This window comes from Ammospiza nelsoni, chromosome 14 (genome assembly GCF_027579445.1).
Source record: "Ammospiza nelsoni isolate bAmmNel1 chromosome 14, bAmmNel1.pri, whole genome shotgun sequence".
NCBI classification, from domain to species: domain Eukaryota; kingdom Metazoa; phylum Chordata; class Aves; order Passeriformes; family Passerellidae; genus Ammospiza; species Ammospiza nelsoni.
The window spans coordinates 19,498,414-20,075,129 of record NC_080646.1 but is presented as its reverse complement, the minus strand read 5'-3'; the positions used below and the strand labels follow the sequence as shown (position 1 = coordinate 20,075,129).

The 576,716-nt window shown below is 41.9% G+C and overlaps 3 protein-coding genes across 7 annotated transcripts; all 3 read right to left on the bottom strand.

The window, feature by feature from the left end:
- Window positions 1–127,077: 127,077 nt before the first annotated feature.
- ANXA2 (annexin A2) lies at window positions 127,078–151,246 on the bottom strand. The gene is made up of 13 exons (XM_059482026.1): window positions 151,152–151,246; window positions 146,691–146,750; window positions 142,995–143,094; window positions 137,400–137,494; window positions 134,540–134,653; window positions 132,529–132,619; window positions 132,000–132,079; window positions 131,624–131,683; window positions 130,934–131,027; window positions 130,123–130,218; window positions 129,101–129,159; window positions 128,350–128,476; window positions 127,078–127,446 (listed from the first exon to the last, which is right to left on the bottom strand). The coding sequence occupies exons 2-13, from the start codon at window positions 146,736–146,738 to the stop codon at window positions 127,391–127,393; spliced, it is 1,020 nt and encodes a 339-aa protein (XP_059338009.1). The 5' UTR covers window positions 146,739–146,750; window positions 151,152–151,246; the 3' UTR covers window positions 127,078–127,390.
- Window positions 151,247–164,387: 13,141 nt separating this feature from the next.
- On the bottom strand, window positions 164,388–188,785 carry ICE2 (interactor of little elongation complex ELL subunit 2). Of its 5 annotated transcripts, none has more exons than XM_059482511.1 (15): window positions 188,737–188,785; window positions 187,757–187,861; window positions 184,409–184,676; window positions 183,275–183,394; window positions 181,869–182,003; window positions 181,391–181,507; window positions 180,170–180,329; window positions 178,500–178,684; window positions 177,071–178,025; window positions 174,970–175,148; window positions 173,413–173,542; window positions 167,923–168,007; window positions 167,781–167,831; window positions 166,504–166,759; window positions 164,388–165,851 (listed from the first exon to the last, which is right to left on the bottom strand). In XM_059482511.1, the coding sequence occupies exons 1-15, from the start codon at window positions 188,763–188,765 to the stop codon at window positions 165,660–165,662; spliced, it is 2,967 nt and encodes a 988-aa protein (XP_059338494.1). In that variant the 5' UTR covers window positions 188,766–188,785; the 3' UTR covers window positions 164,388–165,659. The 5 variants fall into 5 exon arrangements, with proteins under 5 accessions (XP_059338494.1, XP_059338495.1, XP_059338496.1 ...); XM_059482512.1 differs by lacking the exon at window positions 188,737–188,785 and adding an exon at window positions 188,371–188,535; XM_059482513.1 differs by lacking the exons at window positions 187,757–187,861; window positions 188,737–188,785 and adding exons at window positions 184,803–184,882; window positions 184,981–185,043.
- Window positions 188,786–191,000: 2,215 nt separating this feature from the next.
- RORA (RAR related orphan receptor A) lies at window positions 191,001–550,957 on the bottom strand. Its single transcript, XM_059481909.1, has 11 exons — window positions 550,734–550,957; window positions 304,486–304,515; window positions 220,511–220,596; window positions 212,570–212,711; window positions 210,478–210,873; window positions 207,343–207,464; window positions 206,021–206,153; window positions 205,244–205,351; window positions 203,778–203,888; window positions 202,404–202,516; window positions 191,001–201,174 (listed from the first exon to the last, which is right to left on the bottom strand). Exons 1-11 carry the CDS (start codon window positions 550,903–550,905, stop codon window positions 201,010–201,012), a joined length of 1,578 nt encoding a protein of 525 aa, XP_059337892.1. The 5' UTR covers window positions 550,906–550,957; the 3' UTR covers window positions 191,001–201,009.
- Window positions 550,958–576,716: the final 25,759 nt, after the last annotated feature.

Sequence of the window (576,716 nt, the reverse complement as noted above, 5' to 3'; positions counted from 1 at the left end):
TTTCTTATTTTGTCATGAATACAGAGGCAGCCTTATTAATAAAACAAAATACCATAAAAGAAAACAAGCAGAGACTGAAGGTTCTGCTAGTTTTTAAGGGTTTGTATTCTGCTATGTTATGTACTTATTTTTGATGGTTTTCCCCTTAAATTATGAGCTTGGGGAAAGAGAAGAAAATAACTTGAGTGTAAAGTTTAAACTGCTTATAAATAAGACAGATACGTTTGAAGCTGCATTTCCTTGGCTGGGGAGAAAAAAGAGCTACTACACAACACACTTGAGGATCACAAATCAGTTCACACACACAATCCCTGAAGTCACCAAGCACAGCATTGCCCCAGCTGTGGATCCAGTGCTGGGTATTGGAGCACGTGTGGTCCCAGAGCCTGAGCAGGACTGGCTGCTGGGGAGCCAAGGTCCAGCTGAGCTGGCAAAAATGTGTCTGCTCACAGCTACCACACCTCTGCCTTTTGTGGCTCAGAGACAGCACAATCAAATAGAAATGCACTTCCTGAAACTTAGGAAAAGTAGGTTAATACTCCAACTCATTCATGGACTCCTGAAGTGCCCATAAGGTCTTACACGGAAAAAAATATTAGAGCAGATGGAATCTCAGGACACTGCAGAACCATTTAGGTTGGAAAATACCTCTAGGATGTCTAGTCTTAACAGAGCACTGCCAAACCCACCTGTAAACCATGTCCTTCAGTGTCACACCTACACATCTTCCAGTGCATGCAGGAATTTCGATTCCACCACAGTCATATGTGTGGGGCTCCCAGACGAAGGGAGGAAGGATGCATCTGACTCCATGTTCTTTGAAGGCTAATTTATTATTTTATGATACTATATTATATACAAGAAAACTGTACTAAACCATACTAAAGAATACAGAAAGGATACTTAGAGAAGGCAATAAAGATACTGAAGAAAACTCGTGACTCTTTCCAGAGCCTCGACACAGCTTGGCCATGATTGGCCAATAAGCCAAAACAGCTCCCACCAGAAACCAATGACACAATCACCTGTTGGTAAACAATGTCCAAACACATTCCAAAGCAGCACAACACAGGAGAAGCAAATCACATAATTACTGTTTTCATTTTTTTGAGGCTTCTCAGCTTCCCAAGACAAAATCCTGGGCAAAGAGATTTTTCAGAAAATATGATGGTGACACACCACTTCCCCTGAGGGGCCAATTCCAGTGCTTGACAATGCTGTTCATGAAGACATTTTTCCCAATATCAAATCTAAACCTCCCCCAGCACAATTTGAGTCCATTTCCTTTCATCCTATCACCTGTTACTTGGGAGATGAGGCCAGCCCCCATCTGGCTACAACCTCCTGTCAGGAAGCTGTAGCGAGCAAGAAGATTCCCCCTGAATCTCCTTTTCTCCAGGCTACACTGCCCAACTCCCTCAGCTACTCCTCACAGGACTTTGATCCAGACCTTCCCCTGGCCTCTGGGGAGTGCTGCCCTTCTCTGGACATGCCCCAACACCTCAGAGTCCTTTTCCTGAGAGCCCAGAGCAGGACACAGCACTGGCGGTGCCCAGCACAGGTCAGTGCCCGGCTCCTGCTGGACACAGCATGGCTGCCACAGGCCAGGTGCCACTGCTCTTCTTGGCCACCTGGGCACACTGCTCATGTCCAGCTGCTGCTGACCAGCACCCCCAGGGTTTTTGCAGCTTTCCAGCCCCTCTGCCCCAGCCTGTGGCGCTGCAGGGGCTGGAGTGAGCCAAGGGCAGGACCCAGCCCTGGGCCTTGCTGAACCACACACAGTTGGCCTCAGCCCACTGATCCAGCCTGTCCATACAATCATTTTCCTGTACCCAGACAGCCTGAAACAGGCCTGGACTGCCTTGAAAGTACTTGTATATTCTCTTCTCTAAACTTTCAAACGGTTTACAACATCCTACAATGCTCCATTATCTTTGTAGCTAGTATTTCTGAGACATGACCTATATGTTCTTTTCTGCAAATACTCTGTGTTGGGCCCCTTTGTGCCTCTTCTCCATAAAGAATCCAGTGCTATTTGCCAGACTCACAATAATATTGTGCAATCGTGCACAAATGTTTGCGCACAAATGTGTGTGCACAAATGTTTGTGAAGGATTTGAATCCTATGGTAGGAGGAATCACAGAAGTATCGAACACTTTGAACATAAGGAGCCTCTGAGAAATGTGATCCTCAGCTGTAGGAAGCCTCCGGCTCAGAACACAGCACAGAGCTGCTGAGCTTTGGATGTAATTCTCTTATCACAGAGGGCCTGCACAAAGACCAGCACCTGGAAGAAGTGAAACAGAAATGGAGTAACTTGCTCTGAGTACCTGCCTGTACCCTGGAAAGCTCAGTTAAAGCAGGTGCAAGTAAAGGCAGTATAAAAGCTGTGCACAGCACAGTTCAATATCTCAGACCTGCACTTTCCTGTGACCTCAGAAAAGAAGACAGAAAGCTCTCTGGCAGTACTCAGTTCATTCCAGCCCCAGCTCCCACTGCTGAGCCAGCCAGGGCCAGGCTCCCAGCTACAGCCACAGTGCCCTCACCAGCCAGAATTGCTCTTTTTGTGCCCTGGCTGCCACTTAGATTTATCTGTGTATTTTATGTCTTCTCTCTGGGTAGGCAGAAAGGTTTTTTGGGTCGGTACCCTATGTAAATTAGAATACATGAATAAATTGGAAAGCTTATTTAATTATCTATGGACAAAGGAAGCATGACAGTTGTTTTGAATAGATAAATAATTTTGTGAATGAATCAAATTCTAGTGAAAAAAGATGTTGTACCTGCAGTACACTTAGTCTGATGACTTCACTAAGTTTGCTGCCCATTAACCATATTATAATCTTTAAAATATAATAAATTGGTCAGTTGCATAATTCCAACAGCATAGTAGGAGCACGATACATCTCCTTTCTGAGGTCAAATGCAGTAAGCTGGAATTTTGCCAGGACAGGGAATGTCATGGTGTAGATGAAACTAGTCTGTGCTTTAAGGGCTGAATTTGACTCTGTGTATTGGAGATACGGGTTGGACCTGCATGACTGAGGAAAAAGAAGGCACAAAATTCCTGTTTGTTGGTTACACCATGAGAAAGCGAACCAGGACACAGGGCAGGTGTCGCTCCAGCGGGGGACATTGCAGCAGCAGAAATGAGGACCTAGGCCAAAACCTGGGTCCACTTCTTTGCTGTGGTTAAAGGCTTCTGGGTACAGCACTGCTGGCTGTGCATCATGGAAGATCTTCTAGGGCTATCCAACATTACAGAAATGCTGATAGATACTTAAAACTCATGGAAAATCCTGCATTATTTCTCAATACAGTGAGTATGCTCTGGTGAAGAAATAGGATCCAAAACTACTGCTACATAAATCTGCTATGGGGGGACCATCAAGAAATCAGAAAAGTCCTTCTGTAAGCTGAATCCTACATGTCCTAGCAGAGTTGCAGCACAGTAGCTGTGTAAACTCCTTTAATCTAGCAGTGATTTTCATCTCTGTTGCTGAGGAAAGGTGATGCTGTAAGTGCTTTTAGGACTTTAAGGATCTAAGTCATATTTGCTAGGCTTGCTTATTTATTTACCATTGTTTTTTTAAGTGTGTGGATGTCTTATCTGGTGCACACATGCAGACACAAACATAGGGAAGAAAAGGAAGATAGAGCTTCTCTGTTGAACCAGCAGATGTTTGCAGTTGAATTGCCAGTGTTTCACTGGTCTGAAACCAGCCCTGTGCCCGCCAGGTTTGTCACTGTTTGCACAGCAAGGACTCTCACTGCAGTCACCAGGTGTAAGGAGCACAGGACTCTGCTCTCTCAAAACCTGGAGGAGGCAAACATTTATGGGAGGACTTGGAGAAATCTGGAAGATCTAAGAATAACATATGAAAAAGGAAGAGTGTGATACCCCTGCAGGATTTTGAGGGCTCAGACTTAAACCAGACCAACAACAGGCGGCAGAATTCTGCATATCAGAAGAACCTCAACTTGAGGCTTGGGTTACACACCTCCCTGTCCAGATGGCAAGGTCAAGTGCAGAAAATAGATAACTGTTCAAAAAACCTATACAGCTTTTTTGCTTTGTTGTCTTTTGTTTATGTAATGTAAACTCTGATTCCATGTTTCTCAATAAAGAGAAAAATTCTGAAATAACTTTTAAAAATGGCTTAGTATAACCTTGCCAATCTCTGTCCTAAGTGACACCCAGCTTTTACCTGGACAGGATACTGGCAGTACTGCTGGGCATCTCCCAGCAATGAGAGCTGTCACTGAAGTGTTGCTTCAGTGCTGCCAGCAGTGCCCTGACATGCAATGATCAACTTGTCAGGGAGTTCAACTGGCACAGAATTTTCCCCCCACCAAAACTGTACCCAAATGGTACCAGATGTCACACTCCCTTGAGCCCTTCATGAAGATCATCATGCCTCAACTTCACATTTCTATCCACAGTGAAACCAATTAGAAATTTATCTATCCACCATTTGGGACTGAGCCCGAAGCCTCCTTTGCTTTGGCCTGCTCTGGGATGGAACAAGGAGCTGGAAGAGCCCCTTATATGTGTTTCCATGAACCTTTTGCAAGGCAGGGGAGAAGATACTCACTGAACATGTCCCTAATTCTAACCTAACTGGCCTGAGAAAGAACTGGCGGGTTGCACACAAAGTTTCTGCTGCACATCAGAAATTGTAAGGCCAGATACTGGCTTATTTTGGGTGTAAGAATACATGCAAATGAATGTCTGTGTGTGTGTGTGCAGGGATATTCCTAGAATTTGTTTTGTTTTTAAGATGTCCTAGAAATTTAACTGAACTCTCACATGGAATCAATTTAATATAGAAGACCTGGCATGGCTTTACTTGTATATCTTTCTTATGCATTTGTCCAATCAAAATGATAATGTAGACAAACTGTGGACTGCAAAGCATATTATCCAGCAATATCTCATTATTATGCAAAAAATCAGATATTCACAGCAACTGTCTCATCTATTTATTGTTTGGTTACTCATCTGGAAATTTTAATACTTTCTTCAGGGGCAGGGGCTGGCAATAAAAAAATAGATCTATATATCAAACCTTTAACTTCCAGCCATCATTGTGTGCCATAATACAGATGGAGTAGCTATCAGCTCTCTTTACCTTGTTGGTTTATTTACTTCAACTAAGAATAGAGATTTAGAGAGAATACAATAACAAAGTCCACTGCAAGCTAAATTTTCATGCTCCAGTGTGGAAAAAACCTTGACAAACAACAAAAATAATAAAGAGTAATCGATACACATGTCTATGACTAATTAATTTATGAAAACTATCGACCCAACCTTAACAACCTTCAAGTTTCCCTGTTTTTCCCAAGCACCTCAGTGGGTCTGCTGAAACACATCACCAGGCCTGCAGCTCTGCATGTGTAAGTCACAGCTTGGCTGCAGCAGCATGATTCAAAAATGTTGCTCCTCAGTTTAGTGAAACACTGAATGAATTGCTTGTCTCCCTCTAAGCACCTGACTGGTCCCATTGAAGTCTCCAGCAGGATTACACATTATCTGTAAAAGGGTCATAGCCCCAAAACAGGAAGTTCAATACACAAGAACACACAACTGTTGGGAGCACTTCAGTCTGGCCACCAAATTCAGCATCTGCAATTGCAACAGTGAGAAATTGGCTTTTAGCCTGAGCTTGTGAAAGCATTTGAACTGCCACCATGTCACTACAGCTTCACACACCACATACTAATGTGGTAAGAAAAAGATTCTACCTGCTGAAAATTAATAAAGCTTGATTTTAACGGTATAGCAGGATTTTCTGCAGTCACATACAAGAAATGTATGATTTAGGGAGATCAGCCAGACTAAATTAGAGAGGTAGGTGGGAAACTGCTGCCATACACACACTGGTTTTTAGCCTCCTTGCCATAAAGAATCTTTTACCTGCAGTGGGGCAGGCCTGAAAGAAACCAATTAATCTCCAAGAGTAGTTCCCCCAGGTACAAGTATACAGTTAAGATGATTGTCACTTCACATCCACAAACCAGGCTGACTTGGAATTGCCATGTACCTACAGAAGAATGGAAATTTGAGGAGACATGGAAGAGTTTCAAGGAATTGTATGAGTACTAACATATTCCAATGTAATTCAGAATTTTCCTGGTTATGTATTTGGGGCAAAAGAAAATCTAGTTTCTATTTACTGCTTTGTTTTACAAATTAATTGGTGTAGAACTTAGAACCTGAATAAAATAATAGTCAGTATTATGAACTTACTCCTTGCACCTTCAAGTGTTACAAAATTAAATTACCCCTATGCTTTAGCAGATTCCTGTTGAAATTCAATTCTCTGTTGCTACAGGCATTTAAACACAGCAAATAATTCACAGGATCTTCACTTTACTTTTTAAAATGAAACTTGTTTTATATGGTGCTTTCTGCTGGAAAAACTGCAGACAGATTTGGCATGCTAGTACAACCTAAACAAAGCATACAATGTCAGAGTATTCCAGGCTCTTTTCACCCATTGCACACACATTTCTGTCTCCAAGCACGCATTTTCCTTAAATCATCATTTTCTTTAGACTGCAATAAAATACCAAAGGGCTTTTCATTTCCATAAACTACTTTTGGTTGTAGTGAGCAAACAATAATCACTGAAATGTAACATTTAAAAGCCAGTCCTTCCAAGCTAATTCACAGCTCTCCTATTTGTTCCTGATGCTCTTGGATAGAAGTGATCAGTCAAGAAAGGATGCACTTGCCTTGGTGGGGGTTACTTGGTCTGGCAGCCAGGAGCTCTGGAAAACTTGTTCTATGTCTTAAAAAAGAATCTAATGGTACTGCTTCAAACTGGTTGTGAAACAGCAAGTGATTGATGGGGTTATTACCATCTACTGCTTCTGTTTACCCCAAATTAATCTCAGGGAGACTTCCTTGTAAATAATCTAGCTGTAGATATTCAGTATCCTCAGTGAAACCAGGAGTGAAGTTCCCCTCTCTGGCAAGAAGGGAAGGGTGGGGAGAAGGTTCTTTAAGATTTAGTTTTATTTCTGACTCAGACAAAGCAGAAACTGTTTGATATGACAACTTTACATTAATCTTCTTACTATATCAATGCAAGTCAAAGAATAGCCCAACTAATTTATGGTCAGAAGAGGGTGAGAAATTTAAAAATTGAAAGAAGAATGCAAAATCATCTCTTTCGTCCAGAGGATATGTTCAAGAGTACATTCACAGCATGTGAGGTGATCCAAACTACAGCCCTGTTTTAGGATATGTTACAGCAGGCAGATGTGAATAGCATTTCTATGCTTTCAACTCATGTAAACACCAGTAATTAATGTAATTTTACCATGTTGCAATGGAGAAAGCAGAGGAACATCCCCCCAATACTATTTTCCCATACAAACTGCCTAAGATACGCAATAAGGGCTGAAGTCCATCTTTTATTATCTCAAAATAACTTTGTATGTAACAATACCTTTTTATTTCTGCTTATAGGTCCTGATCTTTGGATTACCTCAGTAACTATTTTGTCACCTGGCACTACAACCTTTTAGCTGATTCCCCATTACACTTAGAGGGAAGGGAGCATTGGGCTGCTATTTTCTCGATTCTGCTAATTCTGTTCTTTTGTGGGGCTTTACAAAGCTGCAGGAGTGGTGAGCAATGGTGATGATTAGATGTGCAAGTGTTAAGATACACAGCTGTTGAATTCACCCCTTGGAGCAATGCTGTCTTCAAACACCTTTGATAGACATGTGTGCATGGGTTCTTGGTTACTGGTGCTGAGAACCCTTGGCGTGGCACGGTGCCCAGCCAGAGGGCAGCCAAACCCATTTCACTCACCCCTGTGTGTCAGGGGCATCCACAGCAGTTTGGCTGGGTCCTCTGGTTTCAGTCCCTTTCCCTGCACCAATAAAGTCCTGTTGGTTCTCTAGGCTGCTTCTTTATTTATCCCAAGTGTCAACGCTTCCATGAGAAAACAGCAATCTCTGATCCATGCAGAAAGGACAGGCAGAGGGTTTGTAGGCACTGGTGGCTGCCAAAAAGACAGACTGTGAGAAGGCAGGCACTTGGGAAACCCATTGAAACCAGATGGCTTGTCAAAACATATGCTATATAAGAGCACAGCCTGCAGGCACCGAGAGGAAGACAAGCCCATGGCAAACAATGGCATCAAGGAATGACTGAAATCACACGGGAATCGCTGCAATGAGGAGCAAAGCCTAAAGTGCAGATTCACCCAAGGAACTGCAGATGAGATTAAATCTGTTCCAAAGTGCATATTCAAATTCATTCCCCAAACAGGAGATAAAGAGAGATGCAACATTTGCATGCCAGCTAGTTTTCAGCTTTCTAAAATCTGTCTCTTTCTATGTGGAACAAACTGGTCACACACTATGAGCACAAGCCTTTTAACTCATTTTCACTGTAACTGAAGACCTTGCTTTCTATTACAAAATGTGAAATTCAGGGGCTGCCAGAAGACCTCAGGAAAAAACCTAAAGAATAGAGTCAAGCACCAACTATTTAAACAAACCTTGAAAGTTAGATTGATGCTGCATACACAATACATTGTTCATTTCATAACATACCTTAGATTCAATAGCGTGCAAACTCGTCAAATAGTTTGGGTGCACTGAACACATGGGAGCATAATGATTCCTATCGCCATGGAATTATTGAATGGTTTGGGTTGGAAGGGCCTTTACCAAGTCTTTTCCTGTATTACTGCAAGTGGTTTCTGTGGTAGGAGATAACCACACTAACAGTTGCATGGGGCAGCTATTCCTTTCAAACAAAGCAACAGCAATGAAACAACACCAAAGAAACAATGAGGGTGGGACCAAAGGACGAGCATCAGAGGGATGGAAGTATCTACAAACAGTGAATTTAAACAAGAAAATTCCCATTTACTTGAGTGGATGGGCACTTTGGCCAGTGCACAAGCAGCAAACAACCAAACAGGGAGCTGTGAAGAAATGGGCAGGACACCATATTTGATCAATAGGGAAAGAGGAGGACACCAACGTGCCAGCATGACTGGCCAGGACCACACCTTGCTGTTACATGGACTGCGAAGGAAGGTGACCTGGATAGATGGGAGAGAAGAGATGTCAAGATGGGCAACCTTTGCTATTTTTCTTCTTAAATACACTCTTGTCAGCCCCAACACCCCTTTTTGAGCCAGCAGTCACTTGATTGGCAGTTGAAGCACATCCAATGAACAGTTTCTTTATTGGGATTCTGGGACGCCACAGAGGCCTCAAAACTGCCAAGAACAGGTAAACAAGAACAAAATAGTAAACTTCAACAAAAGGCAAAAGAGAAAGGGCACGTACATGATTTGCCATTAAGAATCAGAATCAAATGAAGCATTTTGTCTCTGCTGCTATTTCTGCTATTAAGCTACTGGTGCTGCCACTGTGGACAAATCCTTTGCAGGGAACAGTGTAACTGAACTGTTGTGCCCCGATAATTTTTGAGAAGCCAAGCCACCTAGAAAGAACATACCAGGGACTCAGATAATTCTGCTGGTTTACCACGAATATAAAATGCCAAGTAAATGAGAAGGCGTGGGAAATGATTTACTTGTGTTTGTTTTGGAAATTACCAATACTACACCACTCTTTAGCTTCATTCCTTCAAGAATGCCTATCCTTTCCCTGCATGTTGGCCCTTACCTTCCTGACACAATCATAGCTTTTCATTGAACAATCTCATTTCTTAGCTCTGCAACATAACATGGACATTTTTCAAATTTCCCAGTGATAGCAAGGGTAGGTTGCTCTTTGTATTTACTACTTAAGCGAATTAAACCAACTCAAATGTGTGATGTCTCCAGACAAAGATGAAGGTTACATAGTTTAAGGATGAAATATAGACCATCCTCTACAAAACCACTGTGTTGCAGTTTAATTAAAAGAATTCATTAAAGTCATGCCCCATCCAAGGTAATTAGTATGCATAATTTATGCTTTGCCTAATACACAGGGGCAGTAGTCTGAATAATAAACTCAAGTTAACCTTAAGTGGAAGAGATTGAATGGTCAGATGTTTATTTAGCTCAGGTTTGCTCAAGAGCTAAGGTTAAAGAGGTGAAATTTTATTATAGTTAATTAATTTCTTAAATTTTCTTCATAAAATTCTGCCTAGCCAGTAGGGTGAAAGGTTTTTTTTCTCTTTTCTTAAGGAAGGAATCTAGTAAGTGTCTCTGGTTCCCATCAGCTACCAGAGCAGTGAGTACACTTATCACATACGTGTAGTTCACAAGGATGTGACTTGAAGGAAGGTTCCCGTGAAAATTTTCACCAAGGAGCAAATGTAACAAAAGCCCCCAAAACAGCAATCCTCAAAGCATAAATCCACAATCAAAAGTGGCTTCCATGGCACCCTGACAGTGCCTTTCCATGCCCTACTCATTCAAGCTTCTGACTCCCTGTCAGGGGCACAGCCTCACTGCTCATCAAATCAGCAATACGATGTGAGCAAAGCCCCATGCCCCACTCTGGTCTCTTCTCAGTGGATTCTGGTCAGTGATCCCTCATGTGCCATCATCACAGAGGTGCCACCAGAGGATCCTTAGCACCCTGAGCTGCTGTTGCTACTGGAGACTTCACCTTGCTGCCATGTCTGAGCATTGGGCAGCTAGAAGTTTCTTCCCCAGAGCAAAGTCAGTCTGCCTCCCTACATACAGACTGTGTTGGAACTGTACTGCTGTTCATGAGTGACATCCCTGCTGAGCCACAGGGACCTGAAGTACAAGTCCCGAGCTCCTGTCACAGAGTTCTGCTCTGTATGAGCAAAGCCAGAGGTGTCAGGCAGATTTTGGTAACGGGATCTCAGCGTTTGGGGCAAGAGATATGAGGCTGGCAGGACTGTCAGATGCCAGATTTGTCACTCCAGCAGAGGAATTAGAAAGTTTAGTGCTGGAAAAGAAGGCCCCAAAGTCTTCTGGTAAGAGCAAGGAAACAAGCTTGACCAAAGATGTTTTCAGCTTCATATCCTCTTTCAGCCCACTCAGGACAAGCTGCACGCTGTATGGCCTAAGGCAGGACAGGGGCACACAGGAACCACCTGCACATCTGCACTGACAGCAGCACAAGCTCAGCTTTCAGGCACAGGGGTGAGGCCGTGTGGGTTGGTGAAGTGGAAAGATCTTGTGGGGTGACAGGAGGCAGAAGTAAAGCTGCAGGGCTCCGCAAGATTTGCAATCAATGGAAAACGCCGTGTCCTACTTTTTTTTCCCCTGATCATTTTTTTTTCCAGGTGCAGAAGGGTTGGATGTGATCTATTAATTACTGGAAAGCATAAGAAATGTTCATCCTTGTCAAAGGCCAGTTGAATTAATTTGCCTGAAATACAAATTTCACTTATATGCAAGGAAGTTCTGTAATCAGAAACTCATTAGCTGTTACACAGGTAGATTATTTCCCCCAACTGACTTTGTCTTGTCAACATATTTGACTTGTTTGCTTTCGCATTCCCCTTAGTCTCTACCCACACTAAGAAGTCTTCATAATTCCAGCGTTCAAAAAAAAAATCTGTGCTGGATTTGGTCATGTCTTCTGTTACCTGAGTGGGGAAAGTCCTTGAAGTACATGGGGTTTGGATTGGGCCTAATACTGAATGTGTGATTTCTTTTCTTTGATCTTACATTTGATTTTTGCTGTCTGTTGCAGAGCAGCCCAAAAGCCACAGGCATTAGTCTGAGGTAACACAGGAACTCTGCAGCTGGAAGTGAATCCAGGTCTTTGTGCACTGTCCTGTCCTCCTGTCACCTTCTTTCCTGGACAGACAAGTGGGACACTTGGTGTAGTAGATGATGCAATAACCTCCAGATGCTTCTTTTGAGTAATTCTGAAGTATTATCTGCAGCAGGATTTTTACTCCAAAACACAGGTATGATACAAATCAGATGTTTATTATGGAATTTGCATCACCAAATGATCCTTATTTGCTTCCTCTGATTTATTTGCATCAATAGCCAAATGTAAACTTTCTCTACAGGGATTAGCTCTTATTTAGGGATCCCACTCCATGGCTTTAAACAACAACCCAAGCATTGGCTTAAACATCTCCCACTCCCACACTCCCAATAGGAAGAGGATTTAATAGGAGTTGTCCTGTACAACAATACTGGAGGCCAGGTCTCAATCTTCCTGAAAGTGCTGGCAAAAGACAGCTTATAATTTGCTCTTAAGAAAATTGAATCTATGTGGATTGAAACAAACTCTTAGAGCCAAAAAAAAAAATTTACTTTCCTTCAGATCAGAATCCTCTGTTCACATGGGAATCCTTTAGCTTCTGCCAGTATCTCTCAGTTAAGGCTTGGTCCCACAATCACGAAAAAAAACCAATCTGCAGAAATCTGTGTATATTAAGATTTTTTTTTCAATTCTTCTGGAATATGTAGTAATAGAGAAATGCCAGCTAGAGAATTACTGCAAATTAATGTATTATTTGTGCTACACATTTCTGACCTTTTATCCTCTTTTCTGTCAACATTCAGATAACTCAGAGTAACTAAATTTTAATGAGGACAAAACAGTGGAAGAAAATAGTTCTCAGTCACAAATGCACATACTTGTATAAATTCAATTGCATGAATTTTTGCCACACAAAAAAGAAACCAAAACTCAGAAGAGTCCAACTTCTAAAACCAATAACTATCACCTAACAAAACTCACATTGCTAAGACTAAGTAGTGATCAAGAGATACATATGTATTTTAGAATAATTATTCCACTTTTTTTTCCCCAAAAAGTGAAAATTCTCAAGTGTATTTCCTTGGAAATATATTTGTGAAAATTGGTCTTGGGGAAAAAGAAAAAAAAGAGGTCAGTGAGCAAGCAAATTTTATTAAAGAAGAGTCTAGTTTGCTGCTGTTAAACTGGAGTCCTGCTCAATCCATCAAATTATGCAAAGGGATCACAGCATTACAGAGAGAAATTAATTTCACTAGAGCTGAGGTTCAAACTGTTCCAATTTCATAAAGTAAGATTAAAACTAAAGACAAATTTAAATAAACTTTCTTGTATTTCCATATAATAAAAGAAGACCATTTGAACTGGATACTACTCAGCAATCCCCAAACTCAGAGCGTGATCCCAAGTTAACTGTTCAGACTTTCGGGTCCTGGGGAAGCAACTAACTGATTTCAGTCAGGAAAATCATCACCCACAGAACAAAAGCAGAGGCACAGGTTTTCTGTAATTCATCAGCATGGATATAATTGTACTATTGAACCCTGATTATGAACTACAAGACATAAAATCATGACAGATTTTATTAGTTTTACTATTAAAGGGTTTTTTTTTTTTTAGATTTCTAGTCAGACTTACCCCTGAAAAATCACAATAATTTCATTTACTTAGTTGTTTTCAACCTATGTTTTTTGGAATGCTTGTTTTTCTGAGGTGCCTTATGCCCTTAAAAGAGCATAAGGCTCTTTTAAAAGCTGGCCAACCCCTCCTCCTCCCCACAGCTCTGCCATCCAGCTCAGTGCCATTACTTTTAATAATGTGGCACATGTCCAAAGCTTTATCAGCGTCGATTCACTGGGCACCTCAGCGAGTCCAAAGGTGCTCAGTGCATGAAGCCATTTACTTCTCTTTCTTGGACTCTATTTTTAATTTTAATTAGAAAAGGATGCACAAATAGAAGCAGCTATGAATATAGTACTTATCCAACAGATACCTTCAAGGCAGAGATTTAACAGCAGACACAGCTTCATTAAACTTACAAAATTACACTTCATCCTCTGATTGTTTAGAATTCAAGTACAATTATTGAAGTGCCCATCAGCAAGTCAGTAAACAGAGTATGCCGATATGATGCTCAGAGTGAAACTCCTGTAATGTTCTTTTAGTATCTGGAGCAAAGCTATTTACAAATCCTGGCTGGAGTGAGTGTGCAAGACACTTACATCAATCTTTATCCATTTCAATTACCAACAAAGGTAATATCACAGCCAGCACACATTTAACATTAGATGGCACATATCTGGGCAGACCTGAGAAGCTGCAGAATAAATATTGATATATTAAAACAGAGTGTATTACTCACCTTCTGAATAAACCACTGATTTTAATTTACCTACAATTTTGCAATAGCATCTTTCCAAGGAGGAAATTAGATTTTTACATATCATAGCAAATCACAAAGCCAAAATGTCAATTTAATATATCAAGCAATTACTTGTACTGTTTATTTTTGGGGAAAATTTTAACATATATTTACTTAGAAAGCCACATGGGTCCCTCCAAAATAAATAGGGGCTATAATTCTTGCCAAAAAAATCCACAGTTCCAGAGATCTCCTCATCAATTTCCTGCAGCATTAATGAGGAAAGGCGCTGAGACAGTCATTCATACTGTCTTTATGATAAGACTAACCTACAGGGCAAATCAAGATTAAGGACAAAGGGAAGACAAATGGATAGAATCCAAAACGAGGGGTTTTTTAATGCCTTGCTTGAAATTTTTGTTTGCCATCTTAAATGTAAGTACTACACTCAAAGCACACGTGAAAATGAAAGATATTCGCCCAACAGGCAACTACACAAGAGGAGAGATGGAGTTATTTTTACCTAAAGATTTATTTGGCTAGGGTTGGGAGGAGGGGGAAGAGGCTGCATTACTCATTCCTTAGAAAGCACCTGTGAAATTGCTACGAGTAACCTTTATAAGAAGAATTAAGTTTCAGTTTAGCAACACAAGATCTGAGGTCGCAGTGATCTGGCTCTCCAAGCACATTGCCACTGTTGAAGGCATGTGAAGCCGCTCAAATCTCAGGGAATTCCTTTCAGAAATATTTGCACTCATACTCTAAACTACACCAGAACTACATTTCCATCTGAATATTTGGGGGGTTTTGGCTTCATGCTACTTGGAAAGGAACCAGTGACAGCCTATTTTAATGCACAAGAAGGTCTTGAGGAATCTTACACTCCTAAGAAAAAAGGATTAGAAAGGATGTAGTAAATTCACCCCCAGGCATTTGAGAATACAAATCCTTGCATAAACCACCCTCAAAGTAGGCATGGTTAATAAAATATGCAAGCCCACTGGCATAAGGGACAGTGCCAAACACAACCCTCTGTCATATGCTCACTTTCCCTGTGCTGTGATCTCCTTGCAATTCATGCTGAGATCCAGACACTCTTTTTAAGAACCTTGTGACGTTTTAATTTTTTGTAATAGTTCCTCAGTACATCCTTGCCAGGCTGAGACAGTCTCTATTTCTGAAAGAGATGCAGCAGCATTAGGAAATCACCAGCTTGCTGGGCTTGGGCTGTGGACTATAGGCTGTAGACACTGGAGATGGTTCTGCCAGTGCTAACCTTGGCACCCTAAGTTTTGGGGGATCAGTCCTGATGCATTTGAGCAGCTCTCTGTGACAGCTAAATCCCAAAAACAGAGCTGCAGCGTGGGTGCTGGCTGAGCCAACAAGCCTACCAAGGGCATTTATCACTTCCCATCACTGCAAACCTGCCCTCAGCAGCTCACAACTCAGCAAACATGACCTGGCTTCTGCTCCTGACAGGAGAGGCACAGTCACATAGAACTTCCTGAAGCAATAAGCAAGGATTTTTCACTTCAGTCATGGCACAAACTGTCTCACACAATAAAACAGTCCACCCAGCATTCCGTGAAGGGAGGTGACAAAATTCTTACCCAAATTTTAAAGAAATAGAGGTAAATAAATGATATTCAAAATGCTTCTAGTGACATAAGCATTCATGAATGAGATGGCCAAATAATATCACTGCGTGTTTTTACTCTCAGACGTGTTTTTCTGATTTTCTCTACCTTCTTTTTCACTGCCTTCTGGTGCTTTTTCCTTCTCTCACAGACACCACCTTAGTTACTCTCACATTAGCTACTGCCACTTCAATGGAAATAACAAGACAGAATTTATCACTAAGCCCTTCTAAATGTGCTACTAAGCCCTTCAAGTCCTAATTGATTTAGGAGGCTGGCCCAGCTGATAATGTTCTCTAATCCAGACACTATATGTTTGACCTGATGGAATAAAGAAACCTTTGGAGAGATTTGAAATGCTTTAAACAACTCTGGGGCTTCACATGCTCTAACCCTACTCTTGGTGTGTGTGCCTGCATCCCTGTGGCCCTGGGGACACAAGGGACACGGTGACACCCAGAGCCATCCCCAGGCCCCCTCAGGCTCCTCCACAGCCAGCGTTCCTGCTGAGCTCTGCTTGTGCCTGCACAGCAATATCACTGCACAGCACATTATTTAACCCTCTTTTCTCTCTGCTTACCTTACCTAAGCAGGCAGAAAAACTGCAAGTTACAGTCTGGTTTTCTGAAGGAATTTTAAAGTTCAATCTAAAACTCATGTATCATTATTTTGGTTGCAAAAAATGCAAATAAGACACCAGCCAGCATCAGGAGCTACACAGCCAAGTGCCAGCTGATCAGGCTTCTTCTCTGTGAGATGCTCAAATAGCTCCACTGCCAGGTTCTCATTATACAAAAATATCCAAACCAAAAAATTCTTCCTTCCAGCTCTCTCCTTCTGGACTAACCAGATGGCTGAAAACAAACAAACAAATAAATAAAACACTGAGAAAGAAAAGCAAAACCAAATCAAAATAAATCCTGACCACTTTTTGCTCGATAGCCAGTTGATAAAATCTCCTGCAAGGCCAAGGGGGCAGGTGCAGGCACAGACCACATTTGACACCTGCCAGCCCTGAACAGGCAGGAGGAGAGTCCTGTGGGGAAGAGGAGTGTAGGGAAGAGGAGTGGGTCTCTTCCATATCTTGTGTCTTCATTTGGGAAAAGGAAGAGCTGAGGGCAAGCCAGAGGGCTCTTTCAAAGCATACGGGAGACCACAGGGAGGCCAAAAAAACCTCATTGATGCCTCTTGGGAGAAATACAAATGCTGACACATTGTCTTGCAGAGTATCAACAATATTAACCTGTGGGGTTTTTTTCTGCCACGAAATACATACGAATTGCAAGGACATTGGGAAATTGTAGGTTGTTATAAAAACATCCAACATGCCCAGAATCTGAAATACAATGGCAGAAAGCTGATAAAGAATACAGTAATTTATCAGCCAGACTCATTGTACCATCCACATCCATTTTGTTTCCTTTTTCTATCACATGATTATTTTCCTCTAACTGCTAATAGCAAATCTTGGCAGATTTTTGCAACTTGTTGTAGCAGGATGCTCTGCCTAGTGTGGGGTAAGATAACTTGAACAATGCCCGATGAGCAAAGCTCTCAGTGGTGAATGGAGCAGGGGGTGGCTGCTTTTGGTGCTGAAGAATGCAGAAACCAGCCTGAAGCATCAATCCCAAAGTTAAACATTCTGAGCCAAAACAAAGTGCCTGATAAAAGTACTAACAAGTGATACTACTGACAACCCATCTAAAGATGCTGAGCTGACTCAGCCAGCCTGCAGACTGGCATTTGATCACCTCATACTATCAAAGCCCAGCCCCACTTTTTAATGGCAGGGTTTTCTAATACACCCCTTCTTGGAGAGTGTGTGGAGATTCCTCCCTTATGTGGGGGTGCCCCTCAAGGTTATTTTTTGAGGATGAGTGAAGATTTGCCCAGGGTTTTTCATGTGGGTGAGTAACATCAGTCTCTACTTGATAATTTGTTCTGCTAGCTTTAATATAATTGTTTCAATATTGCTTCAGCAGGCTTCCAGTCTGAAATGTTCACATGTCCCTAAAAGAGCACATCTGATACTGGCAAGGTTTGCTCAGCTCTCCATCCTTCTGAAGGAAATAAATTTGCTTCTGCACAGTTTACTGAGTGTCATTCTTCTGGACTAAAACCCCCCCAAGTTCCTTTTTATGCTGAATGAACTTTAAAGATCTGTCACATCTCAGACACAAGGGCCTGTCCAAGTGTCTCAGCTGCAATCTCTTCCCTTTGCAGGGCTGCAGTGCTGTCCATGCCAGCCAGGTCCTGTGTTCCGGCCCAGTGCAGCCAGCCTGTTAATGGGCTGTGCATGCAGAGTCTGGAATCCTTCCAGAGCACAGGAGATCTGTATCTGTTCCTGTCCTCACACACTTCAGTCATGGCACTCCTGTCAGACCCAGGGATGCCAAGGCTGAAGCACTGGATCACAGCCACAGGCAGCTCTGGAGCACAGTGAATTAAAACAGTGGAATGTCACATGGCTCATGAGTACCTATTATTCTCATCAGTACTTGATAAAAATCCAGATCTTTCAGAGCTCCCAAACTCACCCAACACTGGCAAAGCAGCAGGCAGGTATTTTTGTGTTTGACAGTTTGCTCTGTTCAATGATCAGGTGCCACCAAGCCCCACAGCAACTCCTTGGCATCCTTGTCAGCAATTCCACTATGGAGCTCTGAGAATGTTTCTGCCATGTGCCATTGGAGATGTGAATAACTATTCAAAGCCATTCTTTTGGCTTTGCAGTGACTTTTGGGTGCCTTTCAAGGAAAACAAAAGACTTTCTTCAAAGCAAAATTAATCTGCTCTTTCGCCACAATTAACTGCACTTTGCGTGGAACTGAAACAAAACTACAAAACGGAGACAGAAAAATCCACAGTGTTCATACTTGCAAGCTTTCACTGTACTTGTGAAAAGCAACATTTCTGAGGCTGACTTTGCCATGATTGTCCCAAGAAGCCTGAGGGTTGCACTTGACACTAACTGAAATGGGAAGCAGCTCTCTTCAGAGAGAGCAGCTGGCCAAGCTGTCCATTGCATGGCACAGCAGACAGCCAGGGCTGTCCCCAGGGCAGCCTGCTCTGGCCAGGCAAGAGCCACAGGAAGCCAGGCTTTCTGCTGGGCAGAGCACAGACCATGGGAGGCAGCAGTCCCTGTCAGGAACTTCCCTGGCCATCCCACAGCTCACCACACCCTGTGCCAGCTGCACATCTCTCCCTTGCTGTGGCAGAGGCAGCTCAGCCCCAGCCATGCCACGTCCTCTCTCCCTATGCATGGTGACAGCCTTGCACTTCTCCCAGGGACAGAGCTGTGGGACTAAAAGGAGAAGAATGTTTGAGCCTTATGGCCTCTGACCAGTGTCTGGCAAGTGGGCGTCTGAATGTGGCTGTGGTTTTCTCTCTAGCTCAAAGATTAGGTGCATATAGAGGCTGAATTTCATTTTAGCTCCAGTGGTGGCTGCTTGGAGTGAGAACTTTAGTGAAACATCTTTCCAACAATCATTAATGGATGTCAGCCCCCAGGAGCAAAATTGTGACATCTTTCAACTTTAAGCCAGTTAGAAATAGTTAAACAGTTTTGAGAATAAACCCATCTATTTCATACAGGAATTATGAGAAAATTCTGTTAAACACACTAAAAAAGAAAAATAATCAAACAACAAAACAACTAATTGCTAGTTTTCCTGTACACATGCCTGGCCAGCCCCTAGTAGAGTGGCAGCAGTGTGAGCTCCTGGGCACAGGGCAGGGCTGTGCAGCTTTTCCAGCCTTTGCTGGAAGGTAGGAACTTCCCTTTGGGCAGCTGTGAAAAGGCCTTGTCTCCCTGATTTACACAGGTATGGCGTGAATGGCTGAGAGGCTGAGGCCTGCTCAGCCAAACACCCATGTGTGCATGAAATTAGAATGTCAACATTTGATTCATGCTGCCAGGCTGTGACTGTGAAACAAATTATGTCAGTGGGTGGCAATTGCAATATTAGTCTAAGCAGATAACATTTAGCTAAAAGGAGGGGCTCAGTTCACATTCTTCTCTCTACCATTTTAATATGTCAACATCATTAGACTTAGAAGGCCTGGAATTTTGTCAGAATGGAAAAAATATGGAGACAAACAAAGATATTATAGGTTGAGAGAGGGTTTATGATAAAGCACAAGCAGCACAATCCAGATGCAGGTTCAGCAGTTTCATTACTGCTCCTTTACCACATACCTTCATTATGAACAGTTCAGTCTTTGAATTTTGTCACCCCCCCTCCACCCTAACCCACCCCTATTTAAAGATTTTAAGAACAGTGACTGACCAGAACAGAATGGAATGGCAAACAACATCACCTAGAGTATGTAAAAAATTGCCTCTTTAAGGTAGAAATGCAATTTACTAATTAATTATTTTTTTTAAAGACTTGGAAATGTTTGGTTTGAGCAACCAAACTTTTGAACACATGAAAATAAGGCTCTAAGTCAATACAAAGAAATATAAATAAGTTTTTGAGAAGACAGAAAAAACCCCAGGTTTGTTTAAGTTGCTCCTAGCATTTTCAAGTGCATTCCTATGAAATCAACAGTTTTTGAAATGTGAAGTCAACATTTTGTAGTAAAATCCATTTTAGAAAAAACCCCTAAACATATTTGGAAGCAATACAGGATACTTAAAAGTAACTGGGTTTATTACAGAATTAATTAAGAAATACACAAAACTCATCATGCTGTAAAGGTGGAAGTTATCCTAAGAGAAAAAGAGCAGTTATTTCCTTCTGGCCCTCATTTAATTATCAAAAAGTGTCTGTATCAGAAGACAATATTACCATAGAAGCTATCATAATCTTAGCTTCATTTTTTTCTCCCTTGTTTTAACTGGCAAAATGGCAGAACATCAATTTAAGCTTTTATTCCGTAGAAAACACACATGTAGTTAAAGTTAATACTGTGAAAAATCTTACTTGTACCAGTGAAATGTTTATAGAAGCAGCCACTCATTCAGTTGCAGAGCTAAGGATCAGCAATCACCTTTCTAGGTGATGTACAGAAATACAGAGCTTTTAGGTGATTCTACCAAAAATTAATTTATCAGCTTGATCTTCCAGCTTACGAAAACTAGCTTTATCCAAAAGTAATTAAGAGGGAAATGGATTGTAGGCACCTCCAGTGGCCATCACCTGTGCTGTGTATTCAGAGCAGCCACACACCTGCCCCTGTGCCCCATCCCAGAGCCATGCCCAGCTCAGCCTGGCTCTCACTGGGACGAATTCCCACTGGCTGAGAAATTTTCACCTCAGAAATTCCACTGAAAGTGATGTGCCAGATTAATCACTGCTCTACTTCCATGGGCTGCACCAAAACCAGTTTGATTCCATAGGAATTTCCAGTATGCCAGGACTGGATGTGTGGAATTCAATGGGACTTAGATGAGCAGGATAATGAAAACCCAGATCATTTATCTGCCAGACTTTGCAAAGATTGATTTAAACTGACTTTGGAAAACACACATTGCAGTAACACACATACAAGTGTGTGGCCCAGCTATCATTTTACAAGCTGAAACTGTGCTGCCAGTGCAGTTACTATGTGGTGTAACAGGGATTTCCACAGCCTTACAAGGTAAAGTCCTTATCGTGTTTCTCCAGTAGAACCTTTAAAAAATAGGTTTATGTGAAGGGACTATAAAGACTCAGACTATATTATTTAACTACTTGGAAAAAACCCAACAGAAAATGCAGCTATAACTGACTCCCTTAATACAATTACCCTTATTGTATTTTTAACAGATGTTACAGTGTGACCTTTACAAATAACAACATCAGGGGAAAATTCATAGTAGGAGATTGCAATTTTCCTATTGCTTCACCTACTCCAGGGTACATGGTTTTGGAGTCTTTTCAGAAGGGAGGATTTATCATTCAAGTCTTTCACAATTGTCCAAATTGGCAGAAAAAAAGCTTCAAAAGTGCTGATTTTTTCTCTCTACTATATAAACTGTTGAGTTCCCAAAGCCTTCATTAAAAAAAAAAAATCTGCTTGCATTAGAAGTTACATCTCTGTCAACAAACAAACAAAACAATGGAAATGTCTCTCTCCAGTTCAGCACATCTCCTCTCCACCCCCCCCACCCAGTAATTAATAAGGATATAATAAGCCCAATAAAACAGAAGGAAAAAAGGACACAAAAACTGGGGAATTGAAAACTATTGTTGTCTCTTTGGACTACTTGATGTCAAGGACAAATGTCTGGAGAGAACACCGTAGCTCATTTTAAAAGCTCGGCTATTGCCTCTGTATAGAAAAATAAGTGTAAACAATCAAACTGCTCCAAAGGTAATTTGGTAACAGCATTTACAAAGAGGAAAGCAGAAAAGACAGCAGTAAGACTGCAGGAAAGATTCTTTCTTTATGGTGTAGTGACAGCCTTGTAACTTCTCCATTATGACGGGAACCCCAGCATAAAGATTGCATTATCATCTGTGGTTAACTGTCAAATGCATTTTAATGCTTTATTTGGGGAGCTAAGTTAAAGACAAAACAATCCTTCTCTTCTTAATCTGTCCATCTCTGAGAATGTAAATACAGCTCATAGTTGTGTGTCAGTGTGGGGAGTTAACTGTATTCTTTCAGCTTCGTGTAGATTCCTGAAGATCAGAGAGCTGAGTAAACAATATTTTGATGTAAACAGATTATTAACATGAGAGGAATGACCGTCTGGTCACCTGTGGGGGTTTATTCACTTAACACTTCCACCCCATAAAGACAATTGTGTGCAATCAATGCATATAGGGCCTTTCACTGGGTTGCTAAGTGATATGTAGTGTCAACAGAAAAATGCGTGATGTACAGAAGGACTGCTCAACAGCCAGGAGAAAACAACACACATGGAAGATATTTTAAACTTAATTCAGTGGGTTATGAAGATTGTGACAGGCACAGTGGCTGACCAGAAAGCACTTGAAAAATTTGACTTTATAAAGTTGGATCTCCCACGTGTGTAAAGAGTTGAATTTGGTAACAAGTGAATCACAGCGCAGAGCTGTAGCTGGTTCAAATAGGAAAAGCCAACCCAGCAGGGAAGCACTGAATATTCATTCACTGGAAGGCACAGCAGTCATTTTACAATCCAGGCTTCAATATATGAGCAGATCATTTGTCTAAGATTGTATATGCATTCTCTCATTTTCCTCATCTCTGGAAACTATTTTAGTAAAAGCCCAGAAGCTGTTTTCAACAGTTTCTTCAGAATTTCTAAAGAAAGGAAAGAAAGTTGAATGGCTTCACATTGCCCCATACAACCATGAAAACCTGTTTTGTGGGACATTCTTGAAACCAACCCAGAAAGAAACCCTTAAGAGGTTTTGTATTTATTTACCCATTCTCTGCCCACCACCCACTTGATAGGTTTTATATTCAAATGCAAAATACATCTGCTTTTGTTCTAAGGATTCAATCTGATTTTGGTCTGATTTACAGAACAAATCCTGAGAAATTCAGTCTTTTGCCAAATTTTATTTTTCTAATAGCTTCACACAGCAAACAGAAAACATGCAGGTCCCTAAGCTTCTCTAAATCACTTGCCATGATAGTTCAGCCTACTGTCATATTCAAAGGTTCCTCAGAGACCACAAAGCTTTGACCAAACATGTTGCTTGCTGGATCATTAGTGCTATTTTCTGCAGAATACAATTCCCAAACTCACAATTAATTTTTTTTTTTACAAGATATCAGAGAGCTCTGTGTTCACCAGGCTGCTCCTGACAGTACATGGGCTAGGTGAGGATCTGTGGTGACAAAAGGGGTAACTCAGATGTATCAGACAGGTCTAGATAGTTTGCAAATCCCTGAACTTCCGAAAGAATAATTATTATTAATATAAAGAGGTCTCTTCTTTGAAGGGAGTTGTATTTAGCATATTTCAGATGATTTTTCATAAACAGGAAAACATTTTATTGAAGGAACCTCTTCTGAAATGCTACCTAGGTCCAGGTCAATGAAGGTTGTTACTAGTGTTTCTGAGCTACATGTACCCCGATGGGATCTACTCAGAAGACTCAGCTTCCCAAAAGCACTTGCAGGCTTCAGCCCAGGACACACAAAGCAAAGAAATTCAGAGAAGTCCTTCCACTGGAAGGCAGAAAAGTACTGAGTAGAAAGGAATCAACATGTTCAAGGAAAAAAGGATAATTAGGTTTTGAATTGTGTCACTAATCATTTCCTAAACAAGTCAGGTTGCTGGATTTCTAAACTGAAAATATACCATGTCAATAAAGAGAAGTTCGGAATTCTAATTTTGGCAATATACTTGGGTACAACACAATTTTGAGGACAGTAGAAATTAAGGTCCTTATACAGTCAGCTTGCAACTGAATTTGAATTAATAAGTTTGATCTGATTCCTAATAAAATGAACTGAGAAGATTATTTCTTATAATAATAATAATAATGTGTAATTACTAGAATCAAAATATTCCATTAGTTTATCAATATTAATAAAATTAAGCTACTGAGTCAGGAACAGAATTTTATGTTCATCTTCAATGAACTATCAGATTGCCTGGAAAATAACTACAAAAAGATTTATCTACCCTGCGGAGAACTCCCACTCTATTTGGAAAAGCTCTCTATAAAAACTAAAATTAGAATATCCACCTTATATACTGGTAAAAATATTACCCAGTCAACCCCTCCTCTCCTCCCATATGCTGTGCTATTTTTTGTAACAATTTCGAGAAGGAAAAAAGAGACAAAGGCACAAGCCAGAAGTGTAGCAAAGCTTTGATGCCATTGACAGCAGCCAGCAGCGCAGCAAACACAGCACTGCTCCAGTGAAAGAATGGAGGAGATGAGGCTGAGCACAGACCCTGCCTGCAGCCACACACAGGCTGTGGAGGCCCCTCACATCACAGGCTGGAGCATTTGGGGAAATGAGGGGGGTCTTACACTCTGCAGCTCCTGAAAGGAGGGAGCCAGGTGGGGTTGGCCTCTTCTCCCAAGCACCAGGAAGAGAGGAATGGACTCAAATTGTGCAAGGGCAGGTTTGAGCTGAATTAAAGCACAGTCAAGCACTGTAAGGGCTGCCCAGGAAAGCAGAGTAGATTGGAGTGCAATCCCCTGGAGACACTGGAAGAGGTAGGGTGGCAGTGAGGAACATGATTTTGTGGTGCTCTGTTAAAGCTTGGACTTGATCTCAGAGGTCTTTTTGCACTTAAATGATTCTGTAATTGCAAGGACTTGGTTATGCCTTTATAAGTAGACGTTTTGCTTTTGGTTAATGCAAAACTAAAATGGGTCTAAAGTTAAAAATTTATTTGGTCTTTTATTTCCTGAGTCAGCATATTTGCTTTGAACACCTAAGTGTGCAATAGCACAGTCAAGCATCAACCCAGACAGGTTCTGTTCAGCTGTGAGACTGCCCCATACTCAAGGTAGCCTCAGCAACACCAGTTCTAAACTGTCTTCCTGCCCCCAGTTTGAACAGGGGAAAAGAATTTCTCCTTAACAGGAGAAATATTCTGATATGAATCTCTAGAGGTTTGTTCCAAGCAGCTTGCTCTTGCTCACACAGAACATGCCTGATACAGCCCCAGTGTGCCCAAGACTCAAAGAGCAAAGGCTGTGAGTCTCACAGAGCTTGTTCACCTGGAAAGCTCTGTCAAGAAGAATGGGCTGCTGCTGGGACTGTGGCAGCAAGTCTGCTCCTGCACTGTCATGTACACAGGGGCTCACCAGAACCTGGACCACAGCTCTTTCCAGTTTGGTTTTTAGGTAAATTTGGACAAGGCTGCTCACAGAGTGGAGGATGCCCTCAGCACCACTGCATTCAGGCAGTTCTGCTTTAGAAGGCAACATTAAAGCTTGTAACTCCTCCACCCAATTCCCCCATTCTCTTAACACTCGAGGCCAGAGGGTTCCTGTAGCTGTGAGGAGCATCCCCCAGCCCACCCGGAGGGATGGGAACTTTAGTACCCCAGCTGCCTGGAGGAAATTTCCTAGGAAGAGAATGAGAGTTTTGATCTGTTTCCGTTCCACAGGAATACAGCAATCAGATGCTCTTTTAGCTTAAAGCACTGATGCAATTAAGTTCAGAGCAGCTGAAATACCAGGCCAAAGTCAGCAACATTGCTCGACAACACTTCTAGACAATAGAGGATACTGAACTTGTCCTAAATGAACAGGTAGCCTGAAAAGCTGGAGTAGAAATCTTGGCCACTGTAGCCATTGTTAGGACTGACTGCAGCTGGTGAACACTGGAAAGTCAGCAACAAGGGCTGAAGGGGACGTACCTTGGGGGAACACTCACCAGCACTAGATTACAGCCACCAGTCTTGGGGAAATCTACCCTCAAAACATTCTCCAACCCCTTGTCATTGGAAACAAAGGAAATGTTTGCTTCTAATTTCTGAGTCTATGGACAGATGAAAGGACTGTACAAGTGTGTTTCAACAATACCAAAAAGCTTTTCCATATGAAGTAGCCAATTTACTGTTATGGTTACGCTTAAGTCAATTAAAATGTTTTATTTGCAAGGATTTGAATCTCTTACCTTCATTAACATTTAGCAGTAAATGGGAGAAAAAAGGTAAATAAAATATTATCTGGCTTTTTAAAGGTCATTCCGGCTTGATCGTTATGAAAAACCAGATAGGAACACAGAATGTGCCCCTTTGTGTGGATTTAATACAAGCAGCCAGTGCAGCACCAGTGGAAGACAGCAAACACCAAGGCACTGGCTGAGAGTCTGTAGTGCTCCTGTTTAATACATGCTTAATTCCAGCCATCCTTTGTTCATCTGACTTGAGATCATTCTCCTTTTTCTGCTCAAGCCTCCCATCATAAATCACCCTCATCACAGAGCATTTAACTGATGCACCTATTCTTAGCACCTGCTTTTAAACAACCCTAGGCTAGCAATCCAAACTGATGAAGTGACATACCTAATACTTTGCATGCCTTTACCAAAGGAATACTCAGCAAGGTTCTGGAATCTGGGTCCTACCTAGGCTGCAGGGTGTGTAGGAGGGCAGCTCCTCCACTGTAATTATGCAGTGATTGCAGTGTCTTACTTCAAGAGCTTTTATATTCTTGTTTATTGAAAAGGATAACATGGTTTTCAAAATTCATTACCACAAACCTCTTTCAAATGAAGATTTTTGTTGTTTGTAAATAGATATAAAACTAATGATGCAGGAAGACCCTGAGTTTTGAATATTAAAAAAAATAGGCCAGAAAAGTAAGAAATATTTGTGCTCCTGTGGGCAAACATTTATTCAAACACACAGTTTACATTAAGCTTGCTGCTTTCCCTTTTACTACATCCCTCACTGCTGATACTAATAGGAAAAGAGAAATTCCCCACAAACCACAGAACATCCACAGCAAAATACCACCTAGTACAATATACAGTTATTTTCCATCATATCACTGTTCTTGATAAACAAATTGTCCTCTATACAAAACTACAAATAAAAGCTCTACAAATGTTTAACATGAGGCTTCAAATGCTGCAAACCTCCACTCACTGCATACTGAAAACTAAACCCCTGCCCCCAAGGCCAGAGGAAAAGAGACCCTTAAAAACCTTAAAGCCACAGCATCTGAGAGACTTTCCCAAGGAGCTGACATCATCAGGCAGGAGTCCTGCAAACAAGTGAACAGCTCAAATCTCATCACCCTCATCAAAGAGCACAAGTTGCAATGAAATCCCCAGAGCTCCAAGGCAAGTGCAGACTGAATTTACACATGGGTGCACACTAAAGTTTTAATGAGTATTTAGCTAGTGACAAATTGCTCTGTCTAAATTAAATTTTCATAACCACGACATTTTCAAGAGGATTTCTTTCATTTTCAAGAAAATGAAGACTCCCAGCAAGTATCACATGATATTTGCATGGGATACTTCAAATGGTTTTGCTGGGTAGTGATTCAGTGATTAAAATCAAAAGATGATTTGTTTCTTTGTTTATTTCTTCTCCTTGGCTATCGATTCTTCACACAGGTGCTTCAACCACTTTGTATTTCCTGTGGAGGAACCAAGTGGTTCCTCTTGTCCAAAGAAAATAACTAAATGCTTGCTCTTATTTCCCTAGGAGCTGTATGTGTGAAAAGCCAATAATTCAAGAAGCAGGATTAACAATATAACCTGAACCTCTCAATCAATTCTTAAGCCTTGCAGTTAAAACCTTCCTCTGTCTAAACTAGTGGACAGCACAGACTGTACTATTAAAATAAATAAATAAATCTACATAACTCCCTGGCAAAACACACAACACAATGTGATGAAATGTTACCCTCTCATTCAAAGTGGGCCCAGCAGTGGTGAACTGAACCAAGTTTCAGTCAAGTTGCTGGAACCAAGTAATAAGAGGTTTAGAAGTACCACAAAATCGTTGCTGAGGTGAAAAATAAGATACAAGTTACTATGATTGAGACACAGACTCAATCTGATTCCACAATGATTGTCCCCACCACAGCACACACTGAAATGTGACTTGGAGAACAAGTGAGGCACAAAGGCTCTTGGCTACTTCCACAGAAAGCCATTCTAAAACTGTATTTCACAAGCAGCTGCTAGCAAGTGTTTAGCCAGGAGTACTGTAAGAACTGCTTCAGGCAAGGGTCCCCATTACATTGCACCCACTTTCTTGGCAGGGTGGGGAGTAGAAATAAAATATTTTATTCCTTTCTGCAGCTACTTACAGAATGTAAAACATAGAAAATCTGGAGGTGAGGTTTTAATTGCTGATTTAGGAATAGCTGATAATTAACTTACATTCTGTTCAAAATGTAGTTTTCTCTATGACCCCGTAACCAAGCAACAGGAAAAGTAACAATAGAAAAGTGTGATAAAAAAGCCTTTTTTTATAAAATACAGAAATTATATTTTCAAGCTAATCATTATTTCTTATTCTATGTGTACATTTATTTCTGTTTCATACTGAAAGGGCCTGGACCAAAAGAGAAAATGCACTTAACATTAAATAAGTGGAATATTTGGGAACAGCATTAGGCTACATCTTAATGTGGCCTGCTGGTCAGTACTCACCAGCAACATCGTGCCTATGTTTTGCCAGGATGGAATGCACTTGCAGAGGAGAAACACTATGAGCTACATTACTCCTGGTCCTAACAGAGACAACCAGGACCAAGTGCCAGAAAGTTTGAATTCAAGTCATACACACTAATAGAGACTTAAGGGGAAAGCACGTACAACAATATTTTCCAGTGTAGCTATTAAGACTCTGATCTAGTCTGTTTTGCCAGCCCGTGCCCGTGCCCGGCACCAGCACCCAGAGCACCCACAATCACCTTTTCCCTCAGGACACAGACAGGGGTGTGCAGGCTGCCTCAGTAAACAACTCCTCCACAGCCAAATGCAGAATCCTGAGCACCACTGAAAGACTGGGGAAGAAACCCCATTCTGACACAGAAACATCTGCAGAAACATTTCATACTGAGTGTGGGAAGGTTTACACAGCCCTTAGGAGGTGTTTTCTACTCTTTAATTTGAGGAGTTCTTTCTCAAGAGCTTTGCTATTTAAGGAACCAATTCCCAGCTTTCATGTGCTATGTCTTTAACAAGATGGGCCTAATCAAGTCTTCAAACATGAGAAAGATCAAAGCTTATATCTGTAATAAAACAAACGATGTGTGTCTGGCATGTATTGACAAGGCTACATGGCTGCAGCCATTCAGCCTCATTATCATGGACATTCATCACACAAAAATTGGGATGGCATACTAGGAGCTCCCTAAATTTCTAGCAAAAATGATGTCAAACAGCAATAACACTAGACTTGACCTCAGTTTTACCTCCTTAATACCTGCAGTGATTTGCAAGCTCAAACAACGCAGCAGCACTTAGAAAAAAATTAAGCCTGTCATTATCACACAGTAAATTTGAAGAACAATAATTTTATGGTAAAAACTTTAACTATTCATTGACACAAACACAACACAGAAGGGCTGCCTGATGGATACTTTCAAATGCTTGCTGGACATCAGCTAAGCCTGACTCCATGCCTTGAGGTAGGCTGCAGTTACTGGGGCATTTTCTAGATAGGCCTGTCTGGGGCTTGAGCTTCATTGAGCAGAATATTAACTCAGATCTGATTCTCCTCTGCTCTGGCTAATCAACAATGCTGTGCCCCAAATAAAGGACTGAGCACAATCTCTTGCATTCCCTGGCATGTTCAGTCACAATTTTATTCTTTCCATTTCTTCTTGTAGCTTCTCAGTCTGTGTTTGTGCAACAGTTCCTTGGACTTGCAGCACACAGAGTGGAATCACCAAACATAATTTTTTTAAAACTTTTAAATAATGGCTATAGTAGACCAGATTTTAAAAATCCTTTATCAAATTGAAAACTAACAAAATCAAAATTTATCTACTTCAAAATAAAAACAAAATCTATACAAAATTTTTAAGAATCACACTTTCACATCACAATAATTTGAAAACTTGAGTCTCAATTTGACATAATTGCATTTTACTTTTAAGGTCATCCTAGAGGACCTAAGTTATTTCCAGAAGTCTTTCACTGAAAATATGTCACCACTTTTCCTCCAAACATGACACAAACTAAGAACTACTACTACATTTATGTGACTAAAGGACAACCTGCTTTGTGAATCCTTCCTCTGGATGCACGAGAAACATGAAAAATAAAACCACTCCCTCCTGAAACCCTGTCTCTGATACTACAAGAAAGCCGAAGTGACTCTGTGGTGGCTCGAGGTGACCACAGCAGCTGGGTTCCAGTTCCTGGCATTCAGCAAAGGTCCCACACTTGTGCCTCTCACTGAAGACGGTCTCTAAAGACAGAAATTTGTTGACTCGGGATTGTGAATCACAGTATTTGTGCTGTTTTTTGTCTACCACAGATCACAACATCAGTGTCGGACAAAAAAGAAAGTAAATTAAGAAAATGCATTCAAGATTAAAGCTAGCAGCAAACGATTCCCCAGATCTAGCATTTAAGAGTCTTTTAAGCTTCGCTGAAGGAAACGAACACTTCAATACGAGGTTTACTGGTGTTTTGCATTTCAATTGTGTCACCCTCTCCTAATTGTTCCAATGTCAACAATGTCCTGCGCTGCTTCTGAGTAGTCAGTCTTTTCTCAGATAAAATAACAAGGTTACCACTTCATCCCACACACTGTACAACTGCATAGCCATTTGTTAGGTCCTGCCTTAAAGCCAATTCAACCTTTTCCTATGATCTCTTTTCAGAAGTGTCAAAGTTCTAGCAATCTAACTTTTTGCAGTTTCTTTTAACAGCATAATCTGGCTTTTATGGCAAACTAGCTGTCCACGGGTTATAAGAGCCTTTGCTCCTCAAATGTACTGTATCTGCCCTGCTAATTATCTGTCAAAATCCATATGGAGTGGACAGAAGCCAGACTGTCAAAGGGAATTGATGCAATCTATTTTTTTCAAATTTCTTACTGTGTGTCATACATCAAGACATGGCTTATTCTGGGACATCAAAAAGTGCTGGCACAGGAGCAATCCAGTGCAATGCCTCAGAAAGGCTTTGAAAGATTTTTATGCTGGCCAGCCACCTATTTAGCCAGTGAGAGAGAATAATTCAATAGGAATTTTTGGGAACATCTATAGAAAGTGTTTTCACACATCCTAGTATATCTGCATTAATGATTACTCCATTATTTGTCTATTTGCTTTTCTCTTCACACCACAGTTCCTTTCCAACCCTCAGGAAGAAGAGCTGTCCAGGCAAGGCTCAGTCATTTCTTACTTAGTAACAAAGCCAGCCAGAAACAAGGGATAGCAGCCCTCATTTAGTGCAGTCACCATTTCTAGGGATCAAGTCAATAGGGAAGGAAAAATGAAACAGAAAAATTAAACATGTATTTTATCACAGATGAATTAAGTGTAATTTCCAACCAAGTTTTTTTGGCACTTTTTAGTAGCAGATGACAAGAGAATCCTGCCAGCACTGCAGACTCAAGGAAGAGAGGGAGGAGAGCAAACTTGGGTTACAAGGCAATTGTGAATTTTTATACAATTTCCTTCACACTACCTAAACAGAGGATTCCAGTGTGCCCTCTCTCTGGCTCTTTGCACACTGAGCATTGTGCACTTCAGAATACAAAAAAAGCCCCAAACCCCACCTGAATTGCAAGGTTGTCCTAAATTCTGTTTTGGCCCAAGACAGGAATATAATTGAATCGATTTATATTAATAGCCAACTATAAATATTTACAAATAATTACAGATATATATGAATACAAGCTAAGTAAACTAACATAAAATAAAACCACTATGATTAAGAGATGATGCAGTTTCATTTTCTCTTGAAGGAATGCCTTTGTGCTATGCTACAGACAAGTGCATCTAAGTATATTTAACAATCTAATGTAGAATCACAACTGCCCAGGGAAGTTCAGATCATGAGGGACAACCAGTATGAAATTCAAGTGCTCAAAAGGCTGTGGGTCTCTGTGTCTGTTTTTGAACTCTGGAATTCTCTAGTGAAGCAGACAGGGGTCAAATTATTTTTTGAGGTAATAAAATCATAATTACATATCTAAAGGGGACTTCGAAAATAAAATAACAGGCAACTTTTAAAAGCAATAAATCATAGGGAATGAGGTCTTCCTGAGAAAGCCGGCTCACAGACAAGAGCAGGAATAAGGCAGCCACGGTACAAATCCCACAGGCATCGTGATGATGACAGTTTTCTGCCTCCCTCTCACAGAAGTCCTTGTTTTCTAAGGGAAGCAGTTGTGCGGTTTTTGTTGGTGTGGGGGTTTTTTCTGGTTTTTTTTTTTGTTTGTTTGTTTGTTTGTTTGGGGTTTTTTTGTGGGCTTCTTTGGTGCTTTTGTTTTGTCTTGTCAGAGATACTTCCCTGTTACATCTATATAATAGAGGATAAACTATTTTAAGCATCCCTCCTTAACACAAGAACCCCACCTGCTTTACACTCTGAACACAAACTCCTTTTTTGCCTGAGTTCAGTAAAGCAGAAGAGTCTCAAGGACTGCCATCAATTTCAAGCAGACCTCTTGACTGTGGAGTGCCTTGCTACCTGACTTGGAGCTTCACTGAGGAGCAGATCAGGTCTCTGATAAGATTGCCTGATAAGATAAGGCAGGCAATCTTCAGATCTGGCCCACTCATGCAGATCTGAAATATGTATTCACTGCTTCTCCTGCCTCCTTTCCCTGTTCACTCTCACATCCTGAGAAGGTCTGGAAAAGGCATTTGGCATTTCTAAATGCTTTTGTCTTTAAGAAGAAACAGCAGTAAATTAAACAAATGTTACTTCAAGCAAATTAAGATCCTCATTTTCTTTGGCTTCAGGATATTGATGGTCACCTGGCCTCGAGACCCATTTTAAGAGCAATGAGGAGAATTTGCTATAGGTATGTAATTTGCTGCTCTTGCTAGAAGAGTTTACGCAAACAACTTTCAAAGCTTGACTGGAGAAATGGTCAGCAGCATATTATTCTGGTCAATTATTTGCCATGCTAGAAATGCATCAGGATAATGACACAGGGAGGGACTGTATGGCAATATTGTTCCCCAGAAGCCTTTGTCTAACAAGGTAATTTATGACCTGTTCTGGAATCCAGTCTTTACAAAACCATTAATTCACACTTGTATTCAACTTCAAAGGGACCATTATCAGTAAAGGTGGCAGAAGGCATCAGACTGCTGCAAGCTAGATAAACAGATAAGTGAGACTTTCATGGTTTTCTCCTCTAGGTCTGCTCGCAGGACAAAGGTACCTAAAGGTGCAGCTGCCCCTCGGCATTTGGCCCTGTTATTTGCAAAGTTCACCACCGAATGTGCTACTTCCCTTTTACAAGGTGAGGAAAACCTTACTCACTCAAGTGCAAAAACTCGCAGCACTAGCAGAGCTTTGAAAGCCCTTTCAAGAACCTGTCAACCTCACCTGGGAGCTGGTGCTTTCCGATGAACACAGTGACATGCAGAGCACAAAGAAACTACAAAACCCCCAAGAATCGGTACTTTGCAGCCAGAATAAAAATAAAATTAAGGCCTTACAGTGCAGCAAGGTTTAACTTGGTGGGTGTGTCCACAGCTGGAAAACTTCCTGGGCCCTTGCAGTGGGCCCTCTCTGTACACTGGATGAGCAGCACGTGTATTTGCATTGGTGCTCCCAAGCTGGGCTGAACCCCTTCCCTGAAAGGGGCAGATCAGAGCTTCTCAGGACAGTGCTGCACGTGACAAAACTGATTCATACTCGCTGCCTTTCACACAAAAGCCTACCAATTTTGGACAGTTATTCCTGTCACACTGGAAATTCACATCCCAATACAATTGAAATAAATCCTTGGATAATCCCATTGTCCTGGGGGAACCAGAGGGTGGTAGGGAAAGCAGGCAGCTGCCCCAGGTGATTATTGTGCTGGAGTGCCTGATTAGGCACCCAGACAGCAGGGCCAAGTCAAGAGCCACGGACAGAGAGCAGCACCTTAGAAACACTCCCTTGCTGACAGTGAAATCTTCCACCTACCCTTCCATCACTTCTGGAGAGATTAATTAGTTAATGTTTGCAGTGTTATGAAGATCTAATGAGCCAAGTGTAAGCATGGCTGCTGGCCAGAATGACTTCTAACTGATGTGCTGGAATAGAACGTGGCATTGCTATGGAGAGGTGTGAGGGGACAGAACAAATGGCCTTTTCTGGCCCAGCTCTCCAGCAGAGGACCTGGGACAGGGAACAGAAGCCAGGCAGTGCAGCAGCAGAGGAGGAGAAGCACAGCACAAAGGGAGGGATTCAAATGAAGGCTTCCGACCCAGAGAACACAAACTAACCCAGGCAGATGACTGAGCTACTCTCCTGCTGAGGCATTAATCTACTAACTGTTTTTCAGTACAGCTTCATGCAGAACTGTCTTTTGATTAAAATTTAGCCCTGTCTGGGATAAGACAGGAGTTGTGCCCATGTGCCCATTTAAGTTTTATGTACTGAAAAAAATGTAGGCTACCAATTTTGCATCCCTTGCAGGTAAAAATGCCTGGCAGAAATGTAATATGCAATAATACTATTGATGGATCCTACCTGAAGTTCTAGATGACAAGCAGAACAAGAAGCATTAGCTAAGCTCTGTACTCCAGAAACAAGTCCTTAACTCCATTATTGTCCATGCTATAACTTGGTCTGAAGTTATTGAGACATCAGTGGCAGAACTAGCTGGTGTCCTGCAGACATTTCACTGGCCAGTGTCAAGGTTTAACCCCTGCCAGCAGCCCAGCCCCACACAGCTACTTGCTCACTCCCCACCAGCTGGATGGGGCAGAGAATCAGAGGGGGAAAAGCTGCAAAACTCATGGGTGGAGATAGGGTTTAACAGGGAAAGCAAAAGCCATGCACACAGGCAAAGCAAGACAAGGAATCAATTCACTGCTTCCATGGCTGGCCATGGTTCAGCCATCCCCAGGAGAGCAGGGCCCTGTCACAGGTGACTTGGCAGACACCATCACTCCAGACATGTCCCTCCTTCATTGTTGCCCAAGATAAAATGATGTCTTTAGGGGCCCAAAGTTTTCTGCAAAAGCAGCAATAACACTGACGTTTGACACAGTTATTGAACAAAGAGAGAATTTGAAAAATGTGCACATGCAAGACCTGGTGCTGTCCATAGATGATCACTAGCCTGTGTGTCTGCATTTACTCTTTTCTAACTCAGTGACACACTTCCCACTTGATGATTAATTAAATAAGTTAGCCAAAAAACCTCTAGCATTAAGGAAAACACAAAGCTGGGTAGCTGAGAATGCTGTTCAGCACAAGTATTCCAGCAACAATTAGTAATTCCCTCCATCACAAATAATCGCTAACTTTGGTTTCCCTCCACGACTTCTATCTGTTTTTAAACATAGACAATTGAGGAGGAAATCACTGCTGTTCTCAGCAGTACCCAAGAAGTTTTAATACTTCCACAGTAGCCAGTCTAAGCAAAACACAGTGACCTCACTCCTTAATTTCCAGCAGAAATCCCTGATTCACGAATCTAGGAATTGCTTGCTAATTAACTGGTGGGAGGAACTACAATCCAAAAGCAAACAAGAAAAAAAAAAAGGAAGCCCAACCCCAACAAGCCAAGACCCCAAAGACAGTCACATCCTCAGGGTAAGGAATGTTTTCTGTCCCATCTCACGGTGTGCCTCACACTGCTCTTCCTTGCAGGGCAAACTCCCCACTTGAGCCAACACTGCTGCAGTGGGACACCCCCTCTCAAAGCAAAGAATGGGCAGAGACAGCAGCAGCACTCACTCTGCCCTGGCTACCCCTCTGCAGCCCTGCTCTTCCTTTCCTGTCCCTCTGCTTTCTCTACTCCAGAACCCCAAGCAGCAGAATAAACTTTATCACTCAGCCTTAAGAGTAGCAAACCTTGTTTGCTTGTGGTACTCTCAGTTCCCACTCCAGCAATGCGGAACACATACTACAGGGTCACAAAAAATAGGCTATTAGATAATAATCATCAAATCCCAGACAAGCTCAATGAGAATTGAATTTGCATGTCATAACACAAGCCCTGTGGTCTTTGCTTTTCTGACAGTAATTAGTTAACCTGATGTTTTCTTTTGCAGTTCAATACCCAGATGTGATTTAAAAATTAATACAGGTTAGCACCTTTAACTCCACAAGCCAAAACTATGCAGCAGTTTGCTCTTCTTTGCATCAAAAAGGTTACCATTAAAAATGGTTCCCTGACAGACACTACTGTCAAATGCTTTCAGGTTGTGACTTCTGAGCAAAAAATGTAGGGGAAAAAACCCAACAAAACCCCCAGGCACCTTGAAAAACTCCCAAACTGCAAGTTCTAAATGCAAACAATCAGCATGCAAAAGGAATTAGTGAGGAAAAGCCCAACCCTGAGCAGCAGTGTTCTCCTAAAGGAGTAACTTCACAGAACTAAAGTTTGTTTCTCATGGCTAAAGAGAAGAAGTTTGTCCTTTCCCTGGGAGCAGCTGGGAGCTGATCCCCAGCAGCACCCACAGAACTCTGTTAACAGGCCCACACATCCCTGCTCCACATCTTGTCAGCTTATCCAGCACAGAGGCTGCTGTCTCAGTGCCACAAATCATCAGCTAAAACAGTTCAGCCTCTTCAAAGGGGAAGGGAAGGAGATTAGGGGGTGGTGGGTGTGTGTGTGTTGGGTGTTTAAATAAGAGGGAGAGATGCTCAAAGTGATTTATAACCCCCGCTTTGAGAACAAGCCAGACCTGGGGAAAGTACTTTTTTTGCACCTGGCCCATTATGAGGCAAAAAGGATGATCTCTCAAGGAGCAAAAGACATTCAAATGTACAAATCAAAGACCAGGATGATTCAATCTTTCCTAGGATCAGCCTGGCTTAAAAAGAAAAATTCTGGGAAAAATATACATCTCTCTCTTCCACAGAGTAAAAGGGAAAGGAGATTAGGAAACAAGAGGTCTTGAGTATTCAAAGTGCTAATTCAGAACTTCTCTCTCTAAAGCACTCATGAAACATTTTAATTGTCTGACTTTGCATTCAAAAACCTTGTTTGCAACTCTTAATTGCAGACAGCTTTGAACAAATAATTGAAATGCATGACTTGTGGGGCCTGCCTAAACAATTATAATGTGCTTTGCCAATAGGTACTTTGTCCCATTCTCCTCCCCCCACCTTTTTCATAATGAAAATGAGCTAGCATGATATTTGGAGCAAAGTTAAAGCCTTGCTAATTTGCAGCACTGAGATCTGGGACTGTGACAGTGGTTGTACCTGTACAACTGCTTATATCAGCAAAAAATACACTAATAGTTCAACTGAATGCAAAAAAAGACCTTTTCATTTTCTGCTGAGAACAACCCACTGGGAGATTGTTTTCTAAATACAAATCCTTCATAAGTCTGTTAGTTTTGCATTTCTTAAGATTTATGTAGCTATTTTCCTGAAAATTCCCTTCGTATATTTTAAGCAGAGCCTTCCATAAATATAAACATTATTTTCACAAAGAGTTCAGAAAATAAGTTAAATAAAACCATATCCTTCCCAAAAAGACACAAATTATTTTGGCATGGTGTAGTCAAAACCATTCTAGGCAACTTATTGTGCTCCTCAAACTGTAATAAACTGAAAAACATTTTAGAGAGCATTTTATCCTCATTCAGAAAACAGTCAGCAGTTTATGCTTATCCCTGAAGGTAAAAGTGCCCTTGTGAGAGAAGTGAACTTGGTTCAGGTCAGCTTATTCAAAGTCCTCACTTCAAATGGTCTCCTTTTACCCTGCTCTGCTCTTAGTCTGTTGGGCAGGATTTCCCTGCTGATATCGGGGTGTGGAATGTGATTCCTGTTCTATGTCTGACATTTAACCCAAGTCTGGGGATGATTCAAGCATATTTCAAACACCACCTTACCTCAGACATTTGGTGCTGGGTGCAGACAGGGCAGAGGCTCTACAGCAGTTCCTAGAATGTTGTTGGCACTTCAGCCTGTGGAATTGGTGTGCTGATAAGCAGTGCTGAGTGACTCACTCAGCAATCGGGATTACCAGGACTGCCTGTGTTTCAAGGAGGGAGGAGAGCAACTAATGAGGCACTCACTTCCTGCTAACCCAATCTCCTCACTGCACATTCCCTCAGCTGGGCACAGGCAGCTGGACACCTGATAATCACTGTCACTCAGCCTCCTCCATCTCCAGCACAGGCCTCAGCTCCCTTGGGCAAACAGATCTGCAAACTCAAGGATTTAAGAACATAAAATCTAATTTAATGAAAAAATAAAACTGTAAATCAAATTTAATCAAGATCTAAAAGACAATCAAATGAGGCTAGTAAGAGCTTTTCTAGATGAACTCTAGAAGCCGGGAAAGCTGCAGGAATTTTAAACAATACAGAGAGATACCATCCAACCATCTGCCACTACAAGGTAAAGACCTTCTGTTGCTATTGCTCCTGGATAACATGCTAAGAAAACAGGAAACTAGTTTTCTGTAGGCCCAGTTTTGTATTTCTTGCTTTACAATCCACTGTGCGAGATGATGACTATTTTGTTTTTCAAGTGGTACAAAAAGCATGAAAAAGATCCAAAGCCCTGCAGGATTAGACCAATACTATTTTTGCAGGTAAATTTACAGGTAAATTTCACCAAGACTTTAGAAATGTAAGCAAGCTAGTTTGGGTTTTATTTCCAGAGCCATGTTTCAGTTTAAAAAAATATCTTCTGAATATAGAAACCAACCCTATCTGTAGGAAGCATAGGTGTAACTTCCTTCATAGGAGTAAAAAAATCACATATATGCATTAGCAAAATTTAAGCCTAAGTTTATAAATCACCATGCAAGTTTATGGGGCCACATAACAGTTTTGTGATAATTATAATAAATACAATCTCTGGCAGGAGTTTAATAACTCATTCTGAAAATGCTTCCCATGTTCACTACCCATTTCATTGGCTACTCCCATCAATAACCCCACTAACATAAAAACAAGGTCAGCCAAGCAACTGAAAGACTGAAAAGAATGTTGAGAAGATCAGATTCTTACAAGCACACCAGGCCTGATAATTCAGAGAGCAGATAATAACAAAACCAGAAAATGGCACAACTGGAATGCAGTATGGCCTGTCCATGTAGCGTTTCATTTGGGGGTTCACTCAGCCAATGTGGGCACACCATCCACCAAGCAGCAATCATCCCCCTTCCCAGGGAGTCCTGTAATGGCGTAATTCCACTATTGGTTTCTCTGGGTCTGGACTGAAGGCACTTGAGACAGTAATTCATGTTCAGACTCAAGTGTTTATTATTTCTTATCAGTGAAACAGTCTCAGTACTGTGAGTTCAGCAGCTTTTCATTAGAAGGCACAAAATGGCCAACAATCTCTTGGTACAAGGTCTTTTAAGACTAAACTATCCAATTAAGAACTGACACCTGGATTATTTTCCCTTTTAACCCAATAACTGATCCCAAAGAGCCCACAATGTGGATTTTTCTGCCCAGTTACAAAATGCCACCCAAACCCAAGAAGAAAGAAGAAGCAGCATGAAGAAGAAACCCAGGACAACACCCTGTGCCTTCTATCTTGCTTCCATCCGCAACATACCAAAAATCCCAAAACCTCAATTTCTTACCAAGTGATACATGTAATCTATTTCTCTCTATAATCTATTTCACGCTTTTGTGGGTTCCAGTCTATCTTGAGGCCTAGGAAACTTTCTCCATGAATGAGGGTCAAAGTCAGTGCTGCCCTGGGGGTCAGAACACCCCAGAACAGACAGAGAAATATTCCCAGTGCCCCAGGTTTCCATACCCACAAAAAACTCATCTTCTACCAGCAGGAGTTTGGGCTCTCTCTCCACACACAGCCAGGTCTCAGAGCCAGCTCCATGCATGGGCACCTGTGCAGCAAGAGAGACACGACAGACACACACAGAATTGTGCCCTTAGTTGAGAGGCAAAGGATTGTGACCACTCCATTCAGAGTTCTGGTGGCAGGCAGGCTGCGTCACTCAGTGACAGCTGTCTCTCAGAAAAAGAAGATTTAACAGACACTTTCTGGGTGGTGTAAGTCTGTTGAGATAAACAGAGTAAATGCTGGCAGAGGTCTTCTCTCCATGTACTCAGTAAGGGAGTCTTGCTAATTTTTCTCTCTGCATTTCAGTATGTTGCATTTAGATTGTATTTTAGTATGGACAAACTGAAATGGGAACTTCTCTGTCCCAAGGCAGCAGCACAGCCACACATACTAAGATAATAAATAGAAAATGAATTTCCATGGTAGAAGAAAAGTTCATCAGTGAACTGGGCAAGTAAAGGATTATATTATAGAACTATGATAGAAAACTACAGTGTGATATTGTATATTTTATGGGAAAATTTGTGGCAATGATTGGTACTTTCAGATGCTCTTCCAAGGTCAGTCCCTGATCCATGAATCAACCCCTCTTGAGGGAATTCCTGCTGACACCAAGAGCTCTGCATTCACAAAGTACAGGCTCCACAGTCCCATGAACAGACAAGAATTTTTTCACTTAATAAAAGAATTGTTTAAACATTAAGCTGGCTAAATATACTAAGGTGAAAGCTCAAAGGGATTTACCATATAAATTGCTTGGTACAGACCCAAATCTTGAAAATTGTTTAGCAGATAATTTCCCATGAAATTAGCCCAATTCCACACAGGTAATTTAGTCTCACAGTTATGTCTGTGCACACAGATTTGAGTATTTGGGCTTTCTGTTTCCTTTTCACTTCCTCTAAGCACTGATAAAGCACCTCTGCAAAAATTGAGAACCATAACAAGAGAAAGAGGGGACTACACCTGGGCAGACTTTACTGGCTTCTTTTATGCAGGAAAAAAATAAACAAAAAACCCCTGAGAGGTGAGAAAGAAGAGAAGGAACAGAATTCTATCCTGCAGCTGCTCAATGATGCAAAGTGGCTGAGCTCAGGAGACACCAAGTACTGGAAAAGCTCTTCTCCATCAGGATGCACCCTCCATCCTCATTCTGCAGTCTTATCCATGTAACCCAAGGTTGGCATCTCAGTGTGGAAATCTTTGGCCTGGCACAAATGCAACAACCCCCCATTGCAACCAGCAAGGCTTCTCTCCCAGCTGACAGCTTGGGCCATCTCTGCATTCAAAGCATTTCTCAGTAGGATTACCTTGATTTAGGTTCAATAAATGTAGAACAAAATTAGTTATTCCAAGAGAATCTGCATTTCTAATAAAACAACCACTTCACTGATCTCTAATTACAATAAGACTCAAGAGCCTTCCTTTTGATTTATAAGCTGCACATCAACAATACTTTTCTGTGCAAATATTTCACTTACACTTTGTGTTTTATCTACTATTCCAGCTACCTAGTAGCCAAAATAGTTCCTCTGAGAAATGTCTGAAACATTTCTGAAAAGCTGGTAATTATAAATAAATTTTGAAAAAATAAGTCTCTTTATGGCATTGATGAAACATTGATCTAAAATAAATACAAAATATTGGAAGATTTTTAAGGTCACCCATTACCTTAGAAGAAGAAATAATATGAAATTTGTTCTATTTAAGAATTTAAATAAAGTTCTCTTTCAAGTGAAATTTTCCATGTCACACCAACAAAATTTTAGATGGTGAAAAAAATATAGGCATCTTCAGAGCAAGCTGTTTCAGCTAGAAATTTTCAGGAAGAAAAGTGGGGTGAGTTCACCCTGAGATTCATATTGCTGAACAGTGAATTTCAATAGGACCAGTTATATTACTGATTTATTTTATTTATCTCCAAACAACAAGAAAAATTCATTTGTTGATTTGGATTTGGGCACGTAGTGGGACACAACACATTCATGCCGAAGCAGCATTCTAGAAGAATTTTATGTATGTAGCTGAGAAAACACCTCACTGTATCCTCCAAAATTCCAGTAACAGAGCAGGGAAGAGAAGCAGGATGAAAAGTGCAGGAAGAAAGCAAACACTGGGCAGCTGACAGCCTAATTGTCTGCTCTGTCCCATTCATGCACACTATGGTTGTTTCAAAATGGCATGAATTGACACTGCTTTTTTAAATGTCTCCAAAAAAAGAAAGGTTTGGAGTGAAAATGCCAACATTTATTACAGCTCAGGTGCCTGAAGCAAGAGAATTATTGCTGAGGTGTTTAATGGCGTGTGATTTTCTGTTTTATTTTCATAGAGAAGTGTGATTTTTGAAGTAACTGCTGCAATTGATGTGCAAATTTTGACACATTTTGTGTGACAAGTGACTAGCCCAGTGGTACCTCTGCAGATCAATAATAGCACATCTCAGTTACCTGACTAGTGGGTGTTTGGAAGGAAAAGGGAAAGGTTTGCAGTCATGCCCAGCAGCAAAATGATTCCCAGAGGCTTTTGCTCTCTACATAACTGAACACCTGAGCTGTTTTTATGGAACAAACTCAGACAGCATTGCTAATTCCCTGGTGTGAAAGGTTTGGATTCATAGAAGCAGAAGTCAGAAATATGTGGCTTCACTGATGTTAAAACATTCACAGATGACCTAATAGTTGACATATTCCAATGGGACACGAATTTCGATTTAATTTAATATGCAACCCAAAGTATATCAGGAAAGTTCCACCGGAATTCTCTGGAGATGTAAAGGCACTCACCTCAAACTGATTTTTCAAAGAACTGGCTACTGTAATACAAAGGAATAGGTACCTCAAGGCCCCTTGGGCTTATCAGGAAATAAAGTGCTGAAAAAATACCCCACAAGCAAGTGCAGTAAGACACACCAGTCTTCTGACATGAATGCAAATAGCTCCTATTAGGAATAGTTCCTACTCCAGAGAAGCTTTCTGGAATATTGGAAGCTCAAAGAATGCTTGATATTTTGCATTGTACAGTTTCTTGTTTTTTAGGGGCATCTTCCCCTAAAAGGCCAAAGAGAATGTAGAAACTTTTAAAAACTTCTTAATCTCAAATGTTTTGTATTTAAAAAAAAAATTCCTCTCCAAAGGGAAGGTACAACTCTATGAAGATTGCAATAGGCTTCCTACAAAAAATACTATGCAATTGTTGCTGCTAATGTTTTTTAAACACAGAAATTTACTGATAAATCTTGGCATGCCTCTGTGAAAAACAGATATATGTGACAAATGCAATGTGTTTGTCATAAAAAAACACCACATATAGTGTGATTTTCAGAGAAATGTTCCCTTTCAAAATATAAGTTTAATAAAAGGGATGCATTTAAAAGAAATATATTCATCTCAACAACATATTTTTCGAAACCCAGTCTAATTATGTTGTTAAAATGAGAAATGGTACAAAATATCAGCAGAATAAAATATTTCTTTCTTACTTAATAATTTACTGCAATTTCATCTCACAAGAAGAAAAAACCAGGTGAATCAGGTCAGCTGGTGAGGAAGGTTTGAGTCTGTGCAAGAGGTGACCTGTGCAAAGCCCACCAACAACGCCAAGTGTACGGGGCAGGGCAGGGCAGCCCTGGGCACGGACAGAGGCTGGGCAGGGAAGGCAGTGGGAGCAGCCCCGAGGAGGGCTCGGGGTGATGAGAACCTTGTCCTGGCCCAGCAGCAGCCAGACAGCAGCTGCGTCCTGGGCCGCATCCATGGGAGGGAGCGCGGCCAGCAGGTCGGGGGAGGGAGGGCATGGCTCCCGTCTGACCCATCCCTTTGTCAGAGCCCACCTGCAGGGCTGCACCCCGCTCTGGGACAGCCAGCACCGCACGGACACGGACTGCAGCCGCTCCAGAGGAGCCCCCGATGATCAGAAAGCTGGAGCAGCTCTGCTGTGAACACAGGGTGAGAGAGCTGGAGCTGCTCAGCCTGGAGAGTAAAGGCTCTGAGGAGATTTTGGGGCCCTTTCAGAGGCTGCTGCCGCCCCAGCCCTGCAAGTGTCCAAGGCTGGGTTGGTGGGGCTTGGAGCAACCTGGTCTAGTGGGAGGGGTCCCTGCCTGTGGCAGGGGGGTTGGAAAGAGATGATCTTTAAGGTTCCTTCCAACTGTTATAAATTATCAAATCGGGAGCCAAATTTATAAGAAAATTTAGCAATGATTTATTAGATTGTCAGTGAAACTGAATTTCGATCAGAAAAAAAAACCCACACAGCCAAGGGCAGCATCAACCCCGGGATCGGCGCTGGGTGAACCCGGATCTGAGAGCCAAAATGTCAGAGTCTGCCCCTCGGTTCACAGCGCTGCTTCTGCCTGGGGCAGAGACGTCCGAGTGTTCCTTTGTGTCCCTTCACATGCAGAACTGGGGCCATCCATGTGCAGGGTTTGACAAAAGTCCAGTTCCAGGCGTCTGGATGTTGTCAGAACACTCCAGAGAAGTCAGCATTCACATGTAGCAGGGTGGTGCCAGTGCTCAGGGTAGTAGATGCGATATTCGAGGTGCGGATCACTCTTGCATTCCAGGGAAGCCGGTGATCATGGCCCAGGAAGGTTCCGTTCATACGTTAACAAACTCGGTATTATCTTAACGTCATCCGGGAACTAATTGAATAAAAATAAGACTCTGCTCCCGGTTGGGGTGGTCAGAAACATAGCTTGGATTTTACAATATTTTATACATTAATAGCATGAATTATCTATACCATATACTACACAACCCAACCCATTCTATGATTTTAGGGGAACTGGAACTGCTAAGTCATGAGAGAAACAAGGATCTGGTGCTGTAGTCAAGGTTATGGCACGAGAGAGATAAAGAGAGTCCAGTGATTTCTAACTTCAGCAATAGAGTGTTCATGAACTTCTTAGAGATGAACACAAACACAGTGGAATCACACCTTTTAATTGACCATGATACCTCTGGCAAACAGAGGCAGGGACAGAGCTGAGCTGAAGGACAACTGGAGGAACTTAAATGTCAGAAGTCAAAATTTATTTGTCCCTAACTATAGTTCTATCCTACCTGGAAGCAGCACAGTAAATTCTTACCTTCTATTCAATAAAATGCTTTGTAAAAGGGTTTTATAACATCACCTTCTAAACCAGTTCATTTTTGTTCCTCCTGTCTTCTCAGCTTTTCCAGTACAACCTTTCTATATAAATTTATTAGAAAACAATTTATAGTATTACCATCAATGATTCTTCCTGCAGCATTGTAAACATGCATAAAGGTTTACATGACTGATAAGGTATGTTCCTGCTCCAAGGGCCTGTGTTAATTATTAAATTAAGTCTTTATCCTTTTTACATTAATATACTTCAATGCAAATTTTAAAAGGCACTACTAAGAAAAAGCAAAGTGGAACAATGACAAGCAAACTACCAAGAATCACCTACTCACAGATTCTAAGTAAGAATAACAGTATTTTGACAATAGAGTCCAGAAGTTCTTAATGTTCGAGGAATATTTAAAATACCATTGCCTTCAGTTCAGGTACAATTTACTGATATCAAACTTCACAGCACCTGAAGCAACAGGTGCTACATACACCTGTAGCACAACTAAACACAAAGAGTACGACTAAAAAGAGAGTTTCAAGCTATTCACACTGAGAACTGGCCTTCAGTTATTTCAGCACTGAAAAGAAAGAAAAAGTGTTTCTCAATTTCACTGTTCTGAATAAGCCTGTCTTATCCCCCTGCAATTCTTTAGCTCCTTGTATGCAAGCAGCACTCTGGGCCAGCACATGAAAAACAGCAGGCTGGCACATCCTTCATGCTCCCTCTTTCCAATTTACTATTTCACTTAAAAGCAAAGTCATGGCAGTTGATGTGAAAGCCTCAAAAACCCAAGCCAAGAGCAGAAGTAAGATCTGCCAACCTCTGGCAAAGCCTGGCACATGGCTCTGAGAGCAGAGGCCTGCACAGTCTCTCTCTAAGGGTGGAAAAACTCAACATGGAAGACAAAGAGGAAGATCCACATCACAGAAAATTCCACAGGAGAGCCTGAGCAAATGCAATAATGCTGCAAACCTGCAGTCGCCCCATTTAACTGGAATGTAATGAGTGGAGTTCATCTTGTGGGAGAAAAATGAGGAGGAAGCCTTGGAATGGACAGACAGCAACTGAATCTGGGCAAAAGGAGCTAAGGAGGCAGGGACAGAGCAGGGAGGCCAGAAAGCAGGAGGATTCCACAAGATGTGGGCAAAAGAAAACCAGAATTTTCACCATTCCACAGCCCTGCCATGGAATCCAAGGTTCCTCAAACATTCTCACTGCTCTGCTTTGGCAGCAGTGCCTCCCACCCTCCTGCCACAGGGACAGAATTTGCTCTCACAACAGCTGCAGTGATATCAGTCAGCACAGTCCTGGGTCATGGGCACAAACATGACCAGGAGATGACAGCAGGACCATGGTGGAGTAGGCTGGAAATACTTCTGTTACCAGGATGCCACCAGAGAAAGAAAAGTAAAATCAGAGAGGACATACAGATATGGTGCTGGGGAAATCCTTTAGGCTTACAAACCTTCAGAGATTGTTTAGCATTGGGAATCTATCCCAAATCATCAGAGTTCCTTATCAAAGTAAGATAAGGAAGTTTTTCATAGCACATCCTTAATTTCTAGATTCATAATTTGGTATCTCATTTGACGAAATCTTAATTTGTGCCCCAAATCAAGAAGCATTATGTCTGCATACAAACATGGCATTTAATGCTAAGAGGATAAAAAATGTTGCATCTTGAAAAAAATGTTGCACACAGATTTAGAGATTACTTTTTAACACGGCACCTCAACTAGTAATCCCTATAATGGGAATAATCCTATACAATTCATTCACTTCTTCACTTCATAAAGGTGAAAACAATTTCATTAATGTCTGAAAAAGTGAATAGACCCCCAGGTAAATTAATCATTTGCTCTTCAAAGCAAAGTTTGAAAAGCATGTATTAAATAAATGCATCATGTTTGAATAAGGACAACAAACCTACTAAAAGGCAAACATATGTTCTGGGCCCTGAAAATGGTCAGGATCTTGTAGGGAAAAAAATACTGCCTTAATATTCATGCTGCTATATAGCTGGCACTAGCTGTCATACAGGTAGGGAAAGTCAGCATTCAGGGTTTGACTTGGTAAGTTTGGCCATGGGCTTCTAATGTGGCTTCCTGAGTGTAAGATACAGAGCAAAAACATTTTGCTAATCATGGTTCTAGCAGTTTTCCTTCTGTATTCTCAGAAGTTTAGAAAGGAGAGTAATGCCTTGTGAGCTAGCAAAAAAATCATCTGTGTGACAAAGCTCTTTCTTCCACCTCTGATACAAGTTCCTGTTTGGTCAGCATCCTTTAAACCCATTCTCTGTGGGTGTCCATAAAATGCTGTGGTATTTTAATCTCATATAGAGCAACTGCTTGCCTATGCTTCTGAACTCTCCCCTGGCATTTACCACTCTGCACTACACAGTTTCCCCTGAATCCTGCACATATTTCATGGCATCCTTTCAGACATCCTTAACCTTAAATTTTTATTCAAAAGGAGCACTCAGTACCTCAGAGTTTCTCATGTTCTGTGGCTGTTAGCTCTAGCCACCTAACCAAAGCTCACTGAAAATTCTAAAGCCCCCCCAAAAAGAAAGAAAAATATGTGACTCAATAGGGTTAGTAAAACCCTGCGTGTCTACAAGTTTTGTTCAAGTTTCTTTCAAAGAGACACATAAAACAAATCAGGGGAAAAATTACATTAGTAAGAAGTTATTTTTATTATCTCATCAAGATTGGGATGTAGATGGCAGAAGCCTCAGCTTCCATCTGTCACACCAAGGGGCACCACAGCAGCAGTCAGAGCACACAGGGCTCATCTCTTGGCACACAGAGCAGCTTCTCCTGCCCCTTTGATATTTCCTTCTTGGGGGAAGGAAATTAATTAGTACTAATTAGTCAGGTCAGAAGGCAACAATGATTTCCAAGCTATGCACTGCATGACCAGCACACATGGACTTGCACACACTGACACAGAGGCTGCCCCACTTTGTGTCTTTCTGAAGGACAGAGAGCAGCCCCAGTGGCTGTGCTGGCTTGTACAATCTCACAAGGGAATTGTCCAGCTCCAGTGGGGCTCTCTGGTGTCAAACACCTCCCATTTACACTTCCATGGCCAGGATTGGCCTTGATCTAGAGCCTGTGGCAATGACAACCTAAATAGATACCGGGGAAACACTAAATTCAGCAAGTAATGTTGAGATAAACATGAAAGGCCTTATTAAAAGCTACCACAAATCCTTCTGCAGATTCCAGCAAGCTTTGAATCAGGCCCTGTTGGAGCAGCTCCCAAGCTCTGGCTTTGCTGACCAGATTCAAGGCTCCTGCCCTTCATTTCACCAGCTCCATTTTCCTCTGGCTCATGAGCTCATGGCAAAGGCCAGGGTCCCCATGTGAGAGCTTCCCCTTCCTCAAACACAGGATGTGCCTAATGCAGAGTGATGAGCAAAACACGGGAGCCAAGTTGTAACAGTCACACTTACTACCATGTAAGCCAGTGCATTTAAAAATGAGCATAAAGCTAAGTGCAGACAAGAATAATTTTCACATCAGAAGACAAATATCACTGGTATAATAATAATGTAAAATTAAAATATTAGAATCAGCTAAACTTAGAAGATAGATAGCAAAATGAATAATATATGCAAGTACAATCCAGAGTTCTGTTTTATGCATACAAGGGGAATAATTAACTGATCTGGAAACATGTAAATGAGGGCTTAAAAGCATTTTCAAAACAGCACATCCAATTCCAGTTACACATGCAGAAGTTGCTACATTATAATAATTAGATTTTTTTCACAAAAGATTTATTTATTTTGAATAGGAGTATTAAATATTATACTAATTACTAGTTATTTTACTTTGTACCCAGGGAAAAGGAATGAATATTCATTAATTCCTCAAGCTACCAAACCCCAACAGACCAGATGATTCCAGCATTGCTACTGATAAGTAAGGAAAAATTTTGGTACAAAATCAGTCTCATTTCCCTCTCTCCACAAATTGCAGCTCTGTCTTTTTTACATGTTAAATGCACAACAAGAAGCAACAGACAACAAATAAAATCACAATATATCAGTGTTTTTCCTTTAATTTGTAAGTCTTTTTGTATAATGCCCTCAAGTAAGCTTTTTACTAGCATTATTTTGGGAGTCTTATATCGATTTTGCTGGGGTAGCAAAGGTAAAACTCAGTGTATTCTGGAAGTAAAAAATAATCAAAACTTGATACACACATTCATCTGTCCATTATTTTTCATTCAAATCCAGAATGGTTGCAGACCAACTAAATTTATTTCTCAAAACAGACCTAAATCTTACTGGAATTAGGTGGACTCTCTTGACCGAGTCTTAGTGGAAGGCATGAATTCTGTATGAGCCTGGATGCTTTCTGTTGCACTGTTTCACTCTTCATTTTAAACTGTCTTTATTTTACAGTTAGAGACAGTGCAAGATGAATTTTAACAAGCAAGTTCAGAAACTAATCACTGATATAGTAGCCAACTCATTACTTTATAATTTGTTTTATTAAAACATTACTGTTTATTAAAACATCATTGCAAAAAACCCCTCAAAATTCATGAATTGCTTCCACATATTTCTAAGAGGCCAAAATTTAAAAAATAAATAAAATAAGCCTTAAGAGAATTTTTACTTTAATTGAAATTTAAGTATTTACACTTTGCACTTTGAAATCAGTCTACAGCTTCACAGTTAGCTGGTCTCAAAGAAGGTTAAAATCTCTTATTTGGACACTCAATCCAAACAGATGTGTAAGAAACCCCCGCTACTCCCTATAAGCAGGATCTACATCTGATCTAGTGATGGAGATGCAAGGTTCCCATGGCTCTGAAGAGTGTTTAATAATACACATAAAATATTTCTTTCGAGCAGCACAGATCTCCTATTGATTCTCTCATTTTACAATAACACAAATTCTGTTCTCTCTTAGAGACCCCTCTCAGGGCTCATGCCTTGGAGTGGCAGTGTAAAACAGCTTTTTTTGGATTGACTGTTTGCACCTTGTTTTCCTTGCACAGGCAGGAAAGTCGCCTCTCCTGAACTCCGGATCATCTGCTGAGGAACTCATCCATGCCACGCCGCACGTCCCACTGAAAAAGGGGCACTTTAGAAGAAAGTACATACTAAAGCCAAAGTGACATCAAGTCCCTTGCCAACCCCCAGCACTCTGAGAACTGAATATTCCTCTTTGGAGTGCAGAACTGGACTAACTCTCAGCACAACAGAAAGAATAAGGAGGGTTCTTTTGTTTGTTTGCCTTGCCTCAGCTAAAATCCAGAAATACAAACACACCAAGTCCCAGGCACTCGTCTCACATTTCACATGCAGTTTCCAAGACATTGGAATACAGAGGAGCTCTGAGCAAAGCATGGAAACACACAGTGTGGTGTCAGCAGGTGTGCCAGGGCCTGAGCACGGATGTGCAGGAACAGCGCGTAAACTGAAACCAAATTCTTTTCAGCTTGGCACTAAGTCCCCAAAGACTGACACTAAGTCAGGGAACATGCTCTAGCCCTAAATATCTGAATGAATGCTGAAGTTCTTTCCTGAACAAGAGGATATGTGAAGAATTGTTTTCAGAATTTAAGAAACTACATGAATTTTTCTATTACTCTTTTTGTTTTAAACTTCCCTTTTCCTTTTATACTCATGAGGACAATTTATAGCATCCATGATTGGTAGGAAACAATACAGTGACATGAAGCATGTCACTGCTTTTTAAAGAGCCTGCATAGACGAATAACATAAAAGAAACCAACTAAAACAAAGACATTGACATATAAATAATATAAAAACCATCATTTAACAAGCTACTGAAATAAACTATAGTTTAGGTATTTACTATCTGTCTAACACAATGTAGTCAGAATCAGGTTAAGTGAGTTGTGTGCACGCAGGGGTGATAATTGGTCAGAATTATTCTTTGCTAATTTGATATGCTACTATAAAACATGCAGTGAAATATTTCAAAGAAAATGTATTATATTAAATGTTACCTTTTTTCTGCTTTTCAAGTAATTAATTATTCAAACTGTTACGAGAAAGAGTCTAGATTCACACACTTGTAATGACTAGGAGGATATTTAAAATTCATTACAGTACATTAAACTTTCACTGATTAGTTAGCATCACTGCAAAATAAATAAATAGCCAATTTGCTTTGATCAGCAGAAATTCTGATAAAATCAGCAAAACACCAATTAAAATGTGAAAAATGCCACCTACTGTTATTATTCTAATGGAACTAAGACATATAGAAGAAACTGATTCAATGTTTATTTTCATATCAGCTGCATCTTCAAACTGTAAATCATTACGGCTTTTACTTGCATCTCTTCCTCACAAGCCCAGAATTAATTCTGTAGATGGATTTACTATGGACTGCATCGTACTGGAATATACCATCCTATCATAAACAGAATAATAAGGTCTTGCTGCACTTCTGTGAACTCCTGTTGGGAGGGGCAGTGGGGAGCAGCAATTCACTCAGAAATATGGTAAGAGAGATGAAACTTGACATGAGGGATTTTTGCCTGAAACTTTGTTCTTTGGAAGCAGGTGGAAGGGAATGAAATGATTAAGTAGCGGTGCTATATTTAGTTATACACATTTCTTATTTATTGGGTTCCTCAGCTCTGAGGCCCTGAGCCTGCAAATAACCATGCAGTTGCCTGTAAATTGGCTGGAATGTTCTGAAGACATGGAAGGTAAAATCTCAGTAGCTGGCCTGCAGTTTTTAGCAACTTTAACTTCTATGAAATTAAGGGATTTCATAGAATGAACAATTCTTATACCTACACAAATTTCTGACAATACCAGTGCCTCTTATTTCACATATATAATCTTCAGCTGGAGTGATTGCTGGGTATCCAATTAACACAATCTGAGCAAACTCCTGGAGCCCCTGGCTGCTTCACCTGAGCACAGACTGAACCTTTTGAGCGCAGCTTCACATTATGGGGGACACAATGGCAGCCTTCCAGCTCCTGCAGAGAACCTCCAGGGAGGATGGAGAGGGACTATTGACAACAGCATGGAGTGGCAGGAGCAGAGAGAATGGCTTCAAGCTGACACAGGTTTAGATTAGCTATTGGGAAGAAATTGTTGCCTGTGAGAGTGGTGAGCCCCTGGCACAGGCTGCCCTGAGGAGCTGCATCTGCCCCATTCCTGGCAGGGTTCAAGGCCAGGTTGGGTGGGGCTTGGAGCAGCCTGGGAAGGTGCCCCTGCCTGGCAGGGGTGGACCTGGATGATCTGTAATGTCCCTCCCAGCCCAGGCCAGTCTGTAATTCTGTGATGGCTATGGTTGATTTGAGCTACTGCATTCTTGTGATCATCTCAGAAGCGTTGGCAGCTCTCAGAAAAGAGAACCACGCCACAACCAGCTACCTGGAGTGCAGCCCAGGGACCGTAAAGGGAGAAGCTGTGGCCCACCAGACACAAATAATTAGTGTTTACTCTTTCCCTATGGCAAGTTGTTTTGGTCAGATATGCTCTGCATGAACCACGGCCCACCATGAAGTGTTTATGTACACAAGCCAGCTTCCTTATGGTTTATTTGCTCATTTAAACTCCAAAATGGAAAATTTTCATAATACCTGGAATGGAAACTGCCCAAAGACTTTAGTACTTGATCCACTGTGGTCACCTGGTCCCTTACTGACTGTCAGCAGCAGCTGCCACTTGTTTAGAGATAAATCATGGACTTGCAACCACAGGGAGACATAGTTCTGGAATAAAATACCAGCTAACAGGGAATTAAAAAGCTTAATCACAAGCACATTCTTCTCTTGGAGTAGAGTTCCTGTGAGAGATTAACTCTCAGTGCCCTTGCAAAACAGGATTTGATATCAGAAGGACTTCAGTGGAGGGAAACTAATGATCTGGCACACAGGAGGAAAAGAACCCCAAACTATCACAGGTTTGGAGAAGTCAGCACAAAGATAAGAAGAGCTGGTGTGTCAGCTTGAGACATGAAGAGAGAAAAGCCAGAGTGTCTGTGCTCCAATGCAAAAGAATGCAGAGTGCACAGCACCTTGAAAAAAAAAAAAAACTAACCTTGATGTCAATGAAGGAATTAAACAGTAAAGACTTGTCAGTTATGGGGTAAAGCTCTTGAAACAAATTCACCAGGTAACATTCTTTTCCCAGCTCTCATTACCCTTCCCTTGCTGACAAAATCTGCTCAGATGGCAGAGCAGCAAAAAAACCTACCACACATCTCCCTATACAAGTAGGCTTTGGCCCAAGGCTTGTTTTCTCTCACCACCTGCAGTTGTGGCAGCAAAAATGTGAGCAAGCTGACTAAATGGATGGCTAAACAGATACAAAGTGCCTGCTGCAGTCAGTATCAGGCTGCCCTGAGACTCTTAAAAAGTTCATTCATTTCACTCTCATGAAAAACCAATAGATGCCATAAGAGTTTACTCTAATTGGTATTTTGATTTCTAATGAGGAATCATAGCCTAAGAATAGACAGCTTGTACTCATGCTGCAAACCCAGCTGCTGACCAGAATCAATAGCAATCAAGCAGATCTTTCTGTTTCATTTTTTTTTTTCTGTTTAAGCAGCAAGGGAAGTAGGGCTTATTTGCTCAAATGCCTATTAAGCAACACATTGTGAGTCCAAACTAGCTCTTCATGAGGGCCTGGGTCTATTTGAACACAAACAAGTGCACGAGAACACATAAAAAATAAAATGAAAGAGAAACATGAATATATCAATCTGTTTTTCTCACTGTCACAGTCCCCATGCTCAGTTTCAAGCCATAAGGCTGGTACAGACACTCTCTAAAATGCACAGCACATCAGAGTCCTGCCCCCAGCACACAAGGGAGCTTTGAGCCACATGCAGCTCCTTATTAAGAGATTTTGGGGACAGTCAGGAAAACATGGGAAAGATTACACAGTTTTTCTACCCACTTTTTCAGCATCCAGTACCCGCTAGCTTCATAACATAAACAGGCTTATGCTATCTCTCTCCAGCCCATGCTAGTATGAAATTTTGGAAATTATTGTGTTAACAACAAGGAAGGAACTCCATGTGTAGTCTCAGCCATCAAAAGAGAGCATCACTTCTTCACTATGAGAAGAAGACAAAATTTCATGCCAGATCCACGGTGCATGTAACAAAACCATTCAGAATGTGAGACCCAGCCTTACATCTCTCTCTCCCTGTGCCTGCACTCAGGATGTGCAGAGACATTGAAGCTGATGGTTCTGGGCAATCAAGGAGCCCTCACAGCCCGTGGGTCTCTGGTTTCTCCAAGAAAGTGCTGTTTCAGGATCAGAGTGCAAGATGCAGCACAGACTCTCAGCTATCTTATTGTCCTTGGGTTTAAGTCAGCTTTTCACACAATTTCCCTGCAGAACTAGCAATATATTAATTCACATCCTCTGCTGTTCATTGTTTATGAAACCTGCATCTTTCACTTCTTTTTCAACTATTGTAGCACTTTCTAATACACAGGAAAAATAGATACTCAAAATGAAATGTTACTTTGAAGTTCAGTAATTTGGAAGGAAAGTTACAGATACACATACACCAGCAATCGTAAATGGTCTGAGGTTTGAATGATTTTTCCACTTCAGTTAAATATATTGAGACGTATATTCAAATAATTAAAAAGTGCTGGAAATAAGCAGTATTTGGAATTAATGGAAGCTATATATTCACCCTGTTGCATTCATTATTTTTAAATTATAGTTCCCACAGATTAAGAAACGCAGTGAAGTTAAAATGAAGCAATTTTGTTGCTAAATATTGTCATTTAGATTAAAATATATGTGTCTATTGAATCCAAAAGCTAAACAGCACTACTGCAGCTGCTTTTATATTTGCAAAATCTAAAATAAACTGCCAACAAGCAATGAACAACAAATGGGAAAACATTTAAAAAGAATAAAAGCCTCAATATCCCCATCTCCCTGGGTAACTATTCTCTTACATGGTATGGGTTGTCAATCATATTATGCAGACATCAAGAAAGTAATGTTATATTAATTGCACATCTCTAAATAGCCTAATAATGGATATATACCTTATAGATGCTGAAACATATGGTTGAGTCCCAAAGGTTGCTCATAACCCTCTCTTACCCAGTTACTGGCTAGCACTCTGCATTGAAGTACCACCTTCACCACATTGGTAACACAGAAAATAATTAAAAACCTTGGATAAGCCATTTTTAAATGAATGTGACTCATTGGAAGCAACAGCAAAAGAAAGAATGGAAATTCTTATCTTCCTACCAAGAGTGTCACAGGAGCTGGCTCACACAATTACAAACTCAAATATCATTCTTCCAAATCATCAAATCTCTATGGACTTCTGAACTTTTCAAGTTGGATCCTTCATCTAGGGGAGCACTCATTTGAAGCAAACTACCACAGACAATTTTACACCCAATCTTTCAGGCTATTGGTAAGACCTTGGATGCTAGCAGCCTGTGTTCACACTAAACATAGAAGAAACAGCCTTCAACACCGCAGTTGCAAAAAAAATTAAATATATCCTCACCACACAAATCAACACATAAATAAATCCACATTAATGGCTCGATTTTTATTTACATTAATGGCCCTACTGGTAACCTTTGAGGCACAATTTTATCCCAACAACTCAAGAGAGAAGGTAAAGTTTTGTTGTAACCCATTTTCTATTTCATAAAGTTCAGTGTACATTAAAGGGAAACATATAAAATGCATTTTACTTTTACTTCTTCACACTAGTATAGAACTTACAGAAATGTCACCAACCAATATTTCTATGGTTCCATAGAGACTTTACCAATTAATTTTTTTTCCCATTCCATTCAATAAACTATGACCCTTCATATCAGATCTAAACAAACCAGCTAAGGCAAATGGGGATAGGATGTATTTCCTAAATGATTTTAATAAATAGGTCACTATCATTACATTTCCTACACCCTTTCCATGCAGTCCTTTATAGGCATAATCATCAGCAGAAGTAACACAAAAATACTTTAGAATAAACTCTCTTCTCTGCTGCTTTGATGCAAAGAGCGAACATGAAATTCTAGAAGCTCCTTGAGCTGTGTGCTCCAAGGACCTCACCAGTGGTGCAATGTGAAATGACACCAGAAGAATTCAGCTGTGAGGAAACTGAGGTGCTTACCTGGCTCAAGGCTTCTGGGCTGACCTGTAGCTGCAGTATTTCCCATTTATTGCCACTCCTTGTTCTCCCCACAGCAGCTCCAAAACCAATATTCATTCATTAGCTGGAAAAGAGAAAACATAACCAAACAAAAATTAGAACGAAAGAACAAACGAAAGATAGAATATGAGAAAAATTGCCTATGTGTTTTAGAAGTGAGAAGAGTTCATTATAGCATGTAAAAAGAAATAATTTCCTGTAAGTACACACTCAGAACAGTATGAAATCTTTAGGGGTATATGACTAACCAGTCAAGGAAACAAGTTTTTTCTTTACGCTACTTGGTTATCCTGTTTATTTCCTAATAGTTCTACATCCATAAAAGGCCAAAGGACTCTGACCTTGGCAAGCTAACTAAGCAAGAAAAGGCAATCATGTGTGCAAGGTTGTCACCTACACTACAAATTATGATAAAATATATCTCAGTATTGGAAAAAATAGCTGTATGTCTTCAGTGACATCCACTGTAGTACATTTAAGAATTTGAATAGGACAGCAATTTATTTTGCACTAAAATGTTTTATAGTTATCATAAAGCATTATGTCTTCAGAGACTGAAAGGAGATGTTTTTATGGACTGTTGCTTCTTGTTGCATTATCTTTGTAGATCAAAAAATATTCCTCTGTTTTTTCCCTTTTTTTTTTTCAAGTGGCCCCGATTGCCCCACTAATAATAGATGTCATACAGTGGTTCAGTCTGATAAAAAAGAAACTGCTAAACAAAGTGTACAAGGAACATATTTCTAACACTAAAGCATTTTACAATGAATGATTATCCAGCTAATTAGTGAAATAAATAATAATAATTGCCTGTCCCTTCTCATTAGACTCTTAGAAAGAAAATGGAGCCCCCAAGCAGAGTTCTAGCTTTTGATTTGAAAAATTGGACATTGTTACCATTTTATTATCACTTTGCCAAAAATCCAGTCCTCTTGCACAAGGAGAGGTGGGAAAAATGACAGGCAGATTAACTGATGAGCAAGATGTCCATATTTAGCTTAATAATAGTTTTGAGATGGTAATTGAGTAACCTTCTATGGTTACTGTGCTCCTGATTTATCCCTTCTGGAGAGCCTGAACTAGCAGTGAGGACTAGGTGGAACAAATACCCAGTGTGTGCTTATGACAGGGTGATCTGCTGGATTTCAGGCTTATCTAAATATATGTAAATTGTAGGTAGTGTATAAATTGATTATGCTTCAATGCTATCAATATATCAGAGCCCCTTCCTCTTCATCACACGTTCTTCAGCCTTTGACCAAAATTCTGCTTGCACATGGCTGACATTGGTCTGTGTTTATTTGGATTGTCTTCTTGTAGTCCACTGTTTTCCAGATGTTTTTGAAAATTCTACACTTTACCCAGCAATAGAGTGTCTTCAAAACAAAACCCACCTAAACACTTGATGCTGAAGGAATTTCACTGGCTTCTGATGGGGCAGCCAATCAGCCTGGAGGAGTCTGGTTCCAACGTGATGCTGGCATTAAACTGAGTTATTCATATCACACAACCAATCAACCTCTCTAGACTGTAATACAGCTCTCAAAGGCCTTTTTCCAAACCAGAGGCCTTCAGAGGATTAGCACAAGAACCTTTTGTTCACTAATATGATATTATACATTACCCCCCAAGTACCAGCAAGATCTTTGACTACTGTTGTCAGATACCAATAAACAGAACAATCAAGATCCCCTACATAGCCCAAAAGATACGAGACTAAAATATAGATGTGCTTTCAAGAACTTACATGGAACGGTTGTTGACTTATTTTGACATCACTTCTTGCCATAATCCCAGTGTGATCCATATAAAATGCCCTGTACATCCTTATGCAAAGCTGTGCTCCCAGTCCTGCCAGTTTAGGTGCAGAATGTAATCAAGACAGCTTAGAGGACACCAGAGTTTTGCAGAGCCTCCTTCAGGCTGCAGTATTATAACGCTGGAGCCCTTCCAAACATCTCCTTGTAATGCTTTATCATTTTAGTCTTTCAGATATTAAGCTTCAATTTCCAATATAAAAAACTCCCAAGAAACAACAAACCAGCAAAACCCTCAAGATAATCTTCTGACTTTCCCATTCTTTACAGATTTTTAACTTAAAATGTCATGGAAAGCTGCAGACTTTCACACATGCTAGATAACGAAACTTACTCACTGATGGTGGTGCAAAGTCTTTCCCACCACAGGGTTAAAAGTAGCATTTTTGAAGCATCATTTCAGATTATATTACCAGAAGAACACTTCTCTAACTCCTTTGTTTCTTTGGCTGGGCTCCCCAGTAGAGTAAGAAATCATAATTTTCCTCATCTTTGTAGTGCACATTGCACAGAATTTCTTTTGTCATTATAAAACAGTCCTGGAGCAAATTCCATTGACAAACACACAGAACCTCTAAATAACTTTCATTTCCCAAACAGAAAAGTGTGATTCATAGCACATAAACAACTGCTTCTCTCTAACTCCTACTTTATATCTTCACATTAATAAATGCTTTTTCAAGTTATAAACAGCAGCATATTTTCCTAGGGTTTTCCTTTAATTCCTAAATGACACATCCCACAGATGACATGTAATGTGCAGGATGGAACTGGGAACAGCTAAAGTGGAGGGAAATAGCCCTTCAGCAAAAACTCAACTCTGAAAACACATACAAAAATGGAATTCCTAACATGGAGTTGCTAAGGTGTCCACATGAAAAGCACATCTCCTACATTTTTTTTTATGTCATGTTCTTCAAACTGTGTCTGGATAAAAGATCAAAATTCCTCATTCTCATTCCTGGAGAAGTGATTTTGAATTAAGCAAGTAATTAGGTGCTTTTATATACCTAAAAGTTCAGATGAAAACCCTGAAAAAAACTCAGAGTTGTTCAGAAAGGCATCAGGGTTCTTATTCTCCAGATATTCAACTTGGGCTTATTTCTGATCCAGGCTTGTGAGATCAAACTAAACTATACATTTCTGTTTGGTAAACAGTTACATTATTTTAATCTCCCTGTTCCAAGACAAATTAGTGTCAGCAGGACTGTTGCATGTGTCAGACAGCCACAATACACAGACTATCCCCATACAATTTCAGAAAGCTTCACCCCAAACACAGTAACACCACACCTCATCAGAGGGCCTCAGGCATTTGCCCACACAGAGTAACACCTCACCCCTGCAGAAGGCTGCCAGCATCTGCTCCTCTTGCTCTCCAGCCCAGCCTTTTACACCCCTGATGTTGATGCATTGCCCTGTGTGCCCTCTGCTCCCTTTGGTGGCTGCTCAGTGCCCTGGGCACTCCCTGGCTCATTGCTGCCAGTGCTGCTCACAGCTGTGCCCATCCCCAATTACCACAGCCTTGTACCTACACAGGATCAACTCTATCATCACAGCACAGCATCCCAGAAAGCTGATCATTTAAACCGTTCAAACCCAGAGCTTGCTGCAATCAGTCTGAGGTCCTTCCCAACAGCTAGAATCTAGTTTTGAAGGCAAATCAGTTCAGTTGCTGAGGTCTTCAGATCACACTCTGAATTACAAATACAAGGAGCTGCCCGTGTTCCTCACCTGTCAGGCAGTGATGGGTCTCTGCTATTCACTCCATGAGACCACACCAACTCTTTCTTGGTCACATTCATTTAATGTTAGTATGCAACATAATGGGAGATTATGTCCACACATCTCTACACAAAGATAAAAATACCAAAACAAAAACTTCTTTAAATGCTACTCTATCAGAGGGTGCACCAAAGCTCATTAAAAGCAATAGAAGTTTTTCTTCTTCACTGCAACAGGGAAGAGGCTTTTCCTCTCCAAATAACGTACAAAAAAGATGTGCATTCCAAGAGGAAAAAATTGCATCAAGGCAATCACAGCCTAGCAAAAAACTGGACAGGACAGGTTCATATTTTTAAGCTTAGTTTTGAATGGAAGTCACATTGCACACAACATCTATTTGTTATAACAGTTGTATCACACATCTAAAATGAAAAGTGAAAATACTCACAACATGTATCAACCTGTTACTTTGGGAGAAGGGCAGCTATTTTGCCTGAATCTTGAATAAAAGAGAAACAGACCCCTCTCTCTGAACAGGAACCAAAGGCTCTCATTAGAAAGTTCCTCTGTTTTCATTGATTATTTTGTTGCAACAAGAACACCTATAAATCTGATTGAATTAGGTTTTTAGACCTTTATTTCAGGTAATTTCCTCTACTCATGTGGACTTTCTCAGGAAATGAGATTTAATGAGTCATAGTCTTTACTGATAGTCACAGGAGAGCTCATTAGCTTTCTGTCAGATTTGTACCCACTATTTGCCCTTAATATGCTTGTGATTTACTAGAGCTAAATAGGACAACAGAGAAAGCAGACTTAGGCAGATGAAGCAATACAGTGGATTTGAAATACTATAGAGATAAATATTTCTCCTTAATTTATTTTGAGAACTTAAAGGAAGAAAATCAACATGCTTTCTCTCCTTTTTAAGCCTACTTTCTCTATTGTGTTGGCATTGCTGCCAGCTAGACACGCAGAATTAGAGAAAATTAAAAATGACATTTGAAGGTTCCTTGGAGATATAGCTGCAGAGAACCAGCCTAAACAGTCCGAAATACAAGGCACTGGGGACCAGAACACATTTCTGTTCCAGAATATAAATTGTGGTTTACCACAACCCTACAAAATCTCCAGGCTATCAATGACATTGATGCACAAGGAGGGGCAGCTGAACCCGTTTTTGACTTGCCCCTGCCACATTTACAGCTCTTTATGTCCATTTCAGACCCTTTGGGCTGGGTTTTCTTCCTCTCAGCCCCTCCCTGGCACAGCCTCCTGCTGCTGCCTGGCTCTGAGCTGGGCTGTGCCAGAACTCCTGAGCCCGTGGCTGCAGCACTGGCAGAGACATTTCTGCTCTCCAGTGCTTGGTGGGGCAGCAGGGTTCCTCTGAGAGATGGGAACTGCAGGTGGAGAAGCACTGAGGCCATACACATCTCCTGAAAGGACAGGCTGAGGGAAGCTGTGGTTCCTGTTCCCTGGGTTGCTCCCAGCATTAATGATGGAATGCTGCTGCTGGTCCCAAACATCTCAGCTCATTACTTGCTTACATAGTGTTGGCTTTTCTCTCTCTACAGGATTTATCCTCTTTCACGGGATTTCTTAGCTGGAAGGGAAAACTTATTCTGCTTCCTAGACAACTGAGGGTCATGCTGCATTCTTACAATCTGCTTTCACAAAATACCCCCTTTTCCAAACATACCTGAAGGACAGCCCAATAAGCAGGTGCTGGACCCAGCAGGGGTTTTTACCAGGTTGTACTGTTGTAAGTATTCAATTTTTCCAGAAAATCATCCACAGCAGAAGAAAAAAACCCCTAGAAATTAACACCTTTCTTGAGCAATTCACTGTAGTTCCAATCCCCAAAGCAACAAGTACTCTTCTCAGCTTAACAGACAACAATATTTTGTTTTAACCCTCTCCCCTCAGCCCTCCTTTATACAACTTCTCCTGTTCTTCATTCTATCTTCTCTCCACATTGTGTTCTCACAATTTATACAGAGAACAGCAGTGACTACAAAGGGGCTGATCAGGCTGGAAAGGGTTACATATAGGAGTTGTCAAAGCAAAGGGAAGTCTAAACTTCTTATTTCCAGAGCTCATCAGAGCTGACACAAGCCCTTTCTCCATAAAATTCTATCTCCACATATTATAATGTTAACAAAGTTTGAGTAAATCATGGGAAAATTCTGAAGATGTGTTTTTTAAAATATATTGGTTAGTCTGGTCAGGTAAAGGAATTATCACCAGCAATAAATGTGACTACAAATTTCTAGCATGTTTATTTTAGCACCATTAACAGACCCCAGATGGGCCTAAGTTGAATTCCATCAGACAGCATGAAGATAAAATGTAAAAACACGTAACATATTGTGCTACTTATTTCCCAACTATTTTAATGACCTGCTTATTCCATATAAAGAGGATTGTTAGGAAACAGAAAGTTTCAGTGAACAGTGGGTTAAAAATTATCAGAGGTCAGTGAGGAAAAGATAATTAAACGGGATCAAAGCCTTGATCCCTCTCCTTTTTCAATTAGAACTGTCTGTTCAGATCCATCCTTTAATTTCACACTTGCATACTTCAGCACATATTCCCTGTGTACCCACAGCACCCATAGAAACACACAATCTTTATTTTACATTTGGGAAATAAGTGTGCAAATGGTTATTTTTGCTGCATCAGAAAGAGAAATCAAATATGTACAACACCAGCTACTGCTTCAGAAATGAGACCTTGTTAGACTTTCACAAGGCTTCCATTCCACTAATATCTGAGCATGTCCATTACTGTAATTTTTCATAGTTGCCTTCACAACCTCCCCTTAAAGTAGGAAATATTTTTATTTTCTTTTTCAGATGAAGAAGCAAGGCAGATCAATCCGATAGTGTTCCCAAAGGAAGTTCAGGAAGGAAAAGGGACACAAGGGTTTTATGTCCCACGCTTGCTTACTTTGTCATGACCCAGCCCTGCAAGGTCATCAGGTCACTTGACTGTACATGCAACCACTCAATTCTCCACTCAGGAACACGACTGAAAGCACAGAGCTCAAATAATCCAAATCCCTTTTATGCTTTGGGGTTTATAGTGTTCTGCACCAAATCTCACTTGTCTCCAGCTTGGATAAACTTTTGATAAAAGTTTAAGTGATAATGACCTCTACAGCCATCTTTGGCTTTTTAAGAAAATGACCTTGGTCGTGATGTAGATTGATGGGCAGAGTAACTGACTGAGAGCAGGAGTTACTATTCTGTCACTGCCTCAGGTCAGAGTTCTGAGGAAAACAATCCACCTGTTTCATGCTTTCCCTTACTATAAATGCAGGAGGGGAACCAACCTGTGAGAGTCTGAGATCAGCCAGGGCAAACTTGCATTTGTACAAGCTATAACAGCTCTGCATTTTCAACAGGTAATGCAGCTTTTTATCACCAGTTCAATAGGGTTAGTGGGTAAGTAGCAGTTTTACACATCTGCTCTTTCCTGTACTTGGCATCTCTCCCCTCCTCAGAAACTTCACGTTGAGACAGTCTTTTCTTCCCATTTAGAGTCTGTCCTGCGGGGCCAGTGGTGGCCACTGAAGCTGGAAGTTCCTTAGCCCAGCACTGAGAGGGGAGCAGGGAGTCAGCTGTGCACAGGAACAGGTTGGACTGATACAAGGTCTTCCTGAAATCCCAGACTATTTGTCTAATCAGACCAGTTGCACATTCACTTACTTTTCATCTGTCATTTTCAAAGCCACAGAAATTGCCAGCTCTTTATGCCATTATATAAGATTTCCCCCCCACCTCCAGGAAGCTGATGGTTTTAAAGTCTGAGACATTGCAAATAAGGATTGCAGGTGTGATTCCAGCTCAGGATGACTTCAGGGTTCCAGTGCCAGTCATTAATCACCCGACCTGCACTTTCTGGCTTTGTGATTTTGACAAAATCTCTTCATCTGAATTATGGCCTTGTATGTAGGGCATGTATTCTTCTATATACAATTTTTAAATACAAAGTGAAAGAACATGGAAAAATTAGGATCTATGATTTAGAAAATCTACTCCTTTTGTGCACAGGCAAACAGAATGCTCTTGACTTTAACCTATGGGTTCCACTTCATATGTGGTGTATTTTTCATACATCATGGGGTTTTATAAATTTGCTGTATAAAGCACCAGAGCTATGTTACCAGCAAAATAGAAGGAAAACAAATATGTCAGGGTAATGATGCCAGGACAATTCCTTATTGAAAAAAAAACAGTTTATTAATACCTTATTGCTACAAGCTAGATCTTATTATCATCTTGGGTCATTTAGAATCTTATTAGGTATTCTGATGGTGGATGAATAATCCTGTGATAAATTCTTTGCCATGTCCTTCACAGTTGTCATAGCAGGATCATAAACAGCATTTATAACAATCTAGCCTGGAGGAAAAGGCTTACAATGGTCTGTTTAACATGCAGGAAATATTCAGATCGGCTGTGTCTGGTTAAATTTGAGACCCACAGGAGAGATCCCAAAGTTAAATGTAGCATGGGTTTCTCTGAAGATTAGCTTTAGAAAAGGCTTTGGGTCAGGGACAGGGGGACTAATGCCAATGATGGCCACAAGCAGCCTTCTTTCAAGAAAGTCAACTTGAATAAAAATGGTGGCTATGAGTTACTTTCTTACTGAAAAATCACCATGTCAGGTTACTTGAGCTGCTACTTAAGGAGCATGGTTGAAAATATTTGCAATTGAATTTCTTGGAGCTCAGTCACCTACTTCAGTGATTATAATATAAAAAAATAGTGTATGCACTCTCATAGTGAAAAATATGCAGATTTTTGCAGTGCTATAGGATATCTTGCCTACACTGTGTAACTTCTCGAACTCTTGCAAGCTCAGAACTGAAAGCTTCAGAACAAATATAAAAGTAACATGGGTAAACTCTAGGAAAAAAATAAACTTACACTGCTTTGAATGGGTACTTGAAAAAAAATAAACCCCAAATAGTCTAAACATATAAACACACTGAACCCAGTGAATCACTTATATCTGCTGTCACTCACTGCCACATCCAAAGGCACAATACCAATTCTCCAAGCCTAAGTGCAGCCAGTGCCTCTCAAACTGTTAGAATTTTTCAAAACTGGCCTCAATTTTAAACAGTTTAAGTGGTGCAAATTGAAGCTCAGCCAAAACTAATCCTACAGGACCTGTCAGGCACCTTTTCAGGAGAGCAATAATGGAAGAAGTCACTGGAAGAAATTGTGGTGGCACATTTGAGTCCAGCCAGATGCATACACAAACTTTCTCTACAATAGCTGATGCTGCTCTCTGCACAAGGAACTGGAGTTGCCCCTACCACCTACAAAAATCGATTTTGCAGATATCTATGTGTGCACACACATCTTTATACCAACACAGACACACAACACTTCCCAGTACAGGAGACTTAAATGGGTGCAGGTCACAGTCTCCACATGATAACTAAGTACTGTCATTCGCTCAGAATTTGTTCCCAACTTGAAATAAAAAACATTCAGTAACTCTGAAGTTTTTAGCACTTTGGGAATGTACCAGCAGAAACAAAACCACAGTAATCACAGAGAAAAAAATAAAAAGAGCTTTGAATGGAGAAGTTAAATCAGATGGGAGCCTGCAGGACAATGCACTCTTCAAAGGCTCTAGGCTTGGGGTACTATGTAAGTTTAGCTGGAGCTGAGACACACTTATTTTTCCTTGTGACTTGTTGTCATCTTATTGCAAAAGCTCCAAACCTTCTCAGTGATTTCTCATGGTCAGCTCCTCAGAGCACTGACTCCTTCTTCCTCACAGCACAGCAACAAACTCGAGTTCCCTTCTCACCCAGCTACCCCACTCTTGTACAGCACTCATCCTTATTGGACACAGCTGTGCCTGTTAAGGGCAGGCCTGTTCCTAATCTTTGGTGATTAGTACAGCTGCACCTCCTCAGGCTGAGATTATCTTCTGCACTGTCTTTATTTTCTGACGTTCTATCCCCCCACAGTGACTGAAATCAGTTGTTCTGGCTTGATCTTTACACAAGTCCAGCTGGGCTGAAGGAGAGCGCACTTGTAGCGCTCCAGCTGCCCAAGCAGAACATACTTGTGTCAGTCACACTGCAAACAGGATGGTAGCTCAGGTTCTCAATCTCTAAAATAGTTGGATATGGAATTATTGCACTCGGGAAACACAATTGCAATGGCCTTTTTTTTACTAGTAAAATTACTTCTTGAAAAGCCATGCTTCCTAGTGATGAGTAAAGGTTTTAAATATATATTTTTTTTTTATGATGTGAGATTTACACTGATAATCTTCCCTATTAATTTAAAAAAAATCTTAAGTATACTAAGACTGTACACAAAAAAAAGATAAAATTATTTCCCTTTGCAAAAAACCTCCAACCCACCCACAAGCCTTTCCAACTCTGTTTCGGTGACAGAACAGCAGTACAAAGAAGTACCATGGGTGAAGATTACTGTATTGGATGCACAGATAAACAATCAGACTGAAAAAGCAGGAACATAAAATTAACATCCTTAATATTGCAAGTTAACTGAAAGTCTTTGGAGATTTAAAATTGTTGGTACCTTTCCATAAGTGCACAAAATCCCTCCAAGGCAGCTCTCTTGGCATAGTCACCTAAGCATAGTAATTTACAAAACTCTCTCTAACATCAACACATTTCATATTCTGGGTTCTAGTTAGTCTTCTACTAAAAAACTTAACTGTGACAAAAAAAAATCTCTTTCACAAGCTAAAAAGCCTTTTCCTTTTGTCTCTAAACTTAAAATAAGTAAAACCTGCTTATCTTAAAATAAGATAATATCTCTCTGCCTTTGGAACACATCCCTGCAGCTGTTTCAGGCTGACACGAGATCTCAACATTATGCAGTTTTCTTCCCCATCCCCTGCTTGTGTAAAATCTGTTTTCCTGCTGAAATCAGTGGGACTTCTGCCTCTGATCTGGTCTCATCTGAATCATACCAACCAATTTCCTGTCAGTTTTATTGCTAGTATGAAAGCACATATGGGCCAACAAGACCACCTGTGTTTGATTTCATAGCATTTTCATAGTGCTGTGCAATTAAATAATCTAGTCTCTACAGCTATGACCCAAACAAACATTATTTGACAAAATTTGAAGGTAGCTCTTAAATTATATAATCCAGCAATTGATACAATCTAGCTCCACTGGGCTGCTTTTAACACTAAACTTAAATGAATTTAGTTTTATTTTTTAAAATGCACGTTACTAGATTCAGAATTTTTAGCCCTTGCTCAGCGTTTCCATTCGGCTTGCAAAGCCCATGAAGGTGTCTGGAGAGCTTTCACAAACAATCCTCTACAAATCCATCTGGGGAGGCTGATTTCTGGCCAGGTGCCTGCCCACAGCTTCCTGTAGGGCTCCTGGCAAAAGCTGCAGATATAACCTATGGCCAAAGGCAGGAGAAAACTCAGCATGAGCCCATTCAGGTAGAACAGAGATTGCTTCAGTTTCCTGGCACAGATTCTCAAGTCTCTAAGCTGAGTTAGGCAGCTGCTCTAGGGTGGGGCGATGATTATGACACAACAAACACCTTCCCTCTAACCCACTAATTCCTCTCAAACACAGCTCTCTGGAGTTTCTAGAAAAGTGCTATGAGGCTCAGCAGGAACCATGAGAAGAAAAGTTTTTAAAGATCAGGCGCTGTCAACTCCCAGCTCAGAGGCTAAATACCCTCAGAAATGTTGTGAGTTTGGGAAGTTAATTTTCAATTGGTACCTGTGACGGAGCCTTGAACAGCAGCACTGCAGAGAGAAATTAACAGTGTTCATCTCATTGCCAAGGACCCTCTCCTTCTGTGTACAGAAGTAGCACACAAACCTGATTACAAGAATAGAATTGAAATATACTTGCCAAGTGTGTTGGTTAAAACATGAGGCCCAGCAACTGAAGGTTCCCTTTCTTTCCCAGGTGCTAAGCGGAAGAGAGGCTGAGTGGAGCTGTCCCACTTTCTGTGCACAGGGTCCCAGCCACAGGTCCCTGCTGCAGCTGCAGGCCAGGTGTCACCTACGGTTTGTGGGGAGTGAAGCTCAGCCAGCTGAGCCTGCCCTGCTCAGTCTCAGCTTCAGGTGCCTTGAGGGACAGGAATCCAACCCTGGATCCTGAGCAGCTGTAGTCAGTTCTAGTTGCAGTGGGCAAAATGTCTTCGAATTATCTCTTGGATGTGAAAACCCTGTAACACACTAACAGGGAAGATGATGACTAGCTCAAATCAGCTCAGAGGTCAGGTCAGGCTTGCACCTCACTGCCAGGATGCCATTGCTACTGCTCCAGAATGGATATGTGAGAGCAATGCATAAATGCTGCAGAATATTCCTCACAGACACTGCACTAGCTCCCAGGGTGCTGAAGTGGCAGATAAACAGTGGGCAAGACTGGCTTCCAAATCACTTGGAGCAAAACAAAAAAAGATGGTAAATACTACTGAAGCAAAACCAGTATCCCAGTAATTCCAAAGGGAACAGATTTTCAAATTTTCCCTTATTTTTCCAAATTAACTTGCATTTGATTTTATATCTTCAGGTCTGAATGAAACTCCCCCTCCACACTCCCTCCCAAGAAAACAGAAGTATTTGTTAAGAGGTTTTCTAGGACCTGGCTTGACACTCTCAGTGAAACACTCTTCCATTTTCCTCATGCACTGACATTCATTTACAAAACCATTTTCATTGAAAATGTGGATATACACTAGAACTTAAAATGTGCCCAGACACACATTTCCCACTGGAAACAAGTCAGATGTCCAAACTGTAGCCATGCTCTTCTGCACCTTACTGGCTATCTGCGAGTACCTAAACCAGCTGTCCTTGGAGCCACTCAGCTGTGAATAGCTAAGTGCTTCTGGAGCAGAAAGCATTGATTAGATCAACTGCCGATACAATTCCCAGTGAGTGAACTCTTTGTACACTCCCTGACCGTCTTAAGTGCTGCTAATTACAGCTTAAATGTCTAATTAACAAGAAATAGACAGAGTTCTCTACTGCTGACTTTGGAGGAGTATGATCAATAACTCCACCTGCAGAGCACAATGAGATGAAGAGAATGAGAAAGTGAAAAATCAATTAGTTTAGTAACGTCTGGCCAGTCTTAATGTGTGTGTACAAATAAATAAAAATAAAAAAATAAATTATATATATATATATATATATATATATATATATATATATATATATATATATATATATATATATATATATATATCTCCCCTGGGGACATTGCAAACCCACCTGAATGCATTCCTGTGTCACCTGCTCTGACTGGGCAGGAGGGTCAGACTGGGTGATCTCCAGAGGTCCCTTCCAGCCCTAAACTATTCTGTCATTCTATGCAATAGTGTGGGTATAAATTTTCTTGGCTTATTTCTCAATACATTGTTTATTTTAGAATGTACCATCATTGGTTTCTATTGATTTCTGCTTGATTTGCCTTGGCTTCTCCTAGAAAATACAATCATTTTTGAATGTAAAGTAACTGCAAAATAAGAACCTATAGCACAGTTAATTTAGCTGTAATAACAATAATGATCCTGGAATTTGAGTGTTTGAAAGCATCCTTGTAAGCAAATAATGTATGGACTAGACTGTACTTTTCGTTTAAAAACACATCATGCATTATTGCCATCCCTCTTACAACAAATGAGACAGAGAAAAGGCAGATTAAGAAACTCTACAATGCAAACTTAGTGCATTTATTGTGAGTCTGAGCAGTTAATCAATACACATTATGAACTGCTCTGGTTGGTTTAGAGCCAGTTGCTCAATATGTTGATAAATACCTTGCTCACAAACAGCCCCAGCATTATTTCTCATGGTTCAAGGCAATTTTCCCCTCTTGACCAGGATTAGACTTTACAACTGCCAAGAGCTACACAAATAAATGCAGTGCTACCTAGAACAGAAATCTGCTGAGAAAGACATTTGAAACTGGCAATAGATGCAGGCACTGGAAATAATTTTCCTGCATAGATGGATGATACACCAGAGACCAGCTCTTATCATAAAAAACTACAATAGCAGATGTCAGTGAAATAATATTTAGCAATGACATGGACATCCTACAAAAGTCAATGAGGAAAAAAATCCTCTCAGATACACGTGTATGTTGTTAATCATAATTAAGGCAAGTGTGACAGTTTCTTGGCAACAGACACTGAGTTCCCTTCCCTGGCAAACAAATCCTGCAGGAATACTCTCTTTCATTACATCAAGCCTGCAGTTCTTTACACTAATATCCTCCACTTGGAACACCCCAAGTCATAGGGAAACTTTTGTTTTGTCAATTGTTTTTTTGCTGGGTAATCCCATGATGACCGCCACCAAAGAGAAGAGCAAGTTTCTCATTAGCAAAGTAAAAAGAGCTTTAAAAGCCAGTACTATAAACAAGCACACATTATACTGTTCTAGGCAGGGGTGGGAGAGCAGGGACAAAAGAGAGATTCACAGCATCCAAGTTAGGAAAATAATGCCAACCATATCCTACAAGGAGATTCAGAGCAGCACATGGAACAGCAAAGCATGACTACCAAGTGGATGGCAGCCACTCTGAAATGGATTTTTACTTGCATAATATATCTATCTGATATATGCTTAATAGTATGTGTAACCCCTGGCTATCAGCACCTATGTGTAAACACTGCCAAGAAAGCAATTTATAGTCTATGGCTGTATATTATAAACATACACACACACACACATATATATATATATATACACACATAAAGTATACAATTACATTTACTACCGACCTTTGAGTAATCAGGGGATTACTGATTGTTCAACAGCAAAAACCTGATGGTTTGGAGGGAAGAAAGCACTTTCAGAGAACTTCTGTTACCCTCCCTCCTTTAAAAAAAAAACACCCTTTTTGATGGCAAGGTTTTGGTCAGCTGAAGGTTTTTCACTCAAAACAAGTCACCTTTTACCATGATGGATTAAATTTTTTATAAAAGGAAAATAGGTTGAATAAAGAATGCTGAACCATTTAAAGAATAAGCCATAAATGCATGTATTAGCTAAAAGGCTTGCAAAGAAAAATGGTTATGATTCTAAAAGACGGTGTAAATACCACAGAGAGAAAAGAAATCCCTTACAGTATATATAATTACATTACTGATAATTATATCTCAGTAATGAGGAAATTACAGTAGAACACCAGCAAAGCATCTCACAATAAATTGCACAAGTTTATGGAACAATCTCTTCAGGGAAGTGTGGAAACTCCCTACATCATCTGAAAGCCATAAAACACAGGAGACAAAACACATTCCCAATGAGCTGTGGGGACAATACTGAGCAGGAAGAGAGATGGGCTGGCCTTTTCCATTTCTCAGTACTGTGCCATAAGCCTGGCAGTGGGGTTTAAAATCACCACCTCTGCCATCTTCCGATTTTGTTGTCTGTTCCCGGCTGTATCTCATGTTAGTGAGATCCCACCGGGTTTAGCAATTAGCATGAGGAAAGCAGTATGATAATCAGAAGAAATTAATGGTTTAAAAACATAATCTTATACTTCCCGTGAGACTTGTTCCATACAACTGGATTCTCAAAAAAAAAAAAAAAAAAAAAAGAAAAAGAAGAAAAAAAGAACAGGTAATTGATTCTTATTAAGAGAATGATCTGCCACAAAATGCTATCTATGTGAAAAAGATGTTAATTCTAAGTGCTCTCAGAGTAATTGTGCACCTCTTCTCTGACTGGCTTTCCGAGGAAGAGAGGGATCCTCAATGCCACCTTTGCGTTTGCACCCGCTTGCAACACCTGAGCACAATGGATTTTCATTGCTAACAACCAGCAGCTGGAAAAGGGAGCACGATGTGACAATGAAATAGAAATCTCTAAACAATTTCCGTGAGAAAAGACAATTTCTCCCCCCTTCTCAGTCAATTGTGTGAAGAAGGTAGGAGAGCTCATGAGTCATGGATAAGCTATATATATATTGTATTTGACCACGTTCATTGCTGATTTTTACACACCTCTTGGAAAAAGTGAGCTACAGATTTTAACCCCATGGTTAACTACACTATTAAATGTGTGTTACTTATTCTGGCTGAATTCCTGTCTCACTGCATTGTTTAATAATGTAAAAAAGCAGTTAAGTAAAGCAGAAAACTCCCAGTAAATGTCTTGTCCTACCTCCATAAGTGTAGAACCTAAGTGGATCTCCTAGGGACTTTTAAAAAAAATTAGATAGAAATGCTCAAGCATTTCAGTCCAAAATAATGCTTCCTTATACTCAGTAGGTCAGCCAGCTCTTGATTAAAATAATTTTTCAAGACTGCCATTCTAGGGGGAAAAGAAATGTTTATACAAAGCTTTTTGACAAAACAGTAGAGCTGCTTCAACTCCACGATTTCTTTATCCAGTTTTCTCTACAAAGTGTGAGCAGCATTTTTTCTGCCAACCTTTTCATTAGCCGTGCCCGCTCGGCGTCACACAGAGCAGCCGTGCCTCAAACATTGGCTGAAGTCAAAGGGAAAGGCTGCGTGCAAATGTTCGCTGTGGCGGCAGACCTGACATCCAACGCCACCTGGTGATCCCTGTCCCCTCTCACAGGGGGACTTAGAGCCGCATTTTTCATTTCCAAGAGGGAAAGGTTAAAAAAAAAATAAATAGGTAACATTCCCGATCACAAAAAGTTGTAATTAAAATTTTAAATTCTCTATAAAATGTAAAATCTTTACTGTTAATTCTAAATCTCAAGACCCCAAAAGTTTGTTTTGGTTTTGCGGGTTTTTAATTATTTTCTTTTTTTGTTCTTAAAAAAATACGGTTTGTACTGTAACATGGCAAAAACAAGCCACGCGGGGAAGGCAGATCAGGAGACTGATATCAGCAAGAGGCAACTCAAAGCAGAGTGAAACCAGGCACACCTGACACAATTTACCCTTTGCCAAGGAGTGGCTCCTCCCTGCCCTCCCTCCTGCCGGGGACACAGGCTGCAAACCCCACACTCCCACCCCAGCGCATCCCCCTCCACCTGGGAGAGCTGCAGAGCATCAGCCAGGGAGGGCTCCTCGGAAGGGATCTGTTCCAGGCACTGGCAATCTCTGCACTTCTCAATTACAGCTGGTTTTTAACACACACAGCTCGTGTTCTTCACAGACCTGGAGCCCCCTTCAGACCCAGACACCAGCCTACAGCAGCATGCCCTCAGTGGCTCCGAACACAGCATCTGTAGTATTAGCCCAGGAAAAACCAGGAGAAGTACTGTATTCAGACAGATGTCAAAACAGGTCTTTTTCCCCAGGGACAGTTTGCCTGACGGCCCTGCTGGTTTTGTCATTCTGAGAGCTCAACACAACTCTATTAGGATAAATTTTGTCATAAGATAAATTGCATGCTCAAAATGCCTCCTGAAGTTTCAAAATCCACAATTAACAATTTCATATTCATAATGGTAAACATCAATACATCTTCCTTGGAAAGAAACTACCATCTGCATAAATTTAATGAGTACTTCATTACAGTGCTGTTGTGGTAGCAGACTCATGCCACTCTCTCTCTTGTGAAGTCTGAAAATATGTACTAGAATTATGCTGATGACATTGTGGTTTCCTAGGTTATTTTCACAGGCTACACAAAACAAGCAGAAATGTTCACAAAATGTGTTCATGATTACAGGGGAGAAACAGAGCTGACCCTCAGGGAGTGGCAGCAGACACTGCTTTTTTACATTGTATCAGACTGGAGATCTAAGGCCAATGGAAGCTCACCATGAACTGGATTGATTTTCTTTGTTTAATTTATACTCTGCAATGAATATCAACCTGCAGAGAAGCTAATAAAAGAGGCAGTGTTGAAAAGGCAATACGTTCTAAAATTCAATGTATTTAGAAGGATGAATATTTGTCAAGTATCTTTCCCTGTTGTCCCTTGCCATCTTTTGCACTTTTGCCAAAGCATGACCTAGAAATATATTCTCTTTGGTTTTGCTTAATTTCTCAGTGCTGGAACCTTGTTCTGTCTGCTTGAAGAGGGTTAATTTACTAGAAAGCTCTCAAGGAGCTAGACAATTTTTGCAAGCATTGGATGCTGTGTGTCACAGTCAGCCCTTTGGCATTAGGAGTAGATTCCATAACAGATATATAATAGCACATGATTGATTGTATTCTCGGATGGAAATAAAGGAGAAGGTTTTAGAGAACTTGGAGCTTGCAGAGGATGTGCCTGATGCTTTCTTCTTTCAGAAAAATACAATGAATCTGCATGAAAGATTGCAAAAAGGATTTGATAGAGGTTGCTTGAGCAGTAAGAAAAAGAAAAATTTCCCATGAGCCTTTTGGAATTGGAGGTAGCCAGTAAAGGTACACATGGAATAGGATATCTGGCAGTTCAATCTGTTTTGCCCCAGATCATTATGTTTATACAATTATACTCATGGCATACTGTAACTAAGTCTGATCAGTATCAAAGATACATTGCCCCCTTATTAGTAAGAACAACTTATAGCAGAGACATTCCAACAAGTCCAACTAATACTAATAAATATTAATGTTTACTATTTGCTTTTATAAAGGAAGTATTAACACCACTATCAAAGAAGGAATGGCAAGGAGCAGTTGAGATCAAAGTCTTTGATCCTCTGTCCTATGGTTCACCAAGCCTAACTCCATAACATTCTTCTCTGAATCTCTTAAACAATTCCATCATGTGCAGACTCAGTCACCCCAAAATGTACAGAGCTGACCACAAATAAGAATTAGTCAGAACTCTGAGCCACAACAGAAAACAGTAGGTTATTGTTTTTCTGAATTTCTAAGAAAAACACTGTGGTGAGAAGAGGTACAGAATTTCAAAGCAGCTGCTTCACTGGCAGAGGTAGGGTTTATACACACTGTAGAAAAAAGGAAATTTTCCATAACTGTACAAATGAACAGCCACCCTCTGAAGGGCAATATGCTGTTGGTTTCTGAGGCACTGATGCTTTATTGCTATCAAGGACTTATGGAAGTTGTGGCAAAAGTAAGAAGATATTTTCTGACTCCAAAACTAGAGACAGGCTGTTAAACACCTAATTGTCTATAGCATTCTTTTCTTACCATCTAGTTTGTATTTTTGTTATGAATACAGTGTTCAACTTCTAATTTTCTAATCAACTGAAACAGCAAAATACTGATTAATCTAAATGATAACATAATTATAGTGAAATCAGCTGCGCCACTGACTGAAGGCAGACGTAATCTGAAGAGAGTGATTGGTGCCTTAAAATGGCATCTTGGGATAACAGCAGGGGACCTAAAAGGATTTTTAATGCTAATGTTACAGTTGATAAGTAAATCCTATGACATAGAGCTATTTAGACAGATAGAAGGAAACAAGATTAGGGTGGAGTTTTTTGTCACAGAATCTCTTCATCCTTAGTCTAAGAAGTGCCATCAGTGAAGGAAAAATAATTCAGTAAAGAATGTTCATTAATAAACTGTTTCATCTACCTCTCCTTCCAAATCACTCCAGCTACATGTTCTGTCAAGATCATTTGAAATTTCTGGTTTATTTGCTAATCTGGTAAAGGAAACCTGGGGTTTCTCCCAAATTAGCTTTTGGGCCTCTAGAAAAAGAAACATTCTATTTAATTTTCCTTTTCTATTCCATACATCTTGGGTAGTTTTTGGCTGACCTGGAAATCGTAAGACTAGGTTTAAAATTGTGGAAATGGCTTTTTAATTTTTAAGTGGCCCTGATTTAAGCTGGACTTTCATAACTTCAACATTTCTCTTCATTCCAGGTATCTAAACAAATTTTTCCCTCAAATAATTTTTAAATGACCAGTGATGTACTCAAGTGGCGATTTAGGAAGTCATAACATTTTATTTAAAAACCCAAGCAAACTAAAGAAACCAAGAATTATGTGGCAATAAGATCGCTAAACCTATCACCAGTGTAGTATTTTATACTATACATACTATACTATACATTCCATCTCATGTCCTGCTTTCAAGTGACTCTGGGCATGTCATTTCCCATCCTTACATCCTAAGAGGTCTGATGACCCCAGAGCACGGGCAGACAGAATCAATCTCACTCTATATCTGTTCAGATACAGAAATTTTCATTGGGCCAGAAAAATGTTTGTAGTGCAAGCAGAGTATCATGATGTTATAGACTGAACTCCCCTCCTCATTTCTGTGTTTCTTCCCTCAAACAATTATGATACAAGTTCCTTAATTCCCACTGCCTAAATTCCTTTCTTGGTAGCTGAATATCATATTAGTGTCCACTACCTGACTCCAAAATGCAGAGTAAGTCACTGTGCTGTCACAGAAATAAGAAAGAGACCCTACTTACAACCGTGTGAGCACTTGAATGCTGCAACAGGCTTTTGATCCATCCCTTTGTGTTGTTCATTACTCAAATTCCCTTAGAGCTTACCCTATTTTTTTTTGTTTGATTTTTATTTAGGCTTGCATGCAGATTTGAGATCGAGATTCCTAAGTTTCTACACTATCACTTCAGTTCTGATTCAACAGTTTCTCATCTGATCATACAAAAGATGGAAGCAATTTTAAACTGAACTTGTTCTTTAAGCCTTATTACAGATGGGTGTATAAGAGATACAGGTCATTTTTCTAATATGGATTTGTCAAGTCAGAAAACTGAATACAGTGATGATACACTTGGAATGTGCTGCTCAAGCACACTTTGTAAATGCTGGAAGGACCTGAAGAATTTTGACAGGTGAAGCAGAGCAAACCAAGTAACGTCCACCTGCCTATGTCCTTTGCCTCTACAGCAAATAATCCTCAAGGTACAGAGAGCCTGGAAGCTGTTGAATACACTCAAACATATTTATTACAAGAAAGGAAATTTCATGGTATTTCTTTCTTCAGAACAAGCAGTGTCTGTAGCATTTGTTGTCATTGGCTGAAATTCCATGTAAATCTTCTAGCCCATTCCCATTTTCTTTTTAGAGCTTCTGTTCGCACTCAGAGCAATCTGTGATCAAATACAGGCTTAGCATTCTGATACAAATCCATCATATTGGAGATTGCCTGAGTGAAACCTGAATTCTCTGAACTTATCTTGTCTCCCATAACAAGAAACAATTAGAGATGCACTGCATTAATTCTACTAATCTTTAACAGATATAATTTGAATTAGGTTCTACCAAGGGAGGGTTTGAATATGTGTTTACCAGAAGAGTGACAATGATTGATCGGAAATAAAACCAGGATGTTTAGTCTAATTAATTTCTTGGTTATTTGAATATAACTCACATTTTATTTAAGGTTGTTTGTCTAGAAAAACAAGATTGCCACTGGAAACAAGAAATCCCTTAGCTTTCTTCTTTCCACTGGCAATCTGCTAACAGCAGCAAATTACATTCAAATTGCACATCAACTAGTATTAGTATTAATTGTAAACTAACCTCAGTTCACTTAATTGTGGGCATAATGAAGTATTACAATTAGCTATAATTTATTATTTAAATAAGAAATATCAATATTATTTAGAGCAGGTGCCAATTACAGCAGGCAGTGAAATAAGCTGCCAAAAAGGCTTTCAATTAGAAATTCAATTTCAGCAAAGACAAAGGTCCCAATCACTCTGTAAAAGAGCCAAGAGCCCTGATTTGCATGACATCCACGGGGAGGGCAGGAATGTGGAGCTCACCTGCTCAGTGCACCGTGGGTTTCAGGTGAGTTTGAAAGGTGGCTACAGACACCTGCAGAGCTCTGCAGAACAGCTCAGCACAGCACAGCACAGGGGAGAGAAATCACTGCACAAATCCACCACGCTCAACATTAATATACCAGCATTTGACCTTAAAATTCCTTTGGTCAAAGTCACATTTCATATCTATATAGTCACTACTGCTTGAAATTCTCTTTGCTTAATACAGTGATAAATACAAACGCTAGTTTTCAAAGGATTTGGTTGCAAAAACTCTAGGGCTGAGTATGTGTTCCTTTTTCAGTATTTTAAAACTTTCAAGATCCCTTCCTTGCTTCTTCTTCCAGTTCTCTGCAGTTTTGAGCAAAGGAGTAAATGCTAAAGTTTAAATCCCCCCTGACATAAATTTGGATTGAAGATCCTTAGCTCTCCTATTAAAAAAGAATGTATCTGGTTAAGTGTTTCTACACATACTTCTCTATCAGGATGAGGACATCCACTCAAAATACTCACATCAAACCTAGTATTAGAGAGAGTAATCATTGTTTTTGTCAGAACATGTTTTTCTTTGAGTAAGGAAATTGCATCCACCAGAACAGTATCTGCCAAAGTGGAAACAAGAAGCATCTATAAACCAGCCTAGAATAATTTATTAAATTAAAATTTATACTGAAGATGATGTGCTAGTGCTGCTGAAATCTAAATTTCTCATCTCTCATGTTCTCTTACTGCTTCCTACCTTGGTTTGTATAATTATGAATTAGTAGCAACTCCAGGTTAGCAAAGCATGAAACATCTCAGGGGCAAAAGCCGAAACAACAAACAGGTTTTGTGTATTCCATTATTCCCTAGAAGTGCTCCTGGGTTATGTTGGACTCTAAAACTGAGGTTTGTCAGATGTATGTTGCCAACAACAAAACACAGCATCAGCGATTCTTTTAATTTTTCTGGTATCTGAAAGTATTAGTCAGTTCCTGACTCTGTGTTGCAATAACACAAAGCAAGGAAAAGATTTTGATTAGCTAGGAAATGTTGAAGAGAAAAATTGCAAGCTGAATTATGCTGCAAGTATGCTCAAGTTTCAGCCACAGGCCCATGGTGATAGAACTTTTCTTGCTGTACATTAAGATAATTTCAGTATACTACAATTATGTGCCTAATTAAAATTAAGAAATTAGAACACAGTTAAAAGGAATGATATTTTGCTCACAGCTAATTTCATTAAAGTATTAATGAACAGGACTCATTTTATGGCTAGAGGGCAACTACTTTCTGCAAAGTACTTCCATGCTAGCTAATTTATTCATGCATGAAAAACAATCCAATGAGAAATGAGTGAGCTGGGAACTGCTGGTCCTAATTAAAATATTTAAAACACCATGTCTATTCTGTTCCATCCAGCCAAAGACCTAAGCCAGGAGCCAGCACGATACCAATTAACATGGAACAAGCAAACACACAACACCCACAGATCCTGATTAAAGTGCATATTATTGCACCATACAATATATTGTTCTACACATGTATGTAAATGTTTAATTAACCCATATCTAAATCTCTGTAATGTTCAGGAATTGATACTTTAAATCCTAAACAAGTGACAATCAGACTGCATGATGTTCACTTTTATTTATAACAATGCTTTCTTAGCACCCTCGTTGGAGCCATCCTGCAATTACGCTGTGAATTTCTTAAGGGAGGGAGGCGAGGCAGGAGCAGAGGAGGAAAAAGGAATAGGCAAAAGATTTTCTTCTCTGCATTTTAGACAGCAATGAGATTGCTGGTTGCCAAAGGCTTGGAAATGGAACGAAATGTTGGGTTAGCCTCAGGTAATACAATATTTTTCATTAATAATTGAAAGAAGAGCCTGGGACTAAACCCATTTGTCAGTCTTGGACGCCAGCAACAAAAACAAAATAAAAGAGCTTCCTTTATAAACCAAAGAACTGTTTGTGGGGGAAGAACCCAAGGGATGGTTCCCACTAGAGAAGAACACTGCAAAGGCTCAGAGAGAAGTTGGAGACTTGCAAACTTACTGGAAAGCAGGATCAGAAATACGGAAAATTCTCTAAACTTTACTTCATACACAGATGAAAAAAATCTGAGTTCAAGGAGACTTGAAAAAGCAGAAATTTGCCTCAGTTTGCACCATCATAGGTCTTCGTTTCTGAAAAGTTTCTAGGGTTGTTCCTCTCCCCTCAGTTAAAACATTTCATGAGAAATCTGGTTCCCCATAGATGTTTTTTTCCCCTTTCCCATGCTGTTCCCCTACAAAACTCATACATCAGTTTCTTAATTAAATGCAGCAAGTGAAAGAAATTAAATAACCTTCCCTTGCTTTTTTCTGGCCTATTGGGTAGACTATTTTCCACACTTTCCTACACGATAAGCTTTGCAACATACTGAATGAAGCGTCCAAAAGAACCCAGAGTTGCCAGAAACCTCACCAGAGAAGCTCCTAGGAAAATCTTTCTGTTATCAAACCATGCAAATCTGTTATCACAGCCAGTGATAATGCAAATTAACCACGCAAATTAATGTGTGCCCAGTCTTCATGCACTCCTGTGGAGGGGTGAGACAGGAGAGAGCCCACACCCACTCTGACTCTTCCTTGACTCAGATATTTTGTGTCCTGGACTTGGTCCTCACCTTGCTCTGGCTCAATGGCAGAAACTGAGTGCTGGAATCCTTCAGAGACCTGGGATGCAAAGATACGTGGCCAAAAGGGAAAGAGGTGGGAAGGGCCAGGGAGGTCAGACTAAGGATTTGAGGGCAGGTGAGGTTCTGAATACAGAGAGCAGTGAAGGCTGCAAGGAGCTTTTAAGGAAGACAGAGACCAAGAACAATTAAAGTTCCTGGCAGAGGGAGCAAAGAGAAGTGTTTTTAGGGGAAAAGAGCAAAGAAAACATCTGAGGAACAGAGAAGAACTGAAAGAGGGCAAAGAAAACCCTGGTACAAACCCAGTGGAAAGAGACATCCTTATGGCCAACAGACAGGAACACATCATCTCAGGTCAGGTGATCCAGCTTGAGGTACAAGACAGAAAGATGACTTAAGGCTACTTTAGTCCATCCTCACCCTCTGTTGTTCTTGCACTCAGGACAATTATCTGACCAAATCCATGTCTCAGAACCAATGCATAATAATTTTCAGACATCATGGTTGTTTATTGCCAGCTAATGTTGTATCTCCTTGTCAGAAGTTTTAGTGCTGAACTGGAAAAATATACAAAGAGGTTCTGTACTTCCATATTCCAAAGCCTGGAAAACACCTTTACTTCTTGTAAAGTCCATCCTTTATTGTATGGACATACAAGACTAAAGTTAATGTGATTTGCCCCCACTCCCCAGACTCTTAAAATGTTATCTGCACATCACTGAGTGGTAATACATTTGTGACCCTTGTAACTCTATACATTTAAGATAAAACCGTGTCTCATGCTAAATAATTCTGCTGCCTGTCCTTCCCAACAGATGCACTTAAATGTCTCGTGTCCCATGGTAACCACTGAGGGAGTTTGGCACCTGGAAACAAGATTCTGCTTACTCAGCGTGACTGGCAAGATCAGGACCAAAGAGAGCTCTGGGTTGTCAGTTTGGAGCTTTTTTCATTTCCTGATTCATCCCATACAAGCAAGAGTGGATACAAACACAATGTGTAATTGGCTTCATTGGTGTGGAGGATCCCCCTTGATATTCAAACAGCCAGTACACAAAGAGCTTTCACTTTGCCTCAAACTCTGGTTGAAGTGAAGGAAGGTCTTCCAAAAAATATGTGGGCATTTTCTCAGTAAGGTGTTATCTCTTTGCAAAGACCTAATCCTTTCCTTGAGATCTGCAATGAAATTTGAATAGCCTCTGTACACTGCATACAAATGCAGAAGTTATGGTGACAGCCAAACCTCTAAACCTATAGATTTTGGGACTTTTAAAGACATTGCAAAAGCAATGTTTATCTGAAATATCTGATTTCCTGCATTCTCTAATGGGAAACTGTGCTTTCACTTGTGTTCTAAATTATGTGGTGTAGGTTAATTTCAACATTCTCAAGTAGTAGGAGCAGAGTGCAAACTTCAAAGAAGACACTACATTTTTATGCATCTTTAGCCAGACAAACATTAGTCCTTTCCCCTAACTGAAGCAGCTATTCTAAAGAACATTAACTGTTTTCTAAATATTCAGATGTTCTGTTGTCACAGTTTCATAAAGTAATGAACAGCTTCTTAATATTTAATAAACCTTGCCTGCTGTCCCCAGGCAGGGAGCACAGACTGATGATAGCCAGCTACTAAATGTCCATTAAAATACAATATCTCTCCTTAAAATGTACTTAACAAACAGGTTTTATCACCTGAAATGAAACGTTAATTGCTTCAGCCACAAGACTGAAATGGTCTCCTGCCATCAGAAACAGATGGGGAAAGCTGGTACCTCCTGCACTCTATTCTGGCTCTGATGGAACCCTTACCCTGTGACAAGTGCTTGTCACTGGTGCCACTGCACTCTGCTGTGTGGCAAAGTGACAGAGCAAAACAACTGGGACAGTCAAGGAATGCTGCAGAGAAGCTATTTATAAAGCTGCTTCTCAGGAAACTTGTTTATTATCTCTTGTGTGCAATGCAAGTCAGAACATATTGCAATAATGATCTTCACTAATTGGACACAGAAGTCATTAATACGGAACAATAATATTTGTACACTTGAGTTCTGGCTTTTTATGTTCTCAAAGCAAAAACTGATACTAATGGGGCATGAAAGAAAGAAGGAAAAACACAAATGCAGCTAGGCCCAGATATTGCCCTTTGTGGTGCTGCCAAATTCGAGGTCCATCTGTGCACTGGACCCTAGCTGGACTGACTAAAGATGTGTCAAAGTGCTGTGAAAGAAAGTTAAAAAGTGATAGAAATTCCTATTTCCTCCTGCCTGATTCACACAGGTGTGCAAAGGCCATATCCAAAGAACCATTCTCTATCTGCAGTAATCTGTTGATATCATCATTATTGCCACCACATTGCCAACACAAATGTCATCAGTGTGAAATAAAAGAAGTATGTTAATATCAAAAGAAAAAAAAAATGACACAATCAGAAATAGATATGAAAATCAACTATTTCACTAAAGCCCATGTAGCTGACAGGGAGTCTGGCTCTGGCTTTGGCTTTACAGGAAACTCAGAAATAGGAGGAGGACAAGTATATTGCTTAAAAAATTTAGAGAGTCTTTAAAACTGATCTCAACTAGATCTCTAAGAATTTTGTGCAATGAACATTTAGGCTATATTTCATTTTAGGCTATATTTCTTGGTTTCTAATTGGTTCAATGGCTGAAGAGAAGCAACAAACATGATTAAGGAAACACAATCTGCCTTTTGAAATCAAGAATGTTAGAATCTTGCCCTTTGAAATCAACATCTTAGAATCTTGAATATCTCTTAAAAATTAATTGGCTTCAGTTGGCTCCTTCAGTGGTTTTGAGCTACTAGACCCTAACTGGGCTACAGTTCATAACTTAAAAGACTGTAGAAATTATAGGGCCAATCTTCTTTAGAAATTTGCATATGAAATACAAAAATCTCATGTGTTCCCTGCAAGAATGCAAACAAAAAAGGTTAGTACAAGACACATGGACTCATTCTTCCATTTCCATATATGTTGGTATTATAGCAGCCTGTGATTATATGAACCTGGGTTCATATCTGTCCCTAACCGACCAGGAAGCAAATTGGAAATAAAATTGTTCTAAAAGGCTTTTATTTCTACATAGCCATGAAACAGACAAGCATCATGCCTTGTAAAGAAAGGGCACCTGCTAAAAGGATCCAAAATAATAAAATATTTTATATTTCTTATCAAAGTACCAGTGTCCCTTATTTCTCATGAAGATTTTGACACATCTCTTTGTATAATCAATTACAACTGTGTATTTTAAAAACACTTCTACTCTAACCAGCTGTATTCATCCTGTACAGCTTCCAAAGATTTTTAAAAGGTGCACAACAGTAGCTTCCATGTCATATTCTCAGAAACAGTTTTGAAATCAGCACGCCATCTTTGATCCTGGTCTTTTTCTGATCAGGTGAATTCAAAATACAGCAATTGGATTTGTTCATAGGTGTTACATGGGATGAGAATGGACATGGAGAGAGTTTGCATGTTTGTGGGGAAGAAGGAAAGAGAGAACTAATTGAAATATTTTTTTTCCCCCACAAGCAAGGACAATTGTTCCATATCTTTCAAGTGAGAATTCTCATTTGAGATCTTACAGAGATGTTTGAGATCTTGGGTGAGTCAAAAGCCAGTGAACTTCAGATACTGTGAGGAAATAATGGAATAAGGCATATTATACTGAAAGCACGAAATTGTGATGCAATTTTGGTCATTTTTTTCTTGAAACCTTGCAAAAGCATTAGAAAGATAAAGAACCATTTTAGGAACCCCGTTTTTATCCCTTAGATACACTATGTCTGCTGTGGTGGCATTGAATGTCAGGAACAAACTGCAAAACATAGACACAGTCACCAACTCACAATTCAAAATCCCATTTGGGGCTCCTCAGAAGTGGTGCAGAGCTCCTGATGAGAGATTGCCTCCCATGAGGCTGCTGCTGAGCCCCACTGCCAGCAGCCTGCAGTTTCCAAAAGGAATTTCTGCCTCATGGAGAGCTAAATATACTGCCTTTATACACTACAGTTGGCTGTTGCATATTATGGGGGAAAGTAGTTTCAGCCTTGAACTTCAGAAAACAAATATTGCATGTTAAAACGTTTCCTTTGTAATTCAGAGACCTTGACACCTTGAGATTGAAAGACTCCCACTCTAGGTAGATACTGTAATTAAGATAAATAATCATGAAATTAGTATCAAGTAAAAGTTATAGCTTACAGTGGTAGGCAGAATAAAAAACTCTGAAGCATCAAATTTCTGAATTTCTTCAACTTAATAATGATCTGCAAGTTCTTCAAGACAAACACGTTTAAAAGTTCTTGGTACTAGGTAGCTCTGTCCAACATTTAGAATGTTTTTATCATAACATGGCTCAAAAACCCACCACTTCAACAAAAAGGCTTGTACAGCTGCTATGAAATTATGTGTTCTAATGGTGGATTTCCATGACACTGCACTTTCAGCTATCTCAATATTCATAGAGGTAGTTAGGCAACATCTGGGAAGAGGAGACTTTAAGGCAATGAAAATCAAGCCTAAACAGCTTGAATTGAATAATGAATGAGAAGATTTGAAGCTTCCAAACAAATAGAATGGCTGACTGCCTATGGAACACAGAATCCTGAATAAAGGTGCCACTGGTGCAGCATTCAGAACCTGTCTTTAAATAGACCTTCCACAGCATTCATTACACAAAAGAACATTTCTTGAAATTATATTGCTCAAGCATCTGCGAGTTCTGAGTAAGGAATTCTGGATAGGGTCTGATTTTGTGATTGAGTATGATTTCAAGTCTATAAATAGTTTTATTGATACCTACACATTTATTCTAGCTATTAGTCCAAGAGAGTGGCCCATGGGATTTTAGGATTTTTCACACAGACACCTTTGACATATTTCCTAAAGATGCCTATGTTAACCCACTGCTACCTGTGCTGTGGCTGCAATCAAATGTGCAAGTCAAGAGGTTGGTATTTGTGTCCCACGTGACTGGATGCACCAACAGTTGAAGTAAGAGCCCATCTCCAAAAGTAAAACTCCCACATTTCTAAAAGTGTTTTATCATCTGTCTGGTTGCAATTTGAGAATTTTAAAGAATTTTTTAAAATAAAAAACCCACTTTGTTTTAACCTTGAGCCTAAAGCTGTATAATGATTGGTATCTAGCTTCACAAACACTCTTAAATCAAGAACATATTTCCTTTTCATAAGAGTCCATAAAAGGTAATTTCATTTTCCTACCACAATGCTATACCTAATAAACTCTTTCTGTGGAGGAACATACTGGAGATTATCATCTTCCAAAGCAGATGATGTCTCAGACAATTAAAATATTGCAAGTGCTGATTACTGTTGATAATATTAGCTCTCAATAATTAATTTCTTTTAAAAGATATCTGATGCTTTATTTAGAAAATAATTATTCCTATAAACAATCATTAGAAATGTACACATGCTGCATATACTGGAGATGCCCTGAGCAATGATCCAAAGAGCAAACTTATCAGAGGAACACGTCAACAAGCCTGTCATCAAAATAGCCCCTTCCACCAGCCACAGATGCTGCACTCTAATTATAACTTGGATTAACTTTAATATATATATATATAACTGCTGCTAGAATTTTAAGTGGAAAACAGCCTTTTTTATTATTTTGATACCACAAAACCATTACAGACAACCTTCTCCCTCTGAACAAAAGGACTTTACGTATGTACTGTAACTCTTTTCTCTGTGGGTTTGAAATTACACACAGTAGTGCCAAAGGTAAGTCATTTCTAGAGGTTTAATACATTTCTGATTTTTTTTCCTCCCTCTTGTGAAACATATTTGTGGCCCACAGCAATCACTTTAGACTTTTTAGACACGTCCGGATAGAGATAGATGACACAAGTAATCTACTTATCTTCCTTTCCCATCACCAATAAAAGTGACAGCCTGCCTAATTAGGCCTAATAAAGCAGCGATCTAAGGAGGAATGGCATTGACCCACAGATGCAGGTGCCGCCTTGAGGCAGTACTGGTATTGCTTTATCTTCAACGCATTACAGCCAGCTCATACCATATTCAAATGCAAGTAGCATGTTTTTCTCCTCAATTCTTAGATCAAGAACAAAAAAAAAAAAAAAAAAAAAAAAGTCTCATCTAATCAAAAAAGGCACTGACAATTTTTCAGCCTCACATTAAAAGCAAAGAGTCATTCAGAACAGTGCACTCCATATTCTATTTTATAATATCACTTTAAGCTATTTCTTTGAATCACAGACACTTCTTTGTTAGGAAGGAAAATCAAAAATTCATCAGAAGAAGTTCTCAGGTTTTTTTTCTTTTTTTGCCCCACCCCTTTTTTCTTTCCCTCCCCCTTCCCCACTTCCTTCAAATAGGGCTATTGCATGGGGTTTTTAGCTGGAACCAACATTTATAGAAGTTAGGGATCCTTAAGCAATTATTAGTGGTGAGACTTTGACACGCCTGAGAGTTGTCAACAACTGACTTTAAATAAAGTGGAAGGGAAGGGAAATAAACGGTACTCAGCAAAATTAATACACAGCCCTGCAAATTAAAGATGGAGTGGTTTTTAAACAAGGAAAAAAGTGAACTTTGCATGAAACAGCATTTTAAGTATGTCTTTGTAAAAATTATCAGATTGTCAAATGGCATGAAAGTAAATCAAATCTGCAGCTATGTGTGATATTTCTACATTTGCTCAAAACAAAACAAGATTGTTTTTTTCTATCTGCAAGGGTTCTTCATTCTTATTAGTCCAGACAGCCAAAGGCTGTTTTTGTGCAACTGGTACTGGAGCACCACCACGTTCAGTACATTCCTTGCCAGTGGAGGGTTTGTATCAGGAGAGTTGAACACACAAAGGACTTTAGTTTGAATTATTTCTCAAGTTTCTATCTTTTCTGAATGACTTGGAAAGGCTGCAGTTCTGTGGTCCAGAAGGGTTGTCAATGTTTTGCATAAGAACACCCCCAAGTACCCCACTTCAAATGGCAGCTTGTGCATCAGTCAGTGACCCCTGGCTGTGATATCTGTGCAGGCAGAACTTGGATTTGGTGCTCAAAATGGATGCAGAGTATTGCAGATGAAGCAATCTCCTTCCATTAGAGAACTATGGCTGTGAAAATATGCAGTACCAGTCTGTGCACAAGGTATCATCAAGACTAAGGCCACTGGAGGGGAAAAATAAAAGAATATAACATTATCTAACAAATTTCTGAAGGAACCAGACCTTCCAGTTCAGGGCATTAACTCACCTATGAGCACCAGAAATTACTGGAAAACACCCTGACTGTTGTTGTTTTTCCTTAATAATATAAGAACTGAAACACACATTTGCTGACTGAGAATCCAAAATACTTTAATCAAAATATTTCAATTTATGTCAATGCCCTTGATTCAGATTTTTTTTATGACTACAGGAGAGGACTGTTGTAGAAATTTAAAACACAGGAATAGCTGACTGTGAGAATAGAGAATTTGAGAAGAGAAATTATCACAGTGACATTTTCTATTCTTTCTGCATCATGAAAAAATGACCCATCACACACAAGGCAATGTATAATGACACACTAGTGGGTGCCAAAGAGCAGTTTTACTTTTAACTAAGCTTATCTTGTTAAAAGAGTCCTTAGAAGAAAAGTTTAATCACACAGTTACTCTTGAATTAAATTCCTACTTACCATAAAATTAAACAAATAATACTTTTCATGCAATCACAGCACAAAGGTGACATGGAAGATATAAATGAGAACTCTATGAAAAACTTCTTCGGGTATGTGATATAAACCTAAACCTACAGTTCAGGGAATGATGTATCAACAGGCACACATTGAAGAAGGTCATAAAGAATTGACTCATTATTCTGATTTGACTGATTCTAATGAAACCACATTTCAGCCTAAAAGTGTTAATATTCCACTTCTTATTCATCAGTGTGGTACTTTCACAACAGCTGGTGTCTTTGAGGAAGTTTGTTTTAAAGGAAGATGTTGCTAGTTCACTATAACAAAAAAAATTCAGAACTCAGACCTCACTGAAATATTAACTACCTTAGGAGCCAGAGGTTTGGTGGCTCAGCAGCATAAATTCAGATGGGCTTAACAGAGAAGGAAAAAGAATCCTTCACCATTACATTCAAACTACCTCGATTCAACCTCTTATCCCATGGATAATCTCACTAGTTTAGTTTTCTTGGCAAAAGATGAGGATTGAGGAAAAAGAGGTGCTGCCCACAGGTAATACCTCTGCATAATCACAGGGAATAGTAATTAGTTTACTCTATTTGTTGCTTCTGTTTTCTCCACATTATGGAGGAAAGAAGTTATTCCTGCTCCTCTTACGTGATGCTGATTTTCTTACTAAGGTGAGCCAGGACTTCTTCCCCAAGGATGTGGAAACAGCCCAGAGCAGGCAAACATGAAGTCAATATGGACAATTCCACAGGACTGGAAAACCTGACAAAGGTAAGTGAACCAACAGCAATCAGAAGGCTGAGGGGTTTGGGTTAGGATGGGGCAATTTTGGGTCACTCACTCCGAGAATCAAAAATCTGTGGAACAGAATCAGCTGTGTATTTCTCACTGCCTGCATGACAGCTGTACTTGGTAAAGTTACTGGTTTATAACAAACCCCAAGCCCTCTCCCAGTCAGACCCCCCCAGCACTGGGGGTGATTGTGCTGGAAGCAGAGGACATCCACCTCTGTGCCAGCCCTCAATAACGTGGCATGTGCTGGCTCAGCACTGCTATCTCAGCCTGAATTGGTAATAGACTGACATAAAACCCTTAACCCTTAATGAAGTGAAATAATGCGATTTGCTGAAAATGCTGGGCCTTCTTTTTTATTGGTATTATTTGAAAGGAAGTTACAGATGTAGGTCAGCTTATGAACATAACAGATGAACAGCATTTCCCTGCCTCGTGCTGGTCAAAGCTAAAATGCTCTGCTGGGACTCTGCTACCTGCAAGTTTGCAATGTGCAACATCTTACTCATTTCAAACTAAGGTTTCCACTTCAGTACATCCATGATAGAAGGCTTGTCATTATATAAATTTATGGGTCAACTGGGCATGAAAAACCCATGTACATTGTCTTAGGTGTTTCAAGATTTGAAAGTTTCCATTCTCACTAACAAGCCCAATTTAAATGAATCAGATCTTATTAGCAATTTTGTGCTGTGGTGATATCCCCTCGTGAATGAGGTCATAGCTCCAGAAGTACAGGGAAGTTTACTGCCAGATCCTACATTAAAAAATGCAATTTTCCCTCATCAGCTTCCAAAGGTACTCCAAACCTTCCGGATTTGATTGAAACCTGGTGATCTGCTCTTTTGAAGACTTGAACCAAAAGATATCTCTTAGCAAATTCCAAGACAAAGTCACCGTATCAAGCCTGAAGTTAAAAGCATTTTGTTTGCTGATACCTACCAAAGACACCACATTAACTTTAGCTGAAAATCTACCTCAGCCTCTTCAGGAAGCTGTTGTTGCCTTTTTATTTTTCAGTCCAACGTTTTACGCACATAAGAAAAATGTTTATGTTATGAACTTATGTAAGCAGGAAGAGAAAAAAGCATTTTGTCTAGTTAATCCATTGAATGATTTTTTCAATCTGAGTCTCAGAATCACCCTCCTTGATACCAAGGCAGCAAATTGCTATGGCTTTACTCCCTAACCAGTAAGTCCTGGTTAAGAATGAAAACTCCTCCTACAACATCCTGCAGGTACATGTTTATGGCTGAACAGCTTACAAGTTCCACCCATGGCAGAGACTTGTCCATGTGAAGTGAAGTCTATGTGCTTTGTTAGATTGGATTTCTGGTGCACATACTGTGATCAGGAACAAATGGTGAAGAAAGAGGATTAGACAGAACTGATGAACAGTGTGAAGTGGTTTTCTAGACACCTGTCTTACCTACATCTTTTCTTAGGCTGTTTGTACATCATCTCCCCACAAGCTGAGAAAGTACATAAGAGGTTGACAAAGATAAAGCTTAAGATAAGCTACTGTAAAAAGCATTTAAAAAATTGTCTGGTATTTTGTATCAAAATCCTACTTCATGCCCACAGAAATACAGTCTTCAAAGCCCTGTAGAGTTACCCATGCTTTATGACCCTGTACCTCAGAGATCAAGGGCATAAGAGGATACAAAGCTATATATTTATGAATCCATCATGTGTCAGCTTTTTTTTTTTTCGTCCTTTTTTTCTCTCTTTTTGTGGAGGATTGGGCAGGTTTTCTAGAGAGACAGATATTAGTAACAATGCCTTGAGGGTTAAATAATGATGTTGAGGGGGAAAAGTTGGGTCAACCTGCATAGTTTCATATGGCCTTAGTGACCAGAGTAGAGCTGATCACCACAGCTAATGATTACATGGAGAAAAAAATTCCCTCAGTGCTCCATAAGTAAATAGAAAATGCTAACCTTAGCATATTCAAAGGAGCATTTTAGCATGCAGTCATTAAGTTATCTCTTGGTTATTTATTTCTTCTGCTTGTTATTAGCTGTGTGAAGAATATTATTCTAATTATGTCAGCCCAATCAGCAGTATTGCATGTCCAGGCTCATTTCCATTAGTTTGAGCTTTGTCTTTCACACTGTGATACTAATTCAATGAGACATCAAACATTTAAATCGACCCAGGATGCCGAGGTCAGGCAGTTTTGCCCTTCCACTCTATTAGCACTCGAGTGTAATTGTGTTTGTCACTCCCCGCATGACTAATAGTAGCAGGGTGACTATCAGAGCACAAATGAGCAATGCACTAATATATTATTTTGTTCTATAATATCAATATGTGTTTATTCAGTGGTTGTGTTAGCCAAGTTGAAATGTTCGCTTTAATACAGTAACCATAAACTGTTCACTTAAACAGGGGCTCTCACTCATACAATTACTTTACAGCAATAGAATTTTTACTTTGCAGCAACAGAATTTTGCTTAAGTGGGAGAAATGAAAAAAAACCCTCACTTTAAAAAAAAGCTTTCAGAGATGCAGCAAATCTCAATTTGGCCTAAAAGCATCAGGAAAACTATGCATAGTTCATACAAGAGCATATAAAACAATTCACAGTGTATAAACATAAATGTATTATGAGGTATATGTAATCAGAGAGTGCATACACCACTGAAGCAATTTAAAAGCAGTTTGCATCTTTAAGAACGATTGCTAAAAACTTTAAAGCACCAGGCCTTGAACTAGAATATTTAGATACCCAAAGAAAAAGAAACCAAGGGATTTCCTTTACATCACTGCAGTGACGCAATCCACCATGGAATTTCAGCGTGTGGCACACTTGAAAGAGTCAGGTAATCACCAGCTGATGCTGTTCATGTATTAAAGCTATAAATTTGCCTTAATAAATTCCTGAAAGGGAGACACAATTAATTCCCTCCAAACTTACATAAATATGGGAAAAAGAAGGGGAAAAAATACCTGATTATAAATTCAGCACATCTGATAATTATCAAATCTGATCATTTCAGGAAAAAAGAGATTCTCTCTTCTCAGTGCAATAAAACCTCTGAGTATTTTAAATGCTGCATCATTAACAGATGCTTTCAGAGTAACTATCAATGTCCTTACGCATTTTCTTTTCTAGTTCATGTTTCAAAACAAGGTAAAATTTATTCTTTATACTTTCTAGGGCAGAACTTGCTCCAGCTCCAGGGAAAGTTATTTTCGCCTATAGCAGTTGTGTTTTTGCACTTTCCTTCTCTAGTGCAGAGGAAAGAAAACACAACACCTTTTGTGTCAGCTTGAAAAATGCCAACAGTAAAAAGTATTACTTCACAGCAGCATGACATAATCAGCTCATTCAAGGTTAGAGATGGAAAAGGGAGCTTTATGTCTTCATTGAATGAATACAATTTGCTTCTCAATAATATATAGTAGTTTTCAATATTTGTACTGCACAAATAAACTTCATAAAAATAGTCCAAACGTTTCACGTTTTTAATCACATCCCTTAAAATAAAAACAGAAGCACAAAACACACACAACCAGTCAACTCTGAGAGCCATCTGCCAAAGTTCTGGAATGCTTTCTTTGCCTGCCACCATGTATGTGCAACCCTTCCTCTAGGCAAGGTTTCAATATTTGCTGAACTTAACAATATGTTGTTTGGGTTCGTTAGAGGTAACATGCTAAAATCTCCCAGACTTGAACACAGACTCTGAATATTAAGATAAATGATATCACCATCATTGTCTGCCTCCCTCAGGAGTGTACTCTGTGTGTACTCACAGCTGCCTGCTTCACTCATGCAGCTTGAAGTACAGGTAAAGCTCTTTCATGAAAAGGCATTCCAGCTCATGTCACAAATTGTTCTAGAAGGAAATCCTTGCCCTGTGACATTAACCAGACCTAAGGAACTTCTGAAATTTCAGACTGAATAAAACCCACTCAGTCAAATTCACTTCAGCATGACAAGTTGGAACTAGCAAAGCAATCCCATGCACTGCACCTAGCCCAATCCTTTTTCTTACCACATGGTTTTATCCCTGACTTTTCTTCAGCAGGATATACAAGACCCCCAGAAAACCCCATCAAGATTTCTTCTGACTTCAGGCCAGAGTACAGGGATTTAGGAATGGCTTCTAGCTCCAGGAATGGTACCCGAGCTGAACTTTTAAACATTTATACATCACTGAGCTTTAGTGATCTGCACCCTCTTTACATTGTCAGCTTGTGATGAATCTGCAGCAGATCAAATTTGGCATCATGCCCAGTCTAACTTATATATCTTCTCCAAATCATAAACTTCCTAAACTAATGCTTCCCTGTGCAAAGATACTGGGAAGAGGATAAATCTTCAGCCACAACAGGCTGTTAAAATTCATTGAATTTGCATGGGTTAATAGAAAAAATTGTCTTTATAAATATAATTTTTTAAAAAAGCACATTTTAACAGTTTTTGATTGTTCATCTAGGGAAAGGTCAATCTCTCAAGAGAGTAAACACATCTAACTTCACACCACATCACACATTTATTAACTTCCCTAATTTGCACAGCAACATTCTGTCTCATTTATAGCTCAGATAAAAATTACATTTTTGTTCAATCTTCACAAGTTTCTCAAATTAAAACAAAAAAATCACCCCCCACCCTCCTACTTTTATGGAACATATAACAGATGGGGCAGCTGTTTTCTGGCCTTCCTAAGAATAGAAACCTCAAAGTATTAACCCCCTCAACAATGATTTACAGCATAGCCTTGGATAAATGACTGAAAAGTATCTTTGTATGGCCCTGCTCCCTGTGTGTTGAGGATATGCTATAAGCCACAAAGTGAAACTCAGGAGTTGTGTTTGTCTACAGTATGCCTATCCTCTACCATGTAGCAAATGTTTGTGTTCCCTTCTATGCCCTTCACAATTAGAGTTTTATGTATTTCTAATGAGTAAAATTAGCTTCCATTGCTTTGAGTTTAACTTCAAAGTTTTCTTTTTTATTTATCTTTGTCTGTGACAAGTAATTACTATATATGGTAGAGTTGGTGCATGTTTTTCTATCAAAATATTTATTTTGATAAAAAAACAAGGAAAGTGTGGGTGGCAGGAAAAAATGCATTTTCTGCCCAACTCTAATTATATATGTATATACACACATATGTGAAGAGTAAATGTACTGTTTTGCATACTTTGTTTTTGCCTACCCATCCATGGTAATTAAACCCATGTGTATTATATTTATTCCCCTGAGTTCAACCCTCCCTTTTGACAAATCAAATGATTAAACATATACTTTACTTCTAACAAGACTGTGCAACGCTAAACTGCTGCCACTTAGTTGCCAGAGCTTTGCTTTTTTACAATAAACAACCAAATGTCTCTATTCCCCACCCCCTTTCGCTCGTGCTTTGAGAAGCAGCAGCCCTGAACTCTGACGATATTTTGCTCCCTCTGGGGGTTGAATACCCTTCATCCTGCAGTGCAGCTTCTGTGTGTCAGCCCATGGACCACTGGCTGCCTCCAAGCAGTCACACCAGCATTTTCAGGGTGATGTAGACACCCCAACTACAACCAGAGAAGACCAAGAAGTAGTGATGTGTCATGCAGTAAAATCAGAGCACAAAAGAAGCTGTTGCTGGTGGAAAGGCCTTACCTTAGCAGAGGAAGCAGCTCTGCAGGCTCCCCACAGCAGACAGCACAGGCAGCCTCGGCGTTCCTGCCAAAGCACAGCAACCTCCTGCTCAGGCCTCAGGATTCTGCTGATTTCAGTTTCCGTAACATTGGTTACTAATTCCTCAACTTTTTGGAAAAGAAGATGCTTAGGTCAAGCAGCCTTTTGACTGCTTGATCAGCTAGAGTACTGGGATTCCAAATCTGTGGTGCTTCTGTAAATTCTGCAAAAGGATAATGCAAGAATGTCATGTTTGCCAATAGGCGTTTTAAGAAAATTCACCATGATTCTAGAGAGAAACAAAGGAGTCTCAACAGCAGATGAAATGCCACTTCAGAGTAAAACATGGCCCATGGTACTTGAGCTAACAATGAAGACTGAGCAACCAGTACAAGTGCAATCAGGAGCGTGATGGTGCAACTCTTGTCCACCAGAAAAAATGAAATGTTAGCTCTCATCACAGATAACCAAAGCTAATGTTAAAAAAGTTTCTTTGAAAATTCTTTATAAAGACAACAGTGGTTATAACAAAGTATCCATAAATCTGTATACTCTTCCTGTTAATTAGAAAGACAGGCTGTGTGTGGAGGGAGCTCACATACTTTAAACATTGCAAATTGGCAGACTATTTTGTTAGCCAGAGAATGAAAACTTAGCTTCAGGCAGACATCCTGTCGGACCTTGCCTTCCAAAAACAGAATAAATGAGGGGGGTGAACGGAGCTGGATGGAACAGACAGTTTAAACATTCACATTCCCTGCACTCCCTATTTTATTGGGAAGTGTCTCCCCTCCTTTCTGTACTTTCTCTCATTTTCACATAGGGTTAAGGCCAGCAGTTTCTTTATAACTTACTCATGACATGTAAATTATTGCCAGTTCAGTTGACCAAGAAATTCATAAGAGTAAAGTAGTAGTACTACACCCAAGCCCAAGAAGGACTCAAGTTCTGTCACTTCTGCAATCCATCAGTATCCCATAGTGGGCTTGTAGGAGCTTTACCTGTGACCCATTCCCAAATTCCACACCTTTTAGAAGACAACCTCTTTTAGATTTGGAGAAGATTACAGCTCATTTGAAAGACAAAAATAGGTACATGTTAAAAGAAAGGCAATGTGATGCAGGAAAAAAAAAAAAGCAAATGCTTTTGAATAGTAACAGAGGACTTCAAAAATCAGAGGTCTCAGGTAATTTCCTTATTACAGTCTGCTGAAAATATCAATGTCTTAAATCCTCTACTAGGAGTTTTCTGGTTACTTTCTAATACAGATTAGAATGCATTACTATAAAATGCCACTAACTACAGCTTTGAAACTCAATATCCATAAATTTATATATATACACATCTGTAAGACAGGGTAGGTTTACCTCCATAAAGTGAAACACACAGGTGTGACACTTGAAAAGGATTCGCCTTTATTTACCAGACAAAAATTACAGACACATCACATTTGCAGTAGTGGCCCTGATTCCACTTTATGTGAAATATGTTGTCCCTTTGTTTGCTGCTGACAAGCGTAAAGAGCTGCTTTCACTGCAGATAATAATGGTTAATTTATCACACAGAGCAGTGGCTGACCTCTGTGCGTCCCTAGCCCTCCATCACCTTCACACCTGCTCAAGCTAATTGTTAGAGCCAAGTGTAAATGAAAATCAACTGGGCTAATAATGAATGGAGGCCATTACTGGCAGCAGCACATTGCTTTACAAAGGTTTATCAAGTTCGGATATGAGCAGTCCCTTAGTCACAGCTCCCTGTTTTCTACATGACAACAAGGCAAATCCTTCAGGCCAGCAAAGAAAAGCAGCAGTAAGGCAAAACACCTATGTATGTTTGCCCCTGGTTTTATCCATCTTAGCCCAGCAAATAATACCCTGACACTGGAAAAGGCAAGCCAGAAATCCTGCTTCATAAAGCAATGGAAGTATTTTTTTAAATTCTGGAACTGAATAAAGTATTTATTCATTTCACATGGTACTGGTCTCTTAAGATTCATGGGTGCAAGTATAGCAGCTAATGAACAGGCAAAAATCTGTTGGTGAATAGCAAGGAATTAGGTGAAAATCCAACCCATAAGTCACACTAGACACTTTCCCTGTAAAGAGCACATGACAATCCACCACTTCAAAAACTAAAGTCTCAAGGAACTTTACCTTGCTCAAAACAAAACATAGAACTTGCTATTTTTTTAGCAAGTCTGACATTTTCATCCATTTGTCCATTTTCATCCACAATAAGGACAAAAATAATAAAAATAGCACAAATACTGATTCTCACACAATTAAAAAATTGTAGAATTTAGGGGGTGGAAGGTTGTCTATAACATCAAAACTGAGAATATAGAAGATATAAAGAGGTAAGAGCTACTAAATTCTCTTTAAGATCCAACCTCTATAATTGTTTTCTGATACAAAAAGAATTGCAAGGCCATCAGTGCATTTTATGTATCTCCTCCAAACCCCCCACCAAGAGAAAAAAAGACAGCAGTTACATTCAGAATCATACGGCACATAAATAAACAGCTGGATAAAGATTAAAACAAAAACCGAAACCAAATAAAATTCCACTTCCAGCTTCTTATCCACGTTCAGATTGTTTTTCAAGCAAAATCTCAGGACCTACAGACAGTGAACACTGTGTAAACAAGCTTTAAACACATCTGGCACATCTTTAAACACTGGGTCCTGCTGCCTTCAGTGATTTACTAGTAGAAAAGCAAACACCTGTTTTTCTGTAAGACTCTCATTACTCCTCTGTACACATCATCACAATTTTGACTTCTGCTCATTTGAAAGGAACACAGTATGTATTAAAATTGTTGATAATCTGATGAAATAATTTTATTTACCCAGTGAAATCATTTTTATCAAAAGCAAATCCATACTCAGCCTTTCCACAGAGTATCATAAAAGCAGAACTTCTGATCAATTCAAAATAATTTTTTAATATAAAGTTAATAAAAATAATGAAAACATGCATAAAGTCTACCATGTATACTGTATTAACAATCACCTAGATTCCTTCCAATTAATAAAACGAAGTGCTTTCTTGCATGAATTTACAGGACAGAATCCAACACCTCTACAAATAAATAAAGGAGCTGCAAACAATTATTGAATATCACATTGCTTGTGGCAGGGCAAAGGCTAAAAAATGGAAATGAAAACTTTAAGGTGTGACACAAACTTGGGACAACAAGATCAGCAACACTGCTGAAAGTTCATGCACACAATCTGGAAGAAACTGTATATGTACATATTTCACATGTTCACAGTGCTATCCCAATTCCCCAGAATTATTTAGTAAATTTGCTTGACTTACATTTTTGGTCTCTGTTGTATTTTCTCTTGTTTTCCCATCCTGATCAATACAAAGCTAGCATAGAATTGTGCACTATGAGTGTGGTTCTCTATTGCACAGCAAGGCAAGGATAAGAGAGAAAACTCCTCTGGTGTAACCTGGACACAGCCAGAGCGTGTCCAGGCTGAACAGAGTTCCTGGGATCTCAGTACACTCAATAACCCCTCAAAGACAAGCAAAACAAGAGCCCAAACTGATGTTCCATTTTCCTTGAGGGGAAAATATTTTTCCATATGTGCCAGTCTTATGAAAAAACTGTAATTCATTTTGCCCTTCTGATGGTCAGACTTGTTTTATGGCACAGCATTGTACACTATCTAGTGCTGGTTTTCCACGGTGTAGGGTCCAAAATCTTATTGACAGGAAGCGCCATACATTCACAGAGCTGCACCTTTTACCCCAGAATATGTGTGTGTATTTCTGAATAAGTACTGAGCTATCTTCAGTCTTTTCCAAGAGTACTAATACACTAAAGAAATGTAAGCACATTTGGAACTGTTGCTGTTTGCCACAGAAGGTTCTTTGCTGTTTTGTATTAGCCACACATGGGAGAGACTTTCAGAGTCACCATATCTGTTCCCCAGGTTATGACCAGAAAGAGGCAATTATATTTTATAAAAAGTCATAACAATTGCTGGCCAAGCTACTCTAAGTATTGTCCATCAAATATCCTTAGATATCCCATTCCTTTCCCACACATTGTCACAGCTGCACATGCTCTGACTGTAATATCTAACACATTTCTTATAATTCAGTTTAAAGTTGGTATTCTTTGTTCAGTTTTAGCTGACAATTGAAAAAAAACTGCTATAAAAATGTTGAAGTAAAAAAAAAATCTGTAGGAAGTTGTCAACAAATTTTATGCCAAGCAAGCAGTGCCCCATCATCCCTGTGAACAGACCTAAGGATTTCCCCACATGGAAAAAATGCTCAATCAGAATGCAAAGCAGTCACTTGTGTACAATCAAAAGACACATTTCTTTCCAATATGTAGATCTCCAAACATTTTTCAGAATAAGAACAGGTCTTTGTAAAGAGCATTTAAGCAACTGTCTCATGATACACTTGATTTTCCTGGTTGAGGCTATTGAGAGGTAAAACCACAGACTCCAATCAGTCTATAAACCACGTACTGCAAGGTGTGAACTTCAGTTCAGCAGCACTTTCCCTGTAATTGTTGTACTGACTGACAGATGAAATGTTTGCCTCAGAAGTGGTGCACTCCCTTCCCATCCCTCAAGGTACAGACATTGTTATCTGAAAGGCTGTTCTGGAGTAAAAAGTTCTCAAGGTCATCTCAGCACCTCCATCTCCCCTTGCCTCCTCCCCAGCTCAGTTCAAAAACAGTCTGAACATTCTCAGGTAGAGAATGCTCTCCTCAGCATCCTCTCCCTCCTCTGCTCATGCTCGGGCAGCGCTGCTGAGCATGGAGGAAGTTCCAAGTTCATCCATGGAAGTAATTTGCCAGACATTTTTCCAGGAAGACATCCAGACCAGATGAGGGTCTGTGAGTGGAGCCTCATGAATTCTTCTGCACAAGTGCCCAGGGCACTTCAAATACTACAGCAAGGATTCCATCTGCCCAGGAAAAGAAATTGTAAGTGCCAGAGTAAAGGAATCTGATAAAGCAAGTACTGTGCTCATACTAGCAAACATTTTGTATTATACTCCAAGAGCAAGATCATTCTGAATATATAACTGGATTGTATTTTTAACTTTTATACCCATTAAAACTTCAAAGTATTTTATGAATAGAAAATTTATGCTACATATCCCATGAAGCTGTGCTAACCCTTTGGAGAACTAATCATCCCACTAAATAGAATTTTCCCTCTCAGTAATATTTAATACAGTAGAGAGGCTGATTTTGGTAGCAAAAATATGTTTTAGTTTCCTAAAAGGAAAAACCCTCAAAAAGTCCAGGCTTGAGCAACTGTTTTCTCCCACAATCAAGTTTAAAAGACAGAGAATAAAGCTTAGAGCAAGGTTCTATTTAAATTGCCTCGCATACTCTCATATTAGTGAAAAAAATGTGTACTTGGAAGAGGGGGGAAAAAACAATCATCTAGATTATATAGTTCATGGAGAGCATGTGATTCATTAATGGTAGGGGTATTCAGTAAATCCAGTTAAGGAAGGCTGCCAAAACCAGTTGATGCAATCAAAATGCTGTCCCCATCTATTAGGCATACAACATTTAAGAAAATTTACAAGCAGCAACATTAACTACTGTTCCCAGCCTTTACAATTTGTACAATGAACTCAGTCTTCAACAGACAGAATAATTATGCTAATAGAAGAAAAACTTTCCCAAAAAAAGGCAGCCAAATCTAAGAGACCTGTCAATGCCAGTGTCATCAGTGGAGTGATAACTAGTAAAGAGCAGATATCAAAGGCTGTCTTTTTCTTCCCCTCCATGCTCTGTTCTGTTTGAGCCCATGGTGGTCACAGCTCCTTTAACAATATTTATAATGAAGGAACAACGTTGGAGATGTCAACCCTGATTATTCATAAAGGCTCCTCCTGCCCAGCTCTCCCCTTAGGCTAACTGTAAAAGTACCTGATTCCCAATTCTCAAACACAAAAGCGCACAGAGCTTGAAAGCTGAGCTGACTAATAAAGTTTGCATATCCCTAAGAACAAGAGCACACAATGAAGAAGAAAAGGAATGGCAAGATTAAACAAAAACAGTAAGCTTGGATGGGAAATAATAAAAATTTAAAGAGGCAAGAACTTAGATACCCCTCTACCCCCCCCATACTCCTGTTCATTTACATTTCAGCATGTCCTAAGAAGCTTCTGTTTTATCTCCTGACTGCTGCATCAAGGTATAACATACACCACAAAACTAAAATCACACTTTGGAGTTGGAATGATGAGAGGTTGTGAGCAATGTAACTTCTAGGTCATGGAACTTCAACTCAGGAGGAATCTAGAACAAGGGATAAAACTGACCCAGCAAACAAGTCTGGGTTACTGTTTCACTTTGGACCTTTATTGTTTGTATGTAAAACACACAAAAACATGGGAAATGTTTTCAAACAAACAGGAAACAGCATCCTTACCATAGCACCAATGAGCTGGACTTGTCTGCTGTAGAACTTCAGTGCATTTCTGAGCACTTGTCAAACAAGAGTAGCTTGGGGCTAGACTGTCAGAGATTTTTTCTTATTCACACACCGGACTAAAAGAACACAAGGCCATCTTTGTCCCTCTGCTCTGCCTTGCTGACATTATGACCGACTGCTGGAAAGGGCAGGGGCCTCCTGCCCAGCACAGAAATAAAATCAGGGCAAGGAGTCCATGCTACCCCAAGCAGGCAGCAAGCTGCAGAAAGAGAAGCCTCTTCACTGCTCCTTTCTGGAGGCTGGCTGACACCACAGCATTGTCCCGCATTCTGAGAGGCCTGCCTGGTCAAAAGAGGCAGGGAGCTGTGGAGGCTGCCACCTTCTCCTGAGAAGTGTGAAGCTGTTGGGCTCCACTCTAAGTTGCCCAAAGCAGGAAGCAATAACAAAACCACCATATCTCAAGAAAGCTGCAGGGGCATTTTGAGGTGGGAATAACATAAGGACAGAATCATCCACCAGAGAGTTTGAAGAGGATGCTGGGAAGAGCAGTCTAAGCTGGAGGAATGGACATTATATAATCTCTGCCAAGCCTCCTTCCTACTGGTTACTTCCATGGCAGAGTGGCTTAGGGCTGAACAGGCACAGGCTGCCCACATGCCCAGGGAACTGCTGACAGTGCCACGTGGAACAATTATCTGAGACCATATCTGAGTTCTTCCTCAGTGAGTGCAGTCAACCACACACCTTCTATCCATCTGCAACTGCTAATGAAAAGAGTATCTGTAAGAAACTAATGGGAATAAAATTTATTTTAATTAATCTTTAACAAAAATTTACTTTCTTTCACCTCGCTTTCAGACTGGAACAGTAATGGAAGATGGGAGTGAACTACATAAGCAGGATAACACTTTCAAACAACCTTGAAAACTCTCTATAAAGTGTGAATGAAAAGGAAGCAATGAAGCACAAGGAAAGATACATTCAGCAGTAATATTTTAAAACAACTGTTACTGTACAAATCCACTAGTAGTAATTTTTTTTAATCAAACATGCACTACACAACCCTTTATAAAGCAATGGCATGGGACTGGCAAAGCCAGTTAATCCTACAGGATACCCAAAATATCCCACAGAAGGCAACAAGGAAACAGCTGATCCATGGAATTTTTTCAGAGCATTTGAAAGCAGCACCCCCTCCCAAGTAGGCAGGCTGTTCTTATAGACCCTCCATAGCAATTATCCATGTACTGATGTGCCATCCCAGTGGGAGTGGCAAAACGTGTTAGAGAAGCAAGGTGTAAAGCACCTGAGCTTTACAAATACAAGAGATAACAGTGACAAATTAACCTGAGTTAAACTTGTAGCAACTGAAAAAACACACATTTTCATTAAGAAATTCACATTATCCATAACAACTTTTGCAGACTGTAATAGTCTCTCTAGAACAACTGGAATAGTCCTTCTCAACAGCAGCAACAAAGGATCTGCTCTCTTAGTACAACTGCAGACATTTTCTTTCGCATTGTGAAAGAAACCTCCATGCTATGACAGGAAATGGGCCAGGCTTATCTCAGGTGATTTCACCAACACACACGTGTCCTTGTGCACCTTTTCTTGGAAGAATTAAAAATGTGTAAAACTTCAGACTACCACAGCCTAGACTCGGTTTTCTCTTACCCTTACAGCTCAAGTTACGCCACCTTAGATGACAGGGAAGCCATAGGACTGTCTCTGGGACTCAGCAGTTTTGCCTTTACACCAGCATTGTCCTGCTTGGTTTACTGTAAGTCCCACAGGGACAAGGATGATACCATGGGGGGTTTTCACCCACAGACGACATAGTCTCTATTAAGATATGCAAGGCAGCATTGCAAAAGGTCAAACAGAACCTTTCTCAGAAATGTGGTTCACTTTAATCATTGTTTGTAAACAGGTCAAGAAAAATTGGCTTTCATTCTACTAGCTTGGGAAGTTTTGTGTCTTTGAAATGTAACAGCTACTCAACCTCAGACTTTCAAATTCTGACTGTTGACTCCCCTACATATAATGGAAGCTCAAAAAAGCATTTCATTTTCTATGAGATAGTTTTTCTATCACAACCATGCTAACTTGATCTAAATGAGAGATGAAGAACAACTTAAGCATTGAGAAATCCATAAAGTTTAGAAACTGCTGAAGAATCTCAATTATACATGATCCAAATGAAACCCTTTCTGCTCAAGGATCAAAACTGTCCATTTAAAAGATCCCAGCTCTATCATTCCAGTTTTCCCTGAATTACTAGTCTTCCATACTCTAGCTGCTGCAGGAGTTACAGACCTTTATCTAGCCAGACAAACAGCTGTGTCATTTCTCAGTGACTTGCAGGTGTTTACAGTGTCACTGTCCTCCTCTGCTGCATTTTATTCACGTACCCTTGTCATCAGGAAACATAAAGAACACATTCACCTCAAGTGCCACCCTGATGACCCCAGTGTGATTCTAGGAGGAATGTGCTCAGCCCAGTACATCTCACACCTCTAGCAAGAGGGCAGTGCATCAAGTGAGGGGAGATGAGGGACAGTACCTGACTCAGCTCAGTAGCCATAAGGCCATGGCCTTTTTATTAATTAGCACGATTTCTAAAATAATTGGCCCTCTTGACTATGCCACAGTGCATCAAATGAAGTTGAGCACTAAGAAAGTGGTACAGTAAACTCATTACTGTGTACTCATTCACTGTCAAATTGTTAAAAGAGGTCATTTAAAAGGTCAAGAGTGATACTACACTACATGAGAGCTTTAATCTGAACATATAAAAATTGGCAGCACCTAATTACAAAGCCAGAATTAATAGGGAGATGGTTCAGAACAAGAAGATAAGCACAATACAGTCAGAGAGAAGTCATTAACCAAAACAGTCATATCTCGGAACAAACCAGCCCTACCTTTCTAGTCATTGTAGAGTACTGCTCATCAATTGTATAGTGTACCTCACTAGCCATTCACTGAATTACTGCCTGGAGCTATTCACTATTTTAAACCTCTGCAGCCTAAGTAGAGATAAGGATGCTAAATCCCACTCTTTTGACATTGTGAAGCGCTCTACTTTAGGGCAGCATGACCTCACAGGGCAGCTCTCCTGACCTGAGTCTTTAGGCTCCTTCCATACCTCACAACAGTCCTTGACAAAATCTCTGTCAGCAGCTTTTGGATTGCAAATAAGATTTTTACGGGAATTGTGGTAGAAGTAAACACCTCATGCTTGCTCCAGTTTTTAAACATAAGAAATAAACCTTCCATCTATAAAACAAACTTGGAAATCTCTTGCCCTTTTACACCTTTCTACTGCTCTTTATGGAGAGTGTCCTTAATAAGGCACCATCCAGAGAAAGCAGGAGCTGCCTTTGGTGAATAGGGGCCAGCTGCTTTTCCAGGTGGTTTGTGTTTGAATAGATGGCCATTCCTATTGAAAGCCTTTTCAGTGTTTGATTCACACCCATCCCAGCTGCCCGGTCTCCACTCTGACTTGAAGACAGAAAGAAGAATGCCTATATGCTGGAAAAGAGTTTGCGGCTTACTAAAGGCACACACCTATAGCAGGAAACAAATTTAAAATAACTCTCACAACAAGATAAATATTGCTCAATCTCTCTTTTTGGTACACAGCCTTCTCCATAAAAACACCATGCCTTAGGAAAACAGGGAGTGGGGAGGGAAGGAAGAATCACATAAGCAAACTCTCACACACCACCACCTGAAAAAAACCTTTACTTTACCCTTCCTGCCCCAGCTGCCAGGAATTACTGCCTGCCATAAAACTCCCAGCAAAGCAGTGGCATCTTTGCAAGGCTGCCCATTAACCATGTGATTAACCATCACACTGGAATTCTCCATCCCACCAGCCAAGCTGCACTCTGCATCTGACTACCTAGAACATTTAATCAAACTCCCACTAGGAGCCAAGTACAGGTCCAGAAACTCATGGCAAACTTCAGTGGGTAATTGAAGTCAATCTTAAAAAACATTAATTTCCCAGCCAGTCACTGTTGGTAAAATTAGCTTTATAGCATCTGCAGCCAAACATGCAGACATATGTGACTAAAGAAGCCAGCTCTCCATTTCCTAAACTGCACATTCAATTTAGATTTAATAAGACAGTAATTGCACATTAAGTACTCATTGATTACCTAAAATACATTTATTAGGAAATAACAGCTACGTAACGCATCTCTTAGATACTCACATATCTATTACAAAACTGTTAAACAGCAATAAATGCTTATCTAAAAAATTAGCATTCGGCTAACATAAAATACACATCCTATTAAATCCAAGAGAAATACACATTGAAGACAATTAAAGCCCCTGTCTAGTTGCCTCAATTCTTCTGAGAAATGCTGTTCTCCCAATGTCTTAAGCTGCAGCACCAAACCCTTGAATAGCAAACTCCTTCTTAAAAAGATTCAAGAAATTTTCAAGAAGAAATCTCCAGCCTATCAAGAAATCCTTCTTAGGGCTTGGGTTTTTAGATAGATAGACCATGCTACAGCTCTGACTCAGGGATGCAGGGGAGGGCTCTTTCTACCACACTCCACCCCTCAGTGCAGACAGGCTCCCAGGAAACTCGTTTCCATGCGGTGTCAGAACGGCAGCTTCAGATAGAAAAGGAATGTGTGTATTGCATCCTTATTTCTGTATCAGTAAGGAAGGTGCACGGCTCTGCTGAACAGGTACACACAATGAGGCAAGCAAGGGAGGTGACATTCAACGAAGTAAAGAACATTGCAGTGCCATGGGATACATTGCACAGAGCTAAAAATAACACTCAGCCATGTCTGACCTGGATCAAAGACTTCTGAGAAAGAGCTGACAGGGGTCTGGCAAAAGATGCCAAAACAAGCACCAAAAGGAAGAGGCTGTGAAAATGGGGAGTGGGGCCCTAGGGAGAAGGGCTCTACACAAACATGAGGCACTGAACAAATATATAGAAAATGGGAGCTGCATTCTGAACAGTTCCTTTAAGCCCAGAGAATTGCCTTTAGAGAGAAAAAAGCTTCTGGAACAAAATGAGGTACATTCTGTCCAGTGGGCACTCCCTGGAATCAGATCTGAAGCACCTATGTAGGGCAGCATAATGAAACTTTATTTCTGCTGCTCACAATTCATCAATTTTCTGGGTAAGTCCAAAACTCCTACAGATTCACTGGCCTCCTGCTGCAGCAATTAACTCACTTTTCCAACTAACTTATTAATTAATTTTAAAAAGCCCCTGCTATTGAGCAATGCATATACATCATTAACATCAGAGAACTCTTTTACCGCATTATTGTTTATTAAAACACAAACTCAGAAAAAGGAAATTGCAAAGAATGAAGGTTATAAAGCAAAAACACCCAGAGATGGGTCTGGAACATAGGCATACTCAGTCATGGAAATTCTGTTTGAAGCTTCACTGTCTGTTTTATTATGGATTCCATTGGCAGCTTCTAATTTAGTGCAGCTGTTAACACTCCTGCTACATCAAAAATTCCCTCTGCTGAACTTTTGTAGAGGTTTTTTTGTTAGAAAAGAACCAGTCCTTTCCAATTTCACAGTTTCCTAATTATGGTATTGCAGTTCTCATTTGTACTGTAAACCTGATCAGATTTTTGAAAAATAGTAATTTACAAGTGTTGCTGGCACTGTTTTTCCCAGGTGCTGCATTTACCCAGTGATACATAAAAGGTGAGCAATAGCTGGTCAGCAACCAGCTTAGCAAATCATGTCTAAGAATATTGCTGTGAAATATGTATTACAGCACCTTTGGTAAGAAACCACCTGTAAAAGCTTTGATCTTCAATTGCTATTCAAAGCCTCAATACTAATTTCTTTTAACTGCATACTTTAAGAAAATTAATATAAACAAATATCTCAATTACCAACAAATGAAGGGCAAAAATCTACAGGAAGGATTAACCCACTAATTGAACATTTAAAGCTTTAAATAGCAAACGAGATCTAAAAGGCTGTCACTGTTAAAATATATCTGATGAACAAGACAGATTTGTTTTTCTTCTTCTATGTTTACAACAGCCACCTTTCTTTCCAATCACATCCACAGAGGTATTTCCCTTTAACATATTGAGTTTATTGCAGACAACACAATTCATACCTTTTTCCAGCAATAATGGTTCAGGGCCCTTCTGAAGCATTTGTTCTGCAAAGTGACATATTGTGACACATACAATGATATTGGGGAAATATGGAAGTCTGACAGAAATATTTTACTCCCCATTTCCAGTAATGAGAATAAAAACAATGAGAGACACCTATCAAAAATTTTGCAGTAAGCAATTTATTTGGTTGAAGCACAAGCAGTGCTTTTTCTTTCCTTACATCCCTTTCTCTTACTTTGCTTAGAGCAGGCTTTTCATTTTTTTCTTCATTTTGCTTTATATTGTCAACCAAGAACAGAGTTCCTGAGGAGACAAACAGGGGGTAAAGAAGACAAATCTGTCTCCTTTGTGTGAGAGCTGTAGGCCAGAGTTATCAACTCCTCTGCTATTCAAGATAGATTTGCATATCCAAGGCCACCCGAGGCAGAGAAGGCATTTGGAGTCTGATTTTTTTTTTTCCACAAAAACACATCAGGGAGCTAAGAAAAATAAGGAAACTCCGAAAAAATACAAGTAACTGCTGAAAAAAAACCCCATCCAAACCCCGACAAAACTTTGTGGAGGGAAAAAACCTTTTGTTCAAGAATTTATTTCTTGAAAAAAAAGACATTTTATACATAATTTGGAAATACTATTTTTAAAAAACCTTCACTGATAGAACTTGGCCCACGAACTGCAAATTGGCATCCGTGCTGCTTCTGTCTATATCTCAATACAACTCAACTCCTCTGGATTCAGCAATCAAGGAGGATGGAGCAGCCAGTCTGCAAACAGGTCAGTCACTTTGCCAGCAGCCTCTTCCCAAACACACAGATAAAGCCCCTGCTGGGTACAGAGTGCATCAACTCCATCATCAATACCTGTTCTTTGGCAGTATTGCAGGAATGTCCCTGGCAAAGGGTGGGGCTCCAGTACAATCCATCCCTATTTGCAGTGCTTGTCTTCTCACAGTACAACACTGGAATGAATAGATCTCGTGATAGCAATGCAGTGGCTGCAGAAATTACTCTGACAAGTGTTCTCAGGAAAATCACAATTAATACAAATACATTTAAGTTAAAGTTAACTTGATGTATGTCACATCCATACCAGGAATGTGCATGTAGCCTACAGGATGTTCTGGAGATGGTACACGTTCAGTACTTCCATTAACCACAGCTGCCAGCTAATTGCCAGCTAAGCTCTGCTGCTGCCCCATTGTCACATGCACTTGCTTTAGCCCAAGCCCGAGCTCTTGTGCACTTCATTTTCCTGCACTTCCCGCCCAAATCCATTTTCAGTGCAAAAAGGCTGCCATCCATAATGGCACAGGAGTACTCTGCAGATCAAGGTGCTATAAACCTCAGAAAAGACAGCTAAATCCCATTCCTCAATAGACAGCCCAAAGACCCTAAAATACCCATTCTTGTCTACTACCCATACTGAACTGCTGTTAAAATCATGCTGACTTCCACAGAAAATGATGCATAACTTGTTCTTGATATAGTGAATATTATAAACAACTGTTTTAGCTAAATCTGAAACACTACCCAACAGCCCAAACCCAAACTGTGTGTGTGTATATATGTGTGTGTGTGTGTATATATATATATATATATATATATATATATATACAAATACATATATATATATAGCTAGACCATGCTACAGAACAGTTCTTAGCAAAAAGTAGTACACAAAGATATTTGCTTCAGCAATTTAAAATCAATGTTTTGAGTCTAAAGCTTTTAACCTGTGATTTGTTTGGTTAAAAAAGAATAGTTATGGATGTAGCATTTTCATGAACACTTATCAGTAGCATGAGAAATTAAACACTTCCTAGAAACCATTAGATCTATTCATGTCCGTATTGCACATTAGAGAATTCTTATTACATTTTTATTGATTTATTTAGGCATATTTTCCAAAGAAAGTGAGGAATGTACGTTTGCTGAAGTAGAATCTGAATTTCATTTCTATGAATTTATCAAATACAAAAATAGAGATTATTTTAGTGCAAAACAGTATGTGGTTGGGGAACAAGGCAAAACAGACAAAAGTCAGAACAGCAGAGTCATGTGAGTCAATCTCCAAACCAGCTGACTTTTTTTTGGAACTTTTGTGTGTGTGGTTGCCTTAAACCAAGTAGTTTTGTTTCTTTTTATGTGTATTTTGAATTATGGGCTTTTATACAGTAGTAGGACACACTTTTCAAGTGTTTCTCTAGAACAGGATTTCTGAAGGAGTGCATTAAAACTATCACCTGCACAAAATTAAGCAGCACCCCCAAAGCCCCTCAAAATCACTGATCCACATGGTGCTGAAGTTGAAGAAAGCCACCACCAAATACTCAGAGATGCATTAAAATACAGGTCACAGTTACTCATAGCCTGGCATGTGATTTGTGTGCTTTCCTATATGCTGAAAAATATTAGCAAAATATCAATGGCAACTTAAGAGGAGAGTTTTGCAGTGTGAGACACTGGCTGGGAGCAAGTAAAACATCAGAACTCCCTGTCAGACCTTTCCACTTGCCTGTTGCCACAAAGAGTTAAAGGCTGGTAGATGCAAAAGGATGAGAAACTGCAGCAGAACAGAGTAGAAACTTGGATCAGCTCAAGCTTTTCCTCACCTATTTATACACCACCACATTTCTTCTCATAATGGCTTTTCTCACATGGCACATTAACTATTAATGTAGTACAAAAATGAACCTGTTCTCTCTTAGAAGCTTCCCAGAATTGGTGTGACTGCAGTGAGATTCCTCCCTCGGAGCCCAGACTGGATTCTTCTAATCAATTTCCTGTCTTCAGGATAGCAGCTGCTAGAAGTGAGGAATATGGCCTGTAGCTCCTCTAACTAATTGGAGGGCAAGGCAGAAATGAAAATCTGATGGCACTACTTTGCAATCCCACAGTCTATCAAGAGAAGCAAAACTAAAATTCATATAATTATCATAACTGGTTTTTAAACCTAAGAAATTACTTCAAAGTGAGGAAAGGTCCAAGTTCTATTCTTACTCCATCTGTTTCATAAGCATTATGACTTTCCAGGTATTAAAAGAGTCATTTTCAATGGCAGAAAAAAATTATTCAGCAGGGAATCTTGGACAAGAATATGCAAGTCACACATCAGGCTATTCTACAGGAGTGGATAAGCAAAGAGCACATATATATAAAACACTTACTCCATGAATAGTTAGCATCCTTTCAGGGTAAAGAATACATCACAGTGCCAGATGGCAAAATTGTGCAAGTGCCACAAGCCACACCCTTGGAAGTACAATGTCCAAACCAGACAATATTTAAGGACAATTTGAACTAGTTTCAAGTAACTCAACACTTCCCTAAAACAAACCAGTTCATAGGTGTCACAGTCTAGTTTATGAAACTAGAACTGTAGTTTCTTAATCATTTAAGGTCCCGTTGAAAAAGTTGCTAGAAAGGTCCACTAAAAAGATCACAGACAATAGACAAGGTTAAGTCTCATGACAACTCCCTTAAAGGCTGATCTCAGTAATCAGTTCTTTACTCTATGTTTTCAATACTCCAGAGATTTCTTTTGCCAGGGTTGACAAAGAATCTTTATACCTTTTAAATTTCAGTTCCTAAACTAAATGCACTAAATATCATCCTTCTCAATAGAAGCAAGTCAAGTAATTGGCTGTTGCACAGTAATGGACATTTTTTCAGCTAATGTAAATCAATATGCTTAGTATACAGATGCTCACAAAGATTTACAGCTGTCCTGCATTAGATATAATAATTCATTTTCCATAATATTGCCTTTTTTGGCATGTGTTCTTAAAAATATCATCTCACATAGGTCTGTGACCAAGAAGTTGGATAGAAAACTGACAAACAGTTGGAGGTTCTACAATTGAGTCCAATACATTTTGTTTGAGAATCAGTGAAGTGATAGCATTTTAATTTCCATATGACCCTTTAGCTTATAGAAATGCAGGAACTTCATTTATTTTTAATTCACTTTAGAATATAATGAAAAGTATTCTTTTTGAGCCAATACAAATACAAAGTCTCCCTATTTCTTCCCATCTCAAATAATTTTTATTAGCATTTGCTCAACAGCAGCTAAATGTAGAATTGGAGAGCTTGAGGAGAATTTGAAGATATAAGTAAAATTAAAGTCCTTCAGTTGTAATGTTACTTCAAATATTCAAGTGTTCAAAGACAGTAACATAGCACCAGAAAATTAACTATCTTAAAATTCATGTCTTTTCTAAGCTCAAATGGATTAGCAGCAGATTTGAGGTAATTAATTATAATTACAAGTTTCCTAGGGAAACATGGTATAATAGACTCATTAAGTGAAATGTTACATTTGTTCTGTGTTTGATTCTCAGATTATTTTAACACAGTGCAACATTAGTTAAAGTTTTTTGGGCCAGACACATTCACTTATGCTGAACAGTTGCTCCCTCAATGAATAGCCCCAACTGACTTCAAAGAAAACCCACTTGGGCCCTTAATTAGACATTTTCAGCCTACGAAGGTAAAATTCATTCCTTCTCGGTCAAAATCTGTGGTGTCTATTGAATGTGAGTCAGTGGGAGCTTTTCTCTGGGAAGGACCATTGAATCTGCCTCACAGTTACTTCTGATACTCTCTTCACTCCTGACAAAAGATTTACACCTAACCAAATATCTAACTAAATAGCACCTGCGCAGTTTTGAAGTAGTCTCAAAAAAGGGACCAATTAGGTTTTTAATTTTTCAATTATCTTCTGTTTGAGGCTATCGCTAAGCTGAGGAGTATTTTACATCTGCCTCTCGTTATGAAGATATAAATGCCACTGAACTCCTCATGAACTGAACACACACAAAACTCACTGCAGTCATTACTACATCCAGTACATAGAGAATCCACACAGCTATTAATAAAAGTCCTCATACAAGCCACAGCTCTCAGTCTAGACAACGCCAGGAACACCAAAGATGCCTCTTGATGCATGCAAAAGATCCCCTCTTTGATGCCCTTGCACCATTGTCCTCAGTTTGAAAGTCAAGGGAAACTGATGATGCACTTGCCAAAGAAAGTAGCTGCAAAAATGAAGAAGTGGCTAATTAAAACAGAAAGGACTATTTATTTTATGGTCTTCTGTGCTCTCGGGAAGTTCTGACGCACAGAAGACAAATTAAACAACGATTCATTTTGTGTCTGTGCTTTGAGAACCATGCCCAGTAAGATTACAGATAGGACAGTGATAGGTCCAGCAGGGATTTCTACCAATTAAGCTTCCACACTCTGGGTGGGTTGAGGTGTTTTGTGAGCCATGAGTTATTTTTGCACATTTCATGGGTTGCAGTGGATAGGCACAAAAAGGCTACATTAGGAGCAGTGTTACAGGCTTTGCTCAGAGCTATCGTGTGTTCCTGCAAGTCCAGACCTCTAAGAGGATTTCAGTGAGAGAACTGAGAATGCTTAGTTCTCTAATACTATCAAAAGGTTGTTAGGTGTGCTTTTACTTACCCAACCTTTACATTTCTGCAATCAAGAGGGAAAAAGAGAAGATTACAAGGTTTAATTGAGAACAGATACAGCTAGATGATGCCAGGTTTTGTTCCACTGAATATTTATGTTTTCCCCTATATGCCACCCAGCATCCCGAGAAACTGTAACTCAAAGTCTGTTTGTAGCTAAACCAGAGCTTTCACATTACCACTTTATTTTTTTTAAATAAAGGTACAGATGATGTCTGTTCTACATGGAAATAACTGTAGTATTTTAGGTATTTCTATCATATGTTTTAGGAAACATCAATTCAAAAAAACAATAAAATGAAATGAATAGATTTTGGATGTGTCTCACAGTAATATAAATACCCTATTTTGTAGAGTGAAAATTCAAAGTTACACACACAGAGAGGATTCAATAAAGGCAGTTTTCCTTTGATAGTTCTACAAGCCCATCAGACCACAGTAAAAGTATCAATGTCTGTATCCACAGACAGTGTGATGTATATCATACAAGTGTGGCACATATCTTGAATATTGCATCTTATCTTTGGAGGACTACAATCATAAGGCAATTCTTGTATTATACCTTTGTTTTCCTTGTACAGAGCAAAGACCTGTGTTTGGCACAGCAAACATTTTGACTTAGGTTTTAAGCATATTTTGAAGTATCAGATGCTTTAGAGAAAAGGTAAAATTCAAGCTACTGTAAAAGCACATAATCTGGCATTGCAGGCAAGGCTAGCATACAGTGCCAAAATGGGAAAGACTAATGAAAGAAAAAAGCAAAGCCACTTTGATGCAAAACTTATGCAAGATGGAATCTATGAAGAGACCAGTGGAAGTAAAATTTACTGAAGATCATGGAATAGATTAAGACAGTTGCTTTGATTTCAAATGTCTGTGAGGAAATCAAGTGTGGAAACAGGGATTTGAAAGTAAAAAGAAAGAATGGATAAAGCCACCCTGCCTGACACAATCACATTTTTAAAAATCACAAAATACTATTTCAAAACAAATGAAAGAATTTATTATTAAAACCTTGATTTTAACCATTCGTGCAAATTGCTCAGTCATAATTTCTCCTTCTCAGGAAGGCATTCAAAAGAGAAACAGAAAAAAATTTAACAGAATATGTCTAAAATTTCCATTTTCCTCAAAATTTTCTACCTTTATTTTACCCTTTGGTTAATGCTAACTGAAATCTTAAGAAGCCTCGAGAATGATTTTCTGGTAAAAATAAGCCAGAACTACTAATTTCCCTTTTATCACATACCTCATACACAGGTTATAGAAACATAGGCACACCTCATTTCGCTGTCCTAAGGCCAGAAGGGGAACCTGCACATCTGTTGGGATTCACGTTTGGCCTCCTGCCTGAAGGAAAAACCTCCTTCGGTCAGTCTCAGCATAGAGCTGTTTTACTAAGTTGATACATAAAACCAGGCTTTCCTCCAGTTAAACAACAATAATTTGTTTTAGTTTGATAGGTCTTTCTAAATAATGGTGTGATCAGTAAACATCTGGCTTCTTCCTAACAGATTAAGCCTCCAATGAGGAAAGCGTGTTTATAATTCTAATTTGAAACACAGCACATTAATATGCTGATTCTCATAATGTTTGCCTTAACCTGTTTGGAGAAATTATGACTACAAATATCTTGTACACAACACCTCTAAACTACCAGCTTGTACAAACAACACGAGAGAGGCTGCAGTCTCATACAGATGATTAGAACCACTTCAGAGGCAATCATGATTAGCGCTTTGGCTTGAAGCCATATTTCACACATAAACAAAGCATCTGTTTCTGAGTTCCTGTCCCAGGCTAATAGACCCACCTCCACTATTACTAATAAGCTCATTCAAGAGAGCCAGATGGCCTAGCTGAAACAGCCCCAGCTTCTTCCTGAGCAAGGCAAACCAGAGCCATGGAGGCAGAGCTGGCTCCAAATCGTATTTCCTTGGGCTCTAGGAGCCAGTAAAACAGGGCACAAACTGGCTCCACTAAAAAAGAATACAAATGCTGGTACCATCCATTATTTAGAATTGGTGGGAGGCCAACATCTGCCCCTCCAGAAGATCCTTTCATGTAGGTGCAATGAAGGAAGATGAAAAGTACAGCACACTTCTGCAGGAGTGGGTGCAGTGCAGCGCTCACTGTCCCCGGCCCTTGCGGGGTTTTTTTGCAGACTTTGCAAATCCCTGCCTGCAGCCAGGCACTCCTGCTCAGCTGTCTTTGCTACACATTGTGTGTACTTGACAATTGGGTGGTTTTACATATTTAATAAAAGTGTCATATTTAATTAGTAGAGCTGGCCTGTAAAAAGGATCTTGTGCTCCTCAGCAGCAACAGAAAGTGTTGAGAATCAAACACAGCAGCACTTGGCTCGTCCAGGTCTAAGATCTCTTTTTTAAACCCGTGATCCAAGTTTTCATTTAACTAGTTCAGTTTCTAAGTAGATTACAGTCAAGATGCTCCACAAGCCAAGGAGTTGCTGCTGCAGGGAAACCCGTAATTGACCTAGCATAGGAAGACTCCTTATATTTTATTTCAAAGGAAACAGACAGGCAAGAGTCAGTGACAGGGAGAGATGGCCATTTAGGTCACCTGCCCCAGCAAAGCACATGTATAAAGAGAACTCAATTTCCCCCTTCCACTGTGATGCACAGAATGCTTTATTCTACTGTGCTGACAACTGAATTTCAGCAGTGTGTGTCTGCATGAACTATCAAAGACAATCCACTACACCAGGAGCAAATGAACTTCACTCTAAGAGCAGCAGCAGGTCACATCACCCCTGCAAAAGTAAGGAAATTTTGCAGAGATAAAGTCCTTTCAGAACAGCACGGCCACAGTGAGCATCCTTCTTGTGTGCTACTATCCTGAAGCTACAGACAAAAAAATCCTTTACTTCTGTCTCATGGGGATAGCAGCAGAGTTGCAAAGATATAAACCTCCCCAAACGCAGCTCTCCTCCCCCTCCCCTCACCATCAGAGACAGAAAAATGAACCACTCTGAGAGAGGAAAAAACCCTCATGGAAATGTGCTGGAACAATTGAGGCCTGTCACTCCTCTTCATTAAAGGCAGGTTCCATGGTAGTTACTGAAGCTCTGTGGGATCTCTTGGGATAAAAGCCAGAATAAAAAATGTGTAAAGTATTGTTCTTCATGTCTTTTTGCCATACTGCCAGTCTTGTGAGCTATGAACACAGGGCATTCCTTGATTGAAAGGAAAGCCCTGAAGAAGTCACATTTCAGTGCCCAGGTCAGGTGTGACCCCCACTCTGTGTCTCTGTCCACACCAGCAGCTGAGAACAGCCTGACTTTCCTCAAGAGCCCAAAGGATTTCGTCAAAGGTGCATAACCACAATTGTCCTTCTACTGCAAGGATTTCAGCTAGTTTTCCTTGAAGTGATTAATACAGTGCAGGTAAGCAGGAGTATGAGATTTGAATATAAAAAAATCTCTTTCTGCATATCTAGAAATGTAAGAATGCACTGCCTTATGCATATGGAAAGAATCACATGCGTGTTCCAGGTTTTCTCTCTTCATAGTTTGAATTGCACAATACCAGTCATTTTGGAGGGGTAAAAAGAGATGGTTATGGTTTTGTTTTGGTTTTTTTTTTTTTTTCTCACTGAGAGATAAAAAGAAGGGGCTAAGTAGAAAAAAGATAGAGAGGAAAAGTGATCAGAAGCAAAACTAAACCCCTTGTTCCAAGAGGAAAAGCAGGTACAAGGTTCTTACAAGCTTCATATCCATCACTAACAACATGCATGGCAGTGATATCAAGCACTGTCTGCACCAGGCATTACTGAGACCAGCATTCTCTTACATTCTCTGTACCGAATGAAGTTATTTAGAACAAATCTTTAGGATTCATTCTACCCTCTGAGAAAGCTGGTTTATTGGGAATGAAGTCTTTATCCAGCAAAACATCATGTGCCCAGAGCAGCCCATTCCAAGGGACACTAATGGAATTACCAAAGTTTTTAGAGAAATTCAACCTCAGTCTTCTACTTACAGGGGAAAAGGGGGGAAAAAAAAGCCCTTTGTAATTTTGACAGACTATGACATTCTCTGTATCACTGCTGGACAATTTCACTCTGACAAAGAGGCTTTCCTCCTCTGCCACAGCACCCTGCTCTACCAAAGAGAATTTCCCCATGGTGCCACTCAGTCTCTGCTTCCTCTAACACTGCTCATGAGATATTATCAATTTTATCACAGCATAGGGATTTTCAATCGAATGAAAAATCTCCATGTGTTGCCATTTTTCAGAGAAGCCTTCAGATGCTATTTCCACTATTAATCTATTTGAGGAAGAGCACACCAGACACATCATGAAACAGTGTGAAACATACACTATTACTCCTTTTAAGCTGAAGACTTTGAGATCTCTTTGCTTATTACTCCCCACCAAATGGTAATGCACAATTTATTTAATGCCTACTCTGTGTGTGCTGAATTAGTTCGCAGCGCTGCTGAGTGTCCCTTGTGAGCATGTGCTCCATTTGCACATGTCAGGCATCCTGGTCTATTTAGTCCTATCCCAACTGCTTAATGTCTGAAACCAAGCATCCACTACATTCTGCTTGATCTAAACAGATAATTTAATACCCTTGGACAAAAGGGACCTGGTGTTTTGGTAAGCTCCCATGGGTCTAGCTATCACAAAGAAGAGATTGTTGAATACACACACACACAAAAAAAGAGATAGGAGGCAGGCAGTCTGATCTTTATGACCCACTGATTATTGCATCAGTAAGTAGCAGCATAAATCTAACTCCCAACCCAACAAAATACTATTTTACTTCCCTTTACTCTATATTTTATCTTTTATAGCCAATAAAACATTAAACATTACAAAAGGTTATGTTCTCACCGATATTTTCACTAAATGACAATAAATTCCTAGTTGAGCCAAGCAGATGTTTCAGCAGCAGCTATCCTGACTTTGCTGGACACTTCCTGCAATTCCCTCTGAATACACTGGCCCCACTAATACTGAGAAAGCCCATCTGGAAAATCTGACACTAATGACCCTCTTAATGATTTAATGGCAAATCTATACACTAATACAAAGTTGAGCTCTTTCCCCATGATCTGGCTCGTATTTACCACAGAAAGGAAAAATCCTTCCTTAACCTTGCCTTTTAGAACATCCTCAAATACCAAAATCAGTATCAGCCTTCTTAACTGATCTCCCTGAGCTTTAGATCAAGGCTCTAGGCTTGTTCTCATTTTTACTCCATGAGTTAAGAGGAGAAAATTAAAAGAATTGTAGATTAAAAAAAGGAAAAAGGAAAAAGAAGAGAGATGAAGGTAGTTCAGAAGGATCAGGAAGGGAGGAGACTACACCTTTAATCTGCTCTCAAAGCAAAGCACACCATTTAGCTGGACTATATGTGTACCACATAGATTGCAGAACAAATCTGAAAAATGAGACACATTTCATGGTCCATTGATTTGGGAGAGAACAGCAGAGCATGCAGTCATTGTCATTTCAAAACACACACAGAAGAAGCCCCACCCAGAACCATCAGTGACAGGAGACCCCCAGAAAACTGAAGATTGGCCAAAGAGCGTTGGAATAACAGGCAGGACAGTTCCCCTATCACAACACAAGACTTGCCCAAATATTTCAGCATAACAGATTCACTCATACACCAGCTGCTCCATTTATTCCACAAAACATTTTGTATTGAGCTCTGCAGTCTCATCTGAGCTGCCTTGTCCCAAGTTTTCAGATTCACTCTTGCCCTGGTGCAAGGTACGACCCAGACCTGCAGCTTGGACAACTGTGAGAGTACTTGTCCACCTGGGGAAATAACTCAGATACACAGGCTATGAAAACTGGGTCAAAGCTTCAAAACACATTTCCCAGGCAGCATTCGAGCTGAAACATAATCTTTAATGTTAATCACTCCTGAAGAACCGAACTTGGGAACTGAAAACACTTAATGAAAACAGCTCATCAACTGGTGTAATAGGTTTGCTGTATCAGGAATTACTAAAAAACATAGGGGGGTTTTTTTTTGGTTTTTTTTTTTTTTTGTTATTTTTTTAGTTTAAAAAGAATAAATTAATCTCTGATTGACAAGGAAAACAGAAACTGAGATAAATGAAATTACCTGGATAATGTCTTACAATAGATGAGGAGAAAAAAGGGAGCTGCAATCAGATAATTCTGTCCCACAGAGTGCTGATTTCTTCTCTTCTATCAGTGAGTCCAAAGAGTAATTAAACAGAGAACAGTACACCTTGGTAATACTCTTTCAGAGCATGTGCTCATGCCTACACATGAAAAATGTAGCAAATGTTAACTAGCACCTTATTGGGGGAGAAGAGGACAGATATAAAACACATAAACTACTGTATTAATCCTGAATCAAGAGCATTTTCACAAGAAATTCATGTCTATTTAAAATTGGTGGCAACTTCTTCCAGCTATCATTTTTACTAAAACAATGAGATTTTCTGATGACATAAGAATCTATGATGACAAAGATTAAGGTAAGAGACAAAGAAAACTGGGATGAACAAGCCAGGATGCCTGCAAGCCCAGCACCTGCCCTGCTCAGGAGAAACTGAACAAGGTCCCTGGGGCACTGCCCTGGCTGAAGGGCCTGCAGCACTGCAGAACCTGACAAACACCTGATGTTAGGAGGGAGGCACACAGCAGGAGACTCAGCCCCTAAAAGGCGTTCAGACAGCAAATTCCCATTGCTGCAAATGACAGGTCTGGACCTTCCAGGACACGGGAGTGCCCAGTGCTCCACCCTGCAGACACGGAGCTGAGTGCAGGGCTGACTCCAGGCTGAGCTGAGCACTGTGCTCACACTGACAGCTCGGGGAGGCGCTGACCAGACATCACACCCAGCGCTCCTTCCCATCGCAGCCATCTCCTGCCACAGATTGCACACTGTGTTCTCTTCTTCTCTTCCTAATATTTAATCAGAGGAGATCAATCTGTGTATATACCCAACTTCCTGTCCTTCTAAAATACAGTTCTCACACACAAAGCCTAGAGAGGCAGTTCTGCAGCTTATTCACCCAACATCGGGGTGTTTTCTAAGCTATGACCTCCACTGATCCAAAATACCTGCCACACAATTGCTTAAAACAAAAGAAAAGCAGATTGCAAATTTATTTCCTGTGTTCTGTTCTACTAAGTCAGAGCTCCACTCATAACACACAGTCTGAATTTTTGTTAGTTCACCACTTACCTTAATGGAGTTCATTATTTTCAGCCTTGTGGCTCTTACCCAGTTCTAATTCCTTGTTTTAAAACACTGCATTAGCATTATCACCAATTACAGATACAGCAGTTTATTTCTGAAATGACTGCACTTCTGATTCCTCTCCACAATCCTGTCTCCATGTCTATGGCAAGAAATGGTGGAGAGAGAAATAACTGAAGAAGTCACATCCCATTTTATTAGGTTTTTAAAAAAAATTTCTTCTACATGGCATCCTCAGACTAATGCAGCTCATGTCCAGGCAAATTTTCAACTGGCAGCATATCCAAGCCTGTTTTCTCAAAGTAAAATAAAATAGACTGAGGCAGAAGAGGAACAGAAAAAAGATTTTTGTCCCATCTACCCACATCAAACATGAAGCATGTGAGAACTGAAAGCAATCAGAATATAAAAAAGCAGTTTCTTTAGTAAGACTTTCTCTTGTAACAAAATCTAAAACCCACCCAAACCCCAAACTGACAAACAAACTCTGCAGTATTCCAGGTGTGATTATAGCTCACATCAGCCTCTTTTTGCCTTGATTTACCCTAAAGATTTACTAAATAAGAGACTTTTATACAAAGTGTTTAAGACCAAGCTATGTTGAGTGCATTTGCATTATCCCAAGATCCAAGAGACCAGGAAATTACAGCCCTCCTGTAATTCATCATTTGCAATAATGACTACAAGGCAGTCACAGTCCAGAACCACTACAGGGGACAGGGAGAACCTTCCTACACTGAGGAAGAAAATTCAGAACTAAGAGTTCCCAGTAAAGCCTAAAACACACATGAAGAGCTCCTAACACCTTTTTTTTTTGTGTGGAGGAAAAAACTGGACTGGGAAAGAATTGAAATCCCCTGTTATTAATGTATTTGTTGTACAATGCCAACTGTTGCTTTACTGATGTATTTAAGCCCACCATTGTTCATATATTTGTAATAAGTTAATAGCCATTCCATCTCACAATCAAACTACAATTTACTATATATATTCACAGAAAGCCTATAAATTAATAGTAATTTATTATCTTTTTGCAAAATATTAACAAAATATTTTCCCGGAATACTTATCCATCTTTATTGCTTCAGAGATCTAAAATAATTTAGTATTTGTTTTAAAAAAATTCTATTAAAGCAACCTTAAATAAAACTTTCTCTTTCATAGAATGTAATCACAAACTATTTGATAAGTGTAACATTTAATAAGATGCCTATTTTGAATCTGGTAACTCATCCTGATTTTTGTACAGAAGTGATAAAATAGATTTCAATGAGTATTCAATAATAATATTAAAAGCTGATTTTCAGATAAGTTCTGTGTATGCTTAGAAATAGACTTCACAAGCCTTACATTTTATTTTTACCTTACAAGTAAAACATTACCTGGAAAAAAATCAGTATGAACCAGCCAGCTAAGGACACTCAGCAGAGGAGAGTATTGGCCACATTCTTCAGTAGTTATTCAACACAGCAATAGTCTGTGTTCCAACCAACCTTCTGAAATAGATGTAGCTATGGTGTTTGGTTGGTTTGGCTTTTTTTTTTTTTTTTTTTTGTGTGTCTGTTCAGCATTAAACAGGACCTTAAATAAGCCATACTCAAAGGAATATTAATGAATATCTTCTTTTCTTGATCCTAAAAATGCATAAGATGAACTTAAACAGTCACCTCACATAATAAATTCTTTCTATATTAAAATGTTAAAAACATTGCCTATTGTGAACAGATCAAAGTGAGAGGAGAGTTAATTCACATGAATAAATTGAAATATCTCCCTTAGAAGAGTTACTTTGTTAACACATATTTTTTTATTAGTAAAGATAGGGAAAAAGCAACGAGTGTGCAGTGCTCACATTTTTTGTTATGAACACAGCAAAAGATATGGTGTTGTGTTTAATTTTCTACAGAAAATAACAGTGTACCTGATTTAAGTCAGGAAGCAGCAGATAATTTCAAAATCAAAACCCCTTCTTTTAAAGAAAATGTAGAAAAATCCTTTACACTTATTGTCATTATTAAACCACTCTTTGAAAGGTTCTTTGTGGAAAACCTCTCCGTTTCGGAAACTCACAACATGATTAGAACTTAAAGAAATCGTTTCTTTTGCCTACACCTAAAGACAGCAATTATTAAAATTGGTGAAGTATTTCAGAGAGGAGAGCAGGAAAAAAACATTGGAAGATGAAACTGAATTTCTGACACGAAGGCTTCGAGCCGGGGAATGTAAATGTTTGGAGAGAGCAGAGCTGGCGCATCAGGAGCGGACGGCAGCGCTCGCTGTTGTTCTGCGTGGCTGTGGCAGTGGCGCTTTCTTCGAGCTCCCTCTGGCGGCCGGCGGCTGCCAGCGCACCCAGAGGGGTCAGCCCAGAGGCTCCAAGGGAAATCACCGGGGCGCCCACACACGGCCCTCTCTGAGGGGACAGGGCATGAACAGAGGGACGCGCGGGACACCCACCCCAAACCAACTCCGACTCTGCTGCTCTACGTGGTGCGGGACACCCACCCCGAACCAGCGCACCGAGGGTCAGCCACAGAGGGCGCCAAGGGGAACTGTCTGCGGGCACAGGTGCCACCAAACACGGCCCTCTCTGAGGGGACAGGGCATGAACAGAGGGACGCGCGGGACACCCATCCCGAACCAGCGCACACAGAGGGGTCAGCCCCAGCGGGCTCCAAGAGGAAATGTCTGCGGCCAAAGGTGCACACACACACGGCCTGTTATGAACAAAAATTCTGTTGATTTTTTTCTGTGAGAAAAAGGTTACCACTGTTGCTGCTGGGATGCGGCTTGTGTTATGGTAGTTACGGGTCGTTGTTGTTAATAGTTGTTTTTGTATCAGTAAAAGCCCTGGCTGGGGCGAGTTAATGGCCCTTCTCTGAGACAGTGAAGGGTGGGGTACCTCCGGAACAGTGAGGAGAAGAGACTTTGGAGGGGAGGGATATGCAAAATAACTCCAAGGACCAGCATGCTGTGTGAGACCCCCTACACTAAACGTGCGGGAAGAACCCCAAAAACAACGAGCCACCTAAGAGTTGAGAGATTGGAGTGATGTCTGGACGTGAGGAGCGGAGTGCTGGGCCTGCAGAGATGCTGAAAAACCTTCGTTGTTCCTCACCCTGTCTGCGAGAGCCCCCGGGCCGGGTCTGGGAGGAGGCGAGACGGCTACCAATTCAACACCGGATGGGGTCATCATGCCCTAGAAGCCTCCCACGAGGATCAGATTCCCGGGATCAGATTCCCCAGCTCTGCCCTTAGTGGACAAAGCTCCGCATATTCTCCTCCTCTGAGTCACCCTGGGAGAGACGACTGGAGACTGCAGCCTCGCCGAGCTACCCAATCCTGAGCTGATCACTTATAGCAAGGCATAAAAAGGAGAAGAAGGCCCCTTGGCCTGTTTATTTCACGGCCCACTCCGCAGGGACAGGACGTGAACAGAGGGACGCGCGGGACACCCACCCCGAACAAAAGCACCCAGCGTGGGTCAGCTCCAGCGGGCCCCAAGGGGAAATGTCTGCGGGCACAGGTACACCCAAACACAGCCCTCTCTGAGGGGACAGGGCATGAACAGAGGGACACGCGGGACACCCCCACTGCAAACCAAACCCGGCTCTGCTGCTCGAGGTGGTGCTTCTGAAGAGCTCATCTGTCCCCACTGCCCTGGGGAAAAGCTACACTTGAGGGACAGCCCCTACAAACAGTCAAAGCAGTGTTCAGAGAGCAAACATTCCCCATTTTGTGAGGAATGAAATCCTGGAGATGAGAGCTCTGTTTCAGAGTAGTAATTTGTAGTTGATGTTAATGAAGTTGATAAGGTCTTAATTTGAAGGGTTGGTCTGTTGTTAAACATTTAATGTTAGAGTTCTAGGACTTGCCTTTAGTTGCCATTGTTAAATGTTACTATTTTGCCCTGTATTTGTATCTCTCCTCATCATACTCTATATTTGTACCCCGTGTTAGTCTGTTGTTAAACTTTGGATGTTAGAATTCTAAGACTTGCCTTTAGTTGCCGCTGTTAGGTGTCACTATTTTACCTTGTATTTGTATCTCTCCCCGTCATACTCTGTATTTGTTCTCCTTTCCGTCTCACCCCGGATTTGTATCCATTCCTGTGGGGAACAACTTCCCCTGCTCCCCTGCTCCCAGGAGGCCTTGCACCCGGACCGAATTCAAATGAGAGGCTGTGGGAACTATATGAACCTTCTCAAAACAACAAACCAGCACATAAACTTTGACTTTAACCCACCAGAACCACACTAAGTCACCCACTCTTGGCCAGAGCCGGATTCCGTCCTGTCACCATAACTTTGATAGTACCCAGCTTAGCGGATGGCCCTGGGCTAGGAGGCAATCCTGTCTCTCTAAGGACTGTGGGGAGGATGGAAGTCATCCTGCATGACTCCTCATCAGTGCACAGCACTGGTGAACTGCTTGTTTATAAGACGTTCAGATGCTGTGCAAATGAAGGTAGGAATTGCAGAAATAAGGAGCGTGGCTTAGTACAGGCATGACAACTATTCTGAAGTTATGTTGTCTTAACTCTGAATTGGTCTGTTTAGACCAGGACTTTGAAAAATTCTTCTGAACTCTGAGTGAGGGAATTCTGAAAGGAACAGTAAAGCCTCCCTTATACATAGGACAAAGAACCACCTCTCCATGTTAGAAACATCACTACTTTCTTAGTAAATTTAAGTTATACTGGCCCAGAGGTACAGTTCTTTAGCTCTATATTCCAATGTCTGTGTTAAACAGTAGCTCTGGTAAAAACACATCAAATTAAATCCTACTGCTGCTGTTTGCTGTGAAGTTTAGGGTGCTTACAGAAACAGTGCCCATAAAGTGTAAAACTTCTGGCTATTGCCTGTGCCATTGGAATGGGAACACCAAAGAGTAAACACAAGAAACTGAATCAAGATCTGACCTGAAAAAATTTCTTCACAGATTCTTGGGGCAACAAAGACTGAGAATAGCAAATTTTAAGGTTAGGGGATTTGGTTTTTTGTGGTTGGTTTTGTTGTTGTTGTTGGTTTTGTTTTGTTTTTTTTTTACTCCTGAACATAAATGGATCTTAGATAAGGTCTAAATTACATTATCAACAACTGAAGTTTTGTTTGTTTTTAATAATGTATTTAATTTGCCATGTGAGGATTTACCAATAAAATGTTGCAACACTGTCAAACATCATTCTTCAAGGTATTCCTATCTTTCAAAGTCTCAGAGACCTGATTTTAGCAACACATCATGGACAGGGACCTATCTTGCTTATAAGCAAGGTTGCAACCAAATGACAGGATCAACATCAGAGCTTGGAAATTTATTCCTATCTGAAACATCAATAAGCCAGTAATTAAAAAAAAAAATAAAATCAACAATGCCAACAAACAACTTGAATTTCTAGAAATCTTCTAGATCTTACAGGAGACAAATTTACTTCCTAGTCCAAGATCAGTAAAAATAGTCCCGGCCTTTGAAATCCTGCTGACTTTTTAACATGGTTTTGCTCCTGAAGGAAGACAGCCTGCAATTTTGAACATCCCGTGGCAGTGAGGCAGAGCATGCCAGCCATCAAATTCTGGTTGTTCATTCCACTGACTGGAAAAATGCTTGCAGTTTGATTTCTTTTATAAGGCCACATTTGAGCAAGCAACATTTATAGAGATGACTTACCTAATTAGATTCAAAGAGTGATTTGCTATCTCAGCAATAGTTTTTAAATGTACAAATCTAGACAGAGAGGCATTATGTAAACAGGTGTGAATGACACTGCTCCATCAGGCATTAAATTGGAGCTGCTCCTGAAAAATTGTATCATTTGTGCATTTAAGTTATCAATATTTTACCAACTACACTGTTTTCACACCAAATATTTTTTGTGGTCTACAGCCACAAAAATATATCATTATATTTAAGCAAAATCTCTCACCCTTCTAATGGCGGCATGAAACAGCGTCCTTGTGTGCCTCTCATATCTCTGAGGAGATCAAAATTCTCTCTGAGGAGAACCCGAGCCTTTGAAACAGACAGCTACAAAACAGAATGTGACAGAGGAAAAACACCTGATCCTTACAGGCACTTTTGCTTTTCCAAAGGAGCAACAGCTGTGAAAAGAGAAAACCATTTTACCTCCTGATAACTCTGTGATACTTGCACGAAATGTTGTCCTGGGGATGTGATCAGCAGCCCCCGGAGAGCGCCTGGACGGCCGCTCCCCTCAGCCTTCACCCGTGAGGGCAACGCGCCCCAGGGAAGTTTTGCTCTTCACACCTTCTCCCTAACCCTCGGGCGTGAGTTTCACGCGGTAGTAGGAGCAAGTGTCTCAATAAGAGCACTGAACTCTACTGGCTCCCGACTGAGCCGGGTGGGGACGGTCCGTGGTGTCCCCGGCCCGGCCCCTCCGTGGGGCCCGCCTGCGGCGCCCTCAGCCCGCCCGGCCCGGCCCGGCCCCGCCGCGGGAGCTCGGCGGGAGCTCGGCCCTCACAGAAGGCGCAATGCCCACCGTGCTGCCCCCGACCGGCCCGGTCCCGCCGCGGGAGCTCGCCCCTCACCGACGGAGCGATGCCCACCGTGCTGCCCCCGACCGGCCCGGTCCCGCCGCGGGAGCTCGCCCCTCACCGAAGGAGCGATGCCCACCGTGCTGCCCCCGACCGGCCCGGCCTCACGCACCCGGGCAGCGATCCCCGCCACGGCTCTGCTGCAGAAAACAGCCCTGTTACAGACTGGCTGCTCTGTGTTCTCAAACCATTCCCCCTTGCATGCAGGCACACAAGAGTTTAACGTTGAGGAGGGATTCAAATGTTGGCCCCTCACAGGCAGGCAGAGAGGGCTGTGGCTCAGGTTTCACTGGCACTTAAAATTAGGGGAAAGACGATCACAGAACAGTCAGGGTTGGAAGGCATCTCTGGAAACCATCCAGTCCAACTGCCCTGCCCAGAGAGGTCACCTGGAGCAGGTGACACAGGAACCATCCAGGTGGGTTTGGAATGTCTCCGGAGAGGGAGATTCCATGACAACCCTGGGCAGCCCTCCCAGTGCTCTGCCACCCTCAGTGTGCAGTTCTTCCTCATGCTGAGGTGAAACCTCTTCTGTTTTTTAGTTTATGGCCTTTGCTCCTCATCCTGTTGCTGGACACCACTGAAACGAGTCTGGCATCAATTGGCACCCAGTTTGTAGATATTTGTAAGTGTTAATTACATCCCCTCTCAGCCTTCTCCAGACTTAACAGGCCCAGCTCCCTCAGTGTCTCGTCTTCAGAGATGTTCCATTCCCTAACTCATCTTTGTGCCCTCCACTGGATGCACTGCAGGAGCTCCACGTCTCTCTGTACTGGGGAGCCCAGAACTCGACACAGCACATCAGCTGTGGCCTCAGTAGGGCCAACAGAGGGGCAGGATCATCTCCTTCAACCAGTGAAGAGAATGATTTTGGATCTGCTGACAAAATGAATCATTAAACAGATGAAGGGCTTGAGGGAAGAAGATAAGTTTTCAGCCTCAAGTAGTGAACCTGAGGAGGATGGAAACAACACAGAAAATGCACAGCAACAGCTAAATACACATCAACTGTTTAAACACTTTTCAAATTAAGATCTGAAAGACGCATATTGTTAAAGTAAAACGTCATTTTATTTGTTTTATTAGAAACATTGCACAGAGAGGCAGAGCTTTTCACAAGCACGTGTGAGCCCGTGCCTCCTGGAGGGTTAGTGTCTCTGGATACGCTGTTAAGAGCTTTGGCACAGCCAAGCACAGCTGCCGAGAGGGGCATGCACAGCGCAGGGCAGCAAACTGCAGCAGGGCTCTGGCAGGGAAAGGGCAACTCAAGGGTAGCTAGGAAATTCAGGTTTTCTAGGATTACAGTAAAATGAAGAGCAAAAAAGGCATTTCTCTGGACTTGGGTTTCTTCCATCACAGTTTTCAGTCCTCTCCACCACACAGGTTCAGCAGTGCCCTCTGGTAATCCCCTTTTGTGTCTTGCTGTAAAGCAAGGAAAGAAAAATACAAAATACATGTCAGGAAACAGCCATAAAATGGGTAAGCATATGAATTATATTCTAAACCTGTGGGACAGTCTGTGATTCACATTGAAGCCTTCTCAGCCTGGAGGAGACTATCTTGACTGAGTTTTACTTATGTGTGAAGTGAAATTATTTAATCATTCTTGCAATACAAATGCAAGGCCAAGAAGAGAGAAATTTGGGTATGAAAAAAGAGTAACACAACAAAGGGAAGCTGAAGGACTTGATTCTGCTCTGTCTCGCTGACCACTGCAAAAATCATGCACCAAGGGCACAGTTTAAAAAAATTGCTAATAATCTACAATTGACACCTTCAGGAAAAGATTCTGGGTTAAGATTTTGACTCAGCTTCATCTACACAAGGAATAATGTAGCATAAACTATTGTGAGGGTGAAGATCAGCTTTGAAACAGATTCACAAGCTCTTTACTTATGCCCCAAGTTAGACAAAATCTAGTACCTGTAGCTCCTGTCCAATCACAGAAATGGACAAAAGTCACTAGCTAAGGAGCCTTCTCCTTGAGCACTGAAATGGAGTATCAATTTAGATGTTCTATTTTCATTCAGCAATCACAGAACAATTGTCTCTTCTTTTGATCTGAGGATAGGGACTGGTGAGCAGAATTCTCTTTCAGAACACATCAGTTGATTGCACAAAGCCCACATACACTGTCAAGTGGCTGACAGGAACTGTACCAGCTGTAGACTGTGAAGATAAAGGTGGGTTTTCCCACAGTACATAAATAATACAATATTCTCTCTGTGGCCACTAACACACCTCCCATGAATTCTAGTGGTACCACGAATCCAATGAAGACTGCTGCAAAGGCCCATGATATAAAACCAAAGATGAAAAACTTGCCTGGATGAAATAATAGAGAGATTTTCCATATTTCCTCTTGAATTCACTCTTGATTTTCAGCATGTCAACCTCGCAGCGGGACACCATAATCCTGATCAGGACCTTGTCCCGGGTCCCCTTGCCCTACAAGCAGACACACATTTAGAGCTGCAATAGCTGAAATGTTACCATTAATTAATGGTAGGACAGCAAACTACAGGCAACCAAGATGAGCAATAAAAGATAAAATGAATCAAATCTTCTAATGTAGATCATTATTATGATGCAAGAATCTGAGCATGAATGTACCTGTCCCATCAGCAGTGTTTAACCAACCTGCAGTCACAAATTTAGCTTAGACTGTAAGCAGCACTTTTGGTTCACCAGCTCTTCCTGGAACCACCTCTCACCAGGTGTTTCTCGTTATTCCTTTTTCTTCACAAAATATTTTGAGGCCAATTTAATATCTTATTTTGGTATTCAATAAACAGCTTCTTCTGCTATCAGGTCTTGGTTACATGCAAAAGATGTGTCTAACTTTGCTAAATTATAATCATCTGGTCTAATAAAGATCTTTATAATGAAACTTTTTCCTACATTTCCCTATACCAGAGAAATCTGAACAGATAATCCAGGCTGGTAAGGGTTAAAGAATGCTTTTGAACAATATTAAGTAATTTATTCACATGCCAGTCACATTTCATGTGAACAGAAGTTGCTAACAATGACAACAAAAAAATAGTAGAGAGAAAAACCAGTCTTTCCTACCTTCATGGAATCATACAGTCTGTCTGCAAAATACAGCTGCTTGTTCTGAATGCACTGGACTGAAGAGAGAACAAGAATAGTTAAATATCCTGCCCATCCACAGGACACAGAATACTGCAGCCATTTTTAAAGCTATGATAAGTAGTCAAAATAAGCTTTTCAGCAAAAGTTCCTCCAAAAAGGGGACACAGAGAAAATACTTTTCCTGACATGCTACTTAGAAGTAATTTGGTTGAGCTCGTGACTGAACCACAGATGCTCACATTCTTAGGAAGGGTTTCCTTCCATGAAAATGCCATAATTTCAGGATTGTATAATTTCAGAATGCTGGCCCTCCTCCACAGCTCCCAGTTCATGGTTCCACTTCTAGAAGCGATCTCTCTGGAACACTCCTTGTATACTCATCCATGAGAAGCCTCCTTTTCAAGGCTGAGCTCTGTCTATACTCTATTTGCACTAGACAGTTCTCAGGTCACCCGGTCTGAAATGGATTTTTCCCTTAAAGAACTCCCTCTTAAACACAGTGACATCCTTGTCATCTTCACCTCATGGCACAGTATCAGTCTTACACCCTGCCTCCCTATTTCAGAGAATTCAGTGTCAAATCAGCTCTTCAATTAGCCCCTACCACCCTCACTGCCTGCCTGTCTCCTCCTCTCACACACACATGCTGTTTTCTCTCCAGCCTAGGTGGGTACTGAACCATTTCAACCTTTTTCTTTGCTTGGGGAAACAAACATTAAGCCCCTCTGTCAAATAAAAGTGGAACTAACAGCAGATCACAACACACATACATTTGAATTTTAACTGGAAAGCAAAGTTTACATCTTGCAGAGGGCAAAAGTAAGCTTCTTCTCAGTATCTGCAATATCCAAAAATACACCAGTGGATCCAACAACAGCAGCATGCCCAGCTAATTTCTCATCAAGCAGGGTGAATCTAGGTCCTACTTTATCATGATACATTGCAAGAGCCCTGAAAAGATCCCACATAAGGACAGTCTTTACTTCAGGGTAACTTACCAAGATTAAGGAAGGCATTCTCCAAATCTCCCTTAACCTCCTTCTTGATGCTCTCCAACATATCATATGGGCTGTAGCTCTTGTACCTCTCAAACACTAGCACAGAAAAGAAAGTAGGTGAAATCAAAACCAGACTAAGAACTGGCAGAAACAACCAACCAAAGCATGAACACAGACACAGGAATGTAGAGACACATGATTAATAAATATCCATGCAAGTCCTTCTGAGAATCCCATCTTAAATACAAGCAGAAGTTTGTAAAGGTCCCATGCTGTGGCCTTTTTGTTTTCCTTGAACACCTCCATAATCTGGGAAAACACCATCTTTATCCTGTACTGGTATTTTTTGAAACAACAGTGATTTAAGCTCTGAGAAGTCTTCAAATGGCTTTTCTCATGTGCTGCTTTCCAGCAGTACCAGAGCTGCTTTTGGGTCTTCACTGGCAGATGTAAGCACATGATATAGCTGAGCTACCCTGGCACAGAGGTAAAAGCCACAGGGCTTCTCGAGGTATCCTGCATCCATATTTTCTAGGTTTGCAACATCTTTGTTTTCAGGTATGTGACATGTAACTGAGCATTTACCTGTGTAAAAAAGAGCTGTACACACTTAAAATGTGAGATCAACACATGCACAGAAATAACTAGATTAAAAAAAATTAACACCTTGGACATGAATTAAGATTTATGAGATCTCCTATGTTTTTGAGTGCTTTTCACAATAATTTCAATCATACATGGGACAAAATCATTACCATTTTATTATAACTTTCTCTTATAGGAAAAAAAAATTCTGTCTCTTGAATAGTACCTTTCTGCAGGTGGGGAACACTTCTTTCAGTCATAATGTTGATCCACTTGGGGACATCAGTTCCCTTTCTCTTCACACCAGCATCATAGAGGTCCTGGGGTTAGAAAGAAAAAGAAAATCACAAAAAATCAGGAGATGCACAAGAGGCCATTGCAAATGTAGACAAATTTCTAATTGGAAAAACAAGCACTACTGGAACTGTGTCTGTGGGAGAAACACACAGGGACACGTGGTTGAGCAGGTCACCAGGACAACATTTAAGGATCTAAATCTGACACTAAGACTAATTGCTTTGTATTCACCTCTGGCTACAGCTTTACTCTGTATTTAGCTCTGTTTACCTCAGCAGAACTGCTCTTGACAGATGCAGAAGTAACAAACAAGCACTAACAGCCACCAAGCTCACTGCAATGGATGCATTTCCTTTTGTTAAAGGCTCTCTCTCTTCATGTATCTAAAAGAAATACCAGAGAGCTCCTGTATACTGGATAAATAGTCTGTGAAAATTGGTCCCTGAAGGCATCAGGATTGCAAGTGGCAGATTCACTGACACCATGCAAACATTACTGTGCAGGACAATCTGAAATGCACACACCTATTTCACAAATGCTCTCCACTTCCATGTTAATGTTCAATATCCCCCAAAGCCTGACCAACTGGAGATATTTCATGGTCACTACCAGCACTTACCCTGGCGTCTTGGTCAATCAGCTCGTAATCAATCACAGAGGTATCTTCACACCTTTTGCCCTTCAAACAAGATATCAGTATTTTAGAAAGGTTTCTATGAAAGTAAGCTGTTTGCTATGCATATATTCAGGTTTTTTTCTTTTTTTAACCTGAATTTGCTAAATGAGTAACTGCATACTCCACCCCATTACAAAGCTAATGCTGTAACTGCTGCATTTCTGTTAAAATACTTTGCCCTTCAACATTTGAATATTTTTTTTCCCCCCAAAGGTTGGTGAAAATACAGGGGAATTTAAGAGTGCATTTAAACCCAATAGTTTCACTGGCAGCCACCCCTGAGGCACATTGGAGAAAGTGGGAAACTAAACAGCCCTACCTTGGCCAGGGCAACCATGAGCTTGCGGAAGTCACCAGATGTGTCTGATATGATGTCCTTTTCCAGCTCTGTCTTGTACACTAGGAAACAAAGAGTTCTTTTCAGGCAAAGGGTAGCTCACAAACACTCCTTTACAAGAAAAGGGCTGCTAATTACTGTGTTTTATGCACATAAACAGCTACAGTCTAAGTCAGGTGTGGAGGACAATGAAAACGAGCCCACATCAAACCCAGCATTGCTACCAGCTAGTCATGAGGTCCATGCAATCAGTGTCTCATGGAAAGCTTACCAAAATTTTCATTTAGACACAAGTTGTATTAGTAGCAAACAGCCTTCAGTCTGTTTGCTATCAGGCAACAAGATGCAACTATATAAATCACACAAATATCCAGAACACCAGTACAAAACAGCAGAGAACCAAAGCAGATTCGAGTTTGATTTCTAATAATGAAATTCACACTGAGGGGAATTTATCCAAGTGATTTAGTGTAAAAGACATAGTACATGGAAACTTGCAAAGTAAACTCACTTTCCCTGTAGACTCTGTTGATTTCACTGAGCTCCTGGTTTGTTCTGGAGCAGATGATTTCAATGAGTGTGTCTTCATCAGTCCCCAGCCCCTGCAACACAAATGGGGCTCACTTAGGAGCTAGCAATGAACAGCAATGCTTAAATGGTTTAAAAACATTTTATGGACATCTCTTCCCCACTGTAACAGTTCAGGGATATTTTTTGCCAGCTGCTCCTGAGAAAAAACAGATGGAATATTTCTAGTGGCTTAGAGATTTGTAGATGTTCTCTCTGGGCAATGTGCATCTGCTTTGAGTGGCAGTGACAGTGGCCTCCTCACCAGCACAACTGGAGAAGGTCTGCTTATCATGGTCTGTGTGATTTTTTTTCTATCCACTGGGAGCACAGGAAGAAACTCCGGTCTTATCCTCCTGTTAGGATGCTTTTTGTTAAGCCCATCTGTAAGAGAATGTCACTTTGCAGGCAAAAATGGGCATAGTTTTCCAGAGGATTTCAAGAGAAGTAACATCCTGGGAAAATGTCTCATCCTGCAGTCTTGAATGTGTGGAAAATGGAGGCCATTATGTGGCAAAATACCCTTTGGGTAAAATGTCCCCCTTGAAGGGGCAAGAAAGTGGGACAAACCAAAAAATAAAAAAAAAAAAAAAGTAAAAGAGGGGTAAACCCCAGTAATTTTATTAATATGACTTAAAGCTAAGAGAACTAGGAGAGCTTTCTACACAATGGCTCTAATAAGCATCTGGGAAAAAATGAAGACTAGCAACATATATAATTTTCTAAATATTGTTGAAATATTTTCAAGAATGTGTAATAGAAAAATAATTAACTCCTCAGTGATAACTTTGTTTTCCTCAAACAAACAAATGATGCCAAAATCATAGCTTATAATGCTCTCTGTATCAAGCCAAACTTAAGCTCAGGCAAATTCAGAGCATTGAGAGGTTTTGCTAATTCAGACCAGGTCAGGAGTAATGGGAACTCCTTGGAATCTGGGAAAAGCAACCCATGGAGAGCATAGAATATTCTACATTTGGGACTAGCGTGAGGAAATTGCTTGGTCTTTAATCCCAAACCCCAGACTAGTCTGAGTCACAATAAATTATGGATAGGCTGTACTCAGACCAGGAGAGGGCAGCATCTGATTACTCAAACAGGGCATTTGGCCCACAGTTGAAGAGTTACCACCTCCATAGTGGGTTGGTTTTTTGGGTTTGGGGATTTAAGGAGTTTTTTTTGGGGGGGTCAGGGTAGTGTGTGTGTTTATGTGGTGGAGAGGGTGGCTTTGTTTTCTTATTTGTTCATTAACTCCTTTTTAATCATCTGGAGAAGTAAATTAATTAGTATTATTGACATGTTCTAAATTTCAGACATAACTTAGTACTTGTCTTTTATTCTTAAAAAAAGAACTAACTTGAACAAGGACATTCAGAATGTAAGTGATGATGAGATAATTATAACTACAATTTCCCAGCAAAGGTGACTGTACTGGCATGAGCCCCTCTCAAGTCTTGTTTCAGAAGCCTGCAGAGCAGATATTTCTTTCTGCAGAGACTGCTTTTGATGCCCCATCTTCCTCATCTTCTACACGGGGCAGCTCTGGTACAGGATGTTCTTTCCAGATCAGTGATATGACAACTGGAAATTACTGTCTGAACCCATCAATACCAGCAGAGGATCTGATGGCTCCTGCTAACAGCTGCTCTCTTAAAGGTTTCTCATACTATGAAGCTGTGCATTGTTTGTAAGAGCAGGCAGCAAAGCAGCCAGGCTGCTACTCCTGAGCTGACAAGAATGACTTTTTCCATAAAGAGAGGATTTAAGTAAGAGTTTCAAAACTAAATATCTCCATGATTTGTCTAATTTTTGAAGCCTTGCAGCTGGATATTTAAACTGTAGCACTAAAAAACCAAAATATCAGTTTGAAAAGGATGGCCCTGGATATGAAGTCCATGTTCTTTCCTGAGACAGTGACATCAGATCATCAATGTTAAATTTCAAAGCTTATTTACCTTCATGGCAGCTTTCAATTCAGAGGCATCATACTGTGCTGGTGTCTTCAGCAAGCCCAAGATCACTGCCTCCAAATGACCTGAGAGAGCAGACTTGAGTGCTGCAGAAAGTTCCTGTAAAATAAATGGGACGATGGAAGAAAAGAAATTAAAGCTCACTTCTGATCTCCAGAGAACTTAACCTGCAGGGCCTTAAGTCTCCAAGCCTGCAGCAGTGTTTCTTACACAGCTGACAAGAAAACAGAAACATAAAGAGCTTTCTGGCTGTGAAAGCCTAAGAAAGAAATTAGGGCAAAGGAATTTTTTTCTAATCCTCTGAAAATAAGAAGAAGTGCACCAGTGTCTGACACAGTGCTGGAAAGCACAGTGCAGACACATCTAAACAGCTTCACTCCAGTCCTGAAGCACTGATGCCTTGCTGGAGCTAATAAGCACAGATGGATCTGAGTTTGTCTCGCTGTGGTCACTGCTGCTCCATCACACTCCCACAGTTTTCCCAGCAGCACTGTATTTTATGTGGTTTTCCTCTTATCCCAGCCCTTTACTGGCTAAGACATTGGAAAATTGACTGCACACTTATTCCACTGGAAGGCCCAGCTCCCAAACAGCTAGGTGAGGAGATAAAAAATCATCTCTGAGCACTGAGAAATTGTGCCTCTCTTCAAGGAAACTATCAGAAGATTGCAGCCCAAATCCCTATGCTTAATTGCCAGTCAGCCCTAGAAAAAGAAACGGTCAGGGATGTTCACTGCAGAGGATGCAAACCTGCAGCAAACACTCAGATCCTCTTAAGGGTTTCAGATGCAACTTGAATTATGCTAGTATCAGCTTCACTGTGGTAATATATCAGACCAGGACAGTTACAAAGCTGAAATCCCCAGGATCAAGTCTGGGGTTCACACAGATCCATGAATTCCCTAAGCTGGTAGCATTCAGAAGGGAATTGCTGCATTTCAATTGCTGGTTTCTCACTAACAATCACTGAGCTGGAGAGGCAGAGGAAAAGGGGGGAGGGAAAGTGACCTCAGCTGAATTACAGAGAAGTTTGTGCCAGAGAGATAATGAACCAAGGCATTTAGTAATTTCCAGAGTCACCCACTTAACCCAGGGCACTAATTTATGCCAATACTGAATGCACCTTCTGCATGGACTGACCAAGGGAGGGAATGGGGGTTTGGGGCATCTGGGGCTTTAGACCTAGAAACAACCACTCCTTGTGGGATACAATGCTCCAGCCTTTATTTGGGTAAAAATGGGTTCTTCAGAACTGCCACAGGAAAACCAGCACATATCTCTGCAATAAATTTTAAGGAACAAGTTGCCCAGAGAAGTTGTGGCTGACTTATTGCTGGAAACGTTGAAAAGGCCAGGCCAGGATGGGGCTTTGAGCAACCTGATCTAGTGGAAGGTGTCCATCTCAGGCACCTACAGTCCCTTCCAACCTAAACCAAGAGTTTCCATCAGACACTGCTCATCCCAAAGGAATTTAAAGAGAGGTAGACTATGTGACATTTAAAAATTATGATCTAGTGATAGGTCCTGCAACACACAAAGCAAGCAGCCTAGTACAGCACAACACAGTGCCAACAAAATCTGCACAACTGCTGGCAAAGAGAACCATCAGACACTGTCCCTAGAAGATATACCTACATGTCTTTTCATATCCCACTTCCTCCTCTCATGTTTATCTGAGTGGTTCCTACTGCACATTTCCATTGTTTATACGATTGTTTTATTCTTTGGCACTTGTTAAACTTCTGATAAATTCAGTTTGTTCTTGGGTCACAGCAAGGGAAAAAAGTGAGAGAGAAACATGAAAAAAGTTGCAGATTTTCTTGACTGTGCATTTTCGTGGTCATGCAGAACATTTAACAAAGCTTTAAGTGACACATTTCATGCCTGGTGTCCATTTCTGTGCAGATTGTCCCAGTGTCCCCAGGGCAGGATGTGCAGGCCTGTGCACACATGCTCGTGTCCAGCCTGGCTGTGCCTCTGCATGTGCCTCTATCAGTCATGCAGAAAAGCTGCTGAACTCCCAAAACTTAACTCTACATTTACATTTGGGCTCAGATGAGTATTCTGGGATGCTACTTGAGGACTACCATTTGGGGTCTGGCAAACCTGGAAGAGATACATTCATCATACTCTGAATTCGATATAAAGTTTCCTCTTTTTCACCGGCATAAAACTTCAAATATGATAAGATTCTCAAAACTTCAAAAGAGAAGAGCTCTTGCCTCCCAGACAGCAAGACTCATTTTGCAGAATTCTGCACACATCTTTCAGATTTCTCTCCATCAATGGATCAGTACCTAAGGTATTTCTGCCAGGATAATTTTTAATGACAGTTCAACTCATTACATCACTATTCCACAGCTGCAGTGCTCATAGCACAAATGACTGCAGTGCTTTCTCAGCTAAGATACCTGTGTGAACAGAAACAGAACACTTCCCTTATGCTGAGTTGTCTAAACAAAATAAACAAAAAATCCAACACCCCCCAAAAATTATAAACCAATCAAAAGAAAAAAACCCAATCCCCTAAAGCACCTCTCTTTCATTCTCTCCTTTAAATGGAGGCACTTCATGCCAGTGACTTCTCAGTATTTTTAGCAGATTTCACCAGGGAATCCTGTGGATCCCAAGGTGATTTCTGAAGGTGCTAGGAAACCACCATCTCCAAGAGATTGCAGTCACAATTGTGCACATTCAATATATTTCAAAGTTCTATCAGTCCTAAACTGTGACAGCATGGACAAAGTAGATGCATCTTGAATTTTAGTGAAAAGACAAACCCTGAAAAATCTAACTGTCCACAAGAAAAATATCCAATAATTACTAATTCTTCATATTTTCCTACCTTTTTGGTTCTCCTCTGGTAGGCAAAAGCAATGTCCTGCCTCTGTTCATTGCTGCGGTTTGTCAGGATGTTGATGATGGTGACCTCATCCACACCTACAAAGACAGAAAGTTAGAGAAGCTTTCCTGTCCCTGTTCCTGTATCAGGATGCTCCCCAACACTCCAAACAGAGCACATGTGCTGTCTGCAGCAGAGCTCAGCAGCTCTCACTAGTTAGTGTTTATCCTGTCCTGGCTGTGGGAAAAGCCACCAATTGGAGTCCAGACCTTGGGTGGGATGCAGATCTTTGGACACATCTCAAAGTCTGGTTTGTGACCAGCTTTGCCACCCTGCCTTGTGCTTCACTTATGTGTCTGTGCACTAGTTCTCAAGCTCTCAGAATTCTGCAAAAAGTTGCTCGTGAACACAGACTTTAAAACTTGTACTTACTAAAGCCTATCCTGTCATCCATTTTAGTGGAATTTTTTCAATTAAGACTTCTTGATAAAGCAGTTATGTTTTCTGCTTAAGCCATTTAATCCATCACTCCAAACATGGAAATGGGAAAATAAACCAGTATATTTAATTCAGTATGTTTCAGAGGCTCAAAAGACAGAAAGGATTTTTGACACTGGAAGAATTAAGTATTTGCTACTTCTTTTTGAAATCACTGAAGATCCATGCTGAGCTGTAACTGGCACACCTAGAGGATGTGGATGCTCAAACTCCCAACTTATCTTTTAAGAAAGTGAACTGCACATCAGTGAAGGTTTACTTTCAAGGGAACCATTCCAAATCCATGCACTTCAGTGCAACTCTCAGCTTTTGAAGCAAACAGGTGGCTCTAATCTAGAGGTCAGAACAAGCCCAGATCTTCACCTGAGCTCTCTGTTTAATGCAAGTGTTATGAATCCCTTCTTTCACACTTGCACACACATCAGTGTAAAAGATGATTTCTTCATCAAAAACCCCAGAAAGTAAGGACTGGATCAGTAGCTACTAGCAGGACTCAGATCCCTGCCAGAATCCAGCTCCATTTCTTTTCCCTATTACCCAAAGTAACCTGAAACAAAGAACTGCAACAGATGATATAAAAATGAATCCTATACAGTAGGAATCTTGCAAAAAACCTTTTAGCCATTAGCTGCAGAGTCTAAAATTATAAGTTTAATCCAAAAATTCTCTCTCTTTCTTCACCACATTTTTCATGATGAAATCCTATATTTGGTAGCCTCCTGTCCCTAGCTTGTGCTGAGGCAGACCTACATCAGTCCTCTTATTCACACAAGCTGGGCCTGCAAATGATGCCGTAAGGTCCTGGAAAGCATAATGTGTCTAAGTTACAAACAGGCTGACTGCACATTTAGCCATAATCTACTCCTGCACATTTTAAAGTGTTCCCACATTATAAAAGAAAACAAATTCTCCCTGTCCAGAAATGGCCACACACAGACACTGAGCCTTTCAGCTCTTGCAGGCTCACAGTACAAGCCAATGTCTTAGCTTTTTAATAAATTCTGAATTTAAAACATTCTAGGCATTCAAAAAAGCAAATGACATTTTCAAGTTGTACCACAATTGCTTCAGATTAGAAGCCCACAAATGACTGACTGCATCCAAGTTTCTCATACAGATGCCATGGAAATATGAAGTTAACTCATGGCTCTGGCATTCAGTGGAAAGTCAGGGTTTGTACTTCATTCTCACTGGGGAATCATGCTGCACACACAGGATGCTGACTCACAGCTGCTGAGGTGGGGCACAGCAGGACAGCAGCTCCAACACTTTCCTTTGCTGTTTGCTAAAGTCTCTGAAAGTTTCAAGGCAATGAAACAGTTTATTTTCAAGTTTATTCTGGCTAGGCAGATCTTTATCCCTGCATTTCTATCAATGGGAAATGGAAAGAAAAGTTCTGCTTAATAACAGCTTTTCTTGTTAAAGAGGCAAGTGGTGGCATTGGTAAGATCACAGTGTTGGAACTCAGTCAGCAAAAATGAGGAAATGAACATAAATGGGGTAAGAGGGAAAAATTTAGATAAAACAAGACCATAATTTCAGTTCTGCTATTTTGCTTAGCAAGGGTTCACCAAAGCCAAACCATGTTGCAATGAAATATTTCTTTAGTGACAGTTTTGATATTTGGAATATGTGACTGATGCAGTTTGGTGGATTTCAGGCACTGCCCTCTCTCACCAACAAGTTTACTTCATAATCTTACAAACTCTATCAGAAGTTATGGGCACCTAAACAGAAGACCTTTCTCTAAGATTGAACTGACTGATTTACATGTCATCATTGTTTTAGCAATTTCTGGATGTAATGAATTTATTACAGATCTATGTTCTAAGCCCTTTCTTACAACAAACCTGTGCCTGAAGTCTGCCAGCCACAGAATAAAAAAGTATCCCATGAGTCCTCAATAGAAGGCTGCAAGTAACAAATATTCACAACCTAGTCTGACAAAATTATTTAACAAGTACTTGAGACACATAAAATGTCAATGCTAGGAAATAATTCTGAAACAGAAAAGAGACACTTCAGCAGTTGTCTTTGCTACAAGAAAAAAAAGAAAAGGAAATCTAACATAAGCTCTGTTAGTGCCCCTCTAGATAGTTTCTCCTGCTTAGGTTCATGTACATCAGCTGATCTATACACAGAGCACACTAGAGCATTACACAGAAATTAAACAGCTTCTTGTCCTATGCAGCAAAAAGCCAACATTTACAAAGGACATGCCAAGGCACTAAATGAATTTGCTGCAGAAACACAAGAGCAAAAAAAAATGAAACTTAGCCATGGCATTTATACCAAAAGGAAGAAGCCAGAACTGTACCAAGTTATTTGTATTATGCAACCTCTAGGTTGAACAATTGCTAACTACAAGGTTTTATATGACCTGGAGACATTTTTGCACATCTCCCTTCCTAGTCTGGTGGATCTATATAAACCCTCTGCATTTAATTCAGCTCCACTCAAAGCCCTGCAAAGGGCTGGACAATGCATTTGTGCAGAACAGGTTTTGCAGGTAGATCTAAGCCCAAATAAACACATCACAGTATTTCCCAGAGGTCCCCACAGATGAACACATGGCTTAGCAAACTCTGAGGAACTATCTGAAGAATTAATGCTGAAATATTGAGATATTACATAGAGCACAACAGTCACACACTCTGCCCTAGAACTTTTCCTTAAACCAAATATACAGCTGCTGCTCAGGCAGTAAAATAAGTTTTGGCCATTTTACAGAAGAATCACTAAAATGGAGATTCATTACTCTAATTCTGGGAGTTTCCATTACCATATAATAATTACCACAGAATTATTTATAAGGTAACTCTCCCAAGCTGGCCTGCCCTGATGGCAAACAGCAGACTTCAAGCTCTGTTTATATAAGGTATAGCCAGAGATAAGACTCCACAAGATATCACTTCCAAGGCAGTGCTATAACTTCCAAGAAATTGGAAAGACTGCTTTGGTGAGTGTGAAATACAGGCCCATTAAAGCATGTACAGACCTCCATTTTCAACACAATGAAAGCCCAAGGGCTTTATCTGAAGGGTTTATGAAGGGCTCAGATACCAGGTGTCCTTTATCCTTAGAGAGTAAAGCCTCCCAAATGGTTCTTACATGCCCAGGTTTTGGTTTTTTTTTTTTAATTTCCAACCACAAACCAGCTTGCATATATATTTACAACTCACCTCTCTTGCTGTTTTAACCTGAACAAGTCATACTCCTCTTCACTCTGTGAGAACTTACATTGCTTATTTCTACTTCCCACATTCAGTGTAAACTAAATGCTAGAGAAATGGTGATACTTCTAGGAAAATGTGGATGTAGACAGTCTGTTCAATATGGGTGTTATATTTTTATTACTACTACTCAGATATTTCCCAGAATTATTTTAAAACTCGTTTTTGCAGGTAGCTCTTTACATCACAGCTCTTTACACCAGTTCTTGTCTGGATGAGTTGGAATTCTCATTGGAGGAAAACCCTACATATATTTTAGAGAACTCACATTTTATCAAATATTCTGAATTAACAGATGAAAATATCCTGGTCCAAAGCATTCAAAAAGGGTCATAACACTCTCATACTTAATTCCCCACAAGAATACTTCCATTGTGAGATTCTTTAGGGTGGAAATCTGGTATCAAAACCATAAAGAGATTTTCCCCTTAAAGCCACCTTCCCAGAAGAAGTTCTGGGTAACAAACTAATAAGCAGACAGAAGCTCAAGCCTACAAACATGCAGGTCCATGAGTAAGTTCCTTATTTTTCCCTCAGAGAGTTGAAAATCATCTCTCTACTGAAATGTTTCCATGTAACTTAACTGCACTGCTTAATTTGCTGAGAGAAAGTGGAAAGAGAACTTGAGCTTGACCTTCCTGACTGGAAAAGCTTTTGTACTGCCTAGGAGATTGCAATTTCCTTTTGCAGTAATTAGCGGCTTGAGAGTTCAAATATGTAAGTTTGTACCTACCCTGAGAGTCTCATGGTGTACTTGAAATGTCTAGATTTGCCCTATAATCAGAGCTACAAAAAAATTATAAAGTCTGGACAAAACTCTACATATATACAAAGCATCTGCTACAAAACCTGATTATAGATAGAGATAGATAGAGAGATAGAGAGATAGATAGAGAGATAGATAGAGAGATAACTCATCAGGGAATTTTTTTTAAAAACAAGAAACAATAAATTATTCAAAATCAGAAGCGAATCCACTCTAATAAGGAATTTCTCTAGTTAAATTAAGTAATCTTGTGAAAGAATGCCTTGTGCTTGTTATGGAGGGGATATATTTTACATTTTATAGCAAGTCAAACATATGCTTTGCTGGCACTGATGGAAGACAGCATTTCTTTCTGATGAGAAATTGTTTGGCTTTTAAAGTTCTCTCTGACACGAAAGCAAAATTGTTGCTGGTTCCAGCTACGCCCAGCTGCTGCTCCCTGGCCTGGAGCAAGAGTGGAAAGCATGGCACTCCCTGTCCCAGGACAGGAGCACAGCCCCAGGAGTGTCCCAAGGCATCCCTGCAGGGCTGCACTCCACACTCCCGCTCTCCTGATGGTTTCCATGCCTGTCCAATAACCCAGCTCTGACAGGCTCACACTGCCCTGAAATACTGCACACTCATTTCAGATACTAGTTTCTGGGACCTCCTTTGACCCCAAATTAATACAAGAGGAATGCTTATTTAGTTCAAAACTCAGGATAAAGATGTTCAAACCAGCCCTATGCCGGTGTCTGGAGAGCGGAAAGGAGGAAGAAACGTCCAAGCCGACAATCCAGTAGAAATCCATGATTCAGAGCCCACTGCCAAAGGAGCTGACACTTCATTCTCAAGTGGCAGAAAAGAAGAAGAATTTGAAGTACTGATGAATCAAGAGAGGAAAAAAAAAAGTGATAACCTCAACAACTCATGGCTGCAAACTTAAAAGCACATTCAGAGCATGCACTTAGAGGGTTCAAATTCTAACTTGGTCAGGATTTCAAGGAACCCAACACCTCCCAAAGTAGGTATCCTTGAGTAAGGATATCAAAATGTTGGTGTTGAGAGCCAGCCTTGCTCTGGTTTTTGCAAGCCAGGCTTCTCCCTTGCCCCAGGGCCCACCTTTGGTCTTGATGGCCGTTTCCAGGGCCGCAGCGTCGCGGTCAGCATCGAAGTTGGAGTAGGCCTTCACTGTGGCATACGCACTTGGAGGGAGAGAATGCTGCAGGGAAAAGAACAAAAACCACAAAAAAACCCTTCAGATTTCAATCTGAAACACATTGGTATTTAGCCCGATGTTTAAATTCAAGAACTACCAGCAGGTATCTGTGGAAATGGAATCCTCCTAAGAGCCACTGAAGCCTCTTCTCCTCATGTGTACTGCCAGAAATCCCCTCACAGCCATGCTTACAGAATATATACAGATAGATATTGTATTTATTGCAGCAAAAACCCAACACCTTCCAAGCTTACTCACTAAACATCAATATTCTAAAATCCAGAGTTTTCTGACTAGATCTGAAGGAAAATTACTACAGGAAGGTAGTTTAAATTTGAAGTCAATATTTTACTTTTGATTACAGGCTACAGATAATAAAGAAAAAAGAATGAAATTGAAGATTAACAATGATAAAGTTAGAAAAAGTTTTGTGCACTGTCTCATGAACTTTAAATATAGCACACACACAAAAAAATCTATTTAAGGCCATAATTCTAGAAAGCAGAAGTTATTAATTTTTTTTTTTTTAAATTCTTGGCCTCCAGATCCTTGCTTTAAGCAGCATGAGGCTTAGAAAACCAAATGACATTTCAGATTACCATGCCAAGAGTATGAGGACTTGCAGGTAAGCTCACTTACTAAACAGATGCAGCATTTTCCAAGTTACCAGATTTGATCAGCTGTTTATCATGGTCCTCTCTGAGGATTAGAGCTGCAAACAGAGGGTGACCAGAACAGAGATTGAACCCTTCTCAGCTGCTTCAGTGGGAGCTAACAGCTTGTTAGCACCTCCCAGCGGAGGGTTAAATTAAACCACAGATTCTCATACAAGTAGCTGGGTAATATTCACAAATCTCACTCTGCTGAGGTCAATTTAGAAACCTAAACCTCTGGCAGAGAGGTAGAGCTACTAGCACCTGAAATTGCCACAGCCATTTCCTAAGTGAATGAACAACTAAGCTTTCTTGGAAAAGATCCCCAGAAACTTTTGTTTCCATCTCTAACTCCAAAAGGAAGCTGGGTTAATGAAAAGAGCTAAGCTACCCTAATAGCCCTGGAAAATATTTTTACATGCAAATTTTTAAGAGGAGCACTTTGAACTAAGAAATTCCATGGTTTCTGACTAATTCTGACCATATCCCTGTAGAGGTCATGCTGTTCTGTACAGATTCCTCTGGCAGCTGCCCCTGTGCCTTCTGCAGGCAATCTGTTTTGTGCTGTGGAGATGGGAAGTCAAAAAAGCACCAGTAAACTGAATCATTTTCTTTTGTCTCTTACCAGCAGTTCAGAGCAGCAAAGTGGCCCCAGTTTGGCCCAGAGCCACACCACAAAACACAGCCTTTGCTTTTAGTGGCAATGGAAACAGTAAATGGAGACATGCAATGCAGCCTCAGAGAAATCCGTGTGCCTGAGAGATTCCTGAGCCAGGCACCCCCATCCTGGGGCACTGCTCATTGACCTGCACTCTGCATCATCTCAAACAAGTCCCCTGGTGACCCCAGCAGAGCTGGGCACCTCTCCTTCCACCCAGCCCCAAGTTTTTGCTGAGTAATTTGGATGGAGTAGTTTACTGCAAGGATGATGCCCACACTAACAAAACACACAGCATATTTGCAATTTGGTGGCCATTTCCCCTCTGTCCCTCCACCCAAGGCATGCACCAAGTCAGACTGAGTTTCCCTGACACCTGACAGGTCTTATCAGGGTGATTGCCTTTGAAAAACAGCCATTTCAATTCCAAGCTACTCAGTTACTCTGGTACACTGCTGTACCACAGTACTAGTACTCTGTGTTTTCAGACAAAGCTTTCAAACTGACTTTCCACTTAGTTCAGTACAAAATTCTTTTCAATGTGGCAGTAAAAGTCCAGATAATGTGCAAATGCACCACCTGTCTGGGCCAAACTAAAGCAGAGAAACTGGTTTTCTCCCTATGCATTCAGTGGCTTCAGAGGTCCTCTACCTGCTTTACTTCCTCTGAGCTTGAGAAATTTAATCCTACTGGGAAAAATGAGGGAGAAACAAGTATCACTAACAGCTTCAGAGGCTTAATTTAACCTAAAACACCAGGACACCTAAGTATTCTGAGAATCTTTCTGTACTCTTGCAGAGAGGTGCAGAAGCTGAGAGCATAGATCAAGGAAAGGAAAGGAAAGGGGAAAGGGAAAAGGGAAAAGGGAAAAGGGGAAAGGGAAAAGGAAAAAGGAAAAAGGAAGGCAGGCTGAGGCAATCAGGTCCTTCACCTTCACTCAAATCAGGTCCTGTACCACTGATGCAGGGCACAGCACAGCACTGGGGCTCAGCCACAACCATTCTATACCCTCAAGGTTTAAATTGTAAGAGAAACATTGCTGGCCCAACTCTGTGTTTAACATCAGGTAATTTGCTAAACCACTGCTCAGAGGAACTGCTCTAATGCTGCAGAGCTACACAGGGCAGCTACTCAGTAATTCTGGATTCCAGCTCAGAGCACAAGGAGCTGCCTGAGCCTTCTGACACTGCAGCAGGATTTCTGAGGGAAATGCTCCATGGAACAGTATTCAAATCTGACTTTTGCAACTACTTGCAAGAATCAGGGAAGAAGCATTTCTGCCCTTGAGAATAGATTGCTTAATTATTATTCCAAAAGTAATTCTCCATTGAAACTCACAACCATGAAAGCTGAAGACTTGACTGTTTTTGCACTACAAAACCAGTTTTACTGCTTACCTACAGTGCACTGGCCAGTTCTTTGCAACAGCTCTTCTACAAACATAGTCTGGTATAATTAATTTCACAATAAGTACCAAAAATTGGCAAAATATTTGCTTGTACTAAGCTCAGACCTGCAGCTACCAGCTGTAAGATTTATATGTGTAGCAAGTTCATTAGGAACGTGATGAAATAATGCATGGATGGGATTCACTTCCTCTTCAGTGACAATCACAGAGCCACAAATCCATGGCATGATATGCTGATACCACAGTGGTACTCTACCATCTAGCTGCAACTGAAGAAATTAAACAAAGAATTTGGCTTTCTGGTATTTCAATAAAATTATAAACCAAGTGCAGATGTGGTGAAAAATACACAATCAAAGCTAAAACAGACAAAGAGAAAGTAAGTTTGAGAAAATAATTTTTTTCAAGAGCTAGTTTGGTTTTGGTGATAACCATTACAGGAATCAGATCCCCAATATTTTTGTTCTCATAATGTTCTCCATTTTTAACAGGAAAAAAAAAACTCCGAGGGTATCAGCAAAAGCAAACTCATTTTCATCTTCTGTTCTCATCCTTAACTGACTTGTTCCTTTGGAAGGAACAGGGACACAAATGCAGACATTTTTTTCCCTGTGATGTCTTTGATAAGGCCCAGCAGGAGGATCCTGGATTAAATCATGTAACATCCTTAAATCATGTAACTGTCCTATGGTTTACAGCTGGTTTGTGGATGAAAACTGATCACTGCTGATGAGGTTTTTAGCCAATAAAATGTTTAAGAGATGTGTGGAATCTTGTAAACTGTACAGCTCAGTACAATTGTTGGTGCAGAGTCCTGTAAAAGGAACAAGATGAGACATTTCAGTAAAACAAACTATTTTGCTTAGATAATTATACTTACATCTCCTTCAAGGCTGAGCTTGCTTAGAATTTCATGTACAGTGGACATCTTGAAAGAATGCTGGAGAAAGAGAAAAAAAAGTACAAAGAAGATTTAAATATATTTACAGTTCCATCAGTGTGTTCCACCAGTCCTGAAGCACTGCAGCACCTCAAGTGACACAGTCCAGTGGATCTGCTAATAACAAGCAGGAAAGAAGATTTAAGAGTTCCCAAGCCACACCACCATTAATAATGCAGCAACAAGAGGTCTTCATTCCATTGTACTATAAAAATTCCTTAAACGAGCATTTCTTCTGCATTTTAAATACTCAGAGGGGAATTTGAGAAATCTCTGCCTCAGAAACAGAGTTGCCTAAACTCAGGACCAGGAAAATTACTCAGAAACATTATAGCTTGGTCCAGCTCAAAGAACAGCAACGAGCAGTAGCATTCACATGCCCAATTCCTCAAGTGCTCAGGAAATGCAGTGGAATTATTTCTTTTCTTGCAGGCATTTAACAAAACCATAACCCCATTTAATCTTTAACCCTGGATCTGGATCTTGTGGTTTTGTTGTAGCTCTCCAGGACAAACACCACTTAGTAACACAATTATCAGAGATGAGGTAGTAAGGACTAGATTAAAAAGAAGAGCCATTATGGCAACTTAATATCAGTGCTCCATTGCCATGACCTGGATAACATCTTCCTTGTAAATGCAAAAAAACAGGGAAAATCCCAGCCCTGAGATGGGTTATATCCATGGCAGAAATAAACACTGATGTGATAAACTTATGTTACAACACTTTGCATGTTTTAAACTCTGGATTCTGGTCAGGGAGCTTGCCAGAGCTGTATTGCTGTTTCAGTGGAAGGGTCCCTCAGCTAAGGAAAGCTTTTCCAAAGGTTGTAAGCCAGGGGCAATATTTAAAAGGCTTGATGCATTCCCCAAACCCTGCTCTCAGATTTCTCCAGAGAAAGGACAGACACTGCTGCTCACACTGCTACCCAGGCACCCAGGATGGCACCTGCAGCAAACATTATTTGCTGTTAAATGAAAGCTTTTTTCCCAGCACCTCTACAGCCCAGCACCATCAAACAGGGAAAGGAGCTGGCTCCGGAGAGGACAGGAGTCCTCTGGTCCTTTCAGCTGGATTTCAGATGGCTTCAATCCTCCAGCAGTCACTGCTCTGACGGGATGGGGCTTTCCCCAGAGGAACCAATCTCCTCTCCACCCAATGACCAGCTAAGGACTTGGGGAACCAGAGAAGAACTATTTTAAAGTTTCTTGATAATGGTGATCTGGTTAAAACTCTAGGAAAAAGTGTTTTGTTCTTGTTGTTTTGTTTGCTTGTTTGTTTGTTTTAACTCCTGTAAGGAGAAAAGCAAAGAAATTTTTTGGCAAAAATAGCTAGTGCTACAAGAATAAAACACAGCAGCAAAATCACAGTACATTTGTAATGTAACTGCTGCTGTCTCACATTTCCTCATTTAGAACACAGAAAGAGAATTTTCCATCTTCTGAAACAATCTAGGTTTAAATAACAAAAGCAACTTGACTTCCAACAAAAAGTAGGATTCCAGGGGAAGAAAAGACAGAACAAAATGACGGCCATGCACTGATATATTTGAGAATAAATGTTTTTTTCAGGGCTAAAATCCAACCCAGGCCTTTAAAGACAGCCTCCAGAAGTTGTAATAAGCTGTTACCAGCTGTTGGCATTATAAACCATGCTGGGTAGAGGGGACTCATATATATTCCTGAGTTATGAAATTCCTGATGTTTACTCTCCATAAAATGAAGAGCCTGTGAGACCTTTGTACTCTGACAGTATTTCAACTATTACCAAAGATGAGCAACTGAAGTCCTTTAGTCTTGTCACCAAGAAAACACCAGTGAGAGCTGAAACAAAGCAACTGCAGCATAACCTTTCACATGAAAAAAACCCAAATCACTGAACAGCTTTTTGCATGACTACTGTTTCTAAATCAATTAAAAACCACACTGAATCAGGTTTCTTGGAACAAAAGACTTGATCAGAGTCCAGGAACAGAACTAACACACCCTCACATAGAGCTGGAACTCCAGGTTCATATCACCAGGACACAACAATGCTATAGCAACTGACTGCCCATCAACAGCAAGCTGGCTGAAGAAAAAAAAAGGGAGCTCTTGCAAGAATCTTTGCAGAGAACGATTTTTTTACCCAGAGAACAAACACAGCTCTTGTCACACCCTGCTCTGCAAAGCACTCGTATTTGAGAACAGACTCTCACTGTTCTCTGATGGACCGATTTTATCTGATGCAGCTTTGACAAGTCCTGGATGGGTTTGAACATGTAAAGAGAAAATACTTGCACCAGCCTGCTCTTCCTGCACTGGAAAGGAATCAGGTTCTACCTTCCAGCTGTAAACTAATGCTTCAATACCTTAAGGCAAGTTTCTACAACCAATTTCTAAATGCACATTACACAATCCTCAATCATATTATTCTGCTAAAACAGATGGCATGTTTTGACCTCAGCTCTCCCAGAAGGCACTGGTTTACAGCTCTGTTACTATACTGGCCCAGTCTCTATTCACCAATTTATCCCTGAAACTCTTTGGTAAAGGAAGAACATGAATTTAAAAGCAGCCCCATATCTTGATTTCCAGGGCCAGCTCACACACATTATGGAAAAACCCCCTGTGTTCCATGGAAAAGTTTCAGGTATGCACAAACAACTGCATTGCTCAATCAGCAGAATTAGCATTTTAAGAAGCATTTATTATACCACGCAGAGATATGAGCAAAGGGTGTTCCCAGACATCTGAGCCAAGGAAACGGCATCCCCGGAATGAGAGAATGGAAACTCTTCCACTTGGAACACATTTGTGTCCAAAAACTAGGGCAAGCCTGCTAACAGAGAGGAGGGAGAGTGAGGAGGACCTGCAGCATCTGCTGTAAATGAAACAAGGGCTCAAAATCATTCATATATTTACAGTGCTAAGCAGGAGTACAAACAGGCCAGGCTGCATCTCCCCAAATCACCCAATAAGGGTTAGCACATCACTTAAAGCCACTACTTGGAGCAAAAAAAAAAAAAATAAAAATCATCTTCTTTAAAGAAAAGCATTTCAGAACCCCATTAAACTGCTCTACCACTAACTACTTGAACCATTTTCTTCCACAGACACTGCTAATAACTCAGGAAGTTCCATTCCAGGAAGATACCATGCACATACAAAATAAGGGACCTTTGTTTCTTCAACTCAAGTTATTCTCACTTTTCTCACTTTTGAGACTTTACAAGAAAACCTCTTTGGGTTTTTTTTTTTTTTTGGTTCATCAAGGCAAACTACCAAAGACTGGCCAATGGAAACACCCACTAGGGCTGTTTATCACAACCAGCTCTAGTAGCAGAAGGCACACACAAGGATAAATCGCTCAAGGGCACACTGGTTCCAGGAGCCTTTCACTCCTGCGCTGTCTGTCGGGGTCTGCAGCTCTGTGCACATATAGCATTGGAATATGAACATAAGAACTGATGTTAAACACAAGTAAAGCTGCCACGTATAAGCACGCAACCCTCTTCTGCATGACTGCGCTGAAATCGTTTCACTTCTCTATCAGTTAAAGTACCTGGCAACATTCCTGTGCCCAACCTCCCCTCCTCACGGGAGGGGGAAGCGGCGTCCGAGCTGACTCACGGCCCACAGGCAGCGGCAGGAGCGGCAGGGCGGGAGGCAGAGCCCCGGCCGGGCCGGGAGCGGGGAGGAGCCGGGGCTGCTCAGGGGGCGCTGCCCACCCGGCCCCGCCCTGCCCTGCCCTGCTGGGCTTTCCCGCTGCCCTTTCCTGCCGCCCGCGCCAGCGGCCGCACCCCGGGCGAGAAGGGAAGGGAAAGGAAGGGAAGGGCAGGGCAGGGGCCGCTGTCCCCGGCGGGCTCGGGGCTGCGCCGTGCCTGCGGAGCAGTTCCAGCCTCGCCCCAGCTGAATGAACACCAACAGCCAGCCTGGCCGGCCGGCACAGCTCCTCTGCAAGCCTCCGCACCGAGGAGCGAACTTACGGTACCTTGGTCAACCCAGCGGAGCCTTTGTGTACCTTAACGACGAGCAGAAATCACTGTCTGGGGAAGTTTGGGGAAGTTTGGGACAGGTTCCTCTTTCCTGAGCGCTGTCGCCACACCCAGAGTTGCTGCGGGGCGCACGAAGCTGCCCGAGGGCTGCCTCGCCCGCGGCCCCACCGTCCCAACGTGGAACCGAGCACGGAAAAGTAACGGGCGGGCAGGGCCGGAGGAAGGGGAGCCGGGCGCGGGAGGGCGGCGGCCGCCGCAGCCACGGCCCCGCTCCGCATCCTGCCCGCTCGGAGCCCGCTCCGCATCCTGCCCGCTCCGCTCCCCCCGCAGCAGCGGCGGCGGCTCCCGCAGCGCGACCCCCGCCCGCAGCCCGGCCCGGCGGCGCTGCCGCCCCCGCTGCTGCCGCGCCGCCGCCGAGGGCTCACCTGTCTGGGGCGGGCAGGGCGGCTCTGGCGGCGGCTCGGGCGGCTCTGGCAGCAGCTGGGGCCCGCGGCAGCCCGGGCGGGGTTTTGTAGGGCCGGGCGGGTCCCTCCCGCCCCGGCGCCCCCCCGGCACGGCGCTGACTCACCCGGCCGCGCCCGGCTCCGCCGCAGGACGGGGACAGCGACGGGGTGGGCGAGGGTAGGGCAGAGCAGCCTCTCCCTCCGCACCCGTGCCCCGCCGGACGCCCGGGGCTTCCCGAGGTTGTGGCGGCGCCGGGAGCAGCGCCCTGGGCTGCAGGGCTCGGGCTCAGCCCTCAGCCCCCAGCCCCGCTTCCCCACCGGCCCGCTGGCCGCCCACCCTGCAGCTGCTGGGGCAGGACGCCCCGTTCGCCTCCCCCCAGCCCTGCCCCAGCGCTCCCGGGGCAGCAGGGGGTGTTTGCAGCCCCTGCTTTGGGTAACTCAGAGCAGCGCGGCTCTGGCAGCGCTGGGGCTCTCGGGGCACAGCACAGGGCCCGCACCTCGAACGCCCCCGGCAAGCCGGGCCCTCCCTGCCCCGGAGCGAGAGCTGCGCTCGTACACAGCAAAACACCATCGGTGTGCCAGGTGGGGCCCAGGCTGCTTCCACCATCCCTGCAATGGGCAGGTGGGGCCCAGGCTGCTTCCACCATCCCTGCAATGGGCAGGTGGGCGCTCCCTGATTCCACCATCCCTGCAATGGGCAGGTGGGGCCCAGCCTGATTCCACCATCCCTGCAATGGGCAGGCGGGGCTCAGGCTGCTTCCCGCGAGCCGTGCTCAGAGTTCAGGGGTATCTGAGCAGGGAGAAGCCTGAATGACGTCTGGCAGAAGCAATAAATGCTGGAAGAATGAGACACAAGCTCTGCTCTGAGGCTGACTCATTATCAGGCTCAGATAACCCGAACAGGCCTACCACACCCAACACACGGACAGGAAATCAAAGCTTCTCCCAGCCCGAGTAGTGAAAACTCAATTATAGAGTCCAGGTGTTGCACTTGTAACAAGGGACAAATACAGTTTAAAAGCATTTGCAGACCTTCAGTTGGATCACTTGAGATGATTGTTTCACCTTAACAGCATGGAGAATTGACGTGAAATGCTGCAGAAAAAAGCAAGCACTCCCCACTTCCAGTACAAGCAGTCATTCCTGTAACTTCAGCGTGGTTTTCTTAATCCCTGCAGGTGAATAGATGTGCACAGTTCTTTCAAGAATATGTGGCCACTCAGTCGATTTAATTCTGCAAAGAGATACCTGTCTCTGCTAGTGTAAGTATTTTCTGTAGGCATAGACAGAGATGGCAGACATGGGGTAAAAATGTTTTAGGCTTAGCCAGGTGCATAAAAACAGCAGTGGCAAAAGCTGGCAAACACAAAAGACACAAGAACATGGGCTGAGAGACACAGGCTGCAATTCCTGGGGTGAAACAAGGTCAGCAGTACAAAAAGGGAGAAATATTAGGAAATACTACACTCGACTTCAAACATGGAGGCAAGAGAGTGGACACATGAACTGGTCATTCCAGAAGGGGAAAATAATGTTAATACACCTTTTCTGGTTAAACAGCAGTGACATGAAGGGGAGAGCCACAGGAAAAGGCCTATCATGGAGCAGTGTATTGTCAGAAAATGTCAGTGCCAATATTGCATTAGTTTGACACGTTAGCCTTGTTTTTGGCAAGGCCACTGTGGTTATTTCTCTGTGTATTAAGGAACCTGTCTTTCAAAATTAATTCCTGGCTATCCCACTTCAACCAGTGTCTGTCACTAGCAGTTAAATAATTTCCCCCTGCTTTTCAGGTTTCTTAGGAAAAAAAATATCACTGGCAACTTGGAAATGTTATTCAGAGATCAAAAATACTTACAGTCCTAGAAGTAACAACCATTCTGTACTGCAGTATTCATTAGAGATTTTAAATAGGGGTATGCAGCCAGAGAGCCAATTTGCCTCCTAATGGCTGCAAAATCCCTCAGGATAGTTTTTTAACCCTCATCTCTTGTCAAACATTCTTAATACAAAAGCAGAAAAGAATACTCACAACACCCTCAGCTAAAGAGAGTGTTTTCAAACACATACATTGAATTTTTGTATACAATCTGCTGAGTCACATATTAGAATTGAGGAGGAACATAATCATTCTCTAAACATTTATCTTTCAGTCCTCTATTGCAGCCTGTTTCAATGACACTACTTCCACTTCCTTAGAAATGTTATCTTTTTAACAATTGAATACATGTAAAATATGAAGTAGCTCATAAACCACCATTCATTTTGGCTTACTACATCTTCACATGAACAGTCTGCAAAAAATTGATATCAAGAGAGCTGTTATTATAACCAACAGCTTCAGAAATGTCTCCAACATCCAACTCAATGATCAGTTATTCAACCTCAGAATCACACACTGACCTCAGCTCAAAACAGACAGGAGCCTCTCTGAACTTATACAAACTTCAGGGACTGCTGCTAAAGTGATTTCAAAAGAAAAAAGATTGACAATAGAAAAAACCCCAGTACATTCAGAGTCATGAAGATACAAACATACCCAAACATGTTACAAATTCCCTCAATTGCTCTCTGTATATGTAGGTCAACTGACATCAAAGGCACTTGTCCCAGCTGGGGAATTTTAGCAGTATGAACAGCAGAAAACACAATCATGCTTTTGGCAGAACAACCAAACCCTACAAACAAAGCCATTGATCCTGCCCATGGAAATGTTATATATTCTTCAGACCTTCAAGGAAAACGTCTGCAAAACCAGTGATTTAAGGAAGGCAGCAGTCAGACTGAGCAAACAGGAAAGCCTTCTGTTATCTGCCAAACAGGGAAAGGGAATTAATTAATGGGAAAACAGCAGCTGAGTGCCTGTATCACTTCTTAAAATGAGACCTAAGCCTCTATATGTCATATAGGATATTTCTGAGGATTTACCCAGAACTTGGAGGGTTTGGATAGCGCCTGTCCCATGGGGTCTGGTCCATGACCACTCCTGAGCACTGCTGCCAGCTTTAGGCTGCACAAAGGGCTGGGACAAGGACTGCACTTACCGCAAGCCCACTGCCTCTGTGTCTACCTCAGCTATTTAGTGGAAGAAAAGTGCTTCAAACAGGAAGGCAGTGCCAAGAAAGGTTTTCCATTTGCTTTCACATTGTCTGGCCCCTGAACTCCCTTAAAATATCTGCATAGAAGGTGATATTTTAAATTGCCAGCAACTCGTTCAGCTGCAATTCCCCATTTGTGACCTGGCTTCCTGCATGCTGCCCACAGCAATCCAAGAGAGCACACTTGGCTTGGCTGGGGCTGCACAGAGTCCTGTGCATGGAAAAACAAATAGAATTGTGCCAGCTTCCCATTCTTCCCTTCTGACTGCTCTCTGTGATTGAGCTTCAGCTCAATGGACTTGCTGTAGGTCCCTGTGTTCCATCCCCTCAGTGACATTACCACTGACAACTCTACCATTCTTTTGTTATTGCTTAATATTCTTTGATACTAATTTTATCTTTTTTTTTTCCCTCCCTCTTTCAATTCAATATACCAATTTTCTTCTACCTCACCAACATGATTTTTTCCTGTCATTATCTTCTTATCATATTACTGGAGGCTTGATGTGCTTAACTTGAAAATTCAGTTTAAATTCCCCCCTGACCCAACTTTATCTTTGCATTAACCCCATATCCTTGCATATGGGGTCACTCCAGCTGGTTTCTCTCTCACTTCTATTTTGTTCCTCCATCTACACAGATCTTGCTCACCTCTTTCAGGATGCTGTCCTACAATCAATCAACACTGCATTAACACTGGAGCTATGAAGGACACAATTCTGTCAATATGTATTGCCTACTTAAACCTGTTGCTTCAACTAAAAGAAAGAGGGGGAGGGATCAGGAGAAAGGACTTTCTGGTCTAGGTGTGACTGAGCCTCTATCTAGTGTTGCTCCCTGATTGTGTTGCAAGAGGATAATATAAATTCCTTTCTGATAAGCACATGGATCAGGAAGACCTCTGGGTGTTGTTTTTCCATCTTGCTTATTTGTGTCTAATTTGGGAACTGCCATGATACAAATACACACAGATTTGTTATTACCTCTCATGGTAATGACAGGTTACAAAGACAGTTAAGTATAACTTAAGAGTTGTGCTAGTTGGGTTCCCAGGGTAACACCTGGGAAGTTCTGATGTCCATGGCTGCAGATGAAAGAAGGAAGGAGTCCTGCTTAGCACACCTACACTGCATTAGTAAAACTCTAGAAACACTGAAAGGATTGTTTTGCTTAGGAGAAGGGGAGTTGTGTTCTGGGCTGTTTGGTTTTTAGCAGGGGGTGGAGGGAGCTTTCTCTAAATATTACAGAATTGTAATCCCACATATTTGAAAAATAAACTGAATGCCAGAATGCCAATGCCAACTTCCATGTAACACAATACCAGAGAATCAGACATCTTGTTAGGTGCTCCACCTAACAACCTAAGCCCTTGGATCAATTCTATTCTGTGCACTGCCATTCCTACACTACATGCACATTCCTGCACAAATGCTATTCTCCACTCAGAATTTGATTTACTTGAAATAATCCCTTTTAAAGAGGAAGACAATCTCTGGAATGATCTCCTGTGTTGGCCAGACCTCTAGTACTTTGTTATGTGTGTGTTCTACAGATGAAGTGTTACAATAGGTAAGGTGGCAGCATTGGCTGTTCAGTCTGGGAACAGAGAGTGAATGCAGGCATGAGCAGAGTGCTCATGAACACATCATCCAGTTAAACTCTGGCCCCCTGGGCTGCTGCCTTGCACTGCTGTGGTTTGCTGTGTGACCTTGGACTGCTGCCTTCCCACTGATCAGGCCCCATCTTTCTACTGTCAGCTCTTCACAGCGAAGCTTAAGCATTGCATCTGCTAAAGAAAATGGTAAACAACATTAATTACTTCACCAAGATACAAAAATAAATTGGACTCATCAAATTGTTTCCAGTTTATCTTCATCTGTTTCACACAAAGCCTATGTTACAAGAAAGGTGATGTAACCTTGTTTAAGGGGTGTATTTTAGCAATCGCTGTGACTGACAAAGACATGTTTGACATGCCCTGAAGTTACTTCCCATGCACAATCTCCAAGTGCCTCACACAAAGGAGCCTGACAGCAAATGCTCTTCAGAGTAAAACATCTACCTCTCCACCAGAGGGCTGCATCTTGAAGTGATGGCTACAAGTTTCCTTTAATATCCTGATCCTGTTTCATCACCAGATTTCCCTTCAGCTACTTCTCAATAATTGTGTGTGCTGTTCAGTTCCCCTCTTCTGCCACCTTCAAGCATATCTGACTACAACCTTGGCTTGAAGTCTAACTTACTGTCAACTGTTTTCTTAGTTTGAATTCTAACTTACTTTCAAATATTTTCTTCCTCAGCAGTGTAAATAACACCACCATCCTCATTCCTTTATCTTTCAATCTCAGTGGCTCCTTTGATCCCAAGCCTATTGGCACATGGAGTTTTTCTCCACAAAGAGCCCAATGCTTGAGTGACTTCGGATCCCAAATCAAGACAAGGGAGCAACAAAGCAAAATATTAGCTAAGATTATAGTTATAGTCAGAAAGAAACTCCTGCTCACAAAAGCCAGTAACAAGCAAAGCTGTCTTGGGACACACACCCAGAGCCTAAATAAAGCCTCCAGCACTTGACAAAGCTCACGAAGGTCATTGTGGTGTAACCCATGGCACTGGCTGTCCCTGTTCAGGGCAAACAGCACAGAATCAATCATCTGTCAAGAAGGAAGCAAACCCCTTTATTACTCTCACCTGGCTGACACAGCTAACATGGGCCACCAACTTCAAATGTGCTGTAGGCTTGTCCTCCTGACTCAGCCCAGGCTACTGCACCTTCTTTCCTTCTCTTTGGCAGGAGAATTAGAGCAAGCCAGAGAGGTTTGCACGTTAAACGACACGGAGATCCAGCCAGGAAGATGCATCACAACAAATGTAAACCATAAACTGAGATAACAAGTACAGCAAAACCTAGAAAAGTAACTCCTCTGGCATATGTTTCTCATGAGTATCACTTGTATCTGGAGCTCAAGTCCATTTCTAACCTCTGCTGTGAATCACCAGCAGTTTGTGGTTTTTCAGTGCACCTCTTGGGAGCGATCATCCAGTGATGAGGAGAGGTCTCCTAGCTACATACAAACACAGAAATGAAACACTTGCCAAACCCCTTGTACTGCTTTTGGAGCCTTGAAAAAACTGCAGTCTTTGCGCTGAATGAAAGAGTGGCAGGATACAGAAACAAACAGTCACTATGTGTGTAACCATGTGTCAGTGCATTTCCCCAGTCCCTGGGGACTTCCCGAAGCCCTGCTGGAGAGCCAGCTGCCTTTGCACTCAGAGATCACAGTCTGAGACAAAACCAGGTCTGTCAAGCCTTGTCAGCTATTCCAGTTTACTGTCTGTTCTCAGATTATCACAAATACCCTCAGCCACAGTTTAATGTACTTTGGGTTGGAGAGCTGTAGCTCCATCTGAATCCAGGTATGATGCTGCCTTTGGTCCTAGAACCAATCCTTTACCTGGCTAAAAAGATCCAATCTCAAAACCAAACCCACTATGCTGAGTTCAGCTTTCTCAGTAACATCAGCACAATGCTGCTGCTATAAACAGGCTACCAGTATATATTACAACATTAAGGAGAGATTTTGAACCCATTTAGATATCAGAGTGCTTAAAACTATCACAGCTGCCAGCTCTAAAATAATGTTCCCCAGCCAGCCACCACACTGGAAAACACTGCAGAAAACATTACCAGTGCACGTAGGAGCCCTGACATCATCCAGAACAGAGCAGCATGAATAATCACTGCAGCTTTTGGCTGTCTTGCCAAAAGACTGAAACAGCTACAAAAGATGGAAGCTGCCAAAAGTCCTCAGGGAATTTTTTCCTAGGAATAGTGTTAAAAGCTTGGAGTCTTTTGTGCTTCATTGTTTCCCATCATTATGTGCTCTTTCCACTTTAGTGACTCATAACACAAACAGTCCCATGGTTTGGATTAGTCTCCTGGTCTCTGCCAAAGTACTGGGGAGGCTGTCACACCTCAGATATGCACCTAAGAATCCTGGGGAATAATTCTGAAAGGTGCAAGAACCTAATTAAGCACCACCTAAACCTACTCTGGAAATGCTTACACACCAGGCTCCTATGGCAAATCCACAGGCTGCTAACTGCATACTGCAAAAATTATCTCCTTGTTGTTTAACACCATGCCACCTCTGAAATGACCCAGGAAAATGAATTTCAAAATCCCTTACAGTGAGAAGTTCATTGAGAGAAGTCAACATACAATTTCTACAGCAATCTGGAACACAGCTGGAAATTTTCAATTAAAATCAACGATTCTGTGAAATAGCAAGAAAAGTTTTTTTTTTGTGGCTTGTTTCAAAACACATCAACTTTGTTTTAGTACAAAATAGCAAAAACCACAGGATTTTGAGAAAGTTCTTGCATGATCTGAACTTCATTACCTAAATTAGGATCAGCTGAGGTACTAGCTGGGAATGAATGATTCCTTGCAAAACAAAGGAATGTCACAGATTCCTAATTACACAGCACTGTCTACAGTGATGTTTTTGTTGCTCTTTCAAGTGGCATCTTACAGCTTTAGATGAAAATTAAGGCAAGGACAGTTGACTTCAAAAAGCTCTTGATTGAGTGGCTGCTACCAAGAGATTTGTTTCTGCCAGGCAGGCTAAGACTTGTTTTTCCAGGTTAGAAGCACAGGTGTGAATTCTAAAACCAGAGATCTCCTCCTCTAATGAGTAAGAAAAAGTATATTAAAAGCTTATTAGTTTAGCATGGAGTACACATAATACTTAACATTTTCACATTTGATTGCAGATAAGCCTTCAGGAAACACTTCTACTGGAGCTGGACAATTCCAGTGCTGTGTCCTGCATGCCAGTAGCCAGTGCTCACATCAGGGACAGGGGAGGAGACAGAACAAAAGGCTGCAATGCCAGCACAACTACAGATCATTTTTCAAACAATTTCTCACCACTAAGATTTCTTTTTCTAATGCTACCACCCCCTGCAGTAAGTTATTAATCCACGAATGAGCAGCCATCAGTGTGCACAGAGTAACTGAGCCAGAGCAGCAGAGGAAGAGCTCAGCTGGCTGAGCAGCAAGGACAGCCATGGAAAGGCAGCCAGCCATCATCCTTCCTTCCTGGGGGAGGGAGGCTGCACCAAACAGAGCCCTTGGCAAGGGTTTGCCACTACAGAAATTCAGAAGCCCAAATTTGAGCCACAGTCTGAAACACACACACACACACAGAGGAGCATGGAGCCACAGACATTCTTTGGGCCAAAGAAATGTGTACCACACTTTATCTTCTCAGTTTGTTTGGGCTGCTAGAAAACCTATAAATGGAAGACAATGTATTTTTGTGATAACTAGGATATCATGTGAATTATCTTCCCTGAAGAGGACAGGAAACAAGCCTATTTGCTCATATACCCACCTGCAAATTTTCTGCTTGTTATTTAAACAGCCACAGAGGCTGGAGACAGGTCTACTGACCCACAAGGTGCTGCTTCTCCAGAGACAGCAGCAGTGCCAGTACAAAATTCTCTCCAGGTCCCTCAACCTCCATGTGCTGCTTCTGCACTAAACAAGTCACTCTAATCAACCTCACTGTGCATTCTGCTTGGGTTACTTGCAAACAAGCTGAAGAATTGCAACTGTGATGTGAGCACTTGTTAATTTACAAATGGCTACAAAAGCTGTTGAAAGCAGCATGTGCAACTTTGCAGTAACTATACCTCCTCTTCATTTCACTGCTATAAACAAAGAACATCCAGAGAGCTGCACAAGGTCACTGTCCTCCTGTCAGTCAAGGGAACACAACTGCAGTTAACTGCAAGGTTCTGAAATAAATAGGTTTTGACTGCTGAGGTAGCTTTTAACTACAAGACCTGCTCAGCCATGGGCTTCTGACAGCTTTTTCCTTCCCTCTTTTTTTAAGCTCAAATTTAATCCAATCATTAAAATATTTGTTGAAGTGCTCTGTCTGCTTGGCAGCATAGCCCACACCACAGACAGATTGATGGGTGACTTATTTAAGCAGGAATTTTTTTTTGCATTCCTCCCGGGTTTTTTTTTATATTTTGATTTGTTTGTGCAAAGATTTGGTAGGTGGAGCTTTTCAATCAATTGCAGCAGACCTGCACAGGGTGGCACTCATGCTGTTCACTCAAAAATGTTAAAAATCATGAACAAACAGGAGTTTTCAACCTTTTAAAGGTTGCATCCTTACTCCATATTTTGTTTTCAGTGATGAAATTAAATTCTAAACAAGTATTCTCATTTTATAGATGCTTTAAAATAGTTTCTGAAAAATTCAACAGAAGCATTGATCTCTGTGTGAATTTGACTACACTGATCCTTAAGATGGGTATTTCTAAATTCATTCACAGGAAATCCCTACCTTGTTCTCTTTGTGTTGAAGTACATCAGAAGAACTGACATGGGAAGAAGCAAGAGAACTTAGTAAGAAAGGCTCTGCTGCACCATTGCTTCCAAACCATAGCAGAATGCACTGCAGCAGCACCAAACCTTAGAGAGGAGAGAGGAACAGACACAGCAAGACTTTCTGCTGGATCTATTTGGGAAAACAGCTCAACTCTCAGGTACACAGATGCACCCTCACATCAGGGAGTTAATCTAGAAACATCAATTCCAGCTGAGAATATGTGCTGCCAGCACCTGATTCTGTGCCTGGATGGACAGAATTGGACATTTTTTCCTTCAGTTTTAAATCTGAAAAAGCACTAGAATGGTCAATACCTTTCTTTTTTTCATAGTTGATCACCTAAAGGTACTTGCACATGAACCTACATATAAACTCTGAAAGTCTATTTTGAGATCACAAGTTTTTATAAGGAAATGCCCACACATTCTGACTGTTTGTACAGAGGGTGGGTATTTGACCCCTGTGACCTCCCCAGGAACACCTTTAGTACCTGTGCAACAGTTGGGAAAGACTCTTCATGTGCCATTACTGTATCACCTTTTTGCTGTTTTGTGGAGGAGTTCATGAGCTCCTTTTCTACCTGAACATACAAATCTACCTGTTCTCATGGTGCTCACACAGTGCAGTGCCAGCAAAGCACTGGCTGCACTTAGATAAAGTTATCAGCATCCTTAGAGTATCACAGGCTCGTGTTTGCTCTCTGAAGGCATTCCTTTCTAAAAACCTGAAATTATGCAAGAATTCAGGACTGTGTGGACAAGGCAGTGGTGGGGAATGCACAGGGAGTCTATAGGTGTCACTTCAAGGAAAATTCAAAAATATAATTTCAGTTACATGCCCTTGAGTATCAAAAGGCTTGACACACTCAGAAGTATTTCAAGGTTTATTAAAACCTACAACTATTTTAAAATCCTGTTCAAAGGTTCCTGATGATCCCTGCCATAGCAGATTTTACTCTTTTCTTTCTTCTCAAACTGCATTCACTTGGCAGCATGTGAGAAATGAGAGGCTTGTGGTGTGTGCTTGTTCTTGAGGCACAGGCAGGTAAGGTGACATTCCTGGCCACTCATGCTGCCACACAACGGAGCAATCTCATGCACAGGTGAAAAACTGCTCAGCAGAAGTACCTGAGTAGGTTGCAGTGAAACTGAAATGTATTCCTGCATGTTTGGAACAGCTGCCTCTGTGCACTGCCCTGAGAGCATCCCTGTCAAGCTGAAGGAAGCAAAGAGGCCAATTGGATTTTACAGCTTTGGTCAACACTACCAGGGATCCTTCTCCTTCTGGCTCCTCTCAACAAGGGCATTGCCCATTTCAAAATATAAAGGAATACTTGTCCTCTGGTAGGGCTATCAAAAATAGGAAATGCACACTTGTACAAACATGCTGTGAGCACTCAGAAGGATGTGGCTGCTGTATTTCACTTCAAGAATCAGAGGAGATGTCACTGGGGTCTGTAACAGCCCCTCCCTTCCCCACACAGTTACTGCTATCTTATGTTTTTTTAATACTGATTTTAAAGTGACACTGTTCTTCTAATATTTATTGAGATATTTTAATCACAAACAGTAACAAGACTCTTTTCTGTACTACCTCTGCTGTTACATGCCAGACAAAGCTGCCATGCTGTCTTGGGGAAGAATGGGGCTTTCAGGCCTTTTATTTTTTTTTTTTTCACACACTGTTAAGCAAAAATATCAATACTGAGAAATGCCCTGAAGGCTGCACTAGGACTGCTACTATTTAATTACACTAAATTATTCTACAATTTAAAAATTGGCAGTATGTTTTAGTTCCATAAAACCTACAAAAAATCCCTCAGCAAGGTACATCACAATGTGTCCTCACCCTACAGATTATCTACAGACCTCCATAAGGCTCAGAATGGCCAAGCAGGACATCATTCAAATGCTTTATGCTTAAACAGACTGTCACCTGGCCATCAAAGGTATTTTCTGGCACTGAGAAGGAAATTTAATTGGAGATGTATAATACAGCCATGTATTTTTGAAAACATTTTAGTGCAATGATTTGGACATACAGGAACAGAATTTGAACTTGCAAATAAAGTTTAAGAATCTCTGTAGAAAAATATATTCTAAGAGCAGCTGAAAAAAAGGTGAATATATTTTTAGTACAGAGGAATTTAACATACCAAGCAATGACAGTGGTTCTGGGAAGGACTGTACCCACACTATAGGAAAGGACATTTTATTAAGAAAGAAAGAGTTTACTTATATAACTTCTCAGAGAAGCACCAGAGAAAGTTACACATGCAGGGGGAGAGACTGAAAATGGTCAGCAGAACCAGAAGCAAGCTTAACTGCAGGTCAGCACTCTGAAAGACTACACCTGACCTGACTTTTATATTCTTTTGGAAACAGGCTCCTACTTAAAACACAGGGCAAACAAATCAGAAGCAAAAGAAATACCTCTTCAAATGGCTCAAGAACTGTTACTGAACTCACAGCATGGAGGTGGGCAGAGTCCCTTGCTGCTGCCATCTCCCACCTTCCAGCACCAGAATGGATGACTGTCACTTGCTCCCAGCTCTCTGTGCTTCCACCTGCTAGGCTACATTAGAAGAAGAAAAAATGCAGCAAATCTTTCCTAATATATCTTACATAGACAGCTTCTATTGTATTCTGAAAGTGTTTGCAGTCAGACAGAAAAGGTGAAGAGATTTAGTCAGTCACATCTGAGAATGGGAGCAGTTTATCAGTGCATAGTGCAAATGGCATCTAAAGACTCTCATTACTACAGAAATAAAGAAAAGTCAGATCCACAGCCAATAACCCACTCACACTAACATAAAGAACTGCTAAAGTTCCATGGTTTTGCAGGTCAACCAATCACCTCAAATGCCAGGTCACAACATCTCCAGTCCTCCAAAACTAAGCTCAAACTGTCTGAAGGTGACACAAAGCCACCAATTTCATGTCCTGATGAACACCAGTGAATGGGGAGAACCAGACACCCACCAGAGATGTCACAGCAGGGAAAGCTCTGCTCAGAGACCTTCCTCCATTTCTGGTGTTTGCTGCTCAAGGCTGAACCAGGTGAGCTGGTCATGGACAGAGCTCCTCAGGGGCTGGCACTACTCAGTATTCTGTGTCAAGCTGGATAATGTGACCAAATCAATTCTGCTGGAGTTTGCAGATGACACCAAAGAGGCAGAAGAGGGGACAGATGAGCCACTCTACAGAGACACTTGGACAGCCTTCATGACCAGGCCAACAAGAACTGCAGGAGCCTCTGCAGAGATGAAACCCTGCACCCAAAATGCAACAAAGCCAAGCAGCAGCACAGGCTGCTCCACTGTGTCGCAGACATCTTTTCATAAAAATCCTTCCTTTAGGATTTTCCCTTCTGGGAAGCTGAGGCCCCAGAAAAGAATGTAAACAATGGTTTCTGCTGCTGTGGAATGCAATAGGTGAATTTTTGATTGGCCCATGTTGGATGTGTACAATTAATGGCCAATCAAGGACTGAGCTCTCTCTGGGACAGAGTCGGAGAGAGCTCCTTTGTTATTCACTCTATTCTTACCTTGGGCAGCCTTCTGAGAACTTTCCTTCTATTCCTTAAAGTATAGTTATAATACAGCATATATATCATAAAATAATAAATCAAGCCTTCTCATCATGGAATCAACATTCTCATCTCTCTCTCTCATCCTGAAAACCCCTGTGACCACAGTCACACCACTGCAGTTCTACAATTAGTACACTTTAATTAGTCATGCACCAGTGTAAGGTAAAAGGCACAGAGACAGATGAACAAACAGACCACACATTTCTTCCTCATGAAACTGCATTGGGAAAGCAAATTCCAAACAAGTCTGGCAAAAAATTTTATATATAAACAAACTGAAAAGTTCCTTGAATCCCCCAGACAGAGTCAGTTATCTGGGAAAAATGACTCACAGCTAAAGTATTCCTATTATGAGGAGGCTCTAAAGGCATTTAGGATTTTGAATCAGAACTATTTGTAAATTGCAAACACAAGTTCAGCTTATCAATACCTTAATACTGGAGATAAAACAAGCAGTGGTCCAAAAAAAGGAATAAACTGAATAACTGAATAAATACATCTAACAGTTGGAAAAAAGCCATCAGAAAATGCTTTGTATTTCACAAAGAAGTTTTTAATATATATTCATTATTGCAGCCTGATTTCAAAAAATCCCTACCTTCAGGATTTTTTAGCAGCTATACTCCAGTAAACAATTTTTTTTTTATTTTTACCCTCATGACATTAAAACATGTCTTATCAAGTCCCAGTGAGCAGAAGAATGCTTGATCAGATGTGTGTACTTGGTAACTTCCTCATTCCAAACAAAAGACTTGGAAGAACACCTTTAAGACCTCTACTTTTTGTGACAGCAGTTTAAACATGCAACAGTGCAGCTCTCCTGTTATCATTTTACTTGTTTAGCTGCACTTTTAAGTTTTCCAATGCAAATTTATGGCCCTTACTATTCAAATACACACAGATTTTGTCCTTCATTTGTTATACCATTCTAAAATGAAAATGCATTTTTTGAACTTATTTAAAGCCAGTAGACACCATGGGTCAAAAAAGCTAAATAATTAAATAAGTAAAATATATCTTTAAAATCTGTAGTGAATCTGGAAGAACTGGGAAAGTTGAAAAGCTCTTTTTCTGGTTATGTGCTATTAGAGGTTGTCAGCCACTGCTTCACTCAAGATGCAGCTTTTATAGAAAAGTCACCAGACCAACAGAAGATACTGTTCCCCATAACCAGCCAAGTGCCTGCAGCCACATCCTTTTTTACCTCTTTTTTTTTTTGAGATTTTGAGATTTTCACTTGAAACATGTCCCCAGAGGTACCAAAGGGTTAAAGGTTTACAGAATGCTCCAGCCATTGGAGCCACTTCCCCTGCCAGCTTGCTCTGGCTCCTCTGAAGCTGCAAGAAACCTCAGATTTTTTTGTGTCCTCTTGTTCTTCTCCAGGCTTATTCCTACTTTGGTTGCATTTTGTTGAATTTAGTTTTCCACTTGTTCTTCACTTTTGTTTGCTTGCAGAAATTCTGCCTCAGCTTCTTTGGAGCCACACCTTCATTTCTAGCAGGCTTGGCTGGCTTGCCCTTGGCTCCCATAGCTCCTGGCCTTCCCTCGTGGGGTGTGTCCAGCTGTCCTTTCACCCCAGCCATCTACACACACAAGGAGAGAGAATTGGGAAAAAAAACAACTCAGAAAACTAAATTGGAATTACCAGAATTAATCATCTTCAATCTGCACTGAGCACAAACACACACAACTACATTCAGACAACTGCCTTCTAATTCATGTAGTTTCAAACAGAGCCACAGGGCACATCTGCAGGGGCACAGCTGCTCACAGGCAGCAGTGAGGAGTGACCAGTCCTGCCTCTTTCCTGGATTTCCTTCTGGCAGAAAGCAAAGTGCACAAGGTAATTAGGAATGGATGCACAACAATTTTGCCCTCATATGAAGTCAGGCTGTGGCTAAAACCAACTCACAATGCACAAAGCTGGGCACAGCTACCACGTGGCTTCTACACAAATGAGTGTCTGCTGAAGAAAAATAATGCTTGAAAATGTTATTACTTTTAAAGGGTCAAACTATCTCAAAGATAATAGAGGGGAGAGCAGGATCTTTGGGAAATTTCTAAAGCGTGACAGAAATCACTTATTCACCAACACAAATTACAAAGCTGGATGGATTCCCAAAAAATTTCTGACCCCCAAAGATGACAGACAAACTCTATCAGCTGTACCCCAAGGGACTGAAATAGGCTATTCCTAAACTGCTGATGTGCTTTTCCATCAAGTGAGACACTGACCTTCTGTTTCCACCCTTGCCAGGGTGCAGGTGGGAAGGTGCAGGGAACTCTCCCATGAATGATGTGGTAGGGCAAAGGGAGGCTGGGATCCAGGGGAACCCATGGCACTGACAGAGTGGCAGGGACAGCAGGCAGATCACAGTGAGCTTTGTGCAAGTTGTAGGATGATCTCGTGCTCTTGTCAAGAGAACTCTTGTAAATTGCAACTGAGGAATCTCCTGCAGCGTGAGTCAATAAATAAGAGCCCTCCTCCAAACTAGAATGAGAAAAGTTCCAAATGAAAAACATTATTTAAATGCTTTTTGGAGCTTTTTTATTTGATCAGAATAATTAACATGGTCTTAATGCAAAAGCAGAACATCTTTAAATGTTTAGTCCCTTTAGATGTTTTATAAAAAAGACTGTGCACAAGGAAGCATTAATTAAACTGTATTTATCAATACCTACCAATTAATGGGTTTAAAATGTATTAATCATGTACTAATTTATCAACCATGTACAGACTGTCATCATATTCATCTAAACATGTAAGCATACACTGAAAACCATCCATGTTAGCAAACTGTAATTCCTTAAGCAGCACCTCACAAAGAACAATGCCCATGTGGACACAGACACACAGAACAGATGAGCTTTCAAACCCACAGGATTAAACAGGTTTAATCAGGAAGATGAGGTTCAACCAACTGCCCATACCAAAAATCTTAAGTCAAAAATCATGAACCTACAGAAAAGATAAAGAGCAGGAAAAGCCCTCTAATTTGAATGAAAAGGCTTCACCAACAAAATCAAGACACTTGCAGGCTGCAAGCCTTGAAGCAGCAATGGAAAGAAGCAGGAGAAAGGCTGCAGTGATGTACAGAGAAAAGCTGCTGTAAGTCAAGGTGAGCAGAAATGAACACAGGGTTATTTCTACAGATCAAGCAGAGAGACTGCCAAAACCCAAACTCCATGTGTCAGCCATGTACAGAACATTACACCTCACTCCTGGGAACTGTTTACTCAGCTCCTAAGAGTCCACTTTGCTCTCTGGAAAAACTGGTTCACAAACCTCAAGTTCTTATTCTTTTGCATAATTTATGCCAACCTTGTAGTACCAAGCACATTTTACACAGTACTGCACTATGCTATGATAGACCTAATAGAACCTGTAAAATATAGATTTCTTTATGTATATGAAGAAATAAAAATGGGAGTAGACAAACATTCTACAGAAGAAACAGGGTGAGCTGGGCAATGTGGCAAACAAACACAATGAACAAAAACTGAGAACTTACTTGGACACCTTCTTCAAAACATGATGAAGTATATTTAACGAATTGGCAGGTCTGTGAAAGAAAAAAATGGCAAAAGTAGTAACTTGCAAGGCTTGTTAGGATTTGAAATTCATTGCTTAAAAAAGTTAATAAAAACACTCACTTAATCAGTCCAAGTTTTTCTCTTAAAGCTGCTGAAGAAATCTTTTCTAGCATAATAAGCTTTGATGTAAAAGCATCAATATGTCCTGAAAAAAGGAATTCAATTAATACACTAAAAACAAAACCAAACAAATATAAGAGCATAATTTGCAGACCTTTCTAGAAGGATAAAAAAAACTTTGCTCTTTTGGCATTGAACAGTGCAAAGTACTTATCAATGCTGCACCATTACAGAGAGTAAAAAGTGCAGCTGCTTTAAGCACAGGCATCTGTACCCTGACTGTCTTTGCAAACCAAGAGATGCCTGACTCCAGCAAACCTTACACCCTGGGTGCTGTGTGGGATACACAGCCTTGATCTCATCACTTACTTGCACTTTCTCAAGTTCATTTCACCCCTTGGTTCCTCCCTGGACAGATGCCAAAAGCTTATCTTTAGCAATTAATTTACTTTTGCATTTAACATGCTGGCTTTTCTATTCTGATCCACTGCATGACTTTCTAGGGATGCTTTGTCTCTTGATTTTTCCCCCCTTCCTTACGTGAGGAATTACAATTTGCAAGTCAGGCCTTGATCATGGCAAGCTGTCTTTAACAACTTTGTCTTTGACACAGTGAGAAGCAACAATTCAAAGCTCTCCTCATTACATTTTTAAAATAAAGGCTGCCAAGGACAGTTTAGTCCACATTTCACTTGATGAGCAATAAGAATCACCAATATAGCTTGGACATGGATTTGTCTACTCTACTTTGCCTTCTGGTTCTTTCCATGCTGAGGTTTTCCCAGAAATCTATTCTATTTCAGCTCCCAGAAGGAGGATGAGGAAAAGGCAGCATAATAAAGTACAGCCTACTCTGGAATTTACTGCCTTGCTACAAATCTGCTCTCTTAGGAAGTGTAAATGCTTCAATTGCACAGATAAAACTGCTAAATCAAAGCATTTCACATTCCAAGCTAGCCATCACTAAGTTTATGTGCTGTGTAAGAAGACTAAGCAATAATTCTCACTTCAACAAATTAAAAAAGATGCACCAGGACAACCCATTTCTTTTAAATGTTGTACATTTGTTACTTCTCTTGATATCAGTATTTTGTGCAAGACTAAGCAGCAAAATTTTGCATTTTACATTGCTGACTACAAAAAGAGGCTTGAAGTCATTATTAAAAATATAATTTTAAAAAAATCTGTTTGAGTTCTATATTCCTCACCAGCCTCTCCTCAAATCAGACTTCTCTACTTCTAAACACACTCATAACATAACTGAGAAAAAATAGTAATTACAAAATATCTATGAACTACTTCCACCTAGTTTATATAACTGTATCTTATATTGGAGAAGTGACTGATTGAAAATACTTGACATGTATTAAGTTATCCAAGACTAAGTATTTTTTTTCCTACCCATTCTTCAAATAATGTTAATTTTAAAGGCCAATATTATTCCATTCATGTGAAAGTAAACTGTTCTTGCAGAAAGTTTTGCTTTGGCACTCAATGCAAATAAGTGAGTAATGCTCAGGGTAAAATGCTCCTATTAATCAGCAAAGCTTATCACAAGTTTATTTACTGCTTAGACAAGTACCAGTGCCTTATTTGGGAAGCTCGTCACAGAGATTACTGCCTTTGCAGATATAGCATTTCCTATCTGAGCAGCAAGGGGACTTGACAACCAAGCCAGGTGCTTTGCTAGCAGGAGGAAGGCAGTGCTCTTTGTTTGATGATGGTATCTCTGCTTTTTGAGAACATCCCAAACAAACCACCTCAGCTTCATTTCCCCCCTGCAGCTGCTGCTGGAGGCCATGGTCACACATCTGATTTCTGTCTCAATGTAAGGTTTTCTGTGCTGTCTAGGTGGCCTGGAAAGGCCCAGGGATGGCCTTGGAGAGCCGACGCTTCAAAGGACGAGAAGAGACTTCTGATCTTGTCTCGGTCTTGGTGTTTATTAATTGTTTATCTAAAAGATTTTCTTTCAGCCCGACAGAGGTCTGCACAGCAAGTCAGCCATGGGCACACTGCGAGCCCCCGGGCGGTCACTTATCTTTATACCCTAAGTTACGTGTACAATATTTATCATTTCTCCCCAATACCTTCTACTCTTATTAACCGGTGCACTTCTAGTAATAACCAATCCCAAAGTGCCACCACCACCACAGAAGATGGAGGCCAAGAAGAAGAAGAAGAAGAACAGGACACGCCCCAATTCCTCCATCTTACTTCTTTAGACCCCCCTGTACCAAAATCCTAAACCCTGTGTTTCACACTCTAATTAACTCATCCCTTCACCATTCACCCAGTGGAATCCTCCCATCCTCATACAGGTGTTGTCTCCTGTGTAGGATCAAAGTCCTGCCACCAGACACTTCTGGCAACATTCCAGGACTCCCGAGCCCCCCAAGGGTGGTCTCGGCCTCTCTGCACCTCCATCCTGAGGTGCTGAGATCCCACATCTCAACCCTGAGTCACAGCAGAGCTGAGATCCTCCCTCTGTCCCACACAACACTGCTGGACAGTTATGGGGCACAGACCAAGGTCCAAAGAACTTTTCCTCCACACTTACTTGGCAATACAAGAGATGGTTGAGACAGAAAATTAAGCTTTTTCAAGAGCCAAAAACACCCATGCAGTTTAACACTGAAGTCTGCTACATGCTTCAAATCCAAAAGTTAAAGGCTTAACTGTCTGATCAAGAATGCAAGCTGTAGGTACTGTGTTAGTAACATGATAGTTTTCAAACCATGTTGCTCCATACTTCCACACTCATACTGTGAGGCAAATTCAAAAAGAGCAGTAACTTTGTCTTTACAAAATGTTCAATTTAAAAATTCTTTTATTATAGAACACAGCTTTTCACTTAAAATAATTCAAATTACAGCATGATTTCAGAAGCTCTCTGCCTTTCTCCTTACACTGAGCAGATCACTGCAGCAGTCTCACTATCAGGTATCAGATTAGTGACAGAGAATGAGAGATTCAGCCCATTTTAAGTTGCCCATACCACCAGGATATCATCACCCTCAGAACTGTCCCTGCAGTTTCAGGACAAAGCTCTCTGCTGCAAAGAGCCCTCTGAGTAAATCTGAGTGCAACACTGCATTTGCCACAGCTCCCTTAAGAATACAAACTGAAAGGCAGAATTTCACAACTACCTTGCAATATACCAAGGGCAGAAAACTCCCCATGTAGAATATGATAACAGCTGCCTATTAAAAACTGTGGGAGATGCTCTTTCATAGAATGGATATTTACTTCCACATATTTTTTTTTTTACCTACTCTGTAAGAAACTACATGGCAGTACCAACAATCTGCCCCACAGGCCAGGAGCACCCATTTACTGAGCAGGACAGAGACAACCCAGAGAACCCTCAGAGCCCACAGAAGGAGAACTCCTGTGTGCCCCAGGCCTTGCTTCTGCAGTGTGGCTCCAGGAGCTGACAAACCAACACCACTGGAACATCCCTGGAAGTGAGAAGCACTGCTGACTTTATCCCAAGCATGGCAACAGAGATGTGCTGGAGGCCAGCCCAGGGCACTGCCAGCTCCACAGCCAGCAGGGACCTCCAGGAGACAGAGGAAAGCTGTGCTGGAAGGGGAGGGCTCTGGCTGCAACAGCACCTGCACACCCACCCTGCTGTCTCCTGCATTCCCAAGAACCTCCATAAAAAGAGGTGGTGGCTGGATGAGCTGTCTGCAAAGTCCTGTGCAAGCCATACCTCCAATTTCCTGTATTTGGAGATTAGATAGACACTCACTCCTTTACAAACACCAGCCCTCCCTCCACAGGTCACTGCTTGCTCACACTGCTTGCCACTCCAGAAATGTTAATAAAAACTTTGATAACACTTCCTGCAGGAAGCCCAAGTGCAGTGCAGCTCAGTGTGCTGGACACATCCCCAGGGTGTGTCATGCACCCAGACAGTGCTCTGCTTGCTAGAGAAGCAAGGCCTCTGCTGTACATTAACATACAGTTCCAAACAGGGAACCCTGTACATAATTAGTAATGATTTCTTTTTAATGGAATGGAAAAACCACATCAAATACTGCTTTTAAAGTTTAAAATCAGAAATATAATTTTCATTGAATAAAGAGAACAGACCAGTGTTGTGGTGTGCTGTAATGTCCCATTTTGGCCTTCCAGGTCACTTTCCCAGGTGTCCCTATATGTCTATCCCTTCCCCCTTACCCCCATGCTGAGTGAGTCCTGTCACTCAGACTTAGCATTCCAGCAAGGCGTCGTGTGGTTGGTCAAGTTCAAAGGATGCCCCTCAGGCCCAGGGGTCATTGGCCTGTCTGGGTGTCATCTTCCCCTGAGACCCTGCCCCTCTCACCTGGTTGGTGGCTCACCTGTACCTCCCCTCCCCCTGTCCCTGAGCTTAAAAAGGTCATCAGACCATGCGGTCGGGGTTCTGTTGGAGCAGGTCCTCACGTTCAGACCTCTGTAACCATGGAATAAACCTCTGGACATTAAACCCTCCAGCAGAATCCTCTCCTTTTTCTCTTCACCATCGCCTGAAGCTATTCCTCCTGAGGTAAACGGGGTTCCAACAGGCCTGGACTTGTTCAGTGCCCAGCTGCAACCACCAGCAAGCCAAGGTATCTCTGGGGTGATACACTGCAGTTGCTGCCTTTGGCCCAGCAGCGAGGGTCAGACTGGCCCAGGCACAATCCAACTGGTAATATTGGGAGCTTTTTTTTTCCAATAGACCAGGATACAATTGGCAAATGCATTAGATTTCACTTAGTCCCAATAATTCTATGGGAGCTTGCCTAGAAACTGGAAAACAGAAGTTAGCATTTCTAAAATAGCATTCTGATGTGAGCCAACAACAGCAGAAGTGTCATGCAGTGCACAAGTGGAAAGGTTAGGCAACCACAGGCCACAAGTGCTGCCATAACAACCCAAAAGCCCAGATTTGTTTCTACAAGAAAAGCAAGGCAATCCCACTGCACAACACCCCCTCACTGTACAAACAGGGCTGCCCTCACTCAGCAGCATGTGCCAAGCATGTTCTAAGTACCGACTAACCACTTCTTGCAAATTTTCCTTTTAAAAAAGTCATATTAATTACAAGATAATTGGTATCAGAAAGCTCTCCATATATTAAAATGGTTGTTAAAATAATCTGGTCACACTCCTTATACCTATTATTTTAATTTCTCATAATATACACAACATATATCTCAACAGACATAAAAACTTCCCAGACTTTTTAAAGTGTCATTGTACAAACATGAAAACAGCATTTTCTACAGGACATTGATACTATTTATCTAAAACCAAAGCTGCAATTTCCTCATCCAGCACCCAACAGAAATTTTAGACAAAAAACTTACTGAAGACAGACGTAAAAAAAAAAACAAACAAAAATAGAAAGTCAAAATAAGACAGGATATATGGAATACACCTTTTATAAATATTTATCTCTCCTGTTATTCTACAAATACTCACACATGCATGTGGCTTAAGCAAAACCTCAAGACATGAACTTACCAACATAAAATAAGCATTTAGAATGCAGCATGCTCTGTGTCCACAGCTGGCACACTTCACTTTCTGTAAGAGCTTCCACACCATAGTAGGCTTGGTACTCCAGTTTTGGCAACAGGAATATGGGAGTTGGCTGGAAAAGAGAAGATAAGAGAGAAATTAGCACTCACTGTCCAAAAATATTCCACAATTTAGTACATTTTGTAGTTTCTAATAACCACAGTCCTCTACCATAGCTGAAGTAACAAAGCCATTTCAGAGATTTTGTTTGAAGGTTCACAATTTGTGAAATCCACAGTACAAACTTTGGAGTACAGAGACTTTATACAGAGAAAGGTGAAATCAACAGAAGGGAAGAAAAAGAAAAAAAAGGCCTGGGCAAGCTTTTACAAATAATAAAATTCTGACACTTAGTAATTGTTCCATGTGACTAAATTAATTTCAAGTTTACACTTCTGTGCTCTACTGCCCTCTGCAGCAATTTAAGAAAAAACACACAACATTTCTAATTAGCCCATTATTAGCAGAATTCTGCTATTTCTCACTCCTGTCAGAATCTCACTTGAAATCAGAACCTAATGCTTGGAGTCTCATTTGAAATCAGATGCAACCCTAACTAGTGAATTAACCCTAAGGAGCACTGCCAGTCCTCACTGACAACCCCCAGCCTAAATTTAAGCAGAAATTTGAAAAAAATAAACAAAACCAAGTGATTGGTTTCTGAAAAATGAAGCAGTTATTCCAGGCATTTATAAGCAGTGGATCAATAGCACAAAGATGGGATTTCTTCAAAGCAAGATGCTAAGCACAGACTCTTGGCAAGTAATCAGTGTTACAATGATGATTTCCATTTCAACATAGCACAAACACCTCACAAAACACCTGCCTGCTGTAATTCTGGGATTCTCAGGAGGGACATACACAACAAGTTTTCTGAAGGATTCACAGGACTCTTAAAAAAATTACAAATTACTGAGAATTATAGAATACAGTTTCCTCCTCTTGATGCTGCAAGGAGTATTTTGATTACAGTTGCATTCAAACCATTTAATTTCATGAAAAACTATTTGCTAAGAAATGCCACAGTATTTTCAAGCAGAACAAACAGAATTTCTTTTTGGGTTCTCTGTTGCTCATTTTATCTCCTATTTCCCTGCTTAACTAGGCACAATAGCAAGGCTGAGTCCTGCTTGAAAGAATTTATGGTCATGAACATTCTCAAAGCCTTGGGCCAAACCCTAATTACTCCATTAACTTTTACGAATAGTCCAAAATTACTTTTTTTTTTTTTACATAAGTATCATTACCCAGGCATATTACTGTAGTAAAAAAATGGAGAATCACTTCCTTATCTCCTAATCAAGTAGCTTTAAAGAAATCACAAGTTATTCTTCCCTGTCCTGCTCTAACAAATATTTACTTACAGAGGACACACTGCAAAGTCTCAGTGAAAGCATAAATGCTATCAAGGACTGGGAATCCCAGAAATGCCAACATTTCAGAGTTGAGCACAGCTGTTTAAAAAAACAAACCAAAACCAGCTGAAAACAAACCCCTTACCTTTTGGGCTTTTTTCTTTTTCTGGTATTGTGTCAGGGAGTTGACTTTCTGCACGCTGCAGCGCACGAGCAGCAGCAGATCATCCAAACTGAGCAGCTTGTACACAACATTGCCTTCCTCAGGTGCCTCATACTCTGAGGGGTCTTCCTCAAGCAGCTGGAGTTCACTGGGCAGCTTTGCTAGAGAAAAGGAATAAAGCAGAAACTGTCAAGCTGGGACATTTTTACAATGAGGCTGATTAGCTTTGTTCCCTTGCAGTAGAGTTTTTTGTTCAGTCTTTTTTTTTTTTACTCTAGGATCTGTTCTGTTTCCTATGATTAAGGGGTGGAAACTACTTTGTTAGGCACAAAAAATTCAAATATTAAAAAAAATTAAAATAATTACATTTGGGAAACATTTTCTCTTAAAGAATCTATTTCTAAATAGTCCCACATCATTCAATTTCTCACACCAACAAAGAGAACTCCAAATGTGAGACTCCATTCTGGTACAGAATAGTTCAAAAGCTGCTTTTTAAGCCACACTCGCTCAGCACAAAGGAAAGTAAAAATTTATTTGCAATGAGTGGCCCCTGAGAGCTGCCATCCATTCACCAGGCACTGAAGTAACTCAGGTCTCAGGTCTGGATGGCAGCACAAGTCTCCCACCACATGGAGTTCAATGTGGACACCAGAACATCCAAAAGGTTCTACTGCATCTCCCAGTGCAGCTTTGAGGACATGAACAAACATCCCTTCAACCTTTAGAAACATTTCAACAAAATGTTTCAAATAAACACAGAAACTCCAGATTGCTTTGCTGCAAATGCATCCAATTCTCTCTTTTTGTCCTGCAGATATGTGGAAATATGTCTCCAAACTATACCTACAAATAGGGATTGCTGTAGTGCTATAACAAACACATTTTAACATTACATTTAGAGTTTATGTGCATGCACACTGTGGGAGATATTACCCAAGGAACTGGAAGTAATTTTCTGTTAGTAAAATATATAACTCAATTCTGGCTTTGTGCAAAATAGACATGCAAAGAGGTTTCTCAGCTTGTTACAGAACTTTCCAATTGTAGAATTAGGCTTTCTAGTCCTACAGTCACTTTTCAGCATGTTGGCAATATTGGTAAAAATATTATTATAAAATCTGAATTCTATACTCCATCTTTTTAACAGAGAGAAATAAAACATTGTGCCTCAGCCTTTCAAACTGAGGGAGGAGACATGGTCTTAGTGATTATTCAGTTAATGCAACAGGAAGTGATAACAGTTTCAACTAGAACAGAATTAATTGTGTTAACCCATAGATTAAGTAATTAATTCCTGCATGATCACATGCACACCACCTCAGAAAACACCAAACATTTTCCCACAAATAAGCATGGATTTGTTGGAATTAACTATCTGAGGAGAGCATCTGTCCTGACACAACCCATCTGCTTTCCTGCATAGTTACCCAACACAATGAAGTGTTCCTAACTTCAGCTGCTCAGAGTTCAGATGCAACTTGGGCATGTGAGGAAAACCTCCAGGGCCATGGTCCCCAGGATCTTCACAACTTGTAATTCTGGGCTAAGGTCCAGGGGCAGCAGGGATTCCATACCCAGCTAATGGCCTGAAAACTTGGGAGGTGGATTGTAGTGAATCCTCATTTGCCTTCTGGGACAGAGTGCTGGGAGTTAAGCAACAGCAACTGAACCAGGAAGCTTAAAACTTAAGACCTACAAATTTAATTTCCCCCCATTTTTAATTGCATAATTTGATTTTTATTCTACAAAATTTAAATAATTCTACTTTTGATTGACAAGAAACTCCTTTTGCAGACTAGGCTACTCAAATATTCGAATTTCTATGCAAAAAGAACTTGTTCCACTACCAAATGATTTCTCTTCTTAAAAACCTTGTGCATAACAACTTATTTCTCTACAGTAAAACAGTATTTCACATTCACCTCTGTGGACAAACAGCTCCCAGCACTCCCTGCGTGCAAGACTAATTCCCACACAGAAAAGGTACTGTTAACTTGAGGCACATCTCTAAATAGATGTAAGAGATGCTCTACTGACACACTGGGTTCAATTCTCCTCCTTGCACAATGAGCACACTTACTCTTTGGCACTCCCTCAAAAAGCCACGTCCAGGTATTTCTAGAGGAGCTGGTGGCACTGGAGGCTGGGGCTGGCACAGCCTCGGTGCTGGAGGTCACCAGTGCCTTTGGAGACTGGGGCAGCTGGGCTGGCACAGCATCAGAACTATCCCAGCTCACCACTAGCTCAGGAGCTTTGGGGGAAGGGGACTTGAGGAGTTCAGTTTGCATTTTCAAAATTTGCCCGACAGGATCCAATTCTTTGCATAACTTCCTTGGAGGTTTCTTGGAGGCTCTTCTGCCCTGATGTGTGGTATGTGAGCAGTCAGTGCCGCTTGCTGAAGGACTCTGGGCAGGGCAAGGAGATCTGGCAGTCTCTGCTGAGGCAGAGGAAGCAGCTGGTGGCACAGCTGGCCTGCAGGGAGCAGTGGTTTCACACTCTGCATCAATCACCAGGCGCTCCTCATCCGTGTCGCTGCTGCAGAAAGAGGTGTAAGGCTCTCTTTTCTGTGCACCATCAGGCTCTTGCTCAGAACTCACTGCAACAGGCAGAGGATTTAATTTTGTTTCATTGTCCAATACTTCCTTGGCCATGACATGCTGTGCTTTGCCCAGCCCTACCTCCACTGACTGAGAGCTTTTACAAGGAGAATGCTCTTGAGGGCTGCAGCCTGGAATGCCATCCAAAGATGGAAGCTGCACGCTGGCACGTGCCGAATGCTCTTGCTCAGAAAGGGTGGTTTTCTCCTCTTCACCTCCTCTGCTTATGGCAGATGAATTCTTCCCCCCCACTTTTAGGCCATGAGACAGAGTTTTAGCAGTGTTACTAGCTGTAGGAAAAGCAGTTTCCATTTTACAACTTCTTGAGAGCTTGGTTGTTGCTCCAAAAGTTTCAAGCTCTGTAAGATCATCATCGAAGTCCATCCCCGAGTCATCTGGAGGAGGAACTGTCCTGCACTGGTAGGTGTCAGGACACACCTTACCACAGGGATGAGAAAGTCATAAAATTAAAACATGCCAAAACAATTAAACAAAACAAGAAACGAGACATTGCTGAACTGAAAACACAAAAAAATGTTCTACCATCCATATTTCACTGTCAGGAAAGAGGATCAACAATTGAAAAACAATTGATCTTGTTTACCACTGAATATCTTGGGTCCTATTTAAGGGACCCAAGTTTAAAGGCCTTTCTAAAGAGTACAAGTTCACAAAACTTCTTCCACTGAAGCAAACTGATCAAAAGAAATGAAGTAAATTTTAATGAAGTAAATATTTAAGGCTGAGACGCCCATGTGGAAGCACTTACAGGAACTACACAGGGTCTGTAACTCAACAACAGAAAAACCACCAACAGAAACCTTAATTTCCCTTTATCACAGGAAAAGCAACTCAGGAATTCTAACAGGGTTTTGGTTTTGCTTATTTTTAAGAATATGTGAATCTACATACATCCCAGTGAAGCAGGCTGTCCTCAGCTGGTTTGTCCATTGACACATCAGAAATTGGAACATAAGATGTTTTAGTTGCTAGGAAATCCATTGGAATTTCATGGAACATTTGATTCCTCTCTCGTACTGTCATTTCTTTTCTCAGCAGAGGTGGATCAACATAAACCACTTTAGCTGGTTTGCTACCTTCCCCAGAATGAAAAGAGTACATATCAAATGAAAGGAAGAAAGACTGTGCTATAATTTAAATAATAAATCTTTCAACTTCCAATTACAGTCAAATCCACTGCACATAACACCAGAATAAATGAAAAATGATCCTTTCATTCATTAACAACAGAAGATAAAAGTATGTCCAGATATGGTGTGAATTATTGTGATCCTGCAGCAGCAATACTCACCACATTAACAGCTGAACATATTTCAAATGCAGTTCTAAGTAGAGAATTTATAAAATAAGAACTGAGGATTCATCATTTCCTATACAGCATCATCTCATCAAATGTATTCTGCTTTCCAAAAAGATCTTTTCTTCTTCCTTGTTTGAAAGTCAATTCTTCTTTTAAGTCTCACTGCCAGAGATAGCTGCAGTTTATTTCTCCTCTAATCAGTAAACTCTGTCCAGGCTTTGCTGCCCCACTCCTTTGTTTGACCTAAACACACTTTTACATCTGAATCCCCCAAAAATAAAAGCAATGCCCTGCCTATCCCAGCAGAGAAAGCCAAGGCACATGGTGAACACAGTCCCCAGAGTCTCCTGGTTTGTAAACAAAAGGAAATTAAAGCAAGGGGTTGCTTGCAGGGGGAAGTGGAAAAGGAAGGCACAGGGAAGCCCTTCAAGAACCTCTATGTATTCCTATCACCATCTGAATGCCCTTCAGGTGTTAATTCTGGATCCAAAAATTAGGTTTTAAAACTGTAATGCTGCTACAAAAGAAGTCAGGCTTTATCTTTCCTGATAAAATCATTTAATTTACATGGGAAAATGAAAATTTGTAAATGTTGCAGGTATTTGATACCTTATTTACTGTCTGTAAGTCTGCTATAGAAACTTGTGCTAGAAGCACAGAAGGACATTCCAACAGAACAAACATTATAAATACTTGAATGAACCATACTGTGTTAAAAAAAAGTGTAAGGGGGGAAATTTATATTCAGATTACTGAAGTAATCTTGACAAGTAAAGCAAAGCAGTCATGTGAGTTCATCAGCTTATTAAAACATTTTCTGCTGCAATTGAAAAAATTATCTCCATGGACAATCATTCCTTATTTACTGTTCTGTGATGTAATTAGATCCTTTTAATTCCAGAAAAGGTTTGCTCTTTACTTTTTCATAAAATTTCAGAATTTCTCTGGTTTTTTATTTTACTGAAATCAGTTCACTCGATAATTTTAACAGGTTCATGCAGTTGTTTTATTTCCAAGAACAACAACTTAGAGTTTTGAAAAGCAAAACTGGTTCTAACTGGTTTTTTTTTTTTTGGCTTTTTCCCCCAGGTGGAAAAGAGCTGAATGTCCCAATTCAACATTTACTAACCATAGAGGTTGCTCCTATTCCCAGCAACAAGATGGAAAAGGTACAGGAAACAACATCCAGTGACCCTGGATCAGCTTTCCAGCTTCTCTGGATAACCCTTCCCATAGTTTTAATAACAGAAACATCCCATACCTGCAACAGTGATCATTTTAACACAAACTGGAATTTCCCACTGCTCCTTGTAGTTCAGTCCATGGTTATTCAGTAGAGTAAATAATGATTGATTACTTAAAACAACTTGGGGACAATATTTCAAAGCAAGTTTTTCTGCATTTGAATCTGTACTAATGTCCTAAAGAGAGAAAGAAGTTATTTCTTCCAAAGTTCTTCTTTTAAGAAATACACATAAATTTAAATTTACAAGACAAACTCCAAACTCAACAAAAAATGGATATATACAACCCCTGCCCCCCAAAAATTCCAAAGACTACCACAGTGCTAGGCTTCAAAGGAAATGAAAGAAAAAACAATTTCCCTGAAGGTTTTTAGCTCAATCTAGTGCATTCACTTTGCAGCATAAAAAAATACATCTTTTTAACTTGTATTTTCAGTTAATTTCAATACATTTGAATTACTAGGTTGTACAGGAATTTAGATAATCATGAAATACAGGAACATGCTGAAGTAAAAAAAATCCCCCAAACCAGATTAACTCCCAAATATACACTACAGAGCTTCTTAGGAGTTAACCAACAGCACAATAAAGACATCTAATACTGAAGTATGGTTAAAACTGCACGGCTGTTTCAATACCAGTTAGATGGAAAGAACCTTAAAACAAATGTAAACTCTTCAAGAACACAAATTCAGAACTGAAATAATAAAATTGTTAAATTTTACAAGTGCATATTTCCATGAAGGAAGGAGGCTGGGAATGCTCATGAGGCAGAAGAACAATCAAGGACTATGAAGATAATGGGAGCCCAGGAGCATGAGGACATGAGAGAAGCAAGAAAACCCAGCTATGTTCTTATGTTCTTTTTGCTGCCACCTCAGCCACCATCAGAAGGGCTCTGTTTAACAGCTTGGAGGCTTATACCATTCTCCTGCATCACCTCTGCTCCTTTTTTCAGCAAGTGTCTCTGAAATTACAGTGCTGCTGGTGAAAGCTTGGTTTTTAATATGTGAAGAAACTCCTTAAAATAGCTGAGGAAAAGTTATGTGGAATAAACAGTCAAACCCCTCAGTTCTACAGCAAGAAAATTCCCTGATTTTCCCAGTAGAAGAACACCAACAGAAATACCAGCTATTTAATGGTCCAATGCAGTCTAAAAACTGTTCAACACATAAAAAGATCAGATTGCACTTGTGTACAAAAGATGCCTTAAAAATAACAACAAAAGGGTTACTTACATTATGCATCACATGAGCCTTTTTTTCTGGGGTTATCATAGATGTAACAGTGCCATAGTCTGTGGGCAGCTGAACAGGCATGGAAGGGAAATCTGTTTTAGCACGTCTTGCTGTACCCTGGGGAAATCAAGCAGCATCAAAAAACAGTTTTCACAGCAATCATGCTCACCCAACACTGCATTTCTGATGAAGAAAAATATTAGAAACTTACACAGGTCCAGTATAAAATTACATAAGAGAAAACACACTATTAATGTAATCTTTTTATGGCAAACATCCGGTGAAAAGGGTTACAGGCTTACTACCAAAATAATTTCATTAAAGTTTCAACTAATGATTTAAATTATAAAGTATAACCCCTAACTCAAAAACTGGGTAATAGTTGCAAAAACCCCTAATCCTTGCTTAACACAACTGTGATGTAATTGTACTTACTGAAAAACCCCCACAAACCCAATCTGAGTACATAAGGCATTACCATTGCAAGAAGATTTTTTTCCAGCCTAAGGGTCAGCTGTGTGTGAAACTTTCCTCCCATGAGACTCATGATCTCCTGCAGAGTGTAAACCTCTGGATACTTCTGCACATGTCCAATACATGCACGCAGCAATTCCTAACACAAAAAAGAATAATAATGTATGCATTTGTATCTTTCATAAGAATGGGGGATTTTGGGAGGATTTTTTAATTTTGAGAAGTGTTTTCTGTAATTTCAAGGTGCATTTAAAAACTTACAGGTACCAATTCAGATCTATAATACTCTCACAATCACTGCTACAAGAACTACAATGTATTCCAGATTCTCCTCAGCCCTTTGTAAGCAAGGCTGACAATGTAAGCACACAACTCAGGCCAGTAATTAAAAACCTGCAGTTTAGTACAGCCTGAAATGTGCTAAATAGGTAGTTTTCTTTTTAGTTATTTACCTTGGTTTTTAGAGGAAGGAATATTTTTTTGTGTTACCACCCAGCTTACACTAAGCCTAGGCAAAACTCACAAAAGTAAAGGCACAGGATGATTCCATTTGTGCTGAAACTCACTGTCCTGTCAACTCTACAAAATTTTTACAAAACCTGAATTAAGTATTTAGGATATTTAGATTTTATTTAGTTACTAGAAAAAGTGCTTTCTGCAAGTTGGTTAAAACAAAACATAGGCCTCTACTTCATTTTTAAGTCAGGTTACCAACAATAAATAGGACTTGAAGTCTGGAGACACATTTTGTGGCCAGATGACAAGATACAAAATTGCAAAGCCAATCCCAATATTCAGGGCGCAAAGAAAAAGAAAGCAAAGTCTTTGCCTTCACATGTGCCCAAACTCTGTGTTAAGCCAGTAATGGGAAGGTTTAATGAACTTTTTTCAAAAAACATGCTAAAAACCCAAGAATGATGCATGAAGTTGCATTCATGTTTGATCTTAGAATCATCAAAGTGGATATTTAACACAGCATGAACTAGCAGAGGGTTATGATTAAAGCCTCAGTAACTTGCAATTACAGTCACTTTATAACATGCCACTAAGCATTGCTGTGGAGGTAAGCTCCACATTCTGCCCAGCAGTGTATAACTGTATCCAGGAGCCACTTCTTAATGGAAATGCACACTTAGAATGCAGCTTCTCTTTTCCTGAATAGAAAGAAGCAATTGATTTATTTGATGAAGAAATGTTTGCAGTGATTCCTTCTAGGACATCTTTGGGTTCCAATGAAGCCCAGCCCCAGCCCCCTGTGCAGAGTGGGACAATGGCCACTTCCCCATCTCATCCCAACAGAAACCAGCAGGGCAGGCAGCCCCACCACCATGAGCACTGCTACCCATCCTCACCATGATCCCAAGGTGGTTTTTAAGAAGGGCTGGAATGAAGCATGGCATTGGTAATTACCTCAGTATAACGTAGGGCATCCTCAGAGATGGCATCATAATCCTGGGCACAGCTCTTTGCAGCATTCTGGGCAAATTTCATAAATTCTGCAATTTCATTGCTTACTACTTCTTTCATTTGCTAGGGGAAGGAAAAAATTATTTTTAAGACAAAACAGAAGCCTCTATACTAGACATGTAAGCAACAAAATTTCCAGAGAGACAGTACAGGTAATGATATGAGGGAAGGAAAAATTCCACTTGCTACTCAATCTGACAAGTGTTCAGTTTCACTTCAGTAAAAAAATTTTTTGCAAGGCCCGTTTCCTTTCAAAAAATCCCAAACCAGCAACACACCATCCCCACAAACAGCAAGTTTCCTTTGATAGAGACATTTATAAATAGAGAGGTTATAAGACATGGTTGCTGAAGTTTACACCACAAAGTCACAAAGAGTTCTGATTTCATGAGAAATTGTAAGAAACAACAACACAGTAGATACTGATGTGCCTGGAAACAATATTTCCACTGTTACAGCATTAAATAAAGCAGCATCAATAAGGAAGCATGGGAAAGCAAATGCAATGGCTCAAAACAATTTGCTGATTAATTACATTTTACAGGATTCAACTAAAATGATGCTCCCAGCCAACACAAAGGTGGCCCATTCACACACATGGCTGAGCTCAGCAGGGCAGGGCAGCACGCAGAGCTCACCCTGCCCATGAGCACGGCTCACAGAGATCACAGCAAAGGGTACCCACAGCCTAACACTAACTAAGGCTGCTACAGTCACTATGAAACGCTAAAATCACAGCAAGGACAACTTTGAACTTCCTCCTCAGCAAAAAAAGGGGTTTTTTGGGGACTGGAGGGTGTTTGGTCAGTTGTCTAAGATCTACACTTATCCTCACTTAAAAAAAACCCCAACGAAACAAAAAAGCCCCAAAACCCCAATGTCAATGAAATTATCAAATACATTTGCAATATCTATTAAAAAGTTTATCCTAAGTACTTCAAACCTTTATTAGCTTTCATAATACCATGAATTTTATGACAAATTGAACTCAAAACAAGTTTTTCCCCTTTCTTGTATTCTTTGTAAGAAAAAAAATTGTAGGACTCCCCTTGTGATGGTCATATGTTCATATCTTACCATATATGTGAAAAATTCCCTTTGACTTGCTTCATTAACTTGGAAATGGTTTCTTTTGTCTGAGAACTTAGTCATCAGGTACAAGTATGTCTTCTGCTCCTTTTCAGTCAAACAAGAGGTGAATGGATAGGGGAGTCTGGGCTCTGGGAGAGGATGCTCATCAGCTGGGCCTTTAGCCTCCCCCTCAAGTGACTCTGCAGCCTGCAGGCCACCAGCCTGTCTGTTTTCTGAAGAGCTTGCCAATGCCTCTGCATTTTTCTTTGCCTTTCTGAAAGAAAAGTGATAAATAAACCAATTTACAGCTTTCACACAAATACTAATATCAGTCAGAAACAACAAAGGCAGCTGGGCAAGCCTGAGCTGCTGTGAGAGACCCGGCCATGCCAATTCCTACCTGTGCCAGGGGACTGCTCTTACTCTAAAACTTCACCTGTACAATCAGACTCACCCTCAGTGCCAGCAGCAGCTCTGCAACTGGTTTAAAAACAAATAAACAAAAAAGGTGGGGGTTTCTGTTATCATCTCATTGCAGGGTTCCATACTGTTGTCTCCTTACCACAAAAGTTCCAAACCTTCTTGGTGTTTCTCGTGGGCAGCTCCTCAGAGCCCTGACTCTTTCCCCTTCACAAAGGAGCCAGCTGACTCCAGTTCCCCTCTCAAGCAGCCACCCCACTCTTTTATAGCATCTTCTTCTCATTGGTTCAGCTGTGGCCTGTTAAAGGCAGGCCTGATTATTACTATCAAATAATCTTTGATAATTGGCCCAGCTGCAACTCCTTAGGGGTAAGATTATTTCTACACTACCTTTATTTGCTTATATTCTATCCCCCTACAATTTTCTTAAAAAAAAAAAAAAAAAAAAAAGCAAAATGGTGTTAACAAGCTAAATAATGAAACACAATATTTGTTCTGGAAACACACACTATTAATGAAAGGATAAAGAATCTCCACATTTCATCACTCACTGGTGGCCACTGTTCAGAAACTGAATTAAAGGTCACACTTGTCAGTCAGTTCTGACAGTAAAGGAGAAAGATTTAACTACAAGAAGCCTTTCCCTCATTGCAGAAGAAGGAAATCAAAATTATTTCATTGTAACAATAGAAATTCCAGATTTCAATGAAGAAATTCTTCCAGAGTACACAAATCAAGCATTTAATTTTCTACTCTAAACAATGCTGGAATCAGTCACCAAAAATAACAGTAGGGTAGGGCAAGGGGCATGGCTGTTTTAACAACAATAAAGAAGTAACATAAAGCTTGTTCTTAAAGCAGCTCCAGTAAACAAAGGCCAACCAGCCTAGCCCTGAGCTATTTAAGATAATTGTACTTAAGAGAGGAAAATATTTAAGGCTAAGAAAATGAACATTAACTGCTGATCTTGGAAAAAGCATATTTTAAGATACTATTTCAGCAGTAGAAAACATCTCCAGTGTCATTCAAACCCAGCAGTATCACATCCACAGCTCTTAATAACACTCCACAGCTGTCTCTCTAAATACCAGAATGTGTCCATCCTTGTGGCACAAACTGGCAAATTTAATTAAGCTGGAGCAGCAACAAGATGCTGACTCAGATATGCCAGTGTAAGAACATCAAGAAATTCTAGCAGTTAAATTGGCTGTATTCAGTACCCAATGAAATGGCAGCACATCAAGATCATTTCCCCATGCACTGCTGTCACAGTCTTCATTGGGGTGCAAACCAAAATAATCTGACAGAGCTTTTCTGACCATATTTACAGCATTATACTCTATTTGAGCTGACAGCTTAAATTTTTCCCCTTCATTTTATCAGCAACCCACTTTCGCTGCTTCTGCACCAAGAGAAAATCCACTTTTGTAAATATTTATGAGAAACTACCCAAAATTAGCAAATTTCCTCCAGCTTTTGCTTCCACACTTGCTTCAACAGGTGTAATTTCTCTTCCTCTTGACTCTGGTGACACAACTCAGCTCCATCCCTTTCTGATTTTTACCAGGTGCAACCTCTCTGGCTTCTTCTGGCTGTAAACCCACCCAAACCACACACAGCTGGCCACAATTCCCACTCCTGAGTGTCCAGCCCAGAAACTCCTCTAAGGAAGAATCCCACAGCAGTACCAGTAACAAGCTGTGAGGCTGTGCTTGCTTCTTGCCAGTTCAAGGGAAGTTGCTCCAATAGGTATGAACCAGAACAGCTTCTCCAGCTAAAGATTTGGGGTGAAGCCATGGGATATAACAGGCAGCCCCCTCAAACTGTCAGTTCATAAAAACACAGTAATTCCCCTCTTGAACAAACTATTTCCCCACTTTTCATGGTTTCCCACCCACATTCCTCCCAGTGAAGGTTCATGCACCAGGCACATTCACCTCCCTTATCAGCTCTGAAAGCTCTGAAACCAAAAATACAGTCTTCTCCAAATGCTGAGATGCAGCAGCAGGAGCCACACTTCTCACTATGTGAAATCAATGTTATTCTGCTTCCTCAACCTAAGCAAATATGAAAATGACACTGAAATGTGGGATCTCAGCACCTCAGGATGGAGGTGCAGAGTGGCCGAGACCACCCTTGGGGGGCTCGGGAATCCTGGAATGTTGCCAGAAGTGTCTGGTGGCTGGACTTTGATCCTACACAGGAGACGACACCTGTATGAGGATGGGAGGATTTCACTGGGTGAATGGTGAAGGGATGAGTTAGTTAAAGTGTAAAACACAGGGTTTAGGATTTTGGTACAGGGGGGTCTAAAGAAGTAAGATGGAGGAATTGGGGCGTGTCCTGTTCTTCTTCTTCTTGGCCTCCATCTTCTGTGGTGGTGGTGGCACTTTGGGATTGGTTATTACTAGAAGTGCACCGGTTAATAAGGGTAGAAGGTACTGGAGAAAAATGATAAATATTGTACACGTAACTTCGGGTATAAAGATAAGTGACCGCCCGGGGGCTCGCAGTGTGCCCATGGCTGACTTGCTGTGCAGACCTCTGTCGGGCTGAAAGAAAATCTTTTAGATAAACAATTAATAAACACCAAGACCGAGACAAGATCAGAAGTCTCTCCTCGTCCTTTGAAGCACCGGGCTCTTCAAGGCCATCCCTGGGCCTTTCCAGGCCACCTAGACAGCACAGAAAACTTACACTGAAAGTGCAAAAACAACACTACTTGTACCACCTGTGTTCACACAGCTTCATTTCCCAGAGCAAAGCACTCAAGCTGGACTCCTCCTGCTTTCTGAATGTTCACAATGCACAAAGCACAGGCCAACAGCAGTGACAAACCCTTGTGTGCCAAACAACATGCAGCTTTCCCCAAAACAGCATGGGCATGTATCCATGGCATGGTAACAAAGAGCAGAAAATGATAAAATAATATACCTGTGTGATAAATGCCAGAGTTCAGAGAGGCTCATGGACAAGGAATGTTTCTCATAAAGTTCATGGGAGAAAAATACTTCTTGGCCATTCTTTGGTGCAATATCCCTAATAAAAGAAAATTTAAAAATAAATATATAGCAAAACAACAAAAATTAAAGGCCACCTCTGCTCCTGAGAAACAAAACCAAGAATTATTTAATATGAAAAAAAGAGATGCCACCTACAAAGAGGTTCCAGATTTTCTTTTTATGGAAGTTACATTTATACTAATGCCTTATATTTTTTGATAGTAAAATATATATTCTGCACAGTACGAAATAACTTCATTAATACAATCAATTCTAGATATGGTGAAATTCTGATGAGAATTTCACGCTTTCACAGGTTCATGAATCAAAAACAAACTCTGGGTTGAAATCGCTGGAACTTTTGAGAAAAATACACCAGTTTTAGCTTTTCAGAAAAGATTTATTCTTGTCTTCTACGCTGGTATGATATTCTATATTGCCTTTTTATGTTTTCGAATGGAGTCGTTCAAAACAACGGGGTTTATACAATCCCAACCTCCCTAACTACTCTGTAAGGTACGACCAAAGACTTTATTCACGTTTTACCTCACAAACTAAAATTCCAACAAATCTCGCCTCTCTGGGGTTAAAAAGCCGAATTACGTATTTGCAGAGCTTTTCGTATTAGAAACACCACCAAGGTCCCCGCCCCGAATCCCCGCCGGGATTTACGGGGCCTCGCAAGCCCTGAGGGGGAGCCCGGCCGGGCTCAGCCCGCTCCCACCGCGGGAGCGACGGGAAATGGCGCCCGCCCCCTCGGGGCGGCGTCCGGCGGGGCGGGAACCGAGCCCGCCCCGCTCCCCCCGGGCCGCAGTGCGTTCCGCTGCCGGCGGGGCAGCGCGGAGCTGCGTCCGTCGCCTACGCCTCAGGCACGCCCGGCCAGGCCGCTCAAGGAGAGGGAGACGCGCTCACCATGTCAGCGGCGGCCCCGCGGCCGCCATCTTGGCTAAGCCTTCAGGGCGGCAACTTCGCGCCTCAGGACACTGGCCAATCAGCGCCCGGCGCATGCGTCAGGTGGTCTGAGTTAGCCAATAGGGAAACGGGCTCGAGCAGCGCCTCAGAGTGTGGCCGCCATTTTGTGGCGGGCGGGGCGAATGGTGGCGCGCAGCCGAATTATGTTAGAGATTTGCTCCGTGATCGCAGGCGGAGCCTAGGCAGGAGGTGGATGTGTCGGGCGGCGCATCCCGCCCCTCCCCGGCTCTTTCAGAGGTGGGGCCCTGGGTAGAGGGTGGGTGCCCCGGGTGGCTCCTCCCGCTCCGGGTGTGCAGAGGTGGGAGGGGAGCCGCTTGTCACTGCGCCGTTGGAGGCGCGTGAGGGCTGGGGCGCCCTGGAGGAGGCTGCGTTCGGCAGCTTCCCTCCTCTCAGGCGTTCCGTTTTCCTGGCTCATTTCTTGTGAGCAGAGCCGCGAAATCTTTTTTAACTGATGGGCAGGCTTCCCAGTGTGGTAAAATGTGGAATTCGGGTATTCTCACAGCCCGTAAGTCTGGGTGATGGAAACTAATTTGCCTGTGGTACAAGAAGAGGTGATGCCCTAAAGATGGGGAAATGATGAGGGTAGAGTGTGTGCCTGGTGTTCTGTGATTAAAATGGGGCACTATTACATAAATACAGGAAAACCCAGAGATGATTCAGAATTATTTCCAAACCCACCATACAAGGGAGTCTTCAGCTTGCTTGCAGATCAGTTTTAAGGATAGTGATTTTAATTCTGCCCTCTTGATTTATCTTAGAGAAGCAGAAAGGTTTTCTGTCCCATTGGATAGACCCACCCAGAGCCGAGCCGTGGAATTTACCCCCTTGCAAGGAGTGATCTTAGGTCCCAACCCAGGTATGGTAACAGTTCTGTAGCTGAATTATGAGAACGCTTATCTTGGTGAATGTGGCAGCTTAAATCCTACTCCAGGCTGCATCTCTCTAAAACCTACAGTATCTGATTGTTTTGTTGTTTTATCTTTGTACTTCCATGACACAAACATGAACATTAAGAAACAGGTTTCCACTGTGAGGGTGATGAAACAGTAGCACAGGTTGCCCAGGGAAGTTTTGGAGTCACCATCCTTGGAAATACTCAAAAGCCAGGCATGGTCCTGGGCAACCAGTTCAAGGAGAGCCTGCTTGGGGCCTCTGAAGTCCCTGTCACCCTCAGCAGTTCTGTGGTCCTGTGAAATAATCAGAGGTGAAACCCACCACCTCCTAATACACTTTAGCTTTCCTCATGGGCAGGCACAGGAGGGAGTTCTCAGTTTGTCTCACTTCAGAAAAACTCCTGTTTTAGATAGAACTATACAGTTCTTTCAAAAGCTGTTCCCTAACCTCTGTGTTGGTGGTTAGGAACTGTCCTGTGACTGGGAAGACTGGGCAGGATCATGGCCTGAGGATAAGAAAATGAAGTCTGTGTTTTCAGTGTCCTGACTGCTGTAGACATGGAGCTGCTGTAGAACACATGGCACTGCTTAGTGCTACCGTTCTGGCAGTTATCACTTACACTCCTTCTTTTTGTAGACTTATCTGTAGGTGAAGGCTGCTTCCAGATACAGTGCTCCAAAGATGAATGCTAGAGTCTATTTCTGGATCATGGTCAGACATATAAATACTGAGCTGTAAAAGCCCTGTCAAGACTGAGGCATTTCTGAGTAGGTGCAGAAGGAGAATTTCACATGCCTGAAGTCTTAAGACCAAGCATGCTGCTGACACATTCAGGTATTCCCCAAGTTAGCACAGCAGAGGGGAGTGGCAACTTTGACTTTTGATGCCTAAATTGTATTAAAACTTCAATTTTGATACCCAAATCCTCATTTGTCTGACCTAAAATCTGTCCTAAAGCAGTATTTCTGCTGGGAGTGCTCACTGGGAGGGTTTTGTGCCAAGTCTCTTGTATTTGCACATGAGGTAGTGACCTGTGATTTCAAACAAGACACCTTCACACAGAGGGGAGCCACATTCACCCACATTCATTCTGAAAAGGTTTGGAGCTCTCCTTGGCCAAAAGGGGAGCTGAAAAGGTGTTTGGGGGCCATCTGGTTCCCTGCTGCTGACAGAACATGCTGTACATGCTAAACCAGCTCTAACCTCTGTGTGGTCTAACTTTGTATCTGTGCATTCCTTAAGGCATGAACCTAATAAACTGCAATTCAGGAAACCAAGGAAAATACCACTGACAAAAAAATCAAGACAGGTTTTTCCATTAGAAGCTGAAGTTTTATTACAGGATAAGAGTACATAAAGCACATCTAAAATCGATGTGTTCAATGCACTTAATAAAGGTAATGTAATATTAAAGGTACGGTTTCTAAGTACAATATAACAACATTCATATTAGAATGAAAATTGGAGTATTTAAAAGACAACATTAAATCTCTTATTTTTACAGTCATATTTACAAAATGAATCAAAATACTTTTTCCGGGACCGAGTAAAATAACAAACTGGAATATAAGCAGGCTATTGTAAGAGTGAGTTGGAAAGGTCTATGGAAGGGAGAGGTGAAGTGACTGGGTAAAGATCATTAGCAAAGGTTTAGTACAATACCACATCCTCTTGATGGCTTACATTTGCTTGTGGCTAGAAAAGGAATTTGTACATACTGTACACATAACAGACAGCACATATTTACATGTACAGTATCATTGCATTAAACTTGTGTGTATTTACAGAAATTTGAGCATATCACTCAACGAGGTTTTTAAGTCTGTGTGCTTCATCTTCAATCTGATGTATATTTGTAATCAGCATTTATTCTGTTGTTGGTATGTTGAACATTTACTAAAGAGGGAGGATAAATGTTAACCAAATGGTTTTGCATAAATATATCAAACGATTAAAACAACGGGGAGAATGTGTTCCTGGCATTAGCTATAGGTTGGTACGTACAAATTTAAGAGTGAGTCCTTCTCTCTTTGAAAATATCAAAAGGTGACTTAAATCAAGAAGGGAAAACAAAATTGTCATGGCTTATATTTAAATAAGATTGTAGCTTCAAGAGGTTTTTATAATTGTCCTGATAGTGTTTGCAGTTAAACATTCCACTTATGAAAATATACCCATGGTGCAGTAAAGTTTGTTTTTGTTTTTAGGTCAACAGTATGTTTGCTGTTTAAAAAAAATTATTTATATATATATATTCCTTGGATTGAGGGTATAAAAGCAGTGCATGGAAGCCAAGAACCATGGCTTTAAAATTCACTACCTTCTATTATCAAAAAGTGCAGTAAACAGAAACATTGTTATTAATAAATTGCTCAAAAATCTTTGCTAAAGATCTTATAAATTCAGTAATATTACAGAAAAATTCTAATAAATATTTAAAAGGTTAATTACCTCCTTAGTTAGATATTTGATATCCATCAGTTTTTAAGAATGAACATGAAAACAATATCTAGAATGAAAGGAACAGGGGACAGGAATATTTTGAAGGGTACATGACTACGTAAATTAAGGTATACATGGAAAAATAAAAACAAAACCCCCATACCTGACAAAACGTTGCAAATTCCACTTGTTAATTAACTTTAGTTGCTACTGGCTGTCCTTGGATATGTATGCATGGTGTGTAAAGCATATCCAGGGACTGAACTCAGCCATCCATCAGGGCAGGTTTCCAGAACATTCCTATTTACAGTAACTGGAGTGAAGTGTGTAGGCATGGCCCAGTGACATCCGCAGTAACATCTGAGCGTGTACAGATCCTATTTAAAGTGAGCAGGGAGGAAGGCACCCAGCAGAATAACATCTATACATTTCCAATGCAACAACAGGATAGAATTCTCCAACAAGCCAAATAACTACCTCCCTTTCAGACAGACAGCATACTGGAATTATTTTATACTGGCAGATTAGATGTTTTTCTTATTTTGAATACAATACAGGCAGACTCTTTTAGTAACCAAAAGGATAACAAGCTGGACAGAACAATTTTAATAACATTAATAATTAATAATGTTAATAATGTAGAAAAAAATTCTACATTTGATATCAAGTATCTGTACCGGTGAAGTAATTTTCTCCTTATTAAATATACTATAGAATAATTTATATAATGACACTATGCATTTAAAGAGAAAACCATGTCCCAAATCTTGTACTCTGATACAGGTACTTGTTGGGCATATGTTGGTGTATATATATATATACACAAATATATATATTTATATATAGTTATACTCAGTGAAATTAACAAGACCCAAAGGTGGTATTGTCTAGGAATAAAAGGGGTTTGTTTGTTTTTGTTCACAAAAGTAACTTATCTAGCACCACACATCAGAAAAACACAAAAATAGCACACTCTAGTTCTAAACAGCTATGTCTAAAATAGATTATATAGTAAAACAGATATTATACAGCATAATGTGGTATTTGATAAACAGATAAATATTTGCACTGTGTAGGCTGTTTATAGTATAATTTTATCTATACAGAATGAAAGCAAAAAGTTAACTGTATAGAGGTGAGCAGAACAACATTAAATATTATGACTCCAAAGCAGAGACAAAGTTAGAGTTGAAAGAATAGAGCAAGATAAAATGTTTACAGGCCATTACAAGTCCTTAAATTAGTAGTAAAATAAGGAATCAGTTGCTCAAGTTTAAGAAAGCAGTAAACAAGAGATTTGCATTTACATGCAGATGTCTAAAACTTGTATTTCTTTTAAATCTATGCACAAAAAGTCATTTGTTTTATTGCTTGACATTCAGTTATGGCTAGAATATTTTTAACCTTTTTTTTGTACTTTGGAAACAAGAATATTGTTAAAGGTGCCATAAAAATGGACAACATTGAAAACAGTTTGCAAATAAACCACCTAACACTGCAGTTCTTTATACATTTTAAAAAGCCTTGTCTGGGGTTTGTCATATGTTAAATATATTTAATCTGGGAAAATACATTGTAGCTTGAAGCCTCCCATTGGCCCAAACATCCAATACAAAAACACATCTCCAGAAAAGGAGCAGGCAGACAATACAGTTACATATAAAGAAGCAGCCAGTTAATGTCCTAATACTTCAAATAGTGACCACTGTTCTGTAACTTGCTTCTAAATCAACGTAGAAATGAGGAACATTTTGGATTTGAAAAGGTCTACAGTACGTATGCCTTTTTGTGAAATAAAATTCACTGTATTGCTTATGAATTCTCTGCATTAGATATAGATAGCATTACAGATTGCAAGCTCCTGTAAGGTCTGTGCATCTACATTGAGACTCTGAGGGGTAATTCCGGGTAGTGTTTCTCAAACCGAAAGTCACAAGTGCTTGTTTGAATGATCCCAAGTGCCTGGCGCACGGTCAGAGCCCTCCAGACTCCCCAGCACAGAGCACCGGGCAGGGAACTCGGCAGTGCAGCTCAGCCCTGGCCCGGAGGAGCTGCAGGAGCCGCTGGGGACTGCACTTTGCGGTGCCCACCGTTCCCAAGTACCTGCGGCAGCTCGGGTCCTTCCCTTAGGAAATGCTGCCAACGTTCCAGCTGATCCACACTCCCTGCCCCAGGAAACCTGTCAATGCCAACACAGAGAGCCTGTGCAGAGATACAGCTCACAGAGATTGTGCTTTCAGAAACCTTGAGAAACACTAAGGTAGGAACACGAGTACACACAGGACATGTGAACGCTGAAAACATGCAGATGTTAACAAAGTGTCACGTCACACACCAAGCTGAACAACTCGATTGCGAAGTTCAGCTTGAAGAAGTAATAAGATTATGAGGGAAGACATACAAGTGAATATTGTGGCAGAAGAAGTGAGCCTATGAGTATTGATCTGAAGCCTTTATCATGTTTTGTTTCTTATTTGGATAGCCTACTTATTGCTATAAAGTTATTGCTATATTCTACCAATGATAAAGGCAAAAAAATAAAGGACAAACAGCAACATTATAGATGGAAAAGGTAGAATACAGCTTCTGTTTAGATGTTAAAATTCTATTTAGTACCTGAATAAAGTTCCAGAGAAAGACTGTATATTATGTTACGTATTTTTCTCCTCAAGTCCAGTGACTTAGCATTATGTAGCAAGCCATTATCACAGTACTAGAATTAAAGCACATACTGCAAGGATTTTTAAATAAATACTCATTTACATTTAAAAACTTTTCTTTTTGTTGTTGTATTTGGTATTTGTATGCATTTGCCCTCATTTCCACCAAATGATTAACTGACAGAAATACTTAAACAAAAAGAAAGAGGCTAATATTCAAATATATTAATGGATGTAACTTTAGAAGTGATATATATTAGTATTAATAATTAAAAATAGTTCTAATAGTTATGTTTCTCCAGCTAGGGAAAATAAAGATGTTCTGTGCAATCTGAATCAGCTAGCACAGGTAGAATTCCATACTCAAGAGAAAATTGCCTATTATTTTTGGATATTGTGTAGTAAGTGCTGTTTCTGGCGTTTATATTAATAGGTTTGTCTATATTGAGGAGTTTATGAATGTCTAGGGAAAAAAATCCATGTCATTTGCACAGCTTACACTGTGTAACTTGTTTTGTTCATCAAGTACAGACTGGGGATTGTCTATGCCAATCCAAAAAAAGATACTGTAATGCTTGGATCATCACACTACTCAGTTAAAGCATCTTAGAGCTTGTCCATTCTAAGTGTTCCATTGATGTGCAAGTACATAAATAATAGGGTCCACTGCCAATCAGCAGCAGGAATTCTCTTCTGCTGAAGATGCTGGAACACCAACTGACCACACTTGCTAAGTGCCTGTCTGCCTTGGAACGCCATTCCCAGCTAGACTCAGCTGTCAGCCTGTGAAACCAAAAGTATGCTCTCCCTATTTATTAAGCAATCTCAAGTAACCAACTGGTAGCTGTATACCCATGAAAAAAACCCTAAAAAATACCAGAAAACTGGGGCTTTCTCCAAGCAGACACATTGGATGGAGGAGTCAAATTCACTCTCTTTCCAATGTAACCAAGGCGCTGCAGTCTTGCTCATTTTGTTTGTAGTTGTTTACTTGCTTTTCTACTTGCATTTTCAAAAGAATGTGAAGCCATAAAACAAAGCTAATTGGGACAGGCTTCAAGCATCCTCGTTTGGCACTGGAGACTTCTGAACATTGTTGGGTTTTGGTGCCATTATAAAATCACTGGAATTGCTGTATTTGATGTACTAAATATGAAAATTTCTTCAGCCGCAGTGTTTCATTGCAGCCAGGTTTTGGCTTTACCATGAAACATCTGCAGCAATGACAGACAACATTTGAAGTGTTGTTCTTGTACTCCTGCAGATCTGTGTTCCTTTCTATGTGACTTCACTGATGAAACTTAACCATGACCTTTTCATTCTTACTGCATTCTCACAAATGGATTAATTTTCTTTGATAACAATTTAAATACTAAAAAGCTGCTTTCTATTGCAGAACACTGAATTTCAGTTGGAAAAGTAGTCCTATCATTATAAAAATGTTCAGAGAGTATTGAAATTAATTTCAATCATATATTTAGTGGGTCAGCATTTATTTTCTAAAATATAATTGTAAAATCTTTGCATTATTTGGGGTATTCTGTTTTGAGCACAATACCAACCAAAAAGCAGCTCTACTGCAAGAGTGAGCAAGAGAATGAGGCACACATAGAGCATTTAGTTAAAAAAAATCCAGTTCTCTTGTGCCTCGGGGCAGGGGGAAGGGAAGAAATATTAGCATATTTTTTAAAAAGTAATTTGTTCCACCAGCAGTACTGGCCACCCTGTTGAAGAGTTTTAGAAGATCCCTGAGCACATTAGTTTCTGACTTCTAACCCCAGCTCCAAAATGATAGGGCTTCTCTTGTTGATAACGAGATGGATTGTCATTCACAGTTAAGTCAATCATAAGGTGCTTAATCTATTTACCCTTTTTTTCACCAATCAGCACAAAGAACTGTCAGAAAATAACTTTTATTTTTCTTTTTTAAATAATAAAAGGGCACAAAATTTAAACAATCGATGTTTTGTGACAGTGGTTTAGGATTATTATCTGGCTGCCCCTCAACAACAGACAAGTGATTCAATCGACATTCCTTAGCAAAAAAAAGGAAAAAAAAAAAGGAAAGAAAAGAAAAAAGGCAAAAAAAAGAAAAATCCTGTACAAATATGTATTTTTCCCTGAGGGATCAAGGTTACACCCGCAAGTGCTCTATGTACATATTGCACTGTAGAGGAATGAAGAACATGTGCAAAAAAAGCAACAATGATTGAAGCTTACTAATCAAACCTTTTAATCATGACTGCTATGTCATCTTGCATTTTGGAATGTCGGAACACAGCTATTCCTTTAATCTAAAATGTAAAAATAAAAAACAAGAAAGAAAAAGAAAAACGCACCTCTACTATGGCACATTCAATGAAATAAAAAGTTTTCCAAAGACAAATAGACAAATTCCATCAAGAAAATAATACAAAGTTCGTTCGTTTGTGGTTTTTTTTGTTTTTTAGAAAAATTACATTACTTTCTTTCATTGTTTCACATTACAAAATCTTTTTTTTTAATGTTTACACAAATCACATTTTATTGCAGGAATATTTCAAGTGCCATCAAACATTTATAGAAGGGTTAAAAAAATAGAAGTCTCTCTAAAGTGGTCCAGACAAGGCTTTGTATAGAATAAATCTTTTTACCACCTTCTATTTTTGACTTAAGTATTTTGAATACATTTTCTTTATTCCATTGACACTTAACAGCCTAGAAGCAGCCGCTCACACGTCCCACGCATACACTCATGTGCGCACACAATGGACTCTCTCACACACACAGGTGCACATAGACAGATATCTTGGTATTCATACTAAGATAAGCTAATAAAGAGCAACCAAACTTAAAAACAGCCTCCCTTTTTACCTAATTCCATACGTCAAACAATGCTGGAGGTGATGACATGTATTAGAGTGGTTCATGTGACAGTATAGTCTAGTAGCTCTTCCTAGAAAGCCAGAAAACATCTCCAGGGACACATATAACTCCCAAGGAAAATATCTCTGCAGGCTCTAAGGACTAGGTCATCTAAACTTAAAATATTATGTTTAGTTATCCTAGTGTTTTTATTTGTAGTGAACTGGGCAGATGATGAAAATACTCATGTGAATATCCATTGACCTCCAGTTTTTAACTGGTTGATCATCTGATAGCAGGCCACAGTCCCAGGGGTTTTGCAGAGGGCATTTCCCCTGCTGTGCTGTGTTCTTACATGGCCATCTCCAAGCAGCCACTCTGGTGTTATTCTGAGTCCCCCTGCATAAAACCCCCCTTGGCAACAGGTGTCTGATCAGTGTGTCTGCTGTTTTTATCCCTCTTCATGAAGGGCAACCCAAAAATTCTACTCTATTGCCAAGTGGCTGTTAACTGTGACCAGGAACACAGAGTTACTTGAGGTGTGAATGTTCAGCTTGATTTAACAAGGTCCCAGTACACATGAGCTCCCACAAACAAAAACAACAGTGCTTTCTGGCCTGGAAGATCAGTCTCAGCTAAGGCCCTATTTGAAACCTTTTTATTGTTATGCATTTTATTACTAAATGCTCCAAGACTTATATTGTCAATGATTTATGAATGTAAATATGCTAAACAGAATCCAAACAAAACCACTGGCGCCTAGATACCTGGCAAAGCACTAATATTCATCATGAAAAGGTAAGAACAGGATGTGACTGAAAACTAATCCCCAATATTTTGCCTGGTAGTCTACATTGTCAGAAGTAGGAGGTGTATCTCACTCTCTAAAAAAGTAAGGTCTTACTTCTCCATTAATTGACACTGAGATTAAGTTTAGTTGATCTTTACAGGACTAGCACCTAAGGCTGGTCACATTCAGAAAACATTTGTTAGTTTAAAGAGGTGCTTCAAAAATAGGAATACACATTAGAATGCAAGTACCATATCATGCCAGTTACTCCAATAAAGTAAACAATGACCCAAGGAAGTGTTTCAGTGGGAGTGGAGTGAGCACGTGCTGGGCTGTGAGCCACTTGTTCAGGAGCAGGCAGGATGGAGCAGGAAACAGAGAGCTCTATGGAGCTTTTCCAAAAGGCCTCTCCTGGCTGCACCCCAGTGCTCACAGCACTGCAGGCGCTCCCCTCCCACCCTGCAGGGCACACTGCTCTGAGGAGGAGGTGTGGGGCTGTGCTCTCGCCCTCCTTGCAAAGCCTAGAGATGAGTGACAGCTGTAACCTTCCCTGATGTGCTAGACATGTTTAATAAGGGTCATAGATGAATGTTTCTATTTGGCCCCAAACGAAACATGTTCAAATCACAGAATAAACCTATATTTTGCTAATAAGAACCCGCTGATCTGACTCTCCTTTTTAACATACTCAGGTTTAGGTGTGCTTCTATTCACTTGTTAGTTCTCAACAACTGTAACTTATGTAAGAGACTGTTTACCCTTGGAAGTTAAAGCAGTAGGGCACATTCTGTCTCATTCCTTTTCGTTTTTTGACGTTCCCAGCTTTTTCTTAGGTACTTCATCCAAACTATATATATGTGTGATGGCCTACAGGGCATCCAGTTATGCATCTGCATCTCATCCAAACCCAAATCTACACCTCTGGCCCAAACACCCACAGTTTGTAATGTTGTTTATGTGAACCTGCTTCCTTCAGAACTTTGCTCAGAGATAGAATTCTTCCTGAAGGGAATGGTAATTAAGAACACTGCAAGATTCAGCTTATTGGTTGGTTATGTGATACAGGAATCAGAATTACAGAATGCAGGTTTCTGATATTTATGATTTCCAGGCTTGTACTGAGTACAAACTAATGCTTTCTAGCAACAGCATGCCTTTCCTTTCTTAGTTTGTTCCCATCTGATCAACTTTAAAGTGCATCTTTTTAAACAAGGAGAGAACAGACTTCTCTGCTCAGCTCCCTGAAACTGAACTGCTGGATGCTGGAACAACAGGGGTCAGTGTGTCTCATCTCACTGAAGCCAAAGACAAACCTATGGATTTGGACAGGCTACAGCTTGGCATTGGAAGGCATTGTTTACAATATGGAGTACAAAAGTATGTAATATTACATGTAAAAAGTACTTTTCTGCAAGCATGTCAATACACACATACTTTTACTGTAGATACAGACTTGAATAAATACTTTCAAATCTGGATTTATGGTGGGCAGGAATACACTATTTAATAGCCTGATTTTCAAAGATGCTGTGTTACTCATTTGTAAATGATCTGTAATTAATTAGTTCAACTCTGACAGTGGAAACTCAGAACCTTTGAAAATGAGGCTTTTGACTTTGAAACATTCCGGTTTGAAAGACTTGAAAATAAAAGTACCTTTGAATTTAACTTCTGAAAAGATTATTTTAATGTAGAAAATTGTCGTTATTTTCAACTCTTTAAAAAAACCTCTAACCATTTCAGGATATGACCAGCCTCTCTTTAAAAGTAACATGGAAAACAGCAGCATAAATACCTCCCAATGTACCAGTACCTGCCAAACCTTTTTCAGTTAAACTTGAATTTCTGGTGCACATGCAACACAACAATGAACACGCTAGCATTTAATTTAAAGAAAAAGGTGCAAAATGAAAGTGCCTTATCAATTCAACAAGAAAAGCTATACCAGTAACTACATTTTATATTAATTAAAACAATATATAAACAATATCTCTTTTGCTATATATAGTCTTCATGCCCATTTACCCTGTAATATATTATAATGCTATTGTTGCTATTGCTATGGACCCTTTTCATGCCGTTCTGTCTACTGGCAAACAGTGGTAGGTGAAAAAAAATCGTCCTTCATGAAACAATGAGCAAGTTGTGCAAACTGATGCTGAAATCTCTGCAATGCACACCAGTCGCTGATTACTAGGTGGACTCTGTTCTGACCAACAAATTGATTGTTCTGTCAAAAGCCTGGGCAGTGAACTACAGGAGAAAACAACCTTCTGACATTAGTACCCTCAGTCTGTGTAAACAGAGGTCAAGGATTGAGAAGTTGAGACAGAAAAAGGGTCCATATTTGTAGGCATAATGGAAATCATATGCATGAGAAAAACAAGTTCAACTTTGTTTCATTGTTTCCCATCCTTCGCCTGACCCCGACCGCCAAGAGATGTGCAGTGTGTTGGCTCCCTAGGTCTGTGCAGGGCCATATAAAGTGTCTTGGTTTTCTTTCTTTTTTTTTTTCCTTTTTTTTCCTTTCTTTTGTTTTAATGTTTGTACTTCAGACATTCTAGAAGTGCTTAGGTGATACGTTTACCCATCAATTTGCATTGCTGGCTCAAACTCTGAAGTGAACAACTCCTTGTAAAGTGGAGGAAAATGAAGTCGCACAATGTCTGGGTATATTGCTTTAAATGCCATAAGCTTTTCTGTATGTCGTCCACACAGTGCTCTTAAAGTAGACACTTTGCATATTAACTGTAAAAAAATGAACACAAGTCATATGGTCATACATGGAACCAGGCCTCCCAATCTTGCTGTAAGGATTAAAGCTCTCCCAAACCAAATTATTAACTTAACAAGGACATTTTAGATGCACAGTCATGGATATCTGCTGGAAGTATTTAAGTAATGGACTCACAGCTATTTTTGAAATAATATTTTTTAAGTTCTCAGGAAAATGTGGCATTAGGTTTCCTTGCTGGATTGAAAAACAAGTATTTCAGGGCTGGATCTTCACTCATTAAATTATCCTCTTGGAAGAAGGTAATCCCAACTGCTTTTAAATCCACTGTGAATATTATAGAGGGAACTGGCAATGCAATAGATTAGATTTATTTACCTTAATTGAAATAAGGTAAAAAAAATATACTTCTAAAATATCATGAGGGTGCTCCCTGAAGTTACTGAGTAAAATATTCGTATCAAAGCATATGGAAGACTCTTTCTTCTGACAAAGGTATCCAGAGCATACACTGAGAGAAAATTACATGAGCCAGGATTTGAAATTAAGAAAATCTGCAGAGCCCATGCTGGAGCATCCTGCTTCTATTGTAAGTAATTCTTTGGTGTGAAACAAAGCATAAGCTCTGGCTGTGCAGAGGTGTAAAAGGAACTACCTCTGCAAGGTAAAGTGCCTATATTTCCCCAGTTCTTCAGATTTACTTCTTGTAACATCACACTAGTTTATAATTTCTGAGAAATTACATGAAGATACTTGAGTAGGTAGTGCCTCGTTTCCCTAGGCATCACTTTTGGAAGAACTGAGAAAAAGGCTGTGTGGGGAACTTCTCATGGAAGTTGGCAAAGCAAGTTTAGTTTGTGCATTGCATGTTATAACAACTTAATTGTCATGCAGCAGAGATTCCACAAATACTAAGGCATGCATGTTGTGGCACTGAAATAGTATTCTGTGTGGCAGGAGTGTTGTGTAGGAGAGCTATCATAAAAACCTTCATCACTTTTCACGAAGTTCCACATAAAAATACTCCCTTTCAGACCATTAGCAACCTTGTTCCCTAGAACATCATCATTTCACCTCTTCTAGGTTTAAGTAACAAGGTTCAACTGAGCAGCTCCATTTTGAACAAAGAATTCTGGGTTTATAAATAAATTAACTGTGCATGAGCTTTACCCCATAATCAGGGCAGTGCTCAGGTGAAGGCACTCTTTCACAGTCCTGTGCCATGGCACAGGATGACCCTTACCTTGGTCAGAATTCCATCTTCTCGGTGGTTCTTCTGTAGGACGTGCTGAAGTGCTAGCTGGATCTTCTGTTGGAGTTTCTCAATTTTTACTTTCTCCTGAAGCCATGAGCGATCTGAATATAAATGGAGTTAAAACCTCTAGTAATGCACACATGGATCACAGTGCACCAGGAAGTACTAAGTCTGTTACAGATTCCTTTTTCCTATTTGCAACCTTCCTTCCAATTGTCATATACTTTCATATAGAAAATGGGCTTCAAAATTAACAGGTTTTGAAATATATTTATTACATGCATTTAAAGTTACTTTTATAAAGCCCTTATTTAGGAGAATGCAATGCATCTGAGTAAGATCTATTACTCATTTGCAAGAAAATCTGTAAAATGCAGAGTGTTTACAAAATGAGGCTAGCAACTTTTTACTGGGAAATTAATAGATCATATAATGAACAACTACTTGGAGAGGATCATCTTGCTAAGATCTTACAGAACTTAGAGAAAGCCAGCAGAACTTACAGAACTTACAGTGACTGACAGAAAAATCAGATGCAAAGATTCAACTACTAAAAAAAAAACTACAGCTGAACTTCCTGGCAGAAAAGCAGTATTAGCTGTGACAGAACTGTAGGGTTTTGTAGGTTGCTAAGACACAGGGCTAACACACTTCCTGTCTGGCCAACAACATGAGAACATATTTATGGCAGACTCAATAAAGCCACCATTGCTAACAGAACGAGACCATTATGGTGCAGTCTGAACTCACAGTTTCCTTCCTCAGGTGTCAGGCCAGGCACAAACTGACTTTCTGCCCCAGTACCTTGCTCCACCTGACCTAAGAAGCCTTTCCAGGACCTGGAGCACACTGTGCACATTCATCTGTGATTATTAAGTTAATTTAGCCACAGGCATGGCAGACCCAAGCTGACTTTTGGGGTGACTTGGATGTCTTGCACCATAATTCTCAGTGTCCCCAGTCACACTAAAATGGCACTGCTGGAAATTTTCTGTTGTGCTGCAGCTGCAAGCTCACATGCATGGACAGCTGTCTATGGGAGTTCAGTAACTACCTCTCACCAGGACTGGCTCATGAGTCTCACTCAAATGCATTTAAGCCTTTGCAAAGAAGCTGAGTCCTCAACAAAGTGAAAATGTGGAAAATATGGGCTTAGATTAGGATTTCCAATTTAACAAAATGGTTCCTAAATTCATAGTTTTAATGTGATTATTAAAATAAAAAAATTGGTGAGGAGAAGACACTCAAAAAATGTCCACAATATTTCCACAACATCTGATAATTGTAACATTATAATTAAAAAGTCCTGAAAATAAAAACAACCCCTACCAGATAAATCTAGAGGAAATCTTCATCTCTTACCTGCTGACATTAAAACAAACGCAGAAAACAAAGCTATCTCATCTTCTGTCAGGTGCATAGAACATAAACTTTTTCCAAATTCAAACACAAAGCTAATGAAGTCTTCACAACCTGCAAAAAAAAAGCTAAGCTCTTGTTACATTGTTTAAAACTACTTCAGTGCTACAGAGTTATTGATTTATTCTGATAGAGATGAGAAATAGATGTAAAACACTTCAAAGGTGGTCTTCTTCTTAAGGACTGTGAAGTGATGGCAGTGAGATCTCACTCATCCTTGAGGGTATTACTCCACTCCCACAAGTTCCCAGCTCCCACATCCTGGCAACCAAGACTGACAAAGTTTTGCACACTGTATCTTTTCTACACTGGGTTCTCATGGGGTGAATATGAATAAATCTCAAGCCATTTACTTTCAAGCTCAAAATTGCTCTACCTTTGTTTCTGTTCTAAATGGAACCTTGTCATGTCAGCGTGGACTGAAGAAGTTCTGACTTTAAGATTATTGAGCACACAGAGTGGGGGAAGAGAGGCACACAGGGACATGCAGGAAGCAAAGGGAGAAGCCAAGGTCTGACTGAACACGGTTCATGCAGAACAGGAACTCTGTCTCCTTCCATCCATTCTCTTGCTCACACAGGTTATTCAGGTTACTGCTGCTGTCACACATGCAGGCACAGTCTGCAAAGTGAGCCCTGCTCTGAGGAGCATCACAACCTGAGAGACAAAGGTTTTCCTCAGCCTCCCCAGCCTAAACTTCTGCATACAGCTGGTAACAGATCCAAGTTATATTTCCTCAGAAGCCAGAACTGTTTGTGCTCTGACCTTGTACCTTGAGGTGTTTTAGAAAGGCAGAGAATACTTCAGTAATTGTCCAGCATTCTCCACTGATGTATTTTCACTGCCTATAAAGTAGCTTACAGCCCAAATCTATACCCAGTGAATAGATCCTTTTAAAATTAACAAAAATATACAGGAAAAAATTTCAAAATTATATGTAGTTTAATTTTAAATAATTATTTACAGTGTTTTACCAGCAAATAACCGGACTTGGCAAAATTTAAAACACCATTAACATCTTCAAAGCAATCATGTCAGTATATCCCAAATTAGCTTAAAATCTGCTGCCTTTTCCAACAGGATGCATGAAACATTACATTACATATGAAATCTGGGCTTCTCCTCTCAACAAGTGAGTCCAAACAGCTCTACCCTAATCAAAATGCTGGACTTCAGCACCAACAGTCCTTTACTGCACAGCCTTCAGCTGTTTTACCTCCTGAAATCAGCTTGGCCTCAAACAGAGCCAGAACACAGCAGTCTGAGCTCCAGAACTCTTTTATTTGAATACTATAGACTGATTTTTCAAAGCAGCTGTTTTCCCTTGCCTTTCCACCGTATTATTTTTCTTCTGGTTTTTTGGGGTTTGTTTTTTTTTTTTTAAGACACAACAATTCACATTTCCTTACCTAAGGACTTGAAAACCTCTGGGCTAGCATACTTGCCATCAAAGTAGACTGTGTTGTTCTGGGAGTCAAAGGCACGGCACATTCTGATGAACACAACCTCTAAAGACCCTATAACAGAAACAAGGGATGTTTGACTAAGGAAGGAGAGCCTGCAGTTGCAAAGAGCAAGTGAGAATTTAATAACAATGCTCTGCATTCATTGTCAGTTTAGTAGTGTAGTAAGTTGCTGTGGTGTAACAAAGCATAGTTTGGTTTGCTGGTAGAATTACAAGAATTCCCATAAACCCCTTTAGAAGTTTTTGCTAAAGCAACTTAGTTAATGGTAATGAACTTGAGTCATTTTTTTAGAGTAATGAAGTCTCTGAAGCCAAAGCAGCTCATTTATATATGTGTTCACCAAGCCTTAACAACTTGGTCCAGTATTTGTAACCTGAATTACTCCTACAATATCTTGTGTAGAACAATTTGGATTTTTACCTTGAAATACTCACTATTAGCAATCAAAAAAAAATTAAATCCAATTTTTACATCTTATCACACTCATTGCTCCTTTTATCCATAATGAAAATTTATTAGATAGACCTGAACTCCTTCTCCCCACAATAACTAAGATGATGTTACTTCCAAGACAGAAATTTTGCAAGGTTTTCCATTATTTAATTTTAAAAGACCATTGTACTGCATATAAATATATGTGTATGCAACCACTGTATGTAACATGTAACACCTTCCTCAGGCAAAACTAATAGAAGCAGACCTTAAAGCTGACCCACATACCTGCTTTTAAAAGCACAATTTGATCATTTTGACACAGCTCCATAAAGCCATCAATGCGTTTGGCAAATTCCACTACATACTGTATAGCTTCTGTTATTTTGACTGCGCATAACTGCCACATTACCTCCCTTTGCTGTTTGAGAGAAGAGAAATGAAAAAATTACTAACCAAAGCTCACTGTCAGAAAGTAAACTGAGCTAAAGAAAACCAAACAACAAATTGAGTGAGTTCCCTCCAACACTCCTGGCTGCAGTCTGACCTCAAAACCAGAGCCGCATGTGGGTGAGTGACAATGCAACCATGGAAGACTTCTTCAGTCATGTCGCGATAGATCCAGCTCAGAGTACTTTTATATAAGCCAAAAATGTCAAAGTGTAACGAGTTTGGTCATTTCAGTGGGAATTTTATTCACTGCATGAAAATAAAATGCCAATTTACACCAACAAGGCACGATCATATTTTTCCTGTCAGCTTCTGTATTTTGTACAGAATGCAAATTATCAACCTAGCTCATCTTCAGAAGAATACATATAAATATGTCCATATATGAAGATCATCTTGATAAAAACGTAAGGAAAACATGCAAGTAGTGAGTTTTTCCAGTGTTGAAAATAATGCAGAATGAAATCACCTAAAGTAGAAAAAATTGTACTCCGAAAGGTTAAATATTTTTCTGTGGAAATGAAAAATATGTTCAAAGAACAGTGTGCTTCAGCAGTGCTTCCCCAGGCCATTTTCCAAAAGTAGCCAATTGGCAGCAGCTTGTGGATAGAAGGCACGTTGGAAATAACACTGATTAGACCTTACAATACCCTGGTGGCATGGCAGCACTGTGCTGCTGCTCCACAGGTAAAAGCCAAACACTGAGGGACAACTGGAGCATGAATCAGGATTACAGTGAACCCCCAAGGCTGGAAATGTGATGGAGCTCTGTGTTTATAAACTCCAGCTAAAGCACAGCATGTAACATCACAAACTTGGTGGCTTCGCCTTCTGTTGTTGTCGATCCAGGACATGACAATTTAAGAGAAGAAAATAACATGCCAATTAGGATTGAAAAAATTCCTATTATTTCCTATCCTTTACCAGAGACAGATTTTAGGAGAATGTCTTTGCCTTTTCCTATACCTCTAAAAATCACAAATGCAAAAGATATCGTGACCATACTGCTGCTTTTGATTCTAGTGTATTATTTTTTTAAACACACAGAAATATACATTCCTGATAGTAAGGAGAAAGCAGTGAAAAAGTGAATTTTGCAGTGTGTTATGGAAATACCATGCTTTAAAGAAACCATGCCGTATCTTGGCATGCTTTTATACCTTGTTCTGATAGTTCTCAATTTCTTCCTGCAGAAAAGTTTGCCATGTTATCTGCTGTAACTCCTCTCTCAAGTACTGGCAAGTTTCCATGTGTGACTTGGAAATATTTTGTGCAAGATGTTCTAAAAGAAAGAGCAGAAAGCGACACGCGTTAGAAATGCAAAGCTATACCTTCAGACACGAGAAAAGCTCGTACATTTCAGCTGCAACAGGGGGAGGGGAGAGGGTGAGCTGAGAGAGAAAATCGCTTTGCTTTGACTTTCCTTGGAACCGGCGTCGGCAGGCGCAGCCACTGAACGGCGGCCGGAGACCGCGCCCGCAGCCGCCGCCAGAGGGCGCCGCTGACCCAGAGTTGGGCACCGGCACAAAGCGGCGCCAAGGGGGGACACGGACACCGGGGGGGAACACCCGGCACCGGGCACGGCTGGGACACACCCGGCACGGCTGGGACACACCCGGCACCGGGCACCGCGGGGGAACACCGGGCACCGCGGGGGAACACCGTACACGGACACCGCGGGGGAACACCGGGCACCGCGGGGAAACACCGGCACCGGGCAGCACGGGGGCACACCGGGCACCGGGCACCGTTGGGGCGCACCCGGCACCGCGGGGGAACACCGGCACCGGGCCCAGAAGGACACCACGGACTACAGGCGCAGGAACTGTGGGAAGAAGAGGGGGATGGCGCCTCCAGCGAGCGCACACCGCTGGACAAGGCCGTGCTGAACGCAGGGCACATCAGGGACGGGACAGAACGGCACTGCCAGGCAGGCAGAGCTGCCAGTGCCATCGCTTTCCAATAGGCAAATACAGGCACCACCTGTCTAGCACTCTCTCAGGCAGGACTCTGGTTCCATGAGGCTGCCTGGGAGGGAAAAGTGGTTTTTTCCCCTACTCTCATAAAATTTTAAAAATATCACAAAAATGCATCTATTAGAGAATCCAGAAGACTAAGATAACACACTAAAAAATCCCTAACACTAGAGGTTGTTTTCCTTCAGCTTTAGAGTAGTCACCTAGTTTACTGCACATGATTTAAAAGTTCCATACGTTTTAATTTGAAATAGAATTATTTTCTGCTGCTACACTTGATTAAAAGATGCATAATGCAGATTTACATTTATTAATAAAACCTGGTTCCATAAATGTTTAGGAACACTTTCAAAAGCCTGAACAGAATTTAGATACCCATGTTCCACTTTTATTTAACTTCCCCTTTCCTACCCTGACCCTTCAGGTGGGCATGTTCTCCTATTTTAGCATGTGACAAGTAGAGGCCTGGGGACTTGTCTCACAGAATCCTGCTTTGTTTGGCCACTGAAAATGAAGGCTCAAACCAAGGAGGAATGGTGGTCACTACAACATGGAGGTATTCTGAGGGACTGCATTACTGGGTCTTCAGTGAAACTGGCTTTGTTTAGTAATGATCAAAGAGCTCCTCACAAACTGAACTGCTGGACCAATGTCTGTCAGTAGTTTGAGTAAGATATTGCCTGCAAAGTCTTTAACATACAGATGAAATAAAAGCAGATTATATGTGCTACCTGGGCAATCAGTAAGGTAGAACACAATGTAATTTATACTTTGTCACCATAGCTTTGATGTATTTCAGAGCAGTTTTGTTTTTTTTTTTTTTTAACAAGTGTATAGTTAAACACTTGTTCTTGGTAGCAGCAGCTGACAGCATGATCCCTGTGCCCTTGCAGGATGCAGGAGGAGAAATATTCCCATGTTATTCACAAACCTCTGCCTCACTCTGGGACTGCGTTTCAGCACACACCTAAATATTTTCACTGAACAGCCACACCTTTCTAAATTGAAACCTTCATCTGGCAGACAAACATTCTTCAAACATTGTTCAGTAATGTTCATGCTGGGCACCCCAATCACGCTGTGCAGGCTTTAAACAAAGCACTGTGTAAATCAAGGTAAGCAACAGGACAAACTTTGTTAGGCCAGTGGTCCAAACTCAACACTGGACCTGCAAAGGAAAAACTTTTTTTTTTTCTTTTTTTTTTTTTTTTGTGGGTTTAATGTAGATCTTTTTAATACCTTCCATGAGAAAATTAGCAGTCATTTCACTGAGACAAAACTAGTAGTGCTGCCTTTGTCCAGACATTTTCTTCTCCTTTTTACCTATCTGAAATTATTTGAACTGATGCCAGACACAATATTTTGGCTGTCAGGACAAATTACATTGTTGCAGCATTCTGCAACATAAGGACATTAAAAAGCAAGCTTCTTGTGACTTCCTCTCTGCAAAACTTCTCAAAAGAACATAAAATAAACCACACAAAATTTTAGTGTGGAATACCTGATTTTTTGAACTATTTTTAGGTTTTCATAATAAAATAATTAGAAAAAATGTTGCTTCAGCAAGTTTTAAGAATCAATTTTAAATGCCTGGCTGCTTACATAAGTAATGGAATCATGAAACCAGTTCTTTGATGTCCTGTTCCACTTTGTTTATAACACAGCACACTCTAACTCCAGTCTCAGCTGTTGACAAGTCATACTTGTGGAATTCAGCCTTAGTGTAATCATTAAGGGAAAAGTTTAAAGTAAAATGTGCTAATTAATGTGGTTGTTATAAAGCTCTTAGAGAAATTATCAAAACTTGCTACATTCAAAAATGTCCTTCAGTATTTGGGGCTAGATCCTCTTCAATAAGTGACAAGAACTGCCCTCAGATTAGCCCAGTGCTTTCCTCGGGTAAAGAGCAGAAGAAAATCAGCCTCATCACTTATTGTTAGGACTAACAGTATTGAGATAATGAAAAAGGAGATAAATTTTTTAAAAATAATCTGCAAATAAAGAAATGCCCTGTTTTCTCAACACTAAAAATTACCTTCATCAGTATTCCCAGGGTTCTACAGCAAGGACTGAAAGCAAAAGCAACACTGGCAGCACTGATTAACCCCAGTTCCCAGGGAGCTTCAGTCCAGAGCAGAAAGGAGTTCCCCTGTGCCCTGAGATCAATCAGGGTGTTTGCTGTGCACTTCACACAAGAATGCCCATCCATGCCCACAGCTCTACTGCAGCAGCATTCTCACTATCACTGGCTACACGTGCCACTTTCATCCAAAGGGTACTGTTAAGACAATTACAACGGAAGCTTTTCTCTCTCATTACCTAATTCTGCCATGGACACAGTTGGAGAGGTCTCCCCATTTGTAAAAGAACAATAAGGGAAGAAGCCCGATGCTGGTGTGTAGTCACATATTGGTTCTGGTTTGATTCCATTAATATCAAGACCCGACTGATCTGGAGAAGGCTGTATGTCTAAGTAGAAGCTGCTAACTGCAGAGTCTGCTTTGCTACCTTCAGGGGTATGCCCATCAATGTAATTACTGAGGTCGTCATGTAGCTCTGTTAAGCCATTGGTGGTGATATTGTATGTTGGTGTGAGCGGCTCTGCCTCTCCGGGCTGCTGCTGGTGATCGCGCTGCTGCTGCTGCATTCGGTGTTTCTGCACCTCGGCGTACAGGCTGTCCCGCTGCTTCTTTGACATTCGACCAAACTTTACAGCTGAAACACAGACACACAAGAGATTACATCTCTACACATCCACCACTGCCTTTTCATTGTGAGGCTTTCAGTGTTACATGGAAGGATACAGCACAAACCCAAACCTGCAGGATGGACAGACCTAAGAACCACTTCTCAGTTACAGGTACACAGGTGCCTGCTCTTTAAAAGACTGTCTTGACATGCCACTGAAATGGACCATTAGAAGTCACTGGTTTAACTTAATTCATTAACTTTCCACTTCTGTGCTGGAAAGATTTTCTCTCATATGTGCATTGAGGTTGACAGATGCATCTCTTCAGCATTCAAACCCTACCTAGAAAAGCAGAAGCTAAACCAGAACACACTGGCCTGAGACAACTGTCCAGTTCCAACCAGCTGTACACTCATGCTGTGGAGTGACCCTAGAGTGTGGTGCCAACATGTGGGGGCTCTCTCACTGTATCAACAGCAAGCTTTACTGAGATTGGGACTAAAGCATGTGGGAAGAACCACCAAACCTGCCACCAAAGTGCCTCTGTGACAGGCAAAAATGCTTAGTAGATGAGTAATTGTTAAACCTGTGTGTCTGTGTGTGTGCACACAAGTGCATGCGTGCATCTCCACAGCATTACTACAACTTTGAGAAGCATTAGCTGAAAGCCAGCAGCAACTGGTTTGGGAATTTCCAGGGAATTCTCATGGATGCAGCGTGGGATTTCAAGGACCTGTATCTGCTGTAAAAGCTTCATCCTTAGAAAGGCAACTACTACCTTCAGCTTTTCTACAGGAAAACAAACATGTCGGGAAAAGTAGTCATTAATGATCAACTGTTTCAGGTTTTTAGTCTCATGGCCAATAAAAAAAAATAAAGACAATGTAATTCAAGAAGTAAACGTAATCTGGGAACAATCTCCTTGATAAGGCCTCATGCACCTAGAGTAATGTGTATGTATTTGTAGAACATGCAGCGCTGCTGTCACTGTGGCAGGGGAAAAGACTGAGTCAGATCTTCAGATGGGTGAGTGGTGGCAGCTCCCTTCCATCTGTGGGGGAGGCGTGCAAGGCTCAGCTGCAAAGCCAGTTCTGACTGAATTACATAAGCAACTCTTTGGCAGAGGCGGGCTTTCATCACTACTCAAGCTGCAATTTTGAGCTTAATATTTAACAGTGCTGGAACATCTTTTCTTCAGAATTCCATCTTTGAAAAAACACTGCATCATTTTTTTTCTTTGTATTTTTTCCATTATTCATTATACACATATTTAACTTCAGTTGATACTGTGAAGCAGTTCTGATCCGGACCCATGCACCAGGCAGCGCTACTTGCAACTACAGGAGGTCACTTAAGTTGGAATGAGTGTATAGAGAATATATCAATGAATATATGAATATATTAACATGAGAAAAACAAACTACATCTTCACGAAATGACCAGAGACAAAGCTCTTAAGTGAGAACTATAATAGGTAAGTAAGAAAAAAGACAACTCCAAGAACTTTGTATATGCCCTGATTTGTATATATTCGAGTCTACAGCAGCATCTAAAAACACATAGCATACGACATAGAAAAATATGAGGCAACATCTGAAACTCACTCGATGATCTCAGCTATCAATGCACAATTAGCATGTAACTGCTGGTTTTGGCTGCCCAGCCATGCCAGCAGCCCCCATGCCAGTATTTCACAGGCAGCCCCGAGGCAGCAGCGCTTACCATCCCGAGACATCCCCACAGCAAGGCATTTCTGTAAGCGACAGTGCTGGCAGCGGTTGCGGCTGGTGCGGTCGATCAGACAGTTCTTCTGCCGAGGACACGAGTACGTGGCATTGCTCTGCTGACTCCTCCTGAAAAAGCCCTGCCGTGCCATGGCAAAACACAAGTCAGGGAGCTGTCAACTGATGGAGCAAGTAAAGACTCTGAAGGATAGCAAGGATAGCATACTTAAAAGAAAAGAAGTTCAAGTGCTCTACAGTCAACTAAAGGAAGTTAAAACTAAAGGTTTTGTTGGTTTTTTTTCTCTCCTAGAAATAAACAAAAACCAGTAACTAGCAAGAAGCGGTTCATTAAAAAAGTGTTGTAACATGTAAAGGAATTACACTTTTTATTCACTGATTTTACATATCCCATATTACATATGGCAGACTAGCTCTTTTCAAATGAGATAAAACTAATTATAGACCTTGATTTCCTATCTTTCCTGGGTTGTCATAGTTCTCCAAAATAGGGAGGATTTAACAGCTACCACCCTGTTCTGCTCTCTGGAGTGACAGTGGCAGGCTCTGATGTTCAGCCTTGCCAGTGTGTGTGTGTGTTTAAAAATACACAGCACGATGCTGAACAGTTTCTCCTGCAAAGGACAATTTCTTAACATGCTTTTTAAAGATTCACAGAATCATTAAGATGGAAAAAGACCTCTAAGATCATCAAGCCCAAACGTCATCCCAGCACCACTGTGTTCACCACTAAACCTAAAGTGCCACATTCACACACCCTTTTGAACACTTCCAGGGATAGTGATTCCACCATTTCCATGGACAGTCTAATCCAATGCCTGCCCACCCTTTCAAATCTTCAACCTTTCAGTAAAGATTTTTTTTCCAAATATCCAACTGAAACTTGCCCTACCACAACATGAGGCCATCTTCTTTTGTCCTGTTGCTGGCTCCATGGGAGAGAAGCCTGACCCCCAACTGGCTCCATCTTCCTATCAAGGAGTTGTAGAAAGCAAGGTGGTCACACCTGAGCCTCCTCTTCACCAGATTAAATAACCTCAGCACCTTCAGCTGTTCCTTATCAGACTTAAAACCAGTAACAGACTTGTGCTCCAGACCCTTCCCCTGCTCTGCTGCCCCTCTCTGGACCCACACCAGCCCCTCAATGTCACTTGTCACGAGGGGCCCAAAACCAGACACAGCACCTGAGGTGCCTCACTAGTGCCCAGGACAGAGGCATGGTCACTGCACCGGTGCTGCTGTCACCTATTGCTGCTATTGTGAGAGTTAGTTTGATGCTGACAGCCCAAGTTTTGTTCAACTTTGTGCAGGATATAGATTCTTAAGGAGGGGAAAAGCTAAAGCACATTTTCTGTATGATCTCTTTCCTGAGTAAGCCCAGCTCCAAAGCAAGCTTGGAAGGTTACGCACAGCTACAACTTTATTGTCTCCTCCAGAGAGGTGCACGTCATTCACCACTCTGCAGCTGCTTGCTTTGAAGTCCATTTCATCCTTTTGCCACAGACTGCCCAAACACAAGCTGCTGTGTGTGTAATACCTACTTCACAAGGATTCTGCAAAGATGCAGTCATTCTAAAGAGGCATTTGAGAGCAGTGAGCACACTATTTTAGTTTTACGTTGCCACATAATGGATTAATTAACAGTGCTGCAAAGAAAATAGCTCCTTGGAAAGGCTGGGCACCTTTTAATTAAAGCTGGACTTTTACCAATTTGTTATTTACTCAAAGGTTTCATGCTGGAGTCCCTCAGCACATGCACAGATACTTGGTGAAGTAAACAAAGGAAGGACATCTGTATGACAAGTCTCAAGTAGCTCCTATCAAAGTGGCTGCAGACAGAAATATGGCAAAACACTGAGACAAAGCCCCTGCTCAATCTTAGCAGGAAGGCACCAGTCTTTGTTGGTTACACTCCTTTTATTAAAGCTTTACTAGGGAACATGGAATATTAAAAACCAAACAAACTGAAGATGCTCTCTTTAATCCTGTTTTCCTGTACATAATTTGTTACCCTTTTTTTCTGCTCTTTGTTTCTATATGACAGAACTTTCAACCACTTTTTTCATGTTTGTCAATAGGGAATTGTCACTGAGACTGAAAGTATTGCACATATTGAGCTCCAATTGAATGAATTTCACCCTATAATAATAATTCAACCTGAAATACCATGGAAATGTCTACCATTCCAACATCACAACTGATCCCTCCAGAGAAACCAACTCTTGGTAAGTACATTGATTCATTTCTAGTGCTGGGAGCACCATCAGTGGAGTCTGTCACTGCAGTGCAAGGACAAGCGTGTTCACCACTGAACTCCAAGTGCAATGCCATTCACCACAAAAACAGGATTAGGGATTGAGCTGACCAGTGACTGGTCAAGGTTGTGCATCAGTCCCTGAAAATTTCAGTTCTCCAAACACTCTTCCAGTTACACTGGATGACATGCTCACACATGAGCTGCATGAAACCCTCTGCCACCTCTGGGATTCTGCAAGTCAGCCTAAACAGCATGTGAAACCAACATGTCCCAATAACCTCAAGGATCCATATGTTTTCCTTTAGCTGAGATATATATATGTACACTGATTCTGAATTGCCACTTCGGCATATTTTGTTAAGAATACCCTTGTCAAACTGAATATTATTTTTAGTATTATAATGGAGAAAATACTGGCCTTTTTCCTTTTCCAGATTTTCCCTAGAGACACAGCTGCTCAATACATTTTAGTGTACAATATATCAGCTAAGTTACAGCTTGAAGCTAAATTTCCAGCAGAGCAGAAATGCCTGAACCCAGGCCTTTAAAAGCACTTGCACTTTACAAACCAGAGATACAGTAAATTGCTTTTAAAAACAAACCCAAGAAAACATCAGCACTAGGTAAAAGAAAGAAGAAAGCTTGCCACAAACTTCAAAAGCTAATCTAAACTTGTGCAGAGCTCAGAAACACAGGTATCTGACATGTGGGAGTGAATTGACAAAGAAGGTCAAGTGAGGATTTTTGTTCTATGGTGCTGTCATTTACTTGTGAGTTATGTAAGCTTTTGGTGGTCCTTGGGCTTTCTCATCACTGTAAGACACGTGGGGAAGCCCCTATTACAGGAGCCTTCTGTAAGTACCTACAGTTTCTTTCTAGGCTTTTTCTCTCCTTTATTAAAAGGAGAACACTCTATTCTGTTGTTCTAGTCCCTCTCTTTGCCAGAGGCACAGAGCTGGCTACAATTTTTCCACCAGGAAGGAGGAGGTGGATGCATCCTTGGTACACGTGTATAGGTTCAAGCCTTATGCAAGCCAGCCCAGGCCACATGCTTTGTGTTGCGTGCGTGTTTACAACCATCACTCGTGTGACCCACTGGGCCAGGCAGAGGCACCCCTCCTGACCAGCACAGACACAGCACAGACACAAGCTGGTGCTGCACGGCAGCAGCCCCGGTGTCAGAGCACTCTGGCACCCCGGGCCATGTCTCAGCCCCTCCTGATGGCAGCACTGAGATCCAGCCCCAGCACTGAGCTCTGCACATTCCCTGTTCCTCCTGCAGATGGATCCACCTGGTGCCAGAAGAGCAGAGCAGTAACAAGCCACAGCTTGGTCCCTGTGTTTCAGACTCCTATTTTCACCAACACAGCCTATGGGTGTTCGTTCATTGCCACAAAATCAGGTTTGGGGAAAAAAAGAGCACAGGAACTTCTCATCTGTAAGTCAGTTGGAATAACAACTTGTTAAAAAAGGACTTTGAAATGTAAATAGCAGTTTTTGCAAAGTCTGTTACTGGTGTCAGTGGCTCCTGTGCAGACGCTGGGCTCTGAGCTGGCTCCTGAGCCACTTGCGCCTCCCGGGGGTCCCCAATGGCACCGCTCGCGCTCCCCCTGCACCGCGCACGGCTGAAACACTGAGCTCATGTTTGGTCTTTTGACAAATTGTCATTTAATGAATTGATTCCTACAGTTCATTAACATACCCACTTCCACTTCTGTATACACATATGTCTTAATTAGCTGCTCATTGGCTGTTTAATTACAAGAAAACAGCTGACAGCTGCCTTGCTGCATCCTAATGGCAGACGTTTTGGAATGACTGTATGTGAGCCTGTGACAACAAAGGCTTATTCATAATCCCATGATTTATGGCTAATACTTAAAGACTTCCACGTATCATTAAGTTTTGCAATATTCTGAGCAATTAACAATTAGTTGGGGGGGGGAGTAATTATTTTGCTGTTTTCTAAAGCAAACCAACACAAATTTTCTTCAAAGAAACATTAGAAAAATACACTCTAATACAAAAGACAGTCAAACATTCAAATTGGATTTTTAACCCTTTTATGACCACCAGCACATATTTTAGTTGTTAAGGTAGGAGAGTGCTCTGACAATATTGTTTAATAAACTGTGTTAATAAAGACAAAGTCACAGTGTCACTGAAAACAGCAAAACCATTCAGCTTTTCATCAGTAATAAAGACAGGGTGAGCTTGTGTTTGTCAACAAATGAAAGCAAGACGGGCAGGGACAGCACACCACAACAAGATCATCTGAGGTCTTGAAAGACACAAGAGACAAAAGCCAGTACTGATAAACCTTCTGATAAGCATGTGAAACGCCCAGAAATGCCCTGCATGAGGGGCCTTGTTAGACCAGCTACAGGCAGTCAGGTAAAGAGAGGGATTGCTACTGCACTGGTGGGTCAGCTGGGCATGAACTATTGATAGCAAAACCCAGTAACTGCATCTGCAAATTAAATTATATAGTTCATTGTATAACCATGTGGAACTGAATTCAACTCCCAGCTAGGAGAACATGGATGTGTACAAACCAGTTTCCTTTCCCTTCCTACAGCATAAAAGGTTGTTAATGGGTTCCCACAACTAATGGCTGAGTGAAGTGCTCCATACAGATACCATTCTTTTCAGCAGTGCTCCTGCAACTACCCTCTCTTAAAAATTTATTTTATTTGTAATAAGCCACAGAAGACTTCCAAGATAAAGTGTAAAATACAGCCTGGCTAAAACCTCAAATTTTCAGTTAAGGGGGACATGATGAAGGGGTGTTAAATTTTCCTTTTTTAAAGGCAGATTCAAATTGAGCTGAATAGGCTGAGGGGTCGGCAGCACTCAATGCCTTTGCAAAACACTGCCACCAACTTCCTAAGAACAGCCAGCAACATCACAGCAAGGCAGGAAATGAAAACTTCCCAAGAAACACTAAGGGGGTTTATACAAATCTTCAAGTCTAGTTATGTGAAATGCAGTGTAACAACTCAACCTGGTCAGAACACTTTCAAGTCTGTGAAATGCAATGGCTGCAAAGCAGCAGAGGAGCAACAGGACCAGCAAAAGTCAATCTGACAAGAGCTGGTCAGTGATTTCATCCCTGATACAGACTAGGTTTTGAATAAACTGTATTCCTGCTGTTTATCAGTATTTCCAGAGTAACATTTAAGTTAACATTAGGATTAAGTAACATTAAAGTTCACACCAAACTGGAATGAAACCAGTCCAAGCTGAAACACCCCACTTTGCTGTGGCTGTTGCTGCCTGTAGATCATTCCTGACAGGCCTGGCTTGAGGGCAGCAGCACAGCTGTTCCCTCCTGACAGCCACAGCCCTGCTCCTGCCATCTGATGCACGTGGGTGGCTTTGTGGCACCTGTGCAGAACCTCCCTGACTTCTCTGGGACTGGGCATGGGCTGCAGGAGCCAAGGCACAGCACTGGCAATGAGCTCTTTGCAGCCAGGCACTTTTTACAAAGGAAGCTTTAGCACAACATGAAGAGCAACATAAGCATGCTCAAACCTGCAGCAGTCACAGCCACAGAAAAGCTGGGAAAAGAAAGCCATACCAATCCACACCTGGCTGCTTTGGCAGGAGCCAAGCTATGCCAACCTCTTCACCAGCCAAAATAGTTCTGTTGGGTGAGACTTTGTTGACAGTACTGTGGAAGAGTGTAGCACAAGAATCCAGAGAATCCAGAATCCACAGCAGGTCATTTTATGCTGCCTAGGCCATGGTCATGTAAACTCCTCCTGTGACTTGTGCCCAGCAGCAGTACCCCAGTCTGCCAGCCTGGGCTCTGGCATTAAAGAGGACTGAGCTTCTCAAAGGAAGGTAACTTGGTTAACCAAGTATTAATTGGCTTTAAAATTCTGTCTGAAACTGTATGACTACAAAACTTCACTGTGCTCCTTTAAGAGAAGGAGAAAATGCATAAATTTTACTCTTAATTCTCACCTTCTGCCTTCAAGGTTCAGAGGGGTTTCAGTGTGCTGAGCACCCCTGCCTGTTTGCCCTCCCTTTGCCCTTGTCACCAGCTGACCATTCTGGTGGAATCCTCAGAAGAGAGGATTGCACAGAGCTCCAACAGAACTTGATTTATAGAGCACTTGAAGGAAAATTCTTTGTTCTAAAGCACAGTATAGTGCACATACATTCTCACTCAGCGCATGAAGATGAAGGAAGGAAAACACAGCTGGCAGCTTCCCTGTCCTGGGCTCCTGCTCTGCAAGGAGCCCCATGTGGGGAGGCCCAGCCAAGCACCAGCACCTCGTTAACCCTGCTGTGTCTGCACTCAGGTTTGGGTGCCATGGATCTCTCTCCCAGTACTCTGCTCCCAGACCATCTAAAGATTAAAGAGCTCTCAGAACCTGAACACAACTTGATCCTTGAGCAGAATTCTCACAACAAATGTCTGCACTTCCCACAGCTGAAATCTCACAAAGACTGCTTAACAACATAAACCTGGAAAAAGCCACCACTTTGTTATCAATGCATTTTTAGTACATTTCTTGTATTTTCCATAGTAACAGCAGGCAGAAAGGGCAGAAGGTGCTGTTCCCATATCATTCCAAGATTCTTAATTTAGCTTTTTTTCCTTCATTGTTACCAATACTTCCATAAGACTGAGAGGATGTGTTAATGAAAACACAAAAATCTTCCTGGGAAAAACACAAAAGAGAACTTCATAATGTGAATGCAAGGAAGTTACTTTTTGAAGATGGGTTGTGGTATCAAGCAGGTCAGGAGAGTAGACTAAAAACTATTATCATCATCAATTCTTCACACCTCAAGTATAGATTAAGAGGAGAAAACTTATCAGCGTGGGATTGCAACATTGATCCATGAAGAGAAGAACAAGCCAGAGCATGCTGTGCACACTGTGTCACCCCAAGCCAGCGCTGTGCTTCTGCACTAGGGATCAAAAGGAGGGATCAGCTTCACTCCTGCCTGCTGCTGGCACTGTCCAGTTTAATTCCTGCTTGTAACAGACACACTGAACAAAACAGAAATGCTTCTAGTGCAATCCTTGTTCCCTTGATTCACCAAAGGTACAACTCCAGGAAAAACTTTAAAGCCTAAACCTTGCACAGCAGTGACTGCCCTGCAAGGAGCAGGCAGTGGTCTCAGCAAGACCTGAGCATGCTGAGCACCAGGAGCACGTGCTGCTGTGAAACATCTCCCCTGCCAAACACAAGAGATCTGTACCTGCAGCAGAGGGCAAAAGAAAACAGAGGGGAGAGCTCTCCCCTATTTCAGCAGAGCTTCATCGCAATTTACAGAGCAAAACCACACAGGGAGATTCAAAAAAGCCAGACTTGTCCTCCCTCAGCTGAATGCACTGAATGCTCTTGGTGCTGTGCTTGAGCAGATCATCTCTGTGCCTCTTCTGTTTATGCAGAGAGAGACAATGCACAGCACACCCAGCACAACTGTGTGATTTGGAGGAATGTCCTAAAATCTGCAGCAGTGTAATGGTGTGCGTGTCATGGAAACATCCTATTTAAGGTCCAAATAAAACCTGTACTTCAGAATCCCCAACTATTTTATATTGAACTTAGGAGCAATGCTTGCTCTTTAAAAAAAGAAGGAAAAGTATCACTATCAAAAGGCTAAATGCTTCTTTTTAGACTTAATATTTTAGAAGCTTACCTTGCAGCCTTCACACGTAATGACACCATAATGGATTCCTGATGATTTGTCTCCACAGATCTTGCATGGAATAATTTCAATTTGAGCTGCAACAGAAGCACGCAACCAGTTAATTACATTTTCTTTTAAACACCTTATAAAAGCATTCCCTGATCAGCATTTGTACAGTGAAAACTAATAACCTGCTAAACATTATACTGCATTAACTATTCATTGCTGAACTGCAAGGATCCCCTAGAGCTTTGGACTAAATTATGGCTGCTCGTTATATAATAGCTTTTGGGTTATTAAAATGGGTCATTTGAGAAGGTGTTTAAGAACCCACAAGAAGGCTGGAATCAGCATTTCAAAGCCAAAAAGAACAGGAGAGTTCACATTATGGCCAAAGAGCTAAGATGACACCAGAAAGGTTTCTTCCAAGTGTATTCATCCAAGACCATAGCAGGTAATGTTAATGCTTGTCCTGCCTGGAAGCAAATGCACCACGTCCACCACAGCCACCAACACCCACCCAGCCCACACGAGGGGCCAACGCTAAAGAGAAGTTACAAGGTGAGAGCAACCCCATTTTGCATGTCCAAAACTTGCCTATCTGAATGGAAAGGGAATTGGTTCCTATTGTGTGTTATCTACCACAGAACAAACAAGGCAGGAAAACACAGCAGCACTCAGTTTACTGAAACCAGAGGAGCTGGCACAGTCTGGAAAATGCCATTCATTTATAGGCATGAAAGCCCTGATAAATGTAGTTTCATACATATAAACCCACCCACTGAACTCAGTTTGGTGTGTGACCAGCTCTAAATGCAGCACCTTCCCATGAGAATACACAGGCCCAAGAAGGGACTCCTGCCTGCTCAGGGACAGCCCTCACTGCCTGTGGCTGCAGCTGTTCTGCTGGCAGCTTTGGGCAGGCCGTGCACAGGCAGTGCTGCAGTGACCAACAGCAGCAGGGCACGCTCACACCTTGTGCTGGGGGTGCCCACAAACACCAGCACACACGGCTGGGTGACTGAAATCCCAGGAGAGCCCTGCTCTGGCACACCGTGTCAGGATGAAGCGGCACCAGTGCTCTGGACAGGGCCTAGCTGGAACAGTGCAGCTCTGGCTGTGTCTGTAACTGTGACAGACTAACAAGTGCTGTTCGCCTCCTTGAGGAGCCCAAACCCATTCACAAGCTGCCTGACTGCTTAACAGAGCTCCTCTTTCATCCAATTTACAGCTCTCTAGTCTGTGACAACACACGAAATCACATCTAATACTGCTGTCTTACAGTGCATTGGCCTAATTTCAGTTCTACTCTGCTCTCAAAAGGTCATGTCCACGCTAAAAACATTGCATTCTGCATGCCACTGAATCCCTAACTGGATGCTTATTATTAATCAAGAGTCATCTTGATTACTAACAGCAGTGCTACTGTGTGCTCCATTCCACTGCAGCACGGCACAGCTCAGGATCTGGCCCAAAGCACAAGATCATTATAAAGCAGAAGCCTAGAGGACTTGCAGCACAGCACCAACTGTGCGAAAATATGCCCCCAAAATATTCTCCAGGTGACACCAAAAACAACAACGTGGCAGCTGAGCAGCCCCAAATGGGAGCTGTTTGCTCCCCCACTCTGCTGGGGAAGGCTCCAGGGCTTTGGCCAGGAAGGTATCAGCAGCGTTCCAAGCAGCCCCACACAGCAGGACACCACTGGTATCGGCTTCCATCACAAGAACCTTGGCATCCCTGACCTTCCAACCCCTCCATCCCCGCAGCAATAAAACAACAGGCTGAAATTAAGAGGTCTGTTTAGGACACTTAAGGAAGGAAATGCCTCTTCCCCAAAAATGGTTTTAATTTCACTTTGCTTTCAGCTAACACATTAAACACAATGGAGCAGGAAGTGAACTAATAAAAGGGAAAAAACAACACGTGTGCTGTTTCATTAATGGGCTACATTAATTATTACTGGAGCCTCCTGTGTTTATGAGCTTGTGGCAGAAAGGCTGGCATAACCCCCTCCCTTCACATCAACAAACTGGAGAACAGACTGGAACTCACAGAAACTCAGAATTTGTACCATGTGCAGTTCAAATTCAGAGAGCAATCCTGTGGGCAAATTCCAGAATAGCTCTCCCAAATCCCAGTTGTGCCTTTCCAACACATGATTCTTTTTCTCCTGTGCTGCAGTGAATCAGCAGCCTGCTGCAGCTCCTTGGACAGGGCAGTGACAAGGCTTATCTCCACAGCTACATGGCAATGTATTTTTTACATTTCACTTTTATATCCATAATTACTGCCTTATTTTGAATAGGTATGATATAATTGGATCTAGTTTATCTACAATCTCCAGCATGTTAGTTAAATCACCCATGAAGCCTGTCTATGCAATCCCTATTTCTTAAGCAACAGGACATTTGCAGAGCGTTTCTGAAGGAATGTAACATGCCTTCAAAGTGATGGCCTAAAGCTAGGTTAGTAATAGTCTAAAAGGTGCCATAATTAGTCCCAAATGCATTTTCCAGGGTGCTTTACTGGTAAAAGAGAATCTCCACAGATTCACAGGCTCCAGCTGTGCCAGCAATTGCCCAACATCATTTTTATGAGCTCTGGCACCAAATCAGGTGTAGTTTTAGAATTCCTGATTTCCTCAAATTTACATCTTCAAGGTACTTACTTTCAATTAGGCACACAGCATTTAAAACTGCAGCTCAGTGCTGCACTCAGGGATGCAGGACAAGGGGATGGATCTCAGAGCACAGATCGCTGGGGACTGCCACAACCAATTGTGGTACAAATGAATGCACGGCGAGATCAGATCAATTACTGCTCCACGTGGTGCCTGTGCAAATCAACTCATTGAAATGGAACCCCTGTCGCAGGTTCATACACTTCCCATGCAGCATGAAAGGACTTCAGATACTTTAAACTTACTAAATGCAAATTGCCTGTGCCAAGATTATGCATTTTTTCTTACAAGGGTGAAAATATTTTCCCCACTTTTAACTTTGACATGCAAATATGTACTTGCTAAAACCTTGTTCTTATGCAAACAAGGCAGGTGGGAAATATTTTTACATGTCAAGAATATGTTCCGACTTGGTTTCTCACATTCCCAGAGTTACTTAAAGCTTCCTACTGTGCTCAAATTAATTGTACCTGTTCTCTGCTTACATTTATTTATATGGTATATTTTTCAAGATTACATAAAATACTCTAATTCATGCTTTAGACTAGAATTAGCCTAAATTACAGTTTACAATTTCTGTCTCCTGGGGTGGTGCTCAGGCTGATTCAGGCTGGTTCATGCATGAGCAAATTATTTCTTAAATATGAACTGCTGAAAAAAATAAACTCTTGTGGTTGCTTAGGAACTGCCACAGATACCCAGGTGACAGATGTAGTTTGTACTCCCAGATTAAAGGCCTAAGACTCTTTCACACCCTGAAATAACAGTGCTCCACAATCCTACCAAGGCTGTCCTGTCTCAAAGGCAGCAAAGAGGAGGAATAAAAGCCCAAACAAACCACCAAGAGCAACAAATGGAAGCTGGAGCACGAGACCCACCACCACACAAGATGCTCTGAAATGGCTCCTGAGAGAAAGAAGGGACCTTGCAAGGGCTGGAGGCAGCAATCCCTACAAACTGATGTCAAGCAAGCTCATTCCACAGCACAGGAGATGCTCCTCTGGCACCCACCAGCACTCCCGGTTCATGTGCCTTCCCTGGAGCTGTTCCTGTCTCCAGGCTGCCTGCAATGTCAGATCAGCTTCCAGAAATGGAGTGTGGACCCTGATGCGCTCAGAATCAGACTGAACAGGAACTTGAGCCCAAGGATTACAGGGAAAAAAACAGCCACTGTTTTTCCCCCTGAACATTTATTCTTCCTCCCTCCACTCTGTCTTCAGACAGCAACTGTGTGAGGCAGCTCTGGTATGCTCAAATAACACCACAGCCTCCACCTAATTCCTAGGGAACATGCCAGTGGGACTCCATGACATCTCCTGCTGGAACAGCAGAATGTGCCTCGTTCCCTCCTGCTCCAGGGGACTTTGCTCCCAAACCTGGAACAGTTTCATTGGGCTTGCCTGCCTGTTCCAAGTTCCCTCCCCCAACCAAATCCCCCAGACAGCCTCGCCCATTTTATTAATTCCCACATCACGAAATGTTGCTTTATTCCTTGTCCAGTTTTTCCAGTAGAGAAGCAAGAAAATCTAATTCTGTATCTGTAAGGGAATGCACTGTACAACTCATCATAATCTTTGACTTCTCTCTTCCTAACTCACTGGGGCAGACAGATCAGGGCAGGAGCCTGTAGAGCCAAGCAAAGCACAGCTCACCTTTCCCCCCAGCTCTGTCACTTAAACAGAAACACACAGAGCCTCAGCGTGTTACCAGATCACTTGGAAGAACACAGAGAGAAAAATTGTTTTCCAAAGACAGAAGTTTTTTCCTCCCCATTAACATTTGTAAATAAAATGCTTGTTTCAATTTTACAATTATTGTAAAATAATGGTCTTGGGGTAGAAAAACGGATTTTTCCTTTTCTCCTTCTGCTTTCACACTTGTTTTAAAATTGTACATGCACACAGTTAATAATTTTTCCCAATTCTCGACAGGTAGGAAACCTCAGATTTGGTATCCTGGGAAGACCTCTTCAGTGAATGCAAAAATTGGTCCCATGTCTGCCTTTTAGGGGAGATCCATCCAGCTGACCTGAGTGATCTAGAAAGTTGGGTAATTAATGAAGTTAATTGTCTTGTCTGCTCTAGAGTGAAGGCAGGAAGAGAGGAAAGGAAGGGAGGAAGCAAGAAGGAAAAAGGGCATATGATTCATCTCATTCATCACAGACACCACGAACCCTTGAGTGGAGAAGCCTCCTCTTCACTCAACAGTGAAGGAATTTAATGATATTTTAATTACAAGCCTAACTTTTAGAAGGTGAGAGTCAGGTAAATCCCACAATGTCTTACTATTTCTGAATTTACAAATTAGCATTTTCTGGAAAGGAAACCTGTGCAGAAGGTGCTCCCTCCTGCCAGGGTTTGTGGAGTCCCAGCTACCTGGCACCAGCGAGACACAAGCACGTGTGAGGAGCTCTGGCCACAGCTGCCAAGGCAGGAACTGCAGGGATTGCAGGAACTGCGGGGATTGCAGGGACTGCGGGGATTGCAGGGACTGCGGGGATTGCAGGGACTGCAGGGATTGCAGGGACTGCGGGGATTGCAGGAACTGCGGGGATTGCAGGGACTGCGGGGATTGCAGGGACTGCGGGGATTGCAGGGACTGCGGGGATTGCAGGAACTGCGGGGATTGCAGGGACACCCTGCTGCCCCCAGCACGGAGGGACTCAGGCAGACGCTGCTGGGTGTGCCAGCCCAGCCCCTCCTCCTGAGGGCCTCTGTGGCACTGGGGCACTCCTCACACGCCCGGCTCTCCAGCAAAGCACCCCCAGCTGCCCAGGGCTGCAGAGAGCGGGCAGGGCTGCAGCTGGCACTGCTGGGGCTCAGGGCCCTGCGCAGGAGCCTTCCCTGCATGGGGCTCACCTGTGCCCAGCCTCCCTGGGTGCAGCTAATGCACAGGGGCTCTGCAATGCACATGAGGCACACACAAACTGGGCCAAGCTGCTTCTAGAGGGATGCACTTTGTGCCAGACATCCCTGCTAGTGCTGTTTGTAAGTATATTGATTAAATTAGGAGGCATACATATTCAGTGACATATTCATCCATATTCATTGCCTCAAACAAGGGTACTGCATGTAATGTGGTATTTAAAGCAACATGATATCTGATCACAAACTGAATTAACACGGAATGATTTTACTATATAATATTCTAATCTTCCTGCATTTTCAGCTTCATTACCTAAATAATTTGCTCTGTCATGTACCCTAAGTAATTTGAGCTGGCTGCAATTACTCGCCTCCGAACACCTGCAGCTTGCACAGGCTGCAGTTGCACGGCAGCGAGCACTGGTGGCAGCACAGCTCTGCCACCCATCCCTGCCCTCCGTGGAGTGACCCTCTGTCCCCTCACACAGCCCGGACACTGAAACCCCCCGGCTGCTGCTGGGGAGACACCCGAGGCCATTGCAGAACACAAGGAAGTGTCTGACAGAGCCTGCTCAACCCCTCGTGGCAAGGCGTGCTTATTCCATGCACCATCCCCACCACAAAGACACTCTGAGCAGCCCCCACTGGAGACTGCACTGACGGACCTGGCAACAAACAGCTCCAAAGAACTAACAGAAGATCTCATGGCTGCATTTTTCTGGGGTCCAGCAAGGTTGAAATTCCAGCAGAAGCCTTCCCAGCACGTGGGATATTCTTTGCATCTTCCTCTCTGTTTCAGATTCTCCTCCCTACAGCTGAGCCTGGCTGCACACTGTCCCTCAGGAGGTATCAGATGGGGAACTCGCTCAGATTTTCAATTTTCACATCTTTGGAACTGCTGATGCTCTCAAGCTTGGCTGAAATGTCTTGGAAATGGGGAGGACTGGGGTGATGGGCAGAAAACCAGACAAACACAAACAACCTTTCCAAGCCTTGTTTCCTTAGGAAATCACACTGGTAATAAAATAAATACTGAGGTTATACTGGTACAAATCCTTTGAAGTGTGTGGGTGTGCTGGGTGGAGTAGAAACGAACATGGCCACCAAAGTATTAATTAAAAGCAAAGTATGAGCAACACCTCAAACACACAAGGCAGAAATGCTGCAATGCTGGGACGAGCTGTGGGCCTGGGCACATCTGGATCCCTCAGCAGGTCACTGACACTGCTCAGCACTCCCAAATGCTGCAAACATCCCTACTGGAGGAGACACAGGATAAAGAGCACGGCACCACCTGAGCTCTTCCGGGCCCTGGAACACTGACTTTGAGGAATCAGTATAAATTCCTTCAACATCTGTTTGATTTGGGCACATGGAAGGGAACAGTGCAGTAAGAGCTCATATTCCCATGCCAGGATCACTGATGTTTAGGCTTGTTTTCCTTTAAGCCACACAAAATTTTACTGACATGTATTTTAATGTAAAGAACTAGAGCTTTGCTATTACGTGAAGCACTGGCTTCAACAAAGACACCTGAATGTCTAATGAGAGAAGGCAAGATGGAAAATAGTTTGGGTTTTCTAAAAGGCAGAACTGTTTCAGTGAAGTTGTTATGGTGAGATCTCTATTTTTAACGTTATATTCAACTAGAAAATCTCTGTAAACATTTAATACAATAAAATCACTATAATATTCTGAACTCCTGTAAAGAAAAACCAAAACAACATGCCAACACAAACAATGTAGGACTTCTACAAGTGTTCAGGAACACAAGCTAAAAAGTGACCTAGTGTTTTTAGAGGAACTCAGAGAGATGATGCTTGCTCCCTCTCGTTCACGTATACAACGGTTCATAATTCTGATGTCCTTCTGTCCTTCTGTGTAACACTCATCTCTCTCCACTGTCTTGTCTTTATCCACCCAAAAACATTCTCACTCTCCTGGCTGAGCAATGAATGCAGCTGAAAGCTGATGATTTGACTGTCCCTGTTGGAGCAATGACAGCTGGAGACAACTGCAGCTTGGGACGGGGCACGTTATTAACACCCCACAAAGTGTAACACCAAACCACCCATGCAAGGCTGGGCCCAGGCCCCAGAGCCAGGCCTGGCCCGTGCACGGGGTTCTGCTGTCCAGGAGCCAGAGCAGCAGCTCTGGGGACAGCCGGGACACACCACCAGCATCTTCCCACTGCTGAAACCTACGGAGCGCCCCAGGCTCCAGCCCTGTCACTGCCCCCAGGAACTCACACACCAACCATGAACGTGGCAGAAATGTGCACCAAGGGATGAACAACTGCAACAGCTTCTTCTGGGGATCCCCTTTTGGTCCCTCACCAGGCACAACAGACACACACAGCAACAACACACAGCAACCAAATATTGAAGATAGATGATTTCCACACGGTCAGAACAGACTTCCAAATTTCATAAAACATCAGTTTGTTTCTGCCCCATTCTGGCTTCTCATTTTCTTGGTGGCTCAGGTGCTTATGAATAAACATTTAATAATTTCATATGCCTCTTCTTCTCTAGTTGAAAATTAACAAGAGTTACACTGGCTACAATGAACAGAGCTTGGGGCATAATTAATTTCACCAGGCTAAATGGAATTCTTGTTACATAAAGCAATTCAGAAGAAGTTTTTGATAAGAAAACACAGTGACACTGAAATCATGTGATTCTCCAATGAAATATAACATAGTTTTAGTCATAGCTCTGAACTGCATGTCGAGAAACAGGTGCTGCAGAGACCATCATCTCCCTAGTGCTGCTGTGCTGTGAGCATGGGATGCTAGCTGGTGTTTCATTTCCTCTGTCTATGTGAGCAGCACAATCATCCTTTACCTCTGCCTCAGATGCCTGGTACCTACTGCCAGATCTGGGGTTTTGCTCTTGTGCTGCCAGGGTCGGTGAGCAGAGCTCCAGCCCCACCAACCTGCAGCGTTCTGCACTGCTGAGAGAGGAGCTGCCACAGAGCTGTGCAGGAGGAGTGCTGCTGGCCTGACTGCTATTACTTTCCTTTTTCACTTTCCAAAACAAAGCTTACAGGTCTAATGACACACCTACAAAACGTTTCTCTTGATAATATGACAAAATACAAGTTTTAGGAGCAACAGAGGTGTGAGCTATTATCATAGGAACTGCCAACACTGACTTTTGCTGCTCTAATTTGCTACTGCATTTATCCAGTAAGCAGCAAGCTGGGGTTTGTGTGAATGCATCATGTTTGTTTTTACAGGATTCTAGAGTTCACTCCTGTTTCAACATTCCTAATTTCTTCCTGCAGATGATTACTAACCTGGAGCAATTGTCCAGACAAACACCTGCAGCGGGGCACAAGCACAGTTCTGCTGTGAGCCAGCCTGTGCCACCACAGCAGCCAGAGCACTGGGTCTGTGAAATGAAAAATGACACAGACAATGAGCTGGGGGCAGCACGGGGGTGCACCTTGGGGCACTCACAGCGGCCCTGAATGCTCCATCACACTGAGGGTTCTTGTACTCTTTGCCACTTACTGTGCTCTTGCACTGGGAAAAGCAAATCTACACCAACTTCTCCTTCCTGGTGTCTGTATGCTGGTCCTGCATTATCTACCACTAATGGAGAAGAAAACAAGAAGTGAAATCTGCAGGAGAACAGGATTAATTTATTTGCTGGAGTTAGCTAGACAATACTAAATAAATTCTCCCCCTTTCTTCAAAAAGAAACCTGTACTGAAAAGCTTAAACATATTTGTAGCTCTGCCCCATTTCCTAAATCTCTGGAAGCAACTAATAAAGACTTGACTTAAATAAAGTCTTGAAGAACTGTAGCATTTTACAGTGACAAGTCCAAATTACTGTAGCATTTTCATCACAGATTAATGTACAGAGCCCCTGTCTGATGCCATTTTCTACTCTCAAGTGCTGGACCTGGTCTTCTGAACACTGGAACTGGTTAACTCCAACACTGTCCTCCCACCTTCTCTTCCCTTAATTAATGACACTGGCTATGGGGAAAATCTGGTATTTCTGTTTATTTGCTTGTGGTAGGAAAACAAAGAACTTCTCAACCACTCAGCAGTGTTAAGGAGCACTTCAGCAAGCCAGCTACAACAGAGCTAGCACAGCTCCACAGCTCTGCTCTCCTGGGGAAGCAGCCCTGAACGAGCAGCTCCCAGAAGGGACCCCTGTGGCCCTGTGTGCACGCAGAGAGCTCCGTGCCAGGAGCAGCACAGGCACTCGGGTGGTGCTGCCATTCCAGCAGCGCTCCCTGAGGAAAGCTTTCCCCAACAGCTGCAACGTGTCTGCGCTCCTGCTACACGCCGTGAGAGCTCCACCACGGCTTTGTCAGCAAGCTGCACACACTTGTGGTGTCCATTTGCCAAACTGCATCTCAGCTCAGTGACCACACCAGGCTGCCTACCGCGACAGAGCGACAGCCAGGGTACCTGATCGAAAATCAACAGGGAAACAACAAAACCAAACCAACCACACCCACCTGACAAACACCAATCATTTGCAACATAGTGTGAAACTACAGCTTCAAGGACACTGTTTCACGAGGTGACAGCCCCAAACCCGAGGGCACTGCAATGACCCCGCAGCACCAGGGCGCTGTGGGTGGGTACCACTGCAGCCTCACACTTGTACAAAGCGCAGCGAGTTTCAGCCCCAGCACCAACAATCCCTGACTCCCCCTCGGGAGGCTGGCTCTGATTAGCAAGCACAGGCTCTCCATCACAATGCCCACGATGCTCTCCTTGGTGCTTCCCACTTGGCCAAGTCACTGGAACAGCTCCTCCCTTGGCGAGAGAAGGGCACTTTGGGAGGAGCACTACAGAACTCAGAAGAGGTGACAAAGCAGCGGGAACCCAGGAAGTGTCATTTCACACTGTTTGCCATGATTCAGCCTCGTCCTGCTGTTTTACCGGGCTGAATGGATTCTATAAAGGGTTTGACCTCTGCAGAAATTGCAGGCTCTGTCACTGTGCATGGAGAAATGGGACTCTGCACGATCAAGTAACAGCCAGACAAATGTGGCTGGTGCAGAAACCACATCCCCACAAGAGAGCTGCACTTTGATTAAAAACTACTCAAAATCTGAATTTTATTCTAGAAGAAAAAAGTTACAGGGAAAAAAATAAAGTATTTCACCCAGACTAGAAACTATCATTCTGATGTGACTACATCTGCATTTTTAAGATATTTTCTTTTTCTTTTTGGCTGTACATGAATTTGATGTCATTAAAAAGGCTTCCTTTGATGCTGTATGCCAAGTAGAATCATTAGTTTCTCACAAAGGTGCACTCTAAATGTCTAGTTCAAATTTTCATTTTCGGATGATTCATCTAAAAGGTGAACAATAACAACCAAACCAACTCCAGAAGTCTAAACAGTAAAAAGCCTTTGAGCTGCACTCACTCATTTATTAACTCCCTCCAACACCTCCTTCCTGGATTCATCACCCAGCAGCCAATACTGAGTGTGAATTCTTCAACTCCATCTGTGATTTACGGCTACTGCAAGCAAATCCCAACCAGACTCCCCCAAACCTCACACAAGAGGCTCTCCAAGTCCACATTCTGCATCCTTCCAGCCTGACACTGGCTCACCTGTTTTTAATACAAAGACGTTTTCCACTGTGGGTATTTCCAGTGTGTGTGGGTGTTCAGCCACAGCTCCCCTTCGTGAGCCCCCTGCAGGGGTCATCAGAGGAGGAGGGAAACTGAGGGGCACCAGAAGCAGCCACATCCTCAGCTACTCCTCTAGGTTTTAAGGAGGAGCACAAAACAGATTAACTATACCCATGTTCCCTCCATTTCAAAGAAAATATCCCTGAAGTTCAAACCCAAGCAGTGGTTGACAGCTGATATGTGTACCTGATACATATTAAGGCACCAGCAAATACATTAGATATTAGAGAAAGCTCGTATCATTTGTTGTGACAGAAGGTCAAATCTCTGCTGAACAAATATACAAATATCCTTGTTTTTCTCCCCAAGAAAGACACCTCATTCAGCCCCTGCCCCACCTCAGAGGGAGCAATATTAGCATCTCTGTGGGATCAGGATTCCTCAGATGTTCTCTTGGAAAAGGGCACAGGAAGAAAACATGATGACCCATCCCCAAAAACTGCACCAGGGAGAACATACAAGATGCTGTCACTGGAGATGGAAATCATATGGGCTCTGGCTTCCAACAAAATAAATGCACCATCAGTCTATCAAACAGCTTCAAAAACATTTCTGTCACAGGCACAGCTTTATTCCCAAACATTTCCTTCAAACCATACATTACAGTGATGTCCCCCCCAACTATGCCCACACTATCTCCCTGGGCTTAGCTCTGTTTCTGAGCCTCTTCACACCCTCATGATGTCTATATATGATATACTCAGTGTCTGAAAACCATCTTCATTTCATGACAAGAATCATGAAAGAAAACAAAAATGTAGCTGCCCACAAAAACGTTTTAGAAAATTACAAGCTTGTGGAAAGAAAAGGTCTAGCAAAAGCTCTTCCTTTGCCACAATCAGATTAGGTGCACGACCTTCATTAAAACCCTTTCTGCCTTCTCATTTCATAGGGTTTAATTTCCTGCCTCTTGATGATTAAACCAACTGAAAGGTAGTAGATAAAGCAAGTTTGCTTGCTGTTCCAAACAGATATATTAATGCTTTACACTTAAAAAGCTTTCAAAGTGTCTTCAGAGGCCGATTAACAAACACCATACATAAACCCCGTCTGAGGTCAGACTGTGGCAGCAGATATGTGACTGAAACTTACTCCAACAGCTCTATTCAAGGCACAGAATACCTCCACCGCATACATTAAGGAAGCTTAAAGTTAAGCTTCAAATATTTAAACACTAACAAAGTCTACTTAATGGCAGTCTTCAAAATGACAGTGGCCTCCTAATCTGCTGCAGATAAAGAAGTGCCAAGATTAATGATTACATAAGTGCATCGCAGAGCCCAGAAACAATAATCAGCTCTTCTGTTGTTATTTGTGTACAAAGGCTATTAGAGTCATCTGACATTCCAAAATCCAATTTAAAGTTGTTAAACCCCTTTCACGTACTTATTTGAGGTTGGAAAACCGAGAGGTTCAAAAAGGGAAAGGAAGGGTTTGATTTCCTAATTCTTTTCCCCTTACTGATTTTGCTCTAAGCCAAATCTCTCTTTAAGAATTGCAAAAAAATATATAAGCTTTTAAACAATGCCTGGAGTAACCAATATTGCTGTTGAAGGAATAATACCAATAAAACCTTAATATGCTTAGATAGCAAAATTTAAATAATGACTACAAGCAAACTTAGTAACTATTCCACAGAAAAAGGCCTCACTGAATTGAGGGTGTTGCTGACGCTGTCTGTGCAACTCCGACAATCCTCAGCAAATCAGGGTGAGCACATGAAGGTGCTCAGGTACCGAACATTCATCCTGGTCTGTTAAAGACCAAGAATTCTGGGTGACACAGAGAATTCGGTAAGAACTGAGGGTGAGAATTCTGGGTTAACACAGGCACGGCAGAACCTGCCGAGCCCAGCCTGCTCTCTGCAAAGCACGGCACGGGCAGCTCTGACTGCAGCCTCCCTCATCGCCACACAGCAACTGCTTCCCCACAGAATTCCCTTAAAATCCTCTAAAACAACCTTCTTTGCTCCTGACAGGTTAGAAACAAAACGAACGAACAGTTTTCTCCCGGCTGCCGCATTTGTCCCTCGTTTCGGCAGAGAAGGGGCTGTGGGGCCTGAGGAGGCAGCGCGCCGCTCTGAGGGGAGCGGCCATGGCACCCCGCGGGCGGCACAGCCCCAGCGCCGAGCTCTGCCGCTCCCGAGCCCTCGGAAGGGACGCTGGGGCCGGCCCCGGCTCTCACACAGGGAGGGAACGGCCGAGAGACTCCGAGTGGCCGCTGCTGAGCCCTCGGCTGAGGGCAGTGCCTGCCTGGCGCTGTCAGCCCCGCAGAACGAGGCCTGGCTCCAGCGCCGGGCGGCACAGCCGAGCCCGTGCGGTGCAGGGCCCGCAGCCGGCACCGGAGCAGCCCGAGCAGGGCCTGCTACAGCGGGAGGGAACCACGCACAAGTTTGTGCTTCACAGCTACAAAGTGCTTTTCTAGTGTAAAGGCAATTAAGTGATAACTGCATCTGTGCAGACGGTATTCAAAATGCTAATACCCCCACCCAGATAAGTCGTCAAGTTTGCCTGCTTATTTATCTCCAGCTATTAGAAATTATTGCCATGAATGCTCCACTGCCTTCTCCCATTATCTTTGCAATCCCGCTTTTTCCTCACAAAAAGCAGAGCACAGGAGCTGCACCACTCCAACCACCCTGGGGAGCAAAGTGACACCAGCAAAGGAGCATCAGCTGATCCCCTGCAGCACAGCCACTGCCATTTTCTGCAGCTCTCAAAGTTCCTTCAGCTTTCCATCTAACCTAGAGAGGTAACAAAATCTGCTCTGCCATCACAGGCTCACATACTCTAGAAATAACAGCAGTTTGCATCATTAATTATCTAACGCGATTTACCACTTGAGGATAAGAAAATCTATCCTGTTTGGTGCTGTGCCATTTGGCCACCAGACTCTAGAATTTTAATGTCTGTTATCTCTGCAATGGAGATAACACAATGCTGGTCTCAGATATCTGGCTCAAAGCTGGTTTCCTTACCTCAACACAAGACATCTTGTGTATGCAAGTCTCTTATCACATGCATTACATGTTTTCCAAGGGAAAAAAGCCCACAAAAAACCTGGAAAACTCACTACTGAAAACAAAGGAGCTTGATGGAACTACCCTCAATGCCTATATGAATGCCTTAGTACTTTTGTTCATAAAATTCACAAAATTGTCACCGAAGAAACAAAAAAAATCCCCTAACGGGAAACACTGACACCTTTTCCAACAAGTCTGTCAGTTCAATGAGGAGAACACAATCCTATGACCCACAGAACCAGGCAAAATACAAGTATGAACAGAACACAGAATAAGATTGTTGATTCAAGTGTTGCTAAGTCTTTTTGATAGATTAAAATGAAAACTCCAACTTGCTTCACATGGCTAATACTATGTTCTAAAGGCCAAATCACTCAAAAAGGTAGAAGCTTTTAGTGCAATTAGTGAATGTCAATTTGCATTCCCCCAATAAAAGGAGGCTTGATAAAAGTCTGAAGAAAATAACAGAAAGAGCACCTGTACTACTGCAACCATTCTATCCAAAGAGAATCCAAACCCATTCATCTAAGCTAAGCTTCATCTTTTGTCAGGACAAGAAAACCACCTTGTAACCAGAGCTGAATGAAGCCACACAATAACTTACCAAGTGATGAACACAATCTCTCAGCCCTTTCAGGACAGTCTCTACCCATCATTCCTGCTGATGTCTCTTCCTACGCTTGTGCTCTGCACACATCAGAAAACAGACAGCAACGAACACCAGGCAACTCCAAATTTTGCTGGAGTTTTAACACTGTTCAATTTCAAAAGGCTCACACAGTCAGTTAACTGTACTGTCCTTGATAAAGACCCAAACCATTTAACCAGAACTCCCCCCATCCTACTCTCTGAAGAGTACTTGCAGTGTAACTTTGATTATCCAAAGCTCCCAGGGGACAAATGGAAGCAGAGATAAGTGGGGGAGCAGCCAGAGGTCTTCTGAGAATAATGGAAGTGAAAGGAGAGGAAACAACTCCACAAAGAACTGTTGGCTCAGCTCAGCCCTAAAGTTTCCCTATTCCTGAATGGAGCATTCATGAAATAAAATAAGCTTCTTTAAGCAAGCATTCCAAATGATTGCAAAAACCATTTGACAAAGTGAAGAATTATTGTTCACTTTGGTACTTGCCTCTCCAGAGAGAGACAGGTGTTGTTCTCACCGCAGCAATTTCTTAACCAGGGGTACAGCTGTAGCAGTGCTCCCTATAGTGCCTCAATGCTCAACAAGCAGCCAAAGTCTTTCCAAATCTGGGATTCCCTATGTATTATTTGGAAAACATTGTTGGAAGAAGTTCCAAACTAAGTAAAAAATACAGATTTATCACAGGCCTAAACACGGCGGGAGAATAGGCACATAGAAGAAATCTGTTTTGGGAGTTGTGAGAAAGTACAAGTTTTTATTTATATTACTGCAGCACAAGTTAATGCCAATTAAGTAGGAGAGTCACTCTGGATTTAGCACAGAACCTGGCCCAGGGCACTGGCACACAGAATAGAAATAAATACTAATCATGCTTGCTCACACTGAGAGGATTAGATAACTACAGACGTAGGAAATTAAAACCACAACAAGATGACCCCACGCTCACAATTTCCCTGTTGTAGCAGATCAGTCAATATGAATAATCGACAATGTAAATTGAAATCCTCAGATAAAAATAATGGTTTTACTGCTTTATTTCTCTTCACTTGCACATAAATTGAGTTGACTATCTCTGACAATGCCATGGTTTAATATTCTAAACACACGATCTCCTTTAACAATGCCTGGAATAGAAACAAGCTGCTGAGCCAGATCCTCAAGGGTGAAAATCAACATTGCTACACTGACTTCAGTGGAAGCACATTGATCTCCACAGCTAAAGCTGTGGGCCCAAGTGGGCAATTAGGTTTCTATTATATGCTAATTTAAATAATGTACCACAGAACATTTGCTGTACAATAAGGCGAGTCTACATTCTTCTGTGGAAAAGGGCAAGCATTTGCTGTGGCATGATGAGAGTTACAGATTCTGGTTTCAAAGAGCAGGATGGAGTTTCGGTATAAACTACTCCTCATAATAACATTTTTAAACCTGCAATTACTCATACTATACTCCTTTAGGAAGCCTATAATTATTTGTTAAGTTCTTACCAATGTCTAGTCTAGATCATAATTGCTAACACTGCCTCCTTCAAAGGAACTAGTGATTATGTTAAAATCTGGTTCTTGTTAGGTTCCTGCTACACAAAGGGGCTGTGCTCTAAATGTTATGATCTGTGTTCATTTGAGGAGGAAAATTGAACAGCTTTGGGCCCCAATCTTGAACCTTTGAACAAGGCCTGAACAAAAAAACCCAAATAAAAGAATCCCACACACGTTTCTGTTGAGGTGGCCGAATTGGAACAGGGGCTGTGGCTGACACAGGCCAGAGGACAGCAGCAGTTTATGGCAGAGGACCATCTGCAACATCCTCTCACCCTCTTCAGCCAGGACTCACAACCACAAAACAAGAACAGCAAAAACGTTGGGGAATAGGGTTCAGCAACAAAGATGGCAAAAAAAAATTTCAAGGGTCATGGGACAGTTCAAGTGAAAAGGTTAAAGACACATTAAAGACATTAACAGCAGTCATTAAAAGATGTTTTCCTCTCTTCTGCAGCCATTTTTTAAATATGAGAATTCCTTTCAGTCTCCTTTTAGATGTCACTTCTTCCTGCCTTAGTCATCAACAACCAAGTTATTAGCATGCCAAGGGCCCTGCGTAAATTTTTGTGGACTTGTGACGCAGTCAGGAGGAGGCATCATTCCACAGCTACACGCTCTCCTACGCTGCTGTCCTCCAAATGAAGCAGCAGCATTTGGTACTCTGCTTTCAAAGCTGGATGTTCCCCTCAGCACAGCAACTGGGAAGCCCTCTGAACCCCTCTTTTCAGTGAGGGATCATCAAAATAGGAGCATTCTCCCCATGTGTCTGACTCACGTGGAAAGTCATGGCAGACAGGCTCCACCTGAAGACCAAAATCACACCCACAATTCCAATTGCTGTTCTTTTCCATGGAAGCACTCAGGGCAGAAAGGCAAAGGAATGTGGGCTCAGGTAGATCAGCACGGTGCAGGGTGAGATGAGGCATCCAGCTCCACACTTACAACACTTTATTCCCTTTACAAATGTATACTTATCCTGGCAATTGTGCTTCTTCCCTGGTTGTGTGTGCAACTACTCAGAAATAGTTTCATTTCAAACAGAATAAGGTTATACAGAATCAAGCATTTTTAATGATAGCAGCCACACACAAAAAACTTGCCATGCAGGGCAGATGTAAAATGTCCCCAGAGTAAAGACTAATCCAAAAACCTCCTCTGTTCTGGACACAGTTTGCCCTGTGCTTTGGGTGGGCTCTGCAAACAGGGAAAACTCAAAGCACGTGATGTGCACTCCAGAGAAAGAAGAAACTAGAACTTATTTTGGTTAAGGTTTTCATGAACTTGACCCCACTAACTCCACAAGCATTTCAGCCAGCAGAGCAGAGCCTCCCCTCCCTCTGCCCCCTTCAGTGGTGCCTCTGCAGCTGCACTGCCAGAGCCAAATGAGGAACACTCAGGTTGAAACTGTTCTTGGGGGATTAACTTTAACCTGAATCACTTTCCTGACTTAATTCCCCACGTGACAGCAGAGATGCTGCTTGTGCTCACACAAGGGAGGGGTGCATTTGTTTGGCAATGCCAGCTTATGGGAGGCTAAAATACACACAGCCCTAAACCCTTGGCCTGCTAAATTGGTCTGAGGAGATCTGGGGTAGCAGGCAGAAGGACAAGGAACACAGGGTTGGTTTTCCAAGAAACAGAATAGTCTATGAATAAGTCATTGGTTTCTATGGCCAGTATTGCTGTGAATCTTTAAGCAAGTCACTTATTTGATGTGTCAATTCCTCAGCTGTGAAATGAGGACAAAGCTTTCTTACATCACCCAAGTGTCGTAAGTTGAAAATTACTGACTGAGGCACTTGGACACTCCGGTGCTGAAGGCCAAGCCAGTCCCTCGCTCCCAGAGCTGAGTGATTAGTGACAGGGAGGGGCTAAGGAACCAACATATTATTTTTGGTGGACTATTTCCTTAGAGGATAAATGAGAGTAACTGCTACTTACTTGATTGCAAGGAATTGAAAGAGCTCTCTGTAGCTCCCTCGTGGGTGGACACCTAAACAATGAAATAGCCATGACCTAATTTTAGTCAGAAACCTTATGTCACAAAGAATTTACAGGGAGGCGTCTTCCGTATGTGCAAAAATAATTGCACTGTGCCGATGTGCTAATATAGCTGTACAACATTTAGGGATAGACTGCATCCCATTCTCCTTCCTCATATTCCCAATTCCAAAATTTCTGACAAGAAGAGATGAAACATGGTAAAAAACATCACAGGATTAGGACTGAAAGAAATTCTGTGAACACACTGCTTCCAGCCATCGGTATGATGGAATCAGTTCAAGGAAAATTTACATAAACAGAAACATGAGGGTGGTAGATAACATTATGATCAAATTCACCTTTTGTGTGATAGAGATGATGGAATTTCACTCAGCAGGTTTTGTACAGACCAGCTATACTAGAAGGCACTTCTTTTTTAAGTGCCATAATTATGCACACGGAGCCATCAAGTGATAGAAAACACATCCTGATTCTAAAAGAAGTTGCTCCAACAGCTTGTTTTCCTCACAGTTACAACCTGTCCTTTCCTTCTAGCCTGAAGTTTCCTGACTTCCTTCAGAAGCAGATGGGAAACATTTCTTCCTCTCAGGCTAACTCAGGATTGCTACTACAGGATTGCAAAGATGTGACTCCAAGTGCCTGGGCTTTAACAAGGACTGTGTGTGTGAGCAGAGCTGTCCCAGAGTTGGCACACTCTGAACTCCTGTAAAATGTGCAGGGCTTGCTGAACACACCATGAGTTAAATGACTGAACAGCCTCACAAAGCTGGGCACATCCTTTCTGTAATTCAGTTCATACCTGTAGAACATTAGGATTAGAGGCTTCCTATCTGTGAGGATCTATTAAATACCATATTGTGCTTGGATACATGAATAGGAATAGAAGCCACGTAAATACTTCAAGTGGTAAACAGTGTTTCAAGTCTTACTGAGCTTATTATGTCTCAAGAGCTCATTAAGTCCTTGCTAGATTAGAAGCACATACTCAACAACAAACACCAACCTAAGGAAAATAAGAATTCCCAAAGACAGCTTTAAATGGAAATACCAGCCTCAGGATTTTTGCTCCTGCCTTAAGATTTTGAGGCATTGGGCTGATATTCTAAAAATCACTGCAAGGGTTAACATTGAAATTCTGTTTCCTTAGTCCTTTGGGTGAGGGCATCAGCCATAAATAACAATTATAAAGAAGCTGTACCAGTGAGCTAAAAAGCATCAATAGAAAGTGAAAATCCTGCACTACCAAAACACGAGTCAGTCTGCAACATTTGCAGCCAGCCTGGTACCTTGCACCCAGACCAAGAGGAATTTTGTGTGACACTGACAGGGAGGGACTGAGGGCACCCTCAGCAAGTGTGCAATGACACCAAGCTGTGCTAAAGGAGCCAGGCCATGGAGATGCTGCTGGGCAGCTCTGCCATGGACAAAGGCTGGCACAGCTGGGGCGGCTCAGCCTGGGCAGGAGAAGCTCCAGGGAGACCTTAGGGCAGCTTCCAGTGCCTAAAGGGGCTGCAGGAAAACTGGAGAGGGACTGGGGACAGGGCATGAGGTGACAGAACAAGGGGGAATGGCTTTGAAAAGAGGAAGGTTAGATCTGGTATTTGGAAAAAATCCTTCCCTGTGAGGGTGGGCAGGCCCTGGCAGAGGCTGCCCAGAGCAGCTGTGGTGCCCCATCCCTGGCAGTGCCCAAGGCCAGGCTGGATGGGGCTCTGAGCAGCCTGGGTCAGTGCCAGGGGTCCCTGCCCATGGCAGGCCTTGGGCTGAGCTGGTTTTCAAGGTGCCTTCCAGCCCAGGCCATTCCAGAACTGTGCATACAAAACAATTACTGGCCTCCCAAAGCAGATCCTACTGCTTGGATGGGCACAGAGTTAAACACCCAGTAAATTGTACCCAAAACTCAAATCCTCAGTGTTGCATCTGCTTTTCTTCAACTATTTATTTTCTGAATTTGTGTGGTTAGGCAATGAAATGTGGATCTCTTGATTCCTGGCTATGACACAGGCTCTTCTTGTGTGGCCCAAGCCACGTCCCTTGAGCTATGCTTCAGTCCCCTACTTGTGAAACAGGTAAAACACATCCCTCAGTGATGTTTTGTGCATAAATTAACTCAAGGAAGCCGGTTTTTCAAAGAGTTCACTAATTAACATTATAGACATCCCCATAGATAAAGAGATTGTCAGAGAGCTCTGTCTGGCAGCCCTGGCCCAGGGAAAATAACACATTCCAGAGGGGATGATACAATCTACATACAATTCCAGAAAGCCAAGTTTACTGAATTCCATAAAGTGGGTTTTTCTCAGACTGTGTACTTCTTAGTAACACAGCATAAGGATTTCATACAATTTAGGGCATCTCCTACGTTTACTTGTACTTGGAATGAAATGCCAGCCATCACTTTTCAGCACAATTTGGATGTGCCATCTTGACAAACTCTTACTGGAGAAATTCTAAAACATTTAGAAAACATTTTCATTCAGAACAAAGACTTCAATGGTGGAAGCTCTATTCTTCACAAATATACATTTACAAGTTGCTGGAGAATGCAAAAAGAGTTATACAAATGCCATGTCGATTACCTTATATTTCCAGATACAAGCTCAACAGGGTAGATAAATGTATTTTTTCTGTTTATATAGTGTCAAGTGCCTTGCCTGTGCTTAGAACAAAGTCCACAAATAACTTTATTTTCTAGTATTCATAAACCAGTATAATATCTAAGCACAAAACAAATTAAATAAAATACAGTTTTCATCCTGAGATGACCAGAAACAGACTAGAAAGAGGACCAAGCATTACTAATCCTCCTTCAGCCTACACTGAATAAAGAGGGTAAAGTGAGAAGGGACTAAACCACAAATTGTTAGCTGTTTCCTTCCTTTCCTTCAAATGGTACAGGATATAACTTGACAGATTTACAGCCCTCACTATCACGCAATTTACTCAGCCTAGAAGTCTAAGACCTTTCAAAATCAGGCCATTTAAAAAAACACCTTAATTCAAACAGTCAATATTGAAAGACAAACAAGAGAAAGTTTTTACTAAGTCTGCAATTACAGTTTTCAGGAGCTAAAGCAGGACCTGAAATATACTTTCAAACAACAGCTGAACTTCTGTCATGAGTTATCACCTAGCCCACAGAGCAAATACTTCTAGTTTTCTTTGAAACATACGAGCTTACAGGAACTAAATAACAATTACTGCCTTGATTTTAAGGCCATAATCCAGAACTGGAAAATGGATTTGTCACTGTTGCTGTGCACCAGTGAATTCACTTGCTTTGTTTCCACCTGACCATCTCTCAGTAAGACAAACACCTGAGCAGTAAGACCAGTTGATGACAATCCTCAGAACACAGATAACAAACTAATTTTTTTTTTAGTTTCTCAGTCAAAACTCAGGTGAACTTCGTCTTTGTCTGGCATTTGCTTATAAATGATGTAATTAATCCATCAAAAGCTCTGTCGCAACATGAATGACATTCAAAATCAGCATGCACAAAAATGGTCATTAAGTTTATTTAAAAATAAATTGCCTATGATTTCATGACCAACTGACTAATCAACAGCAGCACTTTTCTAAAACACAGACTCGACTCCAGGTTGTGCAGTGTTACATAAGGGGGCAGGGCCAGTCTGCCCATTCATTCACACTGCTGGCCCAGAATGGAAAATGGAGCTGAAACAGGACCAGGGCTTCCCATCCCACAGCTGGAATGGGCCAGCTCCAGGGGGCTCCAGCCTGCCTGCACCTCAGCCCCATCCAGGGCACTTTATCATCCTCACACAGGAAAGAACAGGAGGGCGACCAGAACAAATACAGCCATTACCATTCTGCTACTTTCAGCTTTTTGGAATCACTTTTTTATGTCATGGAAGGGAGAAGTGCTTCTTGCCCTGACAAACTACTTGTCACTGCTACATTAAACTAAATTAAAACATCAGTTTTGGAAATATTCACTAGTAGGGGCACCCAAATAGAATTTAGAAGCTCTGAATTCCCCCAGTGAGGGAACAACACTAACTTTTAACCCATTCAGCTGTTCTGCACTAGTCTCACTGAGCTTAATGACAGCAAATTGTTGGCCAACAGACTTTCACCCTGCAAGTGGAGCCAGCAGGAAAGAGCCAAGCAGAAACTACAGCCATGCTCCAAAGCACCAGGGCAGACATGCCTCTCACACACGTGGCTGCCTGAGGGAGAGGGGATGAAAAACATGCATTATCAATTGGGCTGCAACTTCCATCTCTGCCCCTAAAATCTTGCCCAAGCTGAAGAGAGGAGTCTGAGCCCACACAAACCCAGGATTACCAGCCCCTATCTGTGCCAGAGACCCTCCCAAATCAGGTGTTACTCAGGAAGAGCAGTGGGAGGGCACAGGCTTCACCACTCCTAGATACATTCCCAGGATTTTCGCCTTGCCAGAGAGGGGGGAAGCCAAGCCAGGCCAGCAGTGGCTCTCTGAGAAAGCTGGAAAAGCAGCTGTGGCTCCCACCCACCGTGTGGGGCCGGGAGAGGAGCTCCCCATCCCAACACACAGATGTGGTGCCTGCAGCCCCGGGGAGCCAGCCTGGGCTGGCACAGCTCTGCACTGAGGTGGGAAGGATCAAGGCACAGGCACTGACTCACTCAGGGTGATTTACTGCCAGGCACTGCTCCCAAACGTGTTAATAAAGTTGCAGCCAAATAAATGCACATCCCTTAGGTCTCGTCTTTGTTCCAGCACGGCCAAGACAATTGAGTATTATTTCAAGTAAAACAAGAATGAGATTCTAGACAATATTTCTACCACAATTAATATTTATGTTTCACTGTTCTACTTTACAGCACTGCCAACCCTTGAGTATTGAATAAAAAAAAAAAAGCACAAAACAAGAAAGAAGTAAGAATACACAGAGACACAGAAAGCTGTAAGATTTTTGACTAATATTTTTAGTGGTTCTCTCTGGGTTTTAGTTTATTTGGGGTACCTTCAAGTTTCAAAGACAACAGAAAGAAGCATTCCATAATCATCACATTCAACTGAAACAAGATGCCAGTATAAAACCAGTTAATTCAAACAGTCCATGGCAGAGCTCTATGTGAAGGTCTTCTAGAAAACAGAGCAACAAAGGAAGCACAGAGGAATGATGGGTTTGAAGAATGGGCTTTCCCTGCTATTACCCACAGGTAGTTTCTGAATTCAGTCTGGAGATTCCCTTGTTTGAAAAACCAGATAAGCTGCACGTTAGATGCATACACTCACTATATATATACACAAGCTATATCTACGATTAAAACCACCAGGAATATTTTCAAACAATAGCTGAGAATCAGCTATATCCATCTGTTTCCAAAAGCCAGAGCTGGACAAAATCAGAGGCGTGGGGCAGAAAATGGAAACACACTATGAAGTGTGCAATTTAAAAAGAACAGCATTTTCCACTATGAATTTTGTTTCTTATGGACAAGTGGAAAATATACGTTATCCTAAGTCAGCAGTTTTTCAAGAAACTGCAATGAATGAATGAAGAATCATTTGCTCTACTAGACTTTCTTAGGTGTAGTAACTTTATTTTTTAATGACAGGGGCGCATGACTTTAGAGACCCCTGTTGTGAGCCACCTGGTACACCACAAAAAAGTCTCCTGGCTGTCAGTGTTAGCCAACATGCCAGCCCTGGGTTCTCCTCTTGAAGATAAAGTTAGCAGCAAGGACAGTGGGAGAAGCCTGTTCACCACTGCTGCTTCAGGAGAGCTGAGGAACCACAGTTTTGGATGAAGACTTCATGCATAAAATATGTAAAATATGCAGACAAAAAGAGGGTCCCCATTCCAACAATCTTTAGTGGAAGATATAAAACTGTATCACCTTTTGCATTTTCCTTGCTTCCTATTACTTAGTTCTAAAACTGCTGACCAGCTCACTCTACTGTAATTCTGGTTCTGTGTACCTTGTATGTGATTGAAGTGATGTCTGCTGTGCTCTAAAAGGACTTCAGAGTAAGTCCAGACAGCTTCCTTGCTTCATGCTAGTTCATTTTAATAAACTTAAATTTACTGGGAGTCTGCAAGCATGGCAGACCTTTCATGGAGACTTTCCTAAAATCGAGTTTGCGGTTGATTTCTGGTTGATCACTCTGGTAACCAGAACAGTTTGCATATGTTTAGGGAGCTCATGATGAACAATTAAATGTTTCAGATACTGCAGCAGCTCAGCAGGGTAATTCCACACCTCTTTCCTCCACCACAGCAAATCTGAGAGCATCAGTTTCTCCTCAAGTAAAACAACACACAAGAACAATTTAAGTTTCGTGAGGGTGCCAGTGATCATCTAGGGGTGCCCCTGGCACAGAGTGCCACGCGGTGCTGATGAAGTCAGAAGTGTTCTGGGGATGCTGGGCAGGAAACAGCCTTAAGAGACCAGACATGTATTTTGGTAGATGGAAAGACAATTAGAAGTCCAGATGGAGACAGTTTGTTGCAGCTGTCACGCCCCACTGGTGCTGTGGGACTATTCCAGCAGGCTGCCAAAGGAGCCAAGGTCTCCTGCAGAACCCAGAGGGCAGAGTCAGAAGGGACAGCACAGAGGGGTCCCACAGGGCTCTCTCACCTTCACCCTGATCTGAACCAGCTGGTCACAAAGGCCTAAAATGCACAGTCCCGGTGTGACCCTCACTACACCGATCGAGACATTAAATAAGGCACTGGCAGCTTGCTCTCAAAAGAGTGAAAGAAGAACACAAGAAAGTGAATTAGAGATGAAGAACGTTCACATGAAGGAGAAGAAATGAAAGTAATGAAATGAAAGAAAAGAAACTAGACAGCAAAGGAAAGAGGATCAGGCAATTACACAGCACTTCAGCAAGATGACAGTTCTGCATGCAGCCTGTGTGGTCCCAGGGCAATGTGAATTCCAAGCAGGAAAATTCTTGCATCCACCTAAATGGGATAGCCAAAATGGAAGGATAAAGATGGAAATGGCATAAGTACCCTGCTCCAGACTAAAAATATGTACACACTATTTATTTCCCAGTCTGTCTTTGGGAAACTGCATCGAGCATGCTCAGGTCTATTATGTTCTCTAACTCTTGGAAACACAAAATCTTTATTAATAAAGTGTAATGAGCAGGCTCACACAAACTGCACGAGAATTTTGATTTTGTTTTTGTTCTGGCTGCATCTCGATTTCACTTTGATAACTGGTGAGCACTCTATCTTAAGGTTCACACTACACATATACACACACACTGTAAGAAATTAAAGTTTTGAGTTTTCTTTCTTACCTTGACTGCAACAAACCACTTTTTCAACTGAACATAAATCAGAAGAAATTTACCAATCTGACAAGAGCTAATGGACTTAGGATGAAGAAACAAGGTTTTTTCCCTGCACAAACAAGTAGGGTCACTGCATAGCCAGATCTTATTGCAAAGACCTTAACATGATAAAAGCAAAAAGCATTAACTATATTAATGGCTGTTCAAAATGAAATGTCTTTGCAGTATAGCAATGCATTATCTAGTTTCTGTTCACTTTTTGATTAAAACACCAACCAACCCAAACCACTCACTCTTCATAGCTCAAGAGGCCCAAAGCTCCTTCATGAAACAATTCTGTTGTCACTTTTATATGGGGTTAGTTGATGCCTTCCCCCTCCTTTTTTTCAGTGAGCTAAATATAATTAATGACTTCAAAATGGAATTAGTTCAACAGCATTCAATTGAAAGCATTTATTTATATGAATCCAGTTATAAACCATAACTCAAAGGCATATTGTAAAGAAATTTACTTCACTGAAAATTCAAATAGCAGCCTTCTGTATAGAAGTGGTATTAAAGATTACACATTAGTACAGTCACCATAAATTCTGATTTTAACAGGCTTGGATAAACATATAAATTTTGGCTAAGCAAGTCTGCTTCGGCTGTCAATACTCTGAAATAGATACATGCTTTAACAAACCTTTAATTCAAAAGCCCATTACTGTACCAACTGAAATAGAAAGACCTGAGTATCAAAGAGGAGTTCTTCCCCACTTTCATGGCATTACTTCTGTAAGACAGCAATTGATCTGCAGCCCTTGAAAGAAAACAACTCGCTTCCCTCTCCGGGATAAAAGTCAGTGCAGTTTTTTCATCCATCACACTGTAACAGCATCAGAATACACCTTCTGCATCTGCTTAAAACAAGGAAATAAACACCTGCAAGTCACCAAGCCACTCCATGACATGTCAATTTACTTTTTCTGGCAGATTCACTACAGAAAAAACATGTTTTCATTTAGAAAACCTAAATGAAGATTTCTTTAAAGCAGTCAGTAAGAGAGAAATGAGGGAAAAGAGAAGGAAGAATTTTTACACATCTACATAGTGCTAATGTTATTCTGAGGTGCTCTTCCACTTCATCAAGAAAACATGGAGAGATTCCTGCATCCAGTGTCCTGAGATTTAATAAACTGCCAGACTAACTGTTGGTTACTTAATGACTAATAACATCCACAATATTTAGCAGCAGCTGATAAATTGTGTAACCAACTTAATTTACCCTCTCTTGACATTAAAACCAGTCACTGTTAATAAATAATGTCTTAAAACATTTGGGTGGGTTCTTTAATTCAATGAACAATGTATTTGGAACTCCTGTGCTGGCATTAGTGGGCAGGTACACAAATACAGGCTTACATGGTCTCTTTTAGAATGCAGTCCTTTGGTTTCCTGTGCTCTGTTACTACTAAGTTTGGAATAATTTCTCCCCTTCAACTAACGTGATTTATGAGCATTCAAATTGCTTGGGACATGGTTTTATTTCCAAAAGGAAAAAATGAGTAGGTACTTAAAACCAAATGAATCGCAGGACTGCTTTCTACTGGCATTGCTTACAATGGGCTTAATTATTTATGGGAAGAAACCATCCCACTGTATATCTGCTGGAATTTTTGAAAAACAAGTAAAGGGAATAAAAATTAAAATCTTGTTTGCAAAGCACTGGATTAGCAGCAAGCAATCTGGGTTTTGTCTCCTCGGATAAATCTCCTAGATAGCTGGATCAAAGAAGTCCTTTGTGAAACAGACACTTTACTGAGATGTTTGGAGACTTGGAGCATTTTCCAAAGTGATAACCGTTTTGGTATCCAGCTTAAGACAACTTTGAAAGCATTTTCTGAAAACTGGAATTAATTATAATTAAATTAATTCTTCTCCCACATTATATTTGGTGATTATATTTGAAGTCGTGCTATGTAATTTCAATTATTAAGGTGTTTTTACACTAGAAACAGATAAAAGTCCTCAGAAACTCTAAAACTTGCACCAATGACAAAATGCTTGGCTAACAAAACCTGACTCCAGTTCAGAACTGATGCCTCTGCCAGCGCACAGAGCGCTCCTCATGTGAGACACAGCTTTGTGCCAGCTTTGCACATGCTCCTGGAAATTCAACTCGAGGCTCCACAGAGACAAGCTGCACATCTGTGCACGCTGCTCATTCAGGGTATCCATTCACACACCCACTAAAACAAAATTTGAACTCAGCAGTTACCCAATCGCCAGTCCTGCAGCTACAGCCCAAGGTAAGAGGTTAAGCCACACAACCCCACATTATTTTTGCTGGCACCTCCCTAAGAAATTTTTCAATTCAATTCAATGAGGAAAAAGAGGAAAGTATTGAAGGATTTCATTTTGGGATTTTGATTTTATGAGCTGCTGGCAACCGTTCCTGGCCAAGAGCATCACAACACTCTGTGACATAAACTGTTAACCTGACACTCTGGCATTCTCAAGGTGGGAAGGAGCCTCAAAAAGTTCATTGTTGGTGTGTTTTGTCTTTTGTTGGATTTTTTTTTTTAATAATTGGGAAGTGAACTTTCCTTCAATTTAGCATATAAATTGAATTAATTTGATTAGTCTAAGATGTAAAGCTCTTGTCTTGTCCAAACACGGTCTGTGGCAGCCAGCAGGTCAGGACTCGACAGGCTGAGTGAGAAAAGCTCCACCTTCACACAGCACAGCACAAACACGCCTGCAGCTCATCCTGCAGAGCAGGGAACTTGCACAGCCACTGCATTCACCAGACTACAGTGGTCACTGCTTAAAACCAATTATTATCATTCCCCAAGAAAAGCCTTGACTTCATCATGCTGAGCATCCTCAACTCCCCCCGGTGCCACCAGCAGGACTCCAGTGTGACACAAGGTCCAGGGCAGCCACTTCCTTGGTGAAGTTCCTCAAGCACAGGCCATTTCTCCCCATCAGCCCCAAAACAGCCACAGAAATGGGCCTCCTTAAACACAGCTGCATTACACTTTTCTCTAAACAGAAAAGCAGGAATTTATTGTCCCTGTAATGACTTCCTCAAAATCCCCAAAGTGTCCATTTGAGGGGCCGAAAGCTCGCGGCAACAGCTCCTCCTCCTTCCTGCTCAGCACAGGGCCTTGCCTTGGCACATGGACTGTCCCAGGGTGGAACTCCCTCTCCAGGTGACGCTGCTGCAGTGGGGTAGGGATTGGTTCTAAACATATTTCTGGAAGAATAATTCATTCCTGTTGTTATCACAGCCACCCAGATCTCTATTACACACACAACTGCTGCACCTTTTTGCAGTAATGTTAAAGAGGATCCTGCCTTTTTCCAAAGAGATAATTACAGACTGCTTGCTGACAATTATTTCCAGTCTCAAAGCAAACAAGACAAACAATGGCACAAATCAATGATCCCTGTCATATCTTAGGCAACAACTTAATTATCAGAATGAATGTATTTAAAGCACAGCATTAATGAAAGGAACATTCTAACAGCACTTTACCTGACACTGTCTCACAAATGTACAAATCAGTCTAAGGAGCTATCAGAACATCAGCTTGAAGGGAATATAAAATACTGTGACCAGTAGTAGCAAAGGTGTTTTATTTGAGCTTCCTTCACAGATGGCCCTGCCCTGGCCTTTTGGAGAATTTTCTGTCCTTCCATCAAATGCAAATGCTCCTCTCTCCTGAGGTGCTTAAATTGTTATTTTCAAGCCTTGATGTCTTAACACAATTCCCAGCAGTTCTTCTTAGCCTTTTACATTCTGACTTCTGTTTACTGATGCACTACTTCTCCAAGTGTAGTAGCACATCGATTAATTATACAGCAGTCTGCCTAATCAGGTTTCCCCAGGGTTTTTAACAGAAACCCTTTGTATTTCTTAATGATTCCACGAGATTGTAACTATTTTTAGTTCTGCAGTAAAAGAAATGAGTCTGCTGACAATACTATCTCCTAAAAAGGTGGAACTGCTATTAAAATAGTTGATCCAAGCACACTCGAACATTGGAGAATTCAGATTTAGTATGGATCTTATGATTAACATTTCTGTATATAACACATGCAGTCACCCCTTACAGAGACACAAATTAAGTAGAAAGCCTGGAACTGAAGAATAGATGTGACCTACTTATCATTTTAATATTAAAGCAGATACATTCAGGTTAATAGCAAAGTCTCCACTGCCTTCAATACAGTTCACCAATTGGTCAGTGAGAGTCCAATAATTTCCTTGACCAACTTCTCATGACCTATCTTGTCCTGAAAGAGGACATGCTGTACATACCCAAGATCACTTTCTTTAGTTCTAAGGCAGACATACACAACTTTCTCTCTATCTAAAGGGGATTTCAAGATTAATAAGAATTAATAAGAAAAAACAATAAAACCCCACCAAATGACAGAACCACAACAAACTACTAAAAGCACAAATCAGTAGAAATACATCAAGCTTTCACATTATAAAAGCTGAGAAAAACAGTAAAACACAGGTGGAGGACTTCTCCTGTGCCAGAGCTGGTTACATATTTGGCTGAATTGTGTGTTGTACTAAGAGAGCCAGAATTAAAAATATGAAGTAGACAGCTGCCTTACTACAGAAGAGTTTCCCTCATGGATCATAAGAAGAGTCTGCGCTGGAGGCACCTCTGGAGATGGCTTGATGCAGCTCCTGCTCTAAGCAGGGTCAAACAAGGGCTGTGTCCAACCGAGAATCTCCAAGAATGGAGACCCCACAACCCCTCTGGGCAACACAACACAGTACCTGAGCACTGGCACACCACCACCTAAATCACCAAGCAGACCTTTCCCTGTCATTAGAGAGCCCCTTAGCCCAGCCTGGCCAGTGAACGGCCCTGCTGCAGACACAGGTCCATCTGTCCCAGGGACACGAACTCAGCGCTGGCATCGCCAAAGCTCCGGCGCTCCCACCGAGAGCATCCGGGCTCTGGGACACTGCTCCTCACTCCTACCTACTCCCAAATCAGAAATGATCATTTCCACATTCTGAAAGCAGCTCTTTATAGCATTCCACGGGGACCTGTCTGCAAGGATGAACTGTATCTCTGTGCAGTTCCTTTCGTCCTGTGTTTGTTCTTTGATGTACAAATACACCACAGACTAAGCGGTGATCTCTTTGATGTTGAACTTTTATACTTTATTGCAACTAGCACACTTACAAGAGGAGCTGCCAGTCATTTTTCCCTTCTAAACATTCAAATTTCAGGAGACATTTGCTTTATGAGTCAGATTTCTTAGTAACTTGTTTTAAGACTTTCCAGAAGAACTGTGCTACTCTTCTGGACTGATAACTTGATTAAAAGTCAAGACCTGATCAGGTTTTTCAGGTATTACAAATTAATACAAGCATTGGCTAATATATCTGAGTAGATTTCACATAAAGAATAATTACACAGTCAAGTATGTATTTCTTCACTCTCTTTCAGGTAATTCTGGATGGTGCTGGGATCCAGCAGTGACCAGGATAGCTGCACTGGGAACAGGACACACCAAGGCACGCAGGCAGTGGCACCTTCCTGGCCACTCTGCCAGCCTCCAACACTTCACAGTCCAGGGACTGCCAGAGGCAGCCTCTGCAGCACAGCTTCTCATAATGCAGCGTGCACACATCGAATTTTAGGCTAACAATACCACGGCAGATTAAATTACAAAGTTAGTTACTTCTGCAGCAAAACAGTAATCAACACTGGCAGAAATAACATGTTAGGAAGTGCAAATTTACCACCACTAAATGCTACAGCTTTCAGTGTGACATAAAAAAAGCATTTCCATTCTGAAGCACTTTGTGAGGGTTTTTAAATCGATCCTACGAGCTGAAATTCTTTGGAGTGAGATTTCGGTATTCACAAGGTCTCTGCTTTAGAGTGACCTTTATGTTTGGCTACTTTTCCCTTCTGTAAGTATAAACACTGCGGTTGAGAGGGAAAACAGAAGAAAATTAGAATATTTTGGAACAGTGACATGAAGGAGGGAGCATTTCCCCATACTGAGCTCTAGGTTTCCATAACAAAAATCAGTACTGCTACTGATGGTCCTCTCCAAGCCAAGTAGTTTAAAGGTGCATTGACAGTGTGCTGCCCAGAGAAACGCACCATGCTGGACATTTTAATCTCAAGTTATAATTTTAAAGTGAATAAACCACACAATCATTTGAGATGTTTTTAGTAAGTGAGCAAAAATATTTAAAATGAAACAAATCTGTTAAAGATACTGATTCCTCTTTTTCCAAACCAATTCACAGCTCAGAAAGGAGAAGTGTTGTTGAGAGCCAGTGAGGTGTATGCAAAGGAGGGAGCGCTCCAGCACCAGGTGCTGCACTCCACCTTTCTGGCCGGGAAATGCAAAGTTAATCCCAGAAATACCAGCAGATTTTTAAGAAACCTGGACAGAGCTAGCCACAGCCAATACCAAAACACCCCATTTTCGGGGCCTTTTCCAGGTTCAGGCAGAAGTTAGTTCTCAGTGCTCACCCAGATTCCACCATGTGCAATCAAACAACTCACCAAGAAAAACACAAGGGTGAAACATTGCTCATGTTACTGAGAGGCTTCCCACATAGCGTCCAAGGAAGCATCCCATGCGGGAGGCAGGAGACAGAATTTTGGTCCTCCTTGAAGAGAACAACAGCAGGATCAATTCCTGCATGCGGGCGGCCGTGCCCGGCCCCGCGGCTGCCCCGCTATCGCCGCCATCTGCAGGCACAGCGCCCGGGGCCGCTGCCTCTGCCACTCTGCAGGCGCCTATGCATATGAGCTTTCTCAAACGAAACATCTCGGCCTCTCTAATTAACCCGTCTGACTTTTTTTTATTATCTGTTGATACAAGAATCTGTCCAGCAGTTACAAACATCTTTATGTACTCATATTTTAAGCAAATACTTCTTTTAATTCAATAAGGCACCCACGGTAGGAGAAAAACTCTCCCCAAAATTTAACACGACGCATCTCTGTCAATCTAACAATTGCAGGGTGTGTCCCTTTGACAGAAAACAACGCTGAGCGTGAGCTCAGCTCCTCCAGCCCATCACAAGCAGGCAGAGGACAGTGGCAAACACACCTCCCCAGCCCTGCAGAGCCCCAGCCCGGCGTTCCAAACCTGTACAGGACAGTGCTTTCACTTACATGTGCCCCATGGATGGTTTCCCCAGCCCTGCAGAGCCCCAGCCTGCTGTTCCAAACCTGTACAGGACAGTGCTTTCACTTACATGTGCCCCATGGATGGTTTCCCCAGCCCTGCAGAGCCCCAGCCTGCTGTTCCAAACCTGTACAGGACAGTGGGTTCACTTACATGTGCCCCATGGATGGTTTCCCCAGCCCTGCAGAGCCCCAGCCTGCTGTTCCAAACCTGTACAGGACAGTGCTTTCACTTACGTTCATGCCCTCCAAAACTGGAAAGATAAGCTCTGTGAAATACAAAGTTGTGTTTGGTGTCAGGTACAAACAGGTGATGTGTGTAGTTGTGAATGCAAAATGTGTGGACCCCGACAGTGGGAGAGCTGTGAATTCTAACAATAACTGAGGAGAATAAAGCATGGAAAAAGGCCTTTGAACCTATCTTTTGTTTACAATTAACCCTAGTTGATTTAGGAGCATTGGAATTAAAGTGTTGAAGATGTTGCTTTTCGATTGCATTTAATCCATAAAAAGCTGCTCTGCAATAATAACCTTTGGAAGTATAATTTTAGAATATTACTTGTATCCTTGAAACTATAGCTTTGGAATGTATATAAAGGAAATATATTTATCTCATGCCTTACTGAAGCAGAGAAAAACAGCTTGAGAAAGGAAGATGAACATCTTATGGTTTTGACCAAAGGGAAACTGGACTGCCACCATCTGGGATCCTCCTTTTGAGATACATCCTGAGAAACTAAGATCACAATAGTGTATAGAATCATGATGTAATAATTTGGAATAAAAATTGCTGATGAGTAAAAAAATTGGAACTAGAAACTGCTGAAAAAGCTGATAAGTACCCTTATAAATACCTGTAACCATCAATTATCGGTGTGCAGTTGGAGGGAAAACTTCCCCCGCTGTACCCAGCGCTGTATTGCGCATACTTTACCATGTTAAATAATAAATTGATTGCTGCTTGAATATTGCCCTAGTCAAGCTTCTTATTCGTAACAGGTCTATGATATGGCCAATTCTACAGGACTCCAGAAGGAGGTGGTCCAAGGAGAGGAAAAAGCAGGGGCACTCTACAACAAGCAGTTTTCTGCAGTGCACAAGATGGGTAATTAATTCCCAAGCTGAGCAAAAAATAACTACAAATTCACTAGAAAATGTGTGTTTTCTCACAAAAGCTACTCTGACAAATCAAACACAGACAAAGATGGGCTAATTAATTTAGCCAAATGGGAAAATACACCCATTATGAGAAGCATTACAGTTGTTACAGGAGGACAGCAGCTACTGCTGCTCCTGCCAAGTAGTACAGCAATTTATACTGTTCAAATTTTCACCAGAACTAAAGTACGCAAATATCTATGTACAAAAAGGAAACTCCAAATGTTCTGATGACCAGACCAGGGATCATTTTTTACTGACTTTCAACTCCCTACCTAGACTAAAGGCTCCAGGCAAAGAGCACCTGGGGCTTAGAGAGACTTTAACCTTCTTTTGGGGTGAGAAGAAGATAAACGACCCTTTGAATCATGTCACACTAGGCACAGGGCCAAGCAGAGGAGGCTGGACAAGAAAGCACTCCTCTCTTCAGAACTAGGAGTGAGGTAAACACAAGCTTATGTAAGTTTTAGGCACACTTAACCCATGGCACAGTATCACCTCCTCAGATCCCTGGCAGTCTCACAAGAGGTGTGAACTAAGTGCCACATGAAATGGGAACTTGATTTCTAATTGGATCATGTAAATTGTACAAGGCATTAAACAGCAAACGATACTCGCATGAAGGGAGAAAACTGCTGAGCCAGTGAAATACAGGAGCTCAGTATCTGCAAGAGCTGGAAGCAGAAGCCATTGCCAATGATGCATCACTCCCCATTTCATGCTGTTAACAACATTACAGTGAGAACAGCAAAGACTTTAGGACTTCTGGAACATCAGAGTACAGTGCAGATGACAGCGCGTGCAAACAGTGACAGGACCTTTTCTCTCATTTGGTGTGAGTGCAGAGGGGGCAGGAGGTCCAAGCCCAGGGCTCTGGGCAGGTGCCTGCAGTGTCTCTGACCAGCACCACCCAGAGCCAGTGAAAAGCAAGGCTGGCATGCAGGAACACGACCCTGCTTCTCTGGCAGCCAGTCTAAATTCCAGCTTGTGGTCCCTTCAGTTTGAAGGAACACTCTGAGAAACCCTATGTCACAGTGTATCTGTCTTTGTAAAGACTTAATGCCACTTTTCCATTCCTTTGTTTGAGAATGATCAACTTCTTCTAAAGTACATAAATAATGAGTCACGCAGTTGGTTTTATGAAGCATTTTGTCCCAGGATTCAGGGGCAAGAAACAGCACAGTATTTCAAAGAACACAAACAGTACACAATAATTACATGGCTGATACCCTATAAGTATGCTGACTATTCTATTTGCATTGTTCAGAAGTGAAGAGGTTAGACTTATTTACATCCAAGCAGCTTTAATTAAGCTTTGAGATAAATGCTCTTAAAATGAAAGCTGGGATGATTATACCTCTCTCCTCACTGATTTTAGCCTAGATGGCTACATATGCAGCACGACAAAGGGCCTAAAGGCTGGAATCACACAAACAGGAGAGCCACGGGTCCTGCTCCACTCACCATCACACAGGAAAAAAAACAAAAACCACGGTGAAGTCTGAAGTTGACTGCTTAGGTGTGGGAGCAGTGGGAGCTGCTGACCCCTGCCAGTCCCCTCTGAGATGAAGGGCTCCAGCTGCACTCACTGGCAGCAGCCAGAACATGGGCTACACCTGCCCCCAGCCTCTCTGGGGGGAATTGTGCCCTTGTGAGAGCTTCCTTCAGGTGTCAGAGGTTCACTATGAGCTGCAGCCAGAGCGTGTGAGGAGCATCACCCGTGGCAGACCTGCGATGGCATGGGCAGAGCAGCTCTGTGCTCCTGAGGGGCAGCACACAGGCACCAGGAGAGTGCTGGGAGAACATGAGAGAGCTGTCCCAACTGGCATGGCACTGGACTCTGACTTCCCTGCATATCCCTTTGCTCCTGTCAGCATGCCTGCTTCATCCTGCCCTGGCACTGCAAAGGAAAAGGGAAGCAAACACGAATTTAATGGCATTTTTCAGGAGAGTGTAAGCAGCAGTAGCCTGTGCAGGCAGACGAGCCCAGAGCAGTGGTGGTACCTCAGGGGCTCTCTGCAGTGCACTGAGCCCCATGTGCAGAGGGAAGCAGCACAGCACCCCGTGAGTCACTGCCCTGAATCACTCCCTCGTGTTCCCAGCACAAGGTGCAGGCAGCCGGGAACAGCCTGGAACTGCACCCAGCCTGCCAGCCTGCATTCTGCACAACCTCCCAGCCCAAATGCCTCCAGCAAGCCACACTGTGTTCAGCACAGGCAGCTCACAGGGTGAAGCGCGAGGAGAAGGTCCGTCTCCAGACCTCCTAAAAGGCTTTCTGCTTCACCTTTCCAGTGCCTTTATTCATCCAACAGGCAGAGAGGTCTGCACAGTACAGACTCACCTTTTTGCGCATAACTTAGTTATTCTTGGAGGACAGAGCACTCCCCTCCCCTGCTAATGTTTATTGCAAAAAGGAGAAAAATCCCTGATCTTCAAAAAGGAAGAAGACAGTTTCTGTACCATTAGTTATGTGCATATCCCTTAGATATCAGTCCTCAAGGAAAAGACAAACCACAAAAGGAGAGAACTACTGCTTGCTTGATCTCAGGAGTTATCAGCTGTAATTGCAAATTACAGCTCACAGATAAATACAAGAAAGGTGAATACTTTTCCCTTTCATTGTGAATAAAAAAACCAGAAAAACATTCTAAAATGTATCAAGTCTGACTGTAATAACATTCTTGTCATATGCAGTTATTTTGCACACTACAAAAACTTATCTCCTGGGAATGGAAAGGAAAAAAAAGAACATGCTGCATCTCAACTTCCCCCAATACTAGATAGAGAATTGCAATGTATCTACTCAGGAGAGACACAAAGATTCGCCAATTTTGATTTTGTACATATAGTTTAGAATAAAATATACCAATTTAGAACTCTGTTGTGTAGTCAAGACAAAATACCAACAATCCTGATGGTAATTACTCACAATAGTGATCATTTTTACACTTTACTGTAGGCAAGAGAAGCAAGAAAAAAGATTTAAAATCGCTTAAGGTTAAAATCGAGTGCTACAACATCCTAGAAAAAACCCCCCAAACATGCTAGGTTCTCTATAATGGGGAATGAGTAAAGAAATCAGTCTTTTTCACAAACAGTGGGGAAGTACTTGACATAAAGAGGACTCAGTTCTTCACTAAGGTCTCTAGACACTACTCCCCAAAGTAATAAATGTGAAAACAAACATTTAGCTCCCCACTGCAGAGCTGCAGGCCCTTCCCCAAGTGAACCAGCTGCCACCTCCCCCAGCTCACTGAATAAAGCACAGGGACATGGCACATCTGCCAGAGCCCACACCCCCAACACCAGCCTAGACCCTCCTCTACAGCCTCTGCCCCTCAGGGAGTCATTCTGTTTGGTTTCACAAAAAAGGGGCACAGAAGTCCTTGAGTTGTGTTTGTAGACTGCTTGAGTTTTGCCCCAGTTATTCAGAATTATTTCTAAGACTGCATTACGAGCCATTAGGAAGCCGCTCACCATTTTAGCTAGGCAAGAGCGGTGTGTAAGTTTAAAGAGTCTGATCTAGTGAGATGTTCAGCACCCACAGTTTCTGCTGACCTAAACAGGACAGAATCTCCTTACTTGAAACTAGTGTCCCCAACTGAGACTTGTACAGAGCATGCAACTGCCTTTGATTTTCACAGAGCGAGACATAAAGACAGATTTCCTCTTTTAAATCTCGAGAGTCTTTCAAAGAGCCTGAAAAGTACATTTCAGCAATAAACCTCAAACCAATCTTATCCTCTGCATGTAATGCAACCAAGGTCTTAGATACAAGCAAGTCATTCAGATCAGTCAAATAAAATTAAAGCAGAAAAAACAGCCTGTCAGCTAGCAATTCCAAAGGCCAGATTCTGTTAATATTTAGTCAACACAAGTTCTGTACCAGACTATTTGCTAAATTGGATTTAACTTTCAATAGTGCCACAGTGAAGGTAAATTTAAGCACGCTTCAATTTGCAAAGCTACCTTTTTTTAAAAAAACCTATGGCAAGATATTTTTCCATAGGCATTTATTTACTGGTGAAAAGCACTGAGTAATTACCAACGTGCTGGGAGGCTGGTGCCAGGATACATGACAAAAACCACGTCAGAAGGTCAGGCTTGACAGACTGGGAAAAGCTCACGCAGATGGAGCAGCGGTGCGTGCATCCCTGCCTGCCCAGAGCAGCCTGGCTCTGCTCGCTGCAGGAAAAGCACCTGGGGCAGGGGGACAGCGGCAGCCAGGAGTGCTGCATGGCTGCTGCCAGGAGTGCTGCCTGCTGCATGGCTGCTGCCAGGAGTGCTGCATGGCTGCTGCCAGGAGTGCTGCCTGCTGCATGGCTGCTGCCAGGAGTGCTGCATGGCTGCTGCCAGGAGTGCTGCCTGCTGCATGGCTGCTGCCAGGAGTGCTGCATGGCTGCTGCCAGGAGTGCTGCCTGCTGCACGGCTGCTGCCAGGAGTGCTGCCTGCTGCATGGCTGCTGCCAGGAGTGCTGCATGGCTGCTGCCAGGAGTGCTGCCTGCTGCATGGCTGCTGCCAGCTGCACGGCTGCTGCCAGGAGTGCTGCCTGCTGCCCTGCAGTGCTGCCTGCTGCACGGCTGCTGCCAGGGCAATGCTGCCTCCTGCACGGCTGCAGCTCGGGCTCTCTGCAAAAATGCAGCAGATTCCAAAAATCCTGACACAGTGGAGTCGTCTTCCTTAAAACAAGTGGTTTTTACTGACTGAATTTTCATTCAGTCATTAGAAAGGATGGTTATATTTCCAGTGATTCAAGCACAGATCCCCAAAGCGAAACAATTTTCCTTACAGCCTAGGAACAACAGATTCTGCTCATCTGGTCCATCTTCCACAAAACAGCAACAGACTGAACTGTACATTAACACAGCAGTAGCCAGGATTAGTACCTCAAATGCCACCTTAACAGTAAATACATCTGGGTTTAAATAGATTAGAAAATTCACATCAGCCTTTGCACCAGTCCCTATTTAGGAATGATAACACAACTATGGCCAGGTTCCTGTCCATACCCTGTAACTCATCAGGGGACTGAACCCTCCTGACCAGGCCTGATGATGGCACAGGACAAGCACCTGAGCTGTCAGCAGCACTGACTGACACAGCTCTGCACAACGCAGGCACCAGAACACGGAGCAGTCCCACAGCCAGGAAAGGCTCTGCCCTGCTGCCGGGCTCCCTCTGCTCTGTGCTGGCTGACACAGGAGCCCTGATGCCCCCAGCACAGGGTACCTGCCCAGCAGCACCCAGCACCGCTCTCCTTGAAGTCACCCCCATGCTCCTGCCAGGGAGGACTCCCTCTGGAATAAGATCTGCACCGGTGCCTACGCCGGCAGAACGATCGGATTTCTCTGCAAACTTCACTGGTGAGCACGTAACGTTGCTGTGTCCCTCAGCACCAGCTGCTTAGCCTGTGTTACCAACTAAAAATGCAAGGCTTCCTGGATACTCTACAGACTCACAGCAGCTGGTAAATAATTTCTAAAAGTCCATCAATCTAGAAAATACTTATTCAGTCATTAAGAACTTTGATGGTTCATTTCTGCCTGTTTTCTTAGAAATCAGGTGGAAAAAATCCTCTTTCTGCCCTGCCTGAAACGAGAAAGTTTCATTTCCTACCACGCAGCCTGTCCCAAAGACATGCCCAGGCTCTTCCTGGACCGGTCTGTTCCCAGCACTGCAGGTGTGTGAGTGCAGCTCTCCATGTGTGACAGCTGCCTCGTCTTTACCCACCCAAACCTGGATGCAGGCTCAGGAATTTTCACAGTTAAAGAGAACATGCTTGCCGGAACATTGTGTTGCAAGAAAAATAAAACAACTCACAAATTAACTTCACATGGTATCAGTTTGGGCTATCTAAACAGCAATAGGAAAGGCATTAATACTCCCCCTTTATACCCAAAAAAGAAAATTAAACCAAATATGAAAATCCCATATTGTCTTTAAGACCATAATTTTTTGCACTTTAACTTCAGAACTGTAGAAGATTAGAAGACGCCACCACAGGATAGAGAACAAACAAGATACCAAATTCACCTCCAGATTTTGCATTTTTCCCTTTTACTTTCGAGCTTAAACAAACTCCGTTCCGTATTCTATTGCTCTACTTCTCTCAAATCATAATATTGGCCTGTGGATCTATTATTTCATAGCAGTCAGAGGCCCTTTTAAGACAAATGACAACACATTTCCTCCAGCTGAACCCTGTCCAGCAAATTAGAGAAAGGATAAGAAACCAAGGAAGTTTTTCAATGCATTAGAGAACTAAATATTATGAAACATGAATTAAATGTACTATAGAAGTAGTCTGTAAAAAGTACAAAGACCTACTCATTTCCATAATAAAGCCACTAGGAATTACACTTTAAAATCCAAAAGCTGGGCTCTGCCAAGATTTTACATCAGTGTGGAAATTGGTTCAAATGAAACTCCCAAGAGAATAAAAAATACATTTCGAAGTTGAATTGCTGTAAATCATCCGCCTGTTCTTTTACAACACACCTTAAATCTCTGTCCAGAAGCCCACAACATAATCACACCCCCCAATATTTTTTGCATGTGTACTTCCCTCCCTCTTTTAAGAAAATTGTTTATTTAATTTCATGGTTCTAAAAGGCTTATAAGGGATAGGCTGAAAAACTGTTATCAGAATATGTACAATTCTAAAGGACTGCTAAAATATCCATGTAGTTTGCACTTAAAAAAAAAAAATGTACTTCCTTTTGTTACAGATACAAGTATCTGAATCAACCCAATTACATTTTCTTGCCAAATACATTCAGCATGGCTAATGATTAATGAATACAGTGCTTTTCTTTTTATTCACACAGGCTTCTCTCCAAGAAGAAAAGGAAGCCGCGTAATTGAAAATTACCGTCCTTAAACACTATGCTGCTACTGGTGTGCATTACCTAGTGCCTTGCAAAGTGGAAAAAAAAGGCAACAGTCTCCAACTGAAGCAAGACTCGATAGTCTTTTTCCAAGTAACTAAATTATTAAAGAGAAATTTTGCCTAAAATTCATCTTAAACAGCACACATTCAGTATTTTAGTGGGGGCATTAAATTCGTATGTTTTTAGATTATTGTGAAAAAATACTGTATGAAAGTAAGACTAACTCAAATTAATTTTTTTCCTATATTTCAAAAATCGCCAAACCTATGACTTTAAAAACACTGCAACGCAAAGCTCTATTGTGGACTTAATTTTATTAAAAAACAGGGCAGACTACAAACGTACCTCTAAACTTTTGGTATCTCATCAAAAACTTCGTTTGACTGTCCTCAGTCTGCCACTGCCCCTCAACAAGGACTCGAATCCGCAAGAGAAAACTCCAGGTTAGAAAAAAGAAGTCACTAAGTAACTCGGCTTTTTCCTTTTATTCCAAAGCTTTTGAAAGATGAGCAGCTGCCTGAAGACGGCATTTTGGCCCCATGAGCCGCCCAGAGGATGCCGCACGTCCTTTGCTCTTGGCTAGAGTCAGGTTTTAGGGAGCCCGAGCGCAGCCGGTGCGGGCCCCGAGCGGCTCAGCCGCAGCCCCGCCAGCGCAGCGCCGGCCGGCCCGCGCCTCTGCGCTCTAACCGGAGCGCCGCTCCCGCCGCCACCGAGCCGGGAACGAGCCGCCCGCGGCGCCGAGAGCCGCCCAGAGCCGCCCGGGCCCCGCACGGCCAGCGCCGGGCGGCAACGAGCGGCGCCGGACCCCGAGCGGCGGCGCCGGCAGCGCGGAGGCCGCGGAGCGCCGCGAATTCCGGCGGGCGCCGCTCACCGCCCGGGCCGGGTTCCGTGCCTACCTTTCATCGCGGCGAGCACAACGCACATCATTTGTCAGCGGCGAACGGCGGGGAGCGGAGCGGAGCGCGGCGGGCAGGAGGCGGGGAGGGGAGGCGGGACGGGCCCTCGGCGTGAAGCGCCGCCGCCGCCTCAGCAGCAGCCGCCGCCTGCCAGCGGAGAGCCGCACCGCGCCGCCATCCCCCGGCCCATATGAGGCTCCATGTGACCCGCTGACACCGCGCCAGCCCCGGCCCCCCGCCTTGTTTACACCGCTCGCCCCGTCCCCTCCCCTGCCCGCCGCCGCCGCCGAGGGGCGGTCACGGGGCGCGCCCGGCGCGCAGCACCGCCCCCGCCGCCCCGGGGCTGCTCCGCTCCGCCCGGCCCCGCTCGGCTCGGCTCGGCCCCGCACGGCAGGTGCTGCTCCGCTCGGCTCGGCCCCGCACGGCAGGTGCTGCCCGGCCCCGCACGGCAGGTGCTGCTCCGCCCGGCCCGGCCCCGCACGGCAGGTGCTGCCCGGCACGGCCCGGCTCGGCAGGTGCTGCCCGGCACGGCCCGGCTCGGCAGGTATTGCCCAGCCCCGCACGGCCCGGCCCGGCCGGTGCTGCCCGGTCCCCGGCGGCAGAAGCGCTCCCGCAGCGCCCCAGAGCAGCTCCCGCCCCTCGGGTCCCGCAGCTCCAGCCCGCGTTTGTTCCCCGCAGTCCCCCGATGTTGTTTTAAGTAAAGAATAACCGCGTTGCCGCTACATCTTGGCACAACGTTCCGCAGTTAATAGTCGCTGACTCGATCAAGCAGAGCAGCATTTACATTTTAAATCTGTCTGGTGATGGGTTCATGCTTTCTTAGGATTTACTTGGAACGTCTGAAGCTTGATACCACTGCTGGAGTTTTCATCTATTCTATAGCATCAGATGTCACTGTACTGTCAGTTTGCGAGATGAAGTTTTACATTCATGGATATACACACAGCCACACTACAGGAGGGATAGCGCATGACTGAGCACACACACAGACACAAAAATAATCCAACCCATTAAAAAAACACACTTTGCTGAAAATTGCATTAACAAAACCAGTCTTTTTTTTCCAATTTCTGTATTAGCCACTGGAATAAACTCTCATGAAATACAAAACCACACAAAAATTAAAATTGATGCATTACAAGCTGTTTAAGAGGGGGCAGGATATACTATACTACTTAATCTAATTGAATCAGAAGTATAAGTATTTAAAAAAATAAGGGAAAATAGTTACAAACAAAAGCCAGAGGAACCATCTTAATATTTGAAATGAAACCTATATTTAGAAAGCCTTTATGAGATGAGGACACTGAAACAATCTAGTATCAAATGGCCCTTAATTGCTAATTCTTACCTATTTCTTTAATGAGTTCTTAACACAGTATGATATTATTCAAATGTGATTTGATCCAAGTGTACTTACCATTTATCAGTCTAGTCATTCAAGCCCCATTAATGCAAAATACTGTTTTAAATTTTCCTTCTTTCAAAAAACATTAAAACACTAAAAATTCCAAGAGCTAATCTGCTGCAGTAGTGTAAATTTAGCAGGTATCCTTGTCATAAAATTTTTCATCTATATTTGCTCTCCTTACATTAAGCCATTCCTACCAATAGCACATGTACAGTGAGATACTGCTCAGAAAATGTACAGTGGCAGAGCTGGTCCCAGATGGGTTTGTGCTCGAGGAGTTTTACCTGCAGCACAAGCTGTAAAGTTGCAATGTAGGGAGCAGAAAGCTTGCAGGGCATTCTGGACTGAATCAAATCCCACCAACAGTGCTGCTCAGAGCTCCTCAGGGCCTGCAGGACGCTGCTTCTACACACGGCCAACTGTGGGATTTAGATGCAGCCAGAAAGCTTGGAGCATGCACAAGAGAGAATGATGTCTTAATGCATTGTAATGTGGAGTTAGATCTTTGTAAACATTTTGCTCTGACACAGCAAGTAATGTCAGACCAATGGCCTGAAAAATGTCACAGTCCATTAGCACTAGTTGTCTTGTCAGACATTTAACCTTAAGGTACACAGCATTACATTATTACTGATCTGGATTTGTTTCCAGTCCAGTTGAAATGCAACTGGTAATCTGGAATGACATCTGATGTGCTAAACGGCTTCAATAATAAGCAGACAACACAGATTTGCCTTCTTACAAAGGCTACGTCATAAAATCACAGAAGATTTGTCTTCAGACATTTTAAGTGAGAAGAACGTACCTAAAATAGTTTATTATTTGTTATCAATATCCCATCTAAAGCAATCTGCTGACTTTGGAATATGTAAACACATCCATTTGCACTTGGGTTTTCTGTCTCACATTGACCTCATCATGAAAACTCCATCCCAAATCCATTTCCTTCCCCATTTACCACACGACTGTAATAGTGACAGTCTCTCTGGAGTTCAGACACGGTATCAGTGACAACACAATGTGCCAGTCAAACAACACTGAGCTGAGTATTACAGTACACTTGACAGGCAATTGCTCTCACTGTTTGTGCAGCAGGGTTTCATTTGACTGATAGGAATGCTTCCCAGCTTCCAGAAGCTTGTCTATCCTGCCTGCTCCTTCAGCTTTTGATAGATAGCCATGAAACACTGCAAGCCTGCAAACACTTCACAGGAGTGAGAAACTACACTTCAGGGTACACTCAATTCTTGCCTTGATTTCTGCATTCAAAGACCCCCTGAACATGTCAGATGTATTTATTAATGGTTCAGAGTGAGCAGTGGCCTGCAAACAGACCCTGACCACAGCACGTGCTCACCCTTTGAGCCACTGTGGCACAGCCTAAGCACACCCAAACATGCAAGAGCTACAAACCTTACATTGCTGCTTTAGGGATGGGAACACATTGGGGAACCTTATCAAGTATTGTTCTGTGTTGTGCTGACATAAAAGGTGTTCAGCTTGTCAGCCTAACCACAAGCCTCTGCAGCAATCTGAGGGAAACAACTGTTTCTAGAAATCTTTTCAACCCTGCTGCAAAACAGAGAAGTGTTAAATTGCCAACAGAGAAAGGGGAAACACCTATGACAGCTATTAGCACTGGTAATGCAAGAGACTGTGTTAATTGAGCATTCTAAGCACAGGACACAAAACACTGAGAAGCTTCCTCCACTTCTTTTTAAACCTACTGAGCAAAGTAATAAATTCAGCTTCTAAGATGAACCAACTACTTCTAACTATTTGTTCAAGGACATCCCCAAACTGAAGTAGTTTAAATGCAACTAATTAAACAAAGATGTTTATGTTGTTCTGACTTGAAATGTCAGTGGGGAGCATTTCTGCAGACTGTTGGGTCAAGTTTTGCATTCTTGCCTAAGCTGCATGGTTAGGCTTAATTTAGGAATAATTTTGAGACCTCCTTATCACTAAAATTTAAGATTTAAATAATAAATATGGGGCACAACCACCACCCTTCTTCCCTACCTAGCAGAGAGGAAAAAAGCATTCTTAAAAAAGAAAATGTGTCATGTAATCACCCCCTGTCTGAAGAAGGTTTAGCCACACAGGCTTGTTATGAAGCTGAAGCTGTCAAACCACTCTGAGGTACAGCATTTCCCCACTGCTCCATCACTGCCACAAACACAACTGCATGCAAAAACCTTTGCAGGGCAAGGGCTGCATGCTGCATTCTCCCATGGAGATGAAAACCTACTTACTGGGAAGAAAATGTGATAACAGAGCACTTCAATAAATCATCCAGAGCCTCCACATTTTCAGCTTTAGCAAACACAGCTTCTTCTCCTCTTTTAAAATGACCTACAGCTAGTTTTACATATATGTTTTCACTTATAAAATGGGCTTGGACTGGCAGTATAAATCCACATAATTCTGCATATTTTTAAATGTTTTTCTGAAGTCTTCATAGGCTTGCAATGAAATAAGTTCTTTAAAATGTTTAGGAAATCCTATATTGATTAAAGTAGGCGGCAGTAATATCAGGACTTCAAACATCTATAGAAAATGTTGAAAATTTCTTTTCAACATTTAAAGAGCTCCTCTGAGGAGTTAAACTCTGCCCAGAGATGGTGACAACAGCTGCTGGTAAATGGGAAGAAGCAGGTGATACTGAAAGCAAAGCCTTTCTCCAATTGCAGCCCAATCACATGTCCTACTGTCAGGGGAAGCATTCAGCTCCCAGCTCATGTTAGTGTTGCAGGTCCAGATGTGACCAGAGTTTAAAACCAAGCATCACAACACTCTGCTTTTGCCCTTTTGGCTTCTTACTCAACAACAGCCATATGTGAAACCATGGAGGTGCAGTGATCACAACATCCTTGTTTACCAAATACACCCAAAACCAAGTGTAGGGAAACTAAACTGCAGCTCTAGATAATCTTTAAAAACACAGTTCACAATTCTGTCCACCCTGTTGGCAATCAATTTTTAAGTGGCTTCCAACTGATCCATGCAACACCCCCAAAAAGAAAATGATTGCTCCCTAACACATACCCCCCTCTAGATTTAGTGGGATTTTAGTGTTCATTTATTTCTAGCCCTCCAAGTAGCACACTGTTGAAGATGAACATAACTGAGGTTGTCCTCATTAAGTTGCCTCTTTTTCATCTATTTAAAAGTGCTACTATGCTGACCCTGCAATGATTCCATTTTGCTTCAGACACAATCCCTGCCTCAGTTCCTGCTGAGGAGGTGTGCTTCTGTGCCTCGTGGGCCTACAGCTATATGTCTTAATCAAGCCATTTTAGAGACTACCCCACAACTCCCAATTAAGTCCTTTGCTATCCCCAACTGTTGAACTGCTTGCTGTGCTTTGCCAAACAGCTGCTGCAGTTCTGCACCTGGTGAAATGAAGTATGAGTTGACAAAATGTTTTGGGGCTCATCTGGATGAAAGGTAAGTCCAAAGTCATTATTATCAGCTAGGCATGCTGTTAGTAGCAAAAGATTTTAAAGATCTAGTCAACTGAATTTTCACTTTTGACAAGCTTCCTCTCACCCTGCAAGGCTATCACATTTGCTGCTTTTCAGAATCTAAGGTAACAGCAGTACATTTGGAAATAAAGTGATTAGAAAGATGAGATTATCACCAATTCATCATCTGCCACCAATTGCAAGTGGGGCCATGGAAAGAATACAAAATTATCAAGAAATAGATCAAACTGGAGTTGGTAGCCTCCTCTTTTGTACACCTAAAAGGGCATTATGAAGTGACTGGTATTGGATTACTGCTCATGCTGCCACTGCAGAGTCCCTGTTTGATCTCAGAAAGATTCTCATTCACAGTTTTAAAAGATCAAATCTTCCTGCAACATCCTGACATTAATGATGCCAAAAAGCAGGAATTGTTTGAAAGCTGTTAGAGCTCTCTTCTTCATGCATAATCTTACCAGGGTATTTGGCCAGAGTTGCTTGCCAAAACTGCAGCCTTGTATTGTTCTGTACATCCCTTTAGGTGGGGAAAAGTCAATAGACAGCGTATAAACCAACTGCTGATTGGCAGCAGCACAAAGAACAGCAAGATACTAATTATACTCAAAGAAGTAATTACTAGACCCTTGTTTAAGGATCCTTGCCATATAGTAATTTTTCAGAATAGACAGGCTCTCCAAATAACCACCTTTTCCTGTAGATCAACCAAGAGAGAATTGTGCTGGTCGTGCTGGAACATCTTCAGTGTGGTTTAGAAGCTTCCAAAATCCTTTTGTTCCTCATCACCTTGGTGTAGGCTTCTGTAGCACAGAGACAGAGTGGGCAAAGCTGCTCAGTTGAGCATCTTAGCATTGTAAGCCTAACCATTTTTAACTTGTAATTTAACTCATCATTTAATTCCAGATGAGAGCAGATGCCTGGATGCAGAGATGCTGTCAGCTGGACAGGTGCTGAGGCCTTCTGGAGGCGTGCTGAGAGCAGACAGAACCTCTAAGTGCTTTGGTCCCTTTCTGAAAAATACCTTGACAGTATTAGCAAAGTTCTCACTTCCCTAAAAAGGCTTTGGACTCTAGAATTTTTGTTCAATTTTTGGGGTAACAACTGGGTTTCACAAGTTGTTAGGTCCATTTCCCAAACGATTGTGCATACAGCCATTCACTGAAGGATTGCAATGCCCACAGGGATGCCCCAGACCAGCCTGGAGCATTTGCTACCTCCTGTAAATTTATGGCTGACCTGACTACTGGCCTTAGATCATTAGCTGGTTATATACCATGGATAGGCAACAGGTTTTTTTCCCTTTTTTTAATCCCTGGGCTTCCCTTTCTGCCCTCTTTTGTATCATCAGGGCTAGCCAAAGCAGGAGAAATGGCAGTAGTGAGCAGAGCATGAGATGAAGTGAGACAGGTTTCCTGCTCAGAATCTTCCTCACAAGTGTGTCTGACCAGATGTAGCACCAAGAAGGAACCCTGGAGTTTCCTGGCCTTTTTCTGATGAACAGTTCAACAATCAACATGATTTGAGCATATCCCAGTGGATCCTCTGCCACTCCATGTGCCATGGGCATTCACAGCACTTCAGCCTCTTGCTGCTTATGGCAGTGCTCTCATCTGGTGAACAAATTGAATGCTTCAGCTATTCTTTAGAATGACCAGAGAAATGTTAATCTACAGCCAGCCAGAGTTGTGCTTGCTGCCCATAAACTCTGGAAATGCTGTGTAAGTCAAGTTGCCAGAGAACAATGGAAGCAGGCTCACATATGGGATGAGGATGTTCCACAGGAGGAATTTGTGTTGCACCCGCTCCCAGACTGAGCAGAAGTAACCCGAGAGCAGCTGTCAATATGCCAACACTTCAACTGCTCCATGTCATGCCCAGGGACAGCCAAACCTCCCTCCTAAGCTTTATGAGACCAGCAAGCAAATTTTGCCCATATTCAGCAGTGTCATTAAGAATGGGAGCATTAGTGGGACAGATAAGCTGGGTTGGGCACTCAGAGAGCTAATATGGAAATTATTTTTCTTTGATGGGAAGTAGAAGCATCTACCCAGTCAAGCAAACCAAGCAATGATTCTGCATTATGAAATACTCTTTTTATAACTATTGATGTTTCAGTTGGTAGTGCCACATGTCAATAGTGGGTTTACTGCTTCCATTTAAAGTGCAGCTTTCAGGACAGGATTCATCTAAGTTGACATTGTCTGATCAGCAGCATATTTCCTGCTCCTGTGAGCATATACATTATTTATACAGCTTTGCACTATAGATCTTGTACATTTTCTATGTCTCAATGCAAAACACAAGCTTAGAAGCCAACATGCTTTCTAGGACAATTAAAACTCCATGTTGGGACTCTCTCCAGAATTAAATCTTCAGTTATATGGGTTTCTAAGCTTTGCTGACACCCTCTTTTCCAGCACAGTGCTTAACAGAATGGGGTAAATGCTGTGCTTTAGCATTTTCTCCAGTTCCTCCTCAGATTAACACTGAGCTCCAGAACAGAAACACTGCAAAGTCCAACATATTCTCTGCTTGTGTACTAGTAGATCATTGCTAATTTCTCTCATTTCTCACTTCTTCAAACTTTAGAGCCACCTCAGCAGCTTTCACTCCTGATTTCTTTCTCCACACCACCATTACCTTCTTGAAATTATCAAAGAAAATTCATTACTTCTGATTCCATAAGTAGAAAATAAATGGCAGCTGATTATGGCTTTTAAGGCTTCAACTTTAAAGAAAACACAAACTTTAATGATCTATTTTCAAAAGTCAATACATCTTCAACTACTGCACTTCAAACAAACAAAACACTGCATACCTACTTAGAGTGGTAAATAAACGATGACACAGTTCCTGGGCATGAAATCCATACAGATAATTCCTTTGCATAATTCTGATTATTAGACATGATAATGTGACACTGTTGAAGGATACGAGACTTTAATAGAAGCAAAATAATAAGATGATTCACTTACAAAGGAAGGTAATTATTTGAGAGCACTGTTTTGCTAATAATCACCGAGTTCAGAGAACACCTGCACAGAACCAGCTTTCACTTTGGAAAGGGGAGTGCAGTATTCTAAGCTGATAAATTTGATTACAAAGCAGAGCACATAGAGCAGAACACCTATAGAGAATCATCTATTGCTTCATCTAAAATTGGGTTTTATAATCTACATTTGTATTAATTTAACTCATGACAGTATTTTTTTTATCCTATTTAGAAAGCAAAAGAAGGATTTAGAAACCATCCCATTTTCTGTTTTAGTAATTTGATCTGAGCTACCAGCATTTGCTTGATAAGAATCATTTTTAACTCTTAATTTAAACCTTATTACCATACACCCATCTTACAGAAAAGGAAGTGCCAAGCATTTTTCACATGGGCACATCATTCCTGATTATTTCAATTCCATTTTAAAGGATCTTTGACATGGCTACTGAAAGGCTTGTCAAAGAAAGGGAAACATTATGATATTCTTTCCCCATATCCCTTTCCAGAGCATGAAATATGAGGGACATTTCTAGTAGAATCAAGGCTAATTTAAGAGCTGTTAATCTTGACTTTAAGGCTGCTGTAGCTGGGGAGGTACCTCTAGCAAGGGCAGCTGTTCTTCAGCACACTTCTGGTCAGGTTCTAGGACATGCACCCCTGTTCCCAAAACACAGACTTCACCCCAAAGCCCATGTGTTGCAAGCATGTACTCTACAAGCTACAATTAGCAGAGACACTTGATTTTCAGTACTGGATTGTTTGGGTTCTTAGGTGTCCAATAATTCAACAATGCTTTTAATTATTCCATCCATTTTTAGCTAAAGGACAAAAAATTTGGGTTTTTTAAAACTGACTTCTGAAAGTCATTAGAAAAGTCTTTACTGACTTTTTTGGTGTCTGTTTCTACAAACCAGTGCTTTTGCTATTTTAAGAGTAATTTATCTGCTCTGTAGCATCTTTCACTTTGGAAAGGGGACTGCAGTATTCTAAGCTGATAAATTTGATCACAAAGCAGAGCCCATAGAGCAGAACTACTGAAATTGATCTGCATTTTCAGCTCAAGTCCTTCATCAGAGCTCTTATACTTGACATTTGTTCAACCAGCTGCTACAAGTACACAATCCACAGTGAGCTGCAGGTAAGGCACAGCCTGCTGCACCCACCTGAGCTGTCCTGCCAAAGCCCACGGGGCCATCTCACCCTTCTGGGGTGAACAGCCTGCGCCCAGCATGGCACAGCACTGTTCTTCTGCAGGCTGCACACAAAAGAACCTGGTGTTCTGAAATAACAGCTGAGGTAAAACTGAAACGTGTATGAGCCAGGGTATGAAAGAGTGAAAAAATTAAATACCTGCCCAAATAAATGAAAAACTAAAGAACAAAACTACTCACAGAAGTAGGAAGAAAATCAATTTTAAACAAAGTGAAAGACAAAAAAGAGTGTACCAGACCAAGGGATGTTAATTTTCTGGTATTCCCCAGGATTCCAGCAGGCAGAAGCACCTCTGCAGCTGGCTGATCAGTGCCAGGCTGCCCAGTGCTGAGGGCAGGGCAGGGCAGGGCTGGCAGGAGCCTCTGAGCAGGGGCTAGAGGGCTGCAATGTGCTCAGGGAATGCATGGCACTGTTCTGTAACAAATTAGACATGAATGGAAGCTGGATCACTTCTAACAGAAGAACACTTCAAAAGGAGGTGAAAAAGAACTGAAGTTCAGAGATATTGATGAGATCTGTACCAAAATGCAGAGGGAGGAAGCTTCTGAAGCACTGCTGAAAATAGTTAATATGATACAAAATGAACAGAAATTGATATCGGGAGGAGAAGTACCAATGAGAAATAGATAAGGTGTGGCAAACCACCTCAATGTGAAAAATTGAGAGGATTTATGCTATTGTTACTCAGAAATCATCTTCATTTTCCTTCAAAACCTTCTGCTTAATAATTTTGAAAAATCACAGAGAAGAGGCATATGGCAAAAATCAAAGGATATTCTGATAGAAGCAATTACTTAGGGATTACATTTTCCTGTAGCATGTTTTTGAACAACATGAAACACCAGACAAGTCCTTCTGAGCCTCAGTTTGGAAGGAATGAGAAAATACAGTATTCCCTGTGACAGCTTCTTGACTCTCCTCAGGATCTGTGCTGCATCTGCTGCATTCCCACTCAGTTTGGAAGGGAAATAGGGACAAGTGGCAAATGGAAGCTGGAGCAAACAGAACCTGAAAGCTCTGACTGCAAGGGCACTGCAAGGGCCCAGGAATGCTCAGCAATGCCCAGCACACAAGAGACACGAGCAGCAAGTGCAGGCAGCTGCCCTCATAGCTGGGAATGTGTGGGTGCCTGTGGTGGGTCTGCCAACATCCCACAAAAGGCTGTAACCCAACAGCAAGGCTCACCAACCCCTGCTGGCTGCGCCGCTCCAGTCAGTGGAAGTGACTGGGTTTGATTCTGGAACTGGGAATTTGTTCTCCAACACAATGAAGGAAAAACGGGGGTAATGCTGGATCCTCAGGAGCTTTGCTTGGAGGGCTTGGAGTCCCCTCTGAAAAGGAGAGAAATTAAACAATGCCCTATCCCTGGAGACCCCTAAGGATCTCTGAGGCAAATGTTAGGAGAAGAGAGGAGTAACTGAGGACTCAGTGCCTAATTTTCCACAGCCCTTTGCTCAGGAGGCAGGATCAGCTGGCACCAGCCTCTAAGGGAGCCCATGGACCCTCCAACCCACAGGAGGCTTTCAGATGTGCATGGCACAGGGAAAATACACCATTCCAAAGCTCTGGACATTTCACTTCTTTCTCCCAATCTTATCTTTTTTGCTCCATCTGTATAAATGTTGGTCATGCCATACAGCATTTAAAGCTGCACAAAAGCATTTATTCCATGTTAGACTTTTCCATGCAGGGCTGGTACTCTGCAAGGAGCAATATTTGCAGTTTCATAAGGGGAAATAAGTGCATCATTTTCACCTTCACAGACTTTAGCCCTTCCTCTTTAGCTGTCTAGTGATCCCAAACTGAAAACATGCCAAGGCATTGCAATGTAAATGCTTCATTGGTTTTGTCAACCAAATAAGAAAACAAATGTATTCAGGCAATCATTATGTTTAAATTAAGCTTGCAAAACATTTAACAGTACTAAGAAGGAAAAAAAAAACCTACTGACTTTTTATATTATGAAATTGAAAGGAAAATTTTATAAAGCCTACTTAAGATAAACAAAAACCACAAACAAAACAAAAACCCAAACAAACAAATAAGAAGACTCTGTTTCCCTGACATAAGAACTAATTCTCATATTTGCCCCCAAAAATGCATGGTCTGTATGAAAGAGTTGGGGTTCACATGGGGATTACAGCCAGCATGGTAATCAGAGACAGGCCTGCCCTTTTCCTAAGTGAAAAAGGTGCTGTCTTTGTCAGGAGAAAATCAGAATATGTTTCATCCTGCTATACCAAAACCTATCATTTTAGAGGTGCATCACCAATGCTTTGTGAGCACTTATGATCACACAACCATATAATTACATATTGTCACAGATATTTCTCCTCTTTAAAGGCTCAGATACTTGTTTTCACTACTTGCACTGCTGATTCAAGTTATTTCCCACCCAGCCATTTAGCTGCTTAGCACATTTGTTCTCTCATGAAAATAAAAGGAAGCACCAGCTTGGCATTAGTTGGTCCTACCAATACTCTGGTAGTTTCTTGGTAATTTCTTTTTATGTGCCATGATACTGAGCAGGATACAATCACCCAAAATAGTGAAATAATGTTCTGCCACATTTTGTATGCTTGTTGCTGGAGATGTGAGATTACTGGTGTGATCCAAAATGCAGCAAGACATAAAAATAAACTTAAAAGACACTGGTAGCATGAGTAGCAGAATGCCTGTATGCTTCTCACTCTTCTAAGTCAGGTGAAAAGTCTCACTAGAAGTGGGCCTAATTATTCTCCCAGCTGATGAAGATAAAGTAACCAACAGGAAGGACTGGCAAAGGCAGCACTGTAAGAACTGCTGGAGTACAGGGGGCTTACAAGAGTGAGGATCAGGATACAGCAACACTGCAGTACCTTGGTGCTCACAGGGCTGTTACAAAAACCCAAGCCAAACACAACTAGGTCACATCTGAAAGCAGTATTTTGTCTTTTTAAAGGCTTTTTATTCGTTTACTTCTGGGTTATATTTTTCCCTTATCACTAGGACAAATCAATATTAGCATGAATATTGTGACTGCTTTCTGGCAATGCTGAGTTTGTGGTTTCCCCACTGGTATTGGCAGTGCTGCAGGATGGGATCCCACACTGAGTGCACAGCTCTCCACGTGCATGTGAGCTCCAGCTGGGCCTTGCAGGGAAGTGATGCTCAAAAGGCACAGGCAGAAATGAGGGGCAGGACTGCCACCAACTCCCTGATTTCATCAGGGCTCTCACTGAGTTGCTGCATCTGAACAGGAATTGCTGGGAGGATCAGGGGAGCTCTCCACATCTCTGCTCTCAGTGTCAGGGTTTGTGTTCAGGCTCAGCAGGGCTCCCTGAACAGCTGTGGTGCACCATCCTCCCCTCTCTAATTCCCATAAGAAACGTGGTGGTGTCTTGGCAAAACACAATTAAAACAGGCAACACAGAATACAAAAGCTTCCCATCACACCACTCTAGGAAGTTTGGAAAGCAATAATTTTTGGAACAGTAAATACCAACCAGTCCTTTCTCCTGGTTTCTGCATGGCTAAATGTGGATCCCCATTTGCTGTCTCAGCATTTTTTGTTCAAATGTAAGTATGATAAAATAGTTTGAGGACTAAGACTTAAGCTCAGAAACTTAGCAATGGAGCATATAATGTGTTTCATGAGGTGTCAGATGGCCTGTAATGGAACATTTGGAGTAGAATTCAAACAGATCTGAGGTTATGAGAGTTATTCAACAGTGAGTTAATGAGAGCACTCCTTTATAAAATGAAGAACTGCAGAGTACTTTTATTGAACCATACATTTTTTGAAAGCATTTACTATGGAAACCAAGTTCTGTGAAAAGATCCAGAATACGTGGGAAACCACAGGTATGGCATTTGAACCAGCTTTCTGACCAGAGAAAAAAGAATTTTAAAGCCTGGTGGTAGGGGGTGATTGGATAGGAAGATAAAAAATCCCTGTTTAACAAAAGCAATGTTGAAGCTTGCAGTTTTTAGTGATAAAGAGCAAGCTGTTGCACTCCTCCTGTATATGCATTTCCCTGGCTTGAGAATATTTCATTATAGAGGGTTTTTTAAAAGACCAAGCCATTTAGAGTGGTTTTTTCACTCATCATAGGGAATTGTAAGCTCTCCTGGTCGTTTCCTAGCTGACCTCCCTATAGAGAAGTGCTGGCATCGCCGTTACAGAAATTAAAAGAAATCAGCTCCACCAGGAATAGCTGGATGAGCCAGTGGATGGAGGCACAAAGCAGGAACTCTGCTGTGAAATGGTGCAGAGCTGCTGCAGGCTCAGGAAATGACCACAAAGCAAGAGCCTTCCACCTCTGGGAGCCCCAAACGTACAGATTAAACTGCCATGTACTAATAATTAATAAAACCCATCAGAACATGGATAAATGGGCTCTCACTGAGTAAGCACTCTACTCCTCAGCTAACAGCACTGTTTATACACCTGAAATGTGCTTTCAGGTGCACACCTGGAAGGTGCTCATTTCCTTTGTTCTCTGCATCTGCAAAAACAGCTTCATGCAAAATCTTAGCAGTTACAAGGTCACAGAGGTGCACTACCCATAAGTGCAGTGTCAAAATATGAAGAAGGAGGAGGGAAAAAAAGCCCACTTAAGACAAACAATCTACTGGGTTTGTACATCAGATCTAGATGGAAAGCAAAAGAAAATCTATGCTGCTTTGCAACTTCTTTTTAACCAGATGAACTGAAAATGTGCTGAGCTACACATTTCAATATTTTATGCCCACACCCAAAGGGTGCATAAGGGGTGGAGAGGAACAGGACTGCATGTTCTTTTTTCAAATTGCACCTATTATCTAATATACTAGTAGAAACATTTCCCACAATAATGATATGCATAGGCCTCAAAAGCTGTTTATTTGGCAGCCTTGATGTATACTTCATTAAAGCACTGCCTGGCATAATACCTTGCTAGCTGATTGCAATGATTTAGGCAAAAACCCAGAGCCACGTTCTGTCCACGTTGTTGCACAGCAAAACCAAGCATGGATTGTCATTTTCCAGATGGATTTTCGTAGCTTTAGAAGCACAGACTGTTTACATGGATGACACAGCCTAAAGTGTTTGTCCTGCATTGCAATACCCTTAAGTGAAGACAGCTGGATTCTATTCTACCAGCAACATCAATCAATACAGCTGCCAACTAAATTCAAATGAGGAAAGCAGCTATCATTGAAAAAAGTCAAAGAAGAGGCAGAACTGGATGCAGCTAGATCACAGATTGTGTTTTAAAAGTTTAAAAAAATATCCAGAACTACTTGCAAATTGAATGAATTAGATGTGAGAAGAAAACAAAAATGTTGCACTTGGAGTTGCCAAAGAGAATAATGGCTCCACCAGTAACATCAGCAATTCTTCCCCACCCTCTCTAGGCCAGGAGGAAGCAAAGGGAACCTTTTGGGTTCTAGGTTGTTCCTGGTGTGTCTGCAGAGCAGGCCTGAAGGCTTTCCATGGAGTTCAGAGAACACTTCATTGTGCACTCAGGAACATTTATCTCAGATTACACCCACAAAGCATCAGCACAGCCCCACAGCTCTGGGTGCTCAGTTCTTCACCTGGACACCCTGCAGGATGCTCTCAAACACCTTTGGCAAGTGGCACTGACAATGGGGCTGGTTTCTCTCCTCTAACAGAGAACCCCCAAACACTTAGGTGCAAACTGCTTTGAATTGAAAAGGGCCATGCTGTGAGAGCAGTTAAAGAATTATGCAAAACCAAAATACTCCATTCAGCTTGAAGCTTAAGCAGGGAGTGAAACGGAAAATATATTTCAACACACAAAAAGGCTGCTAGGGGCCTTCATACATGTTTCTCCTGTGGCTTCTCTTTGGGTCAGAAATGACCACAGTGCCAAATGCAAAGCACATCAGTGATTACCCAGTCCTATTTATAATTCCCATGTGCCAAACAACCATGACAGAAGGCTCACCATAAACTCCCTCATTTTCCATTTATAAATAATACACAGTTTGCTGAAAGGATTCCACAAATAGCAGCCCTGCACATCTGCAGTAACATAGGAAACTCAGCAAATGTACATTATTGGCAAGATTTTAAAATACCTTATAGGCAAGTTTGTGGTTTCTCTATGGCTGCATTTAGTGCAGCTTGCATGATCCAATCTGTGCATATTTACTGGGTATAATGTTACTATATTTACATTACTAGCATATCCAAATATATTTTGGGAGGGTAGAAAACTGAGGGAGTGGTGACTGAGTCAGGATCCCACATATTAGATTTCCATTTGGAATAGGTTTCCCAAGGCATCTAATTTCACTTGCAGCATTGTATGTCTGGGACTTCTCAACATCTAATTGATGGAAAATATTATGTCTGTGTTTTTGTCCAATTCCTAAAAGGCATTCCCTTTATATGGTTATAAGTACTTTAGCTGGGTATGCCAGCAGACTTTTGGTATTGCCATACCAAAGAAAGCATGCTGAATTTTCCATAATGGACAGAAATTCCAGCAGCTGCTGGGTCTTGGCTTTTTAAACTATCAACAGTATGTCCAGCAATATACCCTAAAGCGTCAAAAAGTATTTGGAACATCAAGTATTTGAAATTAATTTCCTAAAGGTCTGTATGGATCAAAAGAAATTCTTGAGTTAAGACTGAGTCCTGCAGGAATGAGGGAAAAGAAAAATAAAATATCAGGAAATCTATTGCCAACTTTGACACAATAAGAAGGAATGAGAAATTTCTCAGAGAAGCTTCATTTATTAACACTGAGTCCCTGGCAGGGGAGGTGTGTCAGAAAGAAGCATTTTGCTAGGAGAAGTAGAGGTATTTTTAAGTTTACAAGGATCACATTTGCTCCTGATTTATCTCCATCCAAATCACACTTTACAGCAGGAATGACTTTGAACCATCAGACTGAAATCTGATTCTGCAGAAGTACAATCAGAAGCCCAGGGACGGGCAACTGCTTCATTACCATCTTCTTTCCAACTTAGACCAGCAGAATGGACCCAAGGGAGATCAATTACTGTTGTTATTATTATTATTACTGCAGAACGAGAATTCTGCTGGCATGCCTCTGCTCTATGAAATGAATCACTTTGTCTGGACCTGGATCACAGAAAGGATCATTGAGGAAAAACTGCTGATGAATTTAAAGGAAGTGGAAAACCAATGTCAATAGAAGATGTGACCAGGAAAAGAAATGGATAGACCCACAGCACCAGCTTCAATCACCAAATCGTCTTTGGGGTTCCTCTGCTCCAGCTGCAGGCAGGGCCAGCACACAGTTGAGCAGGAGCTGGGGTGTTTGAGCAGGCTGTTCCTCAGCAGGCTGTTCAGGGCTCAGGGACCCACCCAGAGCTGCTGCTCTCATCAAGGCCCAGCCACGCTGCAGCAGATGAAAGAACACTCCAGCCAAGGTGCTGCAATTGTTGTTCAGCTCCAGAGGGGTAACAAACAGCTTGCTCATAAACTACAGACCCAAAACCCAAGCAATTTCTTGCATAAGCGGGAAATAAATTACACATATGATTTCTGAAAAAAAAAGTTAGCAATTCTGGCTTTGTATTCACTTTGCTTCAGGAATGTACAATTCAAAAGCTGAGACTGTCAGAAGCTTGTGGCTAATGTTAAAATAATTATGATTTGTAGACATTGTTTGTAATATCAATTCAGACATGCTTATTTGCAAGCTAAGGACAGTATTGATCACATTAAGACAAGGGTTTAAGATCCTGCCATCACTACAAATAACTCCTATTAACTGAGTGCATAATGGCAGGACAGATTTCCCCTATATTCAGTATTTGTGGCATTGAAAGCACTGAAGAATTACTGCTCAGGGAATGTCAGGATTTATTAACAAACCAAGAGTGCAAACAATCCGTATTCTAGGAAGAAAGAACCATATGAAACTGCCATCTACCACTTGCTGTACAATATAGACAGAATTCAATTAAAGCCATGTAAACAAAGTTTCAGACACAAGAACAAAACCAATGATGCTTTTGCACAAAAAGAACAGCTCCTTTGGGAAAAGATGAAATCAATATACTTAACCTTTACATTCCAGAGGACTGCCAAATCATCTCACTTTGGCAAGCATTCCCATGTAAACAATCACCAATTAAATTAAAAATCTGGGAGAAAAATCTAGTTACATTCCTTCTGGGAATGACTCAAACACCAGTGGATGATAAGAACACAACAACAATGCCTACAAATCCAAGGCTCATAGCCTCCAACCACCTAAGCCCATGCAGACCCTAAAAGCCAGTATCCTGTAGGAATATTCAAGCAAGCTCCAAACATGCTTACACATGGAATACAAACAGCACCTCTAGCTCACTTACAGCAAGGTTTCAGCTGGAACATGAAGAAAACAGCCAAAGATGCTGTGACACACTGAGCTGGAGAAGCCTCGGTGAACACTCCACAGGAGACCAGGCTTACTCTGAGGAGGCCTTTAGTGGCTGATTAGCACTGGGGATTTTCACCAAGCACTTCTATGCCCTGCAACACAATCTGGCAATGCTGACTGCTGGTGGAGATTTGCTGGAGATTAACCAAAGGTTGTAAAGTTTATCTCAAAATCTATCAGCAGAGGGCATGGGAAGGAAGGGGGGTTAGAGTTCAAAAGCAGGAGACAAAGTTTTCCCCATTCAGGGAGTTCTTGGGGAACAGCTCTTGATTTGGGTCCCTGTCTTCATGAGAGATCCTAAGTCAGGAGAGCACCAGGGAAAATGCATGCTTTTCCTAGATCCTTAGAGGGATAAAGCTAACTGCTCTTCCAAAGGATGCCATGCAAGGAAAAAATGCTTCTAGTGTGGGATGAACAGGACTTGAGCACTGTGGGGTGCAGCCTTTACAGGTTCACTGTTTTGAGGGTGTGGGTGTGACACCCTCTCTCCACACTTCCCTGGACTATTACAGAAGAGATAACACTTGCATTCAGTTTTCCTCCTCAAACAGGCTCTGAATGGAACATACAGAGTGTTTCCTCATCAGCCCATCACACATGTGGTGAGCTCTTGGCACACACAGCCAGCCTGTTTGCTCAAGAAAAACATACACACACCTATGCAAATACAGCCCATGGCAGGTTTCTTCCATTATCATGTCTCAGTCTCTCACTGCAAACCCTCAAGAAATTCTAATTTATTCTGGCACTGTTGCTTTGATACCTCCATTTTGCAGCTAGTGGACATGAGACAACTGGAATTAGATATGCCCTTGCCCAAGTCAGAGGAAAGTTTATGGCCAACTATGTTCTCATTAGCTTTCTGGCAGAGATTCTGGAACCACTGCTGGCCTGTACGTGCCTGTATTAGCAAATGGTGTGCATAATGTTCCTACCACATATCTAGCTGGAAGCTGTTCTGGCTATGGCTTCTGCCATTTTGAGTATTAAACATGTCTTTGACAGGTTTAGGTGAAATTTCAAAAACAGTCTCAGGAAGACACACTCAGATAAATTCTAGCTCAACCAATTTTTGTTCCAGTTCAAACGGGACATTATAAAAGGTCAAGTCGTGTTTGGAATATCAGAAACCACATTACTGAACTAAATTTTGCAATTTCTAAGCAATTAATACTTTGGTTAACAAGTCAGAGACCTTCAGACCCCATTTCCTGTCTGTGCATGTCAGTCAGGTTAACAAAAGCCAGAGCAGAAAGAACAAATTGCCCGGCTCTGTGTTCATCTCCAATATTCCTGTCACTGAGTCCTCTACCTCTGCTACTGGCTTCACAGAACACCAGTCCCACCCTGAACTAGTGCTGGCTTCAAACACAGATTCACTGCAACTCAGACAGTTGTGGAGAGGCTGTCAGGCACAGGAAAGACTTATCTGCATTATGCACTGATGCTCCTCAGCTGGACAGCAGTGTCACCCTCCTGGGTGTGTGCAGGGAACTGCAGTGGCAGAGACTGCTGTTCCTGAGACACACAGTAAAACCTGGCTGCAAAGTACAGCTGTGCAGTGCACCTGGCAGCACCTGCAGGGCTAGGGCCAGGTCAGCTGCTGTTCCTCTCACTACTAACATCAGAAATCAATGTATCTTCACCTCCAAAAGTTAGATTTGGTACAGTTTTGTTATGGAAGAAAGGGAAAAGTCTTGCAGAGAGATAATAAAACTGCAAAGCAGTGATGATTCTGCCTGCAGAATGAGCCTCTTTTGGGAAGGTGCAGGATAGCACATGAAAAAATAAATATGTTTAGGATGGGTCTGAGAGACAGAGGGAGAGAGATAGGAACCTCTCCTGCCTGAATCTCTGCTGAGGAAACCTTTCTTTCCTTCATAACCACCTTCCTCTTGTCACTTAACAAGTACAAAGACTGACTGAGGAAGAGCAGTAACAATGCAGGAGCTATCTGAAGAGGAGGCAAGGGTGGTATTTAGATAAACCACAAGTTCTCATGTTCATTATCTTCTCACCAAATGAAGTCTTCTTACCCACCTGTGCATTGTTCTCATCCAGTTGCCCTACTTCTGTTCATTATGTAGCATTCATTAACTGGTCCTAGGGATAGCAATTGAGAATGAGTAATTATCTCCCTAGCACAAAGAATAAGGGTCAGATTCTTAAAGGTGACTGCTGGAGGTTTAAAAAAAATAGAAATGAAAAAACAATCAGGCCTATTTTGTCACTTGGTGGTACATAAAGACAGGCTAGATTTAAAGAAAGAGATAGATTTTATTTTTAGTCTAAAAATTTTGCATTACCAAAGCAGATTTTGGTGAGACGCAGATTTCAGAGGCTCTGTACTGTCAGCTCTCCTTCCCACCTAGATATCTGTGGCCACTCTGTGTGCCTTTATTCAGGTCAGTTCAGTATCAGTGGTAAATCAGTTTCCACATCTGTCCCAGTAAGACCTCAGCACAGTTCTCACACCTCTGCTTTGGTGGTCTAAAGCAGCAGCAGAGCTGTGGGAGCACCGTTCAGCAGTGACTGAGGGCACAGCTAAGGCCACTGAAGGATCATTCATCTGGAACACTCCAAGCTCGTGCTGCTGGGAGGTTGCTGCTGCTGTTACCTATGCTAGCTGCTCTTTATTGTAATACAAACTTTCCTGGCTAAAAATACTGCCATTGTTACACTCCATTTTAGTATTCCTCGAGTAATCTCCCCACCAGTAATTTCAGGATGCAGAGTGCATCACAGTGGTCCACTGAAGCCTACCAGGGGCAATCCGGAAAGTCTTGACCAACATCACAAAGCTCTCCTTTGCAGCAGTGAATGCTTCAGTCACTTGATTTCTTTCCTTTATCACAAACCATAGTCTTACCTTCTCTCAAGACTCCTTCCAAAATACCAGAATCCTTCTTTTGGCAGTGGCAGGGCCTGGCCTTCTGCACAGAAAATATTTTTCCTAATAATAAATATAACTATGTTCTTCTATATAAACAATAATGAAAAAGGCTTTCTGCTGAGGAAGGAAGGGAAGAGAGGCTGTCCAAAGTAATTTTTTATGTTTCATGAAGCACCTATTAGTTATTAGTAAGGACAAGCCTGGATTTCATATCAGAAGGATGGACAAAGGGGAAAGGATCACATTTATGAAGTATCTGATTAAGTTGTGTAGTAAGGCGGAGAGAAACAAATCTGCAAAATGTGAGCAATACAGTAGAAAAACATTTTCTGACTGGAAATTGTTAGCATTAACACAAAAAGAATGTTAAGCAACACCATCAATCAACATTACTTGTTCCCTCCTAAAGCAGTCTGAATTCAAGCTCCATCTAAAAGCAGTAAATTTCTTACAGCCTGGATATCTACACAACAAAAAGTTGCTAATAGAATGTAAAGCAGTTAAACTGAAGTGTCAGCAGGGGCTACCTCGTCCCACAGAAATTTCAATTAGCTGACAGTGCCAAAAGTTTCCCTATTTGCAGATGTTGCCAGCAGCTAAAAAGAAAAATAAGAAGCATACTTGGGAAACAAGTAGGACCCAGTGGGTCTGTGAAACAATTGGAAAGCTGTCTCTGAGGAGAGGGAGCAGGCAGCAGGACTCAGAGCACAGGAGAACACACAGAACGGGGCACTGGGACCATTGGGCAGGAGCGTGAACAGAGAGAAGCCTCCAGCAGCAGGTGAGGGCCGGCCCTGGGGCTGGGGCTGTCCTGCAGCAGGAACAGCTCCGTGCCCCGACTGCCCTGCCCGAGCTGCAGCGAGGGACTGATCTGGGAGCGGGGAGCGGCAACGGGGCAGTGTCACCCTGAGGGGAGTACAGTGTCACCCTGAGGGTCAGTGTCACCGTGAGGGAACACAGTGTCACCCTGAGGGTCAGTGTCACCGTGAGGGAACACAGTGTCACCCTGAGGGGAATACAGTGTCACCCTGAGGGAACACAGTGTCACCCTGAGGGGAGTACAGTGTCACCCTGAGGGAACACAGTGTCACCCTGAGGGGACACAGTGTCACCCTGAGGGGAATACAGTGTCACCCTGAGGGAACACAGGGGTCAGTGTCACCCTGAGGGTCAGTGTCACCCTGAGGGGAGTACAGTGTCACCCTGAGGGAACACAGTGTCACCCTGAGGGTCAGTGTCACCCTGAGGGAACACAGGGGTCAGTGTCACCCTGAGGGAACACAGGCTCAGTGTCACCCTGAGGGCAGCACACAGGGTCAGTATCACCCTGAGGGTCAGTGTCACCCTGAGGGAACACAGGAGTCAGTGTCATCCTGAGAGCAGCACAGTGTCAGTGTCACCCTGAGGGCAGGACAGGGTCAGTGTCACCCTGAGGGCAGCACACAGGGTCAGTGTCACCCTGAGGGCAGGACAGGGTCAGTGTCACCCTGAGGGCAGCACAGGGCTCACTGTCACCCTGAGGGCAGCACACAGGGTCAGTGTCTCCCTGAGGGCAGCACAGGGTCAGTGTCACCCTGAGGGTCAGTGTCACCCTGAGGGCCGCACAGGGCCGGACACAGCCCTGCAGTGCTGCTGGGAGCGTGGCTCCTGAGGCAGCTCCAAAGCTGCCCCCAAACTGCAGCACAACACACCCAAAGCAGTCTGGATTGCTGGCAGGGGCTAATCAGGCTGATTTTGCCCAAAGGGTGTGGGGCACATTCACACAACACCACAGCTGGGAGCTGAGAAAGGATTTGCATCCTTTCAGTTTCTGTGTCTCGGTTCTCCTTCTCAAAATTTGCCATTTGTCATTTTTCACACAACCTGTGCAACCAACACACTCCCAAAGAACAGACTCATTCTTACTGGCAGGTATGACCCCCTTGAGACACTAATTCCTCAACTTTTTCCTTTTCCTTTATCTTTTTCCTTGGTAAAGGTCATCACCAGTTAGCTTAGCTACAAACAAGAGCAGCCAAGCTTATGCCAAGACTCATCAAGTTACTACAAAATACCTTTTCATTTATACTTCATTTAACTACTTTTTTTTCCCTAGTAGTCACTATTGAGTCCTATAAACTAATCTTTGGAACTGTTAATGTGAAGTATGAGAAAAAAAGTAAATTTAAACGCTAATTGGATCCTACACGAACCTCTTAATAATAAGTACTCAGCTAAACTATGGCTTCTGTATTGGAAGCCCACCAAATCAGTCCTGAAGTGGGCCAAACTCCATGTGCTGATCAGGAATGAAATAAAATATTAATGAAAGTTTCAGAGCACTGTGTAAAGTCTTGGCAACAACCTTTAATTATTAGTGCCCCAGAGCTTCACTCTATGTCTTAAGTATTTTTCCATTTGCCTATAACGGCAATTTATTTTTTTTATTTTATTTTAAGATTGAATTTGAAAAGTACAATGTTGGAATCAGCAATTATCCAATAAAAAGCTGAAAAGCACACAAGGCAGTCCCAGGCTCTTGCTTTTCTGTAATGCCTCTGCTTTTCACCCCTATCCTGGGAGTGGAGCACTTTTCTAGAAATCCTTTTGCTGATGGATGAAAACCAGTTCCACATGTGTGCCAGTGCAGATAAGTAATGAGAAGCAGACACAGTAATCCTCCTCCTCAAAGCAAAACCAGGTTTTATGTAGCATGGGTTTCATCACAGTGTTTTTCAGGGAGAAAAAAAAATTCTGTCTAGGCTCCCTGTGGAAATGACACTTGTTTCCAAGCAGAACTACAGATTTGCACTGTCATCCAGAAAGACTTCCAGAGATCTGGGCTGACAAATCCAAGCTCAGAGGAGTGGTTCATAATACTTATTAGTAAACAAACCAGGCTGTGTTTAGGAAGCAAAGCCGAGATTCCTTTCCCCAGAAATAAAGACATTTGCAGCACTAATTGTTAATGTCCCTGCAGTGCTGTGGGATCACTAATCCTGCACAGCCAATCCAGCCCAAGTGTTACTCAGCCTGCTACCTGGGAGCAGGGCACGGTACAGGACGGGGGCCCAGGAAAACATTACAGAAAAGAGTACTTACAGCAAAGTAACATAAATATTCCTTCACAGGAGCTTGGCTTTGTGTCAGTGCTAAAGCACAGATGGAAACTGATTTGCAATCACTGGCAGAGGCCTACACAGGAATTTCTTTTGTGGCTGACATTTTTAATTAAAACCTTTGTTGTTATAACAATAAGATTTTGTAATGTGGCTGTTTACCTAAATGCTTTAAACTTTATTTACCACCTCCCCCTTCAACTGCCAAATTACACTGAAATGCAAAGAATTAGGGTTTGCTTTTTCCCTGAGGATTACCTGCTAGCTGGCTAAGAGAGATTCACAAACACTGCATGAAAGAGTTAAAAAGCTCAAGAAAGCAGTGGTTAAAATTCTCTAAGATGAAAAATGTTACTACTTCTGGTGCACTTGAGTCAGGAAGGATGAGCTGTCTGTACAGGGGACAATAGGAGTATTCCCTGGCTTACAGCCAGCTCATAATTCACAGAGAGGCATTATCAGCCAAAGTTAATTTTTTTTTTTTGAATTATCATCTGCCAGAGCTTGAGAGTTTGTGGCTAATTGTTCCATTCTTGACTACAGAATGAATTAGAGAACAATGTGCAGTGCTAAGACAGGGAGGGAAAACATCAAGCAAAGCCCTGAGCACACAATGAATAGTTCAGATGAGTTGGGTACTTTGCTCCTCTGTTCATAAAGATGTGGTGAAAATCCACTGCTCCAAGGAACAGCATGCACAAGTGATAGATGTTAAACCCTACACCATGTGCCCACAGGTTACTGGACTCATGTTGGACTGCTTGGTTTGTGGAATAATGGGTTTAAGCAAGGAAGAAAGGAGAGCAGGATTACATTAGAAGGTTAACTCAGATTTAAGAAATAACTGACGGAGGCAGCAGGTGTCCAAGGAATGATGAATGGGCAGCAACATAAAACAGACACCTTTCATTATAGGTGGATGAAAAACACTGTTTAAAAGGACATTACAGAGCAGTTCTTGTGGCTATTTCTCTATGCTGGCAAGATAAATTAAAGGTCTCTCAGTACCAGCATGTGTAAGTGAAGGACTGAAAACCAAAACTCTCAGGTGCACCAACCACCATTGTTTGTGCCTTCTCAGCCACATCATTACACTTCCAATGTAAAGGGGTTTTTTTTGATTTTTAAATTCTTTAAAATGAATTATTTTCAAACAAAAAAGAAATGTAATGTTAAAAATTAAAATGTAAAGAAAGAAAAACACTTAACACATATGCCCTAATACAGTCATTGTCCATGACTCCTCTCATTCACCTCAATAACAGCATGTCTGCAAAAGAGCATACAGAAAGAAGATGAAAGATAGAGAAATACATTGGAATTCTGAGGGGGGGAAAAAAAAGAAGAGACATTCTCTGCTTGGGCTTCCTGTTTCCATTGAAAATGAAGAAGGAAAAGGACACATTTTTCACTGCCAACAAATGGAACTAAGAACGTAATGACCAAAAAGGGCAGCAATGTTTAGATTAAACTTTCAAAAGGAACACCAAAGGTATGATGATTTAAACATAAATAAATACTCCCTAATACTATTAAATGGTTTTGGGTGAAGAAACAAAGTTGACTGACATTAGAGAATGAAGCAGGGCTGACGCAGAACAGAAACAGTGACTCAGAGGAAAACATGAGGAGATTCTGCAGCCCCACTCCTACATAGCACTATAAAAAAGGATGGGTAGGAACATCTGTATTTAGCTCACCACAGCCATGCAAATGGATGGAGGCACCAGAGATTGCTGAGCAGCTCAATGCACCCAAAAGTCAATGTGAGGAACTACTGACACACTTACACAGAGCCTGGCAGCAAATGACAATCCATGTATTCAAATATGAAAGAAAATGTGAACTTGTGGGAGCTAATTATTGCAGTCTTTTTTGCAAGTTGCTCAGCCAAGCAACACATTGTCAGCACTGTACAAATCACACCAAGTTAGTATTTACTAGGGCTAATTTTGAGTGAGTAAGCCAAGGCAGCGAAACCTTTCCTGCAGTGCCTTACACTGCCAAAAAAAAATTCTGAATCAGAGGCTCTGTGGCCATAGATGATGACAAGAAAAAGGTCACACGTGTACACCTGCAAAAGAATTGGGTTCTGTGTGGAAAGCCTTTCCTTATGGTGCACCTCCTTGTTTTCTTCTTTTCTCTCTGTATCTCCATTGCTTTGAGCACTGGAAGCAATAAATTCCAAAATGAGCAATATAGCTGTTGGGCCTGAATCCATACAAGAACAATAGAAGAGCATTAAAAGTTGCATTTCACTGATCATTTTTATGATGTGCAGGGGACACAAAACAGCCTTTCTCCCTCTCACCCTACCAAATGTTTTCTCTGTATGTGGTAATTCATATAATAATTGTTAACAACTACTACCACCACTGATATTGAATTCTAGCACTTCTTTAAATAGTGGATTGAACTTCAGGTTCTTATACTGGATATGCTAAACCACAGAAATAGGAACAAAAAACCAAAAGATCAATCTGACTTGCCTTTACAAACTGAAGAACAATATAAAGAGCATTCTCCAACCAGCAGTTAATTCTGAACAGAATTTAGAGGTACTGCTAAAATATAATAAGATTAACCTTCAGCAGTCATTTTACAGTGTAAAGAATGAACACCTCATCCTTTCCCACAGCTCTTCACTTGCCAATGCCCCTGTGCACAGGTGGCCTCTGCTCCCTGATGTGACTGAGATGGGCAGCAGCCACAGGGACCATTCTGAGAGAACATCAAGGCTGGAGGCAAGGGACCCCTGCCAAAGGCAGTTCAGCAGGGCTGGCACAGCAAACACCCCTCTGGCCAGGAGATTTTCCATCCCATACCCAAACTGCCCTTGCACCTTGTGAGTGGGTGTCTCCCAGAGTGTTCCCATTGGGAGCAGGAGGGTGCTCTGCAGTAAATGTCCCCAAAACTTCCTGTGCCTTGGTTTGCATCAGTGCCCCAAGGGCACATGAACAGGGTCCCTCTCTGAGGAAACTGGACTGAAAGATGCCCTCCCACACAATATGGAATGCACTGCAAGAGGCTTCCTGCCACACATGTACTCCAAAGTCAACACACAGACCAGCCCCAAGCAGAGTGGATGTCAGATCCTCTGGGACAAGTGCTGGCCAGGATTAGATCCATTCCCCTCCATCTGCACAACCTGGCAAAGCAGATATGGCTTTGGCTTCTGCAGTCTTTACACTTCTTGTTCAGGAACAAGTAAGTTGTAAACATGTACAGAGAAGTTTGCACAGAGTGTATCATCATAATGTAAACAGATATTGATGCATCTCCAGTAAATCTCCCTCTGGCTCATGGGTGAGGCTAAGAAATTATAACTTCCTTTAGTAACACTGTTAGCATACGAGATAACACAGAGAGAAAAACTATTCTGGGGAAAAATCAGAAAATTATTATGCTACTAAATGGAAGAAAAAAAATCTCAGTACAAATACAGAGTCTAGGCAGTACAAAGTTTATGACATCATGGCTTAGCACCATTCAAATAGCTTCATCCTTCCTTTAAAATTAAATGACAGCTTCACACCAACACACCTGATATATTCTGATATACAGTACGAGACCTATGGATGTGTGCACTTACACAGGTGAACATTAAAAAAAATCCTGGCAAATGCAGAAGAATACAGCCAGGCTCACAAATCCACTGTGTCCATCCGCAAGGTGAAATGAAAAATGGCTCTTACACAAATCTCTGTAAACACTCACTGCCTCTTTCAGATAATCAAACACCCATTTCAGTCAGGGAAATTGGGAAGTGATAAATTGCCTCCGTGCTCTGTGCTGGTGTGTAACAGCGAAACCCCAGCAGGTGCCCCGGGGCTGGGATTTCCCGAGTCATTGAGCCTGTCCCCAGGTGATGTGTGCCATTAGCAGAGCCAGGGAGCGGTGCGGGGACGGTGCTCCTGGGACGATGCTCCCGGCAGGTTCCTGGGCTCGGAAGGAAGGAGCAGCAGCTCCCAGGGCTCAGCCTGAGCTCAGCCACCAGGGCTGACCGAGAGCGGGGCCCTCTCACCGCTCCCACCGAGACCCCACACGGCAGCAAGGGCAGAGCCCGCAAGGATGGACAGCTGTTAGACAAACTCTGAGCAAGGAGCTTAGAGCATCTTTACTACTTTAAAGTCGATTTCCAACAATGAGAAATTGTCTTTGGTTTTGGTACATGGAAGAGAGTCAGAAGAATACTGAAAGACGTTTCCTGCGTGATGTGAAAAACTGGATTTAAATCCCATCCATTAGAGTGCAAAACAAACCATTTAGCTAATTCCACTGTGAAATTTAAAATTCATGGTAAAGAAATATATTAAAGGCTTTTTCACAATCACAAGAAGATGAAATATAGTTGAAACATGCATGTAAAATGTGTACATTTTCCCTATAGAGATAATAAATACGCTAAATAGCTATTTTCTTCCTAATTATTTGCATAATGTGATAGGATAATGTATGCAACTAAACTCATAAATTAATCCTGAAGATTTTTGCATGTGAGCTATTTCTGAGTAGAGTTATATTGCATTCAACCATAAAATCAACACCAGGTTATTCTATAAAATACAGCACAGCATGATAAACACAAAATTATTTTTACTGCCTATTAATCCACATATATTAGAAATGTCAAGCTTAGTGGGGCACTGATGCTGTGGGTATGGTTTGAAGTGTAAGGATGATGGGGGCTGGAGAGCTAAAAGAGATTTTCTTGTACCACTGTTTCCTATCTTAGGGAAGATAAAATTCTCTCTGCTGTGACCTGTGCGTTTTGTTCCCGATGCATCAAACGCTTCCTTCATCTTTTATTTAACAGGCTGATGCCCACCTCAGGTGCCAGCAGAGCAGAGCCAGGCTGGGATGTGAGTGCAGTGTCCATAAAACAGGATCACGTCCTGATCAGCCACAGCTCATCCAACACGCCCTTCCCCACTGACACAGGCTGGGCCACCAACCCTCCCAGGGGCTCCTCTCCCTTCCAGGAGCCAGTCTTGCTTTCAGAGGGATTCTTCAGCCTATTACCATGTGACCCTCAGTATAATTACAAAAGGGGTAAGCAGTGCTCAAGCCCTCGCTACACAGCCCTGAGGATGCTCCAGAGACACAGGGAATGGACAGCCACGAGTGCAGCTCCTCCCAGCTCCACTGCTTTTTAAAGCAATTTCTGCAATGCATGAGCTGAGTGATAAAGTTAAATGTGCAAAGACACTTCAAGCTCCACCAGCAACTCTGATATTTATAGTCAGCCCTTAGTAAGCACAAATGACTCTGACTCCAACATTGACGCCACCTCTTTATCAGCTTAAATATTTGAGGATACTCAGACTAGAGAGTTTCTATTAACTTAATACAAACCTCAAACAAATGTGCCTAAATTATCACCACCTGCTCATTGACAAGAGCCTAATTCCTCCTCCCCCACGTGTGAGACTTCAGACCTTTTAATGTCTGAGCATTGACAATGTGACAGTTTTAAACTTACATCATAGAACAGTGACACAGTGAATGTGCCAATGTTCAACATGACTGCCAGGAAAACATAAACTGTTTGACATTTAATAAGCTTGTGTTTTCATAGAAATACAATGTGTTCTAGATGGTTTGTTTCCATGAAAACACATGGTTAGAAACGAAATGAAGAATAGTTTTCTTAGCACTAAGCACCAAAAATTAAATTTAAAAAATCATCTGACAAAAATGCACTTTAAAAAGTCAAGTAGCTTAGGATTCGCATTTATATTAAATAACCAATGAAGTGTTAAATAGAACAGCTCATGGAATTATTGTTACATCTTTTAAAATGAAGAACAAAGATATTTTTTTGAAATTCATTTTCAAGTACCAAGAGTGCTGCTCAAAGTAAAGAGAACTAACACAAAGAGAGGGCAGTTTGGGAGAACTCTATTACCCCAACTTTACAGGCAAATAGTCTGATAAGATCCTGGTTTCTTTCCTTATCAAAATTAATACTTCTATAATAGAGTGAAAAACAACTAAATATAGTATGCTGTACCACTGTGGGAATAAAGGAGAAGCTACAGCACTTGACAGTGAACAAAGTGGCTCTGAAGTGGCTCTTCTGGCTCTAAAGGCAAGGGCAGCTTTTCTACTGATTCCAAAAGATACAAAACTTTCCCATTTTTTAATCTCACTGCACCTGCCTTTGATCATGTCTTTGAAGGGAAAAGTTTTGTGAGGAAAATCAAGAGTGCAACAATTAAAGAAGTGAAGGTTTCTAGTAAAAAGAAAAGGTTGTTTTTATGAATATGATATGTTCAGAGCACAGTGTCAGATTTCAGTTGGTAGCTGCTGTTGCACAGAGAGATTCTGGACTGTCCTAGATTCTGGACCCTCTTTTGAAAGAGGCTGAGAACTCAGAGTCTGATTTTATAATCTGGGCATGCTTACCTTGGTGCATGGAAGTGGAGGTGTGATGTGTTACAATCTCACTGGAATCAAACAGAAATGTCAGAGATTTAATGGATCAAATATGAAAACTGCCATCATTCAGCTGCTGTGGTCTTTCCTGTCAGCACAGTTTGACCCCCTGCTTCAGCTGAAGCTTCTGTTTCTCCTCCTACCTCCTGAACAGACCTTCTGGTTCACAAAATGAGCCCTACCAAGTCTGATGTGCAGACAAGCAGCATGGAGGCTCCTATGCCCGTGCCATGAAGTCATTTGGAACATGCAAGCCAAATCTGACACAACAGAAAAAACTGCATTTACTGGACAGCCTATACCCACAACAGATATGCAGAGGTTTTTGTGCTTATGCAGAACATACAGGAAAAGATCCACCACACTGAAATGCTCAGCTTTGTGATCTCAGCATCTTGAGAAAAGGAAATAAGCAGTTAAATGTAAACCTTCCCAGTGTGGGCTTACCAGAGCACAGCACCACTTGCTAAGCTGGACCACAAATTCAACTGCTGATTTAATCTGGAGTGAGGAAAGCAGTTTATTCATACAGCAGGTGCTGGGTTCCCACCTGCAATGCTGCCATACAACCTCCCCTCCAATACCAGTGAAAAGCAGCAAATGAACCCACAATCAAGGAATTTCTTTTGTAAACTGGGTTGCCAGGTATTAGTTTCACAAAGAATGATGGTAACAACTTCCCAAATTACTTATTCTCGAGCTGAGGTTCTCTGTCTTTCCTTTAAAAGGTTCCCAGGGGAATGTTGACATTTTTTGGTGTCAACATTGCTGGCTTCTCAAAGACAAAATGTTCTGGAGAAAGTTACATTACTGCTTCTAAAGACAGGATTTCGTGCTAAAATGTACTCTCAAAACAGCTGACAGTGAGGTGGTGAAGTCCTGTTGACAGGACGTGGAAATTGAAGGTTGAAGTACCTGAACTGCCTCATTTCTAGGTCAGCTCTTAAGTCACACCACCACCATCCCACATGAAGGACAACTCACCCTGCTCTGAGTTAACAAGGGCTTTTCTTACCTCCCTTCTGAAAACTGCAGGAAAAAATGATACCTTCAGTGAAATGTTTTTTGAAGTACCTAAAGCTCTGTTTAACAGGAAAATTATTTTCAGACAGCCTTTAGTACCCTTATATCCTCAAAGCAGCATGTGAAATTGTCTTTTTGAATGACCTCTTTACTTCCACCTTTACCTCAAGGACCATAACTCTGGACTGAGCCACCAATACAGGCAGAGAAAAGGAAAAAAGGGTCAGAGTGAAAGAAGTGTGAAGACTTAAAACAGGAAACTTGCCTTATCTCTAGAAGTTGCCTTTACAGCCAGCAAGTATCACACCTCCATATCAGTTAGGTAACATAACAAAGATAATGAAACAGTTCTTCAGACAAACACTGGTGAGAAGGATGGTTATCAACTGCTGGCTTTATCTAAGAGGAAATCACTAAATGCCTTTGGTCATGTAGTGGCTTTCTGAAACCAGAGGTTTCCCTACCTCTGTTGCACAGAGATTAAATAAAGGCTTGTTTGAATTTCCAGAAAACTGCAAGAACACCACCACTCTTGTGAACTGACTTTTGAAGTTGGTGGTAAACACCTCAAAAAAAGAAAAAAAAAGAGAGAGGAAATTGCTTTGCTTCGAGGGTGTGCCTAGTCTGTTGTAGAGCAAGTGACAGTGCTGCACCTCACAACTGATAGTTTGGGCTCACTTTAAACAAACTTCTCATACACACAGAGGAAGCTAAGACAGATAACAAAAATATCTCACAAGTCTTAGTTTTTTCCCAGCCAGGACATCATCCTCTTGGTCAAGGCTTCCTATATATTTCACTTCTTATGTTTTTTACAATAACTCATTGAAGGTTCAGTTCTAGTTCACTTTGAGAGTCTAACCATTAATGGCAGTAAGGTTAAGAAAGGAAACTTCCCAAAGTCCCAGATGCAATCCTTTAAAACAGTAACTTCTATTTAGGTGAGATCCTTTCCTTTGATCAAGTGAGCTGTGAATCCAAACCCAGACAATAAAGTGATTTAAGGCAAGGTGACTGCAGTGGGGTTAAAGACCAAGTCAAGGTTCCACCACTGGGTGTTTTAAAAGCAAGAGGTAAAGTAGCAATGGATATTTACACTCAATTCAAAGGTATTCACACTGGAGAAGGTAATTTTGCTACTGACATAGCCTCTCTCTCTCCTCCCCTGCATAAAACATATTTAGAAAAAAGGTTATTTCAATCCTGTGATGCTCATTTCAATGTGCACTAATCAGCACATCAGTATATGTCAAAGCACACATATTTTAACTATTCTTTTATAGTGAATGTACAGTTAATTCAAAGTAAGTAATTTTGGCATTACAGAAAAATGGTGTCATTTTGTCTTATTGGGAATGCATCGTGTTTTTTCTCATGTTTTCACCTGAAACACAACTACTAAGACACAATAAAACATTTAACTATTCCTCTATTCCAAACTAACACCAGGCACCATTTTTCCTGAGTGTTTCAGTTTAATGAAGAATTTTGCAGAAGGAATTTGTGTGTGGGTAAGGTTTGGGTAAGCAGGACCATCTTCCCACCCCTTGTACAAATTACAAAAGCAGCTGACATTTAAGAACTCAATCTCACACCAAAGTATCTGCCACTATGGTTTGATCTATGTAAACCTCAAAGCTCACCTGTACTCCTACCTGTAACTCATATCTGGCAAGATTTCTGAAATGCTGCCTGCACAGTTCTCCTTCCTTGCTCCCCCACCATCCTCAGCAAAGCAGAATACACAAATATACATATTTAGCAATATAGCTCAAAACTATTCAAGTGTTCTGAAAAGAAAAGGAAAAAAGTTGAAACATTGAATTTTAAGTAGTCTGTATCCCAAATTCCCTCAGGATTCTATTTGATTTTGGGTTGATCCATTTCTGTGCCTTTTCAGCTGAGTTTTAGCTCTTTAGACCAACCCACATTGTCCTTTGAAACTTTTTGTCCTTGCTACTTCATCATGCTAGGAGACTTAAAGGGAGAAAAACCTGAGTAGCAAAACTATATTTAAATGAGAAGCTTTACAAGTATCATCATCATTTGGTCATAATATTAAGAACAAGCTCCTCATTAGGAGCTGAGGTGATTACCTGATCTGCCATAAGGAGCTGCCTTAGTTACTGTCTGCATCAGACTGTGCTCCCAGCTGGGTCAACATTTAAATAATTCTAGGTTGATGTGCTTAGAGAAAGGCTGCAAAACTTCCAATATTTTCACAGTCCTTATTAAGCTTAGCTATCAACATACATTAAAGAGCCCTTTTCAGGTTCAATAGTTGTGTCAGGATGGCAAGTGCTCAAGTCTAGCAATGCACTGTCAAATAAATGAGTCTATTAGGAATGATGGAATCAGTCCCTGGTTTCAAAATTCAGATAATAAAATGTGCTTTTTTTGGTTCAGATACCAACCTTGGAGAAGTCCCTATGACTGTGCTTGCTTTAGAATCATTAGAATTCAGCCTTACTACAAAAAAATGCAGCATTGTGTTATAAACAATCTCATGAACTGAAATGTAAGCAGAAAACTCCACAGATTCTTCTCAAAGCGTGAAAAAAGGTAGCAGCAATAAATCTGTAGGAAAAAAATATCCACTTGGACTTTTGATGTTTGAACAAATGGTATACAGATCATATTTCAATCTTCATTTTAATGCTAATTTAGTCCCAACACTTTGCTGTATTTGGTGGTAATCCATTCACCAAGATTCACCTTTCTATAAAGATTGAAATGACTTCAAGGAACTGTTCAAATCAAACCAAATGAGTCTTGCACAAGTCTTGTTTAGAAAGTACAATTATTTCTTAGGGAGCTATTGCAAAGGATGTAATCAAAGCTATTTCCCTATATGCACAGTTAGACTGGCTACACTTAGACTATTCAGAGCCAAAATATGCAACCATATATTAAAGAAGGAAGTCATCAGCAGTGACACTTCCTATTTGCTTTCACATTGTTTGCATTGAAAAATATACAGAATGCAAAAGTAGATTTGGAGAAGTCTCATCTGTCAGTTTTCTAGTGCCCAAGACACTCAAAATCTGAAAAAAAAAATTAACTTAATGACTTTGCAAAGAACAACTCATACTGCTCTCAGAGTTGGATTAAAGTCTTAGAATGGGAAGAATATCAGATATTTTTAAGCTGAGATTCAGCCCATAACGCAGTTCACTTCTATAACCAATAAACACACCAAAACTGTGGACAGCTGTTCTTATCAAGCTGGAAACATTAACTTCATGTAACAGCTGCAAGAATTCTAAAGACAGGAGATGTTAAAAACAACAAAAAGCAGGCAATGCTAAGAGGGCTGATGAAAGCACATTTCAGCCAAGAGGATTCACTGAGGCAGCTGCAATAGGATTCAGAGCAGTCCCACACTCCCCCTGTTAAAGTGCATTGCACCACAGGAGGTGTTCATGACTTCATTCACCATTTCCTACATCAGAGGAACAGCCTTAGGAATTAACAGACAGAAAAAAGAAGGGTACAAAACATGCAAGAGCAACTTCTATAAATCTATAAAGCAAGACTTAGGTATAAGAGAACACTACAGACATTCCCAATGTATTTACTGCCTGCATCCACAAACTGTTCAAATTTATTTTTGAGTCACGTCCACAATCTTTTAATGCCCATTAACCACACTAACAGAATTTAGACCTCTAATGTGAGAAACTCCTTAATGCTCTCCTAACACTTCATCATTCCTTGAAACATGGGCCTTCAAATATTTTTTAAACATTAAAGAGAATGTCTCTGCCCATCTTGTCTGCTTCCACAGGAGCAACCAGAAAAAGAAATGAAGTGTGAGCAGAACAGGAATATATTGATTTGCAATTTAGAAGTATCTGATTTGTAATCCAATAAATTTTCATACTGGATTATTAACATTTTGCAAATACTTATCAGTCTTCATTTGTTAAAATTACTTTTCAATTCATTTGCTGTTTTTCCCTTGCTCTGGTTTGCATACTATTTCATTATTAAAGGTACCAAAACCCCTATCTGAGGGTATTTACCAGAAAACTCAGAGTAAAGTAAGCCCATAAATAATGGTTACAGCCAAAACCCCCAAACAGACAGAAGCTGCTCCATATACTCAGAACAGAACCAGAGAAGAGACCTGATATTATCTTCAAGTGCAGCTAATAGACAGAGTTCCCCCTGGGACTTCCAGGACAGTACATTTAATTGCTTGTTCTATCAGCCTTAGAGAAAATGAAATGTTCCTTCCAAGTGTGCCAAAGGCTTGGGGCCCAGGCACATGCCAAGCTTTTGGGCAGCTAAGAGAAGATCTGAGGCAACAGGTTTGGCTCAGCTCTGACCTGTTATTCTGTGAGGACACAAAACATACATTAATAAAATTCTTTTGGAATTTTAGCTATCCCCAAGGCTGTTTCCACATGGGTAAAAGGGCTGGTCTCTCTCACAAATGTTGGAATTTTTACAGAGAAAATATTTCACTGGTGCAGAACTGCCAGGAAGAACCAGATCATGCACAGATTTCACCTACAGCCATGTCATGGACATCCCACACCACACCCATTGCTATCCTGCGTACTCTTTCTCCCAGAAAACAGCTAGAAATCCTTTCTAACTTTAAAAATATTCCCTCCTCTCCTCAGTTTTTGACTTCATACCTTCATCTTTGGTCCTGTATTCAATAATTTGGCCACCCAAAAAGAAGGCAACGTTCATTTTCTCTCAGGCAACAAACAAGTCACTGACACAGTGTTTTGTGTGGCAACCAAACCAAACCTTCCACAGGGATGGCCTCAAAGGGGAATTAAAGGCACAAACTTGAGCTGCTAATGGTGAGGCTTGCTTTGGCTCACAACAGGGAAGTTAAAAAAAAAAAGAAGAAAAAAAAACATAAAAAGGGAAAAAGAAAGAAGTGTAGCTGTAGTTCAGTAAAAGTTTTGAGCAAGAGAACAGCCCTAGATAGCTGTCTTCAGATTCTTCATCAGGGCAAACAGTGCTTCAAGGACAAGCAGGAAAGTAGCAGCTATTTGAGGCAACTTCATTATAAAATCATTTTTAATAAGCAATCTGAACAAAGAGAGGGAATGCTCTTGCCGAGAAGCCCCCAAGGGATCTTAAGGCTGCCCAGTAAAGTTATTAGGAGGTTACACACAGGGGACCAAACAGCTATTTTATTGGCCTCAGGGGACAGGGTTTAGTTTTCACCTGTTCTCTTTAGGCCTTGGTGCTAACAGCAGATCCTGTTAACCATCAGTTTTCTGAAGGCTCCTGTTTTGTGAGGGAAAAGTATCATTTACTTACTTTAGTCTGCACATGAAACATGTGAGGTGAAGTCAGCAGTACAATGCACAGTAGATTAGTAATTATAAATCAGATCAGAAAAAAAAATCACAATGGCTTTCCCTTTAATGCAATTAAACAAAGTAACTAGATTGTTGAGGAATCTTTAGCAGTGGCAGTAAATACAATATGGAAAGTAAAATCAGAGAAGAAGAGCAATCTGGGTCTTGGGTTCCATTAAGCTGCAAACATTAATATATGCTTGTAGAACTTTGGTGAAAAGCAGTTCTAGAAATGTTAGATATCTGAGAAGCTGAAGAGCTGTGTTCTGCCCCAAATCTGCCTCTGCATTTTTAACAAGCAGTGTGCTCTTAGCAACTGCTGAGAGTCCAAGAGAGGAAGGCCATGATGCAGGCAGGGATCTCTGCCCAGGACAGAGTTAAGTGCATCCCTTTGTCTCCATGGGCACAACATTCCCTGGTTTTGGCTCCTTGTGCTGCAGAAGCACTGCAGGCAAAGGCTCAGGGGCTGCTCAGGGCAATGCAGTGCTGCACACCCCTGAGCTCTGTCACCCAGCTCTGTCACACACAGCGGGCAGTGCTGCACACCCCTGAGCTCTGTCACACACAGCAGGCAGTGCTGCACACCCCTGAGCTCTGTCACACACAGCAGGCAGTGCTGCACACACCTGAGCTCTGTCACCCAGCTCTGTCACACACAGCGGGCAGTGCTGCACACCCCTGAGCTCTGTCACCCAGCTCTGTCACACACAGCAGGCAGTGCTGCACACCCCTGAGCTCTGTCACCCAGCTCTGTCACACACAGCAGGCAGTGCTGCACACCCCTGAGCTCTGTCACACACAGCGGGCACTGCTGCACACCCCTGAGCTCTGTCACACACAGCAGGCAGTGCTGCACACCCCTGAGCTCTGTCACACACAGCAGGCAGTGCTGCACACCCCTGAGCTCTGTCACACACAGTGGGCAGTGCTGCACACCCCTGAGCTCTGTCACACACAGCAGGCAGTGCTGCACACCCCTGAGCTCTGTCACACACAGTGGGCAGTGCTGCACACCCCTGAGCTCTGTCACACACAGTGGGCAGTGCTGCACACCCCTGAGCTCTGTCACACACAGTGGGCAGTCAAGCTGACCTCCCTCCCTATGGTACAGTCAAGCCTTCCCATCTCCAGTGTAAACCTGAAATGTGGATTTCCCCCCTTAGTCCAGAGTTCCTGTGTGTTGGCAAAGGACACTGAGGCAAGATACATCCTGAGACCAACACCTACAGCCAGATGAGTGTAGGAACAGCCCCAGTGAGGAAAGGGCTTGGGATCACAGATAGCAGAAGGGACAAGTTTACTTCTACTATCCTTTGCCTACAAAGTTGCCAGTTCTTCATGCAAATGGTTTTATTTAGGGCTAAAAATCAAAACCACACAGTTTTCACTTAATTTTCCAGCAGGAGCTCATGTCATTAAAAGCAGCATCTAGCTTTGGAAACATTTCTTATCTGCCACAAATTGACTGAGAGGATAATTTCAGTTTAAGTAAGGAACAGTTCACCCAACATTAAGGAATTCATACAGAGATGCCTACTGACATAATTGTTTATGAAAATTACTCTAATTTAAATATCTGGATAAATCACAAGAAGAAACATGCTCTTTCTCTCCAAATGGTGATAATTCAGTCTAAATGAATGGAGCAGTTGTCACTTCTGGCCTCAGCTCAGAAAAGCCATGCTCTACACTGGTGACAGTGAACTGTAGGTGCACTATCCCCAGAAAGCTGAAGCCAGTGAGCAGCCCCCAGTTCAAAGCAGCACCAGGTTAATCCAGGCCAGGAAAGAGCAGCCCTGCAGGTCCCACCTCTGCTCTGATGAGTGGGTGTCACTCAGAGCCAGGGGTTCTGGTGCTTTCCTGCTGTGAAACAACATTCCAAAGGAGCTCTGGACAGAAATCTGTCAGGAAGGCTGTAAAATTGATGCAGTTTTTACTGTCCTACCAATGCAAGGTAAGCAAATGACTGAATGTGTCTGGCCATCAGTGCAGATGTGGACTCCAGCTATGCAATCCAACTCCTTCAAAGCTCATAACTGTGGCTCCTCACTACCCAAAACAGTGAGAGGAAGAAGGTTCCATTACAGCCTGAATTGGTGCAACACTCACCTTCTGCATCTGCAGAAACCCCTTGCTTTGAGAGGCAAGGTCAAACTCATTTAGCAAAGTCAGTGCCCAAGATAAAACAGGGACCTGAAGAAAAATAATGTGATTGATTTGTGTGACAGCTCTGAGTCACAAGTGGTCTGGTAGAGGCCATGAAACTAATTACATGGAGTGTGGCAAGACTTAGATTTAAAATGCCAGAAACAAAATACTCCACACTTCAGGACATCCTAAAGCCCAGTGGGTCAGTGCTAAAAGCCAGGTCCTTTGCAGCCTTCTGTTTCCCACAATTTCACATTTTTATCATCACTGATACAATTATGCTTTTCTGAACTTGCAAAAAGGGTGAAGTTGTGCAAAGTTACAATTCACTTGCAGTACTTTTCTCTTCAGAACATGAGACATGGCAGGAAGAGGGCTGTTTTACAAATATTACTGCAAATCAAATGATCAGAAAAGAATCTAAATGTCAGTCATGTCTTTCTCGAGTCAAAAAGAACTGAAAGACCAGAAGTCCCACTTTGTATGGAAGATGAGACAGCACTTGTCCTCTACCATCTGACACACTACAGCTTATCTAAAGTGATGGTTAACCTGACAAATAGCTTTGTGAGCTCAAGAGAATTATTCTAGAAACAGACAGAAGGCATGTATTTTTTTCTTCAAAAGGCTGTTTAATCTTAAACTTGAACTGAGCAGAGAAGGGCATTTTAGGGTGGATAACATTTATCCCCTTAGTGCTCCTTGGAAGACTACTGCACTCCCTGTTTAAAAGTGTCAGATTTTGAAACAATTAAACTGTAATAAAGAGAAAATGTGGAGAAGCACCAATGAAGCAGAATACTTGGAGAAATGCATCAAAAAGGATAAAAATCTCTCAGGTCTTATTTAGATAGTTATATTATGAAAGTCCTGCATTTCTTCAGCACTACTATATTGCATGTGTACAAATATTAAGCTCTGGTTGGATTCAGACCTACCTGAGCACCTGCCATCAGCACAGGAGTTCAGTTTCAGCTGAGTGGACACCTTTGTCACAGACTAATGTCATGAAGGGGATAAAATGTACCCAGACCCTCAAACAATAAACCCTGGAAAAATTAAGTACTGGACACAGATCCCCACCAATTTCAAAACCTGCAAAACTCAATGAAGTCTGAAAAGGATTAATTGGATGTTTGAAATGCATCATGTATCAAACTTTCTGGCATTATGTTAAAAACATTTTTTTTCTCTACTAATTTCTTTCCTCTTTTCCACTCATTTTCTCCACTCCATTTCTTTCTCCCTAATTAAATCACAGGTCATTAGAAACAAGTGGTAGTTTACAGTCAGTCAACACCCTCATATGCCACACATGGTAAAACTGGAATAAGGCAATTTCATCCATATTTCTAAAAATCAGAGCAGGCAAGGTATATACACTACACAAAGTGTATGTACACTACACAAAGAATGTTTCTTGAAATTTCTTTGCAGAACTCTTAACTCTACATAACTTCATTTGGATAAATTATTTATTCTGATACAAAGTGATAGGCAAATTCTGGAGCATATCTTGGTGCACAAACTCTTTCTCTGTCATTTGTAGTTGTTAACAACTCAGACTTTGTAATGCTTCTATTTGGGTGTTTATATTATTTTTTCTAACTCGTTCCAAAACTGCAAATTTTATTAGCTTTTTCTATTCAATTAAAAACCCTAATTCTAAGCAACAAGGGGGAAAAAAGATTATTGTGCATGGTGCTGAAATGCCAAAGATGCACAATTTACATCCATTCCTACTTTAAGAGAATTTGTCATAACAGGAATGAATCCTAAAAGAACTTCAACCAAAACAGAATGAAACCTCATACATATTTGCTAGCAAACGTAGCTTACATTTTCATCATGCCAATTACAGCCTATTGCTCCTTCTATTTTAATCCCTTCTTAATGGGCAAGCTTATCTTCCCATTATTCAGGCAACTTTTCTGTTCATGCTTCAGCAATTGCATGACAACTGATTAACAAATCGGGGAACTACTCTTTGACAGCTCTCTCAGAAAAGCGCAGAGTTCTCAACATGAAAGACACTGGGACCCTAATTTCTGTTTGAACTAGATGAAAGGCCTTGGATGGTGAGCACTACTAATCATCTCTCACAGTTGAGAAACACATCTTTTTTTCATCACAGGCCTGAAACTGCTTCAGCTGAGATCCAGGGTGACAACACTGCACCAGTCTGGGGTGGCTGAGGAGCTGTTCCCTGCGCTCTCCAGCTCTGCGCTCACTGCTTCATCTTCCCTGCAAAATTCCCAAAGCTGGGGCCGTGGTTCTGTGGGTCAGCTCGTGGCACTGCTGTACAAAAGCCGGGGGGGTTTGGCTGATTGCCAAACCAACACTCACCTGCACACAAGAGAGCCCAGCACTGAGCTGGCACAAACACCCAGCACCTCCAGAGAGGGGCGGCCCGTGGGGCCGCCCCTGTGGGCAAGGCTGGGCACTGCCTGGCCTGCAGGCACATGGAGCACTCCAGTGTCCTGAGCTGCCAGTGCCAGTCAGCAGGAGCTCCAACATTCCCCAAAAATACCAGGGTGACATTCTGCCCTCAGCTGCCTGCCTGGAGCTCTCATTGAGTTCAACAAAACCATTGCTCAGCCAAAGAGGGTGTGGCCCTCAGGATGCTTTAAGCAGCAAGCCCACCGAGGCAAAGCAGGACCATCATGCTCTAAAAGTTTGAGATATTTAAAATTTATTTCAAAACTCACATGAATCAGCTTCTCATTTGAAATTCTCAAATCTGCTTTTTAACTCTACACAGAGAGATTTCATCATCTCAAGTCAGATTTTTCACTCCAGGAGTATTATAAAACCAGGAATGAAATACGAATGAAAGCCATGTAAGACACTTTGTGACATCCTAGAAGCTGTGGTGCAAATACTTCAAAATACATTAAATGCATATATATTTGTAAATTTTGAGCAGCCTAGCACCTGTTTTGTAAGAAGGCTTTCATAGGAGTAATAGCCTCAGCTTTAGCCTACTCCTGTTTCATATCCTGGGCAAGTACAATTCTTGCACTACCAAATTGCCAAACCTCCACAGACAGTATCTGAAGAATCTCAACATACTCCTTCAGCTACAAATCCCAGCTTTTCCTCAGAACTGTGCTTCGAGCTCCCTGCAGGATAGATAAGAATTGATCCCCAGAAATGATGTCTTTGAAGAGGATTTGGAATAAATGTATATGTAAGTAAATGCACACATCCACAGCCATTTCCAAGGTCACCACTTACAGGGGCTGCTTGCTTATATGGTTGAGAGCAAAACAAGAACCTCCAGTTGTTCATCAAGTTCCTTAAGCACAGGCAGAGAATGAGTTATCTCACAGATTGGTGCATAGGGAGAGACAGAAGATGTACAATTAAATTATTTTGATTTGAATCATACTGCATATGTAACAGACATATAAAAATAACCATTCTCTTCTCCTGCATTTTCTGGATATGTTAATTATCAACCAGCTGTAAGGTAGATATAGTACAGTAAGGAATTCTGCCTTTCCTCACAACTTTCTTTTTCTGTCCTCTGACTTTACAGACATGTGAGTACCACATATACAGACACACATTGGACATCCAACAACACTTTGGGAGAGGACTGAAACCCCTAAGGCAGAAAAAACACCAGAATTTTTAAAATGGAGCTTTCTCAGACCAGACTAACACCAATTAGTCTGAGCACCACAGCATGGCCTAACAGAAATTCCATTTGTGAGAGAAGGGCCAATCAAAAGGTGTTACTTACATGTATGAGTCTTCTTTGTTACAGAAATACCTGTAGGGAAGAAACCACACCGGTGTTAGCAAAGCAACCGCTGAGTAAATGCTTTTGACATATAATTCATCATTAATCTATTTTATCAGCCACACAGCAGCCACTCTAAAGGAGGAATGAAAATTGCCATGATTTGTACGTTCAAGGTGGAAGGATCTCCCCTCTGTGTGAAGATTTTAGTGGTACATTCTCTCCTCACACCTCCCCAGTAAATGTTTCAACATGCATTGCTTCAGCTTGGTTGCTGCAATGCAAATCTCCCCACTGCTGGCTTCAAACTGGAGCTGACACAAAAAGAAGATACCAGTAATGCTATGGAAGCCCCCTTTATTTTCCATGGCCAGAAATGTTCCCCCACTCCCATTAAAGCACCCAGGGATCTGAGCAGCACAAGTCATTTGCTATGCTGTTAAGTTCAAGCAGTTCCTTGAATGCAAGCTGTAGCTTATGCTCATGAAAACCAAACAAACAGCTCTCTCAATATGACTATTGCTTGTCAGGATTCCAAGCCAGATGCAAATATCTCCATGCCGTTAAAGATTGACTTTCTGAAGTAATAAAAATGTTTTCATGCTAGACAGGCATGTGGCAGCAATCACCAAGGATGGTCCAGTGCCAGTGAAATCTGAGAGGCATTTCAAAGAAAGCAACAGAGTGAACAGAATGAGGCAAAATTTGTAATACCAAATAAAGATAAAATTAACTCTGTTAAATGTCATTGGAATTCATGCTTGAATACAAACAATATTGTCTCCACTTTAGTAGATAACTGGTGACATACTCAGACCCATCAGTATTTAAGCTTCACTCTCCTTGGGGGTAATTTTATGAGATGATGAGAAGGAGGTTACTGGAAGCAGTAGAAGTATTTGAAACATTTAATTTGTGATCGAGGCCTGCAATGCAATTTTGGAATTGGGATTGTCTGCCTTAATATTCATGAAAAAGAGAGGTCTGAATTTCCTCTGCTACCCTCCAACTCCTTCAACCATCTCTTCCAAAACAAATTACTATGGAAGGAAATAGACTTATTCAGGCTTCTTGGTTGTGGAGCATCTAAGAGAGGCAGCAAATCACAATAACTCAGAAAAATGAAGACACCTTATTTGCAAACACAGAGCTAACTTCCAAAGCAAACAGCTTTCAAATTATTAATGTTTTTGATAGATACATAAAACCCCAGTGCCAATCCCAAATATTGAGCTATCAAGTTTGACATAACTGTCATGAGGACTTTTTTTAAAATCACACTTATGTTGCTGTTGGCATTTTGGTTTTTAACTACCAAGCTCTACAAGTGTGAGCACTGGGACCTTTGCTTTCCCTGAAAAGTTAAGAGGCTTCAGGTTTTGGGAAGCGAAGTTCTCAGTAGTTCCTTTGGGCAGTTTTGCAAATGTGCAAAACTGGTAAGCAATTTACAGAAGTCAGAATAGTAGAACTTGACTATATATGTGTGTTAACTCAAATTGAAAGGCCCTGGCCAAACCTGCACATGCCTCACAAAGGAATCGTATTTGTTACAGCCACAAACTGTAGAGCCAAGGTAAGCAACAAAACCAAACCAAAACAAAACCCCAAGCATAACAAAATAAATTCCTTTAGATACAACTATCTACTACAGGAGGCAAATTCATCCTTTAAATTGATAATTTGTAAGAGCAAAACTTCCTGGGTTTTCATTGCAATCCCAGCACTATTGGCTGGCTCAGGGTAGGGGACAGGACAGGACAGGACAGGACAGGACAGGGGTGTGCCAAGGAGGGGAGCCCTGTTACAGGAACAGCAGCTTAGGGCAAGAACTGGGCCTGAGGGAGAAGGAGCAGAGAGGTCTGAGGCACCTTCATCAAAATGCATTCATGGGATTCATGCAGTGCTTGGGATGAGTGCAAACCCCTCTCTCCAGGCTTTTCCAGGGGTCTGGCTCACCCTGTGAACTGGAGATTACTGCTGCTCTTGGCCCATTGGTTCTTCCACCAAAAAGAGCATTTTTGCTGCTGTTTGCCTTCTTGAGTGACCCCTGAGCATCAGCATCCTCATCTTCACAAACTGTCCTAACATCCCTTGGCAGACCCTCCTGCCTTGCCCTTGCCTATCTGTCTGATTCCTTGATTTTAAGGCTGTTTTATGCAATGGAAATGCATAAAGAGGAAAAGGTCTTAAATCTGAATACCATTTGCAAGACTTCCTCTCCCAACACTAGTGCTAATAAATGGATACAGCAGTGCTCTTTCAGCATTATGGGAGCCATATGTGTACGTTTCTCAGAAAATAATGCTTTCTGTAAAATCACTGAACAGAAAGTGCTTATGCTGTCACTTCTGATTACTCACAGCCTCTTCACAATGGGATTTGCCACAGCACAAAACAGACTGAGCTGTATTCGCTGACTGAGGACCCACTTTCCCTGATACATGAAACACTGCACTGATGGAAATATTACTGCTCAGATTTTTCTACCTTTTTTTTTTTTTTAATGTGAGATGCGTCGTGGGTTTTTCCAAATCAGATGTTTCCATAATAATTACTGATTATCATCTGGTAAAACCTTTTAGCTGGTTTATGCAGATATTTTTAGATAACCTTTTAAAGCAACAGCTTAGAGGTAGATATTTTTGCATCTCCTTCATCATTCCACTGGTGGTTGCATTGAAAACAAAGTATTTTACTTTGAGCTGTATGTATATAAATATAAATATATATAAACGCTGCCAATGAGTTCAACAGGATTACCTTTAAATTAATCACTAATCTTCACTGATGCAAAATAAATTATGAAGTTTTAAGTAGCTTTCCTTTTCACACAGGTAAGTCTAAGCTATAGAAAAACTGAGCAAAAAGGTACCAGCATACCCAAAAAAGTTGCTTAAATTATATATAAAATCTTATTTATAATGTATCTTATATTTTAGTATATTATATGTATATGAATATTATACATTATGCATATTATACTATGTATCTTATAAGATACATTATAACTAGTGATTTAAATATAAACATTGAAGCTGCAACACTGAGCAAAAAGGTACCAGCATATCCCAAAAGTTAATTAAATTGTATGTAAGATCTTAGTTATAATGCATTTTAGATTTTAGTATATTATATTAATTGCAGATTGTATTATATTATATGCATATTATACTATGTATCTTGTATTGTAAGATACATTGTAACTAGTGATTTAAATATAAACATGGAAGATGCAACACTGTGATCAGGTTTAGTTGCACTGCAGGAAGCCCATGACTGCTATTCAGGTAGGCAATAATAACCTAGAAATGAGTGTTTGTGGAAATAAAAATCAGTCAGAAAACCATTTAATGTGAAAAGGGGGAGTTAGAGGACTCTGCCTCTCTCTGGGCCAGTGCTACATCCCACCTGCATCTACATGTGAATGCCTCTCCTGTGCAGCCAATGCATCAGCTCCCAAAATCAACAGGGTCTCTTGAGAAACCAATTCTGCAAGTCCAGCACACACCAGGAATTTTCTTCACAAGATCAAGCACAATTACCAAGGATTGCTCATGTTGGTAAATATTTCTAAGGCAGGACCATCACTTTATGTAGTAGAGTATGGTGTTTGAGTAGACCCCACAGAATAAAACTAAACCCAACACACCACTGAAAGACAGACTTATTTTTAATAAGCAGAGCACAAAGAAGTTACTGATTCTTTAAAAAATGTCAGTTAGTAAAAAAAATCCCATTTTTAAATGGGTTTTATTTCAAAATGTGATAGGTTGGAGAAGTGAGTGACTGCTTGCCAGTATTAGCACTCTCCTACACTGCCAGCATTCCATAATCTCTGAACAACAAATATAAAAAAAAATAAAGAGGTGAAGAAACAACACTGTAACTTCAGTGTTGCTAATACAGAAAGACTTCCTGACTTAACCAACTAGACTTCAAAGTAAAGCAAAGGAAATGTCATGAAAATATCACAATCTATCAGTGCCATGGTTATCAGTGAGTGAAAGTTTCAGTATTACAGTTATCACAGAGTGCATCACTTCCGCAGTGCAATTTGACATTCCTCATCAACACCAAATCTGAAACAAATTAACTTCTGACGCTTTTCATCGTGGCTATGCAATGCTCTTTACAACAACAATTGATTTTTTTTTAAATGAAAAGAACTTCAGCACCATTGCCTTTCCCCTCCCACTAACAGTATGTAATTTGCCATGATGGGTGGTATTTACAAAAATAGCTTGCTGGATGCAATGAACTTTGAAAAGAGTATCTACCAACAGAGACAGGATATTCTTTTGCAGGCAGTTAGCCTGACTGACCTTCACTAGCCAACTTCAAATAGAGATAACAATGTCTTAAAGTATAAAAAGAGACTCAGATATTTTATACATCATAAGCTATTTCTCACAGTTGCCCATCCAAATAAAGCAGCACAATGAAACACTGCTTACTCTGTGAACCCAGATCCCTGCTGCTGTTGTACAGTTGTCAGCTCCCCGCATTTCAAGGGGAAATCACACTTTGATGTACAGAAAGATAAGTAAAAAGGTCTTTGTCTGGCAGAATACATTACTCTGCAAAATATCAAAGAAGAATATTCTTGAGTACAATTTTCTTAAACCTCCAAGAAAACTGTCCCTCAGAAGTGTGGATGGATAAACACAGGCATCACCAGCAGAGCTCCCAGCTCCTCTCCAGGAGTTGTGTTAAGCAGCACCGAGTTTGCTCTGGCTGCTCTCTGTGTCCCAGGCAGGTGATGAACACTGCTCTGATGACATTCTGCAGATGCTCTGGGCAGGAGATGCTTTGCACACGTGGGTGTGTGCATCAATACAGGTTTGGGATTTTTTAACTTTCTCCTACCCTCCCCTCAGGCCAGCATTATACCCCTAGCATATTTTGGAACTTAGGCATTTTAGGATGGATTGGAAATCCCAGGGGGAAAAAACCCCAAACCTTAAAATTTTAAACTGTAAGCCTCCTGCCTGACATATTGTGTACAATCAGAAAGAAAACATATTACAAGCTTGGATCCCACTGTGTTTCATCCTGTCACTCCAGTTCCTCTTTACTGTCACCACACCAAGCTGGCAATTATGGCAGAAGATTATGTGCAACACTGGGACACTTGCAGAGAACCTAGCAAGGCAGAATAACAGATTTAGGTGTATTCAGAAAGGAGTTTATTCTCTCACAAACTTTAACAGTGGTTTCTATTTAAGTCTATGGAGCTCTGGCTTGAAGGAATTTTGTGATCCTTGGGGTTATTGTTTACACTGACCAAGGTGAAATAACACATATTCAAATACTGCAAACACAACTTAAATGAATTGACATCTGAAATAAAATCATGTAGCAAAACAGTATCCTTGTCTAGGACAGAGGAGCTGTTAATGATGATCAGCACACACTACTGAAAGTACTCCAAGTAATTTCACTATTTTGTTTCAAAACTAGACCCTACTGCTCACAGTTCACTCAAGAAAAAATTAAAATTAGATTCTAGGCTAGCATGGATCAAGGACAAGAGCCACTAGGCATGTATGGACAAGAAAGCTTTCCAAAATTATGACACCACCCCTCCAAAGTAAAACCTAAATGTCTCTTTTTAAAAAAATCCCTCAACTTAAAATTTGATGACATAAGTTTTTAAACATTCCAGATTTTCCCAGACTTTTTCACATCTTTTATTGAAAAGGAAAAAGAGCTTACCATGTGAAACAAGGTTCTAGGATTTTTCACCAAGTCTAGATCAATCACATTCTCAAGTCTATAGGTATATAACAAGGTCAGAGGAATCAATGTTGACCTAAGTGCTTCTGTACTGAAAAAAACCCATGTTTTTTTCTATCTAGGATAGAATAGATAGATTCTATCTATCTGTGCTCCTATCCTAAGATTCATAGCTCTTCCTTGTACCTAAGTTCTAGCAACAAATTATTCACAGCTATATTTTTAAGGGTTGCTTTAGTATTACTCTTGAATCATGTGGTTATATCTGAATTAGCTACAGAAAAAAATAAAAAATTGTGTTCTGGAAAATTTACTCAAATACAGATACAAAGTATTTGAAAGAAACAGATTAAAAACCCCAAGGATGTTTTTAAAATGTTTTGACATTATTTTAGTGAGGTAGATGACTTTTTTAGCCCTTGGAATTCAGACTGGCATCCTACTTCTGAGAGTGACTTCCTGCATCATCCAGGCATTTTATGATTTCATTTTTCAGCAGCTGACAGCCTCCCCTACCTTTAAAGTGAGAGTAGTACCTGTGAAAATGTGAATACATATGGCTTCTTTCAAAGTTAGAGTATTCATAAGAGAGCAGTCACCACTGTCCTGAGCTGTCACTGTGCAACTGGCAGCTACAAGAATTCCCTGCTCTTCCTAGACTTTTCCCAAATAAAGAATTCTTAACAGACTCCAAACTGATTTTCTGATACAAAACTGCTCCCAATATGAACTTTAAACATTTCTTCCTTCTTGCACAACCTCACTGAGAGTCCCTCTGAGTGTTAATATATTTTTGTCCTCACAAATAAAGAGTGTCTTACATTAGGAAAAAATAACAAAGAATCTGCATTATCAGCCATAATGTTCTTACATGACAAATGCCACCAGAGAGCAGATGACATATCCATCCCACATTTACACTGTATTCCACACACTAGAAATCAGAGATAGTTCAGAACTGTATGTAGGACTGTCCAGCAGGAGCCTTTAGAGGAAGACCACGGATCAGCTTTGTTTTAATGTCTCCTTGTTGCACAACTGAGTGAGTGAATCACAAGGATTTCACACCAGCCTTGCAGAGCAGCACAGTTCCATGGCCAGAGTCCAGGCCAATGTACAAAGCTGCACAAACCCAAACAAGCCCCTCCAGTCCTTGGGATGGACAAACAGGGTGTGAGCAAGCCCAGCATTTCCTAAAAGCAGTCCCAGACTTTCTGAGTGCTGTATCTTTGCTCAAGCCCATTTCCCAGAGTTTATCAGCGACAGAAGAGCCTTGGCAGGAGCATGGCAGACACCCCTGTGGGCACTGCACTTGTTCCTTCCTGTGACATTCAAAGAACAGAGTCCCCTTCAGCTGAGGCTCTGTCCTATCAGCACATTAATAGGAACAATTTGTTTAACTCACATTCCAGATAAGGGCAAGAAGCTCTGCAACGTGTGCAGTGTCCTGAGGGGAATCAATCATGGAATCATTTAGGCTGGAAAAGACCTCCAAGATGACTGAGTCCATGGCCTACCAGTGCCAGTTTTATCCCTGAGCCATGGCCCCACAGCCAATCCTCACTGCTGGCCACCCCTCACTGCCTGCAGTCCTGCCTCAGGGTGGCCTGGCCAGAGAAAATGTCCCAGCAGGTGTGAGGGTGACACAAGCAGCACCATTTGTGCAAACTCTCTGCTTGCTGATACTGGGAGGAGCAGCAGCAGCCACACCTGCATGTGTCCATGTGTGTGCTGGAGTCCCCACAATCAAACAGCCACACCTGCATGTGTCCATGTGTGTGCTGGGGTCCCCACAATCAGCCACACCTGCATGTGTCCATGTGTGTGCTGGAGTCCCCACAATCAAGCAGCCACACCTGCATGTGTCCATGTGTGTGCTGGAGTCCCCACAATCAAGCAGCCACACCTGCATGTGTCCATGTGTGTGCTGGAGTCCCCACAATCAAACAGCCACACCTGCATGTGTCCATGTGTGTGCTGGGGTCCCCACAATCAGCCACACCTGCATGTGTCCATGTGTGTGCTGGAGTCCCCCCAGTGCACACCCCTGCACAGGCAGGGATGGGGCTTTGCTCCTCCACTCTGAAGAATAAAATTATTTTTCACTTGTCTGCTCTCCCACATCTCCCCCCATCAGACATCTCATCCAAGGACACTTTTCAAGTCATTTCAAAGCAACATTTCACTTAAACATTGCTCCTATCAAAGCCTTTCAGGCTGCTTTGTTCAAGACTACTGACAACCTCACATTTAAAAGCATGAGCCTGGCCTCCAAGAGTTCAGGGTATTTCCATAAAATCCAGAAAACTGCCAAGCTACAAACAAAGTGGAGGGTGGGGGCTGTCTTCCTGTGCGTTACCTCAGGCCAACCGAGCCTGAAATCAAACTGTCCTTCCAGCAGAACTGAAATTCTCAGAGAGAGGCCCAGGACCTGAGATAGAGCTGAGATAACAACCACAGGGCTGCAGCAGTCCCGATTCCACCAGCCCTCACCTCGAGGCAGTCCCTCTAGATGGGAGATAAGGGAAGCCTCAATGCCCCAATTCTGTGCCTTCAGGTACAAGATCTGCCACGTGAACACCCTCACAAACTGCTGAAGCTCCTTCAGTATGCAAACAAAACCAAAGTGTAACAAAATCAAAGGGCTGCAGTCCTTTTTACTCACTATTTGTGTAATATTCATTCATTATTTAAGAACATCACAAAGCTCAACATGTTGCATTATAATTTAAAATTATCTGATGGACTTCTTACATCAGGCAAGGAAAAAAATGGTTTTCTGGTAGAACACGCTTCCAGATAAAATTTTTCTACCCTATCATATCTTCCAATAAAAGCTGCTGGTTTTAATGCATCCATTGATCTTCTATGCTCTCACAGACCCTTCTGAGACAACCAGGGAAATGTCTGACCAGAAGAAAACCTGTCCATGAGTTGTCCATAAGTAGGATATGACAATAAAACTCTGCCAATGCTGGCATGGAAAGCAGTCAGTCAGTAGATGGGCTGCAAGATGACCTGTGTTGAGTTATATCCAAGTGTTTTCCCTCCTTCTGATCTTAGTCAAATAGGTTTTCTTCTCTTTAAATAAAGAGATCATCAACACTGCTGTCAGTTCAAAATTCAAAAACTCATTACCAGTTCAAACATTAGTCTTAACTGCTTGGTTCTCAGGAATAACCATTAAAAAAAATGTTCAAGTTCTTAAAAATAAGCAAAATATGTCTGCTTAAAACCTATAGATAACAATTCTTCTAACACTCTTCTGTGAGACATGAAATTTGTACACTCCTCAGTGAAAAGAGAGAACCACTGTCAATTTATTCACGTATTCAAAGCAGAGCAATACTTTTGTGTGGCCAAACAAAAATGCTACTTGTTTGTGCCCCTTGCAGCCAGTGGTGATGGTGTATGGCAGGCAATTCCTGGCAAATTCCTCATGGAATCACAGTAGGATACATCAAGGATGTTCTTAACCCACGTCAAACCAAATGTTCAGCTTCAGAGTTTTAACTGCACACAAAGAGCAGACAATGGACAAATATTATTTGTATCACCAAGTTGCCAACACCAAGGAGAAGAGCACCTTGCCACTAAGTTTTTTCTGTGCCACAGGCACAGAATAACAATTTAATTAATAATAATAAATAAATTTTAGTAGTTCCTACTGTTCTACTAACAAATACTGCCTGGCCAGCTCTGTGATGATGATCATTACAATGACAAACAGATCCACGGGCTTTCCAAATGTACAATGCTGATGGCAGTGGAGAGAGGCTGGCCAGGTTACAAACTTGGGATGAAACAGGATGCAGGAAAGTTAGAAAATAACTGGAACTCACTGTATATGTACTTGCTGTGTATTTACCTGAGAGATGGCATTTGGAGCAGCACAATCCCCAATGCACTGAGGGGGCTTCTCTGCCAAGCACGGGTGAAGGACATCACCAAGTGATTTATCAGCCCCATTTGCTCTGACATCCAAGTCACTCCGGGACATCTCTGATCCAAATTTAGCCACAATAAAGTCCAGGTTCACTTTGGAGTACAAGCAGGAATATCATACAAGGTGAGCTGCTTGCAAGCTAGCAGCATTTTTTTTGTTTTTGGTCAATTCCTTCTCTAACTGACAATCAACCTGGGCAATGGCACTGGACCAAGTCACTCTTGTGGCTGACTACAGGCAGAGATGTAATCTCTGCAAAGATGTGAGGAATTCAGGAAAAAAAGTACAAATGAACAAAAAAACCCCAACAACGACACTCAGGCAAATCTCAAAATACTAAGATTCATCCCACACTAAAAATGCAAGCAACTACCATGGTAGAGTGTTTTCCTTGGTGTTACTGGGTTGGCTTTTTTGCAGTACTACCCATCATCAAGTTAGTGCTTATATATCCCCAAACCCCAAACCCTATCTGCAGTTTACAGAAAAGAAACAGCAGCTAAGCAGTTACGTAACTACAAGTCATGTATTTATAAACTGGGCTGCCTGCCTTATAGCAGCAATCTTCATTTAAAAACTCCCCAAGCAAGAATTTTCTCACTGCATCTTTCACAATCAGTTCATGACTTCATCAAGATGACTGAGATACTACAAAATAACCAATCTAACGTGTCTGAGCACCAGAATTTTAATGTGCAGCTCATACTGCTACCCACATATATTTTAGAAATCAAATTTTGGCCTCTGTTTTAGAAGTAGCTCCTGTAATTGTGCTACAGACACAGCATTATTATGTGCTAAGAACTCACAATGAATACACAGAAAATAAATGTTTATTGAATGTTCTTCAAATCATCTGTTGTTGTAGTGTCAAACAGATAATCCCGCACTGACTACAGAGGATTCAGTGTTGTTTTGTAGATTTCTATGGGATTTAAAATGACAGCTGTCTCATATGGTGGATATTCCTCCCTGCAACCCCTTTCAAAATCAAGGCTGGCTAAATTCCTTTGCTCACCACAATGACTTTCATCTCTTTAACATCTTGGATAAAACTGGCCCATTATGCATCAAATGGAGCCAGCTTTGGGGATCAGGTTCCTGATATAACCAGATTATTTTAAGTTTATTTGAAAGGTGATCAATGTTTTGAATACAGATCATATTTTCTTTGCTCTGCTTTTCTGCAAAGTATTTATAAGGTAATATTTGTGATCTAGAACAATCAATTCCTCACACATTATCAGTCCCAGAATACTTTCACTCCAAAGTGTTTGTACATTTGCCTTTGAGTATTCTTGTGAGGTTGTCTCCTATCACAGTAAGTCTCTCTTTTTTTTTAATATCAAAATATACTGAGGTCGAGTCTCAACTTCTCATTGCTTTGCTCTCCTGAGGAAAAGAAGTAAGATTCTATTATGTCTTCAACAGCTGTGATGAATGAGGGGAAAACAGGGAGAGAGAAGGATTTGTGCTAGAAGCTCATGCAAAATTCGAGACTTGAATATAGCACAAGTAGCACTTCAACATTTCAGACTCCTTCAGAGCCAGGATCCCTGGAGAGTTGAGTTTAAATCACTAAACTTATTTCAGGAAAGTGGAGAACACTCTGGAGAAAAGTCTGTCGACTCCAGCAAAATTAATAAACTGGTTGCTCCTTATGTGAACTACATTTCTTGACAGGAGTTTGACAAATTTCTAATTCCCTCTTAGCTACTTGTGAATGCTGCACTTGTTGCTCCTTTTTAACAGTTATTTAATACTATGGCACAACAGAAGTCACAGGCATTGTTAAGTTTCACTCACCTTGCACTTTCAGTGCCAGCAATAAAAATGAAAACTATGACCTTCCTCAAGGTCTGTCAAAGAGCAGGCTATTCTTTCCTGATTTTAAATGCTCACGTATAGAAAAAGTATCTAAGCCCTACTGGGTGACTGAAGAAATCAGAATTAATAGATGGAAACAAGTCTCAAATGAAAAGTCCCTAACATTATGCATTTTTTCTAAAGACAGGGCCAATTGCTCATATTTGCTACAAATCTAAACAGAATTAGTGGCATTAAATTGTCACCTAACTACATTTATTTAGCATAACAACTCTGAGTTTGGATGGACACTCACTTTTCAGGGGTGTTCTTTTCTCATTCCCATTAAGGAGCATCACTGGCTTTGCCTGTGTGTGTTTAGGGTGCTGACAGTTTTGCAGTGCTCACTCCCTGCTGTCAGGGCTGGTGATGCACAGGACAGCCAAAACCTGTCCTGTAGCCAGGGGCTACTGGGAAAGCCTAATTCCTTTACAGAGAGGGTTGTGCTGCAGAGCTCAAATGCAGCTCACAATTAAGAAACAGAAGGTGTTAATATGCCCTTGACCTAAAGTATGGTTTAGAATTTTTGTAATGAAAGTGCCATGAGGTATGTGAATTACACTGAATCAAGCCATAAAACAAGGTAGAATGGAGTGGATTTCCTCTTTACCCCCTAAAAAGAGATGTTTACTATCTCAGGAGGATCCCAAGAAGACAAGCCAAACCAGTGCCCCCAAAATGACATATTTACTTCACAGCACTTTTTATTACAGTATGGTAAAGTTTTGTTTACTGTAACAACAGGATTAGAGAGCACAAATACCAGCCTGATGTAATTTTCACTTACATTAGGGCTCTGGTATGGCTGTAATTGTATGGCAAGGTTAATGGTTGTGCTTCCCAGGATCCTGGACCTAGCAGCAACTTTCCATTAAGTAGGAAAGATCTTCCATGAGGAAATGAAGCTTTTCTGGGAAGCTCTACTCAAAATGCCTGCTGTGGATGGAGAAGGGAAGAAAAGGTTAAGAAGTGTCCTAAAAGATTGCACAGAGACATGTGCTGTACAGAATGCCAGTGATCACACCACAGCTACCACCACCTGGAATGTGGGACTCAGCACTTGGTACTGCTGTGTGCTGGCAGCTCTGCCAACAGGGAATTGTGTTCCTGTTTGCTGGCTGGGAGGGCAGCAAACCCTGCCTCCCACCACTACAAAATCACAATTTCCCACTGCAAAATCACAATTTCCCACTGCCAAACTGCAATTTCCCACTGCAATGCATGCAGGCTTCACTCTGGGGATGGGATTGGCAAGGCAGCCCCACCAACTTCCATATGGTCTGGCCAAGTCAGTCCTGAGTTCTTTCAGATCTGAAAGGTTTCTTGTCTTTTATACATTACACTCAAAAGACAGCAGAGTACCTCAAGCACATATTTACCACCTTCAATAAGCACATCAACTTGGCACTGAAAAAAGAAAGTTAATTTTAGATAAAAGCCCCAAGCAAAAATTCTGCTTCCAGCACACGTTTCAGCCTGACTTTAGCCTTTTTCCCCTCTGTGCACTGAATCAGGGAAGGTGTCCTGTTTGTCTGTCCTGACAGCCAGGGCTGAGGGAAGGGACCCCTTGGCGTCACTGCTGTGAGTGACACAGCAGGGCTGGAGCACTGAGGCCTCAGGGATGCACTCACCCTGCAGCCCTGCCAGCAACTCCCTGTGCAAGCAGGGCACAAATCTGCACCGTGCCTACATATTGGCATCTCCTACCAACAGGTTAATTCAGCCTGTTTGTTCCTCTGTGCCTTACCAGTCCTTATGATAATGCTTTTTTAATAGATTCTGATTCTTGATATGTTTAGATCAATTTTATTCATTCATGCTTCGTAATCCTCACAAAATATTCTGTGGAGCTCAAAATCATTGGGGAAAGTCACAATAAAAAAAAATTATTTTGAGAAAACAGGAAATGTTGTTAAAATAATTTTTAGTCTATTCTGTATTTTATACCACTGTTTACAACACCTACCAAAACCACATTTAGCCAGCAAAATTCTTTCCTTAAACCTTCTGTTCCCTGAAGACAAGGATTCCCTCATGAATACAGCAAGAGCTTTTACAAATGTTTGGAAGCAATATGAAGCTGTGTACCAGTTAAAAAAAAAAAGGCATGAAAATATCCAAATAATCCACATTATTTATTCTCAGGGCTCCAGGGAAATTAAATAAGGGTGGTGGAAAAGGCATAACCTTACTCCTTTACATACACAGCTCACTTTCAGCACTATTAGCAACTGAAGCTCAAGACAAGAAAATTGAGCACTGGCCTGTAAATTCATTCTAATGACATCACTGCCAGGATTATCCTTTTGGGGATGGCTTGTGTAGGGGGCTGGGAGGGGAAGGCAAGGGATTGAGCAAGGGAGATTTGATTATGTTTGAGCTATTTCGATTTGAAGATGCTCTTAACTGACAAAACAGAAAGCATCTCATCTGAGAAGGGATTTTGCTCAGCTGCTTTAAAAATCCTCCATACATGCTCAAAGTCAGCACATTCCCTGGAGGATCAATTGGCTTGACAAACTCTAGACATCCTCTATACCATCTTAGGAAAACAAAAAGTATTTCCATATAAAAAACTTTCCCCAGGCAAAAGCATGACATGCAAAGGGTTGTCCTGGGGCAATTAAAAAAGAACTTCTCATAAGTAAATTTAGTGCTTGCAAAAGTTGCTGCAGTGACAACATTTGCTACCAAAGGGTTCTCTTTGATCCAACAAGCTGCAGCAGGGCAAATGTCTCCCCTGCCTCTGCTCTCACAGCAGCATGAACGAGATGTAAGGTGGGGTGAGAGCTCTTCAGGCTTATTCATCAAGAGAACTGGCTTTAACTCACAAGCTGGCTCATTGATTTAAAAAAAAACAAAACCTCTCATCTAAACATTTCAACTGCTTAAATGACATCCTGCATTTTAAGCAGTGAAGTGTTGGTCTCTCTGAAGGGGTCAAGGCAACAGCCAGCTGTAGTCAACAGAGCCCTGAATGCAGCTGGCAGTGCAGAATGCATGGTCAGTGAGAACATGACACCTGCTCCAGATCTCCTGCATTTCCTGCACTAAAACACAGTTCATGTAAGATAGTACCAAACAGTAAGCAACTTCAACAAAACTGTTCCTCTTATTCTTAACAAGGCAAAATACAGGAAGAGTGTAATTTATTAAAAAAGCCTTCAGTTTTAAAAATCTGAAATGACAGATGATTATCCTTACAGGTAAGTTTATGACTGTTTGGAGAACACAGAAAATTTAGCCACTACCTATATCAGAACAGTAAAGTGTAGCAACACAAGAGTTGTACTGGCTGAAATGTGATCCCTAGCTGGATATCAGAGCAAGGGCTGCCAGGAGGATTCACAGCCAGGAGGATCCCTGGCAGCTCTCAGTTGGGTCATGAGCTGAGCACTGCCCATTCCCAGCCTGGAAATCCATCATGCCCATGTGCCCCCGCTAACCCTGAGCTGCTGCAGCTGGGCCATAAGGAAAGGAAGGGCAGCTCAGCTGAAGTTTAGGTACCTAATTAAGGTGCCTGGAGTTCCTGTAGCCTGCAGACAGAAGTGTGAATGATACCTCTGTACATCAAACACTTGGTAGTAGCTGAAGATTCACTTTCCTTACCTGTTCCTGGGAAAACTGAAATCACCACTGCCGTGCGTACTTCCTGCAACACTGCCAGCACTCCCCTTTTTCACACCTGGCTGCTGTCAGGTTTGGCACCAGCTAATGAAATGTGTTGGGGGTTTCAGCTGTTTTCAAAGAGGACTTCCGAGCTGAGGGACTCTGAGATGCTGTGGGACCACCACACACTGCACATGCCAGAGCCCACCCATTCACTGCCACGTGGCCAGCATGGGATGAAGCCCAGCACACCCTGGCCTGCTGGCTCACACTGGGTGCTTTGGCATGTGCCTTATCATGCTCACTTTGGAGATAATACAGCCTGCCTACAGCTCTGGGTAAACACCTCTACCAGTTAATACATGAATAAACTGATCAAGGAAAAAACAAGTAGGATGAGCTACACTAAAAAGAAATTAATTACTCATTCTCATTGCAGTTATATCAAGGTATGCATTAAAAAGTGATGGGATATCTCCAAGTGGCTTTTGTGTTCTACAGCCTTAAATAGGAGGCTTTGCTGCCTTAGAAATTATTTGTTAAGAAATATTACTATGGGTTTATCTCACCACAGTACAGTAAACTGGACAGACTTAGTTTAGCATTCTCTCATGTCCAAATATTTATGCTAACCCAAGTAACCCCAGGAAAATGTGCACTAAGTGCTCCACCAATACTTTCGGAGTCAAGGTATTTTTGTTTTCTCTTATCTCCAAATTGCGTACATTAAAGAATGAGAAGCTTAGAGAAACTCCTGCCTAAGACACTTGACATAAAAATAACATTAGCTGCTAACATCAGCACTGCACAGATGCAACCAGGCATTGAAACAAAAGGTAAGAGAAGGAGACAGGAGAGACAACCAAAAAAGAACCCAAAAGGTAAGGTGGGAGAACTTTGAAAGCACAAACCCAGTAACAACTAACTAAGAGCATTGGCTCAACTCTCCAAGTAACTCCAGGGATATTTCCAAGATGGAATTTGATGTTTCTGTGCTCACGTTCATTTGTGCATTTCCATATCTGTGAATAGTTGGATGGGTATTTTCCCACACAATTTGGTCAGTGCATCCAAGGCAAGGATTTGGATGTGCCCACGAGCCAGGAATTCAATTTCTGGTTCAACCTGCATTACAGGGGTAACATTGCCTCACAGGGATTCTATTGGTGAGGACAAACACAACCAAGTTTGAAAGGTGCTAATACATTCCAGAAAACTCATATAAACATGTCCTGATAGGTTTCTAATGAGCAGCATCATGGCACAACACTCAGCTGACAGATACATGACAGCAGTAGCCAGTTGGTTTAAATTAGTAATAGCTACCCATTGTTCGTTTGTTTGTGGGGTTTGTTCCATTTTCCCCTCAAGTTTCTGGCAAATGTAATGAAAAAGGATGACATGGCAAAGTGGAATTCAGGAAAAAAAAATCTTCAAAACCAGACAAGATTTATATTTAACTTTTTGTAACCTGAATTGCCATGTCCAGCACAGGTCAGACAAGGAATTTGTTAATATTTGGAAAGAGTCTCCTTTGGAAGGCCTGAAAATGAGCTGTATTCATTACTAAAAATCATACACGACTCGTACAAATATTTACTGAGCTGAAAGAACACGCTGGCCAACGCTTTCCACAAATCAGTGGAAGGGAGTCTCTAATTAATGAAAGCAAAGCTGTAGGGTTTACTAGGCACTTAGGGCCAGTTCTGGAGCTGAACATAAATGCCATGGTTCAAACACTGCAGTCTATTAAGCCCCAGTGCTCTCTTGCTCTCGGCTGACTGCTTGCAAAGTGTGAAGAGGATTAAGGTGGATGGGATCACTGCCAGCTGCAAGTTGTTAAATGACTGCATTAGGGAAAAAAGCTCCATAACTCACTGCTGTTGAATATTTTTCCTACAAAATTCTAAGCCTCTGGAAAGATAAAAAGGGAGGGGGAAAGGGTTTGGATGGGGGTTTTCTCAGGGAAGTTAAAGTCCATTTACTGCAGTGACAAGAGCAGCACCATAACCACCTGACCCACTGAATACAAATAATAACTGGGGGGAAATGCAATAATTAATGACCAAGTCTTTGTGCATTCCATCAAGTACAAACAGCTGTCATGAACATCTTAATTGAAAGAGCTGCTGGATAGGGAATTATAGCACTGTAAAATGCTTCTTCCTTCTGCTGCTCCAGAGAACTGGAACATATCAAGGCTTTAAATTTTTAAACACAGCTTTCATATTCTTTGGTCCACAGAAAAATCTCTGAAAAAACAGCCTGTCAAGAGATTCATCTAGCACAGCCTCCTACCTTCCTTTCTGTCTGGAATGCTTCCATGCACTGAACAGACATCACTCTACTTATAAAAGTTTTTAATAATATCTTCTAATTGTTTAAACACCACATCACTTAACCTCATTCAAGGGGGTACCATTCCTCATTATATGCAGTCTAAGCAAATCTTCTGGCTAATTGTCATACCCAAAAAATTGGGCAGATCTCAAGGTCTGCCCGAGTTTTTCTCATGGGTGAAAGAGTTGCCATAACAAAGGGCTGAAATTTTGAAAGTCAGAAAGACAGATCATTTCTCATGCCCAGAGTCTAGCCAGAGAAAATGTGGAGAAGGAGACCAACTCTACAGTTTTAGTAACAAGTTATTATCAAATGAATGGAAGAATTTTGTGCATGACAAAACTTTCTCAAAAGGGCAGTCCACTGGTGTCTGCTCATCACACACAACATTTTCGAGATGAACAGATCCTACCACTGCTGCCTCCTCTATGAAGAAAAGTCACTTTATTTGCCACACCATATTTGAACATCTGGGGTTTTTATTGCCTCCCCTTGCCAGTAAAGAATGACTAATATCTGTAATTTGTAATTTCCCAGCTTTTGTGGTTGCTGTGTCAAGTAGTGTTCCTTATCTTTTCTAAGTTTCAATTTGGAGAAAATTGTCTTGTATACCATTTCCCCCCCATTTAATGTCAAATTAAAACCTCCTGACTCCTGACTATAGCATAGGTGACCAACACACCACCCATCACAGTGATTGAGCTCTTCTGCTTTGATAAGGGCAGGTATCAGAAGCATTATCTGCCTGACTTGGTCAAGCAAAGCACGCTGGAATCGAACTGTCTTTGAATTTGAGACTGACCACAAGGACAGGCACCAAACCAGGAAACACCACTTTCCCCCCAACCCTGAGAAAGGCTCTTCTCTTCAAGAGCACACACTGCAGTGTCCCTGCCAGAAGCTGGCATTCATTTTCTCTCTTGGCAGACATTAATTCCCTCCCTTAGAAGCACAACAAGCAGCTGGCTCACGCCTTTGAAGACCTTGACCCTCACCTCCCTCCCAAGCTGGAACTTGGCTCTTCTGCTGCACAACCCCAGAAAACAGCTGGGCACAACACAGGTCACAAGGAAACTCTGGGCCTATCCTCCCCTCACCTCATGTCTTCTTCACAGGTTCCTGAGGACAACAATCTGTTTGACACAAAATACTGACTGTTCTATTGATCTACATCTTAGAGGATGAACAACCATGCACATGTTCCATCACAATGGTCCTCAAGCTTTATTAAGCTCCACTACAAATTGCTTATTTAACAAACTAGAAAGCACAAAAAAACCCATGTGAGTTATACCAGCTTACTGGGAAAGAAATCAAAAGCACAGATTTTAAGGAATGCAGGCTAATCACCAGTGCATTTTCTCAACTCTTTCACATCTAGAACGTGGGAGCTTAAATGTTTCCACTGGAAAAAAGCACCAACAAACACAGAAAACACCACAAACGAAAATCATAGAACTACAAACCCCAAAACTCTAATAAAAAATTGTTTAATCAATTTTGTAAACAAGCAACTCTTCAGAGAGCAACAAAAGGCCAATTTCTTACTGAATTGGAGGCTGGTAAGACATTGGCTGGCCCAGAGGATCTCAGGCCCTGCACACAAAGCAGAAAGGCAGGGCTGGCCTGCAGAAATGCCTTGGCACACTCTGGGGGTGGCTTTCTTACAGCTGTGTTTCAAGTTGGCCCCTCAATCACCCACACACCCCAACGCTCCTGTTCAATCACCTCCCTGGTTAAACCAAACCCAAGGCACAGAGGATGGGGGGCAGGAACACAGACTCCCACCCTCACCTTGTGCAGGCACTGTGGCTGAACACCACGGCAAACTCCAACCCTGGCCAGCCTTGGCTGACAGGGGCAGTGCTTGCACACTCTAGACCCAGTGCTGGCAGGTTTGCACAACAATCTGCAGCATCTGAGACAAGAGAACCTCTATTGTTTCACAGCCTTGGGGGAAAATGAAACATGATTTATTCTGGTTAGCACTGAATAAAAAGAAGAAAGTTTTAAAATGATGGGAATATCTACTGCTTCCCTAAAAATGCAGGATTTAACCAGTATTTTGTTTCCTTACTTCCTTCTTCTTGATCTTTGGCTGAAGGTGTTTTTTATAAGCAGGAAAAATAGAAAAGGCAATCCCTCATTTTGGAATCAAGCAGAGAAGGCAGTACAGCAAGCTAGGGCAGGCTGGTGCCAAGGAGCCAAGGTGTGAGCTGAGAGCTGTGCACACACAGCTCCTCCATCTCGAGAGCACACTGCCTGTGCATTCCAGGAACTGCTCCTGGTCCCCCTTTCAGTTCCACAAGCACAACACAAACCACCCGAAAGCACCACTCCATTCTGAGACACAACCAGGGAGAGGAGAGGAGTGACAAACTCCCGTGGGACTGTGCCAGCAGAGTGCTCCAGAACCCCCTAGCTCAGCTCTCTCTGACTGGCACGTGCCAACAGAAAGCTTTAGAGCCCACCAGTGCCATGGCCAAGCTACTCATTCTCAGCACTGCCCAGATCTCAGCAGAGATGCAGAACTGGAAAACTTCCCAGCAGTTTTCCTACCTAAGCTCCAGGTCTGGCAGCCTGAAAACCCAGCCTTTTCATTCTAAAATACCTCAAAGTGACTACAGACACCCAAGAATGTTTTAAGTGTGGTAGCCAGTGACTTACAGCAAATGTGTATTGCCCATGTGACAGAAATATTCTATTGGCGTGAAAGTTTTAGACTGAAAAAAGAAGAAATTTCTTCCTCAAATAAAACAAAATAAGTATCAAATTTTACAAAGAACAGTAAGATGCATTTAAACTCATTCAAAAAATTACCATCAGTATCTTTTTCCACATGAAAGAGGAACTCTGTGCTCTCTGGCTAAGATTGCTTTCTTTAGTAGCATTCAACACCAATACTTCAACTAATTCTACCTTTGTACAGAAATTTTAAAGAGTTTGTTTCTGGTTTTCCTTCTTCAGATGAGCCAATATGAGCTCCTTCACACTGGCATAAAACAGGCAGTGATGGCATTCTTGCAGCCAGCTCTCTGAACAAAAGTACAACTGGTGCTGGATTGTCATTTCTCTTCTCCAGGCCCCACGTTTATGTCTAATAACATGAGGCTTTCCTACTACCTGCTTGATAACTACCTTCCAGCAGACCACAGACGCTGAAAAACATGAAACATAACAGTAATTCTGTCTCAGGAAACAAAACAATCACTTCACCCTTTCATCATAAAGCTCTTTCCCAGGTATCCATGAGGTACTGCAGACTCAATTCCATGCTAATATTCACACCTGCCTAATCAAAGCCAGCACTGCAGAAGGTGATGGATCAATCAGGCTTTATTTACTGCTACTTGACTCTGTTTTCATGTCTAAAGCTGATCAAGTCTCACTTTTTAAAATTAAAGTGGTTAAGGAAATTTCAGCCCAATATTTATACAAGCTAGTACAGAATAGAAAACTTTCTCTTCTTAAAAGTTTTCTGATTTCCTTCATCCTCAGCCAGCATTAATGAATCTGGTTTAATGCCACCAGATTAGTGTCACCGTGCTGAAATGGCACCTGTGTGACTCTTAAAGGAATCTGTTTGGCAAAACACCTGCACAGAAACACCACAGAGAAACTGCCCTCTTTGCCTCAGCCCTTAGTGGGAGGACAGCTTGTCCCCAGGACAGCTGTCCCCTGGGCTGGCAGATGGTGGCAGGGAGCAGAACGGGCCCCTGTTACCCAGGAGGAGGCAGGCAGAGAACTGGAGCTGCTTGGATGTGCAGAAATCCCTGGAGCAGATGGGATCCACCCCAGGGGGATGAGGGATGTGTCAGGAATGGGGTGGCAGCAGGAGCAGGGAGGGCATTCTGTCCCTGTCCCTGTCCCTGGGGAGGGCACACCCTGAGTGCTGTGTCCAGCTCTGGGCCCTCAGGCTGAGGGGCTGGAGCCTGCCCAGAGGGGCTGGGAACACAAACCCTGAGAGGAGCCCCTGAGGGAGCTGGGGGTGCTCAGCCTGGAGAAAAGGAGACTCAGGGCTGCCCCCATCACTCTCACAGCTCCTGACAGGGGCCTGTGCTCAGCTGGGGCTGGGCTCTTTCTCCAGCAGCTCTGACACACCCAGAGCACACAGCCTCGAGCTGTGCCAAGGGAAATTTAGGTTGGATATTAAGAAAAACTTTTTTATGGAAACAGTGATAAAGTGCTGGAATGGCTGCCCAGGGAGGTGGTGGAGTGACCATCCCTGGGTGTGTTTAACACAGCCTGGATGTGCCCAGGGTTTAGTTGAGGTGTTGGGGCTGGGCTGGACTCAATGATCTTGAAGGTCTCTCCCAGCCCAGTCATTCTGTGATTCTGTGAACTCTCCCATCTGGGATGCACTGAGAACTGGAGTAATTCAATGCAAGCTGACTTGCACTCCTGACAGAGTGAAAAACAATGACCTTTCCATTTAAGCATTAGAATGCTGAGCACCCTAAAGAGAAACCTTAATTCTATTTTAAGTTCTATCATTTTAGCCATGCAAAGAGACTGAACTGAAAGACATGCAAGTGATGCCTTTGTTCAAGAGCTACCTAAAGGAAGAGATGTAGTCAGAGAAGGCAGGAGTCTGGACTTTGACAAGTCTCATGCAAACCCCAAACTCAGACAAGAAATCATCAACATTGGTTACAGACAGGGTGATTTAAAGAAAGCTCACAGTGCTTTCCTTGCTTATAAATTTAGATTTGCACAGAAAAGTTGTGATCAGTTGTTGGCCAAGTAAAAACAAGACCTCACTCTACTTTCACATTTGAAGTATAAATTTATTCAAGCCTGGAAAAACAGACAATGAGTAGAGAATAACAATATCTCAAAGTAAAAGAGCTCTAGCCCTTGCCTGAAATGGGCAAGAATTTATAAACAGAGATGGATGTCTCTTCATTAGACTTAAGTAAAGGATATTAAATGAAAACAAGCAAGGTTATGTCCTTAGTTTCATTAGTCAGCAGCACTCTGTATTTTGAGGTGCCTCTCCCACTGGTTTTAAAGTATACACTGAACAATATTAGCTGAAAGGCACCTCAGGAAAATAACAACATCTGATTGTCCAGGTACAAACAATGTTCCTTCCCAACAGAGTGAGCCTCCACAAAAGAATTAGCCCCAAGACAAACATGCAAAATAGGGATGTTTATTGAGCAGCAAAATATTAGTTATTACTCCAACTGAAGGAGACCTAAAAAGGAAATAATCCTTGTTTTTCATGGGATCCAAAATGGACTGAAGTGTTAGGTCCTGCTGTCCTCTTAAGGATACCAAAAAAGTGAGAAACCTACCCTCTGGAAAAACCCCTCAGCCTATTGCTCTTAAAGGTAATAATAATAATAAAAAAGAATATTTCAAAAATCCCATTAAAGGATAATTGACAATAGTCTTTTCTATAAAACTCTAATGTTCACAGTCAGACCACTGAAGCAGCCTTGGAAATATCAAAGATCCACTAGATCTTATCTTGCCAAGATGTAAAATACACCCCAAGGAAGTTCTGCTCTCTCTCTGCTCATTCTCATGCACATCAGTTCCTGACAGGTCCTTGGAGACTGCTGTGGGACAGGCAAGAAGCTGCACTACATAAAAACTCCAGGGATTCCAGAGAGTCCCTCCATGGTGCCTGGAGCTCTCACAGAAAAGAATTTCTCAGAGCTTGGTAAGCAAGAGGTTAATAGCCTATATAAAAAAACACCTCTAACAAAAATGTTATTCCAATTGTATTACATTTAGGAGCCCTGAGGGTCATGGGGTAGATAATCAAAAAGGACAAGGAGGAAATTAAAAAAGGGAAGAAGGCAATCAAAAAGGGCATTTAGAAGGACCCATAATCCTCCATAGGAAGAATACTAATTATACTACTGCATCATCTTATAATTAACCCTGATCTAAATTTTTTTTATTTTAGCTGTAATAACTTTCACATGTACAATGATTTGATAGCTAATTCTCGCCAGTTGTTCTTGAATAGCTATTTTAGGGTTTGTAGCTACTTTTTACACAGCAGTTTAACTCTCATTTACAAAAAAATAAGACAAAATATTTAGATAGCTGAATTTTTTTGTCATCAGTCATCCCAATTAGCACACTGATTTCCTTTTATTCTGACAGTGCTGGCTGGCACATTCCTTTTCTTTCCCCAGAAGTCTCTTCTATTTAGAAATGGAATTAATCTCCAATATAAATTGTATTGCACCCAATTCAGCAGACAAACTTGGCCATACATCTTTGTGATGACTTCCATCTGTATTTCATATTTCATTTAATAAACATGGGACATCACTGCAGACAGCAAACTAAATTCCCAACATACCTTCATTCCATGGCAGAGCCCTGCTTGGGCTCACCTGCATTCCTGGCCCACTGGGCACACATTGCTGTGATATTTCCAATGGCTTAGAAACAAGTGTGAGCTCGTGCCAAGCTGCAGAAAAGGAGCAAGGCCTAGGAGAAGGTGCTGGATGAAGGATTCTCAATTCTGTACGAAGCCAACATTAAATCCCAAACTACCTGAGATGGTGACACATGCAGTGATTTCACAAGAAAATCTGGCAGTGAAAGTATTTAAAAAGTGGACTCTACAAGCAATCTGGAGGACTGAAAAGATCCAGAAAGCAGCCTGTATAAAGTCTGCCCTCAAAGGAAGGACTCTGCAGACATCACTTCTTGATCCTTTGGATTCATTCTAGCCATACATCCTCTCTGCAGATGTGCTCACCTCTAAGGCTGAGATGTATGAACAAGGACACACAGCAGCAGAAATTACTTCTGAGTTTTTGTAGCATGCCATGAAGTTATCCTCTAATATTCCATACATTCTTCATGTAAGGCACCTTGGTAATTAGTTCTGAATAATAGCCACTAGATTCTCACACAATTAACTTTGGAGGACATTATTCCCAAGGCAGGGCCAATCTAAGGATGGCAGTCCCTAAGGCTTCCTCCACAGGCTGGTCATGGCAGCAGGCATGATTTCTGATCATTTTTTAAAAAACACCTTACTACAGAAAGACAGGGCCTGAGGGTTTTGGCTCACATGGTTTATGAAACATCAGCTTCACAGAAATCTGGAGAAAACATCAGCTTCACAGAAATCTGGAGACTGCACTGTGTGGTCAGCAGAATGTACTCTCTGGAAAAATCTATTACTTCTCTGGGGGAAATAGAACAACAGTAAAAACCAAAAAGGCAATCCCTGTTACTAACACTGATTTCCTGCTGGTGAACCAAAGCAGGTATTATTTTCAAAGCAAGAATTAAACCCTGATTAAAGGGAAAACCCCAAGCTTCAGTTCTGCACCAAGAAATGTCTAGGCATGGTATTACAGAATCACAGAATCACAGAATTTTCAAGACTGGAAGAGACCTATAAGATCATCTAGTCCAGCCGATGTTCTAACTGTTCAGCTAGATCATGGCAGCAAGTGCCACATCCAGTCTTTTTTTAAATTCTTCAAGGGATGATGCCTCTACCACCTCACTGGGTAAATGATTCCAGTTTCTGACCACTCTTTCTGTGAAGTATTTCCTTCTTACTTCTAACTTACATCTCGCTTGACGCAACTTGAGACTGTGTCCTCTTGTTCTATCCGTTGTCGCCCGGAGAAAGAGGCCGACCCCCAGCTCACTACAGCCACCCTTCAGGAAGTTGTAGAGAGTGATGAGGTCACCCCTTAGTCTCCTTTTCTCCAGGCTGAACAACCCCAGCTCCCTCAGTCGCTCTTCATATGGCTTGTGTTCCAAGCCCCTTATTAGTTTCGTTGCTCTCCTCTGGACACGCTCAAGTATCTCGATGTCCCTCTTAAAGTGAGGGGCCCAGAACTGGATACAATACTCCAAGTGAGGCCTCACCAGTGCCGAGTACAGGGGAAGAATGACCTCTCTGTTCCTGCTGGCCGCTCCATTTCTGATACTGGCCAGGATGGCATTGGCCCTCTTGGCTACCTGGGCACATTGCTGGCTCATATTCAATCGACTGTCAGCCAGCACCCCCAGGTCCCTTTCCACCTGGGCACTATCCAGCCACTCCATCCCCAGCTTGTATCGGTACAGGGGATTATTATGGCCGAAGTGCAATACTCGGCACTTGGACTTATTGAAGTTCATCCCATTTGATTCTGTCCATTTGTCCAGCCGTTCCAAGTCTCTCTGCAGAGCCCTACACCCCTCTAGTTGATCTACACTCATACCCAATTTGGTATCATCAGCGAAACTACTAATAAAAGACTCTAAGCCCTCATCCATATCGTCAATAAAAATATTAGTTTGTAGAGAGCAAATAATGCAACAATTTCTTCCCATATCAGTCAAAACATCTGCAAGGAAAGAGATTTCAGGAAAAAGGAATGCTACCTCCCTGGAAAATGAGTAAGAATAGAACATCCTAAAGTGTGAGTAGACCTGTCTGAAAATATCAAGCCTTTTTTGTTCCTCTGAAGCCCTATCTTAACCTAAATGCATGTTCTCAATCAATATTTAATAACACCAAAGTCACATCAGCCTGAGGCATTCAATGCATTCTCCTATTCCTATTATTTTCCATGTGATAATATTTAATATAGTCACTGAATAATTTGAATTGATGGTTGCACTCCTCAGATAATCCTAAAAACTGAACTTGAAGGCAAGGGTAAGCTTCTATTGCAGCCTGCATCACCAGGCTGCTGAACCTGAAGTTACAGAATTAGGGAGTAATTATTATTTAATGCAACATCTCCTCTGATTCAGAAACTGTGACTGCAGCTGCAGTGATTTTGTCACAGGAAATTGTCACACCAGTCAGTGTGTTTTGTTTTTGCTGGCTTATCTCACAAGATAGCAACACAGCCAGCAGTGAAATGAAGCACAGAATTACCTCATTAATGACCTATCATTGCTAATGCCTTCTTTTCATACTCAGAAAAAGAACTGGGAGCAAACACACCAAACAGGCAACATTTGGGAATATCAGGAGATGGCCAAAATGGCCACAGTGTGAATGGAGGCCAGCTCTGAATGGTGAACAAACACACCCTGCTATGCCCACTCAGGCTGTGCATTCACAGAATGCAACTAATGATATTCAAAGCCTTTTTTGTTAAAGTTGTGCAGTTCTTCCCACTTTTGCCCTGAGTACCTGAAGGTGGTGCCTGTTAAGCACCTGCACACTCAGCAGTCACAGTCAGTAGGAAGGAATTTTATGCCTCTGTGTCTCGCCAGAAGCCTGACATGCAAACATTTTTCTGGGACTGACAGAAGCAAATAAAGGATTAATTCACCTGCTTTCAACTATTGCTTTTATGAATATAACAAGAATATAACTAGAAAGGGTAATTGCCACTGAGAGAGACTACCTGCTATTGATTTGTCTCAATTTTTTTCTTTTTTACCCACAGCAAGCAAAAAGTACCTCCATTATAAAGAACAAGTATTGATTGCAGTTAGAGAATTAAAACAATTTAAATCCATTTGGCAATACCTAGAAAATAACAGTGTCAGAAGACCAATTTGCATAAGAAACAAAACTTAAAGGGATTATCAGACATTTTTTGGTGTGTATGTAAAATAATTGGTGGCTCAATTAAATGGCTCCCCCTTAAGAAAAGAATCATGTTGAATCCACTGCAAGTAAGTTCTACCATATGGACTGGGGCTGGCTGATCTGGGAAAAAGTAATCCTGGCTGGAAATGTTCTTAAACATTAAAGAGCATTTTGGTGTGTGCAACTGCTGCTGCTGGGCAGCCCTGTGGTGCTACAAAAACACAGCACCAGGGCTGTCTCCTGCCCAGGGTACATTTGTTTTCAAAGGTGTGCAATGTTGTATTTTCTGGTTAGAGGCAAAAGGGTTTAATGATGTGGCTCAGAGAGCCAGGAATCATCTGAGAAATAAGTTTTAAGTACCAGTCAGCTAAATTTATGCCAAGGAATAACATGTTAAGGCAACTCAACAATGACAAATGCTAGCCTGGAAACAGGGGTGGCAGATTTGTAAGTTAAATTTCTGTTCTCCTCCACATGGAAGCCCTTTTCTCCTTCTTCCCCAAGAAGCAGGCATGTGGGAGCCCCACCTCCAGGAGCTACTGGGATGGGACACTGATCTTTGCAGACACTACAGCATCTCCCTGCTGGCTTTTCTGCAGCTTTCAGCATGTACTGAATGCTGATGGCAGCTAGAACCTGATTCTTCTCTCACTCATTTGTTAAATAAGCAGGCTCCCAACTCCCTCCTGTGCAGCATCAAACAAAAAAGGAGACAATAATTTTAACACTTTAACTCAAATAAAAATGTACAGAATACTGATGAAACATTTCTTTACATAAATTTCTCCCTGCTGAATTGCAAAAGCATTCTGCAAACAATAGATGTGTTATTCTAAGGGGGAAAAAAAAACTAATTTAAAATGTTAGGCAACCTAAGCATAGGCCCACTACAACTCCTCCAGCTTTGTTATTGGTTATCCAAAGCCAAGCAAGCCTGTTACCTGGATTACTGACAGGCTGACAATGGAATTACTCCTGCTATAAAGCTGCTTTGCAATCAAATTTAACTTCTGAGGTTTGTGGGGATTTTTAACCACTGAACTACAGTTCACCTACTTTTTGCACAGCAAACAGACCTACCGTTCTCAGAATTTCAGTTTATCAAAGTTGTCCTGAAGTTGTCAAAGAGACAAAAAAACCAAAGAAACCACATAAGATATTCCCCCCAGCTCAGTGCAAGGGTATCAAAGCTCAGAGGATTTGTGCATTTTCCTGACACTGATCTGCTCCTCCCTTCTCTGAGCACGCTCACACCAATAGAGATAAGAGCCCAGATAAGATTCTCCATTGCTTTGAAGACCCTCACCGTGTGTATGAACTCAGAAACGCTGTCTTGGGCACTGTGCATTCTAAAAATGGGCCTGGGAAAATGCAGGCTTGCTTACAAGAGCTCAAACATTTTTCCTGTTTAGAAAAAGCTCTGAGCTCACACAAATGACACTGAAAGGCAAAGCAGGTTATGCAGATTTACATTTCATTGGCAATCCTGTGACATAACTTGGAAATTGGCAAGGGAGAAAGACAGGCAGGAAGAGAGAAAGATACTAATTGGTGAATATTCCAAAGAAAGTTAAGTGAGATTAGCAGTAATTGACACCCTGCTCTCTAACTAGGTTGCTCTGTCTAAAAGACACTCAAGGCAGATAAGGACATCTGGATAACTAGGGAAACACACCATGGATCTGCAGAGCCTGTGAGCAGGCAAGCACAGGCACTCCAGGCTTTGATGCAGCTGCCTTGAGAGCGACTGCTCTCCCATAAACACCTTTCCCCAGCATGTACCTGCAGGTGACTAAACTGCTTTCATGCAATTCCAGTTGCAGCTGATTTTCTTCTGATCCTGCTGTAATTGGCTCATTTGCTTTCAGAAATGCTCTCAAAGCTGACTTCAGCCTCAGTGACTTCTAGGACTGGAGGAAGAGAGCCATGAATGTCACCAGGCGTGCTCTGCAGCCCCTCTGTTTACAGAAGTGAATCACTGAGACCTATAAACAACTGACACCCACTGAAAGCTCTCTGGATAGAGAAATAGAATTATAGTTACACACTCTGTAACATGCAAAGTAGACCTGAGTGAACTGTTCCTAGAGAATAATCTTACGGCAAATTCTCCCTTTTCCCTAGTTATGAATAGGCTCTGGCTTTCATGAATTCACTTGTGATTTAAAGGAGTTTGACTTTTTGAGAAGACAAGGTAAATTAGCAAACCATTGCCATTCCAGTCAGGATGCAGTCTCTCAGATCACAGCCATGTACTCGATTACTTAACCAGGGGGATGGTCCTGCTCCCTGACTGGTTACATGTATGTTTGTAATTAAAAAAGAACACTGAAGGATGGATTAAAGACGTTTATAAAATGACTGAAATTCAACTACAGGAAAAGACTGAGCTCATTCTAATACACACCAGAGCCAGTTTTGGAGTGAATGTAGAGGGTGCAGGATCTCCTGTACTCAGGGGCCTGCCAATGTCCCCAAGTGCGAGCACCTGCCTTGCCAAATTCTGGCTTTGGGTGGTGTGCTGCTTGTTTCTCCTGAAGGATATTTAGCAATTTGGGAGTGAGGTCAAGCCTGCTTGGGCTGCTTGTAAAACACACTCCATATCCTCTTACCCAAAATGCTCAGTGCAAACAGGAAACCCACTAGAGCTAAGTTTGGGACCAAGGCTTCTTAATTGTGTCTTGTACTTCCTTTTCACCAACTTCTCAATCTCTTATTGAATATGGATGAGGGCATAAAAATGTAAAAATGTTTCAGGGATTTGTTGGAAAAAGAATAGGAAAAAACCCCCAAAACTTCCTGACAAAAACAATTGTAAAAGCCTTGTGCTTTTCAAAATAATGTAAGCAATTTCATCTGAACAGTACATTTCAATGTTCCTCACCTGCACTACCCTGTGGTTCTGAGACAAGGCCAGTGACTCCTCAAAGCTTTTACTGTGAGTGCAAAATGAGCTACAGGAGCAGAGCCCCCTCGCAGAGGCCGAGGGACAGCACAGAGCAGCCCCTGACTCCAACACAAACACAGGAAGCCAAGGTCTGGCCCTGGACTCCCACACAGCCTCCCATGCCAGACAGACGGCACATGAACCATCCTGCAGGACTGCGCTGCACGCGCCCAGCTGCTCCAGAGCAACCCCACCGTGATGCAATCCCTCACCTGCACACTCTGTGCTCTCTTGGGTTGCCTCATCCCAAGTCATCCTCTGCTCACCATGTGTTTTATTAAAGGTCAGCCATGAGAACATATCTGCAACAGCTCTAATGGGCAACACTATTTCCCCATGCCCTTTGTTGCTTTAGAGCTCCCATTTCATAATAATTTCCACAAATGGGTACACATGTAAGGTCTGTAGCATTTTCTATTGATCAGTTTATGAGGCTTTCACAGATTTGGGTACAGAGAAATTAGTTGTCATATATTCAAGCTCATGATGTCTACATGGCTGTCATCCTTCATTGTTTTTGCCTCCAGTTACACTGCATTGACAAAAGGTATATTTTCCACAGGTAGCTGTAATTTATTCCTGAGTATTGTCTGGTCTTTAGTCAAAACACAGATCTGAAACTAAAACTCTGTCTGAGAAGAAATGTTACGATGGAAAAAGAAAAAAGAAAAATGAAAAGGAGAATCAATTACTGTTCCCACAGACCTTTTTAGCTAGGGGAACACTTGAAGTTGTACACTCCATTCTATAGTGTCATTTTATAAATTTATAAATTACCATTAGATTTAATAAAGTCTCTGAACAATGCTAAACATTTAACTGCCCAGTGGAGGTGGAAACCACAACACACCACTATACATTTAAAAGCAAATAATCCTGCACAAAACCCAGTCAAATAATATAAAATAGCTTCAGGGGCATGTAAACTAAAAACAGATCTTGTGCTAGAACTTTGACCGTCCATTTAGAAAACAAAACTTGCACTATACCAAGGCTCATGGTTTTGTTTGGAAAAGCCATTCCTATTCCTTGATGTGACCCAGTGCCTGGGAGATCATTAAAGGCAGGAGTAACAATTCTGTTAGGTTTGGTCAAACTCAGCACAGCCTCTGTGAAATGGCTCTCTCTGAGAGAACAGGGGTAAATAACAGTAATTGCTTTGTTAGACTGCATGCCAGAAATAAAGCCTTTTATACTTATGCAGAGTAAAAGTCCAAACCATGGCAGGAAGACTCAATTTCAGCAAAGAGCCTGTAATGAAATAATGCTGCTGGTTCTGCTAGCCAGGAGCTTATTGGGGCCTTTGAAATGGTAATGTCCTTCACTGTACAGCGGAAACCTGCTAAATGAAGAATCTTGTTGCACAGAAATTGATGTTCTTTGAACAGATCAGTCTATTTTCCATAACAACTCTATTTTCAAGTTAGTTCCACTGCTCCCTTCAGCCTGCCCTGCTCCCACTCTGAAGGCTTCCCACAAGGTAAGCAGTGTTTGCTAATCCTATTTGGGCCTGACAAGACAGTGAGTCACAAGGAAACTCTTCCTTTGCCCGTCAAGCACATGTGTTTTCAACATCTCAGACATCAGGTTCTTGCACATGCAAAGAAAGTCTGAGTCATTTGTGTACCTATGGCAGTAAGGTCACCTGTCGTGCTCTCCTTGTCTTGCTCTGCCTCTCTGAGAAAGCTCTTTTCTTCCAGACTTAATAGCAAGGTGTTTGCAAGGTCAGTTCAGGGTTAAATCTTCTAGCAGATATTGTTTTTGCATCACCAATTAATTTCTGAAAGAAACTAGGCCACCATTAGGCAGTAATGATTATTTGGGCATTAAACTGGGCAGCATCTTAGACAATAAAATTTAAAACTCCTTACCTCTGCACCCTATGATACATTACACTGCTTAATGCAACAGACAATCTTTCTACTCTAATAAACAGCTTAGCTCTTAAAATACCAATAAAATCTCATGTAACTCTAAGCACCTGTGCTTTCTGTTTTTCTGTGCATTATCTGCCACACTCCCACTCCTATTTAAAAGAAATAAAAATTTAAATATCACATGAAACAAAAAGTGGAATATAAGGTTAAGTGAGTCCCAACTATTTCTTAGGTTCTGCTACAGTGACCTAGCAGGGTAAATGATGTTCAGTTGGCTTTAACAAAGGGGTCAGAGGTAGAAAGCTTTGGAATCCCATCCCAGATTCTGCTTTTCAACATCTGAAAAACTCTCTGAGTTTCCAGGGTGTTAATTTTAAATGGGATGGGGGCGATGGGGATGTTTGCATATGAGGATCCAACAACCAAACGTGTCAGCTGGGTTATGTGGTGCTACAGCACTCATCAATATCAGCAAGAAAAGCAAAGGCCTCCCAGCTCAGGCTTGGTTCCATCAGGCCTTCAAACATATTGTTCTGTTTCATAATCCCCTCTCTTCCATTTACTTTTCCAGAGGAAATTATGCTAAGGAGGTCAGAGCACGCTGCAGAGAACATCTGCGTCCGCTCGTTCTGAGGCCAGGCTGGAACGCGCATTGCACTGCATTTACACAACGTGAACTTTTGGTACATCTAAACCAAAAAGAGACAACAACCAAAGTGGGCTCCCACACTCTGTACACACAGAGCTCCCTGCACGAGTTTCTGAAATGCTGCCTGAAGTTCACACTGTGCAGCTCTGCCACAGGCTGCAAGAGGGAAACTTTGCACGCAGAGTATCACTGGCAGAAGAAAAACCTATAAATATCCAACTCATCTGCAAGGAAAAACCCTTTCTCTCCTGTGATCTCTGCTTGAATGAAAGATGTGTAGGTTACATTTCAAGAAGCTAACTCCACTCAAAAAAGATTTAATGAAACATCTGCCAGTAAGATCCTGCCAGTGACATTAATCAAAGAGACGTTTCAGAGAGGACTCTGGGCCCATCTGCCTATTTGCTTTCAGTTATGAATCTGTTTCCTCTCTGAGAAGGACAGCCAGTGGTAGCACAAGATCTCACATTCTCATAAAATGCAGATAAACATATGAAGAACAAGATCAAAGAATGCTTGCTTTTTTTTCTGCCACCTTCCACTAGAAAATCGAGCACTTTGCAGCTCTCTGCCTGAGACAAAAATAAAAACCTCATGAATAGTATTAGATGGCTGTGGTGAGCAAGAGGCTCTAACTCAGACAGCTACAGACGACTGCTACAAGGGAGCACTGGTAACACTGAATCTCAGGAGTGCTCCAGCTCAGTCCTGACCAACAGCCTATTCCACTGACTCCTTTTCACTATCCAGAATGTTCCCTTCTGTTATTTCTGTCTGTTCCCAATCTTGTGATGTGATTAGAGTAGATGATTACGCTTACATAATAGTATCAAATTAATTTGCAGAGCACAACAGCAGAGGAAATTGTTTCGAGTTCTGAAATCTCCCCCTCCTCAGTTTATTTCAGTGACATCAGGGGATTAAAGCAAAATGGGTCAGTGGAACACTGCTGGGAAAACAACCAAAACATCAGTCCTGACCTTGTAAACGAGAGTGAGAAAGATTGCAAACAAAGCAAGAGGCTTAGAGCGAGTTCTGTGGAAAGAGCCATCAAGGTGAATCAGCTTTCTAATCACCCATCACCATCTGAAAGCTGACACAGGATGGCAGGTAAAGCCACACTGCACACAGCCTCTCAGTACAAACAGCTGGTTTGGGAATATTTATCCAAAATTCAGGCACACAGACTCAACGGGAGTTTAACTTTCTGTTAGAAGATAGCTTACCATGGGCAGTAATACACTGTAAGTGCCTGATGCTTCAAACCAAGGTGGGGCATTCAGTGACCCCTCCTCTGGGCACTCCCAGAGGTCTGACACGACCCCTCTCAACTCTCTGGATTCCCTAACTCTGCACTGCTCCTCTCTCTGTACAAACAATTACTGCTGCTGGGATGCTGAGATGGGAATCATCTTACAGGGCAATATCTATGTAATTTTTGTGCACTCCAGAAAGTCTTCTGAGAGTGCACAAAGATGGTACCTAATCAGCAGGTTTATATTGATTGTTAATAGTTGACTTGGTGCAGGAAAACAGCCATTAACCAGGTTCACCACCCCACACAGCTGGAACAGCTGGTTTGTGATCACTGCTAACCCTTTACGTACAAGGCACCCACAAAATATTTACCTTTCCTTTGGAAGATGCTTCTTCAACAGCTACTCCTTAAAGCTGGCTGGATAAATAAAATTTGGGCCTGTGTCCAACTTCTCAGAAATAGTCAAATGACTCCTCTTGCTAGCTGTTTGTCTTTTCATCCTTCCCATGCAGACACCTACTTTCCATCCCAGATCTTTTAATGGAGTTAAATTAACATAACTTGTGGTTTAATAACAGCTTCACTTTTTACACTCGACATGCCATAGCAGCATATTTGTGTTTTGCCAGCTCCACGAGCTGAGCTAAGCACAATAACTGGGAGTGGTGTGCATTTGCATGCCACTGTTGCAGCCTGTACCCAAACAATGGCACTCCTGTACCTGGAGAAAAGCAGCATTTTAAACAGATATCTAGGCTCTCAAACGTTCCATTTTTATCATGACACTGTTTAACTTCTTTCTTGTATTCTATTAACAACTCCCTTGCACATGTATGCTTTATATTAAATGTACAATGTTCAAATTGCAGATTTCCATTTTCACTGAACTCAGCATCCTCCAATAAGGGCACTGTCACACATCCATTCAGCTCTCAAAATAATTCTGCATGACTGGAAGTTTTGTGCTATAGCACCTACTTACTATATTTGACCAAGTGTTCAGTGTCACCGAATATGCAATATGTTGATGCATTTGGTCTCTTTTTTCACCAAGGTAAAAAGACTGGCTTTTTCTTGTTTCTAGAGCATATGAAATGACAGCAACTCTCCATATGAAAATTTTATCAGTGATCATGGTGAAAAATGACAAAGATCACACAGAGGCAAGCACTCTGCAGCTCTTTCCTGAAGTGTTGTAAATACAGCATAAGGCAGTCATGCTGGAAGCATAACCTAAACCCACTTTTCCTGTTCCTTCCTGTTTGTTGTTCTCTATCAACATTATAATGCTTTGATGAAATGCAAGTAGGAATACACAGACATGCTGTAATTTGTTGTGCTTTTCCTTTCCCCATGTCTGTAATTTCTACATAACTAAGAAAACTTGTATTAATGTCATTTACACATAATAAGAAACACATAACTTTGTTCCTTTGACCATATAATCATGAAACTTGCTTGTCATGTTACTGGATTACAGCAGTATAACCTGTGGTCACCCTTATTAGATGTTCAGTCTGCTCACAGATATTTATATTGCATATGTTGAGAAGAAAGCATTAAATATTAAAAAATTTACATATCTTTATATTGACACTCTCAACACCACGCACATTATTCTATACTGCTCTCTGTATCTAAAATACAACAGCACAAAGCAGAACGTGGAAAAGGAAAAACAAAACAAAACAAATCAGGAGTCATATTTTATGTTTCCCCCATTCTGGCTTTGTGCATTTTTCTTTCTTTAACACTGCCCTAAGGACATTTCCCTTACATAATTTCTCCATATAAAATGAAATGGACTTTCATGGAGGCAGAATGGAGAAGGAATTGTAGTGTTTGTAAACTGTCTAAATCAGTGAAGCTCCCAATGCTGTCAATGAAGGATTTACATCTGAAACACAGCCAAGATGCTTCCTAGACTGATCCATCACCAAGGTTTTCTTAACAGAAGATGTTATTTCCTTCATGTTTGTACTGCTGGATAGTGCCAAATGATTAGTAATTCAAAAACAGGCACTTAAAATTCCATAGATTTACTCTCTGCCTCTGCTTGGCCACCCTATAATTAAAGAACCAAAACCAGCTAGACAGGCAGAAGAATCCCTCACAAAATTATTACATTTATTGATACAGAAACTTTTTCAGCACCAAGGAAACACTGCAGCCTTTTGACCCTCACAGCACTGCCACCAATGCTGCTTGCAAGAGCCCTTGCTCCAGCTCTGCTCTAACACCAAGCCTGATGCCCACAGAGAACTCAACACCACCAAAGGCAGCTCCTCTTCCCCACACCTGGAGCAGCTCTTACTCCCATGGATATACTGTGAATGCTCTCAGCAACATTAAATATCACTGAAGTCCACACTGCACTTAGTAATCTTAAAAATACTGAATCAAATAAATGGGAATCTAGGCTCCAGCTTCTGGGGCAGGCTGAGCTGAAAAGAGCAGCACTGGATCAGACAACACCAATTCTGGCTCATGACTTTTGTGTGGAGAAAAGATTGTATCTTGAATAATTCTGGTTAAACTGCTGTGGCTAGTCTGCCTGAGCTCTCAACTCAAAAACTTTCCTGGACCAAATATTCATGCTTTTAAAACTGGAGGTTCACAGTGTTGGCCACTAATGCAATCAATCCATAAAAGAAGCCTTCCTATCTCATTTCTCTGCATGTAAAGCCATGAGAGCATGATACAGAGTCTAATCTGTCAAATAGCCATGACATCTATGACAAACAGCTGCTGAAGATAAAAGCAGGAAATCAGGCAAAAAGGATGTTTTGGATGGCTATCTCTATTGCTTTATCATGGACTGAAGAGTTCATTGTAGCAGCTGTTTGGGCAATTTTAACATAGACAAAGATCTACCAATCCAGAGCACTTCTGTCACACCCTTTAAACCTTCCTGTTGTTTCAAAGCACAAAGGGAAGAAGACATCAATGCCTCCCTGCTTTCTTGGATGGTTTTTTGGGGGTTTTTTGGGCCAGCAGAGGGGAAGTGGAGGAAGAGGCAGGAATGGATTCTATTTCAGAAATGCCTGGAGGGTCACACGGATGGCTGAGGTTAAGCAGAATGCCAGAGATTTCATCCAGGTGCTTTGAGCAATGTTTCCCTTAGGCTTGCACTAAAACACCAATTCTTCCCAGGCATTCCAGCCAGCATCTACTGGCCAAGTCCTCAGCAGGAACCTCTGCAACAGTGTGTTTACCCTTTCTGATGTATAAGCAGAAGACAATGCTGACTTGGAGCTCTTCTCATTTTGAATTTTTGCCTAGGAGAAGCTCCAGCCTCAGACTCCTGTGTACTCAAGATGGATGATAGTACTTGGAGGTGACAGCTGAGGGCACTGTGCTGTAATATGCAATTTATGTCTCTAATGTGCTCTTAAGCCACTAGAAGCTAATCATAAAGAAGCAGGAATCATAAAATACATCCAAGTACTTGCACCATCTGAAAATATTTCCCCAGGTGTCACAGAGAGCACCAGAAGTAGAATGAGATTGGCATAACCTGGACACTTGACTGAAATGGGCAGTGAGTAGTTGACATCAACTATTTACACATTTGAGTCTTCACACCACTCAAACTTCCTGACCACAGTAGGGCCAAGGATTCTGCAGAATAAAAAACATCCAAAAAGAGGGTATTGTTTTACTAGACTTGTGATTTCAGGAATATTGTTAATAGAAACAAAGCAGAATTACATTATAAAGCAGCTGATCAGCACCTTGTCCATTTGTGGGATGTGCTGTCACACATGGAGGGACCCAAGCCAAATCCCTATTGACTCAGGGGGGTTTGCCTGAGCACACAGGCAACAGGGCTCCTCTAAAGTGTACGTGCACTCCCAGTGCAAGGAAGCATGTACTGATTTCCTCAGACAGCAGGAGCCAAATGAATCTAATGAATGGCATTTTATCTGCTGCTGGGGCTGTTTATAATAATAAACCTACTTCATTCCTTGGTCTCTGCAATTTCTGTGGAAGTTGACCCAAGATTAAGTCTCCAAGAAAACAAATATAAAAGTGTTAGAAACCACAGCTATTTCTTCCCTCTCTGCTAGATGTTGCCTAATGAGTTCAGCAAATTATATTCAAGATGCTGTTTTGTAGATTAGAAGTGTCACTACCTGATCCCTGAAGGCCACAGCTGCGCCCCTTTATCCTTATGTGCAGACTTTTTATTAAGTTGTGGTCTCTTGTGTTTGAAGTGTTCAAAGCTTCAAAGAGTCCAAAAATGCTAAAAAAATTACACCCTGCAATAAATATTCCATGTTCACAGAGGAGATAGCAGCCATTTTGATGCCTGACATTTTGAGCAAAATCAGAGTTTTATGTGAGTTTCTGGACCACAACCTGAAAAACAGTTCTCTCCTGGATTTACTCTTTTTTTTTTTTTTCAACCTATGTATGTAACACTGGACAACTAACCTAGAAATCCAAAAATCCTAGTACCAACCACAGAGTTTGAAGATTGATGACACAGATTCAGAAATATCTGTGGAAGCATGGAGAAACAAAAGTGAAAGGTAATCTTCTATGGCACAGTCTGATGCAGTCTTTCCTTCAAAGATCTAATGCAGTGTTTTTTTCTACAGAAACAGATAAATCCAGAACTAGAAAAATTGGACAGAAAAACTAGTGCTGGCTTCCCAAACAAAGGAGTGAGACCTCATTTAAAGTAACCATAAGACTCGCTGTCAACTAATGGCAGCAGATATTTCAAGAGGACCAGAAGAGTATACAGTTTATTCCTGCTCCTGAACCCACAGAAGCTCTTTTTTCTCATGGGTTTTTTGCTGTGTTCAACAGAGCTGCAGGGTTACCTCACTCATGTCCACAGCTCCTTGGAGTTTAACATACCAGCCTAAATATTCATATTGAAGTTGTGGCTGTGAGATTTTCACTCAGCTGCTTGTCTGATTTGGAGAGATAGAAAGAAGAAAGTGCAGGAACCAACCATCTGTGTTCTTACCTGACTGCCACACAAAACGTAACCCTCAGGAGTTCAATGTAACATGGAATTCATAACAGAAAGGAAAGAGGAACACTATGAGAACTCAGGAAAACAGAGATCGTGCTCGGGTTCTTCCAGCACCTCGTGTTTGACAAATGCAGCAGCACCAACATGAACCTCTGGAACTGGGCTGCACACCTCAGAACCATCCCAGTTTTACCAGGGAAATAAACCAATGTACTGTGAGCAGGCAATGAAAACAAACAGCCATTCAGAAATGACTCCATGTCCCACACTGCTGCCAAGGCCTCTCCAGCAGGGCTGCTGTAATTCTGAAGTTAGCAGCAACTCGGCCCTTGCAGCCAGGCTGAGTCACTGCCTCCCACCAGACAGAAATGACTTTACACCCTGGAACACCAGAGCCCTGATCTGCACCTGTGTTTGCTCTCTCCTAAGCCTATTTTTGTCCCTACCTGCTGGTGCTGGTGGCTGAGCTGTCCCAGCAGGCTGGGAGCTGCTCCCAGTGTGCCTGGCACGTTATTAACGGAGAGGTGCCGGCTGCCTCTCATTACTGCCACTGAGTGAAAGCACCTCAGAACTAATTTAGCTGGCACTCACAGGGGAAGACACACTGCTCCACCAAGAAGTTCTCTATTCTGCTGCCTTTAGCAATAAATTCCCCTTCTTTTTTTCCTTTTCACATTAATAAGGTGAGAGAATAGAGTATTTCCAAAAGAAATTAAGCAATGCAGAAGATAGATGCCAGTGCAGAGGCTCCCTGTGAGGAAGCACCGAGCCCGAGCCAGAGAGATAACACGAATACTGCAGCAGATGTACAGGGTGGAGAAGAGCTCCACAGGCAAACAACAGTAATAAAGCCTGTGCCTGGTGCACAGAGTTAAGCAGGTCTCTCAACCATTTAAACTTTCTTCCCTGTTTGTGAGAGTTCTCTGTGGCAACAAATGCAAAACTCCTGTGAAATTAAGAACTATGGAAATAATTTTGCTCCCCAGGCTGAGAAGGTCAAACAGATTCAGAAAGTACTTCATATCCATCACTGTAAGAATAGAAACCTAATTAGAGACCAGACTTTGTCGTCTAAAAGAGATCAAATTCACTTAAAGCTATCATCTGAAACATATTTTTTACAGCCTTTCCCTTGATTATTAATTCATTTACTTGCACTGCACACAGGTTCACTTAAATGAACCACCTTTAAACTGCCAATCATATTGGATTTTTGAGGATCACTGTTTGTTGCACTTTCCTCTTTTCCTATTTCTACCATGTCTCCTATTTTTTTATTTTGGTGCTCTTTAAGACAGGATATCTTACATTTAGTATTCTTATACATAACTTTAACAATGTGCATTACATGCTTATGATTTAGTGTTTTACTAATGGAGTAGCAGTTCTACAGTGAAGTAGCAGAACCCCAAGCTAACAGATTGAATTGTACCATGGGATTGGGAACATGTTCCATGCAAAGACAGCACAGGGTCTCCTCTGCCATGGACTCAGAGCCAGCAGGAAAGGGCAGTCGAGAGAGATTTCCCTGGCCATGTGCAGTTAAAGATTTTCCACCCATATGTGAATTAAACAGAGGAGGGGAAGTGTCAGTTAATCACTGCATAGGTGGATTTGAATCAGTACCAAGGACCAACACCTGTGTGCCTCACATGTAAGGAAAACTTTACTGATTTTAATGGGTATTTTGTTATTCCTTCATATTTGGGTAAATTTAATGCCCAGAAAAGAGTAAAAAAGATTAACAATTACACTGGGCTGAAATGCTATAAATTTACTGTGCCACTGCTTCAGCTAAAGGGGTGAATGTTTCTTTAGTGGACAAGTGTAGAATGAGGATAAAATTGAATGTACTTTATCTTTCATTTTACCCTCATCTGAACAACAGTTAGACGTAATTTTTAAGCCAAATTTTTGCAGTGATATTTTGGTTAGTGTTTATCTTGGGCTCATACACCCTCTACTACTTACTCTGTACTAAACACTGAAGATAAAAATCAAACAGAATTAGATCTCTATTCCTTAGGCTAGTGATAGATGCTGGGTAGGGAATCTGAGTTTAAATTTTTTTCTACCCCAAAATTATCTGCATCCAGAAAATTAATCAAACTTTCTCAAAAAAAAAAAAAAAAAAGAAAGAGACAGATAAAAAGTTGGAGAGCAGTTACACAACCCAAATTTCTTTGCAGATAAAAATATTGTTGTAGCTTTTTGCTTGTTGCTACCTGTGAAAGTATCAATTCCTGTTTCAATCATGCAGTTATTGCTGGAGAGCATTACTAGCAGACAAATGACTTTGGAGAGTTTAAACATATTATTTATCTGTGACATTAAAGCTCAAAATTCAATCCCAATTTATCCAGCTTTGCCCAGCTGTGTGTCTGTGGATGTTTGTACAGATACATAAACAAAGCCCAAACCATAGCTATTAGAGCTTGGAGTGCAAGCTGCACCAAGATGTCTCAGTGTCATTTCAAAGGGCTTCCCACTGGCAGGCTGCAATGCCCAGGTGGGAAGGCTGCTGTGAAATTTGTAGGCAGTGCTGCTGAGCGCTTTGCAGGAGATGAGGAGCATTTGAAGGCATCAAAGATTCCTGTGTGGATGTGTGTACATTAATCCTGCCTTTGTGATGCCTACACTGAATATTGTAACACGTTGTTTAATAGATTGCAAGGCTCACCTCCTCACAGACTGAGCCCTATTCAGAGATGTCAGTGCTCCCACCAGGCTGCTGACTGGTTTTAGCTGTTCTAAACTTAACATAATGGTTGCTGAGAGATTATGGTGTTTGAAGGCTGAGTTTGCATCTTGCTTCCAGATTTTTGTCTCCACTGCTCCACTATTGGCAGAACTAGAAGTTCTAAATGTCCCTGAGATAGAAAACCTGTAATAAAGAAAGGGTAGGGCTTTCCTGAAAATGGAATTCAGCTTATGCCTGCTTTAATAAGAAGTAATAATCTATTGTTAAAAATTCATATCCCCACCCTGCTGTAAACAGGAGAAAGATGCTGGAATACTTGTTTTGTTTGTGGTGAAATACAGAGTAGGAAAGCTCAGATGTGACAGTGAAGAAAGACATAGAGCACCCAGACTTCACTAACAGCTTTTCAAAGCAGTAGTTTGAGTTCTCATTACTCTGTTCCACTTCATGGTTTCAGCTTCATTCTTCATTATGGCCTTTCAAGAAGCAGCAGAAAGGTAAATATGTGTTTATCCACCTCATAGAGCCAGCTGCTTTCAGTTCGCCACACAGCACCGAGGAAGTGCACACTAAAGAAGTGTATTTAATAGCTCAAATAAACTAAACCCCAAGCACAATGTAATTTAAACACACATCCCAAGTTAATTCATATTTTAGCATTACTAAGTGTTTTTATGGGTAATAACAAGACTGAGCACCAGCCCTGGCTGAGAAGGAACACCTGACTCCATGAGGGTGTGCAGCCTCCCTGCTCCCCAGGCACACAAGGAAGGAGCAGAATGTGGGAGCAGTTTGTGGCACTGGCCTGCACCAGCCTGGGCTCCCCTGAACGTTGCTAACAAACATACCCAGATTCTATGTCTATTTTCATACCCTCTCCAGGACTTGCAGAGCAGCACTCCCAAAGATCAGTCACTGCTTTCTTTATGTGAGAATGACTTCTGGCTCCTTTCTAAATCCCTTCTGGCCCTTCCATACAGTCAGCATAAGAATTTTCCACTGATAGGACTTGCCAAACTTCCCCTACATCTATTTCCATTTCTCTTCATTTTTCTTTCTCCTTTCATTTTTTCCCTCTGCATGCTGACTCCCTGGTTCCTCTTCTACTGAATTATGCTCTATTATTTCCACAGCCTGAAGAACTCACAGCTGAAGCATTATTTCTAACCTTATTTTGTATTCCTAGCACATCCTATAATCTGTTTTGAGTGTTATTTGCCACCAAGATGCTGACACAGCACCAATTTTGTTTTCATGGTCTGACTGGGTAAAAGTGTGCCTTACTACAGGCACTGGGTTAAAAACAGTCAGCTCCCTAACAACAACACAAACACACTTGGAATGAGCCTTATTTTTCCAGGTGTTATTATTTCTAAGTGCCAGCTGCAAAGCCCCAGCCCATCTTGGAAGAAAAGGGGGAGAAATGATAAACTGAAATGGTGTTTTTGTTGCATATTCTTTTCATTCTTTTCCCAATTTTAGTAAGCTAATTTTTTTTCCAGAGAATAAGCATTCATACCTGACCCACATCAAAAGTAATTGTTGAGCATGAGAGGGTCCCCAAAACCTTTTCTGACTGTAAAAAACAATATTCTTTCCTTGTTTCACAAATTACTGGTACCTAAACTGAGTCATTTATACTATAGTTCCTTGCTGTATGTGCTTAAGTATCCAAGGTATTCCCACCTATTTTTTCTCTTTTCATTGAAATTATGCTCTATGAATACACATAAATCTAAAATCCTATATCCAAGCCTTTCTGAAGTCTTACAGGAAGTCTGGTATGTGAACCACTGTCCTTTTTTATAAAAAGACCCTGTTAACAGCCAAACCAACTTCTTTAGCACTTTGAGAAATCCAGTAAGAACAGTGAAATAATCACTTCTGATAACCTACACTATCCATTTTTTATGAAAGTCTAAGGGAGTTATTAAGAAAGCTTAACTCAGTGAGTCACTAACAAAAAATATTGCAAAATCATCATGCTTATTTGATGCATAGATTGCAAATATTAAATCACTGCCAATCATGCAAATTCAATGCATTACAAAGAGTCAGGGAGATCCCTCTTCTACTACAGCTTGTAAATAAGCACCATGTAAACTGGCATTAACAGTTTAATTAAGAAAAAAAGCACAATTACAGAGGAGTCAAATGCCTGAGTAACTACAGGGTTTAATACCCAGCAATTCAGGCTGTGTCCAAAGATGCATCACTTTCAAAACAATTAACTAATAATGGTGCTGGGAAGCCAAGCTTGCCTCTGAAGAACAAGATAAGTGTGGGATGCACACTGCCACCACTCCAAAAGGGGGTTTTACCTCTCTCTTTTCTCCCTTCTATTTAGAGCAGAGAGGAGGGGACATGAACACTAAGAAAGAAGCCACTGAGGGTGTCTGGCTCCTTGACTTCATGGACTAAATGACCAAGTGCCACAGGTGTGCACAGGGTGATTGAGCTGCTGTGCACCCGGGACAAGCACTGCCAAACCCAGGACAGGGCACTCAGCAGGGCTGCAAGGGGAAAAGCTGCTCAGGGAATCCCCAGTCTAACACCTGTTCTTGTTCTGGCCATCACCTTCCTGCTTTAGGCACAAGCTTTGCCTGTTGAAGGTGGATTCATGTTAAGAGGCACAAAGATAAGGGTTCACAGAATCACAGAATCACAGAATTTTCAAGACTGGAAGAGACCTATAAGATCATCTAGTCCAGCCGATGTTCTAACTGTTCAACTAGATCATGGCAGCAAGTGCCACATCCAGTCTTTTTTTAAATTCTTCAAGGGATGATGCCTCTACCACCTCACTGGGTAAATGATTCCAGTTTCTGACCACTCTTTCTGTGAAGTATTTCCTTCTTACTTCTAACTTACATCTAGCTTGACGCAACTTGAGACTGTGTCCTCTTGTTCTATCCGTTGTCACCCGGATCAGTTTGTCGTTCCTATCAGTTTACCACCAGGAGCCATGTGCAAGGCTTTTGCTACCTTCATTATTTCAGCTGAAGAACTTAGCACAGAGAACTTCCTTAGCTAGAAATTCCCAGGTCTCGGCATGCACATGAAATTCCCTCCCAAACACTTGGAGGGACTCTGTGCTACCCTCCTGCTCAGTGCAGAGCCTGCTGACCACACCAAGAGCAAAAGAGGCTGCACCTGGACACAGCAGCAGCAGAACAAGCTGGCTTTCAGCGCTGTCAGAGAGCAGCCAGGATCCAGTTACACCCTGAGCCTCCCCAAGAGCAGCTCCTGGCTCAGGGGTTTGCACCCTCAGCTCCTGCCTGTGCCCCAGAGAGACCCAGGCACCCCACACAGAGCGGGGATTGCACACCTGCACAGCCACTGCAGCCTCCCCCACAGGCAGGGCTGAGGGCAGGGAGCCACGGTGGCCCTGTGGTACCTGAGCACGACCCTGGCATGCGGTGACCATCGCTCGTGGCTGCTTGTGGCACAACGGGGCTGGAGGGGGAATGACCCACAGGGGGAATAACCCAGAAAACTTGGGAACACCAGTATGAAATACTCTTCTAGAACTACATCTCTCCCAGATTTCAGGCTCCCAGCTTCACGCTGGGGAACAGTTATGTTTCAGCAGCATAAATAACTGTTATAATCCTGGCATCTTGGTTCAATATGAATTTTTATTTACTTTCTTTCATAGCAGAGTGATTTTTTTTCCTAACTTCTTCAAAACTAATTTTATTTAATGCCAAAAACAAGAAGGGATGGGTAGGCATAATCTGACCAACCTTACTTATATTCAGCTTGGAAATATTCCATTCAGTTCACCTAGACTGAATTCTCAATGATATACCTAATTATCTTGGCCTTAAATTTTTTTTTATGACCCATTTTAGATATGCTAGTTTCAGTGCTAGCAAAAATACTTACTGATGTTGATGGGCTTCAGCTATTTTTTCCCAATTTACATTAAACTACCCAGGAGGTCCTCTAATTCTCACCACAGCCAGGAAGCCCCAGTAACCTGACCAAGCCAGGTTTTCTGTAGCTTGACGCACCCTCCTTTTCATGTGGCTTTTGTTTTCTGTTGGCTCTGCCTTTTTCTGTGACTCACTGCTGGCTGCACTGTCACACAATCCCACACACTCATTCTCTGCAGCTTCAGCCTCAAGAACCAGCCCATTTCCATTTTATATTCATGCTGTATCCATTTTTTACCTCAGCCAAACACTGATTTCTATCTGAGCCTCCCCTGCAGAGCAGCACACCTGCCCTGCAGCACCAGCCAGCTCCAGGTGCTAATTCCAACGCCCTGAAGAAACCCACCCCTTGTGCATGACTGCTCCAGCACTTCATCTCTCCCTCCTTTGGATCCATTGTTTTATTCTCACTACAAAATTTGTATTTCAAAAGCAATTTTTGCTCTCTCTCTCTCCTATTTCTGATACACAGACAATTTTTTCATGCTGAAGAACTAGAGCAATAATTTCTATAACCCTCAAATTACAGCCTCATCTTTTATGTATATTGTATTCTCTGGTGAACTCAAGTCTCCAGTCTTTGGGACCCCTGTATCTATTATCCTGTTCTGCTCAGCTGTAGCTTCTTGCTAAAACATCTGAAGGTTTTCTCCTTTCTACACTTTCTCAGGAACTTCATCAACTGCTCAGGGAGAATGTAACCCCTTTCCTGTAATCCTCTGCCTCCTTGCACAGAGACAGATCCTGACTTGATAACTCAGATATTTCCCAATTGCTTGAACTCTGCATTACTGTAAAAGGGGGAGAAGGGAACTGGGGAGCTTCTGCAAACTGCAGCAGAGATTTGCTCTCTCTTCAGATTAGACCCTTTGAGGTACCACTGCTATTTCCCCACCTCTGCCCAGGCTGCTGCACAATAAAAATACAGATTTTGCCTGTGAATCTCTGGGTGCTATTGAAATAAATGTGTTAAACAAAACATTGCATAACACTGCCTAGTTGGTGTTTACTTCTTTTTGCCTCTCACCCAACACCGGTGTAGCTAGCAAAGTATAGCACAATTTAGAAGAGATAGCTGAGAAAAAAATTAGGATTCCCTTTTTCACTTGGGGTAGTGTATTATGGACGGTTTCTTTTAATATATCTCATAACTAATTTAGCTGCCTACAGTATATGATACATATGAGCATGGTGAGAAATTTTTTTTGCTGTTTATCGTCTCTTTCACAGGAAGAAAATAAAACCAATACAAACAAAACCCTAATATTTATGTCAATGCAAGAATAGATCAATGGATCAAAGCCAAAACAGTCCCAAGAGGAAAGCAATAGTCTCTTTTTCTGTTAATGAACAGTCTGTTGTTGCAAATTCATGTAGGCTTTAATTTAATAAACACAAATGGATGAATGTGCTTACAGGATGTCATCCCCTTCAGGCTTGAAATCACTGACACGGAAGAATTGTCACACTTCAGTGAATTGAGTGCTACTCCCTACCCTTTCAAACCTCATTCACTGTGGCAACACAGACATGAAAAATAAAATTTCATTTTATAATTAATTCTTGTGCATTTTGCTGAGTTTCACTCTTTTGCATTGGAATGTGGATTTTAAAAGTTACATCCTGTTTTACCTGACTTGTAGATAAATTGGCTCCATCTGACTTAAAAAAAAAGATAAATTAAAACCCCCCTCAGCTTGAGCACAGGACTTTAATAAATTAGAAAAACCAAAACCATTTGGAGTTCATTTGACCTCATGTGGGTAAATTCAGAAAATGAATCCACTAATGTCAATAAGCTTTCAGTTCCCACATAAAATTTAGTGCAAGTTCAAATGTATTTAATTACCAAATGCTCTGACTTTCACGTCGAAGCTGAAACTTGCAATCTACAATGAGCACTACACAGAGCAGGGTTTTTAATCCCCCCTACACAACAGGGAGCAAGCACTAAATGCTGCCTGCCATGCTGCCCTAGCTGGAAGGGTTAACAGTGCTTTGGTAAGCACTGCTTTCCTTTGCTGAGCCAGCTGACTCTGCTCCAGCCCCAAACAATTAGCAAGGAGTACATTATGGGGGAAAAAATGGAATATAGAGATCAGTTTTAAAAAATAAGAAATCTTCCTAATCTGTTTTACAGTTTGACTAATACCAGTTTACTCAGGCATGTCTCAAAGCTTCTGAGACAGACCAGATTTTTGGATTGTTTTGGGGGAGGGTGGTTTGTTTATTTTTCTTCCAGGACAGTCTTTTCAAGACTCAATCAGCTTTGTCCTTTGTTGGTTACAGGAGTTATACCTGGCTATAAAAAACTTCATTCAAACATTTCTTTTGATCTGCATAGAGAAACTGATCCAAGTACTAATTCAAAAACAAATCTGTGACTTAGCAAAATAAGATCTAAGACATTTGCATCTTGCTGTTGTCTAGAACTGAGAATTAGTTATCAGAGATGGAACCAAAGACTCCAACAAACAGAAACAAAACAAAAAAAACCCTAAAAGTGTACTCTGATGCTTCTAGCATGGAACTCTGCCCCACAGAAATCATAAGAAATGTACAACGTACAGAAAATCCAAATTTTGCTACTCCTAGAGCTACAGGGGGACAAAAGCTGGAAGAGTGGAGGAAACCAAACATTCCACAAAAAATGCAGGTTACAACCTTTATACCATGTCAGCTTCATTAATTTAAAAGCCATCTTCAACATTTTAATGGAGTGATTACCTAGCATGCCAACCACATCAGTCATATCACCCAGTAGCAAAGTACATTTTAACTGAATTCATTATAAATGTCTTGTTTCAAAAAGCTCACCTCATGGGATACAGAAAATTCCAAATGCCAAGCCCATTTCTTGAGAAGGAAGCAGCCCAAGAGCCACAGCTTAGTGCTTGTCTTTAGCCCTTATGTGACACAAATGGCAAACTTTGCTGTGTACCTCAAATGGTGGCAATAAAAAGTACCACGGAATGGACATTTAGAAACAAGCTAAAAAAGCCATGGTGGAAATGATGAAATTTGTTGATTGCTAAAGTTAATCCCTAAAACATTCAGAAGACTGAAGTGGGTAATTCAAATGAGGGAAAGTGATAGAAAATTCCAAGACAAGCATAACAGAACCTCAGTCCAAGACGTTCTATTGTGAGTCACTCTAAGTACATCATTAACTCATTAACAAGCTTATTCTACCTGTTAAACCCTCAGTGCCATCTGAGATCAGCCTATCTATAGCTTTGTAAGAGAGATAAGAGCAGGCTCAATTCACAACCTCCACAGCATCCCCCATAGCACAGAAGCTGTACTGGTCCCAGAGAGGCACAAAGGAAACACTTACAGCTCCCCGATTGCTGTTCCTGATTAGCAGCTCTGCAGGGCCATGCCGAAGGAAACACAGAAATTCTGGTTCTTCACTCAGGCCAGGCAGGGCTGGTTGATGGATCTCTGCACAAACTCCACCACACAGTTTAAGTGTGCCAGGTGTCAGGTAAATCATTTACTTCACTTGAGAAACCCAAGCCGGGAATGTTCTTCCTGCTTCTTTTCACCTTCAAACACAATTCCTTCACTCCTTTGTTACCACTGCAGACCACCACAGATTCAGGGCACAGACAGACCAGCACAGTTACAGACACAAATATCAACTGCTTTGGCATGGCGAAAGGTGCTGTGTTATCACAGCTGGCAATCCTCTAAATTATGCACAAATGACCCCATGTTTGCTTTAATGAAAAAACATTGGATTCTTTCCACATGAACACTAAGCTATATCTTCAGATGAAGATGACAATCACTGAAAAAAAAAAGCCACAGCCACACTATGGAACTCCATGCTGCCTGTCTTTGCATCCCTGGAATTTGACCAGGTTTGGAGCTGGAGAACAAAATTCATCCTTGTGAATCACAGAAGGTGCTCCTGGAAATCAGATGATAAAGCTCATGCTTTGAAGTCTTAGAGTTTTGGCTGCAGATCCCATTACACATCAGCATCAAAATAATTAGGTGCTTATCCTAATTGAAGCAATATTTTCAGAATTTCTGTCTCATCACACAACTTCTGCTGCCTTCTTGTTGTTCTAAGCAGCCTCATCCCCAGGTGACTTGTTTTGTTTTCAGTGTTTCCTTTCTAATTTTCCTTTACCAGGAAATAAAAACTTCCTCATCCCTTTTAATGTAAAGGACAAAAGGATACTTTGCAGCATGAGGCCCCCATCAGATCACCTGCTGCTTGTTAAGGCAGAATTACAGCTTATCTTTTCCCAATGTTTTGAATCATTAATTATTTCTGCTAAGTGCACCAGCTCCAACTAAAAAGACACCAGGACATAAGTAGCCCATACCTACTCACTGGGGAGGTGAAAGAATGAAGTTTCAGTTCTGTTCTGGTGAGTCAGGGGTCTGGCCCAACAACTTTGACTGGAAATTGCCTCTCTGCACAAAGAAATCTGATCTGTAATCATTAGAATGATCACATTGGCTCTAACAAACTGGGATTTCCTGCTAGGAAGTAATTTGGTGGAAAGACCTCCTAAGCGACTTAAGTTAGAACTCTCACACAAATTCCCTAAGCCACCTTTCCCTGCAAAACTGAACTGACCTGCTCTGGTTTTGCACCTAACACAGTTTTGTGCATGTGAACTGAACAACTCTTTAAGTGTTAGGTAATGAATGGGTGGGGAATATTGGTCATGGACAGATGTCAGCAATAGTATTTCTGGATTTCATTCAGCACATGTTTACAAAAAATATTAAAGCAGGATACAAAAAAGAATGCTAATCCAGTACCAGAATTTCCACGTTAGATTGTTAGATACACAAATCATTCTCACACTGAGATGTCAACTCACAGCCAAGTTTGGCTCTGCAACTGCTAACAAGTGCTGTCACTTACCCCATCTGTAATTTCAATAAATACATGACTGAGGGGAGCTCCATTACAATGAGTAAAATCCTTAGTTTTGCTCTCCCTGCTTAATGTATTTCCCACTGGCTGCTGCAGACACTCAAGGCCATACAAAAGTCAGGCAGTGCCCACTCCATGGCAATGGGTTTGGGGAGCCCTAAGGAACAGACTTACACATCACTTGGAGGAATCTCTGCACACATGGGCCTCTTTAGCTCCATTGCTCTGTGCCCCCCTGGGGTGATTTGCTGTGGGCACTGCCACGAGATCATGGTGGCTGGCACTGTGCAGGGGCAACGAGTGGGGGCAAACCACACGGGGCACCTTTATCAGGGGCTGGAAATGAAACGTTGGCTGAACCCTGGCTAGCACAGACTTCATGGTCTCTCATGAACTTCCTGTGACCCTCTAAGGAACACTGAGCTATTGAAACACAGACCTACTTACCTTTCCTACAGCTGCTGCTGTTTTCTTTGAAGCAGTTTTTCCTGTAAGCTGAAGTGGTTTTTTATTTAGACTGACTAATGCTGATGGTACCTAATATTTAGGTTAACTATACGTCTAAAAAGGCATTTTTCACATTTTACTACAAACCATTGCTCTGAAAAATAAGTCGTAATGTTCTAGATAGGCAAAGAAAGTTACTGTGAAATTAAGAGTTTTTTCTGGGAATAACCTAGGGGGATTGACATAATCCTTTCTTATATCAGCCATAGACCTTATTTTCAAAGTACATTTTTTAATATTAGCAAGTTCTAACTTCTCACTGAATGCCTATAAAAACACAGCGTTATTCACATTATTTCAGATTTATCCATGCCTGTACAAATCATGCCTGTACAACTGCATTTAGAGCAATTAAGCTGAACGAGGCCGAACTAAACAACTTTGAGAATTTAAGGTTTAAGGCTTTGGAAGCACAAGTAAAACAAAACCAAACCTCAGCCTGCAATCCAGTTCCTGTGCTATTTCACTGCTGGGGCAGACTGTCGCTTCCAGGAGGGGAATACTGAGCGCAATGCAGATGTGAAGGGCACTGCTGGGCTCTGTCCCAGCGGCAGCAGCAGCACTGTGCACTGAATGCAGCTGCCCGGGAGCACCGAGCCTGCCTCTCCCCGCTGCCAGCGCCCTGCCAAGGGCACCAGGAGCGTTCCCAGCCTGGCACGGCCCCGGAGCCCGGCCCAGAGCCCCGCAGCCCGGCCCAGAGCCCCGGAGCTCGGCCCAGAGCCCGGCCCAGAGCCCCGCAGCCCGGCCCAGAGCCCCGCAGCCCGGCCCAGAGCCCCGCAGCCCGGCCCAGAGCCCGGCCCAGAGCCCCGCAGCCCGGCTCAGAGCCCCGCAGCCCGGCCCAGAGCCCCCCAGCTCGGCCCAGAGCCCGGCCCAGAGCCCCGCAGCCCGGCCCAGAGCCCGGCCCAGAGCCCCGCAGCCCGGCCCAGAGCCCGGCCCAGAGCCCCGCAGCCCGGCCCAGAGCCCGGCCCAGAGCCCCGCAGCCCGGCCCAGAGCCCGGCCCAGAGCCCCGCAGCCCGGCCCGGGACAGCCGCAGAGCAGGGGCACAGAACCAGACACCCAGACCTTCCCTCTCCTAACGCACTCCAGATTTTATACAAGTTGGTTTCTTTACTTTTCTCTTTAATTTCTTTTCCCCAGGGTGGAACATTGCGTGGTTTGAATGTCCACGATTAGGGAGAGCTGTGGAGTGAATGAATCTCAGCCACTCGCACACACACTTTGTTTAGGCTGTAATGCAGAGATAAACGATACCGAGCGCTATTGCCCGCACCCTCAGGTACACTTAATGAGCAGGCAGGAGGAATTAAAGGATTGTGCAGGACCAAGGCACAGACATCTATCACTGCTGGAAACCCTGAGTGATACAGAGGAAAAGTCGCTCATCTAGAGTCACCAACAGGATTGGATCAATGACATTAAATGAGTGATTTCTATCAGGATGGTGATTTGTTTCGTGTTGGTTTTATTGCTATAGTATACAAATCACTTCATGAAGGATAGGAGCACACGACAGACGATCAAACATTTCTCAGCAGTCCCTTCCAAACATGATTTTGTTCAGACAGAGCTCAGATTTTGTTATAGGACAAAGTCCGTTCCTGAGCAAGCACAAGTGAACTGCTGCAAACAGGATCCTAATCATTTATTTCCAGTTTGAGATGTGGCCCTACGAATCCTTGACAGCAAAACAGTTCAAAACCAACAAAAATTATAATTAAATAAATCCTCACTCTTCTGAAAACTATCCCAGGTGGTAAGGATATTGGCACTGCTACATAAATGTTGGATTTAAGATAAGCCATTTATTTTAGTTTGCAGAGTAAAAAAATTCCATCATTATTAACCTGGGTTGCCATCCAAGTAACTGTAAGAAAAGGGTGAATAGGGGGAATGAAGATCAGCCCTTCAGAAATGTGGCCTCTCATTCTGTTTCTCTGTTGGGCCTGATTTAGACTTTACCAAGTAAGATGAAGATTTCAGATTGTTCTGTTGAATCAAAAGGAGGAAGAAGTCTAAAAGAGTATTTTTCTAGAGATAGGGGCTTTGTAAACAGCTTTGCCTAACAGTGACAACAGCTTGGTCCTCTATACTCATTTTTATAGCATTGGAAGCTACAGAAGTAAATACAAGTTCACATCAGAGCAAAATTACTCCATCCTCTCAATTCACCAAAGGTATGGATAGTGTTAGGTGACTACATTAAAAAAACCTCAAACACTAATTTATTTGAAGGAGAGATAGGTTTTTTTTTTCCCCTGCCAATTAGGTGGTGGCCAAAATCTTGAATATCATGATTTTATTTAAAAATTACCTTAGCTCCAACAGAGATTTATGGCATTTGCAACTATCATAATTTTAAGTGGTGGTGTTGGTTGTTGTGGCCTTTGCTTGCTTTGTTTTTTTGTTACATCTAGTTCTAAACAGAGAGAAGTCTGGAAAATCTAAAAGACACTATTCTCAACAGAGAATTCTAGCCCAAAAAAGAGTGATCATCTGTAATTTTAGAGATCTTTTCAAAATTCCAAACTGAGGCCCTAGTAGCTCAAACTGTGCCAGTGAAAAGTCTGGAGAGCTGTACAAAAAGGAAGATGCAAAAACCAATGTACCTGGAAATTTGGCCTTGGACATTACAGCAGTAAAAGGCAGCAAATACAGGTTACTACATAGGCAGGGATCTAATTTTTATTTCCTGGTAAAGAAAAATTAGAAAGGAAACATTGAAAACAAAACAAGTTAAAGGATCTACATTTGATCCCTTACGTTAAAGGACAAAACCAGTTCGGAACAACCAGTTCTGGATGTCTTCCTGCATGCACTGTAGCCCCTGTACAGGACAGAATGAATCAAAGAAAACTTAGAAAAAAAATGAAATTGAAGGACATAAAAACAATGGTATTAAGTAAAATGCAACTCCTCAAAGAACTGAATAGCTCTCAATTAGGTAAAAAATGGAATGGAGGAACTCAATAGGACCCAGCACACAGATCACTCCAGGTTAGCAAGGAGCTCTTTCTGATCTGGCAAATTCCTTCATTCCTGGTTAGGACAGTAATTAATACTGCTCCTGCTACATTTCTGTACATCTGTAAGCACAGGGCATTTTACAGAGCATACCAGGAATTCTGAGCTAGGAGTAACCTGCCTGACTCTGTCCATCACAGAGTCAGCCAGCAGCAATGTGCAGCTCTCTAAGGATCTAACAGGAGTCGAGCACCAAATTGTGCCATTTGAAGGGGAGACAGCAATGGCACGGGTTTTGAAACTACACAATCCAACTTCTGGAGTATTTCAACTCTGCTGAAAACAGGGAGGGAATTTACAGTGTTTCTTTCAAATAATAAATACTTGAAATAAGTGGAGATTTGGATTTTATCTGACAATCTGTTGAAGATTGCAATGCAAGTTGTTTTCCATTACCATCTGTATGGCAGGTTACCTTTGTCAAGTGGGCAGTTTGCCTTATCTCTCTCTTTGAGTGACCACAATCACTCCTTCCTGGGGAGGGGACACCTGCTGATAACAGCTATTGAATGTCCCTGCATGGCTGATAAGAACTACAGCATCCCATTGGGAGATGTGAGCCCAGGGGGAGGAGCCAAGCTTTGCTACCCAGATATAATCCAGAGGTTCTGAGACACCAGCACAGCTTCTCCACTGGATTCCCCAGAGGAACAGCAGCTGCCTCTCCTTCCACTGGATCTTCAGAGGAAGAATCCATCCTTCTCTACAGGATCCCTGCTCCAGCAGAACCACCCCTGACACTGCAGGAGGGCTGCAGACACATTTCCAATGGGACTGCTACCAAAACCCCACAGGGTGTCAGGTTGGGTTCTGACTCTGTCAGTGTTGTTCTAGTGCACTGCATTGTTTATTTTATTCTTTTTTTTTCTTTTCCTTATTTAAGAACTGTTATTTCCTGCTCCCACATTTTTGCCTGAGAACCCCTTAATTTAAAATTTATAGCAATTCAGCGGGGTGGGGAGGGTTTACATTCTCCATCTCAGGGGAGGCTCCTGCCTTCCTTAGCAGACTCCTGTCTTTGCAAACCAAGACACAATCATTAAGGGATAAGGAAGGCAAAGCAGTGCATAAGAACACCAAGATACCTTCTATCATCCTGTTTCTCACAAACACACCTAAAAGCAATGGGCACATAGAGAAAGTCCCCTTGAGTCCTCCTGCTGTGAGGTTTCAGTATAACATTCAGAATATTCCTTAGTCACCTTCACTGATCCTTTGAGACTGAGCCAAAAAGCTTAAATTCCTCAATTATGCCAGGAAGTTTCAGCCAGTGTCAAGCAAATTATGCAGTTAATAAGGGATATCAATTTGTGCATCCATGTAAGCACTGACCACCCTCTGCTAGGTTTTAATAGCTTTGAGAACAGCAACTGAAGTCCTGCTGTCTGCTCCTAATGTTTACACTCTGCTGTGTGCACTGCTCAGACTCAGAAATATTCAGAAGCAGTGAAGTAGGACTCTCACTGACCATTATGTAATGCAAAAGCATGAGGGGCTTCTCATAAAGGGGCTTCTCAGAGCCCACCCATCACCTCAGCTGCTGAAGAAACCCAAGGGAGAATGGGCATTACATTTTGCAAGCCCCCATGACAACAAATTGCAATAGGAAGGTGCTGAGAGGGAAACAGTACCACCAGTTTGGAGGAACATTTGGGCATCAGACCAGCACAAGACAAAAGAACCAACAACTGAAAAACAAAAGGCCTCCTCATTTAAGGCTAAGTACTGGAGCATACACATATATAGTACTGTCAAAGCACAGGAAGTAAAAGACAAACAGATGAAATGCATTAAACAGATCATCTGCATTACAGAGAAACACCAGGTTTGTGAAAATACTCTTTATCTCAGTATCACAAGGATGAAGGCCCAGGTAAAAATACATCAGGCTTCCCAAGAGAGGTTACTTAAGAGGGAGGCTGCCAGGAAGTAAAAGTGAGGTTGTTCAGCAGCATTCTAGGGCTCACAAGGAGACAGAAAAGCATTCTTGGAGCTCTATTGCCCAGGCAGATCCACGCACCCCCAGTGCCAGCTGCTCCTTTTAGAAAACTGGCCCAGGGTTTCCTCTCAGGTGATGTGTTCTGCCTCCAGAGTCCTTTAGACTGAGTGCCACAGAAGCACCCAACATTCAGGGTGTTGGCTCGCAGGTTTGTTTAAACATCACTTAGAGCTTCCTACCTCCTCAAATAAACACCACAGCCCAAAGCCTCCAATTACACGTTGGGAAATGTTGTGGTCCAAAGAACATAAATTGTTGTGGGTTTCACTGGCTAAACCATCAGACTGACATTTTGCCTGGGCAGTAATACTGAGGACAGTGCTCCAAACTCACCTATCACAGCATCAAAAGTAGAGGCCTGTTTGGTTGTATCCAACACAGCTTTTCATGGCAGTATTACAATGCATCTGATTCTCTTCATAAATATCAAAATAGGCTCCATGTTCAAACAACAGATGAAGTGATCCAAAACTTACAGGATATATTTAGTATATAGAAAAAAAGATCTCTTTATTAGTTCTTTTTTGTTTTAATTAGAGAAAATTGCAATGTATACACCAGTGCTGCAAGGCAGTCTTCCAAGAGAGCTAAGTGAATGTATGAAAATACTTTTACTGAAATAACTTATGCTGAATTAAATGTTTTGCTACTTTATTTGATTTGGCTTGCTGATCATTTAACTGTCACCGAATTCTGAACTGGAGAAGTGGCAATGTTTAATGACAATAAGACATTGTAGATCATGTGTTAATGCTGATTAATGCACTTCCCAAGTGTGCTGGGAGCATTTGGCTTGCCTTGTACCTTACCCTGTGCACCCAAGGCATGCATTCATCAGCACTCCTGCTCTGTCTGTCATGTCTTATTGCTGAAGTAGTGCACCATTCCCAGTATGTTTGCTTTGAGCCTGCCTCAGTCAATTTACATTACACTGCCCACCCAAACCCACATTTTTGAGGTTCACCCAGCTCTTGATGATCAGGGCCCTGTATGTTTAATAACGTTTTGCTCTGCCAGTCTAATTAACTCCAGCACTGTATCTGCAGTCAGATAAAATGCTCATTTCACACCACATTAATTTTTATCAGCTGAACATTAAGCAACACAAAGCTATCTATGCTTGGTTTAATTTACATACTGACAGAGCTACAAAGAATTACTGCAGTGACTGCAAAGCAAATAAGTAGAACTGGCATCAAACATGGCTTCTTCAAAATGAAATATTGATTTGCAAGGCTGGCATCCCAAAGCGGAAAAGAGGAAAAGAAAGAGAATGAGAAATTACTTTCCCCTGTTGGCACTAGGAAAAAAAATACACAGTTTGTAACCTGTATTTCCTTACATGTTATAGCTTGAGAGGGGTATTAAAATTAAAACTTATTCTTCAATTGGCCAAGAAAAGTTAAAGGTGGTGGGAACATTTCTCACAGCTTAGAAAGAAAAAGGGGTCAGGAAGGTGGGGAGGGACAAAACGACCATGTTAGAGAATAGAACTTAAAAGATTTTCCTGCTCTTTTCACTGGCAATATTTAGCTGAGCAGTCCTTTTTTGTGGACTATGACCATGAGTCAAATTTAAAGGCAGAACATATGAAAGACCCTGAAATTCTAATGCATGAATAAGAACACAGAAGAAAAATTCTGGGAGCCTGGAATTTTATTCAGAGTCTAGCAGTGACCCTTCAGTGCTGTTGAAAAGCATCAGTGACCCCACAGTAGCCAGAATAGGAAGTGTTCATATGAGTTAATCTGAACACATAAAAGCTGGCCATGCACATCAATCCTTGCCAGCTTTTCCAGAATGTTGCACCACAGTAGTGAGGTGAAGACCTTAGCTCCAAAAATAAAGTATCCTGTCTCTGCTCAACTGGCCAAAGTCAAACCTTCACTAAAGCTAATTATGAATTGAACATCATTTAAATGTGCAGAATACATCTTCCTTTGGGCTTTATCTAGTCTTCTGTTTGAGGTTAAAAAAAATTAGCAAGTTCAACTGGGCTGCATTGCAAAAATCTCACAGACATTTAATAAATGAGCAAAATTAATAGAGTAGCACTCTGCCACTTCTGCCTGTAGGTTAATTTAAAAATCTTTTCAGTCTTGGAGTTGGTGTGTGCCACTGAGTGATCCTCTAATGCTTTTTCCCCCTGCTTCTCAGCCACCCCAAACATTGGGAAAGATGCTTCAGTGGCAGGAACCTTTCCACTCCCAAAAGTGCCCGAGGCCATCAGCACAAGCAGCTCCCCTTGTAAGCAGGCAAGGAACACAACTCCCAGGTCCTAGAGGAGCATGAATAGCTACTGTTCAATGTTCCTTTCCTGAGGACAAGTCTTGGTAAAACTTCAAGAGCTTTCTTGAGCTTTGGTTTGCTGGAGAGCTTTGATTTGGGCCCTGTTCAGCTCCATGGTTTTCTGGCTGCCCCAGAAATTGCCCTTGGCACTGATGCAGTTAAAAGTCTGTGTGACATTTGAAATTGTCCCTGTCCTTGTCTCCATGGCTTCCTGTGCTTTCCTGCCCCTGCCTCTAAATGAGCAGAAGAGCAGATCTACATGGCAGATCTGGGAAATCATGGCACTGTTCCCTGAGGAAATTGGCTACTGCTGTGAAATTTTCCTTTGCTGTCGAAGTCACCTTTATGAGGAGCTCTTTTCTCTTCAAAGAGCAAATGCAGTTAATAAACTCCTACCTAGAAGCACTAATATCCAGCCTGCCTGGTAAGTGAAAAATAATTTCAAAACAGGACATGGTATTATAGCTATTTCTATTGACTGCAGTGCAGTTTATTATTGTATTCCAGCTATTTTGGGAAACAAGTCAACTTAAAATGTCATATTAATTATTTACAAAATACTGACACAAATGAAATGAAGATTTGACTGAAATAACAGTTCAGTGCCTCACTCTGCCTTCTTAATGAACGTAACAGGGAACTGCTGAATAATTTTCTGCTTACTCTACCACAATCTTTCCTTCTCCTTCCCCTGCAAAATAGACCAGCAAAAAAAACCTCCAGCTCAGACATCTCTGAATCTTGGACAGGTCAAACAGTATAATCCAATCTATATTGCATCTACAGCTAATGCTGGGGAAATGTTTGGTTTATCTTTATAGAACATTCCTTCAACATATGTTACAGTCAGTGTCTCAGGGCACACTCACTTTATTTTCAGCTGTGCTTTGAAATATGAGAAGGAAAATAGCCCTGAAATACCTCTCTAACTAAAATCAGTCATTGTTTTGGAGTAACTGCCATACAAAGAGTATTGACCCTTTCTGACTTCCTTGTCAGATTACGAGCTGGCAGTTTTCTGAAACATTAAGTCAGTCAGAGCCCAAAGGATAACATGACTTCTAATTCAAGGTAACTGGAATAAAGAAAAGAGAAGAGAGGCTGATTAATTAGAACTGTATAGTGAACTAATTTGCATCCCTATTCTCACTGGTTTTCTAAAAAGAGAATCAATGTGTGTTTGTGCCTCACATCATCTGGCTCCTTCCCACATTAAAAATGACAGGTTTTGCAAGTGAAAAAAAAATTCCTATAAAAAGGTATATTTCCTATTGGGACACAGATGATTTTTACTGAAGTAAAATTTCCTTCATCACTAGTGAGTTTGGGATAAGAAGCATGGAAATTTGTTCTTGGATTTCTTCCAAGAAATAGCAGGACTTCCAGCACTGCTGTTACAGAAAATTTGAGAGGTTAATGTAAATTATTTCATGCATCCTGCCACCACATCATCTGTCATGTCACCACTTGTGCCCAGCAGACAGAGCAGTGTAACCCTTCCTTGCACCTAAGGCTCACCTGTGCCAGAGATGGGCACCTGGCAGCACAGAAATGATGCCATTCTGCACCTTCCCAGCACCCTCCTCCCTCGTCCAGCCACAAAAAAGATAATTCATAACAACTCTCCTAGAGAGCAGCAGGGCAGATAATGGGATAGACCAAGCAATCTTTGCCTCGTTTCTATGCTCCTAGCTCAAGAAGATGTAGAAAACAGTGAATCATCACACTGAATTTTCCATTCAGGACTGCTGACTGGAATGATAGAGCTCCCAGCTGCACAGTAACACCATGGACTGAGCTGGAGGAGATCCCTCTCAATCCATCCACGTTTCTGTTTCAAATCACGTTTTTACAGCGCTGAAATTTTACTAGCAATCCCAGCTGCTTTACTCAAGTGTTTTGGAGGTCCAAAGACCCTCATAAATTTCCCTTCGTGTTTAAGGCTACTTTAACTCATTTGAACTGAAGTGGCTCTGATACTTGGAAATAAATCTCACTTTATGACTTGGAAAGACCTGGGCAAATATTAGCCAGTTAAGTCCCCTGTGACTTCCTGCCTCAAAAAGTGATATGAGACCTTGCCAGAGCTATCAAACTGAACTTGAACTCTGTTTCATGTCTGCCTGAAATGCAGAGGTGGGAAGAGCGGTCTTATGGTCCGCTGGTCTTATGGTCCACGGTCTCTGCAAAAACTAACAAATCAAAACTTTTTTTCTTCCTTTGCTTTTTTTAAATGTCACAAACCAAAAGGCTGTGTTTCAAACTAGGGTTAGATGTGCCACGAGCTGTTGGCTTACACCCTAGGCACACTTTCTGAAGCATTCCCCACTCTGTATAACGCTGAGGAGGGCGGTGTATAACATTTCTTTCTGCCTTTTAAGAAGGGGAGAACGTAATTTATCTCTCTGTACCTAACTAATGTTAAAATGAAGAGTTTGCTTTTCACCACCTCATTCCATCCAACTTTCTTTCCCTGGACTCTGCTTTTGCCAGCACTTTGTGCAGGCTCTGTCTTTGGTGACTGAAGTCAGTAGTTTATTGCTATGCAGGCTTCAGGAGTGAAGCGTCACTGGCTGAGAGGGAGCAAGTATTGGTCTTGACAGTTTGGATGCTGCTTCCTTTCTCAAAGATGACTTTTTTGACAGCACCAGAAAGCTTTGTCTGTTTTCAAACTCTAAGATATGACAGGGATTTAGAAGGCAGGATAAGACAGACCACGCCAGGTCAGTGTTTTTTGTCTACACAAGCTTACGGTCTCTTTGAATTTATAAACTCGTAGAGGAGAAGATGCTGGGGGAAAGGAGGGGGAAGAGCATCTCAAGTGCCTGCAGAAGGTCTGCTTTGCTCAGTCAAACCCTGATGTATTCAAGAGGAACCACACAGCCTTTGTTAAGCTATACATCCCACACTTAATTGAGAAATGATTTCTAATAAGTCCTGGAGAGCTACAGGTCTCTCTATCTCTCAGATGGGAAACAATCATATCTCACGGCAACTCATTACGTATTCTTTTTGTACCAGGAGTTGTTTTAAAAGCGTGAAATTAGTTCTGGCAGAGTGTACAGAGAAACACCCATGAGATGAGACTGAACGAGTTATGTAAGGTTTCCACACATTCCTCATCAGTGTTAACTCTTCATGGCCAAAGTCAGCTTTTTAGATGAAGAAACGTTCATGTAGTATATAAAGGAAACAGCTTTTTTCTTCTTTCCCTGACATTCTGTCCATCCAAAATCTCCATAATTATGTTTGGCACAGAAACCTCCTGGCTCCATTATTTCTTTGATACGTAGTAACCACGAAATATAATTTATAAAGTGATTTACAGTATTTATAAATTAGCTGAGCTGGAGCTGCCTGTGGTGCCAAGTAAACGACCCTTCTGTGGGTTTACTGCAAACTTTGAAAATGTATCAGAATCATTAAGATATAAATTGTCCTATAGGAGCCCAAGTGCCAGAACACAAGATCTGTGCGCTAATTTTTTGGGTTGGACTCTCTAACCTGGATGCCTTGGACTCTCCAGCAAGGATCACAAGCTTTTCAAAGACTATGGCCACTCTATTAGTGAGCTTTTAGCCTCTCTAGGAAGATTATTAGCCTTGGAATGCTAGCAGGACTTTTTTGGTAGATGTCAGTGAACTGAAAGCTCTTAAAGGTGGAATTCTTCTCTTGTCCTGCTCAGCCTGGAGAGCTTCAACAACGACAGCTGGGCTCAGGTTAATGGCATTGCTCAACCAATGCTCACCTGGAGCTGGGAAGAGATTCCTTGTGCCCTCCTGCAAGTGGGATAGAGGGTCAGGAAACTAAGGCAGAACTCAAGTTCAGCTCTGAGAGCTGTGAATGAGGTCAGGACAGAGCTGCAGCTCAAGGAACAGTTAAGACAGGATCATTTGTCACTCTCCTCTTAAGAGTCCACTGCTGACTAAACCAACAAGGCTGGCTGTGACACACAGTCTGCAGAGAGAGAGGGGAATTAATGAAACTCAGTGTCAGGACACAGCAGGGTCCGTATAAAAGCACACACTGCAAAGCCAGCCTTGAATTGCAGGTACACTCGTAATTTCTCAGTAGGAAAAGGAAAAGAAATCACAGGAAACTTGCAGTGAATTATTTAATCAGTTAAATTAATGTTGAAAAGATTCTGTGTAAAGTCCTCACTGCTTGCTAAGCCTTTATGAGTGCAATCTAATGAATGAACTGCATTTGCAGACCTGCTGAAGAACAGGCTGTTTAAAATGCACTTCCTTTTACTTTTAGCATTTAACAAGAAATGCAAATTCTTTGATAAAAACATGGCAGAACTAAGAAAAAAAAAAAAGAAAAAAAAAACAACCAAAAAACAAATAAGCCAAACAGAACCTCCCACCAGAACAGAAGCACTCCAGTAGTTGGATTCAGTAGCTTAGATAAACAGAAGTAATAAATTTTCATTACATACCAGAAGGTGACCATCCCTTCTGAAAATAAAACACCATTAAAAAATCTACATGTTACATACATCTTAATTTTTACAATTTCTTAAGTTTCCAGGACAGAAACGGCCTCATTTAAGGCCATGTGATGCTAAGGAAAGAAAACCAGTAAATTTGCATTTTACTTCTAACAATCTTCTGTTGACACATTCTGTTACACACATAATGAAGAACAGGAGTCAGACACTTGCTGTTAACTGATGGGAATTGGAGTTCTCAGTGTTACACAAACAGCAAGAAGGAAGAAGTTTCATTGGCTTGTACTAAAACTCAATTAGGCCATTAAAAGAGGAAACAATTAAAGCGGCCTGAGCATTTCTCAAAATAAATGGTACCCTGGAGTTCAGCAGAACTGTGGGGCTGTTTCCAAACATCTTCTTTTCCTCTCTTTAAACATTATGGAAAATGACTCTGAATATGATGCCAAAATGTAAAACTGAAACACACAAAGGATATTAGAACTGTCTGAATTACAGATGTCTCTAAAGACTAATAGCATAAATATGTGAAGCAGGTTGACCTCAAATGTCCTTATTCTCAACCTGTTGGAAGCTCCTTGTTTCTTATGGTTTACTTCCATACCTAGGCTGACTGGAATGATGATAACCATTCACAGGAATCTTATTGAAAGAATCTAAAATTGCTTGGTCATGCACCTGAGCCCACTGCATGTGCTAATAATGGGTGAGATTGCTAAAATCCTCACCAGCTTTTCTCTACAAGGAGAGGAACTGTTGAGAACAGACACATCCAAATCAATATCCCCAGTGGAGTAGGAGAGCTTGTGGCACCAGTCAGCATCTTCCCTCAGCCATTAAAATTTAAAGAACCATTCAGCAGCAGCTGATAAAAAAAAAAAAAAGAAAAAAAAATAAGAAGAAAAAAAAGGAAACAAAAAATGCCTCTAACATTTCTTCTGATAAAAAAGGGAAGAGACAGAAAATCTTTCAGGATGTCCTTCCTTGTTTACTACTTCAGAGATTGCCACATGAGAGGGCACAAGGAGTGAAGACAGAGAACGACTTCCAGTGGTGTAATTCAGCTGTAAAGTTACAAAAGAAAAGAACAGCCCACAGTTCTTGGAGTCACTGCATGCTACCTTTATAAAATGCCTGTTATTCCATTACCCACTGCCCTTAACAATGTCTGGTTTATTTTTTTGTGGGTCACTTACAATTCAGGATATTCCATGATGCCTCATAGCTGCTTTCACTTTGGTAAAACTGAGATGAGATGAAGAGTCAAATCTTCCAAGAGGTGAGGTTTAAACTAATCTCTCATTAATTAATCTCTCAAAAAACGACCAGCAATCCCCTTCTCCTCCCAGCATTTGAGCTTCTCTGAGTTTTCATCTGTGTACATTTGGGGGATATGTGGAACAGGAAGAGACCATTTGCACTCAAGTGAATATTTTTGGCAGAATATTTTTGTCAAGTGAATATTTTTGGCAGAATATTTTTGTCTGACTGTGAAAACCACAACATAGCTTGAATTGTGATGTTAGACAAATTATGATTATTTCAACATAATCTACAGCCTAACATGCAGGGCCAGCTCATGAGTTTCAGATTTATCCTAATACAGCTGAACTCTACCTCCAGCAGCCAAGGGAAGACTCTCCATCACAGGAATTACTTCATTGCTCAGAGTCAGGCTGACAACTCAAAGATAGCTCACTCCTAAAGCAGGTAACAGGATCTTCAGTTGTAAATGACCAGCTATTCATCAGCCCAACCCAAGATCCACTATTCCAGCTTACAAAATAAACGCAGACCCTTCCCTGTTAAAGCAATCATACCAAAACCAACCCAGAATTGTGTAATGTCAAAGTAGAAGAATAAATTACTGTGCAAGTAGAAGACAAAAACATTCTCTATTCCATATGATTTCCACATTTTTATGGTAGAAGATCAAAATAAACCATAGCACCTTTTAACAAGAGTGGAAAGCAGCATAATTCATTTACCTTCACTTGCACAAGTATTTCAACTATGATTTTATGGCTCATCTCTAAAGAGCCTGGGGTACAGCCAAAGCAGCCTTCATATGTATTTTGGTTGGTGAAATACTGCTTAGAACACTTTCCTTTTTCTCAGAAAAGGAAAAGCTGTCAGAAGTCTAAATTTTCCACCCTTTCTTTCTTTATTTATAAGGCACTTAGGGAAATACCCATCAAGCTGAAAATAGTGCCTAGTTCATTGTATTTTTTCATGAATTCATCTTCTCTCACCAAAATAATCCAAGTGACCAGAAGTAAACACACTTTGCAAACACAAGACCTTCCATGTTAACAGGGTATTTTCAAGTGGCAATTACAAGAATGAAGAATTAAGAAAGTCCAGTTTGTCCTTTCCCTCTTTGGGCTGCTGCATGTTTTAAGTATTTTCAGGCCCACATTCTCCTAATCTTATTCCAACACTCACACAGCTATTCAGGGCAGTGAACACTGCAGTCCTCACCCTGGCCTGACTCTGCTGTGCAGGTCATTATCTTGTACCTAAATAGATCAGGAGCTTCAAACTTTTTCTACCTCCAGCCTCTCCCCTCCCTTGGAGGAAGGGAGGGGACATGAGATTGTTTCTTTCTTTCTCTGCCTCCCCCCTTTTCTAAAGCTACTCCCACACTGAACAGTTGTCACACAGTGTTATAGCTCTCTGAAATATGCCCCTGAGTTCTGCTTTCTTTTACAGGCCTTTAAAGAAACAGCTCCCCAGCTGTGACAATACCAGAGGCTGAGTTAACTAATAAATACTTCAGGAATTTAGCTGGGAGATTGATGATCCCTTCACTAAAGTGGAAGATAGAATATAGATGGAGAGCATTCCTCTTTACAATAAAACATGTTTCCCCTAGAGATTTAGACACAGCACACAAAAATCTTTCTCCCCAGTTATGAAGTTATTTATAAGGAATATACTGAGACTTAAAGAAGTTCCTGAGACTTGCTCAGAAAACTACTTTTCTCTTCTTTGTAAGAAGTCAGAAGAAGCCTGACAGCAATCTAATCAAAACATGCAAATGAGGTCAACTTTCTTGAAGGGTTGTAGGATTTCTCCAGAGAAATTTAAGAGACTGTCCTGGCACAGAGGTATTTTCTTAAGTTGCTCACTTTGTCTTCTGTGGTTCTATACCATTCTATGAGGCCTCCTTGTCACTTTGTACTCTCTGCTGGCTACAGATGCCCCAGCTGGGGAGACACTTCATTTTTAATTTAATGCTGAACACCTCAAAGGATGGTGAGCTTCAGGAAGCAATCCTGAATGACAGAATCTTACACTTAGCCTTCCAAAGGAACAATAAAAATAATTTAAATAATACACTACTCAACAGTCTAAATTAAATGATTTGACTTCATTTAACATCAAGTACAAACCCAAAGCCATTGTTTTGTCTCCCTTCTAGTGCAGTTCATATAGAAACTGACTGTGCAAGCAGACCAGGATGAGAATAAAATCTGTTTTCTTGACTCTATTCCTTCTCTTTGCTGCCTGAACCATCCCTTTCCATGGCATTTGGTGAGAGGCTGATGAGTGAAGAATCTGTTAAGATCCAAGAGCTTGCAATGAGCATGAAGTGATTTTTACAGAAGCCAGAGATTACCTAGGCTGAGAATTAGAATGAGCATTTGGGAACCCTCCCTAACCAAAGGAGGGGGTTCTGCCAATAAAAGCAAAACCAACCAGCACCCTGCCATGCCAGGGTGTACAGCAGGGACATGTTAACATGAAAGGTAAAAAATATCTCTGGTTTTCCAGCACAGCAAAAGCCCATGTTTCCCTGGATTACACAGAAAAGCTTACATGGAATATCAAAGCCTTGCATGGAATATCCAAGCGGTTTTGGTTGCCCACAGGTTGACAAAATGGATTAACACATGAGCCTTCCTGCAGCTTGCATTCAGAGCCAGGTACCTGGTCAAGGTCTGATTTTCTCAGGTTGCACACAGCTCCCTGCTCATCGTGTCTGTACTGAAAGAGCAGGGAGGAACTCTGGCACCAGCAATTTGTACAAAACCACACTCCAGCACCTCTCTGCTGCCAGACCACACTGCACTGAGCAGCCCCTCTGCTACAGAAAAGCACTGAAGAGACCTGAGCATCAGCAAAGGCCATCAATGCACAGGGGACAGGGTTTTAGAGAGGCAGGTACAACAAATACTGCAACTTCTATGACACAGGGACTGATCAAACACAATTCTCCCCATGCTGTAAATATGATCTAATGAGGACACGGGTACGATTATGTTTATTATTACATCAAATATTATCATAGCTGGATTATTAAAATACACATCAGCAAGGAGATGCAATAGCATCAAACCCATTTGCTTATTATGTAGGAAAAGATTGTGATGCTGATGCATTTTTAAGACTTCTGTTCATTAAACATAATTGAGCAAGTAAGTAGTTTTTCTGTAGAATTGTCTAAATACTTTATTTTTTTTTACTTTCTACTGCTTACTCTAAAAATTGTCCCTGTAATTCTTACAGAAAGGATAAACTTCTGTCTGCCCCTCAATTCACATGCAAATCTGAAGAGGCAGAACTTATCTCCATAAACAAATCTGTAATGATTCTGATGTCTGCACACTTACAGAGCAGATGCTCAACATTCCGAGCAGTGCAGCTCAAACAGCCCCTGACAAGTGGAAATAACAGCAGAATACTGATCGTGACATCAGGACTACCTGGAGATCTGGTTAATTCCTCCATTTCCCACCCCCGAGCTCTCAAAAGGAAAGCCAGGAAAGGAATTCTCTCCAGACTTGTACTAGGAGACAAAGCAGTGCAAACTCCCAGCTACAGTGGTGCAAATCACAGCCCAGATAATGAGGGGCTCTGGTTTGTTAACCCTTAACAGCCCTGACCTGGACACGATCAGCACACGTGTTTTCTAAACCTTGAACCAGCCACACATTCCACAACAGCAGGTTGTTTGGTTGTATTATATTAAAAGTAAAAAAACAAAAAAAAAAAATTTTTTTTTGAGAACTCTTGACACTAAAGAAAGAATTAACACCAAGCAGAAACTTTCTCTCTGCTTGACCCCTGCTCCCCATTGAGAAGAATGTAATTTACTGAGAACTGGCTGATACTTTCCTGGCACAGGATGACAACTTTTATAAGAACAGTACCATCTTTTCTTCAGTTACACCACAAGTGCAAGCATCACTCTAGACTTGAATGTGAAGTCATTCAACACTTGCAACACTTTGGAGCCGCAGATCAAAGAGCATTCATTGAGCCCCACGTTTCTCTCAGGTTTTACCCTGTGATCACCCTTGCGTTATCGTGGAGAGGCAGTGAGCAGATCCCCAACACCAGGCAGTGGCTCAGACCAACACCCAGGAATCTGGAAGCACAGGCTCCTCTCTCAGACAATGGGCCACAGTCTCTGGCCTCATAAAACCAGAATAAGTTAATGCATCTCCATGGAGTCAGATCCACATCGTGTAAGTACAATCAGAATCAGACACAAAATATTTAATTAGATTTTGCATGTGGATTTTTCAGCCCACAGTGATTTAATAAAACTGAGTCACTCATCCATTACAAAAGGAACAGTACTAACTTCTTATTAAGAGTACAGATTAGAGGTAGTTGAGATGAAAGCTGGGGGCAAGGGGAAAGGTTTGTTGGATTTCTATACAATTCTGATTTTCTCACTGAATCCATGCCAGTGTGAATGCAAACAGAACCAAGGCCAAGCAAGAGCCCCCAGATCCCAGGAGCTGGTTTCTGCAAGTATGGGCTGCCTGACCCTGAGTACTAAAGCCTCTACGCCAGAGTTACAAACAGCCCCACTGAATTCCAGGAACTAGTCACACACTCAGTTTCAGGAGCTGGAGTGACACTGCTTCACTGACCCCAAAAGCCACCTCACAATCCTAAATTTATATTATAAAAAACCAAAAGACCTAAAAAACCCAAAGAAGAGGTACAGAAGCTACAACTGCAATGGCCTTTCTGTATCTCCAGATGCCAGCTCATCAATCTCAGCCAGCTAAAGTAAACAGCCACAAGAGCAAAGCACATTTGATCCTGAATATATTGATTTAGGGATTTCAGCTAATTGTTCCACTAGAAGAGTAAGTGTTCTAGGTGTCAAACTGCATTAAGAATACAGAATACTTCTAGGGAGCCTAGTTAAAAAAAGAGTTACTAAGTAACTACATGGAGATCAAACTCAGGAGTTTTACAGCCCAACTTTTCAGACTATGAATCTTTCAGGTTCTGGAAGAGCTTTCAATTTCCACTAACACCTTCAGAATGAAGGCCAGGCTTTCAAATGCACAGAACTGAATCCTGCAGTTATGATTTCATTAATAAGTTACCTGTGGATTTAGAGCCAAAATGCTTAAGAACAAGGGGGACAGAAGGAAAGCACAAACAGCTTCCCCCCTCAGTGTGTGCTGGACCCTACACTGCCACAGGCTCTGGAAACATTGCCTAGGGCTGCATCTCAGCCAACTGGATTGCTTCACAGTTTTAGGGACTTCTCAATTGCTTAATGAATAGGTCAAAGAAATCCTGGTTCACTTCCACAATCTACTTACCCCTGTGAAACCAGTCACAAATGTTGAACAGAAATTCTGAATAAGCACCAGGACTTCTCCCCAGATTTCCAAAGCTGTCCAAGGCACAGGCACGGAGCCAGCCGTGGGGAGGAAGCGGAGCAGATTTCCTCCTTGCTGCATGGCAGAGCTACCACTGAACATGTTCTCCTGTCAGCAGCCCACAGTTCTGGCAGGGTTAGCCATGACAGACTCCCTCTTCAGAGTGGGCTACTGTACAGCATCCAGACTGGGATTTCAGAAGGTTCTTTACTGTACTGAATCAAAAGCAGCTTGTCTTTCCTCCCCTTCTGACACTTTCTTAAATGTGTGACATTGTTCCATTTTAAAATTGTTTTCATCTGATTACTGTCTGTATCCATAGTGCCAAGCAGCAAGCAAACAAAAGCAAACATGCAGTCCATCACCTAAGCAGAATGCAAGATTGGACAATTTTCTCAAGTAGGCAATCTGACAAGTAAATAGAACTGAAATACAGTCTTTAAAAGGGAACGAGAGGTGCTATTCTTAAGATGATTTTGATCTTGTGACATTTTCTAAGCCCAAAGAAAAACATTTTTATGGAATCATCCAAATCAAACTCCTCCCTCCTCAAAAAACCTGAATTCACCCAACCAGAACTTCCATCAGTGCCAAAATTTTAAAGGAAAAGAAAGAAGGATTAAAACCCAAAAACAATAGGGAGGCAAGAAGCTTATCAAATGTCAACTGATTCAATACTGATCTTTGGATTTACAGGTAACAAAGGCAAAAAATAACTAATTTGTGTGTCTGTAAGGCACTGCAAAGCCCATTTCAAGCTCTGATAGAGGGCACACATTTCTCCACCCTGTTACAGGTATTTGAGCCTGTCACCCTACTGCTGCTGGTTTTGTGTTGGAAAAGCAGTCTGGGATCACAACCTAAAGCTGCAGAGTGAGAGAAACTTTATCCACTCCCATCCATCTAATATGCATAGTGAAAAACACCCAGCAGCTTTTATGGCTTGGCTCCTGCCTTAAAGGAACTTGAGGAGCTGTTGGCAGTTTAAGGAACACCAGGAAACAGGTGAAAAGCATTTTTCTTTCTTCTCTGGCAGGGATACATAGAGGAAAAACTCCAATTCTGATACTACCTTTAGATATTTGCTGCTAAGAAATGAAGAAGGTTGGCACTGTTACGTACAGTGGGAAGACCAGATATGGTTTAGGACTGCTAATTAAATTTTTATGTTATCTTAGTATATACTAAGTTTCATATTTTTACCTCATTACATAAAAATATCTGAAAATGTAAATCTAAAGCTTCAAAGCCTTTAAGGTATTAGAAATCCTAATGTTTTAAACACATCAATATTTCAGTTTTAGTCTTTCATGTTGCCCTTTAAAAGTTTTTGAACATTGTACAAGACAGTCATCAAAAACTCTCCATGGAATCAAAGGCCAATAAAAATGGATACTTGAGACTCCACTCCAATGTGACCTTTGAGCATCTGAGCTTTACCTGAACTCAGACCCTTTGCTTGTCATCCTCACAGTCAAAAATACTTCTGGTATGAGCACTGAATTTATGGGTTAGCTCCTTCACTTAGGCAACAGACCCCAGTCACAGTGCCATCTTTGAAAAGAAACGTTAACTTTCAGTTTTCACTGTGACAAGCAGGGTGAAAAACATGTTCCAGTAAAATGAGAATTGACACAAAGACTTCATTCAGCTCTTCCATTAAATCTAAAACAGATAAAGTCTTTCAAAACTCAAATGTTATGGCAGACTCTCAGTCACTTTCAGGTGTATGGCTCCTTCCCAATGTTTCCTACCAGAAAGAAAGAGCAGAAAATCCTAAGACAAATTACTTCCAGTATAATTGTGCAGTTATTTGGTGATCAGAACAATTGAGAATTGCTGCATCTTTTGATTTTTACACAAAAGTAAATGAAAAAACCCAAAAGTATACAACTGAATCTGCTTTTGACTGAAAACACGACCACCAAGCTGCCAAAATTCTGTTATCCCCAATCAAACTCTAGAAGTGGAATTAAACAACAGCAATGACATGGAAATTTCAGCTCATTATATTTTTTCCTGTGTTGTGAGTATACTGTGATTTGCCAGGATACTCATCTGTTCAAAAAAAGGGTAAATGTTAGAGCTTCTTCAATGCTTTTATCTTCATCTACAAAAGCAAAGAGCCAAGTAGCACACGTCTCAAACAGAGTGGGAAAGTTTCACTATCACTTCAATGACCATTATTACCAGAAATCTGGCTTCAACTATTAATGTGAATATGATTAAATCCAAACCAAAAAACCTAAACTCAAAAGCCAAATTCACCAACCAGGAAATGTGTGTAAATCAGCTGCCATTCAATGCACATTTTACCCACTCTAAACCAGGCTATAATTTATAGATATTGATCAGATAGTTATTTTTCATGTATGATTCAATGGCTAAAATACAGGAACATCAATGCAATCATCACAGAGATATCACCGTCCACTAAGTACTAGTCAGCATATGAACACAAGGACTTTTTCCTGCTATTTGCCTCAAGCTGGGACAAAATTACTGTATTTTCCAAGATGCCCAGCAAATTTAATACTGATTTCTATAAAAAAGGAGCTTCCTATTTTGTATGTCTCCAGTGCTTGCCATGCTGCAAGCTTGGTCTCGGTAGTCAAACCCCCCCCCCCCCCCAGAATATATAAGATGGAAGCAAAATTACCACTCAGAGATACCTTTTGTGAAGGATTTCATATTTTGAGGAAATTTCTAAGGTTAGGTAAGCAATTCAAGTACTGCTGAGGAAAAATGAAGGTGAAATCCTTTCTGTAAGACAATAGTTGTTGGGGGAAAAGCAGCAAAGCGGAGTGTGTTTGTAAACATGAGGGATTGAAACCCTGCTTGTCTATTGACTTCACGTGTGGGGGGAGGCAAACTGCTAAACGAGACTGTTTTATTTGTTCAAGTGTTAAATCATTACCTCCCGAAAGCTCCTGGCGGTACGCTAAGGATCCGCATGAGCCCCAGGAGGGCTCTGGAAATGCGCAAAGCGATTTTCGCCATTTTCGGGAGCCCGGTGGTGCCGCAGCCCCGCGGGCCGGGCCGAACAGGGCGGCTCTGAGGGCAGGGACGGGCAGAGCAGGGCTGCTATGAGGGCAGGGACGGGCCGGGCAGAGCAGGGCGGCTCTGAGGGCAGGGACGGGCAGAGCAGGGCTGCTCTGAGTGAGGGCAGGGACGGCTCTGAGGGCAGGGACGGGCCCGGCAGGGCGGCTCTGAGGGCAGGGATGGCTCCGAGGGCAGGGACGGGACGGGCAGAGCAGGGCGGCTCTGAGGGCAGGGACGGGCCGGGCAGAGCAGGGCGGCTCCGAGGGCAGGGAGGGCTCTGAGGGCAGGGACGGGCCGGGCAGAGCAGGGCGGCTCTGAGGGCAGGGATGGCTCTGAGGGCAGGGCCGGGCAGAGCAGGGCGGCTCTGAGGGCAGCGCACGGAGCACCTCGAGCCCAAGCACGGCAGCGCTGAGCTCCAGGGATTACCCGAGCCCAGCCAAAGCAGCAGCACTCCTGCCCCCACACTAGCCTTCGGAACCTCTGAGCTGCGGCGTGCTGCCTCCATTTAATGTGCATTATAAGCTAAGCAAGCAGTGATTCGAGTACCAGCATCATCTCCTCTATGTGAACAGCACTTTGAGGAAGGGTTTGGGTTTACACTTCCCTGTGCTTCCACTGAAATGCCATTAATGCACAGAAACAGACACAAGGTACCTCCAGCCCTGCCTATCAGATTAGCAGGACAGGAATCCCTTTGAGAAAACCCCAAGCAAAGCAATACTTCAAATTGAGTTTCAAACATTTGTTACAGAACCGTGAGGAATATTAACTTTAAAATTTTTATTGCTGTTTTAATTTTTACTATTATTTTTTTGCCTTTGAAGAAATTCCTAAGTGCGACAACAGATTTAGCAGGTGCTGCATTCGATTACAGAAAAATAATTTGAATACAGAAAAAAATGCAAAGGTCCTATATATGTTGTTCACTATGAGACTCTAAAATCAAAACCCAAATGTCATAACGTAACTGATAACAACATGGTCAGATAAACAGATTGAGACATGTCTTTGTGAAAGCTTAGCTGTTTGTACCAAATTGCTAGCACAATGATACTGACATCTAAGTAATGGGGAAAAATTAAGGGCTCTTTGCCCTGCACCCCAAAAGTGTCTACTGACATAAATAAAATAACACTTAAGAGTTTAATGCTGTTCTGCAGGGCTGCACAGCTAATTGCAGGACTCTGCAATGCTGGTACAACTAATGAGCTGCATCTGCATCTTATAAAACTGATTTTAAACTTAGCCACATGACCATTTTATTCATTTGACATGCTAAAATAAGGTTGCTAAAACTTTGCTTCTGCTGTAGTTAAAATTATCACGTAGCTATAGATTGACAACTTCAGAGAGAGCATGACTGTCACTCATCAAGGATACATCCTGCACACACCATGAAAGTAAAATTTTATTGAACTGTTTGTGACTGAAAAGCTGACTAGATAGGGTGGGAGCTTTGTTTCTTTTGGGTTTTGTTTGGTTTTTCTTTCCCTCCAATTACTAAGTATTGCAGGAATTGGGCAGGCTCAGAAAACAGCAGAAGATCCTTTTTACTATAATCACGTACAGGCAGTGACAATCATCCAAAACAAAACAGTAGAAATTTTTTGTTAAGTAGTTAAACAACAATTTGTCAATGTCAGAAGTATCATTTTAGATCAGTATTTGCCTTCAGTCTGAAGCGGCTTTAGATGCCCCAGTTCTCAGCTTCAAGTAAAAGACCACATTTTGGAAGCAAGAACTTTAACGTGATCCACTCATGTACTGTTGAAAATATATCCAGGATTGTGCCTGTGCCACCCCCTGACTGCAAAGCACTTAGAAAATCCAGATGGGATCTGTTCCTTGTCAGTATCTGAGTTCCTGTCTCTTATGAATCATTTTGCAATGACAACAGAACAGATAAAGGGGTGAAAATATTAATCCATTACAACACTTTGAAATATTCATCCTTTCCAATAATTTTCTTCTCACAACTACAAGCTAAAATTCCCATAGATTTAAATATTCTGGGTCTCTATTATAAAAACTGTCACTCACAGCTCCCCTGAGCTGCTTCGCAGCACAGCAACACTGGAAGGGCCATGAGCCCTGTGGAAAGCTCATACCAGGGGTTACACAGTCCATGTGCAGCCCTCTGATGTCCTTACAGAGAGCTCTCAACTGAAAGAGGTTTGCTGGAGAGCTGAAGAAATCATAGCTATCCCAGGGCATGGATTAGTTCAGAAATGAGGAAAAAGATTTATGTTTTGATTTGACCAAAGTGCTCTGCATATATGATGTAAAATTCTCATAAGCTGTCCCACCGAGATTTACACCATGAGTAAGGGGAAATACTCTGCCTCTTTCATGTTACTCAGTTTAGGTTGAGAGAGCTGAAGAATGACTAATTCTGCAAGATTTCTACTACACCTATTCCCGAATGGGTCCAGCCTAACTGGGGTAGCTTCTGCCCATAGAGCATTGCTGGTTAGAGGTGTGATTGTTTTCCCCTTTTTTATTTATCCACAGCACTACACCATCAGAAACTGAAGCACAGAGGCAGTTACACCACCAGGAGTGTTTTTGCTTCTGCTCCTTACTGTATTCAGGGAACTGACAGAAGCTGCATCATCAGCGACTCTTACTCATTTTTTCCACTACAAATATTTATCCATAAGCCTGAAACTAATCACCAGAACAAAAATGGTATTTCCATCCCCCCTCGCTTGGGACAGGGGGAGGGCAGAGCAGAGAGCTGCAGCAAAGTAACAAGGGTTGATAAGCACCAGATAAGCTGTGGGTTTAAAAATTCTAAGTACAACGAAAGCCAAAAAACAGTAGAGAAGACTAAAAACCTCAAAAGGGCAAAAGCAAATGATAATCTGAATAGACAACATATCTAAAAAGAAAATCATTAGAGCTTACATCTGAGACACGTGTAAGATCTGCACGACAAAGGGGCTCATTCGTTAAAGCACTGCTGATGATTAAACCAAGTATTTATTTCCATTCATCTGTAACAAGGACAGATACAAATCTCTACAACCATCTTGGCAACGAGCTCACTTAGAATATCAATGCTTGCTGACATTATCACATCACTAACACAGGGACTGAAGCGGGGAGTGAAAGTGATCCCCGAAATCACTCTCACCATTTAAAAAATCTCAAACCCCAAAAAAACGAACATTGCAAAGAACAAAACCCCCAAATTAAAACACCCAGAACCAACATCTCTGTCCTGCTTTACACCAAAAAGTCATTATACACCACAAGCCTGGCCACCAGTTTCAGCTCCAAAGTTGAGGTTCTCTCAGCCTCACTCAGAACACACTGCAGGTCTTGCACCAAAAGTAGTCTCAGCACATTCAACAAAAATAAAATAATCTTAACTATGGCACAATTTCAATCTTTTCACTTGGGTTTCTTTAGTTACTATAAAGCAAAATATGAGACATTTCCACACTCTACAAACAGCTACAATTCTAATTGGATGAGTTACAACCAGCCACAACAATATTCCTGTAAAATGTACACCAGGTGCTCAGTAATAATGAATAAAATAAAATTATAACAACTTTTAAAGTAACTAGTAGGGAAAAAAGGGAATTGGGTAAAATATTTAAGGCCATTGACCATTCATTTCCTTGACTGTGAGTGTTGAGCTGGCATTCTGGTGGCAACGTGCTGAGATTTGTTGATGCCTCTGCTGTATTTCAGATTCAGGAGATAAAATCTATTTTTAATGTGAACTGTTAGAAGGACTCTGGTTCTTTAACTATGGCAAGATTCAAATCTCCCCCTTCACTGAGGTCTAACAAGAATCAAGCACATGATGTACAGGACAAGGCCATGTTACAAGAGAGAGTAGCAATCTCACACCTGGAATTTAGTGAAACTCTGTAACCATGCTACTTTCATTGGTTGTAGGCATCATGATAATATCATGACCAGATATTCACCACAACTGAACTGGTTGTGTCAAGGTTTTGGGTCAGCTTTGAGCTGATTTACAGAATCATGCAAACCTTTAGGTACACCATGAACAAAACTGTGGCTATCTTAGGGTATGTTAAAATTTTGCAGTCAATCTAAGTCCTAAATAGAGAAATAAACCAAGGGAAAACTAAGCTCAGTCAGATGCAATTTCCACACTGCCCAGAGGAGCAGAAAGCAGCGGGTTTTGCTGAATGCAGCTACCAGCCTCCGAAAGCAGACAGATTTGTAACTGTCACACACCCCCACATTTTAGCTTTGCATGCCCGACATCCATGTGCAATTGATGTCAGTAATCTCACTAGCAATCTTGACCACACACAGAAGCACCCACATACTTCTCACACCCACAAACACTTTCTCCCAAAAGCAATTCATGGAACATATAACAATATTACTAAATAAATGTTTCATCATTGAATGCATAGCCCAGAATTAGTGATGTGGGGAGCACTTACTTTTGAAATGAAACATCAGACTAACCAAAAGTGCAGCTCAATAAATTCTTCTGACTAAACAAACTATAAAATGTTATGGTTTTGGACAAAATCAAATCCTGAAGACGTATGGGATTTGCACAGCACTGATTTGTTGCTTTTTCCATTGCATGTGGTAGCACATAATTCAATAACCTGTTGGTGGACACTGGTGTTTAACAGCAACCTGAAATGGCAGAACTTTTGGGAAGTTGGCAGTTCTTACAGCCTTTAAATCTGTGTTTATGCCCCCTCAGTGAGAGGCATGCCTAAGGACATGGGGAACAAGTGCTGCACCAGGACAGACTGGAAGTGCAGCACAGATCCCTCCACCCCTCTGCTGCAGACACTGGCAACAGGCAGCTCCCAGTGCCCAAAGGGCACCCCTCCAGTTTTATTGGAGAGAACTGCTGGAAGGAGGCTCCATGCCCTGGCACTCAGGAATCCACAGGGGCTGTGCACATGGCTCATTTTTACCTAGTGCTTGGCCAGGACTGCACCTGTGCTGCAACAACATTCTTGGGAGATCCCTGTGCATTCCATACTTGCAGTGAAAACACAACAAACACAAGAACAATTGTACTGTACATTGCACAGCTTGGACTGGAGATACAAATTTGGGTCTCCCATCTGAGGAATTAAAACAATTTTTTCAACCCAAAGCAGAACTGACCCCACACATTTTACTGATGGGCTGTCAGTGAACTGACATTTCTGCTACTGATTTAGCTCCAGTCCTTTCCTTCTCCCTGTGGTGTACATGGACTGAATGCTTTGTACACAGGCAGTTTACTCTTTGGTACAATAAAAAGATGGAAGGAACTCTAAGGTCCATAAAAAAGGAAATTCCCAGAGAAGTCCTCTATTTCTTTCAAAGGAGTCCACTGCCTCCTCCACTACTCCCATTCCCACTCTATCATGCACGAAAAACCTGCAGAAGACTATAAATAAGGAGCTACTCAGGACTGAAATATTTAACCCTTCCAAGACAAGAAAAACCTCAGTATTTCTAAACATCCTCTCATACTATTATGTTCCCACTCAATCTGCATAGAATATTCAGTGCAATGGCCTTTCAGAGTTAGATCACAAATTTAAGCTTTATGGGTATCTGGAACTGATCTGTTGAGCCAAGAGATATAATGAGAATGTCTGCTGAAATCTGTGAGACACCTGTTTTCCACATTCCCCTCTACTCCCTGGAGCAAGATGTATCAAAAGAAAACAACAATACTTTATGAACTCCTCTTTCTCCTTTCATGTTTTCTGAGAAGATAAACAGCAGTTCCCTAAAGCCAATGGTTATTGCACAAGTACAGTAACTCTATTTAAGACATCTATATATATATATATATTTGTATCACAGAACAGCTACACATGAAAATTCAGAACACTTACCTTACCTGCAGACTATTACCAGAAAATTTGACAAACACGTTATATGTTCATCCTTTTTCCCCACCCAATAGAAAATGTGAATTAAACCCCCGGATTTTTAGAAAAATTTTCAGCTATTCAAAATATTCAACTCCAATAATCTGAGCACTTGAATATATGCATAGCAATACATTTTAGATGAATCTGTGCCATCTATGAATATCTTACCAAGATAAGCATATAAAGTAAAATGTGCCAATTCTCAAAGGTCACTCAGCATTATTTTAACGAGACTTTCACTGACTTTCCATTAAGTTACTTTACTGGTAAACAGGAACAGGTTGCCCAATGCATCATGTGCACAGGCAGTATGTTCTGCTCATTTCCCAAGATATGTGATGGAAAGTGTAGCTGGGAAAAACATCAACCATCAAGAAAAAAGCATTTTCATACTCAAGGTAAATGTATCAATCTACTTATATAAAGCAATTTAGTAGAAAACTTATGATTAAACAAAGGAACAAGTGTGTGTCTTCATTACCTAGGTATTTAACTATTTGGTTTAATTTTACAAACAATCAGAGGCAATTAAAAAATAAGAAAAGTCGCTGTGATGCCTCATATCTTCAGACTGTCTGAACTATGCTCAGGAGAGCAGCCCAATGAATGAATACACTCCAAGTGAGACTGTCTTGTTTCCCAGCCTGCAGAAATTGATTGTGCTTCTCACTGGAGCTGAGTGACTTGTGCTCAGGGTACAGCACAAGGACAGGCACCAGTCCTTGGGGGTGCTTCTTTGCTTTCCCTCGCTCCCTATTTCCAGCACAGTAACCACCAAACTCTATGGAGAAGGCCTTTCATTAAAAGAGTGTTGAGCTTTTTCATGGCCAAATAAAAAAACCCCACAGCCTGGGTGCTACAACTGAAATCAAGTTCTAGCATTCAGTTGGCATTCTTTGCTTTTCTGGACTGGCTGCATAACTTGAAACTATTACAAAGAGCCTTCAACCATGTGTCCCAACACATTTCCACACACACACTCAGCAGGAACAATTTTCATGAAAGAATTTCCAAAGCTTCCAAAATAATCTAGTCTATCCAACAAAAACCTGGATTCCCTCACAGTTTATCCATCTCACACCCTTGCCTTGCAAACTCAGCAAGCCTCTTATTCCTTAATAAGAGTCCTCCCAAATATTTTAATCACACACAAAATAACACTGCGTGAAACAAGTGGTGATAACATCACATTCAGATTGTTTATAGCATTACAAGAAATGCACAGCATGCTTTGTCTTTCTTTCTGATGTCTTTATCTGCAGGATCCTCAACTGACTTTCATTTTCTGTCCCACCTTTCACCCATCAAGGGGAACGAAGATCTCTCCACCAATAAACTTGTTGACAGAATTTAATAGATTTATACTTTGAGTGGGAACTGAGGACCATCCCTGCACATCAGCTTACCTGCAGAAAGTGTCCCTGAGTGTGCTTCACAACCTCTTGCAAATGTGCTTAAGAGATTTTTCATAGAAAAGAATAAAGCAAATATTTTTCTCCCAACTGAGGCATATACCTATGAAGAATTAGTTGAAGGCCACATAACTTCTGGTCACTTGGTGTATGTAGCTGATTTATTGACTGAAATGCTGAGAGGATGGTCAGCCCATGCTGCAACCTTAATCCAGCACAGGTGTGAACAAAAGACCAGCATTCCTTCTAAATCCTGCACACATGGAAGCAATGTGAAAGTGAAATCAGGTCTCTTCAACAAAATGAGTGCCAGGGAATATCCCTGGATCTTTACTGGAGCCTTGACACAAGGAACCCACAAACAGTCACTGCATTTTGTACCAAATAGTTTTTACAGCCATTCTTTGTAACCATTTACAAAGAACTTAATAAAACCTGCACTAAATAAACTCCTGGCTCTGGCAACACAAATTCTCAGACTGCCTTTAATCCAAAGAAGTTGCAAATCACATTTACTCCCTGGACCTCTCTGGCACATGCACAGGTGTCCTCATGTGTTGCTGCCTCTTCACAGCATTGAGCCAAACTCATAGGAAACAGAACACAAGAGGCCTCAACAGCTTCAAGTATATCCTATTTCAGAGGTCCAAACTCAAGTGAATTCTGATTCGATGGCTCAACTTGTTAGAGACAAGAGGAAGCTGAACCCAACACAGAACTGTGTTAGTTTCTACCTTAAACCAGAATTTGATCCAGCATCATAAGAGCCTCTTGTATTGCCCACTTTTATAAATGGGTATCTTGCAGTACCACGCACAGATAAACCCCAAACTGTTGTTTAGTGACACATCACATTTCCTTAATTACAGCAGTATAACACATTTATAAGGCTGATACAATGAAAATGGCTATACAACAAAAAAACCCAACCATTGTATTTTCTGCTCTGAGTGCAAAAAAATCTCAGAAAAAAAAGCCTGCAGATGAAAGATGGGAGGGGGGGAAAGAGAAAATATTTCTAGGTTCCTTAAAACGACTGAGAAAAGCTGTTTATATGTAAATATGCTTCTAAAATGCTGTAACTGCTTTTTGTCTGTACAGGAGCTTGAACTGCGTAGTTGGGAGACATTAACCATTCCAAGGTACATTCCCATTTTGCTGAACACTACAATCCATTGCAGTGCTCTGCTCAACCCACACCACATCCTTGCAGGCCCTGCTCTCCCTTGACTCTCAGTTTGGCTGTGTCCCAGTGAAGGAGAGCAAGCTGTGCAGGTACCCACCACACGTGCTCAGCAGCTGTAACATCTGTCATATCTGCAGCACAGCAGTTTGGTGTTGAGCTCAGTAGCGAATCAGTGGCACCAAGGTGTTTCTGCTTAACTTGGACATCTTATATTGGATCTAGAACAAGCCACTCCATTACATGAAGACCTTAAGCTATACAGTAAGAATTCAGAATCTTTTTCTCTGTGGTGATTTTTGTATTTCTGATATTAAGAAGTAGGCATTTGTCAAGCAGTGAGTCAGGGACAGTAATGTATTCAGAGCTACAGTCACAGGCTCTGCTAATAATGATAAACAATGGTGGAATATGCCCCATGTGAAGGGCTGTACCACTCTCACAGGAGTCATCAGTATCTTTTCAAAAAGCTTTTCAGGAAAGTCTTTAGCACCTGATTTATGCACAAAAATGCAACTATGTCCAAAATACAAAGTTATAAATGACCAACAGTCTGCCCATTGGAGTCTATTTCAGAAAAACACAATATAGAGTACAACAGAACATTCTCACCTGGTTGCTGTCGAAATATTTATCCAGCAGATCCTCACAGAATTATCTTTTCACCTCTCCATGTGGGAATACAAATCCCTTAAATTTAATGATGCTCTTGGTACCAATTGTCAGGGGATACAGATGCATAAATAGTGTATAAATAACCGTCATGTTCAAACTCTGGAACTGCAGATATACATTTTACTTACATTTCTTTTTAACCACTTTTAAGCAGCATCACAGAAAACTCATACTAAATCTATGTTAATATCATGCTCAAGATCTAGAAAATTGGAATAAAGACAAACCTCCCTCTTCACCATTAGGCTGGCACTCAAAATCACAGTAAGATTTTTAACTGCTAAGGTCCTCTAAGAAACACTCAAAACAAAGGGAAATTTGCACACATTGACCATTTAACAAGCTGAATTGTGACCTCTATTTCTATTGTAACACAAGATTTCATTGCTTTGGACAGCTTTGGCTCAACCCTGATTTTTTTCTTTTTTAAATTTTTTTTATTATAAGAAGTATCTTTAAAGTGATAACGAAGCATAAAAAATTACTGAGCTCCTGAAAATGAATGTAGAAGCAAAACATTTACTCCATTAGAAATTAATAACACAACTCACCTATAATCTATTATTGAGCACTTGAAGAATAGTTTGTACTCAAGTGGACAGAAATTCTCTCTACAACCCATTTATTGCAGAAGAAAAAAATTTAAGGGTAGTGTCACATTTTGAAAAATGTTATTTTATTGGCTGTAATTTTTCATGGTACCTGTGGGGACTGGATGACAGCTCCACACTGCAATTGTCCTTCATGCTGATATCCTTTTTTTAGTTGAGACTGCCCTGGGAATACACTAGAAGTGATTTATTTGTCCCTGGACCTGTAAAAGGTTCCAGGAAGGTGGAAATGGATGCACGGCTAGTTGAGAAGAAATAAGAAATGAGCTCAGCACACTTACTTAGGCAGGAAACTAACAACCAGCAGGGAATATTTAATCACTTCACATTACAACTGAGCAAGACTTCTGATGGCTCATCTCCTGCTTGCAGTGCAAAGCCAGGCAAGGCCAGCAGCATCAGCAGCCTCTGCTCCAGGGTAATGAGAGATCCTGTGGCACCTCCTTTGCGCTGCCAAACCTGCAGCCCTGTGCTGCTCGTGCTGCTGGCACCAATTTTCCAAGTACAGCAACCCTCCCCTGCTAGACTGGACTTAATGAGCAGGATTCAATGTTCTCCACCAATGGCTCCTGTTCTAACAAAATCACCTGGTTTAAGATGGGTATTTATGCTTTTTACCATCCATACAGCACACTTGTGTTCTGCAGCGCTACTGGACTTGCTGACTATTGAGTCAACAAGAAAAACAGCTGGCATTCCCTCAGCCAGAGCAGGTAAGAGGACAAAAATAAAAGAGAGGCTAAAGACATATTCGAGCTTTGTAGCAGTTTTACATTCATCAGACATCCTCCTGAAAGCAGGTGTTTGCTTAAAGAAAAAAGGAGATATGCCTTTAATTTAAGTAGGCCAAGTTTTATTACTATTTAATGAAATTCAGCCTTTTGGAATAGCACATTTCAAAAGCACCCAGACAGCACTCTGCAGTTTAGCTCAGGCTGGGGGCTGAGGAGGATTGAGGCAGTCTGTCTAGACACAACCAAAGGCAGCATCAGAACTTTGCTCTACAAATTAGAATGGTAGAAAACTGTAATTTGGTTTGATTCTCAGCAGGTAACTCACTAACAACAGTAATTATAATCAACTGTTAGTGACAAGACAAAGAAATAGAAGAAGTCCCACAGAATTTCCTGCTTTTGGGCTGTTCAATTTATTGCACCATAGCTACACAAGGAAATTGTCTACTATGCAGGCCTCATGCACAATCCTTCTCCCTCTCAAAACCCTGTTATTATCACCTGGACTATTCAAGCAAAGCCTTCCCAGTGGCATTGCTGCTATTTAAATACCCTTAACATGAGCTGTGCAGCCCCCTGCAGAAACATGCAGGTTTGGAAAGAATGCATGGAGAACAGCAGTGCTCATAGCATACTTTAAACTGGAAAAAAAAAAAAAAAAAAAAAAAAAGTAATTAAAACAGAAATAGAATGGCTGAAAAGTCCAAATACCACCTGCAAATTTCAGCTCCTAGGCTTCACCTCATAGTGCCCAATGTGTAGCATCTGTCCAGTGTATAGAAAATTAATTAAAATGTATGGTGAAGCACAACTACTTTTAACATCTCCAGCTGAAATGAGGCCATACTGTATTCTTGGATGGAACAGTCACAGATATGCAAACAGCCTGACCCAGGCAGGGAGCATTGCAGAGAACCTGGGCACCACATAACTCCTCACCAAATACAACACAAGGCCCTGTGGGGCTCACACAGACCTGCTATCCACAGGTTTCTACATCATTTACAGAAAAACAACATCGGATTTTGTCCATGCTGCAAATTATGTTCTTGTGCAACAATAATCAAGTTATACCCTATTTGCAATATATTGTCATTTGTTTGTCCAAACTTGTTACTTTGGATGATTTCTCAAGAACACTTTTCAGACTCATTTTCAAAATACATTTCAAATGCTCAGCAAACATGAACTTACTCCCCTTTTGGTTCATAACTTTTTAAAGTAATTGAATTAATTTTATACTTCAGAAAATTAGTTTCTATTTATGCAGAGAGAAACAAGTCTTTATTCTGAGCTACAAGGAAATCATATTTTCTCATAAAATCCATTCAGATAGAGCCTTCAGCCCTCAGGAATTATAAAGTCTACTAAAGCACTATGAGAACAACAAACTAGTTATCAGGGTAATGGATTTGTTATCCCTAAAGTACATAAATCATGGGATACTGATGGAGCAAGCTTGAATATTATTAGGGTTTTTTTGGGTTCTGCTTCCAATATTCAGGGCTACAGTCACAAAAAGGAAAGCACAGCTCTGTGATCAGGCCATTGTACAAGAACACAACATTTCTGTTAACTTCTCTCTTAATTCAGTAGCTTTCCTAGGCAAACTGCATTGCTCCCAAATGATTGTACATTATAAAAACTAAATGCAGTCACAGAGATCCAAAAATGCTCTGAATTTTAGTGTTTAAAATCAAAACAGTAGCACTGTCCTCAGATATGTGCTCTGAAATTTTCTTTTCTCCCATACACTTGGACACCTTCAAAATTAGACCAAAGTAATTATGTGAGTAGACAAGGGAAATAAGCAGGTAGTTACTCATTTTAATCTTCAAACTATAATAAAAAAATATCAGTCTAGACAGTTTCTGTCAAATGAGCTCTGTAGAAGCAGTTGTTTCCTGCAATTCAAGTTATATTAGGCAGAACAAAACCAGAATGACTTGGACACTGCCACAAACTGATACTTCAAAGATAAAACAAATGGATAAAGAACCACAGGCAGCTCCAGACCTCTAAGGCTCATGGGCAGAATTTATATCCATTTATCTGTAACAGTAACTATTCCTGCCCAGTTGTAGTTTTGAAGGACTTCTCCAAAAAGCATCAGATACAATGTTTAGCTGTCAGCATCCTGACTATCCCTCTAATGATATGATCCTCCCAGGAGCAATAACTTGTAGGAATGGAACAGTTTGGGATGCCTGACAATTCAAGAAATATCTTGACGATTTTGGCTCCATTCTGTTTTTAGAAGCATAGAGCCCTTGTAGGGGAAAAACTAAGGGCTGTGAGTTTTAATTCAATATTGTTCAAGGCCACTCAAGCAGATTTCTGGAAGTCTGCTGCTAAGCTTTTGAGCTCAGCTCTCAAGTGCAATGTGCTCTAAATACATGACCTGCATTGAACTGCTGCCCCAGCAAGCTGTAGCTATTATTCACTTCACAATACAAAGTCCACAGCACTTGAAGGTTTGATCTGCATGATATATTAAATACCCCTCCAACACTACTTTCTGTAAGAGAGCACAGCCATCCAAACTGTGCACAACACCATTTATCAACTACACCTCACAAAGACATTTATCAAGCGCTCCACCTCTTTTTCACCTAGATACAATTCTTAGGCAGAACATGGTAAAAAAATTTAAAATGTTTGAGATACAAAGCTACAGTGTTTACTGTCATTGAAGACTTTCCCTTTAATTCCCATTACAGCCTCTGTCCAGTGTTACCAGCCTTTCTATGGTCTCTGTTAATAATAATTTATGGACTGACTCAATGGGTTCAAAATGAATTGTTCACAAAGTGAGGAACAATCTCCAAACAAATGCAACATTACAGTTTGTTTCCAGTGCTTTTGCCTTGATCCCATGTAACCTTACATTTACAAAATGAATTCTCTTAGAGATTAAGGATAGATTTTTTATTTCAAACTAAAGCTATGAAGGGCATAAAGCAATCAGACAAATCACGTTTCTCCTTTGTTTTAATTCACAAGAAAAATACGCATTTTACATCTGATCACAGGACATTTGAGGCCCTCTCAAAACATAGAGACATTTAAATATTTATTCTGAAATGAATAAAAAACAGATGCTTTTTCAACAGAACCATCCTACAGTGGTTCTGTCCTCATATTCATGAGGTAACTGAGTAAAAATCTCTTTGAATCAATTATGGTACTAGAAATGTCATCAGAACGCTCAAGACTTGCATTATTTTTCACCATGCTGTGAGCACCTGTGACTTGGTGACAACCCATTTATTTGCAGTGCAGGAGACCTGCAAGTTCAAACCTAACCTGCATCCCAGCTCTCCCAGGACACACCTTCATGAAAAACAAGTGTAAGAAGGAGCAAGCCCTCATCAGCTGCACTTGGTACAGACTGATGAACACCTCAGACATGAAAAGCAAAAGCACTGAAAAAGGACACAGAAAAAAAAGCTTTGTGATTGAAGGAAAATTAGCATTGTTAAAGTTCAAAAAACATGGATCAAAAGCTTTTTTTTTTTTTTTAATGCAGTCCAGGATCAGAAGTCTGACCATAACCATTAGAGAAAGCCAGCCTTGGGAGAGGATGGAGGGAGCAGAGAGCTGGAAACCCTGAGGACTGACTCTCATGGCCAGAAGTAAGGAAAGGCTGCACATGGCTCCCTGAGCTCCTGAGCACCACCTGACTCTCAGAAGGACAAACAGGGAATGCAGACCAACCTGTGGACTATTGTAAAATCAATAAAGCTCCCAGGACAAACAAACTAGCACAGGTCTGTGCTGCACACCTTCACAGCCTGTGTGAGCGCTGCAAAGGCATTGAAGGATGCAATCCCCCAGTCAGACACAGAGTCCCAGAATTTGGAGCACAACCATGTCCCACGGCTCCTCCTGAAGGACTCTGTAAGCAGCAGAGCCAATGCTCCTGGCCATCAGGCACTAGGAGCATTCCCTGGTCCGGGTGGTTCCCCAAGGACCTGATGTGCTCCAACCCTGATGCTGTAACCTGCTCACTGGCTTTTCTACACAGCCTTGCTTGCAGAGCCCATAATGCACCTCAGAGCTCTCCCTCATAAACTTCCACCATTTTCTCCTAATTTAAAAATCTGACGTCACATTTTACCAATGCAGCTACAAATGCAGGCCTCATCCTCTTATCCCTTCCTCCTTTAGGATATTAGAGAACTGTGTGACTTCTGGGCCAAATTAAAACAAATGGGTCAAGATTAATTAGCATCACTGAAGTTACCATGGCTAAGTTGGAGTCCATTACTTCATTCCATATCAATGTGGGCTGTACCTGGTGGCACAAGGGCCCTGCTTTATTCTCAAAGTGCCAAATTTCACCCAGTAGGGGCAGGGCACACATTTCCTCCCATGCTCTCCATTTAGCAGCTGCCTTTTTTAAAGGCCAGCAGTGGAAGCAGAGCTAACAGAGTCAGTCTCTGTATGAGCTGCAATGTGCACACACCACGTTCCCTCTCCTCCACCAAACTGCTGTGGGCCCTTGAACAGACCTGTCCGGGGCAGCTTTCTCCACTTTAGAACCAAATACCTCTGGGAAGGAGAGGCTACTTCTCCCCCTCCCCTTGACATTACCAACCTCCTCAGAAGAAGCAGAGAGCCCTCCCTGAAGCTTTTGAAATGCCAGTTTTTCTTCACAGTTTCTTTTCTACTCAGATGTAGGTATTTGCATATCTGTGTTCCAGCTCCACCATGGTGATTTCCATAATAGCTCAGGAACAGCTTTATTCAGAACATTTCCAGAACTGCCAGAAGTGAGAAATACCTGGTATTTTACCAGAAGCTTATTCCCTCAAGAGATTTCTAGACAACTTTATCAGAATTAGCTCTGCAAGCTGTCTATTGTAAGGTTTTTTACTCTAACAAAAACTATTTCTTGAAAAGCAGGAAGTCAGGTCAGAATAGAAATAATGGTAAGAAAAGCAGAGTAGTTCCTTTCTTGCCTCTTTGGTGTCAGATAGGTCTGGCATGAAATTTTAATCACAGAAATTATCCTTTATCATAAATACAAAACAACTTTTTATTTTTTTTTCCTAAATTAAACCATGTTCTTTGCCAAAAGAAACAGCTATTTACTGTCCAGACCTGAAATTGAAACAGAATAATATCTGCCACAGTGTTCATCTGTTGGGTCACTGACAAAAACAAGTTGTGAATGAGATTTGGGATATTTAATGACATTCACTTGAATTATCCCTGAACTGAGAATTTTTTTCTTAAATTTTTGCAGACTTTACAGAGAGATGTGTACTTCTTCAGCATGTCTCTAGCAAAATTTACACAGCTCCCAAGATACAAACATTACATTATTATGTTTGATAGAAGTTAACGTGACTGTTCCCTGAAATGGTTTGCACAGTCTGTGCAGCAAGCACAAACTGTTGATTTACACCAAGTACATTCACTACAATTAGGAAAACATTTAAAAGCCAATAGTTGAAATAATTGCAGAGGTTCAGAGGCCAGACTTGCCTTTGAAACATAATTTTGACATCACTCCAGTATGCCCTGTAATATTTGGGTTTGTTCAGATTAGAAGAGGACAAAAACCCAACTGCATTAATATGAACCCTGGTTAACAGTCAGTTGTTTTCTGAAGCACAGCCAGCAGATGAATCAAATACAGCATCAACCAGAGAGAGCCTCTAGAGCAGGGATGAGACAGCTTGGCAGGAGAACGAGGGGAAATCATGGCAATGTGATCCAAGAGCTTTTTAGCTAAACAGCATGACACCTCTTTATTAGCCTCAGACAATATTTTGCAACGCAGGCCTGCTATCCTGCACAGTGTGCACATGTGCAGAGCCACAGATAAAAACTGGGCAAACTGACACAGCTGACCTGCTCTCTGTGCATTCTCAGTGCTGACCTGGGCTGTGAAAAGGGACATGTGGCTGCAGATTTGGGTTCTTCACAAAAAAGGAGCAAACAACACAGAGGCATTACAAAGAAATCTGGTTTATTCCCCTTAACTAACACAACCATCACAAAACCAGGAATTCCTGGCCACCTGTGCAGAATATGAGAATATGGATTGCAATCTAATACTGGGCATCACTCTGAACACAGGGAAAAGCCTTCATGCTTAGAAAGGGTAACAAAAATTCATAGTCCACTGTCAAGAAAGCAAGATGCACTTCCACAAACTGCTGAGCAAGCCACATAACACACTCAAAGAATTCAGATTCTAAGTACCCTGTGCACTAGAGAGTGGAATGGAGATCCAGGAAAACCCAAATATTCCTGCTTTTTCACAGTAAACAATTCAAACTGGCTTTTCCTCCCCATTCCTGTAAGTACATGAACTTCATTAACAAACATGCACCAAAAAGGTGCTTGAGGACAAATCAGTAACTGCTCTTTTATAACAAATCAGAAGTTACAGAGAAAATCTTCCATAGACTGTCAAAACAAGTCCCTTAAGGATTAACAGAAGCTGAATCCTCTGTCAGAGATGTTTTTCTCAACAGCAGTAAAAGGGTCTTAGTATCAGAAGATCTTAGAAAATATCCTTTCTTGCTCTCAGAAGGGGTATCTGAATAGTGCTGCCTTCTTCAGAAGCATACATTCTATTTCCTCCCTTTTGTTTTTGTACAAGCTCTACTTTCCACAGCAAACACAGCATTTAGCAATTACTAGAGCAACAACATCAATTCATTCCTCATTTCACTGGTATTGTTGTACTAGGACAGTACCTTTAGGAACATTTGCCTAGAATCAATGAAAGGCAATTAACAACATTTCAGCTAGCTACATATTTTCAAATAATAGCCCACATCATGTCTAGGGAATACACAGAGTTAGAATATTTATTTTTTTTTAATGCAGAAAGAGTAGAGAGTCATCTTTGCTAGTCATACAAGTCAACATTTGCTCTTTCAATCTGTAAGAAATTTTAGTGGAAGATTGGTTTTAAATAGTCAGAATCTTGACACATGTCAAAACCTTTCAAACTCACAGTTTGAGAAATTAGTATTTAACATGCTGTCAATAAAGAGGCATCATGTTTATTGTATTAAAGTAATTTGGACAAGTCTTTTATTTTGACTTGTCACTTGAGCTTACATCACTAAGAGAACACAGCATCTGTCTCACTCTGAGCTGCTGGGAAATGAAGAACTGCCATTGACAGGCACAGGAACAACACAGGAGCTCTCCCTGCACAGCAAACGGGCCAGGGTGTGCCAGCACCAGCACAGCCACACTGCCCTCCTGCACTGCAGCAAAATCTGTGCTTCTCACAAATGCTTTCCTGACTGGACTTTGCCAAGCTGCCCTGCATTGTATGCCCTCAGCACACATCAATAGCAGACAGAAAAGCACTCCCACATTTAGCTTATGAACAGACCCCCTTCTTTGCCAATGTTTATGTTTGTCTAATACTGTCCAAACAGTTTCCAGCACTCAATTTTCTTCTCACCACAGCAATTCCTTTCCAGAAAAAAAACCCCAAAAACCTTAGGTTGGCAAATTATGTACCACCAGAACTATGAATCAACAGTTGGTGTAACCTAAAAGCAAACAAGGGTTTTGTTTCTATGCCACAAGTGGTCCATTAAGGAAAAAAAAAAAGAGGGGGCTGTTCACTGAATTGGAGCCTTTTTCTTTATCACAGAATTGGCAGTATTTCCCATGCAGAAAGGGAAATCTCATCTTGAAACCAGCTAGTGCACATGGAGAGGCTGCACAGTGCAGCCCCCCAGCTTCCAGAGCACGGGGGGAGCACAGGGTCACACAAGTACCACACAAACACTTGCATTGTCCATTGGTTCTGTAGCAACCTCCAGCTGCTGGCAAAAACCCTACACTTGTAGGTGTTATCCCAGCCTGCTTCACCAAATCAAGCAAACACATGAGTCCCATAGATTAACTGCCTGAATTCATGATCCCCGTGTTCAGTGTTGTCCCTAAACATCTCGTGCAATGTACTTTTATCATTAATATCTCACAATGCTCAAGAGAGTCCAAACTGCAATGCAGAACTTTTCCAATGTAAAGCTCAATACAGAAATAAAAATAACTTATGCATATAACTGATTTAACAACAGTAACCTATTGCTATTTCTTTCTGTTATTAAAAAGAATGTCTATGGGCTGATCATGAACAGGTCACCAAGTTCAGCACTTGTCATCAGGTAGCTCATTTAGCAATTCTGAAACAGATGAATCATATAAAATACATTCTTAAATCACACACAAATCCTTCTGATGCAAATACTGATGGCATACAGCGCCAAAACCTTGTTTATAGGAAAAACCAAACTCAAAACTTTAAACCTTGTGGTTTTTGGTTTTCAACATCTTAAATAAACATGAAATATAAATGCTTTTCCTTGAAAAAAAACTTGCTTCTGAAGATCTTGGGAAGACAAACTCAGCTGGCTACCGAGTGACAAGAGACTGTGGGCAGAAGAGTCTGCCAGTGGTCAGTGCCACTCTCACGAGAGGCGTGACAGACACACAAACTGTCCCTCCTGTCTGACAGGGAACACAAGCATCCAGCTCAGCACAGCTACCAGCAGCACTAACGCTGCAACACTTTTATAGAATCCCTAAAATGGGAGCAGACATCTCTTCAGGATCTTGGCTGCTCCACCAATCCATACGCTTGAACACCTACTGGATAAATCAGAAATCTGAACAATTTGCACAAGGTACTGCCTTAATCCACATACATTAAAGAACTCTTGGCAGCACTGCCTAAACACTTACTCTAATACAAATTTCAAAGAGTTAACATGAGCTGCTCCATTCATATATAATCTTTTATAATTTTTATCCTGTATTTTCCAATAATAAATCAAATAAAAGCTGTAAAAAGTAAACAGTATATACTGTTACAGACCAATTTTATGCAGCCTAAATTCTACAGCTGTAATCCTTAAACCTCCTGAGAATTCTCCAGTAGATGCAACTAAATGAGCTAGTGAATTCTAAGCTGATGAGTTACAGGCATCCTTCTCGAGTCAACACAATCAACAGGAATGCAAAACTGTAAACTACAACAGTACAGATTTGTTCTAATTGTAAAGCTGAATGCCAAGCCTCAAAGGGGCCCTACTAAAAGCAAATCACACTTTCTATCTACTTCTCTACGACTCATACCATACATGTTACTCCATACTAAGATGTGCTTTTCTTCAGGCATTCCCCTAAGGGGAACCAAATTAAAATACAATATTTACTGTTTAAGGATGCTGACAATGTAAATTTTGGCCAGCTAGAAGTGCCAAGTTCAAAGTGTTCAGGCATTTTATCTTTACAATAAAAAAGCTGCATCAGGAAACCTTATCAGTGGCCTAACTTTAGATTCAGAGGTGAAAAGCTTTCCTGAAGGACCTGATTCCTTGAGATGATACCTCATAACTTCATATACTTTAAAACCTCAGCTTGCACCAAGGCAACACGCGGCCCTAAAAGCCACTGGTTGGTTGACTTATCTGAACAGCAAAAGAGTCATTAGCATTCCTCAAAACAGTGAAAATTCCTTGTTTATTCTACCTTAAAAACAAGAAACCAACAGAAAATTCTCCTAGTGTAAGACCATAAGCTGATTCTATGTCTGCAGAATAAATCACAAACTTCAGATATTTTTCTGATTCATCACTAAGTTAACATACATCTCAGAACATTTGATAAATAATTTTCTAAAGCATTAATAATTATGGCTTTCCTAACACAGACTTCAAGAGAAAAACCCCACTGTCCTAGATTTTAAAGGAAACATTTTGTGAGTTAGTGAAGCACAGCCAGGCTTTGAATGTGAACTGTCCTGTTTGCATCAGCTCCTCACACCAGCCTCTCTGAACCTCACTGTCATTACAGACCCTGCCCAGATGACGAGCACCTCTCTCCCTACACTGGATCAGCTACCTCAGCAAACTCACTCAGGCCCCTGTACCTCTCATCCTAGGGGAAGTGTGGAGCCCTTGGCTGTGCTCTGCCTTGCAGGAGCCCCTCTCAGTGCTGCAGGGAGCTGAGACCATGCTGCTGGCTGCTCAGAGCTCGGGCTGCGTGCTGCTGCAGCGTGGGCTGTGCCCTCCTGGAGCAGCACTCGAGCTGCTGTCACAGGGCACGGGGAGCTGCTTCCCCAGCTGAGCTCCATCTGCCTGCCAGCAGGGATCAGCACTGACAGTCAGGTGCACAGCAAGGATGGGGCATAGAAAAAATGCAAATAAGAATGCAGGCAAATTCAAAGTGAAGCCATAAGAGCATGTGTCCTACAAACATGTTCACTGAATGGAGGGAGATATGCTGCACAGAAACCCTCCACACGTAAAGAGAATGAATGTCACTAAGAAATTCAAATAGTTTCCAGAAATTGAAAAGAAGAATCTTGTATCAACTCTCATCTCTTCTAGTGAGAAAAATCTCAATAAAATCTTTGAATAAATCCTGGTTATTACTGAGTTCTGAAGCAGCAAGGTTCTGTACTGAGCAAGAACTCTGGAGAGCACTTATAAAGCTTCTCAGGTGGGAAAGCATGACTTGTATGTAACAAAGCTATGAACCAAGGCATGCCAGCCTTCACGCCACAGACACTCTCAGCTAGAGCAGTGGCACATAACTGGCATTTACAGACACTCTGCACTCCTGCACCTGCCTTAGAAAACACACTGGAATAGCAAACTTACAAAGTCACAACCTGAAAAATTCAACTCCTGGAAGAAGAAATTCAGGATATCTTTGGTGGTCTAAAAGAGCAACAAATGACGAAAATGAGAAGTATCAGTGCTGCAGAAGCAAAGTGTGGATTGGCAGGTATTGGTTCTCTTCCTGTGGCAGTTACCTGTATTGGATCTTGCTCAAGCTGCTTACAGGAGTTTTGTCAGACAGTAACCTTCAGACTCCAGGCCAATTTGCAAACAACGTCAGTTGCCTGCTGCCTTAGAGTTCTCTACCTCACTACAATAATTCATGGGTTTGGCACAACATAGAGAGCAAAACTGTCAAGGGACACAAACATTGTACCAAACAATATTGTGTCAAACAAACCATCCCATTCCACAGTCTGACACCCACCAACTGCAGTGTTCTACTTACCATCACTTCTATTGCTCTTCTCATTTACTCAGCTACCTGTTCACATTTCATCTACCATTTTCCTCAGTTTACTAAATTTCAAATGGGCTGTAAACTGTCTAATTTTGGTGATATTTAGGCTCAAAAGAAGGAGGGAGTTAAATAAGAGTAAAACTATTTGCATTAAAAGGATTACTGAAGTGATGGAAAGTACTAGCACACCACACTAAATATATCTGGAATGGGAAAGTGCTGCACCAGTGGAAAATACGTTTTATGGCCTTGGCTTACCTTGGGATTACTAAACCATGGATGCTTTGTACAGTTATTTACACAGTCCCATGATGTAAGGAGCTTTCTATTAAACCTGAGTGGGGAAAGTTTTGGAATAGCAAAGTTCAGTAACACACCCCCAAGTACCAGAACACTCCCTGTGTGAAGGGCAAGCTCAGTTTGGAAGCTCACTGAAGCTGCACAGGAGCTCAGACACCTCCCTCAGGAATCAGTCATACCAAATCTTGTCCTCTTGAACATATAACTCAGTTCTTTCAGGGGACCTTTCTTGATTTCAGGAGCACTAATAGCCAAGTCTTTGTCTTTGAGCAAGAGTGACCAAGAGCATGTGTCCTACAAGCACATTCAGTGAACAGAGGGAGACATGCTGCACAGAAATCTTCCATTTGTAAAGAGATTGTCACTGGTTTTGTGGAAGAAAACTTCTTGTGCTCTTTACATCAATGTCCCACCAGAAGATATCTGAATTAACAGTCACTTTTGTACTAAAAAACCAAATAAGTGAGGAAAACATCCCCCCTCTTCCCCATTAGTCAATTACCTTGTTGCCACATCTCTTAACAGGTAATCAAACAGCTCAGCTTATTTAAACAAGTCCTATGCAAAGAAACCCATTGCCTGAAAATGTTTCTCCAATACTTGAAATAATCTAAATAATTATGCTTTTCCCTCCAATACTTTAAATAATCTAAATAATTATGATTTTTTCAAAAGTTGAAACTACCCAAATTCAATCCTTGACCTTATTAAGAGTTTGAGCACTGAGCCAGCCAGCTAAAAACCTGGCTGATTGCTGAATTATCTCATTCAGTGTGACCAAAATTACCACAAACTCTCACAGAAGCTTTCTGAGATGTTCCAATTACCAAACAAGTCATGAGAAACTGCTCTGCTGCTAAGTTCCCAGTCAGCACCTTCTGAAAGATGGATTGTTTAGAGATGACACAAAGAAAAAGAAGAATCTGAGAACAGAAAAGATTTAATTATAATTATTCACATTCATAAACACCGCATGCTAGACAGAGTCCCTGTGCAATTTGAAATACACCTTATGTTTATTCACACCTCACAGGATATTTGTTTGAAATAGGTCCCCAGCAAGAATCTCTGAACACTTCCTACAGGTTTGCCCAGTATTTAATTGAATGACAGACCAAAGAGACATGGTGGACTCAGCTATGAGAAAAACAGAAGACAGACAACAAACAAAAAACACACAACCCTGAATAATTTCTAGGCTAAGAATTCCTGTGTTACTTTTTCAAACACAGATACATATCTGCATATGGAACCATTCACATCTGCTTGAAACAAAAAGAACAGTACATAAGTAATTAATAAACCAACTGAAAGGAATGTCTACAAATCCTAGATTTGGACAGCAAGGATGACCCTTCCCTTACCAGTGAGCTCTAGAGATTACTCCAGAGCTCACTATTAATCTCTGGGCTGCTACCACTGCTTAAACCTGTTACTATCAGTTCTCATCTCCCACAGCTACTAACCAGTGAGGCTATCAGAAATAAACTGAAGCCAGACATTTGGAATTGCAATTGCATGTAAACAAGGCAAGCCTCAGCCAGAGCTACTTGTTCCCCCAAATGTGTATCCCTGAGCAGAGGTGATACCAGATAAGAAAAAGATTCAGTGAGAAATATAGAACAAACCAAACTTTTATAAGAACAAAGAACAGAGGTTGTAAACCTCTTTAACAATTTCCCCCCTCATGTAGGTGGCTATGTAATTTATTTAAGAATAGACCAAAGAAACCAGAAATCAAGGCATGAAAATTAATTTAAAGTCAGCTGGAGAAAGCTCAGCTCTTGCGATAGTATGGCTTAGGGCAAAAAGTGGCAAACATTTTATTCTCAGTTACACATTTCTCTCTAGCAGCTCCGGCGGATTAAAGGCACAGCTGCCCCAACCTTTCCATGAAGCTTCCATTATCACTGGAAGAAGTTCTAAGTTTCAACAAAAACTTCAGGTGGTGAGAGATAGAACATAAAGCAATCAGGCCAAGGGAAAGACGAAGATTAAGAACAATTAAACAAAGCCGAGACAAGGGTATCAGAGAGGCGGACGGAGCTCCCGCAGGTGCTCCCGAGAGCGGCGCGGTCCCGCGATGTCCCCGCATCCGACCCGGCCCCGCTCCCTCCGCCTGCTGCCCCCTGGCGGCCGCGGCTGGCAGCGGCCCGGGCTGCGAGTCCCGGCTCCTGCTCCGGAGCCCTCACGGCCCCGGGCTGCGAGTCCCGGCTCCTGCTCCGGAGCCCTCACGGCCCGGGCTGCGAGTCCCGGCTCCTGCTCCAGAGCCCTCACGGCCCCGGGCTGCGAGTCCCGGCTCCTGCTCCAGAGCCCTCACGGCCCGGGCTGCGAGTCCCGGCTCCAGAGCCCTCAGGGCCCCGGGCTGCGAGTCCCGGCTCCAGAGCCCTCAGGGCCCCGGACTGCGAGTCCCGGCTCCTGCTCCGGAGCCTTCAGGGCCCCAGGCTGCGAGTCCCGGCTCCTGCTCCGGAGCCCTCAAGGCCCCGAGTCCCGGCTCCCAGCTCCTGGCCAACCAAACGCGGACAGTTTCTCATGGTGCCTTTGTTTCTGTGCCATTGGGCAGCCCCTCGCAGGGGCTGCTGCCACACTTCCAGCCCGGCGAGGCTCTCAAAGGAGTCAGCGCTGCCATCTCTGGCCTCCGGACAGGCCTTTCTTCCCCACCATGCCATGTCAGAGGTTAAGAGCAACTCAGAAATACCCCCCTTATTTCTATTTTGTACGTAAGAAAGAACTACAGCATGGATGTTTTGAAAGGATGTTCTGTTTTGTCATGCATATGAGTTTCGTACACGATTTCCCCCTTCCTCCAATGAAAGGGAAAGGTTGCACCTGTATATATAGCTCTTTTATCAATCCATGGGGTTTTTTGCTGGCAATGAAAAAAAATGCTCTTTGATAAAAAAAAAAAAGGCAAAGCAAACTTCTTCTAACACATTAAGTTAGAAATCCCAAAAAGCCCCAAATCAAATCAGCAATGTCCCACAAGCAGCAGCCAGCACCCAGGAGAATGAACATAGCAGGTGGCAGTGACCAAACAGACAATTTAATACAATAAAAGTGTCCAGTAAAAACAAACCCCAAACCATAGTTGTTTTGTTTTTTCCACATAAAGAAATATCAGGAAATAATTAATCTGCTATTCTGAAATCTAACCAAGCACCGGAAAGAAAATCCAACACTTTCTCTTCATGTAAGTAGCCAGCTTGGCCACTTCAAAAATCTCATATTACTGCTAGTTAACCAACCATGTAATTCTAATTTGTTATCACAGAGCAGGTACTGTACATGCTTATTTAGTCCATCCACATGACAGGGTAATTTGTAGTTATATAATTTCATGGTAATTATAGTTGGAATTGCTATGTACAAACTGGGCATTTCCAATGTAATTATCAAAAACTAGAGGCTCAGTATTGACATGATTAGTGGAACCCTCTCAAAACAAAGTATTATGTAAGAGTGACTTGGAGGTTGTTTTTTGCTCCTCCTCCAGCTTTGTATCAACAAGGAACAACAGAGCAGAAACACAGAGACCAAAGCCAATGTTTTGTGGTGTGGGTGGCACTTACCTCCCATGAGCTGATTAAAGTTGCTGATTCTACTCACATTTCTGATCAAGGATGACACAATTGTCCAGATGTTACCCCTCTACTGTAAAATTTTAGTGGATAAAAAGAAAAATTGTTTTCATGTTAGGCTTTATTTGCTGGATTTGAAAACAGACACCAGTGCTAACACCCTTCTTTCTGCTGTATTCATTATCACACAGTGCTTGGTTTCTACCTGTGTCACAGACACAAGAGCACACAGATAGCTGTGGAAAAAGCAGCTTCAATATGTGACATACAGACATGTCACTGCTCTATCTGCCCCATTTGTGTACAAGTGGTCCAGGAATTAAAGGGCCTACGAAGCTACATAAATTCTGTAAACTGTTTCTCCCCAGTTATCTTCAGTTTGCAGCTCATGGTCTCATTTGAGAGAGTTAATTCAGGGGAGCATCTCCCAGGGTGGGACTATTTGAAGCCCAAGAGATGGTGCTGCCTTTGTGTGCAGAGATGGTCAAACCTTTGTATGAACACCTGGAAATGAAGCCCTGGGCAAACACAAATTTGTAGAATAGCAATTCAAGCGTGGCAATAATATGACCAATACAAATAAAGCTAAAAATTGGAAAATTCACAACCATTTCAGGGTTGAAAATTCATAACAAACCACAAAAAGTCTGCCTATTATGGACAAAGACAAGATACCATGTGTGAACATTGAGTCTCATCAGCAAGGATGAAAAAACAGCTGGCATAAATTAACTTGAATGTAGATTAAACAAGAATTATTTTACTACAGCTCCTCATCTCATAGAGATATTCTACCACACTCACCAGGACATGCTGCAAATGTATACCAATGGCTGCAGCAGTGAGCCAAAAATGAGTGCACTCAGTCAAAATCCTGGAAAACTGACAGCCAGGGAAGACTGAAGGAGTGGTGAGGAAACAGCAGCTCCACAAGGCCAGTAAAGTGAAAGTCCCTCTTTCATGAACCTGTTTATTGTGCTAGTAATGTGACCTATGTTATTACAAGTAGTTTTTAATCAACAATTCAGAAGTGGGAAAGATGATCTGTCAGTGAAAACTTTGAAGAAATAGTTTAACACTCAATTTGTTTGATACTGTTAAAGAGAGGGAAAAAAATCCCACACTGTTGTAACTGAAAACAAAAGCCAGCTGGCTGGGGAGAAAATGCTACAGGAAGGGCACAACTACAAAACGAAAAACAAGATCTTTCTAAGCACCAAACTCCTAAACAGAAGTTGGAGAAGAGAGAGCAGAATGCAGTGCTGGAGGTTGTTCTGCCCTGCTCCAGTAGCACTGGATGTTAGTTACAGCTGTTTCCAGAAGTGATGGTTGAAACCAGCCTGCAGCAAACCTTTTCCCTACTTGCTTTATTCTCTCAGACCTTTCCTATCTGTGTGGTTTCCTTCTCCTTGCTCCCACTCAACCTGCAATGCTCCATTTCCTGGCTCCAAGCAGCTGCTGGTATTCAGGCAATGCAGCCCCTGGCATGAAGCACATGCCCTGTAGGCAACACTCCCATTGAAGGTACCTCAGTGAGGAACACCAGAGGCAGGGTGAGAGGAAGGCACTGGACAGATCCCTAAGAAACCAGTTTACCAGGCCACCAGATTACATTGCAGCTCAGAACAGAATGTAAAAATATTTTTCAACATTTGAGCTTGAAACCTATCCAGTGTGGAACTCCTGCTCTAGAAGGCAGCAAACTGGTGTGTGCAAGTTTTACCTCAGGGTTTTCCCTTGCTGTGGGGTGCTCTGGGGCCAGGGCAGGGGAAGGACCCTGGTAGCCAACAAGTGAGCAAGTGAAGCCCTTTCAGACCAGGAGCCATGCTGATATCATAGCAGCAGTGGCTTTCCTGAGGAATAAGGCACAGGCAAGTAACCAACAGAGGCTGCTGCCACTTCCCATGGGGCTGGGCTGCTATTTGAAACAGCAAACAACCTTGTATTTTGTATATATCTGATGCTCCCTTGCTCCTAATGACCCCATTCTCTAGATCCAAACAACAGCAACAAACCCCTTAAAACTCCATCTTTGTTACGATTGCAAGCCAAATCATAGCTTTTACATCACCTCGACGAGAAGGCATTAGAGACCCCCAGGGAAATGAAGGAGCAGCATCTGTTCCTGAGCACAGCCGCAGCCAGGAGCGAGCCCCTGAGTGCGGCTGCCCGGCAGGCAAGGCCACCCCTGGGAGGCTCCCCAGGACACCGGGACACAGCCAGGACACCCGGGAGGCTCCCCAGGACACCGGGACACAGCCAGGACACCCGGGAGGCTCCCCAGGACACCGGGACACAGCCAGGACACCCGGGAGGCTCCACAGGACACCGGGACACAGCCGGGACACCCGGGAGGCTCCACAGGACACCGGGACACAGCCGGGACACCCGGGAGGCTCCACAGGACACCGGGACACAGCCGGGACACCCGGGAGGCTCCACAGGACACCGGGACACAGCCGGGACACCCGGGAGGCTCCACAGGACACCGGGACACAGCCGGGACACCCCGGAGGCTGCCATGGACACCGGGACACAGCCGGGACACCCGGGAGGCTCCCCTGGACACCGGGACACAGCCGGGACACCGGGACACAGCCAGGACACCCGGGAGGCTCCCCTGGACACCGGGACACAGCCGGGACACCGGGACACAGCCGGGACACCCGGGAGGCTCCACAGGACACCGGCACACAGCCGGGACACCGGGACACAGCCGGGACACCCCGGAGGCTGCCATGGACACCGGGACACAGCCAGGACACCCGGGAGGCTCCCCAGGACACCGGGACACAGCCAGGGTGGGTGACAGCCCGGCTGCCGCACCCACCCGCACCTGGGGTGCGCTCCGAGGCCGCTTCTGCGGCAGCAGGCGACAGCTCCCCGGAGCGGAGGGAGAGCCCGCTATAAATAGAGCATTCCCAGAGCCGCCACACGCACAGCGCCGCTCGGCCGCTTTAACCCTTTCATCGGCGCCGCACACGCAGCAGGGAGGATGCAGACCCGGCAGGGGCAGCGCTTTGCTGCTCCCACCCAGAGCCCCGCAGAGAAGAGCGGGGAGCAAAGGGCCAGCAGCACCAAGAGCTGCCATCCTGCTCCCAGACTCACTGCGGAGCTCTGGCACCCTCCAGTGAGCCACAGCCCGGCTCCTGTGCCGCTCCAGCCTGTCCCTGTCACAGCACAGCCCGGGGGCTGCACACACAGCAGGGAGGCTCGCATGGAAACCACGGACAATGGACACCCTAAAGCACAGAGGCCACCCAGGGCCATGGCCAGCCTTCCAAGGGACAGCAGCGGCAGCTGCATTCACAGGAACTGGGCATCACTCGGCAAAACACAGTGACATCCCCACTGACAGAATGACACACAGGAGAGGTCGCCCCAGGAAATCCTTAAAGAGGAACAAAGACATTGCACCTGTATTTCACTTGAGAGGCTGGAAAGCTAATCAGAAGAGGAATTAATTTTCATTACCTGGTTAAATTCTATCCCTGCCAAACCACTTGCTCAATCTCTAGGTAAGACAAAAGTAAAGCTTTATTTCACACCTGAAAAAAAGACACACACCAAACCATGAGGTTCAAGAAGTTTGACTGTACCTACAAAGCTGATTAAGGAACTGTGCCAGAGTGAATCTCAGATCTCTTGACATCCAGCCCAACTACTCCCTCTTCTAGACCCTTCTAACAGGGACCTGTCACTCGCTGTTTTAACTCTCAACCTTGGCACTACAGAAGGACTGGCTCCTCTGAGAGGAGCTCGAACAGCAAATCCATAAACGATGCTGCTCATACTGCCATGGAAATGTGAGAATTTCAGATGGTATTCTCCAGCAAGGAGCTGAATGATTAACTCAGAACCCTTTCAGAGGAAAACATGCTCTATTCCTGGAGCACTCTATTTTTTCTCAAAATACTCATGCATGATAAATACTCTCAGGCGTCAGTTTACTTAATTTTCTTTCAGGACAGAGCTTGTTAGAACCATTTCAGAGCCAGCATCAAATCTATAATTCTTCACAGAAACAAGCCTGTCTGCCTCAGTATTTATCCGCTGAAGATTCTGTTCTCTCTTTTATCATCCCCCACAATGACTTACAGCTATATTTCCTGCAGACAACTCTTGCACAACAAGTGTAGAGAGCCACCCGCTCAGATCCTGTACCTCTCCCTTTCCTGTTTACACTACTCCTCCTCAGAGAAAATGCCTGCCTATGCTGCCACAATAGGATGTTGTGACCTTGCCCTTAGCACTGGCAGAGAGCTGGAAGGTTCCCCAAATGAGTGGGGTCCTGAACATGGCATAAATTGCCCCAGAAGAACAGAATTTTGTGTTGCTGTACAAATGTGGTACTTTTGTGGTGTCACACCAGCATCCTTCTTTTTCACCCACTGAGTTATCAGAATGTCACTCCAGGGAAGAGAGTACAGGGAAAAATCAGTGAAAACTTCTGTTAGGGAAGTGAGGGATGGTCAAGCTCAGGAACACAGGTGAGATGCTTGCCTTCACATGGGACTGATAACCCACACTCCAGCAATGCACACAGCAGCACAGATAGAAGGATTAAAGGTGGAAACAAGACAAACACCCAGACTGAACTGGGAGATCCAGGAGGACTGAGGGGGGATGTTTCTGAGAGGACTGAGAGTACTTGCCACAGTTCTGGACTGGTCTCTTATAGCAGCCAGTTCCTTTCAGTGGAGAGTACACACATGCATATATTACTTTACCTTTTTCCTCCCCTTTTTTGTTCTTTGGTTCAGGTTCCAGCCTAGTGGAAATGCACTGTACAATCCCCTGCTGTGCTACAAGTCTCCTTCTCAGTTCAATTAACGAGCCATAAATAACACGATGAAGGTGTCAACAAAGAGCCTAATTTATCATAACTTGTCAGAGCAGCGATTCTGAGGAGGAGAACGCTCATTCACAGTCTGCTGTAACACACCAAGATTTATTCCTTGCCTGGTACCTCCCTCTACTCCCTTGGCGTGCCAAAATTTATCTTGTGCTGCAACCCTCACAGGTGTACCACTTTGACAAATATGCTGTGAAGTCTGGTATTCATCACAGGCAAGGCTTTGTTGGGCAGGAGGCCGGCAAGAAATAAATTTGTTTTAGAAAGAAGGTGCTTGTGATTCAATGTGCTCAGGGGTATGGGGAGAGGCAGACAGGCTCATTATTTTTAACCTCCCTGTGTCTGCAAGAGAAGAAAACGAGGTAATGTAGTTGATGTGACATTACAGTTCCTGACTTCATTACTTGCTGCCTGGTTAAACAAGCACCTAGGCAATTACTACTGCTGCAGTCTTGCTCAGCTTCGCTCCTGCCTCACACTTGCCTCCAATATGAAGGGCAATTGATGGCTGCCAGCGCATTTTATGGAGGGGAATTTTGCTCACGGCCAAGTCCTTTACATAAACTAAAATTCATCGGCTCAAAGGTGGTTCTTACAGGGCCCAACTGGAGATGAAGCTACTAAAGCCATTCTGGACACCCAAGGCAGCACTGTAAGAGACTGAGGCAGAGGAGAGTCTCTCAAACAAGACTGAGAGCTGGCTTTACCCCAGTGCAAGGGTAAAAAGCTAAATCAGTCTCACTGCTCCAGATTTACACCACTTCAAAACCCAACTGCAGTTTTGTGTCTTCCCTGTGAACATAAAGTGCAACATTTACTGAATGTGGCCTGAAACGGAGACTCACAGATCCAAACTGGAATTTTCAGCATGCAAGAATGAAGGCAAATTCAGCTGCACCTGAATTGGATGTCTGCAGAAGGCACACTGCCTGTAACAGTCTGAACCAGGCATGAAGATTTATCATTGCCAACAAGTACAATTTGACATTCTGAATGCAAACTGGCACAATCCTACCAGCACTGAGACTAAAGGTAACTTGAAAGGGATTCCTTTTTAGAGTGCTAATACAAAAAAAACCTCCAAACTGTCATACTGGAGTGATATGTGCCTAGCAGTCTTTTAAGCGTGATACAGAAAGAGAAGCAGAAAGCTCAATGGTAGAACTTAAAAAAATCCCCCCAAACTACCTTGATATGATAGAAATATTTACTGGGAGAAAAAAAAAATCAAGACCAAGACATTTTACTTCTTGATCTTTGGACTGCCCAAATAATGTTCTGACAGTAAATGTCAACCCCTAACCCTAAAGGTTGGCAAAGTGGCATCCTCACCTCTCTGAAGAACATGCAGTTTACAAGCAGAGGCCCTTCCTCAGCAAAACTGTCCATTTCTTTTAGAGCATTAGAACACTTATAATTTAATACAGTTCTGTTAATTTTGTGCTTTTGAGATTGACCTAGTGCTACCAGAATGTTGTTATTAAAAAAAGAAAATTATCTTTTTAGTGGCTGCAAAAGCCAAACAGAGAGAAAGGCACAGGCAGCCTAGAATTGTACACTTGCAAGAAACTTTCATCTGCCTTTTCCTTTATTTTTTTCCTTGAGAGAAAGAAAGAAGTTTTGAAATTTGGAGCTGACAGTCTCTTGGTTCAAGAAATACCTAATTAGCATAACAGCAGCAACATGCTAAACAAATTAACTGCTGTGGGGTCACAGTGGCCTCCCACTGACACAGATCCAGGCAAGCATTTATTTTGCTTTGTTCTAAAGGTTGCCCTGTTTTTTTTTGAGTCTCCACTCCCTCACATAATTTACTACCGGTTTCCTACAAGACAGAGTTGTTCCATATTAAAAATACTTCTAAAAGCAATTAAATCTAAGAAGTTGGATGTAGCTCCCTAGTTCTTACCTAACACAATTTAAAAATCACTTGGCAAACAATTTCTGGAGAAAAATTGCTTTCCAGTGACAGAGCAAGGGCATATGCACCTTTATACACCTCTGATAATTCAGTGTTGGGCAATTTTCATCACAGTACAAGCACCTCAGTCTCATTTTGCACAGGGCAAATATGCTCCATGTTAACATATGAGAACATGTAGAATACTGAGCAAAGATTTCTAAAGAGAGCCAAAAAAACCCTCACAAAAACGCCTCACTGCAAATTGCTCGAAGACACAAGCTGCAAAAATATTTGGATTTGCAGGATACATATCAGGTTTATGTAAATCTGCATAGGGATAAACATGGGAAGGGTATGTACCAAGGCCTTTAACTGGAAAAAAAAGAGCCCCACCGTTCTAAGAAAATCTTTTGATCAGAGCACGTTATCTCTCAGCCCCCTGTCAGAGCTAATTAAGGGAAGCACATGCACAGCACATGCAGGGCTTAGGTCCCAGCATGCCTGACACAGCTCCAGAGGTGGGTGGCAGATCAAGCTTTAGGCCACTTCTCTCTCCTCCCTGATCCTGCTGCTGACTGCAGTCCAAATTTGACTTTTGCCAGAAGTTACAGTGGTGGCTGGCACAAAAACAAGAACTGTATTTCGTTTCAGGGTTACAAAATACTTTCCATTGGAAGAAAGATGAAAGCCTTGAGAATGTTGCAGAAGTGCTTTCGTAGAACAGCTGACAGTCTGGTAGCCTGAGCAGATACCTGAGACAAAGAGGCCACAAGCAGCAGAACTGGGCCTTGACTTCACCAGCCCACATGCTAAACTGCCCATAGCCAGAGTCAATTACACCTATATTTAACCCACTAAAGGATCATTTCAAGTGGTTTATTCCCCAAATCAGCCTGAGATGTTGCAGAGCTCATGCTGATTTAAGCACTGTTCCCCCCACACCCCAGAAATGTCACTGGCCATGCTCTCAGCTGACAGCATCCTTCCTGCTTGCACAGCACTGACCAGTCCTTGTGGAAATACTCAAACTCCCATTTAGGCAAGGGATGCTGCATTTCAGTTAAAACAAGATCTGCATACCTTGGGCTCCAAACTGCAAATTTTTTAGAGTAGGCTTTCTTGCACTTCTCTGTTTTTCCAAGTATACTAAGAAAGCCAAAATGTATTAAGAATAAAATTTATCAATAGAATACCAGTAGATTTATCAATATTAATGTACCTTTTTATCAGACCACAGGTTATGATGTGAAGCCAGTGCCTAGCAATTAAGTATTGTCTGTTATCTTATATCAACATTCTAGGTACATCGACCCATGAAAAATAAAATCGCATTTGCAAGAAAAAAATAATGTACATTTACACAGTTATTTGCTTATATACACGTACTTGACAGGCCATTTTGTAAAAGCTAGAACAAGCTCCTGTACACATCATGATTGCTTTGAGCTCTGTGTATCTGAACTCATCTTCTGCCTTCAGCACAGCAGGAGCAAATACATTTACTTGTAAAACAAAGGCAGACCTGTTTGGAGGTGGACACAATAATCAATCCACTTGCCACAGAGGCAGTAAGTGTTCATTTACCATTCTATGACCTGGAGCAATAGATATTATGGCTTGTGCCAGCAGGGGCCTGGGCAGCTGCAGCAACCACAACTCTGTCAGCAATCAGTCACAGCCATCCCTGGCAACCTTTTGTTAGCTGCTCAGTAAGGTGACTTTAAAACAGCAGGATGGAACATTTTCTGGAGACCATCCTTGAGATCTTAGTGCTGATGGTGATGCTGCTTCAAGTCAGCATTTACCATTAAACTTCCCCATAGATTTCCTCTCTTGCATTGCTGCTCCCAGTCCAGCTTGGTGCAGAGTGAGGAAGGCAGCCCTGCCTCTGGGAGGAAGGAAACCCTCTCACTGTCAGGGCTGTGTTCTGGATGCACCAGAGAACACTGAACTCCTTTGGAGTGCTGTAAGGAGCTTACTAAATTGACTGAGGAAGTTACTAAATTGAAACTGAGATGATTTATATGCAGGAGATCACAAATTTATCCTTACAGTACTGGAGGCCTGATTCCCCATCCGTGATGCCAGCAGACCTGGTAGATTCCTACAAATTTTTAACTAACTGTTTAACAACTTAATTCCTATCTAATTCCTAATAGAACTACTATATTGGAATGTGTAATTTTTCTTTTTTTTTTATACTATTAACCCCATCCAGGGTTTGATGACAGAAAGAATCCATGAATCATGCCATCAAGAGGCAGGCACCTGTGGTCAGTAACCTATACACAAGCTGGGGCAAGGCCTATCAGCTGCTGCACTAATTATTTCTTGAATGTAGGCACTGTCAGCTGCAAGTTTCTAAAGTAGCATTTTTCCCCAAATACATAGTCCACCATAAAGGGGAAAAAACAAAGTATACTTCTGCACAATTATGAGCTGCCAGTAATGAAGTGAAATACTCTGTGCCCTACCATCAATGTAGGTTTTACCTGGGCCTCTTCCAATCACAGCAAGACAAAATAAAGCAAGACAGGCAAAACAATGATTTGGGCTGGGCTGCATCACAACGTGCACTTCTGCAGAATAATTACAGCACAACAGTTGAGACTGGTCCATTCCCATATTCACCAGCCTCATTTACAAATTACAGCTTCTCTAGAAAGCTGTGTAGTAATGCCAACAAGCCACTTGCTAATCATAACTCCTCGTTTACTATAATTTGAAAAAAGAAATCCAGCACAAGGAGGTCTGCAATCTACAGACTTTTGCTATAACTGAAGTGCTCAGGCACATGAATACTGCTTTAGAGGCTCTAAAAACACTAAATATTGCAAAACTAATTCATCTGAAGCCTCAAATAAAGCCTTGGCATTTTTACTTTCTTGATTGCATTTACATTTTTAATGGCTAACATTTCAATAGATTTTCTTATCCTCTTTGTATAAACAATTTATTTAATTTTCAATTGAGAAATGAATTTATGAGGAGTGGTTTCAATTATTTTACTGTCTCATATAACATCTATTAAAAACGCTTTTCCCAAATACCAACTTAGTCCTATCTCACAATCATGCCAAGGAGTGATTTTAATTCTGTTTTCCGTTTAAGAGTGTTTATATGAATGCTTCAGCTCAAGGTTGGTTTTTGGGTTTGGGTTTTTTTTTTTCCTTCTCTCTCTTCACTGATAATAATCCAAGACCAGCCTCAGCTATTTTATTTACAAATCCACCTCCTTTATGAAGCACAGAATGAGGTCATGGTCTCTTGGTTTCTTCCAGCCACCCCATGAGCCCATGGTTAATGGAGCACCCAAGTGTTGTCTCCTCCCAGCCCCAGTGGTGCCTTGTCAGGCTGGGCAGCCCCTGGCAGGGCAGGATCTGCCTGTCTGGGCTCACTGCAGTCAGGCAGGGAGAGCCCTGTGGCAGGGAACAATGCTCATGGCCACAGAGGAGTGCTCTCCACACTTCTGCCCTGTCATTATCTAGAAAAGACAATTACTTAGAAATGGCAACTATGGAGACTCGTATTCATTTACTAATGTGGCATTTACAAATGTTACACAAGCTTACAAGTGATATGCAAGCACATGTAAAAATGTGGTATTAGAGCCCTTATGATCTCTCTCTCCTCTGTGGTTTACAGTTACAAAGCCCATCTCAATTCTCCTCAAGGTCAAGATACTTCAAGCTAATCTACATCATGTACTTTTCAGGTTTTTTGAGTTATGAATGTTGATGCCAATATTAAGACTGAATACTAAATTCCTTTAGCAAGTAATCATCTGTGAGAAGTTTATTTGCTCAAACAATGTATTGAAAATTATTTCCTAAGGATAGTTTTTTTTTCCCTACACTGTCAATGCAGGAAAAAAGAGGCATTTTTTCTAAGGAACAAAGCAAGAGCAAAAAAGGGAGGAGAGAAATGTATTAAAAAGTCTTGAGAAACAACACACAGGTACGTTATCCTGGGGCCTCCTGGCTTAGCACTGGACAAATCCAACTGATCAGCCCCAGCATTATCAGCAGAAAGAGTGAACAGACACCAAACCCAGACACAGACCCTTGCACATGAATTATGTACCAGTCCTACACTGGTTCCAATTAGACAACTGAAACTATGGAAAGGTTGGAAGGGTCAGATTCAAACTATCTAAGAATGAACTTTTTAGGAGGATAACAACTGTCTAGGGAAGAAAGAAATGTTGGCATGCTAGGAAGATGAGTTTCTAGTAGCTGGACTAAGTGTTCTGTTGGTATTGTTTAGGAAACAGTCAGTAGCAATATTTCACAATAATTTTACTGTGTCAACAGTCTAAAGGTGGGATAGGTCACAAGCAGCAGGAGTAAAGAGGAGAATTCAAATGATCACAAATTGGAGAGTGACATGAAATGAATGGTAATTGAGCAAGGACGAAGGCAAAATGCTCAGCTTAGGTGGTGTAAGCAGCTGCAGAGGGGCTCTGGGGAGGATCTGCATCTAAAAGCATCTGAAAGAAAGGTGCTGCTTGGCCGGAAAGATCTCAGAGGAGTAGGAAATATGGACATCAGGAAACATCCAAAAACCTCTTTGATTCATGGTCTAGATACCACAAGACTAGATAAATATTACATGAGCCTCTGAATACCTGAGAGCTTGCCAAAGGGTCACCTTTTCCTTCCTGACACCTGCAGACAGCACTGCAGGTACTGAGCCTGAACTTCAACAGAGCAAATTTCCATCAGCTGTCAGAAATACCTGCCATGGATCACCTGAACAACTGCAGACTGTCCATCTCTGGAGCTCAGGTGGGCACACATCTGCTAGTCAGACCTGCAATCATTTCCACATGAAGCTGACATGTTCAGGCCTAAGGATGGCTATGGTGACCTCCCATGGTACCTCCTGAGTGTACTCACTATTGCCTTTTGTGTTTGCCATGGAAAACAACACTGGAGAGAGCAATAACCTACACATGATCCTAAAATCACTGCATCTAGATGCATGGCTTATTAGACTAGAAATGGCTTTGATAAGTATCTCAGGGATCTAAACAAACAACCCAGAAGGTGTTCTGTCAACCACTAACTATTAAAGCTAAACAAAGCAAGCAGATGCTCTGTATCTGGCAAAGAAATTAGTAATTAACAGCATGGCCTTGCAGCCATGTGCAGGACCAATTATTCAATTACCCATGGCCAACTGTGAGCTAACTAACAGTATATGGATTTCCTGCTTTATTACAACAGTACCACAAACTCCATTTGCTGTAACACTCCTTCCTTCATTCCTCCCTCATGTCATTGGGCAGTTGTAGCTCTGTGCATCTCTGTTCCAGTGCAATGCATCACAGAAGCTGTTATAAACACTAGAATCATGGTTAATAGTAACAGGACAATGAATAAAGCTTCCATGCACCTACAAACAAATAGAAAGCAGACAGGATACAGACATATCTAGATGATGTGCAACTCATTTTTTCTCCATCAGTGGTGTAAATAAACAAATCAGACCCCAGCTAATTTTTATGAGACCAAGGGATGAAAATGTTGTACCAAGGCTCTCCTACACTCTTGCCTCCAGCAGCCTAATGATGTTATGCACATGAGGATAACTTCTTTTGAAATGTGGGGGCTGCCACTTCTGGAGCTGAATTCCAAGCCGGTGGCATCAGCAGCTTTTGAGTGGCTGTGATGGATCCCATAATGATGAGAAAAGAAAAATCTTAAAATAGAAGTGGATAACTGTTGAAGGTACTATAAAAGCTAAACACAATATTTTTCAAGTGCTTCTTAAGCCAAGGACAAGAGCTGTCAACATTTTCAAATGCACCCTTATCATTTTTGCAAGTACTTTAAGAGCCTGAGTCCCACTGAAAATCAATGGGACTTGGTGTTGTTTGCACAGCTTCATTCAATTCAAGTTAAATCAAATTAGCTAAAGTGAAAATTACTATGTATTAAAGATCATTGAACTCTTTGAAAGACTCCTCATTCAGAAGCAAAGTGGCTTTCATTAGTTCTCATTTTAATTCGTTTTGCAAGTGTTCATTTTGGCAAAACATCAACCTTCAGACTGTTTGTCCCAAAAGCACAAAGACTCAGATTAGAACCAAAAGAATAAGAATAGAGGTTCACAAATCTCTTAGCAAAAGCAAACAAATATTGCAAACATTGATTTTATCAAAGACAACATGGCAATTAGTGGCTAGATAGTTTTCCTGGGCTGATATCACACCTCCAAAACCCCAAAACAAACAAACAAAACCAAAAACCTCACTGAGAAACAAAGAAACAAAAAAACCCCAAAAAACAACTGAACAAACAAACAAATCCTTCAGACCTGTTGTAGGTTTGGAATAAAAACCAAACTCACACACACATTTCCCCCTCTGTTTATGTCCTGAACACAAAATTTTTTCAAATGCAATTCTTTTTATTGCCAAGCTGGACCTTGAAGTCCTGAATGTCTGACAATGTTTTTCTTCTGAGTATCACCCAAAGGAAAGGAAGGAGGGGATGGTAGGCTGGGGGATGGCCTAAGTGATGTCTGAAGTAACAAGTGAAGTGACAGTCAGATGTCTCTAAATGACCAAGTGAAATTGTCCCGTAGGTATTTGCATTGCAGGGGTGTCTCAGTCCTGTCAGGATGGCAGCCTCAGCTCTCTGGGCAACAGAAATGAGCAGGAAACAACCAACACCTCAGTCCCAAGGAGCCAAAAGCTGCCAGGGTGAGGGAAGAAGAACACAAGAGAGCAGAAGTCTTCACCTTCTGTGCAGAATCAGACTCCCTCCCTGCACTTCAGTGATGAGGGATCCTACTCTTAGTAGTGAACTACAGGAAGCTCACAACTTGATTTTGAGACAATTTTCTTGGCATTCCTCTTCAGAGAGGAACAGCAATAAATACAAAATTACACCTTCAAACATCCAAAGGAAAACATTTTATTTCTAACTTGCTTAGAAAACAACAGTCAGGAGGGACCAGCTGAATGATTATGCAGTGATTTGAAGGGCAGCACTGGGTAATTCTATATTCTGTGTTAGATATGATCTTTACTTCACCAAGCAAAATGAAAATACACAGCAGAAAATGTGGCCCACCAACTGTGGGTCACAATGGTAACAGCACTTTAAATATTGACACTTCTAAAGCCAAGGTAAATTAAACAGCAGGGATTATTGCATGAAAACGAGAAGAGAAATGCTTCTCTATGTGTCTCCAATTGCACAGAAAGAACCAAAGAACTTCCCTTTGTGCCCTGAAATGCCTCAGTGGTGGTGCAATGCCAACTCTCCAAGCAGTACTCAGTGCAGTAAAGTCAGTGTAGTAAAGTCAGTGAGGTCTCAGGAGCCTATTTTGCCAACAGGCACTGCAGCAGAGAAGTGCAATCCCTCTTTTATTGGGATTGCCATCACACAGCAAAGCCTCACACACCTGGGAATTCACACTGAGCAAAGATCAGCCCACTTTGTTAGTGCATAACCTATTTGAAATTATTTTGGTTGTACCAAACCTACTCAAGTTAGAACATATATTAATGACGATGAAAATTGCAACTTAACTGAAAAATATGAAATAAGAGATTATTTCAAAAATAACCTCCCAGTCTGCATGTACAATCTGCAGTAGCTTAAGATGCCAAAATCCTCAAGCTCAAATATTTACTGCACATGGAAAATCCAGGAGTCTTGTTTCACAACTACTTGACAATGACTTCAAAAAACAAATCATCACAATACTCATTAGAACTAATTGCACATGCATGATTTCAAGTTTCAAGCCTATCTGAAATACAGCCATTGCATTGCCTTGCTGCTTTATTACCTCTGTCTTAACACTGATGTATCTATTATGCTATCTTTTTTCATTAAACCTGAGCCATATTACAATTTCTCATTAGTAGGGATGAAAAAAAGCTACTTAATAAAAGAAAACAACAACAAAAAAAAACCACAACCCCCCCCCCCCCCCCCCACAAACCCAAAAAAAGCCCCAAAGAAACAACAAAAGTGCCCCAGGGCCATAAAGCTGAATTTCCAGGTAAGTCTTCTTGTGTTCCTTGCCAGAAGAAAAGAGGAAGCAGAAATATCCAGTGAAATATGCAGAGCCATACAGAAAGAAGACAAATGCCCCCCAGCTAACATTAGGAAAAGAGCAGAGATGTGGAGAGATGAAAACATCCAAACTAAAACAACATTTAAAATATATTATATGGAGTGGTGACTTCTTTTGCCAAGATTAATTCAGATGGATGTTTCTGTTCCTGTTGTCTTACCTCTGGTTCTTTGCCTGGGCCTTCCTTTAAGTAGAAAATTGGGAAATATTTTTAACTGACCCACCCTGAAGGAGAAGAGATTGACTTCTGACAAGTCCCAGAAATTTTGTTATTAATTCATTGTATATCACAGCAACAAAACCTTTATTAGCTATCAGCTGATTTTCTAAGAATTCTGCAAAGATTGGCCCATGCCATTATAAAATGGACATTTCAAAATGACAGCCTTGCCCTTGGGTAGGAAAGACTGTTACTGAGTAAGCAAGATGACACTCAGATCTGATCCAATGCCTAAAAAGGAGTAAAACACTCCAGGTTTTCCTAGCTGAAAAACTCCTTGAGAATGTGATAGCTAACAAGGTAAAAGGAAAGACAGCACAAGTTGCAAGATTTAAATCCTTCTGTCTTTATCTGATCAGCAGAGCACAGATCTGTGCAGCTCACAATAACAGGGGTGACTACAGATTTGATGGCACAGGAGGACCTAAATGACGTAGCTACAGAAATAACCAGGAGACTTCCACAGTTTTTCAACAAGGCTTTTTCCAGTTATACACTGTGCCTTCCAGTCTGTTTATAAAAAACCAATCAGCTCTGCTCAGCTGTAGCTTTTTCCTTCCTCCCTTCCCATTTAGAGATCATTATTTAGTTATTTATTTTTGGTAATGAAGTCTGCAGGCATCACTGTCCAAATAAAATCACAATATCCCCACCACAAATGCAGAAGAGTCTGGCACTTTCTTCATTGACTAGAGAATGAGCTGGCAAAGCTAAAAGCTTAAGCCAAGCTTTTAAGATTTTTCTGATTCCTCTCTCTCTCATTCTCCCCCACCCCCTGCCCCATTAAATCTTGGAGTAAAAGAAGATTAGTGCAGATGGATGAAAATATTTTTTCCACTTCAGCATTTGCTGTCACTATTCAGTGCTAAGCGGGTTCTCATATAGTGTCACTGGTAAGATGGAAATTCCTACACTTCTCTTAAATATAATCACCTTGCCACAAAGCAGGAAAAGAAGAAAAATTGGCTATTTATTTTGCCTGGATTGTGTGTGATTTATCCAGCAGAACCTGCAAACATTGTAACGCCTCAAATTGAGGCGTTGCCTTTCATCAAAGTTCAGCTGGCTGCTTCTGCACCACACCAATCTGCTCCTGGCTCACTGTGCCCAGCCAGTAAATTGACCTGGACCCAGCAAAGATGAAAATATGCAGACTTAAAGTAATCCCCCTTGCTGAGCATGCAGGCACATGGTGGGATTAACTGGGGAGGGAGCGTGGGGGGTGGCTGGGGGCTGACGGCCACTGCTCCTGCTGCAGCTGCGGGAGGGAGGGATGGAGGGAGGGACAGCACCCCCCTGCTGCAGCTGCAGGAGGGATGGAGGGATGGAGGGAGGGATGGAGGGATGGCTGCAGGCACAGCACCCCTCCAGCTGCAGGAGGGATGGATTGAGAGATGGAGGGAGAGGTGGAGAGATGGCTGCAGGCACAGCACCTTTCCTGCTGCAGCTGCAGGAGGGATGGATGGAGGGATGGCTGCAGGCACAGCACCTCTCCAGCTGCAGGAGGGATGGATGGAGGGATGGCTGCAGGCACAGCACCTCTCCAGCTGCAGGAGGGATGGATGGAGGGATGGCTGCAGGCACAGCACCTCTCCAGCTGCAGGAGGGAGGGATGGAGGGATGGCTGCAGGCACAGCACCTCTCCAGCTGCAGGAGGGATGGAGGGATGGCTGCAGGCACAGCACCTCTCCAGCTGCAGGAGGGAGGGATGGAGGGATGGCTGCAGGCACAGCACCAGGCTGGGCTGGCAGGAGCAGGGAGGGAGCCAAGCTCCATCAGCTCCCAGCCATTCAGAGCTGCACACTCACTCACACCCTCCCCAACAAGTGCACAAGAGCCAACACAGCCACAGGAATCTGAGCACTGCCTTCCCAAAGATAAACAGGCCTTTTACCAGGAGTAACCAAAAGGGGGACAATGGAAAAAGAAAATCAGCATGATAATTTTACACATTCCAAATACTGCTACATCAAATAAAGTAAACCAAGATGTAAACAAAGTCTTTCATCCCTGACCAGTAATTAGAAAAGGATCAGCTTGCTAATGACTTCATATGCCTAATAAACATTCAGATTACAACTGAATTCAGTCTCAGATGATCACCCTGCTATCACAAGTAAGAGAAGTGTCACAGTACAGATTCAGTGTAACAGCATTAAATGTCTTCAAACCACCCTCATCTCCAACAGGGGAAAACAAGTAGCTGCTTAAACTGCCACGTAAGGATAAATTACTATTGCCATCAACAGCCAATGTTAAGCTGTACCTTGGTTATTTGACACTATTAAATAAGTCATGAATAAAATAAAACAAATATTTTACTTAATAAATATAATATAATAATTAAGCCTCAGTAGTAACCACATTTCCTCTCAGCTGTCAAATACACATTTTAATTACCAACAGTTCTGCATAAAGAGAGAAAAATCCACTTCAGAAATCTCCTCATTTGATCTAAACTAGCTTTGCCATTCACCATGAGAGTATCTTGAGTTCTGAAGCCCATGGATCACCTGAACAAACAAAAGAAAAGAAGCCCATGATATTCAGGAGCTCTACAGGCCATCAGCACACATGGACACTGATGTTCTGCATCTCCCCTTTTCCTGCTCCTCCTGTTGTGATCCTGATTCCCCTGATTCCTTACAGCCCATCTCTTCTAGCTGTGAAGCCCCTTTAGCCTGCTCTGATTTTGCATACAATGAAAACCATGGAATTTATTTTTAATGAATGTAGATTATCATCAAGGCAGGGGTTACATGCACCTTTTTTATTCTATATAAATATATACCACTTTAGTTTTTTTTTTTTATTATAGAAGCTTCACGGGGATCTCCCCAGTGCCCACCACCACACAAACCACGCTTTGATTTGCTAAAACATTCTGACTTCTAGAGAGTAAAAGATTCCTCCCATTTCCTTCACCCTTCCTCACCAAGGCCAAAGCTGATTTTTAAAGGTGTCCTGAGCAAACACCTAAATCAAGGTTCAATTCAGATACATTTTGAAAAAGGTACATCAAAAAAACAATCTTGAACTGCAGAAGGGTCAGGAGTTTGCCTGTTCCCCCACAGTATCACCTGCAATGGCAGATCAGGGCTGAAGTGCACAACTAACAGAAATTGTTCTTAAAATATCCTGATGCCAGCTCAGGAAGAATTGAGTATTTACATAGCATTGGGTTGTGGATCTGAACAAGCTAAAGGTCTTTTAACTGCCCAGCTCATTCCAAATGCCAAATATTTTGGGATTGGCTAAAATTCAGTGTTTTTCACATGGAAGAATCCCCCAGTCCTGGCAATCAGAATTCAACTATGGTAAACTAGTTCCTCTATAACTTAAATACACCAAGATAATCAGAGATAAAACCCATTACACAGGAAGTATCTGAAGCAAATTTTGCAAGTATTTTGCTAGATATTATATGATCCTCTTAAAGCATCTTTCATTTATTTACAGATCACAGACTGTATAGAAACATCTTCTAAATTACGAGAGATTCAGGAAATCACATATTTTGCATCTGGAATTCAGCGATTACTTTGCTTCCTTGCTATATTAAGTGCATTGGATTATAAAACACCAACTAGTTTTAAGAGAAGTCACACAAAATACTCTTTTTGGTCATACTGCTAACACTGGTCTTTTGGAAACATGTCATTTGAATTTACTGGACTGTTAAATATCACTGCTTTCCAAGATCAGAAAAGATACTGGAAAAGTTTCTGAAGCCCAGTTACAATCTTTATCTGCATGTCAAGACACAAAACTGTATTATACTTATCTAAAGATTTAAATGATTATTTCACTGGTATTTTTAAAAAGCAAAATAATTGGGTTACCCTCTGTATTTTTAAGAAATGAAGATTCAAAATGTGCAAAGACCAACATTCAGATTTCAGTGGATAGTACACATCACACTGGTCCAAGTGTGCCACAGTGGAAGCCTCAGGGGCTGAGATAAGGACAGGGAGAAATCCCTCACCATTTACCAGATGGGCCAAACAGACTCAGCCTCGGATCTCTGTGTCTGCAGAGCTGTTTCTGTCAGATATTTCACTCCCATTTGCAATTGCTGCTGTGCAGGGTTTCCTCTGGGTGGATCTGTTACCCCAGAGCCCAGCCCTGGGCAGCAGCAGCTCCATCCTGGAGCCAGCTGGAATTGGCTCTCCCAGACGCCTCCTCCCACTGCCAAACCTTGCCACTCAAACCAAAGCGTGAGCAAAATAACATCCTAATCATCTTCCAAACAGACTTCCCAGCCAATACACTAAAGAAGAGGCAAAGTTCCCCTTCTGCCACGGGTTCCAGGTGACAACCTGAGCCCAGAACAGCAGGATTGTACAGAACTGTATTTATGCTCTTTAGCAGAATCTATTTACTGAAAGAGAAAGGGGAGGACAAAATATTCACTGCACTCCCCTTCTTCTGTAAATGCTCATTTCCCATGTGTTTGGTGGAAGTATGTGCTTAAAGAATCTGCACATGGAATATCAACACAACCAATTCTACAGCACAGCTTCAGTACACAAATTATTTTTAATATCAGAAGAAAAAGCTTTTCTCAAAGAACACTGCATCCTCAAGGGCAGTTCAAGGTCACCTTCATTATATTTTATTTACTGTCATATAGTTTCATATTATCTAATATAACAACTCAGTATCTATTTAAGATATGATATGCTCAAAGGCTTTGAAAAGAACTCTATCCTCTGAGGTAGGAAAGGGTAAATAATCCTATTTACAGCCAGACTTCCAGATGTATTTACCCTATTTCTGTGTCAGATGACTCAACTAAAGTGCTTAAAAAAATAGGAAAGACTGTTCCAGCTAGCACCACTCTTCTAGCCTGTGAGCAAACACCCTCATTACATCCAGGTAATTTAAATGGCACTAGAAATAGAAGCAAGCTTTATGCTTTCTCAATACATAAACCACTAACTGCCACTTGAAACATATACATTACAAATAATTCCTTTTCTTTGTTTGGTCTGAGTCTGCACCAGAGTTATTTTTAAAAGTATTTGCAGGATAATAAGTGTTACTTTATTGTAACTTCCACTGCACCCATTTCCTACCAAAAAACATAATTTCTCAGTGATGGGAACTCTGTGTGTCAGGACGCAGAAGAAGTAAGTGGAAAAGAAAGAGAATTCCACCATTAGCATCCTAAGATGCTATTGGATGTCACCACATCTGAAGTGATCACAATAATATGAAAAAATCCATTTTATTTGTCCCCTTAGAGTCTGTTCTCATGGTGAGCAGGAAGTTCTCCACCCCAGTGTCTTGGTTATGTCCTGCAACACTCAGTGACCCATCAGCTCCCAGGGGTACAAGCACAGCCAAAATGATCTCTGAGACAGTGCCATGTGCTGCTCAGCAGCAGTGGGGACAAGGGGCACCCTTCTGTCACCCACATTCAGAAGCCTACACCATGCAGAACCATTACAGATTTGTGGTAATGTTTTTTCTCTATCAATCCCTCAAGAAGTCAGCTTGAACAGAACCTACTAAAACCTTATTAAGAGTCTGGAAATGAGTCAATGGAGCTCCAAAATTCCCTTACCACAGAGTTCTGCTCCTTACCATGTATGTATCCCTCATTGCAGGCTTGGCCTGCACTGCTCACTGCACAGACTTATTCCACATTTCCACATCGCTGTTTTAAATATTTTTCATCTCTGTCCTTCCTTTGCGTTGAATCTTAAATCACACCGATTTCCTTTGCCACAAATCATAACAAGGACAACAACAAAATCAGATTTCACTGTGAACAGATTTAAATTGGTTTTTCAAGGGATTTAGACAAGCAATTCTGGTAGCATCTACTACAAACTCTTGCCAATAATTAGAGCTGTTCAATAAGAGCAACCTGTTCTCTTCAAGGTGCTATCAAAAGAAGCAAACACTTGTCTTCAGGAGGCCTGTGCCAACCTGGCTGTGCACATCCCTTTGCTCTGTCCCAGGACCTCACAATGGAATTTTTTGCCTGTCCCACCCCCTGCCCAGCAGGATCCCTAAGGAACTGAAAGGTGCCACCAGATCCCCCCACAGATCACAGCAGCTCCACCACTGAGATCTCCCCTTGGACTCAGGAGCACTGGCTCTCCCACACACACCCCAAAACATTCTTCAGGTACATTTTGGGGCAACTTCCATTTACCCATGTGAGACAACAAGTTCCTTTATGACCTTGGTGTTATAGACTCATTGTCAGGTTTGAGTTGGAAGGGACCTTAAAGAACATCTAGTTTAACCCCCCTGCCATGAGCAGGGAAAGAGAAATCTGTCCCTGGGTGTGCTCAAACCACCAGGCCTTCAGTTCACAGCCCATGCTCCAACATTTCTGTTAACAATTGCTCTCGGGCCACATTATGTTCATTGTGAGCTCTGGCTGGCTAATAATTTAATCAGTAGTAGCCAGTAAATGAGTAATTTTCCACCACTGCAACACTCTAGCAATAAGTTATAAAAATACCTAAGAAGCTGAAATGCAAAGCAGACTGCCAAGCATATATTTAGGAGTGGGAGTACTCCATGAGATCCTTACTGACTAATACATGCCCATTCAGAAATTGAACAGCTTTCAGAATCACCTTAATTAGAAAGGAAGATGGATTAAAATACAATCTCTCAAATAAGAATTTCACCTTCCTGAGGAAATCAATTTTTTTTCTCTTTAAATGTAAGCATGTATTACTGACTTTGAGGAGAATAGCTCATTTTTAGCTGTAAATATGAAAAGTCCTAGAAGGATCATCTCATTAACTCCTTCCCACACAAAACCAAAATCATAAAAAATCCTGCTACTTAACAAAGATCTTTACAAGAAAGCTGTTGGCTATTGAGAGCATGCAACAATACTGAGCTGAATTTCATAACTCTTAAGTAATTGAAATATTATGATTGCAGGACTTTTGTCACTACAAACATTACCTGAGAGCCATCCCTTTACCTATCTACTGAACTAGAATAAAATGTGACAATAAATGCTTTTTGCCTAACAGACACAGCGTGTGCATGTACGTCCTAAAGTCACCTAATTGGTATTTTTTATTTTTAACAACGACACATTCTCTTTGTGCTTGGTCTAAGTTTATCTGCACAAATTATAAAAGGCTTACTTACAGGTGTGTGAGAGCAAGAAACCAAAATAGGCACTAGGAAACATAAAGAAAAAGTGCTAGGTGCTTTCAAGGACAGCAGAGTGGCACATCAATGCTGCTGAGGGACAGCTCTAATGGAAATAATTTGAGAAGAAACACAATACCATCTTTTATTACAGCTCTTCTATAGTTAAAACTCACTTCAATAAATCTCAAGCTCCAAGTACCTACATTTACAGTGCTTTCCACATGTTCTCCACTGCCATTATAACACAGCTTCCCAAAGACCATTCAAAGTGATGCCAAAACTGGGGCTTGAGGCATGTCTGAGTGACACCTGAGTCCCAGCACCTGTGACTGAGTCCTACAGCTCGAGCCCCCCATGGTAAATGTTCCCAAGCACGACTGCACGTGCTTCTCCCCTTTATTTAGTTCAGTTGTTGTTTCAGTGACTGTCTCCAGCCAGCACCAGCACCATCACCCTGTCAGCTCCACCACTACCTCACTCACCAGCTATGGGAGCACAGAAAATGTTACTGCCTTAACACAGGATAAGATTTCTTTCCAAGAGCTCTGTCAGGAGTTTCTGACTGCAGTCAGAGGGGAGCAGGAACTCTCCTTTTACCATCAACCCCAAACAGTCAGGTTCCTATTGCTGAGCAATTGATGCAGACTTGGGGAGAGGGGAGGGAAGGGGCATCTCTGCTGACCCCTGGAAAATGAGCTGTAAAGGAGACTTGGTGTACTCTAATATCTTTAGATGATGCCCAGAAGCATTTGTTCTGGGGCCCAAGAAGGTTTCTAGAGCATTCCTGGCTTTATCTCTAACCTGCTGGCTGACCTGGGACAAGTCACCTAAATTGATGAGCTCCTTGGAAACACCTGTGCCCATCCCAAAATGCTGTGCAAACACCTGCAATGCCCCCTGGTAGTGCCACATGGTGGAGATGTGATCCATGGCCTTTCAGTGACAGACTTACTCTGGTACAAACCGGAAGGCATTTGCTGTCAATCCCAGACCTAGGACACAACAGGGTGCTTGGCAGGTGAAGGTGTCAGAGCACAGCTGAAGTGTTGCCCCTTATTGATAACATCCCACACTGAAGCAGAAGTTGGCTGATAATCTTGATGGAATTTTTTCTTGTGTAGACCCTGACAGAAATGCTTTTGTGGGAAGAAGGAGACTCAGCAGCTTGTGAGCCTTACATCTCAGTCATCACCACCCCAACAGGGAGTGCTGCATCAGCCACATTACCTCATCCTCCCCTCCAACTCCAGCAGAAAACTCTCTTTGGGGCCATAAAGATATTAGACTTGAGCAAGGGCTCCACTGGGATTTAGAGAACGTAAGAAAGGTAATTTCAGGTCTTTATCAGTGGATATTACAACATGATACTGTCAGGACAGCACATCTCCCAGTAGGAGAAGAGACTGGAAGAAGTTTTCAAAGTAGCAAAGGAAAGGAGGGTTATAAACACAGCTGAAGGAAAGAAAAGGGAAAAAAGGGAAAATGACAAGATGAGAGGAGAAGAAACATGCAAGAATAATGACTCCAAAACTTTTTCTGAGTTTGTACTTCCCTGTTCAGAGGCACACAGCTGAGACAATGTGGCTGGCTCTGTGACAATTGTGAAAAAAAAAAAAAAGCCAGTTGGAGCTGGTTGTTAGCAGTACTCTCATTGCATCTCAGATAAATGACTGTCTGCTCCAGGTATGGCAGCAGAACTTCCTGAACCATTCCTGAGAGATTTGCCAGGATTGCAGCAGCTTTCAGCCATCAAAAGCAGCAACAAAGTCCTCTTCAATCTCCCATCCCTGTGGTAAAAGGTGACCTTGGAGAGGATTTTCTCCTTCCTCCTGCTCTCTGCTCCCCACGTCAGTTCCATCCTTCTCCTGTCTCAGAGCTAGACATGTTGTCTTATTTAACAGGAGATAAACCCAACACTTTTCCCCAGCACAGTTGCTCAAACTGATCTGTGTGGGTTGTCACACCTCCAACTGTATCACTGTGTCTAACTCAAAGTGGTATTTTCAGCCTGCTCTGATGTTTGCCAGGAGTCCCAGTTTGGCTCCAGAGCTCTCGTCTGTCTCTCCTCAGTTGAGCTGAGGGCTGCCTGTGAGGGAACAGCGTGTGGGGAACAGTCCATGCCTGTCCCTGTGCCTACCTCCCTTTCCAGACTGCACATTCACTGAGGCACTTTTCTCCCTCAAATATTTCACCTGCTTCACCTACTGCTTTTTGTCTCCTGAGGAAGAAAAACAAACACATGGCACCCACAAAGGAGGTGTAAATAACAACCACCACCATATTAGTACTGTTCACCACCCTTCCCGACAAAGTCTTACAAAAGAGAACATCATCTTTTGCTAATTTCCTAATTCCACAGTAAAAGGAGACACACAGGGCAATCCTTGTCAAGTGTTTAGGAAGAAAGCTTGAAAGAAAAAAAAAAATATACAAAGAATTGAGGAGGGCAAAGGACAAAAAAAAAATAGCATAAAACTCCTTAAATCCTGAGAGAAAGAACCAGACATTTCATCTCAAAGAAGAAACAGAGCCTGGGCCTGCTGACCACTTCTGAACAATCACACAGGGCCAAGGAAGTTTCTTTCAAGGGCCAAGCTTCACTAAGAGAAAAGCAGCTGCATGAATGACAGAATGTACAGAATGACAGGCCTAGGTAGGTCAGCAGGCCAGCATCCACACTCCAAGGCTTCTTGTAAAACATTCCCTACTCAAAACTTCCTTCTGTTTTCAGCCTGTGCTGTGGTTTCCTTTGTAAACCCTCACATCATCACACATAATGAAGTATGCTATTTTCAAGCAATAAAGCAGTATGATTTCCATGGCAATAGCAAGGAATTTGGCAAGGCTGTTTGATAGACTTCGTCTGGTGAGAAAGTTTTTGAGAAAAATAAGATAGAATTGAATCTCTAACCACTAAGATACTGTAAAATTCTCCATATTACTTTTTCTGTTGACCTGAATGCTCAGGACCTTTTTATTTGGAGATCTGCCCCCAAATCCTTATTTACTAATGGTAACTTGCCAAGGCTGCACTGGAGCTAATCACTGTACCAGTGCAAGTGAATGTCTGCCTCAAAGCATTTACAATGCTACTCTGAAGACAAAACATTCAATATTCCAAATGGAGTCAAAGCTCCTTTGGGGATGCCACATAAATTTCTATGAGTTACTGCAATTTGCCATGCACTTGTGATTTTAACCTTACACTCCAAATCACCATTGGTGCAAGCCAACTTCTCCTCCTAACAAGTGATCTGGACTTTTTATTTTACAGAATATTACAGAATTTTTATATTACAGAATACCATGCCAGCTACACACGGGACTGAGATAAATCCAGGTCAGGTGATTCAGCTGTGGCCACCCAGCACAACAGTGACCAAGCCAGCAAGAGAACCCCAGGTTCCCAACTCTGCACCCTCTACTCTCAGCAGCCCTGAGCTCTCAAGGGGGGAAGATTTAAATCATTTGGAGATGACCTGCAAATAAGCCAAAGTAATCCATTCAGAGATCTACTTTTATGAATATACAGGCTTGTTCTCCTCTTTCATTTTCTTTGAGCTTCTGTGAAGACTTCAGCAGGCTCAGCTTCATGGGACAGGGATTGGCTTGTGGCCATTGATTTCACACTTGGTTTCACAAGCAAAACCTAAACAGGCCTTAATTGCAAAGACCCTTCAGAGCAGCTGAGTTACAGATGGATTTCTGGGGAGGGCAAGAGAGGCAAGAATTTTTTAAAAATAAAAATCTATCAAATATTTAGAAATACTTAAAAGACTAGAAAAGCAACTTCCTGCATCACAGATAATGTTTCAAACCATTTTTCAGCTGGAATAGCAACCCTCTAGTGTTAAGAGCCAGTATGTTTGTGCCACTCAACTGGTGGAAAACTGTAAAACACATGAAACCTGCAGAAGTCTTTTAGAGGAAAGAAAAATAAGTTTCCATAAGTAGTTCTTGAGTGGGGCAGTTTTTTAGCATTTTATAAAAATAAAGCCTGAAAGAAGGTAATGACATTAGCTACACATTAGTCTCCAAACACTAAATAAACCCCCGTGTAAGAGCAAGCATGAGCAGTAACTCAGCAGTTTCATTTCAGAGGGGTTTATGCTATCACCTCAGGTTCTGGTGCCAAAGCCCCATGTCTCAGAGTTAAGTTACCAACCAAACAACAGTTTAAATTCATCAAAAGCAGGCATTACATTTAATGGGATTTCAATTAGTGATGGACCAAATTCCAAGCCCTGCAATCCTCTCAAAATGTAAACAAGCCTACAAACCCACAGCTTGGCCTGTCTCATTTGGAGATCAGAACCAAGTGCAACAAACAGCAAAAGTCAATCTTGCATTTTTTCCAGGTCTGAACAAGTCTGAAGGCAAAAAATCTTTTTTTTTTTTTTGCAGGCATATCACAGAAAACAGCAGAGGGGGAAAAAAAAAGAACACAAGTGTGTAAAATTAAATTAAGAAACAACCAATTATAATGTTGAGCAGTGACAGTCTCTTGGTACAAATCCAGCAGTCACTGATGGATATCAGTGCCCTATGACCCCAGAGCTCTGGATACTTGAATCAACATAAGAACACTCAAAGATTTTGTTTGTAGCTGGCTTTTGCATTTGGCCACAAAAGGAGACATGCACATGCAAAATAAAAACCATAAGAGAACTTCTGGATAATGAATATTGTGGGCAGAGGAGTAACAGATGGTGGAACCAAACAATCTCATTTTAAAAAGACAAAACTTCCTTATGCTAGGATAGAACTGCAGAGGTGTAGGAAAGAGCAGAGATGCCAAACAAGCAGGGAGGGCAGTGGATGGTGCTGCCAGGAGGTGTGGCCCAACCCCTTCCAGAAGCATTTGTGTTACCATAAACATCACAGGGAATGCTCCACTGAGCCAGCAGTCTGAGGCACAGCTCTTCAAAAGGATTTGCATTCAGCAGGCAGTGAGACAATGCACATTGTCTGAGTCATGAAAACACCTTGTGAATTTTTAAGCATACACAGGCAAAGTAAGAAAGTCCCATGGAAATTAATTTACTGCACTAGAGATAAAATTATTGGCTTTTATGTCATAGGCATGTTGTTTTTCTGACTGATTGTGTGTCCAAAGCTCTTATGAAAAATACTTAACATTGTCTGACAGACACATACTCTTCACTGTTTAAGTTATAGCCCCACAGTACAGACACTGGCTGTTAGGTGGAAATTATGGGATCTCAGTGGTATTTCTGTGACATGGCATGCTTTATTTTGTTTAATTTAACAACAGACTCATTATATTAACTGAATTCAGTAGGAACAGCAGGGGGAATCCTGTTAATTTTGTCTTGAACATCAGAGAGCTTCTGAGGGTGCTAAAATAATACACAGAGAAGGAAATAGAGGAATGGTCTCATAAAAAGAAGGAATCTTCCATTTCCTCTGAAGGCTCATACTGAATTTAAAACTGCCGTGTCTGATTTGATATTAAGAGGCTTAGACATATGGTTGCTGTTTGAGACAGGATGCTGGGCTTGATTTGACCTAGTACAGCCCTTGCTGCATTTTTTTAGAGTAGAGAAATCCTATATAGTGGTTGCCATAAGAAGACACTCCTTCTACCCCTGGTTAGCACCTGGAGAAGATCAGCAATGCCATTCTCCCTCTTCCTCTGAATGTGCAAAGCAAGAACTGTCTCCAGCTCAGACAGGAGCTATTAGATCATCGCTCCAGCCTCCTCCTCCATTACCACTGACAACGTCTTTGGCTTGAAACTCAAAACATTATTCTCAAATTACTTCAACAAGGATTACAGGAATGTTCACTGCTTTCTCCACTGTATTAATTTGTGCCTTTCTTGACTTGCTGTATTGGTAGAGCACTCTGGAGCATCTGACAATCCCTCCTCCACCTCCTTCTATTTTATTCACCTAGTCAGGAAACCTGCCCCTCCCTGAAGGCAGCAGCAGCAAGGGGAACAGCCAAGAAATACCTTGCATTAGCAAAGCTCTCAATAAACAGATCCAAGAAGAGACAGTGGCAAACAGAGAGTAAACAGCCATAATTATTACTCACACAAGTACTTCCTGTGCTGAGCCCTGAGTACCTGTGGGGATCCAAACACTTGCACTCCCCAGGCAGAAACAGAGTGGTGTGAAGGGACAGTGTGCTCAGGTGGAATGATGCTTTGTGATGAAAAGTACCATTCAACAACAGCAAAGGGAAGGGTTACAAAAAGGCACATTTCTTGCCCTAACACAGGAGCTCAAATCAGTGCCCCCAGTGAAACCTGAGTCAGCCACAGCCACCTGGCTTCTGTCCCCCTGCCAGGATACAATCTACACCTCTGGAGCTGCTGGCTAGGGGTGCAATGTAGATGACCCAAAGACTCATTCATAGACCAATGGGGATCACAATTCTGGCAGATTTCTGGCAACTGACAGATCCACCCCAAATGATACTTCAAAATGGAAATTTAATGAACAAATATGCTTAACTGCATAAGAAATTGCAGTTATATTATGTGCAACAAACAGCAGTATAAGGGGTTCCATGTAAGCTGGTGATCTGATCAGCTGTCCTTTTGGAATGAAGCTCAAGCTAACTTTGAAAACAGATAATACCAGATGGAAGAAGAGAGACCACCTTTGCTAGATCCTGGATTAACCATTCATCTCCTGAGAAACACAGACATGCTAAGTAGTTTGTTTAAATCTTCTGCAATATCCAACATAAGGAATTCAGCTGTGAGTTTTCATAAATTTGCGACCTGAAGAAAACACTTGGCAGCAGTCAGTACAGACAGTTCTCAGAAGGGTGAGCTTATGGGCTTCTGGCACATCACTGCAATTAACTCTGAAAAACACAGCAGTTTTTTTTTTCTCATGCATTGTGGGCATCTACTAATTAAGCTGGTGAGAAAAGTATTATTTACACATTTTTTAGTAGCAGAAAGGAAGATAGAGACAGGTTATAAGCCTTTCACAAAGTCATGTAACAATCTGGTCACAGAGCTATTAACAGATGCCTGGATTTCTGAGTCCTTTTATCCCCTGCTCCCTTGGCACAGAACACCATTCCTCTTAGCTTCTAATTTTGTGTGGAAGACGTTTTTGAGAAAGTGCTGTTGAGTACAAAAAAAAAAAAAAAAAAAGAAAAATATATATTGGGAAGCAGGATTTTTTCTCTGAACTAAAGAGATGGGCCTCACCTACTGTGGCCTCCAGGTACAGCCAAACTTGTTCTTTAAGAGCAGATACAGAGAAAGCTTAAGAAAGGCTGGCCAGGATGAAGTGACTCTGGCACACTGTGTACAGGGGAGTGGAGGGAGGGCAGAGAAAAAAGGCAGGAAGAGGAGAGCAGGGAGGAAGAACAGTGACTGTAGGATAAATGTGAAAGCAGAAGCAAACCCCAAGTCTCTAGTGGAACAAGCTTTGTACTGACTGTTCTTCTACATTTTGGTTTTAACTCTAAAAACCTCAAAGTATCAGAACACCACTTATAAGGAACATATTCCCTCATTCCTTTCCTCATGCTTTTCACACAGAACATATTACTAAGGGTTGTTTCTACCTGCAGCAGGAACAAACCCCAAAATTCATGACAGTTTTAGTATGAAATTTCACCATAGGAAACCACATATGCCTGAGAAATTTGGGCATCTGAAATGTGAAAAGAAATAGTCTGATAGAATAGAAATATTTCTGAAATATTGGCAGTTTGTGGAAGGTACAGAATATATAACAGCTTATGCTTTTATCAGGGAAGAGCAGGAGGGGACCCGGCCAAACTCACAGAACAGCTGGCAGAGCTCAGTGCCACAGGCCGTGGCAAAGGCCAAGGAAGCAGGAGAGGCCCTGGGCCACTGCACAGACAATGGTGCAGCCCCTGCCACTGGGCTGAGAGGAAGTCCTGAGCACAGTCTGCGTCTTTTCCTGAACTGGTGCTGCCCCACACAAAGCACAGAGCTGATCTGATGCATTTCCATCACACCCCAGGGACAAAAGCAGGGAACATCACATGCTCAGCAAGGGAAGACAAAGGTGTTTTCCTCCTTTTGAGCAGAACCTCCCTCTGCTGTTTCCCCAGCACAGGATGGGTTCCTGCTGCTGCTGTTTCACCCTGCCATGCCCTGGGGCACTCAGTGTCCCCCCTCCACTGACAGGGAACTCTGAGTGCTGCTCCTGTCCCTGCAGCTGAGCACAGACCCCCCCTGCACAGCCCTGCACCTGCAGGACAAAACATGGTCACCAACACTTCTGAATCTCACAGCCACTCACCTCATAACACACAACAAAACCACCTCTTTTCTTCCCTATTTCCACTCTTTCCTTCCACTAGGTAAATGACCTATTATATTCATACTTGTCTTGACAGAAGAAAGATTAATTTACTGTTAAACACAGAAGATATAGCATCCATTAACAAAGAAAATATGAAGGCAAAGAAGAATTCCCACAATTTTAACACCCCAAAATACATATTTTTCTTCTTGTTTTGTGGAATGAGCTTGTGACCTTTTCTCCTCCTCAAGGCTACTTATGCTTCTGAGCAATCCTGTATACCTGCAAATGCCTCAACAAGCATCAAGTCAGGACATTTGCTTGGAAAAAAAGCTTTCAAGCCAGCTCCAGAGTGATCTTTATAAAACTGATGCACACAACAAAAACATAGGTAAAAAGCACAAGTACATTAACTCTGGTTAATCTTGTGCTGTTGAATTCTGAACAACACTACATGCATTCCCCTCACCACAATTCCTCTGTCTTTTTTTAGGCAATAGGATAAAATTTATGTCCAAATTAATACAAGGCCTTTTTCAAAGCTCAGGGTCTGTAAAGAACAATAAAACTACATGCAGACTACCAGGACTTGGTGAACAGAAGTACATTTAAAAGCTCCAAAGCATCCATCTGTCCTGAGCACAGCAGTGCTCTGCAAGGGCAGAATCTGGTCACAAGGCCTCTTCTGCCAGTGTTGGTTTGCATTTTGATATATTTGCTGAAGTGCATTGAAAGGTACAGCTTTAGCAGGTCAGACCATGATGAAAGCTTACCAGCTTATTAATTTGCACAACTGGATTGAAAATAAATAAAAGCAGCAGATTAATCAACACATGAACTGCAAACCCTGCTAGCTTCTCTCCCTGAGAACTTTTTAGGAACAATATGTCCATTTGCAATGCAAAAAAATGTTCAGAAGCTTTACCTGAGTGACCAACAGATGGAATAAACTGACAGTGCTCTCATTTCCTGGGCACAATTTCCTATGTAATTTCCTCTTCATGTTACATTGTCAAATTATTTGATTTTGAACCCAAATCTACCTAATTAAACATGGAACAATTCTGAGCATTAAACAGCTCATAGTAGAAAACAGCTATGCAAAACCTCCCTATTTCAACTGACTTCTAAAATACTTCCTGATTGGTAATGCACAGGCTGTCAAGTATTTTACAGATTCCCAGCTTAGCCTGTGCTTCTGTCATTTCAGAGCATAAATTGAAGCACAAATCACTGCAGAGATTTCTCTTGCTTTCCATTCCAGCTCTGGTAGAGGCAGCCTTGCAGTCCCCCTGCTCAGACACATTTATCCACAGCTCCTGGAGATCTGCATGCTGCACACACTGACTGAACACACTGCAAACTTCATTTTTCCCCCAGTATGAAGAGCACATCAGACTGCATCAGAGGCAGTGTAAGGAATGCTGAACACCTCTTTGACAAGCCATACATTAATTGCCCAAAGGTCAGAGGAACTATTTTGGAAAAATGTGGCTCTCTGTTGGAATGAGTAACAGCCAAGCAATTATGAAATAATGGCAGCATTCCCAAAGGATCTCTATACAGTGCATGAAATGAGCACAAAAGATTCATGATGTTTTGTGCTTAATTTCTCACAATTTCAAAATATTGCCTTTTAAAAGTTAATAGCAATTCTTAAAACATTCACTGAAAGAACATATGCCACCATATTTCCAACATTTGGGAGTGCATGTGCTACAACAACAACAACATTCCTTTGCTATTAAATGCCAAAGGCTGTTTAGTGATAAATTCAAATAAAACCCAGTAATTTGCAGTGGATTTCATTCAGAAGGGACCATGTGACACTGAAAACTATAACATGTCATTTATAAACACCATGAGAAGAACATTTTATTTCATTATAGGCCAGTAATGACTGGGCTAAATTCAAAGCTAGTTCAGCTTGCTCAGGGCCACAACCAGTTGGATTTGAGTCTTGAGGGCTGAAGACACAAAACCCTCCCTGGAAAACCCACTGAGGTCCCTGAGCAGGGACTGCCCTCGCTGCAGGTGTGCACATACCTGGGAAAGGTCACCTCCTTCCTCTACAGCTCTGCATTAGAAAGCTGAAGAATTCACTGGGGCCTCAACCTTTTCCTTGATTAGGCTGAGCACACCAGCTCCCTGGGCCTCTCCTCATGCACCAGTGCTGCAGCCCCCAGCCACCTTCATGGCCACAGGATCCCTTGGGAATTGAGGTTTGGAAGGGATCTCTCCTTCTCTCCCATACATTCTTTCCATAGAAAGACTTAGAAACATCTTCACTTCGGCATCTATACAATGGTAAAAATGTAGAAGTCTTGAGGCAGCATCTGGGAATAACCCTTCCTCTCTCTTTGGGGGAATTCACTATTAATTCTTAAATCCTACCCCAAAGTCTGAATTTATAATTCCAATCCTCCCAGGCACATGGCAGCACTGAGAAATGTGCAGGACAGAAAAATGTGCAGGAGGTATGAACACATACATGGCACTGCCTAAATCTGCTGCCCGTCTCAAACAGGATTTGCACACCATGAAGGGCCTGGCTGATTTCAATGATCTCACATTGATCTGTAAGGATGGCATTTTGAATAGCAGTGTAACTAATTATTCATAGCTGGTATCAACAGCAAACTCATGTTAACTAATCCTCCAAAAAAACTCTCCAGGTGACAAAACCCACAAAGATTTGGTGTTTATATGTACTGAGAAACAGAAACCTAAAAGCCACTCATTTCCTTCCTGACAAATTTTGCAGTGCAGTTAAGCTTTAGTACTACAAAGTAAAAAGAGCAGCACAATCAAAATAAATTCTAATCATCAATTATACATAGAGCATTCTACATTGGATTCAAACCTCTCACTTGTTTACTGTGGGAGTTTCTTTTCCTTTTCCCTTTCCTTTTTGTGCTTAATCTGGAAGATTTTCATTAGTAAAACATGAATTTTTTATATTCCATTTTCAGCATTCTTCTCTCGTGTTAGTTTCTCATCATTTAAGATAAGAGCAGTATCTGCAATCACTCTGCAGCTTTTTCAACCCTCACAGAATAGGTTATAAGCCATACATTCACAATCATCATCCAGATAATTAGAATGTCTGTCTGTAAATATAAAAGCAGAAATGTTACCTCAGAAGAGCACTCTCTAAGGAGGGGAAACTTCAGAGTTCATGGGATTTGAAACTAAGCTCATATTTTACTAAGCAGATATGGAAATAATTTTCAGAACTTATTTTTATAGAATTCATATGCACTAACAGAAAAGCTGATATCAAGGCCTTTTGTCTGAAAAGTGCCCCTTCAGAAAATGCTCTTTGATTCCTTTGGATGAGGTGATGTTATTAAAAAGAAACCAAACCAAAACAAAAAAAAGAGGGGGGAATGTCAGGAAGCACAAAGTTATACAATTAAATTTCTTAAACACAATGTAGGATTTTTGGGGGCAGTAAACCAAGCTATTTTCAGGTAAGTTTTCCCACAACCATAACAGATTAGAGCCATTAGAGATCCAGGAGCTGAATCAAGACCAACAACTTGGTGCTGTCCTAAACGTGCAAAGGCAAAGCAGGTATCACACTGCAAATACATTATAATAATACAACAATGTATACAAGCAGATGCTGTATCATCTGCAGGGAAACTGAAGCCCAGCACAGAGAAGGGAGCAGGAAAGCACTAAGGTCTAAAGAGGCCAAAATCCTTGATTTGAGTATTTCTGAATCAACCTTGCTGCAAATCTTCTCTCCCCCATACTTTTTAAGATGTAAACATTCCCATCACTGACAATCCAAAGTACTAATTGTCAGCATAATGACTATTAACATGAAATGTTATTGGATTTTCTACAGGCCCTGTACAGCCAGAATGACAGCTGATTAAACTGCACATGGCAATTGTCATCCCCAGTTAGTTCCAGCAGTATCACAGTGGTTAACCCAGTGTTAACAACCCAGCTTGACAAGGGCAATCCAGCACTGAAGTGGCTCAGCCAATTTCACACTGCTGTAGGAACAGTAGGTCAGCTCAGAGCTTCTCACAGGAGTTCAACTGTGCTCAATTTGCAGAGGAAACAGACTGGAGAAACTCGTGACACCAAGTTTTAGAGAGCGCGTGATTTAGAAACCCTTTCCATTTATCTGGGAATAGTGCAAAAGTGAGGGTTCATTCTGTTCCCCACATACCAGAGCAACACAGGTTTCTACAGCACCTCACCAAGACAATGGATAAAGGGCAGTTAACTTCAGTACTGCAAAATCAAATCCTTAATTCATCAGCTTGCCAACTTACCAAACCTCAGCTGCCTGTGATGTCTACACAGATGAACACAGACAGATAAGTAAATGCAAAGAAGTCAAACTATTTGCCTGTAGATGAGAAGATTTTATTAATCCTTCTTGATTTTTCTATTACTTAACCACCAAGACATAAATTAACATTTGACTCTGCTGCTTTGTGCAATTCATCCGTAGCATGAAAGTCCAACTACCAGTTTCCACCCCAGAGATCAGCTCTGAAGTCTGTCTGAAAGGAATTTGCCTCTGTCTGATCTTTACTTGCCTAAGCACCAGCTGACTTCAAGCTCTTTCCAGGCTTTTTAAAAATAAGTCTGAAAAGGTTTTGACATCATCACAATCATGAAGTGAGAAATGTTGATCCCCCCAAACAAAAAAACAAGCTGAGTTTTGCCAAGTAAAACAGAGACACTTCTGCTGGCATGTTTTTAAAATTGACTGTTCGAGATGTAAATCTGCATCTCATGGACTAAATGTTTGGTCTCAGTGTCAACACACAGAGATTCCTTGCCCTGCAAGGTAACTCACTTGATTTTTTTTTTTTTTGGCTGATTTCCTGCCACTAGTAGATTCCTTTTCTCATTTGAGATAACTGAAAAATTTAACGAGTCAGTGTGCTTCCACAGGAAAACACCAAAAAAGCCCTCAGGATTTTCCACAATTGACCATTGGCAGTACTTCTGAAAACAAATTAGTAAACAAACTATCTTTTACATGCCAGAATGAAAATACAGTAACCTCAAACTTCCCCAGGCATCTGATTTTTGACTACCATTTAAATTCAGATTGGGCACAGCTGAATTAGCAGAAACAAATGTCACATCTGAGCATCCTGACTGACAATGCCACATTGTATGGGCTCAGACTATGGGTATGTTTTGGGGTACCAGAACAGTTTCAGTCCTTCACCTGGTTAAAGTGTGTGGTTAAAGCAGGAGCTCTAACCTTTAGGCTCCTCTTGGTTTTTGTGGGAAATACTTCAACAAAATGATGATGTTAAGAAAGAGCACCTGATTTCTCCAAACAGACAGCAGTGTGCACCCATATGTTCTTGTGTGCCTATTCCCATAACCCCCACATATTTTGCACGGATATGTATATTGACTGTCAATGGTACTTTGTTAAAATGATTATTGCACACAGCATGGCCAACTTTTAAATGTAAATTGTATGCAAATATATGCAATGCCATCTTTAATGCAGATGTAGCAAAAAGTATTAAGATGTGTAGGGCCTAATTAGGTCCTACATCAAAAACTACATAGAAAAACATGACTCCAAAGTCTCAGCAAAATAAATGTGAGCTAGAAATCCCAGCGTACACTCCTAGGGAAGCAAGGGGAGTAACTCTTTCCCTGCGACTTCTAAAGAAGGCAATGAACTCAAACTAACAATTTGTCTGGTTTTTTCTTCAGACAAAGTATTTTCTTTTTAAGCAAGATGCAGATATAATGGCATGGATTCTTCATTCTCTTCTATTTCCTAGTATTTAAAACTATTAAAGAAAACCTTATTTTCTTATCTAGACCATATATGAAAATTAGGAAAATTATAATAATATTATTTTCATAATTATAAAATTAATTATCATAAAATTATAATAAAATTATTTTCATATATGAAAATATGAAAATTCCTGGGCAATGTAAGTCTCAGCCTAAATAGAGGAAAAAGAAAATCCCAGAAAGCCACAGCTTATTTTTTCTAAGCCAGGGGCTGCTCAGGACTGGCCCTGCCAATGGGACTTTGATTACTGAATTCATCAGAATAGAAAAGCATTTGTACACAGCAAATTCCAGAGACAATAATCAACCTCAGGGACTTGCATTATTAATGTACTGAAATAAATGAGGCATTTGACAGCCACAGATCAGGTGTATTGCACTGACTGGGATTTCCCCCACACATGCACACTTCTGGGCTTTTCAACACTTCTGTTCCTAAAAAGAGAGGGTATTTTTTGGGTGTGACTGGTGAATTCCATGGAGGGCAAACTGCACAGGGCTTGTGGATTTCCAACAGAAAGCAAACCCATCCTGCACCACACCAAAATGAAAGCCAGTGAAGACAGACATATTTCGAGAAAGGTACAGGCGAGTGCTGTCTCGAATTGAAGACAAATCCAGTATCAGAGACCAGGAAAAAATCTGACTGCAGTCCCCTGCCTGAAAGGAAGCAAGTTTCAACTCCAGTTGTTCATAAGCAGCAATGGAAAAGTCCTAAGGCCCACTCCACCCTCCAGAGGTGCTGAAGAAAAGGACATATGACTCCAGCAAATGCATTTCCCCTTTTAAGAAGGAGTTAACACCCTCTGGTTCTGCACCAGCATGCACAAACCTTGGCCAACTGCAAGCCAGAAGTTCTCATCCGTTTTCTCCACCCTGCTGTCTCCTCTTTTCTAACACACATTTGGAATCCTCCTTGAGCTGAGCTGCTTGGAGGCATCTCCCAACCCCACCCCACAGCTGCCCACAACTGAGCCTTTTCCCAAGTCACAGAATGTGGCTGCCATCATTTGGATATTCAAGTGGATTATAAATCTGCAGAAAATTTTATGCTGCTTGCTTCGTATCTCTAGTGGCAGTCCAATTTCTTTGAGGAAAGATGCTACAAATTATTCACTGTGAAATATAAAGCTTGCTTTTCATTTTAATTTTGCTCCATTTCTATCTCTGAATTTCCTTTATAGCTGTGTTTCCAGCACTATAAGAAAAAAATCCAATGCACCACGTCAGCCCAGTGCAAGCCAGACATAACATCCTGCGTGTGCTGCCCAGGGTATTATAAAAAATGCCTTTCATTTCTCTCCCCAGCCATGGTTGCAAGGCCCGTTCCCCTCTGCTGCCCATGAGCCAGCAGCGCTTTCCAGCAGGCTGCACGCTGGAATTCCTGAGCTCTCACATTCCTGCACAACAAACACAGCCCACTGATCTCACAGAAGGACGGGCTCAGCAAGTGTATTCCTTCTATCTACCGAAAAAATATAGGGTGGAGGCCTGAACTGGCCACGGCTCCATTTTTTCCAGCATTAAAAGCTAGCAGCAATCCCTCCCCAAATCCGGCCTAGGCACTGCAGAGGAGGGAGGCAGGCAGCGCCGTGCTGGCAGCGGATCCGGGCAGGCTGCAATTATGAAATGCTGAGGGTGTACAGGAGAGCAAAGATGGCCCAACCCTCATTTCCCAGCCCTGACAGAGCAAAGGAGGAAGCAGAGCAGCTTCAGAGAGGACAGGGGCACCTTGCAGCACGGGCACCTGGGCTCTGTGCTCCTTTGTACAGATGATTTGCCATGCCCGCATTCTTGCCGGCACTGCAGCACTGTTCTGAGCCTCCTATTTGAATTAACCAGGCCCAGAGGATAAAACTTTCAAATTAAACACATTCCTGCAGGATTTCAGCCTCATTGTGTATGCACCAAGGAAACATAACATCCTAAAAATAATACGTATACAGAAAGAAAGCACATTTTGCAGGCATATTAAAGTGGAATATGAATTATAAGCAAGCTCATGGGAGAAGACATCAGATTCCATGCAAAAAGGAGCTTTTGTAAATAACACAGCATCATTCTCTGTAAGCTATCACAATTATCATCAGCCATTTAATTTAGCTCACCAACGCCTCTTCTCATTGCTGAAATTGTCCATTTTCCCCCCTCCCGAATTGCAAAGCTCCAGATTTCAGAGTTCAGGCTCACAGCTGTATAGATTACTAATCAAGAGATAGAACTCCATTTATATTCATTTCAGTAGATCCATGTCTAAACAGCAAACACCAAACAGCACCTCACCAAGCTGCCATCATTAGAGTACAATACCCAGAACACATTAAAGCTTTTGTTTAAGAGTTAATTGGTGTCAATGCTCCAAGTTTGTGTGTACTGAATCGCATTGAAATCTTAATTTGTCACATTAAAAATATTCAAATAATATACTCTTGCTCTGTAAAGATTTTGAAAATGTCACTAAAGGCAACATCTGCTCAGTTTAGAGTATTAAGGCAAAAACTTTAGCATTATTTTTGTGGGGTTTAGCTTTTAGATACAGATTCACAGGGTCTTGGTATTTCAGATTGCTAAATATGACAGAATATTTAAGGGCTTTGCACATTAAGCCCAATGAAAACTTCAAAATCCCTCACTGGAATTAGTAATTTAGCCCCAAGCTAATCAGAGATGTTATTCCAGTAGAACCAAAGTCTTCCAGTTGGCCCTCAGCTTAATTTCGCTGATTAAAAAATATTAATTCAAGTCAGTTTGTTTTGCTACAGTCCCCTTACAAGCCAACTGAAGCTGGTACAGAGAAACTACAACCTGAAAAAAATCCCCAACATCTTGAACATTTGAGAAGCACTTATTCCTGTTATCTCTTTTATTAACTTATGACTAGCTTTAAACTTGATTTTGGAACTAATCAGAAGGAAGTGAATGGGAAGCTTTTAGTGGCTGAAGTGCTCATTGGAAGAGTTAAGGCTTCTCCTCCCAGCTGTGGCAAGACAAACTCTCACCAGTCACCCTTCAGCAAGAGTTAGTCAGGAGTTCAAGCTTAAGCACTTACACCAGTGGTTTAATTTTCAGAAGCATCAGTCAGCTCGGGCTACACAACCAAATCCTCAGAAAATGGAAAATTCGGATCACTTTTGGTGCTTCAGCTGTTCTTCCTGATTCTAAAGGTATCCAAGTGCATCACACTACATCCAAGAAACATTCTTATGCTGAGACGAATAACAGTCAGTAAGTGAAATAAAAAAATAAATGCAAAATTATAACATCAGTATATGAGAAATGGTTTCATTCCATCCGCACCAAATGTACCAAACATTTTCCAAAGGTCATTGTTTCATCCCACCTGCGTTTGAAGGGCTCCATGAGGAGTGCCCTGCCCTGGGCTCTTTCAACCCTGTCATTGTCCCTTCAGACTCAGAGCTGCCTGTGCAGGGACTTCAGGGCTGTGGCCTAAAATAAACCCAAGTTATGCAGTTCAGGCAGCAGAATGATGAGACACATTATATTACATTAAAAGTATTCTGGGGGAGAGAGGAAAAAAACAACCTTCAAGAGGGATCTGGGCAGAAGTGGCTTTTTCCAGCCCCAATGTTGGGGGTTAGGATTTTCCCTTTCACTTCTCTCTTGGAATCTTGTACCATCTGTTGCTTAGAGACAATAATGACCAGTACTTAGGAGAAACAGAAGAAATGGTCAAGGTGAGGGAAGGGTGCAGCTGGCTGCTCTCTTACTTGGGGTTTTCTCCTTGGATACCTGGAGATTTTGGCCGGGTCCGGGTGAGGGGCTGGCTCAGCTCGTCTCCCGCCCTTGTTCTCCCCTCTGAGGGAACACAGGCCGTGGACGCTGTGGGAGAACTCGCCAGCGCTGCTTGCTCTGTCCCTGCTGCCTTCTCCTGCTGTGAGTGGAACTCTGCTTGTGGGGCAGCCATTGCACTGGGACCTTTCTTACACCCTGCCTCACTAGAAAAGGACCCTCAACATCTACTCTGGTGCCTCAGGAGAAACCCCAGGACCCCAAACCCCCCCCACCCCCTCTGAGGGAGCCTCTCAGCTGCGTTCGGGAGCCTGGCTGCCACTGCCCAGCCCCACTGCTTCACTACAGTGTAACCCACACCTCCTGCCTGCTGGGATACCCCGCTACAGCTGCAGAGTTTCTGATACACAACATTTGCTCCTCTGGGATCGGTTCATCCCTGCCAAAGCTCCCGCTCAGCCCACGTTCGCCATCAATCCATCCATCCCGCAGCCATCCCCGCCTGAGGGAGCGGCGGCCGCGCCACAGCGCCCCCTGCAGGCGCGGGGGAGTCACCGCAGCCCTGCCCGGCCCGCAGCCAGCAGCGCCCCTGGTGGCCGAGCCCGGAACTGCAGCGGGGGGAAAGAGCCGCGGGCGGGAGAGGCCGGGCTGGGATTGGGACTGGGATTGGGAATGGGACTGGGATTGTGCCGGGTTTGGGACTAGGATTGTGCTGGGATTGGGAATGGGATTGTGCTGGGTCTGGGGCTGGGATTGTGCTGGGTCTGAAGCCAGCATTGTGCTGGATCTGAGGCTGAGATTGTGCTGGGATTGTGTGGGGTTTGGAACTGGGATTGGGGCTGGGATTCTGCTGGGATCAGGAAGGGGATCGTGCTGGGTTTGAGAATGGGAAGGGGATTGGGAAGGGGATTGGGAAGGGGACTGGGGCCAGTGCCAGAGCTGGGCTGTGTGGGCCTTGTTATACACACACACACACTGGTAAAGAACTGCTCATCCTTTCCCCATCTCTGCCTGAAAGCCCCTTCATTTCAAAATGACAATAATTGGGAGGGAAAGGTGTAATATTTTTTCCATTCCACAGGAAGTTCCCACCTTCCTTGGCAGACACTTGTCCTTCAAACCACGACACCCAGCAAACCCTTCACAGAGATCCAAAATTTACACTCAGCTGTATCCACTGAAGTATCATCTATGCACACTGGGCCTGAACATGTGTGAATAAAGTCTCTCTAACCACAGTTAATGATCGACATTTTTGTCTCTCTCTCAAAAATTATAATATTTTTTCCAGATGTTTAAACCTGGGTATTGGGTTGATTTGACTGGTTCAAAGCCTTGGCCAGAAGAACCACTTCTGCACTGACACAGGACTACAGGAAGAGAATTATTATCTGACTAGCTGCTTCCAAATCTTCCTTTTTACCAGTATCTTTTTTTTTTTTCCCAGAAAAATAGATAAAATAGATTGTTTCAGGTATCTCACAGGTTCTCAGACTCCAAATATCTCATACCCAAGACAAAACATTAATTAAAGAAGTGATTAGGGAAATACACACCTCTAATTCTAGAATGCACACTGTGATATCTACAATGCTTCCTACCTCAACAATCATGCGTAACCCTTTATAAACTAGCAAAAATATGAAACTAAGAAGAATCTAAAGCAAACACTATAGCAACACCCAAGAGTCAAACACAACAGCAGACACTTTTAGCTATTCTTTAACTAGAGCATGGCAACACTGAATCTGTGAATAGGCACCAGAAGCATGTAAAACATTCTGCATCTCATAAACCTTGGACTGACGAGATCCCATTCTCTCAGAGCTCAATGCCCCTGACAACAAAGAAAAAATCACTGCATCTTATGGCACCTGCAAGGAGAACCAGCCATGCAGTGTCTCACTCTGCCCTCAAAGGCTGGGAAAACACAATTCCAGCAGTGCCTGGCATTGCCTAAGAGGACAGCTTTTCTGCCAGCAGCTGTAATTAACTGTGGGACAAGACACAGCAGAACACACTGGACACATGGAAGGACATTTCCAAAGCCTTACAGGTGAGTTCTAGTGACCAGCCTTTGTACACAAATAAATCCAAGCCACAGTCAGTGTGATGTGAGCCTGCAAGCAATGCCTTGATTTCGTCCTTTTAGACCAAATCCCTGAGCACATCTTGCATTCACTAAAAAAATTTAAAAATCCTGATACCAAAGATTCTCAGTGTTTGCAGACAGACCTTGTAGCCAGAGTACAAAGGGACACAATTGATAAAAGACATGTTGATGCAAACCGAGCCAACCTGGGCTGCTGTGAAGGCAGCACAGCCCAGTCCTTCCTCTGGAAACAAGGAGCTGTGTAACACAACACACTGCCCTGCTCTAGGTCTGGCTTACAGGCAGCCCACTGCATTATTTTCCAGCAATATGTGGTTTAAACATTGAAATCCCCATCCTCATTGTGCACCACCTCCACCAAAAAGCAGCATTTTCTCCATGTCCTCCCTGAAAGGGACTAGCCCATGCATACGTGTGCATGTGTGTGCACGCTTGTGTTCATGCACAGTCCCACAGGAGATGCAAGGATTTGGAGGGTGGGGCAGCAGGCAGAGTTTCAATTGCACAGTGTTACACAACCATATTGCCAACGTTTAGTTCTATTTTTAACTCAAGGATGGAGAATTATCAAATGCCAGTTAAAACCTGTAACTTATGGATAGCTTTAAGGACGCTCTGGAATACAAGAACACTAACAGCAATCACGTAGATGAGCTTGACTATAAACAGGAATGGAGAGCCTAAAAAATAATTCAATTCCTTTTCCTAAAGGCAAATCTTTAATTCTTGTGGTTTGAGTAAATAGCTGGAGCAATAGTAAAGCTGAAAAGCTTTAATTCTGCCTATAATTTAGGACAGATTTTGGACCAGCATCCTCAGTCTACATCACAGCTCTGCAACCACAAAACAGACCTTAAAAGCTACCTGCTCAAGAAACTTGCTCTACACCCTGACAGAGAATTTATCATTATTCTCTGTCTTCCCAACCACACAGGCAGTTTCTGTTTTCCAAATCATGCAAAACTGTGAATATAACATAACCACTCTCTTCCTCGACAATGTCCTTTGGTCCTAAAATAACAGTGCTGCAGTGAAAAGGAAAAAACAGAAAAGGGAAATAACAAAAACTACAAAAAACCCCAACAACAACTACCAACCAATAAAAATAAAAAGCATACCCAAAAAAACCCAACAAAGAAACCTCAAAACAAACAAACAAACATGCACAAAAAACCAAGCTAAAGCATTTCTTTGGCATTTTCGCTTCCTGGCAAGAAAGACATTCAAGTAAGCCAAAAGGAGCATCTGGATTTGAAGTCAATATTGCACCAGAACATATGAAAACACCAATGCAGAAAAGCACAATGCCTAGATTACTAGAGGAAAATGATTATTTATGGGGTACAATAGCAAGAAAAGGTTTTGTTTTTTCTTTATTCTCCAGGGTCAGTGAGTTCTGCTGGCAGCTTCTCCTCAGTCTCTCCCCGTAAGCTTGCTTGCATACTTATTGCATCTGCTTCTCATTTAATGACCATTGTTTTGGTCTGTCAGAAGAACTATGACAAGTATCCAAATCTGCAAGATTAGGCAAATATTTTGACAATGCTGTGCGTCTCATTTTCTTGGAGAGAAAGAATAAAGAGGATTTTCACTTTTCACATAACTTCACTGGAGCTCTTAATCAAAATGCTACAGAGAATCAAATAGCAGATTGAACATACTTCTAGTGACAAAATAAAGCATGCCATTTTGTTTCCGAGAGCTTGCCAATTCCCTGCACATTGCTATCACAAGAACTCAAACACAGGACTTTAAAATATCATTCACATCACATGGCAGCTGTTTCTAAGCTGAGAAACCAACAGAGCCAGGGAGCAGCAAATGACAGCTAAATGGTAATGTAGGCTATCAGGAGGCTCTGGAGGGGAAGGGGGGAAAAATAAAAGAAAGAAAAAAAATCCAGTACCAATCCTAGGCTTTTACCCTGGGAGTGCTGGTTGTTCTCTCTGTTGGGATTTTTGTTTGACTCACTGCAACAGCAAATATTCATAAAATGTAAATTCACGTCCAGATGCTAGACCTCAAGTCTCATGTCAACGCTAATATTCCAAGTAGGGCCCTGCACGTATTCTAAAGGTAAACACAACCAGCCCAAACTCAAATCATTATGGACTGTAAATCAGGCTGGAGCAAGCAGAGCTCCAATTTCAATATATCACTGGAGGAGCTGAACTCTAGGAAGTCTGTGGAGAAGCCAGCAGTAGCAGTTGCTTGCCAGTACAGGAGGAGAGCTCACTTAACACTCATTGAGAAGCAGGAAAGCAAATGCTCTGAGGAGGGATGAAAATCAGGGCTACAAGTTTTACAAGGAATTGGTGTCTCACAAATCTTGCATTTTGTTCAGCTTTTCAAGGGCTGCTTTACTCAGGTGTCCTTCCAAGGTTCTTCTGCAGCTCTGAGTTTAGGCCAGCTGCAAGGCAGTCAACCAGTTGAACATCCTAAATGGCAAATAAGGATCCATTGACTCCTGTGTGCTGCTGCCTCTGACAGATCACGTGCTATGCTGTCAGGGAAAAGAACCCACCTGGGACAAGGTGACCCAGTGGCCTCTGCAAGGAACAGCCCATTAAGGACCCAAACACATGAGGAAATGGGTTAAGCTATGAACTTGCTTTTACTTGCAGTTCCAAGAGCTCATCTGGGGAATCAAAAGCAGAGAGGCCTTTTTTCTCACAGAATTTCAGAACCACCTCTGTTCAGCCTGTAAATCCTTCCACTGCTTCTGGCAGGGAAAGAATTATTTACTGCAAGGAGATGGCTTAGTTTGGTACTGCCCACATTTTCTGAATCAACTGACAGCTATTTCAGACATATCTGAAAAAACTTTTGCTCTGAATGCTTCACAGCCAGCCAAGATTATATACAAGAATACACACAACTTCCTTTTGCACTTCTTTTACACCTTTCCATCTTCATTACAAGAGAGCTTTTAATTAAAAGAGCCAAGTTTGGCTAAACTCACCTACCCATGGAAAGCAAAAAAAAAAAAAAAAATTACTATAGAAAAAAGTTCCTGTATTTTTCCCATTGGATGGTTGGTGTTACCTCAACAGCAACCTGGGAAACACATGCTGACCACCACAGCTGGCAGCCACAACTTTCTGTGGCTGCAGAAAGTGTCTGTGCAAGGGCTTGAGTGAGGACAGAAATGATCCTCAGTCAGTCACTGTCACTCATGGCAAGGCAGGTGGTCACTGGTTCCACCAGCCTTCCATCACATCTCTGTGGAACACTCAGGCCACGAGAGACTGTAACTGTAGAAACAACTCCAAACCAAGTGTGTGGTATGCAGGCTCTGAGATACTGGAATTCACAGAACTTCTGTGAATAAATCTGCACCAACCTTTAGTACCTATGGACACAAAACACACCCCTCTGACCAACTACTTGAAACTTCAGCAATGGTTGATGTGTTCAGGCAGTCTGGGGCAGCAGGGAAAGGTGCAGCCCTCGCTTCCCCCGTCCTTTGTGCCCAGCACAGCTCCAGCAACCTCCCAACCACAGGGAGCCCAGAGTTCCAGCCTGTAGGCCAGGGAGTTTTGCTGATGGTTTTTTGTTTTTGTTATTGTTGTTGTTCAGGGGAAGGTGTGTGTTGTTTGGGGATTTGTCACTTTGTTTTTAAAAAGACTACAGACATTCTTTGGGTTTGTTTGCACCTTCCTCTCTTACTCAATACTCTTTGTCAAGGTGACAGGTCAAATGAATAGATGAAGTAGTGGAGCTCCCTTTCCTACTCTTCCTTAACTTTTACTGATATCACTGAGTCACTGCAATGTGAGACCAGAAAAGTCAGAGATGATTCAGTCTCAGATCTGGCTCCTGCTCTCTTTCACACCGTGCCCTTCTGCTACCATAACACAAACTGAATGATCAAAAAAAAAAAAAAAAAAGAGGCTGACCTCTTCCAGTATAAACACTCCTTCTGTTTGGCCAGCTTCCCTGCAAAACAATCTTTTTTCTCTGATTTCACTGAATCTTGCATCACCATCATGTCTGTCTTTTAACTGCATTTGTCTCTTATCTGTCCATCTCCATTGTTTTTCTGCACAGGATTTTAATGATTTCTTCAAAGAACACTGGCAAGCGTAACGATCTTTCCCTTCCTTTCAATTTGACACATGCCTAATGTCACTCTCTTTTTCTACCAAGATAAAGGACACATCCAACTTTTTTTTCTTCCTCCAATCATCTGTTTTCCCCATGGCAACACTTGATCACTTTATCTTTCTGGTGCCCACTATCTTTCCTTCCTGTCTACTCTTCATCTTCTCTTTTGACTCGGATCCAAGCCTTCATCTTTTCCATATTAGAAATACTGACTTAATGTTATCACCTTAATGCTCACAGATTGTTACTGCCAAGATCTCTGCCCTCATGCACTACAGGAGCTGCAAAATGAATTCTCTGTCACATGGACCAGGCCTGGAATCAGCGCAGACTCTGATGCACAATTTGGAATCAATACTTTACAGCTCCTCTCCTCAACCTGTCAACCATCTTCAGTGTAGCCAACTGTGCTACTTCTCTTTCAATAACATCCTTCCTTCAGCTCCCAAGTTTGGTTTTTACTCATGCATCTTATTTCTTCAACACTCATTTGCATTCTCTTGGAATTCTATCCTTCCATGGGCTCACACAGCACTGCTCATTTCATTCACAACGTATATTTAGCCACCAGTTCTACCAATTCCTTAACACCATCTCCATCCATCCTACTCTCTCTGCTTATGGCTGCATTGCCACAAATTCCTCTCTCACCATCTCCCTTTCCAAGCTGTTCCATTGCCTCTTACATAGTTCACTACAGACAAACACCAGGCTCTATCTCACACTGCCAGTGGCAACACAGCATCTTATTGCACTTACCCTGGCTTTAGAATATTAGCAAGGCCCTGGGTGTAAATCCTGGGAGTATTGACTCATGGTTCCATCAAGAGGCTGTGTCTTAATAGTGAACAAGGGTTTTTCACAAGTCAGAAAGCAGAGCTTGGCAGCTCAGCTGCCTGCAGGTGTACAGAACATGCTCAGAATTAGTTACAGGAGGAGGAAAACTCTGCAAAATTCAAAGCAAATAAGGCTAAAGAAATTCCTCAAAATGCAGTGAAGTCACCAGCATTGAGGAGATCCTCATAGCACAGTATCTTGTAAGTGAAATTGCAGCCACATCCAATCAACAATCATTTTGTCAATAGGCCACATATTCCATTTTTCCTTCTACATCTTATCTTAGCTACACTTTAACTGTATCAGACGGCCTGTCTCATCTAGGATAAACAACTTCACCTTCCAAGAAAGAAGCTGCTGAGTTTTGCTCCCTCCATAATGGCAGTAACATCCCCTTCCTGGTGGCTTTCAGCCACAGAGGACTTCCCCCCAGATTAAATACCAGTAAAAAGAGGGAGAGGGGCAAAAAAGAGCAAGGATTGCCCAGTGACTTTTCAGCAAACTGACTTCAACACTGGGGTATCTCACAGGCCATTTCCACTTTTTCCTCAGGTAACTGTTACTTTATATTTTCCCTTATACTATCTTAAAAGTTCACCTCCTTAAACATTTGACATTCCCCCTCTAGGTTTCATCTCAAATTTCACCTTCACTTTTCATTTCACTCATGCTCAGGATTTTTGTTTATTAGGTTGGGATTTTTGAAAAATCATATATTTATGAATGCACTTTTTCAGAGCACATCTTTAAACACTTCAGAGAGATGGGTGTTATTATCTTCATGCTAAAAACAATAAAACTCTAACACAGATTTATGACCAACACATGAGATGGAGCAAAACCAGCAGCTGACTAACACTTGTCCCTGAACTCCCTCATTTCTAACTGATTGAAGATTTGTATGCAGAAATCCCTCCTGACTTACTGTGCATATACAAGTAAATAAATGTTTTTTTCATGTTGAATACAGTAAACAGGTTGTAAAATCATGACCCAACTTTTACACTGTAATATTGCTATCAAGAGCACTCCTGGCATTTTGAACTAATTTTATAGTATGACACCAAACTAGAGTATAACAAAAACTGTGTTTCTGAGTGTTCCTTTATTTTCAGGCATCTGGGTAGTGCTGACCATTTTCAGATTGTTTCTAATAAAAATGAAGCATGCTATGAACAACGGAATCCTCAAAGCTTTCATTTGTAAAAGGAGGAAAAAAGGTGTTGGAAGCAGTTTCAAAGCATCCATTGCCCTGTACTTGTTTTTGTGACAGGAGAGTGCACAGACTTGGTCAGACACAGGAAATTATTTGTGTATCTTGGGGGCTGGGAAGGCATCAAGACAGCTCTGTAAAGAATGCTAGAAATACATAATACAACTCTTGCTGCAGCTTTTCTTCCCATGCATGTTCTGAAGCACATTGTTCTTCTATGGCCAACTTAGGAAATTTTCCCTGAACCAGCTTTTCTTTTCAGTGCCTTACATCTTGTTAGCTATTAAAGGGAATTTTGTCTGATTGGTTTTAAAGAAAATCTACAAACTAGCTTCACTTTGGAAAGACCACAAAGATGCCCCCATGTTCACCTGAGCAGCTTTGGAAGCACCATCATTAAGGAAGTCTGTTCTTATTTATGTTGACATTTCCACCATCAGTATTGATCAGCTTTGTTATCTACAGCACTAAATGTGCCTGGGAAGAGAGGCAGAAAATTAGGGGACATTCAAGGTACTTTCCTTAAGTAAAAGAGGCAATGTGCAGAGTGTTTAGCTCACATGTGCTTTCACAGAGCTAGTTTAGAATAGTTTAAATCAGACTCCATTTGTCATATGCTATGACGTTAACCTGTAGTGTCCCCTGATCAAACTGAAACAGGTTCAGAGTCTACTGGTTTTGCTCAAAAATTATTTTTGTAGGGACTGCACTACACCATCGAGAGATTCTGGCAGACTAAGACACAACAGTGCTCTCCACAGAAAAACAAACAAAAAAGGTAAAACGTAAAACCTCCTTTACGGCTCTGAGCTATACAACTTGAGAAGTCCCCGGCCACTCAGCCACTGAAAACTTCTGACAAAAGTAGGATCTGGAAGGGTGTGTGGAGAGGTGGTTGCTATGACAGTTAGTTGGTGTCCTTCCCATCTGAATCTCATTTAGCTGAACTTGAACCTCAGCAAGAACAAAGCGAGTACAGCCCAGTTCCACACAGGTACCAACACTGAATTTATGAAGCTGCTTGCGCCAGCAACTCCGCATCCCAAGTGAGAACAATTCCTGGCACCACTCGTGCAAATGTTTCACTCTCAGAGCTCCTCACAGATCATCTTTGCTATGTGCTACACAGAAATCTTTAATGCAAAAAGCAGGAGCAGATGGTGCACCTAAACATGACCTCTGCAGTGCAGGAAGGAAAGGAGGAAAGCTTGCCCTCAGCGTTGTCCTCACCTCCTCCATGCTGCTCCGGAGAAGGAGAGGATGCCTGGGCTTGGTGGTGCCTGTCGTCTTTACATCACATCCACTGCCAAGATGAAACCAGAATTCCTAAGGCAAACACTTCTCTTCCCAGCAGGATTAATGCTAAGAGGGTTTGACTTCAGGCTGTCTAGTAAGATCCAGAAAATATCTTCTCAATTTTTAACTTCCCTGCTTCTAAGTCTGTTTCTTCTCATTTCAAGAACACTTTGGAGCTAGAGTCAGAGGATGGAACTCTTTCAATTTCTTAACAGGCATGGAAAAAAAAAAAACCTGGAGATTTCATCTGTGCTTTCCCACTGACCTGTGGCATTTTTTTGGCCATGTTGCTTTGTGGATCAAAGCAAAAGGGGAAAACAAAGGAAGGAAATATAAGGCACAGAGCAGTACAGATCACCACAGTTTGGGGTACATACTTCCCAGCACACACAATACGTTATTTGGGAGTACCATTGGGCCAGAAGTGATAAGGAAGAGGAAAATGGACAGATCACACTTTCAAGACACATTGTAAAAAAATCAATTCAAACCAAAGCAAAGGCCAAAATAGACAAAGGACATGCATAAGGAAGAGCTATGTTTTCCACTAGGAATGCTTTTATTTTCACACAATGATGTGAGAAGAGCTACTTTTCTTCCTGCAAAAATCTCCAGTGCATCAAACCCAGGGAGCCAAAGCTGCTGGTGGTTATTCTGCTCGAGAGGAAGGAGCTGCTCATCTGCACAGCTTCAGAATTTCTCCAGTCCCAGGCTGTGGGCGAGTCTGACGTCAGTCCCGGTGTGAGCCATAAAAATCCCCTTCAACAACCAACACTCTCCTGTGTGGGAAGCCTACAGCATTATTTTAAGCAGGGACCCAAGATTACCCTGGTGCTTTCTTGCAATATTTATCAGAGAGCCAGGGCTGGGACTGAGCCCAGAGGAAATGCACGTGTGTCCATCTCAAACACTTCCACATGGAGAATGGCACATTCCAAGGGCATGCACACATCAAGCTCCCCCAATCTACTCCAGGATCACCACTGTTGTCCACTGTCCCGATATAAATGTTTCTGCTATATAAAGAAATCTTGTCTTCACAGTGAAAAAATAAATGTGGCATTTGTGTAATATTCTGACAACAGGGGGCCCTTGGAAAAAAAAAAAATCTTCATTTCTTGTTATAGGCAAGTTATCTCCAGGCCTCTACATATTTAATGCATAGCCCTATTGGAATCTATTTTACTGGTAAATGACATATATTTTACCCAGACTACTCTGATTTTCTAGAAATATTTTGATGAGAGATCTTGGAAGAGACTTTTACTTTGTTTTTGCTAGGTGGCCAGGATGGGTTTCAGCCTACATTAACAGTGGTAACAATAATGCCACCACAATCTCCCCCAGCATCTTCCCTTACAAATGAAGCTGAAGCCATGCTTTCTTTTTAAATAGCAGAAATTTTTAAAATAACTGTCACTGCACTTGAAAACACCTAATTGAGGCAGTTAAATATGAATACAACCCATACACAATGATACAACCCATGCCTATGATTTAAAAGAAAACTATTGCCTGATTAACTTCTAAATCATAACTCCTTCTTGTAAATTGAAACCCACATTTTCTTCTTAGAAACATCCCTACCACGCCATTTAAAATCAGTGCTGAGAAAACTGTGTGTCTGTAAACTCACGTTGGTTTAGAGAAGTGAACTGACACATCACAGTGCAGTGAGTTTACTTTAAAAACAGACACTCATCAGTTGCTGAGGATTTTGAGTGTTCCAGACTAATTTTTAAAAAAGAAAAAAAAAAAAAAAAAAAAAAAAAACAAAAACCCAGAAAACCCCAACCAAACAAACAAAACAAAAAAACCACCTCAGAGTAAACCTGAGATGCATCTACCTCTCCCTTAGAGTCAAAACTACACTTCAATTTCTACCAAAGGAGAAACGAATACAAAACCCATCATATACTTTTTAAAGGTTCCCTAACTATCTTCATAAATAAAAACCAAGAGCAGCCCCAGCACAACAATACGCTTAACTGGTACTGAATTTTAACCACAAACTTCATAGCGCTATCCTTCATTTCACTATTGAAAACACTTAAACTCGTGCTTAAAACATAAGCACCTGCTATAAAGTGCTTTGTTTAAACTTGGATTATACACAGGCGTAAATTGCAAAAGGCTGAAATAGACCGGTAACTCAACAGGATATGGGTAAGTGACTGGTAAAACAAGCGACTGGTAAAACAGACGAAGGTAAGTGCCTGGTAAAACAAGACTTCTAGCAGCTTTGGGAGCACATAATTTCCCGTTTTCCCGCCCGGTAAGCAGAGGGTTGCTGTGTGTGTGGGTGTGTGTGCCGGCAGAGCCGCGGGCTGAGCCCGGCCGGGGCTGGATGCGGGAGCGGGGCCGGGACCCGGGGCCGCTCGGAGCAGCCCGGGCGCTGCTGTGCTGCTCCAGGGTGGCTGTGCCACCTAGTGCTGCCTGGCATGTACTGTCGGAGCCGGGAGCGGCGCCCGCAGCCCGGGCCCGAGCGGCCCCTCGGGCACCGTGAGGGCCGGGAGGGAACGGAGCCGAGAGCGGCGCCGCTCCTGCAGCTCCCGAGGCCCAGACACAGCCCTCGGGAACTCTGACCGGGAAAGGAGCCGAGAGCAGCCCCGCTCCTGCAGCTCCCGAGGCACAGGAACAGCCCTTGGACACTCTGACCGGGAGCAGGAGCAGAGGAAACTCCTGTCCTGCAGCTCCCGAGGCACAGACACAGCCCTTGGTCACCCTGACCGGGAACAAGAGCCGAGAGCAGCCCCATTCCTGCAGCTCCCGAGGCACAGACACAGCCCTCGGGAACTCTGACCGGGAAAGGAGCCGAGAGCAGCCCCGCTCCTGCAGCTCCCGAGGCACAGGAACAGGGACAGCCCTTGGTCACTGACCGGGAGCAGGAGCCGAGAGCAGCCCCATTCCTGCAGCTCCCGAGGCACAGGGACAGCACTGGGGCACTCTGACCGGGAACAGGAGCAGGGGAAGCGCCGCTCCTGCAGCTCCCGAGGCACAGGAACAGGCCTTGGACACTCTGACCGGGAACAGGAGCAGGGGCAGCGCCGCTCCTGCAGCTCCCGATGCACAGGAACAGCACTGGGGCACTCTGACCGGGAACAGGAGCAGGGGCAGCGCCGCTCCTGCAGCTCCCGAGGCACAGGAACAGCACTGGGGCACTCTGACCGGGAAAGGAGCAGGGGCAGCGCCGCTCCTGCAGCTCCCGAGGCACAGGAACAGCACTGGGGCACTCTGACCGGGAAAGGAGCAGGGGCAGCGCCGCTCCTGCAGCTCCCGAGGCACAGGAACAGCACTGGGGCACTCTGACCGGGAAAGGAGCAGGGGAAGCTCCGCTCCTGCAGCTCCCGAGGCACAGGAACAGCACTGGGGCACTCTGACCGGGAACAGGAGCAGGGGAAGCTCCGCTCCTGCAGCTCCCGAGGCACAGGGACAGCACTGGGGCACTCTGACCGGGAAAGGAGCAGGGGAAGCTCCGCTCCTGCAGCTCCCGAGGCACAGGACCATCCCGCCGCCGATGTCGCAGCAGATGCACGGGACAGCCTCCATCAACCACGAGCAAGGAGTGATCGCACCAACATCACCAGGGCAGGATCTCAGCTGCTTCAGAGCACGGGTGTTACACCAGCAGCTATTTATGACTCGGTTTCTTCTCCTTACACGCTGAAGAGTTTGTCTTTTACACAAGAAAAATTTATTTTAACTAAAACTTTGTTTAAATTAAAAAAATTATAGAAGCCTCCACGTTGCAGGATAGCACCCATCAAAACCAGCATCTTTGGTAAAAAGCCTCAGCGTGTTCAGCAGTGCTTTTTGTCCACACAGATCCTAAATGAGCTCACAAGTAAATGTAGAGCAATGACCCTATCAGGAATGCACATGAAAAAAACTAACACACAAAACCTGACAAAGTATATACCGGCTTGTCTAAATAACCACTCTGGCTGTGGTAAGAGCACAGTAGCTCTGTAACACATGGACTCCATGCCAACCCTACAGAAACCCAGGTACTGCCCAAGCCCTGCTGCTCCTCAGCTCAAGCAAGAAGTGAAAGGAGACTAAGGTCACAGAAATTCAAAGAAATGAAGCTAGTGATCACTTAAAATCTAATTAACCAAAAGGAAAGTATTCCAGTGGTATCACACTTGGTAGCTAGGCCATCCTCACAGGCTGCCTACCTGCTCTCCAAATAACGAATTTAAATCACTCGTTCCCAGCTTCTCCCAGCAGCATGGGAGCTCCCCTATGCAAACACTGCCACACCACCTTAATAAATCTGGCAAAATCACAGATATGATCTTCCTCTGACACAAAGGTAACGGCAAAAGAAAAGCCAACACAGCAAGACAAAATCTCGCTGCACCCATCAGGCCCTTGTCTCAGGCCAGGGCTGCACTGAGCCCGGGGCACTGCTCTGAAGCTGAGCTGGTGTTGCTACAATTAGTGCTAAGACACTGATAAGAATCAGCCATTCCATGTACATATGCTACAACAACAGGGACAGGCTGGACCATAACCTTTCAGCATCAGAACCTGCCAGAGTTTACAGCCAATCAGCCAAACAGTAAAATGGCAATGAGCTGTTGTGGTGCACATTCGAATACATTCCTAGAAAACCTACCTCCTGTTATTAGAAGTGACAAGAAGAGGATTTTTAAATGGCCTCATTATCACTTAGTGTACACAGAAACTTTACAGTTTGAACAGTAAAACGAACTTCTTTGTTGAATTACTTCAACCTCTGGACTAGGTGGATTTAAAATAGCACTCTGTGTCTGCCTAGCCCCTCTTGCTCTTTATTTGGTGCTAAATGAAGACAAAACCGGGCAGTGAATAGAGCAGGGCTATCAATAGACTGCAATTGATTAAAGGGGGGTAGAGAGACATCCTGTAACACACTAAATTTAGCCACAGTAACCCTCAGCCATTTCTCTGCAATGCCAGGGGCTGGGGAAGCTGAGCTCCACATCAGCTATCCTGAGGCACCTGGGGCTCTGAAGCCACTGCAGCAAGTGCAACTTTGCAGCCTAAGCTGCTCTGCTGTTTACAGCTTTGTTCCTTTACATCCCTTCCACTCCAGCTCAGTAGCAATCCAATTTTTAATTCCAGTTCTGCCTCAATTATGGCCCTTCTTGAAGTTGACCGTGACTTCCTAATTGTTTTTTCTGCCCTCAGCTTTCACACACCAATTAGATATGAAATGCTCTCCAGCTGCACCTTCAGTTCACACACAATTAGGGGATGCACAGAGAAGCAGGGCTGCCTGGTGACAGAGACATTTCCTGTGTTAACACGGTAGGAAATGTGACACATCCTTAAGAGCACAGCTTGACAAAGCACGTAATCCCAGCCTCTCCTACACGACAAATGTGAGGACACTGGAGAGAGCTACCTGACTTCTCACTGCTCACTTGCAAGAATTATTTGTGGGGGGAAGAGGAGGTGGAGAGCATTGAGCTCAGGAACCAATTAAATTACTGATCTGAGCTCTGTAAGGAGAAGGAGAGGTGGAGAAAGGTCAGCTCCTTTTCTGAGTGCCCTCACTAAGTCTAAAGGTTTCACTGTACTAGAAGGAAACAAAGTATAACTACTTACTTGGAAATTGTTTTTAAAAAATCCCAAGCAATTTAAAACATACCTTCTATCTCCTATTCCTTCAGCATGTGTCCATTCAGAAGTCTGTCAAATGCACTATTTGTGCTATGATTGATAAACAAGCATTTTTCTTCAAACTGAGAAACCTTTTAGAGAAACAGATTTCTTACTCAAAATAATATTTGAGAACCACTACAACATTTAGCTTTCTCCACTCACATTTACTGCATCCACAAAGAAATTAAGGTCCCCATACAAAGGTGCAGCATTGCCACAAGCACAGGTCTTGAAGGGAAGAACCACCAAGAGTAAAACTGTCTCAAAACCATTTCACTCAGGCATTTGTAATTACAGTTCATTCCAGAAATCAGAACGGATATTCAGGATTATTCAAGACCTCCAAATGATTTGCATGTAAGCGTTTCTCTCCCTTCACACTTGCCTTTCCAAGACTGAACACAAATCAAATCAGGGTCTCATGCACAAGAGGTGAAGGCGCTGCTGTGGATGTGTGTGAAGCATCCCCAGCAATCCTCGCTCTCCCTCTCCCCAGGGAGTGCAGGGCAAACCCTCCTGCAGGAGGGGCTCTGCTGCCACAGGCACCCAGAGGGGCTTGGAGCTGCAGCAGAGCTCTGAACCAGCCTCCTCTCATCCTTCTGGCACCATTCCAGGTGCACCCTTGAAAAGGCATTGACTTTAATGGTATAAAATCCAACAAGACTTGAAATTAACCTTTTAGTGAATCTTTCACATTCAATGTGAAATAACAGAGCAAGTTGTGATGTGACATTTTTGTAGGTGAAAACATCAAAGGCAGCCCTGCCACAGACTGATCTACCTTTGAACACCCAAGGGTATCTGAGACTGCCAAGTCTCTGTAGACTAGACAGAGAGAAAGAAAAAAGGAAGAGAAAGAGATCTAAGATATTCCACTATTTAAGGTGAAGTCATTTTAACTAGGATTTAATTCAATCTTTTACACTTTGTTACTGCTGGTGGTTTTTTAATACACAGTCAAAAGAGAAGATCAGGATAAAAGGAAAAGAATATTATTTCTGACTGTCAGGCCATAATAAGGCATAAATACATGAAAATTTAACTGGCATCGCTTATTCTTTCCTTCCTCTTTAGCATTCTTGCCTTAGGAATTTCTTTCTATTGGAGTTATGCAATAAACAAACCAAAAAAAAAAAAAAAAAAAAGGAAAAAGAAAAGAGCAGTATCAGCCCTTCAAAGTGCTGCAGAAAAGGTAAGTACCTGTCTAATAACTCAAACATCTGAATTAATGGACACTGACTATGCCTGCCCTTCTTCCCAAGCACACACATTCAATGCCCTCCTGCTGTTGGGGCTGGGGGCTGGCTGGAGTCAAGTCCCTGCTGAAAGTGCTCCAGGTAAGATCCCTCTGACCCTCCTGTGCCCTGGCATCACAACAAATGCCAGCCCAAATTCTGCCCTGCAGCTCCCTCTGTGCCAAGGGGGCACCTTGGGCACACCCAGCTGTGCCCAGCCCCTGACCCAGAGAGCTATGAGCAGCAAAATAATGAAAAATTCAAATTGTTCTTACCAAAATGGTGCACTAGTGGATCCTACAGAGCACAGTGAGTGATAGAAAAATAGCCTTTATTCATAGGGTTCTCCTTCAGAGCGAAAACACCAAATGTGAGGTGCTATAAAATCAAACCACACAGCCCAGTCCATCCTGTATGAGCCATCATGTTTTGGGAGCTGGGGTTTGGCTCCTTGCTTTAGGACAAGGCTTTTCTGCCCCAGAAAGCAGCTCAGGAGCTCACGGGGACCCTGGGCTGGGCCCTGAGAGCCACAGCAGAGCAATCTCAGGCCACCTGCAGCACCACAGCCATGAGGAAAACTACCTTGACACAGAAGGAGGTTAAATTTGCCAGGTATGGCACCTGGCTGGGAAGTCAGCCCCTTTTCTGCTAAAAAGTGCTTTATTTCAGGAAATGTGCTGTGGCAAAAAAGGCTACACTAGGTGAGAGAAAAGAAAATAAGGGAAAGGAAAAAACCAAAATCAGAGCCAAACCTGAAGCTCTGAATATCCACAGGAGACTGTACAGGCAAGGAGGAAAGAAGGAAATGTGACACTCTGCTTCTAAAGCTGAAATTGTTGTATCAAGTTTATTAAACCATACACTCTGAGAAGCAGCACATTCCCCAAGGAATTTCTGGCAGATAGTAAACAGCCAAACCAGGAGCAGCCCCAAATTTTGCCTGGGTTTGAGTGACAGACTCTGACTTTTGAACAGCAGAGGTCTGCACAAGGAAACAAGAGTCCACATTTCTCACACTCTAACCAGGACAGAGTGCCTGACAGCAGAGAGGTCTTCAGAGAACAAGATGAGGATGTAACACACAAATTATCTCCACCAATATCCAAACCACCTCTTGGAGACAGTGGAATTGTGTCTGACATATACTAATGACATTTTGATAGCCAAGGCTATCAGAGAACAGGCTAGAAAGTAGAGAGAGAAGAGAGTAAAAAAAAAGGGAAACTTGATGCTGCCTTCAAATTAATAACAACTTCTTTATAAAGAATAACCCCAGCTCAGCTGTGCCTGAACTTGCTCACAAACCAATGTCCTACACAGCCTGTGAAGAGCCTCAACCAGGAGGAAATCTCTCACCTCCTTCCAGAGCAATGTGAAATGAAGTGAACCACTTGAAAAAGTCAAGAATTCTTAAATGGCCTCTTTTCTGAATCAGCTTGAATCTATTTGAACTTATCTTCAAAAAGATCCTGAGATCTCACATAATGGGGAAAATTATATATAAAATACAATTTCTCATGGCTCTTTCACTGTCACTAAGAGCCAGTGGAAGAAAGAAAACTTGGAAGCGAGCTGAGATACAAAGCCCAAGATGAAGCTGCTAATTCTCACTCAGCTTCCTCCTACACATTGTGGTATCTTGACCTTGATTTCATCTCTATCAATGATAACTTCAATGCAGCAAAGATTTTTCTGATGATCATTTTCTTTCTCAGAGTCTGTGATGCCACAGTAGAGGTAGGATATGGTTTGGTGCATGGAAAAGCTGAACAGTTAAGTTTAAGATCAAAACTGTCAGTTTTTATCCTACTTGAACACAGAATTGTGACATTTTGAGAAAAGCTTCATTGGAAATGCTCATTGGTACACCAGTGAAGCTCTCAAAATCGTCTTAATAGCACGAGCTAGGTGTTGACTAGGTGGATTGAAGCAAAATCAGCAGCAGAGCACAGACTCCTGCTTTCACCAGACCTCCTGAACCACCAGCCAACGTTCCCACCATCTGCATTAGCTCTTCTTTTTGCTCAACAACAACAATTTAAACTTACTCTTATCTGCCCCTCTAAACTGCCTTTTCAGCTTTCCTCTTTGGAGGAAGAGTTACCACAAAATAAAAACAAAAACCCCCAAAACAAACTCCCCAAAACACAGCAAATACAGGACTTTATGACTCAAGCCGCATTTCCAGTGAGTCAAAAATTCAGTATCATAGCACACCACAATAGCAACAACTTACCAGCACAGGGTGATATGATCAAGGATGGAATTTTTCTTTGTGTCCCATTATCTCTTCTGATCACTCTCTAAGGAAGAAGTGTTAAGTTTTTATGTAGCTGCATTGCTAAATTCTCAGAGAAAGGAGAAAGAGAAGCCTGGCTGTGGCCCAGAGCTGCGTTTCTGAAGTTCCCCCCATCCCTGGACAGGTGAGGCCCCAGGTGAGGCTGGTCAGGGCCATCACAGCCCAACAAGCATCAGATGCATCCAGGCAAGGAGGAGACCAACACCAGGATCTGCTCCAGAGCAGAGCTCAAACAGAAACCTCTGAGCATGGCACTGTGTGTGTGCACCTTGCTGCTCTACTTGCTCCAGAAAGCAGAAAATGAGGCTGAAATAAGGCTTGTGAAAGCATAAACCAGCTTCCTTGATACGTATCAAGTCCTTTTCTTACTTATTTTGAAATAAAGAAAAAAGAACTGAGGACAAAAGAAAACAACAAAGATATGAGGATTTTATCGGCCCGTTTTGGAAAAAAACAACAAAGTGTTGTGGTTTGTGGGGGGAAGAGAGAAATGAATATTTCTGTGATGCATTTGGGGATCAGGAATGTGCATGTGTGATCAGACAGTGCTGAGCATCACTCCTGCACTCCTAAAAGCTGATGTCTGAAGACACACAAACCAGAGCACACTAACACAATATTTTTTTGATGCTTTCCAGGCCATTACTTCAGGGCCAGTGCCCAGAGTCACTGCTCACAGCCACACTGACACAAACATGCAGGACAGCACAGGCCCAGCAAAGCGTTTCCCCAGCCCTGGAACAGGAATTGTGGGCAGGCACTGGTGGAGGGGACAGAGCTTCAGCTCTTCCAGCAACCCAAGGGAGGCACAGCAGGGGAATGGTTCTTCATCCTGCCTCCAGATTAAACCTGCCTCTGGTGCTGTGCTCAAGTCATGGCTCTGCCTGAATTTCTGAACTAAGTGGAGATCTGGAATTACCAAAGGCTAACTTGGAAGTGGGCTGGTTAATAGAAGCTTTTTCAGAAATCTTTCCCATTTTGGAAAATCGTGCTATTGCAGGAGCTTCTTGAGGGGGGCTTCAATGACCAAATGATTTCGTGGGAAGAGAGGGACAAAGCAATAAAAATGGATAATGCAGGGATATTCCACTGTAGAAAAAGAAGGAATGTTCACATGTTTATAGCAGGTACACTCAGAGTAAGTTCTACTGATGAACCTGCCTCTTCTATTGCAGGCCAGAGATTGCAACACACAATACCGGAACCAGTAACTTTCTGGTTTTTACAGCCAGGGAGGCTAACCTGACAAAGCACAGCAGCTCTTAACATACTGGGGCCTGAGATACATTTCCTTCTGGAAATGTGTCTGAAGATAAAATAAAATGTCTAATAACTAGTAGATTGTTTAGATTCTGACATGGTAACAATAAACCATTCCAAAAAAGGGAAGTTACCAAATGTTCAAATTTCTGAGCAGGACACTCCTGCACTCTGATCCCTCCTGCTCATGCACTGCACCCAACACTACATCCATGGGCATGGACTTGAGCAGAGGCAGCATCAGGCAGTGCTGCTGCTCAGGTACATGCAGATCTGCAAATCCACAGCCCAATTCCTTCCTTTCCACCTGCAAAGTTTCCACTGGGAGACAAGAGGCACACTGAGAAAAGCTGGGCTTGTGGCAGCTCTAAGTTTGTATAATGCAGCCCCAGAACATCACAGAGAGGCTTTCCACACCATCCTGCTTGTGCACATTCCCTGTGTCTTTCCGTGAACCTGGTCCCTTTGGTGGCTCAACAGAACAAAAGAGAACGAGGGGTACAAAGAAAGATTTGTCAAAAATTGTACAACAGAAAACCTCCAAGGGCTGTTTGAAGAATGATGAAAAGAACATTAGAGTGAATAGCATACATGTCCTCAATGTGTTTTATGTCTGCTCAGTTTAAAGAAAAAGTGTCATTTTGTTTCTGAATTGATACAAGCATTAGCCTTCCCTTTTCTCTCCTCAATTCTGTGTAGACAATCCTTAACTAAGAGCTAGCTGTGGGCTGGTACAGCAGAGAAAGACAAAATCCCAATTTACCTGAAATATCATTTTGATTAAATGCAAGATCCAGTTTACCACTGGGATATACCTTGAGTCACACACACAAGCAGCAAGTGCATTTAAATGTTTGCTTTAAGTCCAACTGCTGTCTGCCTTCATCTTTGGAGAAAACTGCTCTTCAGTAATAAAGCAGAAGAAAGAATGCTACAGTCCTTTGAGAGAGTCCAGGGTTTCTCACAGATTCTAAACATTATGGAATCAAAAATCATGACAGTTTTGAACAAACTCTCAGTCAACAAGAGGGTTTTAATGTTGGTTTGAACTGCTAGTCAGAATCCTAAATCTCTGGGACAAAGATGGAAAAAGCTAGAAAAATCTAAAAATATTTATCCTGCCATATAAATGGGGCTTCTGAGGCTTGCTTGGATCTAGGTACTGAATTTAGGCCTTCTAAGTCTCCCTCCCCAGAAAAAATGCAAAAACCTCCCAGTGTCCACTGTCAGGATGAAGTCTGTAGAATGGGATATTGTTATTGGTATTAAATAAGATAGTATTGGTAGTAAAAAATACAAACCAGGAATTAATGACATCAGGGATTTCTCTAAAAACTGCACTGCACTAATTTGAAATTTTCTCAGTGTAACATAATTCCAAGACAGACACTCACAGAGGGGCCATTTTCCTACCATGTTTTCAAGATCCATTTTCCATTTTCCAAACAGGCCATATGTAGTAAGCAGAGAGAGTCCTCAGCAGGAAAAGCATTAGCAGTAGTACAGGATCAGCCATTCCATTCCAGGCTACTTCAACACAAGAGAGATGATTTACAAGGCTCAACACACGTGGGTGCTTTCTGCTGTTTCAAAAAGTTAGCAAAGCTGACTGCTGTCTGAAAACAGCAGATTTGTTACAGAATTTTTCACACATCAGTTTTAATTTAGAATAGTCTGCCATCAGAGGAGCCACACAGACAAGAGGGAGCATCCATCCTTCAAAAGCCTCCAACTGCTTAATGGGAAAATAATACTGAACAGCAAATTGTCCCCATTGCAGCCACCACTAAACACCTACCCAGAGGGGCAGTGGCCAAAGGCTTCCAGAACAAAGCCAGAGCCCCTCACCAGGGCTTGGGCCACCTTTGTGCAGTGTGGGGAGGTGTCTGAGCACACACATGTCCAACTGCCTGGGACGTTGCCCTGCTGCAAAGTGTCCTCAAAGTCAGTCAGCACAAAAAATACCATGGAAAATGAACGTGCCTGGTGTTGCATTGCATCTCTCCTCTCTTCTGTAATGCCACAAATCAAGAACAGGCACTGATACCCTGTGGAAAACTCCAGATGCAGGTGGCATGACATATTCAGGGTTTACCTGTGCTCATCACACAACAGGGCAAAAAAAAAGCAGGGAAGAGGAAAATTAATTCCAGCAGTATAAATGGCATGGGAAATTTATGAGCCACTCCCTTCTGGGGAGTTATTTCTCCTGTCATTGAGGTCTGGATGCCCAGCACAGAAATGTCATCAGCCTGACCAAAGCCAGGTCAGGTAGGGCAGAGCAGCAGAGGCTGCAGCACATCCCATGCAGGGCCCTCCCACTCTGCCTTTGGCTACCTGCATTCTTTGTTAACATTTTTAAAAGAACGGGTGGGGTTGGCACAACAAGAGTAAACGTATTTCAAACTCCTTAAATTATCTGTACAAATTATCTGACAAAAGGGCAACTTCAAGCAAGATCTAAATTTGCTTCCTAAGAGTTTATGTCTGCATTACCAATTAGGCTCAAAGTGATAAAAATGGACCTCAAAAGACATACCTAAAATAATGCATTTTGAAAGTATTCCAAGAAGAAACAAAACCAAAGCAGAGACAAATGACAGAAACTGCAATCCCAAATTTGTTTTACAAAGTCACAATAAAAAAGGGGAGACATGAGAGAGGGAAAAGGCTGATGCATCCAGGGAGAGAAGAAGGGGTGAGTGGAAACAGCTGGAATTGTTCAGCTGTGTCAACATTGGGCTGTTTCACAGATTGACTAGCAAAGTGTCATCTGAAACCAATTACATTCCCAAAACCCCATGGACCCAGTTCATAACATTGATTAATCCACATTGCGAAAACATCCCCAAGCAAAACTAGAACAGCTGTCAGCCCTTGGAGCTCAGAAATAGCATTTGATTGAAAAAAAAAACAACCCAAAAAACCCAAAAAACCCCACCAAACCACCAAAAAACTACCATGCACACTCTTTAACACCATCTTTGTGATTTACAGATCTCATACCTGCTCCTAGCCCTCAGCAGCAAACACATCTCCCTCCCTGCCCTGCCATGGCTGGGCCTGATCCCCAGACAAAGCACCTGCCTCGCAAATAACTTGCTCCTCACAATGCTCCTCCTCTCCTCTGCAGCCCCTGGGGCATCACAGTTTACCTCCTCAGGGATGGAGAGGTCCTGTCCCCATCCCAGTGCCCTGCAATGACCCAAAGGTTCTGTCTTCACTCCAATGCCCTGCAATGACCCAAAGGTTCTGTGCAATGATCCAAAGGTTCTGTCCCCATCCCAGTGCCCTGCAATGACCCAAAGGTTCTGTGCAATGATCCAAAGGTCCTGTCCCCACTCCAATGCCCTGCAGTGATCCAAAGGTTCTGTCCCCATCCCAGTGCCCTGCAATGACCAAAGGTTCTGTCCTCACTCCAGTGATCCCCTCCAGGCACCAGCTCTGAGAAGGCACCACCTGAACCTGCCAGGCCACCTGAGCATGGCTGAGGCTCAGCTGCTGCACTCACCCAGCCCTGGCACTCTGCAGGGCTCCCCTGCTCTGCTTTGGGGGGATCCCTGTGGGATGAGGAGCTGCCCTGCTGCCATCTCCATGGGCCCAGGACCACCAGCTCCTGGCCAAATTCCCACTCTGTCCCCTGAGCAGCACCCACTGTGCTCCCCTCCAGCTCCTGAGTGGCCACACTGACACATTTATGTGTCCCACCCCAGGAGAGGATCAGACAGACGCATTCTGAGTCTACAGAATACTTCCAAGCTGACTGCAATCTATGCAAGATAGGAAAGAAGCCTGCATAAATAAAATCAAAAGAAACAAAGGGGCCATGGAAAGATTTTCAATTTCCACAACTTCCAATTGAAGGCTGTGGGTAAAAAGAAGCTTTTTCTTGATTGCATGTTAATAGAATACTTTTATTAAATAAGTTATTTTTTATGCGGGTTTTTTTTCAGACATATATATTTATTTTATCAGCTATTCTAAAATAAAGTTTAGAGAAGCAGGAATGCTCCACCAGCTGGTATCAAAGATCAAGAGACCTTACATTTGGACCTTCAGTATTCTTCCTGCAATTCTATCAGCAAAAACTGCTGTCACTGTGCAACATCAAGAGAAATTCCATCCTGCACTTTCATTTTTATTTCCCAAGTTCAGACCAAAGAGGCAAACACCAGTGAAAAGGTGCAGAGAAAGAAAAGCACAGCAATCATTTTGCTCCTGTAGGATTTCAAGCCACTGGTGAAGTTACAATTCCATTTCCAGTGAGTACTGGGTACATGTAACTTCATCATGCAGCTTTTGGAAGAGATCAGGTATTCAAACACAGATACACAACAAGTGTCCAGCATTACTGCACAGCCTCTACCAGAATTTAAATGAATAAATCAACACCACTGGACTTAACTCACTCCTTAGCCTGGAATATAGAGAAATGCTTCTCCTCTTTAGAGAAGCTGTTTGAGAAGACAAGAATTTTATCAGAATATATTCTGGCTTATCCCTTCCTTCACTCAGTCCTCTTCTTTTTAAATATTTCTAAGGGCTTGTCCACAGATCAAAAACTCACATTGTTCAAACTCCAGTATTTCATTACCATTTCAAAATCAAACACAGAAGACAAACACACAATCAATTTTATCAACTCATTACTCAGACAATAAGTTATGCTGGAATGGTTATTTGTGTGGAGACAGTGTTGAAAGAATGTATATTTAGGAAGGCAAATAAATTTCCAAACTTGAGAGAGCAAATTACCTTTTAACTCTTTACAAAAATACTTTACAAAACAGTATTAAGCATGCCAGTAATAAGTTACAATGCATCAAACAAAAAAATAACAAAATAAAAATACTACTTCACACATTAGAAATTCTGTGAAGACACAAGCTGTCCTTGCTTCCCATAAATGTTTGATATAAAAAAAAATAGCCACTGGATCTAATATTTCATATTCTGTAACATGAATAGACAGTGGCATTAAATACAAGCCAGAAAATTGTGTGACCACAGCAACCCCAAATTCAGGCAGATGGTTCCCCTGCAGTAGCCAGGCTTTTTAGAGGGACCAATACCTGATCTTTAAAGAATAGAAAATTCAAGAGCTGCCAGGTACAGCACTCTGTACTGCTGAACATGCAAGCATTGAGTTATATTTTCTGAACACTGAGGCTTGTAATAATTTTCTCATGTAAAAAGTTGAATGTTTCGACATGTATCTTCAAGAATGTAGAATTAAAAGTCAAGATTACCTCCATCTTATCAAAATCCAGCATGAGAAAGTGAATTTCCCAAGTAATTCTTACAACACCAATGACTGGATTCACATGGGCTGCTAATAGTAGCTAACAGACTGAGAGAATAATGTGTAAGGTATTCTTAAGGTTATAATGAGAAAAATTTGTACAAAGACTTGTAGAATTAGGGCAAAGTACAAAGAGATTCAAGCTGTATCACTAGCAGACATCCATCAATTCACAGAATCTAAAGTTATAAAAAGACAAGTGGGATGATCTATTCTTGCATATCCTAAGACATTGTGCATATCCCAGGTCATTGCATTTCCCATCATTAACCCCAGCCCTGGGCCCACAGGCTTTGATCAAAACTTTTCTTACAGAAAAGCATCCAAGCTGAAGCTGCAGATGTCAGGAAATGGTGCAGCAGCTCTTCCTCCCAGTAATCCCTTCCCATATTTAACCAGATTTAGAATTGAATATTTTTACCTACTCTTGATTTGAACTCATCTATTTCAGCCACTGGCTCCCATTTCCTTCAGCGCCCAGTATTTGCTTTCTCTGCAGACTCTTAAACAGACACCCACCTTTCCCACTGACAAATGGCAGAGATGATGCTCCCAGTGACTGAAGTCCAACCATTTGTCCTACCCCAAGTATTCTGGGCTGACTTCCTGAACTTTACCCTCAGCATCCCCCCTAAGACATGGCTATCAGAATGACAGCAATTATTTTAGATTGTCTTGCCAAGGTGTACAGCCATACAAGGAGACAGAGCTTCTCTCCCAGCTCCCATTCCCATTTCACAAACAAGAATTGCATCACAGCTCTCACTGCTGCCAGCTGTTTGTCCACAGGACATCTCTGCTCTGCCTGACAGAGTCTTCTCCCACTGGAACATTCCTTTTTCTTAGGCAAGTTCATTTACTTACTTTAGGTCCTTTACCAAACAGGCAAAACAACTCAGAGATTTTTGTGTCAAGTGTATTCTGCCACTCTGTGCTACCTGGAAATGAAGCAGCAGTAATTAAGGAAGATTATTCCAAATAATTGACAATATTGAATATTGTTGAAACTAGTTCTGATCCTTGTCAAATTGCTGTAGCACCCCACAGTGACTCTCCATGAACGTGTGTCTGAGATGAGGCAGCTCAGCCAGAGCTGCATTCAGGGCACAGACTGCTGCAACAAAAAAAGAACTTGCAGGAGGGAGCAAGAGGGGCTTGAGATCAAAGCCCAGGGAGCACTGAGCACACCCTGCCCTGCATGGACTCCTCTGTCAGAAACAGTGCTACAAATGAGAGTACACAAGTTCTTAACCCACATCTGTCACCTGAAGGTGAAGTTGCTTTGATGGAAAGCAATAATTAAAACAATCAGGAATTCCTAGCACAGCCACTAAGAGTCTTCTTGGTTCCCAGTTTGCTGAAGAAAATATGGATCATCACCCCAGATTGGTTATCTTAAAGGGTCAAGTGTTGCAGAGGAGGTATGAAATGGGTGACTAAAATAAGCAAAGGAGAACAACAGAAGGAATGTCTTCCTAAAGAGAGGAATGACCATATATAGCATGGCTTTTTTTAGCTGCACTTGATGTGTTTGATGTCTGAGGACCTTTCATCAACTCTGTCACCAAGTGGTATTTCCCAAATGGAGGACTGGTGTTCTGCAAGTGCCAGCAGTTATTTATTTGAGCTTTTGAAAGCCTGACTGTTCCATTTATCCTTGCAGGGGCCATCACCAAAGGGCATTTTGCAGTATTTGCCTCCAGTGCTGACATGACTGTGCTGCTCCCTCTCTGTCCCTGCTCAGAACAAAGGGACCTTCCATGGAGATCAGCTGTCCCCAGCTGGGGAATGGTGACAATTCTCTGACCTCAGAGACCCCAGGAGGTGTTTGCACATCTTTGGAAAAAGAAATATGGATAACACCTCTGTGTCCACAATACATGCCTTTAAAAATATGCCTGCAGGCTTGATCTTCAATATCTTTCAGGATAGTGCCCAGAAATACCTAAAATTGTACCTATGTAACCAAAACCAGTGTAATATAGAGGTAATAATACTAAAAACCAAAACAGTTGGCTGACATATCAGTTCTTCAGGTGGCCTAATCCCCCACAAGAAACAGAGCAGGTTCTAATACTGAGATAGATCAAAAAGATAATTTTTGATGCAGTGAAAGTACAAGATACAATGAAAGAGTCAATCTGAATAAATTCCCTTCCTTTCTTGTTCTAGAAAATCATCTTCTGCTTCCTTTAACTACATGTTGAGAAAAAAATTCCACAAAATCCCACAGAGGCATATTGGATAAGAAATAAGGGAGAACAGGTAAACTGACCTGATTTTATGCTTCTTTAGCCTCTGGGACACCATGGACTGGATCAGAGCAAGGGACACACATGTCAATAAAGCAGACAAATTTCTGTTTGATTGCTGCTAAATTTGGCAATGGAATCACCAAAACCCAAAATGCTGTGTAAATAGCAAGCTAACTTTTTAAAGTACTCTACAAAAGGGTCTAGAGACTAGAAATTTGCTAACAGAGAAAGGTGCCAAGAAAAAGTCATCTAGCAATTTAATGCAGCACTCAGATGTAGAAGCCGTGTAGGATTTAATCAGTTTGGATTTAACAGGACAAAAACTTTATTTTCTTTTCTCTGCACAGAGCTGTGACTGCCCTGCCTGCATCCTCCAGAGTCACCCTTGGATGTGGTACAAGCACAGATACAATACAGACCTGCAGTGAGAGCAGGGGCAGGATGTGCTCTGAGCTCCATGCCCTGCTCAGGGGGCAGCAGGTTTAAAGGGAGACCAAAGCTCCCCCAGGCTCAGCACAAGGCAGAGTGGCAGAAACAGGGGGAAAGATTGGCAGAAGGACCTTCAGACCCTCAATGCCTCCCCAGGTGCCCCCTTCCAGCCCTGCTGGCTCATTCCTAAATCACCTTTTGCTGTTTTCTCACAGACAGGCTCTCAGTGCCTTTGCTCCTATTTCTTTATCTCTTTGAGTCATTGATTTTCTGAAGCAAGGTTGAAGTGCAGAACACCAAACCATCTGTTTGAGTGGAGAGGATGTGATTGTTTGCTGAGCTCTCCCCTGTTCCCTTTCAGTATGAACTGTGCCTGGTACAGACCCAGCTTTTCCAGTGCATGTGCTAAGAAAAGAGGAAAAACCCAGAATCCACTTGAGGACTTGTCCATATTATACAACAGGTGGAAAAACACCTCTAAGATCTGAACTTACATTTAATTGCACAAGAAAACCACCACACCACTGATTTATCTGCTTTTCCCCAGAGATCACTGAACAAGTTGCTTTCATACCAAGAGTTTTAGTTAACCTAAATTAAAAGTACATTTTAAGATTTACTTGCTAAAAAACCCAAACAAAACCAAAGTGAAGGAGTCTGTCTGCATTTTTCTATTACTGAAACACACCATCACTCACAGCAAAAACTGTCCCATAACACATGCCTCTGCAAGGGGGAAAATGTTTTCTGGAAATTGGGAATATTATCCTGAAGGTTTCAGGAAGCTATAGAAAAGTTACATAGATGAATAAAATTGAACTGTAGTGCTTAACCCCAGAAATGTTAAAAGAAAAATTTTATTTAAAAGAAAATGCTTTGGTGACAGCATGATCTGAAAGGTCAGCCCATCACTGAAGTTATATTCTGGACTTTTACCGAAAAAAATATTCTGTGCTTTCCACAGAGCTCATAGATTTCATTTTAAATCCTTGAAGCCTGTTAAATTCCTGAAGAAGACATGATTGTCTTGTTTTTGTCAACACACCCACCTACCCAATCAACCTTCAAAACATCAAAATTCACTTCACTCCCACTATCTCCTTGATGTAAATTATTCTCCTATTAATAATTCTCTTTTGTTATAATCAACCTTTCCTACCTCACATGAATTGCTCTCATGCTAATATGACTGAGTTTGATCTAACTTCTTTAAAAAGTCCTCATTGGAACAAAAAGTAAAAATATTAGGGGCAAAATTCTTGTCCCCCTTCAAACACTGGACAATATCTTGGTGTTTGTGGTGAAATTCATAATTTCATCTGCAGGGTTCAGAAGCATCCCTGTAATTAATTCAGCTGGGCTCCTGACACTGGAGAAAGTGGCCATTATTAACAGGTATTTGCCAAACCACTCGCTAGTCCTGCATTCCTGGGAGTGACTGAAACCTGCTTTGCTCAGAACACTCCTCCCTCTCCAGGTCTGACAATTCCCAGCATCCCCAAGGGGGCAGCTCCTCATGATGGCCAGATAAACCACATCCCAAACCAGGAATAATATATATAAATAATTGAAATTGTTATTATTAATATTTAATTAATAAATATTAACAATGTATATAATGAATAGCTATAATAATACATAAACATACCCTTGTGGAGAGCAGCACTGAGCAGTCCCCAGGGTTTGTTCATTAATCCCACATCATGTCACCAATGCAAAGCAAAATTTGTCCCAGCCCTGAATTATTCTTTTCACCCTCACTTCCAGGGGGAGCTTTGTGCCGTGAGGCTGCTGTGCCACCCATGGAACACAAAAGGCACTGCAAGAGTTAACCTGGCTGTTACCTGCTGCAAACATGATGCTCCACACGGGGAGAGCTGGCCTTGAGGATGCTCCCCAAGCCTGCAAGTCCTGCACTAGGACACAGGATTCCCAGTTTGCAGTGAATTTCCTTTATTGTGCTCAATCTTTCCAGTGGTTTTCCAGTTTCATGGAAATCAACCCACCTTTCTAAGACTCCACTTTGTGTTCAGCCCCTGCAGCACAGGGGCAGAGGTGCTGCTCACAGCACGAGTTCCAACACCACCAAATCCCATGGGAGTCCCACAGCTGGAGAGAAAACATCTATGGATCTACAGAACAAAAGTGTCTGGCTGCTGTTAAACCAAAGTCAGATAAGATAAATATAAAAGTTCCCTTCTGAAATCTATTAGAGATGCAGGAGTGTCAAATACAGCCTTTTGTGTTTGCAGGGCTTTTTCCTGCCACCAGTTTTAACAAGCTGTTTGTGGGACTGGGGTTTGTTTCAGTTGTTTCCTTTTCTTCCCTCCCCTTTTCCTTCCTGGCTACCTGAAGTCTCCCCAGGCAGCTCAGAGTTTGCAGCAGCAATTCCCAGGAGATGCTCTGACATGATAACAACAGCCAGGCTGCAGCTACCCTGCTGTGAATTAAGCCAGGGATCCTCTGGGGCTCCTCTGTGGGCTGGGGCATTTGGGTTTTCCTTAACCTTTTATTATTAAAGATTTTAATTTTTTTTAATAATTTCCCTTTGTTATTGTTAAAGATACTTTTTTACCCAGGGAGTTCATTCAGGTTGTCAAGCAGAAAAGGATTTTAAAATGCAAAGGCAGCCAATGGATTGTCCCTTTTCCTGCTTCTCCATTTTCCTAGATGCTTTTAGCACGGATTTTTTTTTCATCAGGCCTATATACTGATGTATAATAGGAGCCAGAATCAAATCTCTGATGTGCCCAACAGGCAGTGGATTACAGAGAGTGTCCCTGCAGCAGCTGGTGAGCTGGGCAGAGTGGGTTTTGTATCAGCACTGCAATATACTGGGCTGACTTTTCTAAAAACAACAACAACAGGAATTTTCACCTTTGGTCTGTGAGCAGATTTTAGCTCCTCCACTGCACCTCATTTCTAAGGGGCAACAGCAAGAGCTAACAAACACACTTTCTGCTTGTGTTTTATGTGAAAATCCAAAAGGCAGGCAAATTTATGAGTGCTGCTGGGAGATATATGACTGTCTTTTGGCAATGAACTCCAAGTGATGAATTATTTCAGCAGCACAGGTCAAACAATAGAACTGCATGACAGCTGCAAGCACACACAATAGCAAGGAGCACAGTTTAGCTGAAACTGAAAAATGTTTCCTAAAAACTCTGTCCAGCATGATAGAATGATGCTTTAGGGGGAGATGTGAGGGTGAAATTTCTATTGTTTAGAAAACTTCTATTACACAGTTATAACTTTGAAAAGATGGAATTTTCCTCCTCCACACCTAAGTCTTTAATTTGATAATACCAGTATAGATTAATACTTGCAGGATGCAAAGGAATGTAATCACAGCTGAAGCAGCACTGTACCTCAAACACTCCTTCACACCTAAAACCACTCATGGAGCTGTAATCTCATGTGTAAACTTCAAGAAACCCCCTATATACAGATATCCTTATGTTGTTAAAATAAGGAATATTAGCAAGACTGTGATCCACATGCTTAGAGCACGTTGGCCAATGCTCCTCTGATTTATGTTCTAGTACTTTATAATATGCTTTAGAAAAAGTCAGGAAAGTACCCCTGCCTGGAAGCGTGCAGCCCAGACTTCCCAGGAGAAAAATACAAAACTGGGCAGAATGCTGCCCCAGAGAAGGGCTGGGGGTCCTGCTATCATAAAACCAGCTTAAATAACTTGAGAGCAGTTAGAGAAAGAATCCAAGTTCCATGTACACAGGGGTGTAGGGATGTATTCTCCTTCTCATGGAGTTAACTCAGGGGTGTATGGATTGAAGAACAAAGCTGTGCATTAGCTATTTATACACTTATACAATCAATACTGAAATACATGAACATATAACTACATAATTATCACATTAGGAAGTCCATAATGAATGATTTAATCAAGTTTAAAAAGAATACCATAAATATGGCCAAATGATAATGAAACTGCACCACATGAATAAATCTGACTGGGAAAAGGCAAGTACCAGCAGAAACTAGTTTACACATCAAGATGTATCACAACTACAATATTTAAGAATCCTGAGGACATTTCTGTACTTCAAAGAATGAAAACAAATAAAAACCTAGCCCACTGACACAAGGACTTGAAACAAGAAGTGATTACATGTGGATTAATGTTGTTAGAGGTTAGAGCCATAAGAATCACTAGCTGCTTGTAAAGACAGATGCATGACAAGATGACAGATTTTTGGGAGAGCTTTTCTGCTCCAAAGATGGATTTTGTGATTCTATACTCAGAAACAGCCCCATTCATTTTGTTTACTTGGACTGGTTGCCATCATCCTCAAGATTTTCAAACTATGTCCGTGCAGCTCAAAAATGAATAATTTATCCAGTTGCCTGTATTTGCATCTGGAGCCTTGCTCGGGGCTGTGTGGAGCTGGCACTCCAGAGGCTGAACAGAGCTGTCTGTCCGTGCTGCCCTGCAGGGCCCTGGGCACACAGAGCCCCCGTGCCCTGCTCCACAAGTGGCACACCTCAGGGCTGGCAATGCCACCAGGGGCACACAGGTCCCTGAGGCACCTTAGACGCTACAAAAGTGGCAGATTCAGCCAAACTTGCTGAGTCCCACTGAGCTGCACCAGCAGAGAGGTGACGGGTGCCAAAGCAGCTCCCAGAGCCCTGGCACGGGGGCACCAGCACTGGCACAGAGCTGGCACCACTGGGGTGACTATGGAAACAACCAGGGCAGGGTGAAGAGCAGGAAGGACAGTCACAGAGGAATGAAAGAGCAATGACAGAGCCCAGCCAGGCCAACAGCCCTCCCCCAGCCCTTCTGCAGGCCCCTGTGCTCTGTTACCCCTCGAGAAGCCCTCTCCCTTCTGCTGCCTTTGCTATGGCATCACTGGAATTGTGTCCCAGCCCAAGGTGGTAACCAGCAGTGTATTTATTACCAAAGCCATCAACTGCACCAAGCTTTTGCTGACTGACAAAAAGGCTGCTACAAACACATTTCCATTTTTCTTTAATTTCAGCAAGGAGAGGCAAAGAATTGGATGGGAGAAAAGGACATGTTAGGGAGTGGCAAGGCACAGCCTCTGGGGAGCTCAAACCAACAAAAATGCATAGTTTCCACTGTGGAAAAAAATATGGCTTAATAAATCATCATCTGAAGTTGCCATGGTAATAGTAAATGTCTAGGTCCCTATACTGTTTAACTCCATACATCCACTCCTGCAGGAGAGGAATAACACCCATTTCTCCTCTGTAGCAAACACTGGAGATTCTTATTTAAGGATGAGGACAGAGTGTGCAGCTCAGCACAGGCAGGCTCACGACCTGCAGGGTACTTGAGGTGAAGGAACACTTTCTTTATGCAAGTCAGCTCCCCAGCACACAGCCACTGTACTTTTTGCAGAACTCTCTTCCTGGTGCAGTTGCCTCCGACTGCAGCCCTGCCAGATCAGCAGCAAAGCAGCCCCTGCCTGCTAAAACTGGCAAACACTGTGACTGACTGAGCACTGCAGCCCCACATGGAATGCAAGCCATGCTGTAATAAATTATCATAGCTGTAGGTAAATATAGACACATAGACAGAATCCAAAGGAGCTTTCTGTGGGCCAACCACTTCTTGGAGGGAGGGGCTTGAGTAAAAAGAAAGAATCTGACAAGGAAAAGGATGGTGCGTGGGTCTCTCGCAGAATAAGGTCAGCTCCCACAGACTTCCTCAAGCAAGTTTCTTAATGTTCCTGTATCTCAGTTCCCCCATCTGCACAACAGTGTTAACATGTACTCTGCTTATCTAAGCTTATTAGCATGGAGAAAGTGATTTGTAATCTGGAAGTTCAGAGCCTATGAAAAAAGAAAACTTTTGTTTCAAAACTTCGCCGCCTCTAAGAGTCTGAAAAAAAATAAAATAGCCTGGCTGGCAATGCCTGTGCCAAAAATCACTGTCAGTGTTTGTAAAGCAGAGATGAAACATTTCCACATCACACAAAGAGGCAAATTGACTAGTCATACTTAAAGCACTGTAATAAGATAAATGAGCAAAAAGACAGTCAAGAAAAACCAAAGCGACAGTGGCACTGGGAACAGTCGCTGACTGGAGAAGTGCAGCTCAAAGGCAAGAGGAGAGAGAAGGTCAGGTTCAGCTTTCCAGCTAAGGAGCATGCCAGTGCTGAAATCCAGCAGATTTCAGTGTCTGGAAATCAGCTGGGTTTTTCTAAATATTAATTTAAAAAGTTTGCTGTCCCAGCTCGGCCCATGGTCACACCTATGGCACGTGACAGAGGTTTACGTAAGGTCAGGTTAAGTATCTTCCCTGGTTTCTCATAAGTGAGCTCCCTCAGACCACATACACACCATGAAATCTCAGTGCCAAGACCCAAACCACAGTTCTTGAAATATAATCTGTGAATAAAGAATACTTGTTTTCATTAAAGCAGGTCCTAGAAGGCAGTGCCAGCACAGTAACTGTGAGTGCAGGCAGTTCAACTGCACTCTCCTTGTAGGCTCTCAAGCCTTTGCTGCTGCAATTTCACATTAAATAAGGTACAACGTTAGCCTAGAACAGAGCTCTTGTAAATCTGGGATTTTTCAAGAGGAGGAACCAGATCTGTGCCTCCTGACTGTTCTAGGACAGTGCCAAGCACCAGCACTTTGCTCTCCGTCTTTTCAGAAAGCTCTGTATCAGGCTACAGAAATGCAATGTGCATAAAAGTAGTTTCTACCTTAAAGCCATTTACCACAACTCCACATTCTCTTCTTTAAAGGAATATACTTCCTAAAAAATGGGATAGGATTTTTAACTAAACTAAAACTTACAGTAAGTCTGAATGCTTTCTAAAATGAGTCTTTTCTTAACCTGTAGAAGATTAACTAAAGGCAAAAACTTCTCAGAACAATGACACAGTTTCACACATTATAATCAGACAAAATCATCACCTCATTACAGACTCCATCTCCCAGGTAGAGGAGCATATATGCATAGAGGAGCATATTTGCAAGAAGTGCAGCAGCTGAACATTTGACTTTCTCAACAGAATATTTCAAACACCCATTTCCTCTTTCTGCATGTGTTTTGTGTTCCTGAGACACAGAAGTAATGCCAAACCCTGCAAAAGCCAGCAATGCACAGCTGTGAGAGGCTCCTTGGTTCAAGGTGCACCTCACACACCCCAAGCTAAGGGCTCAGGGTTTTGGGGTGCCCCACTCCTCCCTGACTGCACTGATCCAGCCTCACTGTCTCCCAATGCAAACCCAAACTCCAGATGGAAATATAAATTCATAATAGGTGCAGGGCAAATATCCAACATACCAAAGTTACATCACAGGGGATGCAATTTGCAACTCCAATGGAAAGACAGCGAAAGGAATCAAAGTGATCCTTCGAGGGAAGTGTGATGTACAAGCTAATGCAAAACCAGCATTTTGTGCCCTCTGCACAGACATTCATGGCTTGACATTAAATATGTACAAGATTTGAGCTTGGGCAATTTCCTTGGAAGCCACCAATGCTATCTTTCTGCAAACACTTTGCCAAACTGTAGCATTTACAGGTCCAATGATAATTCACTGAATCAAAAAAAAAAAAGAGGACACCTTTCCTTACCTCAGAAAACCTTATGCCAACAATGGACACAAAAAAAGCCTCTAAGTATGTAACAGAAGAGGTAAAAAATAGTGAAAAACCACAATGAATTTCCAAGTTAAAATCCAAGAAAGTTTTTATCCCTTTTACTCTCTCTCTTTTCTTCCCTCTCAAGGGACACAGGACTCATGAGATCTGCTAGGCACTTTCTGCACAACGTCAAACAAAGCAGACAGTATCAGAACACCTGGATACCAAGCAACAATAAAATATTTTGAAAATTATTCTGTCTCTTCTGAACAAGAATGCTGCCAGTGCCTTCAAACACAACCACAAGGTTATTTCTACGTAGTCACATTTACCTCAAATGTAAGAAATGGCGAAAACATACTGTATTTTTAAGATGATAAATGTTTCTCAATCATCTGGCTCTTCTGCGTGTATCTCAGTTTTTCTGGAATGAAGGTTAAAATAGACACCACAACACAAAGCAGTTACAGCTTGCTATTTCCCCCAGCCATTCTGTGGCCAGAAGACAAGAAGTGTGCAAACATTCTGGCTCCTGGTGGGCAACAGAACAGCAGTGATGCTGCACACCAGAGGGGCAGCAGCAGCAGCTCCACCCCAGCCAGGAGCCCCCAGCTCTGGCACTGCCCCATTCTGTGTGTGACATGGCACACATGGCACTGCCAGCACTGCTCTTTGTGTGCACAAAGCCAAAGCTGGCCAGAGATCAGGGCACAGCCTTGCAAAGGACAAGAAATCACAGGGGAGCTCTGGACAGAAAGCGCTGAAGAGGTTAACAGGAAAAAACTGTATTAATAAAACATGAAGTTATTTAAAATAGTTCAAGTGTAGCAGAATTCACTTTCAGTTATGCCAGACTGGATGATGAAGTTTGTGTGATTAATTCCATTCTCTTCCTTTTCATCTCAGAAAACTGTCAGCTCTGTTGTAGCAACAACATACTGTTAGAGTGGCATCGTGAATAGCTCTTGGATAGCAAACAAAAAATATTAAGAGAGCTTTGCCAATTACCTACCACAGGTTTTGCTCACTTAAGCTTCCTTATTCCCTTAAAATTCTACTGTCCGGATATTTAACCTTTTAAAAGTAATAGGCACCACTTAAAAGCAATTGCCACTTTAATTGTGAATTGGGGTCGTAAATCCATTCTTTAGGAAGCATTTTTACAATCTGGTGAATTCTTTTGAATGTGCCTCCTTTAATTCCCTTGCAGGCAACTTCTGCTATAATGAAATTTTTCATTTGCAAATTAGATTTGCTTGTAGCTAGAAACAAAAAGCCATCATCAGAGAGCCAGTAAAAGGAATGCATCCTTACCTAGTAGGAACAATTAGTTGCAGTGACTGCAGTTGTAAAAGCTGCCTCTTTTCTTCTTTCTCCTCCAGCTCTATGATCTGAAGCAGGACTCAGAAACACTGGCACAACAGGAATTGGTGTGTTTCTATACACAGAAAAATAAATGGAGAGCTGTGCCTCTTTACAGGGTCTTAAAAACTGGACTGTATTAGGCAGGATCCATTGCTAAATGTCATTTTTACATATGTGTGCATAGACTCTGCATACATATCCATGTTACAGTAGAGAAAGAAAAATTTAATTATTAATGCAGAACTACCACTCAGCAAGGGACTGAAGCAGACATTCACATAATAAATACTCTGCTTAAAGGCAACAGTAATCGGCCTGACAAATGTCACAAACTTCCCAATGCACTCAGCTTGGTTTGCTGTGTCTTATTGACAACAGAGAACTCAAGATAACACAGCAGCCAAGCCCACCCACTGCCCACTTTCTCAGGCAGAAACTCATGGTCACTTCCATTTGGCTTCCAAAACACCTTCCAACAGCCAACAGGCATAAAAACATCAACCAGCCAACCCAAAGCTACTCAAGAAGTTTGCTGAAGAATTCAGCACTGAAAAAGGATCTTCTAAACTCCAGTCTTGTACCCTGACATGCATAAACCTGGGCTAACCCCAGAACACTGGGTATGGTTTAGACTTGAACCTATGTTTTCCCTGATGTGCATTTTGTTTTAACTTGTAAGACTTAATACTTCCTTGAGACCAAAATAATCCTGAGACTGAACAATCCAGTTGTTATTTCAGTAACTAAACCCTGTGTGAGAGTCAAGTATTGTATTTTTAGGTTCCCTGCAAGAAGCATTGTTCATTTTTATCCTTTCAGTGGGTGATCTTTATCTCTGGCAGCCTTTGGGATCTTTTCTTCCTGTTCAAACACCAAGGACATTCTTATTATTCTTCACTCTAATGAATCCTGTAGCCTTCGGAGTGGGCCACAACTCATTTGGGGAAATTAGTGAAAGGGAATAGCTACCAGATGACAATGAGGAGACCTGAGAATGATCCCATTTTCAGGCATGAAAAGGAAGTCGCTGGAAACATACCTGCCATTAGGCACAGCAGGAGCTGGGAGCTTTGAAACTAACATTGCATAAAGGGAAAGTTCTGCTTTTGGAAAAGTGGAAGATTTTATCTGGATACGTAAATCTGTCAATCGCCACATGCCGTATTTCTCTTTGCAGCACAGAGGTTTGCGAGGGCTTTATTTTTTTCTGTCAACCATTTCAAACACAAAATTCTGTTCTTTTTTCCAGTCAGCCCTGCACATCAAGCTCAGGAACCCTTGCTGAAAAGCTCTTCCGGCCTTTTATCCTGAGCCCTGCAGAAAGCAATTTAGAGCCATAAACCAGGTTATGTGCACAGCGCTGATGAAACCATCGCTCGCCTTTGCGCGGCAGCGCTTTGAAAAACTCCAGATCTAGAACTCTCTACATCTCCTCCCTTTCCTGCAAGGAGGTTTTGCTCACAGACCACTGGAATAGAGCAGCCAGCAGATGACACAGGCAGAATTTGCCAGGCTGTATCAAACACTGTGCCACAAACTCTGTAACCTGCCCAGAGCCACACACAGTGCCCGGTGAGAGGGGCAAACACACCCAGCACCCAGGGCACACCAACCTCTGTCCTGCAGCAGCAGGGAAACAGCCTGGCAGCCTCTGAGCTCTGTTCCACCTCCACCACCTGGTAACCAGGTCATGGATGAAGCCTGAAAGAGCCCATGGTCCCCAGCTGCAGCAGGATCCAGCTCCTGGTGCTCCTGCGCTTGAGTACAGCACTGATGGGAGTGAGCACCATCACAAGGCAGCAGTCAGGGATGAGGTCCCAATGAATCTACATTCAGGACACATTGACAGCCATGAATTTGCAAATTAAAGGCTGCTCCTAGGCAGACATGCTGACCAAGCTGGCTGATGTGTACCAGTCAGCTGAGAAGGAATCAAAAATGCTGAAGTCAAGTCCAAATACCACACTTCTGCTTTTTCTCATACATGATAGACTGAATTTCAGGTAAAATAGGTTGGCTTTAAGAGGGTGACTTAGGAACCTAGAACAAGTACTAAGTATGCAGTCAAGCTTTCCTGTTCACATAACAACATTTATTCATACTTTAGCATGAAATCTGGCACAATAAATAAAACCAAAATATTTGTAAAATCCAAATATCTTGGATTCCTGGCAAACTATTTTTGGTGAAGCTCACTGTTGTCCCAAAGGTCCCATGAAGACAAGGACTTGAACCTCAGGCTGAACATCCTGCCCATTACCAGCTCTGAGAAAGTCTTGGTGTCATTTGGTGTCATTTTTCTTGGTGTCAACTTGTGGCAAGGTCTTGAGAGCTCTTCCACAGCCTTTCATCCAGAATGGAGCACTCTCCTATCTGGGAGGGTGCAGGAAGCCACAGCAACTCCTTACACATGGCAGAAAACCTGAGATCTCCTGTTCTGCCCATCTCACAGAGGTCTTAACTTCTCATCAGAAAGATCAGTCCTGCCCCAGGCTGTGCACTGGGCACTGCTCCCTTCTGTGGCCCCAGTGCCATTACACAGCCCTGGCTGCCCAGATCCCTCCCTCTCTTGGCCTGGCTCTCATTTACCCTTTATCCTGACAACCATCATTCCTGTAGAATAAACACCAAGGTCTCCTATAGAAGCACTCTGGTTTTCTTTTTCTTTCTGCCTTATCACAGTTATATTCCTCTCCCTATGCTGGTGACACACATGGATGCAGCTCTTCTGGAAAGTCCATAGCACTAAAAGGGAAAAAAGAGAAACAAACAACCAAAAGAAACAAGTGAAGGCAGAGAAGAGGGACTGGCAAGACAAGCTATAGAAAAGAAGATGTGCTGCCCAAGGTAAAAGAAATGGAATCAGGTGTGAGTTACAGACCAAGCAGGCTCAAACTGGGATTCCATTTCAGCTGTTCAGGCTTCTGCTGATTAAAAAAAAATAATAAAAAAGGTGTGTTAAGGATGACCCTGGGGAAAAAAAGTACAGAAAACCTGCTCCCAGAGAGTGATGGAACATCACATGAATTGACCAAAATGTGAGCACCCCAAAAGCAGAGGAGAAGCTCACCCTTTATGGACCTTTACAATTCCAGCCTCCCCCCTAGCACTGAACAGGTCCAGTCTGCAGAACCTGACACAGCCCCATCCTAAAACTATAGAAAAACTGACACCTCCTCCCATGTGCCCTCAAAAGTTGTGCAATACACAGGCAGCAGAGAGAACAAGGAGGTGACACTCCTTGCCCTCTCCCAGCATGTCCCCTTGTACCCTGGAGGAGCAGGAGGAAGCCCCACTGTTATCTGAGTGTAGGAGGCAAAGGAGAGAGCTCCAGAAACAGGCCAAGGCTGGAGGGATGTCCTGACTGCAGAAACGCTCCCAGTCTGTCCCAGCACACAGACTAGGACAGAACACTCCTCTTGCATCTACCAAGATAACAACTGCAGTTCCAGCAAAGCTGCTGAAGCAGTGCCCCAGCAGCACGGGTAACTCACCATGGCTCCTGCCCCCTGCCCTGCTGGGCCAGGCTGCTGCAGCCCCTCCACAGCCCACAGCTGAGCCCTGCAGGGCCCTGAGCCCCAGCCAGCACACAGCCACAAAAGCTGTCCTGTCGTGCGCTTGGACATGCTTGGAAACAACTAAGTTCATCATTTTTCTGGGTTTTAAAGGAACAGAGTAAGATAGAAGTATTTAAATATTCTGATCATGAAAATAAGAAACAATACCTTCAAAGGAAGGGAAAGCACAGAGGTGCATCTATTCTAGCATTTTTAACTATAATGCACAGCACTCTGCAAATTTTAAGTTATATGTCAGAACAGATCTCAGAGACAATAGCTTCTATGGTGACTGCACCTCACCACAGTCTGACAATTGTTTTATATTCCAAGGGCCCAACAGCTGAGGTACCTGAAATGGTAAAGGCAGCAGAAAAAACAGGGCCAGCAAAATGCAGTGTTTTACAGGTCAGACCACAGCAACATTCCTGCTGTGTGACAGGGCAAAAAGCCCCAAACCTCCGAAGCACTTTGAGGTAACTCCAGAGGGGGCTGAGCAAAATCTTTGAAACTGGCCATCCATTTCAGACACAACCACACTGAGCCCTCTCTACTCTTCCACTAATTCTTTAAATAGCATTTAAGTCATCTTCTCATTTTCCATTCTTACTTCAAGCTGATGACTTCCCCGTTTTTTTTTTTTTTTTTTTTAAAGCCTCTCCTAAGCAATTATTTTGCCTAACAATTTGTTTTTATTGCTGGCATGAAACATCTTTAGATTTGCCCCTGGAGGGCTATCCCTCCTGCTTCTACAACTGATTTCTTGGAATCCAGGGGCTCCATAATTAATCTGAGAGATACTTTCTGTAAGGGATGTATGACATTTAGAGTTACACTAAGACTGCCTTTGGTTATGTTTTGGCTTTGTTTAAATCTTTAATACTGAACTTTACTTCAATCTCAGAAGAACTATGTGAAGTGACTGTTAAATGTCCTTTATTTTCCTCCATCTTGAAGACATTTGTTGTTGCTGTAAACAACTTGCACACTTCCTGAGGACTCCTGTGAGTGATTCTGCACAGGCACAAACTAACAGGTGCTGGATATTAAGCAGGACATTCCAATTCCTATCACATCCATTGACTCTTGGCTCCAGCTGCACTGGAAACCTGTGTCCCAGAAAGTTGGCACACAAAGAAAGCAGCCCACGAACAGTGCAACTTTGGGTCATTTGCATGCAGGAAGGGATGAAATCCCTTTCCCTTTAACATGCTGAGTTTGCCTTGCAACCACCCTAAAATGCCACTTTGCAAATGTGGTATGTTTCATTAATCTAGAAAAGATGCTACATCAATCTCCTTTACATCTCAGGTTTGATAGACAGGGTTAGTTTTCTGGTTTCTCCCCTCAGTTAAACAATATGCTGATCCTTTTATTTTTATTAAAGTTATTTTATTCTCAGGAATAGTAAGGAATCATGTGCTTATTAAATCACAACTCTGGTTGAATGCATATCAGGCTTTCTATCTGCCATACCTCTTATTTCAAAACCCACAGCTGCTTCTCATGACCCACAAAAAAAGAAAACAAAAAGAAACCTCCTGTCCCTCAGTCAAATTTAAGACTCTTATTCTCTACAGATCTTATTCAGGCAAGTAGGAAAATCAGCAAAATCACACAGGTTTGGCTTTTTAGTGGGTTTGGGTTTTTCCTAAGTCTCAAAGTCAGTAAGTTCTATCAGTTTCTTTCACACATAAATTCTGACAAGTGTTGAACTTGAGCTCTCACTTTAACATCCTAAATTTTCCTAAATATCTTATAATGAAGCTTCCAAAAGCTCTACCTAAACAACAATGCTTCATTACAGAGACGAGAACCCTGATCCCAGGGGATACAGCTTGTCTTATTTTCTTACTAATTTTCTCCAAAAAAACCCCTCACCATTTCTGTAACCTGAAAAGGTGCAAGACCTAAGACATGAAGCCAGAAAATGTATTTCTCACCTGCCTAATGAGGATGTTCCTGCAGCCTGGGGCATGGCAGAGCACAGCTGCACCCCAACATCAGCCCAACAGCAAGGGGCAAAAACTGGGGGGCTCAGGGCTCTGACAGAGGCTCCTCTGCCTGCTCCCCATGAGGAAAAAGCTTCATTCTGCTCCTGGGGCCAACATACAATACAAAAGGCAGGGGTACTTTAACTAGAACATGTTTTTCTCTCCACTGGATTAAATGGGATTTTGCCTCATTAATCAACCCAAAATGTTTTATCTAATGAAAACAAGACCAGTGCTCACACCAATCACTGTATCCTTGTATTTCCTCTCTTCACAGATCTTCACATAAAAACTAAATACAGTGAAATAAACCCAAAATTTCAGTGAGCTTTAAAATTAAAGCACAAACAGGTGTTGAATTATTTCTTCACAAATATTTAGATTTTTAGAAGCCTTTGTACATGTTTTGGTTCAAGAAAAGGCCCTGGCACTGTAAAGTGTGTGCTGGGCATTTGGCTCAATGCAGTAGGGCTGAGGGGCACAACATGCTGGGGATTTCACCTCATCAAGGTGAGATTTCAAGGATACAATTTCAACTCAGTGCCTTCAATATTTCACCATGATGAGGAAAAAAGGCAAACCAAACCAAGAGTATGACTGTCAGTATACACACCTGCTGTAAAGCAGCAGAGACACATGGCCTGGCATTTACCCTCACTGGCCAAAGTAGGATAATGCCTTGTGATGAAATTATTAACAAGGGAAAACAGACATTTCCACAACCCACTATTTTGATTTTTTAAAAATTCTTTCTCATATTCCCTCTCAAAATTTAAACTTGGGATGTTTGATAAAGTATAGAATGATTTTTTTCCCCTAGCTTATGATTTGTAATTTATGCAGGCTATCATAATGTGAATAATGAAATATTTTTGCATAGTTTTATTCCTATGAAAGGAAGAGCATTGGCACTGTCCTGTCATTGCAAACGGTCCTGGATTTCTGATGTCTCACTTCAATTGATGTTAATGAGGAAAAGAAAACTCAGGCAAAATCTGCTGTTGGCACAGCATAGAAGAAAAAAGCCTCACAGAATCCCAAAAGGGGGAGGGTGGAAGCAGGCAAATCTCTGATGCATAAAGTAATAGAGTTTCAAAAGACCTTTACAAGCTGTTAAGTAGCAGTTGGAAAAGAGAAAAAAAATTTAAAATTACCTAAATGCCCACACGGGATCTGGGCAGGACCTACACCTTAACTAACATTTCCCCCTTCCCACAATCTGTATATGCCTGCACTATGGATTTCAGCTGAACAAAATAAAATTTTAAAAAAAGAAGAAGTTTAAAAAAAGTGGTGTCACTCCATCTGAAATCATTAGAGAGGTCTGACAGTTTCTTTGGGTAATAAAAGTTAAGATATTCATTTCAACAATTTTGGCTGAGACTACACTGAACTTTACTGACAGAAAATGGCAAACCTTCAGAGGCTCAGCCATCATGGCTAATAAGTGCTGCAATGAATCAAACTGATTAACTGGATTCCCTATAGACTTCCAAAACATTTCTTTGTAATTCACAAGCAAATATACATATGTGCCATGAGCTTGTTAGATAGATGACAAATGAAGAGAAGAGCCTCAGTGTACATACAGCTGTTCTGAGTTTGAAATCCCTGAATTCCAAGTCTTGGGAACTCCTCTGGAGCCATTTCCTCCCTTGAACACTTTGGTGAGAAGGCTGAATCTCTGGATGAGCACTGCTCATTTGCAAGTGGCTTCCCTCCATCCTGCTGGATGATTGCACATCAGTAACCTCATTAAGGATCAAACCATTACTTCCAAAATTACAGGGTGCTTTTTTTTTGGTGAAAAGCCAGGTGTTACAAGTTAGACTGAAGAACAGAGGCGAAGGAACAGTGAGAGGACCGTGGGACCTCTCCCTGTGTTGGTGTGGAGCCACCAGGTCCTGGTAACCTCTCAGCTTCTGGAGAAGCAGCTGCTGTGCAGAGGAGCCCCCAGGGCTGGCAGGGCACCAGGCTGGGAGCCTTTCCTGAGGCCCCAGAGCACTGAGAGCGGCTGGGCTGTGTTACCTGGGGGAACAGGGAGAGGTTTGTGTGGCACAGGGAGAGAACAGCCCCACATGGCAGCAGGTGCTCCAAAGCATTCCTGAGGGAGGAACTGAAATATGGAGAACAAGGTAAGAGCATCAGTCAGGGTCACCACCCTCACCAGGCAGAGGGGCTGTACAGGAGAGGGTTTGTTCATTACAAATCAGTAAGGACTCATTAGGACTTAAGGAAACATTCTTTCTTTCAGAGATGCATTTCAATATCCACAGTGAAGCTCCTGGATATTTTCTAGAACTATCTGCATTAAATATAACTCAGAGGAATTCACATTCCTACGATGTACTGAGCAATAATGTGAAATACTGTATTGTTTTAAACATCCAGCCATTATCTATTTCCTACTTGGAAGCTGAAGGACTCAAGGGGAAACTGATTAGGGTTCTATTTTTAGTTAAAGATGCTTAAGTGATAACTAAAGCAAGGTTCCAATATACCTGGTTTTTGCTTACTAAAAAATATTTTATGTTTTAAAAAAAATCCTGCTGTATTGTTTCATCAGAGAAAGAATATATACACAAATACTTCAAGTTTGTGATCAGTGCCTGATAAAAACACACCACCTTTTGCATCTTGAACAAAGTATTTCAAGCTAAAACATGTGGCTGTCATTGAGTTTATTACACATGAGAATGGGAACCCTCTGCCTCCCACTTTGATTTCCTGCCTTGGAAATGCCCCCTGTGAACAGAGGGAGCTCCACGAGGCCCAACTTTCCTTCTTCCCATCAAAGTGCTGGAAACTGCCCCACCCACAGTGTTCCACTCCAACTGGATGGAAGAGCTCTTAACCATCAGCAATCCAGCTCCACATCTTGCTTCAGCTTCTCCTTATGCCCCGTGATGAGGGCACTGGTGTGGAAGGAGACTTCCTATGTTCTGGTCATGAAATATATAGGAGCCAGGAGTGCATGTGCACATCCCAGGGATGTGCTCGTGTTCCAGCACTAACACTGCCCTTGAAACCATAGCAACTCATCACCCAGACTGATGTCAAAGTGTTTCAGCTTCAAACACTAATGCATCGGGCCACCACTAAAATGAAAAAGACAGTTTATTGTAGCATTTGTTAAAGTACTCCCCCATAATGAAATATTGAGTAAGTATCACTTCTTAAAGGCCTTGTAATTCATTAAAACAAGAACCAACCCCGCTAAAACCTCCATGGGAATGTCAAACCAAGGGAAAATCCTTCATGGAAGTTCCTGCTGCAACTCTGAGGTTCATCTGTGTGTATTTAGATGACACTGGATCAGCTAACCTCAGAAAGGCCTCGAAAAAGAAGCTTCTTTTAAGGCACCACACTAAGCTGGTACCTGGGTAAGTTCCAGGAAGAGAGAGCCAAGGGGTTGGAACAAAGCACAGATTTTCCCTTCCCTCAGCCATCCCTGGCTGCCTCTCCCACTCAGCTGACAAGCAGTTTGCAAAGCAGGGAAACAAGAGCAGTGCATCACTTTGTTCCCAGGCTCTGCTTACCTCAGAGATTCCAGATCACAGTAACTGCTCCCTGAGCCTTCATTTACGCAGAGAAATGCCTCATCTTATTGAGGAGCTCATGAAACCAGTCTCCAGCTGCTGCTAACTCCAAACAGCCCTCTTGCCTTACAGGAACAGCTCCCATTCAAGCATTTGCTGCAGCTGGAGGCTCTCCCTTCTCTGGGTTTCATATTTCTGGCAGTGCAGAGGTTAAATAATAATGCCCATGCATGTCCACCTGTAGGACAATTAGGTGCTTCTTGTTTTAATCACCTGGGAGAGGTGGTGTACCCCACCCACAACTCTTACTCTACATCCCTCAAACTGTGTCCTTCTGTTCCAAAATCTGAAAAAATGTTATTTTTAACTCTTTGGCCAGGTACAAGTGTATACCCATCCCTCCATTTCCTCTGCTCTTGGATACTCCCTTGCATACAATTAGTTGGGTCTTTTCTGAAGTCAGGGACAGCAAGAGTGATGAATATCACATAGTGAAAGAAATTATTAGAAGAAATAAAGCACTTGTACAATAGTCAATTAGAAGGCAAGAAGTTCTTAAACCAAGTAGCTTGCAGCTGGAGCCCAGCCTCACACAAAACACTGCTGTATGTCAGTGAGAAATGAGAGATGGCGTTCTTGTCCACCTCAAGGTGTGGGCACCTGTTGTCCTGTCCTCAGCAGCTTCACTCCACCTAGAGCTTGGCAGCCCAGGGATTGCCCCAAAGCTGCGTTGGGATGTCTGTGCCCAGAGCAGCCCCAGGGCACCGAGCAGGGGCTGCCAGCACAGCTCCTCTCCCGCCTGCAGCCAAGGGAGCAGCCTGGAGATCCAAGAGCCCCTGGACAACCACAGATGGGGACTTTGCTCAGAGCCACCTCCCTGTCCCCATGCAGGCTCCATTCAGTGTTTCCCTCTGGCGTCAGGTGGGGCCTTTCCTCTCCTGTTTGCAGCTCCCAGTGGGGAGTGGGAAGTGAAAGGTGGCTTGGATGAAGCTGCTGCCTTACAGGGGGGAGAAGTGGGTTCTAGGACAGGACCAGGGAAGGAAGGAAGTGTGCCAGAAAAGAGAGGAGATGAAAGAGTGATTGCCACCCACTTCAACACCCTCCTTAAACACTTGGCGTCCTCCAGGTTCCTCCCAGAACAACCCCACATCTTCCCCTTTGTGTCACACATCTTACCTGCATTTCCAAATGGGATTTTGTCTGTGACTCAGAGCCTCAGGCTGTGCCTGTCTCAGATGAACTTCCTCACCTGAACACACACCTTCCATCTAGCAAAAATATTCCTCCCACTCGAGACTGCAGAGCAAAGGTAGTGTGACGTGGCACCTGTTTGTCACCTCTCCTGGATCTCTTGTCTCTGATTGCAGTTTTAACTCTTCCTTTTTAAAACTCAGAAGAAAATAACCCAACATATTCAGCATTTCAGCTGATGAAGGGGCCCTAGTTTTTATTTTTCCCCCTCATTAAAAACACCTTTGTCAGAATTAGTTAGAGCATGACCAGATCATCTCTGTGCCAAAGGTCAATTGGAAAAATCAGCTGCTCCTTCTTTTATGGCAGCTCCTCTGCTTTTGCACGTACTCTGATGGAAATGATTCATTAATTTCTCCAGCATGTGGGAAAACCTTTTTCCTCTTCATTTTCCTAACGCAAGATTTTTCTTCTTAAAAAAGATATTCTTCCTACTCAAACCAAGATGGGATATAAAAGTACAGAATATGTCTTATTCCTGGTGGGTGTGAAACGATGGCTTTTATTAGGAACGCATCATCACTCCTATATGAAACAATTTTTCCCTCTTGACAGTAGAGCTGTTTGCTCAATTTCCATTAACGATTCTCACCAAATTTTTAACCTCTTTTTACTTTTCTGCTGGTATTTTGAGGCACAGTGAGGGCTTCTTATATTTGGACAACAATTCTGTACTTCATCAGTTCTGTTTTATTTAGTAAGGCAGACAGCAGGAAACCTGGATAAAAGCTCAGCCCCCTTTTTTTTACTCTTAAGTATTTCAGAGAAAACCCCTCTCCCATTTGTAAATCACAGCAAGTCAGTGGCTATCATTTCTCCTATTTCCCTCCAGAACTCCCCCTCCCCAGAGGACTTTATGCTCCTCCCTAATTTTAATTCTCAGTAAATGTTTGAGGTCCATGTGAACTTGAGTTTCAGCTCAGTGTGATAGAGAAAAAGGATACCTAAACCACTTTGCAAGGAGAAACAACTTTCCTTAACAGAAAAATGTGACATTCTAAAACTGCCTGTAGTTCAATGACAGCTATCAGACAAATTGCAGTGGTGTCTGGGGCTAAGTGCTCATGTCTCTGGGCATTACAGAAAGGAACAACTGGAGGACAAAATAAAAAAGAATTCAACTAGTATGGATTATCAGCATCAAGTAGGGAGATATTCTCTGGCAACAAAGAGAGCTCATTTCCTCAGAAATACATCAATTGCAAATATTCAAGTGATAGTGTAGGTACACAGTTTTTAATGCTTAAAATCACTGACAAAAATATTGAGGTTTTTCAAGTACCAAGAATAATCCAAAGCATCCTCTAATTATTAATGTGACTGAGAAATCCCATTCAAGAATGAGGACTTCACTGGGCACTCCCATGGAGAGCTGTCCCAGCCCAGGTGAATGCAGGAACACTGGCTCCTTCCTACCTACAGCCATCAGAGTCTGTTTCCAGCAGCCAAAAGGAAAGATTTGCACCTGCAAGCCCAGAACTTTCCAGCAGAACTGGAAGCTGCCACATCCTGTGTGTCTGTGTTGGTTAGAAAGATGCTGAGACTTCAATGTGTTTGGGAGATAATTCCATTTACACAAGATGCTGCAAAAGCACCTGGTCTAAAATCAGATCCTTAAAGAAGGGTTGGTGTGCTGTTATTTCTCTGAACTGAGACTGCTGGAATTGACAGAATTGTCTTATTTTACCAGGAACAAACTATTACAATAATTCAGCCTAACCTACCAGAAATCTGCAGGGTAACATTTGCTAGAACCTTTGTACATTAAAAAGGTTCTTTGCTCTTTTTAATTTGACCATTTTCTCTAATTCTGGTATTTTATCATGTTTAGTACAGTGTGCCAGGGACCAACTCAAGACAATCATCACAACATGGGTGAATATTAAAAGACAGACAAAGAAGAGAGATCTAGATGCACAAAGTAATTGGTGCTGCAGCATTTTAAAAGGTTTTGAGATTCACAGAGCTAGTGAGAATACCCTGTATTATGTTGCATAGAATTCAGCCAATGTGGAAGGGATAGAAATCCAAATGCTTTGCAGCAGAAGCCAGTCTTTAGCTGAGCTGGAAAAAATACCACGTACAGCCACATGACTCCCTAATTGGGTGTTGTAGGTTTTCTTACACTTTCCTTCACAGCAGCCAACACAGGGCATTGTCAGATAAAAGAGACACTAAATAGGGCACAGACCTGATTCAATTACATAATTTTCATCTGGATGGAGACAGTCTAAATTTTGGGGATATCCACCTTTAATACAGCAACTGTTTTAAACACATAAAACAAATCCAGTTCAAAGCAGTGCACATTACTGCCTGTATTTCATGCTGAATCATCATAATGTCTTTCTACAGAGAAAAAGGAGGATTTTATGTTCCCATGTACCTTTAGTTCATCTTGTTCCCTTTTTCAAGCCCTTGTACTGCAGTAGGAGCAAAGAATGATGAAGTCACACAGCTGACCTGCCCTTTAACAGGACCTTAACTTTTACACTCCTCTGCATTCAGCCAAGCTGGAGAGATGAACAGCTGCTGTAATTTCTGTCATCTTTAATTCTAAAAGCCAGTTTATCTTGGTTCACTTCATATATTTTTCCTAACCTTCCCTTGTTCTCTTTTCCCATCATTTATCTCCTCTCCATATTTCCATTTTCACCAATCTCTCCTCTCATACATTCCCTGTACTTCTGTGAAGTCATCTCTGCTCACACACTAACAAGCTGCAGCCTCCTGGACAGAGTCAAGCGACCTGCTTCTCCTGGAACCTCAACAGGCTTTCCCCAGCTTGCTCATGGGAAAGGACAACCTGAAAACCACTCTTGCTGTCCCTGAGGTGTGCCAGGGTAACCACGGCTGTCACAGGACAGGCCAGCAGCAGCCATTCAGCACAGCAGTTGCTGGCTGACTGGTTAGGGGTGCTTGGAGAGGGCACCTTCTCCATCTGTGCCTGTCCCTCAGCACTCAAACAGCTCTTCTGCTCCCCACAGCTGGTTCCTCTGCCCTACACACGTGCAGATGATATTAAATTCCTACTCAATTGCTCCCATCTATTTCCTGTATTATTGGAAGAGCCACCACAGAATCACAAGGTTGGAAGAGAGCTTTAAGATCGAGTCCAACCCAGCCCCAACACCACAACCAAACCCTGGCACTGAGTGCCACATCCAGGCTTTGTTCAAACACATCCAGGATGGTGACTCCACCACCTCCCTGGGCAGACAATTCCAGTGCTTTATCACTCTTTCTGTAAAAAACTTTTTCCTAATATCCAACCTGTATTTCCCTCTGTGTCACGTAGCAAGGAGGAGACATTTGTGTATGGCACTGCTGTGCTGACACCCTCCACTTACAGAAGGGAGAAATCAGCATTGAGATAAAACACATAAAACACCCTTTCAGGAAAAAGAAAAGGAAGCCAGTCTTTGAACAGCAATAAATCCTAATCTCTGCGCTAGTTTCACAGCTACTGTGATTCTCCAGCCTGTGTTCAGCAGTGCCTGCAATTGAGCTTTGTGCAGACAGAGCCAGCTCTGAATCTCACAGCTGAGTAGATTTAATATCACTATTACTTGACAGTTTACTTTGGAAGACAACAAAGAAGGATTAAGTCTTCACCACTCAAATTATCAAACAAGTGAAAGCGAGTGCACAGCACAGAAATGCTACAGGTTACAAGGCATGGCATTGGCTGATGTGAAGATAAATGATATAAAGGCATTCCACATTATGCACTGTATTGCAGCACTCCATAATAACCAAGAATGTTATCAGAGTTATCTTCAAGATTCAAAAAATAGTAATGGAAAACGGCTTGCAGCTGAAAAAATGGAAAAAGGCTTGCAGCTGGGACAAGAACTATTTAAATAAAAAGTTTAAGTTTCATTATACACATGGAAACATGTCCACATATACACAACAACAACAGAAAAGATTGAATATATGGGTGAGGGGGTGTTTATAAAGATGAAGCAACTTGATTTCACAAGTACACAACTTGTGCATTACACAGTGCATGAACTCTCAAGGAAAGGTGGCTTCATATAGATTTTAAATCAACTTTCAGAAATAGTTGGGTTTTTCTAAAAATCACCAAGCTTCATAAAATGAAATTAATTAAAGCTATAAACATGAATAATAGGGGAATTCAAGTTGTTAAAGCTACATGATTTTTCAGCTGGGCAGAAAATCAAAACATACATCTGGTGTTTTCACAAGCCATCGAGGAAATAACATGGCTCTATTCTTTATTTTGTCCCCTGTTCCCGGGCTATTTCCCTTAAAGCAAAGAAGTGTCATCAGAAGAAATACAGTAAAATAAACACAGCTTTGGGGCAGAACTGCAGATAAAGTGACAACTTGTAAGAAACAAAAACTAATTTGGTTCAGTTACAGGGACTGAAGTTTGTGTTTCATGGAGTACCAAATGTTCAAACAGGAACAAGGAGGACCCCACAGTACCCAATAGTTACTGAGTGGGACAAGGCTCTTTTCAGCCTGGAGAAGGCTCCAGGAAGACTGAACTGCTCCTTTCTGGACTAAAAGAAAGATGGGGACAATTTTTAGCAGGGCAATAGGACCAGGGGTAACAGTTTTAAACTAAAAGAAGGCAGATTTAGGTGAGACATGAGAAGAATTTTTTTACAATGAGGGTGATGAAACACAAGTGAGTTGCTCAGAGAGATGGTGGATGTCTCATCCCTGGGAACATTCAAGGTCAGGCTGGACAGGGCTCTGAGCAACCTGAGTTGCAGATGTGCTGCTCTTCTAAGGGCAGGTGTGGAGCAGATTACCTTTAAATGCCCCTTCCAACCTAAACTAGTCTTTATTATCCTTACAACAACTTTAATTGAAATTACACCAGAAATGTAAAAAGTATTTTGCCTACTTCTAAATCAGAACTAGAAACCAGGCCATTTCCACTTGTTTTTTGTGTATGACTTTTCACACTGCAAATGAGTTCCATAAAAACAGTAGCAGGGTTTGGGATCCAGTAGCTCAGTGCTCTCAGATTGTTAGGAAGAACTGGGGCAAAGGACTTCACAGGAACCTGACTAATAACCAGATGCTTTCTAATGACAACACTGACATAAAAGGAATAGTATCAAAAAGGAGAAAAAACATCATCCTTAAGGAGAAGGAAAACACAAATTGGTGCTGCTGCTGCAGTGTCTGAGGAAATGAAGCACAGCAAAGGATTCCAGAGCCTGTTGAGTGTTTCCCCAGAGCTGCAGAATTTCCTTACCCACAATGGTTGGCACAGCAGCTCACACCACTGATCTGTCAGACCCGGCTTCCCAGCAGAGGGCAAAATGCTACTTCTGTATCTGCGGCTTAAGCTGCTTTCAGGGACACCAAAAAGAGGATGAAAAGCTGATGGTCCTGAAAGTAACAGCTCCCAAAGAGGAGAGGGCACTGGAACAGAGCCCTGGGGCCGGGCAGGGAGGGAGGAAGGAGGGAGAAGCCAAGGAAGGAAAAGGAGCTGGCTCGTGGAGAGGGACACAGCATCCGGCCCCATCCTGCTTCTGAAAATAAATCCTGCATCCTCACATCCCTCCATCACCCAGCCAGCACCAACAGCCTCTCCTAAGAGGATATTCTGTTGTAAAATACTGATTTTTACTTTGCAGAAGAAAAAAAAATCTTCACGACTCCTGATAGTAAACAGCATCAGTAATTAAATTACATTGCAAAAAGGATATCTAAAAGTAAAAGAGAGAAAAATGTTTGTATCTAACAAACAACACATTCAATATTAACAATTCTAAAACAGTTGAGCACATGGAATACACTGTAAATAATTTAGAAACCAGTGCCCTCATTAATGATTTGATACTGTCAGAAAGTTGCTTATTCCATTCCCTCCCCCCCTCTATTTTGCACTCCCCAAAGTGGTTTTATATCTATATAAGGCAAAATAGGTATTTTGTACTTGCCTGAAGGGCTTAAATATTGCTGTGACAATAGCCCTTACAATCCCTGGATTTGCTAATTTCAGGACAACAGGATACATTTACAGTACCTTATCATGGATGCAATCCACTAGACAACATGAATAGTGATTGCTATATCCAATTAGAGAGTATCAAAGATAATAGAGTTAGATTTGCAGAAAATTTTCAAAGATGTCATATCTTTGAACAAAACTTATTAGGGCTCCATCAGCCGTTTGAACCGTTTTAATGAAGTTGAAACTCAGCTAAGTACGGAGTTATTTTACTTCATGATTAACTTTGAAGAATTTTATTTTTGAAGCCCTAACATCCTGTAATTAAAAGGAATCCTTAACACATTGCAGTAATTCAGTATTCAGTAATTTATGTTACAAGATCCATTCGCAGAAATGGTCTTGATATATAGCCAAATGCTGTTAACCAATGGGTGCACTTCCATTTATTGCTACTGGCTTCTTTAATATTTTACATCTCCTGCAGAAAGCATATTCTCAGCTTCCCATTCAGCACCAGAGCAATGCATTTGAAAGATGCCCTCCTTTTGGCAGGCAGAGCCCTCGCCTGCAGTGTTTGCTGCATGTTAACATTTACCCACAGCGGCGCAACGCAAATGCCAAGGTGCAGGGCCCGTCCAAGGCACCCTGGCAGGAGATGGAGGAGCTGCAATTATTGATACCCACGACCATTTGAAGCTGCATTTTAACATCACCTCAATCCCCACTCTCAGTGGCTCCATCTGGGTCTCTGACTGACTCAAAATGGACACCCCTAAAGCCACCATTTACTTACTGCTGCTTTAACTGGAAGATTCTGTTTTTCCACGTCTCCCAGACACCAGAGGAATCCATTCATGCCACTGCTGTTTTACCAACACTCTCCAAGAACAAGACTAAAACAATCACACCAAAATGATGCATTTTAAATACAGAACACAACAAACAGCTTGGCTAAATTTCACAAACCTCGTTTAAAAATAACACTGAAAGGATTTCGTAGCTCAGGACTCAAACCAGCTCCTAACAGTGTTTGCCCACAACCTTTCACCACAGCACAAAAGGACTTAATGCTACAAAGTTTATAGTATTTTAAACTGAGTATCTTGCATTCCACTTCTAAGACACCCTCATCTTCAACTCTCATCTCCTCCAACTTTAGTAGATACATTATATTACAAAGAATATATAACATGCACATTACATTATAAAGAATATATGTGTATATATAATATACACCTTATATTACAAAGAATATATATGTATATATAATACACACATTACATGATAAAGAATATATGTGTATATATAATATACACCTTATATTACAAAGAATATATATGTATATATGATATACACCTTATATTGCAAAGAATATATATGTATATATGATATACACCTTATATTGCAAAGAATATATATTTATGTATATATAATATACACCTTATATTACAAAGAATATATATGTATATATAATATACACATTCTATTACAAAGAAGAAAGAATAGATGTAATAACAAAAAATAAGCACTATGCTTCATTACCTTAACTAATTAGCTAATTACCTACAAGCAAAAAATAAGAATTCTTATCCTTAAAACTAGTAAGTATTTGTGAGGTATGTTTTTGAAGGTTTTATAGGCACTGTAAATATTATGATTTATATGATTTATATATTTCAGAGCAAAACTTTGACATTTCAATTGGGACAAGGGTATATTGTACCCAAATAAAGATACAGTAGAAGAAAGCAGAGAGTCATGTCTCAAACCTGTTAGAGACAGCAAGAATTTCTCACTGAAGGCACCATGGGAAGGTTCTGAGCTGTCCCAGTACATGTACACAGACACCAACCAGGAACTGCTGCCTGAAACAGTTCTTGATAAAAATGAATCTTTTCTATTTTTAGAATGGAAATGATGCATAAAACCACTGCCATCAACTGAAGAATTAGTTTTGGAAAACATCTGTATTTTATTTTGCTTTGCAAAACCCCTCTTTTTGGTAACATTCCTTGGCTTTAATCCATATTCAAGAGTCAGCCAACTCTAACATCACAGTAGTAGCTAAATGAAAGATGAGTGGACCCCTTCCTCTGTGACTCTGGACTATCTGTGTCCCTTTTCCTTCCCAAAGGGAAGCAATGGACAAAGGGAATCTTCCTGCCAGGCCTGGGATAGTTCTGTGGAGGCCTCCGTGCTGGGAGCTGAGGGGCAGGGCCCATCCCAGACGTGCCCTAGCCCTGCCCTGGGGCTTTGGGGGTCCAGCCTGCTCAGGGAGCACGGGAAGCTGTCCTGCATCCCTTGTTCCCTGCCAGCAGGGCACCTGCAGAGCCCTGACCCAAGGGAAACCAGCTCAGCTCTGGCAGGTCCATGACGGAACAGCAAATAAAGCGGGAGGAAAAGCTACTGCAAAGAAACATATCATAACTAAGGAGGAACAAAAACATTTCAGAGATGTTTGTTATTTCCCTCTTCCCTCTATCTTTTCCCATACACACATTCCCGCCCCCTACATTTCCAATTATTATTATTGCTTTCAGCTCTCCTGACCTGTGGGGAGATATTTTGGGTAAAATGAGACAAGTCTACATGAAATGCAAGCTTCTGATGTAGACAAGAAATCTTCTTTTTTTCCCCCCAGAATATTTGGCTTGACACTTCAAAGGCTTCTTTCTCACATTCACAGTGATTCTTCTATAAATACATCCATCTATATGCACATAGCGACTGCAACAAATCCACGGTCACACAGGACTTCACAGTCATTACAGGCACACAAACTGCAGCCCCACAGACCTCAGCAAACCACGGGGAGCAAGCTGCAGACCTTCTGCAGGCACCCCAGTTTGTGCTAGCTGGAGGCCAACACGAGATGCAGCCCTCCCAGGTGAGGACAACAGGGGCAGAGCTGCTCCTGCCTCTGCAGGATGGGGCTCTGCCTTTGCACCACACCTGACACAGGCACAAGGTGTGAACAACACCCATCTATTTTGTCTGCTCCAGCAGGATTTAAATAGGGGACTGGTGGAGACAGTCTGCAGCATGTAACAGTGTGACTGTTTTTTGGATGGGGAAATGCTCTGCAAAAAGCAAGGAGGCATTTGTCTGTTTGCCTCCCAACCCCTATAGCTCTGTGCATCTCATTTTTGCAGGGGTTATACTCTACTGGTGTCTGGTATCAGCCCACACCCAAATCATACTATTAAGTCTTCTAAAATGAATAATAGATGAAAGGAGGTGCTGCTGAAAACAGTGACAAGCAACTTATCAAGAAAAGCTGTTTTTCCACAGTAAGAAACCTCCTGCTCAAAAACACTAAGCCATACCTATCATCATACAGAGTATATTCTATTTACAGTACACCTATCTGGTTTTAATCACATCAGAGGAGTGTAAATTCTGGGAGTGAATCCTTTTATCTTTCAAGCCAAGAGATGTATCAAAAGTTAAAAACACAGTATCAAAATATTTTCATCCCATTTTGAGCTTCATCACAAAGATGTATTTATAGCATCAACGAGGGGGTGTTGTGCAGACTTTCTGAACCAACTTTTATAGACATGCCATACCTATGCATATTATTGTCTGAAGTACATCCTTCATCATTTGACAAAGCCCCATGAGCTCTATTTTTACAAAGACACCACTCTGGAATTTAGCTCTCATTCTAGGTTTTCAAAAACAAGTTATTTGTAAAAGGATGGGATACTTCACTAAATGCAGCAGGATGTATTGTCATTTTTCTTTTTATTATAGCCCATTATTATTATTATTAGAGCTCTTAAGGTACTGGAAATAACAAAAAAGGGTATGGTGCAGTCCTCACTTAAACCCTCAGTGCAGCAGCTACCTGCATGTTCCAGATCCATGGAACACTGTTGCTGTTTGAATATATTCCAAAGGCCATATTCCATATATTGGTATTGTTTTCTCACAGAGAACAGAAACAATCCCACAGATCACACCCGTGGATCTGCCTTCCCAAATTCTCTGGACTTGGACCCCTCACCTTGCACATTGAATTTATTCCTATTCTCTGCCCAGGTACAGGAAGCTGTAGCCAAGTGAGTCACTGCAGGATAAAGTTCTTTAATACTGCAGGCTGAAGACTCACAAGTCCCTGAAGGTGCCAAAGCTGCAAAGGTCACAAAGGATCAGCACCAGCACAATAATATTTTACAGTCTGCTTTATAATCTAAACATGAATAAAATTCCAAATCCTAGCTATCACAGCAGTCATTCCCCTATGGCAACTTCTCAAGAAGGGGAAGAAGCAGACGCTGCAAGTGAGTCAGAGACAATGGCACAGAACAAACTCCTCCATTCCTGCTCACTTGAGACATTTTTTCAAGGTCTGTGAGGTTTACTATTTCTTCCCCGAGGCAATGACTGGGACTGCATTTTTCCAATCCCCCTTCAGCTCATCCAGCCACATCTGTCATCTCTCCTGGCATCTCTCAGCTCCTTGGTGATATCTGCTAGCTCTTCCATCTTCATCTTTCACCTCAACCAGGCATATCTGTTAGCTTTGTCATGATTGATCTAATTTTGACAATTAATAAACATGACACACTTAACGTCCTGTTATTTTAACACTGAGAATTCCTGGGAAGGCACTGTCTTTAAACAAGATTTTCACAACTAAAAATTTCATCAGGAACTAAATGAATCCTACTTTCAGGTACAATAATATGATTTATTGTCTCCAGCTGAATTGCCACATCTCCAGTGATACCAGAAATTCTTGCAATGGCAGCAAACAGCCAGCCCTGACCTGTGTGACTGCACAGATGAACTGGACTGCCCCCAGCTCACCTGTCAGGACACAGGACAGCAGTGTGTGTTCTTTATATCCAGCCCTGTAGCATAGTTCCTGATTTTCTGACAATTAACTCCTGCAACACGTGGTACAATGACTGTCACTGTGGTGCAAGGTCTGTCCAAAGGGATGGAAGGCTTCCTTCACCATCCTCCCTGTCAGGACTAGGGGCAAGAGTGAGTTCCAGAGGGCAGGAAGACAGAAAAGTTCCTTGCCTCAGTTCCTGGGAGGCAATCTTGGGTTCTGGTACCATGAGGCCAGCAGAAGTTCATCCCTTCAACAAACCAAACCCAAGCTGGGTTAGAAATAACAACAAAGGAAATAAAGAGCTGAGTTATTTGTGCTGGCATTCCAGCAGAGATGGAACTACAGCATGTCCTGAGGACAACTGTGCTCTAAGACAGCTTGAGCATTTACAATGACCTGCAAAGTCAGCATTTTAGGGGAAATTCTGCTGCCTGTGTGCTGGGCATCTGGAATGGCTCAACCTCTGCAAACCTCTGTGGAAGATGAGATGGTAGGAAAACAATAGTATGGAAAAAAACCAATAGTGTGGAATGTGCTCTCCTTCTCTGATGATGAGTGATAACCTCTGGGAAGGCCCCAGCTACCACTGGAAGCCTGAGACCATACATGTATTTAATAATGGACAATAATGATGTTTCCACAAGTTTCACCCCTTTTAAAATGCATCCATAACCTTTTCTCTGACTCCTGCACAGGTACCCACCATTTCCCTAAGATGCAAGACTTCTCTTTTTTTTGTGCAATATGCTTCAGAGAAGTGGATAAATCACATTTGCCTGAACCACAGCAGACTGTTCTCCTTCCAGCTGAGCATGACTGAAAATGCAGTGGGTGAAAATGGAGCAGTGCAGTTTGTGCTGTTATTACCACATGGTCCCCTACACACACCATTTATACAGCTGTAAGGGAAAGAGGTGAATTTTCCAAGCATGCCCTGAGTGATGAGCTCTGTTCTCACCTCCTCTCCAAGTTAAGGACTGGTAAAACTGCAGAGGCATGGTCTCATTTCATCCTAAGTCACCAGAAAGAAAACATACTGTTAAAATTGCTGGAGATTAACAGATTTTCCTGGAGATTTTTTCCCAGTGTCTAGATGAGAGAATAAATTGCTAGGGCTTCACTGTCAGTTTATCTTGTCATCCAGACCCTCCAGTTGAGATTACTTCTGTTCTGCACTCCAGACCATCTGTTTCCCTGTATAGAAAGGATGTATGCACACTGGTGTTCATTAGTGTACATCAGGAGTGCCCTCTTCTTGCACAACACTACCAATTAATCCACGTTACTTAAAGCTCCAAAAGAGCAAAGTGGAGCCTAACACCACACACACACACTGACAAAAACCCCACTTTCATGTATAATTTAGGTAAGTGGATGCAGTTCAGCAACAGTTAAAGACTAATCTCTCATGCTTTTTGTGCATTTACATAATTGATTTGCTAGATAATGCACTCTGCTCCCTTATTTAATAAACATGTTAATGATTTCAGACAATTACTCCAAACTGCCTACAAGTGTCTAAGAAAGACACAAAAAAAATTAAAATGAAAATACACACCAAAAGGCACATCCTTCATATCACATAACACAAGATATTAAGTCAATATGTCACCCTGTCAACAGTCACTTGCTACCTGCTGTTATACATTTATTCCAACTCTCATGTATTAGCCAGGGCTGCAGCACTGCCTAGACACCCATGTGGGCTAAAAAGGGAGCTCAGGAATCAAACTGGTGTGCTGTCAAAAGTCTGTGTGTGTGCCAGTGGGGAGGGGAGCTGTGAGACAGAAGGAAAGGAGGAGGGAAGGAAAATAATGCAGGGTGGAAGAGAAGATTAGAGAAGACATCTCTGTCGTGTAGTCTCCTTTGGGCTACAGGGGGGAAATTATGGAAAAACTAAGCTTGTTCTATTTTTCTCTCTATAGCTTGAAGAAGGCCCAGCAGACAAATGCATCACTTTGAATCTTGTAAGGCAGCACATATTTCAGACACTCTTTTGTTCAGTTTCGAGGCCCTGGAGAAAGTGCTGATTGCAGGGCAGGGACTGGGGAGCCACATCCCACCTGCAGCCCAGGCCCAGCCCCAGGAGCTGCTGCTGCTGCTGGTTCCACCTGCTCAGGAAAGCTCCACAGGCAGGGGACTTGCAGGCCAAGGTGTTCAGGGCTTCCCTTTCTTCCCCAAGTGGCAGCGAGGATTTCTACAGACATTTAAAGGGAGCCAAACTTGAATTGGAAAAAGTGGGAGGGGGAACAGAGCAAACACCAGCTGACATAATCACTGGTATCACCATTACACCAGAACATCTAATCCTGCATTTAAAGGAAATTACAGCACAAGCACAGCAGGTCTGATCTCCTACTTGACATAAAACATTACACAGCAAAGGTCAATTTGCTTTTGGAAAACTGGCTAATGTGAGGCACTGCATAAAACCAGCCACAAAGCTGTTTCCAGGGCCTGCACTGCAAAGACATCTCAGAGGGCACTACTTGTCCACCCTCTCAGCTGGTGGTTAAATTGCTCCAAAGCTGACAACCTAGAGAGCAGAATAAAAGAAAAATTGTCAGTTCCTTATCTACAGTTTTTAATCACAACAGTTATTTTAAAAATAGCTATACTCTCCTCTCTGTGTTGGCTTAGTAATTGAGGGAGGGAAAGGAGGGAATCAATAACAAAATATTATGCTACACCACTGTTATCTTCATCCAAGCAAGGTTAATGGAAAAGTATCAGCAAGATGTTTCACTGAGCTGAAGTTAAAAAGAAGAATGTAGGTATGGCTGTGCAATAAAAGAAAAGCAGCACATTACAATGAGAAAAGGAGAAGTAGAATGGTTTCCTTGTGGCACAGTCAATAACTTGGTCACTGCACAGTGCCAATAGCAATACTTCTTATTTCCAAATTCATTTCTTTTTCATGTTTTACCTACATGAACTATATCCACAGCCTGGACACAACAACAATCCTATAGAACTACCTGCTTATAAGGTGGGAATTAAAACTATCTCCCTTATCTGTGCTAACAATGAGTGAGTGCACTATCAAACATTTCCATCATCACTTCTATATTGGCATTCCTTGCACTCAGGAAGACACAGAGACTTTTTACACTTCTGTCCAAGGCATACAAATGCCACACTTCCACAAGACACATTTTTAAGCTTTAGAACTGGTTTTAACCATAAGTAAAGAGTGTGTTTCCTAATCTTCTATTAGTTTGGAATATCGTCAAAGTCTTATAAGGATTCTGTATTTCATGTTTGTTAACTTCCCTTGGACTGGCAAACCTTTCTGTGCCCTGGAAATATTTTACAACCACCACTGATGGCATATGGACTGAAGGGGAAACTTTTCCATAATTCCAGTATCTTTAAAGCTTCCATGACCAGACTGTTGGCCATTAATGACTTCTGACATTTTATGAGACCAACTGAATGGCAAGGACATTACTGCTCTAAAAAATAATTGCCACAAACAAAAAAATCTTCCATTCTCCATGTTTCCATTTGCTTTCCATTTCCAACAAATAGGGAACAAGTCGGCATCACCATACTTTCAGGCCCTAAATTCACATCCAGTCCTAGCAGCAACAGGACAATGTCTTGTCATCCTCCACGGGTGACATCTGAAAAGTTAAAATCTTCCCTCATATTCCATCACACCTCCCTCATTTGTCTCTAACGCTCAGGTTCATTGCCAAGATTTCAGCTCCCAACAACACTGTCCTCATTCTCCCCAGGTGTCACTGGCAGAGGACACAGGGAATGCTCTGAACAGACTGGGAACACCTTGCCCACTAAACACCAAGGACACAAATGAGTGGAGGGGGCAAAGCCTCTTAATTGAGCTGTGCAGCTTCAGAGCACGCCCAATTTTATTCAGAACACAACAGCAGTGTAATAAATATAAGTACTGCTGCAAACCCTCTGGATCTTCACTCTCAAGTGATATAAAATATCCTATTGTATTTGTTTAGCTGAAGTGGGCATATAAATTGGCCAGAAGTACCAATTGAAATTGTACAAGTGGCCTTACTTGTCCTATCCAAACATATTACATTTGTTAGTATTTGGTCACCTAAACCCTTTCTGATCCATCACTTCTGCTCAGCTTTCAGTTTCTAAATGTTCTTTCCTCCTCAAGATACTGTACTTGTTTTCCTGCACCACTGGTAGTGTTCCACCTGGAGCAGATTCAGGATGATGACAAGTAAGAATACTATGAGCTCTAGAAGTGAAATACTAAGGCCAACACTGCCTTGCAGTCAAAATAAAATACAGACAGCAAATGAATGCTGATAGATTTTGGCTAATAAACATAATGGCAAGTCACAGATGAATACCTAATGATTCTCACATTTATTTGTTCTTTATTTCAAAGACTCCAGTAAGCAAGCAACATAAAAAGCAAACTTTTTGCATAATAGAAAAAAAAAGAAAGAAACCAACCACACACAAGAAGCACAGCATCCATTTAATCGAAAGTGCACCAAACTAAATCAATTTTGTTGGTTTGGGTTATTTTTTCTCCTGTGTTAGGAAACCTTAAATAAGTGTAGCATCCCATTTTTGCAGTCTCTTCAAGGGCCTGCCTGTGAGGAGGCAGGAAGGGACAATATGAATAACCCTACCCTGTCTGTCCAAGAGGAGCAGCCCATAAGCTGCTTCTGCTGGGCATGACACACCAAAGCCCTGGCTGAGGAGCAAAGGGCCAATTCACATTGCAAGGCAAAAGGCTTAACACAGGTAAGAAAACCTTCTTTTCCCCTCTGGGTCTATTACTTTCTCCTAACTGCTCCCACTTGGTTATATCCTCAGCTGGAATGAATGAAAATCAATGAAGCAAAGCTTATTGACACTACTTGCTCACCTATTGTAAAATCCCCTTCAAGCAGCATATTCAGGCAACTCCTGATGCCTCAGCCAGCTCTTCTAGCAAGAAAATAACACCCTTCTGTTCCTCCACAAAACCCAACACCAGCGAGTCTGTTCAGTGAGCTCTGCTCCAAAACATTATCTCATTTCAATTAGAATGGCAGGGAACAGTATTCTTTCTAAAAACAAGAAGCTGATAGACCTGCTCTCCTGAGATTTATGCCCACCTCCCTTCCCCCTACCCACCACTTCTCTCCTTTGTGTTTCTCCTCTATTCTTTGATCCCTTCTACCTGGTTATCTACTTCATTTAGACTATAAGCTCTTTGAGGCAAGAGACAGTATTCTCAGGGGTTTGAAAAACATCTTTGCAAACTTAGGGCATTCTATTAAAGAGCTATTTATAAATAAGGCTCTGTTGCATGATGAAAGTGATTTATCAGTCATGACACTGACATCAATGCAACACATACCTGGTACACCGGTTAAGCTCGCTACCCTAGGAAGGGGCCAAGGCGTCATGGATTCTTTAGGATTCAGTGTTTTAAGCCCCTACACATGTTCATTTCATTGCAGAAACTGCATTTTAAAATTAAAAACAGATAGGAAAAATTCCACTTCTGTAAGTAGAAGAGTTCCAGTTGTGAAATTCAAATGTTATGTTTATTTCACACATTAAATTATATATAAGGTGCCATGTTAAATTATACATATAGAAAGAGCTCATATAAGTGAAGTCTCTCCAGATTTCTCTACTTTTCTCTTTAAAAAACAAAAGCAAAACCCCAAAAAACCCCCAAAAGAAACAACAACACTTCCTCCTCCTTTTTATTTTGTCAGCAGAAGGCAAGCACTGTGTTAAATTCTGATTACAGGCACACAGCACAGGCCTTTAAGGGACATTTAAGCTTCATCATGCCCATCTGAACCTAAGGCATTTTCTGCCATTTGAAACACCTCAGCAGTGCCCACACTCCCAAGACAAGAAGGCATCTATTTCCTCCCATGTCTAACAGTACCCTTTAAGAGGCTGCTGGAATTCCTGCAATCAATACTGTGGGATTTGCAGGCAGTGCCATCTGAAATGACACACCTATCAGCACTACAGCAGGATCAGGAAAAGGTGGCCTCACAGGAACATGAATTGTAAAAAACCCCTTGCAGTCACCTGCATAGTTACTTCCATTTCATCATCACCATTGTGCCCAATATTAGATAAATCTATTCTATTCAGATAACATCACCCATCCCTTGATGAGATCATTCAAAATAGGATGAAAGTCAAGTACAGTAACAGGCAAACATGTGGACAGCACTCAAAAATTCATTACCAGGTCTACTGAAAGCCAGAATTGTGGCAATTATGAGGTTTGGAAGCAATTTATTGAGGGTACATAAAGTACTTCTTTCAACTGCTCATTATTGCTGCCACCCAGAAGAATCATTAACAAGTACCACAGTGATGAACAGTGTCAGTGCTCACTTTGTTTCCTCTCCTGTTGCTGGGTCACCATTCCCCTTCACATTCTGAGCAGCTGCACAGGAGACCTGAAGCTCCCAAAGCCACAAGGTCTGTGACATAAATCTGTACAAAGAGTTTAGCAAATTTGCATCTCTTTTTGGAGGGAGACAATAACTGCTGTCCTTACTTCTTTCTGAAATGTTTTTTTCTTTTCTAGCACTCCAGAAGCTCTTGCCTGCTATTTCAAATACAAGAATTCTTGACATTCTGCCATTCTTTCTCCTCCAAAGTTACCAGAGGTAGGCCTGGGAGTCTTTGCAGACCAAAGTATGTCCAAAAAAGAGCCATTGTCTGGTGGCTGTGGCATGGTACCTACACCCAGGTGAACATTTGAGGTGCAGGCAGTCCTAACAAGACTGGCAATAAACACCAGCCCAGGATAGAGACAAAACACTTAGAAAAGAAGTAATCTTTTCAAAGTGCAACCCTTCTCCCACAGCATCTCACCCATCTTTGCTTATAATTCACCTAACATGGCCTTGTTAGGGTACTGAGGGAAGAGATGGGAAGATGACAGCATCTACATTTTTCCCTACAAATGTATGGAAAAGTCTGCCAGCTGGAAAGAAACAAAATTCACAAACTTTACTTCTACACCAGCAATTATCACATAAGAATGAAAACACTGTGAATGCTGGGGGATGTATTTTGAAATTAGCTTGGAGCTGATCAGTCTGGGACACCAAACAAACCAGCACAAAGGAACAGCATGAGAGATAAAAGCCATCATCCAGAGGTCAGGAAACAGACCGACCCCAGGAATGTTTCTTCACTCTGCACTCAATGGCCTAAATCACCTGAAGAACAGATTCCCCATAAATTTCACAAAATAACAACCCTTTCACCCCCAGTCATTGTTAATGCTTTCTATCCCAATGCACACCCTCCTTGCACCACCCCTGAACTCCCTGCTCCCACCAGGCAGAGAGATGGAAGCTTTTTCTTCCCTCCTTGTGCCTTTGGAAAGACAGACTGTCCAAATAATTCTGAGGCCTTGACTGCAGGCCATCTGCAAGCACACTACTACTGTATTTGTAATTCCCCCTTTCCCTATAGCAACCAAGTTCATGGGAATAAGAGTGGTTTCCATTTCTAAACAGTAGTCTGGATTCTGCCTTTTTTTTTTTTTTTTTTCTGGAGAAAAACACCTTGAGAAATACTCTTTCTGCATGCTAATTCCATTGCAAATACCTGAGCTGAATTCTGAGTCATCAGCAAATGAGGTGACCTGTGACAGAAGGGCTCCATTAACACATGTATGGAAGCTTATCATAAAAAGTATTTTCAGATCAAGAACCTATATTGCCTATAAAGCTTATGGGATGTGCAGGACTACTGAAGAATATTATTTATTTACATTAATGAAACATTACTCAGCTTGGATAAACAGCGAGAGACTATGCATTGTACCCAACTGGAGTGAACCAGCTCACCTCATTACCTTAATTACAAGCACATTAATTTGCACTTTCATATTTTAAAAAATAACCAACAGACTCATAACAAGGTTTAGGTTGGGAGGGACCCTTAAAGGTCACCCAGTTCCAACTCTCTGCCATGGGCAGGGACACCTTCCTCCAGCCCAGGGTGCTCAGAGCCCCATCCAGCCCAGCCTTGAGCATTTCCAGGGATGGGGCAGCCACAGCTGCTCTGGGCACCCTCTGCCAGGGCCTCCCTACCCTCACAGGGGAGAACCAAATTCCTCTGCTAGACAAAATTACTGGTTCTTATACCAAGATACTAAAATGAAGCTATTTCCCATTCAAGGTCCTCAGACATTCAGTCCTTATAAGCACTGAAAAGGAATGTCTATAGTACAGGAGAAAACAACCATTTGTTGGAGAAATTAATGTTTCATCCAATGAGTAATTCTCCTTCAGAAAAATAAAATTATTGCCAGGTTAAATTTTTTACTGCACTTTTTCGCAACAAACCAACAGAGAAAAATATTTAAATTTGGAAGTATTAAATAAGCTTTCCAGGCATAGTAACTGAGCAGTCTGTTCACTTATGGCCCATAAGCCATTTTGAAGGCAAAAAACATGTGCCAGTATATATTTATATAGGCATATATGTTCTCACTTACACCACAGGAAAAGACAAATGTGTTCTTAGATGTTATATAAAGTTTAGAGTTCATGGGGGTTGTTTTTATTTAAAAAAACAAATCATCATCTATGCAGAGGGAAATCTAACATGTAGAAGCCCATGATTAAAACTTTCCCCAAAACTCTGAAATACCATGTTTTCATATTCATAACCCTATATTAAATATGAAACATTTCATATTCATTTCAAGCCGGTAAATACATGACAGAATCTCTGTATCTTCTTGAGATGCAGATGATCTCCTTCAGTGAATGTTAGGAAACTTGAAAGAACTCAGGCCAAGAACTGACCACTGCAGCGTGTCTCCAATTCACTGTTAACTTGCTCTTAGCAAGGTGATCCCCGTCTCACTTGAATTATATCAGCTTGCAATGTCCATCCTGTTGTCTTTTGCAGAAGGAGGGAACTGCTCTGGAGAGACCCAGACGAGGCCCCAGCAGCCCCAAAGGGCCGTTCGGGAGGGCGCTGCCTTCAGTCCCCAGCCTGGTCCTGCTGGGCTGCAACGGGGCTGCTCCTCCGCCTGCTCCCGGGGCACCACGGCTGCTGGCCCCCCGCCAGCTTCTCGTTTCTTTTCCCTTCCTTCCTTCCTTCCGCCACTTCTGCCCCTTCCTTCCTTCCTTCTGCCCCTTCCTTCCTTCCTTCCTTCCTTCCTTCCTTCCTTCCTTCCTTCCTTCCTTCCTTCCTTCCTTCCTTCCTTCCTTCCTTCCTTCCGCCACTTCTGCCCCTTCCTTCCTTCCTTCCTTCCTTCCTTCCTTCCTTCCTTCCTTCCTTCCTTCCTTCCTTCCGCCACTTCCTTCCTTCCGCCACTTCCTTCCTTCCGCCACTTCCTTCCTTCCGCCACTTCCTTCCTTCCGCCACTTCCTTCCGCCACTTCCTTCCTTCCTTCCTTCCTTCCTTCCTTCCTTCCTTCCTTCCTTCCTTCCTTCCTTCCTTCCGCCACTTCCTTCCGCCACTTCCTTCCTTCCTTCCGCCACTTCCTTCCGCCACTTCCTTCCTTCCTTCCTTCCTTCCTTCCTTCCTTCCTTCCTTCCTTCCTTCCTTCCTTCCTTCCGCCACTTCCTTCCGCCACTTCCTTCCGCCACTTACTTCCTTCCTTCCTTCCTTCCTTCCTTCCTTCCTTCCTTCCTTCCTTCCTTCCTTCCTTCCTTCCTTCCTTCCTTCCTTCCTTCCTTCCTTCCGCCACTTCCTTCCTTCCTTCCTTCCTTCCTTCCTTCCTTCCTTCCTTCCTTCCTTCCTTCCTTCCTTCCTTCCTTCCTTCCTTCCTTCCTTCCTTCCTTCCGCCACTTCCTTCCTTCCGCCACTTCCTTCCTTCCTTCCGCCACTTCCTTCCTTCCTTCCGCCACTTCCTTCCTTCCTTCCGCCACTTCCTTCCGCCACTTCCTTCCGCCACTTCCTTCCGCCACTTCCTTCCGCCACTTCCTTCCTTCCTTCCGCCCCTTCCTTCCTTCCTTCCACCACTTCCTTCCGCCACTTCTGCCCCTCCCTCCCTCCCTCCCTTCCTTCCTCCCTTCCTTCCTTCCTTCCTTCCTTCCTTCCTTCCTTCCTTCCTTCCTTCCTTCCTTCCTTCCTTCCTTCCTTCCTTCCTTCCTTCCTTCCTTCCTTCCTTCCTTCCTTCCGCCCCTTCCTGCCTTCCGCCACTTCCTTCCTTCCTTCCTTCCTTCCTGCCTTCCTGCCTTCCTTCCTTCCGCCACTTCCTTCCTTCCTTCCTTCCTTCCTTCCTTCCTTCCTTCCTTCCTTCCTTCCTTCCTTCCTTCCTTCCTTCCTTCCTTCCTTCCTTCCTTCCTTCCTTCCGCCACTTCCTTCCTTCCTTCCTTCCTTCCGCCTCTTCCTTCCTTCCTTCCTTCCTGATGCCACTTCCTTCCTTCCTTCCGCCCCTTCCTTCCTTCCTTCCTTCCTTCCTTCCTTCCTTCCTTCCTTCCTTCCTTCCTTCCTTCCTTCCTTCCTTCCGCCCCTTCCTTCCTTCCGCCCCTTCCTTCCGCCCCTTCCTTCCGCCCCTTCCTTCCGCCCCTTCCTTCCTTCCTTCCTTCCTTCCTTCCTTCCTTCCTTCCTTCCTTCCTTCCGCCCCTTCCTTCCGCCCCTTCCTTCCTTCCGCCACTTCCTTCCTTCCGCCACTTCCTTCCTTCCGCCCCTTCCTTTCGCCACTTCCTTCCTTCCGCCACTTCCTTCCTTCCGCCACTTCCTTCCTTCCGCCACTTCCTTCCTTCCGCCACTTCCTTCCTTCCTTCCGCCCCTTCCTTTCGCCACTTCCTTCCTTCCGCCACTTCCTTCCTTCCGCCACTTCCTTCCTTTCGCCACTTCCTTCCTTCCGCCACTTCCTTCCTTCCGCCACTTCCTTCCTTCCGCCACTTCCTTCCTTCCTTCCGCCCCTTCCTTTCGCCACTTCCTTCCTTCTGCCACTTCCTTCCTTCCGCCCTCCCTTCCTCCCTCCCCTCTTTTCTTCTCTTTCCCTTTCCCCTTCCCTTCCCCTCCCTTCCCTTAGCTCAATCTCAGCCCCGGGGTGTCTGAAGGCGCTGCCCCAGCGGTGTTGGGTGTCAGGAGCTCTGCCCACTCCTCTCACCCTTACCAAGGCACCACTGAGTGCAATAATGCAGCACCATCTATTCACGGGATTGTTTTACACAGCCTTTCCAAGACGGTATTTTAGGAAGATCAGGTATCTTTTGAGCTTCACTCACACAGGTGAGGAGGCACTATTTTCTGTAAAACAGGCACTCTAGAAGACAGATGGGTTTGGAAGGATTGATAAGAGGTGTAAAAGATACTGGAGAAACCAAGTAGGCAGGTGGAAGAGCTCTGCTCCAGCCAAGTTTTATCACTCACGTAAACAATGCAAACCTGCTTCTAGGATTGCACTCAAAGAGCCTCTATCTAAAGAAGAAAAAAATTACTGCCAAGCTAAACACAGCAACCTGCACCGTGTTAGCAATGGCCCCAGGAGGGTTCTTCTCTCTTTCTTTACCTCAAATGAAACCCCAGATATCCACACGGGCCTCAGTGCCACGGCCCCTCTGCAGTCATTTGCATTCTCTCTGTCAGGGAGTGTTTGGGGCAGGGGGAAATCACAGAGAAATGGTGACTGAACTCTCTTTTCCCCTGGGATTAGAGCCTGAACAGTGAGCAAGAAGCCTTCTCTCCTTCCCCAGTCTCTGTCTCCCCTCCACACTAGAGCAATGCCTCCTTCCTTTGCTTTTTCTCAGTTATAATATTGAGCCTGCAAACAGTCTGTTCAGCAAATGGCAGCTGAAGCATCTCTGAGTTCAGTTTAGCTGCTCTTTCAGACATCCCCTCCTCTCTGTGGGAAACTGGCGAGTTGAAAAGAGGTCATCACAGCCTGCATCCCATAAAGACAAAAAGTTTTCATGGAAAATAGGTGGGATGTCCAAACATCCCTGTCAGACAGGACCAGCACACCCCAACAGCAGAAAGGGTTTTTCTGATGCAATTCTGCGCTGCAGATTGGCAACCAGGTAGGGATGCCCTGATCTATAAGGCAGCCACGACAACTCAACTACATTATTTATTCTTTTTACATTATAGATGAAGGGAAGGAGGAGCTATAGAATCGACTTCAGCCTTAACATAAACGTAACTGCCTACAGAAATAGTTTTAAGGTAGGAAAACAGACCAACATGCTGTTTTCATAAAAAAAGATTTCTAAAAATCTAGACAACAAATCGGCCAAAAGCAAACACATGCAAAAGCATTTTAAAAAATTGCCTGCAAAATGGAAAATGAAGCAGTCCTTCAAGTGCTAAATACCAGATGCTTTAAAAAAGTAAGCATAGAAACACCATTGCAAAGTACTTGGAAGTTTGAATTAAGAAAAAAAAAGTTCTACACAAGAAAATAACCTTTAAAAGTCTACACAAAGCTGAACTGATTCCATACTCCATGAAAAAAAAGCTCCATACTGATTAAAAAGCAAGGAAACTTCATTCTTATGAATTTAAGTCCTTACTCCTAGACTGAAGTGTCAGAATTCAAGACTGTTGAATAAATTCCAATTCTACTTAAAATGATTGCACAAACGAGGAAGTTTAAAAAAAAAAAAAATAGATCAGCCAGAGACATAACACAGGCACTGGCCAAAACCATTTCTGGGTATGTGGCATATTTAAAGACATCCCATGTTTTCTGAAACATTTCTAGTGCCACAGATTTCTACCTGGAGTTCTGTGAAGGAGCTTTACGTGCACGCAGGCCCTTTTGGAGAGATGAATTCAGGGAGCTCTGATGTAAACCTGCTGCAGTCAGAAGTTCCCTAACACATCCTGAATCTCAACAACATGATTACTGCACTGCTGAGAGGTTTTAAGATCTAAACCTGTCTGAAAGAGCATGAACATATTAGCATATTGTAGCAAACTGGAAATTAGGATTTTAAGCTTTACACAAGAGACTATTTAGCCTCTTTAGGATCTCTTAAGAACAACACATACTACAGACATTTGAATATTTTCTTCCCCCAGGAAAAAAAAAAAAAAAAAAAGAAAAAAAAAAAAAGGAAGGATAGAAACAAAAAAGCCTATTAAAGGAATCACACAAAGTTAGTCCAAATTTCTGACAGAGAAACAGAGTATTAGACATTTGGGTTTTAAGACAGACTCCTTTTCCAGGGTATCTGCACGATCTAAACAATAGGCATATCACAGGATGCCAAAAACTATGGCAACCAATACACCAGAAAGGTATTTTGTTACTTTCTAGCTGCTGCAGCAGCAGATTCCTGTGCTCTTCTATAAAGTATTTGGATAACCAGAGCATTTGAGGCAAGAGGATTCCTAAAAACTACTCTATGTAAGAGAACGGTAAGAAGCCATTTTGTAAGATTTCCAGTGCATTTATACAGATTTATAGGGAAAGGGGTGTAAATGTAATTCTGCTCTTCCCAGCACCCCCTCAGCATCTGGCTGTCAGTGGGTGTGAGACTTCCCTAGACAGGCAATACACTTGGACTCCCAGTTTTCAGTCAGGGAAGTAACATATCTGCCCCTAGCTCTAGATTCAAGTTTTATTTATTATGAACACTTGAAAAGCACTTTAAGATAAATATCACTACACAGACTTTACATGGACACTTTATGTTGTTCTCCATGTTATCACACATTACCCAGGATATTTTTGCACTACTTTTCGTGTTGCAAGAACTCATGTACCCACAAATAACTCTGTGCATTAATGATCTGGTAGAGACCACACTGGAGTAGCTGCAAACAGCCTGACAGTGCTTCCCACAGCCACCAGAATTGTGCTTTTCAGAGCTGCTCTTCCCAACTGCTGTTTCCAAATGGAGCTGTACCTGCCAGCCCTATCCCTGTCTCGTTCAGCATCAAGATGAACAAGCTGGAACTTGCTCTGTTTGCAAATATACAGGACTTAAATCCTCCAGCACCACCAAGAGAGGCTATCAACAGATTATTCCCGTACTGCATTCATCCAAAGCACTTCTGGGAATAAATCAGAAGTCATAAATCCTCATTTAATTAGCTTGTGTAAGAAAACACAAAGACTGCACTAGCACTTACACACCAAGGCTCTGACAAATCCAAAGGCAGAGCAGTGCTGCAACTATCAAGCCCCATGAGGTAAATCACAATTTTGTGTCTGTTTAGCCAGAATATTACCTAGAAATCACAGAGAGACTGAGAGATTGACAAAATTATAAAATACAGGGGAAGTATCCAGTGTTTGAGGCTGTCAAATGTCAAAGGAAAATGCCAAAACTTTCAACTAGTTATAGCCAATATTAATTCACAATTACCAACAAATGATGTATTTTTTCTATAAAGTTTATGGCATGATCCCAACACAAAAGAGAAGATTCCCAAGGAAATGGCTTCATAAAAACCTTAAATCTTGATTTAGCACTTTTTTTTCTTCATGCACAACTTGCTTAAACAATACAAAGAGCACTGTATATTTATATCACCACCAAAAGTAACAGAACCAAGAACTATCTTATTTTTTGATTAATGCATTTTACAATGAAGCAAAAGCTGAGAATTCTTATAGATAATAAATGTGCAGAAATCAAAGCCTGCACTGCTATTTCATTAGAGAGTAAACAGCCAAAGATATCAGTTAGATGCCAAATAGTATTCACCCTCCAAAGTCTATAATTCAATATAAGTTTAAATGGCAAATAAGCTCAGCACTGAACAATGCTCTAGAGCCACCCAAACCCAGTCAAATAAATCATCTCTTTGAACAAGTAAGCTTTTAAACAGGCACACTTAGAAGAGACTAGGCACTAAATTATTATTTTTCCTAACTTCCAAAATCAAGCTACAACAATAACAGAACCAACAAGATATTTTAGAATATCCCCTGCATGCCAAATTGGAGCACTAAGTAGTATTTCAATTTTTTTTTTTTCCATTTCAGCTTCTGACTCACTGAAACATCCTCCTTGATTTTTACATTCCTTTTCAACAACTCTGTGTATGAAAGGATCCACTGCACTGCTAAATGAGAAAAAAAGAGAAATTCTCTTTTTTTTCTGTTCCCCCGAGCACATTTACAGCAGAGGGGCTGGAACCTGAGGAAGGTGAAGCTCCCTGAAGAGCCCAGAGGAGGAGGGCAGGGTGAGCAGCCAGAGTCTGTCTGTCTGTCCTGCAGGGCAGCCAGCAGGGCCTGAGCTGCACTTGGGGTCTGACACACACCCCACATTTTCAGAGCCTTCCCCTACACCCAGGGCTGCTCTTTCTGACTGCTACCCACAAACCAGCACTGCATTTTCATCTCTCAGCAGCCCCATTTGAGAAATCAGCTGTACAAATGCTTCCAGACTTCTCACTGCCTTATATCAGTCTCCAAAAATTAGTGCAATACATAGCACTGTGTTCCCCAGAAATCCAGGAATTTAACTATGACAACATTTGGAGTGCATTTTTTGTGGAGGCACTTTTGAAGTTGCACTCAGGTCATACTTTCCTTGTAAAGAACTTACAGAAATATTTGGAAGGAGACAAGAACCCCAAGCAAGCAGTCCTTCACATCCTTAAATCTGACTGAAAGCACCTTACTTCTAAATAAAAATAATTGTATCAAAATGTGGTTAAAGAGGGAATAGCCTTGGAGCAAAGCATCTCAACAACAGTAAAAAAGACATGATACTTCAATACCCTGAAACAAAGGCCTCTCATTTACAAGAACAACACTGCAAAACTCCTATCCAACAGAAGCTTTGCTCCCAGCAGCACCTGTGCCAAACCCAAATCTGGTTTTTCACTCCTATAATCTACATAGCCCAGCTTCCTTGGGTGCTGCCTAAACACCCAGTCATTTGTCACAGGGAGCACCCATGGCTCCTTTGATGCTCTCTCCTAATCTCCAAGCACAGCCACCACAGCACAGCTCCTGCATGCTGGTCTCTGGCAGCACCTCCTGCCTTCCTCAGCTACACCCTGATCTGCACAAGAGTGGTAATGTAAAAAACCAGCCTTCTGCCTGCCTCCAATAACATCATTTTGTGGATTGCACCTTTAAAATAAAAGACTCAAAACACCACTTTAAAAAATGTCTTTAGGTTAAGAAACAAACTATTTACTTTTGTTTTTGCCTAGAATACCTGGATTTAATTAAAAAGAATCAGGGTAAAGATTAGCTTAACTTAACTATTTCTGTGAAGGCAAGTGTTGTTCCAAAGAAAAAAAAAAATGCAGCCCTTTTATTACCAAAAATCTTCCACAAAGAGAGACACAAACATGAGGGGGGTGGAGGGGCAGCCACTGCAGATATACAGGGAACACAGCAAATTCCAGGGAAAACAGAGGGTCCTGCAGATCCTACACTCACACATCACAAATAAGGAACTTAGAACAGCACCATGCAACAAAAGTGGAGAGAAACACTTCAGCTCAGCCACGTTCTTATTCTTGATATACCAACAGAAATTGAAGGGGATGGCAGGAGTTGAAAGCTTTTTCAGTAATGAGGGAACTGAAGTTACCAGTTACAATTCCGGCCAACCTTCCTCCTTTTTCATGCTGGGGGGGAAGAGACAACTACTATATTTTGTGAGCCCACGAGGCTGCCAACTGGCTGTTCTGCTGGAAAGGATTAAAATGCAATGTCAAGGAGAACTGTTGGAAGAATGAGACTAGGAAAGCATACAGCTGGGAGCTGGGGACTGTTCCTTGTGTCTGACAGTACAACATGGATTTTAATACTTCTCCAGGACCTGCAGAGCAAGGGGCTGCTCTCCAGTAATTTAGTACTGACACTTTTAAGTTTACTTGGCAACAAGACCAGGAGGCAAATTCTTCTTTATAGTTTCACTGGTGCAGTTCCAAGGCAGTGGCAGTGGAGTCAGTGGCACTACGTCACCATAAAGGAATTGGATTCACTTCCCATCTTTTACCATCTCTGCAGTGAACAGGACAGGGAATCTGAAAAAGCAGCAACTTTATATTTGACAATCGATTCCTTCTGCCAACAGAAGATTATATTTAATCAGAAGCACTCCTTTCCTGTTCTAGCACCTGGTGGATATGAATTGCTGCAGCTCCATTCTGTGGCTGCCAAGGCACTGGAAGCACTGGGAGGCACTGGGAACTGAGAAGAAACGTGTCCCAGGAGCTCCTGAGGACAAGCCCACCATGCACACACACACACAGAGTTATGGAAGCTTTAGTCTCCATGAGGCACCCAGGCCTGTGGTGCTGTCACCACTGCCATCCTTCTCCACCTCCAAGCCAGCATTGCCACCTCCTCCAGCTTCATTTAACTCACACAACGAATTCTGCCAGAGAATCCACCTCTGTCAGTAAGGCAACATCCACAGCCATAACAAATTAATAGTAATAAATGAGTAGTGTCTTATATTGACAGCAAACTGGTGGGTGTGATGAAGAAAAGCTACTCATTTGCTTGATACATTGTGGGATATTAAAATCAATGCTTGGTATTTCCAGCTATGAACCTAATCAATTGCTTTTATAAGCTGAAGCCTTCATCTTCCTTAAAGCACTGAACACTACCTTAGCCTAAAAAACAAACTCCAATTACAGGGAGGCACATTGAGAAAACTGAGGAGAATGGTAGTCAAGGGCCAGATACTTTTTTTGTCAAGTAAAAAAAAAATATCAAAGCTTGCTGTTTGCAGTTTGTTTCCTTTACATTCACATTAATGGTTTTCATTAATTTTTTTAAAAAATAAAAATTCTCTGGCCAACTTCATATTCAACCATATTCCTTGTAGTAATTTCCCTTCTGAGCTACATGTGTACAAAAGATGGTGTCAGGAAAGAACTGCAGCTGCCTGGCAGGAGCAAGTGCATGTAGAAAGTGCTGCACAGGTGTCAGCCAGAACATTGCTGTTTATAATGATCTGGTCATGAACACACACACACCATGGCACCCAGAGCACCAAGCCTCCTTTACTGGAAGAGAAACACAGCAGTGGACAGGCCTCAATGCTAGACTGTGCAAGCAAATAGTATTTGTAAAGGGAAAGAGCGGAGAGAGAGTAGAAGGCAGAACAATATTTTTATGCAACACAGACCTGCTCATACTACAAAATTTCACTGGCACAGTTATGTCAGTAGCGAGAAGAAAAAACCAAAATACGCCCACAAGTGGCATCACAACGCCAACAAAGCCTCCCAGAGAGAGAGGAAACTTTTCAGCAAGGCTGTCATTTGGTCAGTGCAGTTCCTATCGTTTAATCAAATGGTTTTAAACCAGCCAAAGGGATCCATCTGACAGTGCTCCATTGTCCTCTCGAGCAAGGAGCTCCCAGCCTGGTTTGTCCAGGTGTTGGATGCATCTCCCCTCAGTGCCCTCTGCGTGCAGCTCGAGCCTCAGCCCAGAGCACGGTTCCAGGCAGGGCTCAGCCTCCTCTGCTCCTGACACGGCACCCAGACAAGCCACAAGTCCCTGGCTCCGAGGCTTCTGAAAGGAGATCCTACCTAGAGATCCACAGCCTGCTAATCTGCTGCCTCTGAAATGCAGAGCCACTTGGTCCAATTAGAAGTGCAGGGAATATTCATCCTGTCCCTGACTAAGATGAAGCACTTCTTTCAAAAGCTACTGTGGCACAGTGCCAGCACTAGGGAGTCCAAGTGTTCTGTGTGGAGCCAAGAGTTATTAATTAGTTTTATTAGTGGCAGGTCCTTAATGTGAAGTGACAGGGAAAGAGAGAATATCCCATCACTACTGAAATATAAATTGTCCAGATTTCAGTTTTGTTGTTCCACAACACATACAGGCCACCAGCCAGGGAAGAGTGAGGAAGAGTGAGCACAGCCAAATGCCTGTATTCAGTGTTCCTGTATATTAATGGCGCACTGAAAAGACTCTGTTACCTCAGGTGGCTCTCTGGGGAACTGTTCATGAATTTTAATTATGAGGGAGCATTTTGAAAAATAACGCCGCCTGCATGTTAGCATCAAGCATGGCCTAAGCTACAGCAGTCACTTCCCATGAAAATAAAATAGGCAGGATGAGGGGGAGAAAGCCTCCTCCCTTTCACTTCAGTAGGACTGCTAGTCTTGTGACAAGGGGTCTTGGCCTCAAGGATGGACTCAGCTTTCAGAGATCAGCCTAAGAAATGCCTGAGCAGAAGCAGCATTAATTCCTGTACAGACCAATGCAGACGTGTGGGCAATCAGGCCGGAGATGGATGCTTGGCAAAAACAGTCCCATGTCAAATGCCTCAAAGGAGAGATCATTCCTGAGCAGGTCAGCAGTGAGCACAGCTGTGCCCAGGGATGCCTGCAGCTTGTTCATGGTGCCCCCTGTGAGCCCAGCCCAGGAAAGGCACACGTGGGAAGGGAACGCTCACAAGGAACACCAGACACGGGATGGAAAATGCAATATGGAATCACCTACATGAAGCCACATCACAACTGTTTTAGAGCACAGAATGTACCCACTGCTGGACATTATGTGACACATGACAATAAGGTTGCTTCCAACATCCACTCCAGGATGGCTCCTGCACACCCCAAGGAAGTGTGAGTGCAAGCCTGCAGACCAGACCTCCAGCTAAATGAGCTGTCATTGCTATTGCTTAAAACTGCTCATGGGAAAGAGAGGAGAGTCTCTCTAGCAGTCCCCCCTCCTTTCCCTGCCAAATAAAGCCAAAAAAATCCTTGGAGCAGAAGGTAAGTACTTCCAACAGTCCACAGAGCACCACACACCTTTTTCACTTGGAAGGGAAAATATGGGTGGGGGTGTAGGGAAGAGGGAGAGAAAAGAAGAAGAGAAAAGGGGTAAATAACCAACCATTCAAAACAAATCCTTGTGTCTGCTTTGCCATAAAGGCCTCCAATCCCAGCACTGCTCTGCAGCAACTGCAGCAGATCTGAGCAATCACAGTTATCTCTGAGTAACAGCGTACCTGCAAGAAAAGACCTGGAAAAACATTAATCTGATGGAAAGCTTGAAAGCAGCCACATAAACAAAGGCAGCCAAGGCTACTCTTGCAACTTCTGAAGTAAATAATTTCCCTGTGGAAAAGGAGCCCCACGGACTAAACTAATAAAGAGAACTGTATGATCTAATGGTAATATTTTTAATTAAGTTAGCTTTATCAGATTGGCAGGAATGAAGCGATACCCTAAAGAAAACTAACCTTCAAACAGAAAAAAAAAAAGAGGAGGGGGGGAGAAGAATAAATTTGCATTCAGACACCCATGAAATTCCAGGAAAATTTCAGAACATCAGTGACAGCTTGTTGTATTAAAATCTCTTCTGAATGTTGTTGCAGCTGAGAAACAAGCAGCTTCACGTTGTGTCTTTAAATAAGGAGGAGGTGAAAATAGTTACCTTGCTCAAAGGAAAAAAAAGTCACCACCAGCAGCTAAAATCCCAAAACCTTTCCCTGTTCTGCTTGCCTGGGCCATTGAGGGAAGCACAAAAACAAAAAAACCAAACAACCCCACAGCAACCTCATGACACTGCTCCCAAAGCAGAGCTTCTGGCACATGGCAGATTATTCCTACTGGCGAATAAAAACACATAGGGGAAGGAAAAGGTTTCAAAAAGCCAAAGATGAGCTAGGCTACCGAAGGCACTGACCATTTCCACTTTGCACATCTCCATGAAGTATTTAAACTATATGGCAGTGCTGCTTAAGAGCATAAATCATGAATTTAAGCAGCCAATATATAAAGATGGACATCAAATGTGTCTGAAAAGGGTGCTGTCTTTATTAAAAGTTCCATTTAACACTCAGAGGTCAAGACCAGACCTCTTCCATTGCCTTTTTCGGACAGCAAAACCCTATCATGCATCAACTTTACATTTACTAATGCTTTAAAATCTCAAGTTCAGACTCCAAAACCACAACTCTATCATCTCTGGGTTCATTTTTAAAAGAAGTGATTCAAATTAGCACCTTCATTTTTAAGAATTTGGATTTAACTATACAGAAATGAAGCTAGGAAACACAGCTATATACCACAAACAAAAAGATTTTTCCAGTATGTTCAAGTGACAGCAATTGCTTTTCCCTGCCATTACTTTTTTCTGCAACACTCTCTTGAGTCTTCTCATCCTGAAAGTAGCAACCAAAATGGCTCTTCATATAACAGTGTCCAAGAAATGGAACACAAATTATGAAACACAAGAGAGCTGAATAGGAAAGGGAAAAAAAAAATCAAGTGTTTTATATCTCCTCATTCTAATTGGGATGAACAGTACATGTGTTCACCGAAAAGAAAAAATAAGCCCATTAGCTCTCAAATGAAAGACAAATATCAGGGAACTCTCACAAATGGAGCTCTGTCTGTCCAGAATGAAAAATACAAACCAAAAATTTGAATCCATTATGCTGGTGTTTTCAGATCATCCTGTCACAAAAGTGAGCCCCTGAACACTCAAATATTTTCTAACTATGGCTCCTTATTAGCTCCTGTAAGCTTTGCTTGAGGCAGAAAGAAATAAAACATTTTGCTCTTGGACACCTTTTAAAGGGATTTTTTTTATACTCCATTCTGCAGCACTGCTTTGGCTTAAGAAAATAATTTTCACATTTTTATGATTTTTTTGAGCAATTAGTAAAAGCTCTAAATTTAAAGATGAATGTGTGAGAGATCAATGGTAATATATCCACGTAAATAATTTCAGCATACTCTTTCCAAAACCAGCATGTAGCTATTTAAACAGTTACAGTTCTATGCATGGAAATTAGTAGAAAGTCTACAGTTAAGAAAACCCAGATAAATTGCACAGCTAAGAGTGACATACATAGATTGTATTTACCATGAGTGAGATACTGTCCTGGACATGCAAATTTAAATTGGTGCAAATTTGGACATGCATTTGAGTCCTGGCTAAATTTGAATTGGCGTCCCTGTCCATTCGCCCATGTTTCTGAGAAGCTGGAAAAGCCTGAGCACTAAAATGTCACCTTCCTCCACTGGCAAGACCCTGTGAGGACTTCTGGTGACCCCTGTTCTTTCAGCAATTTGCTTTTATCATCCTCTTTAGCAGGCTGGAGGCTGCTCCCAGGGCCATCCCTGGGGGCTGCAGCACAGCTCCATGGCCCTGTCCCCTGGTGCCACCACTGCCCTGGGCACTGATGGCACCTCCAGCCTCCTTCCCTGCCAGGTTCACCCACCAGGGCCCTGTGCAGCAGAGCAGAGGCTTCAGGGGCTCCTTGCCAGGCCCCACTGCAGAGCAAAAGGACCCAAAGCCCTGCAGGGATCACCTGGGGTACAAACACCCAGCCTTGGGCTCTGCCTCTGGCACAGGGGTACTCACTGGCACTCACCGTGGGGCAGACATGGTGCTGGCATAAAATACACAAAGGCTATTGCTGCTTCTGAGCTCTCTAAAGAAAAAAAAAAAAAAAGAAAGAAAATATGGAAGAGAGAGAAGGCCAGGGGCTCAGAAAAAATGTGGAGGAAGTTTCAAGGAAATACATGGCCTGTCTCCCAACTCCAAGCCCTTGAAGGAATACAAATCTTCAGCATCCTCTGCCTTCTTTCCTAGTACTCTGCTCACTTCTTGGGAGAGTTTCTATTTTGATTAAACACACGAGAAGCTGGAGAAACGTCTTTATTATTTAACAAGGCCCTGCAAACACTCCCTTGGGGAGCTGAATGCCTGCAGTGGCAGAGGAAGCTCACCAGTGCATGGGGCTGCTCTCAGCAGGGCTCCCAGGCTGAGCCAGAGCACACTAATGATCCCCTCCCTGACAGATGATCTGTGCTCGGTGCACTAGCGAGCATGCAGAGTAATTGCTTCACCCCAGCACACAGATTCTCCTCCAGTACACCTGGGAAGAGCTGTGGGGAGCTGGGCTAAGAGCACTTTTGGAGGAGCCCATGAAAGCTGAGCAGTGTTTAACCTCTGCAGCACCCCACACCACCATGCCAGCTGTAATGCCATTATCTGAAAGCACACAGGGGCAGATGCATGTTCCACACAACCACCTTCACAACACAGTTGTGCAACAAACAACATCCTCTGCTATCACATCTCTCAGAGCACCAAATAAGCCAAACATCCAAGTCGTAGAATACTATCAGCAACGTAGAAAAGGAAATTTAGCAGCTCAGTGCTGCTGCCTATGTAACACAGCAAAAGCAGGCAGCTTTTCCATGGCCTGCTTTATCGCTGTGTTTGGATTAGTGCAATGTGAAACGCAGCAACTGCTGTTATGTAACTAAACCCTGAGTATACAGTTGTCATTCTGGGTAAATTTAACTCTGCAGGTTTAGGACAGAGGTCTATTGCCAGGCAGGCCATGTGAACTAAGGGAAATTTAAAGACACAGGGTCCTTTTCTGTTTGCTGCTTGCACAGGAATAATAGGGTGGGTGAGTCCTGCACCAAGGCTGCCTGTCACAGAGGGCTGGTGGTGACAGCCCCTGCCAGAGTGAGCTCCAGAGCACCAAACCCTGGGCAGGCAGAGCTGCCTGCTGAGGCAGCTGGCTCCCTTCTCCATGTGCAGGCACCAACAACACAGACAATTCCAGGGTTTAATGCAGTGAGGAGCCAAAGTGCACGTGCTTGTGCCGTGATGAAATCATAACAGGGAGCCTTGTAATGAGAATAGAGTGTATTATTAGCACTGTTAGGAAACTGCTTTAGCACTTGCAATTAATGCTTCCCTATGACTATCAGTTCATATTAATCTATTAAGCTGTTTTCCTTCTTTTATCATTTAGCAAGAGGCAAGTAGTCACTGAATTACCTTTAGCTGAAACTGGTGAATAAGCACTGACGTTAGAACAGTGTCAGGGAATGATAACATTGCTCAACCAACATCAGAAAATAAACACCTGAAGCAGTAGCAGTAAACATGAGAATAACTCAGAACTGAAATATTTCTTGAAAAGCCTCCCTGAAACTGACTATAGCCTTATTTTAATGTCTTATCATACAATATTCTAATAAATTTGAAATACCACAAAGTTATTGGTTTGGGGCTTTTGTTTTTCTTTCTAGCATTTAACAGAGCTGAAGAGCCTTTTTTAGGTGAACATCTACCAGCAGAGATTCCTCCCCTGTTCTACGAGCATAGCTGCACCACCCCCTGATTCAGGTTTTGCTGGGAAATGCTTCCATGTGTTTGAGAGTAAAAAACCCCATCTTCTTCACTGATAGAACAGTTTTCACTTCTCTGAACCGAAACTTGTTTTCAGAGTTAAATGAATGAGGACATTGCAGAAGGAAAGAAGATTGTAGTGACTTCCACTGGATCACCTGCTGTTGACAACTTATCCTCCAGTTCACAGGTTTGCAATAGATAGCGACAAAGCTTTTCTTGGATTATTGCATTCCAAAGAAAAATACTGAAACTCTGAAAGCTAAGAAGCTGACTGTGATGTGACAAAAGCATGAACTGAAGCAACATATGTTTTAACATATTTTAAAGACAAGCACAATTGACTGTCTCTTGAAACTCATTAAAATAATTCTCTTCATAAGCAAAGTACAGCACAGTGCAGTAGGATGAGAACAGAAAAAGAAGAGGATAGTGAAAGAAAACCAATAGCTTTACAAAATTTTAAAAATTATATCCTACCTGATAAATTGATAAAGATTTAACACAGATTCTTCCATCTGTGTTATGAAAAACGTGTTCATTTTCTTTCAACTGCAAATCATGTTGGGGCGGCAAAGCAGGATTTACAGAATTTACCAGGGATTTCTAGACATTCTGCAAGACACCCAAGGAAGAAGCTCTGACTGCACTGCAGACAGCTCAGCACCCAAAGGGATCCAGCTGAACTGCACAGGTCACCTGGGCATAGCTGGCCCAGTCCAACCACTGCCACACCAGTGGTTTCACTGCTCATCCATCGTACAACCAACATTTTTTTCTTCTTCCATCTTCCCTTTAAGGAACCTCCAGAAGGAAATTTGAGAGCCCCATCAATTGCCCAAATGCACAGGTTGTATAAATAAAATGTAATGAACTCACACAATGACCAGGCTGATGTGTGGCTAGAGGTGCAGGTGCTGCAGTGCTCTGCACCCATAGGTCCCTTCCCCAGAGATAAGAGCTGGTGGCCAGAGTGCTTTCCAGCAGCCACTGGATGGCACAGCCTGGCCCAAACCAATCCCAAACCAATCCTACAGGTTCAGAGCCTGTCTGGCACAGCCCTGCCTGTGGAGTACCACAGAGGGCTAAGGAAATGCAAAGGTTGAAACTGATAGTCACTGCCAAATGCTCTCTTTATTTTCACTTTCACTGCATCCCCCTTCCAAAGATTTATCTACAAAGAAAAAGTGAATCTTCAGTGATGACAATAGAGAAAAGAGCTCAGTATCACATTTGACCAAGTAATCTTCAGTTTCTTCAATCCCTAAGTTATGTTCACATCAAGATCCATATGAACTTCCACCAATATCTGCCAGAAGAATGATACACTTTTAGCATCAGAACCATTCCATTGCAGCACCACTTCAATGCCAGATAAATGCACTGCTTTTAAATACCTCTTTCCACTTTGTACTATTAATCAACAATTTTCACATTAACAAATGAACTAAACAATGCTCTCTCAAGCTGGAGCAGCCATGCCAGGCGCTGGCTGCCAGCCCCTGTGGACGAGCCCGGCACCAGCAGCCCTGCCCATCAAGCAGATTAGATCAAGGCAGACACTCCTGGTACATTCAATGCCTGTTGATTACACCCACAAGCCACACCCATCTTTCCAATTACTCCTGGCTTCATCATTCCTTTTCCCTCTAGGCTTGTAGACAGTTCTGTATCTTGTTTCCTAACAGACGTAACAAGGTCTTTGATGTTCTCATCACTTCTCTTTAACTTCCATTATAGTCAGCATTTTCATTGAGACTGAAATTAGAGCTTAATGCTCCTAGTTTAAAAAGACTTTCAAATAAGTCAATTAAATTTATCAAGTGACATATGTATGTTTTTTAAATGCAAAAACCCTATGCAACTCATTGGACTGGACTTTTTTTTCACTCGAGCTGACAATGTTCCTTTCAGAATAGAACTGAAATGCCAAGAAAATAACACAAGTTCTAAAAATGCCCATCCTAATGAGGGAGGAAGAAATTTTAAATATATACCTCCTTACTGCTGAACTGGTTACATTTATTTTATGTGAGTTGGGTACTGTACACTCTTCCATGACTTACACTCTGATGACAGCAGAAGAAACAGGGTAATATATAATTATCAGGAGGGAAAACTGGAAGCAATTGCTCAGGAAGCTGGCAAAGCTGGCCAGCAGCATGTGTCCAAAGGAGAACATTAACTTTTTGATTCCCAGGTACACACCTAACTAACAACACAGTAGATTCATAGGTAAGACTTGAAAATTCCACATTTCCAATACATGTGAGGAATGGAAATGGAAGCGATCAATTAGCCATCCCACAGGAGCTGCAAGCCAAGGGCTAGAAAAGTATAACAAAATGTGTCTTGGGACACAATTATTGTAACATACTGACAGAGGCTCCTGTCTTTGTGTTCCATCCAAACCTCATGCTCCCAAGGGACTTGTTGCTAAAATTAAATTTAAAATCACAATGGCTTGTCAATATTTCTAATAATTTTAGACTATGGAAGTGATGAGTCTTCCGTGAGTTCATGTTTGAAGCATACAAAAAGCTTTATAAAGAGCAGTGTGGTTTGACAAGAGCAGTTCATATGCTCTGGCACTAGATGAGCACTGCCCATGCCCTGTCCCACTCCTCCTCTTGGAAAGGTAAATTTTTCACCCTTGTCTTGATTAACAAAGTATTACAGCCTTAACAAATTTTCATTCAAGCATTCTGTATTTCTAAGCACACCCATATATCACAGCCTTCTCCACAGGCACTCCATGTTTTGCCTTTTTTTCCTCCAATGTCTGTTATTCTTATTTCACAGTTACATCAGGATTTTGAAATGCCCACAACTCCTGAGGTTGGCAGCAGACACGTGGCTTCTGTTTCACCCATGAGCATATGTTGCCCATTTAAACCAGTTTAATTTCCAGTTTACCTTGCACAAAGCCTGGTGCATAGAAGACACCATTCAAGTGTTTTTGTACCATCAGCAGGAGCTCCTCATTACTCCACAGATCCATGAAACCCATAAACTCATGGTGCAATGGAAGCTGCAGGACTGAGCAGAGGGAACAGGAAGGCAAGGTCTTGCCTGCTCAGGGAGATCAGCACCAGGAAGAGCTACTTCAGTTCTTCTTGACGGGCAAGAGAGGGTGAAAAGCACACTCTGGATTTTAACTACAAACATCACATATGGATATCTCAATTATCAGAAAAGCACCAAAACCATATTAATTTATTTGCAAACAATTGAAATCTCAGAGCAAAGGACAGTTAGTTTAGGGACTGCCTGACAGCTCCATCATAATAGCTCATTATTTTCATGCTTTCATAGCCTAAGGACTGTGGGCACATTAACAACAAATAAACTTCTGAGGATAATTAAAACATAACGAGAATTCCTTCCTTAAACGAATACAAGAGTGAAAGCAAAGACAAGTTCCCAACATGCCATACCAGTATGCGACAAAAGGTAAAATCAATGAAGATAACAAAACCCTGGGAGTTGTTTTATTTTTAGGCACCTCCCAACCTTTTCTTCTACTTGCCAGTGTGCCTTTCTGGCTGGCTGAACTAGTTACTCAAAGCACCTGACAGTTTCAGCTGACTCAAGGAACACATTTAAGCTTTATCTGTGCAGCAGAGTTATTTGCATCAACTCAGAGTCTGTGCTTTTGACAGTTGTCTCATTTAATTGAGTAAAAAAAGCTGTCAGTCTAAAGAAACTGAGCCCAAGGTAAACTCACTTTGAACTAACCATCTGCCAGAGCATCTCTCAGGACAGTCAATACTTAAGGATATGGTGAATCCAGTTCTCTGCATCCCTAATTAGATCATTCCTGAATTAAACTGTCAATGGCCCTAAAAATTCTACGTGCACTTTGCAACTACTGAGCTAAGTCTCTTTTCCCTAAAGACAAGCGTTAGGGAAAGCCCACAAAGTCTCTCTGATAACTATTACAGCAGAACAAAAACATTTCCACAACAGCTGAAATCCATACAGCGGCCCCCAAAATACCAATTTCTATGAAGATGCTGCTCCAAATACAGGTTTCCATGTTCTATCACAGCATTAGAACAAAAAAGCAGCAATATCCCAGAAGAGAGGAGAAAAGCAGATAATATTGCCCTGGGGAAGATTTTTCTTCATTTCCCAGCAGTGCTGCGGATCAGGCCTGGTCAGGGAATTTACTAATTGGAGTGCATAGGCAGGACTCAGTTGTTGCAGGGCCACAGCCTTTCCAGCTGCAGAAGTAAACAAATTAACTCCTTCACATTAGCAAGGCAGAGGATGAAGAACCAGATTTACCACTAACGCAGCTCGTGTTCCTCAGCCTCCCTGGTAAACACTGCACACACAGCACCCAGCCTGGCACTGCTAAAATAACATAAATAACATTTCACAGGGCTCTGATGCTCATTATCAATTACAATCTCCACTGCCTTTTTTTTTTTTTTCTGCAGAGGAATAATTTTTAAACTCACTCCTCTATATGGATTCTCTAGTGTCTAATAATAAGTACTTTCATTTAATTGCTTGCAATTAAGCCTCTTCTGTATGCCTGTTCTCAGAAAACTTGCGGATATGTCATTATCTTTGAAACATCTGTCCTTCTGTCAAACATGACCAAAACTGATGGATTGAAGAATAGCAGTGGGAGGGGAAACATAGCTAAAATTGAAATCCCCATGAAAGAATGAGAATGAAAGGAAATATGAAGATGACAACCTTGAGGGTAAGAAGAGTAGGAAAGGAAAATGAATGAAAATATCATAACATTAGTTTATTCACAAGAAACAAACACAACTTGGAAATCTATCTGTGTTCAGTCTGTTAACTAATCTGCCACTTCAAACCTTCCACCTTTTTTTAAACACTGCTATTTTCATGAAGAAGCAGATGAAACAACACAGCACTGGAATACAATTATTAGAGAGCCTCAAAGCTGCTTGGATCTGGTTTAGCTTCTCCAGAAAGTCTAGACAGGCATCTCAGAGCTGGAGCTGAGTGCTGCAGAGCTACAGATTAATTCAGCACTCTTAGCAGATGCTAATTAACCCTATTTATCTTTATTTGAGGTTAGAGATGCTAGTGTCCAGTCTTGCATACAAAACAAAACCCTGAAATCAGGAAGATGTGACTAAAAAGGAAAAGTAATAAAGGCAGCCACTTCTGTGCAACTCCATTTACAACACAAGGTGGGAAAACAGGAAAAACAAAATCTTAACTCCACATCCAGCACTCCCTTTTCACTGTCTTACTTTCATCCACAGCATCCTGGCTTATCTAAAAGAACTATTTGTCAGCTAACTGAATCCTCAAGTCCCTGAAAATTAATTCCACATTTGTAGTTTGTCTGGTATATTCTCAACCCTTTGAAATACACGAGGAATTAATCCATTCAAAGAGGTCTGTTGTTCAAAGCTACCCCTTCTCCCATTTTTTTGAGGAAGGATTCAAGCAAATATAAGAGCCTGGGGTTTACAACATGCATTTTGTACCTGGCCATGACCTGCTAATCTTCAAAGTCTATTGATCCATGAATGTTTCTGGAGTAAAATCATTGATTCTTTAGAGAGCCAGAAAGAAGCAGCTAAAATGAGAATGTCTGGAGGACCTGGATAAATAAATGGTGAAATTTCAAATTACTGTAATGAAAGATTTTTCAGGCATTAAAATGTATGTATTATGATAATTTCATGAGGATTCCAGGGTTTGGGCTTGATTTGGGGTATTTTTAATTTGCTTTTTGTTTGTTAGCTTTGGTGGGTTTTTTTAATAACACAGTGGTGTATAAAGGACCAAATTCTACACTCAGTTATGCAAAGTGTAGATTCTGACAGCAGCTTCCTAAGTGCACATGAAAATACATTTAGGCCCTAGAGTCAGCCATAAAAATTTAAATGATATTGCATATACAGAGATGGAAGTGTCATTCCATCTGAAATATTTCCCAATCGGTAGCAGACATAAATTACATGAAAATGAAAAATATTACACAGGGCTTGAATAAAAGGAATTTGAAAAGGTCTCAGTTTGTAACAATAATTGCATTAGACCTGACACAGACTAACTGCAGTGGGCCACCTACTCTCAAAATACAGTTTTGGCTATTTCTTGTTTTGTTCACAATGGATTACAAGTATGAATTTCTCTGATTACTGCCTAGGTCTGTAAAGAATGCAAGTCCCAAGAAAGAAAGGACTCTTCCTGCATGAAGAAGAAGACGGGGCTGCATCTCTAAGTGAAATGACACTCAACTTTACAGGGTTAACAATGATGCTCAGGAATTTGAAAATGATGTCCTTTAAAAACACATAGATCCAGTACTCAACCTCCCAACAATTATTTTTTTAATTATGGCTAGAAGGAAAAAGCAGACAGGGATCTCTTGGTCTCAATTTAATTTTTGCCCTAGAAGTGCAAGTGGGGGAAGTGCACCCTAAATGAACTCACCTGTCTCTAATTCTTTCCTGTAATTCATGGTGGTGAGACAAATTCCTCTCCTGCACCTGGGCTGAAGCCCCCATGGTGTCAATATGTGAATTTGCAATATTCTATTAATACAGTGGGATTGCTTACATTTGTATTGTTTACAGGAGAGAAACAGGTATACTCAGGGCGATTTCCTGACTTAATTCAGACGTCAATCTTCAGAAGGGTTGCCCTCTTGATTATCCCCTAAAGGTGCCAGCTTCTCTATATTAGACAATACAGGGCATTTTGAAGAACTTAGGTACACATATCTACTGTGCAAACACCATGGATTGTTAAAGCAATCCTGCAGGGGATGACTCTCCCCTGTGCTGCAGTTTGGGTAAGAGGTATCAATATTGCATACCTGGAGAGAAGTAGTATTTGAACACCCTAGCACAGCTGTTCACAGTGGAAAGTGAAACACAATAATGCCTCTTATCAGCCAGGGACACTTGCTCCTCTCCTTCCAATGTGTTTTAAACAACTAAGAAAGGGAAATGATCAGAACAGGTAATGCAGACTGTACCTGCCATTGGCAAGGAAAATGGCTGGAGCTTCAGGGCCACTACACAGAATAATTGAGGAGCAGGAGAGCTGGAAAGGAGCAGGAGAGCTGGCAAGTGGGATTTTGGGAGGAAGCTGGGTAAACACCTTCCAGCAGGGTGCTTTGTAACACCCAGCAATGCAGCTGGGAGTCAGCACACAGGGCATTCCTCCATGCCTTACAGTGACTATTATCTACACTAAGCACTTGAAGCAATTTCAAAACATTACTCACTCATTTGGTTTCCAGACATCAGAAGCCTCTCAGAAGAGGTTTCTCTCATCTTCTGCTCTTTCTCGTTCTGTATTATGCAGGATTTTTGATTTTCCCATTGATCAGCTGTGACACAAACAATATTTTCATATTTCTTTCCTCAGCCCAAACAGGAGCTCCCACATGGTCTTCAGGATCTGTGCTTCCAGAGACAAGTCCCACTTAGGATCCCACACCAGGACTTTTCCTCATTTCTGCCAGGACTCTTTAGGGTCACTGGCATACACTGAACCTCCATGAAAGGCTCACAGGGAAATCTGATGTAGGCAGCAGAACTCGCCCTCTCTTACTTGCCCAATCTAAATTCAAGAGCACTAATCACTCTTGGAGGAAATAACTCTTTATACTTCAGGCTAGACACTCCAGGCAGCCCTACCTGCCACAGAAGGTGCAAATCCCACACATCAGCCTGGCTGGGGAAGAAACAGAGCCTACATTGGTTTTTCAGTTGTAACTATTACCTTGGCATTTAAAGCAAGAGAAAAAGCAATCGACCAAAATATTCCCACTTCAACAAGTCCTTATGTACATTTCAATGCCATTGGTTTGACTGGGTAGTGTATCAGTGACAATGGCAGCACAGCAACTCATTTCATGAACACTGTCTTTCTGCCTGTAGCAGCCCACAAATTTTATTCTGCTTGTTTGAGAAGACCTTTGTGTTGCTTACATTATTATTTTGTGTTGTTTACATTGCATGGCTATTTCATACCACACAATACTGATCACATATCCAGCATCACCACAGCAAAAGCAAACAAAAAGCCAGCACTACTTTGACTTTTTGCAAACTCTACACAAACTGGTACCTGTGCAGGAAACATTCCAAGAGCCACTGAAAGCCCTGCAAATGTTTATTGCCAGTTCCAGTGGGCAGAGGCCATTCACACAGACTGCACCTGTGGGGCTCTATGGTCTGCTCTCATCTGGCCTAAACAATTCAGTTCCAGAGGATTCCACAGAAAACATTCCCTCAGGCTGAGTCTTACAAAGAGAACAAGAGCGAAAACAAAAGCATTGGTAACCAGCCTCATGGCAAAAAAAGATCCCTGTTGTGATGGTACCCCAAAGCATGGCTGGGCTAGCAGCTCCCCTTAGCAGAGCACTTGTTGTAACAGGGGCTTTGCCTAGGAAACATTGGATAGTGCCTCTTTAATATTCCAAATTGGTAGGAATTACTGCCAGCCCATAATCTTAGATGTTTTCAGCAATCAGTTAAAGTTACTTGAAAGAAAATCTGTACAAGAGACTGGTGCTTATTTCTGTCTAGCCAGAAGGAAGGTTGTTAGGACAGAGATGAGCAAAGCTAAGTTTCATTAAACTATCACAAAGTTTACTCACCATGAAAAACACTGGCTATAAATGAGGGATAAGACATATAAGAAATAAATAAGTGAGAAATACCTACAGGCAAGAGACTGAAAAGGCTGCAGAAAAGGCAGCAGAGAGAAGAAAAAGCAAAATAGTTAAACAAAGTTACTCCAACACAAGGCAAGTGAAACACAGCTTATTAATCCTCAGTGGGGGGAGACCTCAATTCCATTACACTTTCAACACAAAACAGCATACCAGTCAGTAAATAATAACCTACTAGAACATCATTTTTATTAGTTTGATTGCCAGTACTTATCTTACTAAGACAAAAATCAACACTTCCTCTAACTCTTTCCCAGCTGTTTATCTTTCAGAAGCAGTACTCCAATGCATCCATTTAGCAATTTATGAGCAAGCCTGCATCTGCTCCAGTTGTTCACCACATCCATTTCCTGAAACAAAAACATCTTCTTGTCTCCATTAATTGGTCACTAAATTTTGATACCAACAGTTCATCATTTGTTATAATTTTGTCAATTAAGAAAAACCAGCCTGGAAGATGATCTCTACCATCTTCTATCTCTATCACTGCATCTGCTGCTACCTGAAACCTTCTTTTGCTCTTTTAGAATTACTTGATAAAACTACTTGTTAAATGCTTTGAATGGAACCTTCATAGCTTTATTGAACTGGTTAATTCTACTGAGATAATAAAAGCTGAAAGGATGACAAACAATGTTTTGGATAATTCCAGTTTCTGAATTCTACTGTGACCCACCCTTAAAGGGAATGAAGTACCTGCCCTGGCACTTCCATCTTCCAAACTGGCACTTAATCTAAAATACAGGAACGTTTACAGGTCCCATTTATAAAAATGGCTCAGAGTTTCCAAGTGACACAGACCCATAAGGGGAGGTGAATTTTCTCAACTGTTCCACGAAAACAAACGCAGCACAGGCATCGTTATCAATTAAGCAACGTTCATTTTCCTTTCTTTATGATCCACCTTTCCTCCAGGACTATAAATATTTTAAAATTCAATATCCACCAGCTCCCACCATCTACATGTTAGAAAAAAAGCTCTTAGGAAATCTGCTCAGCTCAGAAACGAAAGCTGAAACAAACTGTTTGAATAAATATAAGCACATTTTAGAAATAATTCTTGTGTTAGAAAAATCACTCCCACTTGAGTGTGATAAATGCTAAGAGTAAATTTTTTTCTGCTTCCTTCCCCCATAGAGAAAAGAAGGAAAGAAATCAATGTTGTTTTGCTGCATATTTAACACATAATATCTTGGTAACACTTGCATTAGCAAGATTCAAACAGTGAGGAGACCAGAAGCTTACCTGATCTCTTGGGATGCAGCACAACCTACTTCAAAAGGACAACATTAGGTATTGAGGAAGTAAGGAGAAAGGAATAGAAATATCTGTTGAAATTCTAAAATGGGAATTTTAATTCAGACATCAGTGATCTCAGGAAATATGCAAAAATTAGACAATCAACAGAAACTGAAACCATTTTTAATAACTGAATATAAAAAGAGTCTTCAGTAGAACTGACAAAATGATGATGGATCAAGTAGCTGAAAATCAACTGACTAACAGTGATGAGAATTAATGGAGAGTCATTACATTATTAACAGGATTTGCATGATGCCTCAATTCAAGCTCCTCATACTAAGATTGCAGGGGTATTGTTGATATTTGGCCTGGAAGCTCAGTTCCATTTCAAACCTACTGCTGAATTTGATCCGTGTTTGAAACACGAGGTGTACCATGCACAGTGCAATATTCAGTTTTGGGAGCTGCTGCTTTGGAGGTTGACATGAGAAGAGTGCATTCCCACTGACAGCCAAGATTCCATCTCTTCTCCAGCTTCTGGAGGGTACACAAGCCTCCTTTTTACTCCAAAGTCTATCAAACACACCTTTCTCCAGTGCTGAACACTGAAAACTAAAAAGCAGATCTCGGGTTTGTTTCTCTGGCTAAAGCCCACAGCAGTGATCCATCTCCCTTTTGCTGGAAAAGGTTCACTTAAATACAGCTTCAAACTGGAACTAACAACCAGATTTCCTTTCCCATTTTAACAATCACCTGTCTCAGCAAGATACTGCTAATAAAAAGCTCAAAGGATGACTAACAATATTTTGGATATCTCTAGCTCCTGAAAGTGCCTTTGGATAAAATTTGCCCTTAATCCTTCTCTGTAACACAACTGCATACTAGCAACTCAAAGTTACATAACACACTGTGTTTCAATTCCTTTCACATCTCAGATCTGAAACTCCAGCTCACATTAAACAGGCTTTGATGGTTAACGATACCATGGAGCCAACACTCACATTTCAAGCTCAGAACCCACAGTAGTGTCAGATGTGGCTCCAAGCAGAGCCTTCCCCACAGCCCCTGGTCCCTGGGCACTGCACAGGAGAGCACAGCTGTGCCCAAAGGGGAAGGGCTTCCAGAGAAAAGGACATTTTAAAGCCCAACCATCCCTTTCAGTTTCTAGGTATGGATTTGACCAGGCAGAACCACAGGAGACACTACTGGCAAAGAATTCAGTTTGTGGCTCTTGCTTTGCACTCTCCTGCAAGACCTTTGCCTCTTGGCAACTCAATGGCCACAGTGAGGACCTACCAGAGACAACAAACTGAATTAACCTCTTGCAGCACAAAAATGATAAAGTATGGGCATTTCAGCCCCCTGTCCCACCATACTGAGCACAGCACCTCTGGACACCTGGATCCAGGTGAACAAATGGGACAGTCAGAAAAGCACATCACATCCACACCACGTCCTTCCAGTCTCACCATGTGAGGTTTGAAACAAATGTGAAGGAATGGACACTCTCCCACTTGGAATATTGATGAGAACATTCAAACAGCAATAGGAAACAAGTTAATAACCACATCTGTGTCATTGGAAGGAATTTTTCCTCCAAAGTGTCTTCAAGGAAAATGTTAAGAGGCTAATTATTATGGCAATGCCTCAAATAAATTGTTTTTACATGTATTAGGAACTTCTCTACAGATTAGAAGCCTACCTGATATTGCAAAACTAAGTGATTGCCATATTGCTATTAACTGCACATTAGAAGACAAATTACAAATAAAAGTGTAATCTCTAAAAGTTGGCAAGTAGAGTGCTTAGTCCTTAATAAAGGCTGGTGGAAGTCATGCAGAATAGCTTCATATGATTTAAATCTAAAGTATGTTTTAAATTTAAATTACCTTCAAGGTATTAAAAATCTCTAATGCTTTAATTTTAATATAGCTTAATTATTCACTATACATTCTTGGTTTATGTCTATAAAACTTTCCCCTCAGTAAGGTCCAGCAGTTATAAGTCTCTCTGCTTAAAATATGGGGGGAAAAAAGGGAAAAAACAGGAAAAATATGAAAAAAGGGTAAATCGAAAACAATGTGTTTACATCTAAAGCATTACATTGTAATGGAGAAATAATTACTTGTATGGAGAAATATCACATAGAGATGTCAGGATTACACAAAAACTGCAACTGTTTACATTTACATTTAAATGAGGTTGCAAAAATTAGACACTACCAGAGACAGACTAAAACCAAGTTTCTCTGTGCTGATCTGGTCAAAGTATGCTGAAAAATACTTATAACACATAAGAACTTCCACCAAAAGAAGCAATACTGCTTACCTCCTACCACTGCCATTCATCTATTTTTTATCAAGTTTTAATACATAAAATCTTTTTGTTGCACACCCCAGGTCTGCAGTGTCCAGTTTGCTGGGGATCTGAAGTCTTTCATGTAAATAAATATAAATGTAAAACCAGGAAACTCCCCCAAGCAGCAGTGCTGTAAGTGCACCTTGGTAAGGGCTACGCAGAGACAGATCCCTGCAATCTCCTGAGGATTGTTAAGCACTGCCTGTGGAGCAGAGCCTCTGCTAACACAGCAGTGACAAATAAAGTTGCTGTCCTCCCCAGCCCCCACTACCTCCAGCACATCAAGCTATAACTCAGTAGAGACCAATTTTTAGGGAAAAAAAAGCCAAAACAATGATGCTGGTTTTGCTACACTTGGACACACAACAAACTGATAAATGCTCCCTTCTGCTGGCATGGCTGCACCCACACCAGAATTCAGACTGCAGTGCCAGGGAGAGTGTGGAGTTTTCAATTCCTGTGCCAACAAAACCCACAGGTACCCCAGGACACGTGCATGGAGCTGCTCTGACAAAAGGACACCTCAACCAGATGCTGGGCAAGAAGGAAAACCATTAAGGCACAGCTGCTGCCTCCTCATCCAACATGGACAGAGGGAAAAATGCCAAATTTCTTCAGACCTGTCCTTCTGGGGGCAATGGACACCTAAAAAGTCAAACTTTCAAGTACCTTTGTAGCACTTCAGTGGCCTGGTGCTGCTAACTCAGTCCACAGACAGGGAAACAATGGGGCCTCTCTTACACCTTTCTGTGTCCCCACCATCTGACCCTCAGCACATCTCAGCACAGAGCTGCACAGAGTGTGGCCCACAAGCACTTCCAAGACTTCTCAACTCTGATCCTAACCTGAATAGACCCGAAGGAGCAACGTTTCTGATGCAGCAACGTGCAATTCCTTATTTCCATGCAGGGAAATGAGAAATGGGAACAGAGTGCAGAATCCATAAAATGCTCACTCTGACATTCCACCTTTACTCTGCCCCCTCTCACACATTACAGTGTCCCCTCACTTATATTACAATAACATGTGATGCCTTAATTAAATCATTCCCCAAACACAGTCTTAGGCACATCATGTCCACAATAAATTCATTATAGCCTTAGACTTTTTGTGACAAATACCACACAGGCAGGAGAGCAGTTCTAAAGCATCTTGGAATGTTATGAAGCTAAGATTTAAGTAAGTCAGTATAAATAAAATTACTGCTGTAACTAAAATATATTCTGCTCCTAAGGGAGAAAGGACACAAGACAGAGAGTAACATGAATCCTTAATTTCATGTGTACCATTACTTGACTACTTTTTAAAGCAATTTCTCTTACCAACAAAAACCAGTTGGTAGTAGCCTCTAATATTAGCTTTAGTGCTTTTCCAAAGGGCCCAAATTCTGTCCCAGGACTGCCTACCACCAAGTAAATTCAGCCCTCAAGTCACTGACAAGGGTTTGAAGAAGGAACTGATTCAGAGATGCCTCACAAATTAACACCAAACAACAACAACAACAACAGGTATCTTAGTAGAAACTACCAATCCCAAGCCCTTCCCCCCAAATAAAAGCACCAGGGAAAACAGCATAAGCCTTTTCAAGAGAAGCCTGGAACTTACCATCTCACCATTTAGGTGACAAGATGTGTTTGCTTCATAAAGAGTCCTCACAGCACCAGCACCCCACAGTTAGTTCACAACTCTTTCTTTCCGTTTTTTTTTTTCCAAATATTTGCACTGCTGCTGGACCATAAAAACAGGCTTTCATTTTAATCTGCTTAACACACTGTGGGAAAGGGCTTCTAATTTCACAGGACCGAGATAAGACAAATAATTCATCTAACACATTAGCACAACATCTGTGGCAAAAGAATTTAGTCAGAGCTCATTGGAAACAATAGGGTGCTGCAGCAAATCTGAGGCAACTGTCTGAGACCACACCATGCACTAAAACACATTTTATTACATTCCACAGCAAAGACAAGATCACAGAATAAGAATATATCAATTGTACAGAGGAAATAAGGCAGTAAATTCCCCTCCCCTCAGCAGACACTGTAGCTTCCCCCACTACTCCAATTCTTTTGCAAATGTTTGGGGTTTTTTTCCAGGCCATTCTCCAAATCAGTCATCTTTCTTTTGTGCCCTTTCATTACACTTCTTCCTTAAGTTCCACATCTTTCTTTTACTGTTCATTACCCAAAACTACCCTGCTCCCCCTTTGGCTTCATTTACTTCCTTTCTGGGTTTGTTTTTACATTTTCTATTGCTGCCTTTCCAGAGCCAAGTTTGCTTCCAGTGTGCGTTCTGCTGTGCGCAGAGAAAAGCAATGCAACAAAATATTTTCAGTATATTGGCATGAGTCCCCACCTCACCACTTGTGATCATTTGCTCTCAAATCCCTAAAGACATTCTGCTTTGAACCTCTGCTGTGGCAAAGAAAACAAAGGATACGTGGAAGAAATTCTGAGGAGACTTGCCAATTGCAGAGATCTGTGACAAGCCATTTCTGCAGCCTCTAAAGTGGCTGAAAACAACAGGAAGGTGGACTTGGGAACGCTGGAAACCCAACACTGAGGCCAAACACAGCTTGCTAAATGGAAGCCCCTGGTTATCTGTAAACCTAGCTGCTCTGCTAATCCTGCCTTCATCCAGGAGCTTTTGTCCTTATCCTCTCTAAGGTGAATGCTGTATGGGGGAGCGTTCTTCAGAGAATTGAAACCAAAGATTTTAGTGACAGACTGCCTTGAGCACCGCTGGGGAAAGTTAATGACTAGCTAGAATTTTGGAAGGATCTTGCTTCCGTTTCAAAAGCAAAACAAAAAATCTTTCCTTGTTCTTTTGCACAGCCTTGGATTCTGCACTGCATGTCACACTAAAGCATCTCTGGGATACAGCTGACCTGCCCTGGCAATTCCAGTGGGGTATTATTATCCAAAAACTTAACAACAGCAAGTTTTCAGGAACTAGAACTGTGAATCTCTAAAAGGAGGCCAAGTGGTATAGTGTGATTTACTCAGGAAAAAAAAAAAACAAAACAGGAAAATAATTCAGTTATGATCAAACCACGTTAGAGGCAGCCAATATTGAGAGAGAAAAATACCAGTAAGGCAGGCAACCTCAACAGACAGCTTATTAAATTCTCTGAAGCTAAATCCCTACAATCAGTTCAGCTTTTCCTTCATTTTTTTCCATCACAAAACAAAAAAGACTTTTTGACTGTTATAAGGACAGAGCTAAGATGTCAGTGGCTACAAATTAAAACCTTTAGTAAACTTAGCAAACACACTCCATATACAGCAACAGACAAGGGCAGCTCAGGTTCTGTACCTGAGGAAATTCTTGTTCATCTCCTAACAGCTATTCTAAAGTAGTGATAGAAATTCTTATCCAGCAATGAAGCCACAGTATGATCCTGAAAGCAAAACTATACCAGGGTAATAATGTATCTGCCAAAATAATTACCACTACTCACCCAGCCCTACCTACCATGAAAACTAGTTAATTCATCTTTTATCCAGAGTCATTCTCATTGGTGTTAAAATTTCTTACTTTTCTTAAACCATTTCCCAGTGCAGTTCTTGATTCCTTGCAGCTCTCTCCTGGTCTTACTCTACACTAAAGGGTCCTATCCCTGACATCAAGAGAACCACCCAAGATGCTCAGTGTTTAGCACACACATGGACTGTCACAGATCCATGCTCAGTGTTTAGCACACACATGGACTGACACAGATCCATGCTCAGTGTTTAGCACACACATGGACTGTCACAGGATCCATTCTCAGTGTTTAGCACACACATGAACTGTCACAGATCCATGCTCAGTGTGTAGCACACACATGGACTGTCACAGATCCATGCTCAGTGTTTAGCACACACATGAACTGTCACAGATCCATGCTCAGTGTTTAGCACACACATGGACTGTCACAGATCCATGCTCAGCACTAAGCACACACATGAACTGTCACAGATCCATGCTCAGTGTTTAGCACACACATGAACTGTCACAGATCCATGCTCAGCACTAAGCACACACATGGACTGTCACAGATCCATGCTCAGTGTTTAGCACACACATGGACTGTCACAGATCCATGCTCAGTGTTTAGCACACACATGGACTGTCACAGATCCATGCTCAGTGTTTAGCACACACATGGACTGTCACAGATCCATGCTCAGCACTAAGCACACACATGAACTGTCACAGATCCATGCTCAGTGTTTAGCACACACATGGACTGTCACAGATCCATGCTCAGTGTTTAGCACACACATGAACTGTCACAGATCCATGCTCAGTGTTTAGCACACACATGGACTGTCACAGGGTCCACGCTCAGCACTAAGCACACACATGAACTGTCACAGGACCCATGCTCAGTGTTTAGCACACACATGAACTGTCACAGATCCATGCTCAGCACTAAGCACACACATGAACTGTCACAGGACCCATGCTCAGTGTTTAGCACACACATGGACTGTCACAGATCCATGCTCAGTGTTTAGCACACACATGGACTGTCACAGATCCATGCTCAGTGTTTAGCACACACATGGACTGTCACAGGATCCACGCTCAGCACTAAGCACACACATGGACTGTCACAGATCCATGCTCAGTGTTTAGCACACACATGGACTGTCACAGATCCATGCTCAGTGTTTAGCACACACATGAACTGTCACAGATCCATGCTCAGTGTTTAGCACACACATGGACTGTCACAGATCCATGCTCAGTGTTTAGCACACACATGGACTGTCACAGATCCATGCTCAGTGTTTAGCACACACATGGACTGTCACAGGATCCACGCTCAGCACTAAGCACACACATGAACTGTCACAGGACCCATGCTCAGTGTTTAGCACACACATGAACTGTCACAGGATCCATGCTCAGTGTTTAGCACACACATGAACTGTCACAGGATCCATGCTCAGTGTTTAGCACACACATGAACTGTCACAGATCCATGCTCAGTGTTTAGCACACACATGGACTGTCACAGATCCATGCTCAGTGTTTAGCACACACATGAACTGTCACAGATCCATGCTTAGTGTTTAGCACACACATGGACTGTCACAGGATCCACGCTCAGCACTAAGCACACACATGAACTGTCACAGGACCCATGCTCAGTGTTTAGCACACACATGAACTGTCACAGATCCATGCTCAGCACTAAGCACACACATGAACTGTCACAGATCCATGCTTAGTGTTTAGCACACACATGGACTGTCACAGATCCATGCTCAGTGTTTAGCACACACATGAACTGTCACAGATCCATGCTCAGTGTTTAGCACACACATGGACTGTCACAGGATCCACGCTCAGCACTAAGCACACACATGAACTGTCACAGGACCCATGCTCAGTGTGTAGCACACACATGGACTGTCACAGATCCAGACTCTGCCAGGACAGCAGAACACCTTTATCGGTCAAGGGCTGCATTTGTGCTGCCAACATAGGGCTGACCTAATCTGATCTCTGCCAGATTCACACTCATGAAAATCAGATCACTTCTTAAAAATACACCTAAATTCCAGCAGAAAATTACAACATTAAGAGTGGTGAGTGGAAATGAAATCTCTAGAAACAACTTAGTGGTTTGGTTTTTTAAAGACTCTCCAAGTGTAAGTCCTGCCTGGCAATGTCTGGATGGGCAGGATTGCTAAGGGACTGCATGTACACCATCACTATACACTGATTTGTCCATTATTCCTCCAAGCACCAGCCCTGGAAAGAGCTGCTTTGTGCTCTGATTGACTTCCATGAATTATCTCAGAAGCTCTCTGACTCCACACAAGATGTCAGCAGCTCAGAGGACACTTCATTAGAGTTTTTAAAAGGCCTCTCCAACAACCCAGGCAGTAAAGGACCCTTTGCAAACTTCTATAATGACAACACAAATGACTAACAAAACTCCTCTTGAAGATTACACAAATGAAGCAAGATTCAGAGGGAGGTCTCTGATATGCCCTAGTTTCCTTTGAGATTGATTTTATTTTATTTTATTTTTTAATATACAAAGGATTTAGGAGATGCTTTATGCTGACAGGTTTCTTACTTCAAGTAAAGTATTAGCAAAAGCTGTACTTTAGCCTGTCTTATCAAATTTCAAGACTTCTTACAAAGAAATAGTTTAAACCTTACCTTTCTGCCCTTAGTTAAAAGATGTAATGCAGCAGAGGCCTCTGATTTACATTTGGCACAGACTTTGGCAAAGTCATCTGTTAGTTCATAAAAAGGCATTCTTTCCTACCTCTGCATTTGAAGAGAAACTCTGAAGGGAAATCCTACTTTAAAGTATTCTTGTAATTCCACTACAGGAATAAAATAAACCCCATAATCAGTATTTCACAAGTCTTGGCCTTGGTTTTATCCTTGACTGTATCTAACAGACCTTGCTTCAGCGCCAAAACACTCCAGCCAAGCTCTACTAATACATAATTTAAATTTTCCCAATGCTGTCTACAGTTTTGCATATATATTTATTTCAGAAGTGCATGGCATATACTTCTACATAACTATGGAAAAAATACCTGTCTCACAGGTCAGGAGCTGGCAATGCTATTGGATGCACATCAATAGCACTTTGCTCTATGGTCTGCCTCTGGGGCTTGATTTTTATTTTTTCTTCTGTCTTCTTTCAGCCATATTGTCAAAACTAGCTGCAGAGTTCCAGGCCATATATTCCCCATTCTTCACACAAACCACCTCTTTGGACAGCATGCCATTTAAAAAGATATTTATAAATGTAATAAAATAATATTAAAGAAAAAAAAAGGGAGAGAAGGCTCTCTGTCCAACCTCCTTCTAGGGGTTATAATTTCCATCACCTCTGCATATGAAATACTTCCAATACATTTGAACAGTTGCAGAACTAAAGCACACAGACATGTTGTTAATTAATGCTGTAAATACCCCACAGTCTGTATGAAACATTTAAAAAGAACAGCAGCCCCACAGTTTTTCACCCCATGATCACCACACCTGCCTCATTAATCTCCTGCACCCATGTGAAGTAAATACATAGTACAACTACAAACTAAAAATCAACAAAGCCTTTAAAATGGTTTAATTTGATTCTGCCAGGGAGGTTATCATAATCCAACTCTGCTTTCTCACATTCTGCTGGCAATTTCCCTCAGCTCAGTTTCCACACTAACTTTGTTCTCCATCTCACAATCTCTCATGCTGTTATAATGCCAGCTCAAACGCTGTTTGTAACAGCGCAGCAATTTCTCTGAAGTTGCCAGCTTCATAGTGTGTTCCTTCAGAAGTGCATGGAAATTATTAGATTAAATTACAAATGAAAGACTCTGCAGTCGGTCATTATTACCAGGACATTTATGTACATTCAGTTGATCAGGAATTCTGACTTCTGTTCCTTTGCAGATCCTCTGTTTATACTCCGTTCTGCCAAATTACATGGGAAGTGAAATTGAAGACAACTGGAAAAGAGCTGTATTTTCCCCACAGTCACCAATATCCTCACAAGACAAGGCTTGACACCCACCTCCCCCATTCCCTACTGGCTCAGTGTCAAGAGATCCCCTAGAACCATTTTTAAAACCTCTGTGAATACGAGCACGTCTCACAGACAGCAACTCACTATTTAAGGAATTCACCAGAAAAGAAATTTGCTTTACAAAGGAAGACCTGCAACATCCCAGGCGTCCCCCCTGGTTTATAAGATTTCACATACCAGCATGGAACCAAACAATTAATACATCCAGAAATACCTGAAAACATTGATCATTCTGCAACTGGTGATCACAATAGGGTAAGCAGCAGGATCTTCAATTATCTCACTGCTGGGGGTATCATTTTCAGGAAGGTATTTCAAACCAATTTCTTGACCATACACTGCCACTGAAAATATCTAGTAATTTTCTACAGGAATAGAGCTGTTTGACCCAATTCCAATGCAGATAATTATATTATCTGTATCCAAAATCCCTCTGAGTGTTTCAATCAGGTATGGTATTCTTCACTTTCTGTTCTGATCTGCTTAGCATGGCTGAGCACCATTAAACAGCTGTCAGATTCCACACAAGAAGTGGCTGGATTTCAGTAATAAGCAAAATGGTTCCCAATAGTGTTTAAAACACCTGGGGATCCTTCCAAATGAACAGCGCAATGAGGCTAAACTATAGGATTAAACTGCTGTAAAATAAGCCCCACAATTTCTTTATGAAAATACACACCCCAATACACTTGGTCTCTGAAGAGCTCAGTTGCTGCCAAGAATGAAACATACCTAGATGAGACTTCAGATAACGGTATGAGGAATAATTCACAACCTTTACATTCAAGAAATTAGACAATTAACTCCTCCTGACACACAGCCCAAGCTGTTCTCATGTTTCTATCAGCACAGACCATCTACAACAGATATGCTGAAGTGCTAAACTGTGAGTCATTGAACAGAGCTCGCTGTTAGTTCAGCTATCACAAAATAAAATACCAGGCTCTTCTTCATTTTCAGTCCACAGAGGTTTTAGAGAAAACATTTAAAGAAGAAGTGAGCTAACTGATTGCGAATACATTTACTCAGAAGTGAAAAGAAGGTTTCTAATCATCAGACAACAAAGCTGTAGAGGAGCCTCCTATCAGAACACCAGGACCAAAAAAAAAAAACCCCTAACAACCCTAAAAACCAAGTGTGATGTGTTTCTGACACCAAATGTGCAAGGTGGGCCTGGTGACAGCAGGGGACTCAGACTCTGCTCTGCAGGGCCCTCCTCTGCACACCTGGAAGAATCTGTGCAGGTAAGGACGCCTGGCCTGTCTGCCAGCTGTGAGAACAAATAAAGCCAACAGCTCTGTACAGTGCATTTCCAAAAGTGATGATCAGGGCTAAAAAGGCAGCCCCAGCAATAGGTGAAATGCAAAATACTTGGAAAAAGAGTCAAAGAAAACAAGACAGCAGAAATCTGCATATGAAGTGTGGATGCTTCCACACATTCAGGAAGTTTCTTCAACACTTTTCCCACCAGAACTTCCTCTTCTGCCAAAGCCATGGAAAACTGCAGAACCTCCTCAGCAAGCTCAGGTCCAGGTAAAAGTGTGACAAGCTGCACAGCACCCACACTCCCAGGGCATTCAGAGACACTCCAAATTCTCATTTCTTTTTTCATTTTTTCAATTCATTTCAATTTCATTTTTTCCTACAAGTGCCTGTCACTGAAAACACGCTCTTAAAAATATTTCAGTAAGGAATGGATCACCTATTCACAAATTAATTTCAAGAGTGATACAGACATCACAGTGATTTAAAACGAGGTTGGGTTTTTTCCCCTTTGCACTGGGACAGCTCTCAGATTAAATCCAGCAAAATCGACTGAGTCATTTCAGGTTTTCCCCAACACGTATTTTTGTAGCTTAAAAAACAAATATCAGAAGGGAAAAAGAAAAAAAAAAAGAACCTTGCAAAGCTGAAATTGCTCTTTCCATTCAGATGCAGTGCTATACCCAAACTGAAATTGTCACACAGCCCGTTAATCTCCATTACAAACTATGTTCTTTATTTAGTAAAATTACAGCATTTGGTTGAATGATAACAGTATTTACATACTGGTTTATGAGCTCCTGAGATGTTTCTCAAGCAAATAAAATAAGAGAATAGGTTACGGTTTATTGGAATAAGAGAACTGCATTGTTCCTAGGAGAACAACATACTGCTGCTATTATTGCTCCTGTGCTACACATGTTTAAAACAATGCTGTACTTTAAAGGATTCAAAGCACATATCATCTACCAAAATAGGACTAAATCAGTGGTGCATGCAGAATAGTCCCCAATGATGACAAAGGCAACCCAAAGAATCTACAGAAAGCATTCGAATTTACAAAATTCAAAGAGTCCCCCTGAAAACAACTTGCAAAATTTCATATTGTGGCTATGCTCTGTAGAACAGTATAAATCCAGAAATTGATAAAATCTAGGGGAAAAAAAGGTATTTGTAAAGAAAAGAACACCACAAACCTATTGTTGTCACTATTAATTATGTTACATCCCTACTTGTGGAGCATCACCCAAATTTTAAAAAAAGCACAAAAGCAAAATGCCACAATCTACCAGTAGAGAAAGGATCAGGATAAACAGATGACATCCAAAGGGCTCTGGAAAACAACAAATACACCCAGAACCTCAACAGCAAGAACAGAATAACAAGCACCTACATAGATGCAGTTTTCAATTATTAAATATTAAGCATCATACAAGTATTTGCACATAGCATCACCCAGTGATGGAAGAGCTGTCTTAAATATTTTTCAGCAAGACATCCTCTCCTGACTTACCTCTGAGACCAAGAGCTCAGTCCCATACAAACTAAGCACTTTCTAGCAGATTTAAAAGCTTTTTATGTACTTTGCTTTCTAATGAGACAGTAGTTCTCTACTAAAATAGAGTTTATTCAATTACAACTATTTCTAGGGGGACTAATAGAATATTAAGCCTGAGACTGCAGCATGGGTAGAGCTCCGTGGACATCCAAGCCTGCAAAGTGAAATAAATGTCAATAAAAGCCACAGTCCAGGGCCAGAGCAGGCAAGGGAAGCATTCCTTCTACCAAGCATGGCAAACCACAAACCCTTGTTGCAGAACACACACACACACTCAGACTGAAATCCAACCTGCTGGTCAGCGACTGGTCTTCAGAAAATTTTAACAACTACTGTGAGCAGTAAAAACATCCCTCTGGGGGGAAACCAGGCCTTTTAATCCATCTCCTGCTTTTTCCAGTATGGTGACAATTTCCTAACAATCAGTTTTAATATCAGACTGCAGGGAATTTTTTGAAGCATGCAAGTATGCATGCATGCCCCCACATACTAAATATATCACATAACAACTCCCCATTTGAAAAGTGCTTTTGGTAACTCAGAATTTATGTTTTCAAGTTAAGTATTCTATGCAGCAACAAAACCAGCATAACCTCTGCAAAATAAAAACCAGGTTATGTAAGGATCTGGCGGTACAGACAGGTTTGTATATCAAGCAACAAAGTATTTTGAAGTTATAATATTATAATAACTAAAGCTTCACTTAAGAATTTATTCCACGGCAAACTTTCCCTAATTCTCCATCCACAGTCCTCTCTTTAATTTTGTTTTCCTCATTCCTTATGTACACTGGTTATTATAAATCCTGATGTATCAAAGCAGCTTTGCAATGTGTGCAGCTATGAGAATTAAGGATACGAAACAAATATTTGTAGTGTTTGCTGAGTCAAAAATAAGGATTTTTACACTTAGACAGGTGTATAAATGTGTACATATACCTAAATATCTGTATACTTCTATCTATCCTCCACACAGCTCACATAAGAGTCCAGAGCTGCCTGCTTACAACCCATGGCAGAAGTGAGACCCAAACAAGTAAATTTCTGAACTCAATACATAGCTGAACACATGAGCTTAAAAGGTAACAGTTCTAAAAATAATTTCACCTTTACTAGTCACACATTAAGGTCACATTGTTGCCATAAGATATAAAGGACCCCATTAAAAACAAAAAGGCAAGAAATCAAGTGCTACTTCAATAGCTTAAAAAAATGCAAAATCCCCAAACCTGCAAGTCTACAGGGACCCCTTACACCTAATCCATCCATCAAGTCCTGACTTCGAGGAGGCCAAAATGTTGTCGTTGTCATGTTTTCCTGTGTGGCTCTGTACCTCCAGGTTTTAACTATTAGAAAGTGTGTGTATTGCATAGGTCAATTTACTTCCAATACACTAATTTCTGCAACATTAGCACAGAATGCCAGCTACAATTCCCTTACTGTTTGCACTCTAGGAGTAGACTTGTATTTTCTGCCAACTCCATTACATCATCCGAAAAAACCCAAACACTCTTTTTTTTTTTTTTTTTTTTTTTTTTTTCCCCAAATCCCTGCCACTCTCCTTTTCCTTCTCCCCTCTCCCTTCCCAAAGCGCTCGGCAATCACTGCCGGGAGCTTTATTTCGCTGTGCAGCCCGCCGAGCCCCGGCGCGCAGGGCTCTGGCCATTGTGTTGCGGGGATGCCTCCCTCCATCACTGACCTTCGCTTTCCCACTCAGACTGTTACATAACGCAGAGCCTGCTGCGTGCGCGGCCGGCAGCCCGGGCAGCGGCGGCGTGTGCCGGGCCCTGCTCCTGCCCCTGCCCCAGCGAGCCCGGGGCAGCAGCGGGGACATGTGGGTCAGCAGGTTAGCAGGAGCACAGCCCAAACAATTCGGGAAAACGCTCGCACCGCCGGAGCCGCCCGGGCTTCCCAGCACCACCTCCCCCCCCCCCCCCCCCCGCCCCGCTCCTTTTCGCATCCATAGAGAAGCGACAGCCGAGTGTTACATAATTGATGGGATCCCAAAGTTGCCCCCTGCCCAAAGGCGGCGGGGCCCGCTGCCTCTGCCGGCAGCTCCATCTGCCCGCGCCGCCGGAGCGCTGGGCCGGAGAGCGGGAGGGGGCGCGTTGTGTAACACCCGCCAACTACGGCCGGCTCCGCAAACATCCAGAAAACTCCCCGACAAATTAAGGAAATTTTCTCCAGTGTTTCTGATTAACCTCGTTACATAAGGCGCTTGCATTCCAAATCCACTCTCGCAAGCTCTAAATATACCCCGCGCAGCCAAACGCTCCCTGCGCACACGCCCGTGGCCACCCGGCCTCCTCCGGCCGAGCCCGCTCCTCCTCGCCTCGGCATCCGCCGAACGGCGCGCTCCCCGCTCGCAAATCGCCTCTAATTAAATGTTTCGGCGTGTGACATCTCGATGGCTTTTACTGTACGCGGATTCCCCGAGTGGGAAGCTGCCTGGGAAGGGGGGGTGTGGCCAAAAGGGGAAAAATACTGTAAAACACAAGCCAACACATGATCAGCCATATTCCAACCTACAAGCCGAGCCCCCTCCGTCCGAGCAGAGACGGTCTCGCCGCTGCCCGCGGCCGGGCATCGCTGCCCCGGCCCCGCCGGCGGCCGCCGAGGGGGCTGCGCTCCCGCCGGGCACGTACTTTTCTCCGCCCGTCATTTCTTTCAACGGCCGTGTGTATTATTACATAGCGTTATTTAATTCATTTTTACCCATCACCGAGGGATTTTACCGAGCGAAGCCTCTCTAGCGCGCTCCCCCCTCTTGTAGGAGCAACGCTTCATAAATTATTTACAAGTAATTAAAGCCGCAGCCTCCTCCCTCTCGCACGTCTCGGCAAAACTCCGGCGGCGTTTGAAGCCGGGCCGCGCTCGGTGGCCGCGGCGGGAGCAGCCGGTCCCGCACGGCCCCGCACGGCAGCGCGCAGCTCTCCCGCCGCCGGCGCGGCTCGGGCCAAACTTCACCGGCCCGAGCACCTCCGGAGCCGGCCCGCACGACGCCGGGGCGCAGCCTGAGGCGGGAGGGCTTTGACAGCTGGCGGCGGAGAAGGGGGGCTCGTTTGTTCGCAGCGCTTTATTCGGGGGCCGGCGGAGAGCCTTAAGAGAACCCCCGGGCGCACGGAGACCCTCTGCGAAGTTGGGCACCCTCGCCAACAGCAGCTACGAGATCATCCGCTCCGCGATGAAATAATTTTTAAGATACACTTAAATGAATTAAGGGAAAACAGCGCGCAACAGAGTGAATAAGTCACCCGCAAACCGCAAATCTCCTGTTTAATCACAGATCCCCCATTCACAACAAGCCACAGCACACCAGTTGAGAAACTGTCAAAAGGAGACAGACGAGGGGGAGAAAAAAGGGGGGGAGGAAGGACACTGCAGCTTTAAAAGTTTGTTCCCTTGAATCCCAATACTCCTGCTGTTGCTTTATATATTTATAAAATTATGTAATTTCAGGGGCACAGTACCCATCCGGATACCACAGGCAATAAACGAGAGGGACAGGAAAGCACCAAACACCGCTCAATATTTTCATTGCATTTGTCCCTCCTCCTGCAGCAATTAAAAGAAGCTATAAAAGTTTGCAAGGTTTTGCAGGGGGTACAAGCCCGGCTTGTTTGCGTGCGCGGCTTCAGCAAGCACGAGCGATAAACCAGGGGATTAAATTGCTGCATTTCCCCCTTCTCTCTTACCCCCCTCTTCCTATTCCCACCCACCCCCCGATCCCACTCCCCCGGCCCCCTCCCCCTTCCCCAAGTCTCCCTACCTCTGCTGCTGCTGCTGCTGGAGTAGCTCTGCCTGCGGACGGGAGCCGGCGCATCGCTTTTCCGGGCAGGCTCCAGGTTCACCGGGGTGTCCCTGGCGCCGGCGGCCGCCTCGGAGACGCTGCTGCCCGGCTCACTGGCTGCTGGATCGGGGGCTGCCGGAGCCGACTCCATGTTTTTCCCAATGTAGATCGCTTGGAGATGGCGAGCTCCTACACTCCCTCTATCTTCTGTTTCCAGCGCAACTCTATGGTAGGAAAGCAGAAGGGAGAGAGCGAGCGTGATCCAGATGGGATGTGAGCTTGCCTGGCTGTGACCACAAGCAGCGCTAGCGAGAGCTGCACACCCCCCCGCCCCCGCACCCCCCGCGCTCCGCCGCCAGCCCCGCGCCCCACGCCCGGCACCGCCGCCCTCCGCCCGGCCCCGGCCCCGGCCCCGGCCCCGCCGCAGCGCCCGGAGCCGCGAGGGGCGGCGGCCGCGGGCTCCCTGCGAGCCCCGAGCGGGGCCGGCGCCGCACAAGGTGCTGCCATTGCCCGGGGCGGGCGGGGAGCCAGCCCGACCTCCGCCCGGGCCGGCACCGACGGCTCGGTGAGGTGATGGGGCCCGGGCGGCAGGGCCAGCGGGCCCGCCAGGAGCTCCCCTCCGCAGCCCCGGTACCGGCGGGAAGAGCTTCCACGCAGGGCTGTCTTCCCTCCCCCATGACTGCTTCAGCTGAAGCCGCATCAGAAGATGCCAGCTGTATTAAGCGTCTCAAGACCCACATGTTCAGCAAGCCACGCAGCCGGAGAAGGCAACATTTCAGACAATACCTCTCTCTCAATGAAGTGCGCTTTGACATAGAACAAAAGGTGACTAGCAAGGTGCCAGAAAACCTCCAGATCTGGGCTGACTTCTGCAAGCACCCTTGTGCAGTTCACAGTCTCGGTAATGGTCAATTGCTTGTCCGCTGCCTGATGTTAAATCCAGTAACAGCTGCCACAAACACACCCTGGAGAACAACATCGCTCGTGTACAACAGAGGCCATGTTCCCTGCAGCCCCACTGCCTCCTGCACACAAGGTGCTAAAGCTGCCTGCTTTGACTGCTCTGACTAGCAGCATATCCCAAGTAGACCAAATCATGATATTTTTACTGAAAGCGGTTCAAGCCTTTTCCAAATGGCACTTGGTCATGTGCAAGCAGCTGATATGCTACCTTCTGCCAACCAGGACTGTTGCTGCAGCTTTCAACACTGCTGGTGCTGGTACCTGATGAAACTTTTAGGTAAACCCTGGGCAATTCCATATTCTGCAGTATGATCACCAGTACTGCACTGCTCTCCCTCAAACAGCTGTGGAACGTACCATGAGTCCTGCTTGCCCCTGGAGCCTGTCCACAAATGGGATTACATCTTGCACTGCTGGTAGTCCTTTTGGTGGAAGGGTAGGATCTTGGGTCCGTTGATTTGGAAGTCCTGAAGTTCCGATTACCCGTGTCTGGAAACCAAACACCACAACAGTTTTGATTATCTCGTCTGCTTCCATCTCAGAGGAATGGGCAGAGATTGCAGAAGACAGAGCGACATTAAAAAATTATTCTGCATTCACTTTCAGAGCATAAATAAATTTGAGATGGTCAGAGCTGGGCTCACAGACCTTGCCCATTGAGTAAAACCAGGTCTTGTTCTTTGTGATGAAGTACTGGGTTAGGGCAGGCCTGGGAGCACATGGTACGGATGAAAAAGGCTACCAGGTTTTCCATCAAAGGGTGTCAAGCTGGATGGAAGCTGTTCCTAGAGAGCAGCCTGAGAAGGAGAGCGAGTGGAAGTGGACAAGGAAGCACAGGTTGCTCCCCAGGACCCATGTGGGGACTGTGAGCATCCCTGGAACAGACACTGGCACAGGCAGAGGGCACAGGCTTTGGGCATGGTCTCTCCAGAATCTGCAGAGGGCAGCAAGGTGGTCCTTCTCTGATGCAAGTTTGGTGGATTAGAGCTGCAATTTCCCGCAAAGCCTCTCCCTTTACTTTTTGCTAATTGGCAGCCTCCAAACACAAGTAAGAATTATGTGATCTGTGGAAACCAAGCTGCCTGCTAGCCCGAGAGAAAGCTTATCCCTCCCTCCTCAGATGGGGGTTTTAGCAGGCTGACCAGGCAGTGTGTGGTGGGAAACTTGCCCAGCTAATAAAAAAAAGAACTTCATTCCTCAAAGCTGCCAGACCACTGCCTTTCACCAGTGCTGGCAACCACTTGCCACAGTAAGGATTATTCACGTGAGTGTTTTGCAGGACTGGTTGTAGTATTGCAGCTACTTCAAATTATCAGTGAGTGGGGGTTTTCTCCTTCTATCTGTTAAAGGCTGCTGATATTTTGTACACCTACCTTGTTATACAATTGACATTTAGTGCATCTTTTTCCCTATTTTCTGAATTGAAACAATTTTTCAATTTACTTAGAAGAGAAAGGAGAAGGAAACACTGAAGGCTACAATAGGATAACACAGTAGATCTTTTTTTTTTCAAAGTAAATCGTGAGGGAGGGGAAATCACAGGAGTAAGCCCAAATGCTTAGAATATCTGAATTAATGGAGAAGAAAAACTAATGTTATGTTGTTTCTCAACATCTCTCTCATAAATCACCAGCAATTAGAACCAGCTAAAGCAGGATAAATTCATAGCATGCTTGTAGAGGCCACAATCTAGGAGCACCTACACAAGGAAAAAGACAAAGCTGCTTTGCTCTAGCAAAAAGAGAGGCTGCCCACAAACTGAAAGCACCATGGGGAAAGGAAATAGGTAACAGTTCACTTGAGATATGTATAGTGAATGAAAACCATCACAACTTTTATCCAAAGCTCCCTCTCCGTGAACCTGTTCTGCTCAGACATTTGCTGGGCATTAAAAAGGTCTTCCTCGTTCTTCAGTCTATTTCTAGCTTCCAATCTCTACCAAGATGGTTCATTAACTTTGATCACTAAGCTTGTTTCAACAAGTGAGATGGCATCAGCAGCAAAGACAGGTATGCTGAGAAACTTGAGGATAAATGTTTAGTTAGATGAGAGAGAGCTTTAGAAATTGCTGCAGATATTACCTGCAACAGATCCTACCAGAAGTATCAGTAATGGAACAAAAAGAGACAAGTATCACCAAACATCTATTGACTTAGCTATTTTCATGTAGATACAATGATTAATAATTTTAAAAATTCTAATTTAAAAAGTCACATAAATCTTACATGATTCTGCGGTAGAGGAGGTATAAAGATCATCTGGACACTTTTTCAGTGGCAGAAAAGCTGTAATGCCCACAGCCACCAGACACACAGAAAGCAATTCTTGGGCAGGACAGGCAGGAGGTAGAGAGCACACAAATGTGTGCAACAAAACCTCAGCTCACACAGGAACAGCACCCAGCATTGTGTTCACTGTCTGCTTTGAACCCGAGTCACTAAAGGTCTTCTACACACACCACCAATCCAGCTGTTCAAACACCTCCCTCCAAAAAGAATGCCAAAGCACACTGCTGACCCAGGAGTTAGATGAAAACACAGAATATCTCAAGTGGGGAGGGACCCATAAGGATCACTGAGTCCAACTCCCTGCTCCTCACAGGACAGGACTAACCCTAAATCCTGGGACTAGGAGCATCTTAAACAGCAGCCCAGCTCTGGGGCCTGGCCTACCCCTGGCCACAGCACACCCATGTGCAAGGGGGCTGTCCAGCCTTCCCAGGGAGCTTTGGTAGCTCCAGTCCAGCATTGTACAGAACGCATTGGTGCAGAGATCAATAACCATGAGGGCAAAGCTTGAATAACAAGGCAGAGTCACAGCTGTTCCTCCTCTACAACAGTAAGGCACTTTTCCTTCCATTGGAGACATCCCTGTGGTTCTGATGTCTTTGCAGGAAAAAAAAAATTAAAAAATTCAGAGATTGAAGACATTCAGAAGAGCAAGTAGGACACCAAGGAGGTCCTCAGTACAGTTCTGATGTCATCATGCTTGTATACCAATATTCAAAGAAGTGTTTAAAATATATACATCTATTCTTTGCAACTGCATTCTGCAGCATATCTTTTAATGGTTCGCAAAACTTTAGTTAATTAAATTTTACAGTAGGACAAGAAACTGCTTCCACTGGAAACACATACAGCAGCCTCCTCACAATTATGCAACCCATTAAGCTTCAGCAAAAACAGGCAGACTGGTAAACTACAGGTATGGAACCTGAATATTTGGCAGTAATTAAATTAAACACTACCTGAACAGCATTCTCTCATATCCTAGATGAAAACAAAATAAAAAATAATAGGAAAGGAATAAGACAACTGTGCTGGAGGCACTTAGACTGGATGCAGCTTCAGTGGACCCTTTCCCACAACCTTTATCTCTAAGCAAAGTGGAAAGCTCATCAAACAGTTGCTGGAATTTGCACTCACAGACATAATTTTGTTTGTTTTAAAGACTGAGGAGCATTTGTTAGCCAGCTAGCACAGCACAGATTCAGTGGAATCTCCTTCTTCCTGCTGTAAACTCATCGTGTAAACTATGAGCTGCTTTTCATTGTTTGTTAAGCCTCCATTTCCACTCTCCTCTCTGCCATTCGGATTCATTGCTTATTGGATTTTCTGTTTCTGAAAGAAAGTGAAGGAGGACACAACATACAAAGTAAAGAATCCTTTGTGCTTATCTGTCGAGCACAATGTCCACAATCAGCATCTCCTGATAGAGAGTAGCACAGGTCAGTTTTTAAAAATGGAAGACTTTCTGTGAGTGAATTCAGGTAAAAGGCCCAAAGATATCCACCTCTCTCAGCAAGCTGGTTTTGCTGCTGTTTTCTTGCAGATAGTTTAAAAAATTATTGAATATTTTCCTTTAGCCAGATGAAGACTTTTCTTGCTTTCCATACACTTGCAGACAACTTCTTCCTCCCACAAAGGTAAGCTAATTGAATTAGAGGAGCAACTCAGCCTGTCCATGTTCTCTGGAGAGTTGAAGGGAGACGGGGAAGAGAAAAATCTGATCCAGAGATACATTTTGTTCTCAAGAAAATGGAAGATTTTTTTTTTAAATTCAAGATCAGTAAATGAGATGCCATTTCTGAAACCTTGGATCACTTCAGTCCAAAGTGGGTATGGTTGATTTCTCATTAGCTCTTGCTTCAGCACTACCTTCTTCACTGTGTTTTTATTCAAGAGCTGCTTCCTCAAATACCACATTTATTATAGAGGTCATCCAAAATATCAGACTGATAACTCACACTCATGCAAAAACACATGCCTCTCGAAAAGTAATAATAGGTTAAATGCAGGTTAAAGTAAGGAGAAAAAAATAGCTTGTCCTTGATAAAAACAATATTCTTATGAATATTGTCTAAATGACAATTTTGTACATGCCTTCATACATCTCTGTCGTTCTCCCAATGAATTTCCACCTATAACCTCAGCATTTCCAACAGCACACCTTCCAAAAGGTGGGGAGGTTCTGGTACAAACTCTGTCCCTTCCCAGCCCACCCCAACCCAGGATCCCACCAACATTCTGGAAGGGGCTGCAGAGCTCTCCCTGGTTTCCCTCTGCAACAGCAGGGAGCTGCACCTGTACCCATCCTGATTTGCCTTCTTTTTCTCCAGGTCACAGAACTTGATCTTCTAGCTTAGAAACACAGAAATTACCTTCATTGTACATGTAACAAAAAAATTACACAACCCATCAAGTATAATCAAGCAGGCCAAATACACAGCAGAGACATTACAGCTTAGATGAGCATTAAAATTGAATTATGCCAAAAATTCAGAAGAGAAAGTAGTAATTTTATTTTAAATAGTCAAGTTTTACATAATTTGAAGCCTCATTTGATTTATTTAAACACTGTATCTAGTAAAATATTTTTATTTCAAGGAAAATGGAAAGCTGTCTGCTGCATGCAAAGGTCAACTTGTATTAAAGAAAACATATATTCTGCTGCCTGCTTTAACTCTTTGAGAGCTTCAAGCTCCACAGTAGAACAGTTTGTGTCTTTTATAATAGTTATTAAGTCCAAAATTTTATAGATTTTATAGAGACTAGAAAGATTATTATGAAGCTTTCAGTATTATGCTGAAAGAAGAATCTTGGAAGAGGAATTTCATAGTGAAAATATTCCAGTGTGTTAATGGAACACAGGTATAGTAAGAGAGAAGAGATCTGCTTTTCTCTGTTTGGAGATGAGAGGGAAGAGGAAGAGGGCAGAACAATTTCACTTTCACAACTGACAGTTCTCAAATTTGTAAAAACTGACAGTTCTCAAATTTGTAAAAACAAATTTGGTTGTTGTTAGAGTTGTCTTCATGTTCTGTAAAGCACTGGAACCCAAAATAAGCCTTGCAGTTTTTTCAGCTTTTTTTTCATCTGATGAAAAATAAGTACCTTATAACCAAACAAAATATTTAGTTAACTTGAAATTAAAAGATGTGGTTTGTGCCTTGACTTTTTAACATGCTTGTAAAAGTGATGTTTAGATATGTTTCAAAGTAAAACAATATTTTCTGTAAAAAACCAAACAAAACCAGCAAAACCCAAAACAAATTCGTGAAACACATTTAAAAAGGTACATCAAGGTCCTGCCTGTTTTCCAATTTCTTCTTCTTCGACTGAATAAATCAATCAGAAATTAGAGTTCATTAAATTGATCCAGCCATGGATTTTCTAGCTGGAACAGTCCCTCCATTGGGGTGCAGCTCTGGGGAGCTCTGTGGTTCCTCTGTGCAGTGACCATGGGGATCCTCACACATGATAACTCCACAGGTGCTCACAGGCTGCTCAGGAATAGCCACAAGAGACCCTCAGTGTCTGAAATGAGGAGCCTCAGCCATCCTCAAATCAAATTTCAGCCTAAGAAAGCCCAGCAATGAAAAATCCCAGCTCTCTATTTCTGAATCTCTCCAGGCCTGTGAGTGCAGCCCTGACTGAGACTGCTAATGCATCTCTCCTCTTTTCCTTTTTGAATGATTCATCATTTTTCTTTAACAGAAACCATTATCTAAAAGCAAAAACGGGCTATGTAAAATATCCTCACAAATGTATTTGCACACACTATATGCTCTCATTTAGAAAAAAATTGCCTTACAGGTTTCATGTAAAAATAGAAAGCTCTTTCCTACACAAAGTTTGTTTTAGTAGTTGAGGTTTGAATCTTGTGACTGGGAGACTTCATGATAACCCACACAGTTATTTTGAAGTTTAAAGCAAAAGTAAAACCTGCTGTACTCCACAGATTCTTAGAGTACTCTTCCATTCCAGCTTGTCACTTGGAGTAAATTTTTTGTTGCATTTCTTTCTCTCTTTACTACCTTCCATAATATGTAGGATTCATTCTTAATTCCTCGATGCAATCCTTGTTGCTATTTTAGAGATTTAACAACCATTTGAAAATGACATAAAGCAGAAACTCAGGCAAAACTACCAAAGATTAAAAACAGAAAAAATAAAATTATTAAAGTAAAATCCTAGGTGGTGAATAATTAACATGAAAATCAGCCTGCTTACAGAACTATATATGTATATAAATAATATTTTATATATTTCATTATTTATATCTTTTAATATTTTATCTATTTTAATTTTTTCCCACATCCTTCATAGCAGTGTTAGCCTATGGACATAGTAACCAAGTCCACAGGACTTTTCCCACATTCTTTCTGCAGTTTCCACCATGTTTCATCCCTGCAGGCCTGCCACTACTCACCCAAAGTACTCAACACAGATTTCACAGTGTGCTGTTATCACCTTAGCATGATGGCACTCATTTGCCTCCAGCTCAAGGAGAGAAGGAAATAATTAAATATTTACAGCACTGGCTTTACACTGATACAATTTTTCTTTAAGTTTTCTCTAACCTTTATGAAGCACTGATATTTTCCTGGTGCATGTACCAGTGAGCACTGCTGCTGCCTCCCCTCCTCTGAGACTCACAGCTTCACAGCTTCTTTATTGTGATTTTCAATTACCATAAGGAACCAAGAGATCAGAGAACAATTTTCAAAGGAACAACAAGTGGTTCACTTTAAAGTTCATTCCTAATGTTTGTGGCTTTTCATAAATCAATACGAGCAGGCAAGAACAACACAGCAGCTCTACTTTAGAATTTCTGATTGTCTGAATGTAAAACTGTACTACTAACAAATGTTCTCTTTAAACTATCTTTCCTTCCCTAATGCTGTGAAATTTGTCTGAGAAATTGTTTGAAATCAATTGTTTAGAATTTGAGAGCCAAAAGATTTATATTTCTCACAAAAAAAACCCCAAAAGCCAACCTGAAATACTTGATATCCAGTTTTCCACTGGGAATTTAAAGCTTTCCCTACTTTCTATCCACACCTCAAAAATGCCAAAATCTAACAAAACCAGGAGAAAGAGGTTTAATGGATAAGGAACAATTAACAGGGCTTCTAATACTAGTACTTTATGACCCTCTGCATCAAGCAGATATATGATTTTCCAGAATGAATGGTATTAGCTATTCTATCATTTCAGGTTCACAAATCCAGGAGAGCAATTTCTCGTTTCAGATTAAAAATCCCTTAATACTTTTCCACCTCAAAATCTTCCAGCTACATGATGGGATCTTGTGTCCTTGCATCTGGCATGCTGGGCCCCTGTCTGGTCAGCTCTGGGCTTATGTTCCAATCCCCCAAAAATCAAAATTTAGGAATATCCAATATCCTTTGCATTGGTGCAAAACAGTAGAAGCTTCATGTGATATAAAGTTTACATTCCTTCTAATCTCATCTCATAACTCTATTCCATGGGGACATCTTTATCAAGGAATAGATTCTTGGCCTAGGATGCTGAAATTAAAAATTCCTTACTAATTAATTTTTAGTTGGCACAAATCAGAGTCTTTTTAAGTTCAGTAGGAACTGTAAGTCTATTCTCCTTGTTTAACCACTTATAATTAAAGATAAATAAATAGCTCAGCTCTGTTTTTTCCCCAGATGAACGTACTGATTACCACAGTAGGTTTTTTTGCAGAACTTCAGTCTGGGGATGAGAGATTTTTAAGAATCCAACTCTCCAAATGCTTTCCCCTGAGAGAGGCAGGGATGGGGGAGGTGAATAGTTCTGAAAGGATCATAAAAACTTGCCAGCAATATTTTTTAAAAGCCCATAATTGTAAAGATGGAATAGTTGTTTAAATGACCATGCTTGCATACAAACCCTTTGTAACACATTTGTGCACACTCTGGACACACAGACACAGCACAACCACACATTTAGTCAAGACTTTGTCTGTCAGGTATTGTGCCCCTTTTGGCTCCACACAATTAATAGAATGTGTACCTCAGGCTGCTTGGGCCAGCAGAACATCCAGAAAGCAAAAACCTCAGGGTCGATGTGTTTAAACATATTTATACATGGAAGGATTGGGGGCTTGGAGAAGTTAGACTTGGAAAAGCTTATAACTAATGAAGAGTAAAACTAATAAAGTACTTTACATGATACATGCTTAAGTGTTTTGCTGAACTCAGACCTGATAAATACCAGGAATAGGGTCCTTAATATTCTGAGTTTGAAAAATGGACTATTAAACCACAATACATTTATATTAGTAAAGCTTCCTCCTGAGAAAAAAGAAGGAAAAGAACCCCTAAAATATAAGGTCTGTCAGTTTTTTTCTTTTAAAATGTCCCTTGTTTGTGAAGTTTTGATTCAAACACAAGAAACTGAGTGGTACCATTGGTCACAGAATTACAATAAACTATTTTACTATTGGAAAACGAAGCTGTCTTTTTTGAGTGCTCACCTGATAGCAATTCTGTTCCCTTGCCAGCAGCTTTGGAACTACCAAGAGGAGAGTTAGAAGAACGATGACACAACAAGGCTCTCTGTGATGGCTGTGTTCACCCTGAAATCACTTTCCATACCCTGTGCAATCCAACTGCTCACTGCATGGACTCGGTGCGTTGGTTTGTGACCATCAGCAAAGCAGAAGAAACAACACAGAGGTTCCAAACAAGCCCCTTGCTGAAAACAAATGTGGAATGAGTTCATGCTTCACAATTGGCTCCAAGGAAGCCTAAGCCAAGTTACACTACTTGTTTTGCCAGTACCAGGAAGCAAGACATCAAAATAACCACGAAGAGTTAAACAATATCCCTCTGTTCTTGTCAGGCAGAGTGACAGAGATGCAGCAACCTGCTGGAGCCTCAGAGGCTGGAGCTGGCAAAGCAGGGATGGTCAGCACAGCACTTCCCCCTCTGCCCTGTCCCTTTTGCTTTACTCTGTTCCTGCTTGAAAATACAACACCCAGCTCTAGAAGGGCTGCCCAGTCACCAGAGCTGCAAACTCACAGTGGGAACAGCTCCAGCTCCTCAAATCTCCATGCTCAGGGGTCCAAAAGCAGGACTTGACCTACAGCTGGAGAATTTTGGGAGCCACTTCAGCACTGCCAAAGCCCAGGAGCTGTAGCAGCCTCCTGATAGAAGCCTGATATCAGAAATCATTTAACCATTATACAAGTCAGCTTTTTCACAATCCTCATTATTCCCCATAAGTATGGCACTACAAAGTAGCAGTAGAATGTATTTAAGCTTTTATCCAGATGCTCCTTGGTTTGTGACTGTCTTGAATTCACACTATGCCCACCTTCTAAAGTGCTTTAAGGGTGGCAGAAAGACATTAAGGCAAATAGAAGAATGAACAAGGGCATGCATGGTTGAAATAAACTAATTTTTATATTTAACTGCACACATACAGAAACTTGACCATGGTATTCAGTGATCTGCACTTTGTGAAGCACTGCTGTCCACAAACACAGAATTCAATAAATAGCTTTCAAGGTATTCATTAAATTTCTGGTGTAGATAAATAATGAATAAGAGGCAGCTATTCATTAGTATGCAATACCTGAAAATATCTGTTATCCCTTCTTGATGAATCTGACCCAAGGTCTCCCTGCTACTGGGAGGAACTAATATTGTAGCTCACAGAATATGTGCTTTACCTCTAAGAAAGCAGAAAGAGCAAAATGAGTTAGTTACTCAAATAAGCAAGCAATTTACTCCAGATTTGTAAAAAGCTATGGAAAAAATTCCTTTTAGGAAAAGAGTTCACAGCATGCCACCGGTCTAAAACATCCAAAGAGCATTCAAGCCTTCCAAGATGCAGAAGAGGTGTCAGCTCTTCGTGACTTAGTCAGCAACAAGTTGTCTGCCTAACCCATTAAGTCTGTTGCCTATGAACCCTCCCTGGCAACAGGGAAAGGGAGAGAGGCTCCTGCATAAAATCCACTTCATAATTTCAGAACTTCAGCCCTGACTCATCCCTGCCACAGACTTGATTTTGGTTACAGAGAATTTGTTTTGTTTGATTTTAATTTCATTCTGAATTAGAGCAGCATTATTATTCTTGCCAGGAAGTAGAAGGGGTTAGTGTGCAGCTATTTCATATTTAAGCAAGATTGTGTTTAATGCTTTCAATTTTAGTGCCACTGCCTCTGCAGAATCCCAGATATTTCAGTGTTTGGTCACTGCTACTTTCTTTATCCCAGCAGGTTCCCAATGCAAGCAGCTCATACACTGCTACGCTGGCTCAGCCAAGCAAGACTGGCAGTTTTGTGTTTGTACTGCCTGTGTCTAACCAGAGCAGCAGCAATTGATGAACATTCTGAAAAGCAAAACCTCTAAATGCTCGAGAAAAAAGCTAAAGCGCTTGGCTCTCCAAAAAGAAGAAAGGATCAGATGGGTGTGCAGGGCACAAAGTGCTGTGGAAGCCACTAATGGCAGAATGTTCTCCATGCACTGGAAGGACAAAGAGAATTAAAACACTGCTGCAGCTGCCCCCAGGAAGCCCTGTAGATTCCCAAATGGATCCACACTACCACTGGCTTTATTCACAGACGAGCATTTACATTTACTGGTCATTTACTGGAATGTTTCTCACAGTTGTTCTAATTTATGGACCAAGAGCCACGCTTCTGGACTCTTAAAAATGATTAAAATAAAAATTGGCAAGCTTCCTCCTTACCTCCCTTCCAGTTTTAACTCCAGAAAGGGCAATTTCTGGATGAACTAACTTGGGCACATCTCTATAGTTTCATTAGGAAGAAGGATGCTCAAGCTACAGACTTTGAAGGGCAATTTCAAATCACACTTGGAACTCAAGGGGGTCTAACAAAGTAGAGGGCTATGGGTGTACAGAATGATGGATGCTTCAATACTGAGTGTAAAGTCTTCTATGTTGTTTCTACATTAATGTTTTAACTCATTAGTGGGTTTAATTATGCTGCACAAGCTAAAAATGGAGCTTTCTCAACTTATTCCTCCATATAAGTGATTTGGAAGCTTTTAATCTTTTCTGGTCAGGGTCTTTTATATGATGTGATAAAATAAACAAACAAAAGCTAGAATAGCAGCCATATATTAATCTCTGAGCATTCCCAGAAAGGAAAAATCATCTGTTTCAAGTTTCTATGCACCATTATAGAACCAGAAGAAGCAAACAGATCTGCATTCTGCACCGGAGCCTTAGGGGAGCCTTGAAGGGGAAAATGGCAGGGGTTACTCTTCATAAAGGGAGAGAGGGATTTACTGAACAACAGATAAATAGAAAACTGAATGCCACTTCCTGGATGCTAGTCATCTTCATAAACTACTCATTTTACTACATTTTTCAGCTTTCACTTTTATCCCTTCTCTCTGATAAAAGTACCTGTAAACTCTTAGTTTGCATCCATCTCAGCTTTACTAAAATGACACGGGAAAAGAAACTGTAGTCAATGACCTTATATCAACCGGGCTACATTATCATCTAGAGATACAAACGAGGTTTGACACTTAGTCAGGTTTTCAATCAGGGAGAGTTACACATCTTCATAAATATCACCCAGGTTTATGCACATCTACTAAAATCAGGGCTGTCCTGAAACTTGTTTTTCAAGGGGATGTTCTGAGTATTTCATTTTCTAACAAATTTAAATTATGTTTCCTTTAGTCAGAAGACAGATTTTTCTACTGATTTATCTGAATTTTTCTCAAAGGCACTGGTACAATGTATGAAATGGGAATATGAGAATAAAGACTACTTGCAGAGGTCATATCAAGAAAGAAGATAACAATACTGGGAATGGTTACACTGGAGCACAACCTGAGAATTATTTTTGGATAGTGCTGATTGTCTGCACATCATGAAGCTCTAGTCCCTTTTCAGTAGAGGCTCCTGTATCACCTTTGAAAATTAGGCTTAGAAAAAAAAATTAAATATTTTTAAAAGTACTCATGAGCTTTTGGAAGAGAATTCACAGAAAGGTTTCTGCACAATGATTTGAGCTTCACAATGTCTAACTCTCAGTCAAACAAGGCTTAAAACAATCCCCAGGGCTCAGTTTGTGCCCAGGGCTCCTCCTCAGTGCAGAAGGAGGGTTAGGCAGGGATGAGGTTCACACAGAGCAGCAGAGATGTCTTAAGGCTGCAGACACCAAGTGAGCAAATCCTCACTGCAGGGAGGCTGCTGCCCCCACTCTCTCCACTTCCAATACAAAGGCTTTTTCTGCCATAAACTACAGGGTACACCTGTCTTTTATGAAAAGCTGCAGGAAAAACTCTTTCTTTATCTAATAGCTCAACAGTTAGAGCTCTCACAAAAGTTTTAGGACAGTTCTAATTCTTCCTCCAGCTAAGGTTCACATCTTTTACCCAGGGGAGCATAAGGCAGATACATCTGCAACTTCTGCTGTTGAAAGCAGCAGAGGACAAGTGGGAAAGAGAATGGTGTGAGTATAAGGTGATAATTATGTGCTGCTCCTTAAGATCCATCCCTACACAGAGTCCTGTCCCAGGGGCTGGGAACAGACTTGATTAGGCAGGGGACTTGCTGAAGTGACACGAGCTAAGGTGCAAATACCACTGTCACTGATTCCTGCCCTTCTGGGGCAAGGCATCCAGAACATGCTCAGATTTTCCATCCTTGCTCCCCAACACCAAAATGTCCATCCTGCAGCATCATCAGGCTGTGGTTCCCACACCTAAAACAGCTCAAGGACAGACATTCCTTCCACAGACACGAGTTTGCTGATTGGCACCATCACACATCATCTCCAGTGTACAAAGATACAAATCTCAATCTTTACTTGCATGTTTGAAAACAATTCTAAAATTATCATTGTGACAGGACCTCTCAGGTCTTGCTGAACTCTTATTAAGCAGAAACTGAGTTGGAAAAAATGCCTTTTCAAAAGCAAATGAACAACTTGCTTCTCTATGACATTGGTGTCCTCATCCCCCTGTGTTCCCAGCTTCTGTTGAAGTTGAAATCCATGAGAAGCTGGGATCCAGAAGACACCTTCTCACAGAATTTCCTAAAACCAGCTGCAGAGTACGAAGTGTGCACCTTCTCCCAGCATTTCCCAAAACCAGCTGCAGAGCACAAAGGGGAAGCAGGGATGCTGAGGAGCACAGTGACAGCCCCACAGTGCCCCTATTCCAGCTGGGAATCTACAGGGGCAAGCTGCAGGGCAGAGAAACTTTCCAGTTTAGATGCAAATGAACCTCCCAGCATTACCCCCATAAGGCAGTGGTGGTGTGACCATAATTCAGCCATCCCAGGAGGGTCACAGTGGGCAGAGGAAAATTCTGCTCAAATTTAATGAACATGCCCTTGACTGGTTTAACTGCTTAGTTCTACCTTTAAATTAAATGGGCCAGCTTCAACTCATTGCTCTCCAATATTTGGGGAATTGTCATGAGACTGCTAAACACACTCAGAACTTCCAGTTTAGGTCCTCCTAAATTCTACACAATCTCAATCCAGTAAACCCTTCCATCTCTGACCTTGTGATTGCAGCTCCTAAAAAACATCTTCACTGCCAAAAGGTTTGGCTGCTCCTGCTGAAATAGTTCAGATGTCACCATGGCCTAGAAGTTTCCTGCAACTTTTCAGCAGCCACTGGTATAAAAGTGCACTGCAAGCTCAGACAAGAACTACAGATACACCAACACCTGAGAAAGTCATTGCAGTTTTTTTACTGGTTTGTGTTGCAGTGAAAAATAATTATTTTGAAAATGCACAACAAAAGGGTATATAATTCATAAAAGAAATCCACCTATCATTTATAATGAAAACTCTTGTGCTTAAAAGTATGATGTTCAACATTGTTTTTTGCTGACTCAAACTATGTATCAATGCTACTTTTGGACATACAAAAAAAGTTTCTAAAAGCCTTATCAGGAAGAACTTTCACGCCTCAACATTTATAGTAAAAAACAAGATATAATTTATACTCTTGGTGCTTTAAACCTCTTTCAGCTGAGAAAATTACAGTGAGTAAAGTATTTGAAATGTCAGACATTAGTGTAGACGTTGTCAGACAAATAGTATTAATTACAGGCAATCTCAAAAAATCAAATAGTTTTTAAATTAAAACTTGATTTAAGTTTCTTGTCAAAATAAGAAGATTGCCTAGGTCTTAGTTGTATTTAGGCAAATGTCAGCAGAGTTTTCAGGCCTGGAGGAAAATATTAAGAGTTTGGTGCATCTAGTTTTGCCATTCATGTTCCTCATCTGATTGAATTCTGTCCTCAACAGATGCTTGATGAAAAAGCTCAGCTGACACACATTTTTACAACTACTCCAAGTCTTGGTGGGGGGAAAACCAAACACAAAACAAAAGTGGGAAAGGTACCAGAGCAACATGGGAGACAGACTGCCTATTTTCTCTTTTTCTGAACTACAGAGAATTAAAAGGCTTAACTTTTTAGAAAGCAGATGTACAAGTCTACCTGCAAATCCTGCAGAGAGGTGCAGTTTCAGCATGTCTGTAAAGCAGCTCTGAGGCAGAGGTGCAGTGCTGGAAGGAACCACTGACCTGTGGGTGTTTCTCCCAGGGCACAGAGACATTCATATGAAACACCTCAGCCTTGGCAGTGTTTCACAATTGTTTCACCTACAGCTTGAGGTGGAAAGACTGACAAATACAAAGGCCTTGTCTCAGCTCCCATCTCACTAATTCCAAACTTCCACTGGCTTGAAAATTGTCAGAAAGGGTTGGTCTGTGAGTGAGGCAAATGAGCTCACCTGCTCCTCCCATAGAGCCAGGAGGAATTACAAAGCTGTCAGCCAGTGTGCTGGTAATATTTTATTTCTCAGCACACACACCCCTGGCATGGCACTGTCCACTTCACCCACCATCCTCAGGGTTCTTGACCAGATATTTTCACCAGGAAGCCACCTTCATTAAACTTTCCCTGCGAGTTTTACCTTTTCATTATGATCATCTTTGTGTGATGTTATTCCAGGAATAGCTGTGCTAGAAACCAGAACAATAACTAACTCCACCAGATGGTACAAATATGTCTGACTGATTACTCCAAAAACAAAAAATGCAACTTTGCTCATAGTTCGGTTCATTAAGACTGGCAAAAGCTTGTATATTTGCTTAAATCCTGGCTGAATGCAGAAGAAATACTGCCCAGACCTCTTGCTACACTCATTCACAATTCTTTTACTACAATAGGGAGTGGAAGGAAAGCAGAAATTGTGTGGGTGTTACCCTGAACTGATACACTGTGTGCACTCAGTCCAGCTGCAGAAAAGAGAGACTGGGACCAAGCCTTCAAGGAAGGAAGCACTCTCTGCTGCCACTGAATAAATGAACACAAAGGCAAGATGTGCTTACAGAGCTGGAGAATTCTTTAAGAGCAAAAAAGGGATTTTCATGTACCAGACCCAAACTTCAAGAGTGCTTTAAGGAAACTAATGCAACATAGAGTAACAGAGGTCATGGCAGTTCTTCTCTAATTTATCCTTAACTGCAAGCTAAATTCCTTTCTCTTTCTAAAACCAGAGACAAAGAGGCTGAACAGATAAACTTCTACACATTGCATAATTTGTACAGCTCATCCTGTTCTTTAGTGAAAAAACTTGGATGGAAAGGCTCTAAAAAGAGGTATTGCTGTGATCCCAAAGAGAATTGTTTGAGTGCATCCAGTTAAAAGACATGTGGCAAGAACTAAGGCTTTCTGTATTTTCAGAACTGGAGTGCAAACATCACAATTCATCTAAGACATTCTTCAAAGAGCCTCAGAAAAAGACAAAACTTCTCACATTCTTACCCTAAGACATTAATTTTTCTTTTTCCTTGTGCAAAAACATTTCCAAATCAGAACTTTCACAGACTGGAAAACTTAGCAGACTCTTCACATAAGAGCAGACTTTAGATCAAGCCCAAATATATTCATTTTTGGATTTTAAGGAGCATGGATAGCAGGAATCTTATTTGTTCTATTCCCATGTTATCATTATTTCATCTTCTATTCCCTGTTGCAAAATTAAATTCCATGTGATTTTCGTACACTATAGACAAGAAAATCCCTGAAAGAACTTTTTATTGATTAGACTTCCAAGAAAATCTTCTCAGTCACTATAACAATGAATAATGACTTCCAAGTTCAGGCCTACAGAAAGCAGTCCCAGAAAATCTTGAACCATACAAATAATTTTATTAATATGTTTCATCATCCTTTAGCTTATAAAGCTCTCTTTAGATTTTCTTAAACAAACTCCTTAATTGTATCTTAAATATTTAAATGTGATCTTGATACACCTTTTGTATCAACATAAACTTAGATAAGGGTGGGGTTTTTTTTTTAGATTTACTTGCTTATTACGCCACAATGACATGACTCTACACATATCCATTAAATTGAATTCACACTGCTTAGTGTTACTTAACATACTCTGAGCAAACTCAGGCAGATAAACTGGTTTTCAGAAAAAATAATAAATTTCAGTGGCACTTTATAATCAGCTTTCTTTTCAGAGTCCTTAATAGTTCAGTACTTGGTTTGTTAGTGCTACAAAGAAGCAGTTATTTACAGCAGCTCCTTCAGAATGAGTTTTGAAAGGAGTCTCCAAATTCCATTTCAGCAAATGCTTACCTTGAGGTCAAGTAGGAATTCTCAGCTATAGTGAAATGCCACACTCAATTTTCATTAAAAAATTGGGCTGTAGCAACAAAAAGATAACAAAAAAATCCTCCAAGAGAACCAAAAAAGAAAAAAAAAGGAAAGAAGCAGGTCAAATTAAGAACATCACTTTGGGAAAATAAATCAAAGAAACATCAGAATAAAAGAATAAAAAGCCATCTGTTTACTCTTACTCCTTCATGAGGAAATATCATAGCCTTTGATGAGATTCCTTATACAAAAAAAATATGTAGGTTTTCATTCTGTGCATGCAGCTCCTGCCTTACTTGCCATGAAATGTTCAAACTTTAAAGAAATGATCATTTTTGCTTTGTTTTCAAACTTATTTTTGCCAATTGTCTCTACAACATTCTCAGTGCTTTTTTCAATGTCTGCTTCAGTTAAGACTGGGAGTAGTTAAGCACATGCCTATGCAAATTTACAATTATACAGCAAACAGGCACCACAAGAGTGCAGTAAGAACAAGAGCCAGCAAAATTGTAATGAATTTCTGGATTGAAAAAATTATTTTCTAGATAATCTTTATGTTAAGAATTTATGCTTCTTCCAAATTTCAATAAAGTTTAACTACTCCAGTTATTTTCAACGAAATGGACTTCACTCTATATCCTTTTTGGTCTTTCTGGTTTAGCCTTTATTTTTTATCATTTCTTTTGTCACTCTCCATTTATCACTGTCCCTCCTCCTTCCCCAGTTATCTTTAATGTGTTTCATCCTCCTGGAGGATTTTTTCCATCTCAGTTTCATTCCTGTCTCCTATTTCTGGTTCAGCCTTGAAGTTCCAAGTTGTCTCATTTTCACAACAGAGTTTGTCACAGATCAAGCACCATCTCAGCTGCACCCTTTTCCCACCCTTTTGATCCCTGCAACTTTCATTGTTTCTCTGAGCAGAAGGCTTTGAAAAGGAGTGCTGTATTCTGATTCCAAGGCAGAGATGCTGCTCTCCTCTTACTTCCTCTCAAAAGAAGTCAAGAAGGAAATGAAAAAGCACAGAAAGGTGCTTTTTTCCAGATTCATCAAAACTTAGGGAGCACACAAAAATTACAAAATTTAATTTGTAAGCTATCTTTGTATATCTGCTTCAGTTTTCTTGGATAGAAGGCAAATCTGAGGAAAAAGTAGATGCCAGGAACACATAGATCTTACATAAAATTAAATACTGGACTTGAACATCCTCTGCTTGTGTTACAGGAACACATAGATCTTACATAAAATAAATACTGGACTTGAACATCCTCTGCTTGTGTTAGAGGCAGCCCACAGCTGCCTTGTGCCCTTTGGAACAGGCCCATCCTTGTCTCCCTGGCAAGATCTCCCCACAATCCATTCATTCATTTCAATTTGAGTGGAAGCAGCACCTTAAGAAATAGATCTGAAATTCAAGTGAGTGCACCTCTGCATTTTGATCTGTTTTGGTCTGTTCTCTGATTTCCATAGGAGCATGCAAGCAGCTTTGGCATGTCACAGATTCCAAGTTCTCCCTTGCAGGGCTCCATTGGGGCTTGGATTGCAAGCCCTGGGGGTATGTAAAGTGACATAAAATGAAGATCTGGATCAAAAAGAAGATCCTTCTGCTATATTTGATAATGGGAGAGGTAACCACTTCTTGTCAGACTCCAATGCAAGTCTCACATTCTAGGGACATGCTTATTTCACTAAAAAGGCAAGCTCTTTGCAGGCAGAAGCAAAACCCTTATAAGGGACAGCATTAAGCTTACTTCTAGTATTTCTGTCCAAAATTCACATAATTCCTGCAGACTCAGACTAAATAACATCAGCAGTAGCATTTTTGGTGGATGTTCAATTCCATGTCAAACTTTCCCTGAACAAGGCAATCATGCTGCTTCTTGGCTGTGAAGCTCAAAGGAGATTATTCCTCCACCACATATTTCTGAGCTTTGCAATCAAATGCTTTCTTTGGGAGATGGAAACATTTGAGAATCATGTTAGACCAGAGAGAAGCATTTCATCTCCACTACATCATCTCTGCACCATTTGCAAAGGCCATTGCCAAGGAGTTGTCACTCCCATCTCAGGAAGCCCTTGGAAAGGCCATTTACACTTTTGTCTTTCTTCAGGATTACATTACTCTAATTCTTTATTGACTGCCTTGCACAACAGGGCTCTACACAACCTCCAGCAGGCACAGCCTCCTGCTCTGGGTTTTGTGAGAAAAGGATGATTTGAACATATTGTGCTGATTGCAAAGCCTTTCCATCAGTGGCAACAAAGTCAATGAATTGATTATAAAATTGTTCTGTTTACTCAGGGCACAAATTATGGTCGCTGTAATATCCCTGCCTTTTAGCTGGTGAGTTTAATTGGAAATAACTAGTTGAATCCTGACAGAAATCCTGTACTTTATGGGACATGACTGCTTTTCCCAGCAGTGCTCCCAAGCTGCTTGAAGCAAAATATGGCCACTAGAAGCTCTTAAGACCTACTGTTCTACACCTGAATGAATGAATGGGGTTTATCTTCCTAAAACTGAAGCTGGAAAAGCCCCCACGCTTTCTGGCAGCTCACAGTGTTAAAATTGATTTTATGGGGGGCTGTTTCACTCAAAGTACTGATTTCTGTGTTTTATTAGCCAGGATTTTGATTGTTTGCTGTATTCACTTCCAACTGCAGGATTTGGATTATCTTCTACCCTCTCTATTGTGTCTACCAAGATAAATAGCCAGTTGCACTTCATGTAGCAGGAGACTCATTGCACCCCTTACAGACCAAACTGTTACTCACATTTACTCTGATACTTCCATTAATGCTTCATTTACTCCTGTAAATTAAGTATTGCTCAACTCAAACTCAAGCAATTTCCATCTAAAGAATCTAGAGTTAATACTCATTGTCCTAGACAAGATTTTAGCCACTTCTGGCGCTCAGACCAACAGAATTCATTGTGTTCAACCCAGCAAGGCATCATTTCTCCAGAACTGTAGGGTTAATTAGGAAATACACACACAAATATATATATATATATATATATATATATACATACATACACACACACACCCCCCTATATATTGGCTGTACTGAGAATATCCATCAAAGCTGAACCTCTGATTGCCTTTCCAAGTTCACCAGAGGGTTTTTCCAGCCCTGGTTCCTAGTTGCAGCTTCCTGTCCCCAGAATGCCAGATCATTTCCCAGAAGGTGCTTCAAACCCTATTTCTCCTGGGTCTGGTTCCTTGTTTGATGAAGAGAATTCTCCTGCCCACATGCCTCCTGATTAATTATAACATGCCTTAACTGTTGCTCATTATTTGATAAAGCAACAGAGAGAGAACTCCAGCAAGTCATCTACCTCAAAATTTGTTTTCATGATTCCCTGCTTGTATTTTTTCTTGTTTACATCTTCAGTTCTGTACAATGGGGTCCTGTTAGTAAAGCACAGCACACTGGTGTGCATAGCAAGGAACACTGAGCAAGCCAGGAGGACTCAAAGGGCCTCTTAACACATTTGCAGTGAAAATTTCCTGCAGCATAATAGGCTTGGTGCCCACTGACACCCACTAGAAAGTTGACTAGTGACAATTTGTTATTCTAGTCAGACTTGTTCCCAGCCACTCCTGACATTCAGAATTGTAGTAAGAAAGTATATTTTTATTATACTGAAAACACTCTTTGAAACAGATTTAGAATTGCAGGAGATCTATTGATGTAATTCATCTCAGCTGAAACTACAGAGCAGTGTGAGGCTTTTCCTTCCCTTCTGTGTTTGCATATTTGACAGTAGCTGTTTCTGTATGCTTAAAAAAGTGATGTGTCTGTCAGTTATTATTTAATTCTCCTCTCAATCACATTAGGCTGAACAAAGACAGGTCAATTACATACTCTTCTTTAAAAGACACTTTCATTAAAATCAAGTTTGATCAAGAATCAACATTATTTGAAGTCTTTTCTCCTGTCATCCCTAAAGCACACAGAGATTACTGAAGTTCCTTAGCCAGAAGCAGTGGAGAGACTCCCTTCCCTAACCTTTCTCTGGAGAGGGGGACATGGCAAATGCAAAATTGCCATCTTATAGACTGTGGTTTTGGTAGGATGGTACTATATTTTCTGGATAGATTTTGACCACATTGAAATTATATTAAATAACACAAAACCCCATCAAAACATTCAAAATATTCATAGGAAGATGGGCCCACTTTTGAGCCCAAAATGTGTCTCACAGAATTTCATCTGCTTTCTGAGTGAGGATGTTTTTCCCAAAGCTTATGTAAATATTAAAAACTCTTAAATATTTGTTACATGCAAATGGATTCCCAGAAGTTAAAAACAGTGCAGAAGATTGACATCTGTAAGAATTACTTGGAAAAAAAAAAAAAAAAGATAAAGAAAGAATATCTATTTAATAAAGAATCCAATCAGGTTGAATTAACACAAGTTTAGTGTACCTGCTGTTCCAAGAGTAAATCTCCAGCAGGAGCCATGCTGGGAGTGGAGCTGGGAGATTTTGGATCCAGAGGTAACAGAGGGGATGACAGAAGATCCAGGCCCTTTCATTTAGCTGGTAGTTCATGACCAGACTGCATTACCTTCTACTTACCTGCTTTTAGTGAGGAGAGCAGAATACATTTCCTTTAAGCCTGATTTACGTTTGCAGTCCGCTCTCATGCATTTTGGAGAAGTTTTGAAAGACAGAAGATCAATGGAGGACTTTAAACAGAAGATCACCTCCTCTGAAGGTGAAGCAGAAACTGGGACAGTTTCCAAATGTTTAACAGAATCATCTAATACTTCTGGCAGCTCCAGAGATCATTACAGTCCTAAATGAGAAAGCAAATCAGGGAAATATAGCCAGGACATTTAAGGAAAATATAGCCAGGACATTTAAGGAAAAGACTGGCTATTTAGAGAATTAAACACAAAAAGTGTATCAAAAGAATACTATACACCAAAAAAATAACTGTGATGTTGAAATCTCTGGCAGCTAGAATTATCATGACAATAAATAAGAAGAGGGAAGACCCTCCCTCTGTGCCAGAGCACCACTCAGCATGGGAATGGGAAAATGGAGTGGTGTCACATCCCTGCTTTCAGCTCCTTACCACTGAGACAGGTTGCTCGAATTTATCTTGGCTCCTTTAGGTTACTCTAATTTATGCTATCCATGAATTAACTAAAGAATCACAGGCCAGACAAGGATCAGCAAGCAGAAACTAATTTCTGTCCACTTAAAATTCTTTCTTTCAGGCATTTGCAGACGAAAATCTCTTTGCTGGTGCTGCTTCACCATTTCAAAAGGGCTGATAAGGTGGTAACCAATCCAACCTTCCCTGTAGAAGGCTTAGTTGTTTACCATAAAAGAGATTTTTTTTTCTATTAAAAATACAGCATTTGGAGAGGTTTACATATACAGATCTTTCAGTGTAACATGTTACTTACTCCAGACTGTCAGAGCAATTTAAGGTATTAGTGCAGGTGATGTTTGGAAACAGAAGAGATACCTTGCAGAGGTCAAAGAAAGATAGAGACATTGCCTGAAGATTGTCACAGAGGTGATTTTCACACACACAATAAAAAAATAAAGCATGGAACAGAGCTGCAGAAGAAGAAAATAAAATAGTGGAAGGAAACAAGGACAGAAATTCAGCTAAACATACATTATAAAACTCAACATTCTAGTGCCAATGAGCTACTAATCTCAAAGAGAAGCAGGTTTGATCATGGTATATTGTTTCTTTCCTCCAAGATAACGTAGATTTTCAGAATTAACCCTTCCAGCTCCCCCATTGTAGGTCAGTGCAACACAGGAGCTAAATCTCCTCAAAATCCCACCAAGAACATGCCAGCTTTGGTCATAACAAAGTCTTCATGCCTGCTACAATAGAGCCAAACCAGAAAACAACAATTTCTGTGGAAATGTATAATCTTTCTAGCTTTGTGATACCTATGTAGATGAAATGCCTTCAAGAGAAAAAGCACACTGTGTCACAGGGCACTTTGGGGCACAGAACCTCACCTCATGCACAGGAAAAGGCTCTCCTTGTTACCCAGAGATGCTCCCAGCCTGTTCCCACAGCCTGCCCTGAACAAAAAGGAACATGTGCACAGGCAGAGCTGACAGAGGTTCACAATACAAACAGATGCTGTGAATACTGCCTGGGCACTAATCAACAAGCACCAGGGTTTCAAGAACAACACATTTGCAGAGTGATTTTTCTTATTTTAACGTGCCTAGAAGTAAACAAAGCAACTTTCATTGAGGGGTAAATCACATCTATTTGTAGTACAAAGTCCACAGGACTCCTGTCAATCACAAGCAGTATAGAAACATTCATAGGCTAATCATGGCTAAGCTAATTTTGGCTCTTTCAGAGCCAAATTATGGTGGCTTGTGCCAAACCTTATTATAAATTAATTGCAGTCCTAGTGCACAGTCAGGAATTCGAAAGGCAATACAGAAAGGTGTTGCTGCACCTGGACACCATTCAGAGTTCTGCTATTCAGTTTTTCATCTTAGCTAGGAAAACACAAAGCACATCAGGCATAATGCCATTAAAATTGATACCCAAACCATCCAAGAAATTACTGCAGAATGTTTTGACAAATTAGGCATTAAAAGTCTCCTTTTGCAACTCAGATGCTTTAGAAGTAAAGACTGAAGAATAGTTTGTGGTAGAATTCCCAACTGGCCCTTCAAGTCCTCCTCCCCAAAAAACCAAAAATGGTATTGAGTGCAAACCCAGAGCCATGGGGCAAACACAGAGCTCCTTGCTCTGGGGGCAGGATGCCCACTGGGATGCACCTCCCTGCCCCAAAGAATGGCTCACATGCAGTCATCTCCAACTGCTTGGTGCTTCTTTTGACAGAAGGAAGCAAAGTTACCTAGTTTTGACAGTTTTTGATGAGATGAGGCTAAAAATGTTATAAGGAATTTTTGCTGAGAAGAATTTGTCCATAAAGACAAGGTTCCAGCAATTGTTCTTCCAGTGGCCAAGGGGTTTGGGCACTGCAGGTTGAAGCCTGTTTAAAAGATCAAGAGGGAAAGTAGAGATCAAATTCATCTGAGTTCAACTCTGTGCCCAGCAGCACACTGCTTGTTATTGCTATAGCTAGGAACAGGGAGAAAGGCAGAATTGTTCCCAGAACAGAGGAGGATTTTCACTAGGTAGAATACAGTGTCCAGGTCACAACAAAAACTCTTCCTAGTTGATTTTGGCCCAACTGCAGTACTCAGTCTTTCCAGTTGTCTGAAGACAACTGGCCAGCTGATCCTAAAAATCCTCCCCACCCAATCAGTCAAACAAAAAGAACTAAAACCATGTAGAAAAAAAGCAGATTTTGAACCAAGAGTAAAATAAAAATAAAACATACAGAAAGAAAGCACCCATCTGTCCTGTAATCACTCCAATATATTGAGAGACATCACCTGGTAGCTGGCCAGTGTACCCTGGCAATGACATCATTTGTTAGCAGAATCCCCACTGCTCCAAGGGCTGCCGGCACTTTGGATGATGTAATTTCAGACTTCTATAATTATCTGCTAAATTAAAAGAAAGACTAACTTCACACAAGTTTTTGGCCTTGATCTGATAGCAACACTGGCCTACATGCTTAGGTCTGATATATATAGCAAATACTGCTAAGCTTGTCTTAACATCTAAACCTAAATATAAGCAGCCCCTTAAGCATGCCAATGCCTCTACAGAAGTATTTTTTTGCTCTATAAATTTAATGAGTAATGCTATCATTAAGTCAACAGCCTAAAAAATATATTATTAACCTCCTGAAACATCAAACTTGTTATTAAAGCTAAAATTGAAGTCACTTGTTTTTATGACTGCCTGACTTTTGACAAATTGAGCCTAATAATTTTCTTGGCTTGACTGGTATAACACACTAAAAAATAATACAAATTTTTTTTTTTTTATTTTGCCACAAATACATAAATCATCATATCAACTCTTCTGATAGAAACAGCACTGAAAGAATCATAAAAAATCTAGACAAAAAAAAGAAGCAAATTTAAGGATGTTAATGATAAATAAAGATAAAACAGAAAAAATAATTTCTTCACTGCCTCCAAGGTCTCACTGACTTTTACT

Excerpts from the sequence above, each read along its gene's own strand:
- ICE2 (XM_059482511.1), bottom strand. The coding sequence starts at position 188,765 with ATGGCGGCCGCGGGGCCGCCGCTGACATG. Across the intron at positions 182,004-183,274 it reads ATGCCCTACGTTATACTGAG|GAATTGCTGCGTGCATGTAT; the intron begins GTAATTACCAAT and ends TTTTTGTGTTAG. Across the intron at positions 173,543-174,969 it reads AAAAGAAAAAAGCCCAAAAG|CCAACTCCCATATTCCTGTT; the intron begins GTAAGGGGTTTG and ends TCTCTTTTCCAG.
- ANXA2 (XM_059482026.1), bottom strand. The coding sequence starts at position 146,738 with ATGTCCACTGTACATGAAATTCTAAGCAAGCTCAGCCTTGAAGGAGAT. Across the intron at positions 130,219-130,933 it reads TGTTCCCCACCTGCAGAAAG|TGTTTGAGAGGTACAAGAGC; the intron begins GTACTATTCAAG and ends TTTCTGTGCTAG. Across the intron at positions 128,477-129,100 it reads GACTGTATGATTCCATGAAG|GGCAAGGGGACCCGGGACAA; the intron begins GTAGGAAAGACT and ends GTCTGCTTGTAG.
- RORA (XM_059481909.1), bottom strand. The coding sequence starts at position 550,905 with ATGGAGTCGGCTCCGGCAGCCCCCGATCCAGCAGCCAGTGAGCCGGGC. Across the intron at positions 304,516-550,733 it reads CAGCAGCAGCAGCAGCAGAG|GTATTTCTGTAACAAAGAAG; the intron begins GTAGGGAGACTT and ends TCTTCCCTACAG. Across the intron at positions 201,175-202,403 it reads AAGATGGAATTCTGACCAAG|TTAATATGCAAAGTGTCTAC; the intron begins GTAAGGGTCATC and ends ATTTTTTTACAG.